Source organism: Metarhizium brunneum, chromosome 6, assembly GCF_013426205.1.
Source record: "Metarhizium brunneum chromosome 6, complete sequence".
NCBI lineage: Eukaryota > Fungi > Ascomycota > Sordariomycetes > Hypocreales > Clavicipitaceae > Metarhizium > Metarhizium brunneum.
This window is the reverse complement of record NC_089427.1, coordinates 688,923-1,170,481: the sequence shown is the minus strand read 5'-3', so window position 1 is coordinate 1,170,481 and position 481,559 is coordinate 688,923. Positions and strand designations below refer to the sequence as shown.

The window sequence follows — 481,559 nt, the reverse complement described above, 5'->3', positions numbered from 1 at the left end:
TTCCCAGCTTTTTTCGCCAACCTTTTTTTTTTCGAGGTCATGTTCATGTTGACCAACGACTCTCTGCCTTGATGGTGTCCCGGGCAGTCGCTTGTAGGAAATACCGAGACCTTTTTAAGAATTAAAAATGGCCAGCCGGGGTAGATACGCGCCGAAGCTAGTATCGAGATGAATATACCAGAACCACATGACCTTCAAGTACTTGCGTAAATATACAAACCCACAGGCCCCTTGGCCGCTATACGGAGAATGTAAGTTTCCACAGTTGACACGGTTATCTAGGGTAGAACGTGAATAAGTATTAATACTTTTCTGTTATAAATAACTTTTCTTCTATTAAGTTATTACTTAAAATCCTATTTTTTTTCTTAAACTACTTATTTACACTTATTTAAATTTATTTTTTCTTTTATTATTACGTAATTTCTTTTGTCAGTAAAGGCATAGCACGAGTCGCCGCAGCAAGGCTGCAAGGGTAGCATAAATTTGTATACATGCTTTAAAACCGTTGTACAATCAAGGGATAGGCATTTATGCTACTCTAGCTAGCGGGGTACATTATAAGCTACGGTATTTAACACTTTATAAGCGGTATAGAAACCTTCTATTAAAATGTTCCTAGATCACTGACTAAAAAGTGAGAAGGCGCAGAGATTATGCGTGTTATCCAGCAAAGTTCGACTATGTTACACGGCAATACCCCGATCAATTCAACCACAGCTGGTCACAAGGTCAAGCACGGTCACGATACACGAGCCAACTAGAGGTCTAGCCGGTAAGGCATTAAAACCCAAGGCATCTAAGACTTAGATGCCTCAGTTATCTAGGTCGGGTTACCCACACGGAAGGTCTTATATATACATGGCCGTATGTCAGGTTCCCTAGATTGTTGAACCAAGGACCCTTTGACACCATACGTGATGATTACTCTAATATGAAGCTTTTCCCTTCCAAGCGATTGTTATCATGCCCTTGTTACAGACTAGGTCGAATTTCCTGCGTCAGGGCATAAGGAGCATAATATCCTACTATGTGTATAAGCCATGACAACGTAATTCCAAGTCTGCCGAGCAAATGTATTCTCTTCCTTGCTCTGCATGACTAGATATGTCTTTCGCCTGAAAATGCCTATTCATGCAAAATAACATGGGCCGTATATGCGCAGCTACATCTAGAGTGGTAAATTGGGGCCATACATGAGTATAATATATCTATTCATCTTTATACCTCTATACAAAGTAAAGACTGCTCTACAACGTGGCAATTGCTCTGACCCTTGACTTTTGAGTCACCCAGCGATCCTCCCCGTCTGCCGAATCTATATGCAATCCTCTAGCGTCATGTATTTCCACCGTGCCAGTCTACCCCTTCTGGGGGCCCTGTCCCTCTCGGCTCGAGCTGCTCCTCAGTCGGAGGATCTGACTGCCCAGAGGCCTGGAATCATACAGCTGTCTCTCAAAGCTCCGAGAGCGAGGGACAAGCGCCAAGTCGATATTGACCTGACGTACACTTCCAATTTCAAGTACGATGTAGAGTTTTCTCTTGGCACACCCGGCCAGAAAATTGTCGGCAGCTTCGACACCGGCTCTGTATACATATGGGTAAGAGAGAAAGCAGAAGCTTCAGTCAACACCGCCGTCGCCGGGGCTCGTTCCTACTTCGACAAAAGTAGCAGCTCGACTCTTGTACGTACAGGGGAATCAAAGACAACCGGGTACAATATCGGCGGTAATTCGTCCCATCAAATCGACCTGTACCGGGATAACATGTCTCTAGGTGGTGAGTGATTTTCGTTTGCGACGGCATTTGTCGCCCCTGTAGATTGGAGATGGCGGCGTCCTTCTCGGCGGCGTCAACCGGAAGAAGTTCTGGGGTCGTCTCGGGAAGCAGAAAATGACTGTGCACCCCTTCCACGGCAAGGAGTAGGTCCAACGCCAAAACCCAAGCTTCAAGTGTTTGATGCGACTCGGGCTAATTTATACCCAAAGCTACGTCATCTCCTTTAACGAGGTCTCTGCTACGGCTGAGAACGGGTCGAAATCTAGTTTAAGTCGATCTGATGAGGGCATTCCTGCACTACTCGATACCGGCACTCTTCTGAATAAGTTTCCGCCCTCTGTTTTCCAGTCAATTTTAAAGAGATTTCCTGGCGCTAAACCCATGAACAAGTACCCGCTCTACATCGTTGATTGCTCACTCCGTGATGTCAATGCCTCGATCGACCTTGCCTTTGGCAAAACAACTATCAAGATGCCATATAGCAACTTCATCCTCTCGATTGAGAAACCCGAGTGCGTTCTTGGTATGAGGGAGTCTAAAAGTGACTGCGACGTATACTTCTCTCGTCCTTGGAGAGCCAGACGCTTATATACCTCTAGTACACACAGTGCTCGGCCAAGTGTTTATGCGCGGCGCCTACATAGTCATGGATCAAGACAACTCGGAGGTCTATCTGGCCAACGCCGTGAGCTGCGGTTCCGAACCGGTAGCTATCGACAAGGACGTTTCCGCTATATCTTCTCTCACCGGGAAGTGCCAGCCCCCCGTCGTGGAACAGAATCTTTTGCCGTGGAAAAGGCCTGGCATAGATGCTGAGAATTGTGTGGATGCGGCAAGCGAAGACGTTTGTGGGACAGCCGAATACTGTAGGATCTTCCCAGGCGCATTTGGCAGCGACTTTGAGACGGAAGATGACTGCCTTGCCGCTCATGAAATTCCACTCGATGATTGAAGGCGCAGACGAGGGCTAGAGACTTGTGTTGTTTGGAAGAATAAACGTTGCTTGTTGGTAAAGTGCATCTTGTCGAACACGTTGTGCAATGCACCACACTCGATGACGTAGATGATTGCAAACGCTCTCCAATGTTCCAATTGTCGTCTTGTCAAGGAAAACCAACGAGAACCACCACAACTCGCATTAAATTCTCCATGTCCCGCAGACCGCATTGGGCTTTTCTGGTGTCGGTGTCGCATCGCGTGGTGGTGTGTCAGGGGTCAGGAGTGCGGAACATGTCTCACGCCCAGCCGACGGAAAATTTGGGAATATTGAATCTCACCTGGGCGAGAAACCGCCAGGCATTACACAATGGGCGAGCAACTGCGAACATCGAAGAATTGAGGCCGACGGGTGGCAGCGCCTAGGTTCGTGGGGACCCACCAATGTACTCTGCACAGTATGAATATCTAGTCACATGGACACTTCTGGGGTTACTGGCACTGTATAGGCGTACATTTCTCAACTGCATTTTATTTGACAACTAGACAGTCCTGCCTATTGAGAGAATACAGTGCTTTTTGCTCTACTATGTCTTTCTCTATGCGTATTATAGCTGTTTGCCCTACCTATAAATCGTTCGCTTGGAGGATTTCAAAAATTCAAGAGGGCCCCGGAGCGTAATGACCGTCTTCCCCGTCACGGCCCAGCTTCCTCCGGGCGGTCCTTGCACCCCATGGCAGCCCAGTTCCCCCTGCCCGCCTTGTTTCAACCCGCGCCGCCACCGGCGAATTATCAACAGATGAAGATGCGACGAGTAAACTGCACAAATCGCCCGGATGTGAACCATCACCAACCGTTGTTTCACGACAACATGTCAAACAAAAACTGACGCCGGGCAGACGCATGAGTAGTACCATTACAGCTCGGCAAAACCATGGATCGATCAGCATTTCAGCAAAACCACACCCCCCCTTGTGTTTCCCGCACTCAACCTCAGTGCCGCAGGTCGAGCATCAATTCATACATACGCCACGCCATGCAACACCATCCAAGACTAAGACTGCAAAAATGAAGCATCTCATCCTTGTTGGAGCATGCTACCTAGACACAATCCTTAGGCAAGTCATCCCTGCGCATGCGCCACTTTGGCACGCACGCGCGGCATACTACTGACCTGCCCTGCAGCGTGCCTCACTTCCCCCAAGAAGACGCCAAGCTCCGCGCGACAAATCTCACGATCCGCAGGGGAGGCAACTGCCCGAACTCACTCGAGGTGCTCCAGCAGCTCGTTACAGACAATGACAATACGCAACTGCACCTCGTGTCGTGTCTGCCGCGCCGGGATGCCCCCAGCACCAGGAGAATCATCTCGTCATTCGGGCCTGACACCAGAGTCGATTTCCGGCACTGCATATATAGGGAGGGGTATACGGAGGCTGCGAGCAGCTACATCATCAAAAGCCAGCAGAGCAATAGCCGCACCATCGTGAATTACAACCATTTGCCGGAAATGACGTGCCATGAGTTTGCCCAAGTGGTGGACGGCTTTGATGGGCATGAGCCGACATTGTGGCACTTCGAGGTGAGCGCTGCATTTGCCTTTCTCTTTCGGCTACTGAATCTGGCGCTGCGAGGCCGTCATTTGGTACTTTGGTACTATCCCGACGTGCGACAGCCTTCTCTGGTCTGTGATTTATCTTCGAGGCAGAGGAATTGTGACTGATGACTTTGGCTTGCTTTTTGTCCGCGGCACAGGGCCGCATCCCGGAGACTACCCTCGCATGCATGCGTCTGCTCCGACAGAAGCTGCCCGAAGCAAACATCAGCGTCGAGGTTGAGAAGCCCGGTAGAGAGGGACTATCACAACTCGCCCAAGAAGCCGATGTTGTCTTTTATTCTCGGGTGTGGGCAGAGGTAAGGATTCCATCACTTATTACGCGCAGTCTTGACAATTTGTACTCGGTCCCTCCCTCGTCGTCTCATCTATTCCTCCTTTTCTTGTGCCCTCGCCTCACTGAGACAGGATGCCTAGAACAGCCATGCTCATGACTAATGTACAATGCGTAATGCTAGAGCCGAGGACACAGGTCTGCCACAGCATGTCTCACAAAAGAACGCCGCCATCAAGGGTAGGTGACACCTGCCGTAACTCTCCTTTTTTTTGGTCTCTTCCTTTCCAACGATTTGACTGACATGACATGCACAGATCACTCGGATTGTGCACTTGGGGTGCAGACGGGGCGACTATCATGTCTCAGGCAACCGGAGCCTGTCTTCACTGCCCCGTGGAGAGCGAGTCTGGCCAAATTTCCGTTGTAGAGTGAGTCCCCAACCCAGCAAGCTTTTGCAGAGACACTCATTGGACATCAGAGGCTTGGAGGAGACCGACTCTCTGCAAAGGCAGGAAACGCCTAGATTTGCGCCATGACGGCGGTAACAACATGGCTAACTGTATACCACCTTGGCCCTTTACTTCACAGTCCTGTCGGCGCTGGCGATACATTCATTGCCGGAATGCTTCTCAGCTTGATACGCAACGACTGGCCCTTGTCGGATATCGGCAAAGCAGCATCATTTGCTGTAAGGCTAGCAACCTTGAAAGTCCAGAGAGAAGGTTTCGGAGGACTTGGGCTGGATATTGCGTCACGATAGTCAGTTCCCGCCAATCTCTTAGGTCCTTTTTGTCACTTCCGCTGGCAAAGGAGGCCGCCGACAGCCAGACAAGACGCGGGTTCATTCTGACGGCCATTTGTTTCTGCCGTGTTCTATTGCAAAAGAAAGAAGCCAGGCCAGTCACAGGAGTTTGCCTGACTAGAGTGAGGCATCCGGAACAGTTGCTTGCTTACCTATCAGAACGTGTAAGACACAAAAGCTTTCAATCAGGATATGGAAATGGCGTTGTACGTCATTGAAGCTCAGTCCCCCTTGGATCGGATTTGCTTTCCCAATCGACTCTTACCAGTGGCCACATATATTGCCCAGCCCACAGACGGCGGCAGCCGTCAAAGAGTCACTCGTTCGCGGCAGCATTGGTCAGGACAGTCGGTATCGGCGCACGGTTTTCCGAGCCCAAAGAACTGATAATGCGTCGAGGTAACGGGCAAATACGCCGTCCAAGGCGGGTGATGAGCGGTCGCTTCTTGGGGGCGCCAGAGTTCTGGTGCTGCCAGCAGACTCGGTACTGCCAGGCCATTTCCCATGCAGCGTGACTCTCCAGCAAGTGAAGATCAACATATTCAACCCGGGATCAAGCCCTGCAGCATGGCAGACACAAGCACGAGCAAATCATCACCCATCAAGCAGGCGACTAATGGCCTTTTGTCTGGTAGAGCGACTTCATTCTGCATGTTATGGAACTTGGCTGGGTGTCAGATTCCACCAGGTCGAAGAGTCTTGGCGAGGGACGGGACATCAGCCCCCGGTAATACGTAGTCCTGTCCACGAGGCTGAGTGAGTCCAAGGAACATCTGCTGTGGGGCTATTCTTGATGGGAGAGTTGTCTCAGTTGCGAGAAACCGAAGTTTTCATCCAGCTACCCAGGGAATATGCCTCAGGCGAGAGCAGCCCCGTCAATACTTATGTCGATCCTATTACTCATTGTGCTTGTTCGTTGGCAGTGACTCCCTTATTCGTCTGTGGCAATGTTGCACGTACATACACACTGACCCGAGGGCCAGCCCGTCGCAAAACACCACCTGGATCGATGTGTGCGGCCTTTTCATCACAGGCCAGAGAGACTCGGATGCCGGTGCATGTACTCTGTAGGGGCGCTGGGGTCTTGGGGGTGTTCCCTGTCGACGGCGGAGCTACATAAATATTGTAAAATGTTCCATCTTGAGATTGACCAACAGTTTTCCACAACGATGGGAGGGGGTAGTGCGACAGCCGGATACGTTTTTCTTTGGTCGACGCTGAAAAAGGTGGCTGAAAGTTGTGTAATAAAGGTACCTAATGTATTAGCTTTTTTTCCACAAATGTTATTTGCAGGCCCGGAGAAGCTACATGGAACCCTGTACTTGGAGAAGAGAGGGTATGTGACGCCAACATGGCACATGAGATCCCCAAGCGACCGCATGGAGCCGTTGCGGACAACTCGATGTTGGCTGCGCCGGCTACGGCGGTTGCAGCTGGAACAGGCGCTTCCCGGTGCCTGATACCGCGATTTCCGGTGGCATTAATGCTTTCCGTAAAGAGGCCCCTCGGGGCGATTTACCACACAGGTCAAGTCACTGCATGCAAAGTCTCGACAAGGGGGCGAAATGCCGACTCGCAGCCCCTACTACTCCGTGCTCCGTACTGACTCCGTACTCGGTATTGGTTCCAGATTGCCCATTGCGGAAAGAATGCTCGAGCTCGAGGGGTAATTTAACACTTGACAGCATGCCAATCATGTCAAGTTCTTCTGCACACCTTCGGTTAGCGGGAACGAAGAGTCAGTCCCTAGCAATGGAGTCTGGGAGCAAACGTGTAAAGCATGTCCATACAACGGAAAGCCTTGATGCAGGAAAGCAAATAGTTTGCCCATGTCAAGACCGGACAGGCATTTTCTCCCATGATGCCCATGTTGGAAAGAAAGGGGCGTGCGCATTGCCTGGTCCGGCCCAGACTCGAAGGCTGCCGCCGCAGATTATGACAATAATGCATCGGTTTGTGAGCTCAAGGGAGCAGCTGATCAAGTCAAGTTACGACCGATATTCTACCGCGCAGAGACATGGTGAGGAACGGGTAAAGTTCAAAGCGTCTTGTTCCAACAATAGGCAGGCCATAATCTAAGGTTTTTGGAGTTGGGGGCGTGTGCGTCTGGGAGAAAGAGCCGAGGGGTTCGGAGTGCACTCTCGAGTTCCAGCATCGTTTCCCCTTCCAGCACACCCAAGCCCTGTGGCCCCCTCGGCTCTTGCTTATTTTTCTGCTAATAGGTACTGGACATCGAGGCTCAAGGCTGGAACCGCAAAGATGGCCTGTGAATCTGGAAAGGTGGTGTGGGGTTTGAGCGTAGCCTTTGCTCACTGCCTCGACTTGTGACTGCGCATGTACGTACGTATTACGGAGTACAATACTCCGTACTCCGTGCTATGCGCCCAGCTCTGTCATGTACTTAAGTACCTAGGTACTTACTTGGGTGAAATTGGAAAGCGACATCAGCTTCTGTCCCTTCAGCTGTCTCAGATGTACGTATGTACATCCATGTCCAGGCATCATCGTGCACGCGGCGTTGAGTCCCAAAAGACACCCTTAGCAGCTCCGCCATTAGAAGCACACGAGTAGTTATCATGATGCCCTGGGCTGAGCGAACGGCATGAATCATGTGCATCTCCAGGATCTGAAGGCAACCTGGCTCAATGTTTCTCCCACCAGGGGACACCAGGAATTAGGACCATGTACATACATATGTATCATACCTAGTAGACTACTGGCGCCAATTTTTTATACAAGTATTCAGACTCACCAAATTTGTTTTCCTCCTCCAGGAGCCCCGCCAATACACTTTTTTAATTACTAGTCGCCGTGGACGGAGTGCAGCGTGTGCCAAATGCCTGCTCTCGCGACCACATGTCATTTCTGATGAGAGATCAGCGATCCTCGGTGCCTCAAGAAAAAGGCCGCCGTTGGTGGTGTTGCCTTGACGGAGCACCCCTTGCTGCATACCAGGGCTGCTGTTGTGTCTCGGCAAAAACAGGAGAGCGCCACAGCCAGCCCAACGTAAGGAGTTAAAGTAGTAGTACGGAGTATACGTACCTGGGTATGTTGTATGTTCATACTAGTATTTGCAGAACTCTTGTTTGTCGTGAAACGCCTGCATTTCTCGTTGGCGTCCGTGTACCTCTTCCAAGATGTCACCACACATGCATTATGAGGCTAGTGCAGGCTGCATAGCATGCTGATGATAAACCCGCCAGACGCAGACATGCTCCCGCAACGCTTCGGGAAATGGCACTCTGGCAGATTACCATCCACAGAGCGTCCTGTTTTGCTGACCGCGTAATCAGACAACACATGTTGAGAAACAACCATCTGGCCCACAAGCTTTGGGGGCAGCTTTGGACTCGACGTGACTCTGTAAACGGAGATCGAGGCACATATTGTTGCCCGCTTGGACAGAAATACACGAGTTTTCGCCCAGAAACTAAGTGCATAATATGGACAAGGCCCGTTTACTTCGGGTGTCACCAGCGTATTGAGGGACAGATACCACGACGTCTCGAATTCCATTCACCTCTCGTAAGAGACACCACGATATTCCGGGTTATTGGTTCAGGTGATACCGATCGGCGGCGATATTAGTCGAGTTTGTTTATGCCAGCGTGTCTTTTCTGCCTGTCTTCCTATCAGATAATGGAAACACCGTCATGAGGTATCGTACAATGCAATACACGTAGCCATAACCGACCTCCATGATGACCGAGAAAGGACGTCACTGGTATCGCAAAACTTGTAATCTTCCAACAGATTCACAAGACAGCAAAGAGCTGGTGCACGTAGTTTTTTTTAAAGACAATCAGCACAGCGCGAGCAGGCGAATTCTGTGTTCATCCCGTTTGCGATCGAGTGGTTACAAGTCCTGACTTAAGTAACACGATGTTCTAACCGTACTCCAAGACCATTTCTGCCAAAGAGTGCGTGGGAGAAATATATCGAACTGTGGCTCGTCTGAATTGGTGACAATAAGCCCCGATAGATCTCATTTGCCTTTCGACGAAAAAGAAAAAAAGAAAAAAAAAAAAGCAAAGCCGGCGAGTTACCGGTATCGTCGTGGTACGACCAAGGTATTGTGTTTGATCGGCGTGTTTTTCAGCAGGACGGTAGTACGATTGTTTTGAGAACCAACAACCATGTACAACTTGAATTCTCCCGTCGGTATAATGCAATCCCTGTATGTAGGGAATGAAGGAAGCGTTCTTTAACTTCTGTAACCTGATGGGGCTTACGTACATGCCAAGTATCAATATTGACCTCCGTTGGAAAGACGATCTTACCCTTGGGTGAGACAGTGTCGCCTCACTGTAGTTGGCCATTGTGTAGTAGGTAACCTGCTAGAGAGAGAGTTTTATAAAGGAGAGCCCGTGAAAACATCACTATTGTGAGCCTTATGCTATCCTGGCCGATTCCGCATCATCAGGCTTGTGAATAGTACCCGTTTTGACTGAGACCTTGAGCATCGGCCAACAGTGTCGCGTCATCCTCAATGAACGAGGGGACAATGTCTAATTGGACATGCTTCTATGTATTACGTATGTACAATCAGACACTGACCCTGCAGCAGCTTTCGTGGCGTTCTACATGTCGTTCTGGGTCTGGGGAATGGCGGTTTCTGTTTGGGTAACCAAAAAGAGTTAATAGGCCCGGCGCCTGAACGGTTGGTGGGTGTGTTGCAGTGGCTTTGAGAGTGACAAAAGCTAATGGATGATGTAGTCTTCGAGTACAATAGCCGATTGGCATAAGTGCATAAAGACAGTGTCTGCATCTTTGTCGGTGGACTCCGTGCTCCGTGACCTTGTGATTGACAAGCATGAGGTAAAAGGAGGGTAGGAGCAGAGCGAAGCTTGGCAATGAAAAGATACTACCGCAGAATGCTCCGTCCTCAGTGGATTGGTATAGCTTACTCCGTGATAAGATTCAGAGAGGGTTTGGTTGTTGTGGTGGCCAGGATTGACGATGCGAAATTGGGATATGTCTGGTACTTTAGAAGACCGCTGGCTGCCCGTATTTTCAGACGGAGCGAGTTCTGATTCGAGGAGAGTGGACCGCGGCGGAAAGCTAACTTTTTGCACACCCTAGGTTTGGGGAAGTTGCTTGTGGTGTTGCCCGCTTGCCGTCTGTGAGGATCGAGAGGTGAATCGAGAGGGTCAACTGGTCTAGCTGATTTATGACCTGGATGAGTCTGAAAGGTTTAGTTTAGCGAGGGTGCAAAGGGCATGAAGGGGGGCCGCTGCAGATGAGTCGACGTAAAGGACATTTGCGTACTGCGTACATGGTCTGGACAGAATTAGGACTCGGTTCATCAGTGCGTGTTCCGTACTTACAACATCGAGTGGAAGTTGAGTGGTAGACCGGGGGGGCGTGGGCGTGGCATGCGAACTTTAGAGTGTGGTGCACAAGGGGCCGCGGACGGGGAGATGGCTGACGAACGCATGGATGACTGGGCTGGAATGAGCAGCAAGACGATGGACTGTGTTGTGTGTGATATGTGTGATGTGTGATGTGTGATGTGTGGTGGGTGTGTATCGTGTCGTGGGCAGTGACGGTGGGAAGTGGAGGATCGGATGGAGTCAATCTGGTGCTGGCGCAGCCAGATGGTTGACGACAGGCAAGGCATGTCGGGTCAGATGGCGCCTGGCTGCACACAAACTTAGAACCTTGGGGCCCTGGAGCCATGGCGCTAGAAGTTGAGGAGCTCCAAGTGCCCCCCGTTGCCCACAGGCTTGCTGCGTCCCACGAGACGCCAGCCAGTTCAACGCCCATGTACTATTGACTCCCTCCTAGCCCATGTATGCACCTAGCACTCGACCCAGGTGCCACATTCATTCTCCATGCCAAGGCACTGACCCCTAGTTTCAATGGCCTCGGATTGCCTGGGACTCTAGGGCGGTCCTCTGAGTTCTGTTGAAAGGCTGGTAGTAGGTGGACCGCAGAATCCGCTAGCATGGCGCCTGCCCAGCTGCAGAGAAATTTCACCGCCGCAACTTCCCTGGGTAGTTCTACAGAGTCCAATACGGAGTAACGTGGGAAATCCGTGCAAGTGCTCAAGCGTCCAACAGGGTGATTAATGAAAACACAGTCCCCGGCCCGCGTGTGACCTGTGCTTGCTGATGTCGAGCACTTCCGGATCCGTCTACTAGTACTGGTACTTGGACACATCCATGCTGGCCTTGTGGGAAATACGATGCAGGACAATGCAGTCCAAAAGCCATCCATAAAAGGCGGACGTGGAACCTGTGACACTGACCAGCGGGGTCTCACTGGCCCCGTCCCAAGTTGGTTCGCCTCTCCCCCTAATAAATCAAGGCTGATAGAAGGCCATAGCCGGGTCGCAATAAAGCTGACAGGATGGATGGCCACATCTACTCCGTACGTTTGCCAGCCAACCCAGCCAACCCAGCCAGCCAATCTGCGGATCAATGATTTTGAGGTCGTGGCAGCAGTACTCCGTCGTGGCACTAGTGGATGCGACCCGACTCAGCGAGCAATCAGACATCCCATTCCTCCGTTTCGGGCTACTCCATAGAGAGTCCGGCAGAGTTTGGCTGTCTGGTTCAGTAATACTCCTCCATACAACACCAAGAAGCGACTTGGGACGCCGAACAGGGCTAAGGCGCCTCGATCCTGACCTGGCGCACGGAGTGCCACCGCAGCGATGGCTCAGGAGGCGAATATGTCACGATACTGTGATGGCTAGCACGAGAGAACTTTGAAGCTTTAGATGAGTACGCAGTACTACTCCGTAGGAACTCGAAAAGTACTGCATGCAGACGGTCTCCGTACGGCACCTAGCCCCTGCTCCCCGTCCTACGGACCGTTGTTATTACTCGCATCACTTGACCATTAGAATGCCCAAGCATCACGGATTTCCAGGTCTGTATCAAGCGCCGAAACTTGTCTGGTTCAAATGATCACCGCCTGCCGTGTCAACGCCAACGCCAATGCCGGCAGCCTGGTGAAGCAGCCAACCAAACCACAGCTATCCAGCCCATTTCGGAACTCACGTCTTCGTCTGCGCAACTACCGCCACTTCAGCATCTTGGTATTGACTAGACCAGACGGCCGGCCAATGTCCTGTCACACTTTGGCCTACAACATGCCTTCGTGCTGCTCGTGAGCACCACTCACCACGGAACTTGGCAAGCAAGCACTGCTGCCACCTTTTTTTTTTGGCTCCCAGCAACAATAGTGGAGACAATTCCCCACGGGCAAAGCCCGAATACACTTGTGCACCCAGCACTGGCCAGCAGCCCCTCCATCGCTGCACAAATATTATGCCGGCTAACACGAAGTACGGAGTACACGAAGAGTATTGAGCCGGCGACTGGCGCTTGTGGGTGGCTTGAAGGAGGGATAATATGGGACAGCCCGCAGTCGCACCTTCCCACGCATCATCGTCCTAGTCCACCAAACACCTACGACGCGCACCCAGGCTTTCCCACCTCCAGCCTCAACGCAACACCGTGTACAGAATAAGCCCACGCGCAACCAAATACGCAATCTCCTCATCCTTTTCCGAGTCTTCATACAACACTCCGGCGCCGCAGCAACCCCCCGGCGCCATTCCACTTTTCATCCTTCTAGCATGAGTTAGCCAACCACATTTTGCCAGCCAGCCTCCGGTCGCCCATGCTTCCCGTTGCCTCATAACAAAGCAAGATTATCTTTCAAGGCTAATGCCTGGTAGTAACTCCGTACCTCAATATCAGACCGGGGCTTTGCCAACTGCCTCGCCAACAACCTGAACATGGAGTATGGCGTACACCAGAATCAGTCAGGCGCGGTTTCGCCGACACAAGTCTGCCAATCTGCGGCTTGACGCCCCTGGCGCCCCTCCAACCCAGCCGAGAGGAATGACCCGTGCTCGAATCCCAGCAGTAGTAATAGCTGGCTGTCCTGCGTCTTACCAGTTTGCATCATCTTGACCCACAAGACTCCTTGCCGTCCCTTTGTATGATGAACATGAGCAGGCCGACACCATCACAGGCACCACCGCATTCTTTCTTTTACTCGTGGCCTGGGGCCAACATAGCAGACTGATCCATATGGTCGCGGCTCTCTCGATTCGCAATACATACTCCCTACTGTGCCACGTCAGATGACCACCCGACGCTCCCGTATAAGATAATACATTTTCTCTTTGAGCCCAAGAGATTGACTGTCTTGCCAGCAAGCGTATACCCCCTCTTTTGTCGATGACGCTTCATCAATGTCACAACCTAGCCATTCCGTTGCCACTAATCATTGTGCTTCCGGGCCCGGGCTCGCGGCGGAACGGAGGACCCTTGTGGATGCTGATCGGTGCTGACGGTGGTGGAGGTGGGACGACCATGTATCCGCCTTCCGCCGTGTGTGGCACAGCCTTCTCATCCTTGGCACAATATCAAATACTGGTACGTACATACATATGTATCAATCGGTAATCAATCACCCACAGCTGGTTTCGGAAACTCGAGCTATTGCCATTGGCATCTGTGGTATGGGTCCTATGGCTGCAGACTCGGTCAATGCGACGCAAGAGACATTTTTTTGTTGATGTCACAACATGGTTAGATTGCTCCAGCATTGTTGAGATGCTTGGCTCAGCTGCCTATCAATGCCATGAAGGCCTCAACGATATCTTGATGTCATGCTTCGGATCATGATGCCCCATCCGAAGCCTACTCTTCCTCGCCGTTTCACCTGGGCTCACAGTAGCGCCTGATATTCAGACTGTTATCGTTCACTCAGTACTTTGACAAAGTTTGTATGAGCAAGCCACTCTGTCCGCTCCGCCGTGGCAGCAGCGAGCCTATGATTGCGACATTGGCCGCACAGTGGTATGGTTGTGTGCATAGAGGCGTGCCAGGAACTCTCGTGCTGTACCACGCAGACACACAATTACTGGACGACAGACCCGGAAGACGTTTTTGTACTGCAGCGGTTTATCTATTCATCTACTTCTTATTGGAAACATGTGGATATTTCTACGGGATGGAAAAAACCACATCATCATGGGTGCCAGCTACCGAGTTGGCCGAATGCCCTGTATATGCTATGCAGTCATACGAGTTATTATCTCAATACATGTCCAAGGTGAGGATCAGTCCGCTCTACCCGCTTGGCTAACCTTCTAGCAATTGAGCGGATATGGTCTGTTCGGGTCTCCGCTTTGTGGCAGCCAACTTCAGCCCCGGGTTGATGTCTCTGACGAATGAAGAGGTGGGGTCAAACTGTCGAGAGAAACCGAGCCAGCATCTAGGTACAAGAATTGTTGCCATCCCTGGGTACAGCAGGCTAGCGCGACCCTACGCTATCCTGGTATTCCCGGTCGCTAATAATGTCTCTTTCCAGATCTGTGGCTAGTATCGTTGATTCTCCTTGATTTGCTTCATGTTGTGCCGGCTGTGCTCTGTAAAGTTTTGGCTGCATAGCCCCAACAGGCACATCCACACACCCCGGGACGACCAACAGTTTTTGCTGCGTTACTACTGCAGGTGTGACCGAGCACATATCGGGCTTGAATACGTGCCCGTTCAAGAATTCAGGATGAAGGCGGCCGGGGTGGAGTCTACAATTGCACGCAGCCTGCCCTCCCGAGCCTCATCTATTCATGCAGAGCAAAGAAAAGAAGCGTATTTGTTGTGCGGAGGAGCCCCAGGGTTAAAATCCTTGGTTGTATCGCCGAGGGCTGCAGTCGACTTTCATTGCCATGGAATTGCTCCTAAACGCGGCCTATGTACTAGTATCCAAGAACAGAGCTACTAGTAGTACACATGGTTATTATCAGTGGCGTGCAGTGGTTTGCCTGCTGACGTCTGGATTTCTTTGGCGACAGATGTGTGAGCCTGATCCGCAGACCCCCCACGCCTGGCCATAGCCGACATGTCCCTAACTGGTGACCAGGTACAGTTTTGCACCCAAGGGTATATTTAAAACAAGCCAGTGATCCAGGACTCCCTTACTGGATCGACCCACCTGATTCCGTGAGCCTCAGCCGGCCTCTCGTGATGTGCAATTCACACAGCGCTGTTGGGAGACGTGAATCACATTTTCTGGCATGTGCCACCAGTTGATCCTCTCTACATACATAGACTCGTCCTTGAGCTCCTATTGCAACTACTAGTACTGCTTTCCACTTTCTGGCCGTGACGATGGATTTGGCTCGAACCTTGTCGCCGTCACCCTTTCAAGCGAGCGCCACTATGAGGCCATCTACCTGCAAAGCCGTCCCTTCAGTCAAAAACTGGGACCTCTATTTTGTCGTGACTCACTTCCGGATGTTTTCGAGAGCTTGCAGGGTAGTATTTTTGGCACTTGAATGATATTCGGCTTGTTGCAACGCAAAGTTCATATGTATGTACGGAGTGCAAATATGGCCCTCGTGCTGGAAAAGAGGCCAGGCCTATTTTCCGCCACAAAGGCCGTGGGGATTGACCAGCCTCAGTTTGTTAAGGGAACGCCCATGGGTGGACTTGATGCTTCTCCCTCCCTGTCTTGCTTCCAACGGCAAGGATGGACAAATGGCGTTCATGCTCCCAGGCTCTCCCATCTTGCCTCCATGCATGCATGCCTTTGGCGGCAGCCTTGTGCTCTGGAACCGCCCAGGCGGCGCAATCGCCTGACGCCGGGCTTCCTAATTGCCTAGGTCACAGTTTAGACCGGACGCCCATGATCCCGGTCGTCAAGTCAACTCTCCCTCTCTCTCTCCTTGGTCGGGCCTTTGGTTGACCTTGGACGCTGGTGCAATTCATGACCCTGTCGGTCCTGCCAAAAGCGGCGCAGACCAAGCACATGCTGCTGTTTGTATGTACGACAATCCGCTATTCCTTGACACGAAGGGCTCGGTCCTGTGACGCAGGAACGGCTGCCCTATTTGACCGGGAGACACCAACCGGCATATTCGGTACTTTGAACGTTTTTGGTGGTAGTATACGACAGTCGATCTGCCCTCATGTACAATGACAGCTGTCTTGGCTATCCGGCGTGGGTCTCCAATACGTCGCTATTGCTAGCTTAACGAGCATGCAGTTGATAAGGGAACGCAGAGACACGGAAAAAACAAGCAAGCAAATGGACCCGGCATCACAACTGTTGAAAACCAAGGCGTCTCCATAGCCAAGGGTCAACCACCGTCGATGCCGGGGAGGCTTCGGTTGGAGAGAGTGCCACATAACCAAGGACAACAACTAATAGTTGGTGGCAACGCCGCATCCAGTGCATCCAGTGGTGGTGGATTCACTACATGCTACTCCGTACCGTGTTCCGTGCAGAGAGAGCACTGAGTCCATGTCCGCAAGGAGACAATCCAGGTGCCCACACACACTGCTGGCGCGCTATTGTCTCTCGGAACGGCCGCCCCCCCAGATTATGGAACCCTTTTTTATTTTTGCACTGCTTCCTTTTTTGCCTTTGCATCCTGGAATCCATCCGATGAGACACCCTTGAGAGCCTCCGCCTGTATGTAGGCTGTATGACGCAGGTGCAGATCACACACGCTCGCATCTGCACCCACAACATGTTTGCACCCCCTGGATTCTGAATATTGCTACCCTCACCCTGACCCCATTTGCCCTTTCCCTTGAAGGAGCGGCTTGAAAGCCAAAAGCAACTTGGCAAGGAAGGCCATCCCGACCATGAGCGTTGCCTTCCGCACCGAGCGACGAGTCGGGGATCAACAGGCAGGGCGTGGATGCAATACCGGGCCTGGGCGTACCCCCCTTCTCAGATCTTTGCGCGGGCCATGGACATGCAACCCGCACGTTTGACGACCCATCTCCAGGACGAACGTCAGGCCAAGCAATGCCGTTTATTATCCTCCATGTGTACTTCGCTTGGCTTACTCTCAGATCCATGATCCATGTGCTGGGTTTGGATCTGGCGCCGGCTACCAGAGCAATGGGCTTGGGCCGTCCTCTCTTGCCTACTTTCACACAGATGAGGGGTGTTGTTGTTTGCTCGATCTGTCTAAACCGCACCCCCCTTGATATTCCACACTCCCGCCCCGAACTTACATATCTAAATAGCCTCGAGGACCTCTTTCACTTTTGCAGTGCATCTGGACCATGTTCTTTCAGACACAAATATATACTCACATATTTATAACATAATATAACGCTTTACCGACTTCTCCATTCTTTGCCTACCACTCTTCTCCCGCACAATAATCGAGTCGTGCGTGTGCCATCGATAGCACACACTCTTCTCACAATATGATGTATCCAACATACGGAGGGTATACTCCCGATACGTTACCACTATCGTATCCCCAAGGTGTCTTTTTGGACGATTTATCAACCCGGACGGCCATTTCACAGGCAGCAAGACGGCTATCACGGGGATCTGGAGGACAGCAACGAGCAGGAACAGCCATGCGAATATCGAAACCCAATAGCACCAATAACAGCCCCAGATCTTCCTCAACCATGTCGAACCGGAGACGAACAATGATGGGCGGTGATGTGTGGACCGGTCGAAAGCAGCAACCGATGCTTGATTATCTTTCTATTCCTCAGCATCAACATATTGACTCTACACCCTCACGAAAGGAGCCAACCCGACCTCTCAGCTGGCATCCGTCTTCATATCATGTTCAAATCCCCCAACAACCCGTCTTTCTGCAACAGACACAACATCAGCAGCAGCAGCACCACCACCACCAATTGGCCGGTCTGCCCTTTCCAACGCCAAATATGTATGGCGTTGATTCCAACGATTTCTACGGTAGCCAGGCTCAATTTTCTCCGATGATGACTTCGTACTCCAACGACACATCGCCTTCATCTACTTTTTCTCCGTTACCGTTGTTCTCTGAGGCAGAGAACACGCAGTTTGCGCAGTCCGACGGATGGGATGCATGTCAGAAGCCAGGTCACGCGTACACTGGCCCTGATATCCAGGCTGTCAGTGAGCCTTTCGCAACGCTCAACAACTCATCGAATGCAAAGACTTCGGACGCGTATGGCCTGGACTGGAATACGTTTATTGCACATGGATTCAACAACACCACTCCACCTACTCCCGAGGCCTTCTCCCAGACACAGCAGCAGCCAACAGTGTCCGAGGCAGCTGTCTCATATGAGCCTTTGGATGAACCTGAAGAAGAGGGTGAGATTCTTGTTGGCATGGGCTTGTACGATACTCCCGACAAGCTTGCTGAGGACCCTCAACTGAACAACTATCGAACAACTGTTTCGTCACTTTTGGGATCATCGTACCGACCTCATGAGCCCCAAGGCAAGGGTCTCAAGCTTGAAGAGACTTGGGAACCCCCAAAGGCGGAAGACGAAACAGAGGAAGATGGGGAGGAAGAGGAAGACGACGAGGATGACTCCGAATGATATATGTGGTGACGTTTGCTCAACGATAGTGGAAAGCCGGCATCTCAATGAGAGGTTGAGTGACCGGTGATTTGGCCTTAAGATTTCACATGTGAATTCCCAACGAGCGGGGAATTTGCTTCCGGCGAAGTTACACCCTCTCTTCTCTCCCGTTTTGTGTTTATTTTTTGTCTATTTATTGGGAGCGATATGAATTGGAGCGTTATGTCTGACTGTATTTTTTATTTTTATTTTTATTTTCGGTGGCTATTTCTAGACAGCCCGGAGCTCAAAATGCATACATACATACAAGACTTCTGGGATGGACATGGCGGAATGGGATCTTTTGGGTACAAGGACGGCGCTAAATCAGGAGCAAACCAGGGACAAAAATCTGTGGCCTGGTAAAGAGGCGACTGGAAGAGAGGAGACGAGGAATGGCCCAAAAAAAAAGGGAAACTGTACGAGTAGCATACGCTCGAGGAAAGTCTAGTAGCTAGGCAGGGGAGCAGACAAAGCAGGCTAGCTAGCAGCCGCCACCCCTTGAATACATACATGGTATCAAAGTGCAATCAAAAAAGACTTCGAGGAATAGTGCAAGTGCGATATAGGCGTAATGGATATCTGCGTGGTGAAAGAGCTGGCTCACCGCAATTGGAGCCAAATTAGCCCTGGTCATGGTTCAATGTTGTCTAGTATTACTCATGTACCAGGCCCGTTTTTGATTGGAGCTGGAGCCTTGTAGCTATGTATCCCTTTAAATGTGCGCAGGTCCAGTTGATGTATTCAACCCACCTCTTTTATGATATTTAAAGATACTTAAAAATACTTTTATATTAATAATAATAATTAATATATTTTTATATACTTGGGTATTTTTAAAATCTTAACAACCTGTATATTACAAAAATTAGACCTGCGCACATTCAAAGGGATGTACTCCGTACAATGCACAAACTGCACCTCGAACTGCATGGAACAAGAACCAGGTGCTCTCGTGCTTGTCCCAGCCAGACATGGAAGTTGTGTGTGTTAGCCGCCTTTTTTTTTTTCGGCCTGTGCTCCTGTGCAACTAAACTCGTCTTGGCACCCTTTTTTATTATTTTAAAACAAAGCCAGCATTTGCCGGGGGATAAAAAGTAGGGCCAGCCAATAGTGGCCCGCTTTGAACCCTCCTGCTCTCGAGTTTCCCCCCCGGGGGGGCCCGAAGGGGACCAGGAAACAAAGCGCGTGCCCCACGTTACAAGAGAAGAAGGAGGACTAAGGAGGTAGGGAGGCCCCCCCCCCCGGCTCAAAAAAAAAAGGGAACGAAGAGCCGCTGTGGAAAAAAAGCTGGGGGGTGCCCCTGTCAAACATGTGTCGCAGCGGATCTGTGCGTCGGGTCGGGGGGGTGTGTCGGGTGGTTCGTGGGTGTGGGCGTGGGTGGAAACATTTTTCATCAGTGAGCGTGTGTGAGAGACGGTGACAGGCGCGGAGAGTGAGTGAGTGATGAGCATGGGACGGGGACATGTCCGGCGCTGGAGGCTGCAGATTTGGAGGGAAGGAGCGCGGTTGCGTTTTGAGTGCGTGCATGTAATGTACGGAGTACTGCATACCTGCTTAATAGGTATGTATGTATGAGGCGTTCGGCATGCTTGGGGTGTGGAGTGCACATGTTGGTTTGGTAACATTTTGGAGGCCTTGGACGCCCTTTTTCCCTTCTTTCTTCTTAGCCAAGGGGGGGCAGATGTTGGCTTTTGCTGGCGAGTGGGTGAATTTTTTTTCCCCCCTTGGTAATACGAAGTGGTATTATTGCCCTGTTTTACTTCCTGCCGCGTACCATGGAGATTGGGGATGGGGAGATGGCCCTGCTGACGGGGTGGGCAAGGGGACATGGAGGCAGACTTGACTGGACACTTTTGGCCGCCGAGCGTGTAGTTAGGCATGCTGTTTTTGGGCTGGCCTGGGCTTGTGCCGGGTGAAGTCTGGGTGAGGCCCCATCTCCACTAGTACTACGACGGGGGGAGGAGGCAAGGGAAGGGACCAAGCGTGTGTTTCTCGCGGCGCCTTTTTTTTTTTTGCTGCGCGTTGGAGTTGGACCATTATTATCTTTCCCCACTGGCCTCAAGTGCTGTTTCTGCGACTGGAGGGCAAGACAAGAGGACAGGGGACAAGTCGCAGGTCAAAGTGCACTGTAGCTGCGCCACACAGATCGACGTAGTTGCTGCGAGCTTTGCAGGAGCCAGGTTGTGGCTCTTGGCTCCTGGGCATGCACTGGATGTACTTGTATGTACTCCGTACGGAGTGCTGTCAATGCAATGAGTGCAAGTATTACGTCGGCGGGCGTCCGGGTTTCCTCCCCCGCCTCGCATGTATCACTTGCTCTCTTTACCCCTCTATTTGTGGCTGATGGCTTCCAGCGTCCAGCGCGGGCCATGTGATGACTGCTTGACTGATTGATTGCTTTTGCATCATATCCATGGCTTCGCAGTGCAACTGTAGTGCGACGGTCGACGTGACTGGCGAGGCGAATGGGCCCGACCTGCGTCGGCCGGCCGGCTGGATTGTCCAGGTATCAAATGCGTGTGACGCGGATTTCCCTGGTTGGCAACCGGCACGTTTGTGATTTTCACCGCCAGACGAAAATAGGGCCATCTTGAAACGATGAAGAGCCTAACAGAAGCGGACGCGGGCAAACTGGGCTGTGGCGTCCTCGGCGATGCTAAAAGGCGGACGCGGCAGGCCATGGTCTGAGGGGCGTCCAGCGAACCAGCCAGCCAGGCATGCCGCGATAAACAATGACCCCAAGCCATTACTGCGGGCAGGCGCACAGTACATACATACGGAGTAGCGTGAGATGTCCAGTGTCACTGACAGGCACTGAGTCAGGTCTGGTGGGATGCGCCAAGGGTGCCTTAGCTTAACAAGAGGTTTATAGCCGCTGGGGTTCAAGGTTTTTGACCCGAGAATGCGGCGCTCCTCCTCGTCGGGTATTCAACATGACACAGCGTGACAGGCACACGACATGTCATCTGCTCACTATGCGAGTTGCCGGTAAATGCCATGCGCAGAGGCAGGCCACGCAGCTGCGCGAGACTGCGTAGTCGAAGCATCGTGAGGAAAGAGCAACAGGCCCGCGGCCACATGAGTACGCCGTATGTACAATGTTCGCCGCCAAGACCGAGCCTTGCAGAGCACCGTGATAAAGCGGGCTAATTTACTATTGACCTCCTGCCTCCTGCCTGGTACCGAGCAGCGAGTGCCGGGTACCACCGTCGACCCTTTGCCCGAACATCCGAACACTGGAAAGCAGAAGGCCTGGCATTGTTCCGTGCCGTTTCTAGCGCTTCACATGTGGATTCGCAGCGGAGCAACTGATCCAGCCATCTCAACATCCCAACCATTATCGGCCCGGCGACCTGTACGCTGCCTGCACCTTGCCTGCGACTTGTTCTCCCATAACACCAAACAGCTCATCACGGCCCATCACCACGCATGAACTTTTCCCGTCGCCCCGTCTTGTTCGACGTCATGTGGAGCAGATGAACAGCCTGGGAGCCTGGCCATGCCGCTGAGGACCAAATAGCGACCAGGTACTCCGTAAAGACCCCTTTCCCCCTTTCCCTTCTTCGTCTTAATAATTCCTGGCAATCTAGGGCTTTTTGAAAAGCTTCCTTCCATGGGCGACCTTTCCCTGGAATTATTGAAAGACGGTTCGGGTGGTTGATGGTCGGTGGTTGTCCGTCGCCGGTGAATCCACACAGCAGAAGACTATCAACGCCAAAGCAACATTACATTCATCACACGCCCCCCCCCTTCCTCTCTCTGGCCCGTCGCGCAGTCATCGCCTAGTAATCATCTTCTGCCGACAATCTACGTACCTGGAGACTTTTTCTCTCCATCATCTCTCCTACGGCCCCGAATCCGTCTTGCCCCGCCGCAGCCTCCCAGCAAGCGGCTACGTACCAACTACAACACAGGGCAGCAGCCCGGACGGTTGCCGCCCATGGTGCAGTACGTCCTGACGCCTTGGTGGGACAGAAACGAGCTGCTCCTAGTACGGGATCAGTTCTACGCGGCAAGTAGCGACATCTCTTCGCGCCCGAGTCCCGCCCGCCGTTACGCGTCGCATCCTGAAGGCAGCGAGGTTTCGAATAAAGACCATCATGCAAGGAGCCCGCCCAGTCAAAGCGCAGACGGTGACGGTGACACTACCGACCAGCAAAGGCAGGCCGTGGCTCGCGTTTCCATGTGGATGCAGCGCGGGAACTGCCCCCATCTAGTGGAGGCCACCGCTCTCCTGACGGCAGCCGTCTTGAGCGATCATCTTGGGAGTGCTGACGCCGGGGGCAGTTATGCTGTGCGAGCAGCCTACTCAGCTGCCTTTAGTCGGTACGTGGGTTTTTTTGCATGTGTTTTATACTCATGCGCATGATGCTTTTCTTCCTTCGTCTTTGCTTTCTTGACCCCCTTTTCGTGCCGTCTATGGTTGTTCATCTCGTGTTACTCCACCTTGGCGGTGTTGCATTGCGCCGTGCTGTAACATAAACTGCTTTATGTCCTTGCGAGCGTGATGATGGTCTTTGGTTGCTGGGTGTTGCTCGAGTGATGCTCTATAAACCAAAATACCCGATACTGGGGCGAAAAAGGACGCCATGTTTCTGCTGTTTTTGAACATGGCCCTTGCTTGACGATGCCCTTTTAGCCTGCTGAACACATGAAACGTACACAAACAAGCGATCATGGCTAACGACGGGCAGCTTTGTCACCGGCCTCCTGGACGGGCACCAGGACAAGCAGCGCAAACAAAGCATGTACTCCATCGCCAAGACCATAGGCCTCCCTGCAACCTTTGTCGAACTACGTCACCAGGCTACCCACGAGCAGTTGCCGTCGTTAGCGAAACTACGTGCCGCGGCTCGCAAAGCGCTCGCTTGGATATGGGATTACTACTGGAAGGACCTGGCTGATGAAAATAGGGGTTCGAAACATGATGCTTGTAGGGAGGCGGTGCTGGAATATCTCCGCGGAGAGGGGGATGATGCGCAGAGGGAGAAGACGATGCGTAGGTTGGGTGGGTTTGAGAAAGACAGAGTGTTGGCGGTCATTGCCGTCTTGCAGGCGGAATTGCCGGGGAACCAGGTGTATCTGAGATGCTTGAAGCTTTCGAAGGAAATTATGATGAGAGCGGAAGAGGAAGAAAATGAGGATGAAGAGAAGGACGACGACGACGACGACGACGACGACAGAGGCAAGGGAGAAGCAGAGAGTCTGGATGGTGCCGCTGCTGAGAGTAGCTGCGGATGGTGGCTGTATGAAGGCGAGTGGAAGGCGAAGCCGATTGGGATGGTGTGATAGACAAATGATACCCCTTAGAGAGTTGAAGATGAAGCTCGTTTGGAGTTTTTGGATCTGTATGGATGCTTCATTACAAAGTTCCACTTGAACACAGTGATTCATGAAGAGGCACGAACTATCGTATTAGTGCTGTTAGACCAACGTATAGCTCATGCATTCTTTCATTCTACAGCCACGGGTTTGGCAGAGGTTCGCCTCCTCACCCATACACGCTACAACATCTGATGATAGTTCTTCTATCGCGACTGACCAGCGCCCAGCTCAGCAACCACACGTTCCAGCTTCGGACGCAACAAGTCCTCCGTCTGCTGCAGCACATCCTTCAGGCCCATCTGCAGGCCCCCGGGCAAGCCCGACTTGAGCAATAGTGACGGCGTGCTATATCTGCTTGCATTCGCTACCCTGCGAATAATACAGACGCGGGTTAGATTGCCGAGTTCCGCGTACGTGACTATATCTATATCGTATTCCGGTCTGAGAACCCGCATGTTGGCTGCGGCAGTTTGAGAAGAAATCTTGGTCAAGTGTCTTTGCTAAAATTGCAGCTGTGCGAGCCCCATACATACCTCTGATCATGTCCATGAGCACGACGGAATCTGAAAGTGAGGTGCTCATTACGTGCTCTTCTGCTCGGGGGACCCACGGAATCGTGCCATCACAGAAGGGAAAACAGGACTGGGTGGAAGGGACGTGAATGTTGCCATGGGAGAGGATGAGCTGAAGCGGGATTTTGGGGAGTGGTGAGCCCAGCGTAGTTGAGGCCAATCATCCTGGCTGTCTATACCGAATATACCGCTTCACTGCACGCCATTGTCTACAGACGCGCTACGGCTAGTGCATTACGTGTGCAAGAAAATGGAGGGAAAAGAAGCTTACAGTCGTGGGTGTGGCTTCGGTTTGTCAAATCTGCAACTGGGCATATGCAAGTGCTGAGTTGCTCATATCACGATCACGTGAAGCCATACATGTAACGCCATGCACAGCGGCGGAGTTTAACCTCCCGCCCAAGCCGCCGCCAGCCATTACAAAGCACGCCTTCAGGCTTCTCGCTTGGCATCTTTCTTCATGCTACAATTCGTGCGTAGGGCGCCGATCACCAGGCACAAAGTGAGCTTTTATAATTCTGTATGGTGCAAATCCATACCTCTGTCAACAATGGGGTAGCTGCTGACTTCTCTGTCTAGTTCGTCCAGTATAACAAGTACAACAAGCGCAACATGCATATCCAGTCGATCCCCATGTGTGCGTCTCACGCCAGTTGCATCTCCGTTGAGAGAGGGAGCTCTTTATGAAGAAAAAGCTGACATGGATGGCTGACACTGTTTATTTAGGGGTCGGGAGTAGTAGCAACTACGCCTACCTCGTTGTCGATGACAAATCCAAGGATGCCGTGATTATCGACCCTGCCAATCCGCCAGAGTGCGTATCATCTTTATGTATGATGAGGGGGTTGTTTTTTAAATGAATTCTCGCTGACAACGTTAGGGTTACGCCTATTCTGAAAGAAGCCATCTCTTCAGGCAGAATTAACTTGACGGCCATCGTCAACACCCATCAGTTAGTAGCGGTAGGAGAGAGCGAGGGTGTATCGATTTTTTTTTTTTCATGTTTTCCGTCTAATGAGTTTGTCTTTGTAGTCACTGGGACCATGCAGGCGGCAACAAGAAGCTGGTATGGTTGCGAGCCCGAAAACCAACCCCGTTGCAGAAAGCTAATGATGCATGGTAGCTGGCCGAGCTCGGGACACCGCATTTACAAATTATCGGGGGCAAGAACTGCGAGGGCGTGACCAAGACGCCTGCGCACGAGGAGACGTTCAAGCTGGGCGATATTCTGGTCAAGGGCGTTCATACGCCGTGCCACACGCAGGATAGCATCTGTTTCTTCATGGAAGACGACTCGGGCAAGGCCGTATTTACGGGCGACACGCTCTTTATCAGTGGTGCGTAGGATCGGAAAACTCTGGCAGATTGTGGCAAGAGACACTGACGGACGGACCTGGATGGGTTCTATGACAGGATGTGGCAAGTTCTTTGAAGGAAACGCCGCTGAGATGCACGAGGCATTGAACAAAAGACTCGGCGCCTTGCCGAACGACACAGTCGTCTATGTAAGATGGAGCCATTGAGCGATCAGACAAAGATTGAGAGAGTCGTGCTGCTAACAAACTCGCAGCCCGGGCACGAATACACAAAGTCAAACGTCAAGTTTGCCATTTCCGTACTGCAAAGCGATCCCGTCAAGAAGTTGCAGGCATTTGCGGATACCAACCAAGTCACCACGGGCAAGTTTACCATTGGCGACGAAAAGGTACGCATTGCATCCAGCAGGCATTTCATTCCGTACCGCGACGCACAGCTAACTCCGGCCAGCAACACAACGTATTCATGCGTCTAAATGTAGGAACCCTCCCTTCTCCCGTCCCTCAAAGGCCCAACTCACACACGGAACTGACACTCCCCAGGACCCCATTGTTCAAAAGGCCACAGGGGCAACAGACCCCGTCGATGTCATGGGCAAGCTCCGCGAGATGAAGAACAACTTCAAGTGAGGAATGCATCTTATACATCCTGCACTTGAAACGGGCCTGACAAATTCAGTCCACCCCCATCTAAAATGTAACCTGAGACCATGTATCTACTACATTCATTCACACAAGGCACATAGCACATGAGAAAAAAAAAGGCAGGGCACTTGAACAAAAATAAGAATGTCTCCAGGGACAGCTAGGCACCGTATAAACAGCACCAATAAGCTGAAACCCCAGGAAAATCAAAGTCGTAACAATGACCATATTTCGCTATTGCTTCACTGTCCACACTTGCTCGCTCTGGGAAAAGATAGACTGCGGCAAGCTCTAGCAAATTTTGAAGCAAGCAACACTTGTCGCGATTCGTAACCAAGGGCGTCCATCGCAGCGCGAACGTACTCAACAACACGTCAATTGTCTGTTCACCGCAAGCAACGTCCTTGGCTGTCAACCCGGGAAAAAAAAAAAAAGAAAACCAGAAAATTCTCCATCCAACTCCAGCGGTTTAAGAAACCCGCCAATGTGGGGTTCTTACCGTGCGAAAAATTCACCATCCGCGCATCCGGCACTGTTCCGTGAAGCTCCTCACCCCCAAGTGACATCAACCACTCTGCACCACAACGCGCCTCAGAAACACAATAATCACAATGGTAATAACAATCAATCCCCCTCCCAAGGCTCCCCCCCAAAAAAAGCTAACAGCTCCCCTAGCCGAAGCGCAAAACAGCCCCATCATCAGCGGCGCGGCCGTCCAAGCTCGCCAAGGAGCACAACATCACGGCCCAAGAAGAGGGCGAGATCAAGGAAGCATGGGGCCTGTTCGCGGAGCCCATGGACGGCGAGAAGAACGGCGTCCTGCCCATCGACGACGTCAAGTCCGCGCTCACGTATGTCTCTCTCTGCCAATGGCCAAACCACCAGACTCGACGCTAACGGCTTCTCGTTTACCATTATACCAGGGCGCTGGGGGTGCCGCCGTCCCCGTCTGAACTCGCAGAGTTTGTGTCGATCCTGGACCCCGAGGAGGAAGGGTACGCCACGTACGAGCCCTTCTTCGCGATATGCGCGCTCAAGTTCCACGCGCGCGACGAGGACGACTCGGACGCCGCGCACCGGGCGCAGGTCGACGAGGCGTACCGGCTGTTTACCAACGGGACCGAGGGCCCTATTACGCTCGCGCACCTGCGGAGGGTGGCCGCCGTGCTGAAGGAGGAGGTGGACGAGGAGGTGCTCAAGGACATGATTCTGGAGGCGAACGGGGGCGCCGGCGTCGCGAGGGGCGTCAGGGAGGACGAGTTTGATGGGGTCATGAGGAGCGCTGGGGTTTGGAGGTGACAATTACTGACGCGGCCGTGACTTTTTGGCATCACGGACATGGTGAGAGGCAGGAATAGGGGGACGGGAGGGTTGGTAAAGGACGTTGGGAGATTGCTGGGAGTGGTGACTTGGAGTGGATTGGTATTTACAAGGCGCGGAGTTGGGGCTACTGGCATCATCATTGGCATCGTTGCCTCTGATTCGTTTTGGCGCATTGTTTCTTTTGTTGAGTTACGTGGGCTTTTGTGGTCACGGCCCTTGCATGGCTTGGAATCGACGTAGGAAGCCAAGTCTTGTTATTTTCATTCAGATAGCGGAATCATAATAGCCGCGTTGGTTTAGGGGGTATTTTCCCATCATGTTATATGAAAATACTGCAGTGTACCCTCTGAAACGCCATAAATCCATGCAAAATTCAATAGCCATCCTTCTTTTTTCACCCTAGGTTTTGACTGGGTGGGTCACATATGACAACTTGGCAGGATGCGGACATGTTTCCTCAAACATCCTGCTAATACCTGACTGAAATAACATATAGTTGGAGCACTGTCTGTGTTTCATTGCGCCGAGGGCGGATCGACTTTGACTACGGGCTGATTGGCCTCTGTGACAATTGACTCCTCTGCAGGTTGCCCCGATTCGAGGACGGCCTGCGCCCCTGAAGGCGTCTTGAATCCAGCGTGGTCGCGGTGTCGTTTGTAAAAGTAGTTTTCGGACTTGGGTAGAAGCTCCTGGGGCAGATTGCCCTTGATGCAGGCTAGTATGCCATCTACGGATTTTTGCTTGGATGACTCGCGGTGCCAGATGGTGATGAGATGTGCGCTGAAGCGGGCAGAAAAACCAACACCACATAGTTGGTCGTCTGTGATTATAGTCAGTATCAAGCATCGCGACAATTCCCGTACACAGGCGGGATCAACAGAAGTCCGTCAAGGCTTCAGGGGAGGGCATCTCACTTTCGTCTAAAGCTTCTTCCAATTTCTCGCCAATAGCCAACAACTGCACCTGGTTCCAGAACTCGGGACCAATCGACTTGGAGACTCGGAAGGTCCAGCTGCCACCGTGCATGTTTCGGCGATCCTCCCAAACGGGCTTGAAGCCCTCCTTGAAAAGATAGATGGACTCGCGCATCTTTAGCTTATCCACAGGCATATTATTGTTGTATCGCCAAAACGCCTGGACGCTTTCGATCTGGGAGCCGAGCTGCTCAAGCTGGACGTTGTATTCGCCATGGCCGGACTCGTCTTGGGGTGGCCTGAGGAGAGAGGGCTTGTTAGCTGTGTCGTGCTTGTGCTGGTAGTTGCGGCGAGCTGCACATCATCATGGGTGGGACGCAGCGGCTCTTTACTTGCCTAGCAAAGTACACCTTCCAGACATGATGGGTGGGCAGGTCCCGCATTGTCTTCAAGAAGTTCTTCTTGGCACTATCGCGCTGTTCAGCGGGAGACTGAGCGTCATTGGCCGAGGTGGCTTGCGACAAGCCAGACAGGCCATGGGTGAAGAGCTGCGGTCGTCTGGACATGGTATAATTGCGATTCAAGATGGGCGCTTGGGCTGGGGGCGGGAGACGGTTGTTTTCGAAGGCAGGGTGAAGGAGAGAAGGCGAGCTGGTGCGGAGATGAAATAAATACGTTGGCTCGATGCCTTTGTGCAAAGCGCTGACTTGTCGCAGGGCGATGGGCGGCTATTGCGCTGCGGCGGGTGAGCAGGAAGCATCAATCAATGAATGAATGAATCGATGAATCAATGCATCAATGAACAGCCTCCAACAGTCGACAGCTTGGTCAAGTCGACATGGACATGGCCTTGAGATTGCAGCTCTCGAGTAAGCAGGATGGAGGAGGTCGCACAAGGTCGCCCGAGGAGGATCAATAGTCAATACTACCACATGGAGGGGTAAATGGTATTTGAAGTAAATTAACCCCCCCTTCCGTCTATGTCGGGCGCGACGGCGGAAATTTGAGAATCGAAATCAAGACCAGTCGAATGCTGAGCCGGGCCAGCTGAAATGAGAAGCTGGGTGAGGTGACCAGGATCAAGACCAGGGACAATGGCGTTGCATGACTGGCGGTAGCAGCAGTTCTCAGCAGCCAGTGAGTGAGTCGTCATGACTCCTTGTCCAATACTTGAGTAGGCCGGTATGAGAGTCTAAGGAGACCAAGGCCGGAATGGCACGGCCTTCAAATGCAGTGATTGGGCGACAATGGCCAAAGCCCGATACAATCGATAAAGCTGATACATTTAGTCTTGGCCTGCCCCTCGACGTGGCTTCTGCCCAGCTTCCATTGAATCTAGTAAATGCCCGCGTACACGTAGTACCTGACGGCAAAGGCTCGGCTTCCATACATAATCGACCCGGTTTGGGAATTTTGGGGCCTTGGGGCGTCGGGACTTGCGCATGAGCGCTGCTTCGCTCCTTCCACGTCTTCGCGCCCGCTGATGCGTCAGTTTGCGTTTCAATCTTCCATCAATGTCGATGAATCCGATCCGTGCCGGCGTGCAGGCGAGTGTCGCATCTCCCAAAAGAAACCGCTTGTTTAGTTGCCCTTGCGAATCATTGCCATGCAACAAACACATGGCCTTCACAACTGTCTGCGTGGCTCATTGCATTGTGCAACAGTCTTTGTCGACAGGAAACCACCCGCTTTGTTGCCTTTCTTCCAGATGGAAACACGTGCATCCGTGCTGTTGACAAGGTGTGACAAAGCCGCTGGAGAAGAGTCAATGCAAGCGTCGAAACAAACCAGGCAGCCAATTGCGCCCTCAACGACGCTGCGCCTCTCAGTAATCGGGTTGTTCTACTTGGATTTAGCTGTGGCTGGCCCGTCCCGTGTAGGCATAGACTGGATGGATGCTCCAGAAGGTGTCGACTCGTAGAACCAGATGCGCAGCCGTCATCCAACCCGTGGTGTTGGGAATAGTAATCACGATTCGCACTCATGATTTCGCAGAGCTCGGTGAAGAAACGCTCGGCATTCCGCATGGCTTCCAGCCGATGACGCACAATGGATGTACACCCACTGTATGTACATACGTTACCTGTTGTCAACGCTCCATGGACAATGAGCAAATCAGGACATGGGGCGCCGCGCCTTTCTCTTTTTGTCTTGCTCCATGTCCGTATTAATTCCCGTACGCCCACCATCTACTTCTACTACCTACTTAGGTAGGTAGTTACTAGTACTACATACTGCACAATAGGCAGGATCCCACCCAACCGAGCTAACTCCTTCCTTGTACGGGGAATGCCATCTCTCACCGGGTCTACACGCACTGACTAAGCCAATCTCCTCGGTATCCTCACTTTTCTGCTCTTGCCCGTGCGATATATTGATGCAACCGTATGTCCAGTGTCTCGGCCGACTCTGTATCGCTGCCAACAACATTTAGCATCACGTTTGAGGTGTGTATATTGTATTCAGAAGTCGCCAGGCGCCGCTCAACTCAACGAGCCCCTTTCCTCGCCACGCCAAAACGTCTGTGGAATCGCATTCTCATGTCGGACCAAGTCACAGGACCAAGCAGGACAAAGGGACCTGAGCCGCCACCGCGTGCCCATGCTTCTGAACAATGCCAAGGGTAGTTTTGGACCCTTTGACTCGTACCTTGCGGCCTTGCGAATCGAAACACTAATACTCATCTAAACGCAGGTGCCATGACTTGATCTATTGCCTCTACCCGGGATGCCATTCACAAGGATTCCAACAGGGCATACATCTCGAAGAGCACTACAAATCGGAGCACCCACAGTCCGCCTCCATGTTGGGTGACATGTCTCCGAGAATGTCTACGGTGCTTGATCCATTTGATCGACTCGAGGTCTTTCTGGAGAGCTTGCAGAAGAGCGCCGATATTGATGAGAAGGCGATGGACAAGGAGAGTACCGAGAGCGCATACTCCTTACCGAAACCCATCAAGCGAACGGGACAGGCTGGCTGGAGGTGGAGATGTGCCGAATGTTCGCAAATCATCGATCTTGATTGTAACGGCTATGTCTGTCCGTTCTGCCGGCAGACTTGATGGGTGCCGACTGTTGGTTATTGATGCTGGCAAACGACGTGCAAGATGGGAGCTTCATAAAACAACAGGCGTTGGGATTTGGGATACCACTTAGTAGAGAGATACACGCACTCACGAGCAACTAATTCGAATACGACGACACGAGTACACGAGTACACGAGGATATGCTGAAGTCATTTAGTTTAAGAAATACCTATTGTATACCACGAATAAAGTTTTATATGCTTCTTCATTTGCGGGTTTGCATGCACGTGGTCGCAAAGTTTATGTACTTCTGGACGCTTACTCTGCGGCAACCCCAAGCCATGGGACGAAAGACATGCACACAGCCTCGCATGTTTATGTACGTGCTGCAACCACTTGTCACAAAAGCCTCACTGCCAGATTGCCATGCCACAATTCACACCCGCTCGGGCCAGTTCATGTCGGTCCAGCCCTGCGGCCAGCCGATCTTGACGGGATATATGTGGAGATTTGGTGCTCTGGCTACTGAATATATGATCTGCTGTGCATGCATAGTACACCTTTGCGAAATCCCTTGACCCCCCAGAGCCAACAGCCGGGTGCCATCTGATGGCACGGAGCCACATGTAGGAACACGGCCTCCCTTTGCGGATGTTGGCAAAGACCAGGTAGCTAGGTAGCAGCCATGCCCGTCGTAGCTGGACGGACTCATGCTTTCCGAGCACTCCTGCTGGTGAATTGTCTGAAAATTAAGCTCGGCCCTAATGTGATGTCTTCTGGAACTAAAGCCCGGCGGAACACTCGTGTAGCGATTATACTTTGCCAAAGCACGCGGTGGCTGTTGAGCGGAGGCTTTCAAGTTGGAACATGGCCTGTTTGGGGCATGAAGACGTAAATTTGAGCATTCGGTGCGTGTCTGTGCCTGGAAATCTGCATGTATATGCGGGTTGATTCGAGATTTCCATAGATGCTGTATTTCTTTTTCTGGTCAAGACCAGCTCTGGCAATGATGAACCATGTCACGATGTAGTCGTGGTGTAGTGTGTATTCGATTCCGCGCTTTATTTGCAGGACACTATGCACTTGCAGCGGCTATTCCAGGAGACTAAGAAATAGGCGTGACTAGTCATAATTACGAGAGCGTCTAGCTGCGTATGGCTGACTTGGACAGCAGCCCGACTGTGCTTTGAGAATACAAGCTTTCGTCAAGCGGCGTTCTTCTACGCGGCAGTTGCACGCCAAACCAAGTCCTAGGAAACTTAGACAAGCGAAAGATTTTGAGTAGTAAAAGTATAATTTCTTTCGGTCTTTTTCTTTAAGCCGAATCATGATCAGAAACCCAACTGTATAGTATATTTAATAACCCTCTTCCTCCCTTTGTTCATCACCAGTTACCAGTCACCACTCACCAGCCACCACTCATAGCACAAGTCCAACAACCAAATACAACACATCAGTTATATACTACTGCAAGCCGTCGCGGGGGCCACGGTCGAAAATGCCTTCCCTCTCACGGCTAGACCGCTCGACCTTCACCCCCTTCAACCCAAGCCCATTGCTGGACCCGAACAACTTCATGTTAGCCATCACCGTCATCATCGACTACATCAACTTTGGCAACACGAGGCAAGAAGTAGTCCAGCTCCGCGACCTCGCCCAAGCCTGGTGCGAGAGATACTTCAGCACGCCGCACTTCGCCCGGCACAAGCTCGACAGGGTGCTCAAGCACCACCCCAACTTGTTCAACTTTTCCATCATATCCCGCGCGCGCCTGGACTCCCTCCCCTCCGCCGCCGCCGCCGCCAACACCAACAACGAAAACGACAACACCGCCATGGACGTCGACGGGTTCCCGACCTACGTCGAGCCCAGCCTCTTTGAAGACCACGTCCTCTACGAGATGCTGGACATCGTGGCCGCGAGGCAGCAGCACCTACAGCAGATCCCCAACGGCGACCCCTACGCCCACCTGCGCCCGCAGGTCTCGGCCGCCAGTGTGAAAGATACCCATATCGTCTGGAACCTCCCCGAAGTCATGGCGAGCCTGGCGAGGCTCAACATCGCGGCCCTGGACGACGGCACCGGAACCCCCATGTTTGTCGACCCCCCTGCGCCGACGGCGGCGGATAGCTCCATGAACGCGGGCGCCGCGCCGGCGCAGCGGCCATCGGCCTCCGAATCCGACATGTCCCCGGGTTGCGGCAGCGGCAGCGACTGCATGTCGCTGGATGGGACTCCCGAAGAGGACGCAGAGGTGTTGGATGGGACTTCCGACGAGGACGCCGAGCTGTCGGATACTTCGTTCCTGACGGCCGAGTCCGACGGCACGTTTCAGACGGCGCGCACGTCTCCCGAGGCCGCCAGCCCGGGGGCCCTCGCCCGTGACGGTGACGACTCCCAGATGGACCCGACTGATTCCGAGGACGCCGCGGCTGAGCAAGACGCCCCCGGGGAGGCCATGGAGGGCGTTGAGGAGCAAAGGCACCCCGTGCTCCGGGGCTACTTCGCCATGATCAGGAGAAAGATGGAGGAGGCCAGGTTGCGGCTCCTGAATGCGGATGCCGAGGACATGTCTTGAAGGATGGGTGTTGCCGCGACGGCGTTGCGCTGAGCTGGGGTTTCATATGTATTGTATAACACTAGACATGTTTGGGTGATGATTCGGCGTCCGTGGTTGGGATTTTATGGTGAGAGAGACATGGCAACTGCCAAGTTTCAACTGTAGTTCGAGCTTGACATGGAGGTCTGCACTACTAAAAGTGGAGAACTCTGCTCTTTATCTCTCTCTGTACGGAGTATCACAGGATTGTACAGCTAGACCGCAGATCCGCTCCTCCAATGAGAGGAGGACCCTGCATGTTTCTATGTACTAGCAGTTCTTGATAGAAAATTGCATATTTTGCACAAAGCAACAAGCTCTGTGCCCGTGATGCATGGCGGTGTAAACCTCGGCCTTGGTCAACTCGCAAGCAAAAAAACATTCTCGTCCAAGTACTGTGTTGCCGACGAGTGCGCCAGCCCCTGCCGCCGTCTGCACCACCTCTCTCGGCAGCAACTCGACCTGTTGACATTTGGACTTCGTCGTTGTGGTTCGTATCTGCTGTAGTGTCTTCTGTTCTTACCTTTGGGCATTGAGCCCCAGAGCATGGTAGTTTATTCCCCATCCATGACAGCTATTGTCTTTGTTTACACAGCAGTCACTATTGAACCTCGCATGTCTGCTGATGAGTCGTATAAGTATTCCTATGTAACTCTTCACTACAATCTTCAAAACGAAAACGAGACCCAATAACACATGCTCCCAAACACCAGCGCTTATTCCGCGTGACATGCTGCTCAGCTATCCGCGCCCTTGCTCTCCTTCTCTCGAATTCGTTATATGCCAATCCTCCCCGTATCCTCTCCTTCACACATTCTCCCTAACTCCCAGCGGCATTCTCACACTCTCCTCGTTCTTGAATCGCGACAAGTCCCCCCCAATCAGCTTTCTCAGATTTCCCATATCCTGCAAGTACCGATGCATCTCCTCTTGCAAATCATCTACACCTGCCGTGCTTTCTGTGTCATATCCATCGTCGTAGTAGTGATCGTCTCCGTCCTCGTCGTCCTCGTCCGAGAAGCCGTCCAAATTCTCTCTTTCCGCCTCTCCCGCTGGCTGGGGCTTGATGCTGACTGCGGGAATAGGGTTCTTGAGGCTCTCAATGGCCAGCTTGAGGTGCAGCTTCAAGGCCTCGTTTTCTGTCTGCAGTTTCTTGATTTTGCTCTCGGCCACCATGCTGCGTTCTTCCATCATGCGCTGCATAGTCGTCTGGTATTCTTCAAGCCTCTCTTCGGCTTCCTTGGCATTTCTCTCTCGCTGCCGTGAATCCGACACTGACAATTGCAGTTTTCGGATTTCCTCAGCCATGGCGGCAATCTGAGCATCCCTCTCCGCGGTGGAGATGTGGTCTTGATTGACCACAGCACGTGTGCGGATGCGCTTGGCCTGGTCAGCATATCGGAGGGTCGAGAGCGTCTCATCGTAGTCGGACGGCGCTATGCAAGCAATCATTGCTGTTTTGCTGTTGCCGCCAAGTGAATCCTTCAACAGCCATGTAAGGATGGAGTCTCGGTATGGCACGATATCCTTCCGCTTGCCAGATCGCAGAGCCTTGGGGTCGGCTAGAGCAGCAATCACCCGGCCAAGTGTCGTGAGCGACTTGTTGATGTTGCTGCCCTCACGGAGTCGAGCGCCGGTGGCCTCTGTTGACTTTGCCCTCTCACTTCCCGCCAAATCAACCAATCGAATCCGAGAGCTTCGCTCCGTTGTCTCATCCGTCTCCATATCGTGATGAATCTGCTTCAGCATAATTGTGAAAACGGCGTGGCTTCGACTGCTGGTATCGTTCATCTTTGTGCTTGCTGTTGTTCGAGATTGGTCGCCATTCTTCATGTATCGCAGAATCTCGTTAATGCTCCGTACCGGAACCTCGGTCAGATCCTTTACGTACGGTCCCTCCGTTGGCGATTCCCGGATTTTGAGGTAGTGGGGAGGAGCGTTGGGGTTTACGGGGACCAGCAAGTCACGGACGTGTTCGTTGTAGACTTCAAAATACGAAACCCGGACGTTGTAGGCAATGTTGGAGTTTTCGTTGTGGGCAGCATCGATACGCTCAAACAGGTCCTCGCAAGTCCGTGGAATGAGGCCCGGTTGGTCAGGAGTTCCCATCATTGTATAACTCTTTCCCGACCCTGTCTGGCCGTAGGCAAAAATGCAAGTATGATATCCCTCAAAATTGTGGTCGAGGAACTCTTCGCCCAGACTGTTGTATACATCTTCTTGGTGGGCGTAGTGAGGATCCTTGATATTGTGGCTCCAGAAGGAGCTGTCAAAGGTGAATTTCTTGTCCTCAATGACTTTTCGCGACTTGGGTATCGGGCTATCGACGGTGTCTTGATCTGGAGCACGCAAGGTGGTGAGTTGTGTAATGGGGTCCATTTGAATCAAACACCGTGCCTGTCGATCGAGCTCTATCCGCGTCCACGACAAGGAAATCAGTACACCTTCACCATGGACCCATTGAAATGTCAAGCTGCAAAGCGAGGAGGGCGCCTACCTCTTTTCAAAAAGGCCCTCACGCGGACAACGACCCTTACATTTCCTCCTCCTTCCATCCTGGACAGCAGAGGTACATTCCCATCTCTAGAGCGAAGCGATGGCGTCGAGGCGGAAGAAAGAACCTGGCGGTCAGGAGTTCCAGATGGCATCAACCGTGCATCAAGAGCCATGGTACGCAATATCTCGTGGATGTCAAGAACAGTTTCGTGGAGTCGCAGGCGGAGAGTGCACTACATTATCCAGCCCCGGAACAGCACTAGACGGGGGTTCTGGGTAGCTCTTTTCTCCTCTGAATTTTTAAGTTTGCCAATTTCCAAGGTTGCGAGATGCCCAACTGCGCAGATGTGTTGGTGCTCAAAGGGATGGTTGGGCAGGAGCATTGTTTACTGGCGTCATGGCGGTTGCCAGGGCCAACATGGCGCACGTGTGGCTTGGGAAGGAGCGATCGAGAGTGGGGCGGATGAGCCAATGCGCTTCTGCCGCCGGTCCCTGCGTCCGACAACACCCATCACGCGTCTCCGCGCGACTGAGAACCCCAGAGACAAAATCAGCCACCCTCGTACTTGATGAATACACAGCCAGGTGCTCTCTGATTTTGGCACCCTTCTGCCAACCTCTGTCGCGTCCAACCACGGCCAGTAATTCATCGATCGCAAAAGCAACTCACTGCTTCCTTCCATCAACCTCCCCCCTCTCCCTGATTTCTTTTCCATTTTCCAACCATTTTTCTTGGTTGCTTCTTACCTCTGAACACACAAAGCCAGGCCGACCGGCCTAGTCGTTTTCCCACGGCGTCGCAATAAATACGACACTCAAAACCTTGCGTTTCTCGATCTATCCCAAACACACACTCTCATTCGCCCACTCACTGCCTTGTCCTCTTGATCACCACATGTATCATGGCTAGAACCAGAGAAGAGGCGGCATCTGCTTCTGCAGACCTCCCTGCCCGAAGGTCATCCCGCGCCAGCGCCGAGGGCGTAAGCAAACCAGAGCCCAGTGGTCGAGCGCGTGGAAGACCTCGATCAAATAAACCACCAAGGGAGCCTACTGGCCGGCCGCGTGGAAGACCCAGGCTAAACAAGCCGCCAAAGGAACCTACTGGACGTCCCAGAGGCCGCCCCAAGGGTAGTGGCAAGAAAGCCGTGGAGAAGAAAACACCAACCAAGACAACGGCTACGAGAGCCGGATCACGCGGTCGCCCGCGCAAGCTTGTTGGGGGGGAGGCGGCCGCGATGGCGAAGACTTCTACTCCCAAGGCCAAGAATGGACGGGGGCGGACCAGGAAATCAGGCGACGCGACACTAGTCGCTGAAGTCGAGACAGTCGAGGAGGCGAAGCACGCGGCAGAGGAGCTGGAGGCAGCAGGGGAGGAGGGCATGGACGTGGACACGCCGGATGCCGATATCAGAGGAGACGTTGAGGATGTCGACGACTCTGAAGATGCTGAAGGCGATGACGCTCTCGACAGTGAGTAGAAATGCTCAACATCTCACGTCCTTCTTGCTCAATTTTCGACGTAGGCCCTTCAGGAATCGCCTCTTCGCCGGGGGAAGAGACTGGGCAACAATGGATTAGCAAGATTAAGGGTTATTTTGCGTGAAATTATGATTGCTGTAGGTTTTTGGTTGTACATGTTAGGTGGTATTCTGCCAAATCAGGCGCTTAGGAGCATTATCCTCAGCACGGAATAGGATCGTGGGAAGCCTTGTACTGTAGGAATCCACTGCTTTTTTTGCTACGACACATTGCTTAATGGACTGGTTGTTGTGCCTGACGAGATGTACCTGTTCAAACTCGGGCTTCTAAAAATTGAAAAGCCGGTGTAAGTCGCATACCGAACGACATGTCGGTACAGCGGGAGCCCAAGGGCATGTTGCCTTTGTTTGAAGATTCTCAGTCTACTATCCCATGTTATATGCAAACGGCACGCCTCCCGCAGTCCAGCACTCCTCACTCAGCCCTCCATGCCACAAACTCCTCCTCTAAATGCTCCTTCAACCTCGTGAACCGATTCCCAAACCCCCTCCCACACCGCCAACACTTCAAATCCCGCCGCAAATACCCTTGTTCCTTGGGATCCAGCCGCTCGTCGTCCTCGCTCATGGGGAAATCACCCACATCAACCAAGAACGGGGTGTTGAACGAATTATAGTGCTTCCGGTGCCGCATGCTGCTCGAGTGCATGTCCCTCGACAGCACGTGTATATGCAGATGCGTCATGCTCGGCACCGCGTGCACACCGACCTTGACCTCGCTCTCCCAGTCTCTGCCCCCGGGCAGCTCTCCGTCCTCGCTGTCCTTGTCGCCGTTGAGCACTGCCTGCCGAGCCGCGTCCGCCTTGGAGTAGCGCCCCAGCCGGCGCTGTAGTTCTGCGGCAACGAGGGCTTTTAGCTTGGCGGCTTCTTTTTGGACTTTTGCTAGGAATGCCTCGTCCTTGAAGGCTTCGTATGGGTGGAGGAGGTTGTGGGAGGGGGAGCGAGGGAGGAGAAGCGTGTGGATGGTGGACTTGGGGTACTTGTCGTGGATGGCGACAAAGTCGGCGTTTTCGTAGATGATGATAGAGGGCGGGAAGGACGACGGGGAGGATATGTAGGCGCCTAGCCCGAGGCGGTCTTTGAATGGGTTTGGGCGGGATGCCTGCGGTGCTAGGGATGTTGATGCTGCTGTTCGTGAAGGTGGTTTGGGTTTGGGCTTGGGTGCCATGAGAGCTGTGACTGGGGAGGCGTGTTAGTTGCGGTCATGATTCGGGGGGTGGAGGGGGGTCTTGCAGGCATTTTGGGGCAGAGGCGGCGCGGGGGCTGTGCTTTGGATTTCGTCCTTGGTGATTGCTTCGTCAGGGTCGGAGTCCATGGTTCGGTTGTGATGGCGATGCGTGCATGTTGGATGAGAGATCAATGATGAGTGAGAGACTGGGAGTGAAGCTGAGGTTGAACGCCCCGCTAAACGTCAACTTCACTCATCAGCCTTGGACCGCCGTTGAAAGAAACATCATACATTTGATAATGGCATATTTTGCAGCACAGATATGTCTGAGGGGGGGGGGGGGGAACTCCAAATTTCCATCGTTCATCTCATTAAAGAATCATTTGCCCTCACACCATCGCTCTATCCAGCTTGGGCATCATGCATCCAGCCCGTTCAGCTCTATCAGTTTAATCACCAGTTTGATAACCTTGTCGTTGTCCAAATTCAAGCCCGGGTTCTCAACCTTTTGCGCAATCAAATCGTCTACCATTCCCCTCAGTCTAGCTACCAAGACGCCGATGCGAGCCCATCCGCGAAGTCTTAGCCATCCATCAACGAGCAGTCCCCGACCCAAGGTATCCAACTCGATTGGCCCAGAGAACAATAGCAGCGTAAACACATTGAATGCTAATCTCTCTTAGTACTCAAAATATATCTTCACAGGGTGTTCAGGTGGCAACTTACGTGTCAGGTCCCTGATAAAGATCTTACTGGTAGAAATGATGCTAAAGTATGCCATGTACGCTGCACTTCCTGAGAATCCCTGGCTATCAAATACTGTGCTGCTTGGGTGAACAAACACCCGTCCGTTCTCTTGATTAAAATACTTGATTGATCGTGCTTCGGGGTCAAGCTCCATCGCACCGGACATGGAGCTTGCATACTTTTTGTCCGGATACTGAATCCTGGCGATCTGGGGTGTGAATGCAGAAGCGATTAATGCTCGTATGAGCTGAACATTACGAACTGGGTTGGAAGTCGCCGCGTCGCTCCTGAAACGAGGTGCAAGTCCAATCTCATTCAGAGCTTCGTAATATTGCGACCTGGTGTTGGAAATATCGGAGAGGGTTTGATAAGACAAGAAATTTTCGTCACAAAATGATCTCACCTGCCTCTGCGGCAGACGATCTTTCATCATACCGTCCCATTCTCGGAACGCCTCCATATCAGTAATTAGATCGCCATTTCCGCTAAAAAACCGCATTCTCGCCTGTCTCGACTCCTCTCGCTTCTCTTGCGGAGAAAGAAACGGGCTTCTAGTACTGAGAATCGCCGCAATGGTGACACAGTCGTCCAGACAGCCGAAAATGGCACCATATACCATGAGCTTGCCGCATCGTAAATCAGCTGGCAGCATGGCAAGCTGCTGACCCATAGCGGTGAGCTCATCGCCATCCAACGCACCCATTCGCCTTAGCAACTTGATGGCCTTTTCGATGGCTTTGGCATCTGGCGGAGTTGGTGATCGCCCCAAAAATCTAGCCACATCGCGCATGCCCATGGCTCGCACAGAAAGACAGAGCTGCTCAAGAGGCACTCGCCTGATTTCAGGTTCAGGCCGCTCAGCCATTTGTCGTTCCAAGTTTTCTGTGTATAGCTTGTAGCATCTGCCTTCTTGAACACGGCCCGCACGTCCGCGCCGTTGCTTGCAGGCTGCTCGCGACGCCCAAGTCTCTTCGAGCTTCCTCATATTGTTTTGGGCGTCAAAGCTCGTTTCTTTAACTTTGCCACTGTCAATAACAGCAATGATATCATCGATTGTGATGGATGTTTCCGCTACATTAGTAGCTACTACAACCTTGCGCTTTCCTGGAGGAGGCTTGGAAAATACTCTTTTCTGCTCTCGAGTCTCCAATGACGCATGCAGCGGCAAGACATGCAGCGAGTTGATAGATCGCAAATGATTGCAGGCGTGGTTAATCTCGCCCACGCCAGGCAGAAATATGAGTATACCATCCGGCTTCTTCTCGTATGAAAGCTCGTAATCAATTGCTTTGACAGCGTCCACCAGCAAGGTGTAGTTGATCCGGTGGCCAAGCTTCTGAATAATTTTCCCCATGGACTCGTCTGTGATAAAGCCAGCGTCTGGCTTCTCAACGTTAAATCCCGTCATCCGAACGACATCATCTAAATAGTACTCGTCCACCGGGAATGTCCTGCCCGCAATTTCAACGCAGCCCACACTCAGTCCTTCTGAAGCAAAGTAGTCCATAAACGTGGCAGCATCAAGCGTAGCAGACATGAGGATAAGCTTCAACATATCCTTCTTGGTTCTCATAACGTCGCGTATCAAGTTCAGCAAAAAGTCGGTGTCAAGACTGCGTTCATGCACTTCATCGATGATCACATGGCTGACATCGGCCAACGAAGCAACCACGTCTTCCACTCGCCCGCCAGATGTTTGCAACCGTCGCAGCAGCACGCCCGCTGTGACAAATGTGATCCTTGTGTCTTTTGATTGTCGAGATTCCCCGCGAATGATATAGCCAACCTCCCCTCCAACATTTGAGCATCGTTCTTCTGCCACGCGATCAGCCAGACCCAGTGCCGAAATTCGACGCGGCTGCGTAACAATCATGTTCGCACAGCCTCCCACGCCTTTGCCATACAGATCATCCAGAATAAACTGAACAGATTGAGTAGACTTGCCCGAGCCCGTTTCACCACTTATGATGGTCACATGATTGTCGTTGACAGTCTTGACAATTTTTTCTCGCATCTGCCAGGCTGGAAGTCTCTGTCGTTTCGATAACATATCTTTCCATGCCGAGCTTTCTTGTCGACGAAGCCACTCCTCCTTGGTTTTAGAATCGGATACCCAATTGATTGGTCGGACATTCCGAGTTCTCTTTACCCGTCTCCCTTGTGCAACTGGACGGTTTTCTGAAGCCGCGGAGGAAACAGCAGAAATGTCAACTAAATTGCCAGGGCTGTCGATGATTCCGTTGATGTTCTGCTGAATCCAGTCCATAACAAGATAAATCTTCATTGGTTCATCCCGCAGAGAATTTTCCATGTATGCTAGGGCCCGTCTGACTATGCTGAGCTTAATGTAAGACGGCAGTTTTGCGATGATTGCTATGATCAGATGTTTCGGGTAGCTAGACGGTCTTCGAACTTGTAGGAATGTTTCAACCTCGCCTTTTTGACCGCTCTGAGCGTTCTTTACCGATTCCAGCTTCAACTGGATCAAGTCGTTAGATTCGCGGCGGAAAGCGTCACCATACATGGCTTCTAGGCTAGCGATTTCATCGTCCCATTGCTCTTCTGGTGAACCCATGTCCAGGAAGTCATCAGATTCACCCTGTTCTGCGTCGCTTGCAGGGCTAGATGAAAGCAAAATGTGCTGCAAGGCCTCGGCTGCTTTACTTTCATCTCCATCGTTTTCATCGAGAATGCGAGTACACAGCTCAACAGAGTAGCCTGTTTCTGATAAAGATTTAATAATTCCCTCTCGCTTCAGATTTGTAGATCCAATAGAGACACCAGCAGAATAGCTTTCGGGTATAGCCCAGCGTGGCAAGTCATCTTCAGGTACATGAATCAACAACCATTCAAGGGCTTCTTCACGGTCTTTGCAGTATTCCACGGCCTCAATGACGTGACTTCGTCTGAACCCTAATTTGCCAAGTTCCGTAACCAGGAAGCGCTTCTGATCTTGTTGCATTCGTACACCGTGCGGATTCCAGGAGATTCCGTTTCGAAGAAGTGCTTCAAGCTGCACTCTTGTCTGTCTGCCCATCTCAACCTTTGGTGCCGTGGTCCATCCCTTCATCGGGTTGAATGAAGCCCCTTTATCGTTTCCAGAGTTGCTCAACAACACCAAGCCTGATGCACCAGGCATTTCCTTGGCCTTGGCCTTGGCTTGCTCGAGCTCCCTTCGCTTCTTGTCCGCAGCAGCCTTGGCCTCCTGTCTTTCTTGAAGCGCTCTGAATGGATCCGCTTCATACATCCATGCCTTGCCATCCTTCACATCTTGCACTTTCAATGCCTGAAACTCTTTCCACAATGACTTGTGGTCTGGCGGCAGCACGGTATGCTTGTTTTGCATGCTGCAAACTCTGAACAAAGCATACGTAGCAGCGGCATGCTTGGCCTCCAGGGCCGTGTCCCTCAAAATCAAATGTTTATGACTGAGAGGTATCTTGAATGGGTCCAACTTGGTCAACTGCTGAGTCTTGGGGTCCTTTGCGCTCAAAGTGACCCATACTGAGAATCCTTCAGGTGTCTTTCGGGTGTCGTATTCTGGCTTTTCCCAACGCTGTTTCTGGCAGTATTCACTTAAAAGGTTGACTGGGAGCTTACCCGTCCATGACGAGCCTCCAATTATTTGTTTGACGGTTGGCTTGGGCGGGCCTGCTGGCGGAACAATGGGTGTCGAAGACTCGGCCTTTTGGCCCCTTTTCGCCTTTGTCCCATTATTACCAGCAGACTCTATAGCCTGTGTCGGCGGCTCAGCCTTCGCTTTGCCCTTCTTCACCATGACAGATGTATGTATTGGCGTTACCGCGCGGCTTTGCGGTGCTTGAGTTCATCTGGCGGCAAAAGTGGACTATGGATGCAAATTGCAACCTCGAACAGTATATATATAATAATCGCACAGTGTAACCAACGCGCTGCAGGCACGGTCATGACCGTGTGGCTTACTGTATGGACAAACACAACCAGAAAAGGGGTCCGGAGTAGGCAAACATTCAACATGGAACAAATCTCTTCCAAGTAATACGTCAGGGAATTATAGACACTAAGTCACTGGTTCACAGAATTGCACATGGTCGTCATCTGGGGGCGAGATATTTTATTTCACTACGTTGGTGTACCTACCGTGATTTATAACCACTTGGTTATGACTTCCACGCTGGAGCGACATCTCCCGTGGGGTAATCAAGGCGCAGAGGGACCAGTCGCTGCATGAAAACAATTATTAAGTGCCTGTGCCTTGACTTGACCGTCCTTGCGCTTCTTGAAAGACGCCCGTAAAACTCGCTGGGTGGGACTGCTCCTCCGCCAATGTCCTACATCGCTTTGAGCCTGCGCACCGCCAGCGCGGGCTACCCATAGGGCAGTTCCGATTTTTTTTTCGGTATTCTCCTGCTTCATTTCATTCATCTCTCAGGTTGGAGCTTTCAAGCTACCATAGGACCTGAATCATATCCTGCAACCGTTTACCTTGCTCTCCACCTACGAAGATTCTTCATACCAGATTAAAAAAAGAAAATAGAGACGGTGGACTGTTGTGACGATGTTGGGGGGGAGGGATCAAACGTAAAGCTCTACTTGAGCTAGAACGTGATTGTGTGAGGGTAAATGTGGTTGTGAAAGGGGGTATTGATTGGAAAATTCAACGTAGTGTCTCCAGAGATACTTGGCTCTGGCCAGAAGGAAAGGGATGCATCCTTTTGTCTTCCGTTGCTTTACATGTCCATGGAGTCACCGCCGTTGGCAAAATTGAAACCACCAGACTGGGCGGCACCGTTAGTGCCAAAGCCGAAAGTGCCATTAGGACCAGCGGGCTGAGCCATGCCCTCATCCGCATTCTCCTCATCATCAGAGAAGTACTTCTCGATAATGTTGTAAGCCTTCATGTAAATGTCTTCGTTCGCATTGTTCTGGCAGTCGTGAATCTTTTCCATGCCACCACATTCCTCAATGAAGAGGGCAAATCGGTTGATGGTATCAGCACTTTCACCAGCCGCTTGCTTATCAAGATCGCCAATTTTCAGGATATTCTCGAGGCCGTCTAGCGCAACCTGGATGATTTTATTATCAGGGCAAGTCAACAAGTCGCACAGAGGCTTGATGCAGCCCTGGGCGACGAGGTAGCGAATCTGCTCGGGTTTCTGAAGAGCTCCAGAAGTGGCGTTGCTAATGGCCCAGCAGGCCTCCTTCCGGGTCTTCAAGTCGCCGTTCTGAAGAAGGTGGATCAGCGGAGGAATGATGTTAGCATCAATGACGGCCTGGATCTGAGAAGTGTTGCCAGCAGTGATATTGGAGATAGTCCAGCAAGCCTCTTTGCGAATGCCGTCCTTGGTTGAACTCAGGAGAGACAAAAGGCAAGGCAAGGCACCGCAGTTGATGATGACCTGTGTTTGAATATCATCACCCGTGACAATGTTACCGACAGATCGGAGCGCAGGGGTCTGGACCGAGGTAGAAGCGTGCATCAGAAGCTCCACCAAGCGACGTGGAATGCCAGCCTCGATAACGGCTTGGATTTTATCGTTGGAACCATCTGAGAGATACGAGATAGCCCAGCAGGCATCAATCAAAACCTCATCGTCCAAGGAGTAAACGAGCTTCGACAGAACAGGAAGAGCGGGAGCAATCTGGTAGAATTTGTTAGTCTAGAGTTCCAGCGCGGATAGGCTGTGGCATGTGTAAACTCACGGTGTTCCAGTCAGGCTGGGGCATCTTGCCACGGCAGAAGTTGCTCAAGGTCCAGGTAGCGTTGCGCAGCATGCTGAGCTTGCGGCTGTCGCCAAGCAAGTTCAGAAGGGGCTTGAGAGCACCGCAGCTAAGCACATAGTCGCGGCACTGAGGGCTGTCACCGGCAATGTTACCCAAAGCCCAGACCGCTTGTTCCCTGACATCAGGCTCAGTGCTAGCCAACAGCTCAACAAAGATAGGAACAGCACCAGCTTCAATGACGACCTGAGTCTGAGTAGCGGAACCGGAGGCGATATTGGTCAAGGCCCAAGCAGCCTCAAACTGTACAAGAGTATGACGAGATCGCAAGAATTCAACGAAGCGACTAACAACGCCAGTCTTGATGACCTCTTCGATCGGAGGATTGCGCTCCTTTGACAGAAGCTTACGGAATTTCGTTGTGGCTTGAATCTGCAAATCGACTTGGTCTGAGAAAACGCCTTCGACCATTTGAGGAAGGTCCTCGTTCAACTATGACGAAGATGTGTTAGCAGTCATGATTTGATAACTTCAAAATCAACCAGGCAAAAAAGAAAACTTTTCAAACGCCGTCATGCAGTGACAAAATGCTGGCTTTGAGCTTGCAAAACCCGTCATGAGCTTGGAAGTCAGGGTGCAAGCGCTGATGTGGGGTCGGGCAACCACATGCCAGACCCCCACATCACAGGTAAAACAATCATCTGCTTTTCCAGCAAGGAAATGGTAGAAAGAAAAGGCCCTTCCTGGTGCCATGGTGGTCTGGAGACGGGGGACAGATGGTATTCAAAATTTCAGAAACCCCTTAGAGTCAAAATAAATGAGTCGCACATACCTGAGATTCTGTGGGGGCAGACTCATCGTCACTGTCGGGAGCGGCACCAAGCGAGGCGCCAGGACGATTCTCACCAGTCCCAATACCTCGACGTTTTGCAAGGTTCTCTTCCCTCTTGGCCTTCCGAATTTCAACCTGCTGTTCCTCGCGGCGGCGACGCAGCTCCTCAGGCTTGAAGGTGTTCTTCGCCTTGAACTGAGTCCGACGGTGCTCGGGGATGTATCGCTCCGCCATTGTGATGCAGCTTGCACGGTATCCGGGGGTCGACGAAGTGGGCGAGAGCACGTAGTGCGGGGGTTATTGTTGACCGCAAGGACAATGCCCCAAAGAAAGGCTGGTGTTGAACGAAAAGCGAAACTCTTGCTACGTCTCTTGATGGAAGTGCGGCTACGCAGCTGCACGAGACGGAGTCTCCGAAGAAGATTGGACAAGGTCTGGGATGATGAGAGAAATGGGGGATGAGGGATGGCGAAAAGAAATGAAGCCAGTCTTTTTTGCTTGTTGCGTTGCCAGAGAGGCTAAGCCCGAGTACCCGCAACCGCCTCATTTGGGTTGGCGGGCTGCCTGAGGCACCAATATATCGGTGTGCCGTGTCCACCCTGGTGCCGGTCAAACTGAGAGTACACACTCCGCCACCTGGCTTTGCCAGAGCGAGCAGTACTGAATGTTAGGGGCAACCAACATCTGCCTTGGCAAAACTCGGCCAATCTGTACTTAAGTACGGAGTACTCTGTAAACTCTGTAAACTTCGACAGTTTACAGTGCTAGTTCCAACCGTAGCTGTTTGTGCTTGAGTTTTCGCCCTTTTTTCTGGCGCGTTAGAGCAGACCGTTCCTCCCCGTCGTGAAACATTGGGCTGACCTGCTTGCCCGCCTCCTTATCCTCGCTCCATTTTGAATTGGTCACGTGTAGCCGCGTCGAGATACTGTTTCTAACAATCGTCACACGCGTGTACCGCGTCATAGTGACTTTAGTAAATTAATCATCAGTTCATGCATCAAAAGCTGCCAGAAGCTGTCTCATTGATTTGCGCCGACATTTACAACTCTTTATCTCTTCTTTGGAACTTGTGGGAAGAAATGCGCGCAAATGGCAGCCACGCGGTCCTTAACAAGGCAAGGCAAGCTGCCATCCGGATTTGCAACAGTTGGAGATGTCCTCGGGGGCAAGATCAGTGCAGGATCTAGAATCAATTTAATTGGGATTCTAACAGACTTTCGAGCTCCAATTCCCACGAGAGGAGAGGGTATGCATCCCATCTTTATATATCAATTGACTCTTTCCGCCATCTTTTGCTAAATGTGCTAGATTGGAAATGTCAGATGCGCATCTATGATCAGTCAGTCGAAGACGAGCCTGAGGGATCTATTCTCCTCAACATTTTTTGGCCACAAAACGATATGCCGGATGCTAGCTGCGGTGACGTGATCATCGTATTTTCAGTCAAGGTAAGTTTGACCTTGACAATGTACAACGCTCACGCACGTAACCAGAGTCTAGGTTCAACGCTATGAAGATTCAACTTCACTATGCACCCACAAGACAACTGATTTACACATATACGAGTCTATTAAAATACCCAAATATGGCGCCGATGCCTCCAATGCCCGTCGGCTGCCAACCAGAACCAAGATCAAACGTCAACCAAACAAGATTGAGAATGAGTTCGTCAGTGTCCTATATAACACTATCAACAAAGAGAGAGTCCCGTCACATTCTGAGTTCGACATCATGAGAAAAAATTCGACCAACTTGAATAAGAAGTTTTCTGAGCTAAAAGACTTGCAGACCGGAAAGTTTGCTGATACAGTGGTGCAAATCGTCAAGGAGCCGTACGATTTGGGTGACAAATTCACCTTGTGGATTTCAGATTACACGGAACATCGGCTATTCTACCATTACAAGTTTATGGAGGGTGGCTCTTTCGAGGAACGAGACGATAGGCCGAATGATTACATGAGCAAATATTCTGGCTCTTCACAGAAGTCTGGGTGGCCAGGCCCGTTTGGGAAGATGAGCATGCAAATCACCTGTTTTGAGCCACACGCGGGAGCAATCCGAGATCAACACCTTTCAATAGGCACCTGGGTCTCTTTGCGTAATCTGCAAATCAAATTAGGCCACAATGCAACCAATTTGGAAGGTTACCTCAGAGAAGAACGAGGTGTCCAGGGAAACAAGGTCAATATATTAAAATTAGACCACCTTGCCAGCGACACGCTGAGTCCAGAGCTGAAAAATGCCCTTAGGCGAAAGCGAGCATACGAAAAGAAAGTGCAGGAAGATCTCAAAGATCTTAGTGAAGCCACCAACGCAGGACTAAAACGCAAGGCCCAGCTCGGCTTGAGTTCGGAAACGGATGTCAAGGCCCGTAAAAACTCAAAACAGAGAAGAACCGAAAATCGACTGTCTAAACAACGAGGATATAAACAACAAAACGGCCAGGCAGACAATGCTTTGCCGCCTGATAACATCACCACAGAAAATGTCCCCGAAGAAAATGTCCCCGAAGACCTCAACAGACAAAGTAAGCCTCTAAACACCCAGCCTAACCGCCAATATAGCTAACAAATTCCCAGTAAGGTGCGAAAACGAACTTAAGACAGTTACGTCCATCGCAGACATACTAGCACCCACATATCATGAAACTACAATACAAGGAGACACCATCAAGCTCCAACTGCCGTTCATAAATTCCAATTACCGCACATGCGTTCGTGTAACCGACTTCATGCCCCCTTGTCTCGAAGACTTTGCGCATCGTACAAGAAGAGCATCTGAATATGCTGGTCTCTCGGACAACGAAGAGTCGGACTCCGACACAACTTCAGACTCTGACAACGATGCACATCCGCTCTCAGCACTCACTAATGTCGTCACGGGATGGGAGTGGCGCTTCTGTTTAAAACTAGAAAATGCGCAGTCCAAAGGAGGCTCCAAGGACTCCATCTGGGTGGTGGTCAATAACCAATCTGCCCAAATGCTTTTGGGCCTAGATGCATCCGATTTGAGAAACGACGAAAAAACCCTCAGTGATTTACGCCTGAGGCTGTGGTCGCTATGGGGAAACTTGGAAGAGCAAAAAGCCGAAATGGAAGACCGATTATTAAAAGCAAGACATTCAAATAATCGCAGTGTCCCTCCAGCGCACTCCGATGATGAAGAATCCGATACAAAGAAGCCCGCACGGCCAGAGGTTTCTAACCGCCCCTTTGCGTGTTGTATTCGCCAGTATGGTGTAACAGTCGCGGAAGATGATGAAACAAAGGCTGACGCTGGAAACGGCAAGCGTTGGGAAAGAATATTCGGTCTGTTTGGGACTAGAATAACCGGCTTCAGACATTGAACGTTCCAATATCCACCCCTCGCAGGCGCCGTCTTATATTATGCACATTTCATCCATTAGATTGCTCCAATACCAAAACAACCCAACAGGAGGAACCTTTACATCACAAATCTTACAGTTTCAGCCCATAAAGTAGTACAAACGGAAAAACGTGGCCGATCTGAATATTATGTACCTAGTCATAAAAAAAACGCCGGGCAAAAAAATAAAAAAAAAAATTTTTTGCCCAAGTCGCTTCATAACACACCTCGCCCACTTTCCATCACCCAGTCGTACGCTCTGCCCATTTCGCCTCCCCAACCCTCCCTACGCAAGACACGTATAAAATGGGCACAAATAACAACAAGCAAGAAATCAAGTTCCAGAAAAGGAATTAAAACAAAAAAAAATCCAGATCAAGTGCCGACATGAGATAAGCTTGCAAAGCAGACCATCCTCCAGTCCTTTTTCGTAACCCATTTGCTTAATAGATGTTTCTAGTCGCCTAATCCATCGTCATCCGCGTCATTATGCCCGCCTTCGTTATCCTCGCCCTCGTCGATAGGCTCATCCTCCAGTAGCTCTCTCCTTCGTAAATCCTCTCGCGAGCCCTCCTCCGGCTCGACGTCATCAAAAACGTGGTCGTCGTCGTCCACGACTTCCAGGCTCAGGCCTGGTTTGTCCGACTTGGCAGGCTGCTTGGTAGCCTTCTTATGCCGTCTAGCTATCTTCTCCTCATCCAGATGGGCGACGATTTCTTTGAAGTTGTGGCCGAGCTTTGTTTCGTTGCGGAGAATTCTGCGACGGAGCTTAGCAGCTTGTGAGCCGCGGTCTTCGATGAGACCGGCGGATAGGGCGAGGACGTATTTGCCAGTGAGCTCACAAAAGGCTCTTTCAGCCTTGAGTTCGGCAGCGTAGCGTTCCTCCTTGGACAGGTCTTCGTCTTCGTCGTCTTCGTCGAGCTCTTCGTCGTCGGCCATGGGATCTTCATCTTCAGCGGGATCGTTGAGCAACTTGTCCTTTTTGGACCTTTTAGCGTACTGACGCTCTGCCCCCTCGAAGATGGAGATGAGTTCAGGGACGAGGCCAGGCTCGATGTCTTGGAGGAGAACTTTGAGCTTATCACCTCGGCCAGCGGCTGCTGCAGATGAAGGGTGGAAGTTTTTGATGGCGGGACGGAGGGTGGCGAACGTGAGATGGAGGTCGCAGAGACTGCCGGTGGAAAAGAGGCGGAGCTGGTCAATGGCAGCGCGGGATGAGAAGGTTTCGATGAGGTGTCTTCGGTAGGATTGCCGCAGAACGGAGAGTGTATCCAAGGCTGCGTCCGACAAGCTTGTGCCGGCCGCCAGGAGCTTGGCGATACTTCTAGCCTTCCACATAAGGTAGAACTGGCATGTCTTGATGGCAAATGTGACTACTTCGTCCTCCAAGTCATCAATCTCGTCCTCCTGTGGCTCGTATTTGCCGCGGTGGACAATATGGCTCAGAATATCAATGACAGGTGATGTAGAGGAGTCCTTGGACTTGGACTTTGCTTCAATGGCGTCGACACAGTCAGATATGCTTGCAAGCTTACTGATCTTCATCAAGATGGTAGACAAGTTGCGCAATGCTTCCAAGGGTAGATTACCACGAACGGACAGCTCGCAAGACTTGTCAAAGTTGCGGAGCGCATCGATAGCATTGTCCCATAACAGGGACAGCCTGCTGTCTGTTAGTTCCTCAAGCTCCTCGTACTGGCGAGCATGTAAGAGAGCAGCGGTGGCCTCGGACAAGACTCTCTTATCATCGTGTCTGTTGAATTGGGTGCTTATCTCATCGAGCAGCCTTTCGTACTTGCTGGAGTCCTGACGCAGCTGTTGGAAAGTGTCCAGACTTAAGAATCGCTCGAGTCGTAACACAATTGCTGCCGTCTCAGGCTCTGCGCCAAACTTGTTCAGCAGCTTGGGGATTACTGTGGTCAATTCGAGAGCAACTTCCTCTTGAGCCTCAGCCGCCTCTGATCGGCCCAGCTTTCTCCTGCCCTTGTCATGGTCGCTAGTCAGGGTGAGACTAGACTTGACGGCTGAGCTCAAGACATCAAGAAGGATAGACTCCTCCTCTGAATTTGGCGCAATAGCCTTCTTAAAGGCCGCTTCTGGAGAAGTGGCCTTGGATTTTGATCTCGACTTTGACTTAGCACTTGTGGTGTGGTCAAAGAGAAGGTAGCCCGAAATCATTTCCCATCTAGTGACCTCAGGTACTTTGTCATACAACACCTGGGCTGCAAGAGAGATTCTGGTATCCGGGTTCGAGCCATCTAGCAGCTCTGTGGCAGCATCTAAGCTTGATGAAACACCATTCTGATGCGATTCCTCGATTTGAGCGTCGTAAATGGCCAGCATCTCTGCTAGACACTTGATATTAATCCACTCTTTTCGTGGGGATTCGTATTCATCCTCCTCTACGTCATCCAACTCTTCCAAAACATCAGCGCCGCCAATCTCTTCCAGCTTGCCTTCATAAACGTCGTCGATACAAGCAACAAAGAAATTGACAACAGCCTTGCGAATTCGTATTTCGGTGTCAAAGATGAGCTTGGCAATGGCGTCAATCTCGCTTGGTTCCAAGAGCGCTGCAGATCGTAGCGTATCGATGACGGAGATTGCCGTCACCCGCACAGAAACTTCAGAGTCGAGTGTTGCCATTTCGATTAAGCGCGGTCGAAATCTATCGATAAAGTGTCCCAGCTGCTGAGTATCGCGCCTGAACACCTTGAGAAGCTGTTTCAGCACCTCCTGGCGAGTTGTAGCATTCGTATCTGAAAGCATCCAGCCGAGGTAGCGAAGATAGCCAGGCTCCATGAACACGGTCGGAAGATCCCAAATCCATGCACCCAACGCATCGACACATTCTGCTCGAATCTTGGGGTCCACATCGCGGTATCGGTGGACAAACACTGTGTCAAAAAAGGACTGAATGCCGTCGCTGCAAATTTTGCGATACCCATTTGCCTCATTCAAGCTGCGTTGCACTTCTGAAGCCTTGGTTTTGTTCCTGCTTCTCTTGGCAGCCGCCAGCTGCTGATCTATGTTTGCTATTCTCCGGTCGAGTACGCTTGCTATGAGGACCAGACCTGTTTGAACGGCTAGGGATATCGTGGTTGCTGTGTGGCGGAAAGGTCGCAGAGACGACGACGACATACTTGCCAGCCACGCATGCAAGTTGTCCATCAGATCCGTATTCTTGTAAAGCATATCCGTCTCGTGGAGTAGACTAATCAAAGAGTGAAAGAAACCCACCAACATGTCGCGGAATGACTTTGTACCCTTTGCTCTTGATATTAAAGGGTAGTCGGTAATTTGTTGCTGTGCAAAGGTTAGTACAGTGGCATTGGCAAACGGAATCACGGCTTTGCCAAACCTCTTGGTACACATTCTGTAGATCAACCAGTCTGTTGGGGATATTCTCAGGGTCGCGTATATCATCAGTCGTAACTTCCAGATCGCAGCCGGCACATTGAAGAATACAGTTGATAAGGTCAGCTAATGCCGACGCGTCATCTTCTTTATATTTTTCTAGCCATTGTTTCGCGACACTGTCGGAAGCGTCTCCAGAGCCAAATACATCGGCTGTAGGAAATGGTTAGTATTGAAGATAAATAGACGCTTCAGGGGATAGGAGGCTCTTGTCAACCTACCAAAGAGGCCTGTCCCCTTCTCTCCCGCTTCAATGCGGACGGTCTTTTTGGGCCGGCTGGGTATTCGAGAAACTTGGGCCGGTCCCGACGGCTGTGCTCCATTGATCTTGGGCTTTTTGCTCGAAGGCTTCTTGCTGCGGCCGCCTGCCTTTCGCGATCTAGGAGCGGGGTGTTCTTCGTCGCTGGCATCGTCCTCGTCACTCACGTCCTCCTCCGAGTCCACCTCCTCATCGTCCACTTCCTCTCCATCCTGTGCACCTCTCTTGCGCTTCGGCGCAGCGGTGTTGGTGGGCTCCGGCGCGTACTTGGCCGGCAACTTAACGACGCGTCCGGAGCGGCGACGCGAATCCGCATCCGGTTCGGGGGTTGCGCTGGCACTGGCATTTGCGTCCATGATGTGTCGTCGCAATTGCAGGCGATGGTTTACTCGGAAAGCATTTGCAAAAACCCAAGATTAGAGGTGGGCGGTGGGCGGTGGGCGGTTGGCAACCCTGAATCGCGACTGATGATTTTGGCGATCAAGGCGCGCGTTGGCGTGGAGCGGCTCTCGAGCTGGGGTCGACCGGTTATTTTGGCAAGTGGGCAGGCTCAACTTGTCTCATGGCAAAACACCGGCGATTATGCCCCTTCGGCCAATGAGATTGCCGCCTTCTCTCCTGAGCTGTGGCTTATCTGTGGCTTGGTGGCCTCGGCTTCCTGTAGTCTCCAATCACAGAGCACAGGCACGGGGCACCCACCCAGGTACACTGTACTCCGTACTTGGGGACAAACTCCCAGCCTGCTCAGAGTCCCGTCGAGCTCCTCTCCTCGTTTTATCGGCCAATTCCATTCCGCACCTCGGCCAAAACGGGCGACGAGCAACCAAAAAGTTGTGGCGTTCAACACCATGTCCGGAGCACAAGAAACCAGCTAAATCAACCCGTTGGCAGGTTCTACCACTTTCTCCCATGTCAAATCCATTGATTCTACGGGGCTGGCCGCTGCAGGAATAGGATCAGCCAAGAGCTTCAGTCATTGCCCACGCATGAGGCCATGATCCAGGCATGGAGCCTGCCGTTTCCAAAGTCATCTTCGGTGCCCGGTGAGGGCCGAATCAACGCCAAGATACTTCCGGGGGGAGGCAATGGACTCGAGTCTATCTCGTATCAGTATCCATTGAAACTGATCTCTCCGACTTCGCCCAGTGGTGGCCAAAAAAGTGTCCTGGTCTTCCTTCTGTCATATGGGGGCGGTTTGGTCGCAGGGGATTCAGTCAATCTCTCCATTCATGTCCAGCCTGGCGCCAATCTCAGTCTTGTCACACAAGGTCACACCAAGATTTTCAAATCACCGTCTCCAGATGTCGTCACCAGTCAGCTTTTGACTGTCCAGGTGGACAAGGGGGCCGCTGTGTGTCTGCTACCAGATCCTGTCCAACCGTTTGAAGACAGTGTTTATACGCAAACTCAACTATTTCATCTCTCCCCGGGGTCATCTCTATGTCTACTAGACTGGGTAACAGCAGGTCGAACTGCGCGAGGAGAAAATTGGAGCTTCACAAGTTGGACAGGTCGGAATGAAGTTTGGTTTCGAGCTGAGCAAGGTGGGCGAGATCGTCTCTTGGTAAGGGACACGGTTATACTTTCTCAACAAGGAACACAAGCCATTGAGCAACAACTTCGCGGCACAATGCACAAAATGAGCTTATTTGGCACCTTGATTCTACGAGGCCACGCTATGGAGGAGTTGGGGTCATTCTTCCTTACCGAGTTCGACGCTCTCCCGCGACTAGGGTCCCGTGACTTCCGCACAGAGCAAGACCGTGAGGACGAGGCAAAGAGGATGACAGATTTCGAACGATGGAGAGCGAGAAGGATTGAAAGTGAAGCTAGAGAAGGTGTCTTATGGTCCGCTGCTCGTGTGCGGGGTTGCGTTGTCGTCAAGTTTGGAACGCCAACAGTTGAGTCGGGCCGGGGATGGATTGGATCCATGTTGGCCAAGGAAGGGAGCATATATGCCCACTTTGGTGAGGAAGCGCTGATGTGTGTACGATGACATATTATCTTGTTACGATGTACTCTATAGCAAAGATACCCCATGTGATAAGATTGAGCTCAGCCAAGCCGATGCGTGTTTCTAGCGATGCCAATCCTGCCAACTATTGATCCGGCAGGTTTGGCAGGCCACACAGGCAAGCCCTATTTTTGTTCGCAACACAAGTCGAGGGTCCTGCAATTACCCCCAAAACCCAAAGACGTAGATTAGGAATCAATGGCAGTGTACGGAGTACGGAGTGAACCAAGATGCGTTGGCTGAGGCTGCCCCACGTTGAGATGGACGTTGACAGTGGGGGACATGGCAGAATATCGTCCCCCACCATGAAGATTTGCCCACCGCCCAAATTTTCTGGAGCTTGTCAAGACCGCAAAGGATTGTCCATTGACATCATTTTTATGTCTCAATAACACAACCCATTTCGCACTGCCCGCCTCAGTACGCGATCATCAAAATGGTACGAGGTAGGGCGGCAGGCAGAGGGATCCGTCGCGGAAGCGCCACGTCTGCTGGTGGGCGAGCTGCTCCGCCAGAGGAAAGCGAAGCACCCGACAACAGCGGAGCGTCGAATGAGCCCACAACAGCGACTCCCGCAACATTGGACGAAGCAGTAGCCTCATCTTCGAGCACAACTAGAATCTCTACGCGCCGAGGAGGCACAGCTGCTGGAGCTCGTACGACTACGGGAGGGCGACTCAAGCCAAAGATCCTACGGAGAGATGAAGCGGATAGAGACAAGCTAGCCCGAGAAGAGGAGCGGAAAGCCCATGAAAGAGCAGCCGCTGAGAGGAGGGCACGTGGTCGCTCACGAAATCGAAGCAAGAGGAGTCGAGGCGATGCAATGGGTGCCAGGGGAGGCAGAGGAGCTTCCACTGCCAGTGGCCCGTTCTCTAGCGGCTTTTCCGGAGCTGGTATGTCGCCAGTGACATTCAAAAAACACACGTCGCTCAATTCTAATGATGAATGCAGGTGGTTCAGCAGGCGGTGGGTGGTTTGGTGGCGGTAGCGGCGCTGCTGCAGGAGGAGGCTTTTATGGCGGCAGAGGAAAATCCGAATCGAAGGGCAAAGGATTTGCAGAAGCCGATGTTCGAATGCGCGAGGCAAGAATAAATGCAGACAAACTTCACGTCATGACACCAGAGGACGAGCTCGATAGCGACGATGAGGCAATGATGGCAGCGCTGAGCGGTCGTACTGCCGTCACAATGCCCATGGGTATATACCGACGAGAACACAAAGAACAAGGAGTCATTGTGGCCACAACGGCGGAGCTTGAAGCCGCCGAAAATGCTACTGGAGAAGAAGAAAGTTTATGGGTTGATGGAGATGGGTCTGGCAACTTGCCACCCATGGATCAACCAGAAGAGGGCGTGTGGGAGACAGATGGAAAGAAGGTATTGATCAAGAAGGAGCCAGATACTGAAGACCCGATGGATCTTGACACAGCGATTGAGGTTGCGTCAGCCGATGAAGAGAAGCAGGCAACTCCGGCTACGAAGCCCAAGAAGGAGCTACCAAAAGACCCCGAGGAGAGAGCCATTCAAACAGACTTGGATCTACTAGCCGGTGAACTCGGGGCCATCACAGTCACAGACGAAGCGGGAGAAACACGAACTGAGGGGCCATCTAACAAAGACGGACGTCTATATCTGTTCCAATTTCCACCACTGATCCCTCCTTTGAGGGAAGTAGGACAGCCTCGACGCAAGACCAAAGTCAAGGCAGAAGGCGATGATATCAATATCATGGACACTCCAAGCGCTGACGACGCCGCGGTCGACTTGACCCAGGATGATTCTGGCAGAGACGCAGACGACGACGACGTTGGTGACGAGCACGAGACAGAGGGCTTCCGCTCCCAATTTTTATCTCATGGGGGCATGATTGGCAAACTCAACGTTCGCAAGTCAGGCAAGGTAGAGCTTGACTGGGGCGGTATAACACTAGAGATGAGTCCAGCAGCGGGTATGAACTTCTTAACAACGGCGGTTATTGTCGAAGAAAATGACGAAAAGCCACAACAAGGCGTTGTAGGCGGGGATGGTGTTGGCATGGGTAAGATTATGGGACGGTTCGTCCTCGCTCCTATATGGAGCGAAGAAGAGGACTGGAACGTTGCACCTCAGGAGTTACTCACGGCATGAGAACTGGGCAGAAAGACAAGGAGAAAGAACCAGATGCCCGTTTTGGAATGTCCCTTGCCTTGAGGCCCACATTACACAAGTTTCTGGTTCAGGTTCATGCAAGTCAACACAAGGAGCAAGGTCTGGCCGAAATGGGCACAACCCATCCTTCCCCAACTATTCATTTTTTGCACGGCACCCGCATTTCACCGGGCTTCATTGACGCATGTGAGCTTCCTTGGTCCCTTTCCGTCGTATAAGTCAGCGGAAGCTGTGTCACCAAGTCAATATGCAAGCAACGATTCCCAAGGAGCCAATCGCAACAAGCCGCAAACCTTCAATCACACGTCCCACACCAGACACACAGTCAGTTTAACCAGAGGTTGTGAATCAAGATCAAGATCCAGAAACTCTAATAATTCCTATCCATCAACTTTGAAACCCCCGCTAGCAGCACCACGGCGGTCCAACGGACCCAGCCCAACCCGGCCGGATAACCGGTTTGGAAGCCTCTGGTCTTCGAGCCTGGCATCCAGAAGCCTTCTTTCTTCACCAGGACACTCATCTCTTTTTTGGGTATTCTCCTCCGTCACGTAACCGCCCCTGAGCGCTACTCGACAGGCTTGCATGAACGGGACCCATCTCAGCTACCCAAACTCGAATGTGATAGGAGCGGAACATGGGGCCGTGAGAGGGGGGGGACGCGCATGAACAGGGTCCTGGCTTGTGTTTTACTTTGCCGCAAAAACCTTGCGCTTGAGAAGCTTCCGTGGAGTAGGTAGAAGCCCTAGAAATCCAGTTATAATAAAAAAAAGGCACGCAAGAGTGCCAAGTGCCAGAAAGGGTAAAAAGACGCATGTTGCCGTCGCATTTCCAGGTCCCAGGATCTCATGCAAATCACCAATCACCCCGGAGCAAGGGTAGGATCCATGCCCCAGCCACGAGACGACCATGTCAAGAACCATCCAGATCAAAAGTAAGGTCGGCAAAGATGGCCACAAAAAAAAAAGAAAAGAAAAGAAGAAGGAAAAAAATTAACATGACGACGGGATAGCATGGTTTTCTCCACACTGCGCCTTGAAATTGTTCAGGCTGTTTTGCGAAAATGGGATGACATGGTGAATACGGGCTGCGGGAATGTCTCTGGAGGGAAAGGTGGAGGGACCCTGCCGGAATGTGTGTTTCAGATATAGTACATATGTACGACATGTGGCTGTTGGATCTTGAATAATCCACAACGTCTCATATCAGGTTTCTACTTTGGCCAAAGGTATTTGGTGTTGATCGGATGGAAATAGTGTATCTATTACTCTTTTAAGGCGTATCTCATGCCCGAATTCACCTGAAAAAAAAAGCCCGTAGGCAGAACCCCAAACTCCAGCTATCCTATCCTATTCTATCCGGCCGGGACGCTTCAACAGTCAGTATAGTAGAGTACATGAAATGTCTGTCCGATTCCCAAAGTATACTGTGCATTTTATAGAAGAAAAAAAAGAACTGCAATTGTCTATTGAACGCCCCATCCCTTTTTTAACTGGTATTCCCGTCCGTGGGACTCCAAATCAGCAAGCTCGTCCACCGGCCGCAAATCATGCGTGCTCAACGTGGGCGAATTTTCGGCGCCTTCAATGACAAAAATTTCGCTCTTGGCGTCGCTGGGCACGTCGCCACTATTCTGACTACCCGTTGGGATCTCTTCGTGAGATTCGTCAATGGTGAAACCGACATATTTGGGTCGGATTTCGCTCTTTTTGGTCACGCTGTGGAGAGACACGTCGTTCGGGCCTTGGCCCGGCATGGACCCGCGGGTATTCCGGCTTCCACGTCCATAGCGTGCTGCTCCTGAAATGCCGCTGCTGGGGTACTTGTCGGTCGATAGGAAGCCTCGAATTTTCAGGGCCCGGAGGAGAGGCCGGATAGTTGCCAGGCTGGATGCGATAATGGCGACACCTGGTTCCACCAGACTCCATATCATGGCGTCTGTAACTGAGACTGCGTGGGTATTAGCCCAGGTTTCATGTCTTCCGTCAGAGGAAAATGAAAAGGGGGGAGTAGGGAGAGCAGCCACAACATACACATGAAATCGTCAGTCATTTCGAGACCCGCTAGGAATTTGAGCCTGATGAGTGTGGCGATACTGGCGCTAGAGATTGAATTAGCACCATGCAAGGTGAAGGAAATGCAGAGGAACGAAAGCAAAGACATACAAGACACCGAGACCAAGAATGACAATGACTGTGGCCTTGGCTTGTTTGGTCATCTTGACACCCCAAAGCATGGGAATAGGAATGAGTGCCTGTATATGTACAGTTAGAATACCGCACTCTTGAGAAGCGGAATCATGACTAGCTGCCGGACTCACGAAGAACCAGTCCGATAGAACTGTCATGACACTAAGAGCATAAGCTGCTGAAATGATCTCATCCGGCCCGGCACAGTGACCTGTCGTGATCCTAAAGTCCCATTGCTTCGCCACTGGCGTGCATTGAAAGATATCCCATATGAAGATGCCCAAACTCCAGAGGGTGACAATGACCAAGGATCCTCGAATTATCCAAATGTAAAGCTTTTTCGTGGCCAGCCGTAACAAAAATACGCCAATACTGAGTTTAATAAGCATCATGTCGATGATATAAATCGCAATGGTCAAAGCTTGCCACTGTCAAGTCACGCGAATTAGCCGCCATGAGAAAAATGCGACATGGGCGACGATGAGGAATCCGCTTACCATAAGAGCAGCCACCCGATCATCTTCATTAGGAACTGCGGCATTGTGCTTGCCCAGTCCCCGTCGTACACCTTCGAGAGTAAAGGCGCACGTCACGGTGAAGAGCACCTGCATTAGGAGATGAGTTAGAGAAATTTGTCCCAACCACACCAGACTTGCCCTCGCGTTTTGAGACTAACCTGCGCTGCCAGCATAAGCCAGTCGTCTGCTTGGTAACTCTTCATCAAAAACACTCTTGTATAGGATCGTAGTCCAACGGCAAACCAGCTCGTAATCAACAAGACCGTACATGCCGCGATTAGTGAACCTCCATTATACTCCGTCAGGTCGACTGTCGTCTCGTCGGCCATGGCTGTTGCGGCGCTACGGCTTTCTTTCTACAAGGCCCAACTGCTGATCATGACCCGGTCGTTTTGTCTCGTCGAATCGAGGTACGAGTCCAGTTGGACAAGTCAAAGTTAAGGCCGCAGGGTAATTTTCGACGGGCAAGCAAGTGAACGCCGCTTGCTATATACAGCGTCCCAGAAAATGCGCTACAAGTCGCAAAGAGAGTCAAGGTGTGGTGTACTAGCTTTCTCACAAGATCTATGCATGGAAGGACGGGGTATCCAAGAAAAGCAAACAACCAAAAAGTAAGAAGAAAACGCAAACGTCCAATATTCAACACCCATGAAGTGGCGCGCGGCGACAGCCCTCCATTTAAGAAAGGTGTCGCAACCCGGACCCAACAGGGGACAGCCAGCAGGGTGGTAGCAACACCTACAACTTCAACGGAGACTTTGGAGGGCGGCTGGTAGGCCAAGGCTATCTATCCGGTCCCGTCAATACCATATCCCATGCAGCCATGCAGAAGCTGTGGTTGGGCCTTGGTGTTCCTAGCTAGTAGCACTTGTCTAGGGAGACGGGGCAACTTGAAAGACAAGGCCGTATCTGCAGCACTCCAAGTGGACCTGCGTGGATGGTAAGTAAAGGACCCGATCTATCTCAGTCTGTGCTCCGCATTCGGGAAGGGCTAGCATGTACATTGCGGAAATGAAACAGAGCATATACATACAGGGATGCATAGCAAAGACTTCTGTTGTGACGAATCAAACGCAAGGCCTAATAGTTTTAAAGAAGGCGCAACTTCATGCTGCTGTCGCCCTCCCTGGATTCTACCATTGAGTCAGCTTTTTTGTACGTCAAGTGCAGCCTCTCCAAAGAGACATCCTTAACCCTGTGGCAGAACGCCGCAGCCGCCCATTAACCAAGGGCGAAATTGCTCTTATGCAGGGGAACTCTAGTCCAATCGAAGCAGATTACGCCCTCTCTGTGAAATATTTCAAGGAGGCGAAAATCAATATTTGACAAGAGCCTGCCTTCGAGTCATGCTGGGCATTCTGGTAACAACGGAACTCCCGAGCCGTCAAGATCGAAATGATGCATACGGCTGAATGGTGACCGGGGTGAAGACGAGTGGACAGGCCCTCCTTACTGGTCGTTCCTGAAGCAAGCCATCGTTCGCTATGGAGTGAATTATGCTCTGCGGACTCGCTCGTTTTTGCTAGGCGCGCTCACGCCCCACCGGGTACCTGGCTATCAGTTGAGGCTTTATTACAATATATGTACTACTGTATATGTATTGTACATACAGTAGGTAGATATGTTCTGCCCCAGATTAGTACTTGGGTATATATGGAGAGAGTTTAAACACAATAAATAGGTACCTAGGTAGGTAGTTGGGGATGAGCGCACCTAGCAAAAAGAGCGAGCCCGCCGAGCAGTTCACGCTATGGAGTACAGAGTATTATGTATGCAATACATAATAACACGAGGCATGCCCATCGGCGCCCACCTGGTCCCCTGCCAAAGTCTCAAGCAGCCATTGTGACTGGCCCTTGAGAATGTCTCGGGACACGGCAATTCCAGAAGGTACCTAGGTAGTTGACCTTGGCCGCTCAGCAAAGTTTCTCCAGTCTCGAAGAGTGTTGCCAGTATGTTCCACGTTGTTTCGATGCAGGGGTGAGACTTCCGCCAACTCGTGCGGCTGATCATTGTGCATTTTGGAACTTCAACGGGTTCAGAGTACACCATCGAGTTAAGTTTGTCCCTTGGACCCCCAAATTGGTGTCCAGGAACCTATCGCCAACCGGAAGCGCTAGAGGCAAGGGCAAATGATCGATTGACCGAGCTTTGGTGGCGGAAGCTTAAGTGTCGACCACTGTAACGCCATTGACGAGTTGCGGCGCCAACTTGGCCGCATTGGCGCGCTGGGATAGTTGGCGCTCGGGTATCAGTGAGTTCGACAAAATCCCGGGCACCATGCAAAGAATTAGCCACTTCATCCCTAGGTGGCCGGAAGCTGCCGCTGCATCTGCCGCATGGGATGAGTCGTAGGGGCAACAAAGATTCGCGAAATCGACATGAAGGGCGTTTTGATTCAGTCGGACTCCTCACGTGTCGAGGCACCTGGGGGGGCACTTGGGAACATGCAAACCAGACATGCTTTGAAGCCGGTGGAAGGAGCAACAGGCACTGGCCAATGCGACTTGCCCTTTTCAGGCAACTACTTGACATCACATAAGCACCATCAATTGATGAGGTCAGGACGACGAAATGTCTGGTAGAAGACGCCTTTCTCATGCGGAAGCCTCCAAGAGCTTTCAACAGTCCGCAATCTCCGTATTATCAAAGTCAAAGGAAGTGAGACACGCCGGCGCCAACACAACTAGGACAGGGCTGTCTGATCTCGCTGACCCAGGTTACATCCGCGCGACTCGAGTCACCGCCGAGGCTGTAATGCATGTCCCGTGGCGTTTCGGGGTCATGACACAACACCGCGCCTATGGGTAGGACAGAACCGGTGCAATTGCCAACTTGGTCGTCATTCCTCGCCTTCAGTTGTTTGTTCGACGCAGAGTCGAGCGTCCAAGCTGGATATTCCAAGAATCCAGACTCTGTAAGTGGGTTGATGCCTCCAGTCCAGTCCGCCGTCACCAGCTACGCCTATTCTGCGGCGCATTCTCATGTTTACTCGTGGTAGTTGCGCCTCGCGAATTGTCCCGGAGTCCGCCAAGCCACAAGCCGGGCCTTGCATTGAGTTCCCATCTATTGTGGGGTTCGTCCCCTCGGAAGATCAAGATTGGCCAAGACCGAGAGCGCCATCTGACAGGATACTCTGCCAGTGCGCCGTCCAAACATGCGGAATTGTCAACCGCACAGGCAGCTCAGACATCGATTTTGTCTCTAGCTTGCAGAGATCTTCCGGCAGGCGGGTGGTGACAGGACAGAAATGCCGACACGTGCGTTTGTCAATCAATGACCGGGCTTTTGCAGCGGCGAGTTGATCCAGCGTCGACGTGACATTGCTTGGACAACAGACCAATTCCATCACACATTCGTTGCACGGCCTCTCGACTCCAATTCACACATCGACCGCGCGTATCATTGGGTGCGCTTTATCAAGTCTTCTGGGCGCGAAAAGCTGCCAAGGTTACCATGAGAACCAGGCCAACCCACGGATCATCTCATCTCAATCCGGAATTATCTCAAACATAATCTAATTGGTTTCGGTGGCTTCGCCATTATGCGTTTCCGAGTGGGATGGCCGGCGTCCCACGTTGAAGGACGTTCAAAACCAGCATATCTATGTACATCAACGGTCGGCGAGACCAAAAAAATCCCGCTCGCCAGCACTTAAAATTCGAGCTTCGGGAGATCGATCCACGCTACTGCCGATAACGCACGTCTTGCAACTCGAGACGAACCAGCCCGCGCACCATTCGAAGGCCTAATCCAAGGACAGATAGCGTGGCACTGACGCCTTGGCAACAGCCAAATTTAACGCGGGTGCATTAAATGTGCCTCGACATCAAACTATTCGATACCGTCTTGAGACTGAGAAACCACTCACAACGGCCCTCAGTCGTGAAATTGTATTGGGAACATGGCTGACGACGCCTCTATTCACGGCCAATCAAGAGTGTCTGTCGACCCCGTTGGTGAAACTTGCGGCATCTTCTAGAATAGCTATCCCCGATAATGCAATGTCGAGTCATATACCTGGACCGGCTACAACAGTCTGCCACCAGCCATGCCAGCACTGGCCTGCGTGTTCTATCTACGAGGCTCGTCACAAGCCACTAATATGGCGGCGGGCTGCTAAGTCAAATAGTTATTTATAGTGCTACGCAAAAAGTGCGGGACCCTTTATAATGTAAGTCTGAATAAATGTGAATACGAAACTGAAGTAATACCCATGTATCTCCTTGGTTTCTACAAACAGACGAAGGCTAACAATGAAAACAGCCCAATCCACTGAGGTCCTTGGTACTCCGTATAGTCCACGAACCACCTCGAAAGTCCTCGTCCCTTCATCTGTAAGATGTTGCTGGGGCACATGGAAGGAAGGGAACTCTGTGGCATTGCGAACGTTGATTATCGGCCGTCACCAAGCCCTGGAGATGCTCAAGACTCTGCAGCTCTACAAGTGCCGAGTCCCACATAGAAGACATCTGAACCACATGCCAGACATTATACATAGCTCTATTTCCCCAGAGAGGGGAATGTTAACGCCTGAATACCTTTTTTGCAGTTGTACACTTGGTTGTTGCGACATGAATTACCAAATTGCTCGTCATGGGTAATCGCCAAATCTTTTTTTAAGGGAGAGCATTGTTTCGCTCATTAGTCAAGTGATATGACAAGCATGATGCGAGTATCGTGCAAGCGTAACATCTTCATCAAATCCTTTACTTGGCTTCTTTGCCGGTAGAGGGGGGGGTAGGGTATTCGCCTGGGTGTCACCATCTATCACCCCCGGGAGACTTCAAGGGGAGCTGAGTCAAGTTTCCGTATGCTGTGATGACGCACCCTCCCACCGCTTGGCATTGACGCGTCTCTTGACCAATAGGGACCTAGTTGATAAGCACAATTCTACATGACAGGACGGCACTCAGATTCCCATCTTTACTTGTGTTTATCACGACTACTCATGGTTCACGGACTACTAGGACGTTGTCCGGGTTTTATCACGTACAGAAACGGTGGGACATGTATTTGCAAAAAATTATATCCATCTATATTCATACTATAAGAGTGTGTATTAAATGCTACGTATTATTAATATGCTATGCGAGAACTCTTTCCCATCTGTGTACGTCAATTGTGTACTAGGTTATTTCCTGGCCGTCATATCCTGACTTTGAAACTCTTGGGTTCCCCATATCCCAAGCATTCTTTAGACTCAGAATCACGATGTTTTTATATCAACTTTTTAAAAGAAAAGGCTGCTTCCTTGTGTCTTTTTAAATTGTGACTTTCCACTTCCATCCTGTCGCAGCGATTCGAGATGCCACAACAAGAAGAGAGGCAGCTAGCATGACCGAGCCTCCCCAAATCTGGGCCGAAACATACTCGCCCCCCGAGCGATCAATGATGGCTCCGGCGGTGGGAGGGCCTGCGAGCGTGGCAAAGGAGCAGAGAGTCTCAACCATGCCAAACCGAATTCCCATCTTCTGGGGGTCTTTCGTCAGGCTCGCCAAACAAGGGACAAATATGCCCTGGTTAGTGCCGATAGTCACTCCAAAGCAGGCGCTGAAGACGTACATGCTTGTGCGCGTCGAGATGCCAACCCAAGCAAACAGCATGATACCTACAAAGGCAGTGGCCACAATAAAGACATTAATTGGGCCGAAATAATTATCTGCCAGGTATCCCACCATAGGTCTAATAGGAATGCCCACGGCGTTGCTCAGGAGGAGCAGGTTGACGGATTCGAGGGACGAAAATCCAACAATGTTGCGGGCGAAGCTGTTGATCTGTAGCAACATTAGTAAGTTTAACTGTCCATTCTCTCTGTTCCGAAGGCTCAGAAGTGGGTTTTGGGGGAAAACAGTATGCCCATGTGTGTACGTGTGCTTACATAGAATTGCCCAAAGTAGATGCCATAGAAATTCAGAAACGACGCAGCGGCAAACAACGAGTACGGAAGCTCCTTGAAGGCCGCCCACTCGATCAGACGACCTGCCCTTCGGCCAGGGATACATGGCCTCAACAGAGCACACGCGCCACCGCAAATAGTAAGAGCAATAAGCGCCGCACATCGGGCAGCCCATCGGAACCCTATGCGGGGGATCAAGTATTGCACCGTGGAAGGAAACACAAGGCCTCCCAGCGAGGTGCCTCCAGCCGCAAAAGACAGCGCCAGGGATCTGTTCTTCTTGAAATATGAGCTTGCCACGGATATAGCTGGCGCAAAGATGGTTCCCAGGCCTAGCCCGGTACACACTCCCTGGGCGAGGAATATCTGCCAATACTCTGAGCAAAAGCTCGTCATGTAAGAGCCCAGCACGGCGAAGAAGGAGCCTAATATGACTGTTTCTCGAGCGTACCCGGCGTCGGCAAGACGGCCGGAAAAGGCGCAGGTACCAAAGGTCAGAAACACCTGGCAAGAGCCGATCCATGAGACTTTGGCGGAGGGCAGACCAAGGGTGTCGACATAGTAGAGTTGGTACACGCCGAATGAGGCGGCATATCCCCACGACATTGCATTGACGAGATGGGCGGCAAGAACTTGAGACCAGGCTCGCCATCCACCATCTGGGGGAACGAAATCGTGTTCAAGTGATGCATCAGGGTCAGGGGTTGGGCTGGGGGCTGGCGAATGAGGCTCGCGGGTAATGGGAGCCGTGGCCAAGCAGGACGACTGAGGAGATGTTTTGATATCATCCATGAGGTGTACCTCTTGGACAGTGCAGACTTGTTTCTCGATATCGACGGCCTTTGACGAGTCCATGGGTCTTTCCACCAAGGAGATGGACTTGGGATCAGGGCTAGAGAAAAGGGGCAACTTGACCAGGAGGGCGAGAAAACACAGTACTCAACTTGAAGCAGAAATGTCGGCTTTGTTGTTTCTGATCGTCTCTGGTCAGATATATTTACTCTTTGGTCCGCCACCTACTACTTATACTTTTTGTTTCAGTCTATAGGGAGAGCATGGCCGATCAGGCAGTCAACTACTCGGGCCATCCAAACGCCAACTCTCGGGTGATGGCCCAGGGGAAAAGTTTTCCCCCGTGCATACGGCGGTCACTCTCGAGTCTCGACCATGTACCATCTCTGCGCGTCGCATCCACCTCCCAGCCTCGAGGGTGATGACATTCCTTGGCGCACCTGCATTCCCACGCCGCCAGCAACCCGATGTGAGGTAGCCAGCAGGCGAAATCGGACAACCGCAGCTCTCACGCAACAGAAACACGTCCGGTCCGAAGGTAGCACAGTGTTCTCAGGCAGGCGAGCAGGCGATGCATGACGGGGGGGGCGGTAGACAGTGGTGGTGAACCGTGACGGCTCCCGTGGCCGACTTACACGCTCCCAACCAAGTTCGTGTACAAAGGAGCCATGGCCTATTTCCTCAACCCCAGACGCCACGGTCTCGTGATACTTTGAAAGCGGCCGAGTCTGTGGGGTCAACACACCGGCCCGTACGTCCTCATTACGTACCGCCAACACAGCACACAGGCTGGCAGGGCGAGGCATCGCCTCCGCCGACGTCTTATCGCTCTGCGTCGCCGCAGTGGCGTCCGGGGTAGATGGGTGTTTGGTGTTGCGCTGCCCATCCAACACAAGTCGACCGTACACACCGGACTCCACCCGAGCGAGGATGGGAAAATTTTCCCTGCAGGCAAGTCCACCTACGTGGATGTCGGCAGCCGGTGCAGAAGCCGGCATGGGATCATGGGAGAAAGAGATGCCAACTGAAGCCGACTGCAAAGGGGAAAGAAGCAGTGCCAGAGCAAACGTTTCCACCCAAGGGGGTCGATAGGGCTGTAGGGTAGCCCTACATGGAATAGTTCTCCTTCGAGCCGCGAAGAAAAACCAACCCCGTCTTATTACCGGCGGCCTATCCCCGCCCCGACTACCGGACACCGCCACCACCGTCGGCAAGGGCAAGGCACTTTTTCGCTGGTCCCCGCGCCGCAAATCCCCCCCCCCCTTTCCAGCGGACCGTCTTTCATGCGCCAGTCTTCAAAACACCGGTTCTAGGCCCTTTTGCACCCAGCCCTCCAGCCCAACCTAGTCTCTTCCCACTCGCTGCCCCAAGTTGGGCATGTAGAAAACGGCAACCATTTTCCACAGTAAAAAGCAGCCTCACCCAAAAAAAAAAATAACCCGCGCCCAATCCTCCTTGAGCTGCGCACGAAACCTAGAAAACCCCGCAGCAGGTAAATGGCGGGGTACCATCTGCCAACCAATGACGTCAAAATTTTCAAATCAGGCATCTCCCCAGCAGAAGCCCTTCCCGTGAAAAGTCACGTGTCTGTCACACCAGCCAATCGGTTTATTTCCCTGGTGCTCTGACGACCCCTGCAACGGCTTTTCCCGAAAAAGTCCACGCTAGACCCGTCAAGGAATAGCGCGTCCAAACTCCATTCAAGATGCGATGAATTTGCGATATGCGCCGAGTTGCGCACCGCGATTTTGCGCCGAGTATAGAAAAACAGCCTCCTTGGCAGAATTCGCCAAGGAGCAGTGGCCAGTGCAGGCGCGCGAGCGGGTTGAACCGCATGGCCTACTTTTTCTTCTTTTCCCGCCGCGGCGCGCGAGCACGTGTGCCAGTCGGGCGCTTGTGGTTTCACGTTGTTGTTGTTTTTGCTGTCGCAGCCAAGTCACGACAATTGGCTCCTTTGGCGCCCAGGCCAATTCCCGTCCACAACATTTGAAGTCTCGAGTCGCAAGAGGGCCAGGACGGAACTGAACAATCAAAATCAATTCGCATGTGCGCTGCTACCCCTTTTTGCTATCCCCAACATTTCCTTCCCATCCCGGCCGAAACTAACACGGTCGCAAATTCACTAAAAATCATATAAAAAAAAGAAAAGAAAAAAAAAAAAGAGAGAGAGAGAGAGAGAGAGACGCGATAAAACGCAACGAAGAAAATCAACATGTCAAAAAAGCCACACGCACAAAACGGCCAAAAACCTTCCCTGCTGACCTGAACCCTGTGCAACATCGCAGTCCATCCTCGCCAGATAAAATAGAACAAGGGCCACAAAATCGAAAGCAAAAAAATAACAAAAAACAACTGGCCTCCGCGTGTTGCCCTTGTCCGTAGTCCCCTCTTATTCCCCAAGCCCGTTTCCTCGCAAATGTTGAGGGCAAGCGCATGAGACCTGGGCGCTCTCAATCTTTGGTTGCACACAACGCGTACATCAAAACATGCGGTGTAGCTGGATCAATATTATTTCCAATCGCACCATTCTGTTGGCTTTTTTTTGGTCTTCTTCTCGTCTCCTTGCCCCGGCACTTTATCCGCAGAATTCTTTTCGTCTGCGCAGCCAGCCGAAAAAAAGAATAAGTAATCACACACGAGTGATGCAAGAAACAAAATAAGTAAAATGGCCGACGTAAACAATACAGAAATCCATTTTCTGCCGAGGAAAAGAAAACAAGAAAAGAGAAAAGAGAAACTCAAACTCCAACAAATCCTCTTTCCTAACGCCAATGAAGGAGCGTAATGGTCTTGCAAAAAGATTCGACCGTCATAATTACATCCTCCCCCCTGAGAGTCATAAATGTTGGGGGTGCCGTTCCCGGAAGAAATCCAGTCAAAGGACAGCAGTAAAATGCTCTGCGCATCAATTTGTCCCCTTGTCCCGGCGATTTCCTGCTCCAAAAAGTAGAGACAAGGCCCACCATGATTCCAGAATAAAACACACCATTCTGCCCGCCGTTTGGTTGTTGCAAGTCCAGTAAGGACTGTAGGGAGAATCTAAGAGAAACAAGGGAACCGCTTTTGCGCTCCTATCGCGCGCGTCTTCTTAACAGAGGTAAGCCAGGCTGTAATGCTCAGGTTGTTATACAAACGTATCGAGATCGCAACATGGTCGCGCTCGACAACTCATGTTGTGGAAAAGCGTTCGCGGCTCACGACAACACTACCTCTTGCGCTTCTTGACCTTGTCAGCCGTCATTGCAGCTGTCGTGATGGGAGCCGCCGGCAACAGAGCAGGCTGCAGCGGAGTCGTGACTTCATCCTTCTTGATCGGCACGCCCATATGGCGACCATATCGCCCTTTGCGGCCGTTGCCTTCGTCCTCGCTGATGCACTGATCAGCAGAAAGTCCCGCATCTCGGCATCGTCCGCACGGACGCTGACGATCGCATCCCTTCTTGCTCTTGCGGCAACGTTGGCAGCGAGGCTTGGTGGAGAGATCAGGCTGTTCGTCCTCGCCAGGCTGGGGAATCTGTCCAACCGATGCAACCGATGGTTTCCTTGAGTGAGTGGTTGAGGCAGGAGACATTGGGCCGGGGACTGTAGCAGTAGCAGGCAGTTTCTTCGTCTTGATGCTGTTGACGGGGCGGGGAGCTTTGGGAGCCTTTTGGACCGATGATGCCTTTGATACAGAAGGGGTGGGACGTTGCTTGGTAACTGCCGGCTTGCTCTTTGCCTGGATGGGCTTGCGGCTGCCTGCATGCGCTCCAGAAGTGCCGTCTTCATATACAGCGTCATCGCCGCTGGCATCAGGAGCCTCAGTAGCAGCAGGGTTGAAACCTGTTTCAGTAGACGGATAGATTAGCCTGGCAGTTCCAGAGGCATCCAGTCTTTGCCGGCGCGACACCGGCAACTCGTCCTCGCTATCACTCTCGCCATCACTAGTGGCTCCAGTGGACGACGCGGCGTCAGCCCGGCCGCTAAAGGTATCATCCAGCGTTGATGCCGACGTGCGACCGTGAGAAATATTGGACATGTCGCCTAGTCGCATGAGTTGAATGGCGACATCCTTGTCTTCCTCAGACATGCAACTCCCAACTGTGGGGTCGGGTGTGGGCAGGATTCCCATTCCAGAGCCTACACCACTGCCGTTGCTGGCGTATCCGATGCTGTCGCGGGAACGATGGCCATGCGCAGGCGTAGCATACATGCTAGGCTGAACATTGTTATAGCTTTGAGGAGATTGCATCGGCCGGGGGTTTGCAAATGGATGTTGCCCAGGATGCACAAAGGGAAGCGACGGGCGCTGGTGCTCCGCACGGCGAGCGGGCGAAACCGAAGGATTGGAGGTTGCCGCTGGCATCTGGGGTGGTGCAAACAAGGGCAATTCCTATACGGAATTGCAAGATTAGCAAAAAGGACTCTCCTGTGTACAAGGACTGATAGCCAGGCGTGGCCGTGGCACTGCGTTGCTGGAGGCATTCCTTACCGAACTCTCAAACTTGGCTCGTTTGCGACGGCCACCTTCGACAATATTCTCGACACTAATATCCGTAGTCCCAAGCTGCTCCTTGCTCTTGCCAGAAGTGCTGCTGGGGGCGCCATCTCCACTGCTGTACCCGTTCATGCTGTCACTATAAGCATCGGAGTGTGCGTGGTTGAAGGCTCTACGATCCTTGGCAGATCTAGACCGCCCTTGCTTTTCATTTGTGCCTGTAGAATCGCTCCTCCGGCCACGACTACCACTCGGAGACGGGCTGCGCCTCCGTGAGGCTGTAGACCCGGGCCGGGCGACATCCTGAGCATAGCACGGAGCATGCATCTGTTGAGGCTGGTAGTTGTCCTGCTCATAATAGGACTCTGCAGCACCAATGGACTGTTGGTGGAATGCATGTTGGCTATAGCCAGTCGAGGCAGCAGGAGACTCCTCAATTACTCGAACGTAGACAACCATGTTGTTTCGGAAGTTCTCATATCGAGCAATGAGCGTGTTTCCGTGCTCGTCCTCGAAACTGACGCCTTTGGAGCCTGTGGGACCAGAGTACAAGCCGTAAAAGTTCTTGACGGTTGTGACTATTGAGTCTGTAGTGTCATGTGGGTAGATCTGCACTCGCATGGGCAAGCGCGCCCGGTACTGAGGCGATTCCAAGAAGAGAAGCTCAAATGCGACATTCTTGGGAGTTGCACTCTGCCTTGGCGAGACACTGCCCCCATTGGACGAGTCTCCCGACACAGGCACAGAGGTATTGATGGGCGACATGGAAGCCATGGCGCCAAATTAATTTTCCTTTGTTTACAGTTTTGTGTAGATGTAATTATCGGGCGAAGCGACCGGACGATCGAGGCGGTAATGTTGCTTGATTGCGTGAGGCAGTCCGGCTGGTGCGGGTTTTGGCTTTAGCCTGTGGCAGAGGCAGAGCGAGGGTGTGGGTTGACGCAGCCAGGCGCCAGACGAGAGTAAAGAAAGGAGTCGCTCAATGAGGCCCCCAACAATCTCCTGTTTGCGACTTGATTTGGATTGTATGATTGTCGTGTCGGCTACTCCCTCGTCGAAAGTGTGCTTCTTTGAGGACAAGCCAGGGACAACACCGCCGTCAAGGCCGTGGGCGGTAAGCGCCAACTCGGTCGTTGACTCCGGACTTGCGCGGCGGCTGCGATGACTGCTGGGCAAGTTGCGACGACGATAGGGATAGTGCCTAAATAGTGGTTTGGGACGATTAGCAAAGGGGACGGGCAAAGGCATTCATCAGTGTGAAAGACAAGTCGACGGAGGCTCCCACCGCCCAAGCTGGCCAACTACCTCAGGCTGGGGGAACCGGGGCCCTGAGTACTGCACATGCGCAGCGCCTCCGCGGCAAGACGGATTTGGATACTTGAAATTGAGGCCAGACGGTGATCGCGCATGACGGTAGAGACGATGGGACTTACCACAGATACCAGGAGTTGCTTGGATGGTTGTTGATGGCGGCCAAGACGGAAGAATGTGTGCTTGAGGAAAAGAGGAGTTGGCTGGCGAAGTCGAACGATTTTGTCGCCGCCGCATGGGCGTACCGAGTTGGGGGACAGGGCCAGTAGCGAGTTCTCGGAGAGGGGGGGAGGGTTTTGGGACACCTAGAACAACTGTCCAGCAGCGGCGAAACTCCCTGAGAAGGTGAACTTAGTGCTGGTCAGGCCTTCTGTGGAATAGCCATTGCCCAGTAAAAACGTCAAGTAGAGGCCTGGCCGCTGGGCGCCTGGCGCCAGACCGTTGGAACAGGCTGGGGCCACATGCGCAGTCGGGCCTGATGAAACGTCCCAGGCTCCAAGCTGGCTGGCCTTGCCGCCGAACAGCGAACGACTCGTTGGCGCCGAGGTCGACTGTCTACTCCGTACCGTCAACGTCCATTGAAACACACGGCGGCTTTGGCGCCAACAATGTTGTGTCTCTTGCTAATAATGACCGTTTACTCTGGCTACGGCATGTTCGAGTACGAAACCGCCGCGAGCCGTTTAACATGACATGAAAAATGCACGGCAGATCTGTCCGTCGAGTCGCTGTGCCTCCGCCTCAAGTACTGGAGCTCCAAACTCAAACTCCAGTTAGTCTCATCTTACCCGACCTGCACCTACTTGATACCTGGCCATCCAATGCCAATTACCGTCCCCGTTCCTGCCCTCCAGCTTTCCACCCGTCCCCGGATCGGAATGAATGTGTGTGAACTGTACATATGAGGAGAAGACAAGAGGGTGGGATTTGCCAGCCCATCCGTCGATCCTGGGCCTGGGTCGTAGGCCATTGGCCATGCGAGCCCATGGTCACCCGCCGTCGCCCGTGGTGGCCCATGGGATGGTGGTGGGCAAACAGGCAGGCACAATGGTGTGCTGTGGCGTAGCGTACCTTCCGCGAAACTCCTACCGTAACCCAGTCTCCCGACTGGTCTCCAGTCGCACCTGCTTCGTGGTTTGACCTGAAAGGTACGCACTGCCACAAGCCTCGAGCTCCAGTGCCTACTTGCGATCCAATGCGCCTCCGTCCCTACGTACATATTCTTGCACGTCTTGGTCCCAGCTGGACAGTCCCAACGTATCTCGTACAATCCCTCCTGTATTTCTCGCATATCTGTGAAGATGCCGAATTTCTACGTGCAAATTCTCCGTTCCCGACCTGTGTCTCCATCGCGGGAAGCCGATACAATATGCGGACCCTCTCCTCGATAATAACCACTTTGCCAGCGTGCCGATGGGAATTAGCGGGGGGCCTTGCTTTGAACCGAGTGGCCGCTTCAGTCAAGGTCACCGACACGAAAAACCAACAACACCAGGCAAGGAGCTCAAGGAACACCCTTGAGCTGTTTCTGCAGTCAACGGTTCCGAGCAGGCAACCAGGAACAGGCACATACCACACCAAAACCAGGTTCAACAAGCATACATCATAACTACACGCACTCATTCAAGAGCCTCTAGCTCGAAGCACCCTTCTAATACTGAGATGCTGCTGGCTTAAGTGGTCCCACTCATCCCAGGTCTGGTGACTCAACCCCAGCCATACATCCACAGACGCACTTGCCACAGATCACTAGTAGTCAAGCTCAACAAATATCCAAGACTTCCTTGCTGGCCACCCAGAGGGCAACGCAATACGCCACTGGGCCCCTGGCTCGGCGATACAGGTGAGATTATCAACTCTTGCAGTTGGATGGCCGTTCCCTGATTAGTCTCCCGCTGTACGGAATATTCACGTTGGAGTTTTACATTCAAGCACGCTCTCAGCCCGTGGAGCCTGTACGGATTGGCAACCTTGAAAAGGGTGCAGCAAGGGTACTCCGTAAAGCGTAAAGCACTGTAGGTACAGTGGAACAACGCAGAGAACGACTGGTTCCTCTGCAACATAGCCTGTAAATGCCATGCATGTCGCTTGGTTGTGTTGCCTTGGCCTGCTGCATAGTCGCATTTCCGAGCTCACCGCACCATGGGCTAGTTGACCTCGCCCATCGTGGACATGGATGGATACCAACTGGCCGTGTCCAACCTCATAGTAAGTTTGTCACTTCATCTTTCCCCTCAACTTTCTGACACCGAGAAGATAACAGGAGGGGGAATCGGAGCAAACAACGTTTTGCGAGCCATATGCTTCCCCTTCCATCCAAGATGGAGAGCTATCCGGAGCCAATCGAAGACCTTTTGCCCACCTCATCAGAGCCGCCCGTTTGCCTGGCTGGCAGGGATTCGAGTGACAAGCGGAGTCAATATGCCTTGAGAGTGTGGTGAGTGTGGTGGGGACCATGTCTGCTGCCCAAACATGGCTGGCGGCTGTGGGAGCGGCTGTGGAAAAGCCTCTGTTGGACAAAATAATGTGTTCAGGTCGCAAGAGCCGGTACGGTTTGCCTGATGAATAATGCTCCGTCACCGTCTATTCTACGTTGGCAAGTGTGAGTTGCGCCTTGAAGGTCTGTCTCTCAAAGACAAGCGCAATGAAACATGAGCTCCATTATTCTCCAAACGGCGTTGGATCGCTTACTTCGCCAGTTGGTCAGTGCTTGCTACGATGATATAAGCGACCAGGAGGCCCCGATGTACGGAGTAGTGCGGCATTGGTACCGTGGATAACTAATATGGGCTAGCGATGAATAAGTTCGTCCGATTTCGAATGTTCAAATCGCAATCATCTTTGATTCAGCTAGGCCCCGTCGCAAACAAGAAATCGCAAATGCACGTAAAAAATACCATGCCGACGATTGGGAAAATGCTCAGACGGTCGGTATCTTTGCTGGCTGTCAACACTCAAGACGGCTGGTGACTTGTACGGAGTACGCCCTGGAGCTTACTGATTTGCGATGAGCCCTCGTGGCACAGGATTCACCCATATCTGGCGCACGCATGGTCTAGGTAACGGGCCATCTTCCAGCCTGGTTCCTGACCCGCGGTTTCAGGGCGCATTCAAAAACCATGGCTGATTTGTGTCGCATCACATTCTTCCGTTGTTTCCATCCTTCAAAATTGCGCTTGGCCTCTTGCCAGGCTATGGCGACGCTGTATTTCTCACAAGGGTCTGGCCGTCTAACCCGTGAACGGTCGCCACCATGAGCGCTATATCAAGGGCCTTCTCCAGAAGCATTCTCTGTCAAGGATGAAGGGTCTCTGTACCAGATCGAGTTTGGAGGGACTATGTGTAGGGGTTGCCTCGGTTTAGTACATGCGAACAAAGCACGAGACGGCACTGTGAAGCATCTCGATAAATTCGTCAATGGCAGAGATGAATATGGAATTGTACAGCCGTCCCCACTCTGACTCTCGTCACAACGCTCTATGAGAGTTGAATTCCAAGCGCGACAAGAAGGGCTCTACGAATGAATGCATGTAGCAAGCGTGCTAATTGCAATGTCTGATACGACGAGAGCCCGTAAGCACCGACATGCCACAAAGCATTTCTTTACTTAGCACGATTTACTTTGTCTATTGATGCACCGGCCACTTCTGAGGGCCAGCCCAACTTCAATGGGTCCAATCGGCGCATCTCTATGGTGCCAGCGAAGGCACTTACTTATTCAACCCGGCATTCCCACTTGTATGGCCCGGATCCTGGCAGATAGAAATGGGATGCAACCAGCGCGACTCGTCTGCCAATAGGATTATGTCCAGAGGCACACAGAGTTACGGTGTGCGAAGGGGGGGGGGGTTATCTTGTCTTTATGCGACTCAAGACAGATGGCCACATACCCGACCTCTTACCTCACCTATGGACGATGCTGATGAACAGACATTCTCGATAATCATGATAGCTTCCTGTCTATGAGCAAGATAGGCTCAGTGGCTGGCGTCGCGGCTCCTGCCCATGACGTGGCTTAATTTTTCTGCCCATCCGAGCCATTTTCTAGTCGTTTGGTTCTCTGGTGGCCATTGTGTTTTCTTCCTTCTTTCATTTGACAGTGTTCGACCATAAAGCATTAGGAATCGGCTTCGAAGGGAGGTGTCATGTTTCTTCCCTGAGGGTGATGCCGGCATCAGGCCTTTACGGGTAGCAACCACAGATCACCAGTCTATACACAAGCATTTCCATTTCGGAGTGAGCGGAGTATGGATATATATTGATACGAGAAGACAAAATATCAGAGTATTTTCTCCAGTCCCCAAAAGCAGTCATAGTCTAAAGGTTTGGTGTTAGAATGGGAGTTGGTGCGGAGTAAAACAGACCGCTGGCACACCCTAGATCGGATTCTGTCAAGGATTATGAATTCATGACTCTCTACGGAGTACACACGACGCAGTTTAAGACCGGTGACTCCACGACCCGCTCTTCCGCCGTGAAAACTCATCAAGGGACTTGGAGCCGACAAAACTTCGGTGAACCCATAGGTCTATTGTCAAAAGGTGGGTTTTGGAAGAGGCGAGACTGTTTAGAGTGACGAGCGCTGGACCTCACGATTTCTTTTCGACGATAGCAATCGTCTCCCAACAATTTGGTCAGGATCAGTGCCGAAAGTCTGGCGTTACAAAAGTGCTCCAATGCGGTGGAGGTTGACATAAAGGATCCGCATCAGCATAACATTCACTTAACTGCACTTACCTCTCACAACCGAACTCCTATTTTGCATAAATACATGACGTCGCGGGGAGTACGGCGCATGGAGGAACCAGGGATGAAGACACGGCCAGCACATGCAACAAGCTAGTACTATTTAAAGGTGATTCGAGGCGAAAGTGATATAGACTAGGGCTGGCGCAAAAATAAAATGGCCTAGAATAGCCCAGGGATGCTTCGTGAGTAATGCCTCTCGTCAGCGCAGAGCGGTGGCACTTGAAATGACAACTGGAACAGGAAAGCCCCTGGAAAAGGAGTCCTTGGAGAGGGCACTGGGGACTTTGGATGATGCCATTGCTGTGCGGCGATGACACCCTAACGGCGGCACATGTTCGCGATTGCACATGGCGGGTTAAGAGGAGCGTTGAATAGGCGAGGGCGTCAGTCGTCAGTCAATCACCAAATCCGCACCGCGCAAGTTTTCGATAATTCGTAACCGCCATTGCGATGCTTGGGCACCAAAATTGCAACTAAAGAAATGCGACAATTGTATGTACGGGGCGATGCGACCCTGGCGGGCGCGCCATTGCCGCCAGATATACATACATGTGTCACTGTTCGAAGGCTTCCTCAAGTAGGCACGACTCTGAGCGAGTGAGCGGCAGAGACACAAGCGATGATGAAACGATGGGCCGGAGTAAAAGACGACGAGGCGCTAGGGCGACCATTCGGCGCGTACCAAACTTTTTTCAAAAGGATGCTAGGTGCGATACGGCGCTCACTTTGAAAGGATGGGGCAGTTGTTGTGTTGTTTGGCAGGTCATTTGAGTTGAATTTATAACTCTGTCGAGTGCGCTGGCGCAATTTGGATCTTTCCCAGGCCATCTTGGCCGTTGATTGCTATTATCCCTGGTCCTGGTGTCCCTCTCAACTCCCGGTTTCAAGCGGAATCGCGGATCATTTAGGCGACCAGAAGGATCACGTGTTGTCGCGTACCGTTGGTGCTGCGGCACCTGAAGTGTCGACGCGCTAGGTTATGAGAATATTTACAGCTGCGCTAACCGCGCTTGACAGAATTTTATCGCTTTAAATAGCTACAGGTACTCAGGGAAAAACAGAGAGTAATTTTGACAGGAATTTGTTTCTTCTTCTGAAGGTTCCCGTCGATATTGTCAAGTTTCTGCTTCTGTAAGGTCGAGATTTAGATGTTTGTGAGACGCGACAACGTGGGGAATGACCTGATTAGGATTAGCGCCCTTGTATTGACTTTTCGGTATTTTGCCAGAACAGATTGGACAATCGTCATCGTCTGGACAACGGGTGAACAGGCTAGTCTGAAGCTGTCTTGTTTCGAGAGGGACGAACGTGCCGCCATCTGGTCTGTGCACCATGTGCCACAGCCACGGTTCTGCAGATGGAATGGATTTGTGCAACGGAAAAAAAGGTCGACGCGCTCAGCAGGCTTGGTACGCTCCGGCGAACGTGGCCGCGAATTTGCTGTATTTTCGCGGATGGTTGGTCATTTGGGCTACAGAGCAGATGCGAACTGGTTCGGACAAGGCAGCGCGTTCTGTGGACTCCATTTTGGTGTTGAAGTGCCTGGCTGGGGTGCGGACAACGGAGTAGCTGGTGGTCACTGCCTCCATAACCTCCTCCACACATATGTTGTACAACAGTCACTATGCACTCCGTAAACAAACAAACAACAGCCTGGCCGAAGGCTCCACGTTTCCGGCTGCATCCAAAGACCGTCGCGGTGGAGCGCGGATCTGGGTATTCAATGTCGACGAGCCCATGCAGTCGCTGTCTGTACATACCTGGTACATACCCAGGTACATAGTACTAGTAGTAGTAGCAGTAGTAATCCCACGTCTTTGTCCATCGGATGTTATGCATGCATGCGGTTGCGCTTTGTGCAAAAATAGTACGCCGCCGTGCCAAGGAGTACTCCGGAGAGGCAGACACAGACGCAGACGCAGACGTACCCGTGGCGACGGGCGATGGAGCTCTGTTTTGCTTGAGCAACATCCCCAAAATCATCGTCTTCTATTTTTGTTGTCATTTTATCTCACCTTGGACTCACTGTTTCTTAAGTGTTCAAAAGCTTCTCTCCCCGAGCACTTGCGCTGTTAAATTGCGACCGTTTTGCCCTGCCCCCGGCCCGTCGCCCAATTTCCCCTTCTCTTGTGCAGGGTCTTGGTAAATGAATCAATTCCGTCGCCGGCTGCCTTTATTCCCACCTGGCTTATTTCATTCTTCTTCATCTTAATTTTTCGGCCGCCCGACTACCGCACCCCAGGCGATCTGAGCTGGATACTGCGTCGGCGTCATCCCTTTTTACATCCCTTCACTCCTGTCTGGCCACCTTCAACACGCCATCTTTCCCAAAGCTGTAACGAGGCGTGTATATCCGTACCCTCGCATTGGGGATGCAAAACGGCTCTACATCATCCTGTCGGCTATTTCTGTCTTGACCTCTGTGACAACGACATTTGTTTCTTCATTCTCTTCCTCCCCTCTGTTGTCTGCTTTTTTGTCGGCGTTTTAGGCAGGGACGTCGCTTTCAATTGTCCACACCTTCTCGTCAGCTAGTCAGTCATCTTGGCGCAATCTGCTCTGACTGAGACACGTCTTGGAGTCTCGCGTCTCTCGAACGCTCCCGTCGACGCCAATCAAAGAACAACACAGCCCGAGCGTACCGCCAAAATTCGAATATTATTCCCGCACCGAAGTTGCTCGTTTCTTTGTGCATGATAACCTCGACGCGATCGGTTGCCAGTCGTTACGAAGACGGGTGGGCTTACGCTTGCCCCTGCGCTCTGCCTTCCTCGAGAAAGGCGTTGTTTGATACCCTCACGAATTTGTTGGTCTTTGTTTATTTCTGCATTTGGTTTGTCTGGACATCATGGACGCAAGGGTATGCATTATTCCCACGCCGATTGGGTCCCTCTCTTTTCGTTGGCAGCTGACAAAAGCTTGGTCCTCATGCTGTCTATGGAATTCCCTTTGGAAATCCGACTTGGCTAACTTTTCTCTTCGCGCTAGCCCTTTCGATCTCGCGGTGCCGAAAATATTGTCCCTCCTCTGCATCAACGGCACAAATCGACCGGTAACCTTGCCGTTATGGCTGCTGGTGCTGCCGCCGCCGTAGGCTTCCGAGGCCCTGCCAAGCGCGCAGCCTTTGGCGACGTGACCAACATGTCAAAGAACACAGCCGGCAGCCGCGATGATGCGAAGATGGCTAAGCTGCACGCGGTGACGGGTGCTTCGGTAGCTGCCTCAATAAATAAGGAGAATGCCCCTTATCATGTCAACGGCAAGGACTCTTTTGCTCGCCCTGCACAGAGGTTATCCAACGGAATGTCGAGCAAACCCAAGGTCCTAGTCGCTCCTGATGCGGGCAAAAGGTCGACTACCAGCGCTGTTCAAGAGGTGGCTGCTACTGCCTCAACTGCCGTTGTGGCCAGCAGTTCACGTCCTACTGGTGTTGCACGGCCCCGAGCAGCACATGAATCAGAGAGGGAGGTAATTTTACCTTCTTTCCGCGGCTCTTTCGATGTCCCTCCCTTGCAGCCGCGCCATCATAAGAGTCAGCCTCAACTCAAGCAGCAGAATCAGCCTACGCTTCGCAGAACCCAGAGCAAGCAATTTGAGAGAGCAGACTTTGCCTCTGACAAGGCTGCGCGAGTTTCAGGCTCCGACTTGGTTGGCATGCCTTCTCGGATTGTTGAGGAGCAAACTTGCGCTGATCTTCCGTATACTGTTGCTCCGCATCCACCGATTGAGGAAGTGAATCACGCTGCCTCGGAAGAATATGTTGAACTTGCCCCTTCCAAACTTTCTCACATCTCTGAAGAGCCTCAGCACATTCCCATCCCTTCTAGAGAATCACACACACAGCCACTTTCAGAAGCCGAGGAATACTGGGACGAGGAGGAAGATGAAGATTACGACGACCAGGATCAAGCCTACACTACTGCGCATTCTTTCCGATCCCAAAACCTCACTACAGGAGGCGTGACAACTATTCTCGCTCCTCGTCTGACCTCCAAGATCCAGCGTGAGCTGGAAGATGCCAAACTTGAAGTTAAACAGACTCGCTCGCTGAATGATATCGAAGAGGAGATGTGGGATGTCAGCATGGTTGCAGAGTATGGAGAGGAGATATTCGAGTATCTGCGTGAGTTGGAAGTAAGTTTTTTTGCTTGCTTTAAATTGCAGTTGATGTCCCCGTGCTAACGCCTATGGTATCTGTAGATCAAAATGCAGCCAAACCCGCACTATATGGAAATGCAGACCGAAATTCAGTGGTCGATGCGTTCTGTCCTGATGGATTGGCTGGTCCAGGTTCACAACCGATTCAGCTTGTTGCCCGAGACGCTGTTTCTGACTGTCAACTATATTGACCGATTCCTTTCTTGCAAGATTGTCTCGATCGGCAAGTTGCAGCTGGTTGGCGCCACCGCCATCCTCATAGCCTCCAAGTACGAAGAAATCAACTGCCCATCTCTGGAAGAGATTGTCTACATGGTGGATCGCGGGTACAGCCCCGAAGAGATCCTCAAGGCTGAACGTTTCATGCTCAGCATGCTCAGTTTCGAGCTTGGTTGGCCCGGGCCCATGAGCTTCCTCCGTCGAGTTAGCAAGGCCGACGACTATGATCTCGACACCCGCACGCTGGCCAAGTATTTCCTTGAGCTGACCATTATGGACGAGCGGTTTGTCGCGTCTCCCCCCAGCTTCTTGGCTGCTGGCGCTCATTGTTTATCGCGATTGATTTTGAAGAAAGGCGATTGGGTATGTTTCTCTGCACCATGCAGGATTCTATTGTAGTGCTGTTGCTAACGCCGTGTTTTAGACCAAGGCACATGTCCACTACTCTGGATATACTTGGGCTCAATTAAAGCCTTTGGTTACAATGATGATTGAGTGTTGTGAACAGCCAGCTCTACATCATAGCGCTGTGTACGAGAAATACCAGGAGAAGAGATTCAAGGAGGCCGCGACTGTCGTTCAGCACGCGCTGGATGCCGGTTTCACTCTGCCGCATCACTCGGCTCCCATTCGCCCTGTGCGCGGACAGACAGACGACTTGTCAGATATGCTGCCGTACTCAAACGGCTTGTTGGTTTCCACCGAGGGCTAAATTGATATGTCGTGACATGTCAAATCACCCCGCCACATAGTCTTACCTTGCCAGCAAGCTATGCACAGATTGGCGGATGTAAATCGCCTTTACACACTGCGCCTGAACGGTCGATCAATCAGACGGCCTATGCGGAGGTTTTCACAAACAAATCCACGTCTACGATTTGTTTGTCATTACGAGATTCATGACTTATTCCACAAACTTCATCCCTGAGAGCAGGCCACCACACTCCTCGGCCTGTTGTTCTCGTCCTCTTGATCTTTTTTTGCTTTCCCCTTTTTCCTTCTCTTACTCATTTTCGGCGTTTGCGGGCTGCTTCTAGACGTGGCTGGATTGTTAATCAGGGATATACCGCATCAGGGCGACGGAGTAATTTTTGGCACATTTGGCGGATGGTGCTGCTTTTTATCGTCTTTTCGTTGTTTGTTCGTTGCGCGGAACAGGCATTAGAGGGATAATGCGTGTTTGAAATGAAAAGCTTGCCGGACTCTGGATTGAGGGCAGGGGGGAATGCATGCCTGGTCTGTGGAGGGAACATTATTTTTGTATGGTTAATTTTGCGAGGGGCATTTATTTGTTTGTAGAGGTTAATGAGCTGGCATACTGCGCTGCACGAGTTTTGCCTGATGTGATTGATGTGCTTGAAGCTGTGAGTGAGGTATGGGCGAGATGGCGACGACGTCACGTTTAGATGTATGGTCTAAATGAGCCGTGCCAGTGTAGGTTTTATTAGTTGCCTTTACTTCTTGTGGAGTAGATGTCACTTGAATGATGCGATAAAGGCATGACAAAGTATTTTGACACGATATAAAACACTGCAACTGGAGCTGACGAGGTTTAACAGGCTTGATGTCAGGATACGAGAAGAAAGACTGGCGCGGGCTGGAGCTACGACAACTAACGCAGGGAACCATCTACCTACATAGACACCGGGTACTGTAGACTCTTTCGGTCAAGCGCCGTACTACTAGATACATAACAGACATTTAATGATGGGAAAATGCCGCGCATGCAGAGCAACCTACGGAGTACTCGGTACGGGACGAACGGGCAAGCATAGCATCGAGCAGCTGCCAACATGCAGGATATGCCCGGATGACGCCGCAAAGTCGGTGTACAGAGTACGCCCTGCAGCAGTATTGCCCTCGTGACCCCCTTGATGGGCTTGTGGAGATGGGCCACGGAGTAATGCTGCTGGGGTTTCTCATCTCCGAGTTATTGGGACCATGGGGGAGTTGTGGAGCCGCACATGCCGAGAGTTGACCGGGACCGCCCGCGAGAGCTGGGCCATGGTGAGGTTTTGCATTGATTGAGACGGAGGATGTACAGTACGTCGTGTGATGAAGGTGCGAGGGCGGGGATTCTTGACGATGAGTGGCTCGATGGGTGCGTGGCCAACAAGGTGGGTTGCTCTTTGTTTATATGTTCTTTTATTTCGGGGTTTTTTTTTCAGTTTATCTGATCTGTGCTGCTGCGGGCGGCCACACCTTGTCGCGCGGTCCTGCATCTGCATCTGCATCTGCACCGGGACGGGACCGGGACAAAATGGACATCAGGGCCCCTGATTTAGTCGGATACAAGAAGTAATTGAGATGAACCATGTGGTGCAAAGGGCCAGCCAAAGGTACTAGTAGCTGCAGGTTGAATGTCCTCCGTGCCCGACCCTCGGCCTGCCCATTGTCGGCCGTAATGCGCATCACATGGAACCCGCGGACCGCCCTACCGCCACGGCGTTGTATGATACAGGTAAGCGGCGGCTCTTGCGGGCCTGGAGAAATGTTGACCCGGAACACGCAGGGTGCCGGGGAATGGGGGTGGGATGGCAGGAACGGCCGTCTGCGAACCCCCCTGGCGCTTGCCGCTGTGGCCGAGAGCGCAGGCCCAATCGCGGGTGGCGGTCCTGCTAAAGGGACTAGCCAGTCATGTCTGGCCGCCGACGCCGCATCTCGAATTGAGTCAAGCAGGCTGAGGCGAGACTGAAGACGGCAAACTTTTTTTTTTATTTTTCGGTCGCCCCAGGTTTTGCGACGTCGCGGTTCGGGCCTGCAGCATTGCACAGCAGCACGAGTTTTTCGGTCAACGACAGACTTCCTGCAGCGTTGGGAATCCTCCAGTCTCTTTTGACCTTTTTATTTTTATTTTTTGTGCCATTCTCGTAACGAGCTCGGGGTCCGCAGAGCGCCCCAGTTTCTGGAAACAACGAATTGTGGACGTGACCCGTGTCCTCCCGAATCCGCACCAGCCAGAGACTATCAAGGCACCACAGGCCACTACTGGACCAGGACTACTGGGCCAGCCCCCCCTTGGCCGACGATTAAACGAAACGGGTGCCCGTTGATCTTTTAGTTTCGCAAAGCACGCGCGCCTTTTGTGTTTTGTCTCGTGCAACCTCGTTATCTGGTGACTCGGCGAGGTTTGATCAAACCGAGTGTTTTGGTGTCCAACTGGACCTCTGTGCCCTCTTGCTGTCTCTACCCCTTTCGCCGTCTTTTTTTTTTTTTTGGCCCGTCCTCCTCCCCAACGGCCGCGATCTGCGATACATCCTCGGCCGAAGCGGATGCTTGTTTTTGTTTGGCTTGTGGTTCTCGAATATATACAACAAACATACAAATTTTAATACTTCACCATGTCGAGTCCCTCCACTCTAGTGAAGGAGGCTGTCAAGGAGACCCTAAAGGGCAGCGGTGCTCCCGAAGATCCCTCGCACCAGTTGTCGGCGCAGAGCAAGGCGCGCTTCAATGCCCATGCCGCCAAGGACCCCGAGACCGGCGAACTGTACATGGGGCCCGAGGAGTTCACCAACGCTATTGCGCCAGTGACGGAGGACTATGTGAGTACCGAGGAAGCTTGTCTCTACGCCATTGGCCGGGTTTGCTGACACGAAGCTTTGGTACAGCACAAAATCAAAAGAGACCAGTATTCAATTCTCTTCCGCGTCGCAGACAACAAGGACCGTGGACGTCTGAGTCTGGCGGACTGGGGCGTCTTTGAGAACCTCCTCATGAAGCCCGACGCCGAGTACGAAATCGCATTCCGCCTCTTTGATGTTGACCGCACCGGCGACGTCAAGTACGACGACTTCCGCAGACTCTACGAGCTCAACAAGGGCCCCGACAACATCCCCTTTGACTGGGACTGCGAGTGGGCGAAGCTGTACATTGGCAGCAAGAAGAAGCGCCACAACCTGAGCTACCCTCAGTTTTCACAAATGCTGCGCGGTCTCCAGGGCGAGCGCATCCGGCAAGCTTTCCAGCTGCTTGACAGGGACGGCGACGGTTACATTGAGCCCGAGGAGTTTGCGCGCATCATTCTCGAGACCTCCAAGCACAAGCTTTCCGACCACCTCCTCGCCAATCTGCACACCCTTTGCAACATTACTACGGGCAGCAAGATCTCCTACGCCAACGTTCGCGCCTTCCAGAACATGATCAAGGAGATGGATCTCGTCGAGCTCATTGTGCGACGGGCCATCTCGAGGAGCTCAGACGGCAAAATCACCCGTGCCGAGTTTGTCAACGCGGCGTCCAAGGTTACACGCTTCTCTCTCTTTACGCCCATGGAGGCCGATATCCTCTTCCACTTTGCCAGTCTTGACGAGCCCTCGGGTCGCCTGGGCTTGAGAGACTTTGCCAAGGTCCTCGACCCCTCGTGGAGAAGTCCCATGTACGACGTGGATGAGTCGGCCGTCCCCGTGACCAAAAAGGCCTCCATCTTCCATGGCATTCTGGAGTCGTCCTACAACTTTGCGCTGGGCAGTGTGGCTGGTGCCTTTGGTGCTTTCATGGTGTACCCGATTGACTTGGTCAAGACTCGTCTTCAGAACCAGCGTGGCGCACAGCCTGGCCAGCGGCTGTACAAGAACTCGATTGACTGCTTCCAAAAGGTGTTTCGCAATGAGGGTATCCGCGGCTTGTACTCGGGTGTTTTGCCGCAGCTTGTCGGCGTTGCTCCCGAGAAGGCTATCAAGCTGACTGTCAACGATCTTGTGCGGCGTCATTTCACAGACAAGCAGGGCCGTATTTCCCTGAGTGCTGAGATTTTGGCTGGTGCTAGTGCTGGTGGATGCCAAGTTGTAAGTTTTCCACATCCCCTGAAGCACGAAGTGGTTTCGGCCAAAAAATAAATAAACGATAATAATAACAAAGCTAATATTGTCCTAGGTTTTCACCAACCCCCTCGAGATTGTCAAGATTCGACTGCAAGTACAGGGCGAGGTTGCCAAGTCTGTCGAAGGCACGCCCAAGCGATCGGCCATGTGGATTGTACGCAACCTGGGTCTGGTCGGCCTGTACAAGGGCGCATCGGCGTGTCTGCTGCGCGACGTTCCCTTTTCAGCCATCTACTTCCCCACGTACAGCCACCTGAAGAAGGACTTTTTCGGCGAGACACCGGCCAACAAGCTGGGCGTCCTGCAGCTCCTGACGGCGGGCGCCATTGCCGGCATGCCGGCGGCCTACCTCACCACGCCGTGCGACGTCATCAAGACGCGCCTGCAGGTGGAGGCCCGCAAGGGCGAGGCGTCGTACACGGGTCTCCGGCACGCCGCGTCGACCATCTGGAAGGAGGAGGGCTTCACGGCCTTCTTCAAGGGCGGCCCGGCTCGCATCTTCCGGTCGTCGCCCCAGTTCGGCTTCACCCTCGCCGCCTACGAAGTCCTGCAGACGCTGCTGCCCATGCCCGGCGGCAAGAAGGAGGAGACGATGGCTGGCGTGGGCGACGTCGTGTCCGCCGTGACCAAGGGCCGCGCCCTCGACGCGTCGCCGTTTGCCCGTAGCCGCAACGCCCTCAAGATTATCCTGGATCTGGACGAGGACTTTGGCCGGTCCAAGATTCCCGATGCGAACCGCTGGAAGTCGTTGCCCAAGGTGATGGGCGGTGGCGGCGGCGCAGCTCAGTAAAAAGACAAAAAATACAAAAACAGGCATAGCTAGCTGTTTACTTGGGCGTCAGCACCGGGTGGACTTGAGAAAAATAACTCGCTTGAGTTTTTTTCTTCTTTCTGGCAGACTCGAAACGGGTGTCGAGTGCGAGTTCCCTACGGGGAAAGTATTTGATCGGCATTGCATCAGCCGAGGCGTTTGGGCGGAGCACAGGCATCGTGGCGCATCTTGCGTTTTTTTAATTTCACCAGCTTTCAAGCACAATTCTTGTTTTTTGTGTAGTTTTCTTCTTCTTTTCTTTTTTGGCATCTCCTATGTCGACGGATATGTTGGACAGGCGGAGCGAGGAAATCAGGGACGTTTTTGCTAGCTGCGCACTGGAGAGATGATGCTGGTGCGGATTCTTTCTGGATGTCGGCTAGTTTGCATGGGTTAGATAAAAAGAGGGAAGGGGGCGGGGAGCCCGCGCTCTTTGCTAGATGATACAGGATAGACTAGATGTTCTTTTACGTCTTGTGCGTCTTTTGCCTCTGGCCTGGTGATTTGTGTGTGTGGACAGTGCTTTACGTCTTGGCTGTTTTGACGAGCTGGCGTTGCTGTCTTGCCCTTGGGGCATTTGTCCGTGCTTGTTGGGCTTTGTTTGCATCTGTTGCATCGTGGCCCTTGTGTTTGGTGTTTTGGATCGGCTTTGGGCAAGCTGGGTTGTCTGGGCTTGGGGTCTTGTGTGCCTTTTCGCCGTGATGTGGTTCTGTGTTATGGCAAATCAGCAACACCCGCTGACTTGGGTGTGAGGTGCTGGTCGTCGGCTCTGAAGTCGTTGTTCGTTCACCATGGCCCTACGCACGGCCGTCTTCCGCGACGACGTCGAGCGACCTGCGGAGAAATTCAGCAACCTAGATGTCTTCTTCTTCGACTAGTCGTCTTCCTTTTGCATCGGAGAGCCAGGTGCAAGGACTTGCCAAAGGGCCAGTGAGTCGGCGCCGCATGTGCGTGTGCATGGCCGGCAAGACAAAACGTAGGCCGGACGTCTCATGCCATTGTGGCCGGCACATCGTGGTCCCCCCGAGACGGCTCGGCGTGGTGTTGCGAGACGAGCAAGTTACAGTCACGCGCTCGGTCGGATTGTGTAGGGAACACATGGCCGGGCGATGAATAGAATGAAGCATCTTCACGGGACTGCCAGCACCCCCTCGACCCCAACACAATGCGTCGAGATTCCTCGAAAGAGACACTTGACTCGTCAGACATTCACACCCGGCCCGCCTGGGTGTCCCGGATCAAACGTCAACTGGTGGCTTTTTGTGCGTTTGAGGACTCGCTAGTGAGTAATTTTGGTGACGATTGAAGAGATTCCAAAAAAAGCATCTTTACGCGCCCCCGACGGCACAATGGGCTCTTTGTCCGTCCCCGTTTCACCGGCGTCCACGCGCCTCACGCCGCGTGCCCATGAACCAAGTCGCCGCCGCTGCCATTCTGCTACTCGACGGCCAGGCGTCTTGGACATAAATACACGGGTGCCTGGTGCAGTGAAGCTTGCTACGCGGGCTGAAGAATGCAACCATGGGTCTGCGCCAGCTGCTCCCCCATTTCGAACCGCTCGACTACGCGGTCGGGACGTCTCTAATCAGCACGGGGATTCTCATGCTTGTCTGTTTTTCGATATACCTCATGTACGCAATTTCGTGAGCCGCGACGCATCGTAGCCTGGCGCTTTGTCTCTTGCGTTTTCTTTCTTTCTTTTTTTGGAAGCGGCGATACCCGTTTTTTTCAAGGTACATTATCTCTCCCCTTTGTGTGAGACGCCTCAAAGGATTTCTTTATTGCGCCGGGTCACTGGTCTTTCCATTGTTGCGGTTGTGTATATAGCCATGTGGCTGACCCGGAAGTAGGATTTGCTCTCATCCCCATTCACAGACTGGACAAACTCGACGACGATGAGCAGTCCCACGGCAAACAACGGCGCGGAGACGGCGGGCGCCAAGGCTCCTAAGGAGTGCTCCTTGAACCCTCGCAAGTGGGATACGAGATGTCGACAGGTCGCATGCCTTGTTTTTGTTGGGATACCTACTTTTGTTGTGGCCCTTGTACTAGTCGTCATGTTTGGGGGACCCAAATAGCTGTATAGACAGCAGCACACCGATGGATGTAGCTGGTTCTACGTCCAGTCCACATGTGCACTGCCCTGCCGGTAAGTCAAATAAACCAGACTCCAACGTCCTTTCAGACCCCTTTCGCACCGACCCATATCCCCTTTGGCGACAATGGCCATTGCCACGATACTAGGGCGTCAGTGATTACTGCCGCCTATTGTCCTGCCTCTCCTCAAGCTATATCTACCCCTACGTCCTTCTTCCGTCTCTCCGTCTATGTTGTCAACTCTAAGCAATTATTTCTCACGACATCTAACAGACTTTTAGAATCCCGTACCGTGTACGTATCTGCCCAGGGTTGAATCCCGACGCCACGTCTTGCCAAGATGGAAACAAAGTCATCTGCAGATTCGTCTCGGCCATCACAATGGACATTATTCTCGCCGTCGACCTATTTTCTCAAAAAGCCGCGGGATGATCCTCTCGGACGCGGCTTGGCAACCACTCGTTGCCGCCAGCCATATCTGACCATCTTGTCTTGACGTGGTTGTCAAAACCCATCTGTTCCAAAGCAAACCCGCCTTGTTCCATGATGTTTGAAAGCCCCTGCTAACAGGTTCGTTTTATAGGCCCATGTTTTCTTTCACGTTTCGTCCCGATGCTCGCGCCGCCGCAGTGCCGCAGACACAAAACGTGTCGGCCCACGGCTGGCGCAATCACATAGTAGCCGCCTGATCGGAGAATGCTAGTGTTTTCGTCGCCGTCGCCATTGGCATCGTGGTTTATCAGTGCTTGACTTGCCCTGCGAGCAGAGCGTTCGTCGCCCGCTTGCAGCGTCGCTTCGTTGCGTGACCGCCGGCTTTGTCACTCGCTCATGCCTGGGGGCTTTTCTTCTTTCTTTTTATATCCCCTTTGTGTAAAGGCGGCTTCTAGGCGCGGCGCATGGCAGTCTCCGGGGCAAGGCTACCTATTGATACGCCGGTTCGCGGGTCCTGCAACAAGAGATATACAACAAAATGAAACTTAATATTTCTCGTCGTTTCATCAGCATTCACCCGTGGTGTTATTGTTCCAACAGGTTTATCCTCTCCACGCGGACAGGGCGCTGTGTCGAACACGCCGTCTAACCGGACGACTTGTTGGAGTAAATATTGCGTGATTTGTTTTCCCACCGCCGTGCCTTGTAGTCTCTGCTGCCGACATGTATACATGGATGTATAGATGTATACACGTCCCCGTCACCCATCTACGTACTCGGCAACGTGCCCCTTCTCAGCCTCCATCACCCCCGTCAGCCAGTCGACGTACCTCTCGAAGCCCGTCGTGCTCCCCCGGATCACGGCCCTCCCGACGCCCCTCACGCCCTCCAGAACGCGCAGGTTCTCGCGGCCGGCGCCCAGGAACACCGCCTGCGACACGTCAACGACCACCTCGTCCATGTGGGAGAGGGCCCCGGCCGCGGCCTCCCTGGAGAACAGCACGTCGCAGTCCAGCCGGACGACGAGGCGGAACCGGCGGATCCTCGAGACGGCCGCCGCCTCTCGGACGGGGGGGTAGTCCTCCCGCAGGCGGGGAAAGGACGTCAGGAGGGACGGGTGCGCGAGGAAGGTGTTTTTGGTGTAGAGGAGCGGCCAGGCCTCGGCGTGGATCTGGCGAGAGGTGCCGAGGATGGCTGCGTGGATGAGCGCCGGGTGAGTGCTGTGCCGCGAGTACGGCGGCAGCAGGAGGAGGAGCGTGTAGATCTGGAGACGGAGCTCGAGGGGCAGGCTGAGCAAGGGGCAATGGCACTGCGGCGAGGAGGTGCTGCTGGCCATGGCGGTTTCTTTTGGCCGTCGCGAGCGGAAGCCGACCATCTGCTCGCGGTGGCGGGCGTAGTCTATCCTGCTTGCTGCTCTTGATCTGTGTGTGAGGCCGGGCTGCTCGGCTGCATTGCGCATGGCTCAGGATACACCCGTTCGCCGTGGTCGGCTTTCCCGTCCCGCACGTCTATTGGCCAACTCGGATGCCGTGGTGTGCATCGTCCGGTGTTTCGGAGCTGGGAAGCGATGAAGCCGCCAGAGGACTATTTCCCAGGCTGCCATTTGAAGCGGTACGTCTGACGTCTTGCTGGCGCGTGATGGAAGAGATGACGGACGACTTGTACAAATTCTTAGGATACGTAGAACACGTAGTTACTCGTGGTAAATGACAGCCGACTTGAAACGTGAGCCATCTTGTGCGTGTAAGTCGTGTGTTGGCAACGGGCTGAGCAGGAAACTCCAAAAGCAGCATCACAGAGCTCCCGTGTTTCAATCACAACCCGGCCTCGCGGCCTCGAAACAGTCTCAATCACATTTCACAATCCCTCCCCCCTTGCAAATGCACCCTCCGTCTCGTTGTGCCGCGGTCGGTCGGTCAGCGCCCTTCTGCACGCGCATCGCTCTCTGTCCTTGGAAGCTGAGAAATGATGTAAAAAGTCGTGTCATAGCGTCGCGGATGCCACTTCAGTTGTTTCCTCAACATTGGAAACCAAATGCATGGACTCCGTCGCGGTGCAATGATGTCGTGCATCGTCATTTCACGCCTGGCGCTAAAATCACCATTACAATATAAAGAAGACAAAACGCAGGGGGAATACACACAGTCTAGTCTTGAGCCACAATCTCTCCAAAAATACACCAGTGCAAATCCCCCGAGACTACTCCGTAGGCCCTCCCCCAGAATGACATCGTGGCTTGACGGGGATTCATGCTCATCTAACCCACACAAGTGAGCTCCCACACAATGTCTCAGACGACGTTGTACTAGTACTACTACTACTTTCTCCCTGATTCACTTTCCCTCATGCTAGCGCCTCTTTCTGAACAATGGCCATCTTTACGGAGAGAGCACTATAATGGTAGTAATTGAAAACTGTTGGTGACGGGGCGGCAGATGATGTTTGCCATCCGAGAAGGAAATTGACATGGGGAGTCTTGGCATACACCATATCCAACGGCACCTGTATCACTGGTTTTTTATTTGTCGACATCTGTGTCAAGGGAGTCAAGGCAGGTGGAAGACGTGCCTGCATCATGTACCATTTGATGTGAGGGAGGCTACCGAGTAGATCAACACGACTTAATGAAGCTACTCCATAATCCGGCACTCATGACGAGATGCGCTCGGGCACGGGCACTGCTAGTGGCCAACATGGTGCTACCGTTGCTTGTCCTTATCCCGCTTGTCCTTTGTCGTTGAGACATTTCTATACCGAGTATCACTCTCTAGAAACACCAGTCGACGAGCTAGGCTTTGTTGTCGATCTCTCCCAGAAGAGATACCACAAGCCAGCATCTCTGTTGCAATGTCTAGCATCCAATTTGGCTGATCATGGCACCATCGAGCACATGCAAGCCCCCTTTTATCGGATTATAAAAACATGTTGATCGCGCTGTTGCGACGGGCAAAGGCATCCTCCAGTTTGTTGTTGTAATTCCACAGCTTCGGCAAGCCATTCATTCACCTTATTTACCTTGTTATATTTTTTTTGCCACACAGTCGTTTACACACTCACTCGCCACGATTTAAAAATGCACTCCTCAGTCTGCCTTGCTCTCCTCACCTGCCTCTATGGCACCTCGTTTGCTGCGCCCACCAACGCCGGTAGCTTGACCAATGGCGCCGAACATCGTCCTGACGCCAACCCGAGCCTTCCCGTCGTTGTAGACCCCGAGCAAGGTGGTCTTTCCGATGGTGTAAAGAGGGATGCCACCAGAAGCTTGCTTGATGGCCTTATCCAGGATGTCCCTATCGAAGGCGGTGATGGCGGGCTCGCTGGTGCCGCCAGCCACGTTACCAAGGCTGCCCCTGGGGTCGGCAAGAGAGAAGTCGCTGATGACGTTGCTGGCATTGTAACCGGTCTCACCGAGGGCGCTGACATTGCCGGTGTCACAGACGAAGCTCTTGCCGGACAGAAGAGGGATGGCACTGTTGGCTCTCCCAATGGCATCACGGACAAAGTCCCCATTGGACAGAACCTTGATCCCACCGGCATCGCGGAGAATCTTCTACACCCAGGAGGCTTTCCGGGAGCTGGCGCTGGTTCTCTTGTCGGTAAACAGAAGCGAGACGGCATCGGCGGCCTGGGTGAGGGTCTTCCCTTGGGATCTCCCTTGGGATCTGCCGGCGGCATTACCAAGCCCATCACTGATATTGTCGGAAGTCTCCAGTCCCTTGACGGAAACAGCCTTGGTGGTCTCACCCAGTAAAGCACTGGGATCCCCAACGCCGTCATTGTCCCCAGAGAGACCACCTCGACCATCGACAATGCTATGTCAATACTGTTGCTGATGCCATCAAGATGCTATCGGCGAATGGATCCATGACGGGTGGACGAGATTTGTGGAACCAGGCAAGCCGGTTGGCTTCGGTGCAATGTTGCGGTTGCGTATATTAGCTGGTTGGGAGGCTCATTCTATTTGGATTGGCCAATAACATAACTTTGAATGTGTATATTTGGAGCAGGACTGGAGGGATTTCGTTGATAAAGTTGAATGCAGCCAGTTCACCAATATTGTGGCGATACGAGATGACCTTGATACTAGAATACGAATGAGAGGCTTTTCGATCTGTACACGCCGGAGATATAATGATTTTGCATCATATAAAGTACAATGACAGGGCCAATATGCTTATTTCGGGTGCCAGGCATCGCCTTGTCTTGTAATGAGCATGAGCATGATGAAATGTGAAACCCGCGGCTAATTCCGTGTATCTTGACTCTCTGGTCTCCGCGCCTGGGAATAGCAGCACATGACTCTTATACCCAGCGTCATTCATTATTGTCTTGGCTGGCTGAAATTATCAAGGCTCTACCGTGAGCACAGGCATTTGGTCTCCTCGGACTCAAGCCACATTCTCGCGAGCGTGATCAATGGCTGACGCCAGTCTCGTCCACTTGACAAGAGCCAGCCACCAGGCGTCCAATGAGATATCACGGAGCTTGCGTGCTCACGCGCCCGTCTGGAGCAATCCAACAATCCCGACTCACGCCCAGTTAGAGAGTGTGGCAGCAGTTCTCCCAAGCGGATGGCCTCATGCTAAACACCTGGAGGCGTTTCCATTCATCTTGTGAATCATCTAGTTTCCAAAGTAGAGACGTCTTTGGTGCCATTTGTCCCATTTCCGAGCAGCTCTTGAGTTGGATAAAGCGAAATCACAGCCAGATATAAGGAAACAAGAGCTCTTGTTTCGCGACCAGTAGTGATTACAGAAGAGCAGCAAGTCGTGTATGCAAGTGTTTGCTCTGTCTACACCTACCAAGGCTGTCTGAGCTGGTTTGTAGAGGAGATGGACACTTTAGATATTGGCCATTATCTAGAACGACGTCAGAACACGTTACATTGTCAAAATCGGGCATCTCTTGTTGTTGTCATGCCAGAGGGCCATGGTTCCGAAAGAGTATCCATTACCTCGATCAAACCCATATAAGCCCAACTATTGCAATCAAATCCGCTTCGGCAAAACTGCACCCTTTGGCATTGGAACTTGATGCCTCTCATGAACAAGGACATCAGCGCCACAAAGGCCAGTTCGGTGAGAGAAAGGTCAACCAAAATCGGATTCGCATGCTCATCACCCCGGTGAAAGCTGGCAAGTATACCGGCAGTTTTCGTAAGCCATGTCAATTGACCGTCTTCGACGAAGATGGTGACGGCGAGTGCGGTGATACAACGCCTATCGAAACACCAGTCGCTTCTCCAGCTGGGCGGATCTGGTCCATGCGGGCTCTAGGAACGCGGGCCTGCGGCTTTACGAGGACCTTGGTGGTCGCAAATGAGCGGATTCCACAGAAAAAAATAGTCAGCGTTACAGAGTACGGAGTACAGACGAGAGTCATCGCAATTGTGGAGGTGGGGAGGAGCGTTTCCGGTTTGTGGCTTCGGGCGGGGCCAGAACGCTCTGATCCCCAATCACCTGCAGCCGTGAACATGGCGCCGGGGTCATGGGGAAGGGACCTCCTGGCCTGTCGTCCCTCTTTAGGAAAGCACGACCCGCAAAGCCGTCACTGCCGTGTTGCGCATTACGTGCATAGGTGTCGTGATTCCCATAAAAATTAAAAAGTCCTGCCTCGAGGGTCATGGCCGTCGCTGTTGTCTACTTTCTGTTCCGCCAACCTCGCTCTCTCTGTTGAGCAAGAGGGTCCTAACCTTGTCTAGCAAATGGCCTCTGGGATGTGATTTTTATCACACGACTGCACCGACGCTGTGGTTTCTTCCAAGTTTGCCAGAAAATCACCCGCCACGTCCCACGTCATGAGCCTTCTCACCTTCTTTTCTGGCCTGTTTGGTTGGATCTACACCTTTTGCTGGAGCGCTTCGTTTTATCCTCAACTTATATTGAATCTTCGTCGCAAGAGCACATCCGGAACTACTGTGGATTTCCCCTTCATCAACGTTCTAGGTATGGTCCGCCGCAATGTCTCATCCCCCCAGAGTCGTTGGCGCCAGCCAGCTCCGACGTGCGCCAGAGAGACTGACCTGTCCCAGGCTTCGTTGCGTATTTCGTCTCCAATGTCGCCTTCTACTACTCTCCCCTCATTCGAAGCCAGTACGCCGCTCGGCACAACGATCTTACTCCCACTGTCCAGTTCAACGACATCACTTTTGCGCTCCACGCCTCTGTCATATCTGCCATCACTCTTTCGCAATACCTCCTCCGCACTCTCTGGGGCTTCGCCCCTTCCACCGGCACCCGCCCTAGTCGCTTCATTGTCGGTGTCGCGCTGGGCTGCCTCTTCGGCGTTGTCGCCACCTATCTAATAGTTGCTTCAGAAGCAGCCAAGGGCCCTATCGATCCGGCAACAGACTGGTGCGAGCTAGACATCATCTACGCAGTGGGCTACGTTAAGCTTTTAATCACTCTTATCAAATTCACTCCGCAGGTCCTAGCCAACTACAGCAACCAGAGCACCAAGGGATGGAGTATCTGGCAGATTACGCTTGACTTTGCGGGTGGTGGACTGAGCACGGGGCAACAGTGCATCGACAGTTACTTGCAGCGCGACTGGAGTGGCATCACAGGCAATCCGGTAAAATTTGCCCTGGGGAATGTGAGCATGGTGTACGACTGCATCTTTTTTGCCCAGCACTACATTTTTTACCGAGGCTCTCATAGCAAGGATAGATCCGAGGAGGATGCGTTGTTGGGGGATGAGGAACAGCAAAGGAGGAGACGACTGGACTAATGATTGGAATGGAAACATGCCAGGCTTGCTATATTCTGAGGGATATCTGCACTGTAACTCATGTTGTTTAGGAATAGAATCGTTGGCCACTTCCTTTCTGGCAGTTCGCAACTAGAAGTGACAATGCGGCAGCAAATGCGATCCAAGAAATTTCAGCCGGCCTGAGTCATGATTCATGTATAGATTGTTAAGCTCTGGCCTTGCATAGGCAGGATCTCATGGAACTTTGGGATGCAACACCCAGCCGCATATTTTCAGAAAGGAATATTATGCATCTACCCAATTTAGACTACAACTTGATTAGTGTTGCACAATAAATAGTTAAAGTTATGGACTGAACTCTCTTCCGGTTAGGCTGACATCGCGTCTTGCGCTAAGGCGGCTATAATACATTCTTGTCTATGTGAGACGACCAACACTTGGCAATCTAGGTCTGTATACTTGATACCATGTCAATGTCAAGATTACCCAAGTCACACGTCCACGGTATCACAGCTATTCAAAAATACATTGTCTAAAAGCCTGCCATCCGTAGTTTTGTAAAGTGCCTGGCAACATTTTCTGTATCCCGTTCTTCCCTGCCCAGGGCTTGCCTTACACGGAGAGGCTATAATCTAATAATACCCGAGTTGACCTTTCGTCTGCGAACTGGCAACATGGTTTTTTCAATCAAGATACACACTCCAGGGAAATAACTCGGTCGTAACATGGCTCACACTTAGGATGAACTATCCTTCAGCCCATCACGCCTAACTCCCCCCTATCCCGCACCTTCAAATCTTAAATCAACCACATCTGCAGACTAACCTCGACGCGTAACTATATCCAAGAACCAAATATTAGCTTGCAAGTCTAAACAGCCACGAACCATGTGCTCTTCTCTCCCAGTCTTCCATCTTCCACGGCCCAAAGTCTACGTGTTCATAGAAGTAAGAGCCTGGTCTCCCATCTCTGGATGAACCCCCAGAACAATCTTACCCTCCTTGTCATTACTTCTGCTCTGCTATTCAGGCTTGTTACTGTCCTTCAAACCAAAAACAGTACTGTTCATCACTGAACTGCGTACAAACACACACACACACGTACAATACGCTGTCTACAAACTACATCATACAAACCACACACACTCATACGACACGCTGTCTACAAACTACATCATACAAACACATGCTTCGCACTCATAAAGCTACTCTACCTACCGGTTGGAAGCATCAAAACCACACATACCACCAAAGACAGCCGTCTACAGACACCAATAAGCGTATAAACACCATATCAAACACTCAAACACACAAGCAACCGGCCTACCCAGACAGAAGCACACAACCACAAACAACTACACAAGAAACCACCTCGCCACGCGGAAAGACCAGGATACAAATCATGTCAAAGATACCAACCCTAGGATCCCTCAACATGATCGAATACCGGAAATCTCCCCGCTTCGAGTATGCCCCCATGGACATCTCGCGCTTCACGCGGCGAAGTGCCTTGCAACCACCACGCATCAGAGCTCAGGCTCCCCAACGATCCCAGGAACCCCAGGCTCAACCACAAGAAACAACCGAGCAGCCGGCCCCAGCCAAGCCCAGCAGCCCTGCTCCAAGCAACGAAGGCGTCTACGAAGGCCTCGCAGATCTCGTGCCCGACGTCCTGGCCATGGACAGGTTCCTCGACTCAAGCAGCACCAGCAGCACTACCAACACTCCTCAAGCGACCCCCAGCCCTGCTCCCTCCGAAACGCAGTCCACGAAGCAGAAGCCAAAGGAAGAAGCCTCCAACGGTCTGGGCCAACCCGCCGAGGAACAAAGCCAAAACACACAACAACCCCCCGCGGAACAAGCAGCCTCCGTGAACGAATCCGAAGAAGGAGGATACTACATGCTATCCGCAGCAGCAGCCTACGCAAGACTAGCCATCCCAGAAGTAGATGAAGAAGAAAACAAGCTCGTCATCCAATCGGCGCTCCAGTAAGCATCCCTCGCTGCCCCCCTTTCCCAAACCACGAGCTAACATCCCGCAGGTTTCACAACGACGACATCGCCAAGCACAATGCCGGAATCTACCACGGCGACAAATGGGCTCGCCTCAAGCCCCTCCGCAGCGAGACCTGCTACAACCTCATCGACAGCTGCCTCGGCGGCTGCGAGCTCGAGGACTTTCCACACCACGCCTACGGGCTGCGTCTCTTGACTGGTAAGTATCATATCCCCTTGGCAAACAGACGCGAACAACAGCAAGACAAGAGGCTAACATTGACTAGACGCCGAACTGAATGGACTTTTGGGCCATCTCCGCTCCAACGTGCGCCTTGATTCTGCGAGAATCGTCAAGATCAACTGGATTTTGGAGCGCTGGACCAATTGGACTCACCTCTAGAAAGGGAGAGAGGAATACCACCTCCAAGAGTTGGAAATAAAAGGGCTTCAAGATTGCAAATGGAGGATACTTTGGATTTCTCTTGTTCTCTTTTCTTTTGTCTTGGTTTGATTTGACAATGGTGGCCACGAGCCGAAGAATACATACCGGCTGCAAGAGATGGAATTACGTGGACTTCACCACGTTGTTGGATTTCCTTTGTTCATTTTCTTTCTTCTAATTTGGTTTAATCGTGGTGGAATAATAAATCTGACGAGGGCCATGACCCGGGTGGTTGGCGGGAAAGGGTCATGCAAAAGCCAGCATCATTCAGGGGCCAAATAAGACAGACTTGGTCCCTAGACTGCACTTTTTTTCTCCTCTCAATCAATTTTCTTCGTTTCTGGCTCTACTCTATTTCCATGCTTAAATGTGACTAGCTGATGCCATTTGTCCTATTCGTATCTTTTCGTAATGAGCTGCTTCATTCGCGTCTGGAACCATCTCGAGGAGAGAAGGCTGGCCATTGGTAAAAGTGCCATGATGATGCAGTGTTTTACACGTCTATAGTACAGCCTATCTAGAGTGGTATTTTTACAAGACAAAATTCATTACTTTGCCACCTCGCACAGCAATCACCCTCTTGGCCCTGGCTAAATCATATTTCCCCTCCCCAAATCTTTCCTTGCCTTGCTTGGTTTTGAGGATTTCCCTGACTACCCAGTCTTTCAGCGCGTCCCCTTGCAGCTCAGGTGGTGGTGTCGGTATGTCGACGACACCTCGCATCTTTCCATTAATCTGCACGGCGCAGGATCGCTGTCGAGGCTGAAGCATGGCCGAGTCCAAGGTACCGTCCTGCGAGGGAAAGGTGCATGTATCAAAGATAAGCCCCTTGGAAGGATGCAACACGCTCCAGCATTCATCAGCAAACGCAGGCGTGATAGGGGCCACCAGCCGAGTAAGAATGTTGCATGCATGCTTCTTGATGGCCTCATTAGCCTGCGAACTTGCCAGTGTATTGGTGAGGCGCATCAAATCCGACACAATTGTATTGAGAGAATAGACCTCATCGTATGACTGGGTGACAGAGGCAATCGTGTGCTGCACCTCTCGCCACAAGGCTGCATCTGCGTCCCACTGCGTCAGTTCCTCGGAGCTCATGGAGCCAACCCTACCAAACTTTTCCTCCAACAGGTCCTTGGCGGGCCTCGATTCATCAGCTGTCGCGACGGCCACCACCTGGTCATGCAAACGTTGCAACCAGCGAGTGACCCCGGAGATCTTGGCTTCATCCCAATTCAAAATATCTCCCACGGGCGCTTGGAAGATCATGTGGGCTCTCGTTGCATCTGCTCCATACTTGGCAATGCATTCGGTAGGATCAACCCCATTGTGCTTGGATTTGGACATCTTCTCAAATGCCACCTTGGCGGGAACACCAGTCGCCATGATTTTGGGTGAAGATGGGTCTGACAAGTCCACTTCGTCGGGCTTTAGGAAGACGCCATTTTCAGGGTTAATGAATGTTCTTCCATGTACCATGCCCTGCGTAATCAGTCGCTTGAATGGCTCTGCTGAGGATGCTGTCTCGTCGGTATATTCTGGCATCAATGACGTCGACGCCAAGAACTTGTAAACGAATCTCGCATACAGCAAATGGAGGATTGCGTGCTCAATGCCTCCTATATAGGTATCCACGGGCAGCATTTTGCTGGCTTTGGGTGAAAAGAGCTGTTGGGTGTTGTGAGGGTCAATGAACCTGGCGAAATACCAACTAGAGTCCACAAACGTGTCCATGGTGTCGGTGTCTCGGCGGGCTGGTCCCTTGCACTTGGGGCAAGATGTATTGACAAATTCAGGTGACGATTCCAGCGCATTTCCAGTCTTGCCCTTCGCCCAATGCTTTTCAACATTGGGCAGTCTAACGGGCAAATCCTCATCGGGGACCGGGACAGCACCGCAAGAAGCACAATGAATAATGGGAATAGGAGTCCCCCAGTATCTTTGCCGACTAATGAGCCAGTCTCGCAAGCGCCACTTCTCGACCGATTTCGCGAGATGAGCAGCCTCGAGCATACGGACCATAATCTGCCCAGCCTCCACCGAGTGCTTTCCCTTAAAAGCGCCACTGTGGTGCGTCATGACACCATGCTCGAGGTAAGGCTCACTCATTGGTAGAGTCGTAGTGCTTTCGTCTTCTGATGCTGCGAGAACAATACGCACTGGTTGGTCCTCTTGGTGTGTTTTCCAGAATGAATGATCTCGCTGGTCGTGGCCAGGAACACCCATAACGGCGCCTTCACCATAATCTCCAAGTACATATGGGGCAACATAGATGGGCAGAGAAGCCTTGGTGGCGTCAGGGGTCTCGTCGTGATAAGCAAGAGGGTTGATGGCTCGCAGATGCGGCAGGAGGTAGCCAACTTTCGAGTCAGGGGGTAGCCCGGGTAGAGTGTCCAAGAAGGCTTGTAGCTCAGCGTCCTTCTTTGCCAACTCGGCGACAACCGGATGAGAGGCAGCAAGAGCAACGTACTGAACACCAAAAAGTGTGTCTGGTCGAGTTGTGAAGACCTCTATGGCGCTGCCAACGTTGACACCCCCCATGACCATGATTGGGAACTTGACCAAGGCGCCAGTCGACTTTCCTAACCAATTCTTCTGCTGCGAGATGACGCGCTCAGGCCAAGCATTGTTCGTGGCGAGTTCATCTAGATCTCGCAATAGAGCCTCGCGGTACTCGGAAGTGCGAAAGAACCATTGCTTTAGCTTGCGTTTTTCTACCTTGGCTCCTGACCTCCAAGAGCATCCATTTGCGTCGACTTGCTCGTTCGCCAGCACAGTCTTGTCCACGGGATCGTAGTTGACTTCGGCCTCCGCCTGGTACGCGAGTCCCCGTTCGTGCAGCATTAGGAAAAGTTTCTGGGTGTGTTTGTAAAATTCGGGGTCGCAAGCCGTCAATTCCTATATAGCATAGTTAGCGCTGGGGAATTTCCGGCATCAGATAGTCGTTGATGCTTACGCGACTCCAGTCCCAGCTACCGTTCATGGAGCCAAGCTGCTCCTTCATCTTCTTGATATTGCTCCGCGTCCACACCGCAGGATCTATTCCACGTTCGAGTGCCGCATTTTCAGCAGGCAGGCCAAAGGCATCCCAGCCCATCGGCAGGAGAACATCATCTCCTTTTAGTCTGTGATACCTGGCGACGGTGTCGGCAATGCTGTACACTCGCAGGTGGCCCAGATGCAGGCTACCCGAAGGGTAGGGGAACATTGGCAAGACATAGTTGGTCTTGCGGTCGCTGGCCTTTGGGTTGTTTGGTTGTTCGAGGCCGGCTTCATTAGCTTCGCTCCATATTTTCCTCCATTTACCGTCTAACGAGTTGAGGTTGACGGCGTACCACCTCTGAAGCGAGGCTGCTGGTGCGACTGGCAACTGTGTTAAACTTGGTCTGGATATACGGGTTGGCCATCGCGAGGCTACCCTGAGAGCCGGGCAGGCTCCCTTGCAGCCTATCTGCTTTGCGTAGACTAGCTGCATGAGGATGACTGCATCACGAAGGTTGTGGCGACAAAGGGGACAGGCGTGGCGAGCAAGGCAAGCTACTGGAGCTCCCGATAATCGTCGAAGGTTTGAACGCGTGACAGCTTCCGCCAATGCGATGTCTGGTTGGAGTGGCAGGAGCGGCAGGACCCTGCAGGGGCCCCTGCCGTTTTGAGGCGTGGTGCGTCATTCGGCTGTGGGAAGCGACTGCCGCACCCCGTACGGAGTAGCCTCGAGAACTGTGGCACCCGGCATGGCACCTTTTGTGCTAGCATAACATGGAACACAGCTCTGGAACTCAAGGACCGATCCGCGCTTTCAAGCCTTGTCTGAGGATGGCACAATGTGCACTAAGAGCTGCGGTAATCATGACCAGGCGTCATCTAAGTAATTACCTGCTTCTGCCGTCACACACGCCGTCATGATTGATGCGAGATGATAACATCAATGCAAGTGAGTGAGGGGGCTTATGCTGCCCAGCACTGAGGCACCACGGGCGATGCCACGTGCCCGCTCGCATCTTCCGTTATTTATCAATTGATATGTTAATAAATCCCAATGCACTCCCTTCTCGGTCGCTCCTGCTTTCCTGCTCCGGAACCAGACTGGCGCTAGTTAGTAGGCAGTTTTCTTGTCCTTGCACAAACCGGCTGCCCCCACCGCCGTTGTCACTTCGTCAATCAACGCCTCCTGGGACGTGGGAAAAATCTCCTCCGTTCTCGTTCGTCGGAACCAGTGGGGTTTCGCCAGCCTCGACGATGGGCATTTGTGGCTCAATTTCGGCTTTGGGCTGAGCTGTGGGAGTCTTGGACTTTGAACTCCTCATCTTCAGCTTGACTTTTGCGTCGTTGGCCATCAGCTTCAGATACTCCCACCTGTCGCTTGCGTGCCATCATTACTCCTTCAGCTCACTCCGCAAAACGGCGCCTCGGCTCCTGCTCCATCGTCGTGTGGCCAATATTTGCCCCCTCCGTTTGGCTGCGACACACTCAGACAGCAAGATTCGGCGCGTCGCCGCCGAGCTATCTCCGTCACGGCATCTTGCATTGTGGCTGCCCCGGCTTAAAGTCGACTGAGCGAATCCGACTGCGGAGTATAAGTAAACTGTCTTCGAGATCGCCCTCAGTCATTCATTGCCTCCTACACAGTCGCCATGGACAAAATCACAGACAAAATCGCCGCTCTGCCGGCCGATAGAGAGTACTTTTCTCTCGAATTCTTCCCCCCCAAGACTGCCATGGGCTTCTCCAACCTGCGCCATCGACTACAGCGCATGGAACAGGCTTTGAAACCTCTTTTTGTCAATGTCACTTGGGGAGCTGGAGGATCAACAGCGACCAAGTCCCTTGAGCTCGCCGAGCTCTGCCAGCGGGAGCTTGGCTTAACAACGTGTCTTCACTTGACTTGCACCAACATGAGCAAGCGTCTTGTCGACAAGGCCCTTGAAGACGCCAAAGCCCTCGGTATCCGTAATATCCTCGCTCTCCGAGGAGACCCTCCGCGAAAGGAGGAGTACTGCGATGCAGAAGATTCGGAGGACGATGGGCAGCAAGATTTCACATGGGCCATTGACCTTGTGAAATATATTCGCAGGAAGCATGGGGATTACTTTTGTATTGGAGTGGCAGCATACCCCGAAGGCCACTCAGACGAGAGTCACCCTCAGGACCAAAGTTTGGAACATGATTTGCCGTACCTGGTGGACAAGGTACAAGCCGGTGCCGACTTCATCATGACCCAGCTCTTCTTCGACATCAGTGCCTATGACCATTTCGAAAAGACCCTCCGAGAACACCCTAGTGGCGCTTTCAAGACTATCCCCATCCTTCCTGGCTTGATGCCAATTCAGAGCTATCAGATGATCAAGAGGACAACCAAGCTCAGCCACGCGAAGATGCCGCCCGCCATCATGGATCGTCTCGATGCTGTCAGGGGCGATGACGAAAAAGTCAAGCTAGTCGGTGTGGATATTGTCAGTGAACTCATTGACCAAATTAGAAAAATCAAGAACCGAACACCAGGCCGTAGAGGCTTTCACTTTTACACCTTGAACTTGGAAAAGGCGGTTTCCTTTATTGTCGAGAGAACAGGCCTTATTCCCCGCGAATCAGAGAATGAGGAGGCGCTCATTGACGACGGTACTCTTGCGCCTCCGGCAATCCAGGTCAACGGCACCCGAGCTTCAACTCACTCCCGGACATCCAGGAGACACTCGTCTGTTGGTTCTGATCCCTATAACCGAGTCATTGTTGCTGGCCAACCACCATCACACCCTGAATGGGAGGCAACCGGACAAGAAGCGGGCGTGCCGGCTGAAAGCATCAACTCGCGCGCAAACACGCTCGCCATTTCCGAGGGCGAAGGTGTCTTGGGCAGGGAAGCCACGTGGGACGACTTCCCCAACGGTCGGTTTGGCGACTCGAGATCGCCGGCGTATGGTGAAATCGACGGCTACGGCGTAAGCTTGCACATGTCAGTCAATCAGGCCGTGACGCTTTGGGGATCCCCCACGAGCCGCCAGGACGTCAACAATGTCTTTGTCAGGCACATCAAGGGCGAGATATCGGCCATACCATGGAGCGAAGAGGGACTGTCCCCCGAATCGTCAACCATCCAGTCTCGCCTTGTAGAAATGAACGGCAAGGGCTGGCTGACGGTTGCGTCACAGCCCGCCGTCAACGGCATCTCATCAAGCGACAGGACATTCGGCTGGGGCCCAGTCAACGGCTTCGTGTTCCAGAAAGCCTTTGCCGAATTCTTCTTACCATCGGCAGACTGGCACACGCTAGCCGAAAAGTTGAAGGGATCCGACTACTTCGACAGCGTCTGCTTCTACGCGGCCAACGCCAAGGGCGACTTTGTCTCGTCGTACATCAGCGGCGGGCGGTCCACGCGAACCGTCGCAGCGAGCACCAACGCCGTGACATGGGGCGTGTTCCCCGGAAAGGAGATTGTCACGCCAACCATTATCGAGGAGGTGAGTTTCAAGGCATGGAGCGAGGAGGCCTTTGGTCTGTGGGGAGAATGGGCCAAAGTATACGGACGGGGGTCGGAGAGCGGAAAAGTACTGAGCGGCATTCGATCTGATTACTGGCTGGTGAATATCATCCACCACGACTTTATAGATAGGGAAGCATTGTGGAAGTTGCTACTCGAGTGATGGCGAAGTAGTGAATATATCAAAGTAGTCGAGTGTACATTATGGGTATCGAGTGTATTGTAGCTCAGCAAAGTGTAGTCTAATTCGCAGTCCGTTGGCCACGCATCAAAAATGCTCGCCCATCCACGCCAGAAACACAAAAGGCCCCGTCTCACTAGTCCATCCTGCGCGCGTCCAATATGTCAAAAGGGGCTCTGCGCCCGTCTCTCCCTCTCTCCCTCCCTCTGTCCCGCTCCCTCGCACGTCGCGTTCCCATTCACATGCACTCGCTGAATATCCCCTCCAACGATGCATTTCAAATCTCCCCGTCGCCATACGCCTCGATGGCTTCCTCAAAACTGCCCAAGTAGAGATTGGCCCCAAAGGCCGTGGAGAAGACGGGATCGGTGGCGCGCTCGGTAAAGGCGCCGGCGACGGAGGCAGTCGACGGGGAGGGGGCGGCGCCGGCGGCGTCGCCAAAGATGCTCTGGTACTGCGACTCGGGCTTGACGAGGACCACGTCCGAGTCCGAGTCGGGCGCGGCGCCGGCGGCGATGGTAGCGCCCGCGCGGACCGCGGCCTTGCGCGCGCCCGTCTTCCGGGCCGGCGTGGGCTTCGGGGCCCGCTTCGACGGCGTCTCGTCCCTGTCGCTCCAGTCGTCCTCCTCGTCGCCCGAGGCCTCGGACAGCGAGGGCTTGGGCTCGGCGCGCGGGCGCTTGCGGCTGCCTGGCGTGCGGGCGGCGGCCGCGGCCCTGGTGGGCGTCGAGGTGCCCGACGGCAGGGAGAGGCAGTTGGCGACGTCGCCGCCCGACGAGTGCGTCTGGCGCAGCTGGTCGGCGTCCTTTTTGATGCCGCGGAACTGGAACTGGATCCCGTCCGCTGTCGACTGGCCAAAGTACTTGGCTATATCTGTCGCAGTGGGTTAGCTCTTGTCTGGACTTTGGGGGGCGGACGAGAGCGAGGGAAGGGAAGGGCAAGGGGGGGTGGGAGTGTGGAAGGGACGTACTCGTCTTGTCGACTGCGTCCTGGGCCGTGGGCATGTTGTCTTCGACGGAGAGGTGCTTCATGTCGAAGCCCTGGGGGCGTCCTTCGCGGATAATCAAGGCCTGGGCTCTGAGCCGGCGGAAGCGGTGGTTGAGCGCGTGCTCGGTCATGTCTGAGCCGTAGCAGGCGGCGATTTCTGGGACGGTCAACTCCCCGTCCCATGACATAGAAGAAAAGGGGGAGGAGGGAGGCGGGTGTAGAGGGCGGGAAGTGGTGATGGAAACGGGACGGCAAAGGGGGCAACGAGGAGCAAGCCAACTTCACTTACCTTTGTAGTTCCATTTGACGTCCGGGTGGGCGGCGACAATGGCCCTGACCATACGGGCTTGCGCCTCGTAGGTCTTGTAGTTTGCTTTGGAGTTTGTCGGTGCCATGGCGTTTGAGGGTAAAGGGCGATTTCACCGCGGAGTGAGCTGGGCAGACGTAAAAGGCAAGCGAGTGGTATAAGTGAAGCTCGCTTGGTGATAATGACTGGGCTGCCTGCGCATCCGTCATGCGCACAAGGGTAGTTTTGGAGGCAAAGGAGGAAGAGAATTGTGTAGATGAATGTATGTGAGCATGCAGTTGGAGGTGCAGGCGCATGTATATGAGAAAGAAGGAAAAATCCCGTGCCAGCTGGCGCCGGTTGGGTAAAAGTGACGAGGAAGTGAGCTCGACTACACGTTGGTGTTTGGCTGCTATCTGTCCAGGTGAAGGATGACTCTATTGCATTGTTAGGCTCATTTACTAAACTTGTTTCTGGTCAAGCATACCTTTTTTAAAGATTGAGCCACAGATAATCAGAGATGGTCTATCGCGCTGTGAGGCAAACGCTGTCCTGTCCAAGTTGAAGGTGAAGATGGATGGTTGAGGACTCGGCGGCTACTAGGCAGGAACCAACACAGCCAAGTCGCCTTGCCGCAAATTGATATGGCTAATGTTCTCAATCAAGAATGTGTTTTTGAGCAAACGATGCACAAACAACAACCGCCAAGTACATCTGCCCAAGCACCCAGCTTGACTGCACCAGTCGACGTTGGCTGCCTGCAATCTGCAACGCAAAGGAAAAAGTAAGGTGGCTGGGTACTCGCATCCCCCAATCTAGGAGTCGCCTGGTGCATGGTCGATAACCACTACATTGAGCTCAAATGCAACTCGCACGCACACTCACCACAGGGCTCTATAAATAACTGTTTGCACAACATCATCAAGGTAATTGCCTCTTGGGCTTTTATTACAAAATTATTTACGTGCCTTGAGACGCACCGGCGGCAGAATACCCAGTGGCCTTTGCGGACGTGGCTGTACCGCTCTATCACTACTTAACGCCTTGCGCGCCAGGGGGGAGACGCCCAACTTCATCTCTACCCCCGGTCCAACAAGTATCAGACCCGACCAAACCACAATGCTTCATCGTCATGTATGCCCTGCTCTCCACTGTCCGTATGAAAAGTACCAAATGCCTCTTATATCTGCACCTGCACCCGCACCCGCACCGCTGCCCCTCGGCATAAATACCTGTTGCAATCGCATCGGTAGTCGTTACCGTGACTGCTCGTGTGTTATCAACAATGCTTTCATTCGCGTAATAAAATGCTCTCTTGCCGAAGCAATCGTTTCCAATATAATCAAAACATGGTTCTTGGTCTGCAGCCTCGCCTTTCCGTGCCGCAGCCCGCCCAGAACCGTCTCCAAGACAGTCATCTATTCCGCCTCGGTATCGCTGAACGTGGCCCCTCGCTGCCCGGCTGACATGCTCCGCGTGTGGGAATGTGAGGCCCGGTGGCCGCGCGCCCAGTGAGCCTCCTCCATGGCGTGCTCCTTCAAAACGGCCTCGTCACCACCGGCGCCATAAATGAAATACTGGATGCCTAACAAACAATCGCAGGCGGCCTGGAAGCAGCCGCAGACCTTGAAGGCCAGGGGGATCTCGCTCGTAGACGTAAAGAACCAAAAGACCTTCATGGCGTCGCCGCCGATCCAGGCGGCCAGGACGGACAGTCGGAAGCCCTTGCATGATTGCGATTGGGCGTTGGCAATCAGCTGCGGGATGGGCAGGGTCGCCTCAATGGAGAGGCCGAGGTATCCGATGAGCACCGAGTACGCGTCGTAGATGGGCTCCATGGGTCGGAGGAGGACTTCGCAGACGATGAGACCGCCGAGGAGGTAGAGGAGGAAGTGCCAGTATCTGCCACAGTCAAAAAAAAATCAGCAATTTTATCCTGGGGCCGTTTCACGAGCAGCTTAAATTCCACGAGGGAAGCAAAGGGGGGTGCCGGGAGCAACATACGGCTTGTGCGACCGCCACTGCCAAAAGTTGTAGGGCCGTTGAATGTCAAACGGACCGCCTTGTTGGAGACCAGAAAACGGCATGCTGCCCTCGCCGCCCTTGGTCGCAGGCAGCGGCCTGTGTTCCAGCGCAATCTTGAGCAAAATGAGCTGCACCACCACCATGATGAATGACTGCACCAACAGACTAGCGTCGAATCGCGAGCCCGGCCAGTAAAAGATTCTGTACGGAGAAAGGAAAAAAGAAATAGCCTCGTTAGCATCAAGTCCCCGTGTATGGATTGCAACGCTTTCCCGGGCTGTTTGGGCGCATCCGCGCATCGTAGATGGGCAAACATACCTGAAGAAGGAAGCCACCAGCATAATCAACGGGATGTCCAGGGAAAAGCCGGCGCTCGATTTATTCCGATGCATGGCAAGAATCTGGTCGCCGTACGAGATGATGGGCGACATGATGATGAAAAAGGGGGCAATGAAGCCCGTCAAGTTGGTAAGCCAGGTCATGATGCCGGTCCGTCTCCGTCTCTGACGACAAAGGAGAGAACGAGTTGCGCGAGCGAGCGGCGAGTCGGAATGCGGCAGCAAGCGACAGCAAGAAGCATGAAAAAGAAAACTGAGGAAAAAAATCGCTAAACGGCTATGATGAGGCCATTCGCAGAAACGCAGAGAAAAGGCAATGTTTGACTGCAGAACGAGCGCTGGGTGAAGAAATGGGACGTCCTTTTCCTGCCACGGGATCTGGGGGACTGTCAAGTCGTCGACATGGGTTTTTTTTTCAGCGGGATGACTTTCTACAGCTGCTGGAATTCGATGCCCTTTGGCTCCATACGGACTAATTAGTGCCGTCTGTGGCCCTCCTCTGACAAGCGGCGACAGTTGATGTTTGGAGGCACCTGGGAAGGGAGCCGGCCGCCCATTGGCCAGAGAGTCCGTGCACTGTACTCCTGTTGACAGCCCGGCTACAGCGGGGAGCGGCAGTGGGCACATGCAGCAACACCAGACCATACTTCAGCCGGCAGTGGGCGCGCCGCTATTTTCGTACTGGCGCAGCGCCCAGTGCCGTGTTAAACCACTGTGCCGCTAGAGGTACTCGACCAGACGACTCGCGTCCGGTACCTGCATCTGGGCGCACAGCCCTACGAATCGCCAAGTACAGGGTACCGCGTGCCCCATGCACCAGCGAATTGCTCGGCGGGCTCATCAACTCTTTTTGCTGGGTTTGCTGGGTGCGCTCACGCCTCACCAGGTACTTACTTAGACGTGACCATGAGACTTTATACTTGTATATATAATATTCATGTTATAATATATTGGTGTATATATTATAATAGGTAAATATATTTTACCATAAATTAATGCACATGGTACCGAAGGCCAAAAGGCGCAGTCCAGGCACCTGCGTACTTGGATTCCTCGTACTCTGGTTCGCTCCATCGCGCTGACATTGTCCCGAGTTGAAATGCCCGAAACAACGCACACGTGGGCTCCTGCTTCCATGGGCCCAAAAAAAGGGCCGCGCCCCCTATATTCGAATTATCGCATCCATTCATTCCCACGGCCCCATTATCCTCGGCCCCTGCTCGCGAAAGCCGTCTTATCACTACCTAGGCAGTATTGCTGCCTGGGTAATTTTAATATCGATACATGAATTCCATGGAGGGGCATTCCGCTATGCAAGTCATGCCCTCTAGCTGCGCCTTCGTGCCCTCGCCTTGGCCCGCTGCGTATCAAGTCCTCCCTTGGTCATGCGAGCTCGAGTTCACGCCGTCCCGTCAATGCCCTCTGCTCTCGTAAAGCGGCAGGTTCCCGACAGTGCCAGGCGACGCCAGACGCCTCCCCCTGTCCTTGATTATATGGCCACATGTAATTCTATTAATTACTAGGTAGCCAGGGTCTGGCAAGGCGACGGGCGTGTCTGTTGATGCATCACAATGTACTCCAATGAAACAACTTGACCGCCCCTTTTCACCGGCGGAGAAGGTTAATACAATGATGAAAAAAATAATCAAGATGACGAAATATGTGGTGGATCCTCGCAATAACTTTTGTAAAAAAAATTAAATAATAATAAAAAAAAAACATCAAAAAAGATCGACAACAGCCAGATTCGAACTGACGCGGGCGAACCCAAAAGATCAACTTTCTTATATGCTAAGATTCGAGTCTTTCGCCTTAACCACTCGGCCATGTTGCCGTATCCTGCTACATTCCGTTACGTAAGCTTATATATTCTTATACACTTATTCCTCCCGTCCCACCATCAAGTGCACCTCCTGAAACTCGAAACCTCAAAACAGGTGCAAAACACAACGTCGACGCAGAGAAATGTATGAAACAAGGTAGTCGAACAGCTTCGTGGTCCCGAGACTCCATCGTCCCGGCAGCATCCCGGCACAGTTCAACGAGTGTGCTGCGTAGGACAACGCGAATAGATCCCTTGTGATCTTCAACTTGCACTCCTGTCAACACAATCCCGATTCCTCTTTTTCTGTGCAATTACAACTCTTGGACTTGTACTCCCACAGGATCCACCCTGAGACCCTACACAAGGCATTCCTGCTCACTTCTCACCATTGAAATCGCCTATATCCGTCCAAGTGCTCCGTAGTGTAGGTCAAGACACACATATCCCTTCCTATACCACTCAATATAACCAATCTCAGCTCCCCTACTTCAGAAATCCTACAACTAGGTATGTACCACACGTCAAAAGTCGACAAGACACCCCTGTCCGCTGCGACTTGAAGAGATATTTCCTTGCAAGCCTCCTGTTCCAACAACCACCATGGAACAAGAAGGGGCCGTATATAATAACAAGCATACTCTTTTTCGCATTCAAGACGGAAATCAATACAGCAAATATCATATTAAGCCAAGTTGAATCCCCTCAGGCAGCCCGATCCCCCCCATGACAAAGACCATTAGGAAATATCCCCAAGAGGCTGCATATTCAACAAACCAAGGCCAGGAATCCCAGCCCCCGTTCACAACGCACGCTCCTCACAACCAAAACACCACCCAGCGCAGCAAACTGCCACCCGTGTTTCAGTAGTGCGCGCCGAGCCGGGCGATCAAGAAGCTTCACAATAACAAGGCAGCATCAAGCCGCGTGAAGAAGAAGCGGCAGCCGCCAAATCTCCAAGCCCGCACCCATCATGAATATCTTCCGCCAAGTCCGTAACCTACAGTATTTCCGACGAGCAGATATGCAAAGACCGCTTTCAAAAAGTCCATATACAATACCGAAGACCTCTACGCATTGCTAGCATATACACCGTTGGAAGCATACAGTCTCCCCAATAGTCCACGCGTCACAGAATCGTGTCTTCTTCTGCTTCGCTACAGCTCATGAGCCGGGATACATTATCAAACAGAGCACACTTCAGTACCCTTCCGTACTTTTGCCATGCCAAGAGTTCCAGCCAAACGACAGATGCGCAGAAATACATTGTCAAGCGTATAATCTAGGTCAACAAGCCACCAAGAGTAAATTTCCACGCCCTTGAACTACGTGGTCGCCCTGTCCAACGTCTAGTGTACTCCGTATTACGGCTCAACACGCCGACGAACCGCACACATCTACCCTGTATTTATACACTCGTCGTCGTCCAATATACACGGTTGGATAGTCTAATTTGAAGCCAGCACACGTCCGTCCCGTCTAGATGAGACGGCAGAAACACACGAGTGACGAATTACGATTGACGCTTGAATTCCATCATTCACGGCATTCACATCCGTCAAGTAAAGGGCAAGTACGAGCCATCTCCTTTGTAGCCGTCACACGGCATCACTTCCACTTGAACACGTATGAAGTCGGAACTTCACAAGTCGACCACCTACCCTATACCTATACCTATCCCTAGCAGCCGTCGCACACCACGATTATTCCTCGCGTATAACATGAATAGAAAGTGCATGTATTCTTCCGCTCTACAAGACAAAAGACTCGATATAGCCCCCTTACAGAATCGTACAAAACCAAGGGAACATATATAACGTACAAGCCCACGTATTCAGCCACCGTGTATGCTCGGACATGACTCCAGCACAACATCGACAGACAGCACGGCACGTCCAGAGCAGTTACTGGTAATTCCAGCGCATCGCAGCAGGCGAGGCAGGCAGCCCGTGCACGCACCATGTACACTGTATGTATGTATGTATGTACATCTTCAGCTCCATGTCGACAATCGATCTCCGGTCGCGACGGGTCCTCAGCCCAAGACATCTGCAAAGCCTTCCAGAACCAAACGAACCGCGTTCCCCGGAGGATTACGTACCACGCACACCCGAATGCTACGGACCGTTCCATCAAGGACCGTGCGCCACGGAGTTACTCCGTAGGGAGGTTGCTCCTTTCAAGGAAGGGAAAAAAAAAAAAAAAAAAAAAGGAAAACGAAAAAAGTAAAAGCACATGGTTGCAACGAGACAAAGAGCCCAACATGGCCGGAGCAGGGCGTGGGGACGCAATTGCAAAAGGACCAGACGGGTTTGCCACAATTGATACGATACAGCGTTGTTGGCTGTTGGCCGTTGGCTGTATGTATGTAGTAGTTGGCTGTTCTGTTCTGTTTTGTTTTGTTTTGGACCTCGGACAGTGCCAAGTTCCGAGCCAGCTTCTCTCCTTCGCTTTCTCGTCCTCGGCGGTGCGGCTCCTCATAAAGCGGCCCTCATGCTTTCTTGGACTCTTGTTCTTCCACCAACCAGCACGTACATGACAGACACTAGATGCAACCTAATTTTACCACGAGCCCACGACTGCCGGTCCGTGATGCCCTCTTTCCCATCTCGTGTAGTCTTGGCCGCTTGACAAATGGTAATCACAAGCCCTTTCTCCGAACGGCAGCGGCATTGACCTGCCCGTCATCAACCAACAAAAGTTGGGCCGACGCGTCGCACTCGTCGCATTCGTCGCGAGCACGCCCCCCCTCCCCTTCTCCCCCTCCCCGTGGCGTGCGTCCAACTCGCCGCCGGCCTGTTGTTTCGGGGGGGGGGGGGGAGCGCCAAATGGGAACGAAAGGAGCAGTAACCACTGGTTTCGACTCTTCGGGGGCGAATGTAACATTGAGTCTGGTTGGATCGACCTGCAACATGCACCGGCACCAGCACCAGCATCGGCACCGGCATCAGCATCGGCACCAGCACGCCCTCCGTAACTCCGCCATGCCAAGTGTGTCATGCTCGGTACGAATGACACAGCCAGACCAGAGCGCACCTCCTCTGGAGCCGGCTTCAATACCCCTTCTGGACGGTTGCCGTATATGGGCGAATCGCGTGCTGCCCTTGTTCCCCCATAAACCCATAAAGCTTATCATGGCCCGCCATGTGGAACGGAACTCCTCGACTTGTCCGTACTGAGCCTTTGGTCAGCAAGTATCCCCTGTCATCGATTCGGGAGTGGCCCTTGAAGAAGAAGAACCCTGTGCTGTGTGCAAGACACCCAACGGGGTACGGCTAAAAACCCGGTGCCAAAATTGGGAAATTGGGGGCAGGCCGAAGGACGTCTTCGGCCTGGATGGTTTTCCCATGCGGCTCTGCCGTGAGGCCTGAACAAGATGCCCTCGTGCATTTTCATCGTACCGCACGCGCGCTGTCCTCGAGCAATGGGCAGCAGAGTGGAGAGAGACAATGCCGATCGAAAGACGGTGTGTTGCAGATTTCTGCTATCTGCTATCCTCCTGCTTCGTTTGTCCCTTGCTCCGGAGCAGGCAACGACATTGTAACTTACTGTCTTGTCTGTATGTACACTCGTACGGAGTACATGCGCAGCCAACAGCCGTGTTTGTTCTGGAGGCGTCGTCGGAGCCGGTGTCAGATGTCATCACAAGAGCATTGTTCTTCAACAGCTATTGGGGCAAAACGCCATCCTGTACTCCGTACATAGATCCATGCGCTTCCTTGGCGGCTCCTGACGTTGTGTGCAAATGCTGCCCCTTTCCTGGCCGTTGAACCCCAGTCGGTCCGACTCAGATCAGGCTGCGTGGCGATTGACGGGTACAGAGATCCTGTGCAACCAGACTTGACTCTTTAAGTTATGCCTGCCGTGCGTTCAATGTTCGACTTTGTCATGGTCAAGTCGCCACAGCGTCGTACCCGCGCGCGGCTGTTCCAGATGTCCACTCGCAACCACTCAAGTCACCCTCCCGCCAGCCACACGCAAGAGCAACTTGCCAAATAGGGACAGTGCCGGCTCTCGCCTGAGATACGCATGTACGGAGTATGTATGGTATGCATCTCATGTTTTTCCGATGGCCTTGGGGGCTTGGGGCTTGGGGGCTTGGGGGCTTCGGAGCCTGCATGTGCAAAGGGAACCAGAGGCCAGGTCCAGGCAGGCAGACCGCCAGGGGGATGCACAAACTCCTGCTGCTACTCAAAAGTCCTCGGCGTCCAGAACATGCGGGGAATTCTGCGCCTATGCATGTACATACGGAGTACATATGTACATGCGGTCGACGGAGAATTCAGAACTTGGCCAGCATCAACCCAATCAATCCACGGCCGGGCGGCTGGGACGTGGCAGGCGGTGCTGTCCATGTGCTGTTTGTTGTTCAATGTTGTCTTCTGCCCTTCCAGTTGCCACAGACTTTGGCTGTTGCCTACGACCCGGGGATTTGGAACTGGACAACGCACTCGCACACTCGGACAGTTGACACGGACGCCTCCTCTTTTCTCATGGTCGCTCCATGTCGCTACTCGAGGCTTGCGAGGCGGCCCGAATATTTGACACCTCATCCGCGAGGGCATGGCGCCCATCTCAGCAGTCGACCGGCCTGGCCTAGCCTCAGTAGCCAGCCACTGATGAAATTCGCCAGGCAAGACTCTCTTGAACCGAGTTGACATCTGTCATCAGCAGGCGCCAAGTGAGGGGAAATACTCCGTACGTATGTATGCCGTTGGTTCTGTTCAAGGATGCAGGAGTGGCATAACAAGTTACAACCACTTATGCCACCGCCATCCTTCCATCCCGGAGCTCGCTCCAAACTAAAGTTGTTGGTTTAAGCACCGCCTTCACCTCGTCTGACCAACTTGTCGCCCCAGCCGTGTCCAGTGAGTGGTGCTGTAAGTTGCGTGACGCACAGAAATACAGGGGCATTGCCCTGCATCTTTTTGCCCATGGCCCGCATATTGCACCGGTCATACTCCGTACTTGGTCGGTGATTGTTGCATCTGCCCATCAGTCAGCCGTGTGTGCCCAGGTATGTAGTAGTAGTCGTGCCAGGTTCGGGATTTCTGCCCAGACCAAGACCAACACAACAACCATCGTCGTGCGTCATGCTCAGCACACGAGCCATGCCCGCTGGCTCCGCCGGATTCATACGCAAAACGTCACAACACAAGCTTCTGTTGCATGCTGACATTGGGCGCGTGTCGAGAAAAGGCTGTGGCCTTGGTGCACACACAACAGCTGAGGACAGGGTCCAGGAACCCGGCTTGACGTTGAGCCTGAAACTCGTGCGTGCTCACATTGGCATGCTGTAGCGCCTACAACAGCCGTAACGGTAACTACTGCGACTACCTATAACATGTGTGGTTGCACTTGATGGGTGCCCACCGTCCCGAGATATAACGGACCGTGGTATTGTCTGGTGGTATTGCCGCCGAGTGAGCAAATGCAGTCACTCGTGGCCGTATCAGCCCCATGGCCGACTGCCTCCTTCGTCAACCTGCATCGGAGCTCCCGCCGATGTAGTGAATGCCGCGCTCGCATGTTTGGTATTTAAGGGTCAACTGACCACGGTACCAGGCGTGTGTGTCCATGCTGGTGCCGTCAAAAAAAAAAAAAAAAAGAGACATGGCGTCTCCACAAGAAGCAATGAATCGCATCGTTGACAGAATCCGCGACCGATGCCGATGGTAGCGTTTCCGCGGCCCAGCCAGAAATGGCAGGTTCCTTTCTGAACCCGACAGTCTGGTTCGAGAAGCAGGCCTGCTGCCCAACAGCTACCGTCGTGACTGGGGAGGGTGTGTGTGTACCGCTTTTCTTTTGTTGGTCAGACCAACAGAAGAACTGTCTGAACCAACAGCCAACATATACGTATGTATATACATGATGATGGACAGCGTGGCCGTCGGATCCGCTGGCTCCGGACGGTCGCAAAAATTCCTCATTCTGAAGCACCTGGGCGGCGTTGGACACAAGCACTGGGACTCGTCTCTCGGCCGAACAAAATAGACGAGGCCATGCTGGAACTGATGCAACCGGATCGCTGGGCACCGCACCCGCGCGACCCAGCTTTGCCCGCGTCCGAGACATTTTCTCGGGGGCGGCCAGACGGTTTCGATTTGCAGTCGCATCGCTGACCACCGCTGCAGCTATGTACTCCGTACTCGTGGTATGTATGTACTACTACTCCATGCTGGCAGGCACATGCCATGGCACCAACCGTCTGATGGATCAACACCGTCCAGCGGACCGAGTAGTGCTGACAGTCTTTTCGATAGTCTTGCCGGGGGACACATTGCATCGAGGCCTGGAGCTTTCTTGCTTGTGAAGCCCGAATGGTGCTCTAGAATTTCAGCCACTGAAAATGGCGCCTTCCTGTAATTTAACTCTCCCCCAGGAAATCAAAATATATCGCAGGAAAATGCGGCCTGATGCGGATTCCTGTCTTCTATACCAAGTATTGCTGGCATAAAACCACGACACCAAATCGCACGATGCTGCATGCGAGGTATTGGGATTGCGGACTGTATCAAGACGGTTAATGTGCTGGTAATACCGACCGAGATATTGGTCCCTCCAAGGGTAACAATGTCAATCATGTCCATCCGTAGACGTCAAAGGCAGCATGGCGCCACTATTGGATAGGGGCGGGTTCCACCATTTGCGACACGAGTGCAAATAGATTTTGACACTTTGTTATGGCATGGGGATACGGGAATATACCTAGTACTGCTGCTGTTCATTGTTGGCATGCCAGAGAATCCCACCAACCCCATGACAACATGACGCACACATCTCCGCACTCCGCGGCGGTCAGCCCCTGGCTGCTCATCTGTTCGTCTAGTCTCTCTGTCATGGCTGCGTGTCTATATATCCATAAACTTGTTAGCGGCAAAGCATGGTCTGATCTATAAATTAGAGCTGTTGGGCAAGGATAGAGATCGAGTAGTAGAAGGATCGTGGCTCGCTTGGGGGAAGACCACGCTCTCCGCCCAATGACCAGTCAGACCCTGACCGTCACGGAGGGTGCAGATAACATGATCAACTACCTACCTGGGTACCTAGGTAGGTACCTAGGCGGATAGTGGATCTACTGAATCAAACTTTTCATGTACACCTTGTAGTACTCGCTCCACGAGGAGCGGCGTAGGGTTAGGGTTATCTGGTGAACAGAGCTACCACTATCGGCCACGGCGCCTTTTGGAGTGGGGATACTGCACCTGCTACTAGTACTATCATTGTATACATGTACATAGTATGTATGTCCCGTCATGTTGGGCCCATGAAGGTTTTCCAGCTTGGATTGCCGTCACCAATGTAGCGTTACTCATCCAAGTGGTGACATACGTATGTGCAATGTACGGAGTATAGCAGGCCATAAAGGGCGGGTGTACTCCGTACCCTGTATGGCCTCCGGATAGATCAAGGCTGTTTTGCCATGGCCGGGCTATCTGATAACCAAGGACTGCAGCAAAACTGCTTGTCCGGTAGCTAAGGTCATTCCAGGGAATGATACTCTGTACGGAGTACTGGTCAATGATAATAATAGACATCCCAGTAATACTCGGTACTATTCAAGTCGTTTCAAGGTGCCAGCGTCATCACGCCACAACTTGGCAAAGAGCATCGCGGACCCAAGACCCCATCACAGCCTCGTGGCCGGCTAACCCTGAATAAGGCATGCATCGCGACGGTGGACCGTGTTATTTATTGCTGTGCGCAGACCAGCCTCAAGGACAATATTGATATGTATGTACTCCGTACATTGCTGGCTTTGAGGTGACGCCTGGCGATCAAGTCTAGAAACTCGCTACCACGGCCTGCCCCGTAGAAGCAGCTTCTCCTTTCTTGCTCGGTTGATTTGCCTCGGCTTGAACAGGAAATGTTTATCTTTGCGGTCGTGTCTTTTCTCACCGAGGTCAGAGTTTGGGGAGTTTGCTCATCATTCCAATCCCACGTAAAATCCGGGCAGTTCAAAGACGGCGCCCGTGGCAGGGTCTCCGGTAAAAGGTCGACTGGTGTTTGACTCGCCTTAAACGAGCCTTAGCGATTGGCTGTCGGCCGTGTCTGTGTGCCGTCGTCGCCTTTGATCACTGAAAGGGGCTAGACGATGTGACCCTATGTGCCGGTGGTGCACATGGGCAGCAGATGCGGCCCGGTACAGCCATGCTGACCGGATAATATGTACGGAGTTGGTACATATGGGCCAAGGCTTGTGATCCATCCGCCTCTCTGTTCACTGGAGGGAGTGCCGGTCTACAGCGTCACGACCAGGATGCCACGCGGACCTGGCTGGCGACATGCTCGCATCGCCACCAACGGAGCTAGTGGCCGTAAGCGCGGGATCCCCCCCCCGGCTCTATTGAAAAGCCAGCTTTTCTTTCCCCGGCTCCACGGCGCAGAAACTGGAAGCGCACCTGGTTGCTGTTTTTAGTTTGGCCCCGGCTTACAGGCGACCGGGGACCTGTCGCAATTCTGCGGCCCTGCCCAGGCTTGCCTCAGTCAAACGAATTGTGCCATAGTAGTCCCCATTGTACGGAGCACTTCTCCCGCGGCAGACACTCTTTCCCGAATTTGATAAGATTTCCGGACAAAGGTATTCCTTGTGAAACTAGAATGTCGTTGAGGAGGTGTTTCTGAATTGTCTGAGAACGAAAAAGGGTTTTCCTTGCTATCCTATCCCTCTGAGCATGCGGATTCAGGATATGAAAATGCACATGCCGCCGGACAGACGTCTGTCCTATCCCTATAACAACTCCGAATCCAGTGCCCAAGCCCCAATTACCCCGTAGCACTTCCCGAGTTCATATTTGATGTGGATATGTACCGATGTGTGGGCTTGGCCATGACTTTTCTCGGAAAGTGTTCCGCGGAAAAACACACAAGAGGGCTTTTCAACGCTCGCCTTGTCTTGTGCCGAGCCATCGAGCCACTGAATGCTGGACGTGGAACGGTACGAACCCCAAGCAATAATCCCAATACACCAATCGCCAATGTTTAAACCCCTCTGTGTCCGCGCAGCCACGCAGATCCAACGACGATCAACTTGATGTTCATATTGTAATTGGTTTTCCCTGAAGTTGGTGGCCGAAAGTTGTTCTCCATAGCGTAGCGGCGGCACTTCGATTGGGAAGGTGCCGAGTGGTGAATAATATTGGAACCTTGTTCCAGCTTCCAAGGGATATGCCCCATCAATCGTCATCCAAACACTCCTCGGGGTGTAGAGGGTGTACAATGACTTGCCGCATCACCCCCAGGTGCAGTGCACGTTGGACCCGGAGCTCGTAAAGCACACGTTGTCTGTCTCCTTGTATAACAGGAGTTGGCCGACAGGATGAATGTCACTGCTGCTGACTGCCTGTTCATAGTTGACGTTGGCCGCCTGTTTCGCCAAGTCCTCGGATGCATGTCCCAGGCTCATCATAGGTCTCCAGGCCAGTGCATTGCGCTGGCTTCTGCATTTGACGTGTTTGAGCATATTCTGTACCGCAGCTTTGCCCGCGCCCAGCCATGTAAGAGGTTACCGACCGCACGGAACTGTGTGACTTGGTGATCAATTCGAAGAACCTTTGTTTTGCAAACGCCGAGTGGGGTCAGAGCAGCGAGTCGACTGACGAAAACCGACCAAAGGGGAAATCCGTCTAAACTCCTGCGCCCAACCTCGTCGTGACCGTGTCCGCGGGTAAGAATTATTGGCGTACCATGTCAACACCAACATGTTGTTTGACCGGCCAGGTCAGTTGTGGATGGACGGCCAACCGTGTGCTCGCCTTCTTTTTGCCGCACCCGGCTCCGTGGTGAGACCGCCACCAGACCGGCGAACAGCTGGCGTCCGATGCAGACATGTATTCCATCTACCGAGTACGGAGTATTGCTCCATTGCTCCCAAGAGACATCAAATCAGAGACAGGTCGACGTGACTTTCCGACACTCCATCATCAAACCGCTCCCTCTGTCATCTCTTACATCGGCTCAGTCCTCAATGGCGTCTATGAATACCGCGTTTCTGCAAAAAGCTGCTTGTTACCCTGCCTATCCGCGTGATCGTAGGGATAATTTGATGGCACTAGTAGATAGCTTTGACCTGCCTGTGGGCTGAGGTAACTTTTCGGCCTGGCCGCCTCGGTGAGCGCTGGGCGCAGATATCCCTTTTGCAATACTAGTACGGAGTATTGAGGACTGAGCGCACGTCTCCGTCCCTGTATCCGCTATGACGTTAGGACTAATCAGGAGGAACTTCTGGGGTGCAACAGCCTTCATCGTTAAGGAATTTGCATACCTACTCCGTACTCCGTACATATATACATACATATTAACGCAACCACGGGCGGGCTGACCAGTCTCCTAAATGGGGTCGCATCTGCCAGGGGGGAAATTACCTCTTCAACACCGAGACGCCACAATCCGGTGAGATAGTGCAATATGGAGCAACTAGGGTGTCGTTTCTGACGAATTACTTGCATGACGTTGTATTTCTTACAATGTACATATATTCCGTCTGGTTATCATGGACGCTCCCGACAGTCGGATTTGAGGTGCGTGAGGTTTCTTTGTCGTTAACGAGCGTCACCGGCATGCGTTTGTTGTGCCACTCGTAAGCGGCAATTTCAAGGCAGAGCTTTGACTCTTCTGCACTTTAGCCGTGTGCTAGATCTCGGCACTCATCAGCATGTAACACCGCCTTCCCCAGTTTGGACTGATTAGTGGGCCGGGAGTTGTACCCGTAGTCAGATGGGTTCTGAACACGAAATACCGAGGTGGTTGTGTACATACGCCATCACCGCAATGAATTCCGAAACAGACTTATTGGCTTATTATGTATGTCTTTTCGGCAGTTTGCGGTGTAACGTCTTTGACCTGTGGCTTTGGATCTTCACGTCCTATGCCTCTTGACGGCAAAGTCTACTGATAGGAGAAGTCGGATGCCGACAAATGACGCACCAGGCGGCACTTGAGATTAGAGTGGAATTCCAGCACCAAGATTGGCCATTTCGGTTAAATCTCTTGTGACTGCCAAGTCCCAACCGAAGGCGATGTCGCGGAAATCATTGCAGTCCGTTGTGGATAGCGTAAGAACACGATAATTGACAATGGCGAGTCTGTATCAGATAGGCTGCCGAGTCGTCTTTTGACTTGACCGCGCTTCGCTTCATCACGGCGTAAGCATTATTCAAGGCCACGAGTAAGCGAAAGCGCTCAGCACTGAGCACTGAACAAGCAGTGCTCAAGCCATTTCCCAGCGGTTCGGTGTTTTTGGACTGAACTTTGACTGCAGTGAGTCGTCCGATCCTGAAACGGGTAGGGGGCTCCCCGGAAATTCGTGCATGCGCTACGGAGTAGACTGATCTCGATAGCACCAGTAGTACTACTATCACAGCAATGTCAGCCCTGAGCAATTAACCTAGTATTGGGCATCGCTTTTGATGACACCATCGTCCGACATCCGAGTCCCTCTCTTCCGCAGTCATGGTTGTCTTCGGAATTTACCAGCAACAGGGGGTAGATAGCAGAAAACATCGGAGACTGGATAGAAGTGAGTGGTGCGTGCCGATATTTTCTGAAACCACCCACCAACTAAATGCCCACTATTAAGACTTCAACAGAGCGTCGCAGGCCCAAATACCTCGCCCAGGGCCGAAGTAACTCGCTATATTCGCTTGAGAAGAGATTTATCGAACAAAATTGGAATGGCTTTTACGCAGATGTTAGTATTTGCTGCTTTTCTTCAAGGCGACGAGCATGGCTGCTGGTCTTGTGAAGCCAAAGCAACAGCTTACTGTACCTTTCCCCCGTAGGCCCTCGACAGAAGTTCCCCTCCTCCTCAACCCCTGTTAGAGGAGACACGTTACACAGCACTTCATAGTCTAATAGAAGATCCATTAGTTGCACAGCGTACATAGGGAGTAGTCCGAGTGTAATTTTTGTCCGGGTCAACTAAAAATAAGTCCATTGCAAAAGGAAACTCCCTGTGGTCAGACACACTGAGAGAGGGCCAAGACAAACTCTGACCGGCGCCATAAAAATGTCAAGGTCAGATAGAATCAATAGGACACCGCTGGCAGTGGTGATGAGGCATCATGGCCATTTGTCTTGGATGTTGCATAGTCCCAAGGGGCCACAGCCATTGGGTCTAACATGACGTACCTTCTCTGATGAAGCCGACCCTAACCCTGACTGCGTCAGACACATATTACCCGGGACACTTGGCGGTTTGTTGGCCGATGTGGTTTCCGTGGCTTGAGCAAAATTCGCTAGAGTGTTGTGGGCGGTTCATCGGCCCTATGTTGCCGAGTGACAGCTTTGCTTAGTCGTCGCCAAATCACACCAAATATGGCTACGCTTGGCCGGCAAAGCACGGCAAGGAATCGGAGATGGTTCTATATCAGGAAATCAACGGCCGGGTAGGTCTCACAACTGACCAATTCCATGCCAACCCGAGTGGATCTGCGGCTTTCGCAAGCGCGGGCAAACTATGTACATACGCCACGGGGTGTGCCACTGCGAAAAGGGAGGCGGCGAATTCCTACTCGTCGTTCGAGATGAATCCAATCTGGGCGCCAGGTTGCAAGGGCATGACGAGCTCCCCTGCCAGAGTACGCAGTAGGTGCTTCTACATAACTGCGATATTCCGATTTTAAGACGTCTGCGCCAGATAGGATAGTTGGGTGCATTCATGCCGGTGGAAATGTCATCCGAGCGGCCTCGTGATGTTGACGGACAATGGTACTGAAAAATGGCAGTAGGCATCCCTCTACTTAATGACACAGGCCTTTTCTTCGCCGGCAGGGAGCGTGAAATTCGAGCCGGTATAATACCCGTCAGACATTGGATGTGTGATCCAGTGGAAACGGCTTTTGGTATGCCGGCAGTGAGGAGACAGAGATGGCGCAGGGACCGGCCCCAGATTATCAGAGGGACAGCTATTATGCGCCACATATCGCGGTCTGCCGGTCGTGTCGGCGGCATGGTCTTTGGCTCCAAAATTACGCCAGTATGGAGAATCCGGTAACGACTGGGAACAAGGAGTGACTGTCTCGAGTCAGTATTTGGCCATCTTCTCCTACGGAGTACTCATGCTAGGAACCTGATGGAGTGAGCTCTCTCCTTATCGGGGCTCTCAGATGAAAAGTTGGTCTGTCCTACCCCCACCGGTAGAAACTTGATGGGTTCACCCCATCAACAGAGGCGAGGGATGTGCTGCCACGGTTCGTGGGAGTCAATCCCGGCCGGCATGAGGTCGCCGTCTCCTGACGTAACGTGTCGGTAGTGACCGACTGGCTGTCACTTTCTTCCATGCTTCTGCGTGCCGTCGCATCTGAGCCGCACCACACAGACTCATATGGACTCAAGACTTGCCCGCCACTGCCATCACCCCACGGCATTACCCACAAATTATGCTGAATTGTTACCTTTCTCTGACTGAGCTGATACTCCATTTTATGTCGTGCCCTGGCAGGCAGAGCATACCGAGTACTGAAAGGGAAAATGCGAGGCGTTGACTACAGAGACCTTTCTCAGAGGTGCCGTCGGTAGCGAGAAGCTGCGTCGGTATATTCATTCACCGAGACCAGTTTAAGACAACTTGAGTTGGCGATTTCTCCCGTCGCAGTCGCCGTGGCTGGGGGAGGTGTACTTGTGGCGTATCCAGTCATCCCTCATGGCTTTCAAATTCCTCGCCCACAACATCGTGTTGTTGCAATTATGCAACGATTCGTAACATTATCCAGGACACGATGTTGCAGCGGCATACATTGAGTCCCCTTTGCGCTCGTTCTCTGTTGGGCATGGAGAACTGCGCCATCATCTCCCTGCTCTTGCCCACGATTTCCTACCCCCGACCACCCGTGGCAGATAGTTTGATGCATGCGGCCGGATTCGTCCACGCAAGCATTAAGCGAAATTCAGCCTGAGCCGACAAGTACGGAGCACTTCTGGAGAAATGGGCAAGCCCCCCGAAAAGCCGGTTTCGACTTTTCCGTAGTACTGGTACTCCTTAACTGTCCAGCTGCCCAGACTACTCCCTAATCCGAGACTGAATGAAATGCCACCAATGCCGTAGTGATTACTCCACTGTCGTGATTTAACATTTCCCCCAAAGGAGCCCAAGAGCATCGAGAAGTGGAGGCACGGACGGGTGCAAATGACCATGAAAATAGCCTTTCCACCGTGCTCAAGGCTACGTGGCGGCTGAATACAAGCTCGATTTCGGATGTCAGAGCACATGGTGCCACCACTAAACCAGTAGTAGATCCGAATCATATCCTTGATCAAAATTGGAAGCCTCTTGGTCAAAACGTTAGCTTATTGCTCCCCGTAGAACCATCACCTGTAACAAAGTCAACCACAGAGGAGACATCAACTCCATCCATATCGCCCGGAATAATGCTTTACTCGAACGTCACACCAATACCAAGGGACCGGATGACCCTACCAAACACATTTTGGTGGTTCTCCGAATACCCTGCTCGGCGTGAGCTTATTGTAAGAGGCTGGACCCTTGCATCCAACTAAGCTGTGTCGACAAACTCAGTTGTTGTCACCAAAGGCAGGCCCGACGGGCACTTTTGACCCCGTGCGAATGCGCGGGGTGTGGTGACGATTAATAAATCTGGAGCCAACGAAGCCGACCAACACGTTCAACCAACCACAAGCCTTTACAAACGACGTCTGCTTTAACCGTATTGGTTTCCTTCCGCCATCCGATTCCATATCTCCAAACATGTCGATTGACTATGTCTTCATTGGATCATCAATGCCACGTGAGCAGCATCTATGAAATCTTAGCATCACTGTTGATAGTCCTTGGTCGCCGAGTGCAAATTTCACTACAATCGGCCGTTGTCAAGACGAGAATGAAAGTGCAGCACATGTGGCGGTTCTTGCTTTGCTTTTAATATCCGTAGGACTGACAAAAGTTGGCACGCGACGCATTCCTGCCAAGGTAAATAATTTCGTATCTTGGATCTGAACGCTCCATCCTGTCCCGTCCTCTCCGAGTGGTTGGGCTGGTGTTCAGTTGGGAGAAGAAAGAGACGTTTTCGAGCGGGATGGTTCCGTGGTCCATGGTCGTCCTTGTCTGCTGCATCTCGTCCTCGTTGACGACATGGCCCCTAACATGTTGGAGCCATTGCGGCTGGCCAATTCCAAGCCACCCCTCTAAAGCCTCGAAGTACTCCGTAGCCACACCTCCAATCTATGACACCCCCCCTGGCCATGGAAGGCGGAGTTTTCGTTCTCCAGGTGACCAGGATGCCAGAGGAATCCATCTCGCCACACGCCCTCAAGATCCTAGCCGAAATAGCGACAGCCGTTGCGAAAACTGACGCTAGCAGTTGTCCCTTCAGTGCGATTACCCGCAATCCCGTCCCTACTGACAGCGATCATCTTTGAGAACACTCGTTTGTCATGCAGTGCAGAAAGTCGTTCTCGTGGGGTCATGACCAGAAGGGGCAAGACACGTGCGGCGAACTCCCCCATGTTGCTGCAGCCGGGCGCTATTCTGTGGTACTTCTTGGTGTGCAATCTGGGCTGGGTTCTGACAAGCCAAGCTCAGCCCAGTTTCGTGGTACTTTTGGGCCCTCCCTCGTTGAGGCCCATTTTACGTCCATTGTACTCTGCCGAGTCTGTTAGTTATTACTCTTTCCCCATGCCATCTCACACCTCAAAAGCAACCCACCCCCCATTCCTCTTCAGCTATTCTATCTTGTTTCTTGCTTCCTGTTGGATCGTTTGAGCTTTCCATCGTCGGTCTTTCCTATACACGGCGATCAGAGAAGCAAGACTCCAGGCGATATTGAACAAGACACTCAGTTCCCCACCAAGAAACGACATTCCCATATTAAATCCGCATTAACGACGGTTGAACTAACTTTTTGATCGACTCTCTCGAATCTCGCAAGACAGTTCGAGTGTTGTATATATCGGTCGTACTCATCAGATACTTGGTCAAGTCAAAACTTTTTGGTGGATCAGCCACCGGTCGGTTGAGAGTGGAAGGCGGATAACTACCTTGGATTGACCGGAATCTATTACCAAGACGACGAAGAGTTTCTCAATGGGTAGCCTATCAAGTTTAGAGCCTCGTCAGCGTTTGGATCTCCCGGATACTCCGCCTGAGCTGGCGAGCCCGGGCGCTTCGTCACTATCTTCTCGGTCTTCACCATCAACAGAGCAGGCCTGGATTCACCGGAATATAGCTTCCCTCCCCATGTCCAATTATGACAAGGCTATTAGTGCCGACACATCGACGGCCACTGGTGAGAAGGATACCAGTAAAGACCGATCGGAGTCGAGCAACGTTTCCTCTTCACGGCAGCAACTGCCATCCTTACACAGTCTTTTCGGGCCACCGTCTTCCATCCGTTCTCTTCATTCTCCGTCCGAAAGAGATACACCGTATCTTGCTCAGTCACCAGTTGACCGATCCCGGATATCGCCAGCTGCCGGAAACAGTAGTGCTTCATATTTCCCCCCGACGGCCTCTCCTCCAGTTTCACAACCTCGAACCACATATGATTCACGTCTAGATGCCCACTCTCTGGCTCGCTCTTACTCTGGACCACGATCTCCAAAATATTATGAGCAACACCGCAGCAGGTCTGACTCTAGAGCCGAGTCTGAGAGCAGCAAGTGGTCAGTCCATCAAGATGTCAGCCGACATGAGTATTCCTTAGGATCAAGGGATGCCACATTCCAGTCACCAGAGGGCCGTGCACGGACTCAACTGCCCGGATCAAAAGATTCTGCCAGAGATTATTCTGCTCAACGAACAACACAATCTAGCTCCAGTGCGCCGCCTACTCCGGAAGGCTCTGCCGCTTCAGAAGGGGTGCCAACGAAGGATGGCCTTGGCCCGAAGATTTGGACGGGAACGCACTTCCTACCTCGGTTTGTTCGGGCCGGTGATGTTCCGGGAGAAGGCATGTGCTATTTCTATGACGACGGAAGCCACTGCAAGACCGTGATCGATGGTGAGGCCGTGAACGCCCACTGGGGTGTGACCAAAGCCGGCAAACCTCGAAAGAGGTTGGCAATAGCCTGCATTACCTGCCGCGAGAAGAAGATTAAATGTGACCCCGATTATCCGAGATGCGTTCAGTGCGAGAAATTTGGGCGTATCTGCAAATTCAAAAATGCGTGAGTGATGATTTACCCCATCATTTGCCAAGTCGGTTTACATATGCTGACAACTCATAGGCCAAGGGGCGGGCACAATACATCGCCTTCTACTCCGCCTGCTGAACTCGATGATAAGCGAAAGATGGTGGGATCGTCGAGACAGAATGACGGGACACTCTCAATCAGTGGACCGACGTCTCCAGTTTCACCACGTGTTGTTCTGCAGCAACCTTCTCCAGAAACGGGCCACAGCAACAAGAGGCTTAAGATTGGTTCTGATGCATATTCAACAAATGGCGAGCCATCAGTGGCAACGACCAAGCCGATGGATCACTCAAAGTCTTCGCTGTCCACTCAACAATCATCCTCGGAGCTGCCTCGAATACCTGATGATGTGCTGCATAAGGCATGGAGGACGGATCCCTATGTGTCCGACCCCCAGTCTATTAGCACGGTTCTGTCGCAATTCTTTGGCCACATCGACAATGCTATTGTTATTCGGTTCCTCCCCGAGGACATCTTCAAGTCGTGGGTAGCCAGCTCTGTCCATCGAAAGTCGCCAGACGACATGATGCTCTTATACAGTGTCTTGGCCATTGGCGTCGCCTTGTCTGGCGGTCCTAGGCATATTGCTTTTGAGTATGCACAGGTCGCTTATTATGCTCAAAAGACTTCAACAACGCCCTCTCTTCATTTGGTTCAATCCAGAATCCTCTTAGCCCTGTACAATGTGGCTGCTTCTCGATTCTGGGAGGCCAACGAACTCGTCTCCTCTGCAGCTGCCACAGGCGCTTGCTTGCAACTCAGTGAAGAAATTGATAAATCAAAAGACGCTAACCTGGTCGTGTATCCCTTTGGCATGACTCGAACATGCTATGCAGAGACAAGACGGCGAACTTTGTGGTCGTTGTTTATGCTGGAACGACTAAGTCCGCTGTTCCCCGAGAGGCCGACGATGATGCACGCTGAAGATATTTACATTCGACTTCCATCTGATTCAGAGAGTTTTGAGAAGCAACTAGATGCGCGGATGCCCATGTTCAACCCGTATGAAAGCAGCTTCAACGATTTCAGCGAGAAGCCTTCCGATATCACAAGCCATCTAGTCGAGATAGTCCACATTTGGTCATCTTGCCAATCGACAATTCACAGATTAGCCAGCAGACCCAATGGGTCCGACGCCGAAGGCTTACGGGTCCGCACTCTTACCAAGACAGTTCACGACTGGCACTCCGCGCTCCCATCGCGACTGTCTTTTGGTGCCTCTAATCTAGAGTCGGCTGCATTTTCCGGAAAGGTCGGATCATTTCTGACTATGCATCTTCTTTGCCATCATGCTCTTATCCAACTAAACCGATATCATCTGTCCGTTGGTAAACTGTCTGCTGAATATCGTTCAAGCCACTTTCAGGAGTGCCGGGACAACGCGAGAAGTATTATTGAAGTTGTGGGTTGCCTGGATCGCCTCTTGCGTATTCGACCAACTATTCTAAGTACGCCTCCACCAGCAATGGACATCGCCGTGATCACTGCCATGGATGTTTTGACTTCAAGTGGACCTCTGAGCGCCATGCACGAAGTGATCGGCAGCATGCGAATTGCCACAACGACAGTGGATAGCTGTGCAAACATTTGGGAGCACGCCCGAACTTCTCAGATGGCACTGGACCAGCGACTCCAAAAGCTGTATAGAATTCGGGACCAGGGCTCTAGAGAAAGGTCCTTTGATGACGTTTGTGTCAGCAACTTCGCTAGCAATGGAACTGAGCAACCTCACTGGCAGATCCTCCGTCCTTTAGAGCGGACATATCCCATTGATATGGATGTGGTCTATTGTTCACCAAATTAAAACCCATACCCTGTTCTTTTTTCTTTGTCTGGTAATTTTGCATGAGCCGGCGTTTTCTTAGTTTTTGGGTGACTGTTAGGTTGACAAGTCAAGTTTAACAGTACTGGTCAGGATTATTATTCACCTTATGTATTCAAACATTCGTATTGGGAAGCAAAGAACGGCGGCCAAGGCGGATCCTCACGGATTTATGATAATAGATAGGACTGGAGAGTCACGACAAACTCGGCCTGTACTGAAATAGAAACGAAGGAAGCATGTATGAGGGATGCACATACACTGAATACCCGTACATACCGGTACAAATGAAACAATGTGCTTTTGGATCGATTGTATGCGACTCATTTCAATGTCAAAGAGAGTGAAGTGAAAGTGTCCAGAAGTCGAAGTCGGGGAGAAGAGCAAAGAGGAGCCTCTTTGTTGACAACTGGTGGTGTTCCGCTAAAGCAGCCAATCAAATTAAAGAGATTTGGTGCCTTCCGTCTATAAATCGCTTAGCTGACCACCGCCGAGCCTCTAGGAAGGCGCATCCAACGCACTGTCGACCTCAAATGGGAAACTGCTAACAACACACCAACCCATTCGAAGATACGGAAATGATGGGTATTTCTCGTCAAAATGAGTTTCCCAGATAAACCAGCGGCTTATCTGCTTGGTTCTAATGGTACGTCGGCCTTTCAGCAAGCTTGAAGTCGAAAACTATCTTGGTGGCCATTTTGACACCCAGAACCATAGGCCCCGTCCATGCCGTCAAGTACTCAGCGTCTCCCGGATCCTACATCTTGACGGGCTCCGGGGATCGCTCCATACGCCTGTACAACCCATTTTCTAACATTAGCGTGCCGGAGGCTCAGTCTGGACCAAAGCCAGCGGTGCCGCAAGGCCGTCTGATTCAAACGTACTCGGCGCATGGATATGAAGTGCTCAGTCTAGATGTCGCAGCAGACAATGAGAAATTTATCTCGGGCGGTGGCGACCGCTCTGTTTTCTTGTGGGACGTCGCTACGGCAGTCACAACGAGACGGTTTGGAGGCAACGTTTACGGACATTCAGCACGAATCAATTGTGTCAGCTTCGCAGGGGATGGCGATTCTTTGATTGTGAGTGGTGGCTTTGACACCACCGCGCGAATATGGGACGTGAAGAGCGGCAGTGTCAAACCTATTCAGGTGTTGAACGACGCCCGAGACGCAATCACGTCGCTGGTTGTTCGAGGCCCCGAGATCGTGACCGGCAGTGTGGACGGGAGAGTGAGAAGCTATGACATAAGGATGGGCCGATGCACGACTGATGTTATGGGAGCAAGCGTCACCAGTCTAACTCTCACAAAGGATGGCCGGTCAATGTTGGTGGGCACACTGGACAGCAAAGTGCGACTGATGGATCGCGAGAACGGCAGTTGCCTTCGAGCATATTGCGATCCTCTATGGAAGAACGAAGAAATCCGAGTGCAGTCACTCCTAGGCCACCGAGAGAAGTACGTGATTGCAGGCGACGAAATGGCCGTGGAGCCCGGGGGCAATGGCGAGGGTAGAGTATGGGCGTGGGATCTGCTCACGGGTAAAGTTGTTGCCAAAGTAAATGTCCCTTGGGGCCCGCATGGTTATGAGCAAAAGAAGAAAGCTATTGGCAGAGACGGCAAAGAAAAAACTCGCAGTAATGTGATTAGCTGTCTGGCGTGGAAAGAAGATGGCTGGGGAGATCAGTTTTGTGTAGGAGGCTCCTCTGGCGTCGTTGCAGTTTTCAATGTATAATACAATTTAAACAGTTACATGCAAATGAGGAAAACTATGTAAATGCTTTCAACGAAGTTCAAAGTCTCTTTCATCAAGTCATTTATATCGACGCATGGTGCAAGGGGCGCCACGTATCCTCGCATCGCAAGGTCTTGTTTTCTTGTGACAACAAGAATTGACATGGTCAGAGACAAAATGATCTCAGCCTACCAAGCGCCATGAACACCTAGATCCCAAATCAAATGCTCCAGTTGCGGATCCCAAGCTTTGTTGTCCCAGTATTACTATTCCAAATTTCCCAACCGGTTTATGTGTCATTACGCGATGGGCAAAGTCGCCCTTCAAAAGAAAACAAGCCCAGTCTCCATCTCCCTCGTTGTCAATGCATGCTTATCCCAAGCCGACATACTTGAACCAGTTCGGCCTGCAATCTTCGTGGTGCAAGAAAGCTTCCCCATCGGTTAGGCGTCCAGTAACGCAGCCACTGCACTTGGGCGAGTTGGGGCAGTTGAAGAATGGAATGTGCTGATAACCAATGTCGCGGAACCTATTTGACAATTAGCAATGTAACCCAATTTCCTTGAACGATTCTTGACGATGGCATACCAATGAATTTTGCTCTTGTCCTCAAACAGGCCAAGACCGATACTGTGGACGGGAGCATCGCCCCATCGCTCGTAGAAGAAGCCGCCCGCTCGATCCAAGTGATTGAAGTAGTCCTCGTACGGTTTGCTTCTCCAAAAGTCCATATCCGCAACCTCAAAGTTGCTCCAGAAATGGCATGTAGAGTAGCCCTGAGCCCCCTTGTTATGCGCTGGGCGTCTCTCAGAGTCGGTAAGCCAGTTGAGAGCATTGTTGGTATGGAGGTGCTCAGGGTGATCAGCGAGGAACCGGACCGTTTCAGGCCACAGAGTGGGCAGTGTTTTGGGCTCATCGTACAGCGTAATGGTGAAGCCATACGTCTTGTTGTTATCTTGCATGTATCGAAAAATATCGTAGTCGATATCGCAAAAGAAATGAACTTTGGGCTCAACGCGCCAATACCACTTGGTGTTTTGAAGAGCAGGATGCTTGTAGAAGAGACCACTGTTCCATCGGCACATTTGATGATATGATACCATTTTCGCGTACTGAACACCTCCCTTCTCAAGTATCGCAGTAGATTCGTCGTATAGTTGTTGATCAATCCATGAGGGGACGGACCAATGCTCCTTTGGGATGATTTCTGCATCAAGTTAGACAAGTCTAGCTTCGACAGTGGGCAGCCCGTGTTGAAGCTCACCGTAGTTGCATTTGGCCTTGGTAGCAGCCTGGGTCTTCTTCTTGAATTCCTCTGAAAAAGGTTCATCGTTGAAAAAAGTCCATGGATAGTTGAACTTGCTGTTCCATGTTCGCTCCAAGTCATTCATCGAGGAAACCATTTCGTCAACTTCGGAATTTCGCACCAAGGCCAGCAATGTGGCATTGACGCGATCAGTATCTGCGGCATCGGGTGCATATCTGTCGGAAGTCCGTACAAGAACCCCTTCTGGTTCTCCCGTAGCTATAGTTACCAACTTGATTAGACTGGGATGGGACCTGATTGCGCGAAAGGGAATACGAACGATCTAGATTGGGATCACGCTCAAAGTTAACATAGCGCTCGCCCGGCCCACGGAGACCCGATGACGGTCGGAAGACTTGATAGAGAAAAAAGCACCAGAGAATAGCGGCAGCAAACAGCAGGACCCTGACGGGTCGTGCGATTGCCATGGTGTGTTGATTGAGTGAGCTATGATGCTTGGGCGCAATGTTCTGCCTTGTACACGGTCCACAGCCGAGCTGGTTTGTCACGAAACAGCTAGAGTAGTATAGGTAGTCGCCGGATAAATCGTATTCGGATGCGTTGTCTGATGGGAGATGAATCGTCTGGGCTTCGTGTTGCTGAGACGTGGATGGATTGACCAGCAGCTTGGTCGTGAATGTCGAGAATCATCAAATGTGTACACATGCAAGGTCCAGTCTTTGGTAGGATAGAAGTCGCAAGCATCAAGTATATACTAACATACTACAGTGTTTTCTGGTACAGTATGCGATAGCAAGATACTGTGTTGGGTCTTCGGTCCCAACTTGACACTGGAGAGGTTAGAAAGGGGGCTTGCAGCTACTGGTTTGACGCGCATCCGGAACCCCACCAGCCAAGCGCGCCAGAAATCTGGGTGCCCCGCCACATCAAACTCCATAGTGTCCGGTCTACGAAGTACCTAATAGTAGGTAGTTACACCAGACTCTATACCCTCAATATCAGAGTATGCACTTGGGCATTCCACCATCTCGTCCAAGTACTGCCGCTTCCCGACGACCAGGCACCGCTACGTTCTCGGTGGAAGATGGACAAGGACGATCGCCATGTCTTTTGCGTTACAGCTAGGCGCTTTAACACGCGAGCTGGTTGAGGTGTTGGCACCTCCGTCTGTTCAAGTACGACTCGCTTCCCTTTCCGAGTTGCTCCGCCGTTATTCTGCCTGTGATGATGCTATTACTACCTGTCCTGACGTGATAACTAGGCAGACTCCTCAAAGCTTGATAAAATCAGCGATGCTTCGTTGAGGAAATTGAAGTCGCATACCTTTCTACAAACTAATCATTTTGAAGTAGAAAAGGTCTTGGACGGTCTTGACGAGCGGTTTCGCATCAACGACCGGGATGATCTAGCGGATGCCTTGCGACAACGACTGGAGAGGTTACCAAGCCATCCATCCAAATGGCATCCTGAAATCTTGCACCTCTTTTTGGAACTATCTGATCAACCTACGTTTAAATCCAACCTCCGCGACTTGAAGCTGTTAGGGCGCAGCGAGGCCACACCTGCGATAGCTTTGCGTTGGGAGGACATTGCAAAGGAAGACGGCTGGGACGAAGATGGTTCTCTTTGGCAGAACATAAATTACAGCGACGATTCCGAAGATGACGTCTATGATCAACAATTCACTACTGAACCTGAGGATACGTTGTTGTATGGTGACGGGGACTCCGCGATACGCACAGCAGCTTCTTACATTTCGCACCCTGAAGATGTAACTACCCTTGAACAGGTGCAGACTGCACAGAAATGGAGAATGCAGCTACCGCCCGAAGACCTATCAAGACAGATACGGAAAGTAGCCGTTTCAGAGATCCAGGTTGTACGGGATGTCCTATTCATGCTCCAAGGACTCGACTGTACCCTCTTCACTCGAAATTGCGTGGCAGTCCCATCTTACCAGCTGGACAACATGGAGTGGGAGCCATACAGAGCCATCATGCAGACTTTCACAGATTTCGGCGGCCACCTTCGAAGGCTTCGGTTGTTTGTGGGGCAACGACAAGATGTTCCTCACTTGCAAGCCTTTCAGGATTGCATCTCCGATCGACTGCGTGAGCTAGACCAACACATATCCGAACTGCAAAACCGTCTAGTGGCGCCCTCTGCGGGTGTCGTGCTAAGCCTCGTCGGCATCAAGGCCAAGCTAATACCCTGGCTACAACCATTACATGCCCTAGCTAATATTGTGTCAACGATCGAGGCTGAGCCCCAATCCACACCATTCCGATATCTGGAGCTGGTGTTCGACGAGGCTTGCGTCGCGCAGCTCAGCGGAAAGGCAGAACTGTACGAATTTCTGGCGCGCATTTTTGCTGAATGCTTCAGGGTGTATCTGCGGCCAATTCGTCTGTGGATGGACGAAGGCAAACTCCTGTCAGCCAGTGATTTGTTTTTCGTGGCAGAGGTATCACCCAGCACACCGTTGAGGAAAACATGGCAAGATCGATACCATTTGCGCCGGACGCCAGACGGAGCATTGCACGCACCGGCTTTTCTTCGAACTGCTTTAGGTAACATCTACAATGCCGGAAAGAACATTATTGTTTTGAAATTGCTCGGAAAATATGACGCAGCAGTCTCTCTAAAAGCCAGAAACGAACCGCCTCTGGACTACGAAACGATATGCCCAGCCGGACAAGAACTTGTCCCATTTGCAGAGCTATTCGACATAGCATTCGACCGCTGGATCCAAAGCAAGTACCGCGCAACATCAACGACACTCAAACGTACCCTTTTTGACGACTGGGCACTCCTATCAACCCTTGACACCCTTCACGCCATCTATCTCATGTCCGACGGATCAGCATCCTCCAACTTCTCCGCCAGCATATTCGCCAAGCTCGACTCCCTACGAGCAGACTGGTCAGACCGGTATGCGCTAACGGCGGCGGCCCAAGATGGCTTCGCCACCATTGATCCTAGTCGTCTGACTGTCACCGTCTCCGAAAACATGCTCAACCTGCCCGCCATCCAATGCCGTAACTCAGTCCGCTCCGTCCTCAGCGGCATAACCGTCAACTACCGTCTTTCCTGGCCTCTCCAAATGATCTTCAACGACACAAGCATGCAACACTACCAATCCCTCTTCACACTCCTGCTGCAACTCAAACGTGCCGCGCACGCGCTTCAGTCTCCGAGAATGCTGGATAACTACTGGACAGACCGCGATAACTGGAACGCCAGTGCCACTTTCTACTCTGCCCGCAGCAAACTCCTCTGGTTCTGCACTACTATCCAGACATACCTCACCACTCTTGTCCTCATTCCCATTGACATACAGCTACGTCGTGATCTCGCGGTATCCCACGACATGGACAACCTTATCTCCACGCATGAGAAAGCCCTCAAGGCAATGGTTGACCAGGCTTGTCTGGGAAGCAGATTAACACCTATCAGAGAAAGCATCCTTGACATGCTTGATCTCTCTCTAAAACTGGAACGAATAAGAAGCGGCGTCGTCGATACGGAGGAAGAGGCCCACGTCGGCAAATCGTATGAAGAGGTGTTGACGGACGTCAAAGTAGAAGTAGATAGACAAGTACGCTTCATATGGTCCGGTCTCCGGAGCGTTGCGCGCGCCACAAGCGACGCCCAGTCTGCCAAATGGGACATTCTGGCGGACATGCTCCAGGCCGGCGACGTCGACACCACCACATAGCAATCAACATTTGTATGCGATGACTGTTTTCACCAACACACTGTAGCCCCCGCACTCAGGGCCAGCCGCTCTTAAGCCTGTCCGCGAAAAACCTCATGACGGGAAGAACCTCCCCCCTATCCCTCGGCATTCGTACCTCGCCCCCTCCCCACCTCACGACCTGTACATTCTTAAACTCTTGCCTGATGCCATCTTCCATATCCCCATCGACCTGGCATGCCAACACGTGCGTATCGCTCTTGTCCCTGTCACGCCTCGCCGACACCATACTCCCAGGCAGGCCGCCGCCAATCGAAACAACACCCTTAAACGCCCTCCCCCCTTCCCCGGACGCAGAAACGTCCACAACACGCTCGGCAGCCAGCTGCGCCGCCATCCCCAAAGCCAACGAGCCGCCCTGCCCGAAGCCAAACAGCAGCACGTCGCCCATCTCCCAGCCGCACTTGTCAACAAGCACGCCCTCAATCAGCTCCCGCACCACCAGCCCGGCGGCCCTGGCGAACCCCGGGTCGGGGTCCAGCTCCCCCGTGCTCTGGTCCAGCGCAATGTCATCGCCCCAGTGGAAATGCCCCGCCGGCAGAGGCGAGTCGTCGACGAGCGACGGCGGGAGCGGGCGCGTGCCGCGGACGGAAATGGCCAGCACGCCGGGGAGGTTGAGGTTGCGGGCGAAGCTGGCAAAGGGCGTCTCGGAGTCGCCCAGGCCGTGGAAGAGGATGAGGAGGGCGGTCGTTGATTCGGGCGGCGAGGGGAAGTGCAGGGCCAGGGGGAGGGTGGACGAAAGGGGCGAGAAGTCCGCTTGCGTTGGTATCCGGGGAGGCATTTTCGGAAAAAAAAGAAGGGGGGTTTTGTAATTACTGGTGATGTTTGAGTGTGAGATGATGAGAGTGAGAGGTGGGCAAGTGTCAAAGTGGAGACGGCATACATGGAGTATGGTTGTCTGGACGAAAACGGTACAAATAAAGTATGAATAGCACGAATGGAGACTACGTAATTAGTGTTATTGGAAATGGGATATACATCATGTATAGATTGAGCATGGGCAAGACGATTAGTTCTGTTGGATATTAGGTTATCCCGGTTACTCACCACGGCTACTCGCCTTACAACAGGAGACATCAACCAGCAATAGCCATTATACAAGTATATTCAAAACTACATCACGCCCTCACGACGTCTTCCCCTAAACTCCTGGCCTTGAGCTTTGACGCGCCCGGCTTCATCTCCACCCACTCCCCGTCCACAGTCCAGATACCGGCCTTGGTATAATCCCCGCTATCACTGCCATCCATAAATCCAAATCTAAAGTACTCTGGCAAACCTAGCGTCTTATTTCTTGACCAAACAAATTCCTCCTTGGCGTCGACATCGTTAAAATACGATCTCAATCGCTCAACATCGTTGACGAGAATGCTAATGCCGTCAAACTGCATGTACTCCGACTTATCCCAAGCGAATGTAATATTTGACTGCACGGCTGTTGTATTTGAAAGATCTATGATGGGAGCATGAATTGCAGGCAGAGGTGTTCCCTTTTGGGCATCACCTTGAAGCGCGGCCGAGGTCTGTAGAACAGAGTCGAATCCCCAGCGGGCAATGCCGTTGATGAATAGGCCAATGAGGAGCCCTTGGTAGAGGAGAGACGGCCGCATTTGCAGGCTCGTTCCCGGGAGTAAAAGAAGCGCGAGAATGTAGTGGTGAATGCGCAAGTTGAGACCGGGGAGAACGAGAGAGATGATGATGCCGAGGAGAATGATGGCGTAGAGCTTAATGTATTTGATGAAGCGGGCTTCTTGACGAAAGAACCACACTTGGGTTGCGACGATGACGACGAGAACAATAATGATTATGGACAGCGCTGCTTTGGCGCCAGGCTGCTGATTCAGGTCGTGGGCGTTGAGACGCTGAATGGGGATGAAGCTGAGGGTGTAATTGTCCAGGGCGCCGACCCAGCATGCGCCCAGCCACAAAACAGTCTTTTCAATTTGCGCAGTCAGGCCTCTGAGCGTGCGACGAACGCCCATCTTGTCGTACATGACCCAAGCGACAAACATGGCTGGCAGGAACTTGCCCATAATGTTGGAGAATAGTGCTGTGACGGACCTGTTGGTTGGCGGATCGGTGGCCATGCCCACGGTCCAGAAGACGCCGATAAAGGTTGGAAAGAAGAACATGGCCGGAGACGACGTAAAGACCGACAGGACTGCCGTGAAAACGACAGAGATGGCCAACAGCGACCATCTCGTGTCCTGAGATTCGCAATGGACATCTGGCGAAAACGAAAACGACAGCGGAAAATACGAGTCAAAATGTATGCTGGTAAGGCCATTTCTCTGTGTACTCAAATAATTCTGGCTCCTGCCAACAAGCTGGACGACACCGCAGCCCCCATTGGCGTTGGAAATGACACCGGCATGAATAGCGGCGCCGCAAATGTACGAATCCCCTCGATAGGTGGCATTCTCAGGCGCAACATCGTTGGACGGGCCGCCCACAATCAAGGGCTGATAGAGAACTTCCTGGTCGCCAACAGCCCTCGGGTTGAGTGCTTGATAGCTGGCGCAATTCGCTGAGCACCGGAACGCGAAGCCACTGCCTCCGAACGGGCGGCAGTCGTTCCCATCGACGCCGCATGAATTGCCCGAACCCCAGTATGACGCGCCGCATCCAATGGTCTGGGGTTGGCCCCATCCGGCAACTTCGGTGGCAATGGTTCCCTGTCTCTTGACAAGCACGAATGTGATAAGCCAAATAGAAAAATAGAAAAAGAGCACCCAGAAGCGTCGCTTTACCGTGGGGAGAAACTTGTCCACGAGGAATAACGGGTATTCTTGAATCATGGGGAAGAATGGCTTGATGCGATATGGCTGCGGGTTGGCAGGGCCCTTTGACCATTTGCCAACGGCGCGAATCATTCGGCGCACAGGGTAGGGAACCCATTTCCATCTCTTCCATGCATTCTCATCCTGTACAAATCGCGGCGTAGGGGGGTCGCTCTCATCCGCGACGTGGAGAGTGCCATCACTGCTATCAAGAGGTGCGTCCGGATGTCCGGCATCCGTTGTGGTGGTGGCATTGCTGCCGTGCTGGCGATGGCTGCCGTCTTGATGACGGTCCGAGTTGACGACGTCGTCGAGGCCGACGTTGGCTTCGCGTCGCTCGGATTCGGTCATGAGGGGCTGGTCTTCGTCTTCATGATGGCCGACCATGATGATGCAGGAAACTGGAATGACGGCGATACGAGACGGGCTTGGTCTCGAGACGAGTTGGTTGCGAAACAGCCCAGTTCGCCCAGACAGAGCCGGCTAACACGGAAGTGGGTCGACGTGCGCAAAGCGTCCGGCTTGAAAGGCCCGAAGCGTCAGGAGGGTTTGTGAGGCTGGTCTGGGCCGCTTGGCTGTCTGGGCTGTCTGGGCCTCGTACTTCTTACAATGCCGTGTCAATGGCGGAGTGATTGATGCGTAAGCTTGCTGAGGACAAGGGGTAGTTCTTCCGGGACGTAAAGTCTAGCACACTGTAAAGATGGGCCGAGGCGGCTGGAAGAAGATGCTGACCCCAAGGTTTGACGATAGTTTACGGGTAGCGCCAAGGAGGTTTTTGAACCAGCGCCGAGAGTACAGAATACCAAGCAAAGAAGAAAACATCTGTCCGGGTCTGTCAGTCTGCCACCCCAGTGTGAGGCAGGCGCGGGCGCAGACTCATGACATGGCGAGCCGCTTTTGGCCAACGTGGTGAGGCACATCCATCTATTGGCTCAAGACCCATATATTGACCAGTCGACGTTCTGGCTGTCAAGGCAAGTGGGTCTAGCGAGCCTGCGACAGCCACCAGCGACGCCGTGTCAGTGCGTGGGTACCGAGTACTCCGGGAGAGTCGAGCAATTCTTCATGTCCGACGTCGGCAGCCGAAGACCCGCGGAGACGAGGGCGACCACATGTTTGGAAGTATTAATCGTGCCTTCCCATTTTTATTCCAATCGAGAGTATTTTAGGGTTGGGGTTACGGCACCGCCAAAGAAAGAAAGGTTAGGGTTATTTCAGAAAAGGTGGGGCTGGTATCAGATTCGCTGCCTTGGCTAATATCTCATTGGCTGAGTTGGTCATCTTCACTTTTCGAGATTCCTTCTGGGAATGGACTCACATGACGCCTATCCTCCTCAACCCTCACTCAACGATGCTTGACTGTTTTCCAACGTCCTTGTCTTTTCATTATTGAGCGACTTGTTCTTTCTGGTTGTTAGATTTTGTCTTTGATCAGTCGCCGTCCGCGCCAGCAACTAGCGCAAAATTTTCTTCTGGTTATTGCAAGATGAGTGACTCTCGGCCAGGCGACTCAAACATGCCAGCGCGGAAGATATTCGAGCTCCTGGGCGTCGCTATTTCAGATGGCTGTGCTGCCCGTCTCGGACGACTGTCCATACCTGGAAGAAGGCCGATTGAGACTCCGAGCTACACTGCCATCACATCTCGTGGCGCCATTCCTCATCTTACGCCTGATAATGTGACCAGGTATACCAATTGGGGTGCTGCCTACATGGCATTGGAAGATTGTGAGCAAAGCAGCCCCATTTTCTTCAACACTGAAACAAGAAGAGTATTTAACATGAGCAGTCGTCGAACGAAAGGAACCACCCATCTACAACACCCCTGAGCATGATACACTCCGCCGTCTGCACAATTTCACAGCCTTAGCATCAGACAGAGCCACCATTCTGGGAGCAAGGAGATGCCCTGCAGTTATAACCCCTATGGGAAACGGCGCAAAGGCCGTCACACTCTTTACATCAACAGGCTTTGCAAGTGTCAATGTGTCGCAGTATGTGGCAGCAGTCAAGAACCTACAGCCAGATGTAGTCGTGCCCTTGGCAGATTCACTCCATACAAGTTCGACGCCAGCATCGAAAAAACTCATCAAGATGGTAGAACGGACAGAGGAATGGGTTGACGACTTCCTGCGACAGTTCGAAGGTAGAGCGCATTTGGAACAGTTGGGCATTTCGGTATTTGCGCCGGTTCTTCCTGTGGAACTGCCTCTCCAATGGGATTATCTGAGACACATCGCCGAAGATATTGTAGATGAAGTCTCGGGCTTGGCGGTATACGACGTCAACATTCTGCCGGAACTCAAATCATATGAGCCCCTGGCAGCGCTGCCCAAGCTGTCTTTTGATCAACCGAAATCCCCTCATGACGTTCTGCGCCAAGTATCTCTAGGAGTAGACATTTGTGCACTGCCGTTCGTGAATGGCGTTTCTGATGCTGGAGTGGCACTCGCGTTTACCTTCCCAGCGCCAGAAGTAGAGACGCCGCAGCCGATGGGTATCAACATGTGGTCTGCGGATCACAGCGTCGCGGTAGTGCCACTGCAAGAAGGCTGTGAATGCTGTGCCTGTACCAATCATCACAGAGCGTATCTGCAACATTTGCTGAATGCAAAGGAGATGTTGGGGTGGAATCTTCTTCAAATCCATAACCACCACGTTGTTGATACATTCTTCCAGGGCATTAGGGGCGAATTGAAGAAGGGGTTGGATAACTTTGAAGAGCAAAGAAAGAGGTTCTTGGCTGCATACCTGCCTGAGCTGCCAGAGGGCACGGGCGATCGACCGAGGGCTCGTGGATATCATTTCAAGAGTGAGGCTGGGCAGGATAAGATGAACAAGTCAACGTGGATGGACATGGACAGAAAAGCGAATGGACATGTTGTAGAGAATGTAGCCAATGGGAAAATATAGACTACATAGACGAGAAGAAGAAGAAACAACAGCGTATCATGGACAGATATCATTGCCAGTTTTGACTAAGGAGACATGAGAAACACACAAGCTCCTGCGATAGTCCGGAAACAACAGGGAAGCATCAATTGCCGCACTCAATGACACGCCATGGATGATGGCGTGTACCGTGCAGCACGTGGTTACATGTCTGGGGAATTTCCAAGAGGCTGAAGCTATTGACTCTCTTTGCGCGCTATCCTAGCCCATCGTGAAGTCGAAGCTTGTCCACAGCGTACTACAGTCTGCAGCAGAGTATATTTGGTCAATGGCAAGTATACCGTAATATGCTCTACTATACTATGACACAGAGCGCGATAGCCATGTATCTGATCCAGTTAAATACTCTTGGCGTCTTACTGTAAGAATCTAGACTCACAAGTCAGCGGGCTCTTGCAACATCGCTTCGGTCAAGGTTGCCTGTGCAGCCAACTCGGTGAGCAATCGGGTATAAATCGTGCGTGCCAAGGCGTTAACCCCCGCCAAATGGTTTATTGGAAGTGCATACTAGTAGTAGGTCCGCTCAATTCGAAGTCCACGAGGTTTGGAAGCTGAACGGGTACCCCCAGTTGACATCATGCACAATGATGGTGCATCGAAGGGCTGAATGAAGACTGCACCCCATGAACACGGGGGAAACAAACAACCTGATGTTGGCTACTGTTCCAAGTGTGGACAGTGGCCAACACGCTTGAGCAAACAAACGCGCAGAGCACATGTGCAGTGTCTAACAATCACTGATCCCCACGTGCCAAGTCGCTGCCATTGAACGGGATGAAAGATTTTACGTATTTTCCTCAAGAATGTTTTCCAGGCCCCACCCGCCAAGAGGCGGATAGCTTCCCGGTTGCGGAAGTTTAAGTTGGTTTGATGCTGAAGTGGGAGGAACAACATGATCGCACCTTCCAAATGGCAGCTGAGCGTTGAGAGCCAACGCCGCTGCAACTCATCCGACCAAAATTTCCATTTCAACTGGAATATTTTTGGATCGCAACTTCTGCAGCATTCTCTGCTCCGCTGATCCCCGTCCGGTATCAAATTCCCACGCCATACCGTTGCATGGAAACAACATTAAAAAGAACCTTGGCCCGACCACGGATCCCTGTTCCTCCACATCGCCAATGAGGGCCTTCAATCTGGGCACGAGGGAACGCTCCCGCGGGTTCGTGGTAGCGGCAGGCGCCCCGTGGCCGCGCTTTAACTAGGATAAGCTTAATGCAGGCGAAGTGGCTGCTCTGTGCAGCTGCTCTATGGAGCAGTGCTTCTCGAGAGGGTGGTGATACGGAGTACTCTAGATCAGAATTCGCCTGGCTTGATAGCACTGACACTATTGCTCCAGCTTGGTTCAGACCACCACATTCAACCGGTATCCCGCGCTCATGCTACACAAAAGTAACCTCTCCCAGGATCAAGCTGCGAACCAAAAGTCTGTACGGAGTACATACAATACATACTCCGCACAACAAGGGCTTACCCACACCATCCGCCAACCGAGTTGGTCCTTCATCTCCAGCAGCTCTTCGACCAGCTCTACTCTGTACGAGCATAGGATAAGCCTATTGTCACCAAGAGTGGCGCCGACACGTGCCCTTGTTCCTGAAGGTGAAGGGTTCACGGTAACATCGCTTCTGTCTTTTCCCCCTGGATTGCTCGAATCGGGTATCAGTATCTCTCCACTAGATGCAGCTACTGCTCATGGTTCCTTCCGTCAAGAAAGGGCAGTGCAGGCTCGGATGACTTGACAAGACACATCCCGGTCGAAGCTGAATTCTCACAGCTTGATAACCGCCATGTAGCATCCGGCCCTGGTGACGCTATCCAAGTCGGTAGCTTCCGATCCATGGATCAGGGCCTTCTGCATGCGCCGGTCTGCAGCAGCTTTCGCGGGTCGCAGAGAGATTACCACGAGACATATAAGCACGCCGCAATCCGACGTCCGAACTGGCCATTCCTTGCTTCCTTTTTCCCTCCTTGCTAAGCTTGCTCGAAAAGCCAATTGCCTATTCTTCGTTATACTAATATCAACGAGGACTACCGCAATCATGCTTGCAAAGCTCAACGTCGCTGCTGTTCTGGCAGCTTCGCTCTCAGTTGTCTCAGCCCAGACCTACCAGCGTCTTGGAACGTGCCCAACCCTAGGGTGTCTTCTGCCACCTGATCAGAGTGATTTTCTTCCTGGTCAGCTTTTTGACCTGAGAGTTGAAGTTCACGCCCCCGTCAATGGCTCTGAGGCTGCCCACGATGGCAAGCCTGATGAGAAATTCAAGGTGACTATTGCAAAAGATGGCAAGGAGGCCAAGGATATCACCAACTTCTTCGGAGTGAAGGAGCCCGAGTTGGAGAAGTGGACTTTCAAGTGGTACGAGGATCTCTTTGCCGAGGACAAGAAGACTCCGTCAATTGTCAACGTCGCCTCCAAAGCTTATCGCAAGCTCTCCCTGGACGAGCCCGGCAAGTACACCGTGACTCTACAGTACTATGGGGGTGAGAAGACAACGGCTGAATGGGTTGTTCGTCCTATTGTCAAGAAGCGCAAGGCCAAGAATGTCATCTTCTTCATTGGTGACGGCATGACCACTAACATGGTAAGCATCCCGGAAGCATTGACGTTCCTAGTCGAATTACAGATGTGAAGTGAGTTAGACTTAACACGGTTAGATTACTGCTGCCCGTCTTCTTGGGCACAAGAGCATCAACGGCAAATACCAGACTCGCATGCAGATGGACGAGTTTCCTGTTCTTGGCCACCAGATGACTCACTCGATTGACAGCTATATCACCGACTCTGCCAACTCAGCCTCTGCTCTATACTCTGGTCACAAGAGCACTGTCAATGCCATGGGGTATGCGAATCTTGTGATCTGTTTGCTGTGATACTCGGCTAACAGGCCTGTAGAGTCCATGCTGATTCGTCTCCGGACCCTTTCGATGACCCCAAGGTCGAGACCATTGTTGAAATCTTCCGCCGAATTACCGTATGCTCAACTAGTAACTAAATTCTGAATTCCTAGCTAATATTGTGAATGCAGAAAGGTGCATGGGGCGCCGTCTCCACGGCATTCTTGGCTGATGCCACCCCCATTGCTCTCACCGGCCACACCCGTCGCCGTTCTGAGTACGGTCCTCTTATAGACCAGGCTCTCAACGGCCTGACCAACTACAGCTGGACTAACCATGAAGGCCCTGATGTCTACTTCGGTGCTGGTGCCGAGCAGTTCTTCGCCGGTAAGGGCAGTTACAAGGGCAAGGACTACTATGAAGAGTTTTCAAAGAAGGGATACTCTGTCAGCTTGAACAAGACCTCGCTGGAGATGATTGACACCAGCAAGAAGGCCCTGGGTGTCTTCTGCCAGAGCAACTTGCCCGTCTGGCTGGACCGTAATGTTTACAAGGACAACCTAAAGAACTTCAAAAATAACCCCAAGGGCGGAAATGACTCTGCCCTTGATCTCCCCGGCCTGAAAGAGATGACTCTCAAGGCTGTTGAGGTTCTCCACAAGCGTGGCGGTGACAAGGGCTTCTTCCTCATGTCCGAGGCTGCCTCTGTCGACAAACAGATGCACGCCCTTGACTACGACCGTGCCCTCGGCGATCTTCTTGAACTCGACGACACTGTCCGTGAGACCATCAAGAAGCTCAAAGAGCTGAAGATATTGGATGAGACACTGGTTGTTGTTTCTGCTGACCACGGCCACGGGTTCGAGTAAGTTCCTGCCCCTCCATTGAACGACGACGATGCGGAGTGTTAAATCCCTAACAACGATTTTTAGTGTCTGGGGATCCGCTGATACCGAGTACATTGCCGAGCACGACGATGAGCGCACCAAGCGCAACGCCATCGGCGTCTACGAAAAGTCCGGTCTCTCCCAATACACCGAGAAGAACAAGAACATTCAGTATGGCACCGGCGTCAACTTCCCCTCAAACTGGGAGCCTCGGTACGCCATCGCCGGTGGTGTCGGCGCTGCCCCCGACCACCGAGAGGACTACAAGGTCCACAAGAGCGGTCCTCGTGAGCCTGCGGTCAAGGGCGCCGACGGCAGCTACATTGTCAATGCCAAGGATTCGCCCAACGGTATTGTCATCAACGGCACTCTGCCTACCAACGAGGCTCAGGGTGTGCACTCGCTTACTGATGTGCCTGTGTTTGCCATGGGCCCCTGCCAGGAGACCTTTGGAGGCACCTACAACAATGTGGACATTTTCTACAAGATGGCTACGTGTTTAGGCCTGGCGCGCCCAAATACTGAAGGCAAGAAGCCCAAGAAGCAGTAACGTGCGTGACGTGGGGAAAATAGCGGATTAGTGGATAGACTTAATGACGTGATGAGAAGCTGTAGATTAGTGCATAGCATATACGGTGTAGAGTAGTCGAAAGAGACAAAATTGAATGCCTAGTCAAAACAAGATGTACGTGAGTTGTTGAAACAGAGTATGTTGATATTAGCAGTGTAGGCCCGCCTATGACCGCAATATACTATGTCATGTCTTGTCGTACGTTCTAGCTCTCTATTCATAGCCCCGAAATACACAGAGTAGAAGGGGGGGAGCATCTATAGCCACTTCCTTTTTTTTTACCAATTTTTAAAACCAAATCACTTTTATCCCCTCAGCCATATTGCACTTTGCTACAAAACCAGTGTCGGAAATGACTTTTCCCAAACTGCAGTTTCCGATATCAAAATCCCCCCCAAATAAAAACCTGTCACGACTCGCATGAAGCTGTGACTACTGTTCATTCTCCTACGATATTTTGTCAGCTTTTCACATCCAATACCGTATTCAGGCCCACGAGAGCAAAAGACGGAATGGGGTAACGGTCATCTTTTTTCTTCTTTTTAAGAAAAAAAAAAAAAAAAAGTGAGGGGCAAACTCACCCGCTGCTGCATACCCAGTAGGCATCTCGGTGCTTCTCTACCGCACCGGGACGGAACCCAAGCTTGCCAGCATGCCCACCAGCTCGTTGGAGTCAATCTCCTCGGCGGGGTGGTCGGGACGGCTGCTCAGGGCGGCCGTGTGCATCCACACGCTGCCCTTCTCGTAGGTGCTGAAGCGGCCGGCGACGCGCTCGACGTTGGAGGCGCGCAGGCCGCCGCCGAGGACGAACTGGATGCGGCCGGCCTGCCGGTGGCACTCGTGGTCGAGGCGGTCGACGTTGGCGGCGCAGGGCCCGCGGCCGCCGGCGGTCAGGAGGCCCTCGAAGCCCAGGCGGACGAGGGCCTCGACGCCGTCGCCGATGCGCCTAGTGGCGGCGATGGGGTCGAAGGCGCGGTGGAACACGCACCCAAAGGGCCTGGCGGCGTCGAGCAGCACCCGGCACGACGCGTCGTCGACCCGGAGGCCGCACGCGGCGTCTGGCTCCCCCGGGAGGGAGAGGGGGTCCTCGGCAGGCGTGGGCTGCAGGAGGCCAAAGACGAAGCCGTCGCCGCGGAAGGGGTTGAGGAGCCCCGTGGCCTTGAAGTCGCGTATCGACTGGGCCATGGCGGCGACCTCCTTGGGCGTGTAGACGAAGTCGGGGGATCCGTCGCCGGGCGCGCCGCGGGGGCGGATCATGATGCGCACGGGGATGGTGACCTTTGCCGCGATCCTCTTGAGCTCGGCGATGGGAGGCGTGGTGCCGCCGACGTGGTACGACCCGGGGGCGTTGAGCTCGACGCGCGAGGCGCCTTGGCTTTGGGCCTTGAGGGCCGATTCGCCTGAGAAGACGGCCACCTCGAGCGGCATCTGGGTTGTCTCGCGGGCTATCATGGCTCGGGTGCCGGGAGGGACGGGCGGCTGGAGGGATCGAGGCGCCGGGGAGGACTAGGACGAGGGAGGGCAGATGCGGCGAGCTGTGTGAGGAAGGAAAGGCGATGACGGGGCGTTTATATAAAGGTCGATGCGGGCTGCATTCTTCGGGACATCGAGGTCGACGAGATGGGCCATGGGGCGGAGGAAATGGCTCAAGGATGAATAGGCTGGGGCGCTCTCTGTCTCTGTCTGTCAACCCATCGGGCGCGGAGACTTGGGTCGCATATATTGCACAAGAAGGAGGGGCAACGAGGTTGTTGTAGGAAGAAACGGACACTGCGGGTGGTGGAAATATTCGCGATGTCATGGTTCGGAGACATCGGGGACCAGCGGACCCCGGAATCGGAGGAGCTCCAGGAGCTTCCAGGGTTGGAGTGCTGTCATGTGGGGCGACTTGCTTTGTTTCCCAGTGTTTAATAGGCCTTGGCATCGGCACATGGGGCCACTTCTGGGCCAAAGGGCTTTAATGTGAACTCGAGGTGAGCAGAGCTTTTCTTCTAAAACATTTTTACTAATCAAGGCGCAACAGTATTCTAGTAATAAAGGCCGCGTGAATACATGGACTTTTATTTTCAAGCCCGGGCAAAACAGGGAGCTGCTAGTAGAGGCAGACACACGCCCGGTAAAGCAGCGGCTATTTGTCAAGACGGGCCCGGTGTTTAGAAGCAGAATAAGCTTCTGTGTGCTCCTGTTAGCGTTAGCTGTTTACAGATGCCCAGCTTGCGGAGCTGTGTTTGTGGCGGCTGCTCTCCTGAGTCCTGACGGCATCGAGTCCTCAAGCTCTTCAAGCTGGCAAGCTGTTGCTGGCAAACACTGTGCATGGAAACAACGGCACTGTAATATGTACCAAGCGTGCTGGATTTCCTTGCACGTATCTTCGCCAGCATATCATGCCTCTCTATCATGAGGTATATTGTACATTGTTGCTGCTCGCGCAAGGCTGGCATGCTCGGCTATCGTCTGTGTTGGACAGTGCGATTTTGGAGCTACCAACCCTGATCCTGGCCCCACCTTGGACCCTGAGATGGTCGGGGAAAAGGGCCTTGGATCAAATACAGGTCCATGATCCATGCTATTTTACATCAAATTCTAGTATTAGGGAGGGAGGTTGGCTCCCACCAAAGGCTGTTTGTCGAGGGACGTCCTCCGTAGTCCGTACTTGTTTGATATCACACCAGAGCCTGAGGTGTTGGGGAGGGAACGATCTGGGAAGTCGTGCCTCAGAAAATTCGGAAATGCAGGAAGGTGCAGGTGCCAATCAGAGGGAGAATAGGCTCGCGTAGGGCAGCATCTCAAGCACGAAAAAAAAAAACGTCTTCCCACAAGGCACACTTTTCAAATTGTGTTTGATTCCCCGCCATTCATGCTGGTTGCCGTGGACGTCAAGCCTAGCTCGAAGCCGACAAGAAGCGCTGGCCGACGGCTTTTTGCGGTAGTGGAGAAGGCCGTACTGGTTCCAAAGCAAGGCTGTAGCCAAACTGGCCAGTCAACGCCCTCGCTCCTCGTTTTGCCTCTCGCTTTTTCCCTCTCGCCTCTCCAAGTGGCCCTGCAGGGATTTGGCGGATCCAATGACATCAGTCCTGCCATTGTAGCAACCAGGCTGGCCGGGTCGTTTGGTACAAAGAAAATTTTGGCAGGCTTGCGCAGTGGTGGTGTGTGGCTGCGAGCCGCATGTGCGATGAAGCTGTCTCTGGTGCGCCCCGGCTGCGAGAAGGCTCCAACTCCTTCACCGTTTGATGGAGTCAAGGTTCAATTTTGAGCTGCCTCTCGTTGGCTGGACGCTCGTGGAGACTAGTTGCAGCTCCGGTTCTGCCTGCAGTTCGTGGTGTTTGTTTGGTGTGAATCTACGCACTCCGTAGTAGTCAACAAACAGACCCTTGATAAGTGATCCGTCACCGCCAGCTTTTTTTTTTTCCTTGTTCTCTCTTTCTCTCCATCTATCCCCCCCCACTGCCATCTTTTTCCTCCTCTACCTCTCTCCATATATCTCGTCGCACGTTCTTCAATTTTACACCAGATTTACGTCCGTTACCGGCAAAATGTCTGTTGAGGATATTCACATCCCTGTCATGTACGAACAACTCGAGGACATCCAAGATGACTTTGACCAAGTTGACGTAGAGTTGAGTAAGTTTTTTTTTCTTCACTCTTTTTTGCACATCACCTCAACAACACAGCTCCGTCTTGCGGTTAGCGGGACAACATGAGCACAAGGTCTATTGTAGACTTGATTGCCCTGATTCAGCAGGCGAAGTCCAGATGCTTGGCAACTTTTGGCTAACTTGACCTCAGTGCGCGTGGAGTATAAACTGACGCGCGATCTCTACGCCAAGCGCGAAAAGGTCATTTCTCAAATCCCAAACTTCTGGCCTCTTGTTTGGGAGCAAGCCCCGCCCGATATCGACGAGCACATTCAGATGGAGGATGCTAAGCTCATTGCGGCTTCTCTCAAGCACATGTCCGTCGAGCGCTTTGAGCTTCCTGACGGCGATCCTCGCAGTTTTGCCATCAAGTTCGAGTTCTCTGAGAACGAGTACTTTGAAGACAAGATGCTTGAGAAGAAGTTCTGGTATCGCCACGGCAAGGACGACTTCACCGGTCTCGTGTCTGAGCCTGTTGAGATCAAATGGAAGCCCGGAAAGGACTTGACCAAGGGCCTGCTGACCCTGGCCAAGGAGCTTCACGAGGATGACAAGGCCGGCAAGACTGGCGATACGCAGAACAAGATCAAGCTCCTCAAGCTGAAGGAGAACGCCACCGATGACAGCAACAGCTTCTTCAACTTCTTCGGCTTCCGAGGCCACTACATCACGGAAGAGGAGAGCCGCGAGGTCGCCAAGACTGTGGAGGAGGAGCGCAAGGCCCGGCAGGAGGGCAAGGAAGTCGAAGTGAAGATGGATAAGGATGCCGACGGTGACGTCGACGTTGAAAACGACGACGACGACGACGATTACGAGTACGAGTACAAGTACGACGTCTTCCCTCCCGGTGCCAATGTCGCCCTCGCCATTGCGGAGGATCTGTGGCCCGAGGCCATCCGCTACTTCCGTAGGTCTACACCCCTTTTTCAGAATCCACAACGCTTTGAAGGACTGGTGCGCTAACATGTTCACAGAGGATGGTGCGGAGCTTGCTGCGGCGGAATCTGATGATGACGGTGCAGACGACGAGGGCGGTGAGATGGACGAGGATGAGGACGAGGGAAAGCCCAGCAAGAAACGCAAGGCTTGAGTAGCACTACTGGAATAATGACGTCGATGGGGTCGGTGGAGATGCTCGGCTAAAATGAGCTGGTTGGGTTTATTTATACGACGGAATGGTGTTTGACGTTGAGATAGAACCACATTACCCGCTCACCAATGCTGAGCACGCGAATAATTTTTTATCTTGTCGTTTCTTTGATCAAGATTTGGGTGCACAACGCAGTCTGCTGTGATGTCGGGGTTGCTGAAATGTACTTTGCTGGGCCTTGATATTTTTGTTGTTGTTGATGCCTATGAGTATTGGGATAGTATACAGTCCGGGGAACAGGGTATGTTCCGCCATTCCACAGCATATTCCGATATCACAGTACAACTTGGGACTCGGAGAGATGTTCCCGGCGGCTTCTCCGTCTACACAGTTTCCAGTTGCCCTGAACGAGATGAGCGGATACCTACATGTAGCCATTCGCCTCCCATCTAGACGCGGGGGGTGTTTTGTACAAACATTGAAACCCAGAATGCGGCATCTCAAACCGGCCATGTGCGAATCGTCGTCAGTGTTGTCTCCAATCAGCAGACACGGCGCCAGACGTTGCTCAACGGCCCGGCCTATCGTTCAATATGCACAGGATCCATTGCGCTGGCATGAGCATCGAGCAGTGAGCACCAGACCCTTTTGCATCACGTCTCATTGGCCCGATAGCGCAGGGCCGGTAAAGAAGCCGACCGGGTCTCAATCCCATTCCCATTGCGCAGAAACGCCAAGCTCGACCTTGGCCCGCGAGACGCCTAAGCCGCAAGCTGCGAAGATCCGATTCGCCGGGGCCGCTGCATCCCGCGCCGCGCCCTTTTTCTAATTCCATCTCTGGCCGGGGAGATAAATTGGGCTGGCGGCCTTGTCGGCCCCATGCTAGAGTGACTGTGGGGAGGCGGCAAGAGCCAAATTGGGCCTGATTCTGTATAAGCTTATTTAGACGTCTGCCGGAAGAAAGGACGGTATATAAATTTGGTTTTTCTTCTTCTCTGCCAACGCATCAATTTGGATTCCTTTCAGTGTTCAACTTGCATCTAATAAATAGTACAAGCTTTTTTTATTTATTATAGCTACATGGACAATGTACAATGACCGACGGCTAGTTCTCGTGCTCCCCAGCATCGGCAAGTAGGCCGCCGAAAACATCAATGGCACTACTCCGTACTCCGTACAGCCAGGCCCGTCCTGAGCGACTATCAAGTGCCCCGGACACGGACACGAGCCACGTCGGGCCGATAGCTTGGCACATGTGCAAGCATTCGCTACTGAATGATGTCTGGCTTCCGTACCGCCGCAAAAATACATACACAATGCCGGACTGGCGACGTTTACAACAGCGGGACGCCCTCCCACGCCTGGTCGAAGCCCGCGCCGCGCACCCAGAGGGGTTCATCCCCCTCGACGCCCCGGAGCAGCATGCAGTGCGCCCCCCGCCAGTCGGCGTCGTCGCGCAGCCGCACCCACGGCCTGCCAGCCCACCGGCGCGACACGCGCTGCGCGAGGAGCAGCGCCCGCGCCGCCTTGATGGCGTGCCCGTCGTCGGCGACGGCGTGGTACCGCGGCAGCAGGTCCTCCGCCCGGGCAGCAAGCACGTCCGAATTAGTATCCCTGTAGGCAGCGGCGTGCGCGGGCGAGAGGCGAGGCGCCCCCCGCGCCGCGTACTGCAGCACGTCGTAGCGCATCTTGTGCTCGAGGATGCGGACCCGCGCGGCCGCCGGGAAGCACGGCTTGTCGAGGGCGAGCAGGAACACGGACGCGTTGAGGGCGTGTCTGGATGGTCAGCCGCCTTTTCATATACACAGCTGCAAGTACACACGCACGCACACGTACATGAGGAAAAAGTCGTATTTCGGAACATGCGGCGGCTTCCACGCCGCGCTGGCCGCGACGTAGGCCGCGTGGTGCAGCGCCTCGGCGACGCGCTCGTCCCAGTCCCCCTCGCGGACGCGCACCTGCGCACACAGCGCGACGGCCTCGTCCAGCCCGCGGCCCAGGACGCCCGCGTACAGGCTCTGGTCGCCGTCGCGCCACTCGGCCGCGGCGGCGAGGCTGCCGTTCTCCGCGCGCAGCGACTCGCAAATGTCGGAGAGGCCGCGTTGCTGCCCGCCCCGGCCCGCCGCCGCCACGGCCTCGTCGACCCGGTCGAAGAAGTCGCCCAGGGTGTTGCGGTGCACGGCGGCCTGGGCGAGGCCCTGCGCCACGATGGCCGGCTGCTCCCACTCGAGGCCGAAGCCGAGCTGGATCATGGGGTGGACGAGCCCCGAGAAGAGCCGCTGCACCATGTGCCGCGCGGGGCTGGCCGCGTCCCCCGGGGCGGCACAGAGGAACGAGGTGACCACGGCCTGCCACCCGCGCCGGTCTACCTCGTCCTGGAAGAAGCGCAGAAAGTCGGAGTAGTAGGCCCCGCGGCCGAGGTACTTGGGCGCGTGGGCGGCCCAGTCGGCCTGCAGCTCGGCGACGACGTGCGGCCGCGCGGGCGTGTGCTTGAGCTGGTAGCCTGCGTTGGCGTCGAAGGCGGCCTGGATGGCTGACTCTGGGGCGCCGGTGCCGTAGAGCGCGAGGAGCTGGTGCACGAGCTTGGGGTTTGTTAGATGAGTCAATGGCATTAGGTTGAGGGGAATGGGGGCGCGGTACATGGTTGTGATACCCGGCAGCGTTGAAGAAGACGTGGTGTTTCTGTTCGTCGTAAGTAAAGCACTCGCGCGGCTGCTGGGGAATATCAAGGCCGGTTGGTGGTGATGGGCAGACATGCCTCCAGGTCTGCCTGCAGTAGCGCAGACACCTTTGCCGCCGTCTCCTCGTCCTGCCTGGCCTTCCAGAAGCCCGTGTCTCCTGCCCCGATGACGATGCGCGTCGCCGAAGCCATGTTGGCGCGGAGCCCAGACCGGATCGAATACGCGCGGGTGGTTATTCCTGACGGTGAAGGTGCCGTCGTCCTGGACGCGATCCTCGACACCGAGTGCATGTGGCCCGTCGGGGTCGGCGCGGCCTCCCACGGATCCCGCCGCGATTTATACAAGTTGCCGCTGGCGATGGCGCGGTTTCGGAACAGGCGGAGGGCAATCCGTGTGGCTGTCACGCCTGCTCCCGAGGCCGTTGTGATCGTGTCCCCTGCGATGCGGCTCATGCGACCCTTTCGTTGGGCACGGCGTGCACAAACGTGCGGGCGCTGACAAATGTCGCGTGTGGGAGGTGTGCTTTGCCCGTCTGGCACTTTTGCTGCGGATGGTGTGAATGACAACCGAGACGAGCGGATTGGTTCGCGGCCCCGGGTTTTGACAAGCCGTGATGCGGAGGCGACGGGCCTGTTTGTGGGGTACGATGCTTCAATGTTCGTTCTACCGCGGGGATAGTACTAGTATTGGCCATCAGTCCTCGTCTGGTGACACCGCCGTCAACCTGCTGGCTTTTCGTCTCTTCTCCGCTGGCCACGTTTCTGTACACCCTCGCGTTTGCGGCCAAGACGCGAGCCGACCGGAATCCGCGTGGAACATGACATGTAGGCTATCCGCTGAACAACAGCCGCATGCTTGAGCGCTGCCGTGTGCTGCATAGGCTGACTTCCTGCCGGCTTCGTTTGCGAATGTAACCCGAGCAATCAACGTTTGTCGTCCATGGATATTACACGTCACGTAGCGCCGCGATTCGCAGCACCGGGCTCGACAAAATATGGCCCCAAGCGAGCTTTTGCAATGGTATTTACACAAACGCCTATTCTAATCCTATCCACTCGTCCTCGTCGTCAGTGTCCTCCTCCCCGTCCGCCGCATCAATGGCCATTCTCTCGCCCCCCGTTACCATCTTGACGCCCTTGCCCATGGCAACCTCCTTCCCTGCCTGTCCCAACAAGTAGTCAACCATGTAGACGTTTTCATCTGCCAACCTTCTGATCTCGTCCCTCATCTTGGAGACGGCGCGCGAGACAACGCGCAGCTCAACATCCATCTTGCCCCTATTTGCCGTTAGCCACTTGCCGTGCTTGTCGACAAGTGCCTTTATCCACAAGAGACAAAACTCAATGTGTGGCGACTCTTCAGTCTGCGCCGCCACAAACCGCAATAATCTCGACACGTAGACCGTCGGCAAATCCCCTACTACGAGGGCAATGTCTGACGGGGGCACGGCCTGGAACACACGCTTAATGAGGCCGGCTTCGTTGAGACGGAATGCCATGACGAGGGCCTTGAGGTAGTCTTTTTCGGATTCGAGAACGTGCAGTGTCGACGCGGGCGTGATTTCCATGTTGAGGTCAAACGGATCGAATTGAACCGTGTTGTCGAGGCTGTAAATGAGTAGACCTTCCGTTGACGCGGCGCAAAAGGCGGTTCCGGCCGGTGAAAAGGCGATGCCGTTGACGCGAACGGCTGGCAGTTTCTTGCGCGCAGACGGGTCACCGCCACGTTTTGAACCAGGGAGGCTCCTGTCGACGCGGTCCTCGCGGTCCGACGCCTCGCCTTGGTCGTCTAGCTCGTCCACGGGCCCTGCTTCCGTGAGGTGTTTGCTGTTGAGAAATTCTTGGGTTCCGGACAGGGAGAGGTTCACGCTGACGGTAAACTTCTTGAGAAGCACCATGGTGGTTACCGAGTAGAGGCAAATGTACTTGCTGTTGCCGCCTGCGAGAAGACAGCTCCCGTCGGTGCTGTATCGAATGGAATTGAAGCTTTTGGTTCCCTGGACGTTGGCTGCCGTCCGGCGGTCACTGAATTTGCGTCCACCTGAAACGTCGCGGCGACCGTCCAAGCCAGCAACCTGCTCGGCATCGGCCATGGACCAGAACGTCAACTGTCCGTCGAGTGTGGAGATGGCCAGCTGCAATGAGTCTGGTCGTATGGCAATGTCCAACACATCTGCTTGTAGCTGAAGGGGCTCGCTCGTCTGGGCCCGGTTGAAGATGGACCAAATTCGTGCTGTGCGATCCCAGCTGCCACTGACCAGAGAATCACCGTTTGGTGAGAATGCCAATGCTGAGACGGGACCTTCGTGACCCGACATTTGGTCGAGAAGCTGGCCGGTCTGTACAGACCAAATGTGGACGTCGAAAGAGTCAAGGGAGCCTGCGGCAACGACTTCACCACTGGGGTCGACAGCCATACATGAGAATGAGAGTCGCGTCGGCGCGGTGAATGTACGAAAGTTTCTGTATCTGATCAAATCCCACGCCCGAATCGAACCGTCCAAACTGGCCGTAAAGAGTACATTTCCCTTCTTGGCGAACTCGCACGCTGTCACGCCGCTGGTGTGTTCCGTAAATGTTACTATGCAGAATCCGGATTCAATGTCCCAAACCTTGATCTTCCCGTCGTCTGCCGTGGTGATGATTCGCTGCCCATCGGGTGAGTACACCAGAGAGTTCATAGAGTCGAAATGACCTTGCTGCTTCAGGATATACGATTCTGATTGCCATTCCCATACCAACAGTTGTCCTAGTTTTGAAGCCCCAAATGCCAGCCACTCTCCGCTCTTGTTGATCGTGACAAAGTCAATGTCGTTTTGGGAAATGCTGAGTTTGTGAATGTTGTTAAAGTCGGGCATTTCGTACAGCGCAAAGATGCCGTCGGAGAACCCGGCCACCAGGAGGTTTGATTCGGGATGGAAGGCGGCGCATCTTACATGGGCGCTTCCTTGCATGAAGTAATGCTTCTGCACTATTCTCCATCGCATATTCGAATCGTCATCCGTCTCGCCCATCTCTTCGTCTTCCTTGGGATTGATGGGCTTAACGTAGCGCCATTCAAACACAGCGCCGTCTTTGCTAACAGTATAGATTATTTCCTGATCTTTGGAGAACCAAGCACCGAGGACGGCTTGCTTGTGGCCTGACAAGACGGTAGGAGAAAAGCCTTCCTCTTGATCCAAGCTCCATATCCGCGTCGTCAGATCCTTGGATGCTGTGAGGAAGAATCTAGAGTCGCTTGACCACTCGATGTGTCGCACGTCATCAAAATGTCCAGTATGTCTATGATGTCTAACAAAGGGTGCAAACTCGAGCTCGCCGTCGGCATTGGTATCGGGCGTCGACGGCACGTGCCAAACTTCGATCACGCGTCCCAGCCCAACCGCAAAGTGTCTTCCCGAGGCAGAGAATGAGAGAGCCGTGACCTTTGATCGGAAAGAAAAGTGGTATATGGGGATTCGGCGAGGGACGTTTGTTAAGATGGCCTGGCCATCTTCGTCAACAGTGAGGAGGAGGTTGCCGCGGGGTGTGAGACCGATTCGTGAAATGTTTTTTCGATGGGCAAAGGGTAGCGTGTGAGACTTGTTTCTGCGCAATACGGCGTTAGACTATTGGCCAATTGACATGAGTATTGATCGCATGGATAATACTTACTCTACTAGATTAAATACGGTCACTCGGTTGCCGACTGGTGAGAAGAGATGGGTGCCATCGGGACTGAAGAGTAAGTTGCCCTGGCAGTAGACAGTACCCAGCAAGTTCGAGAACTGCGCAAGTTAGGGCCATGTCCTGATGAAGAAGAAAAAATTGCAACGGATGAGATTCCGTAAAGGAAAAAAGAGAAAAATATACTTCTTACCTTGAAGTCAGTCTTCATTGTTGCCATCTACCTACAAGGCCATAGAGATTGAAGATGCCATTGAACTATGAAACCAAAATTTCGACATTTGGCCTTATCGATAACGCAGTCCTACTTTTTCTTAGAAAACTTGCAACTTGCTACGTGCCTGGGTGGCCACAGAATGGAGGGTCCGGTAGATAATTGTTCCTGGTCTGAGATCTAAGCCTTGTTGGGACAAGCATGGTGCACCGACCGCGTCGTAATGGGCACCGTTGGGAAGGAAAAGGGGACCAGCACCTGCCCCCCGTGTGGCCATGGCTCCAGCCAGCCAACCAAGGGCCGTAATTTTGGACTGGGGGCTGTCAATGGATGGGTTGATTGATGAGATGGGGCGGGCACTTTGAGGACTTCTGACCAGCAACCCCCCCTTCTGGTCAGGCTTGATGCCCCTGAAGTACGGAGTAAGTACATCGACTGCATCTATCAAGCTACAACCTCCACCCACCTCCGACTCCATCCTTCAATTCGGTCCCGTCTTTGACCTCTGGTGTCTCCTCGTTCTTTTCACAGCTGCCTTAGACTGTGTGCTTATTGTTAGCTTCAAGGCCGATTTCCTCCCATACACCGTTCCTTCTCACGCGTCTTCAAGATGGCACCAGCTGCTGAGAGCGCCTCACCGATTGGCATTGCCAACCTCCCCAACCAGCGACACAAAATTGTCGCCAAGCGGGGAGCCAGCTTCACCATTATGGTATGTTTATCAAACGAACAGAGGGGCTCCCACTAGTTTCTCGATCATCTGTTGATCGGGTGAATACTGACGGAAGTCGTAGGTTGCTGGCGAGTCTGGCTTGGGCAAGACCACCTTCATCAACACCCTCTTCTCCACCACCATCAAGAACTATGCCGACCACAAGCGCCGACACCAAAAGCAAGTCGACAAGACTGTCGAAATTGAGATCACCAAGGCTGAGCTCGAGGAGAAGTTCTTCAAGGGTATGCAGTAACCTAGCAAAGCAGCATCACGTCCCGACGACTAACCGTGAATTAGTCCGTCTGACCGTCATTGATACTCCTGGATTCGGCGACTATGTCAACAACCGTGACTCTTGGATGCCCATTATCGAGTTCCTCGACGACCAACACGAATCCTACATGCTTCAGGAGCAGCAGCCTCGCCGCCAGGACAAGATTGACCTTCGAGTCCACGCCTGCTTGTACTTCATCCGCCCGACCGGCCACACCCTGAAGCCTCTCGACATTGAAGTCATGAAGAGACTCTGCTCTCGGGTCAACTTGATCCCTGTTATTGCCAAGGCCGACACGCTGAGCCCTGCTGACCTGGCCAAGTTCAAGCAGAGAGTATGATAATACACGACAGCCTACTCTATTCCCATCCTATCTGCTAACCACCCCCCCTAGATCATCTCTGTTATTGAAGCCCAGAACATCAAGATCTATCAACCCCCTATCGAGGAGGATGACGAAGCTGCTGTTCAACACGCCCGAAGCCTCATGGCTGCTATGCCCTTTGCCGTCATCGGTTCCGAGAAGGACGTCAAGACCAATGATGGCCGCATTGTCAAGGGTCGTCAGTACTCGTGGGGTGTTGCCGAGGTCGAGAACGAGGACCACTGCGACTTCAAGAAGCTTCGTTCCATCTTGATCCGAACCCATATGCTCGACCTTATTCACACTACGGAAGAGCTGCACTACGAGGCGTACCGTGCTCAGCAGATGGAGACTCGTAAATTCGGCGAGGCCCGACCCCGCAAGCTGGACAACCCCAAGTTCAAGGAAGAGGAAGAGGCTCTGCGCAAGCGTTTCACCGAACAGGTCAAGATCGAAGAGCAGCGGTTCCGACAGTGGGAGCAGAAGCTTATTGCCGAGCGCGACCGCCTCAACAAGGATCTCGAACAGACCCACGCCCAGATCAAGCAGCTGGAAACCGAGCTCGAGCAGATGCAGGGCAGTGCTGTCCGCAGTCATGGTCGCCGCTAATTCACACATGGTTTCACAATAAGGCAATTTTAATGTCGGACAAGCCAGAATCTTCTCTTTTGCTGGTCTGATGCGTGTTTGGGGAGCAGGAGTCTGAAATGACTATAATTTCTCTTTTTTTAACAAGGTCATGGCCAACGAATACCATGGTGGATGAGGAAGAGGGCATTATGGATACCAAGGTAACCTGCTAGTACTACGGAAGAGTTTCAGAGAGCCCTCGAGTTACGCTTTCGGTCGTTGCTCAGTAGAGCGGTCCTTGCAGCAACTCGGGGGCTCTATGACTCTTTGTGTCAGGTCTATGATAGACTGGGCAGTCACGGAAAAGTAAGGCCTCTTTTATTTGCAAACAGACAGGGGCGCGTGCAACGCAAGCTGTTTTTTTGATCATGCAGCCTTATTTTATTTCCTCGTTTTATACTCCAGCACCGTTTCTCTGTCAGCCGAGTGCTTTGCTTGGCGGAGGTAATTCAATCACAGCTTTCGTTTATATCCGACTTGAAGCCGGTTGCGAAGTGTCAAGGCCTTTTGTATGTATATGTGACATGCTGTCTTGGTCCAACTGTGTGTAGATTAAATGCCCTAGCTCACCAACTCCAACTCCATGCTCGTATGGTCTCGTTTGCCAAAAAAAAGACGAAATAAAAAAAGATGAAGAACCGTACACACGGCTAGACAAATTTGACCGCTACTAATAACCAGGTATGCCAAAATGTCCTGAATTGCTCATTTCCGCCGTCCCGAAAAATATTGTCGAAAATACACCATACTCACGTGCGCATGCTTTATGCTAGCAAGATTCGATACAAGTCGCAGCAGCCGCCAGAGGCTAAACAGAGTCCATGCTTGCCCTTGTAACGAGCTGTTCATTCTTATTGCCCAGTCTGGATATCTGCAGGAACGCATCGACGCCGTATCCCTCCAGGCTGTGCAGATTCAGGCTGCCGGCCCAGTACTCCGCGTACACTCTGCTCAGCGGCAGGCCCATGCCCAGGCGCAGGTTGGGAGGCCGGCTGGTCAGCGAGGACAGGGAGCTCTGGTAGGCGGCGGGGGCCTTGAGGTCGGCGCGGCCGAGCTCGTCTTCCACATGGAGCTCCTCCATTGTCGCGGCCATGCGGGGGACCTGGCCGAGGTTCTCGAGGCGCTTGGCCGACTGCGGGCCCTTGGAGAAGGACCACAGGTAGGGCAGCTCGGCGCGGGGGATGCCGCCGCCGCGGTCGGATATGCGGAATATGACGTGTTCCTGGGCCTCGCAGACGGTCACTTCGACGGGGGGAGGGGGCGACGAGGGGTCCGGCTGCCGCTGGTGCCGGTCAATGACGGCCTGGACCGAGTTGCGGAGGAGCTCGCCGACAATGTACTCGATGTGGCTCAGGATGTAGGGGAAGCTGGCGTCGAGGTGGCCGACGACGTTGACGTCGGGGATGGGGGCGTCGGGCCCGTTGGTGGAGCGGGCGAGGGCCGTGACGGCTTTGGCGCAGCGCGTGATGACGTCCTTGGCGGAGCATTTGATGAAGACCTCGCCGATGAAGTCGGACTCGGAGAGCTTCGCGCCGGGCGAGAAGTAGGGGGAGTTGAAGGTTTCGGTGAGGGAGAGGTGTTGCTCCGCGATGACGCGGCGGGATATTCGCTGGAGACGGGGGGTGTGTGAGTGAGCCTGGAGGCGAGGAGCAAGGTATAGCGTGGGGTTTCAGAGGGCGGCGAGACTTACGGATCTGAGAATGGTGTTCATGAATTTGTCGAGTGCTTGGGGGTCCATGAGCCCGCCGCACTCGAGGATGCCCATTGCCAGCTTGGGAATCACGGTCAAGTGGCTCTTGAGGTTGTGGCGGATAATGTCGCACAGCTTGTCGTTGTCCTCTAGGGTCTTGATTTCTTTGAGTTTGCGGAGCTGGTCGAATGCGTTGTAGTATAGGTCGTAGACCTCGCTGATGTGCGGATTGGTTACGACGACGTAGGGCAGCTGTTGCATGTCTCGGAGACGATGTGCTATTCTGCAAGCAAGGGAAGCCGTCAGCAAATCAAGTGCAATTTTCCTGGAGGGGAGAGGGATTCGGCTGCAACTTGCCTGGCTGGGAGCTCTGTCCGGACATAGTTTGCTGAGCTGATGAGGCGCGACTCGGTCAGAGAGCGGCCAAAGACCATGAGCTGTCGCAAGCTGATGGGCCTTGCTTCTCTCGCCACCCATCTATACATGTTCCTGTTAGGGTTTGTGTCTGACGAGGCGGGGGGATCATTCCTGTGGGCGCACATACTCGTCCAGAACAGATACCGGCCTCCAGGTGCCGTTGCTGGCTTTGCGCGATTGTTGCTGTTGCCCATGTCGTCGGCAGATTGGCGAAGGCGACGGTAACGTGCATTCCGGCCCGGTGACTGGGCTTCTGGCTGCTGCTGCGAGCACGGCGCCGCGGCTCAATGCGCACCGTTTGCCGGTCTTGCACAGCGCGGTGGAGAGCATGATTGGAATTCCATGCAGCGACTGGGTGATGTCAAGGGAGCACGGTTTACGTTTGTTCTTCCGTCTCTCTTGCGACGTAGATATGGGGTCCGGTGCTTTGTAAATTGTTGGACTGGGGAGCTCGTGAGCGAGATCGGTCGTGTGCCCAGATCGGAGGGGCCCACAGGGCAGAAACGAGGGTGGGAGCTTCAGCTTGGGGACGGGAGGATTATTATTGTATGTGCACGAGAGACGCTTTTCAAGCCGTCGGCCTGTTCGAGGCTGCTACCGCGATGGTGTATGAGGGAGATTGCAGCTTGGGACGGGGAAGTTGGGCCAGACGAGAATTTGACGGCATCGGCGGGAGCAGGACTTTGCCTAGTTCGCATGTAGATGGCATTGTCCGTCATCTGCAGCACGTTTGGAGAGTCAGTCAAGCTTCGCCCAAGAAGGCCACAACTTGGGCACGGCCCAACTTTGGGGTTGGGCTTGCAAGGCTCACATGCTTGCACAATGCTTCGAGTTATGCATGGCAGAGTTGCAGCTAGTTTTGCATAGTGGCATGTCTGGTTTTGCTGGCGATGCTTGATGGCATGACCAGGAGCGGTATCGGGGGCACACGGGCACAAGCAACATTAAAGGGCACAAGAGCACCCGGCACCTGCGAGCTGCAGGGCCAGAGCCATTGCAGGCCAACAAGCGGTGGTCGCATGGGGTGCAGAGGCTGCATGGCTAGTGGCAGAGCGACGGGCGGCTCATTCGCGGGATTGGCGCATTCTGAAGAGGGGGTCGCCCATCGTGGTGCCAGTTTCGGGAGCCGGTGTGCTAGCCCAGGCGCGAAATGCCAGTCATAGGCACGGCCTACGTGCTGAGTTGAGCGTCGACACACCACATGCGCAGACACCAGACATGTGACAGGCCTCGCCCACTCGCAGGGTGACACTGAATGTACGCGCTATCAAGTAAAGTATCCAGTTCCAAGTCTCCATTGTTCGTCCTGTCAAGTTGCTGCCAGCACATGTCAAACCAGACTGCATAGAGCTCTTGTGCAGTTAAACTCGATGCTCAGATGCACTCAACTGATGAAGCTTGTGGATAGAGAACCGTCTTCCGTCTCCCGTCTCCCGTCCCTCTCGACCAGGCGTTGTACTACGACTTGGGCGCACCGAGTAGTTGATATTGCTTCAAACTACTGCCTTGATAGCTCCCAAGGCTCTTCGGCCGCGGCTCATCATCCTGCTCTCTAGGGATTGTCTTTCAGCTCTGTCAACATCAAGCCATGGCCGAGGAGCTCAATGGCGTTGAGTGAGCTTACGAGCCAAGTGCTCATTGTAGGTGGCGCACTGCAGCATCAATGGGTTTCAGCTTTCGGCGTCTCGTCCGGTGCGGAGTGCATAACCGTCCATCCCTTGTGGAGGAGTATAAGACCATATCCCCCAGGATTGTGGCATGTTTGCATCCGACATAGCCTTCCCGGCATCGACACCGGTAGCCCGTTGTTTCCGTCCCTCAATGACAAAACCCTAATCTCTCTTGAGTCCTTCCACAAGTGTCAATGGGACAGCATATGCCGAGTCCTTCAGGCGCATTATAGTCAAAATGAACAGGCTCACCAAGTCAGGAACTCGGGTTGCCTGGCGGCCTTCCTCTGCTATCGTGAAGCCACTCTTGAGCTCTGATACAGGGAGACGTCATGGGTGGCGCCGAGCTAGAGTCTAAGACAACCGTTCGTTATTGTTAGTGGGATACTTGGTTAGAACTTCCAGAATGTTTCCCGCGCCATGACAGTGAAAGACGTCTCTCGGCTTGAGGTGGTCTATTGTTATCTGGCCATGACTGGACCATATTCGTCAGCCATCATGCCCTTACTGCGTACAGCTCGGCCCGTTGTTGTTGAGTCCCACTAGTTTGGCTTTGCCTCATCATATCTTTACCAAGAGCCCTCCTTGCCATGAAACTCAAGTCAAGCCCTTGACAAACTGAGGGATACATCCCTGCCTCGCCACCCGTCGCAGTAGCAAAGGAGGCTTCCAAGCCGCCAATGTCGAATATTCAGCTGCACATGCTCCCGATTGTTCCATTGTTTATTTGACGGTGCTCGTCACGTCTCTCGACTGTATTCTTGCACAATAGAGAAGGTGCTGTCTCTCTGGCACCCCGCATTGAAATTTGAGACCGAGGTTTTGCCCCCCTTCCTGCCTGGCGTGCCCACCGTCCAGTCCACTTCAACTCGGGTGTGTCTGTTACCCACTTGTGCAGACTCGAGCAGCTCTGTCGGTTGGTACAGAGTGACGGATCCGCATCCTGGCGCCGCAAAGCTGGTTGGTGCTGCATGTCGATTTGTCTGCCTGACGTTGACGTCGTCGTGTTCGCCGCTGCCGCCGCCCTTTGCCACCCGTCCAACCCGTCCAAGCATACGCACATTACACACACGGAATATCGCACACACGCAAAAGCACGAGCGAGTACAACGTGTCGCTCACAACCACCACCTGTGCAGGCACTCCGTCCGCACCTTCCCCGCCGTACGCCGTCCACCGAACCGTTGCCGCGTTGCCGGAAAGGCTATCTTGAGCCTCACCAGTACTGACACGCACGATTGCAGCATCCAATTCCTCCATCGACCCGGATACCCAGGTAGTCTGGCGTCCACGCTCTTTGTCTGCGCGGACCGTGTCTGCCAGTTGTGTTTTTCTGGCGGTGCGAGCTTTTTGATCCGGGAGCTGTGTGGAGCTTGAGCTGGCTTCGTCCTGCTGGCTGCCGTCAAGATGGTAAGAGAGAACCCCGAGCGAACATGCCTTCTCCTGCGATGCACCTTCCCTCCGGGTTTTATTTGGTACTCGAGTACTTTGGCACCTGCAATGTTTCTTCAAACCGTGGTGAGACCGAACAGCTGCGACAGCTGGCCGTGGTCTCTGATCAAATCGGGGGGCAACCTCGTCTCAGATGCCCTCAGCCTTGGCTTCTTCGCCATTGGCATCGTGACCCTCCATGTCGCTTTATAGACATTGACCCGGTGGCATTTGTACTACTACCCTCCCTGGCACTCAATCAGAACAAAGAACCCCATCACCAGGCCTGAGCCTGCGTTTATTGCACAGTCAAGCATCTGCCTCGGGGCCGGCAAGCGAAGGTTGCTGCGACAGCTGCTGCGACATGTTTTGATGCCCGGTTTTATCTATCCCTATGCCAGACCTTTTTCTTGAATTTTTGTGGCGCACCATCATTCAACTGTAACACGATATTGTCGCGGTCCTGCTGTGCCGCTGTCCTATTCCATTGTTGCATAGCCCACCATGGATTTTCCTGACCGTGACTTGCGTCTTCACTCGAGAAAAAAAACTAACAAACATCGTCGAAACCGACAGAGCTACAATGTTGACTCCCCCAATGAGATGGTGGTGGACACGGACGACTACGTCGGTGTTGCCAATGCTCCAGAAAAGGACTCTGTCGCCATCATCAATCCCGACGGCCTCGAACAGGGCGATTCAGATCAACAACTCCAAGACCTTCCGCTGGCTAACGACTGTATGTTTGCCCCTCAACCGCACAATGCCACGATTCTCTATAAATGGTACAAATCCAACTGACATGTGGCACTCTAGATGAGGCCATGAGAGAACTCGTCCTGCCCCCGTTACTAGACGAACCCAAGATCCTAGAAGACGCCAACAACACATGGACTGTCGAGAATTGGAGGAGTATGGGTAAGAGGGAGCATGGCCCCATCTTCCAGGCTGGTGGCTACCCATGGTACGTGTAGACCCCAGTAAATACCGTCTGGGACTTGTTTTCTGTCCGTGACGGAATATATGCATATCTTAACACTTGCTCTTGATGTCACAGGCGAATCCTCCTCTTCCCCCACGGCAACAACACCGACCAATGCTCCATCTACTTGGAACATGGTTTCGAAGCCGACGCTGTGCCAGACAACTGGAGCGCCTGTGTACAATTTGCTCTTGTCCTTTGGAACCCCAACGACCCAAGCCTATACGTTCATCATGCCGCGCACCACAGATTCACCAAGGAGGAGGGCGATTGGGGCTTCACTAGGTTTGTCGAGCATCGAAGAATGTTCAACGTACCCTGGGAGCACGGCACGCGGCCTTTGTGCGAGAATGACGCAGCAAACATAACGGCCTACGTCCGTGTTGTGGAGGACGAGACTGGTGTATTGTGGCACAACTTTATCAACTATGACTCCAAGAAGGAAACCGGCTACGTCGGTTTGAAAAACCAAGGTGCCACTTGCTACCTGAACAGTTTGCTCCAGTCACTCTATTTTACCAATGCCTTCCGCAAGGTAGATTTCTGCCCCCGGCCATTCCATGCTTCCTTGTGTAACTAACAGGCTTTATTAGGCTGTCTACGAAATTCCGACAGAAAATGACGAGAGCATGCAAAACTCTGCCTACACGCTCCAGCGGCTTTTCTATCAACTTCAGACCTCCGATCAAGCAGTTGGGACCAACGAATTGACGAAATCATTCGGATGGGAGACGCGCCACATTTTTGAACAGCAAGATGTTCAAGAATTGTCACGAAAACTGATGGAACGGATGGAGGAGAAGATGAAGGGCACCAAGGCCGAAAACGTTCTCCCAGAAATGTTCAGCGGCAAGATCAAAACGTACATTTCATGTATCAACGTGGACTACGAATCGAGCCGCATCGAGGACTTTTGGGATATTCAGCTCAATGTCAGTGGCAACAAGAACATGCTGGAAAGTTTCCAGGATTATATTCAGGTTGAAAAGATGGACGGGGAAAACCAGTACTTTGCCGGAGACGAGCACAAGCTGCAGGATGCCAACAAGGGTGTCATCTTTACCAGTTTTCCTGACGTTCTGCACCTGCAGCTCAAGCGATTCGAGTACGATATTCAGAGGGATATGATGATGAAGATCAATGACCGTTATGAATTTCCCGACGTCTTTGATGCCGCACCTTATCTGATAGAGGATGCCGACAAGTCCGAACCCTGGACATACCAGCTTCACGGAGTACTCGTCCACAGTGGTGATTTGAACGCCGGACACTACTATGCATTTATTAAGCCGGAAAAGGATGGATGGTTCTACAAATACGACGACGACAAAGTCACGCGTGCCACGTCTAGAGAGGTTCTGGAGGATAATTTCGGTGGAGAGTACAGAACTCCCAACGGGTATCCTCGTGCTCCGCTCCAAAAGAAGGCCCCAATCATTCGCCAGAACAGCGCATATATGTTGGTCTATATCCGCCGGTCGAAGCTTGATAAGATTCTGTGCAGTGTACAGAAGAATGATATTCCTCACCATCTGCGTAGGTCTCCTATTGTCCCAGAAGATTCAAAAATGGACTAACATCTTTGCAGAACAACGATTTGAAGAAGAAAACGCCCTCAAAGAGGCACGTAGACGTGAGCAGCGGGAAGCACACCTTTACATGATGGCCAAGGTCATTACAGACGACACCTTCCGTCACTATGGCGCTACCGACCTGTGTACCTTTGACTCGAACCAGGAGCCTGATGAGGCTTCGCCACGATCGTACCGAGTCCGCCGCGCAATGACCATGGAAGAGTTCACCAGCCAGGTTGCAGATGACTTGGGCCAGGATCCTCGCAAGGTGCGACTCTGGCTGATGGTGAATCGACAAAATAAGACCATCCGGCCCGATCAGCCCATTATGGACCTCCGCCCAACAGTTGAAGAAATATACAGCCGGTCTGCCGCACACCGGGACACTAGCCTGCGAGTCTGGGCTGAAGTTGCTGACCAGCTGAACTCTAATGGGGAGCCTATTTGGCCATCGTACCAGAGCCAGGCAAATGGTGTAGTCGTTAAAAATGATACTATTCTCTTGTTTCTAAAGCACTTTGACGCTGATGCTCAAAGTCTACACGGCGTTGGCCATGTCTACATTGGCAAGGAGAAAAAGGTTGAGGACTTGGTTCCTCAGATCCTTGAGAAGATGGGCTGGGGCGACAAGCTACCTGCGGAGGAGAAGCTTCTTTTATGGGAGGTATGGCCTTCCAACTTCAAAGCCAATTTCTGAGTCTGAGTATTATACTGACCTGCCTAGGAAATCAAACCGACGATGATTGAACCCCTGAAAGCCAAGCAGACCCTCAAAGTTGCCGAGCTGCAGGATGGTGATATTATTTGCTTCCAGCGTTCATCCGGACGCTCAGCAGAACAAGCACAGGCACAAGACAAGCCCCTGCAAGAACCGTAAGTTGCCCCTTCTGCAGACTATCTTATAGGTACTAATAATTTAGTATTCGATCACTGGAGCGATTTGAGGACGCCAGAGAATACTACGACTTCCTCGAGAACAAGAGAACTGTCAGGTTTCACCCCCACCCAAGCAGATGCGACCAGAACCAGTATCCGCCATTTGATCTCGTTCTCAACTCGAAGATTAACTATGACACATTGTCGGAGCGGGTTGGCTCTTACTTGAGTATTCCGTCCACGCATATTCGCCTGTGGACCGTCAACGCCACGACTAATAACCCGAAAGCGCCGGTCCGACGTGGAACAAACCCCAGCCTGAGGCAGATATTAAACCCAATGGGAAATAGTCTCAATTCTAGCCAAAGGGCAGACGCGTTCTACTTTGAGGTATTGGAGATGAGCCTGGCGGAGCTAGATACCAAGAAGAGTATCAAGCTCACTTGGTTGAGCGAGGGTATTACCAGAGAGGTATATGCGCGGTCAAGCATTTCCCCAGCAGCACCTGAATTCACTAACAGCTGTCTCTAGGATCACTTTGATTTGCTCGTTCCAAAAACCGGCACCATTGACGATCTGATCCAGGCTCTGGTGAAGAAGGCCCAAATACCCGACGAACAGGAAGGCGGCAAGATAAGAGTGTATGAGACGAGCTCAAATAGATTTTATCGTGAACCACGAAGAGAGCATCCGATTATGAACCTCAACGAGTACACACAAATCTACGCCGAGCGAATGCCGAATGAGGAGACCGTAGCACCCGAGGAGAACTTCATACAAGTCTTTCACTTCCAGAACGAAGTGAATAGAGTCCACGGCGTGCCATTCAAATTCCTTCTCGTAGAGGTAAGTGTGGATAAAGCAGTGAATGAATGTGATATTCAGCAAGCCACTGACCCCGACACTTGTTAGGGCGAAAAATTCGCAGACACCAAGAAGCGTCTTGAGAAGCGCACCGGGTTCAAAGGCAAGAGTTTTGAAAAGATTAAGTTTGCGGTGGTCCGCCGGGCAAATTACTCAAAACCCCAGTACCTCAATGACGGTAAGTGACACTGCCATGAAAATATCAATTGCCGCTGCTGACTATGGCAGACGATGAATTATGGACCATGGCGGCAACCGAGGATGATTATCTCGGCCTGGATCACGTGGATAGAACCAGATCGCTAAGGAACGGCGTTGGGGATCTCTTCCTTCGATAAACGAAGCAATCAACGAAGTGTGAATATACCATTTGTAGCAAGATGGAGGCGGCAATCCCTGAATCATGACGGCGTCAAGGTGTTACCCACCGTGGTTCTGTCCAAGGATATGTACCTGGTAGCCAAGCGAGCAAGAGAAGGAGTAGAGGCTCTGGATACACGAAGCACTGGTCGGACGCTGATTCCTGATTAACATGTATGACTTTTGGCGCCATGTTGGGGCCTTGGCCTGGATAGGGGGTGTATCGGGCAAGGTGAATGTAAGACGAGACAGCCAGAAAAGGCGGTAGAAAATAGCATGTTTTATGATGTAATTGTTTACCGAGTGTTGCCAAGTGTCGCTGGATGTGCCATGTTCTGTGCACGCCGGTGGGTTTCGTGTAGGTTGCTCGGCGGGCTTACTTTTTTTGCTAGGTGCGCTCACGTTTTACTCAATAATTACCTGGCTGATATATAAGTATAATATTACAATATTTCAAGGTAAATGAATATATTTATATATGTATTAAGACAAGTAAAATATATTAATCATGGCAGTCATGTACTCTTCTATGGACAATGCTTGGCCAAGGACCCCCTCTCAATCTCGTCCATGCTCAAATGGGCACCGGCGGACCTCAGAAGCTCGGCGCAGGCCTCGTTGCCGGACAGGGTGGCCAGGAACAGGGGCGAGTTGCCGGCGCGGTTCCTCTCGTGGACGCTGGCGCCGCGGTGGAGCAGCTCGAGCATGATGTCGGTGCTGCCGTTGACGGCGGCGAGGTGGCAGGGCGTGTTGCCGGCGTAGTCGGCGGTGTGGAGGAGGCGGCCGCCGTCGCCCTCGAGCAGCTGCTTGACGACGGGCAGCTCGTCGCCCCGGATGGCGTAGCCGAGGGCGGCAAAGGCGGACTCGGCGGGGGTGAGGCGGGCGGCGGCGCTGGCCTCGAGGGGCGCCGAGGGGTGGGAGAAGGTCGGGTGGGCAATCTCGGTCATCTCGCCGCGCAGCGAGCGGGCGAAGCGGTCGGGGATGTCGGCGGGGGCGAGGCCGGGCAGGGCGAGCAGGTAGGAGAGCTTGGCGAGGGCGGCCTCGGCGGTGAGGTCGAGGCCGAAGATGACGCCGACGCGGCCGAGCTGCGTGCCGGGCGCGTAGACGGGCGACACGAAGCCCGACACGCACTGCGAGACGTTGACGACGACGACGCCCCGGCGCACGGCGGCCTCGAGGACCTGGGTGAGGCGCCCGCCGCCGCCGCCGGGCACGTTGCCCATGCCAAACGTCTCGAGGATGAGGCCGCGCAGCCCGGGGAGCCGCAGCACCGCGTCCACCATCTCGGGCTTGATGCCGGGGAAGACGCGGACGCAGGCCACGTGCGCCGTGTCGAGGTGCCGCTGGATCTGGAACTCGGCGATGCTCGTCGGCCGCAGCACCAGCGGCCAGTTGACGGTGACGCCGAGCCCGTTGACCTTGGCCAGGGGGTCGCAGTTGGGCGAGGCGAAGGCCTCGAACGCCGCCGAGGACACCTTGGTCGTGCGGTTGCCGCGGTACAGCTTGTGGTGGAAGAAGAGGCCGACCTCGGGGATGACAAAGGTGCCCGCGAGGATGAGCGACCCGAGCAGGTTGTCGACGGCGTCGGACTGCAGCGCAAAGATGGGCGCCTGCGACCCCGTGAGGATGACGGGCTTGCCCAGGTTGCTCATCATGAAGGAGAGCGCCGACGCCGTGTACGCGAGCGAGTCGGTGCCGTGGAGGATGACGAAGCCGTCGAAGAGGTGGTAGTTTTCCTTGACGCACGCCGCCATGCTGGCCCAGTCGGCCGCCGAGATGGACGAGCTGTCGAGGAGGGGGGTGAATTCCAGCACCGAGTAGCGGATGTGTCGGTGGTAGGCCGTGGGCGGCGTGCGGAGGGACGCCAGGGAGGTGAGTTGGCCGTCCTGGTAGGCTTGGAGCTTGACTGTCGGCGGTGGTGATGTCAGTATCGTGTCATGTTGTGGCATGAGTGTGTGAGAACGAACCATCCAGCCCTGACATGTCGTTAAAGCTCGGCCGAGGCGCCATGGCCGTCTCCAGAAAGTCCTCGCTGGGGGCGAGCCCGTCTGGCCCTTCTTGCATGCATATCGTGCCTCCGGTGCCGATGATGAGGACGCGCGACTCGGGCAGGCCCGCGGCGGTCGCGTCCATAGTCTGCGACGGCGACATGCTGGCCAAGGACAAGGGCCGAGTGAGGACAGTCTGCGGTTATCTTGTCAGCCGTGTGTCCCGAGTATATTGGGCGACGGGACGGAAGGGAACGTCGTGCAAAGTACCTCTTACACCGTATCAGACCAGCGTATTGCAGGATGTTTTCTGTATAAATACACGACGTGTGCCCGAGTATGCAGAAATGGGACGGGTGGTGTGCGCCGTGATGTGAAGCGCAAAGGTGCTGTTTATATACGAGGGCGGTTAGACGCCACCGAGAGCCACAAGACGAAAAACGGAGGGGGTGGAAGCAGGATTGTAAGAGGGAATCGAAAACAAAAACGAGCGAATCTGCATAAAGAGCATGTCCAACGCCGCGGCCGCAGTCACATATCGAAAAAACAGAAAAACGAGATGCGCATCCGAGTTGAGAAGATAAGATAACTACATACATGGCAGACTAGTAGTTCCGACGACGGACCCTAAAGGCGGCGCGGAGCCAAGCGGGCCCCCCGACGGGCACGGCATGCGTCGGGATTGGCTGGTGACAGGGCGAAAAGTCCCGGTTTATTTAGTCATAGCTGCATGGTGATTCGCTGCTGCAGTTTAGTAGGGGTAATGGAAACTCGGGGCGCGAGAGCAGGTCTTGTTTGGTCTAGTTGAATTTTTCTTGTTGGCTGCTTGTGCTTGCGTGTTGCGGCGAGACGGCGAGACGGCGAGACGGCGGGCGGTCTGGACTCATGCCGTGTTCGTTCAAGGGCGACGGGATTGTCATTGTATCACCGTGGTGTGTTGGCGTATCTTGTCTTGTATGCTGTGAGAGTTGTCATTGCTGAGGTTATTATTCATAATGGAGTTTGCGGTGCGGTTGACATAGTTGTTGCATTGCATTGCAGATAGAGATTATGCAGACGTGTCCGCCAACGACTGACTTGGGCAAGAGACAAGGCTGGTGTCAAACAGACGCACATTGGCCAGGTGGGCAAGTCGAACTCATTCAGCTCTGCAAACCCGGCACATCGAGTGGCGTAGCACAGAAAAAAAAGTGACATGTCCTGGAAATAAATCATATCATGACGCAGCATGCGCGAGCTTGCAATTACGGCATTGTGCGACTACGTCACTGTGTGCCGGGATTCGTGATGCAGCTGGCGTTGATGTGCATGGATAACCGAGATTCGGACGTCAGGTCGCTGTTGGTGTCGATGCGGGGCCGGACGGGACATTCGACCTGTCGAGTCTGTCTGTCAATTTGAATTTGAAGTCCGAGTCCAGAAGAAGTCGATGCATTTAGCGCCTGCTTGCCAGTGGCATCTTGAGGCAAGGCTGCTGCACGTGCGGCCTTGGTGCACTGAAGCAGCCTGGAACACCCGCACATACACCCGTAGTGCCCAATCACATTCCAAGTTCAGCTAACAAAGGCAAAAGTGATCAAGTGCCCAATCATGAAGTACTCAGCTCACAAAGGCAAATGATACGAGAAGATACCTGATCCCGGTCCTATTTAGGTGCCACTACAGGTACTTTCTAGTATCGACATCTGCCCTCCGTGCAAGCCCATCCTCAACTTTCGCCCTTCCAATCCATCAACCTCAAACTCGTATCATCACGCCGTCCTCGGCTGCTCGAGCCCAACCGATCCGCAGCCCCCGTCCCACCATCGCAGCACTGTCCCCGAATCGATCCATCATTCCCAACTCGCGTTCATCTCGTGAGCCAGACGCACCGCTGCAATGCTAACCTGAGTCGCTTGTCCCTCCAACTCGACGCGTCGCCCGTCGGTAGACGACTGACTCCTCCTTCATTGCTTGAATCAACCTCCCAACTGGCTTTATTCGCTTTATTCTACTGCCCACCATGGATCGGCCTCCAGAGACTACGCCCGACGGCACCTCGCCGCGGACCTTTGCCCTCAATCATCTCAGGCCCAAGCACAGTTTCCAAGGCTGTTCGCGCATCTCCGATTACGAACTACAGGGGAAACTGGGAGAGGGAACATTCGGGTACGCATCATACCGTCGGCTGCGCGCCATGTCAGATGGTCTGCGGTAGAGTCGACAAGAAGCTGACACTCTCGCCAGTGAGGTCCATCGCGCTCGATCGAAAAAGACGGGTGCCCTCGTCGCGCTCAAGAAGATTATCATGCACCACGAAAAGGACGGAGTATGCAACCGACATGCCATTCAACGCCATCATTCAACCGTGGAAATGCTAACCGTCATTCACCTTGGCAGTTTCCCATCACCGCTCTTCGTGAGATTAAGCTCCTCAAGTTGCTTTCGCACAAGAATATCCTGAAGTTGGAGGATATGGCTGTCGAGCATCCATCTCGATCAAGTGCGTTACCACAAAGCGCGGCCTTGGCAATGACCCCAGCCAACTAACCTCTGCAAACAGCCGACAAGCGAAAGAAGCCAATCATGTACATGGCCACTCCCTACATGGACCACGATTTGTCTGGCTTGCTTGACAATCCCTCGGTCCATTTCAAAGAAGCCCAGATCAAGTGCTACTTGAAGCAGCTACTACAGGGACTTTGCTACCTCCACGACAATCACATTCTCCACCGAGATATGAAGGCCGCCAATCTGCTAATAGACAACCATGGTATTCTGCAAATTGCCGATTTCGGTCTGGCCAGGCACTACGATGGCCCTACGCCGCATGCTGGACGACCAATGGGCGATGGACGTCGCGATTACACAGGCTTGGTCGTGACCAGGTGGTATAGGCCGCCCGAGTTGCTGCTACAACTCAGACAGTACACAACTGCTATTGACGTGTGGGGTGTCGGGTATGTTTTCAATACCTCGGATAATGAAAAGCGGCCACACACTAACTAGCAAACGCTTCTAGCTGCGTATTTGGGGAAATGTTGGTTGGTAAGCCCATCCTCGCAGGCGAAAGTGACCCGCACCAGCTTGAGCTGATATGGGACCTGATGGGCTCACCGAATGACGACGTGATGCCCGGGTGGAAACAACTTCCCGGTGGGGAGAAGTTGACACCCCGACCTCGACCTGGAAACCTGCAGAGTCGGTTCAGAGAGTATGTCATTCCCCCAAGTAGAAACAGAATTGTGCCAGCAGCATCCAGCGACTAATCAGACCTAATAGGTTTGGGTCTGGCGCCATTTCGCTACTCAAGGAACTCATGAAACTAGACTGGAGAACACGAATCAACGCCGTGGATGCCTTGGAACACTCATATTTTAAAATGGCACCGCTTCCAATGGCGCCTGAAGAGATTCCCACCTATGAAGAGAGCCATGAGCTAGACAGGAGAAAGTTTCACGACCGGAAAGCCAATTTACCACCAGCCCCAAAGGGTGGCACCGTGGGTATTGGCCCCGACGCAAACAATGCCACGGCCGGCTTCAACAGTGGCGATGGATATGGCCGAAGCGGTGTTAACGGCGCTCGGTATAGAGACGAACGCCGGCCAGCATGGCAACGAGATAGAGGGCCTCAAGGCCGACCGCCGCCGCAGGAGAGACCAGGTAATAGAGATGACCCCGAATACAGGAGGAACCGTCCCCCTGGGAGAGGGCCAGGCGGTGGAGGCGCAGGAGCAGACATTGATACCTACATACCTGCGTATAGGGGCGACGAGGCGGGCAGACGGAGAGATGAGCGCCCGCGAGATGATCGAAGGCGATATACCGGAAAGGATGAGCGATGGGATCGAAGGACGAGGAGCCGAAGTCGGTCGCCGGTCCACGATAGGAGGATGGACCGGGACATGTACAGACGGTAGGGGGTGTTTCTTTTGACGATATTCCGACGTGGCCTGCACTGGCGATGCGCAAGACGGGAAAGTACCGCACAGTTATGCAGATTGACTGGCGTTGGAACAGGAACGGGGATGGTTTACAAGAAACACAGGAATATCTGCATAGAATTATTGTGTAGTCGTATGGAGTTGGCATGATGTATATAGCGAGCAACACATGACGAACGAGACGAGGGCGGCCAAATTCAGTCAGTGATTGTCTGCTTTGATGCATCGAAATCATGAAGAATACTTTGACCGTGCTACGAGGTAGAAATAGTCAAGTACATTATGATTAGCGTTAATGCAGAGGCTGAAGAACTAAATCGGGGTATCTTGGTAGAAAAGAAAATACAAGCGCTCTAGACGCGATGCCCAGCCGTTCGGTCCCAGGTTATAAAAAGTTAAAAAAACACAGTGATATTTGCCCGCCGGTCCTACGTAATGGCAAATCACTCCTCGGAATCGTCCTCCTCGAGAATCGTCTCCGTCTGCAGGCCCGACACGCGCCTTAGCCTCGCGGGCGACTGCGCCTGCGCCTGCGCCGTGTCCGCCCAGTGCCAGTCTGGCTCGAGGCCCTGCGGCTCCGGTCGGAGATACTGCTGCTCCAGGTATACCTGCTTCCTGGGCGGGCGCCTCCTGTGCGACGACGCATCCTCCGGCTCGTCCTGCATGTTGAAGTACGTGGTCACCACGGCGGACGCGACGGCCACGAGGACGCCGGCGACGACGCCTATGAATGCTGCTACGCTGAACTATGCGGCCCTGGGTGTTAGTTGGCGCGACGTTGGCGCGACGCGGGGGGAACTTGGGCACGTACGAATGTGTACAGGGGCTGGGGCGAGTTAGTCTTTTTGCGCGCATATATGATGATGGTGAAGGAGGGGGTGGAAACGGACCTCTAGGCTGACGAGGAAACGGGCGACGGCGGCCGCCCAGCTGCCTAGGTAGGCGAGCACGTAGCCCGCCGGGGCGAGGAGGGTGGTGACGAGGGCGAGGAGGCGGGAGAGCGGGATCCAGGCCAGGCGTAGGGGGAGCGAGAGCGCGGCGGTGATGAGGCCGAGGTAGCGCGTCCAGTTGAGTGACCGGATGGGCTGGAGGATGTGGACGATGGTGTCGATGAAGGACGAGGACGAGGACTCGGGCATGGCTGCGGGCGGGGGGGTTGTTTTGTTTTTGCAGACTTTGTGTCGCGGACACGGGTGGGCGGGTTTACAAGCCGTGCATTGGAAGGGCGTGAGCGGCTTTTCTTTTTCTTCTCTTCTTTCTTTTGGCAGTGAGTGAGTGAGTGAGGGTGGCTCGGATGATGCGAACCGTGAGAGGATGTACGTATAGGGCTGGTTCCTGGATGTGCTGGGCTGGTTGACCGGGGTGGTTGGATTTGCGGAGGGAAGGTGCGGCTGGGTCCGGGGGTGGCTGCTGCTGTGAGATGGCCAGATGTCGAGGGGATTGAGGGAGCGGAGTCGGGGGAATGTGGTGAGGCTGCAAAGACGTAACTTGTGAGGGTGTTTACAAGGATTTTCTTGCAATTTACGGCTTGATTCATGTTTTTGGGAGGCTGCACTTTGAGTGTTTGTATATTTTGTCCTGCATTCAAAGCTGTTCGTGCAGGCCTTGACGACACTTCTCGAATCGGCGAATCATGGCGTCCGGGGAAACAAACGCCGCGCAGCCGAGCTGGCCTCATGCTCAAACTCGCACCTTTACTCGACACCAATTGTCTGAGATTCGCTCTGACTGCCGCAATTGCCATTGACGCACATGAGGTTGTGGCCACTTGGCGAAATGGGGCTAGGAACCCTTTTCTCAAGCGGAACCCAGTCTCCTGATGCTGAAGACGCCCGCCAATCCGAGGACAACTCGCCATCGTCACACAGCGGCGTCTCCCGAAAACGCAAGAATGAACAGGACCACCCGCCTTCAAAAGCACCACGTATAGAAGCCCTAAACGCCACTTCTGTAGACTCGGATTCCCACTGGCAATCAATCGCCTTCTTCCACGAGGTCATTGCCAATGCGCCGCACGCGTCGTCAAAGTACTCGTCGTTGAATGATGAGCAGAAACTCATCCTGGCGCTGGGCGCGCGCAACCTCTTCCTGGCAACATGTCGGAGCGGGTCGGCACGCGAGACGGACAAGACGATCCTGGAGAGGATGGTTGATCTGCTGGACGGGGACAAAGACCCGGCGTTTGTGGGCGGGTTGAGTGTGTCGTTTTATCCATCCAGGGGCTATACCGTGTTGAAGTATATCGAGGACTTGGATAGGAAGGTCCGTAATAAGGGTGTCAACCATTTCGCGCAAGTCATGACGACGCCGCGATTGTTTGCTGTCTTTGTGAACCCGGCCGAGTTGTCGTATCACAATTTTGAGAACATTGTCCCGCTGGACAAGTGGGTTGAGGGGAGGATGGGGATGCGACAGGCCGACGCTGTGGATGGGATGGACTTGGGGCTGACGAATGTTGAGCGGCTGGGACGGAATAAGGAGGTGTTTACTGCCGTGTTGGAGGGAGGACAAGGCAAGTTGTTGAAGGAAATTTCTGGCCTGTCGCTGTATGTTGCCCCCTTGAACAGGGGTACACGCGGAGGCGAACGCTTTGTATTCCATTCTGCCATCCTGGGCGAGGCGCTCACACGGGCTGTCAAGACGAGTGGGCTTCTGGACGTGGTTGGATATGGGGAGTTGGGCGATTCGTTCGAGTTTGTCAACTACGTCTTCCGGAGTAACAAGTTTGCTCCGGAGGACGGCAACTTTGAGAACCACTTGGACACGCCTTATTACGACAGGGCGAGAAACCACGTCTCCAAGTACACGCTGCTTGTCTACCTCTCTTCCGGGCAGAACACGCCGCTTCTCCGCGTTCAGGACGTGGATATAAACCGTGTCGAAGAAATGACGTGCGTGATATTTGACCAAAGGTACGAGCACGAGGGCCGGCCCTTTATCCAGGGAGACAAGGTCTTTCTCCGGACGGAGCTTATTTTCAAAGACGAGAATTTGAAGCGAGACGACAGAATCTCGCAACCTTTCAGCACGGCGTGCTACATGACGGGACAGGGTCTCTTGGATAAGCAACTGGCTTCGTACGCACACGAGTGCTTTGAGCGGGCGAATTCTCTGCACTGGTCTCTGGACAAGGCTGTTTCCGAGCCCGTCTATCTCCTGAAGCAGTTCCACGGACTTGGCTTCATGACAAATGGGTACAACTACTGGTTTCCGAAATGCGAAAATATGAATCTCAAAGACTACGCGGCCATATCGGTCCTGGACTACTTCAACTGCAAAATCGGCAAGCAGCCCTTCCGATCCCTCGCCGACTCTACCACCGTCAAAGAGCGGTTCGACTCATCGGCCGACGTGTGGAAATACCTCTCCGCGCGGCGCCCCAGCAAGACGACCCCGTTGCGCCGCCTTGAAAAGCCACTCCTTGACGGCCTAATCAAGCGAGCACCAGACGAGCCTTTTGTCGGGCTCCAAGACGAAGGCGGGCACGACCGCGCCGAGCCCGAGGGGGATGTCGAAAACCCATGCTGCTTCACGCACACGCACCCGCTCTTCAACCCCTGGAAGAGCAGGCACGTCATGGACATGTACGCCAAGTGCGGCAACTACACGCGCGGCAAGCTCCTCTGCGCGCCCATCATGATGCTCGACAACGAGGTTGTTCTCAACGAAGAGAATATCCAGGTTGCGGGGAACACGGTTCACATCCTGCAGGACGTCAACAAGGAGGCCCTCCCGCCGCTCAACTTTGCGGCCTGCTGGAGCGGCGCGCCCATGCCCGAGGCCTTCATCACGCTGGACAGGGAGGTTCCGGTGCCGAGGCTGCTCGTGCCGCCGATCCAGTGGCACGAGTTTGAGCAGGGGTTCGAGCTGGTCGTTGACTTTTTCCGCAACGACTGGATGGTGCGTGTCGACGGGGCGAGGGTGGTGCCCGTGCCGCGCGTGACGGAGAGGCCTGTGGAGGAGGGGGACAATCCGTTTTTCGAGAGGCTTGTTGACGAGGACGACGAGGGGGACGGCGGTTTGGGCGAGTCGGACGACTAGGTGTTTCGGCTCCGCTGCCGGGCGTACACTAGAGAGGAGGATGTTGCCATTTCGGCGTGGTGACCTACTGTATTTGATTGGCGTTGTCTGTCTTGGAAAGAGGCCGGTCCGAGTATATACCAGGGTTGTTCAGACGGCTCTAGCGGGATCATATACATGCATCACTTGGGACATTCTCGGACTCGACTTTCCTCGGCTCTTCAAAGATACGTGGCGGTGCAATCAGAGGAAGCAAAAAAGGCAACTTGGCATGTTATACTCGCACCAATACTGATGTCACTATACAATTTAGAAACTACACTCGGCCCATCGTCCAAATAACACAGTCTCCCCGACCAAGGAAATTCCCCCGTCCACGAAAACACGCCACAAGCTGGCACCGTTGTTCAAAGGGCTCCCCCTTCAATCAACCCATCAGTCGGTATCGTGCTCGTGAAACACCAAGGCCCGCACCTCGATGCTCTCCCTGGCAGGCGCGTCCTCCCGCGCGGCGGCATCCTCAAACGCCGTGTGCGGGACCCTCCTCGCCCTCCCGTCCGTCTTGCTGTCGAAGCACTTGATCAGCAGCACCTGGCCGGGCTCGAGGCCCGACCTGTAGAACCACCTGTGTCCGGGGCTGTGCCGGACGGCGTACGTCTCCCCCCGCCTGTTGGGGTAAATCAGCTCCGTGACGACGAGGTCCGCGTCCGAGACGGAGGTGGCCTCAGCGACGGCCAGCGGGTCGCGCTCAATCGTGCTGATGGGCCGCCAGACGTTGATGATTTGCACGCGGCCCCGGAGCAGGCGCTCCGCCTCGCCGGGGAGGTGGTGCGGCACCCGGGACAGGGCCGCCGAGTACGACTGGTCGATGTGGACGCGCTGCACGGGGCCGCGGAGGGCCCGGTCGGCCGTGGCGCCCGGCGGCTGCCGGCGGATGGTGTGGTCGAAGATGAAGACTTTGCTGGCTCCTGTTCTGTGGACGGGGTTAGCTCTGCGGGCGAATAGGGGGTGTTAGGTGGGCGTACACGTCTTTGAGGAGCTGCTCCGTCTCGGGGTAGTAGCTGCTCTTGATCTGGTCGTCGTCTGCAAAGGCCTTTTCGGTGGCGATATGGCTGTGGACCTGGAACCCGTTGCGGTCGAGCGTGTAGTTGGCTTCCTCGCCGGCAATGTCCCTGACCGTGACCTGGTGCGGCTCAAAGGGCCGCTCGAACGTCTCGGCGCGGCCGGCGTAGCTTGGGTGAGGCGGTGAGCCGTCCTCGTTGTCCTTGTGGTACTTGAGGGTGGTTGTCACGTCGTGCTTGGGGACGGAGCGCTCCCGTGCCCGTTGGAGGACTTGGGGCGTGGTGTTGGTGCTGAGGACGAGGGGAGTTTGTACAGCTGCCGCGGCCATGCTGGTGGTGCAGGTATTGTTACTGGATGGAGAGTTTTGTCTTTTGTCTCGGATGAGATGGTGTTATACTTGGACTAGGGACGTGGGTTATTTCACATGGTGGACTGATGTTTTTCGTTTCGGGGAGGGGGGGGAGGTTTGTTTATATAGGGATCCAGGGGCCATGATGTTAGCACGCAATCCGGCGCCGCGGTGTTATTCACGCCGGGATTCATAATCACGGCCGATGGAAACAGGCGGTTCGGGCATTCCCCAAAGGGCGGAGGATCGGTTCGTGCTGATGGCGGCTAGGCGGAGCGCAGGATGATTTCAAATCCGTGCGGAGTAGGTGGCATGGTTACAGATCGCGTCACTCGTGGCCAATCACTGTTATGCCGATTCGAGAATCGGGTGGGTAGTCCACGGAGTGTTGTACATAGTAGTCGTTTTGTTCGGGTGGTGGGAAGCAAATTCTCGATCTGGTGATGGGATAGGATACTCTGGGGTCTGGACGTGTTGTACTTGCAAGTGTTTTGTACATATTCGATTCATTTATAGCAAATTGCTTCTACTGCCGCTTCTCGTCTAGCTCGTACTATTCCTCATTTACGTTTATGAACTAGTTTTGTAACCGATGTCCCGTCCGTAAGTATTGTTGTCTCCTCTTCCAATCTATATCCCCTCCATCTGGGGACAGCAACCGTCCAAACATACCAATACGCAATGCTTCCCACGATGCTAGGTTCATTATTAGCTTTCACGTGAATTCAAAAACAACAAGTCTGGTGGCCAACTTACGTGCTCACTCCTACAATGGCATACGTAGCGTAGAACAAACCGCCCTTGTACTTGTCGGCCGGCGGGAAGAATGGCGCGGCAAGCAGGCCAACGCCCAGCAACAACCTCAACACCACTGCCGACATCCATGCTTTAAACGGCCGCTTCAGATTCGGTCGCTTGTATCGCAGCCACAGCAGCCCCAGGCCCGTAGCTAGGCCAAAGATCTGCCCCGTGTACCCTTCCACCTCGAGAATGAAGGAGTAGACTTCACTCGAGGGGGGCAAGACGATGACGAGCAGAGAGGGTACGTAGTTGACCAGCAGACCACCAAGAGGCGAGTTGAAGGGCTTGGTGGACGACAGGACGTCGGAGAAGGGAAGGAAGCCCTGCCTCGCAATCTCTTGCTTGAGGCGCGCCTTTTTGCGAAGCAGTCAGCCAAGTGAACCGTGTAAGTGTCAGTGTCGGTGTGGGAGAAGGGGTTCTGGGGAAAGCTCTTGTTCTCACCATTGCAAACGCCACGACCAAGACGTTGCCGACTGCCGACAGGGCAACGGCCAGGGGCAGCACCTTTCTGCCGACGTCCTGTCCAAAGATGCGCTCAAAGAACAGGGCGGCCACGAGCTCGCCGCTGCCCCGGATGTCGTCGAGCGGCACCACCAAAAAGTAGGCCACGTTGACGAGCATATACAGCGCGCACGAGGTGACCAGCGCGGTCAGCGTGACGGAGCGCAGCGTCCGCACGGGGTCCCTCACCTCGTTGAGCACGTTGCTCACGTTGTCCAGCCCGGCGTACGAGTAGAAGACCTTGAACAGGGCGGTACACGCGACGCCCCAGCTCCAGTTGCTGCCGTGCCACAGCGTCTCCCACGACAGCAGCGCGTCGGCGGCGCCGCCCGGCCCCGTCCCCGTCCCCGGCCCCGTGTAAGCCGGCCGGAGCGCCACGGCATAAACCCCGCAGAGCACCATGAAGCCGACGATGCCCATCTTGGCCCAGCCCAGGGCGTCCTGCAGGCGCACGCCGAGCCGGGGCGCGACGGCGTGCACGGCGGTGACGGCGCTCAGCAGCCCGGCGGCCAGGGCCTTCCTCGCCCCGTCGCCGGCGTCGTCGCGGCCCGCGGCGAAGAGCACGTAGCGGCTGAAGATGACGCAGTTGCTGGCCGTGAAGCCCAGCAGCACGGCGTTGACGGCGACGAGCGTCGACGCCAGGAACCGCGGGTGCCGGTACGTGAACTCGAGGTAGACCTTTTGGCCGCCGGACCGCGGCAGCATGCAGCCGTACTCGAGGGCGACGGCGAGCCCGGCCGCGGCCACGAGCGCGCCCACGGCCCAGAGGAGCAGCGACAGGCCCGGGCTGCCTGCGGCCTGGAAGATGGTGCCGGGCGTGGCGAAGATGCCGCTGCCGATGACGCGCGACATGACGAGCATGTAGGAGCTCGTCCAGGAGAGGGTGCGGCCCAGCGCCGACGTCTCGGGGAGCACGTCGTCGTCGACGGAGCGCGAGGGCTGGTCCTTGGCCGTGACGGCGGCCTCGTCGTCGTCGGTCAAGGGGGCGTATGTGTATGTGCTCGCTGCGTCGGCCAGGAGCGGCCGCTGCTCGTGGTTGTCTGCCATTCTGGACGGCACGACTGTGTTTCTTTTCTTTTCTTTTCTTTTCTTTTTTTTATTTGTTTCCTCTTTCAGAAAGGGCAGCAAAGAAGGTGCAGGCTCGTGTTTCTTCTCTTCTCTCGCCCTGCTCTCGGCAGAGGGAGGTCTCGGGCAAGTCTCACATTGTATATACAGGCGTTGATGGATGCCGCCATTGCTTCCACGGAGCAGAAGCGCTGCCTCGTGTCGTTTGGGACGCACCCGAGCATGCCAGATGTATCAGACGGATTCGTCATGTATCCATGGCGCAATTGGCCTGCTGGCTTGCATTAATAAAGGGGGAGTGTCGTCGTTGCAACTCGCAAGGCGTGTTTTGGCTGGATTTCCTATTTGGGCAATGCTGCGGTCCATGGCGCGACCGGGCGTGGCTTGCACGCCATCGCTCATCCGAGGCAGTCTGCTACCAATGACGGGAGGCGAATGCTCAGTGTGCTTTATCTGCCAGTCGTTTTATCTAGTCTTTGAAGGGGGGGTACCGTGCGCGATGCGCTGGTGAGCTTGACGTTATCATCCCGACCGAGTTGCGGAGTCGCGGACTTTTGGCAACGTCTGGGCGGATCGATCGACATGGTTTCAGGCGTATTTGGGGACATGGTACATGGAGCAACACGATGCAGCAACAGCGGCCCTTGGCTGAATATCCCGGTTCTCCGGCATCTAGCTTACAAGTGTGTCCTTTTACGAACAAGTAGCCGCCCGGAAGCCGGCAGGGGAGTAGTCTACGCGGTTACATGGCGAAACACGTCACCCTCAAAGGACATGATTCTTATTCCATCATACGACACCAAACATCTTATTGATAACCTCTTTGCCTGCGTCTTGTCCTGAGCCGTGGGCTTTGCATGTACCAGGCAAGACGAAGCCATTCACCTAGAATTCCATCTGATCTATGTGCTAGTCATCAGTCAAACAAGATGACTGCCTTTTTTCCTTGTTTCAAAATCATTTACAACCCCCTTCGCCTTTTACTACCTGTTGAATTATCATCGTCTTGTAATTTACTGGCGTTGTGGTACACTGGTGAGCCCTCCTTGTCCGTAGTCCGCAGCTGATTGTCTCGACTTACTTCGAGGGAAACGCGTGTTGGCATGAGCAGAGCGGCAATCTCATGCCATTGCTTTTTCAGGTTGCTACGGCTTATAGTCCTAGTTGTTGATTGATCCCTTATGGCTCTCCGGGGAAGCCCTTGGTAGTATATTTCAGTGAAAATAAATTAGTGGAATTGGCTTCATTGCATTTCAGGATTCGCATAGTCGGCAGTTTTGTCTCTGGTTGGTTAGGTAAACCGCCCAATTATATCCATTATACCATACTTTATGCCAGAATTCGAATCAATTCGATTCAAAAAATCATCTTAGCTAATTGGCATCGTATTATTAGGGACTGTAATGTTTTAGTGTTCATGGAGTCCGTGGGTTGAGTTGCACATCTTGGCCGGAGATTTTACATATTCAATGTCACTGACTTGGTGAGTGGACGAGCCACCTAAGAGCCGGGAGTCCACATGGCCAGGTTTGAACTCCACACAAGAGCAGCAATATCGCAGTGCAGTCATCACAAATGGTATTGGCAAAGCATCTCGACATTCTTCGAAGCCGTCTCTGTTTTCCCGACGCCCGGATGCATGGCAAGAAAAATGGCAGGTGCCAGTCGAATGAGAAACTCGGACGCAGCTTCCCACCGTTCATGTCCTGATCTGCTCCAAGGAGGAAAGCGGGCCGGTAACCCCGCCAAAAGGCAGGTGCCTTGTAGCGAAATGCATGTCCATCGACTATTGAACTGGCGCATGGCAAACAGGCAAAGGCAAGAGCGAGACAGCCCACCTTCCCGCATTTCCCCGCGACCGCACCAGCTTCAGGAAAGCCAGACTTCCCGAACTTGCTTCCTTTCCTCCTACCTCGCCTCGCCGCCCGAGTATCACAGCATAGCATTCGACCCAAGAAACCATCGCCCGACGTCGAATTGGCACGCTTGCATCGCCTCCCTGTCTTCGCAGGCAGTGCCAGGCCCCAACACAAGTCTGACGCCCGTCAGCCTGCAGGGTGCGGTTTGGCCATCTGCCATCATCGCAACGCACCTTGGCCCGGCATCTAACCACAGCACCGCCCTCTCCAACTGCCCAATACCTGGGAACCTGCGTCGTCACGCGACGTTTCGCACCTCATCTTATTCCCTGCTCATCTCGCTTCGTGGTCCGCTGATCGGGTCTTCCCCCCCCCTTCCCCAAGACGTGGCCATGGGCAATAACCATTCCACCGCCGCCAAGTCGGGCTCGTCGGGCTCCCCTGGCGCCCCGCCAAATGATTCGGCGAGCTCATCAGGCACGACGTCGACGCCTGCCGAAGGCCATGGCCATCATCACCATCACCTGCTGCCTCATCGCAAGGAAGCCCGGAACCACACCACGTCGCACGCAGCACATAGCTCTGCCGCGCCCCCAGAGCCGTCTCTTGCCCAAGCCACAGGCTCGACCACGGTCAACCGACCAAAGAGCTTGCCCAGCACCGCTGTTTCTTCCCTGAGCGGCTCCCCTCACAGTAATATATCAACTCCTTCCAAGCCGACAGAAGCTCGGCCCGTTCGAGACGAACCAACGAAACCTGTCGATGTTCCCACCGAATCAAGCTCACTACGTTCTCACAAAGAATCTCACATTTCCGCCGCGCAAAGGGGCGGCATTGATCCATACCTCGTGTCCAACAACAGCCTCACGGACATGTATCTACGGGGTCCGCCTCGGTTGCCGCTACCGATCGAGGAAGAGGTTCACACGCCCGGTTCGCCGATTCTAGCCCCGGACGAGGGACTTCCAGATGTTGAGCTTGGTGAATCGTCTGATGGTTTGACGCGGAAGAGCTCCGCCGTCAGTGCGACCACGGTCGACGACGAAGAGTTTGAGGAGCTGAGGGTTGACAAAACTAGACCAGTTGTTCCCACAAAGATTGAATGGAAGCGCGGCGGCGACAAGATCTATGTGACGGGCACCATTTTCCAATGGAACCGGAAGCAGCGTCTGCATCCTGTGTGAGTATCTTTCTTTGCCCACATCCCAGATAGCATGGTGCTCTGAAGAGCGAGCTTTGCTAACACGCGACATTTACAGTGAAGGAAAGCCCGACCATTTTGCCACCACGGTGTACATTCTTCCGGGCACGCATCATTTGCGTTTTCTGGCGGATGGGATTATGCAGACATCGCCAGACTTGCCAACAACCGTCGATTTCGGAAACAACCTGGTCAACTACATCGAGGTCAACCCTGACGATGCGCTTGTGGAGCCGCAGCAAGGCTCTACCGTATCCAAGACTGAGGTCGAGGTGGATGATTCTGCACCCCAAGTCGGGTCAGAACCCAAAGAACCTGCCAAGCCAAAAGGCAAGCCTGTTTCGGCGCCAGAAACATATGTCAGCCAGATTCCTCAATATCTGATAGACTTTGATCAGCCCGAAGAATCTTCTGCCTATAGAAACGCTATCGGTGCTATTGAGAAATTGCCCACGCCTCCTAGCTTGCCGGGGTTCCTGGGCAAGCCCATTCTCAACGCGGCCACACTGATGAAGGACGACAACTCGGTGTTGAACATGCCGAACCACACGGTCCTCAACCACCTGGCGACGAGCAGCATCAAGAACAATGTTCTTGCTGTATCAGCAACTACGCGGTATCACAACAAGGTATGTATTCAAAGTCGGCCACCCGTGCCCTCGTTGGAAAGCTAACATGTCCTCAGTATGTCACGACGATAATGTACAAGCCCACCTCAACGGATGAAGGTTAATGTTGGTGTCTATTGATGGATGGTTGTGTTGCAAAAATTGGCGCAGTAGAATTCTTGTTTATATTCAGTATGGCGAAACGGGACACTTGAAAATTTGCTTGTGGATGGGAATGTACGAAGGCACTAATCACTACTACAACTATTAGTCGATAGACGACACATGTTGGCCGCGGGGATCAGGCGACTCGGCTCAATGTTATGATGAAGACGTACCTGGTAGCACTCGCTGCACACATGTGTCCCCCGACTTGCCGCCGACGGCGCAGAAGTGCCCTGGTCACGTCCCGCATTTTATTCGTTTTTTACATGTGGTACATCAGTCCCTCCACTCGACATGGACCTCGTCGGTCCGGAACCTCTGTGTGCAGATGCTCTCCTCCAGGGGCGTTGTATATCCCGTCTTGTAGGCCAATAAGCCGGCCTGGGCAATCATGATGCCGTTGTCGATGCAAAACCTCTCGTCGGTGGCGTAGACGCTGCCCCCCCTCTCCGTCGCCATCAGGCCCATCATCTCCTGCAGCCTCTCGTTGCAGCCGACGCCGCCGACAATGAGGACCTGGCTGCTGCCGACGTGGGCCATGGCGCGCTCGGTAATCTCGACCAGCATGGCAAAGACGGTCTCCTGCAGGCTGAAGCACAGGTCCTCGGGGGTGTACTGGGCGCGGTCCCCGTCGGCCCTCATCTGGGCGGCGAGGGCGTCGACGCTGGCCAGGATGCCGGAGAAGGAGCAGTCCATGCCCTTGACGGTGTAGGGCAGGTCGAGCAGCCTGCGGCCGCGCTTGGCCATCTGCTCAATGTTGTAGCCGGGGGCCGGGTCGTTGCTGATGGCGAGGGTGCGGGCGAAGCGGTCGAGGCAGTTGCCGACGGCGATGTCGAGCGTCTCGCCGAAGATGCGGTAGCGCCGCTCCGCGTAGGCGATGACCTGGCTGTTGCCGCCGGAGACGTAGAGCACGACGGGGTCGGCGGCGCCGGTGATGTGCCGCCCCATCTCGATGTGGCCGACGCAGTGGTTGACGCCGACGAGGGGCCGGCGCCAGAGGAGCGACAGGGCGCGGGCGCCGACGGCGACGGAGGTCAGGGGCGCGCCCATGCCGGGGCCCTGGGTGAAGCAGATGCAGTCGACGTCGTGGGGGGTGATGCCGGCGGCGGAGAGGGCCGCGCGGGCGAGTCGGGCAAAGTGCGCGCGGTGGTGGTGCGCCGTGTCCTTGGGCAGGAAGCCCTGTCCCGGGGGGGGCACGAACGTGTGCCGCAGGTTGGCGAGGATCGTGGTGCCCGTGGGCGTGTGCTGGATGATGCCGATGCCGAGCTTGTTGGCGGAGCCTTCGCACCCGAGGGCTATGAAGGACGTCTTGGGCGCCATGGGAGGCAGAGATGGGGGGACTGACGGGGGGAAGAAAAAAGATGGTGATGATGTTGGAGGGGTCGTGGATGGAGGGGCAGATAGATGGATAAGAGGTTCGGCGTTGGTGGGGCCGACCCTGGACGGGACTGGCCTGTGGGAACGTGGGCATTTTGTGTCACTCTGATGCATCGATGCTTCGTGGAGCGTGGAGCGTGGAACTTGGAACGTGGGAACGTGTTGCTGTGGGTTTGCGGTTCTTGGCTTAGCATTGCTATTGACATTTGGACCTTGATTTGGAGAGTTGCGCAGAAACCGCGAGGGACTGACCGCGTAATTACACGTACTATATATTATGTATTAACAAAAGCAGTCGTGAGAAATATAATGGATCTTTGCCCTTCTTCTTAAAGACATTACTCCACCCTGACATTTGGTCGGTGCTAATGAAAACAGACACAGCTATTGGGAGTTGCCCTGAAATAGTTACCCCGTGCACACTATAAATCCATCTATTAACTAAGTTTACTGTCTTGCCGGTGCACGACCAAAAATCTATTCCCTCAACTCGAAACCTCGTACAAGCAAACAAAATTCAAAAAAAGGTTTTACCCCACGCCTCCTTTCATGTAGTCTCCTGCTCTCTTCCCATGGTATTTCTCTCCTCCACCCACGCCAACTGCACCACCTACCCGGCACTTATCAATGTCCCTAGTACCTCAAGGTTTACGGTTTTTCCGTGAGTAATTATGGCAATAAATCTTCCTCAGCCATAATTAAGCCTGCTATTTATATCAAGTTTCCGCAACTACACTTCCCGTTATGTTGACGCACTGCTAGGTCCTTTATAATTGTACGTTCAACTGCCAAGGTCCCTGGTGTTACCTACCCGAGCATTCAACAAGCAGCCGCGTGATGAAGTAAATAGTCAACTATTTACGATATTATCTTATTTTTAATCTTGATTTATTTGACCATTTCGTCATGTTCACCAAGGCTGGTCGTTCATTCCGGCAGAGGCGAGGCATAAACAACTTCCCCTACGGCGGGCATGCCGTCACCCTACCCATGTCATCTCTCACAATCTGAGCCGTCCGACGAGATCAACCGTCGTGGACGAGTATCTAGCTTTTGCGGCATAGTCAGCTGGCAAAGCCCAACACCTTCCCTGCTGCCCTGGCCTTTATAGCAGAGTATGTTTCCGGCGACAAGCCCGAGCATGGTCTCAGCACGCCTCGCCAGCCGCGCGGCACGAGGGAACAGAACCTCCAGTGCCGGGGCCTCAGTACACGACAAAGCACGAGCTTCCACGGCCGCCGCTTGGTTTCTCGTGGGCCGCGAGCCATTCTCAAGTTTGCCGTGCGGGATGCCCGGTGCTTGCCTCGTGCCCCCTTACGCTAGAGTTGCAACATTGCAGATTCATCGCAGGGGGGTGTGCATGCCAGAAACGAAGGTATAAGAAAACCGTCGACGCAGTGTCACGGCCCAACTCGGAAAGGATCGATACTTGTACGACCAGAGTCCCAGAGCCCCTCGAGAGGTTCTGCACGGCAACATTTGAAGTTCTGTGAAGAAGCACCTCCAACCAACCAACCAACCAACCAACCAACCAACCAACCAACCAACCGTCACCCTCCCACGGCGCCCCACAACCCGTCACTCGCACCAGACTCCTGCTGCAAAACCCGCCAGGCCATCTCCGGCCCCGCAGCCACAACAAGTACCAAAAAAACCACCACCACATCAGCTCTCTTTTTCCCTTGCCGTGCTTCACGCACCCGGAGAGAGATATTTTCTGCCCGGGAGCCATCTCCTCCCCTTCACTCGCTCGTTCAGACCCCCCGCTGTATCCCAGTTTTCCCAGCAGAAAAAAGGTGAGTTGGAAAGAGAAGAAAGAAAAAAAGAATGGCCCCGGCCAGCCTCGCTTACCTGATGTGCTGACACATGACCCTCCGCCCAGTCGAGAAGTTGATGTCACCTGGATATCCGTCCACATACGGCATCTGCTCACGACATTGCACACGACACCACGAGCACGGCATTGCGTCCTAACAGGAGCATGCATACAATGCACACTTGCTACTGCGGGAGACGACTTTGCAAAACTTGCTGCCGCAGCGGCTGACCGCAGGTCGGCGGCTAGGCATGCGCTGCATTCACTGCATCATGGCCCCGACGATGGACAACCTCGGCCTTTGCTTTGAACCTTTGTGCTCGCTACGACTGCAACAAGACACCATCACAAGAGCAAGAGCGGAATCAGTACTCGACGGCCAAACGGGCCTGATTTTACTATTTTTTCTTCTTCTACTTCTTCAATGAGTGCCTTCTGGAGGCTCTTTGGGTCTGCGTCTAAAAAGGATGGCCCAAAACGGTCAACGGTCAACTCCCGACTCCGCGCAAAATGCCTATCCCGTCCTGCCAGCCTCCCCCATCCGCCTGCCGAATATTTATGTACTATACAGTTCCAGGCTGTGCTCGACTACTAGAAGGGACAGTCGCCCCTCCGCCGAAACGACGCTGGAATGCTCCCCTCATCACTGGCGATGAGAAAAGACCAAAAAAAAAAGACCAAAAGACGCCACCGCTCTATGAGGAGTCTCAACAACATCAAATCATACAAACACACGCCCATCATTGACTAGCTGGCCGCGCGCGCGAAGCCGTCTTCTATGACGTTGCTTGCGCTTGCGGTGCTGCTGCCGGGGGAGGTTGTGGTAACGCTCTGTTACTTGCGGCTTGGGCCGCTGCCGCCGCGTGTGCCGCCTCGGGAGCAATTGAAGGCCGTCCTCCACGGAACATGTACGGGCTCAGCGGAATCGTTGCCCTAAACTTGATAGCTCGGGTATCGAACGGATCGACTTCGTACACAGGGGGGTCGACGTCCTCGTCATCAGAGTCGTATTTCCACCGATCAGAATAGTCGCTACTCTCCTGCCTTGGCGGTGTTGCCATTCCTCTACGATCAATCCACAGCCGTTGGAGACGACCGATTCGGCGCCGGAACGACGGCTGATTTGCCTGTGGTTGGTCTTGTGAAATGGTGCCCGCCTTGAACTGGAAGACGGGTAGCGGGTGTGGCTTATCAATGTCCATTGGCTCAGCCTGCACCTCATCTACATCCATCTCCTCGGACGAGATGGACGCTGGTGGTGTCATCAAATATTGAGTCTTGGCTGGTCGGAATTTGAGTTCCGTGCCTTGTTCCTTGACCGGCGACAACGGATCTCTAGTGAGATCGATGTGGTTCTGGTTCCACCGACGGTGGTTTTGGACCTTGTTTTCAATTTCCTCTCGCAGCTCGTTCTCCTTCTGTGCCAACTGATCAGCCAGCGACACAAGGTCTTGTTCGAGAGAACGGCCATCTGATCGGACAGGCGCCCGGAGCTGGGTAGCCTGTTGTCTCTGCACACTTGAAGGTTCTGCGGGTTTGCGTTTTTGGGGCTACAAGCAGTCAAGTCAGTATATAAGAGCCGCTTTGGGGAGCGTTCATATGAGGTGGTGCTTACCTTTTGGTTTACAAGGTCTTCATCCTCGCCCTTGATGCCCAGCCTCAGCTTCATCTGCTTCAGTCTGGCTCGCTCCTCAAATACGGCCCGGTCCATGTGCAGTACCTCGCGCTTCATCATCTCCCGTTCAAAAGACAGTAGCACAAGCTGCCGACCATCCTCGAGCTCTCGCCGGAGACGCTTTAGTGTCTCGGCGACTTTATTGTCCCGAGCCCTCGTCTTTCGGGTCTGTCTGGCCTCTCTTCTTCGGAAACAGACATACGGGTCGGTATCATCTGTCTCTTGGTGTATCTCAAATTTGAGAGTAGGGTGCAACGGCTTGTTACCCTTCTCCTGACGAGCGTTCCCCCAATACTCATAGATTGCCTTGGCATGCTGGAGAATCGAGGTGCTGTTGAGGTGATTGAGTGACGGAACCATCATGTCATAGCCGACAATGGTATTATCGACTGACGCAAATGGAGTCTGCTCAGCCGCCGTGTCCTCAAAGACTTCCATGATTCGCTCAAAGTCATCTTCTGACAAGGGGCCTCCTGTTGGGGACTTGCCATTGTATGACTTGAGGAATTCGGTGTCCTCAGTGCTCATATCATATTGGCAGCCGATGCATTCTTCTACGGTTTGTGAAAACCGGATGTATGAGGATGGTTGGTGAAAGTTACTAAGGTAGAGTGCATCATAGTTGATGTCACTCTTCTGGGGGGGTGGTACAGGAATTTCTTGAGTATTGCTGGTTCCTGCATCCTTGAGAATGCTCTGCAAATGATATTCCTATTGGGGGGGTTACACGGGTCAGCCAACAACTCTGGTTACAAATTGTTGCAATAGCCACTGGGCATGTTTGATATGCCAGATCTATATCACGTGCCACTGCACGTGATATCAGAGTGCTCGATAAGGGGGAAAATATGCTCACCTTTTCCTCGGCGTGCTCGACACCGGTTGAAATTTGGTTGTCAGAGCTGAGTGCTTCATATTCAGAAGGATCGATTTGATCCTCTCTAAGCACAGGAAGAGGAGTTTTGACACTCAACTTCTTGACTCTGACCTTGCGTGACGACATGGTGCCGGGTGAGCCGAGGTCGGCGTCAAGCCAGCGGAAAATCCGCAAAAAAAAGCGATCAAGTCATAAATAGAGTTATGCAAAGTTGCCTTTTGCCCAAAGAAAGATGGAAAAGGCTCTGTGGTGACTCTTTTTTGATGGCAAAGTTGTCACGTCTGACGGGGTGACGTTGGGGATGGTTTTGGCGCGCGAAGAATTTTCACCGGGTTGCAGGCGTGGAAGGAGGGCGGTTGACTGATGACGGCGAGTAGTTGGCTGCTAGTTGCCAGTCGGGGTGCCAGGCAGCGCCGCTAGAGACCTTTGGGAGGGAGACAAAGTCACTTACCACAGCGACTTGGTGGGGGAGATACTTGTGGCGCGGGGGCCACCGCCTCATTTTGCAACCCTCTCTTTGTCTTTTTAGGCCTGACGCGCCCAAAGAGAGGCCAAGTCACTAAGCTACACCCAGCAAAATGTGCTCTAGCTGTGCTCTAGCAGCTTTTGAGTTCCACCCGGCCAGCACCTGTTCGCCTAGTGCGAGCCACCTGGAGCACCGGTGACTGCCCGGCCTGGAATGGCCTGTTCGCAACTGCAGTAGCCGAGGTATTGCCGGGCTTCCCCCAGCGAGTTTTCATCTGATAGCTGCGCCACTGACCACACCTGGTTCTGTACCCCAGCCACACCTCACTAGCCACAGCTTAATTTGGTAGCAGCTCACATGTTGCACGGCAGGTTGAAATCACATCCAAGGTTCTGAAAGGCTTAAACGTTAGCCAGACTTGGGAAGAGTATCCAGCTAATACGTAGCGGACATGCCTAAAAAAAAAGAAAACATTTCCTCTTCCTTTCGATAGACTCGTGCTTACATGGCATCTCTCGTTGTACTGTGCTTGCACTGTTTGGTGCCTGCCAAGGTCAATTAATTGGCGGCCGCCCACACATTGGCCAGAGTTGGCCTCACACATGGCGTCAGATGGCCCGTGCTCCGGGGTCCATCCGTGACCACCACAACCACACAACCCCTCCAGATTGCACGCCAGACTCTATCCAGCCAAAGCAGCTCTCTCAGCTCGGCCAACCCTACGAGCCCATCAGCCTTATCGCAACTCTCCACGGCCAGCTACCCAACATTCCTTCGACGTCCCAAGATCCCCATCGCCGAACCTCATACAGCAAAAGCTCACCCGCCGGCCATCGATCGTCACAGGCGCCCGTCTGTGCAGTCCACCAATCATGGGCAACACCACCAGCCAAGTCTTGGACAACATCGTCCAAGGTTCCAATTGTGAGACTTGATCCCCCCCCTCAAGCGCCGGGTCGCGGTCTCACCCCCGCCTCCCCAGCGATGCGATTTCCAATCCGTTTGCTAATTCCCATCTCGTTCAGTCGACAGAGAAGAAGTTGACCGGTTACGGAAACGGTTCATGAAGCTTGACAAAGTACACATCCCACCCCTTTTCCTCGCGGTACAGGAAAAAAAAAGAAGGAAAGAAAAGAAACTCACACAGGAGCAGGATAACTCTGGCACCATTGAACGCGACGAATTCCTGAGCCTTCCCCAAATCTCATCCAACCCACTGGCGACACGGTACGGCAAACCGACGCTCACGGGTCTCGTTGTGTAAAGCTGACGGCGTGTCTCAGAATGATTGCCATCTTTGACGAAGACGGCGGCGGCGACGTCGACTTTCAGGAATTCGTGTCGGGCCTCAGCGCATTCAGCAGCAAGGGCAACAAGGAGCAGAAGCTCCAGTTCGCCTTCAAGGTGTACGACATTGACCGCGACGGGTACATCAGCAACGGGGAGCTCTTCATCGTGCTCAAGATGATGGTCGGCAGCAACCTCAAGGACCAGCAGCTGCAGCAGATTGTGGACAAGACCATCATGGAGGCGGACCTGGACAATGACGGCAAGATTAGCTTTGAGGAGTTTACCAAGATGGTTGAGAATACCGACGTGAGCATGAGCATGACGCTAGGTGAGGGCCGTCTTTCCTTTTTTTTTCCCTTTTGACGATTTTCTCTTCCCAGCCCGATTGAGATGGTTGAGAGCTAATGAGTGGAATTTTGAATAGACCAGTTTTAAGATTGGGTTTTGGTTGGGCATGGGGAGGGGGGGGGAAGAGGGAAAGAGACGTCTCTGGAAGATTTTGTTGGCTTTTCTTCTTGTCCTTCCGCCCCGTGGCGTCGTGGTGTTGGCATGGGTAAAATAGCATCATGATAATGAGAATCGGCATTGACTTTGGATATATCCTGCTGTGATGTGCCGAGGAGACTGCTGTGACGTCTGGTGATTTATGCGGCGTGTCCTGATGGGGAGGCCGCGTCTCCAAGGATTTTTGAATTGGGGATGCGGTTTTGGTGCGAGCACACAAAAACGCGGAGCTGAAGTGGTCTCGGATAAAGGCGGACTTGTCGTCTGGTATGCGATGCCCAACTCGATACCAAAAGAGGCTCTATATAGTTACAACCCACAGGCACACACGCACATGTATACTCGATCATCCCAGCTACAAAATACTACTACGTACACAGAAGTGGCTCTATATACAACGCACATACAGCCCAATACTGTATTATCAGATTTTACGCTTGCACGATACTCGTATCATGCTTGCAATTTCACTTGACTAATGAGCGAAACAATTCAGCCCTTAATTAATATACAACCCACAGGCACACACGCACATGCATACTCGAGAATCCCAGCTACAAATACTACTACATACACAAAACTGGCTCTATATACAGCGCACAAGCATACACACGCATGTCCTCCAGAACCCCAGCTACAAAATACAGCAACTGTCGCAATTTTTCCTCGTGCGGCGCTTCTTCCCCGTCCTTGCCGGCATCGCGACCAACGCCCTCCTCCGCGGGCCGCGTCCTCGGAAACCACTCCAGCGCCGTCAGCCTCGCAGGCGCATCGTGCCGGTCCGCGGCCTGCCTCCGGAAATGGCCCATCCGCCGCGGGAGGTCGCCCATGATGGTGCCGTAGCAGGACACGTCGAACCTCAGCGTCGTCGCGTGCGACCACCACACGAGCTGCCCTGGTGAAAACTGACAAGGCCCCGGTATACGGCTACACGGACACTTGCCCTTTCCTCTAGTCCGCGACAAGAGTCACAGCCCCTGGGGTTAGGAGACGACGTAGGCCGTCGGAAGTCGCGAGGTTTTGACGTCGGGGTAAAAAAGCAAAGATGACCAGTGCGACGGCAAAGATTGTAGGGTAGTCAATGGAATATTTCGGCCTCGGCGGGCGACGGCGTTCCGCGCCGGGCCCCCACAGCCCGGGCCCGGCACCGGCACACGTCCACGGGGGTGGCGGCGACGGAACACCAAGCGAGGGAGGTCATGTATATCCAGCCCCCTCCGGCAACAGCTGCAGCAGGCCAGGAGCAGGCCCGTCGGTCCCAAAAACACACGTCCCGTCCCAAAAAGGCCAATCTGCCCAACTGCATGCGACTCCGCGGCTCGCACGACCCGGAAAACGCAACCCCCCTCGAATCCCAAACATGGCCCAAAAAAGAAAACCGCCAGGCCGCACGCCCAAACGAGACAAAAAAAAAAACCGTTCCCCCTGTGTCAGATTGAAGAGACGGGTGGCGACAGCTCGGCTGAAACACACTCCCTCCCGATGTGTCCACTGTCGTGGCCCCCTCTGCGATTTTTGGCAAATGCGAATAGTAGCATTCCATTCTTGGCGTTGACATAATGGAGCGAGCGAGCTCAAGGCGCGGGACGGCCATGCTTCAGCAGGGGCCCGGCAAACACGGGAGTCTCGACGCATTCATGCACGGCTGCGGCGCGCAATGTATGTATCCCTGCCTGTCAAGCTGTCAAGCGGATGGCGGGTGGATGGTCCGGCGTGTTTCTCATGACGAGCACGACGAGCACGACGGGCGAGACAAGACGAGGCGCGTTTCACACGCTCCGCCGGTCATCATCAAATCAGGCAGCAGTGTAAAAGCAACAAAAAAAAAAAGAAAGACAAAAAACGCGCGCAAGGACCGAATCGGCTATTGATTGCCCTGTGTCTCATTTTCCCGTTCCCGTGAGACCACGAGATGGACGCTGTTGTATTCCGTCTTTTTTACAAACATGGCCCGGTCACGAGTCCAGAGGAGGGGAGACCACCCGTCTCTATTTTGTCTTTTTACGTCAGACAGTCGCCTCAACTGGGACTGTGAAGTCGTCGCGGCAGAGGGCGGGTGCCTGCAGAGGGGGTATGGCGAGCAGACAGACTGGAGTAAAATAGGTAAATCCAAGTACTAGTATGGACGGAAAGCAGGGCAGGGCAGAGCAGAGCAGAAACGCACCGATAATCGCCGGCCAGAACTTCCCATCAGGCTCATGCCTCGCTCGCAGACGGGCCAGGATGCGCAACCGGGTTTCTGGTCCCGTCTCGGCCGGTGACGTGGTCCCTGCAGCAGAAACACGAGTTTAAAAAAAAAAAAATTTAAAAAAGAAAATCAAAAGCAAAAAAAGAAAACGTCTCAACGTCTCCCGCCTCGTCGCAATTGGCTACCGCGTCCCGAGGTGTCGGATTTCCAGATCGGAGGGAAGGCCACCGGCCAAGTTCTGGGTGCGCACATGCATACATGTATGCATAGTACATATTACACGCGCAGTTTGAGACCTGGCGTGTTTGTCCTGTCACGGCATTCTCCGTGGGCAGGACGTGGGCAGGACGTGGACAAGACGTAGACGGGACGTAGACGAGACCAGGCACTTTTCTTCTTCAAAGAGACGGGTAGTTGCCAACGGGCCACACGCAGGCACTACATGTTCAAATGTTCAGATATTTTACCGGACGTGTGCAATACACACACACACACACACTGCATGCACCCTGTACATACGTCCCACCGTCTCGACTCTCAACTCGTCTCGTCACATCACCACCCCCGTTCCTCCACGGCCACCGATCTACAGCGCCAATCCCCAAAGCAACAAAATCAAAAAACCATTGAAACAGTGGCCTCCCTCGCCGTCCCCAAAACCCGGCAGTCGGGACCATGCACTCGGTTCCCATCGCACCAGACACGCATCTACCGAGCGCCCACGCACGCACAGCCAGCCAACCCGTCATTCATTCGCAAACCCCCAAAATTCCTGTCCCTGCCCTCATGATACGCATCTCCCATCCGGTGCGTCTATACGACGCGCTCTTCTTGGCATTTTATGCCCGCGGCCTGGGTGCCTCGGGCTCCGCGTCGCCCTCGTCGCCCAAGACGAAAAAGGGAGACCAGACAGACCAATTTGCAGTTTGAAAGGGCCTCAATTCAACAAGCCACGTGTGGTCGAGTGGAATCATGTCGACTATTCCCACTCCGCAACTCATGTCCGCACACGCAATGCCAATGCCAATGTCAATGCCAATGCGACACGGCTCTTGCTCTCCGCCGCCATGTCACTCCGACGAATGCCGGCCAGCCTTGAGATCCCCGTCACGCATAGACACGCCTGCTGCATCTCAAATACACTACTACTCGACGACAGCTCAAGTCCTTGTTTTTTTTTCGCTACCGTACTTTCTATTCTCACATCTTCAGACCATGGGGTCCGACGGCCTGTCAAGAGTCAATGCGAATCCTTGCAGTTTCCCGCCCTGAACAAACATTCCCGTGTGCGCCATCCAGTCTATCCGCCATGCATGTCAAGTCAAATACATACGTCGTCGACGTCGTCACTGTCCAAACCCAGCAAGAACAAAAATAAAACAAAAAGTAGCAAAAATACAAAAGCCAACACCCAGTACAAATCCATACAGCTTCCAGCTTTCCGACGCCCCGTCGTCGCCTCAAACAAAAAAGAGTACAAGGGCCTGCCGTCATGCACCCCTCCCCGTTCTCAACGCCACCATTGTTCCCCTATCATGGCCCTTGGCGCCCTTGGTATCATGCGCTGCAATGCTCCCTGGTAATGACCCAGACATAGTTCCTGTATCCGCTGTCGCCTGATGAAATGAGAAAACCAATGTGAAATAACACAGCACATCCGCGTCGACTAAACGTCCAAGTGTCGCCACCATCATTCTCGACTGGCCTAGGAATCGCCGTTTGCCTTTATTGGCATCGTCGTCGTCGCCGTCGTCGTTCGTCGTCGTCGTCAGCGTCCCCGTCGTCCCCGTCGTCCTCGCACGTGTCCGTAGAATTAGGGTCGTTGCGCTCTAGATGCAAATCCGGAAGAAATAAAAATAGAAATAAAAACATGGGCCGCATGCCCACCATAATTCCAACGAGCTCATGTGGTTGAAATCCAAAAGAGTCTATACATCTGGTGGCTGATCGTTTCGGGCTGCCTCGTTTTTCACTTGGGGAATAGGTCAAGACACGCCTCCAAGGCTATGTTTGCAGAGACCTGCATTAGCTTCTTCAAATGCCGGTGATGTCATCAACGTCAAGCATACCTTCTTCAATTTGCTCCTCCCACACCCCATATTGATAGTCAACCAGTCCGTGCCGCTCCAGTCCGTCGCATAGTCGTACCAGTTCGTCGCCCAGGCCCTCAATCTGGTCCTTGGTCATGAGCCTCTGCGAGTTGGATATCTGTTGTCCAGAAGTCATGAGCTGTTTCTGCTGATACGCCAACGATAGCCAGCCATGATTAAAATCGTTCCAAAGCTTCAACCTCTCTTCATGCAACGACGGGTCGTCTTGATGCAACCCTAGAGGACTGTTAACAACCATTCATCAGCCAGGACACCGTCTTCGTTCTTACCTAGCTGAGGTACCTGCGGCAACAGCCACTTGGACAATTCCAGTAGTGTGCTTGATGCCCTCTCAAGCTGCCCATCCGACACATCGCGGAATACTGTTCCCAGCTGTCGCTGATAGCTGCTCCACTTCAGAGCAATGGCATCGTCGGCGTCGCGACTGCCTGACATTCCAGCGTTGGCACCTCCAGACTGCTGTAATTCCGACATGCTGCTGGGGTAGCCTATGCCCGTGTTCTGATGCTGATATGAAGTACTAGAGCCCTGACCGGATGCTTGCAAGGAGGTTGCGGCGCCGCCAGATGTATCAGAGACAAAGTAGCTCGATGCCACGTCTGACGGCATCATCTGCATCGCTGCATGTTGCCGCGGCGTAAATTGCTGCGTATCATAGACGGCCTGTTGTGCTGCCGTGTGCGGCGGGACGTTGTACATCATCATACTTGCGTTGTAGCTACCGAGTCCAGGCGTCTGCGTCCGCGTGTCGCTCCCATAATCAGAGCCGTATGCCAAGAGAGTAGAAGACATCGTAGAGGCAGAATATCCCGAGGGAGGATCCTGGTAGTAGCTGTTATAGTTACCGCCTACTCCCATGCTTCTTGGAATTGACGTTGACAAATTCAGTGGCGTCGGGCGATAGCGCTCTGTTGTGCTGCCGCCTGAAGTTGCTGGAACTGGTAGCGAGTATCTTGATTGTGAAGCCTGATGAATGGGTTGCTCATTCTGCTTCCCGCCGCGACGAGAATTATCCATACCACGCCAGAGCCGTCCTCGCCAGGTTTTCCAAGAACTTCGGCGTCTAGGTTACACCTTGTGTCGGGGATAAAAAATGTGTGACACCTTTCCAGCCGTCCAAAAGAGCCACAAGTCAGGCTACAAACCCGTTGTATCGTCTTGGAGGGCCAATGAATTTGTTCGTGGTCGACGGTCCAAATCGCGAACTGAGAAGCAGGAAGCAACAAGGCGAACTAAAATTCGCTTCCCCAGATAGGACGAATGGCGAATGTGGCTCGTTGATAGGATCCAAAATCTTTCCAAAACCAAAAAAAGAAAGAGAGAGAGAGAAAAAAGGAAAAGAAAGGGAGAAAGAGAAGTAAGAAAAAGAATAAAAAAAAGCGAGTGTAAGAAGACTCTGGCTATATCTGCAGCACGCCCAAAACAAAGAGTGAAATGGTGCTGGAAAAGACGATCTTATGTAGCTGTCTTTGAGCTTTGCACAAATTCACAGGCATAGTCGCGTTGCATGTGTGTTAATTGACGAGGGCCGCTGAGTGTTGTGTTCAGCGGAGTCACGAGTCGTTCGGATTCATGCCTCCCGGACGATGGTATCAGTTTATGCCTCAGCGTGTAAACCGTGGACTGAAGCACAAGTCTGAAAAGATTTAAGCAGGCAACTTGGGCTTATTTGGGACAGGGCAAGGCAGGCGGCGTGCGGTTGGAGGTTTCGTGGGCTGTGAGAACCGCCTTTACGACTCGTACCTGTGATCAAGTATTCCGGAAACCTCGATCATCGGTCCCTCAGCGTAACAACCTTAGCCCCTTGCGAGATGCCCGATCTTGCTAGGGTGTTAGAGAAACGACACCAGGGTCTTGGTGGCTTACGAGCCAGAGACCGAGTCAGTGTCCCAGTGCCTGGTATATTGGAGCCCAAGGACTTTCAGAAGGAGGGATGCCTTAACCGTTAAATTCAGCCAGAGCTGGATACTGAAAGGTGAAACGAGGAAGACGAGTCTTGGATTAACAACAACATGTACATGTAATGGCACAAATACGCTAGAGAGGTTGTCAGTCAGAGGAGTCCTTCGGGTCTTATACAGCCCCGAACAAGACTGGCGGTGCCCACGCCACGGCCGCGGTCCACGCTAAAGGGTGGGCAGACACCCAAGACATCGTAAATACCTATCCGGACAGAGGGTGTCAGTGCCAACATAGGAACCGTAGGGTTCGAGTGCCTCGTCCGCTGTGGCGGGACTGGTTGACCATCCGCCATACTGGCCCAGACACGGTTGGATTTGACACGAGCACGGATAGGACACGACGGGCCCGTGTGGGATGATTCAGGTCATGACCCGGAGGCTTGGGCCTGCTCTAAACTGGTCCCCTAAACAAGCAACAGAGTGGTCAGCGGCGAACGGACAAACCAGAGCTGGTAGCCTGCTAGGCTTGATGAAACTAACACAACAGAGTTTTGTTCGGGGGAGTGCAACAACGCCTGCTATTCCATAGTCGGCCTGGATCCGCACCCACTCCCGGCACCAGCCCTTGTCCACATGGCAATGGGTGACGACGGTTGGCAAAGGACAAAGGGGGTATTTCTGGGCAGGCCACAATGTGGCTTGCCATGGGCCCAAAGACATTGCAACTAAGCTTGTACGAAGGCAGAGAGGGGACCATAAACCGCGTGCTGTACGAACTAGGGCCGTTGCTTCACTTTGAGGCTGTGGCCACAGAACAGACATGCATCCAAAATAAGGCGAGCCTTGGTCAGGCACAGCTCATGCCGGTACTTTGCTGAGACCTGCGAATTTGACACCCCGATTGCCCTATGCCTGCTGCCATGTTGGGCATCCGCACTCATTCCGGAAATGAGCATACCTACAAGAATGCTCTGCAGTCGACGTTCAGGCGGTCGCAGGGGTCATGTAGCAAGTTTTGAATAGAGTGAATGGGTCTTCTAGCAATTACATGCATGGAGATGGAAACAGGTGCAGGCTCATGGCAGGGTGGGCGTGTATCCAGGGTCTGGTCGACAGAAGCAGAGAGGCCTGAGTAAAGAAGGATATGGCTGGGGGTGGGGCGTGCGCTTTGTCTGGGCCAAAGTCGCCCGACGTCAAAGGCAGTTGAAGCGGTCTGGTTGAGACGAGAGATACGAGCAGAGCAACTTGAGACAGAGCCTGGCAACATTCTGACCCAGGCATTCGTAGTGATGAGTCGTAGGGACATGGTCGCTTGCCAGGGGTTGAGTTGGCTCAACGTTCTCTCAGAACTCCAGACCAAACAGGAAATAGTAGACAGAAACGTTCTCAGCCGAGCTCAGTCAGGGTATGCTTGAATTCCCAATTTAAAATAAAAAAATAATAATAAATAAATATAACATCCGGCGCTGGTCAGCACCCAGATCAGATTGCCTTCATGCCGCGAGACATACCACGCCACAAGTAACTTAGTCGCCATGTGGGTTCCCAGAGACGGCGGACTGAGGCTCTGCTATTGCTTCCTAGTGCTAGTTAGTGTAAAGAGGCAGGCAGAAGCTGCAAGAAGACCGCGCCTAATTGACCACTCGACAGTGACACATTTGGGGAGACGTCGTGTGCCCGGATCCTAATTGCCGTGATTTCTTATATTCAACAGTAAGAGATGCGTGTCGTTTGCTTTCCTATGCCTTTTGTTACTCCGCATATAGCTCGAGCACTGCGTGGCTGGCGAGAATAAAGCGTGGTACTATCAGTGATAGACATGAACCACGGCACTACGGAGTAGTTAATGATTGATTTGCTCCGTACGAGATTTGAGACGGGCGAGTTGCTATGAGTCCGGATTCCTAAGAGTGTCTCGTAACTTATTATGTCCCTGGCCGAGACGAAACAGTCTGGAGCAGCCACACAAAAGGCCGTTAGAGTTAGTGAGGGTGGGTAGAAGAAATATTGAAGGAAAGGGACCGAAAAAAGTCTAGCCAAGCCCTTTTCCTGAGCTGCTCAAATGAACATGGCCTGATGGGCTGGAGAATCTCAGTAGTACCACTTACCCAGTGGCGCCCACTTGATCTTGACCATGACGGGAAGGCTAACTGGGGACTGGCCAATGGACCCAAGGTAGGTTAGCGGCCAGAGAGCCGCGATGATGGGTGGTGTTGTGCAATGAGCGGCGAGCGAGGCGCCGACAGCCATGGGATCGACGTCAACTGGCTGACTCTGGGCCACGCTATAGGCCATCTGGCGAAATAACCAGCCTTTGAACTGTACCAGTCGTACCAGCATTGGTGCCACTCCAACTCTAAACAGCCATTGTCCTGGAGCTGAGTAGTGACGGATCACGACCCAAAGTTAAAGTTGCAAATTGAGGACCTTGACTTGGGACTTTGAACAAAGGATTAGGCTTGTGTGTCCACGTGTCCTGCGGTGGGGGCGTCTCGAGGTTTCGACGTGTCGAGACCGTACAATGTACCGTGAAATAACAGAACCTGGCCTGCCATTAGAGCCTTGATCCATGTATGTGCAAGACATTTCCCGTCCTCACCTCTTCAGCGTTCCATTTTGTCGCCAGCTGGGTTCGGTATGCTTTGGAGGAAGAATTCAAAGCAACTTGCATGAACATTGGAAAATAGGGTACCAGGAAGGAGTGCTGGGTTGAAGTGGAACTAGCGAACCATTGACCAGTGCCATCTGTTTTTTGACATGCTCCATTATTACTTTGGGAAGTCACGACGGAACGTTGCGAGAGGGTCTACAATACAGGGCACTTTCCGGATGTAAAAGTAGTACCAGACCTGAGTACAGATGTGTGTATGTACATACCAAGTACATTAGAACTTTACCTTTTGTATTCGAGGAGAGAGTTGCTGCTCCAATGTCGGAATTGGCGCCTGCCTGACTTGGAGGAGGTTGACACCAGCGGCTGCCGTCCAACTGGCGGGTTCTTAATGTGTGCTCATGTATTGAGAGAGAATAAAGAGACACATGGATGCCATATTGATTTTCTTCACGTCCCGAACTGATCTCGGCACAGACACACTTGAGCTCCTGGTGAGTCTTGAATCCTGTTCGTCTACAGTACTGCCATAGCTCGGCACCTGTTGTGTATTTTCCAGCAGGACCAATTATTCTGACCCCAAAGGGAGGCATGACTGCTTCATCATTTCGCCCCATGCTGCGGCTGCTTTTCTGTCCGACACCGGGTTGACTGCACCCGAAGCCGCATCAGGAATACTGCCAGAGTTGGATTTGGCTATTTGCCTAAAGGACCTTTGGGATCTATAGTCGATCGATGAAGGGCTACGAGGCAAGCCAACACAGAAACTAGGCGAAGATCATTGGGCATCAAAAACCACGTTTATCATTGTGCCAGCGGGATCAGACAAGAAATCTGTAAAGCGAAGAGTCTTAATGGCCATGGTCTGCGACGAACCCACTCAACTGAAACGTTGGCCTCCAACATTGGCAAAAAACCTTGGTCTCGAATCAATATTATACGGCAGATGCTGTACTGTTGCCGCCGTTTGAGTGGGTTATTATTACAAACAGACACCCATTAACGTCATTATACGCACAACATGTCGGTGAAGCGAATACTCTATTGTTTGCAAGAAGAGGTCCAAAACAACAACTAGATGCCAGAGAGTTTTGCGCAGTTTGTAGGGTCAACTCTTGCCGGCACTTGTTAGGACGACGGTTTCGGCCAGACTTGGTTCGCATGTACATGAGTACGCAATATAATTGATGTCTTTGTGAGTCGAGACCCAGGTATGTGCCGATGCTGGACGCATTCGTATGCAGTCAGGCCGGGTGCGGTTTTGCATGACTGCCCAAGAACACAATACTAAACACCAGACAGAGCGGCATTCCATCCCAATTTGCCAGAAACATGCTCTTGCAGTTGGATTATTTGATCAAGGCCTCCTCGCCTTCAGGAACATGTGCGGTCCCTCCCCTTTAATTTTGTTTGCCAGTGCTTTTGGGCACTTGCGGCGCGGTGCAATGCTGGAACTTGTAGGCCAGAAAAATAACACTAGACGGTTTCACAGGAAGGCTGAGAAATGGAAACGGCTCATTGCTCAGTCCAACTTGCATCGCAGTATCGACAGCAACGCGCCCCCTGCGGTCCAAGGTTTCCGGGCCCGTCAATGACAATGAGGGCCTGGTCGAATGCAACATTGAATTGGCATGGCCATCACCCACGAACAAAGGGCGCGCAGCGCATTGCATCCAGTAAGGTCGGAACCTGGGCACGCAACACGGCCAACACTGTCCTGCAATACCAGAACTTGTGTGAGGCATTCGGCGGGTTTGGCCGCAGGGTTCCGTCTTTGCTGTGTCATTGACGCGCATGGCCATCGGATCATGTTGGGTACTTTTCCGCCCCCATGCATGCAGATGCAATTGGGCGAGTGAGAGCCCAATTTAGCGCATCAAATTGATCTCTGGCCGTTGCATGATAAACCCATGGGCGCTTTCAGGCACGGCTCCACAGAATGCAGCACTTGAGCTTGTTTGCCGGGAAAGCCATCCAATCAGAGCATGCGATAGCCTTTGAGGCTTTGAGGCTTTGATGCTTTGATGCTTTCTGGCGCCACACCCAGCCAACAAGCCAGCATGGGAAATGTCCGTATGTACAATGTGTACATACATAACTCCTATGTATAAGTACCTAGGGACTGATGGCGATGATGCGGGTTGAATCCAATCAATCGCCATCTTGGAGACAGTCCAGATCCGGACGATGCAGACGTGCCGGCGCTCCCAACAACAATAGCCGGGCATGGGCTTCTTCGTGTATTGTGCTGTAGTTGGACTTTGGCCTGACATGACCGGGCAGTTGCCTTTGCATGGCCAAGGGCCTGTCTGAGAGCCGGAATTCAAGCGCCGAAAATATCCAGCCACAGGTCAACTGGCCAACCGGTGGGTCCTGCTGGAAAAGGGTCCTGCTAGGTTTCGAGGTTACAGAGGGGATCTCCGGCAGGGTATTGGACAAAAATACCAACATTGAGCACACAAGTTCGTCGGCCCTTTTCAGCCTCGTGGAGCACATGGGCGGAGTTTGCTGGCAGCGCAGCACTCGAAAAGCCTAGCTCACTCGCAAAAATCTCATTCATGGCCGACCCCGCCGACTCTTGGCGTCAATGGACGCTGTTTTGCTTGGTTCCACATGATGCCACGGCCAGCCGACCAGCTTGCCAATCCAGCGGTCGTAATGCACATGGTTTGGATTAGTAGTACGTTGCCAACTGCTTATCTTGCCTCGCCAAGAACACTTGTCAGTGTTGAGAGAAATCGGAGTCCCTCTTGATTGGACGGCGGCTGTTGCTAGTTTATTCCGTCGTGTTATTATGCGGTTGTGGCATACCGGCATCATTGATCCTCTCGCGAGCGGGTTTGGCTCTCGAGATGCCGAACCATTGGCGTGATAGATGGCGACCTCGGTACTTGAGCATTACGCGAGGCAAAGATGTGCTCACGCGTCACCAATTCAGACGCCAACAATTTCCTCCCCTATCCGAGTACGTAATTAGTTGTGTACTCGAGGACATACGTATTGTATTGACACAGGTCCAGCAGGCGTCCAGACTCCCAACCACCCGCGCAGCCGCATTGACCGTATCTCGCCGCTACATGGCTCCTTTGACAAATCTTGGCAACCTTGCAAGGTCACAATTAAGGAGAAAGCTAAAACAATTGTTTGAGAAGGGGGGGTGGTCACTCTGTGACCTCCACTATTTTCTAGAACGTTGACCTTTTTCCCCCTCCATGTCTGCACTCACTCAGTGGTATTACTAGCCCTGCTATCAGTACCAGTAACACTATTATAGCGAATTCGCGAGTTTCAGCTGTCATCACAACCAACGCCCTCCCCGTGTCCCCCGATACACGAGGACCATTTGATGGCGTCCGATTCTTTTTCTGGCAGGGTCGGGGTCCCCGATTTCATCGGAACGCCATCGACTCGCAGGCCACCATGACCGACTAAACCTTCCCGCCGCCTCCGCATCAGACCTGCATAAGGTTCGCAAGCCATGCATCTCGCCGCCTTTATGCGCCGAGGGAGTCGGAAAGGGGCGTCATCGAACAAAGAGCACGCCCGTAAAAACGGGAAGAAAAGACGACATTGAAAGAAAAAAAGCACCTGCGCACCTGCGCTCCTAGCATTACGTATTGTCGGCGTTTGCGCCGCCGGTGTCGGACACTGTTCACTCTACGCGTGTACGGAGTACGGAGTAGGTGTAGTCCATTTCAACCTCATGACGCACGGGGCTTGGCTTTATTATCCTTTCTCTTCCTCTGCCAGCGCGGAAGTGAGGCCAGGCGGTGGCAGAATGCAAAGTAGCAATGAAAGACTTACATGTAAGGATGCAAGAAGTAGCCGCGCCTGCCATCAACATTCACATGGGGACGCGCACGGCTGCTACTATCCCAGAGGCACGGCCATTCCCGTATCTCGTTGAAATCCCGACTTGAGCCTCCCCGCAAGCTCTTTTTGGCTACTACTAGTTGCAGACAAACGGCGTCTTGGTCCTGTTGTTGTTGCCGGCCGCCACATGCACGTCATGCTTTGAGCGCGCCTGGGTGCTTTGTTTGGGGTTTAAACACAAAAGAAAAACGAGATGAACCCTGGTTGAGCAAGGACCTGGGGTAGGCAGGATCGTCGAGTTTCTTCCCGACGCCCAAAGCCCTTGACTGGTCAGCTTGCGAAGTTGTATAGCCCTTCCCTCGATGTCACTGGCCGAAACGACACTAAACTAGTTGTCTTTACGGGATGTTACTATCGACGCCATGTTGCATGTGAGTCTAAAAGAAAAACACGGGACAGAGTGTGCTAGGTCGAGGAAAATTGCCCTTTACAGAAACAGACGCCGGTCTGTTGTCGGCCGCTGCGTAGAGTACAGGGCGAGAAGAGCGTGGCGGATATTTCATATTTGCCGCCCCCGGATGCCAATTAGAAAAATTGGTACACGATGCCAAGGGCTTTCGAGGTACTGGGGACATTTGTATTTATACCTGGGCACGGGGGCTCTTTTATCACAGGCTCAACCGTGTTGCAACTCGTACAGGCATGGCATTCAATTCAACCAACAGAGCTAGCTTGCCTTGGCCACAAATCACTACCTTGGGTAGCAATCCCACCACCGAAGCCGTGGGTAACTGGGTCTTTTCGTCCAGCTTTCTCAGGGCAAGTGGCCCTCTATCAGCGGTTGACGCTATATCTGACACAAGGTGATCGTCGTTGTCGCCATAGGAATCAATCCCAACCGGCAACCAACGTTGAAGCTAGCAGACAAAAAGCCTATTAACCGGACCAATAACCTCCACGACCAAAACTGCTGTTGTTTGGTCGTGTAACATCCCCACACGAAATGGCTCTTCGGAATAATTCCATCTGCTCGCTATTGTTAGCTATCCAATCATACATACACCCATCACGATGGCTCTTTCTCGGCATTCAGCGCGAGGGTACCATCAGCGAAGTCCGAGTGGCACTGAGCACCGCGGACTTTTAAATGCCGCGCATCTCTAGGCCGGGGCTAGCCACGGTGGAGATCGAAATCAGGGTATTTCTTCATATGCAGGTACTATGACGGAGGCTAAGAATATCCATAATACACACTCGGGGATTTTTGCCCGAAGAGATGACGTCTTCTCATTCGAAGCACTAATATACATGGACGAGCTCTTGGAAGAAGCCGCAAGGTCATGACGCGTGATGGACAAGACTTGGCGGCAACCAGGGATTCGGGAACTAAAAAAAAATATTCGACTACCGCTTGACCCATGCCGGCATCTTGCGAGCCTTTACGTGGCCGTGCTTCTTCCTCTCAACAGTTCTTGGGTCCCTGGTGATGCACCCAGCTGTGAAGTCTGATTAGTATGCAGGCTACATAGCCATAGTGAAGGTGGCTAGAGGAACTGATCAATGCGTCCATACCTTTTCGCAGAGCCGTCTTCAACGCTGGCTCATGAGCAACCAAAGCCTTGGCCACAGCAAGTGTTATCGCTTCAGCTTGTCCAGTAGTGCCGCCCCCTTCCACGAGAACCCAGACGTTGTACTTGTCCAGCCTCTCTGTTGCTGTGAGAGCCCAGACGGCACTCTCACGGTCGTGGACGCGGCCAAAAGCCTCGCTCAGCGGCTTCCCATTGACCAGGACCTCCCCTGTTCCCTCGACGACAAAGGCGCGTGCTGTAGAGGCCTTTCGCTTGCCCACTCCGACGGCACGGCCGAACCTGTCAATGGTGATTGGGTTGGGCATGTTGAGAAAAGGGTTGATGTCACGCGCAAACTCCTGAAGAGCAATCTTGACCTCGGCCGGCCGTAGACTGGGTTCAATCAGATTGAGTCGCTTGGCCACGCGAATAACCTTTTGATAGTGCATTGCCTTGATGGGCTCGCCCATTTGGGCGCGCATCTCCTCCAGCTTCGTCCATGGAACCTGGGGAGCTTCGCCGGGCGACACCGTAGGCAGGTGATGGTATCGGGTCAGGAGGTTCGATATCCGAATGTACAGGTCGTTGAACTGGGGTTCTCTTGAGAAATACGACGGGGTCGCGGGAACGGTTCGGGCGTGCGTAACGCCCTGATAAGGGATCTGGACGGATTCAACTAGGCTCGTGGCAGTGGCATCGTCGTTTCTGGCCGCCGTGTTGATTGCTCGGATGCATAGGGGCGCTGGTAACCTCCAGGTCTGGTGATGGTGCCATTGCGGGCTCGCGAGCTGTCTTGGGTATCTGAAATGCCGCATACCGTTCGTAAAAGTGGCCATGATGACCACTTGCCGCCGCAATTCTCGATTGCTGTCGCTTGTCGTCGCTTTTCCCCCTCTCGATCGAAGCTCAAAAGCTCCTGTCCTGGCGCTGGGTCAGAAATCGAAAACCTGGCACACCAGAAAAGCTCCGTTGATTGTCACGTGAAGATAAGATTCAATTAGACAGAAGAAGTGGCACCAGCCACTCACCAGCCACGCTGCGAGGGGCAGTTCGACAAGCTCCCCGTTTTAATAAAAATTTCCTCGACTCCTCTCTTAAACTTGATTCTTCTTCCTCTGCATCACATCTTTCGTAACGGAGAAACATTGAAAAGATGGCTTTCGGCACCCTCTTCACCCACTCTGTATGTCGAACGAGTCTGACCTTGCAGCTCCTTCTTCGCTTATCAAATCACGAAGCTTGTCTCCTAACCATTCTGTCTGATTGTAGGACAACCCCCGCTCCGTCGCCATCAAGGCGGTCGCGAAGGCCAACAACCTCGACCTCAAGATCTCCGAGGTCGAGTTTGGCAAGCCCACTGCCGAGCACCAGAATGCCAATGGGCTTGGCAAGATCCCTGCCTTCGTTGGCGAGGATGGCTTTGCCCTCTCCGAGGCGATTGCTGTCGCCATTTACGGTAGGTCCTCTCTGCTCTTGTACGACTGTTTGTCAAACTCTGCTATTTTCCTCCAGCAGCAACCGATATTTGTCTGTTGGAGTTCAGTGTGTGTGATGACTTAGCCTTTCATTTTTTATACAGTTATCCCTGTCTGAAAGTTTCTTTCTTGTGTGGATAAAGCCTAACTTCTGATCTCTGCCTAAATTGCCTTCTTTATAATTCCTCGATCAACTGAGCCGTTAACCCTCTTTTGGTTGGACCAGACACTAACATTGTCTGCGATAGTGACCTCTCAGAATGAGAAGACCACCCTTCTTGGCAAGACCAAGCAGGAGTACGTGTTTCCTCTTAAGCCGTTGGTTCTCTGGCTTTCCAAGTGCTGACTTTTTGCTAGCTATGCTTCCATCCTGAAGTGGATGTCTTTCGTCAACTCTGAGGTCGTCCAGCCTCTCGGCGACTGGTTCCGACCGCTCGTTGGCAAGGCCCCCTACAACAAGAAGAATGTTGATGACGCCTCCAAGGTCGTTGAGAAGGCCGTCGATGTCATTGAGAAGTACTTGCTCAACAACACCTTCCTGGTTGGCGAGCGCATCACCCTCGCTGACCTGTTCTGCGCCCCTCTCCTCAACCGTGGCTTCCAGTACTTCTTCGACAAGCAGTGGCGCCAGGAGCACCCCAACACCACTCGTTGGTACGAGACCGTTGTCAACCAGCCCATCATCACTGCCGTTGCCAAGCAGCTGCCTCTCCTTGAGAAGCCTGCCTTGACCAATGTCCCTCCCAAGAAGCCTGAGGCTCCCAAGGCCGCCCCCAAGCCTGCTGCTAAGCCCGCTGCTGCAGCTGAGGAGGATGAGCCCGCCCCTGCTCCCAAGCCCAAGCACCCTATTGACCTTTTGCCCCGCGCCACCTTCCCTCTCGACGAGTTGAAGCGCAACTACTCCAACTCCAGGACGGCTGGCACCCTCCCCGAGACCATGAAGTGGGTCTGGGAGACTGTTCCTTTCGAGGAGTACTCCATCTGGCGTGCTGACTACAACTACAACGATGAGCTCAAGATGACTTTCATGTCCAAGAACCTCATCGGTGGCTTCACTGAGCGAATTGAGGCTTCCCGCAAGTACGTTTTCGGAGTCGCCTCCGTCTTCGGAAAGGACTTCGACTCCGTTATCCAGGGTGCTTTTATCATCCGTGGCCAGGAGTTCTTGCCCGTTTTTGACGTCGCTCCGGACTACGAGCAGTACACCTTCAAGAAGCTTGACCCCAAGAATGCCGAGGACCGTGCCTTTGTTGAGCTGCACTGGGAATGCGGCAAGCCTATCACCGTCAACGGTAAGGAGTATGAGCACGCCGGCGACAAGGTCTTCAAATAAGTGTTAAGGGCGGGGCTACCCGGAATGAAATGATGATGATGGCACATGATTGAAATGGGATGAATGGGAGGATAAGGGGGGGATGGGAAGGCATGTAGTGATGCATGTTGTGACATGACTGCCATGGCGCTTTCTAATATTGTCAAGTCAGATCAAATATAAAGGCTCTTGTCAGTAGTGAAACGAAGAAATATCAAGTGGATTGACAAGTCTAAGAATGCCTGCCGAAACATTTATCGTGATGTATTCGTCGTTTAGTCTATATAAGATTGGGTATCGCAAGAATGACAATGTCTATCGTTGGCCACTTATGCTAAAATTCCATGGCGTCACAAACTCGGGCTTACCAAACATCCGTACCAAGCTCTCATCCATCAACCTCTTCAGCTTCACACCGGCCTCGTCACAGTCCTTGGTCGCATACCAGCATGCTCTTGGGGAGCCGAAAACTTGGACAGAAATTCCATCAGGCCCAATGGTCAATGGGCAAACAAGAACCAAAAAAAAACTGATCAAGAGGCCCCCGGTAAGGTGTACCCAGAGTCCAAACGGAATGGATTTTCGCGCATGTACCGACTGACGTCGGCCTGGAAGCACAGTGCGTTCAGGTAATCGTGAACCTGGGGCAAGACATGGGGCGACTCAGCCTGCAGGCCGGAGAACTCGGGCACGGGCAGGATGTTGTAGGGCTCGCTCCTGCCCTTCTCGCGCGAGTCGTCGACCAGCACGGTGTTGGACTGGTCCCAGCACGAGCCGGCGGCGGCGTCCGGGTGGGAGGCCCTGACGCGCGGGTCGTCCCAGAGGCTGGAGAGCCTCTTGTACACCTGGACGCGGGCGTCGTAGTCGTCGCCCGAGAGGCCGAGGCGGTCGCGGGCCCAGACGACGACGCAGCGCGCGCACTCGTCGGGCGTGAGGAGCTGGGCGACCATGTTGTTTACGTTTTGGGGCCGCGCGGACGACCATATCGCCAGGTGGAACGTGTCGAGGCAGTACTTGAGGAAGCTCCGGGCGTGGGGGCGCTCGACGAAGTGCGACGGGCGCCGGGGCGAGGGCCGGTGGAGGAGGGTGCCGTTGAGGTCGAGGATGACGAGGATGCGGCGCGGCTGGGGGAGCAGCGTGGGCGGCGCGAGGGACTGCGTCAGGTAGTGCGTGGAGGGGGAGGGGATGCCGCCCGACGAGAGGGAGGGAGGCTGTCGCGGTTTGGGGGGTTTGGCGTCGTCTTCTGATGGGCTGGTGGTTTTGGGTGTCAGTATCGCTGGGTTCGGTGGTGGGTTTTGCGTTTTGCTGGGGACTGACGCTTGGGGGGGTTGGATGTTTCGAAGGCCCTTTCTGCCGGTCTTGCGCTTGATTCCCTTCTTGGCGTTGGCTTCGGTGGCGGTGGCCTTCTTCTTGCCGAGTGCGAGGGCGCTTGCTGGCGTGAAGGAGTTGGCGAGAGCGTTTAATGTTGTTTGCTTGAGGGATGGCTTGGTCATGGCGGCTGAGAGGCTGCGGCCTGGTAGGCCTGCAGCCATTGGTATTTGGTCGTTGCGAGAGACGTTGTCCGGGAGAAGGGGATGGGCGGCTGACGTTCGGGCGGTGTCTAGGGGCTGGATGTTGCGGCTAACGTTTGCGATCAAGTTGGGATTGAAGTCGCTTGGTGGTTTCCACTCGACGTTTTTCGATGCGGCCCGGCTTGAGAAAGGGGTCCCTGCGGCACCTGCCCAGCTGGTGGGGGCGGGACCTGGCGGCTGGCGGGGAGGCGAGGTGGGCCTGCTTGGACATGGACCTGTCAAGTGTGAGGTCCGAGTGAATGCAAGATGACAGGCTTATCGAACATTGGAACTGTTGGGTGTTTTGGGGCATTTTAGTATCGTCCAGTGAGATCTCGGGGGTATTTTATTTGAGAAAAAAGGTTCCCGTGTTAGTAAATTTCATGCTATAGTTCTATACCCATTTCTCGTCTATGGGAATGGTCTATTATCTGTGTGGCCCTCTGCGCCATGTTCCGAGTCTTGCTGAGTGTCCCGCAGCAGTAGCATACACCGTCAACACGACCACAAGAGCCGGAATGCTTCAGGTATTCACTATAACTACACTAGTATACAAGGCACTACTACCACTAATGAGAAAGTATTAAACTTATAAATTACCAGAGCGACTGTTATGTCGGAATGCAGAGAAATCGCCTTGGACAGTTGAAACTACAGGGTAGAGGGAATATTCCGCACCACCAAGTTTCTTATCGATAAGCGACATCCCGCTTCAAAAAAATCTACAATCGCCGTTTCCATCCTCAGTTCTCAGCGCACTGTTGCACAGCAAGTTGTTGCCTACCAGCTAATCAACCGACACATGGTGTAATTTCACAATACCATGTCCTCCAAAAGAAAGGTACCGTCGCTCGGCCTTGAGCGCCGGGTACGGCCAAGACGCGAAGACAAATGGGAACCAGAGCCCGAGTCGGAAGATGACCTCTCGGATGACCATGGGCCAGCCGAGGAAGGAATTGGCAGCCCCGAGAGCAATGTCGACGATGACGACGACGACGAACAGGATGAATCTGCAGAGAGTGATCCAGAGGTATATTTGCAACCCACGCCTTCCATCATCCATCATCCGATACTGATGCCGTAACCAGTCCTCTGACGACACACCAAAAGCCGACCTAACATCCATCTCCTTCGGCGCCCTCGCCCGCGCCCAAGCCTCCCTCCCCCCCGCAGCCCGAAAATCCAAAACCCCCAAACCCTCCGACCACCAACCGCCCCAAGAAACCCGCCGCTCCCTCCAAAAGGAACCCTCCAAACCCCCCAGGACGGCGCCTCCAAAACGCTCCTCCAAACACGCGCCCCTCGAGCAAACCTCCAAGCGGCCCGTCTCCCGCATGCGCGAAATCATCCCCGACAACCGCCGCAAAGCGCGCGACCCGCGCTTCGACCCGTCCGTCAACAGGATCGGCAAGCTCGACGAGGCCAAGGCCCGCAGCGCCTACGCCTTCCTCGACGACTACCGCGACAGCGAAATGGCCGACCTGCGGGCGCAAATCAAAGCCACCAAGGACGAGCGCGCGCGCGACGAGCTCAAGCGCCAGCTCATGTCCATGGAGTCCAAGAAGAAGTCCCGCGCCAGCAAGGACGACGAGGACAGGCTGCTGGCCGAGCACAGGAGGAAGGAGAAGGACCTGGTGGCGCAGGGCAAGACGCCCTTCTACCTCAAGAAGAGCGAGCAGAAGAAGCAGCTGCTGCTCGGCAGGTACGACAGGATGACAAAGGGCCAGGTGGACAGGGCCATTGAGCGGAGGCGCAAGAAGGTCAGTGGCAGGGAGAAGAAGGAGCTGGATGGGCTGCAGCGGAGGGAGAGGTGAATTTTGGTTTCGGAGGTGCGAATACCCCGTTGTCAGTTAGTTGACTTTGGCCATCATCACATGCCGAGTGTTTTGAATCTTGTAATGTGCATTTTGCGCTGAATTTGAGCATTGGTATTGTATTCACGAATGCGGAAATGTTTCTCTACGTGTGCTGGATAATCTGCTTTGGCGTGTAATTGGTCGACTCGAAGTTGAAAGCTACGAGTCCGTCTCAAGCCCGTCTATATCGTACACGTACACCAAAATGCCCGTCTAACTTTTCCCCATCTATTCTGTTATACATGCGGTGATGCGAGCGTCCGTCCTCCCTGTCCTGTTCTAGCTGACGTATCCTGATCTCTTTACGCTGTCCGCAAACATCTTCTTACAGGGGACCCTGCTCCCCAGCCTGGCGCACAGCAAAAACGCGCCGCTTAGTTTACGGTGCAGACTGTACGTCTCCTCTGGCGGGGGGGCCAGCCGCTCCCTCAGCATCACGGGAATGAGGGCCTTGACTCTCTCCGTAATCGTCTGGTCCTTGAAATCGTACACGTCGGGGGCAGACTGCATAAACGGCTCGGCGAGCGTCAGTATAGACTGCGTGTGCGCCTCGAGCATGGCCCTGCTCTCGTGGCCGGTCAGGTAGCCCAGGCTCTCGGACAGCTCCTTGATGGCGCCGCGGTTCGAGCGGGACGCGGCGTCGAGGAGCTGCACGTATTCCCTGACAAAGGCCTCGGGGTACTCGCGGGAGGCGCCGAAATCCAGGAGCACGAGCTTGTTGTGCTGGGCGTTGTATAGGAAGTTTGTCCAGTTGGGGTCCGTCTGCATGAACTTGAACTCTGTGATTTCGCGGAGGCACAGGCGCATAATCTGCGTGCCGATCCAGTCGCGCTGCTCTTGGGTGAAGGACTTGACGCGGGTGACGCCCACGCCGTCCATGAAGTCCATGGTGAGGACTTGCTTGCCGCAGGCTTCCAGGTGGACGTTTGGTGCTACGAAGACGTCTTCTTCACCCCTGAGCAGCTCTCTGTAACGGAGGGCGCACTGGGCCTCGCGCTCGTAGTCGCATTCCCAGCCGAGCTCAAGGCGGGCGTTGTCAATGGTTTTGTTGAGATAGAGGCCCTTGGGGAGTAGCTTTGTGGCGTTTAAAAGTATGCCCAGATTGTCTAGGTCCGAGTTGATGGAGTCTGCGACGCCAGGGAACTGGATCTTGACGGCTACTTTTTCGCCGCTCGACTCCAGAGTTGCTTTGTGAACCTGGCCGATGGATGCGGCGGCGATGGGCGTCTCTTCAAAGTCGCTAAACAGGTCTCGCCAGTTCTCGCCCAGATTGCTCACCAGGACCTTGTCACGCTGCCAGGCGGGCATGTAGTCCGCTCTGTCTTGCACACGCTGCAGAACTTCCTGGATAGGTCCGGGGAGCATTTTCGAGTCTTGGAAACTCATCATTTGTCCAAGCTTCAGAGCAGCTCCCCGCATTCGCGACAGCTTCGCCACCATTCTTTCCATATTCTTCCCGCTCAAGAGGACAGACCCTTGGCCACCCCCTCCAAAGGCTCTGCTTACACCCTCAGTCATGGCCCCCCCGAGCATGCCGGCTGCTAGACCGCCGTAGTTCCAGAGTCGACTGAATCGCGTCGCCGGAACTTTTGACTCCCGGAGAGCATAAGTTGGCGTGCTTGGGGCCTCCACACCGGCCAGGTCCTTGGCTAGTTCTATTGTCTCGTTGTCCAGCTTCTTTGTCTCGGGTTGGCTTGGTTCATGGACCGGCTCCGGTGATATGTCCGAAGTTGATTGTGGTTCAGCAACTGTAGCACTGGAGTGTGAGGTAGTCTTTTCTCCCGGCCTTGTTTCTCTAGATACTGGGTCCTCAACCTCTGGTAGTACAGGCGGCGGGCTTGGCCAGTGCCGCAACGGGTGTTCCTTTGCTGGACCGCCTGGTTGTGACCTTCTTGAAGCAGCGTTTTTCTTCCGAACCGAGCTCAGAACGCTTGAGCCTCGAGTAGTGTGAAAGATGTCGATATCGACGCCTTCTGGAAGGTCCTTTTGTTCTGCGGCAGCCCTCAGAGCCTCCTGTCTCTGCTTGACGGCCTCTGCATATCCGGAGGCAGCAGTGCCAGTTTCCCTCGACTCATTGGCCCGTGGTTGGTGGCCTTCGTTTCCGGCTCGAGGCGGGCTTTGGCTCAAAGGATCGGTTTGTTGACTCGTAGCGTCGCGCTTTCCTTCCGATTTGCTGTTGTCCTCAGGTTCGCTTTGCGTAGCCGACGCAGTGGGCTTCGCATCTCGCCATTTCGCAGTAATAATTGATGTCTTGGCGTATGCATCAAGCTGTCGTGATCTCAAGGCGACATGTTTGGCAGCTACGGATCGCGAGGCGCTGAGCAATGCTGCAACATCAATGGCCAGGTCGACGAACCTCATGACCGCTTGAAACCCCGGGTCGCTGAGGGAGCATTGACAATTGGGCTGTGGCTGGCGATATGGCTGTTTTGACCGAGCCCGATTGTGAAAGACAGCTGGTGCTTGCAAGTGGGTAGGGAACTTTTTTGGGTCATGATCTCATGGCTATGCAGGTAAGCGGGTACGATTACCATTGACATGTCCACCACATCCTACGCTGTCAAACAAAAATGGCCGTAGAATTGCAAAGCCAACTTTAGCGTTAATAATTGATTTTCAAGTCTGAAATATTCCAACGCCATATTGCCCCATGAAACTAAATATCCTTAATTGGATCCCAAATCCTGTGTATTTACAAACCCATTTCTAATTGGCCCTTGTTGAAACACTCCGAGTCTTTCCGTTTCCGATGTAAACGCCGTAAAATGCTGATGCTAGTATGAAATATTGGGCCTCAAAAAAGATCATTATACTTATATCATGAGTGTCAAGGTGACGCTTCGTAGTCCGGCGATTGCCTAGTCCTGTTTGGTGCCGGGTCGAGTTGCGGTTCTTAACAGTGATCCTCTTGGTCTTAGAGGAGTAGGCGCCCCAAAAGAACTTCCTGGAGTCTTGTTGCGTGGAGTGGCCATCTTGCTCCATAATCTTTGAGCGGCAGGAGTCAGGTCTCCCGAAACTCTCGGGCTGCTTGGAAATTTGGGAACTGTCGGCGTCGCATCTTTACCAGTGAAGCCATGCCGAGACGATTCCTTGTTAGATTTGGAGATTCGATCTACCATGCGTTCATGGAGAAGCTCCCTCTTCCTTTGCTCTTGAAGTTTGAATGGGTTATGAGAGTCGCCGGGACCCAAATTGATGGTATTCTGTGCCGCAGAAGTGTCTGGCTCATTGTCATCCTCGTCGTCGACGAAAGAGTAGCCATTAACCTTTGGAGTCTCGCCGCCACCAACAACGCTTGAATCTTGGTCGCCTGGGCGAGGCTTTCCTGCAATGGCATCCCTCACAGACGACATGGTGGGGGATGGCGGTCGCTCAGGCACATGGGGTTGAGGGGCTCGTGTGTTTGCGTAAACGATAGCCCTAGGGGGCATTCGAGACGCATCGTCGGCTTGCTGAGCCATGCTTACTACGCCGTCTTCGAGGCCTTTCGGCTCAAACATGAGCCCATTTTGGGGTGCCGCATTCCAAGCATCTGGTCTAGCTGGTCGGTCCTCACGGTCCTTGATGGCGAGTCTGTCGCGTTTAAAGCCATCGTCCACCAGGCTATGAGTTTCCGCCAGCCTGTCTGTAACCTCCTTCTGCTTGATCATCATTTTGGAAGGGAGTTTGTTTCCTCGCCATAACCAGGCATATTTGTCGGCCTTTTTCTGGTTCTGCTTGTCGACCAATTTGTAAAAGCTTTCATTGTCTTCACTTGTGTATGTTGCTTGGAACTTGGAAAGACTCATGTTGGTGTCGAGCTTGGGGCCTTGATGCGCCACCGTGGATGCCATGGAGGCAGGCGTTTCTCCTACAAAGGTGGTGGGGGTACGACCGCCATCGTTGAATGGCTTGGTTGCTGATGTTGATGCTGATGGTGCCTTGTGCCGTCCCGGTGTCATTACGTGCTGCAATCTCCGGCTTGCGCTCGATATCCAGGCGGTATCCTTGGATTCGAGAGCATCGAGATACTCTTGTTGGATTTCAGTTTCCAGCAGACCGGGAAAGAAATCTCTCGCAATAATCTGCGAGAGAGCATCGGTGTATGAATCTTCATCGAGGACCTTCTTGGGTCTCTTGATCTTTTTGACAGGCGGTGGTGCAGACATCAACTCGGTATCTGTTCGCTTCCTGACAAGAGCCTGGGAGGCCTGGTCTGACTGAGTGTCCATTTTGGAGGTGACAAAAATAGCCGATGGAGTGAAATTATAAACTGGGGCGCATGGTTATAATTCGGACAAAGTAGAAGGACTTCGAGTCGCGGTGCCTGATATTGCTGGGATATAGAGAGTGATTTGGCGGAAGGTGAAATGGGAGGTCACATGTGCAGCCTCAAAGACGACGAGCAGACAACCTGGCTCCACCATTATGCGTCAAACGGGGGTTTGTGGTTTGCCTTTGCCTGCGCCCTGCAAGACTTGCAACTGTTATCAATCGATCGAGCTAGTTTAAGTGGTCCCTATGTTCTGGCTGGCTACCTCGTTGCTCCCAGTGCGCCGTCTCACTTCACAATAGCTGCAAGAGGCTGGGAATTTTACCAGACACCCAACTTTAATGCAGTCTGATGCCCGCGGCAGTGAATCATGCGGAGTATTGAAACATTTTGGCCCTTCCTGCTCAAGCCTACTCTGTGGTAGTACTTGAGCACCAACCCGCCTACACCTGGGTACCTCCCAGGTACATAGCTGGGTTAGGTTTAGGTCTAAGTACCTACCTAATACCTGGCTACTTAAGTACTTATGAGGCCCTGTGCGTTAAGCATGCATGCCCTAGAACAGTCCGCTTTCAGGCATCGCAGGCTCGTCCCGCGCTCCGTGTCCAACTCGTTCCTCTCCGAGCGTCACACTTGATCAATTCAATTTGTTCATTCAATGTTGCCCCAGCCGTGCGAGATGCTCCAAGGCCAGCCCCTGTAGGGTTAACTTCCCACGTTCTCTAACCCGTCGCTTGTCCATACCCTGTTTAGGAGCATTGAAGCACTTCGGTACTCACAAAGCCCCATGTGCTTGGCTACTTGAGTACCTAGTACTTAGGATGGCAAGACACCTGGGCACCCAAGTACTCCGCATGTACTTCCTCGACCGCCCCCACCGTACTACATCGGCCCCATCCATCCCACGCCGTCTCCCTCTATTGTTAACTTTGACTTGCATCCGGCTGGCATTTTTTTTTTGCTTCTCTCTTGTAAGCGCCGCGCCTATTTGCTTGCGCTCTTAGCATATGCCTTTCCTTGGTGACGATAGACTTATAGAAGCGTCCTAGTTGTATTTTTTTGTTTTAACACATCTGCATTCACCTTATCTTGGGTGGCTCAGTGTATATTACACCAGCTCTGTTCTCTCGGCTTCTGCCCTCTTCCCCCGCCCTCCGCCTTCGGCCGCCGCTTCGCAATGTCTCAGGAAGCCGTTGATCTCAAAAATAAGGGCAACAAGTCCTTTGCCTCTGGCGACTATCCCGCCGCTGTCGACTTCTACTCCAAGGCAATCAAACTGAACGACAAAGAGCCAACCTTTTTCACTAACCGAGCTCAAGTGCGTACAAAGCCACATCATGTTCTTTGCTCCCGCCCCCTCGCCCCTCGCCGATGCGACATCTACCGTGGTCTTGTGACTGACCTTGGCGCCCTTACTTGGGCCACATACAGGCTTACATCAAGACCGAAGCGTACGGATATGCAATTGCAGACGCCGGCAAGGCCCTAGAGCTAAATCCCAAGCTCATCAAGGTTCGTGGTTCCCTCGTCATGTCATTCCTGTTCTTGGACACTCCAGCCTGACTCCTGCATAGGCGTACTACCGACGTGGCCTCGCCCGAACCGCTATCCTGCGACCCAAAGAAGCGATTGATGATTTCAAGGAATGTGTTAGACTAGACCCTAATAACAAAGATGCAAGACTCAAGCTTGAGGAGTGCAAGAAGATTGTGCGCCAACTCGCCTTTTTCGCTGCCATCGAGGTTGGCGATGAGCCCTCAGCTGCCGAAGGCCTGGACCTCGATTCTATGGTCGTTGAACCCGAATACGACGGTGTGCGTTTAGAAAACGAAATGACACAGGAGTTCATTGACGATATGATGGAGCGCTTCAAGAATGGCAAGAAGATCCACCGGAAATATGTTTACCAAATCATTATCGCGGTCAAGAACATCGTCTACGACGAAGCTACTATGGTTGAGATGGAAATCCCTGATGATGTTGAGCTGACGGTCTGTGGTGATACCCACGGTTGGTATTCTCTAGATTCAAGAGGTGAAGCGTTGACTAACTGGTGCCAGGCCAATACTTTGATCTCATGGAACTCTTCCGCCGGAATGGAACTCCCAACGACAAACATTGGTACCTGTTCAACGGTGACTTTGTCGACCGAGGATCATGGTCCACCGAGATTGCCTTGCTTCTGTATGCGTTCAAGTGGTTGCGGCCCAATGGCTTCTTCCTCAATCGTGGCAACCACGAGACGGATGACATGAACCGCGTTTACGGTTTCGAGGGAGAATGCAAGGCCAAGTACAATGAAAGGTACGTTCCTCTGAGCCTATGTGACATAATTTTGTCACCGTAATGCTAAGTTTCTGCCATAGAGTTTTCAAGCTTTTCTCGGAGAGCTTTTCTGCCCTGCCCCTCGCTACACTCGTTGGCGAGAAGTATCTCGTGCTCCACGGTGGCCTATTTTCCGACGACAAAGTCACCTTGGATGATATCCGCAAGCTGAACAGACACAACCAAAGACAACCTGGACAGGCTGGCCTCATGATGGAGATGCTGTGGACTGACCCACAAGACGAACCTGGCCGAGGACCCAGCAAGAGAGGCGTGGGCATGCAGTTTGGGCCCGATATCACTAAGAGATTCTGCGAGAACAACGGTCTAGAGGCTGTCATTCGAAGCCATGAAGTGCGAATGGATGGTTACGAAGTCCAGCATGATGGAAGATGTATCACCGGTATGTTTCGCACCGGGAACTATGTCTGTGTCTTATATTGCGCTGACGTGAAAATACTAGTCTTCTCTGCGCCCAAGTACTGCGACTCAACAGAGAATCGTGGAGCCTACATCAACATCAAGTCCGACTATAAGCTCCGGTATGAGCAGTTTGATGCTGTGCCCCATCCGGATATCAAGCCCATGGTAAGCTTGCCACTTGCACTCTTCTTTCGTGTTTCGCATCGTCCATCTGACTTTTCTTTCCAGGCATATGCCCAGAGTTCTCTCATGTCATCTCTGATGTAGAATCACAAGATGAATAAAGTAAAAAAACAGGATTCAAAAAGTCTCGACAGTGGCGTCAAAAGCTGGCATTTGACTTGGAGTCAGGAGATGGCGGCATTACTGGGTGAATTTTGCATCTCTTCGTTCTTGGTTTCTGGGTCGGGTGAACAAAAACAGAGTATCCAGTACATAGATACCCGTATATGTATATCGAAATCTCGTGTACTTAATTCTTCACCCACCTATTCCTCCCACACGGTGCATGTTCACTCCAGCCATTCGAGGCTTTGCTCTCCCCCATCATCAGTAAGAAGTCCCAACCAGTCCGAACACCGTTTAGTTCTCAAAATATATCTCGTATCACCCTCAGTCACACCTCTGTACGCCGTAATAGCAGCACAGAAGGACTGGAGATCTTCTCTGGGCAGTCGAAGCCAACATGCTTCATTTTGCGTCTTGAGTATGTCAATCGGGATAGCTTGCCCCATCAGTCCGAGAAACTGTTTTAGAGCTGCGGTACAATATGATTTAACGAGAATGTCATCAAGCTGTATTTCTTGGGGTCCCTCTGTGGCAAGTTCCATGTGGGCGTAAGAGAATGGCGACGATAACGTCCTTGTTTGTAACACGTGAGAGGTCTTTTGGTCCCGTTGCTGGACTGACTTTGGTGTTGGCGGCGTTGACGACATTTTGTGGTTTATTTTTATTATTTTTTGGCCATTGGGTTATTTCTCTGGCGACCATTCGGTGGTGATCAATACTCGATGGGCTTTGTGCTCATGCCAATTTGTAGATGCGCGCTGCAGGGCCATCGAGAGTTGCATATCGGATACATGCATACGAGCCCGGCATCAACCTCGATTCGTTGAAAGTTGACATTTCCACCATCCGCCAGATTCGTCGCAACGCATCATAAACCCAGAATGTCGAACTTTGTCACACCCGGCCAGCAGCGCTACCTGCGCGCGTGCATGGTCTGCTCCATCGTCATGACCTACTCGGTGCGCTCGACCTGTCTTTGAACCACGCCGAATGCTAGCTAACAGTTTGGCAGCGCTTCCGTGACGAGGGATGCCCCAACTGCGAGGAATTCCTGCACCTTGCCGGCTCGCAGGACCAAATCGAGAGCTGCACTTCACAGGTTTTTGAGGGGCTCATCACGCTTGCGAACCCGGCGAAATCATGGGTTGCCAAATGGCAGCGGTTGGATGGCTACGTGGCGGGTGTGTACGCCATTAAGGTGTCTGGGCAGTTGCCGGATGAGATGCGTTCCACGCTGGAAGAGGAGTATAGGATACAGTATATTCCGTACGTGTTGCAGTCCAGGGGAAAGTGCACGGTGAATGTATATGCTAACGTGGTGGTAGACGTGATGGTACCGAGACGGAGGCCGATGCATAGGCGTTTTGGGGCAAGATTTAATACCGTTTACAACTGGGCGATTGGCGTTAGAAGGATCAAAGACACGGAAAAAAAAGTGTAAAGTCATGATATTCGCGGTATCTATGGGGGAAAAGCGTTATATAATACATAAAGAATCTCTTTTAGAATGTCGTGCCGGCCGCTCAGCTACTGCGCTGCTTCTTCCCGGATGACATGCTGAATCCGAACCCTGCTGAAGCTCGTGATCTCTTCTTATCCATCTCTTCACGCATGATCCTCTCTGCTTCTCTCATTTTCTTTGGTTGTTCGATTTTGGCGCTCTTGGATCCGCCTGCTAATGCGTTCTTTTTTGCTTCTGCGAATACGTTCTTGGTTTGTGGTTTGCTGCCGAGTTTCATGGATAAACCGCCGAAACCAGATGGTTTGGGATCTACTTTGCTCTCTGCACCCTTGGTGTCAAGTGACGGGGAAGGCTCTGTCGGTGATTCTTGGCCAGGTGGTTTCGACTCTTCTTGTGTTGGCTTCGCACCAAACGATAGAGTAATCTTCTCACCTTCTTGGCGTTTCAACTCACGATCCTTGTTATCTTCGGGTTGTTCCTCGCGACTCGCTGCATTAGCCCTCGCCCTTCGAATCTGCTCCTTGATGATCCTCTGCTCCAACTCCTCATCACCCTGATCCTGCGCCTCTTTCCTCCTTAATGCTTCCTGTCGTTTCAAGGCTTCGGGGGAGTTATCAATCCATGAAATGTGGATGCCCTTGTCTGTTTCCTCCACGCGACAAATGCCCTCTCTTCCGAGGTGTTTAGCAAACTCTGTCAATGACGGCCACTTTGTCGCATTCATGTGGATATGCTCCTTATTCGCAATGTACTCTTGGTAGAACTGGTTAATGTGTACTTGTTTCTCGCCGTGGCCGGTTTTTAATAGCTGCACAAAATCCTTCATAAACTCGTCGCTGTATTGGTTGATGAACTTTTTAGGATCCTCGCCGACCACCAGCATTTGCCGGACATGGCTCTCCGACTGCGTGTGCATTTTGAATCCGTTCGCGTCACGGCATTGTTTCTCGCAGACTTGGCAGTACCATCGTAGACGCTGGAGCCCTTTGCTCTTCAGTTTGTTGGAGAGATGCTTGGTTGATCCCACTTCAGCTTTTGGCATGGTTGCGATGGGTTGCTTCTTCTAAGGCAATATTACGGAGGAGTTGGTATGTCGGTATATGTCGATGAGGTGTTGAGAGAGGGGATTTTGAGATAGTCGACGGCGACGAGCTCTACTCTGTCATTGCGATGCACAAGCGGATGCTACCGAGTCTATGGTGAATGAAACTTGTCGCAGATGCCGTCACTGGAAGAAGCATCAGCCTCGCATGCAAGATGTGGGGCTTATCTTATCTGCCGCCCCGTTTATTGCAAGAGGCCTTAAGCGGGACGTCACTCGGCCTCGCGACCACATAACTACCTAGGTACATAGAACTCTCTCCAACATCAAACCGTATTTCGACTTGATTTCGCGGCCAACCACGAATATCGCCCTGTTGAGTCACAGCCATCGTCTTCATCTGTCGCCCCGATAACGCCCTGGAAGCTGCCTTATAATAACTCTAATAGTGAGAGAAGCGCAGGTCGCGTTCTCAAGATACAATGTCGGAGCGTAAAGTTCTTCAGGTAAGCCTTCACAGCCATTCCCCCCCCCGAAGCCTTCGCTAACGACCCAATCCAGAAATACTATCCCGCGGATTTCGATCCCCGCGAAATCGCTCGGCGCCGCGTGCCAAAATCCGAAAGCAGTGGACCTCGTTTCCAGACGGTGCGCCTCATGGCGCCATTCAGCATGAAGTGCATGACATGCGGAGAGTTCATATACAGGGGGCGAAAATTTAACTCCCGGAAGGAGACGAACATAGAACACAAGTACCTGAACATCCAGATCTTCCAGTTTCACATTAAATGCACCAGGTGCAGCGCAGAAATCATATTCCGAACAGATCCGAAAAACAATGACTACGCAATGGTGAGGGGCGCTGTGCGCAACATGGAGCCCTGGAGAAACAAAGTCGCGGAGGACGAATCGGTAGACGAGAGACTAGATCGATTGGAACTAGAAGAGGCTGAAGCTGCTGGGGAAGAGGAGAAGAATGCAATGGCGGATCTCGAGGCGAAGAATGCCGATGCCAGGAGGGAAATGGCTGCGGCAGACATGTTGGATGAGATTCGACAACGGAATGCAAGAATACACCGGTCAGAAAAGGAGGGGACAGATTACGCCGATACTATTGTGCGGGCCGAGGACGAGGAGCGGGCGAGGCAGGAGAAGGAGGACGAGGAGGCAGCAAAGAAGGCTTTCGCAGATGCTCGGGCCCGGATGGAGACGCGGGTGGATGGATTGGACGATTCTTCCAGCAGCGACAGAATATCACAGCGACAACCGAGTGTCGATGTTGACCATCCAACAGGCCCCCTGGTTCCACCGCCTTCATTTAAGAGGACAGTGAAGAAGAAGAAGGACCATTCTGCGCTGTTGGGTATCAAGAAGAAGCCTACACTGGTTTGAAACTGGTAGAATCATGTAAGGTATTGCGACAATTGGAGAGCATTACATTAGTCTTATTTCATAAGGCAGACATGGAGCAGTTTATGTGAATATTCTTCAGCAAACATTCGCTGTTGGAATCAAGTTGACATTCACTGGGATTTGTATGAGTGAGAGTGAAGTATTAATTCGTATTTGAGACCACTGCATGCTCCGTATTTCCTGTTGCCGGGAGATGTAAAATTCGCTCAATCATCACACAACCCAAATCAAATGTCCCATGTTGCCAATTTCGCTTTCTCAATACACCAGCTGACCAGACGCCTCCGTCATTTCCATGATTGTAATCCCAAAAACGCCACTTGTTGCAAAGTTTATCTTTTTCTTGTAGAAGTAACCGGCAGTGGTCGGTCAAGAACTACCGACCGCATCGCGAAGCGCTATCTCTCCATAATGAGTCTTTGGAGTTGGCTCTGTGTAGCTAATAATCATGTGGGTATACGCCGTTTGTTAAGTTTGTGCTTGTCGACGAAGCGCTACTCGTACTTGAGCGGGTGGATGCAGAAGCACCGGATGCCTCCATTTGTCGCTTGGTATGGTCATGTATGAACCGGGAGTACGCTGACAAGTTGCGAGGTGGCGGAGGAGAATTGGGGATGGAGATGGTGTATGAACCTTGGACGGTAGGCATTGTGGTGGTGATTGGGGAGTACAGCGGCGTAGATGGGTAGGTGATTGCGTTGGGAGCTGAGGCTATGATGAAGTTGTAGTTGTGGTCCGTGAACTGGCCCTATTTGGAGCAGCCTTGCCGAGATCTGATGCAAGATGCAGTCCTGTGGTAGATGAAAGGAATCAGTAGAGACACAATGATGTTGGAAGGGTGGATTTTCAGGGTCTTTATAAATCAGGAGGGGCGCTGGTCTGTGTCGGTTCAAGCTGCTGGTTTGGAGCTTGAGTGCTTTGCTTTAGCCGGGGGCAATTGAGAACATTGAAGACGAGCGGGGCCGCAAACACACCACCAGTTTTTGACCCTGCCGGCATGCTGAGATGCAGGGGCTCCGGGGGTGTGGAAAGGGGGCGTGGCGGATTGCTGCAGGCAGATTGCAAGGAAGGAGCGAGCATTGGTACCGAACCTTCCCTGATATTACGTGCATGGGCAAAAGGCAACAACTTCCAACATCAACCATCATCTCAGACACCTGTTGACCCCATTCACACCTCCAGCGAGATTCACCTGGGCTGCGAAATGATAAACGAGCACCACGACCTTTGCGCTGTCTGATCGCCTCTTGGTCTATTTTCCCTTCAGCCGGCGGCCTAAACCGCTGCCGTATATCGACAGCACGACTTCTTCAATGATCACACTTTGACGATTTAAACGATGCATCACGCACGCTCACTTGACTGCTTGCTTGCCCTCAAAACCCAACCAGGTACTTCGTGGGTTACTCCGTACCACCAGCCAAGGCATCTATCGCCTGCGAGGGCCACATCCTTGCCATTTTTGACTTCGCGTTGCATCAGCGACGGCGCGCTGGACACTTCCAGACCCTGTGATCGACGGCAACACTGGGGCCTGGGGCATCTATGGCGTAACAGGTCGAACGGATTCTGGCATCTTCCGACTACCTGGGAAGGATTAAACAACCTGCTAGCCCATTTTGCGAGGTCATGGGTGGCACAGAATCCAGGCAGATACCCACAGCTCTGAGCTCAGGGTCCTCGCCACCAGAGCAAAGCCGACCTTTCAGAATTCTGGCCTAGATTAAAGTGGTGTATCACTTTTCTCACCTCGGTCACTGGCTTTCCATTGGATGCTGGTATGTGGAGGCAAGATTGACTGTTGCACTAAGGAACGCCCCGGCTAATGGATGGCTGTGAAGTCATGGCTTGTGTCATATCCCCAGATTTTCCTTCCTCTGCAATATCGTACCATGGCCTAAAGCAGCTTTCACACCCTACAACTCACTCCCGAGCTGGAGTTTTCGGGCACACCTCGCTGAAAGGAAAACCCCACCCAACAGGACACATCTGACAGACACCGCACATCGACGTAACCACGTACGTACTACAATAGACACCATGGTACGGCGACGCGAGGCCGTGACATTTCGGGGTGGCTCGCGTTCGTTGGCGGGTCGGCCGGGGGGGTGAATGAGCTTTGAGTCCACAGGGCCTCCTTGGTTGCCAAGGTTGTGGGAGTACCTTCAAATAGCGAACCCCTTGGAGGCGGGGATGAACTGCCAACTTTGCCAACTTTCCATGAGGCCATTGGACAAGCGGGGGGCTTCTTTAACCTAACAGGGCAGCCCAGAGAGTCGACAGCATGACAAAACCAACAAGCATTGAGCTAGGACAAGTAGGCCCAGCAGCAGTGGAGTTCATCGTGAAGTTACGGGCGTTGATTGGGTTTTGTTTGGTCCAACAACTCACACCAACAAAGAATGATCATTCTTACGATGCCTCGGTTTCTCAACTGGGTTTATGCCTCATTCCCATACGCGGGACCACAATGTCGGTTTTCGTCCAGTTTCCCATGTGGAGGTCGCATCTTGCTTCATGGTCTCTCCTGTAATTGCTTGGGCGATTTCCTGGTTGGGTTGAGGGATAAACCCGAGTGAATAAACTAGGCTGGCAACCTTGGCAAACGAACAACCTTTAGTAAGGAAGTAACCTTTTGTTGCACAGCGAGCCCTTTTCGACGAGTCTAGCAACACAATTCAGCCAATTGTCGTCAATTGGTCGCCGCTCAACAAGTTAATGATATGCAGGATTCGCCTCTCTGCAAATAATGACTCAAAGGCAAAATCGGCCCTCGTCTCGAGGACAGCGTCTCACGTAAACGGTGAGTGAGGTCAGTGGATGTTGGGATTCCATTGTGAATTGCTCATCCATTGTCCAGTGTGGCGACTAATTTTGGGAGGACGAGTGAGGTCAGCGGCCTTGACAAGCCACCACAGACTGGTTGGTTCGGCCGCCGTCCCCTGGTGCGCTGTGATGTCACAGCTAACGAAAACGGTGGATCATGCAAGACACCCTGGGTTCCGTCCAAGACGCATGATCGGAGCGATGACGACGGTGAGCCGTTCTGATCAAACCGTTTGCAGCAGTGGCGACATCGCCCCCAGCAAGATTCAAGCTGGGAATAACGGATGGTCGCACGTCGTTGGAGCCTCAATGCTTGGCCAGGCACGTCTCGTGTGAGACACACACACACGTTGCTCATCGTGCTGTTTAGGAGCCTCAAAAAAGGCCAAACTGAGAATTTTGGGGGATCATAATTTACGCCTACGATAGGAGAAAACGTGTGTTTGATTCACTTTGCCGTCCCGTAAAGGATTCCGCTTGAGGCAGTCGATGCATTGTATTCTCATGGTGCCACTACCGTGATACTTTAAGCCAGAACAGACTCAGAGTGATCGACGTTGACCACTCTTCTCCACAGCGAACGAGGGTTTGAGCCAAACAGAGCCCAGTGATCAGAGCAAACGGCTGGGCATTTGGGCATCTGAAAGATGGTCTGGTAATCCTGACCCCCATGTGACCCGACCAAACCGTCTTGCCGCTCTCCGGCATCGCTTCATTCTCTCCCTTTGGACTCGCGGCAAGTTGGATGTCCCACGGCTTCTAAGTTGACGTTTGGAACGGGACGAATGGTTTGAATCTCGGATATTAGAAACGTTGCGGAGAAGTTGCACGTTTCCGTTTCCGTTTCTGATCAACTGATGCCAGGAGGCGTCCCTTTTTGCCACACCAGGCGGAACAGGGGAACCTGGTTGGTATTGAACTGACGTCTGTCTCACTTGGGATCACCGACCAACCTACCTAGCTGCCAACCAAAGCCTAGCAGTCTTACAAGTTGTTGACGTGCTCGATCCGTCCCGTGTGCTCGGAGCCTCTTGATCCGTCTTCTGGAGTGGAAGCTCCGTGCGTACAAAGGAACTTTCTGTGGGTAAATTGACATCACTTTCCACCTGCACTTACATCAACCTCACATAATTTCTGGGTACAGTGACGAATATCCTATCGTCTCGATGGTGCTGGTAAAGGATGCATCCACATTGATTCTCAGGAGCTACGGAGATACTCTGCAGGGTGGCATGATGTGATGTTGCTCTGCCATCGCCACGACCCATTGTACTAAATATCTTCCAGTTATGCATCCATCTTGGACCTGTTAACTTGACCGACCAAGGTCATCCTGCCGCGATGATCGAATGAATGGGAGATGAAAAGGGTAGGAATTATGAGCTTGGTGGCGTTGAAGCTACTACCGAATCCTCAGCAAGTGAGGCACATGATACTTGGCCTGGAGTGGTGTAGGAGGTAAAGCTGCAAGTCTCACCTCTGTGCTTTCAGACATGACGTAGGCAATGACCCAGACTGTGCTCTGAAAATAATTTGCACAGACCTCTGCAAGCGGCATCTCAAGGTTTTAGTCACGCGTCCCATTTTTGCGTAGCACGCCTTTCAATTCGTCTTGATAACGTCGTACTGTTGGACTGATGAGAAACAATTGACATGGGCAACATGTTTCCGTACATCTACACAACCACTTGTCATGCTCTGGTGCCTGTAGCAAGTTTACATCCCGCAATGCGGTTCTGCAATTCCTGCAGGCAATATGTGCAAGTACTCTGGCAAGAGGAGGGCATTCAGCCTTCATGTAAAGGGATCTAATACTATCAAACCCAGCCCACCTATTTCTCCTCCGAGGCTCACTAACCGTGATCTTCTTTAATATCAGGTTCCTTGTTACTTTTCTTCCTGTCCCTCTTTCGCCATGTGTTTCGGGACGAGGTTTTGCAGCACCGCGGCCCAGGTCCTACGGCATCTCACTCACCTGTTCAACCTCGGTATGCCAGGGTCTGTTGAAGTAAGTGATCCGGTGTTTCAAAGAACGCTTCAATTGGAAACAATATTCTGTTCTTTCAATGGGCTCACTCTGCTCTTTGGTGGATCTGTACTAGGAGCTAACCAGAAGTTAAAACTAGCCACACCAAAGAGCTCGTGTTCATTTATATACCATGTCGCCGGGTTACGTTTGCCGCTGTGTCCCGAAGCCCAAGAGGGTTGTGACGTACACAATGACTTCGCCGTCTTCGTGAGAAAAAGAGTGAATGTACAAGGCCTCGGGTATCGTGTGTGCTTGACGCTGATGTTTAGATCCTTTATTCATTTGCTGGTTTGGTTTTGACATTATACGTGTCAAGTTCATCACCCGACGTCGGCTATGATTTCTGTGAATGCCAACGGCCCTTTCAAAACAGAGCTAATATTCACCGACTATCAGTTCACTCTCACGCGGTGGCCGCAATAACGTGGGCCGTGTTTTATTTTGACGAGACTAAGCGGGCATCGATATCCCTGTCTCAGCATAGCAGTACGTTCTGCACAGGATACTTCTAGTTTCGGGTGTGATGCTACTGCGTGATATAGATATATCCCTATTCCCGCCTCTGTGGCCAGTCTTTTCACGATCCGACTGCGTGGTGGTTCCATCGTCATATGCGTTGGCCCAGTGACGCTCGTGTCCACTACGACCTGGGTTGTAAGAATATATGAGTAGTATGAGTACTTTGTACTAGATAACTAGTGACTTCCGACGGTACTATCCCCTATTGAAATATGAGACTATGTTTCAAGGTATGACCTCTTGATGATATCTAGTACTCATCTTGGCCCGTTCAATTGCTCACTGCATAATATTCTTATTCTGTGCTTTATGTCTTGTTCTGATTCTTGATTTACGTACTCCGTACGCCGCATGTTGTAGATAATCGATATAGTAACTTCATCACTTCATCTTCTAACAATAAAGGCTCAGGTAGTCTTGGTATCCCTCCCTATTATGGCCACCAAGTCGACCGCTATAACCCATTATAACTCATCTCCTCTAGTAAGCAGGATACAGCCCAATGCGGCGCAAGGTCCGTAATTAGTTTCATTCTGTGGCAGAATATATTTGCCCACCGAGAAGTATACACTAGTATACTACACCATGTTAAAGTATAGAGCGCGATGGCCAGGTACCTGATTTGGTCAAATATTTTTGCCTCCCACTGTAGACGAGCGGCTCAAGCTAACGGACGCTTGGCTTGCGGTCTAGAATCCTCCTAGTATTTCCATCTTGCCCGCTGTTCAGTGTGTAATCGTACCCAACGGCCACGACAGTAAAAGTCTCGGGATTTTTAAATGAAAAGCCCGTCATCAGCATATTACATATTTTATAAATCTCCCTCTATTCGGCTATGTGTCAGAGCTTTTAACCACCGAGGGGAATAGTTTATGGAATAGAGTCGCCGAGGTGGGATTATCGAGCTAAGCGTACGGGCTTGGCCGTAGAAAGCTGAACGTGCTTAACTGGCGATGCCGGTTCCGGGCGAATTTTAGTGTATTGTTAAATAAAACGTCGTTCGTGGTTTCGAGGGATCTGTGATAAAGTATAGTTGTTGAATTCACGCCTGGCCAAGGCTTCGGAGTAATCATCCTGTTGTTGGCGGACTGTTAGGCTCCCTCATTTGGATCTCTGTCGTGACGTCGTCATGAGAACCTGTTTTTACGGACGTAGATTCGTATCAATGGATAACAAGTATTCCGTCGCGCCATCTCCAACGGCGTCAAAGCCCTTTACACTGCGGAAAACCTCGTGGCCTGAAGGGGCGAGAGGAAGTATCAATGTCTGTGATATCTTCTGTCTCTCGGCTCTTTTCGCCTGACACTTCGGGCGGCTTGCGAAGAGCCCATGGCCAATATTGCCTGGATATTTTCAGTCCTTTATTTTGGCAGAATTGGCATTTTATAGGTCGATTTGTAATATGGGGTCCTCGCCGAAAACATGTGTTGTCTTGTGTCTCGTGGGATGCGACTTCTCCCCTACTTTGGGGTCTTTGCATGCCCATGGGCGGTGCTTGACCGGAACAATATTGCTTCCACGCCGACCTCTAGTATTATCGAAGCTTAGTAGATGAACTTCCGTATTGTGCATCTTCTGGTCAACTGCAAGGTTTGCTTTTGTTCGAGCTGCCATGTAGTCGATGCATGTACTTGCACATCTCCGGAATCGTTGTAGGGCTCGACTTGGGTCGCGTATCCGAGCATGGATATCGAATGTGAAAATGAGGAGCCCCGTCAGCGGCCTCAAAGCGGCCATACGTGACGGTCTCGTCATTTTTACAAATTATAGCTGGGCCGGCGTGGGGTGGTTGCTTTCTCGGTGGCAATAGAGAGTCGTAGTCGGTGAATCAAGTTGGTCATCTTTTCGAACAGAGTTGCCTTTTTGTCTGCCCTTTCAGGCTAGAAACAATGAGACAATGCATAGGATAATATCGTCTTATCATAATGTTCCGAAATGGTGATAAAGGCAACAGCATGGAAGAAACAAGATATGATGAAACGATAATTCGGAAGAAAGTTGATTCTCTTTTGCTGGACTCATGCCTAGAGCTTCTTTGGATGACTTGAGTCAATATCTCTGAGGACTGGGTGTTGATAAAGAAGGAGTAATCGACAGAGTGGGTTGGGAAAGGCGAGGGGTTTATATAGATTTCCGACCAGGAGACATCTTCTAGCGCTCAAGGCTTTGGGTAGCACAAAATCTAATGTGAATAACTGAATTAAAGGAGTTTCAGAATCATCTCCATTTTCCCACTGTTAATCAAGCAATTTTGAGCAAGGGCACATGTGGACAAGAGGCGGATACCACGGGATCATTATTCCCCACTGAATCAGAATTCTTGAGGGACCTCTCGTGACAAGAAGACTCGTGTGGTGAATAAACATTGAGGAACTACTGTCATGCCCTGCGATTCGCATCTTGAGCTTACGGTAGTAAGATTCAGTCTTGGCCGGCGAATATGACATCAACTATGACACGTTGCAGCCTTGATCTGGGAAGTAGACCGAGATTCTAGCCGTGCAAAGATTAACTTGCTTATAGATTCAATCACGACGATAGATGCTTGTTGTAGATGGGGAAGCACAGACGGAGTGGATGACACCAGCTCCTGGGCGTCCTCTATACATCCTAGCAGCACTCTAGTTGGGCGACGTCGAGGGGTACGACTTTATAACGACACGGCTGCAATCAATGCACGGCCATGAAAGTAGTGACGGGGACGCCGGAAGCGGCCGAGCAGATTGGCAGCGTGGCTGGTCGGAATACGAATGGGTTTCCCGACTACCTTCAGGGACTCTTCCGGAAGACACTCAAAGACAAGATGTAGTACGAGAGGAAGGGAAAGAGAAAGAGAAAGAATGAGACCAGGCACAGCATTAATAACAATTGGTTAAACTAGGAGACTACACCAGCAACTTGGAGCATACAAAGACTTGCAACCCGCTCTACGATTCCAGGAGAAAAGCATCGGCCCCTGATCCGTTTCTCTAGTGTATTTTCCTCGGCAGCATTATGCTGGCTTACTGTAAAAAGAAAAGCCTATCGCAATCCAAGGCCTGGCTCGGCTGGCTCAGGAGTTCTGGCAAGACCACCTACACACCGGCCTCCCTTGGGGCATCGCGTCACGGAGCTGGCCGTCCTCGGTATCTCGAGCTTCCGAGCCGGAACTAGAGGGAATACCCGAGGCGCAGGGTCCCTAGGAACCGATGACATTTATCGATGGCCCCCGCCGGGCGATTTCGCAGCCAAGTACAGGATTTGATATGTGACGAATGCTGCCCAGCTACACAAAGTTGGATAGATGGCTTGATTCAGGGCCAAGTGCTGCTTGAATCTGCCGACAAAGTGGACATTGTGCTCCTATGTATAGCTCGGCTGTTATGACAAGGGCCTCGTTGATGGGTCCTCACGGCTGTTGCCGGGCTGGATATTTTGTTCCATGACTCGGTACGGAGTAGTCAAACCCGATGACCACCCTGGCGGAACATGACTCATGCCAAGTACGAATACTTGTATAATCTCAAGATATAAGAAAAGCTAGCGGTAAGCATAAAAATAAGAGTTGTCCGCTAAAAGCCAAGCATTATATAGAATAGTGACGATTCAGAACATCTCTGATACAGCCCTGAACCATGACGTAGTCTGGGCTATACTGCTCAAACTTGACCAAGTCGGCATGCGAGCGTCGGATTGGAATCCGATGATCCGTCCCTTCCATCTCCCACGGGCGGCTGTGTGTGGCCGAATCCTCATCTACCAGCACCACTGGATCCCCTGTCATGGCCAGTTTGCCATCAACCTGATATCACGCAACATTAGCTCGCGCTCGTCTCTCATAATACGCATTATGGAATGAAACATACCATCTTGGCCGTGTTGGACACACACGTCTCATAGAAAGAATACACAACCGCGTCACGAGAACGAAAGGTTTCAGGAAACAAAGTAGCTTGGTCTTGGAGAAAAGCTGAGTCGATGCTCAAAGAGGTCAAGAAGTCTGTGTTTGGTCGAGATCCGATAATGGCGAGGAGCGCACTGATATCCATCCCCCGATTCGGGACACCAAAGAACAAGCATTCTATACACGACGCGAAGCTGGACCCGTCTATATCGTTCTCTGATTGACACTGTTGGATGAGTAGTTCTTTGATCAAAAGTCCGCCTAGGCTGTGGCCGATGAATATTATGGGCCTGGTTGGATCGTCTCGACGTATCTCTCTGAGTAGCCGTCTCAGTTGTATGCTCAAATCTTTGATGCTCTGGAATGAGTTGCTATCGTCTACACGGGCATTGTATCCGTAGATGAGAATTCTCGGTCGTATCGGCCTGTTTGCGATTGTCATCTGGGAAAGGTCATGCGCAAGAGCATCCGACAGCCACATGAAATTGTTTCCTCGCTGCTTGAAGGACCCGTAGGCATGGCCTCCAAGACCATGAACGGCAATGATGCTTTACCGGGTTCATTCAAGTTAGAACGAATGGACCAATACGGTTGCACCACAATGCCGGATGAAGACTTACTCAACATTGGCTTTCAGCGAATCATTGCTGTGACCTAGACTTGTGAAGCCCAGAAAGTCCCTGTCGAATTTGATCGTACTAGTGAATGCATGGAGTTTGTTATCGGATGTATCTATTGTGGGAATTTGAATTTGCCATGATTTATCGAACGCGCACGCATGCATTTCCGGTGACACGCAACTCAAAGACATAATGGCTGTTTTTTCTTTGGAGGAGAAAGCTTTGACCTCGACAGAGTCTTTCGGCAGTTTCAGAATATTTGAAACAGTCTGGATGAAGTCCTCATAGGTCATGTCGCTCGGGATACCCTGAGCCCGATACACCTTGGTCGACTGCTCCCCAACCATGTGCGCCTGTGCTTCGATCGGTTTCGAAGGACTCAATGTATTATTACATGACAATGGTCCACCCCGCCCTTCTTCAATCAGGAATGTGTCTAGATCTTGGTCGCTCATTTCTAGAAAGTCAGTCGCAGCAAGCTGCCATCCCTTGGTCGTCACCCCATCGAATAATAAAGGATCGTCTCGTGACCACGGCCAATTGTCAAGTTTGGCTCCTAAGAAGCTGGTTGCATTAGCTCGGACCTCAGCCCGGAAGGGCCCGGAGAATGTCACGATAACGCCCAGAGGAATCGCATCGCAGATGCCCAATTTGCTCTGCCGAGGTTCCATCAGTCTCCAGCCAACTTGGTTTGGCTCGTCCTCAGATTTTCCGAGCCACTCAGTGTTCGAAATGGAATAACGAGCGGCGGGCCAAAGCACGAATGAATTCGGCGTCTGCGTTCCGGAGGATGGAAGCTGGGTTGACGGTGATGGGGAACGCAGCGATGCTTGCGATGGAAGTGACGAGATTGTCGTACGGTTATTCTTTGGGCGTACTCTTCGAATGACCGGATGAGCTTGGTCCGATGCTTGCGACTCGAACTTGAGCGACAGTTCAGCCCGTTTGAATCGAAAATTACCTTCTGGGGCGCGCAGCCTGAACTGCAGGACCAGCATGGCTGCCTTTTTCCCATCCCAGGTGCCGTATGCCAAGCAGGAGACGGTGGCAATAATGCCGCAACTGAGAAACTCGACATGGGTTGCCTTGGTTCTCGTATCTGTATCATTGGTGTTGCGCTGGCCCAAGTTTCCGGAGCCACCATCCTCCTCGAATACGCAATATCGGGTATCCAGGCTGGACGCCATCTCTTGTCGAACGTTAAATTCTCAGACCACTGCTGCTGGGAGGAGAGACGAAGTTCCCGCCCGCCTGAGCAAGTCAGGTGAGAGAAATAGATGACTTGGTTGGTGGCCTCGAACAGAAGCGACCTGCAGCCCCCAATAGTTCGGATTGGTTAATCATGGCCAGCGGGCATTGGCTGCCTTGTCTGAAGCTCAGCCCTCAAATACGAGCCAGGGTGCCGTTCGTCCAGCCCAAGAACACTCACATTAAATCGGAATGGACTAGGAAGACGAAACGGCCGAGCCATTGTCATACTGCCTTGTCCAAACGCGGAGAGCCCGGAGAACGAAACGAGTCTGTCTGCTAAAACCCTCCCGATTCGATAACTATAGTGAACGTGCTCATCAAAGGCGGACCAGGGAATATGGATGGGCTAACCTGCAACGGCGACGAGTTTTCACTGGACTGCCAGGGACTCGTTGCTAGAAGCCGCCAGAATTCCGAGCGAGCAGAATATTCCAAGGCGTTGGCGACCCTCCGGAACTCGGTTGGTCGTTTCTCTGGGGCCGATCGATTGCGAATCCTCCTCGAAATTGCTAGCATCCTTGGGGCGCAGGGATACAAACGTGATGCTCTGGAGACTCTAACGGAAGATGTAGGAACGCTTAACAATAATCTGACCCCCGAAGAGACGTGTCTAAGCACTCAAATGAAGATGGAGGCGTGTCTGCTGAGACCTCTCGTAACAACTTCCTTCAAAATGGCCATTGAAGAAGCAGAGATCTTGCGAAGTCAAACCTCGAATTTTGCAGCAACCAAGGATCTTGACTCAGCAATGGTAATGTGTTATCCGAATAACTAATAACCTGCAAGCTCCATCTAACATACCCCGGTTCTAGATCGAGACAGCGTTGACGTATGCAAAACTACGCTTCCTGTCCTGCGAGTATCACAGTCCAGTCGCACATACAGAGCTCGAGGCGATCATCTCCTGGCTATTGCCGACTTTTGACGACCTCATTTCGGCTTGCCGCTACCGCGAATCACGGAAAATAATCTACGCCTATGGCGTGTTTCTAGCCTCCGCTCCCAAGCTGGGGGTTACCAATGTCGACTTTCAGTCCTGGAATCGGATGATAGAATCAGTGCTCTCTGTGCCCGACGCCCCGCCGCTTATCAAAGCTGATGTAATGGCACAGCTCGCCATGAGAGCTGATGACGAGCTTGACGGTGAACAAATCACCAAGCTGGAGGAGGATGCCATCAAGATTTATAATGCCGAGGGTCATTTGGTGGGCGCCATGGATGTCCGGTGTCAGCAGATAAGCCGCGCCATCAAGAGGGATCACACCAGTCTTAGTGATGAGATTCTTGAAGAAATGAAGGGATACTTTGAGAAATACGAGGCCACCGAATCGCTGGTTTCGTACCAAACCGCTGTCCACGCAATGCTTGCTCATATCCCGCACTGGCTTGGCTTCGACGTGCAACTGCAGCTCTCTCACATCAATGATGAGCTAGCCAGGCTATCCGGGGCCCTTCTCATAAGCCAGGCCGTTCGCTTCCGTCTCATAGCACAGTGGCTTACACGATCGGGCGCCGCCCCTCGTGCGGTAGAGGCATCCGAGGCCGTCTACGCAGCTCTCCAGGACGGCGACTGCGTCTACTTCCAAGGCATGGCAGCGCACTGCGCATCGCAAGCTTACTTTCAACTTCAAGACCACGCCCGGGCGCAATCATGGGCAGAACGTGCAGCTTCTCTGTGGGGGAGGGGATTCCCTCATCTCAGGACGGATGCCACGAATATTCTTTTACACGCAAAAATTGGACCCGGTGCAGAAAACACGGAAGCAATGAAAGACGTCATTTCGTTTGCCGAAGCCGAGATCGAGTCGGACGTCAACAACGGCTTCATGACGCATGCGCAGCAGAAGGCGGAGATGATTATTGGGCAGCTTACACGGCTGCGCTCCGACGAAAGATGCCAATGGATGGATAGGGCGGAGCAATGGATGAAGAACGACGCCGCGTCGAGTTTAGAAGAGTCGGATGTCCGCAGAGCGGCTCTTCACCAGTTACGAGCGACTCAGCTTGGAGCAAACATCCAGAGCACACAAGCCGAGGCGTGGGAACCTTGCATGGCCGTCTTTGAGGATGCAGTATCCCTGTATATGAAGCACAAACGGCTTTTAGAGGCTGCCAACACGCGAATGATGCAAAGCCGGGCTGTTTTCCGCCACTTTCAGCTTTCACCTTTGATGGAACTGCTCCAGCGCTCCTTGGAGCTCATGGATATATCGCTCGATCTGTTCAAGACGGTAGACAACGTCGCGTTCATCACCTTGGCCAATCAATACCGATCTTCCATCTACACCGGCTGGAAGTGCGGGTGGGTGAGCGCCGAGGCTGTTCTTGCCGCGCTGAGAGACGCAGAGGAAGCTTGGGCACGGCAACGAGCGGACATGACTGTGTTTGCTAGCCTCGAGGCAGTCTCTCGCAGACAGCAGCTGACGTCAATCAAGGACCTGCGAGACGTGTATCAGCTCGCCTTCTCGGTTTGTCTCGAGTCGGGGAAACTGAGGGAACTGTGGGAATGGACACAACGAGGCAAAGCTCGCAGTTTGTCGGACCAGCTTGGCGTGGATGGCATCATCCCCGCCGACTTGCGGAAACAAGCCTTGGACTGTCCCAAAAGGAAGGACTTGATTCAGAAGTCGGAGCAACTGTCGAATCAAATCAGTAGTGGTACGAATATCGCACGTCTCAGACTTCGCGGCGAGTTGGATGCCGTGCATACACAGATGCGTGCAGATCCGCTGCTCAACACCATTCTCGACATCAAAAACGGAACACCCGTCAAGTTGGAACAGATTCAGCAGCTGGCCCTTGGCATGAAGAGAGATGACCCACGACGGGATATTGTCTTTGTCGACTGGGTGGAATACCTGGGCCACTTTTGGGTCGTGCTTCTCAGGGGCGCCTCTGAGCAACCTACCGTTGTCCGGTGCTCGCCGTCTGTCGATGATGTGGTTTCCTGGAAGCAGCAGTGGATGGATGCAGACCCAGGACAAGTTTCAGCTCTAGAAGAAGGCGACTTGTACCCCGAGGACGATCCGGAATTCAGCTTGCGCGCCCTTGACGGCCTCGTCGCGCCGTTGGAGAATCTGACGCAGCCACGCGACCTCTTGGTCTTCTGCCCGACTGGTATTTTGCACTCGATACCGCTACACGCACTCTGGGTTGCGTCCAAAACGCTCATCCTCGAGCGGAATCCGATAGTCTACAGCGTCAGCCTGACAACCTTTTGGCAATGCTGCGACCGGGCGAGAAGCGCCAGAAGATTGGCACCGGCATCAGACGAGATGGAAAACGGCCGGATCACGTCTGGGAACTGGACTTTTGCCGGCGTCTTTGAGCCGGTGCCAGACGAATCGTTCAATCCCAAGGAACAAGACCGCGTTTACTCGCTGATTGCGGAAACCGCGGCCACGCTGAAGGCAGCATCGGCTACTGGCGCCACGGTAACAAAGCAACATGTCCGAGAATCGCTGGAGGACTCGGCACTATTCACGTTCTACGGTCACTGCCGTCTGGAGCGCGAGGACTTGGCTGCTCAGGGACTTCAGCTCGCGGACGGACGGCTGACGGTGCGGGACATGTTTGACATGAAGCTTCACGCGCCGCATGTGACGCTCGTGGCATGCGACTCGGCGTCTCAAGGCATCGCGGCGGGTGACGAGCCTCTCGGAATCGTCACGGCGCTGCTCTGCGCCGGCGCGGGTTCGGTCTTGGGCACCATCTGGCCGACGGCGACGCGCGCAGGTCGTCGCTTCACGACCCAGCTGTACCGTCGTATTCTTCGCCATAGAGCCAATGGCGGGAAAGCTGGCTTGATAGATCTGGCGGAAATAACACAGGGAGCGGCGTTGGCGTTGCGTCAAGACATGGACACGATCCAGCCGTACCACTGGGCAGCCTTTGTGTTGCACGGATCTTGGGCCATGTATGATTGAAATGGCCTCGGACAGTGGTGTTTATTTGTGGCAAGCCGAAAGAATGCCTTCATCTGAATGCCTATAATGAAAGCTGGCGAGCACAAACAAATATAGTAGGGGTTTCGTACCATCTGTTAGCAATATGGATTTATTTATCAACGCTCCAAGATGGTGAAATCACGAAATGATGAGGTTCAAACAGAAATGTTATTGCATGACTTATATAGAAAGACTAGATGCAAAGGCAAGGATCGCAAAATCATGCTCTCTTCTGATAATCTTGACAGGTCTAAGAAAAAGGCCAGAGGAAGAAAGTGCGGATAGGTTTTCATCCGTACGCGAGGCTGTTTGCCTTGATGTGATCACGTGAGACCCTCAACAACTCGTCAATCCTCAAACCTGCTCGCCTCCTCCTTTTACCCGACGATAACGATCGCGGAGCGCATACCGCCACTCCTTTGCAATTTTATACACGAGCAGACAGCCCAGAGTGACGAGCAGACAAGACGCCACCAGAATCGCAGCCACGCTACCCAACAGCGCCATGCGTGCCGAAACACTCGACGCATTGTCCCCAACCGACACGACGACTTGCAGCGCACTCAGGATCACGGACACTATGGCAAACACAAACACCACCGGCGTGAAGAACCTGGCAAAGTAGTCCCCGTACTGGTAGTCAACGCGCTGAAAATGCGACTTGCCCAGGAGGAACGGCGCGTAAAAGTTGAGCCGCGTCAGTCGGATCTCGCCGTAGGCATAGCGAGGCGAGACGTCGCGGTCGGGGATACGACGCAGCCGCGAGGCGAATGCGCAAAACTGCTCCCAGGTGACGTCCCGCGAGACGAGGCACAAGGCGGCGTCCTGGGCGATGCGAAAGTCGGACTCGTGCCGCACGAGATGGCTGTACGTGCGTAGATATCCCAGCGCGGCTCGGCGGATGCGCTGCACGTCCTTGTCCGCCAGGTAGTCTGTCCAGAAGGCGTGCGAGGTCAGGTATCTGGGCAGCGGCTTGATGAAGATGCGGTCGTTGATCCAGACGAGGTGGAGCTTTGGGTCTTCGGTGATGACAATCCTGCGACGCTTCACCAGCTGTCGATGCAGGGGGGAGATGTTCCGGCTGTCTTGCTTGGACATCCACCATAGCTTGTCGGCGACGCGGTCTAGGTCGTCGGAGCAGAACTCGCTCGTCAGATGGTCCCGGAGCTGGCCTCTGTCGTGGAGAGAGACGTCGGGGTGAGACGGCAGCACGGGGCGGCGGGATGAGCCGTCGTCTAGATCCCGCGATAGTTGATGCTCCGCGGCGAAGGGTGCGGTCGACGGTGCGATAGTCATTGTGCCTGGTGTGAACGTTGATCCTACAACTTGTAGGTAGTTGGATAGGCTGGGAGAGGAGAATAACTTGGAGTTGGCGGTCTTGATGGAGCTTGCGGCTGAGCTCTCTGCCTGACAAGTTGCCCAACCGACCGGGACGGCAGGACGGCACTACTCTTGGGTAGTACTATCTCTAGTAGACTTTGCCGCATTCTGAGGCTGCCAACTGCTGGGCCATGCAGCATCGGCATAGAGAAGGGTTGTTGATCAATGTGGTGTCACCTCGGCCGTTTCTGGTGTTGACACGACCCCCCAAACGAGGCTGATTGTGACAGGGGAAGAGCTGAACGGTAGCTACTGGTCCGTCTTACCCAAATGGTAGTGGTTTTATCACCTGCCGTGGTGGCTCAGCTCTGTCGTTCAGCTACAGCGTTTGCCATCTCGGTGAGACAAGAATGAGGCTGACTGCATATCATTCGATGAGGCCGCTCCTTACCGGCGGCATCGAGAATGCACACCGCCTGACTAGTACTCAACTACCTAACCTGGTGCGACTATTCCAGTCGACCTGACCTTGCTATTACTGGCAAATATTGGGTTATCTACTACGCAGCATCCTAGATTTAACCCCAACCCTACCAACAACCCTAACCCTGCATCGTCCTGAAAATAGCGTGCCCACTACAACCCCACTATACTAGACCCAAGACAGTAAGAGCAACATCGGGTCATTTAGACTCTCGGCCGAGACCGGCCGGGAGCCGTGAGGCCTTGACTTCTACCTCCCTCTCCTACCACATTTCTATGGCTCTATCATCACTATGTGGTCGACAACAGTCAACTTTGATCAAGCAGCTCGTTTGCCATGACAGCCGCGCCGTCGGTGCTTACGGCTCTGACGCCCCCTTCGTCATCGACTCTCGCTGGAAGCCCAGGAACATCCTCACGCAAACTCAAACCGCCATGAGATCAAAATCACAGCCCGCCTGTGAAGAAGGCTCGCGAGGTCGGGTGTTTCTCTGTAAAGAACACCAGAAATGTTTCGTCAAGTCCTCATTTTTTGTGGGAAGATGGCGATGAATCACATATGTATCCAGCCAAATGCGGCCACGGTAACAGTGGCCAACCATGAATTCTGCTAGAACCATTCCTCCTCCGATGAGGCTGTGCCAGAACCAGTGCCGTTGGAGATATTCCCTCTTACAGCTATCGGGAAATGCAAGGCTGGTTGCGCTCCAGCGTTAACCAGAGCAGTCAGAAATGATTTTCGTCGAGTTCCCGTGGTCTACTGTGCATTTTTTTTTCAACAAGTGTCATTTTTCTATCTCAAACTAAGCACGAAAAGGCCAGCTCAAGTAAGCTAAAGCTACCGTTACTGCCCACAGTCAAAATATGGCTTGTTTTGCTGATCAGAACAAGACATTGTGGATGTTTCTTTCGCTGTTACACGGAAATGGCGTTGGTTACACAAGGGCTACGGTCACGGGATTAGGGCAGAAGGTCCTCACCGACTTCTTGTATAAATAGACGGCTTCGGTCCCTCAAGGCCTTGAGGAAAACCAAGGACCTTTAATACCAAAGACTGTTATTAGATGAATTGAGTAATTGCTCCAAGCTAGGCCTTTGCCACATTCGCCAACCCCCCGTCTATCAATTTGTTGCCCCAGGCAAACGGTTAGCCAGACATGCCTCCATGCTCAAATACTGCTTGGGTTCGTCTTTTCCATTCGATGCTGCAGTCGAGGGAGGTGTCTTGGCAAGGTCAGCACTCGATTCTGCATGTCAAGGAGATTGCTTATTTACGTACCATCTCTTGGGGCTTGCTAGTCTTCTGCGGCTGGGTTGGGCTGAGCTGCAACATCTTTATATTGGCAGCTGAAGCGCATCTATTGCTCAATGCACCGATTAGAGAATCATTCCAAGATTCGTGGCAGTACAGAGACTCACAACTGCGTCATAAATTCCTAGCTCGCATCCTTCGCACTATGGTTGCACACGGCATTAGCAAACTTGCTCCGCGAGCTTGCATGGGAGTTGTACTCACACCGCCCTTTTGCTGGCAGATCAGACTAAGTTCATCCGTCTTGGGTAGGGTTTGCATTAGTGAACCGCCGAGAACCCGCCTGCTTGGAAAATAGTTCAGAATCTCTTACCGGTGGTTCTGACTGCCGTACCTTAATTATTAGTCCAGCACACGATAAAAAATAGTTGTAGTCTGGAGACTGCTTACCGAGCCCTGTTGAACTTCGCAATCAATTCTCTTCCACATCTTTTTCAACCATCGCATTAGCCACAGGAACTCTCGGCGAAAGGCGCTACAATGGGCGGACTTGCCTTTTTTTCTTTGCAAAAGATATCCCGGTGCCCGAATATCTCCAAAACGCGTTGCTGCGTCTACGTCGTCCAAGAGTTAGCTTTCTGCTATTAAAAAAAAATCTGCCCAGTTGCTGTGGCTGACGAGAGAATCTCCGTACCATAGGAGCTCCGTCGATCTCGTCAAGCGTCGGGTTACTCCACGGGGCGGCCAGAGCCAGACCTAGAAAGGTTGCGGACACAAGCACCGTATACTTCATGATGACTGGATTCTTGGCAAATAAATCAAGTGTAAGGTTAGAATAGTCTGATAGGAAAGATGCTTTGGCTTGATTGCTGAGCTTGGGCTACTTATTGAGTCGGATACGAGCTCTCATATACAACGGAATTTGTCAGACTCCTGCAGTTTGTCATGTAACGTAATGCAATTTGATGCATCAAGAGCGAAGCGATACAATGTCCGTTATGCTCCAGGTAGACAAGTTGACTTGACGCCTCAACACCTGCATCATCACCCGATACATCACGCCAGGAGTGGACCTGGCCGACGACAAAGCCGCAATGACTATTGCGTTTGGAATGTTATTTCTAAATACTGGTCTGCCATGTAGTCAGGGCGGACTGGCAACGAGGCCTTGTAACTGGTACACGTACGCATGTATGTATTGTATTGTAGTCATAGTACCGTAGTTCTATGAAATTGTACATACAAGTACGAACATGCAAACTTTTCCGTTCCTTTTGCGTAATATAGTAAGCGATAGCTTCAATTACGAAAGCATATAATTGAGGGAGCGAGTGTTCATGTACGAATATATGTCCAACGCTATAGTACGCAAAATATAACACCACCATCGGGCCGAGTTGGCGCGTCGAATACAACCTTGGTTTAGTGTGTTGGCCAATTAGGTGAGCATTAGTTCAAAATGATATGATAGATTGAAGCATATAAGAGCATGAGTCGCACATGCGACATCCCGCGATTATGGGTCTACCATCAAGGTTCGGTGGTTTTACGAGGTGAAAGGCGATTGGTTATTCGTACTCGATGAATTCCCTGCCCCTTTGCCTCGAGCAAGTACTGGGACGGCATTCGCTCTTTTGCTTTTTCCTCCTAGTAGTGCGGATAAGTGTGTCACATCAACTCTCGGGTAAGGCTGCCTCTATTTATACAAGAGGCAGACTTGACGTATTCATTTAGCCCACGTACCTTTGAATCACGGCCATGTATAGTAATTCGTATTGACCGCAATTAGCGCCTTCAGCGCTATTATACTGCATCTTTTGTGACCCGCAGTTGTCTGACACCCAGCCTGGTTTATCACTTGGGAAGTTGTGAACCCCAGCCGATATAGATGTTATAAACCAGCCGCGTCATGCAACATGTCTATAGTTGGCCTGACCACGACGCATAATTTGCCATTTAAAAACGTCTCTGATCCTTGAGCTGTACTCGGCCATAGCGCCGCCTCCACAGAGCATAGCCCCCATCGCGAGATGTCTACTATGGAAATGGTAGTAATAGCATGATTATCAGACTCATGGACCGAGCACTGCCATTATGCTCCAACAAAACCACGACGAAGTCATTAGCCATTTCTCTATAAGTAGCTGGGCTTCACTCGCATCGTTACCGACTTGCCCAAACACAATCCTCACGCTCAATTGTCTAGTCAACCAGTCTAACACCACTCTTTCGTCTTACAACTCGCTTTTACGCCATCACCATACACAATGAAGTTCGCTCTTGTTCTCGCCAGCACCGCCGCTCTGGTCGGCGCCTTGCCCCAGTCCACGCCCGCCGGTTCCGCGGAGAGAAACCTGCTCCCTTGGTTGCCGGCAGGCCCCTTTTCCCACGAATGCGGGCCGTTCGGATGGTACAGCGACGCCGAGTGTGGTACGCATAAATACTGCGATTCCTTCAGGGACCCGGAAATCCCAAACGATAAAAAGTACCAGACGACACAGGAATGTATCGATGCCCACGAGCTCCCGTCAGGCTCGGGCACTGGAAAGTTGCCATGGGCTAGGCAGGGCTCCGATCGGGCCTGTACTTCTTACATTGAACGAAAAGTCTATTTCCCTCGCATCGTCATGGAGGAGAATTGCGGGTCGCAACGCTTCTGCGACTTATTCGGCCCGGGATCTCCCCTCGCAGCAGAGTTGCCCGAGTTGAAGAAACGGTACGGGTTTTCCAGTGTCGAAGAATGCCGCGCTGCACACTAGCCACTTCTTCCCGTCATGGTCTGAATACCCTCGGGTTCTTGTGGGAGTGGGGTAAAAGAGGGAGCGGTTTTCAGACTGAATTCTTTCATGGGAGAGTATGAGGGGTGCGAGATGGACATTTAATAATTAGCTTTAAGGTATTAAAGGGCCTTGGTTTTCTAAGAGGTCTTTATAAATATAAGAAGTTAATAAGGGTTAGTGACTGAGATAGCCCTCGCTAATAGTTTATCTCCGTGCTCTCGCGATACCTTTCTTTGTTGTTGTGTAAGCCTGAGGAAGAATCTGCCCCTTGTCCATCAAGTTCCATTGCGTACATACCGGCATTACGAGGCTACCATCCATGCCACCCTGTTATTTTCCTTAAATATAATCGTTTAGCCAAGGGTCGTTCTTCAGCTCCCCAGCCGTTGCGCGTTCCTCGGGAAGCCAGCACAGCATCCTTCTCATAAATTTAAGAAAGCGGTCTGCTTCGTCCTCTGGAATGCAATCGGGCATTTCACTTTGCAAACTTCTTGTATAGGGGACCAAATCGTTGCGTATAAATTCACCTAAAGGCTCTTTAGTCAGAGTGCTAGCAAAGGAGGTGGCCAGTAGTCAACACAATGTTACCTTTATCAGTGAAGAATGGGCCTCCGTAAAATTCGGCAGCGTTGCTAGACAATTCGCCGCGAGCATTGCGTACCCTAGGACTCCACTGCCATTGCCGCATGCTTCTCTCGCGTTGTATCAGTATCGGCGGCACAGGGCCAAGTAAGGCCATCATCTCCGCCAGGTGCTCTACTGGGGAATATGGACGGGAGTTGCTCTGCTGGAAAAGCCCTTGGCCCGCGAGAAAGTCCCAAACCTATTCTAGTCAACGACTGCCCCGTGAGGTGCATGGTCCAGTCCCTTGGGTGGTTAAGAACAAAGTGAAGCACTTCAACTCGGGAGGCACTTACCATGATGCCAAAGTTCCATATATCGGCGCTATAAGACCATCCCACCCCAAGAATCACCTCTGGGGCGTGGCAATCGTCAGGTTGTATCGGATGGATATGGGGTCCGGGGTTGTCCATTCGCTGTGCCAGGCCAAAGTCGGTGATCTTTGGGTACATATTCTTCAATCCCTCCTTGCCATCAATATCTCCAAAGTTATTATGGCACCTGTATACTGTCCGATTCCCGACTGTCTTTCGGGCCATTGGGTTATGTATCTGTCCTTGGACAAATTCTTCAATAACAGACTGATCTTCAAAGGTGACCATGATATTGTCGAGTTTTAGATCTGGGGGCGGAGTGAATAAACCAAGTGTTTGCAAGGGTAAGATATGAGAGGTGACAGCGTACCGGTATGGATGATGTGGCCCTCTTGGTGTAAAAAATCAAGCCCCTCGAGGAGAATCTGGATATATCCCTTTACTAGAGGCATCCATGAACGCGTGGCCTTATCTTGGCCCATGATGCGCCTCCTGAATAACCAAAGCGGTTCCCTCATAGGTTCAAAAACCAAGGCCAGGTGCGAAGAGCCAGTGGGTGAATCTAACCCGAAGCTCTCAATAGCTGTCCCTAAAATGGCTCGTCCTCGGTGTTGTGATTTGAATGAGGAGAGGTGAATGGAAATATCCAACTCGTGCGGGCTCTCGTTTTGCACGACATTACAAGTGCAGATCTTGATAGCGACAAACTTGTTGGACTTTGTCCAACGGTTCCTAGCAGCCATAGTGTTAGCTACCAATTGAGCGTAAGCGCAGATGAGAATTGAATAAAATAAAATCGAATGGGGGAGGGGGATGAAGGAAAGATGCATGGGAAATGCCAAGTTACCATTCATTATCACGGGCAAGCCAGACAGTGGATGACGTTCCCCAGCCGAGTTTGGCCAGCAGTTCAAATCTGCTATCCAGAACGTCTCCCGGGTTTGCAGGGTAGAAAGCCTCTGGATTGTAACGTGGAACTTTCTCCTCATCAACGGGGACGTCCACGGGAAGTGTCTCCGGTACTCGAATTGAATGCGACACTGAAGAAGAGTTTCTCCTCCCAAGGATAGACGAGACGAGTGGTCTGAAGGGCGTATGGAATAAAAGGCGCGTGTGACTTGCCGAGTAGAATTGAGATGGACTTTGGCTGGCAGCCAGCAGTCTTCGAATGCGAGGGGGAGCGACAGCCTTGTGCGGCCCAAAAGTCATCTTATCCTGCGTTGGCTGGCTTGTGAAGAAACAAAACAGGGCGTCGTTAGCTCAGAGGGTGCCACAAGGTTGCAGAAGGCTGAGTGAGACTTTGTGTTGAAACATTGAACATGACTGTTCTCCTGAAAACGCACGTCGTGAGATGGTTGGTCGTTGGCTGAATCTGCCGGTCGCCGAGACGGAGTCACGTGTGAGGCCAGGTGGCAGGGACATCACTGTTGCTACTCGGCTCTTTTCTTCTTGCATCATGTTCAAGTTTTTCTCTTGCAATACACGCTTGTCAAGCTACATCACGAGCTCTTGCGCCTTCATCGTAGACCTCTCGCGTGGTCCCTCACATAGTTGCATCATTGCAATTCTGTTGGCTAGTAACCCCCGTGATGTAAACGGGTCGTAACTTGTAAGGCTTTGAAGACCATTCCGGCGGCCATGGAGCACTCTGAAGTCGTCTCCTCTGCTGCCAATGTGTGGGACGAGGCACCAGCAGGCCAGAAACTGGTGGTGGACTGCTACGAGCTCCAACTATCTGAGCTTTTAAGTAGAGGTCAGGTGAGTTCATCTCTGGCAACCCTGGCCGTTACATGTGTTTGATATATAGCTACATTTTATTGTCTCTTTAAAACTAAGAAGGAAAGGAAAATATAGGGAGAGAAAGCTCAAGGCTTGACTTGTATTCGTATATTGTGACAAGGGTTCAATTATGAAGGCTTGGAGCGATAAAGGGTTCAATTCAATAATAATCTCGTAGGATGTCAAAGGTCCTGAGTTGCTACGAGAAAGGAAGAGAAGGGTGACCGCCTTATATACATGAAAGGAACGCCCGGGCCTATGGTCCTTGCCCGGGCACGTGTTCCAGCTGTGTAACTAACAAGTCCTGTATCGGCGAGGCCCCTTTGTTGGGCCTCACGATCTGTTGGGCCTTTTCCGTGTAACATATATAGGCTGCTCTTTAGCGGTCTAGGGGAAGCACGTTTACATGGCACTAGGTATAGCCCGTACTAATACGAAGAGTCGAGTCCGGTATTACTTTTATACCAGCCCACTAAGCCATCTTAAGCAAGCCTTCCTCGGCTTCCTTAAACTGCAAAGGCAACTCGAGTTTCAGAGTCTTATCCTTATCCATAGAAAACTGGACATTTCGGATCGCGCGAAATCCAGCAAAATGCTGCTTAACCCGTGTTCCGAAATCTGGCTTGCCAATATTGTCAGTGAGATCCTTCTGAGCAGCTAGAAGCTGAGTGAGTAGCTGCCACTTGAGAGTCGCGTCGTCTGTAAAAGCAAGCTGAAGGCTAGGAAGGAAACGAATGCGATTGAAAATTCGCCGAATCTGGTACAAGAAATCCTCTTCCAGGACCAGTGTTACCGCAGGATCGCGGAACTTGTTCCACATTTCTTTAATACGTTTCATCTGGCCATCGGTAAACTCGGAGCGGCACGCACTATAATCCCAGTGGTTAGTGATGAGCTGGATACAGGAACAAATAGCAATTCTTAGCAGGGCACTTACTCGGACCCGTAATCCATGAAATTCTTGATAGGATCCATGTCAGGATCGTTAGGGCAGCTGTTGCGCGGCGTATTACAATCATAAGACGGATTTGCCTGGGCAGGAGTATCGTCTACGCCGTCACCTCCCGTGCAGCCACCCTGAAATGTGTGCAGGAGGCCAAACCAATGGCCAACTTCATGAATCAAAGTCGTGGTCTTATCTGCAAAGCTGCCTCCAGGGAGTGTGCCAATGTTAAGTAGTACGCCGTCTTGGCTTAGCCTGTTCTTGAATCGCAGCTCATCCGGGGAAGTAGTGCTTCCGATGATTATGGTGTCACGATTGCCTCCTCCAATCCAGTCTATAAGAGCCTCTACCAAGTATAGGTTGAGTGTGCTCTTATCACCTTTATGAAGGATGCTCCGCATATTCTCGTCATCTTCATTAGCCGCCCACGTTGAGTTGATAATGCGAGCCGTATCCTGAAGCTGGAACGTGATCTGGCCGGCCTTGTACGCATTATTCAGCGTGTCCAACATCCAGGTAATGGTTGTATTCTGATCGTACATGTTAGATTTGAGAAAGTTACCGACATGTTGCGAGTATATACCAACTTACCTTGACAGCGTCTTGACCCTCATTTGTACTTGTAATAATGTTCAGGTACACATCGACAGTGAGTGGAAATTCAGAGCGAGACGAAAATTTCTCCCTGTTTAGCTGCTGGTGTATCGAGAGCAGCTCATCCGAGGGCTGACTCAAGTCAATAAATTCCTTACCCAGTGCAGGTATCAAGGCATTGGTAGGAATCGTCGTCGCAAGGGAAGCCCTTGCTAGGAGCGACAACGAAGCTACAGTCAAGTGATAAAGCATAATGCTTTGACGAGTAGCCGACTTGGTTGTGATTTTATGTAGGTTGAGCCAATTCAATATATGTAAGATTGTTTGCTGATATTTGCATTTTCGGAGGGCTAATAGATGTGTATATTTATATTATTCCTTTCTTACTACAAGCTTTCGGTCTAGAAGTGAGTTAACTCCGTGATCCCTAGCCACGTAAATATCAGGTTCGCTATTAGGTTGGGATAGTAGGTGGAGATGTGGGTTGCATAAATAATTAATTAACGGATAAAACAACCGAACATAAAGTGGCTAGTCCACTTAATTGCTTACGGGTACTGGAAAATAAATATCATTATCAAGTGAGCTCTATATAATATGTTGAAGTGTAACTGGGCGACTAGCTGGAATTTCCAGCAATATAGTACAACTTCTCTCTGTAAGACAATTCGGAGCAGCAGTTCTAGTAGCATAGTATCAAGTGCCATCTAGAACTAGCATACAATAACTACATAGATAAATCTACCTAGGTAGTTATAGTAAGGCGCTTACGAGTCAGGCGTGGGCCACCTGAGAAGCGGGTTCTGGGCTTAGGACTTGACATGTCAAGTATGTATTATGCGGGAATTGACCGGGCATCGGACCAGACGCAAGGCGCGTCGCATAAATCCGGTACCAAACAGCACCTGAGACCACTGCTTGCTGATTAATACATTAATAACAAGCACGGCAAAAATCACTTATATCCACCCATTGCCATAGCGGGTCGAAATTACGCGTCTCAGCATCCGTACCGCCTGATTGTTGCTCGCGCAGTTAACCTGACCTGACTCTGACCAGACCTGACCTGACATGACCATGAGTCGAGTTAACTACACTCTCAAAAGTGGGCTTCGTCGCCCTCTGGTAGGGATGGCATGTTCCGAACTTACGACCCAGCCAATAGGCTGTACGTAGGCTGCTGGTCATGCCGGCTGCGTGAGCCACCCAACGGCATAACGCGGTAGAGCAATAGGTTAATTGTCGAAGCGTTACAGATCGCATGGGCTGTTTACGATAGTTGTACGAGTAAGTATGCCCGCCCCCGCCTGCACCGGTACATATGTAGCAGGCTGTAACGACTAGGGCAAGTTGTAGTCGAAGCATGAGAAGCGAAATTATTATAGCCGCTGCTAGGCGCGAATAGAGTCTTGGAGTTTTGGCAATTCTCGTCTATATTAACAAGGGTTAACAGTAATCCGACCCACCGGGAGTATTTTCTACTAGTATGTCAGAAATACACTAATACACTAGAAGAAAGAAAGCACTGCCTATATGACCGTAGATGTGAGGTTGGATGGATCTGACTGCTAACGGATTTGCAGTGGCGTGTTGGGTGGTGAATTAGCAGTATTAATGTCAAGTCGTGTATTTTTCGATGGGTCAAGTAAATCTTCTTTTGCTATCAGACTTGGCATTTATAAGGCGTTATTGTCACGCGGTTTGCTTGTCTTGACTGGGTCGAAACAATAGTTACATTTTCAAGTCTTACAGATCGACCTCTCGTTGCTGCTCGCACAATCTTATACGCTCCTCCTCTAAATCTTGCATCTATTCTAAATTACAAAGTGGTTAGCAAAGTTACTACTACTATCCTACAAAATCAGCCGCAGGGGTACGGTGCCGTGTGGTGACGACCCAAGCTACAAGATAAACCAATCTTCGAGCATTAATCTCGTCGCAGCGCGAAAGTTTCTGGATTATCTAGGTATTTTGTATTGTTTACTTCCCACCAGACAAGTATCGCGTGTCCAGCATCATTCCCCTGCCCTTTGGCACGTAAGTGATTGGTCATGTTAGTGTTGCCCAGCCGGCTTCACCGACAGAAAGAGAGGAAACAAGAAATAATTCCGTGCCAACAAGCACAAACAGGCAGGAAACCGGCCACTGTCGTCGTCGCGCCCGTCGTTCGACGGCCGCGTCACCGGCGTCCAGGCCATCTGGGACTGGGGCTGGGTGTGGAAGTCCATCACCACGAGGAACATCAATGTTGGTCTCCGCCTCCTCGCCGAGGCAGGATTCCAGAGACAAACCGCCATGCTCGACTCCGGGGGCGCCCCGATTGAGCGAGCAAACCCACAGTATGAAGACGCCGGTGTGGCCGACATTATACACGTCAGGGCCTTTGGCGCTCGCGAAACGGGACAATGGACGACACAGCCGCTCTCCAGACCGCGCTGCACAGCAGCCAGGGCAAGATCCTGTTCGGTGCGGCGGGCTCCTACATTCTGACAAGCACCTTCACCATTGACCCGGGAAACACGACCGTGGGAGAAATATGGTCTCAGCTGGTTGCGTCGGTATTCTACTTTGAGGACGACGAGTACGTGGTTTTCTTCATCTCCATTTCCTCTTCTCCGAGCCTCTGTTACATGGATGTCACGTTGCCATAAAGGCACGGGCCGGAACTTGAACATGACGATAGTTACACAAGGGCTCAAGACCTAACGGAGGCCTCAGGCACCTAAGACAGCCCTTTGACCGCCTCTTGATATAAATAAGGGTCATCTGCCCTTCGAGGCCTTAAGAAAAACTAAGGACCTTTGATATTAAAGCGAATTATTAGCTGAATGTCGAACATTATTCCAAGCCCAATATCACTTGCCCTTGTCACAGCCTCTGACACGTAAAGTTTTCGGCAAATATGACAGGCTGACGAGTTCTTCCTTTTTCTAGCAACCCCAAGGTCATGATCATGATCATGGCCAGCGAGGTGTAAGATGAAGGAGACATTTAGATGCAGCATCTTATCTTGAACAACTGTACACCCACCGCCGGTTTTACTTTCTTCGAGTAGAACATCAAGGCTGTGCGACCTGTTTCTGCTGCTTTATGTGGTAAGCTGCTCTCTTAGTTATCCTGCCCCGCTGCTCCTCCCGGTATGAGAAGACTGCGCTTGAGCTGGCGGCATCTTAGGTTTAAGAAGTAAAAAGGCCATGAAAAAGTGCAGCCGTGACTGACGTAATGTGTCACCACAGATTGTCATGTCTGCATCAGTGGTGCTACTGGCACACGACTGACGCCTCAAGAGTGTCCCCCTTTCCCTGGCACGCGTTATCATTTTCAAAATAAGTTAGACCGCTAAAGGCAAATAGAGCAAACAGTGCCTAACCGGCGCGTCCGTCACCAGCGGGTCTTGGTGGGATTTCGCTCCAAAGGTACAGGGAGCATCTTACCACACACAGCGACCGGACGACGTTGAATTATCGGAACTTCCACAGCTACATGGCAACGTATAGTAGATTCCATGGAAGGCAGTTGAAGTAAAGAGGTTACTCATGCTCAACTCACCAGGGTCAAGTTGGATTGTATCTATCCCAGCAATGATCGGGACTCGGCGCTAAGACTTGCGATAGGTGTCGCGGAGATTGAAGTGGGGATTTATGCCCGTCTCCGCCGCGTGGTAGCCGGCGGCCCCGACCATATTTCCTGATTGGGATACCGACGTCGAATTATTGGCTATTGGATCGGGGGTACGCACGGGAAGTGGAATCAATTAATGTATCTTAGATCAAGCAATGAATAATTGTTCCATGATTCCGGGTTAGTTTCTGAGATGCAGAAGTTATAAATATATTGATAGCTGCCGTTTCTTATCAGTCAGATCTTGTCCAACATCATCTACGTAGGCCAGGTCGAGCGTGCCGATGACTGGAGCCGAGACAGCAGGCAAGATTGGCTATCAGTATGGCAGGAAGGGCAATAAGGGGGTTTACTTTATTTACAACAATGAGCTGCCGTTCTCGCTGGCCGTCACGGAGAGTGTGAGCAGGCAGACCAAGGTTGAGCTGGAGAGGATAAAGGTCAAGCTCGTGCCCAAGACGACCGTGACAAAGGCGACGACCAGGGGCAGAGACACCATTCTTGAACTGCGGCACGCCGACGACACCACCGAGACGCTTATGCGCAGTCTTACCTGCCGACTACGGGCACGACGCCCAATACTTCATTTGTGCCGAAGGCCATGCCCGACAAGAACGGATACAATAGGCAGACGCCCTTTCTTCGGGCAGACGGCTACAAGAACATTTTTGTCGTTGGCGATGCGGGAAATCTTGAGGATAATAGAGCTCTCGCGGCTGATGCCCAGGCGGCATCTCATCAAGGCCCTTCCGGCATACTTTGAGGGCGGGAGCTTGCCAGAGTACAAAGTCAACGGCAAGACCATGTATGGCATTACGTTCGGCCAGAGCAAGGCAACCGGCCAGATGGGTAACATGAAGGTCTTTAGCTGGCTCATCTGGCTGTTCAAGGGCCGGTTTCTGGGCACGGACAAGGCCCCTGGTATTAACGCGGCCGGAACTACCATGTCGGCAACGTTTGAGGAGTAGCATTTTGCATGCTGGGCATGGGTGGTGGCAGTTGTGGTGGGTTAGCTGAATACAGGCCAGTCTGAAGATGGCATTTGCGTTTCATCTTGAGAGTTTGACATTTTCAATTGTGAGGTTCATCTTGAAGATATGAGTCAGAGCATTGCGCTGGATCCCTTTGTGAACCGAGGACCTAGTAAAGAATAACAGGTCAAATTTAAGCCATATGACCGATTCTGCGAACTTCAATCTGTTTTATTCACATAGAAGAGCTCACATAGCGCGTAAAATATATCACGGGGCAACAAGGTAAAGTCGCTGGTGTTCGGCGTGCGATTGTATGTACTCGGCCGATTGGAGGCTGTATTCCAAGCACGACCGTGGCTGCGCTTCATTTCGCCGGCGCCGCCGAAATCTACATGATGGGAGGTATACAGAGACGGTCGAGAGAGTCGACTTTATTGCTGGGCCCGGCAACGCCTTTGTCGCCGACGAGACAGCAGATCCCTTCATAGTTGCCACAGACTTCCTCTCTCAGGCAGAACACGGACCTGACTCACCGGCCCGTCCTAATCACCACGTGCTGCCTACACGAGGAGCAGTCCGTTACACAGGTGGTTTATGGGTCGGAAAGTACCGGCTTGAGAACGGCAACCTACCACGAGGTGCGGATTCCAAAGACAAGTGGCTTGCTTGGCCGCTCGCGCCGAATTCTTCGAGGGCCATGCAAGACCTGGGGATATTCGTGCCCAGAAATATCTTCAACACAAGCCCTTGTCCCAATAGCGCAGGCCCGGCGTCGTCCTACTGACAGTACAAGGCGTGAAGGAGGTCGGGCTCCCTCTCTTGGAGCTCTAGCCACTGTTGTCTCATATCGTCCAGGTTTGATGAATTGATGTAGAAGCCATCGCAGGGCGGCTTGATATATTTGCCACCATGACAAATTTTGAATGCCTTGATCCCCCTCGCCTCTTCAAAGTCCCACGTTGCCAGAACTGAAAACACCAAAATGTCGACCACGCCCACCGCGACAATACACGCAATCAAGCATGTTGCCGTTGTGCGGGACGCCCTGCCCAAGGCGAGCACGTAGCAAAGAGTCAACGACATGGTCAAGACCAAAGCGGTATCGATGCATGGGACATCAGCTCGTGCCTTGCTGAGAACATTGAGCTTTATGCTGATCTTGGCAAAGGCCAATCCGTACGCAAGCACAAAGAGCGTCACGTCTAGCTTTGCCGCACCGAAAACGTGAGCAAAAACTGCGCAGCATGTCGTTATTGCGGCCTGGCCCAACGGCTTGTACGAGTAGGGTCGCCTTGGAATCGCGATGCCAACCTGTTCCAGTCGGGTTTTGTAGCCGCAAAACACGACGAGCATGGAGTGAAGTATGCTTGCGGAGAAGCCGGCAACAGCGATGCCAACCGGCTAGACAAGTTAGTGCATGTATGGTAAACATGGGGGTTATTGCGAGTACGAACGAGTGATGCTCGATATACATGGAGGCCAGGAGCCCATTCAGCAGTCTCTGACCAAAACCCCTGCCCGTACATGCCGGTAAGGAGCAGCAATGTTGCCACGATGCACTGCACCTCGGTCACATCGATGTCTAAAAAGACCACAGTATGCGTGACGCTGGCTTCGTAGTGTTTCATAAAGAATGCAATCTGTAATAATATCATGACCAGGGATAGCTGTTCTGTTGCGCGGCTCGTCATGTTGAGGGCAGTTAGCAAAACTATTGTCTGGAGCACACTGGTGATGGAATCGCATCCATGGTCGTAGCATTCCTCAATCTCGGAATTTTGGGTCCTGTATGATTGTTTGCCGTCCAAGGCATCGAAAGCGTGGTACAACCTTGATACATGTGGTTAGAGACGCTGATGAGCAATACTGAGCTTCGGAATGCAATACATTACGCATGCGGCATCCAAGTAAAAGACCCATGAGGGTACCAGGCCAGACGGAGTCGAGGTATGCCATATGGTAGTGGCAGCTGCAATACATGAACATACCAGGCCGAGGACACTCAGTAAAGCTGGAGGCACCGTACGGGGTACATGGAGAGCCAGATGGCTGTAAAATCTGCTGAACTGTGAGCCGAGGCCTTGATAACGGAGGGAGATGACGCACGGGTGGAAAAGATACCGCTCAAGAACAGAGTTTGACCAGGCATTGTAATGATACGGTACCGTCCGGAGAAAGTCTAGCTCAGAGCAGGTGTAAATCCAGCCGCGGGTCGTCTTCTTAACCTCCTGGCCGTCCTTGTCGACAAGTGTGCCTCATTTGTGATGGCCTGGAGACACGTCCATATTCAAAGTCGAGCTAGTTGAGATTCAATGTTGGGCTTTCTTAGACGGCAGTCCAGAGCGATACTGTGACAAGAGCTCGATAGAGGGCTCGGAGTCAATAGCTCAATTTATCGAATAACAGTCTTTGGTATCAAAGGTCCTTGGTTTTCCTCAAGGCCTTGAGGGACCAAAGCCGTCTATTTATACAAGAAGTCGGTGAGGACCTTCTGCCCTAATCCCGTGACCGTAGCCCTTGTGTAACCTGCGATTTCCGTGTAACAATCTACGCCGCAACGGTCTGTCGGTATGTCGACAATGTGATGATATCAACAAACCCAGTCTCACGTTTGAGGCACTGGTTGGACAATGTCAAAAACGCATCCAAGCTTGACCAGAAATTCAACCACATGTACAAGGAAGTCCTTGACGAGGCAGCGGTCGGCCTTGATAGACATGAGAAACAGCTCCTCGAGGACGTACTTCGCTCCATTTTCCTTCTCTTTACCCCGCTTTCTTCCAAGTGCCTAGCGGCCCTTCTTGGCAAGAACGACCGCGATGTCGATTGTTTGCTCCCGAATCTCCATGCAGTCCTCGACATTCAACATGGGGGCCCCGTCAAGATACTACACGAGTCATTCAGAGACTACCTTCTAGACCAAGAAGGCGCATTTCGGGTGGATGCCCTAGAAACACATATGATGCTAACAAGGAACTGTATGGACCGGATGAAAAGGAACGGCAAGGGGCCTTCCCATGGGCTGCATAGAGACATGTACGGTAATGGGGACTACAGCACAACAACGAACGATATTGGGCACGCCATCAACAATTTTATTCCGCCAGATCTTGAGTACGCCTGTCTGAATTGGGTAAACCACCTTCAAAGCTTTCAACAGGACTTGGGACAGATCATCGACGAAGACAGGAATGAGGCTTTACTGCAAGAGATGCCTGCTCTGTTGAAGGAGGTCAAGACATTGCTTGACGAGCATTTACTTCACTGGATTGAGACTCTATCTCTACTGGGCAGACTTTCAGATGGCATATCATCCATCAAACAGCTTCGGACTATACTACTGGTATGTTTGTTGCGCTTGCTTGTATTTGCTCCCCAGAGCGAAAGTGTAGCAGTCAAGATACGATGCCGCCTCCAACTTCGATGCATTCCTGAGAGACGCCGAAAGATTTGCTCTGAGCTACGGTTTTATGATCGAGCGGTTTCCCTTGCAGACTTACGGCGCCGCGCTTACGTTCTGCCCGACAGACAGCCAGGTTAGTAGGAGACTAGGAGTCGAGAGGTACCCAGATATCCCGACCTTAAGAGGTGCTAGAATTGGCTGGGATCATTGTTTGTACACGCTCAAGGGTCATGGTGGTTCGGTTAATGCCATCGCCTCCTCATCGAGCCGTAAAATACTGGCATCTGCCTCAAGCGACAGAACTGTAAGGCTCTGGGATGATGTTACAGGGGCTCACAAACGCACGCTCCAGGGCCACCGCGGTTATGTGTTGGATATAGCGTTCTCTCCGGACGGTAATACACTCGTGTCCGCTTCCAGCGATTGTCAAGTATGGGTCTGGGGTGTTAATGAAGGCAATCATATAAGGACGCTCGAGGGTCACAGAAACTGGGTCAACTCTGTCGTCTTCTTAAGTAACAGTACAATCGCGTCAGCTTCAAGTGATTGGACCATAAATCTCTGGGACATTAACCACGGCATTTGCAAGACGGTTTTAAAGTCTCACAGTGGTTCAGTGAATGCGTTGGCCTCCTCGCGCAATGGCAAAGTGCTCGCATCAGGCTCATCTGATCGCACAGTCCGCATCTGGAACATCGCAGAGGGAACCCCCATAATGACATCACTGGACCACGATGGTTCTGTTACTGCCCTTTCCTTCGCGACAGACGGTCGTTTCCTTGCATCGGCCTCGAGTGATAAGGCCGTGAGACTCTGGGACGCAGATACAGGCTCTCAAATAAGGATGCTAGAGTTCCATGGCGACTGGGTCAATTCTGTAACTTTCATAAACAACATTACACTGGCAACAGCTTCAAGCGATCGGACACTACGGTTGTGGAACATCACCACTGATAATACGCAGAAGTTTGAGGGCCCTGGTGGCTGGTTCAATTCTACTGCCTTCTTAGCTGATCGTAATATACTCGTAGCAGCTTCGAGCGATCGGACACTGCGAATGTGGGACGGCATCATGGGGGGTTCTGAACAGATGCGCGAAGGTCATGATGGCTCTGTTAACGCTGTCGCCTTCTCTCCCGACGGAACGTGGCTCGCGTCAGCTTCTAGCGATAGGACCGTACGGATCTGGAATACACATGAAGGCACTTGCGTAAAGACACTTGAACACCAGAACCACACCACAAAAGACCAACAGACAATTAACGACCATAGCCGCTATATCTTGTCTATCACTTTCTCACCTGATGGCAAGATACTTGCGTTAGGTTTGAGCGATTAGAGGGTGCGATTTTGGGATGTTGATGAAGGCACTCTCATAAAAACACTTGCATACCGGAACCACATTATAAGAGACGAAGGAACCACTGAAGACCACAGCCGTTACGTCTTGGCCATCGCCTTCTCACCTAATGGCAAGGTAATTGCTTCAGGTTCAAGTGATTGGAGGGTACGGCTTTGGCGCATTGATGAAAGTGTTCCCTTAACGACGCTTGAAGGCCACCGTAATTGGGTAAGAGCTGTTGCCTTTTCAACAGACGGTAAGTTGCTCGCGTCGGCTTCGACCGACGGGACGCTGTGTCTCTGGGATGTCGAGAAAAGGAATGACGAAACGTCGATCTACGAGGATTCAGCTTCGAGCATTTTAAGGGAACGGTATTGTGACGCCGATAGAAGGACCCATGACCAGGATTGGGTCAGAGCCGTCGTCTTCTCCCCGGACGGCAAGGTTCTCGCGTCGACTTTGACCGACGGGACGGTATCGCTTTTAGACCTCAACAAAGTGAATAGCATAAGGACACATGACTTCTTGGCCGTCGCATTCTCACTGGACGGTACGGTTTTGGAGACAATGAGTCACTTGAAGACTATACCTAGAAATTCACGCGAGCCTAGGAGAAATCTATCGAGAACGCCTCCCCAATATAATAAATACAACGAAGAGTCTGTGTGAGTTGCTCATCTACGGGTGGAGATCGAGGCAAAACAAGGCTAACTCATCCAAGGTGGAAGTACATACAAGAATCCATTTCAAAATTTATTTTCAACCGGGAGGCGCAGAAGGTCATAGACATGGCGACAGTGCGTATTACTTCTCACAATACAATTCTGCGACTCAAGGATAACAATAACTTTCCACCAATAGTATATGGATATCTATGAGTCAGCATTCCATCACTCTGCGCCTCTATCAGTTGCCCGTTATTGACTTTTTGCAGTGCTGTCCACAACCTCTGCGCAATTCAATATGTGTCCGCTGGGAACAAACCACTCTCCATACGCATAAGTATGGGTCCCGATATAATTTATACATTGCTCAGCTAACCGTTTCTAGTATTCAATGGCGCTGACTATCTCTTCACAAAGTTGGCAGACTACTTGAAGAATTATCTCGAACAAGTTATTGACGAAACCAAGGCTCATACTGGTGAAGGGCTGCTCACCTTCTACAATCGAGAATGGCCCCGCTATACCGAAGCCGCCAAGTATATCAATCATATGTTCCAGTATCTCGATCGTTTCGTTGGACAAGCGACTGAGGAAGGCACCACCAGCATCTACGATGTCTACACCCTCCACCTTGTCCAATGGAGGAGCGTGATAATCGGCAGTATTTCCGAGAACATCATAGAGGGTGTCCTGGGGTTGGTTGAAAGGAAGCGAAACGGCGAGATCATCGAGAATGGCATAATCAAGCGGGTTGTTGAATCCTTTGTTTCGCTGGATATTGACCACGATGACCCGTTAACGACATATCGATACTATTTCGAGACACCGTTCTTGGAAGCAACGAGGCTGTATTACCGTGCGGAAAGCAAGCACTATCTCGCGGAGAATGGTGTTGTCGAGTATATGAGGAGGGCCGAGCTACGCCTGGATGAAGAGGATGAATTAGTGCGGGCTTGTCTCCATCACAACACTGCAGATCCGTTGAGGCAGATTTGTATCCAAGTTCTCATTGCCGAGCATTCTGAAATTCTTCGAAACAACTTTCAGTCCTTACTCGACACCGGAAGAGAAGAAGATATGGCTCGTACGGTCAATTTGCTCTCCCGCATGCCAGATGGTCTGGCTCCTTTACTTTCAAAGTTCGAGACTCATCTACGAAAAGCAGGCTTATCCGCCGTTATCAATGCCGCATCAGCTGCCGAGAAGCTAGAGTCTAAACTCTACGTCGGCCCTGTTTCCGCCCAATATCATGATCTTGTCAGGTGGGCTTTGAGTGAAGATGGCCATCGGACGAGATCATCGGATAATATTTGTAGAGAACTTGTCAGCCAGCTCGACGTCTGCAAATGGGGATCGGACAAGTTTCCTGAGTCACTTTCCAAATATAATGCCAAACCTACCGAGGCCGAAGGCTCAGCGGATGTTATATCCAGTACTGAAGATTGGATAGCTCGAGATGGACATAATCTTTTGTGTCTTCCGCCAGATTACAGGGCCACATGTGCGGCGCGATGGAATAACATTCTTGTCCTTGGACATAAGTCTGGTCTAGTATCATTTTTTCAACTGCCATGAGTAGGAGTCTAGGATAATATCCATACTGTCTACTTTGAGCATTAAAGAGTCTAGTATTTTGGTAGTACAAATTGACCAACTTGGGGCTAATTTCTGAGTAATAAAAACTGCAATAAAGCGAAGATTATGGAGTCGATGAGACTATAATTCAAGTTGCATCGGTTTTTAATCTGCCTGAATAGCACGTAGCACCATAATATATATATTGTTAGTCGGCTATGAAATGACCAAATATGGCCCGAAATAGACCATTGATGTGTTTAACTTTTATGGAATGTGTTGGCACTTGGCAACAGACTGGTGTATATATGGAAGGTCTGCACATGGTGTCTCGTGCAGCTGCAGAATGACTCGATGTCCCAACATTGAATGAACACACCCTGTGCCCCAGCCAGCAACTTCACCATCCTTCATCATCCATTTTCATCAACAAAAAACCGTGGTCCAGCATCGCAATTCGCAACTCCAGCCAAACATGGCGCGCAAACTCGTCAAATGGCAGTCATCAGCACCCTCGTAGCGCAATTCAAGGCCCTGCCATGCCCTGACGAGGATTGTGCCGGTCATCATCACCGGCGCAAACACCGGCAAGTCGTTTCCTTCCCTCCCCCAACTCAGTTCATCACATGTTTACAGCGGAAGGGCGTCATTTCCATCTAACGCGCTTGCATACGCAGGAATTTTTGGCCTGAAGCAGCCCGTCACTTTATCCGTCTCAACGCGACAAAAGTAATCATTGCCTGTCGCAACGTAGCTAGGAGCCGCGGCCAGGGTAGACAATGAGAGCGACGCCGCGACACGGTGTGATGGAAGTATGGAAGCTCGATTTATGCTCGTTCCAAAGCGAGGAGTTTGCCTCGACGTGCTGCTCAACAATGCAGGCATTGTAATCATGCACCATGGGCTTCACGATGGACACGAGACCACGACGACAGTGCACGTTGTGTCAACTTTGCTTCTCACCTTGCTGTTGCGAGAAGCAGCAAGATGGGGTCGCGCACTCTGATGGCTGGTGTGTTTGCGCCCGAGACGCACGGCAAGTTCATGTCCAACCGTGAGGCGGAGATTTGGCCGAGCACAATGCTTGGCGAGGAGGGAGAGGCACTCAGTACCAGGGTCTGAGTTGAGTTGTTGAATATAATGGAGGGGATTGAGGCTGGGGTGACTGAGAACTTGTGATTGCTTCGGCGTCGGCTTATACAAGTATCGCTACTGAAGTCAAAGGAAGACTCTTTACTGCGTGGGTTGTTCTCACTAATACATACACTGTATACCGCCGTGTATAAATGGAACGACTCGTTTCCAGCTTGTGGCTGTAAGTCTGAGTTCCAGTACAGCAGTTTACAAGTTGAGCTCCGCGACGCCCCATTTCAGCCAGCCCGTGTTCCCTTCTGGCACCGCGGAATCCGCAGAATGGCGTTTTTTTACTCCGGCGTCGTCGACGAGTCGAGAATGGCCGTCTTTTCGGCACGCAGGTAAATTCGGAGGCTTCGGAAAGCCAGCGCGATGCTCGTCATGGCTACCATTATCTGTCCTGGGGCATGGGGCCTTGATCGTTGGACCATGACCGAAATGCACGACTTGCCTCCTGGGCAGGGCCTTGAATCAAACGTCCCGAAAGCAAACAGCTGCAAAAAACATACAACGAGGAAGCTACCCATTTTACGAGAACGACGACTTGCCATCTTGGCTTGCCGTCTGTCCAAAAGACATGTTGGCGTATGTGGCTAAAGTCTAATACCCAACACTGGCCAATTCAGCTCCCCAATTACACGAGCATCACGCCAACATGATGAATGTCACATCCTGGCTGCAGAGAATCAAACGCCCATATTCACATAAAAAGGGTACCCTGGGCCCCAAACCTTGTACACGCTTCCCATCCTCAGCCCGCCATGTCAGATGAATAGCTCTTTACGCAACACCATGGCGTCCAAGGCAGCAGCAGAAGTAATCCGCGCTCACAACCAACAGGCCCGCCAATCCCTCCCTTTCGATGACGAGACAGATTTTCAAAATGCGACAAAAGGCCGCATCGGGACGCGCCAGCCCAACGTCATCACGAATGCCGCCGGCGCCGTGATATGGGACAATGACTCGTACAAGTTCCTCGAAAACGAGGCCCCGGACACCGTACACCCCAGTCTCTGGCGACAGGCGCAGCTCTGCCGGCTGGACGGTCTGTTCCAGGTCACAGAGGGCATCTACCAAGTGCGCGGCCTAGACTTGTCCAACACGACCTTCGTCGAAGGCGACGAGGGCCTCGTCATCATCGACGCGCTGACGTGCTCGGAGACGGCGGCCGCAGCGCTCCAGCTGTACCAGCAGCATCGCGGCAAGCACCGGCGCATCAGGGCCATTGTCTACACGCACTGCCACGCCGACCACTTTGGCGGCGTCAAGGGCTTCGTCACAGAGGACCAGGTCCACCGGGACGACATCAAGATCATCGCGCCAGAGGGGTTCCTCGAGCACGCCGTGTCGGAGAACGTGTTTGCCGGGACGGCCATGAGCCGCCGGGCGGGCTACATGTACGGCGCCGACGGGGGGCACGCTGACGCTCATCGCGCCCAACGACACCGTCCGGACCACGGGCGAGGAGCGCATCGCCGCCGGCGTGCGGATGGTGTTCCAGATGGCGCCCGACACCGAGGCCCCGGCCGAGATGCTCGTGTACCTGCCGCAGTTCCGGGCGCTCTGCGCCGCCGAGGACGCGACGCACACCCTGCACAACATCCTGACGCCGCGCGGCGCCGTCGTCCGCGACGCCCACCGCTGGAGCCGCCTTCTCACCGAGACGATTGACCTGTTTGGCGGCCGCGCCGACGTGGTGTTTGCCTCGCACCACTGGCCGACCTGGGGCCAGCGCAGCGCCGTCGACTTCCTCGCCTCGCAGCGCGACCTGTACGGCTACCTGCACGACCAGACGCTCCGCCTGCTCAACAGGGGGCTCACGGGGCCCGAGATCGCGGAGGCCATGGCGCTCCCGCCGGCGCTCGAGGGCGCCTGGGCCGCCCGCGGGTACTACGGCTCCCTGAGCCACAACGTCAAGGCCATCTACCAGCGCTACATGGGCTGGTTCGACGGCAACCCGTCCCATCTGTGGGAGCATCCGCCCGCCGACCGCGCCCGGCGGTACTTGAAGCTCGCGGGGGGCGCGGGCCAGGTCGTCGACCGCGCGAGGGAGGCCCTTGGCGAGGGCGACTTCCGCTGGGCGGCCGAGATACTCAACCACGTCGTGTTTGCGGAGCCCGAGCACGCCGAGGCGAGGGCCCTGCTGGCGGACACGTACGAGCAGCTGGGCTACGGGAGCGAGAACGGGCCGTGGCGGAACTTTTACATGTCGGGGGCGGCGGAGCTGCGCGGCGGCAAGTTTGGCGCCCCGACGTCGACTGCTTCCGGGGACGTGGTCGGCCAGCTCACGCCCGAGATGGTGTTTGACTCGCTGGCCGTCAGGGTCGACGGGCCGAGGGCGTGGGGGCAGAGCCTGGCGATTGACGTGGTGCTGGTGGACGCCGGCGAGCGGTACAGGCTGTGGCTGTCCAACGGGGTGTTGGTGTATTCGGCGGCGAGGCGGGAGGCGAGCCCGGACGTGACGCTCTCGGCGACGCGGAGGCAGCTTTGTGCCCTGGTGGGTTTGGGACGCGGTCCGGATGCTTTGAGGGCGGCTGGGATCGAGATTGACGGGGATGTCTCGGTGCTGGCGAGGCTCGGGGGGCTGCTGGATCCGGGGGATAGGAACTTTGATATTGTTACGCCGTGAGAAATTCCGGTATACTGTCACGGGGTTACTACGAGGTGATTGTAGTTGTGCCTAGTTGATTCGGGCGATTTCACACATGGCCCGAGGAGCTAGGTAGGTGTAAAAGCATGTTGGGTTTCCGCCACGACTTCAAAGAGAGAGAGCGTGTGAATGAATGGAGAAGCTCCAGTCTCAACGGCTGCAGGTTTACTCTGCAAGTACAAGTCTCTGTATCCGCGGATAATTAGAGAGAGTCTACAACCTCTCTGAAGAAACGTATCCATATTAGGATGGGCACGGCTGCATACAAATACGTTGTTTGGTTTCAACACCCTTGCTTCCCAGTGTACGCACTCCCGTTCACCGCGGCAGCGACGTTCTCTCGTCATCACACTGCTCCCAGGGCACACAATCCGGCTCGCACTGCGCGCCTTCATCCGGAAGTGCACCAGTGGCCATGTACGTCCGCACCACCCTGTTAGTACATTTGCTCGGCGCCGAATACAAGGCGCAATGCCCCACGGACCTTTGTGACAAGACCCTGGACCCCGGGTGGCTCTTTGACACCCTGTGCGCGTTCTGGAGCGGCGTGATAGGGTCGATCCAGCTAGATAACAACAGAGCCGGCGCGGAGGGTCGTTCCTGTTTGTCGCTGGTATCTGCTTGCGGGGACGAAAATGGCCCGGTGAATCTGTATTTCGGCCTGCTCTTCCATCCGGAGCACGTGAAGGGTATTTTGGCAACATGGTGTCCGAATTCCGGAGATCGGTCTCCCAGCTTTTCGAAGTAGCCCTGCCAGTAGCGCTCATCGTGATGCGTCACGTCTTGAGCGTCACCGCATACTACCGCCGAGGACGAGAGACCAAGCCAGTTGTATTCACCTGGCTTCTTGGGGGTACATCCATCCGCCGGGTGGCCGAGGCCCGTGTTTTGAACAAGTAAGGTGTAGTTGCCTTGTAATGCACTCGCCAGTGACTCGGCCAGCGGTTCAAACTTGTCGACGGGTTGGTAGAGCGCGTTGAAGATGGACGAGCGAACCATGCCAGCTGTGATGATGGCTTCTGTTCCCCCTTGTGTCAGGACCGGTCTCGGGCTGGCCTCCAGCTCGCCAAGCAATGTACGCACTCTGTCCCGTATTGAATGCCAAGAATGGTCGGATGACTTGGTCAAGGGACACTTGGCCGTGGCTTCAAAGCACGAGCGGTAGAAGTATTCGAGCGCTTTCTCGCTATCCAGAAGGGAATTGTGCCAGTCCTAACGTGCTTGATAATTAGACGGTCTTGTTCCAACTCAGTATAGGTCGTGGTGAGATACCTACCGCCGCAACCCAGTCCTCTGGAACTATCACCCCATCGAGAACCATGCGCTTCACGCGCCCTGGAAACATGGACATGAAGGTGTTTCCGAGAAAGGTGCCATACGAAGTCCCGTAGTATTGCAGTCTCGCCACATTAGCAGGCTTGCTGGTCACGGGCTTTTGAGCTTCGTGTTGGAGCTTTTGTGCCAGTGTTTTCTGACGTAGGCTTTCAATCTCATCGATGATGCGGACCATGTCGCGAGCAACCGACGCCGTAGCCATGTACTCTTGAATGGCGTAGCCGTGGGGGCCGGGCTTTGCACATTGAAGGCCTCGCGCAGCCGCGAATGCCTTTTGGTACTTGAGATTCTCGGCAGAGGCGTCGAAATTGGTGAAGCCTCGACTCTGCCAGGCGGCGGCTGTTCGCGCGGGCTCGCTGGCGTAGCAATCTGCGGCTGGTTTGCTATGTGCCACGCCCCTTGGGTCAAAGGACATGATCTCAAAGTGCTTCTCGCCATCCATCATGGTTTGCATGTAGCGGCCGTTTTTAAGGACGTGGCGAACACCAGAACTGCCCGGACCTCCGGGGTTTGTGATGACAGTGCCGCCAAAGGAGGCATCGCTGCAGTCCACGGCAGCTGGTAATTTGATCATGGACAGAGCTACCGTTTCGTTTGACGGTTCGGTATTAAGCCAATCCAATGGCATGAGAAGGCGAGCACATTGAAACCCGTCGTAGCATGGTGAATAGTGAAGATGCCACGAGGGCTCGACGGCATTCCAGTCAAAGTCGGATGTATCAGTATTCACCGAAATCGCGATGGAAACTAGTGTCGCCCATCCCAGAACCCGGATAAACGTCCCCATTGCAGCCTGGGTGTTTGATGACGACGTGTGGCCAAGGCTAATATTGCAGCGGTACTGTCACATGGGTGCGATGCGTATGCGACGCGCGATGGTTGGAGGCGCAGAGATTACAAGATTAAAAACGAAATTCATTCATCTCTAGAATAGAAGAGGAGTAAATGTGGTGGTTTTGTTCTCGTCTTCCTTTTGGCGTATTGCCCAAGTCGAGTGAGAATGAAAAGGTAAGAAAACAGAGTTGTGTTGGGGTCCCAACCGACAAAGGCACCAATTCCCAATTGACCAATCCTAGCCACAAGTCCACGACATGAGACAACTCTTGATTACACATCCCCAGAGAAAAAAGCTAAAAACAAAACGATCTCATCCTCTCCTTCAGCTCTCCGTCTGCACAATGACCATTCTTGCACCCCTCACACAGATCCCTCTCGTGCGGTTTTCCATTCCCACCAGAAGAGGGAGGTGGTTTAACCTCAATGTTGGACCACTTCTTTAGACGGTACGCAATTCGTTCCGCGTACGAGTCATCTAAAGTTGGTCGGCTAAGCGAGTTGCAGGACTTGCACCGCTGATTGTAAACCCTCGCATTGTATCGCGAGCCAGAGTACAGCCGGATCCAGACGGCGATCTTCTTGCTGGACCAGCCTTGCTGGGTGCAGTTTGCGTTGGGGCAGGCGAAGCGGCCCATGACATTGGTATCATACTCTTTGATATGGCCAGACTCCCTGTCGGTGTGTTGAAAATCGAAATCGAGCCCCTCCTCTTGCAGGAGATCTTCCACCGAGCCGTGGTGTTCTGGGAACAGTGACCAGGCTCGAGTCCCGCGCGGCATTGTGGATGTCGAGCTGGCAGCTGGCCGAGGGATCGTTGTGAAGGGATGAATCGATGTGTTTAGAGATTCGGTGAAATTGAGGGTAAAAGATTTATGCGGAAAATAGCGGTGCGTTCAATGGACATGGGCAAGCCGTGCCAATTTATACCCGTTGAGGCAGGATCTCGACACGTTCACTACTACAACAAGGACTCGTCAATAGCTTCACAGAGGGTAGGGAACCGGTATAAGAGCCTGTGAATATGGATAGAGCAAACGGAGCAGCAGCAATTCTTGCTTTCACTCGTGCTGCCTCACGAAGGCTTCCAGTCGAGAAGGGCCCCCTGTCCGAATCCCGAGATGCTCGTTTGCGTTGTTGGGTATTGTCCTCGGCTATTTGCAAACCTTGAATGAAAATACAACATTGACTGTGGCCCGTGAATAGGTAAAGTAAACAAACAATAGCATCTCGCCCTGTCTTCACTCCTCCACTCTCTCGCCAAGGCCAATGGCCGGTTTCCTTTAACGACTCACCCTCGGGTCTAGATTTTGAAAGCATACGTCTGCCGCCTTCAATTTGCACCCTGTTTATAATTTCAACTTGGTGACAAGCAATCCAATGAGGATCACTCGAGAAAAATTGCGTCGTCAGAAGCACCTTTCCTCCTTGACTCGCAGGCTCCCAACGTACATGTAACAAGTTTGCAACTAGGTTCGACAAATACGAGTCAACAGTGCAAGTGCCAGAATTTGAATCTAGCCATTGGCTTCTACAACCAAACTATAAGGAATCCATGAAAAAACCACCTCATTTTCAGCATGCTTGGGCAGAAATCAGACCACCGCACGTGCGTACGTGAGGCTGCTGCGCTGGCGACGGGCGGCAGCACATCCACAAGCACCCAAACGCTTTCCAACACAAAAGGATAGAGTGACTAGGATAGATCGCTCATACACTCGGCCCTCGAATTCCTGTCACGACGAGAAGCAAGGGTCTGCAGGGGCGTCATATTCTCCGTGGCGAGTGATCCCAACACCAACCCGGGCAGACAGATGCCACAGAGACGCGCGAGGTAAACCCTTTCGAATCATACAAGTCCGACAATTAGGTATGCACACAACCTACTCGGGAAAAAGAAACCGCAGACGGACCTTTATGAAACTCCAAGTCCCAGAATCGGCATGTTGGTTTTAATACACGTCTAGACCCATCGCTTTGAGGATATCGCTACAGCCCATATCGCCACAGCCCATATACTGTTACATGTTCCCCTCAATAATGATACCATCACGCTTCAATTCCCACTCAAGTCCATGCTGTCTCCCCAGCCAAACATATCCATGCCATTCGTATCCAGGCCGCCAAACAAATCGCCGTCGCTAGTGGCATCCAATCCGCCTGCGCTTCCCGGGCCGCCAATACCCATGTCCAGCCCGTCAACCGTCATGCCGTCTGCGCCAACACCAACAGCCGCCATGGCATCAACATCCCCGAGACCACCTGCCCCAGAGCCAAGATCGAGCTGGATACCTGGTGCCTCGAGAATAGCCTGGTTCTGGGGCATCGCCATGTGTGCTTCAACGCGGCGATAGAGGCGGACCACAATCTCGGCCAGGACAGGGTCCGCCTTTTGTAGCTTGTTACACCCTTCGGCTTCGAGGCGCAGGACTTCACGGAGCGTCAGGGGCCGTTGAACGGCGGGCGGAACATTGCCCGATGCGTCCATCATTTGGTTGTTTGGCGGAGGCTCATTGGTGACGTTGGGAGCGCAAACAATTGCCGCGACGGCGTCGTACACAATGTTTGCGCTGCCCGTCTCGGATTGCGTGCGGACTTCCTCCAGAAGAAGTCGGAGCGTCCGCTTGGCTCCCATGATTTTTTGCGCAGCGATTAACTGTCTGTGTGTGTAAGATGTGGGCATGCTATTAACACTCGGATGCATGCTCCATTGCACGAGACCCTGTACTGTGTGTCTCAAGGCGCCAGCAAGTCCCGCGCTGGAGCTGTTCGTCCACGATTGGAGTTCATTGTGATCTGCGCCACCGGTTCGCCGCGACAGCGGCAGGCTGTCCTTGAGAGCTCTCAACAGTGGCTGGATATCCTGGTTCTTGGGGTCCTGGCGCTGATATGTCCGCAGCGAGTGCTCCAGTGGTTTTGCTACTAGATTTCGAACTGATGATAACATGGTGCTTGCCTCCCCGGAAATAGAGCTGGGTAGCAGGATGAGTTGCAAGATTTTGATAATTGCCTTTTGCTCTTTCTGCTCTACCCACAGGTAGTCTGCGAGGAAACGCAGTGCCGGTACAAGTGAAGGCAGCAAAAACGTATCCACCAAGTCTGAGCAAGTCAGTTAGTTGGTGTAACACTCCACACTGGCAAAACAACAGGAACAAAAAACAACTTACATTCTATACCTCCTTTCAGAGTTTCGTCACTGAGATAGCCATATGTGTACGCCACGACAATATTCTGAAACAGAGACGCTACGAGCAGATAAAAATCCTGTGGCGGACACGAAGACATTAGATCATCGCCCAAGCCTCCAGAGTCAGCAAAGAGACCATGAATCCAGCCGCTCAGATGACCCTTTTCTTGCTCAGTCAGCTCATCTCTGTCACGGCTAATATGTGCTCTGCCAAGGATTTTGGCAATACAAGAGTCTGGCGACGTGATGCCAATATCAGCTGCAGTCAAGTTATACCGATATGCAAAGGCTAGCACAAGGAGGAGAATGGAGCCGAATTCTTCGTATATGGGCTGGTATTCGCCTTGATCCTCCTCGTATCGCCAGTTATCCAGGAGTTGACATAATGGGTCCAGAATAGAGGGCAGCTTCTCAAAGAGCAACAGAATGTCGAGGATTCGAGGCTTCTGCGCCAGTTGGCTGCACAAAAGCTTCAACGACATGGTTTCTTTATTGTTACAGAGTTGACGCATCACCTGTTGGCCAAGTTAGCAGCGAAGCTTCTTGAAGGGCACGGCTGGCAGATTTCATACCTCTACCAATGCTTGGCAGACCGCACCAACGTTGCCGTCCATCTTCTCAAGTTCTCGTATTAATCCCTGGACCTTTTCGGCGTCGGCCAAACAATCCTGAACAAGCTTTTCCTTGGAGTACTTTTCTAGTGAAGGCTCATATGACATGGATAGCTCGCCCAAAATTCGTTCAACGTGCTCCCTTTGCACGAGGCCGTGAAGGGCACAGGCTGTGCAGAATTCCTCGCGCACACTCTCAGTGTACGGATTATTACTTCTGGATTCGTCAAACATAAGCGAGGCGGTGGGAAATACGCTGGTATCTACTTGGCTCAGAGCCTCGGTAATGCAAAACTCGGAAGCGTTGGTGTCAAACGTTGGTTCCCGGAGAAAAAGGAGGCATAGGAGAAGGGGTACTTTGTTGACGAGAAAAGATTTCAACAAATGTGCGTCTTTGGGCCCTTCGTTGCGGAATACGGCATTGGCGAGGATATCAAACGATGCCACTATCAATTCAATGGCGCTCGACTGTGTTGCACCCTTTCAAAGTCGATCAGCCAGGCAGCCATCTCAGGCTGGGGAGGTGTAGACCTACCTGATATCGGTTTTGTAAATATGATATCAATACATTGTCGTCGATCAAAGGACGTCCTACAAGCTAGTCTGTGTCAGCGGTGATTGCCATGCCTCTCTCTATCTGGCAACATACTGATGCATTCAAAAAGACATATACCGCTGATCTGGTGTTGGAGATTAGCAGGTCCGGAATGACAAAACTGTCTAAACCAACAGTCGTCCCCAAAAGCTCGTCCATAGCGGCATTAGTGGCCGCCTGGTCCTTCTTATCAATCGGGTCTAGTCTGGCCAAAGTTTCCGTGCGGAAGATCTCTAGCCGTTCGACAAAGCCCGGGGCCGGCTGCAGTGTCTGAATAAAGCCAGCCATGCTGTTTGCGAGGCTTTTTCGAATAGCTAAAGACGTTAGCCTGCCAACCTGACGCCAGAGATCGGGAAACCGTACCTTTGGCATGTGGGCTACTGATGGCCTTTACAAGCGCAGGAACCTCGACCAGTCGCAACAGGAGCGGGACAAAGGCAGCTCGTGCAGTCTCCATGTCGATACGGGCCTGTGAACTCTGCAACTCGCCCATGACATCTGTCGCGAAGACGCTGGATACTGAGGTGAAAAGCTCCATCCATTTGGAAATGACCTGGACCAGCTCCAGAACGACGCGTGATTCTCGAAAGGCGGTTCCCTCCACAATGATCTTGATGACATGATAGAACATGAACTCCTCCACCCAGGCCGAACTATTCCACCGCTGCGGTTTCTTTCTCTTCTCTTTTGAGCGCTGGTAAGGGTTGTTGCCCTTACTCGCGGACTGGGTTTCATTTTGCGATGTTTTGAGCTGCGTGTGCAGCGACGAAAACTTGTACAGAACCCTTAAAATGGACGGCGCATCAACGTATCCCAGTTTTGTAAGAATCTGTATATATGGAGGTATCCGCGGATCGAGGCTTATGACGTTGTAAGGCTGCGGTTGAAGGAATAAAAGGGCGATCACGAACGGCGGGAGAGGATGCTGATTTTGGACAAGCGGGACGAATTCCTCAAATGTCTCCGTGTCAAGGCGCTTGAATATGGATTTGTCGACAAACTTCGTCCAGTATTCCATCGAATCACGCAATGCGCGCTCGGGACCGGAGCCAGTGAGTTGGTCCATGGCGAAGTTGTCGATGGGGGGTCGATGAACGGGGTAGATTCAAATATTATCGCGTATTGAATGGGAGCAGGGGAGACCAGCGGCCATGGAGTAAGGCGGTGCTGCGCGCGGCAGCGCAGGAAAAGATGCTCGAAGCTAAAGAGACGTCAGCCAAGTTGGTGCGCGCCACAAGGGCCAAAAAAAAGTTGCAGCCTCGTCAATGTGAAGCTTAAGAGGCCGAGAGTGACGAACTGCAACTTGAAAGACTGGCGGATCTGACTGGCTCCTGCCGGACGAAGCAGCCAATGTGGGGCAAGATTGGGCCAAGTGAGAAAGAAAGCTTGGCAACTACACGCGACGACGTGGATCGTGATTCATGACTGACTGACGGTGCAAATCAATGCTGCATCCAAGCTCCCGGCATCACGACGCCAAGGGGGGGTTCTATCGCTCTCATACTTATTGAAAGGTTCTTTTACATTCGTTTAATGGGGGGAACACATTGATCCTCAATTCATGCGGCGTCGGACAGGCACAACCCGCTGCATTTGCTGCTTCCAATGACCAGGCTGATGATACCATCGACCTCTCTGGAACACCAGAAAGCACTATCGGACTGGCCTTTCCTGCTGAAATTCAATCGACTACATGGCGGGTGAATTCGAGGAGGGAGGCACCTAGGCTAAACACGGCGCATGCTGCTCTTCCCAAGCCTGCTTAAACACCAAACGCCAACTCAAATTACCATGAGGTCAAACTGCGCCAGGATATTATCCCGAGGATTGGACATGGAGAAGGCAGGGACGGGCTGCTTCTATGTTTTATGCCAGGAGCTGTAGGTGTCATGGCAAACGACGGCTTCAGGTTGACCTGCAACATGTCCCACCTCACTTTTTCTGGTTCGGCATGGTCCCGCCGCATGGATACATCAGCGCAGAAACCAGCCATGCCTGGTCGAAACGTGCGATCGGATGGCAAATGGTGGCATGGGTGCTGTAAGTGTCATGGCTTACATCGCAACTGCAGCAATGTAAAGTTCGAAGAGCACGCGTATAAACGGCCTGCCTCCTGTCACGCATGTCTAACCTTCACCTAGACGTCACCATCATGTCAACTGCCTGTAATCAGGCTTGAATCGAGCTAAGCTAGGTCTGCCAACTCTCTCACCGGTGTTTCATTTCCTCACGGTGATGCAACTTGGCTTCCAGGTCAAACCATCGACTCGCGACAAACAATTCCATCTAAAAGAGAGAGAAACCCGTCACGTCGGGCAATTTACACCCTTCGGATGAGGACCAATGTCCACCCTATGTCTCTTGAGAGATCATCCGCAAGAAGCATTCCTCCCCCAACGAGTGCAAATGTTTCTAAACTGCGTCTCCCTATCGCCCGTATCGCAACAATAGCTGTAACGCCAGATCCCTATCCAACAAGAAAATGTTTCCGAGCCATTAAGCTCCCTGCAGATGGATCTGGTCAACCCCTCGGGGTCCGAGCTACCTTCGGAAACACAGTATGTGGCCCTGACAGACGCGGCCGCGAGCAGGGCAGTCACGGTGGCCATGTTGATGGACAGCTTCATCTTGCCTAGGACCAGTTAGGCGGGAGAGCTGTAAAATATTGCCCTTTACTTACAATCTTGTATGGTTATATGATGTTTTTTTGGCGGTTTTGTTATTGGCAGCGACGGGGAAGACTTGAGACTTGGGCAGATATGTTGGAGACAGAGCGGGCAAAAGAGATCAAGCCCATGATATTTATATACAAGATGCTCCGGTCTCGACCGCGTTGGGCTTGAGTCAACTGCCGAGCTACAGACTTATTGGCATGCGATACGACTCCAGTGCCTGCAGTCATCTTCTCATCCCGAGGTGACATTGCACCCGTCACCGCAAATAAGGACGTCTTGTCCACCACTCTTGATTCAAAACGGATTGCTGAGCACGGCACGATGGCAGCTGAACGATAGTGCCAAGAGATATCGTGGCCAGTAGGCCAAATGCGTCTGCCGTGACGTGGTGAGAATCACAGATCGCTGCGCTCTTCATTGGGCCAAGTCGGTGTAAGCAGCAGCATCACTTGCAGACGCTTTCCAGGAACAGCAGTCTGGCGTATGCAGTCATTCACCCAAAAAGGAACGGGCAGCCAGCCACAAACACGATCTCCAACCCGTTGGGAAATTTCTATATCATAATGCCAACATCATGCATGTCTCTCAGGGTATCTCAGAGTCTTGTGACGGCCAGCGACGGGCCGACGGCGCCCAACTCACCACTGCCAGAGCATCGATGCGCTCGGCCATCTCGATGCCTTGCCAATGGCTTAGAAGGCCAAGCTAAAAACAGCACGGCAAATGAAGCCCGTCAAGCAAATTCCATAGTCAACAAACTTGACCGCCATCAACACGGTGGTTCGTCGCCGCCACAATCCGACCCAAAAATGGCATGTTGACGGGCATCGCATCGGGCACCACCCAGAAGTCTGTGCCGACATTCACGATGGCAAACAGACGTAATGAGTCACGTCGTCTAGCTGTTTTCAGTCGACTTGTGAAACCACACCCAACTATGCGTAGATGGAGTCGGCTTCTTTGTTGAGACGGCTGGCAATACAAACAGGGCCTTGGCAAGTATGTTTTACTGTGACTGGCGGGTTTCTGATTCATGCAAACTATTGTCAACGTGTAGGAAATTGCAGGTAACGCCAAGCAACCAGGCATTGATGTGAGCCACAAGAAGTCACAAGGTCAATATTCTCGAGCAGCCCGCACTTGCGTGCTGTACATGCAACTTTGGCTGTCACAGTATTGGGAAGATGATGATGTAGGCAAGGCTCTGCGGCAATCAATGCGTAACGACATGCAAATTTATTACAGCTTGAATTATATTGTTTGAAGCTGATATCGAGTATTTAGCATCTGAAAAGAACCCTTTGACCACAAGTGCGTTATCCCACCTCTGACCGTGCATTAGCAGGTTGTGACTAGAACTTGTGTATCATCTTTCAAGGTTGTGCAAGGGCTTGTAACAGGGGCTAGAAACGAATTGGAGATGAAGGGGAAAATACGTACTTGAAATTTACGTGAAAAATAATGGAAAGAAATGAATACTTAAACTTAAGCTCATATTTAAAGCCATACTATTAAGTTGATACTTAATTCGCTGAGCCAACTATACCAGGCGGTCCTGGGCCTTCAATGTTGTGTGGGGGGAAGGGCCCTCCTCCAGCCTTGGCACAATGCAAGATGTCAACTACCTAAGGTGTATCTGCACTCTCTTCGCGGTTCATAGAAACGTGAATTTGTAGCTTATGCTCATGAGTCGCCAATAGTTTTACGAGGCTCTTAAGCTTCTTCTATTTAGTATCCAATTTAATAGACTTTTCAGGGCGAGGATAAATACGGTTAGCGTGCTATCTACATCATTACGATCCGATCTATCGAGAGTAAATACAAGTCCGTCGTATCTCATATGTGATGATGTATAAAATGCAAAATAAAGCCCTTACACTACAAGGAGTAATGTCCGCTTTTTTGTAGTGTACTTAAGTAGGCACCGGTAAAACTTTTGTCACAATGGTAAAGTACGCAAGGTTCAATGTTGCCGTGACAGTGGCCGCTGCTGCATCAGCCAATGGAAACCCGGCGCATGGACCAAGCTTGCCTACATTAGAAAGCCAGGACCTCAGGTGCCATGTTTTGTAGGGTCGCGTGCTTGGATTCAACGTAGCACTACCTGCCATTATCAAGTTGAACATCAATGTCCCGTTGCACAATCCCATAATTCTGTGCATGGGAATCCTGTAGCCACGACCAGGCCGCTCGTCCAACGGCGTGCAGCAGCAAGTGAATTATCCAAAGAACAAACCCAATGACAGACGCCATCTGCCGGCGCAGCAGCCCAACGCCCACCCGTGGCGCCCGGAAACCAACCCGATTAGACCGCCCCTGGAATCCGTGCACCATGATTTTTTTAATTCTTCCGTCATGCGTGGGGGTTCCCTTGGTTGATTTGCGCCGTTTTGCAAATCCTCTGCCTTTCCTCGGTTGCATTTTTCTCGGGCGAGTCTCCCCGGTTGGAACGTCATTAGATTTCCTGTCCACTCAGCAAAGTGCCGGTGCATGTCTGGTGGCTTGGCATGACATTTGCTCCCCGCGTTGGGGGTCGTGAATATTAACGTCAGCGAGTTTGTCGACATTCTGCAATTTTTTAATTTTTTTTTTTTTGTTGATCATCATTTTCATTTTCATTTTCATTTCCTTATTTCCAGACTCTACGGGCGCCTTCTCAGGGGCGTACACTTCCACGATGAAATCAGTCTTGCTTGCGCTTGCGCCCATGGGAGCCGCGGCGCTTGCTGTCTCGCCTCCTGTATATCCAACCCGTGAGTTTATACAACATACATCTCTGCTACCTTGAGCATGTGCTGAGCTCGTCGCAGCACAAGCAAGGGGCCACGGCCAATGGGCAGACGCCTACGTCCAGGCCCGCGCATTCGTAGCCCTGATGAGCCTCGGAGAAAAGGTCAACATCACGCGCGGCTTCGCCGACCCGAGCAACACCTGTGCCGGCAACACCGGATCCGTGCCGCGCCTCAACTGGCATGGCCTGTGTCTCATGGACGCGGGCAACGGCGTCCGCGCGACAGACATGGTGAGCGCCTGGGCCTCGGGCCTTCACGTCGGCGCCAGCTGGGACAGGAACCTCACCTACGAGAGGGGGCTGTGGATGGCGAGGGAGTTCAAGGCCAAGGGCGGTAGGTCCAGTCCCCTGCCGTCAACTCGGGACGGGGGTGCTCGGCTCTCAACGACACGGGCGAGGCTAATCGTGCCCAGTGAATATCGCGCTTGGTCCCAACGCCGGTCCCCTGGGCAGAACTCCTCTCGGCGGCAGAAACTGGGAGGGCTTCTCGGTCGATCCCTATCTCGCGGGGGCGTTGGGCGCCGAGACCATCACGGGCATGCAGGAGGCCGGTGTCATGGCGAACCTCAAGGTAATTCTGTCACGGTTCTCGCCATGACCAATGTACATTCTCCCCCTAAGGCTAACCCTGCTGTTTAGCACTTCATCGCCAACGAGCAAGAAACATATCGCCGCCCCTATTTCGGCGTGGAGGCAGTTTCGTCCAATATCGATGACAAGACGCTCCACGAGTACTACCTCTGGCCTTTTATGGATGGCGTCAAAGCCGGCGCCGCGTCCGTCATGTGCTCCTACAACAGGATCAACAACACGTACGGCTGCGAGAACAGCAAACTCATGAATGGCATTCTCAAGGGTGAATTGGGCTATCAGGGATTCGTCATGCTCGATTGGAACGCGCAGCACAATTTGAACAGCGCAAACGCGGGCTTGGATATGCTCATGCCCCTGGGTGGCTCCTGGGGGGACAACCTGACCGAGGCGGTGCGCAACAACACAGTCAAGGAGGCGAGGGTCACCGACATGGCTACAAGGTTCGTCTCCCCACACTGCCAGGTGCCTCGCTTTGCCGTTGCCGGCTGACACGCGGCAGGATTCTCGCGGCGTGGTACCTCGTCGGGCAGGACGAGGGCTTCCCGACGCCAGGAATCGGCATGAAGAAGCTCACCGAGCCCCACGAGCCGGTTGACGCCCGCGACGCCCGGTCGAAGCCTGTCCTCTTGGAGGGCGCTATTTCGGGACACGTGCTCGTCAAGAATGACAACCACGCGCTCCCGTTCACCAAGCCTCTGCGGATGGTGTCCGTGTACGGGTACGACGCCGCCGTCCCCGCGACAAAGAACACAGACGTGCTTTTTCAGCTGGGCTACTACTCCTCCAAGGAGATGGGGCAGGCTGTCCTCGGAAAGGACTACCACTTCGACCAGGCGGCCAGGGGAGGCACGATTATCTCCGGGGGGCGCGCTGGCTCCAACGCTCCAGCGTATATCAGCGACGTGCGTTCAACTGTAACCTCGGAGGAAACCGGTGACGGCGAAGAAAAAAGCTAACTAGATTGTCTAGCCGCTGAGCGCTATTCAGCAAAGAGCCCAAAAGGACAACACCTGGGTGAACTGGGACCTGGCATCCGACAACCCCGACGTCAACGGCGCCTCGGAAGCCTGCCTCGTCTTCATCAACGCCATGGCTACAGAAGGCTGGGACCGCGACGGCCTCCACGACGACCCGAGCGACGCCCTCGTGAACAATGTCGCCTCCAAATGCGCCAACACGATTGCCGTCGTCCACGCGGCCGGGATCCGCCTCGTGGACCGGTGGATCGAGCACCCCAACGTGACGGCCGCCATCATCGCCCACTTGCCCGGGCAGGATGGCGGCGCGGCCCTCGTCAAGCTGCTGTACGGAGAGGCCAACTTCTCCGGCAAGCTGCCGTATACCCTGGCCAAGAACGAGTCCGACTACGCCGTGTATGCGCCCTGCGGCCGGGGGCCCGACAACACCACCAGCCCGCAGTGCGACTTTACCGAGGGCGTGTACCTCGACTACAGGGCGTTTGACGAGGGCAACGTCACGCCCCGGTACGAGTTTGGCTACGGGCTGAGCTACACCACCTTTTCCTATGGCGGTGTCGAGCTCTGGCAGGACGAGGGACTTGTCGAGTCTGCCGGCGATGCTGGTGATTTGTGGGATGTTGTCGCTAGGGTGAGCACCACGGTGACCAATACTGGTTCCGTGGCGGGCGAGGAAGTCGCCCAGCTGTACTTGGGGATTCCTGGCGCTCCGCCGAAGCAGCTCCGCGGGTTTGAAAAGGCGCGGCTGGCGCCGGGGCAGTCGGCGACGGTCGAGTTTGGCCTTACCAGGCGGGATCTGAGCGAGTGGCAGGTCGCAAGGCAGCGGTGGGTGGTGCAGCGCGGAGAGTACGGGGTATTTGTCGGGGCGAGCAGCCGCGATATTCGGTCCACTGCGTCGATTGTGGTGCCTGGACGGATGGAGAGAGGGCGTGCCGAGACGCCGAGCAGGATCGCGGCGCCGTTCATTATGAAGAGCAATGGACGCTACTAGCGTTGGGGTTTTTATATACACGTATAACCGCTGTTTGTGTTGTACACTTTGTATTATACACGACATCCTACGTTGATATATAGGGGTCCGCCTCGTGCAGTCTGCTCGTTGTCGGCTTCGTCTTCCAGCAGTGACTGCAAGTTGATTCCTTCCATTACGTGTTCGTCTCGGCTTCGACAGTGGGGTATATTCGAGCTCCGAGTCGCGTGTTGACGGCATCACCACCAGCCCCCCTTCTTCTTCTTTGGCGTCTCTGCCTCTTTGGCCTCCGCATCGTCCTTTAGTGCCTTGTCCAGGGTGCCAACCTTTGCTTCCAGGTCGGCAATCTCGGCTGCAAAGAAACCGTCAGCAAAGGTGCCGCAACAAAGAGCCCTGTCCCATCGTACCGTCTGTCTTTTGTCGGTGCTCGTCCGCCTCGAGCTTCACCCATCCCCAGTAGATGAGCTGGTACGAGAAGACGGCGACAACGAGCACCTTTGCAATCGGTCGCGTAAACGTCTTGTAGAACTGGGACTGTAGCGTCATCGTGTCAACGTGTCAGCTCGAGCTGCACCCGGCGCAGGGTGCTTGCGCGCAACCTACAGTTGGGCCAGGCTCCTTGGCCGTCGCGTACCATCTCCCCCTCGGCCGAGCCGCAAGCGGCAATCGCCGCGACGCAGCCATTGCAACTGGTCGCGATATCCTCTCCAGGGCCATGGTCCTCGCTCGTGCCGGCGCAGCAGATGTGTTGACGCGCATGCTTGTCGACAGCATGAAGTCGAGCTTGGCTTTGAGCAAGCTCTCAATGATGTAGCATTAAAACGTGAGTGTGTGTGGCGGTGCCAGGGCGAGCCACATAGTTCCCCCGCAAGCCCGCCCCGACCTGCGGCCCAAGCCACACGTCCGGCTTGTGGCGGGACCCTTTTTCGAGGGTTCCTTGACGACACATGGCCGGAACGCGGCCTCGGACAAGGACACGGGTTCAACTCTGTCGACAATTTCGCATCAACACCCACCCGCTCTCCGAATACCATCACGCACTTTGGCATCTTGTCGCCTTCTTCAATCTTTTTGTGAAAACGCAGCCGTCCCCGCGCATCCCGCCAACAAACACAAATACATAAAGTGTTTTCTGCCGTCTGCGCTTTCATCTGTTGCAAGCTCCCACGCCGCCCGCATCGTCCACCCCCTTTCGTACGAATAATATCCTCCGGCACAATGGTTCGTCCAACACATCCGATTCCCCTCGACGCCCGTCTACCTCGTCTCTCAACACGCCACGTACTGACCACCCGCCTTGCAGGCCCAAACTCTCGAGCAGCGCCGCCGAAACGCAAAGTTCGCCAAGGAGCAGGAGGCTCGCATGGGCAAGTCAGACGACCAGATCAAGAAGCGCGCCAAGGAGACGCCCAAGTCTCCCATCTCGCCCGTCTGGATCGGTGAGTCTCCCTTTTTCTCCCGCTCTTGTTTCCCACCAGTTGCGCATGGCTCCTCATCGGGAACGAACACGTCTCGTCGCATTGCGCCGAGTGCCATCCCCTTTCCATGGCCCTGCCGCATGGATACTTAGTCTTGTCACATTGAGATGGACACATCCCCCCTTGGCAGCTATGTACCTTTGGACAGTGGGCATTTCAACTAACGGCGCTAGGTGTCCTCGGTTTCATCGTCTTCGGCGGCCTGCTATTCGAGGCCCTGTCCCGCATGTTCGCATAGACCGACCCGGATAGCACAGTAGACCTTTGAAACGGCGCCGCTGAGAAGGAAAGAAAGAAAGGAGAAAAAAGTTTTGCCAGCGTCCCGTCGTTGCAGAATCCACTCGGGGACAGGGGGTTGAGCCGCTGGCTGCCATGGCTGAAGGTTCAATGTTGCGGCAAGGAATGCCAGCGACAGGTTGGCCAGAGTTGGCCGTTGGAGGGGAAGTGACACGTCCGCTTGAAGCCATCAAGTCACCGGCTACGGCTGGTGAAGCGCACAATTCTTTTTGTGGTATTTTTATTAAAAAATGCATGTATAGTACACGGCGTACAGTGGTTTCCTAATTTAGCTGCGGGTGCTCGTGAGCGACACCTATAAAATTTGACGGAACTATTTCTCATCTGAGCCGGGCGTGTTGCTAGTGTGCGTGACGCCCTTCGTCCCGTGGGGGTGATTGGTGCTGTTTGTCTATCCGAGGACGTGGCAATGTCGTCGCCGTTGCTATAATGAGCTGCTGTCCAGGTGTCTGTCATCAATTCGTCGCTCGTCAGGCTCTATGGAGCGGAAACATGACGAGCCTGGCTATGGCGTTGACTCTTGAGCCAGGGCGTCGAGAACAACGGTCGTCATGGCGGTCGAATCTGGCGGCATTTTTCTTAGCGCAGGTGCAGATGGCTTGCCCTCTACGGATTTAAGAATATGTCAAGAGATAATTGTACGAGGAGGCTCAATCTCGGTGGATTGCGCAGTTCACAATCCTGTGCGGGTGGAAGCCACGGCAAGTATCGTCTTCGCATTACAAGCGCAGTGTATAATTTCGTCGGTATGTTCTATCTCAATGGACACAAAGGGAGGAACTGAGCGGCAGCCAGAGGCAATCACGTAGTTGATGAGAAAAAGCAAGTCCATGTAGATACCGCGCTCTATTGTAAGACGCTGCGAGGCATTAGTGCAAACTTGGCTGTATAAACTATATCTCGAGAGATGTCACGCGTCGTACAATCAGAGAGTGGCAAGTATTAGCTCGAGTTTGACTGTAATGTACCAACCTCTTGACAGATATCACGCAAAGTGAAAGATGGTGGAAAGTATTGTCGCAAGTTGAGCTACAATGAAGCAACTTGTCAAATATCATGACATTACAATCCCCGTCCAATTGAACAAACATCTACTGGCATATGAAACGGACATTCTTCTCCTAGGTAGATGCAGATTAGCTTCGCGTCCAAGGATCTGTTACCTGTTAGCGAATATATCCAATGCCGTGACCATACCCTACACCAATGAATGATGTTGCCCAGTCTGCCAAATACATCCATACAAGAGACTATCAAAAGCAAATCCAACGCACCCAACGTCAAAAGAGTCCAAGACAGGACCATGAACAGCAAAGTTCCAAAGAATCCAGCGTCTTCAGACTCTTTGCCACGCCCATTCCCTTTTCCAAACTCAAAAACAGACACGGCCTCGTACAAGCTTGCATGGGCAAACTCTCACAGGCACAGCACGTCCCTCTGCGATACAGTGCAACCCTAAACAAGCAGTCTCACTAGCAGTTCCCTTTTCTCCCAGGAACCAAGATCCAAACCCACCCACTAACAGATGCAGCCTCCGCAAACAGCTGCCTTCTGCAACATCCTGACCCAACTCAAACTCCACGCCCGGCCTCAACCTCGTACTCCAACATGAACCCGGAAAAATAATAAAGTAGAAAAAGGGCCTATCCCGCGACCCAAGTTACCCTACGCTCCCGTCGGCCGCAGCTGAAAAAAAAGAGGAAAATGTTAACACCGCCGACGGACCCCGATACAACCGACTGACGACAACCTCAACAAACCGCCACCGGAGCGAGCTCACCAGCGCCGTTTTCCAAGGCGTCAACTATTGATGAGGTGGCCTTGGCAGCTGTTCTCTTTTGCTTCGACCTGTCCTGTGCGCAAGTGCGTACACCCCCCTCCCACCAGACGAACTCGCGAGAAGAGACATTCGTGAAAGAATCCAGGCAATGACCACATGACAGCGTTGCATTGCAGATAGGACATTTGGCACTATGTGAACTTTTTTTTCTTCCCCATGCGGAAAAATGCGCCTGGACCAAAGTGGCACTCGAGTGTGGATTGTGGTGCGAACATTGAAGGTGGTGGCAGGGCGGGTTGGGTTGCATTCGCTCAGCACTTTTGGCTCACGCTCTCGTTCCCACTGACATGCAGCGGCAGCGGCAGCGGAAAGGGACAGGGTCTAGGATTAACGAAGATGGTCCTCCATTGCATCTCGAAGGGTAGTTGGAACTGATGATTCATGGAACAGGCCCGGGGCGCCGTGTTCCCATTACACGCATGTATTCGGTTTGTGATGGTGTGTGTGCGTATGTGTGCGCACTCTCGCACTCTGCTTCTCCTCGTCGTCTTACGCCCCGTCAGCTCTCTGTAAAAACACGTTGAAGAATCGAGGTACTCGTACATTGGGATACAAGTTCCACGTATGCAGACTTCGCCAGCGGACCGTTCGGTACGAAAGATTCAACGTTATAATCAGCCCCCTTGCAGCCAGAAACACACACGCCCCGTCCCCATCAGCAATGCACAGTTCGTGATATAGACCGAGGAACAAGCGAATAAGCATTGGTTCTCGACCACCAAATGCGGCGGGCTGTCTTGCTCGGTGACGCAGTCAAACACGCAACGTAACCGCGCCACGTGCCTGACCACATGGAAACGGTGCATATCTGCCTCAACTGCCTTTGGTACCTTGCCTTGGGTCTGCGCTACAACCGACATTGCTGTTGTTGTCAATGAGATTATGCCCTTGGCGACGCGAGTTTGAAACCGCCATCCGGTTCTGGTAACCGGCTGGACGAACGCTGGGCTGAGATTGGCACGCAGGGCTGAGAACAACCCCCAAGGCCGCTCGCTGCCCTCCTCCGGCACTCCGTGATGCGGTACAATGACAAGAACGGTGGGGGCGGCATGATATCCTCGTGGCATCTTCGGCGCCCCAGCTCGGAGGACATGGCCCCGTTGTCCCTCTGTACGGCCGGCCTGCAGTGCCCCTACATGGCCGTTATACTTGCGTCCATGAGGATCACTAGTACCCTCGGGTGCAAGTCCCGGGCGGGATGGCAACGGCACCGAGGGTCTCTTGTCGTTCCACGCATGTAGTCGAAGCAAGCCGACTGACATGACTTTAATCCAAGGCAGCCGTCAGACGGCAGGACCGCCATGCATCTCGGACGCGCGAGCCCAAGAACGCCATGAACCAAACAGCCTTGGAGCAGACTAATAGCCGTCCGAGAAGCCAGAAGCCTGCTCATCACGCCCACGACTGGCAGAAGTGATACGACTTGCCAATTTCCCTCCTCCCACAAGGGCTGTGCATTGATCCCATTTCATGTTCTCCGCAGCAAACCACAGCTAGTGGTCGGAGAAGGCCATCAAGTCGTGCTATTATGGCGGTGCTAGGTAGGGGGCATGTTGTGAGATGACGGTTTATGGACATGGGCATACGTAGTGCCAAAACAACCAGCGGAGGCTGGTTCCTAGATGCTAGATGCGGACATATTTTCCATGCATCTTCTGGAACAACTCGCAAGAGGCTTGGTGTAGCATGTGTGGCGGATGACAACCCCAGATGGCGTAGGACAAACTCGCAATGCCCCGACCACATGGCGATTTGGCGCAGCTCTAGAAGTTTTCGACAACCAAGGCTGAATCCGCACTGCATTTTGCGTCAGCCACCATGTGTAAACCGCTGGGGTTGGTGGATGGCAGCCATTGAAACCACCTCGGACAGCGGCTCTCGATGACTTCCATCACCTCCCACTGGCCTGGCAGGGCGATGGGATCCCTGGTGTCTCTCTGTGTCCCGAGCCCTCGGATCGTCTCCAGTGTGTACGAATGAGTCAGCCGGGCACTGACAGCGTGCCACGTCCTGCTGCGTCACAGTCAAGTGTTTGCTGGTAGGGCTGACGGCGGGGAGGCCGGTGAGGCGTGGTGTGATGACTGGCATGTCAGCATCTAGGCGGCTGTTGGCTGCCGACGACAGGAATGTTGGTCCATGCGGTATTCAATCGACGGCCGAGTCTCTCCCCTACTCCCAGAACGCGCCGGGGGAATGCGCCGAGTCCAGGTCAACCAGATGCATCAGAGCAGAGGGTGGGAGTTGACAAGACGACTTTTCCCCTCCACACTCCCTCCTCCATGCACCATCAAAAAGAGGGGATGGTTTCTTAGCTTTCAGTGCAAGATGCATGCTCAAGCCCGGAGCCGACCGCGTCCCACCAGTCACACAACATTGAACCCTGATCTGCGGTTCCTGAACCTCAGCCCTCGCTAAAACCATCATTTCTCAAATCCAATCAGCGTCCACTCCGAGGGTGGCCTTGGCCTTGTCCAATTGCAACGTCGCTTGAGCGTCACAAATTCCAGGGTCCTTGCGTCCTTAGTTTGTGTTGAGCCTTGCCTGGGGCGGTGGATATGCTTGGCCTCGCATCCTCCTCAGAGTCCTCACATTGTGACATGCTCCCTTGAGAGCAAGCGTTCGCGTGTTAGCTCGAGGCCCAGACCGGCTTTGTCACTTCATCCACCTCGACCTCAGCAATGATGCTCTCGTGCCGCGCCGGCTCTGGCAGCTATCGGAGCAGCGTGCGGCGGTGCAACTCCAGCACAGCTTCAGAGCCGTGGCTCTGACCTGCAGCGGCACTAACAGAAGGACTTCAATGTTGCGCTGCATGCGGCTGGACAGGGCCGAGATCGTGTGTTTGGCCTGAAGGAGAAAGGAGCCAATGTAATGCTGACTGTTGGTGGGCCATGACTACTTGGGTTCCGTATGTTTAAGTTGATTAAATTGAGCCTCCCAACCGTCCCGTCAAACTCACAAGCCCTGCTTCTCATGGACAAGAGCTATTGCAGAGCTCATGGAGGCTTTGTATTTCTGGAAGAAGAACAAAGGGCACTCCGTATTGCGGAGCACAAGACCTGCTCTGGAAAACCGAGATGGATCCATGATAGGCAACTCGTGTATCGGCCGGCCCCCAGCAATCCCTTGCCGTGCCGCCCACGAGAATCATTCGGTTCCGACTACATCCATATGACTAAAAGCGCCACTTGTGTCAACATCTCTGTTGGGGGTCTGGGCATATATATCCCCGAGTCAATCCGGAGACGAGAAGCGTTCAAGTGATGAATAGACTTTCCTTCTTCGACAGCTCTCCTCCACTGCCCTGAGCACATGAGCGCTCTTATTGAGCTAGATCATCAATGCAACATGTGCTCTGGCCGGATGGCTTGCATGTCTCTTCCTACCCCGGTGACCGAAACCACCAAGGTGGATTCATCCTCAAATGGTCCATGTAACAGCCTAACTGTTACCGCTATCGGCATTTCCAAGATGCAGATGGCTTGGTCTGAATGGGTTGTTGTACCGTATGGCGAGCGGAGGCGGAGAGGACATTATTCGTTCCTTCATATTTTTGTATCCGACGGGATGTCGCAATCAAGTACAGTGCCGTGCAAGCCACCAAGGCACAACACAGGATTCTGGGTATCGAGAAAAGCCACACTGGCAATACATACTCTGTAAAAACTGGGATTCCTGGAAATGCGTGCCCCTTGGCCCACAACCATTCGGCAATTCTGTACGGATGTGCTCCAGCCACCACACTGAATGCACCCTGCTCCTTCGATTCTCTGCCATCATTTTGGTTGACATGACGGCCGATCAACCCGTTTGCGCGGCCTCAACAAATATCCACAATGCCAATAGCAGTATGCTGGTCGACGATTATGTCGGGGGAATGCCCGCCCGAAATAACGCAACTTGTAAAACGCTTCCATACCGCGAGCCAGTTACCATGTCTGCTGCCCCTTTGCCACGTAGTAATGATAATAAGTTATGTAATTTCCATTGCTCGCTGAACATTGCTGGCTGAGTGCTGCATATAACTGGACCAGGGGCCCCAAAGGTCAAAGGTCAGAGCTGCAGTACATGCGGTAAATATGTATGCAGTTATGGGACGCAGACCACTGAGTTGTGGCCATTTCTAGTATACTTGTACCCTGCAAACATGGTTGACATGGCCACCATAGCTGTCGGAATTTGCAAGCTGGTCTGGTATTAACGGTTGCTTGCATGCACAGACGAGGACTACCTACCTGGGTATGCAGGTCACTGACGGCTTTGACACTGACATTAGTTGAGCCCACTCATGTCCCAGATGCAACTTGACTGCATTTCCGCCAAGAGACAGCTAGGAAAGTATAATGTATGTATTGTCGGCTGGTGCAGTTGAAAAAGGGATGCGGAAGTACGAGCAACTGAATATTTAGTCCGAACTTCCGACCCCCAAACAATGTAGGGTCCTGGCGACTAGATTAGAATCTGGATGCATCATGCCACAAGCCACAACGAGGGCTTTCATGCCAGTTCATGTGGTGGTACCTTGTCGTACAGCACTCTGGCTGGTATTTTCGGAGCATGACTGCCTTGACATCTAGGAGCCTTTACGGAGGACAAGGCAGTGAAGCACGGATTCCTTACTGCGCTACCCTCTTCTTTGGCTTGCCATGAGTAGCACCAGTCCACCTCATCTTTTTGCCAGCTAATTGCGCATCAAGGATAATAGAATGTTGTGATATGATCCACACTTGATTGGTCCTGGTGTGGGTTGGCAGCTGAGTGTTGTGCTTGCGAAGCAGCCGGCCTGCTGCCCTGCTTGCCTGCCATGGTGTGCTGGTGAGTTGTCAGGGTTTGTGGTATTGACCCCTGTAATCAATGCCAGGTGCGGATGGGATCGACACTGACTGACCCCCAGCACCTACATGGACAAGGCGTTGGAATACTTGATTGAGACAACGGCTCGGCTGCTTCCGCATTCAGTATCACTCTGTGATAACTAGAGAAAAGGTCGTTGCTTTTTTTTGTTGTTTTAAATACGGCGGCTGAAGCTGGCCATCTTGCCCAAATTTTGTGTTTGGCAATTTGGGATCTGAAGAAGCCGACTTTGTAGAAACCTTGATCGTGAGCTTGCAACCTGCAGCACATCAACGGCTGAAGTGGGACAATCTTGTCCGCCACACCGCCATGGCTTGTACAATGCGTCCGCCCACCCCGGGAGGCTCTGTGTACTTTGTTTGCAATGCATGAACCTATCTCTAGAAGGCGCTGCGGATCGAGATAACTGTCACAGGTAAACTGTACAAGCGCTACGGACGATCTCCGTTTCGCCGGCGCTAAAGTCGCAAATCGGCCAAGAAACTCGCAACGTCGGTTCTATCAACCCAAGGTGTTCCCGCAGCTGGGTTTTGCACCTGTTTCAAGGGCCGAAACGGAACAAGTGAGGGGAAACAATTTGGTGACATTGTTTGTACATCCTCATCCCGCAACGAGTGCTGTAGGAACCAGCTGAACCAATCATCCTCATGCACATCATCTCCGTACTGCTGTACATATAAACATATAGCTGATTTTTGAGTTGTACCTTCGCTGCGAAAGGAAGAAAACATACTATTGTTCCTCCAGGGCCTGGGCGTGCGTCCGGGAGTTACCGTAGGTTTTTTTTTAGGAAAATAAATCCGATGCAGCATACCTTGGCTAGCAAATTCGCCGGTGATGAAGCGAGACTTGGGTTTTGTCTACCACGTGTCGCACCCTTGCCTTGATTGAATAAACAGCGAATGGCCCCTTCAGTAGAGATCGCCATTTGGTAGCACGCCACGCAAAACTCAACTTCTGGTCCTTCTGTCAGCCGCTATCTTAGTCTTTATAGAGCCGATACATGAGCGCCTTTGCTCCCTGTTTCGCGTTGCCTCGCTCTCAGACATTGTGGGATCCCCAGAATGTGGTTGTAACTTGTCGGCCGGCAAATCTAAAATGAGCCAATATTCTCCTAGCACTAGCTGGGAACGGAGGTTTCGAACCCGAGGAAACCTGAACCAGGAAACTTATCAGTACAGCTTGTTCAATCTAGGCGATGTTACCCTACCGGGGAGTGGCATGTGCAAGAAGGATTGTACATATGCACATGTATGAGCACCTCAGCCATTGGGTTACCGAGTCACCCCTAGCCCAGTAGCTATGTACATGCGTATCGAACAAGAGAGGTTGTGATCACCGTGGCACACCATGGTCTCACTGGTGCAGCGAAAAGCAGCGTTTTCCATTTACCCATATCAAGAAGCATCTTCCTGCACAGGCAATTTCAACACCCCGGCTGACACGTGCTGGACGAACCAGGAAACAGGCCAGCCTTTCCCAGGGTTCAGCCCACACACAGCATAACGACGATCAGATGTGGTGGAGGGTACTCTACGCATCATGATTGGAAGTGGCAAAGCTTCTCGTCCCAAGAATAGAAGTTAATGACGCCAAGGATTCTGCCGGGTGAAATAATAGTCCAGACGTTTCAAAAGATGCTAGACCGAGTATCATGAACAGTGACCCATGGATTGCATCACGTATAAACGTTCGCAAAGCCAATGACGTGACTGGTTATGTCAAAGTGGCTTCTTGGCTCATTGGAACAAGAGCCATGCTGAATCTGTTCCTGAATAAGACTTTAGTCGGGCGGGTGACACGCCACAACACTTGTTGCTCATGACTGTTGCAACTGACTGAGGCATGCTGCTTGGCTGGATCGCTCGTTATGCCACTCCTTCGATCCCTCGGAGACTCTGATGCCTGAAGTAATGATGTTGCCTTGAGGTAAAAAAATCCGAAATGATTGGTGTTTTCAGCTCCAATCGCTAACCCGCAAAAGATGGACTTGGATTTACCTCCTGTCTGGTACAGGACCCCCGCGATCGCTCGGCAAAGCACCCGTTTCACGATGAACATGGTTTTGCCAAAAAAAAAAAAAAGAAAAGAAAACCAGAGCGGCGCCCAGTCAGGGGCGCGCCATACTTGAAATCAAGAGCCAACGGCTTGGAAGGTGTTTATCAGGTATTTATTACCAGTCCTTGAAGTGGCCCCTTTGCCATGTGACTTTAAGGAATATTGGTGCCAAGGTCACTCCGTTGTGCGAACGGAATTTTACGCCGTACTATAACTGGCCAGTTTGGTTGCGGGAGCTGTTGACATCGAAGACGAGCCAGTAGCATCTTCCAATGGGAAGAGACAAATTGTCATGTAAAATCCCCAGGATCAAGAAATGTACTAGGCCTCATTTAATGGAATATCTGGTGCTCCAAGTCTTTGCATCCGTTTGTAGTAGTAATGTGAGCAGTTTCACGGGACGCCCGTCTAAATTTCTCAGAAACCACATGAGCTACATGTGAACTATATCTTCACAGACAGTAATCATGCGCTGGTGATGCGTACGGGCAAACAACTCCAGCGGATTAGTAGGTCTTGATACACCACTCTGGATCTTGTTTTCGTGCCCCATTCCTACCGATAAAAACGTTTGATGAATGGCCAAGAGAGGAACACCACCATGCTGGAAAAAGATGAGGAGCCAACGTTTCTTTGGCGGGCCTTGGTTGGCAATTAGACCACAAGGGAGCCTCGGCTCACTGATGCCCCGCTCGGAGGAGAGTCTAGCGAGATCGACTTCTCTGTCGGCCACCAAAGCGATAACGACAACAACCACCTATAACAGTTCTGGTTTAGTTTGGTAGCTAGTGCCGAGAGGATAAGCGTGAAGGCGACTATAGGAGAAGTTATGATGATATTTCTACTGTTTATGGCTGTCAGAAAGGAAGGCTAGTAACGCTTCGGATGCTATATTTTAGACTTCTCCTGGGTACCTAGCAGCTAGGCCGGCAAAAATCGGCCGACCTTGCGTGGGCTACCTTATGTTCACTCGGATTGCACGGGGATATAAACCGATAATCCTGGAGGGCCTTGTGGCGAAACTGTCCCTTTTGAAATTTTGCGCGTCGTATAACTCGCGTTCGCACTACACTTACTTATCAGTAGGTGTGGAGCAACGCTTTTGGTATGTACGAATGGTGCCAGAACCCTGGCTACGTTGTTTTGAACATTCCCCCGTATTGGAGAAGGCTATGACAATATGATAAAATATGCTTGATATTCGAGAGAGCAGTTGCTGCAGTGCTATCAGCACGTGTCTTGCCCCCGAACTCGTCATATATCGTGTCCTGGTCATGCTGCAAACGGTGTCCCTTTGGGTAGGTTTGCCATGGTTCCAGGGAGGCAGGGTATTTCCCGCACGGAGCGCGGGTACCAGACCCATCATGCGCGCAACGTGGCTCAGCTGTCGAGGCAGGCCCAAGTGAATGTCTGTTTATGACTTGAAGAGGAATTTTGTAAGACGCAAGCCATTGTCGAATTAATTCATATGAACTTTTGAAGTAATATTGGGAGGCTTTTGGGTTTGGTCTTTAGCGCGGAGCAAATTGGTTGCACGTAGTCAGATACAGGCAAGCTGCTCGGCATTGGGTGAGGTGGCTTGATGTCATGAGCCGCCATATTGCGATCTCAGACCGGCGATGATTCCGGTCTTCCTGGCGAATACGAATTTCCTGCAATGGATGGTATTGCGTTCGAATTGCACACTCAACTTGGCTCACCACAGAGCCTGTTGTTGAGATCCTGCCCCCACCGACACCCTGCAATGTTGGAAATTTTGACAGAGTCGAGGGGCAGGCCAAGCTTGTGGCGGCGCGGCACTTAATATGAATCCATCTTCAGCGACGATTAGCCATGTGTCTGCGGTTCAAGCATGGTCAACGATGCCAGGCATGTACATACATACCTACCTATCTGGTAGTAGACATATGTACGGACTTTGACTGACACACCTGCAGAGTGGCAAGTAGGCTCTCCATCCCCGTACCAGTTGACCTCTCCTTGACCTCCTACGCCCAGTTTGGTCAGCTGTGCGGAAGCCCGCCTCGTGCTGGCCCAGCCTCACCAACCGCACTTGGCCGTGTCGGCGGCAGTTGGAGCCAAAGGTGCCCTGCCAGGTTTGTCCTAGCGTCTGGTTCAGAACTACAGACCGAGGCCCCTGTTCAACGTCAAAAGGTGCCAGGCCCAGATGCACGCTGGTGCCTGCAAGACCAGTCGATGCGTATTGGCGGAGTGGTTGGAGTATGCAGATTGCTGCAAGGTCGATTGTGGATGGCATGTCTCCTACGTATGTACCAACTGCTATCCCGACTTTACCTGGTCCTCGCCCTCCAGACTCAGTCCGTGCGTCATGGCAAAGAAGGAAAGTATGCCAGCCGGATGTCTCCTGCCGGCATGGGCAAAGGTCATGGAGTCACGCAACAGGCCAAGTCAGATATGTACATTGAGTACCAATGTAGGAATACGGCAGGCGCGTTTGCTTGTACCTGCTGAACATTAAAACCAGTTTTCAGCCATTCAATGGCCCAAGTTCGCACATTCCTTTGCGACACTCGCACTCAGACTCCAAGCCCCCAGCATCTCGAGTTGGCAGTCTGATCATTTATCGAGCCTCACCCGCTCCGCCTTTTCCTTTTTGCGCCGACTTTACATTCATACTTTAAACTGTATCTATTTTAGCAACAAGCAGATTGCTTCTGTCGCATCGTCTGCCCACTTCGCCTACCTTGACCAAGTCTGGCAAAAACATGACACCCGATACGACTCTGCAACCCGCATCTAAAAGTGCCTGGCACCTCCATACACACGCCCCCAGCTCTAGAGTCTACCGTCCATGTCTCCTCATGCCCCATGTCGTTTGCTTGGCGGGACGGCATATCGTCACACGCCCATCTTGGTTTCCTAGACGCGGCCTCCGTCCCTGGCATGGCTTGTCGATGCCTTGGCCCCCATACCGAGTACACCTGATCTCGTTTGCTGCTGGTGGTGGATTCTGCTGGTCTGACAAAGTCGCACACCTCCCAGTGGCAGCCACGAGACTCTCACCTTGTTCGGCTCTCACAATATTTGACTTTGCACCCCCCTCCCTCACGCCTCAACCCCCACACCTCTGTCGGCAGGCAACAGGGATGGTGGCCACCAGGGTTAATCATCTTCTCTCTGCGTCACCGTCATCTCTAGTGTTGATGGCGAAAGTATTCTGCCCTACCGGGCCAGGTCCCTAGACATGTAGGATCATGGCATGTACCTGATGCCGGCCGCCACGGGCTGGAGACGACTCGCACGGGGTGTGTGTATTTCCACAGCAGATCAAGTCAAGTCCCGAATGGGAATCCCTGGTCTCCTTGCCGTGAGGGCTTGATGGCTGGACGAGCATTTATTAGTAGAGGGCCTGCCTTCGGTGTTTTCAAAAGTTCACGATCCTCTCTACACCTCTCTTTGCCATCGCCTTTCGGTTTGCAAGTCATTTGACAACCTCGAACTTGGTTGCTTGGTAGAAACGGCACTGCACTCATACTTTCATCTCTTCACGAACTCTACAATTGCAGCCTTGTCCACCCCGCTGACGAGAAACCACGCCGCTGTTAAACATATAGCAAATTATTCACAACTCCCAAGCATGAGACAGAACTCAAACTGGACTGCCCCATCTTCTTCTTCGTCACTATACACTTCACGCCAGTGTTAGATAGATGTCTATTGAAAGGCAGTATTTTGCACGTCCAACTATTCCAGCTATACGCGTACACAGTGCCTCACCAGTCCCTTTCGATCATATCAATCCCACATCTCTAAAAGTGACAGTCGCAACTATCGAGGGTCTTGGTCAGCCAAAATACGCTACTACTTGCCCCAGAAATAACAAGACTTCTAGCCAGTCGCGCAAGACGTCTAGCACAGCAACGGAGTTGGACACGTTTGAAACCCCTGCCAAGATAACTTCGGCAAAGATGGCGAGATATGATTCTGAGAGCAGCTCCAGCAGCTCGTCCTCAAAGAAGCACGCTGCTTCTCCGTCGTCAAGAAAGTCCAAACCCAGCCCAAAGGACGTCGATTGGACTGATGTGACCGACCCAGAAGAGAGAAGAAGGATTCAAAATCGAATTGCCCAGCGCAAGTTCAGTAAGTGTGCCGCGGCATCTGTAAGGCGGATGGGCAATTACTAACAAACTGTTTAGGGGAAAAAGCTCGAGAAAATAAAGAGAAGGCGGAACGAGAGCTGCGTAACCAAGAACACGCCGGCAATAGCTATCGCATTCCTTCACCCTCAGACTTCAACCTGGACAGTGAGTTGTCTGGTCTGCCTTGGGGCAGCGTTAGCTGGGGACTGGCCGTGTCAAGAGGACACGAAGTTCAGAGCCGCCGCAGCAGTGGCCGCGGCACATACGTTGGAGACGACCCTTACTCAGGGGCGCACTACGTCACATATGGCCATGGTATACCTCAGACAGCCAGCTATGGCAGCAGTGGTGGCGAGGAAGCTTATTACGACGATACGAATTACACCTACGACCCAACCAGCATCCAGGTGTATCCTCCGGTAATTTAATGAACAGCCCAGTCACCGGGACTTTCAGTTCTTTGTTCCATTTTCTCACTTGCACTTTTATTTTATGTTGCCTCGGTGTTCTTCAGCAGACTGGGTGGGGAAGGGAAAGAGGGGGGCTGAGTTGAGACGTGCATAGAATGCGACAGGATGCAACAGTCTCGGCCTCACTGGGTCTCTTCTCCCCCCAAAAAAACATGCTCGTCTTGGACAGGCGGGATTGCTAGCAGATGCAAATGCTGCCATGATGAAAACGTGACGTTGGATGTTTGCTGCTTACGATGCCATGATTTCTCTCGTTTAGTTTAGCCTAGATGGCTAGGAGTATTTTCGTGTTGGGCAGGAAAATTGGGCGAGCCAGGCGTTGAGGTTGAGTGTGCTTACTGCTACGGTGATAGGATGAGAGCTAAAAGACTCTTGATGGTTTGCTTGTTTCTGCTATTGTCGATTGTATCACTACTCGTCGCTTGCTCTTTATTTCTTCTGTCGTATTATTAGAAGTACATTTTATACAGATACAGACGCAACTTCATAGACAATGGCAAGATTTATTAGAGGTTTATATTACAGCCTGTCTGTTTGAATCGGTGCTGCTTGCTGCAGCCGAAGGTCCGGTCCAGATGCTGCCTGGTCCCCGCGCCTCTTTCTCTCTCCCCTTTTTTCTTGTTGCATATGAAATATGAAAGTACGATACAATAGTTCGAGTTTATATCCTCAGCGGGCGTTGGAGGCTCTGGCGACGAGTTTTCTTTCCATCCCCTCCAGACCCAGGCCAGTGGATGATGATGGTGATGATGATGGTGATGGTGATGGTGATGGATTCAGAGACATTGCCAGGGGGGGAGCAGGCCGTTGCGATCTGCGGGGGCGGCTTATGCATCAAAGAGCTGGGCACCACGCGTTGCCCATGTCCAGGACGAAAACTGATCAAATCGGTGTCATGTTTCGTGCATACCGGGGCGCATTGGCCCGCGGGTTCCAGATTATGAATGGCACGTCACATGAGCTGAAAAAAAAGACAGGCTTGTTATTAAGTCTACTTTTATAACTGTGTAGCCTGGCAAGCCCGGATGGGGAATACTACGAGAAGAGAAGGGGGGAAAATCGCCGCGCGCCGGGAATATATGCTGTGTAACACGGGGCAAGAAAGCGTCTGAATAGCTTCACCTGCATGAAACCCACCGGCTGGCCGGGGTGACGTGCTATTGCCACTCTGCTTGCCCCTACATGAAATAATGGGAGCCCCTGAGCGCCCCTGGGGCCCGTCCGGACCAGGGACCTGAGAGTACAGCATGTACAGAGTATTTTTATCCACGAACCATGGGACATTGGAATGTCTGCGTCTTGGGGGCCAGCAGTGCGGCTCTGGCCCGGGCGCGGGCAAGAGAATCTGGTGCTCATCCCGTCGATGCTTCAAGCCGTTCCTGTCGTTTCCTTGTGAACAGGGACTGAAGAGTCAAGACCAGTCACAACTGGGACCCGGTGTAAGTGGCACCCTTGCGTGTAGCGTTTTCAGCCCTCGTGGGTTCATGTAAGTGCCCTGCCCAAAGACGTCGCGGTTGTGGTTTGTTTGGTGGGGAGCCCCGCCCGGGTATCGCTGAAGAGCGCGGATATTGCCACCCCCTCCCTTGCTTGGCTTCCTGGTGCTACGAATAAGAATGGTTCGTTGGGATGTGGCCCCATCATCGGCCATGCCACCCTTGCTTACTTGCCTTTTATTATTATGATTTTGTTTTCTGCTGCTGATCAGTACATGTAGCAAGTTGGACAACGGGTGAGATTGAAAATGATAAAGGCAGAGACACTTTGAGTTGATGTCTTAATTTTCGGCGATGCCGCAGACCTTAAAGTATTACCAGGATTTTTTTCAAATGCATGTTTCTGCAAGGCTGATACGGTGCACATGGTGGTATTGTAAAACAATGTTTCACGGTTTGAGCTGTCAACCGGGGTTCCAAAGGTTCCCTGGCCCTTGATCTGGGCTCAGCCGCGGCTCCACACGAGATTGAATGAACGGCTCTTGCCCCTCTACTCGAGCAGACAGGCTGGCAAATCGAAACAAGTCAAAGCCATTCGAAGCCCGGAATCAAGAAGCATTTGGGCCTTGCTGCTCCTCTGCCACTTGCATTTTTGCCAGTCCGCGCTAGGTATAGCGCTTGGCCCTGGCTGCGGCGCCTGGCTGCGGCTCTCCCCAGCAATAAAGACGGACTAGTCGACTTTGGCTTCTACGCCCGGTTCTACGCCCTTTTTTTCTATTCCTTTGCACGGCAAGCCCAGGGGTAAATTGTTGGTGGGCTTGGACAATTGCCGCAACGGGCCTTTTGCTGCGAGGGGACCTTTGTATTTTTTCTTTTGTTTTAAGATCCCACTCTCCCATTAGCCGCGCTTCTGGGCATGCAGAAAACGGGTTCTGACGGGTGGAGCAGAAGCGGACATCTGGAAGCGAGATAAACATTATGCTGTGTAGCCGCGGCGGGAAAATGGCTGCAGTTGTCGGACATATTGTCCGGATGCGACGAAACGCGCATGCTGTAGTATTGCCTTTTGTGAACGACCGCATCGGGATTTTTTTTTTGCTTTCTGTGGTTTTTTGACTTTTTGGGCATGGGACGATTATCAGGTGTTTTGGATGGAGGCCGTGGAACCCCCGTTTCTCTATTTTTTTTGCCTTCCCGTCTCTATTTTTAAGCGGCTGCATGGGACGATCCTCGTCAATGGCCGGACTAAGACCAAGGATGTCTGGTGGCTTTCTCAATATCCGGCTCTTTCTTCTTTTGCAAATTTTTTTTCTTTGGCAAGGGCTTGAAAGTCGGACAATGTTGCTCATGTTTTTGGATAATATTGGATATACCATTGGCGTCGGCGTGTCAATACATGTAGTCACTTGGCAGGCTTTACGTGGAAATTGCTTGCTGGTTCTTGGCGCCTAGGCCGTTTACAGGCACCTAGGCGGCCTTTACAGGTGTCTGAGCGGCTATAACGAGCGGGATACGCTTCAATGTTCGATGTCGTCTCGGAACATGGACGCTGCGGACTCCGGAGTACTTGACATAAGTGGCAAACGTGATGACTAACCGCATAGCTGCAATATGCGTTGGCCATGGCACCCGTGACCCCTCTGATCCTCCTTCATGCTATTGTATGCACTCTGTAATAGTCCATGTAAAACTGGTCAAAGAGACATGCGGCCGACATTCAGACCCTTCTTTGCGATGCTGTCCGACACCCCCTCCCTGGCTGCTGCCATGTGGACATCTGGACGTTGAACGGGTCAAAAGGGCGAGGCTCTGGCTCTTGTACGACTCGCCTCGCCGATACTATCGTCTTGGTGGATTTATTTCCGATTGCCTGCATTGGGGCATGTGCCGCCTTGGCGATGGAGCGAGAGATACGCACGGAGCAGTGACGCCGTTGGACGTTGCCAACGCCCTCTGAACATAGTAGCGCCATCTCAGGCGCCAGCTTCAGAACCCCCCTTCAATGTTTGCTGGTGGATGGGAGTGAGCTTAGGCAGTCTGGCTGGAAGCGAATGAGGGGCACGATGGACATCGATGGTAGGATCGGTTCGCACAAAAGGGAATAAAGCTTGCGACCAGCGCAACAAACTTTTGTGTAAGCACGTCGGATTCGACGGCGACTGGCTGCTTCTACTGACGCCGACGTTACATCTTATCTGGAGACTGGGCCGCCTCAGAGCAGTACGTACTCCGTACTACAAGTCGCCAAAAGGGCACGAGCCGTAGCCTTATGAGCCTTTGGATGTCTTGGAATGTCTTTGATCCCTTTCCCCCCACGCCTCGAGCGATACGATTGTCGGTCCTTGGGCGAACGAGCCGTGTGCCCCCCTGGTCCGCCAGCCGCATGGATTGATCATTGGGCGACGGGGTGACTGGGAAGGCAGTGGATGCGCGATACGGGGAAAGCGAGCTTGCAGATCCAGAGTTCGTGCCTCCTATGATATCGTTTGGTTTCTATTTTGGTCGTAGACCTAACTAAACTGCTAGTTGTTCGCCGTCTGCTGCACCTGAGCCATGTGCGTTGTCGTCTGTGTCTGTGTATCAAAGCTTGCGGCCCCCAAAATGTCCAGCCTCATTTCTTGGAGACGCATATCTGGGCGTTTTTCTCCGCGCACGATTGGGCTCGTTGCCCATCCTGATAATGTCTGCCTGATGATCTCATGCGAACGGGAATTGGTCCTCTTGAGCACACGGCATTTGCCGGCTCCGAGGGCGGACGTTTGTCTCATGGACTCGTGGCCCAAGTGTCGGGCGTAGTGCCCGGCGAGACACACTTTTGATCTTTCGCGTCCGTCGTACCTCGCAAAACCGGGTGGCTTGGTGTGTCGTGAGACAAGTCTGCAACCCATCTGGCTCGTCAAGGTGAAATGCTTGTAGTTTCCTCGGCGCAGTCTTGCGCCGCCAATTGCTTCGGATGCCAGTGCGCCCTTTGCAGAGGTCCCTGCATGGCTCAGCGCTCCTTTCATCTGACTCATGAATTACTATAGCAACTCGTCTTTCGTTATGTTCTTCTCAAAACGGCGACGCCTAGGGTGAGCTGCGGAGGGTGAAGGCCAGGGAGTGGAAGTGACTGGTTAGTTCGCCATGGCTTGTTGGGATCAACGGTCCCTGGTTCAACAGGGGCAGGGGGATCCAATGCACAAACAGGTATGTGCTCCGTTGATGGCCAGAGTAAACGATTCAACTCGGGGAGCATACAAGGCAGTTATCCCGTTGTTTAGTTCGGCGAGCCTTTTGGGAAGAGCATGTTTTCATGTGCCATCTTCTATGACCGTGCGTTACAACTCATCGACTTGGCTGTTACTCTTCTTGACCGGGTTTTGCCTTTAACACATTGATGTTTTGTATTAGCTAGGAAATCACTGCTGGCTCACACCTCTGTCCTGTTTTTGGGTCGGAGACTAATTCCAGCCTGGATTACGTCCGTTCCGCTCCTTGTATATCTAACAGCGTAATGATAAAGCAACCCTGTGTAGTTGCCACGTTTGTGAAATGTATCAGTACACTGACCTATCTTGCATGAATCCTACGACCGACTATGCCGAGGCATATGAAGGATCAAGCTGTTCCGGCTACTCGCACTCCAATACCGCCGATGCGGTCACCAACTCTCCTATTGGTAAATACCATGCCCTAGACAACATCTGATATGCCACAATAGAACTATCTGTTCGACTGTGCCACCCGGCGCTTCTGTTCTGGCTTGCTGATGAACAAATCTTGGCCGAGCCTTGTTACACGATTGACATGCATGGACTGGGATTTCTCACCCTCCCCGGAAACTAATACTGGGCGTAACTTCTCCGCACTCCATGCCTTGTACCCCAGACTAAGCGTTCGGCTCCTTGTCAATGGCAATACAGGCCGGAGAACACCGGAAGGAGTGTGCTTGTGATACCTTTGCTCAGCCACCGTTTGAAAAGCACGAAGTTGCTGGGATGGGGACGCGCTTTAGGGGTCCATTTGTCTCGGTTGCGTGTTTCTCGAAAAGACCTAAACCACCTAATAGGTTGGTTCAGTGCAAGGATTCTCGGACTGTTGAGCTGCAGAGTACCCATTGGACGTTGGCATGTCACGATTTGAACTTGTTGAGCGGACATAGACATGCAGATCTCGTCCATGCAGGCCTACCTCTCGGCACTAAGATGCTGTCGGCCACGTGCAGTCGTAAAAGACGCTCGATGGGGTGTAGGTGTGTATATGGCAAAGTTCATCATCTTTTCTGGTTTGGTGGCCTAATTGAACCGGTATCAAATGGACACCTTGGCATGACTTCAGGACCTTGGGCTTGGGGTATCGAGGTACTCCGTAGATTGACTAGACTTCACAAATGGCAGGCGTTTGTTGGTTCGCAAGTGCCCCATAATTTCAGTAATAACTCACATTCGGAGCATTGGGGACGGATGGGAATTGGCCTTGCGCAAACGAAACGCGTACGCATACACGTATTTTACGTCGCGATGATTTGCGAAGATCGGACCATCTGGCTGGTTCTCTTTTTGACAGCTCTAGTTGCTCCACAAATCGTATCAATCAGTTGGGGCGGGTACTGGATCCCGTCGGTTGGCGGCAGCAGGATTCGGTAGCAACAGCTCCCGCCCACCAAAGCTAGAGCTGTTTCACCGCCCGGCAAAATATGGGATTTTTTTTTTTTTGCCCGGTTCTTGCATCACACCCTCTTGCTCTCATGTAGATTGCAAAGCTACCGGGGACAATTGTATGAGGACGAAGAAATTAGGACTTTGCTCCTGAGAAGTCATTTGTCACCCCGTCTCAAGCCTCAATTCCGCGTTCATTTCTCTCCTGCAGCAAGGCCCTGCCTTTCCAGCCCCCATATTCTTCGCATAACTCGCTCGCGAATTTCGCATCTCCCGAACATACGACATTGCAAGTCGTTCCTGGTCGTTCACCTAGACTCTACAATCCGCTGAGCGCATCGGGCTCATCTACAGTTAGCGCCATGGTTTCCGCAGAAAAATTGGCAGCCAAAAAAGGCGGTATGTAAGCTCCGGCTCGACTTTGTACATAGCCCCCATCCTCAACCGGGAGCCTGCCGGATGGAGGCGAAGTGACACCGCCTCTCCCGTCATCCCAACTTTTGCATCTCCATAACACGTGTCTTGGCTCGCTTTCCGAATGTAAACATTGCTGACGAAACCGCTACATTTGTGTGTCATGCAGTCTCAAAGAAGAAGTTGAAGAATGCGAAGAAAGCCGAACTTAGGAGGGCGAAGCAGACCCGGACTGGCAAAGAACTTGCTCTCGCCAAAGAGGAATTTAAACGTGACAAAAAGGCCCAGAAACTTGCACGACGTCCCGCTGTGCAAGAACAGAGGCGACAGCGGCTACTGAAGCGATCCAAGCAACTGGAGATTAAGGGAAACAAGCTCCTGCTTGAGGCTAAAAGGGTGGCCGAGCAATACAAGTTGATGACAGAAGCCAAGGAGGTAGGTTTGATATGCCGTCGAATCGGCTCCCCATTTTGATATGCGCTGTGCCTTGCCTTACATGGTGCTACCGCATCCAACCGCACACGCCCCTCCTAGATGCCCCAAAACCTCGTGGCTCACGCATACTCTGCAGTCGGCCGACGCCCAAGAGGCCCATGATGACGAAGCCTCCCCATCCGAGGAAGGAAATGACGCAAAGCTCTCCACTTCGTCCTCGTCTTCCTCGGACTCGGATGGTGGTGCGTCGATCGAACCGGTCGCCCCTGGCTCCTTTATCATTGATACGAAAAAGCGCCGACGAGAGAGTGATGCTCCTGCCAGTAAGAAACAGGGCGTTTCTGTAGATGAAGGATCCAAATCGAAGAAGAGCAAAATTACTCCGACTGAGACAAGCTCGGACTCGGACGAACCCAGCAAATCGGAGTCAAAGTCGGAATCAGAGCCAGAAGTAGTTGGAAAGGTGGAGGAGGAGGAGGAGGAGGAGGGAGAAGATAGGAGGGAGAAGAGCCAATATCAGAGAAAGATAATCCAAGATAGGAAGAGGAAGAAGGAGAAGAAAGAAGAGAAGAAGAAGGAGAAGGAAGAGAAGCAAGCAAAGAAAAGGGAGATGAAGGTCAAGAAGGAGGACAAGTACAAGAAGGCAAAGGAGGAGAGACAAGCAAAGAGAGAGATGAATCCCGAGGAGACGAATGGAACAAAAACCAAGACCAAAAAGGAGAAGAAATCCAAACAAAACAAGGAACCAGAGACTGCTGAGGCGAATGTCGCTGAACAATGGAACGTCGGTGGCCTTGAAGGGGGAGCCTCCCGCCAAAGCAAATTCATGAGGCTTCTGGGGGGAAACAAGAGCGGAGACGCGTTGGCAAACACGACCAACACCAAGTCGGACTCGATCAAGGCAGAGGCTGATATTCAACGCCAGTTTGAAGAGGGTATGAAGGCCAAGTTTGACGGTGCCAGCCAACGACGCGGGCTCGGGGCGTGAAAATTTACCACGGTCAAGTCTTAAGTCCTCTTTGGTGCTTTTTGGCCGCGTGCGTGTATACGTGGAACCATGATTAGGAGTTCTGATATTTGACGGCGTCGGTTCTACTTCGCCTGCGAAAAAATCAGGGCGTTGGCGAACGATACCAGGCGTTTGCGTCGGTTAGCATAGATCAAAAGTCGAGTTTCGTGTCAATGCTAGTTGTTCTACCGTAGTGTATAAATCAGCAAGTAACTGTCGACATTCATCACTGCTTATTAACAAAGAGTCTATTATTGCGCCTGGTGTGCATCTTGGATACTCGATAAGGTGTTTCATACATGCCTAGGTATAGAAAATAAAAGTTGCCCAGTCAGAATTTCTCCAAAGCCTTTGCGTGTAGATAGACGACTCAAGCAGGCACTAGCTCACAATGGTCTACAGTCTGTGGCATAGTATATTGGTATGTTGCCTTGTTGACACACATACGCTGCAAGATTATATACTATCTTGTAAATGCGTTGAACTCAAAATAATGTGCTACACGTAAATTGAACATGAATGCAGGTATATCGTCATTAATTTAGCCATTAGCAAACAGAGTAGAAACATGTATTTGGTGCCAAATGATCGTCAATGTGGAGACGAACCAACCGGCCCCTAAGTGTTCCTGAATACACTGGGCATATAGATGCCACTTGAGATTACAGAGTTGCAATACCTTCTGTTCTAGTTGTGTGTAACTCTGATTCCGCGATCCATCATCTCTGTGGCGGCCCAGACATCCAGCACCAAATGATGGTTACAAGCCCCGGAGCTAAACTCATCAATGTGATTGATATTCATGGCGCCTGTGGCCCAATGGCTATGGATACAATGTCTAGAATACAACGGCATGCCCGGGGATCTCGCAGCCCCCTCCTTTTTTAAATGCTCGTCCCCGGTCCAGCTATAGTTTCGCCATCATCTCTGCCTCTCTCTCCGCCCGCCGCTCAGTAGATCGTCTCTTGAACCGCACCTCTGCTCTGCGACGCTCGCCACCGTCAATCTTTCTCCCGCGGCGCTGCTCCCACATGCCCTCTGTGACTTTGACGACGGCACCTGCCCCCTCGGGAAGGGGCGTGGCGTACGGGCCGGCTATGGACTTGAGTCCGCGGACTGTGTAGCCCTTTGGCCGGGGTAGCGCCAACGACTCGGGCGTTGGGGCCTCGGCTTCGGGCTCCTGGCTCTGAGGGACGTTGACGACCCATTTTGCGTCGCTGACCACCGAGGCAGGTGGCGTGGCGACCTTGAGGATGGCCTCGCCGTCCTTGACGAATTCGAAGTCGCCGCCGGGACCGAGCGCGCCTCTGCGGTATCGCTGCATCCACTGAAGGAGATAACGTCTGTTTCGCGGCGGCTCGATCCCCAGCTCTCTGAGCTCAGGCGAGGTGAGGGCGAAGAGGGAGTCCCATGACGGGAATTTGGAGGCGTGTTTGTTCAGGCCGCGCCCGATGAGGGTCAGGAAGGTAGGTACGTCGGGGACAAAGGGGCGAGGCTGGGGTATCGTATGCGGAGGTCGGGTCTTGTGCAAGTGTCTGATTTGGATGCCGTGGGAGAGAGGTGCATTTGCGAAGAGGCGCAGAGAAGCTCGGAGGCCGGGGGCCCTCATCTTGGCTGGATTGGAATTAGCAATTCTGTGCCTGGAGAGCGTGGGGTTGAAGAGCCGTAGCGGTGACGATGATAGGAAGGAGTTGCATTCTGCCATACCTTTCTTGTTTTGTGGATTGGCGCACTTGGCCCAAATTGTCGCCTGAACTGTCCACGCGAAAGCTCCTGCAAAAGGCATCACCAACCATAAATTTGTTGGTTAGTTAGGTAAGCGAGGCTGGGTCAATTGGTCCGTTGTGGAGTAGATTCATAGCTGTTGATTGGTGATGGCATTACCTCACTGTGGGGTTGACGGCCAGGCTGATCTGCTTGGCCAAAGAGTGTAAGGCACCAGTTATTAGTTAACCTCTTTTAACTTCACAGCTTCACTTCCGATTTTATGTCTTTCGCAACTGTCAACGCCCTGTCTTCCAGGTATCTCCGCTGAAAATGTCGTGAGCTGCTGCATCATGAACTCGACAGGTGATTCCGTCTACGCATTTTTTTAAATGAAACATGCCGAAGAAGACTCCGGCGCGAAGGCCGTCTAAGCCGCCGGCGTTGGCGACAATCGACCTTGGACAGCAAGGTTTGTGAATCCGAGGAGTTTTGCGATGAAAAATTGCTCACTTTTCATTGAAAAGATCCTATTCCTTCTGCTGTGGTCGAGTATTTGGCAGCCTTGCCCTCGACGGGCGAAATTGAAGCCCCGAACAGTGTAGATTCGTCTGCGAAACGTCGCAAGATCACGTCCGAGCCATATTCTCCTATTTGCGTGGCAAAAGCAAGTTTACTATTTTATCGGCCATTTATTGACGCTAAAACTTCCTCTTTTGCTTCAACATGTGAGGACGCGGGCCGATACTTGAGATTTACGTTGGAACATGGGGTTCTGTCAGTGACATCACGGCCAGGAGCCCCGCAAGGCTTCTTCTCTCTTAATATTTCATTGAACAGGGATGAGATTGAAGATGAAGCGACTCGTATTCTCGGTATTGGAGGTGCAAATGCGAAGCGCGATAGTCCTGGTGATATCTGGGTTGGAGTAGCAACTTCGATGATCTTGCATGACAAGGTGATAACCATGCAAGTTTCGCTGTCCTTGAACTGGAACGAGACACCGTCACCATACTATCCGTTACCAAACTCAAACGATCGAAAATTAACGAGACGGCTTATCGACTCTATTTTCCGCGACACCGAGAGCGAAGACCTAGCGGCATGGTCGCCTATGGACTTTTATGAGGCGGCGCATGTACCACCGAAGGATGACAAAGTCGCTCTTAATATTGACATTCCCGGTTTAGAGTCAGAATTATTTCCGTACCAGAAGAGAACGTTGCAATGGCTTTTGGCAAGAGAGGGTGTGCGGTGGTCCCAGGCAAAAGCTACGCTAGAATCGACCGCGATGGATCATCATTCAATCTCAATCGACAGCTTCCGCACCGTTCAGGATGCTGATGGAAGAACTGCATTTTTGAGTGATGTGTTTCAAACCATCACTAGAGATAAAAGCTTGTACAAACGAGCAGACAGGTTTGTAAAAGGCGGTATATTGGCAGAGGAGATGGGACTTGGCAAGACCCTTGAGATCTTGGGACTCATCCTCCTTCATGGTCGTGTAGAGCACCAAGCTCAGCAAAACGGACTTAGGATGGACGGTCTTGCCACTACTGGAGCTACATTGATTGTAACTCCCGAATCATTGCGGCAACAATGGATTTCAGAGATTGCACGGCATGCCCCGAGTCTGCGGGTAAAGCACTATCAAGGGTGCAAGAAAATGAAGGATGCAGACGAGGAAACAATTATCGAGGAACTCTGTGGGTACGATGTTGTTATTACAACATATTCCGTGCTCTCCGCCGAACTGCATTTTGCATTTGAACCTCCTCAGCGACCTCGTAGATACGAGAGAGCATACCCTCGAACAACATCCCCTCTCGTCAAGATAGCGTGGTGGCGGCTGTGCCTCGATGAGGCCCAGATGATTGAAAACGGATACAGCCAAGCAGCCTCCGTTGCGCGCGTCTTGCCTCGCATTAATGCATGGGGCATTACCGGCACGCCAGTCAAGGATGATGTCAAGGATCTCTTCGGCCTCTTGCTCTTTTTAAGGTATGAGCCATATTGCTCCGCATCACAGGTCTGGCAAGCACTTATTACGAGCCATAAACCTTTGTTTCAACAAATATTCAACTCAATTTCATTGCGACACACCAAGAGTATGGTGCGAGACGAGATCTTACTTCCTGCTCAAAAAAGATTTGTTATTAGCATGCCTTTTACGGCCGTTGAAGAACAGCACTATCAATCCTTATTTAAAGAAATGGTCGATGAATGCGGCCTCGAGACTGATGGGTCTCCGAAGGAACATGATTGGGACCCTGAAGAGCACTACGACAACATGAGAGTTTGGCTGAATCGATTGCGCCAGACTACCTTGCATCCCGAGGTTGGCGTATACAATCGCCGCCTGCTGGGCTATAACAAGGCGCGCCCAATGAGAACTGTTGATGAAGTGCTGACCGCTATGCTGGAACAAAGCGAAAATACTATTAGGGCAGAGGAGAGAGCACATTTATTGAGTCGTCTGGCTCAGGGCCAGATGTATGAAAACAGCCCGCGCGTGAAGGAAGCATTGGTGCTGTGGGAAGATGTAAGACAAGAAACTGAAAGACTCGTCTCAGATGCCAGGACAAAACTCAAGGAAACAATCCGAGAGCATGGCGGAGAAGAGGCAGTAAAGAAAGCTGAAGAAGAGAACCATGCTCGCGATTTGTCGGACACGGACGACGAACAAGACGAGCTGGGAACCAAGGGTAAAATTGGAGAGTGTCGCCGACGACTTCGTTCAGCCTTGGAACTGCATCATAAAGCTGTCTTCTTTTGCGCCAATGCCTACTTTCAAATTAAAGACAATAAAGACTTGACGGAACCAGACTCTGAAGAGTTTCAGCGGCTGAAAAAGCTCGAAGATGACGGGTATAATGCCGCAAAAGCATTGAGAAGAGAGATCTTGGGGGAGAGTAACCGCAAAGCGACGCGGCTTATGAATAGGATTTCCCGCAAAGCGGCCTCTCGAACCTTTGTGGATATACCTGAGCTTTCTACAATTCCTGAAAAGGGAATTGAAAGTAGCCGAATTGTCGATGACCTCGAGATACTATACGACGAATTGAACAAGCAGGCAGATGTCATTGATGGGTGGCGTGAAGAAGTTGTTCAATTACTTCTAAAACCATTAGTTGACGAAGATGATGACGTCGAAACCACTGGAGAAGAGCTTGGCGACTCTGCCAAGTTCCAGGACTTGCTTATGGTCTATGTCACCACCTTGCGAGCTGCTATTGCCGATCGTCAAGACGCAATCTCTGGTCAGACAAATGAATTGGCCAAGCATGAAACCGAAACTTCTCTCCGGCTGGCAAGGGCTGGGGAGGGTCCAGCGCCCGTCAAAATGGTCCAAATGCTTCGACTGAGAGCAGAAATTAAGCCCAAGGTGGCCCATTCATCCATGAGAGGTGCCGTAAGTGAGTTTCGTGGCCTGCAATCCCGGTTGTCGCGCGACACGGCTACTACAAGCCGTGAGGCCGTGGAGGCCAAGATTGCTTCGGACCAGCTGAAGGCAACTCAAACCGAGATTAACAATCAAAACAAAGCGGCAATGGCACTGGAATCGGAAATTGAAAGCTTCAAAGTGGCCATGAATGCGAGACTGGAGTACTATCGTCAACTGCAGGCAGTTTCGGACGCCGTGCTCCCACTGGAAGGGCCCAAAGACGACAACGCGATCAACAAGTTGAAGCAGGCAGCAGATGAGCTGCGTCGAAAACTTTCTTCGGCCGAAGCGAAACATAGGTACCGTAAGTCACAAAACCAACCCTCTGCCTACGATCCAGGTGTTTGGTTCTAACTTGATAATAGTTTTGAACCTGAAAGAAGCGGGTGCCAAGTCAAACGAGCCCCGAATGTGCGTCATCTGCCAGATGCCCTTTGTCACCGGCGTCCTGACCGTCTGTGGCCATCAATTCTGTAAGGAATGCATGACGATGTGGTTCAAAGCCCATCACAACTGTCCCGTGTGCAAAAGGGGTCTGAAGCCATCCAACCTGCACGACATTGCCATTAAACCGCAGCAGTTGCAGGTTCGCAGCGAAGGGGCCAATGATGAGGGAGGCTCGTTGCCGCGACGGGTGAGTGGCAATTCGCCAAGAAAGACGGCAATCTACTCCGAGTTCAATGCGGACAAATTGGCCGAGATTAAAAACGTGGAACTCGACGGGCCGTCATTCACAACGAAGGTTGACACCCTTGTGAGGCACCTCCTCTGGCTGAGAGAGTCTGACCCCGGTGCCAAGTCGATTGTGTTTTCCCAGTATGTCTCCAATCGTCCTCTCTGCCTTGACGCAAACCCCGTCCATTCCATTCCCCCATGCTAATACGTGGCAAACCTGCAGATATCGCGACTTTCTGCACATCTTGCGCAACGCATTCAGACGGTTCCGCATCGGCCACGCCTCCATCGACGACGTCAACGGCATTGCTAATTTCAAGGAAGACCCCGCCACTGAAGTATTCCTGCTTCATGCGCGCGCCCACTCCAGCGGCCTCAACCTCGTCAACGCGAGCCACGTCTTCCTGTGCGAACCTCTGCTCAACACGGCGCTCGAGCTGCAGGCCATTGCGCGGGTAGACCGTATCGGGCAGCAGCACGAGACCACCGTGTGGCTGTATCTGGTGTCCGGCACCGTCGAGGAGAGCATTTACAATCTCTCGGTGCAGAGACGCATGGAGCACATGGGCCGCCGGGCCGCCGGAGCAAAAGGCACGGCCACGCCGGAGCTGCTGGATGCGAACATCGAGGCGGCCAACACGCTCGAGCTGGAGCACGCGGCGCTGTCCAAGCTCATGAGCAAGGACAAGTCGGCGGGCGAGGTGGTGGACAAGGGCGACTTGTGGGCGTGCCTCTTTGGGCATATTGGTGCGGAGGACGGCGGCGGCAGCGAGACGGACCGCAGGCTGCAGGATGAGGCTATCATGAGCTATTTGGCTGGAGAGGCGGCGGAGCGGAGACGCCACGAGTGAGGAATCTCTCGTGAAGACATGGTGCGGTATGCTTGCACGTTGCTATGATGAACGGTATATTACGACAGGTGTACAGTCTGCGGCAGCATACATTTACCCACTGAGAAGCATACAAATAAACCGTCAATTATTACAATATGGACCGCGATGGCCAGGTACCTGATCTGGTCAAATACTCTTTTCCCTCCCGCTGTAGCTTGTTATCTACGGCGTACACGTACAACACTGGCAGACTACGCTTAGCCGGGCCTTTTGCTAGTGGCAATGAGGAGACGCTTGGCACATGAAAGAAAAGACGGGACATGGCTCTCGTTCAAGCTTGTAGTATGACTAGGATTTTAATTTTTTTGGAGCAATAGTGAAATCCTGACGCTGTCGTACGTAATACTGCGCGATAGCTTTTATTTATCCGGTTCCCCTGGCCGACTCATACCCCATCCCCCCTTTTCCCATCTCCTAGTCAGACGGAAATCTAGAACGCCACGGTTTCGACGCCTTCCCGTCTGCACGCAGATGATTTCGTTTTACAGGTTGCTTATTCTCATACAGTCATCACACAAGGTGACAGTTTGTGTTGCCCACACAGAGCTCGTCTTACAGGCCCTATTGTTTTGGGAGAAGAAAAAACACAGGGCTCTCTTCTTTAGCAAGAAGAAATGTCTACTCGACAACCTTCTTCTTGGGGGTAGACTTGACGCGCTTCGCGACGGGGCGGTTGATGTGGTGGTCAGGGATCCAGCTCTCGTCGTAGGTCTTGCTGCCGGTGGTGGCGGCAGCGGACTCGGAGCCGGAGAGGGCGGCGTCGGCGTCGGCGGACTTCTTGGCCTTTTTGGGGCCGCTGGATGAGGACTTGGAGCGCTTGGCTTGCGGGAAGAGGGCTTCGATCCAGGTCTTGTAGACAAAGTAGAGGGTTCCGCCGAACGCGGCGGACAGGACGAGGTAGAGGAAGATGCTGGGCGGGATGGTTAGTCAAATCTTTTGAATGGATGCTCGAGCATGGGCAGGGAGGAGACTGTAGGTACATTTGCGGGTCGAGGAAGCTGGTGGGAGCTTCGACAATGGCGGCGAGGCCATCGTGGGCCTGGACCTGGTACATGTCGCCGTTGGCGTTGGCGATGACGGCGGCGATCTGCAGCTTCACATCCTGGGGCTGCATGTCAAGAGCGAAGGAGTAGGTGAAGCTCTTGGTCTCGCCGGCCTCGATGGCGTGGTTGTACTGCACGACCGTCAGGTTGCGAATGATGCCCTGGTAGGCGGGGGTTCCCTCGGGGAGAGTCTTTGCGGTGGCCAGGACGCCGGCGAGGACGGAGATTTGGATGGGCGCATCTTCCTTGTTGGTGATTTCGACGAGGGCCTTGGTCGGCCGGCCGTTGATGAGGCGCACGCCGAGGATGTCGGAGTCGGGGAAGGTGGTCTTGACGACGGCAGCGAGATCAGGCGTCTTGGGGGAAGCACTGTCGTCGGCGGCGGGCGCAGCGGCGTCGGCCTGTGAGGGTCGTCGAGTTAGGCGTGAGTGTTTTGTCCTTGAATTGATAATGAGTGGTGATTTTCATACCGCAGCCGCGCCAAAGATGTGCAGAGCAAACACGGAGAGCAGCGAGGAGAACAACATGGCGGACAGGTGGGCCAGACGCAAGCAAGGAGCAGAAAGAGACCAAAGAGCGATGGGGGCAAGAAGGGATGAGTCGGGGGGATAAAGAATCACGATTCTGGCGACTCAATTGCGGGATGGGGAGGCAAGGTCGAAACAAGGAGATGGAGGTCGAGGTCGAAGTTGACGCTGAGTGAGGTTGGCGAGGCCGACTTGTCATTGGTGGAGGGAGCGCACGCGAGATGCAAGTGGGGCGAGGTGTCTGGGCAAGGTCTGGCAAGGTGGCCTCTGTAGACTGTTGGTCTGTCCTTTTCGCTCCGCTTGAAGTGGGACGTTGATTAACTAGGACAGGATAGCTGGCCTTGACTCAGCCTCTGCATCGGCCCTCAGGTTTCGAAGCATCAATTGTTTGGTGCCGCTTCGCACAGGAAATATCGCCTTCAGAGACAGACTCGGCGGAATGCCCAGTATAGGCGGCAAGAACACCGGGCGGACTGTCCAGACAAGATGCACGTCGATGAGCATCAGGCACGAACTGGTGGGCTACAGTGCATGTAGCATGATGGCTCATCGCTCGATTTCAACATCTTTCATCACCTGATGGCCTATGGTGGCCAAGTCGTCAGGCACTGTGAGTGACGGCGTGCTATGGTTCCCAAGAGATGAACCAAGTCACGGGTTTATGCTGGCAGATACACTGGGCCATTCGGTGTCTGGCCAGGAATATCACGTCAGTGAGAGGGCAAGCGTGGTCCTAGCTGTGTCGAGAGCTGACAAGAAACCAGCGTCCTACACATGGAAATACGTGAAGTAGGGGTTCCCATCTGTAACGTCGACGTTTACCTATAATCCACCATGAGGTGAACCGTAGCTATACATATGTACTCTTGCTACATGTTCCCCCGAGTTCCCTGGACTCAGTGGAACTCGTGCTGTCCTGTCATGGCCCGTGTTGTTTGGAAATATAACAAGGCATGTTTTGATCAATTACTACAGCAACTTATCTCAATCCGCAATAAGACTGATAACATTTCCGGCTCACCGGCCTCAGTGGCATAATCGAGTCCACGCTCGGATGCAATCGAAGAAAAACCCTATTGTGATCCCATGAAACAAACCCCTGCGCTAGTCTCACACTCAAGGCTTTCGAAATGCGCGAGGACTATCTCTTTAGATGCGGAGTGGCTCGTGGAGACTCTCCTATCTAAGACAATTGTATGGCAGAGGAGTCTCCACGAGCCATTCCGCATCTAAAGAGATGACTCGCAAATGCATGACTTGAGCCTGGACAAGAATAGAGTCTGGCCATGTGCATTGCAATATCATATAGTCAGTAGCAGATATATTAATTACCCACCCAGAAATAGTACGCGCCAGCCTCCCAATGTATATGGCGGCACTTGGGCAAAGATGAGTTCTGCTTTCTTCCTTCTTCCTATTTTCTTTTTGCATGTAGATGCGACGTCCTTCATCAAATAACAGGGTATAGCCATGGCGTCCAAGCAATTGTGCGTCACGGCCAGAATCAGCTTAATCGTAGCACTCTTTATAATTTCCCTCCAACTGCTAGCTCATCTCACCGCGTCTTCATTACGGAGCCCATCCCCGAGGGACTCGAGGAAAGGGACGCCGCGTCTGGCCAGGCAAATACCCGCGAGTGAGCTCTTGTCCCGACGCCCAACAGACACCGGGGGTCCGATTCCCAAGATCTTTCACCAGAGCTGGAAGACTTTGGAGCTGCCGGCGCGATTCCGACACTGGAGTCTGTCGTGTCGTCGGAAGCACCCAGACTGGGAATGGGTCGTCTGGACCGACGAGGATAACCTGGCGCTGGTTCAGAAACATTTTCCCTGGCTTGAGGAGGCCTACCGCGGCCTGCCGGGAGTCATCTATCAGGCAGACCTGGCGCGGAATCTCTACATGTACATATACGGGGGGTGAGTGCGCCGCCAAACTTGCCCCAAGCACACATGGCATGGCTGTGCTTGTTGCCCTCTACACAATGGCTAACGGCTTGCCTCAAAGCGTGTACGCCGACCTCGACACCGAGTGTTTACGCCCGACAGAAGACCTGCAATGGGCGCATGGACCGCTGTTTAATCAACAAGGTAGCATTCCTGTGCCGGCCACGGCAATCTTTGGCCGAATGGGCAACGACCCCGACTTTGAGCATTCGATTCCCAATGCCTGGATGGCTTCGACGCCCGGCCATCGGTTCTTTCTGGCCGCGCTACAGGACTTCATGGACCTGTATAACCAGACGACGCGAGAGGGCGGAGAGTTGCCTGATCCAGAGAGCGTGACCGGCCCGGTCGCGTTGCGAGATGCCCTGGCCCGGTACGAGAGCAACAGGGTCTTGCATGGGCCTCGCATCAACGACGCCGTCGCCGGCCTCGCTCGCGGCGGGCCGTTTCCGCACACGCCTGCCGAGGAACCACGGGTGCTTTTGCTGCCGAGCCATGCGCTGTACGCGTACAGTTGGGGCGGGGACGGAGAGGACGTGCGTGACATGTGCTGGGTGGTCAACGATGGTTTCGACGCTGGGCGCTGCAAAGACCGGCTGGACACTCGTGGCAGAGGAAGCATATCCATCACCTATTGGAGCCACACGCATTCTCCAACGGGCCACGATGAGGAGAACATGAAGCACATTGCCGAGTGAGTCTTGTTGGTCTCTGGCATGAGGATGGCCTCGACGAACCAATACCGACTCTGAATCGGTAGTATACCGGGCAGGATGGAGGAAGGATTTTGCAAGTTGCGTCAAGTTGTGATGGGGCTGACTTGCACGGTTCTCAGGCATTGAACTTGGTGGTGCAGTGCGACAAGGGCTTATTATATAACGGAACGGCAGTTCTGTTCAGCCAATTTGCTTTGATATCAAAAGTCAGCTGGTCCTTGACTTTCCCCAAAGCCCTTGGGGCTGATGACCTTCGTTCATACAAACCAGCGGTTACGCTTCAGCCTTCCAGCTGAGACCTGTTGGTGCGAAGCTGATGTTGTGTGACAAGGGTTCAACATAGAAGGCTTAGAGCAAAAGGGGCGCAATTTAATAATAATCTTGAAGGGTCTCTAAGGTCTTAAGTTACTATAAAAGAGAAAACAAAAAAATTACCTCATATATAAGAATAAAAACTTAAGCCTAGAGTTCTTATCTAGGTATATATTTAAATCGTATTAATTAATAAGTTTTACATTAGTAAGGCCCTTTTATTAGGCTTTATAATTTGTTGGCCCTTTTCCGTGTAATATATCAACTCGCGAGGCTGAAGTGTCGAGGTCTGTTTTCTTGAAGATAATTTTGGGTGAGTCTGAACAAAGACTTGTCTAAATAAACGCGTTTTAACTAAAGTACAGCAGGGAAAGAAAAAAATGACATTGTGCTGATTGCCACGTACCCTGGTGTTTTGAGTGCACACAACGCTGTGCCACTTTACCAACTATCAGGCATAGATATTGCAGACCCTAGCAGGAGCGCACCGTATTATCCGATGTGGTCACGAGCATTTTACTCGAACTTGCGGGGCCAGCTTTGACTCCAGAAGTGATTTTTACTGTCGGTCTCACAGTAGGGTTAGGGTTATGGGCGCAGAAGCTTTTACTGAGAGCAATATATGGCTATTGTTTTTCTGATCCTTTAAAGCCCGAGGAAATACAATTTGCGGCAGACGGGAGGACAATAAAAGTGGCATTTAACAAGCCCATTATCCGTCATGTTGAGAATCTCCTGAGGGCTGTTGAAAGGAACAATAAGGACCAAGGTCGGTCCGCAGGCACGGCCCGCCCGTGGCACTTGGTTGGCCTTTGAGTTGAAGAAACGGCATAACGGGTAAGGTGTAAACGGTCAATTGTGGAGCAATTTAAATGGGGCGTTATCGGCCCCCTCCGAGGTCAGCCCCGAAGCTAACCCGGACCCTGGATTTTACTGCTCGTTGTGTTTAGAATCGACTTGGAATAAACTGTGAATAAACTGTCAATAGAAAAAAAAGGGCCGATAATTCACGACTAGAATAAGGCTCACTATATTAGCATGATATCTTGCGGCGCCAGCGAAACGATGGAAGACGATTTTGGTTTACAAAGCAATGTGTAACACCTTAAGGCCTTGGTGAAGATGGCGTCCATGTTTATTGAGGATGTCTTTCACTGCCATGATGCGGATAAAACAGAGTCATTTTATTCGTCTATTTGGTCCTCAACCCACGTTGATGCGGAATCATCCGAAATATGTAGTGGCACGAAAAACATCTCGGAACCAACTCGCTGATATGGATGACAAATGGAAGCATGACCTAGCCATATCCCCATGGGAGTGAAATGGGAGCATGTTGGGACTGCCTACACTTGGATCATCGAGGTCTGGCAGAACCCCGTTTTCCCAATCCATTCGGCACATCCAATAACTGCGCTCCTAGCTGCTGATGCTGACTATGGTGGCGGCGCGCACAATTGACTGCGGCCACGTTATGTCTCCCTACTTGCACAAGATTTGCTCGGGAAATTCCATGACAGAAGGCGGTGTTTACGGCTGACTCGTAAATGCTAAGACGGTCTGCCAGTAGACAGCGCTGAGACAAGCCACGGCAACCTGATTACGGAGTCTAGTAAACAAGGACAAGCCATTACGGGCTGTGCATCGTGTCCTTGCCCCTGAGAGACGAATACCGGGGATGAAATCGCCGAAAAGTCATGGCCGTAGACCCATCTAGAGACGGTGAGACGTCGATCAATACCACAACTTGCGGCGACGATGGTGCATGGCCACAAGTACGCAATCACGCTTGCTCCGCCACCATGAACTGGAGCTGCCTATCAAGTTGTTGCGGCATGTCATTGAGGCAAACCTGGGTCGATGGCGCCGTATAATCGATGTGTATAGTAGAAGCATGTATAGTAGGAGCACGGTGTGCATACTGGCGCCTATACACGACAGCCCATGCAAGCATTGACCCGAGTGCCGATAGCATGGCAATACTACACAGACTACGCTTGGATTTTGTCCCAAAGGGTCCAAATATTGCCTCAGCCCTAGGAGACGGGGCCACTCTCTACCTCTAGCCTCATCTTGGCGAGTCGTTGCATTGAATGCAAGCGGGCTAAAAGCGCCGACATGTGGAGCCGGATCCAAGGAACAAGGTCCGACGATGGCCTTTTTGACAGACTCTAGACCCGTTTCCGTTGCCCGGCCTGCTAGTATCAACGTCTGGCATGAGTCGAAACCTCACGTCAACTTGCGGGCTCCAGGGACATGCGCTAGGCTCTGTACTTTGCAGTGCGAGTACGAAGAGGAAGGACTGGCATCTCTAGAACTGTATAAAGAGGACTAGAATTCCGCCCTCATTTGGACCTTTGACCGATATCACTTTCCACAATACACCGCACACTATTCACATAAAACTCCTTCCTAACCGTCAAACAATCAATCAACATGAAGTCTTCAGTCGGTCTCGTCGCCATCATGGCTGGACTCGCCATGGCCAACCCCCTCGCTGCCTCGACCAAAACTGCCCGAGGATACATCACCAGCGATGAATTCAAGTATCTCCGCGTCGCGCTAGTCAGCTGCCTCGAGGCCAACGTATGTTTTCCCTTTTTGGCCCGTGAATCTGCTTCCACGGCAACGCGGCACTAACGTCTTGTCAAGCCCCCCCAGGATGCGGCCGTTTCAACCTGGGCCACGTCCATCGCGTCCAAGTACACTGTAAGTATCACTCGCTAGCTGAGACTAAACACGTCGGGGTTGTGCTCACAGAAAATAGACCATGGGTGAGATTGTCCAAGCCATTGTGGAGTGTGAGGCGAAGGAGACGAAGGCGAAACAGGCGTAATATGGATTCGTTGGCTTCGGTTATGAGGTTCTCAGTTGGTTGAAGCTCGGCCGTGACGGATCCAATAGACTTCTTTTACTCCTGGTTGGAACTAGGTTGTATGTCCAAGTGATGAATCTGTAGGCTTGAATTCACGCCCTCATTTACTTGCACTTTTGTCCTGGTCGTTCAAGCCGTCAGCCTGTTGTACACATACGATAACTGATTATTTAGAACTGGATAGGCCGCTATTTGAGTCATACCACGGTTCTAGGCGGCTACTGCTTTTACGTGCCGTTACCAAGTTTTGGGGAATTACGTCCTGCTCCAATTGTTTCTGTTGAATAGGACTTGTTTGCCAAACGCCAATTTGAATTCGATGACTGCGTTGTTACTCAGGAATCTGTCGCTACAACATCTTCCTTCCCTGCAATTCTACCAGCCGCCACATTACTATCCCAAGGCAGCTTCGCACCGACGGGGTCACATGTGCGAAAATCATGATTCATGACCCTTGGGTCCCTGTGGATGTAAGCTAGCTGCTAGGCACGCGTTATATCGATGCGTCAGGCGAATAAAGAGATTTGTAGGATACAATCTCTAGTTATAGAAATCAAAAAACCAAATCCTGGTTGAGAATCGATTCTTGCTACCAAAACAACTTGGCGCTATATGTGACAAGGGTTCAATATGAAGGCTTGGAGCAAAAGGGGCTCAATTCAATAATAATCTCGTAGGATGTCAAAGGTCCTGAGTTGCTACGAGAGAGGAAGAGAAGGGTGACCGCCTTATATACATGAAAGGAACGCCCGGGCCTAAGGTCCTTGCCCGGGCACGTGTTCTAGCTGTGTAACCAACAGGTCCTGTATCGGCGAAGCCCCTTTGTTGGGCTTCGCGATCTGTTGGGCCTTTTCCGTGTAACACTATAGTATACTCAAGTTTCAGTGTCTGAAATTGACAAGCGGTCAACATTTCGATTCGCCATGCGGGACCAGCTGCTTTCACATCTGCACACTTTATACAAGCAGTTTTGGAAATTCATCCATTACATCTATTTCAAGGGCGAAATACCAGCTTGTACATTTCGCCAGAATATCTCAACACACAGCACTCGCACCCCCAGCCAACTCCATGCCACTCAGCCAACAACGCCTACGTATTCGGTCAATACGTATCTCAGATAAATACTCTATTGACTTTTCTCCCCGCCACAAACTCCGTCTTGATGCGTCAGTCACTCACCGCCACCCCAGCTAATACAGACTATCGCCCGAGCCGCAGTTGTGTGTCTTCTCAGCCACGTCCACGGCCTCAGCCCAGTCATCGAACGCTCTCCTGACACCCCGTCTGCTTCTTGGGTTAATCGTCGTCTTGTTCCTGGGCGGAACACCCTCCAGGCTCAGCGCAAATTGGGCCGCAACCCGGGCCGCGGCCTTGGTGTTGACAGTCAGGGCATCCCAGTTGATGTTGTTGACGGTATCGCAAGCCTGGTGGTAACACGGGTCAGTGTCGGGCGAGGCACCAGTGAATAGGCCCGACGATGGAATTCCCAGGTTGAGAAAAGCGACGTAGTCGGACGAAGAACCGAATTTCCTTTTCCCCAAAGTGTTAGCTGTTTTGCTTCGTGGCCCTTTGTAGATGCTGGTCAGTGGTCACATACTTGTACTCGGCTGGCTTGCCCTGAGCCTGTAAATAGTCGAACAAGGGTGCGCCGCCAAACTTGTGTCCCTCGTCGTTTGCGTAGACGACAAACTCGGGGTGGGGCGATCCAATCATGTCGTAGTTGAAGTAGAACTTGATGCGGTCGGCTTCCGCCTCGGTGAGGTTGGAACCGTAGTACAACGATCCGATCAAGCCGCTCTCCTCTGCTCCCCACCACGCGACGCGAACCGTATTCTTGATGCCGTCATATCGAATCAACTGCTCGATAATCTCCAGCAAGGCGGCGGTTCCGCTGCCGTCGTCGTTGACCCCGGGCCCCGGGAGGACGCTGTCCAGATGGGCGCCCAGCATGACGACATTGTTCTTGTCGCCGGCTTTGGTCTCCGAGATGATGTTCCACGTCTCGCGGGTTTCGGAGACGGCATCGACGACCAGGGTGACGCTGAGCTTGTCGCCGGCGGCAACACGCGCGGCCCAGGCTTCACCGTCCTCTAGGGAAACGAGCCCAGACGGAATCAGCTTGCCGACGTTTTTCGCCTGCAGCGTAGCGGTGCTGTAGTTCTTGCCGGGGGTGTTGTTGTAGAAGATGACGGCCTTGGCTCCGGCTGCCTTTGCCAGCAGCGTCATGTCGGCAAAGGCACAGCCTCCTCGCTTCAGCAGGGCAACCTTTCCCTGGGCATCAATGTTCTTCCACTGGTCCTCAAAGCAGCCGCTGCCCCGGTCCGCCTCGTAGGGCACATGGACGAGCTCGCCGGTGATGCCGTCGGGAAGGGGAGTGCCCGGGTTGTACTGCAGGGAGATGACGTACACTTGGGCGCCGTCGGGGCCCTTGACTTGGATCTTCTTTACTTGGTGGAAGAGGTGGTCAAAGGGCTGGACAAAGGTGTTGAGGTGTTTGCCAAAGCGGTTGACGACGCGTTCGAGGACAAAGTCCAGCGACGCCTTGTAGCCGCTTGTGCCAAACGCCCTGTTTCCACCGTGGTCGTCGCCGATCTTGTTCAGATTCCAGAGGATGTTTTCCAGCCTGTGCGAGTCAGAAGGAGGCGGGGACGGGCGCGACAAGAGCCGACTCACCGGTCCTTTTGAATGCCGGCCTCCACCTTGTCCGGGGTGAGAAGCTCGGTGGCGGCGGTTGCCGTCAACAGGCCGGCGTAGAGGCAGGCATTGTACAGCTTCATGGCGCAAGAAGGTGGAAAGTATGATGGGTTGATGTCGAGTCAATGGGCAAACGCGGTCACGGGGGCGGTCACGAGAGCGGGCACGAGCAGGCACGACGAGAATGAGTAAAGCGTCGATGTCGACTCTGAGTCTGGAGGACGGCGCCCTAGGCAAGCACCGACTCTCTCCCGCGCATTAAATACGTTTTGCAATCAACAACACGAGACCAAGTCGGACGTGGGTTCGGTTGCACCCAACGTTGTATCTTGTCACTGCCAAGGCCCCAGCCCCTTCCAAGTTGCGACTTATAAAGCATGGACGGTTTAAGCTTCAATTGCAACTGCCTATTTCGGCTACTATGCGGGGATCCCATCCAAACATCTGCACAAGTCCCTTGGTACCCCCTTGGCGCCACGGCAGTCCGCTATTGCGTATCTCGTTTTTTGTGGGAACCTGCCCCTTGCGGTGAGGAGATGGGAAGGTCGGCCGTCTTGGGTTGACATGTTGCCGTCGGGTCCAAGACGTGTGAGACATGTTGAATCCGGTACGCTGACACGACGAGCAGAATTGCGCAATGTGGCGCATGTCAAGAGTCAAGACCCAAGAGTCAAGAGCCAATATACACTTGCGTGCCGGCAAAGGCGGACCAATCATCTCATGGCTCTTCCTCGGCCCATGACAAACGAGGAAGCTGGTCAAGACCCGAGACTGTTCTGGCCCTCTAGACTTTTCACCTTTATTTTTAAGCTGGAGTGTATGCCGCATCGTGACAACATATGTATTGGTGCAGGATTCGGCCTGGCCGGTCAAAGAGAAAACTATGGTTGGCGGTGGAAGTTTTTGGGCCATGCAGGCTTGAGTCGAGGGGTTTGGCCGAGTCATGTCTATCTGACATGGACTTTGCACTTTTGTGCAAACGGCTTCTCCTCGCATGGCTGCTGAATGTCTGGTAATGGGTTGTCAAAAGGTACCACAAACCAACCACCATAGTAGCCACATCTGTATGCGAAACTGTCCCGTTCATAGAATCTGCCATCTACCCAAGTTACTATAAATACCATGTATGATGCTGATATTCTCTGCCTAGACAACTAGCTACATCTTGGACACAATATTACGACATGGCCCATACTTTGAACATGAATACATGTCCTCGTTATTCAGTACAGGACGTCTCAAGCTTGGTCCCCGCGATGAGGAAGCCACCTAACACCAAGTGGCTTGATGTCGTCCCATCTGGCTCAGTCAAAGGCATGTATCAAAGGCAGCATACACGGAGTGGTAGTCAGATGCCTCAACACCACCGTATCGCGCCCGCCAAATGCCCGCCAGGCTATTTCTGGGGGGAGGACGGACAAAATGTCCCCGAAAAGATACACGACGGATACAGAGAAGCACGCCGCCTCATTCAGGACGGAAGCCTAGGAGACCTCGAGAGCCTCTCGGAAGCAGCCATGCTGCGCATCACCGAGGCATTCGACAGCCTCAAGTCACCCGACGGCACGTCCAAGGGGAGCCTGGTGAAACTGCGTCTCTCTGACGATCTCGAGCAGTGGCGCCGGGAGCAGCACGCCCTGGGGCGCATCTTGCCGAGCAAAGGCCATGGCCTGGGTTCCGTTTCCAAAGAGGCGCTGGCGCTTCTTGGTGCGCAGACGTGGCCGGAGCCTCTTGTCCAGAACAACACCCTGTTCATCTCCGGCATGGCCAACATGCTGATTGGGGCGAGTGACGCCGAAGCCCTATACACAAACTACTGTCTCGACGTGGCCTTCTTCTACGAGCACGGCTACCACAAGGTGTTCCCGGGCTTCGAGGACCTGGTCCAGGCACAGCTACACTCTGCCGGCGGCTCGGAAAGAAAGGCTGCCGTCAACATTGGCATGCGGTACATCAGAGCCAAGGTGGCCCTGGAGGAAGCCCACAAGGAACAAGCCTCCGACATGATGGCCAAGCTGGATCGGCGCAGTGCGCAAATCGTCTTCTTCCTCGAGAGCAGCATCCTCGGAATGGCCCGCGAGGCCATGATGCGCGGGTTCGACCGGGCCGCCGTCATGAGCGACCTGATATTCTCCTCGCCCGGCACGGACGTCATCGACGTCGGCTCGGACCTGTACAACTGCGAGCTGTGGAATTCCTTCCTCAACACGGCGGACATCACGTCGACCGGGGTGGTCGCCGAGGAGGCGCTGCGCAAGGTGTACGATGCGTATGCGCACACGGGCGCGAGGATGCTGTGCGAGCGCTGGTCGGAGCCTGCGGCGCGATTGTCGGCGATGCTCTACCCGTGGCACATGGTCAATGATAGGCACCGGTTTCTTAGGCGCGCTCTGCTTGGCTTCCCCAAGGCGCGGAAGGGTGCGGCGCAGCCGCGCGAGGCCGACTTTGACGAGGTTTTTGACTTGGAGCTGCGCACGACCGGCTTCAGCAGGCCGCTGAAAGAGGCGTGCAGCGTTGGCGAGCCGTGCGACCAGGTAGAAGGCTTTCTTGGCGCGCATGACCGAGGGGAGGGTGTGTTGGCGGAGCTTTGGTGGTCTCTTGTTACTGGCCCGGTGAGATATGTCGCCCGGGGTGTTGTTGGGCCAGCTGAGGAGGAGGACCTGGCTGAAAGGCTGCGGCTGAGCATGGCTCGATCTTACTCGCATGGACTTGTGGATGAGATGACTTGGCTCATTGCCCATGCTAGCCACCATGCCTGGCAGGTGAATCGACTTTTTGAGGCGGCAATGTTTGGAAGCCTTCTGGATGATGGAGGCTTGCGCGGCAAGCTCGACAGGAAAGACTGCTAAGCCATGTCATTTTATAAAGGTTGTTCAAGTTTGTATAGTGTATTCTCGGATGGATGTGGTGATGAGAGTTTATATAGTGAGAGCATTGAGAGGTAAAAAGTACTTAACGAGGTCAGGTGCCTGGACATCTCGCTCTCTATTATAATTTATTCCGGTGTATTAGTGCATGCTTTTTGGGGGGCAAATTTATTCTGCCATGGACTGTATCTGACTATTGTTGCGTCATATTGCATTAGAACTGAGAAGAGTGTTCTGCAGATATTGCACCACATTTGCGAGCCTTCTAGGTTGCGGGTTTTTTATTAATCAGGTTATTCTTTTGATCTCCTGTGGTTCTTGTAAGAGTCGGGTTGGGCTCTCGGCCCAGCTGCCTGAGCCTCAGCTATGCCATCTCCGGCTGTATGTACATTATACCTGCAGAAAAGAATTTACTTGGATAATCATCAGGATTTCTATTCGTATGTGACAAGGGCCTGTGTTTAGAGGCTTGGAACAGTATTCATATTCAGCTAATACGGAGTACTTTGCTTCGATATCAAAGGTCCTTGGTTCTCCTTGAGGCCTTAAAGCGGAAGACCTTTATTTAGATCAACAAGCGGTGAGGGACCTTGTCCTAGGTTGTGACAAGGGCTCGGAAAGAGGGCTTGGAGCAATAGCTCAATTCAACTAATAACAGTCTTTGGTATCAAAGGTCCTTGGTTTTCCTCAAGGCCTTGAGGGACCGAAGCCGTCTATTTATACAAGAAGTCGGTGAGGGACTTTGCCCTAGGTCTCGTGACCGTAGCCCTTGTGTAACCAGCCATTTCCGTGTAACATAGGTCTCGTGATCGCAGCCCTTGGGTAATTATCGTCGGGTTCAAGGCTCGGCCCGTGCCTTCATGGCAACGTGTCAACCGTGCAACATCGTAGTGTTGTTGCGTTGATGCTGTGCGCCTTGCACAGTTGTGCAACATAACCTGCAAAGAGGTACAACAGTTAAAGCCTTGTGGCAATTAAAGGGGGACTTTTTCAATCACGATTTGCCCTCTGTGAGACTCGAAGCCAATTCCAGTTGGAAGGGATGAATATAGAGAACAGGATCCATGGCATGGACATTTGACCTTTGGTTATATATCAGGAGTCCAACACTCTACGGGGTGCGGCCATCTTGCCAATGACCACTAGAGGCTGTAATTATTATTAATATAATAGTATTTTGACTCAAGGTTCTTGGGCCACGTCCGAAGAAGCCAAGGGCTTCGACTACATCACTTGTCACCGTTGGCCCATGATAATCGCCACACGCATGGAAATCTGTATTAAGCTGCTCAAGGTTTTGGTGTATTAATATCAACCGAAGAATGCCGCTGTACCGCTTGGAAACCATTGAAATTCATTCTCTTTGGCCATCTGGTCTTTGCTGAGTTGGTGCCGGAAAGAGGCCGTTTGGATAGAAAACAACAACAGGTTATATGACGTATTGCCTTGAGCCCCTGATGTTATCCTATGTGACGAGGGTTTAGCAAGGCTCGGAACGTAACGGTCCAAATTCAAAGATAATATCGAACAGTGCCAAAGGTCCTTGGTTTTCCAAGAGGAAAGAAGGGAGCAATGACTACTATACAAAAAGGGAACGCGTATGCCCAGGGCTCTTACCCGGGCACGTGTTCAATCCGTGTGACCAACAGGTCCTTTGTCGGTGAAGCCGCGTTGTTGGGCTTCACGATCTGTTGGGCGTTTTCCGTGTAACATACAGTTACATTGATAAGTGACATAACCGGCACAGCCGATCTCGGCTGCAACACCACAAAGATGCATCACCACGAGTCGCGACGCACAAGGTGGTATGGCCCTGACTCGTGGGTACGACTCGGGGCTTACATGCTGGACGCTAACGCAACTCTAATCCAGATGCCTCGTTCATTTGGGTCAGGTTACACACATACAGGACCTCATGTATATATGGAGGTAAAAGGTCAGTAATTGAATTGAGAAAGCCAAGCCTCTTGAAAACCCAAAAACAAGGATTGGCCGAGTTTGAAGCTACTCACCAGCTCTCATTTGAGCTCCTGTCACGCGTCTTCTTTACGACCCGGAACTCTCTCCTCTCTCTGTATCAATCACTTATACCCGTGCAACGAGCACAAACCACCTTTTCAAAATGGAGACGGACTCATTTAAGCGCCAGTACGCAGACATCCTGCGGCGCTATCTTTGCGGAATTTCATACCAGAAACTGTCTTGCGAGTACGACCCGTCCATAGAAGAGACCGTCGTGCAGCACTTTCGCACGCTCAACTTTCCCAATGACTTCTTAAAGCGCATGATGCCCATTATCCACGCGAGCGCCTGGATAGCGACAAGCACATATCCCTTCACACCGCGCCATGTCCAGGAGGCGATTGCGGTATACACTTCGCTGGCAATCGCCATAGAAGACACGAGCAAAGAAAGCACACACGACCTCAAACGCTTCCAGCAGCGCTTATTCAACAGGCAGCCGCAGCCTAACCTTCTCCTGCAGGCCATGGTAGATTGCCTCGTGTCCCTGCGCGGCATCTACGGCCCCTTCATCTGCGACATGGTCGCCAAGTCGACCGCCGAGTACATAAGCGTGTGCGCGTTCGAGGCAAAATACGACGGGACGCTGCGTCCCACGCCGAGCTCGCCCGACTTTCCGTACTACCTGCGGCTCAAGACGGGCGTGGCAGAGGTGTACGCCTTCTTCGCCTTTCCCGAGGTGCTGTATCCGGAGGAGGCGTTTCTGCACGAGTACATTCTCGCGGTGCCGGATATTTCCCGGTACTTTAATCTCGGCAACGACCTCTTGTCGTTTTACAAGGAGTCGATTGTCGCGGACGAGCGGCTGAATTACATATACAACTGCTCGCGCGTGAGTAATAGTACGCCGCTCGAGTCGATCTGGTCGACGCACTTGGCCCTGATTACTTGCGTGGAGAATATTCGAAAGACGCTCTCTGCTAGCCCGCAGATGCGGAGGAATATTGACCAGCTTATTAATGGCTACGTCATGTACCACTTTGGTGCGTCGCGGTACAAGCTCTCGGATCTGGGCATTCAAGAGGTGGATGAGCTAAGGGCAAAGATTTGCTGTTCTACTACAGTGGATAACGGAGTCGGTGCGTATAAACATTAAAATGGTCTTGTAGTTTTCAAGGTTACGGAGACGTGTCAATCATGAAAGGTAAAGTCACTAGTGCAAACTAAGCAGAGGGTGCTATTTCCCAATTGGGCAATAGCAACTAGTATGCCGCGACGTTGCGGGGAGTAGTATCAATTGCTACCGTAATTTTCGTATAAGTGTATAGTTGTCAGTCTGTTAGGAAATGAAGTCTCTCGGTACCCAATTGATGAGGGTCGTCTCGCTTGATTGAATTCTCCATGTTGCCGATGAAAGCTATGCCTCACTAGCTACGAAAAAAGGTCCCTGCATTCAAAATGCTGAATGGCATGCCCTCTGCGTCAGCGTGTTCCATTCCTTCCATTCCGGCAAACAGCTTTCTGAGTGCCTTGCCGTCTGAGCCGCCCGGAACTCGCCCAATCACTGCCTCGGACAACATGCGGAGCTGCATGGGGAATTGGGAGTCGCCGTACTTTTCAATAATGTCGCTCTTTTCCACGGCGCATTCCAGGTATGCCCGGTAGTTGCCCTCCTGCGGAGTCATACCAAACGCCTCGCAATCCCTCCTCTTGGAAGCATCCCACCACGGCGGTAGCAGACCGCGACGAGACGCGGCGCGGCGCAGGAAGCGCTGGAAGCCAAGCAGTCCGTCGGGCGCGCCGGAGTAGAGGCTGTCATCATCCACCTCGCCTTCAAGGTTGTACATGTCGTCGACGTTTAGGCGGTAAGCATCGATGAGGAGCATGTAGACGTCCTTCTCCGATCGGTCATGCAGCCAAGTGCCATTATCGAGGCGAGTGAATGGCTTGGCGACGCCTCCTTCCAGTCCTTTCGGGGGTGACAGCTTGTCGGCCGATGATGGCTTGGCCTGTGCCTGGCTGCTACAGATCTTCTTGTGGGACTTCCAATCTGCCTTTTGGCAGTCCCTAGAGCAGTACGGAGTCGTGGAACATCTTGCGCAGCGCTTGAGAGTGACCTCGGGAGGCGATTTTTTGCAGACGGCGCATGCGGTGTCCATGGCGCGTCGATAGTTGTCTGAAAAAGTGGTGGAAGGCTGGTGAAGTTTGCTATGTCAGAGACAAGAGTTGGAAAAGCAAATTTTCTCGTGGGCGGTGTGCTTTGCAGAACGCCAAGTACAGTGAACCTGCTCTATAACGATCATGTATCTTGGCGATAGTCGGGTTATTACGATAATTCACGGTCATCTAAGGGTTTTCCCTAGTAAATCGTTAATAGTTAGGTTACTGACGATATTATAGGCATCAGGCTTAGTCACCATACAAATCAGGGCTTTTATCGTTATTAGGGGCCTGCTGAGGCCTATAAGGCCCCGCATGTAAGGCCTACAGCGCGTTTTTCCAGCCGTGACGTGGTCAGAAAAAAACCAGACCTATCCTTGTAAATATACCATATCATGATAAATATGTGTAAAGATATATGCCCTATAATAGTCGCACCTTTACGATAGTCGCCGAATAACGGATAAGAGGGGCCTCGCGAAGCATATCGTTATAGGCCCGGTTCACTGTACTTTGTTTGTTACACAGCCAAGGCACGTGTTGCGACATGTGAGCAAGCGGTTCGACTCGGCGGACTGGTTCCAAGCCCGTCTCCGAATAAACCATGAGGACGTGCGTTCCAACGGCAGAAGCAAGCTGGTTCATTCAACAGTCGCAGCTGGGCTGGCGCGTTGCGGTGATGTGTTGGAGTAGTTTATGTCTTTTAGCGAGGGAGACGACCAAATTCAGATGCGACTAGTCACACGGTTGGCTCACATTGCACAACAACCGTCACACAATAATAAAGAAAAGATGACGAGACCCGAAATCGGCCTTGAGCGAGAGCTACCTCAGGCACTAGTCCTGACCGACTTCTTGTATTTGCAGACCTCCGGTCCCTCGAGGCCTCATGGAAAACCAAGTGCCCTTGATACCCTAAAGTCGATTATTATAGTTTGAATTAAACACATCATTCCGAGCCTAGTCATGCAGCAGCCTATACAAGGATTTAAGCTTCAATATAAACTAGTGTCACATGGTTACACAAGGGCTACGATGACGAGACCTAGGGCACAAGGCTCGTCGCTTCTTGTAAAAGTAGAGCTCTTTGGTCCATCTAAGCTTTGAGGAAAAGGAAGAATCCTGAGCACCAAGGACTGTTATTAGATGAATAAAGTCATTCCTCCAAACCTCACTGAGCCGTGGTCACACTGGTCAGTCAGCTACCAACTACCTAGGAAGCGAGCCTTCCATCTCCGTAGCCAGATGGATTGAACAAAGGACTAATTCCGCTAATCAATTCAATATATAGTCACCAATCGTGAACCGCTCTTTTTAAAGGACCAAGTGTCAAGATGTGTCCATGTCTTTTGTAACTGAGAAAATGACAAAACTAGAATCATACAACACCCGGTGTTTGCTGGCTGTCTCTGCCTTCTGGTGGTTTATTGATTTCTGGAAATTGAATGTGGACCTGGGTCGTGGTTGAATCTATCCATCAAGGGAATTGAAGCCCTTTGTATAGCAAGACACCAAAAAATCCGGCTTGTTGGAAAGCCCGATTGAGGACTCATTCGATGACGTACTCGTGGAGAGATAAGCCAGTGCAGTATTTATATTCGTAATTGGATTGTTCATGTACAATACCTGCGAGATGTGACCTCGATCAACATGGCAACGTTTTGTTCTTCCTACTTCCGCGGACTCGGATGCTCAAATTTCCCAAGTGGCACGCGGCTCCACAGAATGCCATGCGCATAATTTACAATGACACCAAGAGAACCAACAAACGGGCGTGGCCGCGTCACGTATCTGATATACATGTCACCGCACAGTTCACATGTCCCTGGTGATGTCGGTAGTAATTTCCACGCATTGTGCGGCAGACTGCGGCCGATAGCAGAGCTCCCCTAGACTATAATGGAGCTGATGGAGAACTGGTTCCCGAGGTCAAGAGGCAGTCGGGGCATAATGAATAATACATTTGTAAAGACATTAGAACCCTGGGCTCACCGTTGACACGTATGTACTACCAGTAATTTGTCAATTTGGGCAACAACTGCCGACCAGCGCCTTACGAGTATATGGAGAAGCGGCACCCACGAGCTGTATATAGCCGACGGTCTAGGATAGAATAGGTTAGCTCTCGGCCGGATCTCGACTAGGATTTGATAGCTGCCGCGCCACGACTATACGATATAGTGGTGCTTCGGGCACAAGACGTTCTATTCTTCCAGTCTTGGCATGACCAACTTCATTTATGCATCTTGTATAGACGACCGATGCTCGTGCCACGTCCCACTCGAAGCCTCAACTACTCCTTTCGAGCTCCAAAAAGCGAAGGCGCGGCACGACTATTAAAGGGACGCTCCACGCTCTGTCGACTGTGAATATCGACATGCTGACCATCCTTGGCTTTCACCGTTGCCTATTTCCCTCTACTGCTCGCCAATCGCTCGCCCGTCAGCCATCACCACCTCGATTACCAAGATGAAGTTTCCAACCGTTCTGCTCGCTGTCTCCGGCGCCCTGGCGATTCCGCAAGCCCAACAGAGTGACGCGATTGCTCGCCGCGCCCAAGTTCTTTGCGGGAGAGCCGAAAACATCAACATGTCCCAGTGCAAGACAGACACCGAGAAATGCATCACAGACAGTCTGGCCGAGAAGAAGCTGGATAGTGTCCCATCACCTGCCGACTTCATCTTCTGGGGCAACGTCAAGAGATGTGGCCTCGGGAAGCAAATCGGATCCAAAAACTCGGTGCGCCAGCATTCGTCATGTCCGTACAAACCTTTCTGGCTAACCTTGCCGTAGACGCCGCAGAACTTTGTTGCCTTGAACAACGGCGTCCTTACCCTCATCGATGGCTGCGAAGTACAGGTACTTGCACCCTTGTTCTCCTCCTCAAGCACCTTTTCTGCTGCTAACACGAGGTCCCCAGGAGGGCAACGTCTTCTACTGCAATGAATGGCCTAAAGGCAATCCCGGATCTTGCAGCAGCGAAGACAAGAATTGCTATCCGATGAGCATGCTTCCCGAGCTTTGTGCCGAGGCAGGAGTGGTAGGTGCTTCCACTTGGATCAAGACCAAGAAAAGAAAATACATGCTAACGCAGCCGACTTATATAGTGCAAGACGTGTGAATACGGGCTTTCCAACAGGGGCGGCTTCGGTAAGAGAGCCGGCTTTTCTCCTGTAAGTCACCAAGTTCGCCTAGACTCGTCTCATACAAACATACTGACTGCTAATTCTAGAACACCATCTACTGCAAGCTGGAGTAATAGCTGCCTGGGTAGAGGCCAGGAAGCCGCAATGCGCGAGTATTGTGTATCAGGCTTGGAAATTCGTACCTTTCGAAAACCTCGACAATCTCTGCAAAAAGCCTTGGCGCGCTACTTGCCTTGCAGGGATTTGTGTTATTATGTATAGTTGCCTCAAGCGGTTGAATGCTATTAAAAAGATGGTGCTATATTAGTAGCTACTAAATAGCAAAGGTTGCTCTTATATAGAAATGAAAAATTATTTAATTCTTATACCAAAGAGAATCGTGGTGCGTAACGTTTTGTATCGAATACGCGGTGGATAAAAGATTGCCTAGGTTGGGGGGGATTCTTTACCCTTTGGCCAAGACGGTTAATACTACAGTCCCGCCAATAGTCGCTGTGCAATTACGTTGGACTCTTCTATTACCTCGGCTATGCCGACTGAAAAGCTTTCTATATTCCGTGTTGAATGCAACAGTACACCTTTTCATATCACACAGCCTTTTTCATAGCCGTGTTTAAATCATCTTACGGCCATCCCTTTGCAGCACACGTATATTATAAGATGGAGGAATCTCTTGTCAGGCAGGATTAGAGATTGTCTTATACGCCGCTCATATACTAGTCTTGTCGAATAAATCTTTCTGCCGTTCAAGGGAGAGGGAATTGCTCAAGGCTTGGGTCTTTAAACAAGGACTGCGAGTCTCTAGAAGAGTAAATCAAGACTTGGAATAAAGCACTATAGGCATTCAAGACACCCGGCCGTATATACGGGGTGCCGGCCATGTTGAGCCCATGTGGTGGAATGACTTGGTTCGTTGAAACGGGGTAAAAACATAGATAAAAGTCGTTAAGAGGCTGTATAGCTTGCAAGATCTTAGCACTAACCCAGACGCTATTGGTATTCTATCGTCTTTTAATGGCCATCTCAGATTCCGGCAACAAGACTTGTCTTTCTCTTGCATCCTCGGCTCGTTGGCCATTCAACTGTTGCTCTCAGCCTTGCCGTTGCACCCGACTGTCAGCTTCTACGTCGTATCGTTGACGTTGCACCATGATGATTCAGCTACATGACGCGTAGCGCCATATCAATGATTCGTTGGGCATGAATGCAGCTGGTTTGGCGTCACACGGTTACACGAGGACTATGATCACGGGGCCCGAGGCAGAATTCTCTCACCAACGTCTTGTATAAATAGAAGCTCTCTAATCAACTAGTCCTCAAGGAATACTAACGTCCTTTAATACCAAAGAGGGTTATTGGATGAATTGGACTATCAAATCTAAGCACTCTACCAGCCCTTGTCACACTCAGCCTTGTCTGGAAACCCCTTCATAGTGGCATAACCCCACGACACCTTTCTGGCTACGACATCAAGAGTGCGCAGCATCATTCATTCCAGCCGGTCTGCACAAACAACATGGATCGCTCCACTATCATCACATCTATCCCTTCAGAGTCGGATGACGAGGTAGACAACGATCCTCCACCTCCCGGGGAAGTTTGGGCTTACCCGTGCAAACTTGCGTCGTGTCCCGACTACGGGAAATCTTGGCTCTTACGCAGCAACTTCCTCCTTCACTTACAAGAACAAGAGGCGCACCTAGCAAGCGCAGCAAGCACAGCCGCGCGCCGTGCCATCGAATTGCTGTGGCGATATAGCGCCGATCCCCGTTTGCCGCCCCGTGCGGCCCCTATGTTTCGGTCTCGCGCGCATCCCGAGGAGCATATCTGGGAATATGGGTTTCGGGATCATACCGGCAAGATGGTAAACCGCAGGGGGACACAACGGCAGATGGAACGGGATCTGGCCCTGGCCCGGCGACGCCAGGGCTAAGAAGCATGTAGAAGAAAGGGTAGTACCCGATGCTTGGGTGGCAGTACTGCTGTCCAACTATGTTTCATCTGGGAAGATTCCAGTCCAGAAGCAACTGAATGGTTCCTCCTGTTATTACAATATTCGTTTGATCGCGCCAAAGATGTGCTAACCGAAGTTATGGCATACGTCGGTGTTGCTGACAGTCGATCATACCAACCGACCGAAAATGGGAGTCCTTGAATACCATCGATACACAAGACTGAGTTGAAGAAAGAATAGACCAGAATGCCATGGGATTCCCAAGGAGCTTTCACTACTCTTCTGTGCCGCAGAGTACTTCAAAGACCCCCCTTAAGCCTTCCCTGCGTTGTCGACGCCATTCCCTGGTAGTCATGGATGCCGGCTCGTCTTCCTCATTAGCTCTTGAAACATCTTTATACTCGCCCTCGTCGTCTTCGGTGATGTCAATAGATGTCTCAGCGGATGCCGCTACGTATAGTGCTTGAGAAGCTAATAGCAGGCTGCTAGGACCTTTGTGCGAGTCTACCTAGAACTGACAACCACGGTTTCCGTCAGCAGGTCTCATAGTCGCCAATAATCAGCTGAAATTGCTGTCGTCACATGATTTCGCAGAAGTGCGACTGATTCCTGCCTAAAATGATGGTTGAAGCTCAGCACGTAACATTTCCACGTAACTTTCCGGACCGAGCGTTTTTCTCTGGGACACTTACGAGATCATTTCCTGTGAGAGTTTTACATTAGCTTAAGACGCAGTGCTAGGCGTTTGGCGACACCAGTGAGTGGTACATACCGATGTCCTTGGGGTGAATCCGACCTTGTAATGGAACCCATTCATGACATTGTTGAACGAAGCGAATTGCTGCATTGCAAAGTTTTATTCGAAACATTTGTCCATTACATGTATGGCGATGAATATTAGCATTTCCTTAGACTATACGTTTCAACAGCAATTCATCAAAGAAGAATTGCGACAAATCACACCCTCAAAGAGATCGTAAAGTTTACGCAAGAGAGCGCCGCAAACCCGAGGACGCAGGGGGCACTTTTGCTATTGAAATGAATACAGAGCCAAGTGGGGGGCCGTTTACAAATGGCGAAAATTGGTTCATAATGTCGGCGACATCAGAAAAGTTGGCCATGACAACATAATAGCTTCGGAGACAAGAGGCTCATATATATCAAAGACTCACACCAAGAGAGTTACGTCTTATAAAGTCGATAAGCAAGGTCAGTTCCTAGGGTATCATAGGTGCTCTAAGCCTTGTTCGCCATGTTTTTTCGGCATCCACATCGTGTTTCTAAGGTGATGTGATAAGGGTCAGTGAGGGCTTGGGGTCAATAACTCAATTCATCTAATAACAGTCTTTGCTATGAAAGCTCCTTGGTTTTCCTCAAGACATACATGGCCAACGAGGTCTATTTCTGCAAGAAGTCGGTGAGTCTTGTGCCCTATGTCCCGTGGTCGTAGCTCTCGCGTAACCGTGTGACAGGCGAGAGGCAAAAGGTATTGAGCTAGGCTAAATACCTAGCTATCACATTTTATACTTCCATGTACCACAGTATATTAAATACTATAACATATTAGAAGGTACATGTTAGTAGGCAAACGTCTTCCGCTACGAACTTTATGAAGCTGATAATAGCGAGTATGCGCAGCGCGATACGGGTGTTTATCCCGGTGAACAGCTGAAGATGACACGGACGAAAGACGGACACGGTCGGGATTCCCCTTCTCTCTTTACTTGATGACTCCAGGAACTAACTATTATAATCGTAAGCATGGTATACCGACTTATATTGTGCATGTCGCCATTGTTATCCCAGAAGATGCTACTGCTAGTGAGTCGTAAGTATTTACCTTGCTTTATCGGATCAGAAATTCGTCCTCGTGCTAATGCTAGTACCTCACGCGCTTTTCCAAAGACGCCGAATATTCGGGACAGTCTCGATGCATCATCTAGCTCATTCCTTGTCGTTTAGATTGGTAGGGTGAAGGCGGTATCGGTTGGCGCTGACGTAGAGGCATTGAGAAGAGACGCTGGATAAGTATGAAAACTAACGTGTATAAGACGCCCTGCATATCCTCTCGCCGAATATAGAAGAACCAAGGGCTATCATATCTACATCCATATCTTACAGCTGTCTTTTGTGCTATCAGGACAAGCGTTCGCAGAGGCCATCTTGCAAGCCGAGTGCTATGCAAAATTCCATGGCCGGCCAGCAGGTTCAATAGCTTGGAAGTCGGCAGAGACAAGCCTTTCTCCCTTTTGACGTTCCTTTAGCTTGTACTAGGTCAAAAAGAGCTCCCGGCCAACCTAAGCAGGAAGATTACAATTAGAATACCGCTACATGGTCGGCCCTCTCACCAGACAAACGTATTGTAGCCTGTTCCGTAGACAATCTGCATCTCCGTAGCGGATCCATCTTTTATACTCGCAAACTCAGTCCCTGAGATATACAGACCAACAGTGTAGGATCTCAAGCTTTGCGAGCCGCCGTGGTTATACGTGCTTAATGAGGAGAGCATGCTTCACTGATGAATGCACAGGTTGGTACACGGATACGGCTAACGCAGGTTGACGTCTCGACAGCAATGTAACGTCTTCACTTTTTTTAGCCCTGCTAAACTGCCATCACTCATCTGTCAAGTGTTTGTGCTACCGCAATCCTCCAGCAACAAGGACCTCCTGCCCCGTCATATACCCCGTTTTCGCAAACCTAACCCAGCACATTAGCCCCGATACTTGCGAAAAGCCAAATCTACACTCACAAGACGACGATGTTTGCCACTTCTTCAGGCGCTCCCAGTCTGTGGACGGGCACGCTGCTGGCAATAGCGAGACCCGGATCCGTCGACCTAAGTTCTTCCGGGTCGGTGTTGCTTTGCCAGGTACTGTCTCGTGTTGGTAAGTATTCAACAGTGACAAGGAGAGGTGGTACGCACGTTGCCTTTGGCGTGGGAATCATGCCCGTGGCGCCTATCATGGCGGGTTGGACCTGGATGCCGTGAGTTTCGACGCAGGCGGCATGTGGGAGTCGACGAGGAAAACTCACAATATTAACCGTGACGCCTTCGGGGGCCAGAATCGTCGCCAGATTCAACCCCATTGACCTGCGGGGACAAGACACTCAGCACCACAAGGCTCCAAGATACCAGTCACGGGACACTCGCTGCACTCACGTCATGGCGCCTTTGCTCGCTGCGTAATGACACCCGTTGATGCCCCCTCCCCTGCTCGCGATGCTGCCCACCAGAATCACCCGCCCCCAGCCTTGCCCCCTCATGCCCGGCAGGCACGCCTTGGTGACGACAAACTGGCTCCGCGCATTAATCTCCAAGGTGAGGTCCCAGTCGTCTTCCTCAATGTCCTTGATGTCTCTGATGCGGCGGCCTGTGCCGGCATTAGCGACCAGGATGGAGATGGCCTTGTGTCTGACGCTGATGGCAGGGTTGGAGAGCACGTCGGGGACCAGCAGGCGGGTGGCTTCGCGAGAGGAGAGGTCTGCGCGGGCCGTGCTAAAGAGTTGTTTCGGATGAAGCCGTTGGAGTTCGTTAACGAGGGTGTCTGCCTTTTCCTGGGCTCATTTTAGTTTTGTCTTTTCCTCTCGTTATCTTGGTGTCGTGGTCCGGGAGGCTGAGGTGGGCTGTACTTGGCTGGATGAGTAGTGAAGGACAACATCGCATCCTTCCGCGGCGAGGGCTTTGGCACACGCCGAGCCGATGCCTCCGCTGTTGGTATTGCGTGGCAAGTTAGTATCCGGATGCTTTTGTTCGGGTGCATGTACGGGCAGGAAGGAGATGGCTAACGTTGCGCCGGTGACCAATGCCAGGCGGCCGTGGACGACGTTGTCCACGGGCTGGAGAGAGTGTGTTGTCATTGTCGAGGCTAGCTGTGGCTGTAGAAGCACGTTTGTATTTCGAATCAGCTTTGATGCGACTGAGAATTCAAGATTTAATGAACCTGCGAATACGATGTTGGAATGAAGCTCGCTCGTAACCATGGCCTAGTGTAAACCCCACTGCGGACTACAGACGAGTGAGGGGTCAATTGGAGGGGCTTCGGCATTTAGAAGACAGGCAGCTACTCTTCAAATCGCATACGTCTCTTTGAAATCAGTGTAGTCATTTCCGTGCTGTATAGAATAAAATAGGTTTGAGTGCAGGTTGCCAAGCGTTCTGCTGCCAAGCTCATGGATGCACAGCGTCGTCTAGATAATATCGTTAGGAAATATAAAGGCGCAGTGAGTAATTCTGACCCGATACCACCAATGTCTACTAAAAGCTTGGTCTATGAATCCAAAAAGTCGAAGAAAAGAACCCAGATTCGCTCAACGCCGCCAAATGATGTTTTACAACCCTACCAAATGGACTTTCTATGTTCGTCTTGTAATCATCCTCAATCACCCCAGTAACAAAAGACCCGATGACAATACGACTGCCAAAAACATCAGATTGGGTATAAATGCTGCCGCTCCATTGACGGGGGTTCGCGCCTCGCCTGGATAATTGCATGACACAGTCGAGTTGTCGTTGTCTCGTTTTCCGTAGCTCACGTTGAAAGCGTACATGCCCTCTTGTGGACACTTGAAGCCAATCTTTGACGGGCAGCTCTGAACCACTTGGTAGCAAATGTCTTCGCAGGGCATGATTTCCCTGTACGGTCCGGGTTGAATATCTGTGTCAATGAATGCATTTCGTGACGCATTCTGAGATGGCACCAGTGCTAAATTCGTTTGGACATCAGTAGGTAGCATTGTGCCGTTGGGAAACGGCTGGCCGACGTTGCGGATAACACTGAATCGCGACTCGCCCTGGAAGTCTTCGCATCGAGGGATGCTGACGGTGCAGAGCCATCTTTTGTACGCATTTTTGCAATCATCGCACGTTCTAGCCAGCGAGTATCTTGAGGTCCGATCCGTCTCGCATTGTACTTGCATCATGACTTTGAGAAAGTTGTCGTACATGCTCTTGGCATAGTTATCATAAGCCTTTGCCAGCTCCGTGTTGTTGTATTTCCCGTCATTTCCAGGCACCGCATATTGAATTTCGTCACAGAATTCCAAGTCCGTCACCACTTTGCAATTCGGTGCTGCAAGATTGTTAGCAATGTGTTGCTTTTGGGGATTCCACACAAAAATCACGACATGGACGGGAAAGACGAGCCAGAGGCGACAAGTTTTTCAACTTACCAGCGTTGGTCTGAAATGATGTTGCCTGGAAAACAATGCTGCCCGGGTTCGTTGGAACATCACTACCGCCCACCTGTCGCTTTGAATTTACAGTGACATTAGCAGGCTTTACCAATACGCCGCTGTAAGCCGACGTCGCGTTGAGTCCCACAACATAGAACTGCTGCTTTGGTAGCCCTCCTGGTCCTCGAAGCGTCATAGCCGTCTTGACCATGGCATTATTCTTCGCGTTGCCCTGGTTATTAGCCCCAATGAGAGCGTTCTTCTGGAAACCGCACGCTGAACGGCGCATCCCATCCAACGACGTTGTATCTTTGCCACTGACGTATAGCTGATAGGGCGGATCCTCGCTCATTACGTGTCGAAGGTTGCTGACGTCGTCGGTAAGATTTCGCGTCACAAGCAGGGCCGAGGTTGAGTCACTATCCATCCAGAGAAGCTCTGCACCGCCACTTGCTTTATATCGGTGAAAATACGTGGTATTCGAAGCCGCTATTTCAAAGTTGTAAGTCCCCTCGAAATCATCGGACAGCTTGGGGGCGTAGACTGCGACATAGACATCATTGGTCGAGTTGACGCTAAATGTGACGGCGCCTTCCGTAAAAACTTTGGAGGTGAATCCTTTGGCTTCGACGCCATTGCCCGCGCTTGTAATCTGGGGGCATCCTGCGTCGGTATTGTTTGATACGAACAAGGTCAACTGGCCGGGGGACATGGCCTTCTTGCCCGCCTTGGTCGTCGGTTGCAAACATGTGTTTGCCGATATATAGATTTTACGGGGGTCTCGGCCAGCCCCTAATGAACCCTTCTTGACAAGGTAGCATACCGGTTGGGAGCCCGGACCGACATTCAATCCCAAGGGCCTGTTGTTCTCGAGTGGCGTAACATCTTGGGCTCGTCCGAGTATGCTGCGGGTGAAAAAGCTAAATATTGGTTCGTACGATGAGGTCTGTAATTCGGTTCTGTCGGTATCGGGAATGGTCAGATCCATCCACAAGGATGAGTCGCGAGGTAGCTCAGCGGCGAGAGCTCCCTTGGGCGACGAGAGCAACAAATACAATGCCACCACACAAATGGTAGCGGTCAGCGACGCGACAAGCCGCGATTGTAAAGGGCTCAGCTGCATATTGGCTACAAGCCCACCTGGGGCGAGTCGCCGTGCGACAGTCTGCCGCTTGTCGGAGCGAACTTGTCGTAAGGGTTCAATGATGTTGGTCGTAAGCCGTTGGGATATTCTACGGCGGAAAGCGCTGACAGCTGAAGTAATGAATGCATGGGACTACAGTCGGCAGTGCACCCAATGTCAGCGGTGCTCATTCATAACTGAATTGCCATCTAGTGCGAGGAACTTGGGTGGTCGGGTCGGATTGACAACGAGAGAAAGGATGAGAAGAGACGGAAAGCAGAGAGGGCAGTAAGCGAATGCGCTGGTCGTAGATGAGGTTGAAGCGGTTTCACAAGGGCCGCATCAGCACGACCCACTTGCCGCTGCACGCTGGAGGAGGCATCAACCTGGAGTCGGGTGTTGGTCAGCTTCTAAAGTTGGCAATACTGGAGGCCTAATGCACCATGTCTATTGGGGTTGATAAGCGAGCTGGCGTCTACGTGGCGTATTGTCGTAGCTTCCAGGGAGTGCCGGGTCGCCTACAGTCTGGTGGGAGGTGGCTGATACACCAGTGCTGCACATGTCAGCACTGCTGGAGTCGATTCAATGGCGCCTGGGACCTAGGGAAGCGCTGGGCAGTGACCCCTGTGGCGGGCTACTGGACCTCTCACTAAATTTCCAATGCAATGAATTGATACCAGACCTGTTGCACACAACGTCAGGGCTAGCAGGGGCCCGGTGGCGCTGACGCTCAGCAAGCCACGCCGTCTAGTATGTACATGTACATACTTAGGTCCAGTGCTGCCACTTGACCTGTGGCCATTGGCTGGCCCAGATTACCGCCCGACGGCAGTTCAATGTTAACTGCTGCGCTCAAGCAACCGCCAACCCGATCGATCAGGGGTTACTGTTACACAGCACGAAGGCCATGTTCTATGATTCTTAGTTGCGACGTCACGTGTGTCAACCCCCATCGCCGCCAGATCACCAGGGCAGCAGTGATTGAAAATGGGAAATCATCGCTGGTGGAAGACAACCGGCGTAATGAAGAGCCAGCTGTCTAGATGTCAATCCACGGACAAGGCGGTTGCAAATACATACATAAAGTTGGCTGGAATTCCTGTACGTACTAGTACCAGCTGCTGTTGGTCAACGCAACTCTGGAACCTATTAAGTAATCACAGGCTAAGCTCCTTGCATTTGCATCTGCCTCCCTCATGTCTCTTCCCGAGGTAAGCCATGCGCACAGGCACACCAGCCCGGCAGGGTAAATAATTGAAACAACTCTTCAAGGCAGCTCAATCCACCACGAAATCATAAACCCTAATCCCATATAGCAATAACAGAAACAAGTGATACATGCGCCATTCATTCAAATCCATTCGTAGAATTTCCAACGAAATCTATCATTGCCCTAGCAAGTCCCCGCCCCCACAGCTATTCGTCATCAGGCAGGTCTTATCATCATGATAGCTCAGCTGCAGTCGAAGGCGCGAGCCTTACCAGACATCACCACCAGTCCATTTTAGCGCGCGCGAGCGTGTGTTTTTGTCCGTTCATCGTGCTCTACATTCATCATCTTGTCGCTTATCATGCGTCATCGCCTTCAGTGAATCACCAGCACTGCCCCAAAACAGTGCGCAGGTACAAAACTCCCGTCTACGCACGTAAATGGGAGGCGTCACTGATAGACCGCACAGCGCGTAGTTGTCCCGAGACTTAGTCGGACTTGTCAAGACCACCAGTCTTGGAGCGAAGACCAGCAGAGGTTGAGCCGGGCTGCTGGAAGTATCGGCCGAGAGTGGGGACCATGAAAGATCGGAAGATGATCTCGGCACCACTGGGAAATAGTAGTTGGCATTTGAAATGTTTCTCCTTTTCCCCGGGTGTTTGACTTACCGGAACATGGGCAGAGAAAGCCACAGGAGGAAAACAAACTTGAAAACAAAGTAGAAAGGGAACCAGTAGACAATGTTGAAGAAGCTCTCGATAATAGTGAAGCATGAGAAGACAACCCAGTACTATAAAGGCAAGCAATGACAGTTAGCTTTTTGATTCTCACGAGGGACAACGCCAATTCAAGGGCAGGAGGCAAGCGTACAGTCAACCACTGGGTGTCATCGTCCTTGGTGGTAGTGAAAAGAGCTTGGAGAGAGTAGTAGCCCGGGATGATGAAGCCAGCGAAGTTGGTGAGGAGCTGGCCACCGAGATTGAAGATGATGAGGAAGAAGTAGAGAGCGGCGACTCCAATGACGACATACGCCTTCGGGACACCAGCCTGCTTCTCGAGGTTGTTCAGCGCAGGGTACTTGGAGAGCTACAGAGTTTAGGCGACAGCGGGCGCTTCAGGTTAGCACATCTCGAACAATGTAAGGCAAGTCATGGTGGTTTCGGTTGGGCGCGTGCTCAGCGGTAAACGAACCTCCTTGTCCAAGCTGCTGAGGTAATTCTGAGCCTTTTCCTGGGCAGACATTTTGAAGCTATTGTTTCTGTCGGGTGTTCGGATCTGATGGCGCGAGTGCAGTAGCTGCGATTGTATCGCTGAAGGGAGAGCAAGAGGTTGAGTTGGGGTCGAAATTGAGTGAAGTGTGAAGGGTGGAAGATGAGAGAGGTGTCTTGTTCCAGGTCGAAGCCGCTACTAAAGTATGCGAAAATGTGGACGAGTTCTGTATGTGGGGAGGAGGACATCGGGAAGCGAGTATGACGACTGGTGTACAGCTAAGCACACCCAACTCCCAACAGCTGCTAGTCCAGCGCATGTGCACCTGCCCCCGGTGCCAGGTACATGCATGTAGCAACTGTCCAGTTATCACCAGGGGAACTGCTTACTTAATGTACCTACAGAGTACCCAAGATAGGGTTTCCATGCCAAAGGCCTACAATACACGACAGAGAGCTACACCAAAGCTCAGCTTGGCTCCCTGTGAAGAGAACGGGCAGCAATTTGAGAGACCCGTCGACCCGAGGAGCGCCGTCGTCGGTGGCTTGTGCCCTATGCTTGGGCAAGCTTTTGGGAGGGCAGTGCCCAATTTTTTGGTCGGGCCACACGGCATGTGGAGCTGTTATCAAATGATGGAGCGAACATTGAACATTGAAGTGCTCAGTCACAGCCGGATGGCATGGCCAGTGGCGGGCGCTGGCGGGCGCTGGCGGGCCGGACATGGCACTGACTGCTTTGACCAGTTCATGTACTTAAGTACTTACTTTAGACAGTTCGAGGTGCGTTCAGTCAACTGCAAAAGCAACATGAATGATTCGTCGCCTTTGTCAAGAAGGCCACACCATTCCGGACTCATGCGCAGCCCTGGTTCGCACCAGATATTCACGTTCCAATGCTCGTAGCTTGGCAGCTTGATTCACCAACACTGATGAACTAGTAGAGGACAATTGGCAGAAGTCTAGAAATATCGCAGAGACGTGCATCGGAACAAATGAAAACAGGAGAGGCAAAGGCAACGTTTCTCACCTCTCCGTCCTGGGCATTGAAACTCAAGCTGCCAGCTCCTGCCAATCCCTTGCTTCTCTCCTCCTTATTATATACTACACCTAGGTCATACGGAATGCCGTCCACCCGCCGCCCATGAGTGGTACTGCGCCTACCATCATCAGTTGATACATACCTTCAAAACGCTATATTGCCTGGTGCCTGGGTAACCCAGGTCTCAGTCATTCTTGGTCAGAGAAATACCAACTATGGACGGCCTAGCTCATGTACCACGAGTTGGCTCTGATGAAGCAGTGTGTGCACAGAGAGCTGCAAATCTAATCCCTCGCGAGTACCCCTTGACATCTGCCAATTTCGAAAGTTCTCTGTGCCCATGCATATCTTGAACATGTCAAGTGCATCTCTAGGTATGCGGGTAGAGACAGGTTCGGTCGATCCTGGTCTAACTTGGACGGACGGTTCCGGTCGTCAATCTACCTTGGGCATGTCTCCAAAGAGTACAAACAAGAAGACGAAGATGGCTGTTAGTCATGTACGCAGTACCCCCGTACGGACTACTCCGCAACATACCTCAACTTCCTCGTCAACCCCTTGGCAAGTCACATAGATGAAGCGTCAAAGAGCTCGAGCAAGGCCGGGGCTCTCAGGTGATTGAGGCCCATTAGTCGCCATCGTACGAGCATCAGTAGCCTTTTGAGTTCTTCATCTTGCTCGCTCACTTGCTCACTCATCCATTCACACAGTCACTCCTCCACTCATTCCAAGCCCCCGTGCACGCATGGTATGGGCCGCTTGGAAACCATGGTAGATCCTTCATGTCGTGCTGTCTTACCTGCAAGGTACGGTGCATCGGTGTCTTAAGCCCATGACGACAGGTTCCTAGTGATGGAGCTTGACAGAGCTCATCGCCCAGCTCCCCTAAGCTCTAGACGTCAAGTTTTCGGGCTCCAGCTCCGTAGGCCGGTGGAACACTGAAAGACGGAAGCTAGAGGCCACATGGGTCGCCCAAATGCCCCGAGACAGTGAGCAAACAGTGTGTCAAACGCGGCCTTGGCGGCTGGATCTGAGTCAAGTGGTCGAGGCAATGCAGTTGATGACCATGGTGCTGTTAGTTGATGCTGGAATCTCAGTAATTAGTTTGCGAGCTTGCTTACCTAAACCTGCGGCCCAGGTTTGTTTTGGTGCGGCTGGTGCGCCCCACCCCAGTTACAGCTCAGTCTATGGTTGGCCTGTGGCATGCGTCCTTTTGTTTGGATAAGCGGGACGCTCCTGCCCTCTTGCCATGCCCGCCCCCCATCTGCCCTCCTACGCTTGCCCGCCGCCCGCTTTTTTTTGTTTTCCCATGCTTTTTTCCCTCCTCCTTCCGTTGGCCTCGCAACAGAAAACAACACCAACAAACAGCTGCAAGTCTGCATCAGCGGCGAACCACGAGGCGCGCGCATTCAGATAACCAGTGTCATTGCATCTCTGCGCCCGACTGTTGCGACATTGCGCCTGTTCTTTTCTTGCTCTTGCTCCTCTTCTTTTTGGACTTTTTGGACGTCCACTTGTTGCCGTCAACCGCAACTCTGCCGGACCACTCATTTATTCTTCGACCCAACAGCCAATGTTTGTTGTTCGGTAACCCACCTCACAACACTGTTGCATAACACACCACACCACACACCATGGAGCAAGGTATGTCTTCTGCCACGGGCTGCACCTTGTTTTAAAATAAGACCCAAATAAAGAAAATAATGCCGATTGCTCTTGGACGTGCGTAGCGGGAACTTGCTTCTAACTTCTTCTCTTTTCTGTTCCACGTTACTAGACAACAACCCACCGGCGCGCACTGCCGTCAAATCGAGGAAGCGTCCACAGTCCCGCGCCTCGACCACGTCTGTTCACAGCGCCGCAACACAACCTACCATGGACCAGTCGGCCTTCGCGGACTCATCAGCCATGTACGCTGGTCAATGGATTCCAAATGACCATGGTCATGGAAAGGACATGGGCCCCGGCCCGCAAATGTCGCCAGAAGATATGATCCTCCAAGCTGCCACCCATATGCAGACGGCAAACCACGAATTCTCGATGGACGGGTCCATGGGAGCCGGCATGGCTCATCCTCATCATCACCACATCCCTTATCAGCAGCAACAGCATACCATGACAAGACACCCTCTTCCCGCCGAGCAGTACGTTGCCGTCAACGCAAGCTTCACCGAAGGAGACAGCCAGATGCTCGACCGTGATGACAACGAGGATGGCGATTCCATGTCCGGACCTGCCGGAGCCGCGAAGCCTGCTGCCACTCGATCCAGCGCCAATAACGAACTCGAAATGAGGCAACTTTTCACTGCAAACCGCCATCGTAAGCTTCAAGACGTCGCTGGCGAGCTTCATGGCAATGAGCGAGGGCCCAATTCCGAGCGAACCCGTCAGGTTTTTGCCATGTTATGGTACGCATATAAATATGAACAAGGGGGCTAGCACATGATGTATGTGACTAATACTTGCGAAACAGGATCAATACCGTCTGTTCCAAAGGGAAAGGCTCGGTACCCCGTGGCCGTGTATACGCGAATTATGCGTCACGGTGTGCCACGGAGAGAATCACGGTCCTGAACCCTGCTAGCTTCGGAAAGCTGGTCCGCGTTCTCTTCCCTGGTCTCAAGACCCGTCGCCTTGGTGTTCGCGGAGAATCCAAATATCATTATGTCAACTTTGCTCTGGTGGATGACCAACCAGACTTGAGGGAGTCGCAACCACCTGCCCCCAGACCACTTCCCGAAGCCAAGAGTCTCTCCCAAAGTTTCAAGTACGTGACGCAATGCCCCTCAATTTTTGCCCTCCCCGGAAATGAATCTAATGTTGGTAACTTAGCACGTCCGTCCAGGGCAATAGCAATACTGCAAGTCGTGGTTCCTTGCCCTCGCCGCAAGAGGCTAGCCAAAGCCAGAAAAGTCCTGATCAAGCTAAATCCTCCAGCCGGTCTCATAGTCTGTACAACCAGCCTGACTTGGCCAGCATCGATAATATCCGAAATACCTCAACCAAGACGGAACTTGAGCTCTCATTCCTGCCTGCCGATAGTGGTCCAGTAGACCAGCATGACATTCTTGCTCTTCCAGCCATTGAACTATATCTTCCTCAGGGGACAGACCCCGATGCTGCCAAGTCGTTGTCTGCACTGTATCGTTCACATTGCACATCACTGGTAGAATGCATCCGGTACTGCAGAGAGAAGACATTCTTCCACCTATACACATCTTTCCAGGGCACTCTGACTATGCCAGTCCAAAAATTGTTTGGGCATGCCGCCATAGCACCATGGATCGAGGGATGTGATTACGTTTTATATCAACGCATGATGAGCATCATTTCCGGGCTTACCCTTCAAGTGGTACCCAAACCAGTTCTTGATACCCTCCGCAACATTTCAGAGAGACTGGTGCCACATATTCGCGAGTCATTTCAGGGACAGCCCCAGCATGTTCTATCTGCCAAGGAGTCACCCGCAGCCCTCTTTTCTGGCCTGATAGACCGAGCTCTGCGAGTCAACTTGACGGCACACGCAGCAGCCAACATGCTGTCGAATCCTGCCAACAGGGACCAAATGTATGTCGACTGGATTACCATGATTCGCGCTAGGAAGGTTGCCGAGTGTGTGCCAACGCGTGGCATGGACGACGTGGTAGACATTCTAGTGACAGAGATGAGGGACCTTCTTGATCCGGTCAATGTTCCGTGGGAGGTCGAATGTCTGACAATATACGGGGATGTGGTCACCCGAAGCGGCAGACAAACCGATGATGGCAGTGGGGCAAACTCGACGGGCCAGAATGTTCTGGAGAGATGGGTCAATTTCCTGCAGAATCTGCCAAACAAATTCGCATATGCTTCGCACACAGATATTCTGTGGTGTGTTGAGCGGGTTGGTACCTCGGTCATGCGTGATCTCACGCTCGCCCAAGGAAAGAGTTTTGGCTCTTGGTGGGTGACGAAAACCTGGGTTGACGAGATGGTCTGCTTCTTGGCAGAGCAAGGTGGTTTTATGAAACAGAAGCCTCGCGCCCAGCAAGCCACAAACACATCTACCAACGCGGAGACGGCAGAGAAGGAATCCAGCCGTCAAAACTCACGGTACAGCAGCGGCAGTGACGAATTGAACCTGTCCAATGTGTCTCAGTCACAACCTGGAAGGGCTCCGTTTCCTCCACCACCGAACAATAACCAAGCAACACTAGGAGTAAGCGGTGGAGATCCTCACGACGACAGCGGGATTGGTATCCGAACACCAGAAGAAGAGTTTCCGATGGACAAGTTCTCTTTTACGGGAGCTGAAAATGTTGGCATGACTGCAGAGTTGACAACTGGGACGAGCTTATAGGTATATTCAAGGACGGCGCAAATCATCGGTGGGAGGCATTAGGAGTGGCGTTTGGCTAATGGTTTGGGAGGGGGTTGATTTCAATACCCACTTATTGTTTTTGGCAACGGGATAAAGATTAATCAAGAGATATTTGGGATAATGACGGGACGAAGTCATGACAGCTTGTGGCTCGGCTGAAAAGGGGAGAGTGCTCGAGAACCCTGGAATGGTCCGGGACTTGGCCACGCAAGGGTGTGTCTGTTTCCAAACTTTCAGCAAGAGACGGGATTGTTTACCAGAATCTGAGCTATATTTTTTGTTATTGGTTTTTTACAGTATTCAACGAAGCAGGTGTGCGTGGGTGTTGGTTGGACTCTATTGCTCGAGCTGTACTTATATATCGGTTGGCAATTGTTGGCTTCATGCTGGTTCTAGTGTTGTACACATGCAATACATTTTACGGTTTTGACATGTTTCTCGGCGGCATTTGATACGTTTCTGGGCACCTGGGTTTGGGTGATGTCGGCTAATAGTTGCTGATAACTAACTCACTGCCAGATTTCTTAGGGCGGTGGGTGGCCAGTCGGATTTGTCTCCTTCGTTGCAAGTTGATGTGTCATTCATTTTGTCCACTTTCGACCGCAACAGCACTCCAGATGTTCATATGTCTGGGCGATGCTCGGATTCATCATACAAGCATGTGCGAAGAAGTTTCTTGCGACCACTACGAGCAAAGATGCAACGAGTGACACGGACAAGGTCCATGTCAAACCAGGGCGTCACTCGGCGTGGGTAAGCAGCATGCCACGAGCGGTACCTGGCTTTGCTCCAAAGATTACTTTGAAGCTTATTTTATTGATGGCCACAGACGCCATGTTGAAAACCACGAGCGTGCTGTGGGGTGATGAAGACGGGGTTGTTGGGCGCCCGAAATTATTTTTGGCTGCCACTATTTGTCGAGGCTCGGCGTGGGTCAGTGGGGTCAATACACTTGTCCGAGCCCGGATGACTGAGTGCGCCATCGAGGGTTGGTTAGTAAAACAATAATGTCAATTTGATTGGGTGGAGGCTGGCACAGGAATTTTGCATGGCTGCTCGAGGGCTTGGATTCTGGATGCCATGGAACGCTGTAGGGGCGCTTGGTGGTGATTTGGTTGCGAGTTTGCGAGTGGCGCCAAGGCTGCCTTGCACATGTGATGACATTTGTGATGGCATTTGTGATGACATATCCATTTATACGAGAGTATTCAGCTGATAGCAAGGCAGATTTCTGGGAGAAACAAGTGGTTTTTCGAGGTATGAAATTGGGTGTGTGGACAACTGGATAGTGGTGATGTGATGTGAATAGAGTCATAAGTTATAACTGATATGGGGTACAGCCGATTCTCGGTGGACTTCCACGTGACATCGGCCGACGCGATGTTGAATGTCGAGTTTGGTCTGGTGTGGTTTGCTGAGCAATCGTCGCGGTCGGAAAGAGCGAACATGTCCCTTGCTCCACTGCGCCTGTTGCCAAGCCTCTCCCAGTTTGCTTGGTAACTAGCGCAAGCCATACAGGCACTTCGGGTTCGGGTTGCGGGCTCAACTTTTGGTTATTACTCACTCACTTGCTCTTCTCATTTTTTGAATCCTCACCGTCTTGCTGCATTCCAAAAAAAAAACACTTGTATCGGTATATATATACTTTTTAGCGCTGTTGCATTGATTAAATCTTCTCTTGAATCCACCGGTCTATTGCTTGTCTGTGTCGATCGCCAATTGGCGCCTGATAGTGCCGACTAATTTTTTTTTCCTTGTGGTCCGGTTCCGGCTCTTCAACGTTCGACTTCGCCACGGGGGAGGAAAGCAGGAATCAGGCACGATGGTGAGCTCGACATATAGCAATGCGTCAGATAAGGGCTGGATAGTCCAGAAGTTTGGGGGTACAAGCGTCGGCAAGTTTCCTGACAAGGCATGTCGTTATTTTCCTGCTGCGCAGCGGTCTTACAATGCCACTGAGACGACATATACTAACCTCAGACACAGATTGCCCGCGATATCGTCAAGTATGTTGGGTGAACTGCCAACAATCAGTGGCTCTTCTCTTTTTTGGGGCCATCTGGTAATTGAGAGCTAACTTTTTGAGAAGGACAAGCTTGTTAAAACATCGTGTTGTTGTGGTGTGCTCTGCGAGGAGTACGGGGAAGAAGGCCGAGGGCACCACCAGCCGGTGAGTCAGCGTTGAAGCTCTCGCCACTGCGCTCTGGAATATGCCGTCTCCAGTTCTCACAGTGGCTTTCCAAATTTTTAAAGGGTTCAATCGCTAAGCTTGCACCTACAGGCTACTTGCAGTCTATAAAATTTTGAAGGAAGTTGGACTAGCCTATGCCACATGTTCACCAGACGAGCAACTCGCCCTCATTGAGCAGGCCAATGGAATCATCACCGACATTTGTAACGACCACGTCTTTGCAGCAGAGGCCTACATCCAAGATCCCAGTTTGAAAGAATTTCTTGCCCGCAGAATTGAGGCTGAGTGCCAGGAACTCATTGAATATATTCTGGCAGCCAAACGCTTCAATCTCGAAATCAACTCAAGAGCCAAAGACCGCGTCATTAGCTTTGGCGAGAAGCTCGCATGCTTATACATGACGGTTCTCCTGCAGGATGTTGTACGTATTTTTTTTTCTTTTTTTTTTTTGCTCCCACTTTTCCCTCCTACGTTTCTTCCGACCTAGCCTGATATCACATGCTAATATGCAGGCCCATTTCGGGCTGTAATCTCACAGGGAGTCGATGCAGAGTATGTTGATTTATGCGACATTCTACACTATGATGCTTCGGCACCTGTAGATTCCAGCTTTTACAAGGCTGCCACTGCTGCTTTCGCGAGGAAACTTGACGCATGCGGCACTCGGGTACCCGTCGTGACGGGCTTTTTCGGCAACGTCCCCGGCAGTCTTATTGATGGCGATATCGGACGCGGGTACACGGATTTGTGCGCAGGGTTATGTGCAGTTGGCCTCAAGGCGGAGGAACTGCAGATTTGGAAAGAAGTTGATGGCATCTTTACAGCAGATCCATCCAAGGTTCCAACAGCACGGCTTTTATCATCGATTACACCATCCGAGGCCGCTGAATTGACGTTTTACGGGTCAGAGGTTATTCACCACCTTACTATGGATCAGGTCATCCACGCTCAGCCTCCTATACCGATCCGCATCAAGAATGTCAAGAATCCACGCGGCAACGGTACCATTGTCGTTCCTAATCCTGTTCTTTCAGCAAGTCATCAACTGCTTCGCAATTCTCCGTCAGAGGTACAGTGTATTAAGACTCCTAAGCGACCTACGGCTGTTACCATCAAGGATCACATCAGTGTCATAAACGTTCACTCCAACAAGCGCTCCATCTCACACGGGTTTTTTGCTCGAGTCTTCTCCATCCTCGACAAGTATGCCATCTCAGTCGATCTCATCTCCACGTCCGAAGTCCATGTCTCCCTGGCGATTCATTCTGTGAGCACGCGCATTGACAACTTTGCCAATGCGAAGCAGAGCCTGGCTGAGTGCGGCGAAGTCAGCGTCTTGTCTAACATGGCGATTCTCAGTCTTGTTGGCGCGGATATGAAGAATATGATTGGTGTTGCTGGCAAAATGTTCTCCACGCTCGGTGAGCATAACGTCAACTTGGAAATGATATCTCAAGGTAAGCAACTGTCTGGTGTTCCGACATATATGGCCAGTGCTGCGAAGCAAAAGGGCCAGCAAGATTATGTTCAATTGCAATGACGATTTTACTTTTTGTTGCTAACGCATGTTTTACTGTAGGCGCGAGCGAAATAAATATCTCATGTGTCATCGAGGCGCGGGACGCCACGCGGGCCATGAATGTCTTGCACACGCACTTATTCACGTTTCTCGAGTGAGGCCGCACTTGAGGTCATAGTGCGACGTAAAGTATGTGTAGGGCAGATGGACTATCCAGTAACTTCTCATTCAGAGATTCGAAGAGTGTGGCGATTGCGTCGCGTTGGAAACAGTGGCCAAAGGACTGCAAATGTCAAGGTAGTATGGTCGGCTATCAATTGATTGATCACGGTAGTGGGGATTGCTATGATACAAAGGGCTCGTTGGCATATCTACTTTTTGGTGGGTGGATGTTTGTGTTGGATAAATCAGGTTGGGAGTTTTGGGGGCAAAGGTTGATAAAATTCCACGTCATTTGTAGACACACATGCGCACATTTGGGCTGGACTTGTGTTGAAAACTGGAGCGTGACGGTTTACCGAGCGTCGTATGACCATATTCAACCTAAGTGACAGACCAAGACGATTAAATAGCTGTAAAACTGCATATCCATACAGACACAAATTCACATGTGCCATTTATAGTGGAAAATTAACAGACTGATTCAGGGTAGTCAGGCAGATGTTACGTCACAACAGCTGTTCGGCCTGTGGCTTGGGTCGAAATAAATGAGGGGCCACAACTCTCTGACAGGCCGCCTCGAACAGGGGTCTTGCCAACCTCAATTCAAACCGCGGTTTGACATTGAAGAACGTGGCAACTTACATCTTGATTGCATCTCCCGGCAGCGTTCACCGATTTCCCGGGCCACACGAGGCCAACACGATCATGCGGGTCGGCCATACTCGGAGAATATAGCGGCACCGGGAAACGTCCAACGACGCTGCGAGCCGGGGCGGTGCTTGTAGCTCTTCTCCACGCCCACCTAGCAGCCAGCCTCGCCCCTCGGCTCGAGTCTCATCCACCGACAAGATGAACAGGCACAAGGCTGCCGGTGCTCCCAAGGGCGCCGGCATCCTAAATGCCCTCAAGGCAATGGAGATGATTGATGTGAAGTCAAAGCTCCCGGCTGGTACGAAGCCCCGCTGTGATGCCGAGCTGGAGTTGCGTGCTGTTTTGGGGGGGGGCTAATGTTTGTGAGAAATGTTTAGAGATTTTCAACCACGTTATCGATTATTTACCCATTGCCGACCAGCTACGCGTGGCACGAACGTCTCGTAAATTACAAGAAATGGTGTACGAAGACACAAGATGGGTGTCGCGGCTAAAGAGCATGAATTGCTGGGACGAGAGAGAGGCACGGAGGCGGTTTGAAGAGTCTCTGCGTAAGAGGAGGGAGGCTGCGAAGAGGGCTTCGCAAGCTGCGGCTGCTCAAGCGGGGGGTGCGGCGGGGGGCCAGCTACAAGCGACGACATTGTTTGATGCGTCTGTCGAAGAGCAGAAGCGCAGAAGGGCCGTCTCTGAGCTGCGAGACGGGTTTGAGACGCTGAATGTTGCCGGCGGCGGAGGTGCTTCGGCAAACGACGCGCCCCAGGACTCGGATGCTTATCTGGAGGTGTTTAAGAATGCAAAGAGCATACGCGGCGCCGCGAGGCAAGAGTACGGCAAGATATACGGCGCTCTGGCACCGTTTTACCTGGACATTGTCAAAGCCAAGACGCACACTGATCCGATTGTGTTCAAGGCTTTCCGTGATCCGGAACGGCAGGCACAAATGCTGGCGAACTTGCTACGGTTCGCAAAGAGCGACTGGTCGTCGGGGTGTGACGAGAGGGAACATAAGCTCATTAATATGATGGGGTTGTTTGAAACCGCGGTACTACGGGAGTTTGAGCAGGGCTATGAATTCTGGGATGTGGATGGGCGGATGAGGCGGTATGCGCATGTCTTGCACACTTTGAACGGTGCGAGAGGCGGCATCGACTTGTTCATTCACAAGCATCCAATTTTCAGCGATCGCGAGTTGACGTTGAGCCCGGTGGAGGGTCTGAACGGTGTCGCGGCAGATGAAATTTCACTAGAGCCATCACGGCGGTTCTTTGGCGTGCTGTTGGCAAAGGTCAACGAACAGGCTGATGTTATTAATCGCATCTTTCCGAATGCAAATGAGGTGTTTTGGGAGTTTGTCGACAAGGTGAGAGAGGATGTCATCATGGAGTACACTACGCCGCTTTTTGACGAGAGCCACGAAAGAAGCATATCAGCGTATTTGAAAGCCATTTCTGGTGTTTTCGAGCAGTCGATGCGCTTCTTTCAATCGCTGACGCCGCCGCCGCCGAAGGAGGTGAAGGACGGTGACGCAGATCATGTCTTGGTTTTGAAAACTAAAGAGCTCTTGCTGAAACTGTTTGAACCACATCTCGATTTATACCTGCAGGAAGAGCTGGACTCCTTCACCAAGCATGCGGAAACGGTGGTATCGCAGTGGGAGAAGAAGCTGTCGGAGGAGGACTCGTCCCTCGAGTCATTTTACATGGCCAATGTGAATCGGTCTGCTGAGAAGTCAGACTTTTTGAGCTCCTTCAAAAAGGTGGTCATGATGCCGGTCACGGTGCTGCCCAATTTCCCCATGGGCTCGCCATTCGCGACGGCGAAGCCCACTGCGTCTACTTCCACGTCTGCAGCGGGGAACGCCTCGACGGCGGTGACACCAATGCCCTCGCGGCCGGAAACCCCAGGTCTCGGCGGACGGGCTAGTCCTATGCCCGGGTCAGGCAAGGCACCTACCGATGAGCTGGCGGCCAAGGCAGCCATCATGGCGTCGAAGCTCGAGGGTATCAAGTCCCTCTGCAGCATCGAGGTGGCCCTGAACCTGGTACACCTGGCGAAGACCAGTCTCGGCCGAGCAGCAGTCTTGATTCCCCTCGGGGGTCAGGTCGGCGGCGAAGCAAAGGAGCAATGCGCGACCATGTTCGTTGTGCTGCTCCGTATCCTTGGCCAGCGTCACGTCAGGAGCGGCTTCGAAACCGCCGTGAGCCACCTGTCCAACTACAACCCACGGGACGTAAGCGACCACAGCCAAAGGGGCGTGGCACCGCTAGTCACCTTCATCGAGCTCGTCAACGTGGGCGACCTGATATCGCAGATGATTGACGTCTTTTACGAACAGCAGCTGGCGGCGCCCAAGATTGCAGACAAGAACGACTTCCTGGACCCGGCCGGCTTGGCCAAAAAGAAGTTTGAGCAGATGCTCGACGAGAGCGTCGCGGCCGGCCTCAACAAGGGCATCGACGTGCTCATGGACGAGGTGGAATACCTGCAGTCCACCACGCAGCTCCCGACCGACTACAACCCGCGGCCCGCGTCTACCGCGCCCCCCTCGGCGGTGTCGGCGCCGACTCTCCCCAGCGCGGCGGCAGCGTCGTCGGAACCGGACATTGGCCCGACGCAGACGGCCCAGCGCATCGTGCAGCTCGTCTCGTCGCACACGAGCATGCTCGTCGGCACCACGGACAAGGCCATGCTGGACGTGTTCAACGGCGAGGTCGGCCTGCGCCTCTTCACGGCGATATGCAAACACCTCAAGCGGCAGCGCATCTCGACCGACGGCGCCATCAAGCTCATTGCCGACATGAACCTGTACGCAGACTACGTGCGCGGGCTGAAGCACCAGGACCTCGTGGCGTACTTTGCGGCGCTCCGCGAGCTGAGCCAGATCTACCTGATTGACGCGGCGCACGCCAAGGACATGGCGGCCGTGATTGCCGACGGCGACCGGTTCGGCGGCGTCTTCAGGGCCGAGGAGGTGTACGAGTATGCGCAGAGGCGTGCCGACTGGTACCAGGTGAAGCGGAGCGTGGAGAGGGCCATGTACGGCATGGACTGTGTGCTAATGTGAGAGGAGGGTCCGGCCTCCAAGAATCATATATTTCGAACTGGGATGGTAAATTCACTGCTGGCGACAAAAAGAAAGGGGGGGTAGATGGTTAGAGGACGTAATATTTGCTTTGAATATAGACTACCTGCTCCCCTAAACGCCAGTACCCAATGCTACCTGTTTGTCATTTTCGGCAAAACTTTTTCGTCTTAGAAGCAAGAAAGAACAGAAGAAATACAATATATAGCCTTCCCCCCCCGTCCATTGTCATGAGGATAATATGGTTAGCGCGCTCCGAAATCCAGCTTTCTCGCAACCTTGGCCCCCCTGTCGTCGTCGACGACGCCGGGCCTCCTCTTCAAGTCGGCGCCAATCTTCTCCTCGGCACCGGTTGTTTTCCGCGGCAGGTCCTGCTTCCTGGTGGGCTTGGGCTCGGAGTGCCACCACTTGTGGAGCAGCATTTGGCGGGCGGTGATGCGCTTCTTGGGGTCGAGGGCGAGGGTCTTCATGAGGAGGTCGACGCCGTCGGTGCCGACGGTGCCGAAGCGCATCTCGTACCAGTCCTTGGCGTGGACCGGGTGCTGGGCGGGGACGGTGTACTCGGGCAGCTTGGTGACGCCGGGCCAGTTGTCGTCGGTCGGGGTGCCAATGGCCTCGCAAATCATCTTGATCTGGTCGAGCTCGTTGTTCCCCGGGAGGAAGGGGGCGCGCATGACGAGCTCGGCGAAGACGGTGCCGACGGACCAGACGTCGACGGCGCCCGAGTAGTGCCTGGCGCCGAAGAGGAGCTCGGGCGGGCGGTACCAGCGCGTGATGACGTTGGAGGTCATGTTCTGGTGCGGGTCGGCGAAGCTGCGGGCCAGGCCAAAGTCGGCGAGCTTGACGTCGCCGTCGGCGGCGATGAGCAGGTTGTTGGGCTTGATGTCGCGGTGCAGGACGAAGTTCTCGTGGCAGAACCACACGGCGCGGGTGAGCATGCCCATCCAGGCCTTGATGTCGGCGGCGCCGTAGCGCACGCGGTCCGTGTCGCGGATGAGCATTTCCAGGTCGCCGAGCGGCAGGTACTCGAGCACCAGGTTGAGGTTCTGGTCCTTGGAGGAGAAGACGGACAGGAGGGAGATGATGTTGGGGTGGTGGAGCTCCTGGAGGTGTTTGAGCTCGCGCACGGCGTCGGGCGCCATGCCCTCGGTGTATTCTTTTTGGATCTTGATCTTTTTGATGGCGACGAGCGTCGAGGGCTTGGAGCGGAGGTGGCCGAGGAAGACGACGGCGTAGGTACCCTCACCTAGTTTCTTGCCTGGAAAGAGTTAGGCTCCTTTTTTTTTTTTTTTTTTTCCATTCAAGGTGAATATGGGCGGGAGGCGAGATGGTTACCCTTTGCGTATTTTCGCTTCTCTTCCTCATTCATCTGCTCCGAGAGGTCCAGAGTGGGAGGAAGCGTCGGCGCAGATGTTGGGGCGGGCGCCGCGGACGGTTTCGGTGTGCCATTAGATGAGGTTTGCCCCGAAGCAAGGTTCTTGAGCGGCGAGGCCAAGGAGCGCACTTGCTCTTGTGTGATGGTGACGACGGGAGAGACGGCCATGATGGTGGTCCCGGACTCCTGGGCAGGGCGGCGATGGCGGAGAGCGCGAAGGACCGGGGCGGCTGGCTTCAGAACATGGATAGTGAATGTGATGATGTATCATGAATGGCGGCTGGCGGTCGACATGCGCAGTGGCAGATGTGCCAATGGGCGCCGATGGAATGACGGATGATGAGGTCGGTGAGAATGTATGTGTGCACATGTGAGTTTGTTGGCGTCGCGGCGGGAGCACTTGAGCTTATCTTATCAATGGATGGCGTGCGGAACCGGGCGAGGCGACGGGTGATGGCTTGGAGCAGCTTGGAGCAGCTTGGAGCAGCTTGGAGCAAGCCAGGCGCCACCGAGGAAACGACGGATAAAATAGACAAAGGCACCGACAGGCCGTTTACGTTGCGCCGCAAGCCATCAACACTTGTCGTCCAGGCACAACGGCGGCCACGGGTCGACTATGACGACGGCGGGCGATCCGCACAGCATCGTTGCCAACAGATGCAGTCGGTCGTGCGATTGACGGCGCCGATGCCGACAATCGGGCCAGGCCGGCACTCAACTCGCATTGATCGCGTCCACGTCTCATGTCTACTACGTCATCGCCCGGCCATAGCGGACCCGTGTAAACCCCGAGCATTTCGACGTCTTACCAGTCACCACCATGTCGCTCGCTCCATTCCATAATCCCATTCAAATACCCTCATCACGCACCTGAAGACGTAGTTGCGCAGCCGGCCCAGCATAGCCCGCCGGTCCTGCTGTCAACGCCGCCTCCTTCTTTCGCATCCTAGCCATGAAGCTGTATATCCAGTGACACGACACCAATCGCCAATACGACTGCCTACTCCCCCACGACGAAGCCGTCTGATGTACTCAAGTCTCCTGATATATTGACTATCATCATCCATCCATCTGTCAGTCACAAAAAATCAGCCTCACGCCATGGCGGCACGCGGCCTCTTTTCGTACTGGGTACCGTTGCTCCTCCCCCTCGGCCAAACATCCAAACCGCCACGACACCGTGTACACGCCGACTAACCAGCCGAGATAGCTGCTCCCCGTCTTCTCGTCCCTCGTATGGCTAGGCATGCTCCTCGGCATGCTCCTCCACTGGATCGTCGACACAAACCGCCGCATCTACCCGTCCATGGAGCGCGGCGGCTCCATCGCCTACATCAGCGACATTGGCGCGCAGAAGCTCAAGCCGCTCTTCATCGCCGGCTCCGCCGTCACCGTCGTCCTCCTCGACCTGGCCTTCCTCGCCGAGCGCTGGCTGCGCCACCGCGGCCGCCTCGTGCGCAACCAGTCGTCCGGCGAGCGCGCCCTCGTCTGGCTGAGCATCCTGTTCGCTTTTGTCGGCGCCGCCGGCCTCGTCCTGCTGTCCGTCTTCGACACCTGGCGCCACAAGAAGCTGCACGACGTCTTTCTGCTTCTGTTTATCGGCGGCTACTGGCTCTCTGCCGTCTTTATCTGCTGGGAGTATCAGCGCTTGGGCATCAGTGCGTCTTTTCTCTCTCCTCTCCCTTTTGATATTATATATGTGTGTGTATATACATTCTCGTCGCCTGTGCTAACAAGTTCGTAGAAAACCGGCAGTATCGCATCCTCCGTTCCTCCTTTTGGATCAAGCTCGCCTTCATCCTGGTCGAGCTCGTCCTGGCCATTGTCTTCGTCTCAACCACCTTCACCCACAACAACAACGTCGCCGCCGTCTTCGAATGGGTCATTGCCTTCATCTTCACCTTTTACGTCGCCTCTTTTATTATTGACCTCAAGCCAGCCATCTATACAAAGAGCCACGCGGCGCGGTTTGAGAAGACGCATCAGATGGAGGATGGACTCGATGTAAACGGGCCCAATGGCCTGACCGGGAATGGCTTTGTGGCTGATCGGACCGCGGCCCATTTTTAAGACCAAACCAAGGCGATGTTCAATGTACAGAAAAATAGACAAGAGAAAAAGGACAACAAGGGACACGTCGGGCGTGTTCGAAACATGGGGAATACAAGTAGATACGGAATTTCTCCTATGGAGATATCCTGCGGCATCGCTGCCTACATGTGTGAGTGTGGCGACAAATGGGCGTTACGATTGGCCTCTTGTTTTTGGGCACGAGTTTTTGGACATGGACCACAATAACAAGATGTGTAAATAATGAGACTATTTGACTTTGACCAAATGATCCAACCTGGTACATATACAAACCATGGCCACATGTGCACATATCCTCACGCCCAAGCTAGCCACTCCAACACATCAAAATGACAGAGGCCGTGTTAAACCAAAAAAGCATCTTGCAGATGACCATCAAAAGCATCATCTTCCTGCTGTGTATTTGCCCATCAACAAATACTAAACATACTTCACTCATTACATTACCTATACTCAAGCCATCAATAACCGCTTTCGTACACACACCACTTATACGGCGGGACTTACAAGATTGTTGATACAGGCATCTTATTGATCCATTTCTTCCCGGAATCGAGAGTCACGAGTCGGACTGCTGCTGGTGCGAACGGCGGGGTCCTCAATAGGCCGAGGAGGATCCAGGCTGGTTTTCCGGCTTGGTCGCTCCTCTTCCTCAACGCCCTTCCCCTTGTTCTTCGCCTCGTCCGCGAGCTCAAGTTCCTCCTCCAACGGAGTGCTAACCGGGCTCACCGGGCTCACGCCTTGAGAGTCCCTCTTTGCTTCTCTGTGTGCAGGTTCCTTGGCAGCTTCGTGCTTGGTTTCGTGCTCCTCACCGGACTTGCCAGCCAGGGCCACCTCGTGCATGCTTGCGGATCGGTTTTCGATGCTCGCCGCGCTGCCGTCGCCAGCATGATCCTTCAAAGAGGCACCGCCAAAGAAACTTCTCCGCTTTTTATCATGCTCCCCGATAGACTTGCCGCGAGAAAACCGATTCTTGATCCAGCCCTTGACCTTTGCAGTGGGTGAGGTTGATCCCTCAGCCTTGTGCTGGGGCGAGCCGGATGCCTCAACAGTTGTTTCAACGGTGGGACCGCTGCCAGCCAAGCCGAGTTCTTCGGCAGTCTCACGGCGGGTTTCTTCCTCGCGACCGGCTGGGTTTTCGTCCGCTTCTTGCGCATGTTCACCCTGGTGAGGACTCGAGGTAGTTGCTACAGCTGATCCATGCTTTGACCTACGTTTCTCCTCCTTTGCCTGACGCTTCTGCTCAGCTTTGGTAGCCTTCTCTTCATCCTTCCGCACCTTTTCTTCCATTTTCTCCTGAAGCTTCTTGGCCTTTTCTTCCTGTTTCTCTTGCTCTGTTGAGTTTTGTCAGCAAACCGAATACAACAGGGTCGCGAGAGCAAAATGTCAATACCTTTGTCCTTCTTAGCAATTTCCTTGGTTTCGCGGTCCCGCACCTTCTCCTTCTCTGCTTGTTCCCGTCTTGCTTGTTCCTCCATTCTGAGCACCTCTTGTCTCTCACGCTCCGTCTCAGCTTTGTCATTGATATCATCAAGCACAGGCTGGATCTTCTTGGACGCAATAGCATTGATCTCTTCCTGTGTCATAAACATGCCGCCTCCGATGTCAATCTTGCCCTTGGAGTCATCTGTGCGTGCTTCATGTTGGGCTTGGGCGGCCTTCTGAGCCTTGGCTTCCCAGTCAGTGATCAGACTGGGATTTGCTCTCCCAGTTTCTTGATACACCTTTTCGTCCATGCCGTGCAATTGGGCCTTGACGTTGCGTTGCGCGGCCGCGAGAAGCGCCTCGCGATCCTTGTCTCTCTTGCCCTTGTCCACTTGCGATAACTTGCTGGAAAACATGGACATTTGCTCGCGAATCTTCTCGGATTGCTGTCGATCGTCCAAGTCGTCTTCGCTATGCGAGCCTCGCCGTCCCCATTTACGCGACATGGAGAACCGGTGTTTAGGGTTGCTCGCCTTCTCGCTTCCATAGTACTCCTGAAACTCCCGGCTTTGGTGATACTCATCGTGAAGCTTAGCGATGCGTGCTTGGGCTTGCTTATAGGCCGCATCTTGAAGGTTCATATATTGATTAGGTTGAGACGCCCCGGATACTTGTCCGGATGCGTCCTTGGGCTCGTCGCCCCCGAGTTGCTGTCTGGCGTACATCTTCTTCGCCATTTCAACCGCAGATTGGTGGATTCTCTCGTTGTAAGTGCGCTCGTCAACCTCGGGCTTCACAGGAGGATGTGAGGTGAACATGTTGCGTGTCATGGTCGTAACAGAAACAGCCCCGACCTCTTCCACGCCTGGCCTAGCTGTCATGGACTTTCGGTGAGCCAAAGCAGCACCGTTAAGAGCGCTAGCAGCAGCACTAGCTTCTGATGCCTGAACGTCCGCTAAGCCAGTGGATGAGAGGGGACGTCTCATGGCTCCCTTGGCAGCAACTAGGGACTTGTCTCCCGGAGGAGTGTGAGGCCGTCGCGGCTTCCTCATAGACTGAGATCGATTCTCGTTGAATGCCTGTGTAGCCGCTGAGCTACCATGAGCCAGGCTCAGAGGCTCAGCCGACGCTGGCCTGTTCGCATGAAAGGCTTGGGTCGCCGCCGAGTTCCCCCACGTGTCTTGCGAAGGCCCAGACTTGGTGGTATCAGTCTGCTTGAGAGCTGCGCTGGCAGAGCCGACAGCAAGAAGCGCGGCCTTGTGGCCGTCGGACTGGGCTGCAGGTTCCCATTGCGGTGCCATTTTGTAGTCCTTGGCCAAGGCGGCGGCGGCGGAAGCTGAAGATGAGGGATCAGGTTTCCAGAGATTGATGGTTTTCCGGTTTGACCAGCCAAGCGATGCAGCGGCGCTGGCTGCAGCGCCGTCGGGAGCCAACCCTGACGACGGGAAGCTGGGTAAGCTGCGAGGATCGGCGTACTTGATGCGACCTGTTTTATTCTGGACTGTGGTTCGGGAAGAATGTAAAAGTCAGCAACCAGTTTAGATGAACTTGGGCGTGGGGTTTCGCAGAGGCTTTGCGCAACAGAAAACGAATCCAAGAGCAAGGCACTGTTAAGTGAGAGCGTGGAAATGTGACAAATGTGACATGGAGAGCGACACAAAGTATTGTGTGGAAGGAGCTAAAAAAAAACCAGGGTCCCAGTGCGGAAGCTGCGGCCGAGGCCAAGGATAGCTTCGACCTCCACGCATTCATTGGTCTGGAAAGTTTGCTACCAACAAACTCACGTCACGCTGCTCAGCGTCACTTGCGTGGCTTCTTCTCCCTCTCCGTCTGCCTCCCCCTATTATTTTCCTTGTCTCTCTTGCTGTTTGATTGACTCACTTGTGGAAGGCGCTTGTTGCGCTGGCGGCGTCTTTGTGGTGGCCATAGCTTCGTGAGTGTTGGTACCACAAAGTGTGGCGTCGAGCTAACGTCAATGACGGGTTCTTCGAGCTGCACCGGGTGTCGAGTCTGTCAACGCTCAATGACGGACCGCTTTCCGTGACGATGGAAAAACGGTCGGATATTTCTTCTGCGGTCTTGACTGATCAAACAACCCGGACCTTGGCCAGATGCTATCTTGCGATTGGTTTCGGGTGCTTCCGAATGTGCGTTGGTGCTCGTATATGCGCAGGCGCAGATCATTCGTGTTGAGGTTGTTCCTTTTCAACCGTCGCTCACGCTGTAGGAGCTGTCGTCGACAGGGATTATTCGGCAAGCAAGGGGGCCAGGATATATCGCGACTAAATTGAATATCGGTGTTATCCGTGAAGGGGCTGACGATGGACAGGCAGACCACGACGCCGACGCGTGATGGGGGAAGAAGGCCAGCTTTTGTCTTCTTGTTACGGTGGAGGATCAGCTAGGAGAATGTCATCGACTTGGCTGCATCATGTAGCTCAGAAGGGCATGAGCCGCACTCGCCGGGACTGGTGTTGCTTTTATTCTGCACAGCAGGTACTCGGCCGCCCTGGCAAAAGTAAATCAGACGGCGACAAGCTACATCTCGGCAGGGATTGCTCCATGGCGGCTCCATCTCCATGGCTATGAGCATGCGCAGGCTAGCTGGGCTGGCTTGGCTGGCAACTGGCTGGCAACTGGCTGCTCGGCCGACTTATCCCAATACTAGCACACCACTAGTCCTCACCTGCGCAGCGCAGGAACTAACCAGCCAGTGGTGATGAAGAAGCAGGTGGGATGGCCGGCACGGATTTCGCACGTTGGCTTGGCCCAGCTCGACCTTACCCCAGATGGTCTGCTGGTTGGGCTGACGTCATGCGACCCTCCAGACACGCCGGCAGATCTTGGTAATGACGCTATGTACCGGAGTACTCGAGTGCTACGTCCACGTCCATGCATCCATGGCCTTCCGGCAGGATAGTTCCGTCGTGAACGGGGCCGTGCATTCGACAAATCTGAAATCGCAATCCTGGGTGCCACGAAACTGGGTCGTACATGTACAGGTGTTTCTATCATGTTCAGAAGCAAAGAGGACAGAGGCCAAATGCTGCTCGGCTGTCTCTTCGGCTTGCGAACCAATGACTGAAAAGAAGCCGTCTCAGTCGCATTGTTTTTAGCTGTGGAGTTGCCGACATGAATTCCAATTCGCGAGACTAGGTCTCGTCCAACGGCTGATGCTTGTTTCCTGACCTTTTCGTGGCGCGCGATTGCCTTTACGGACCCAACGGCCAATCCGCAATCCGTTTTCGTCGTCGTCGCTACGTCTCTCACCAATTGCCGACCGGGGGGTATCAACATCCTTGTGCCGCTGAACCCAAATACAGTATCTACGGAGTACGCGTTATTAACCGACAACATGGTAAACCCTACAGGCGCTGACGGCACCAAACCTGGAGCTCAACCCTGCCGGCTTGTCAATACATACATACATATTACTCTGTACTTATTTGTATGCAGGCCCGGCCATGGTTCAGGGAGCGGCATGCGCCGTGTGAACTTGTCCTTGTCATGACGGCGCTGCAATGGGAATAGTCCGACTCCATTGGGACGCGAATGACGTAGCTCTGCTTTTCGGTTGCTCCGTCGCGCCAAAACAACGGGGCTCTGGAGCCTTCCGGTGTTTGACCATCAGGTCACCGTCCAAAGCCCAGCCCTGCGACGAGCACAACTTGGTGCCGTCAACGGTACAGGTCGAGAAGCCTCACACAATATCCTAGGAACCGTTTCACTGCTCCACCGCTCCAGCAAAGAAAGCGCTGCACCGCCGCCGCACTCGACCTCGCCCGGCCACAGCCTTTTCGCGCGGGTCGTTTGCAATGTCTGATGGCTGTCATGCTTGTCGAATTTAGCGTACGTTGGGCTCATTGGTCGTTAAACTTCCGGGATATAAGCTACACATTTTGGCACAACGTATTCATTTGACAACGTCTGGAATAGGATATGGCCAAGCCCGCCGCGCAGCTCCAATGCGTGGCTAACTTTAGAGACGTTGGCCAATCTGTCAATGGCTTTCTCGGCCAGAAGTGCGTCACCCTTTATCCAATGAACAATGAAACCGCATAGCGTAAATCTCCCCGTATAGATACTGACGGCGGTTGAATTTCGCAGACGGGTTCGTGAAGGGTTCATCTTCCGCTCTGCAAGACCAGGTGCATGCTCCTTGATGACGCGCGTTAATTACACACACTCACCCTTCGAATGTAGACGATGCTTCTGCGAAGGACAAGTTGCGCATCAAGAATGAATTCGGCATAAAGACCATCATTGATCTTCGGACCAAGTACGTTGCGTCGTCTCGAATCGTCTCTCCAGCGCTCTAACTAGTGCTGGATACAGGACTGAACTGATCAAACAAGCTGAAAAGGCTCAGGCCGAAACGAGTAGCAATGCCTTCTCTTCTTGGTTCTCTTCCCGGCCGTCTCTTCCACGTATCGACGGTGTAAACTACGAGGAGATCCGGATTACCGGCCGGCCATTCGAGAGACACCTTTTCAGGCAACTGTCATGGTGGAGCTTTTTGTAAGTGCCTCAATAAACAGCATTTATATACATCTCCCTCTCTCTCTTTCTCATATGGCGGCACACAAGACTCGTTAGAAAATGACTAATAGTAGCTACGCTCAGTAAGGTCATTTTTCTCTTCATCTTTGGATACAGAATCGAAGCCGTCAGGCTCATCGCGACCGAGGTCATGCTTCAGCGTGGCCTACTCGGCCTTGGAATTGACACCATTGATCACTCTGGCTCCGAGATCTGCCAGGCCCTTGGGCTGTATACCTCGCCGAGTACGCTCCCCGTTTTGGTTCATTGTACACAGGGCAAAGATAGGACAGGTGTGTTTACAGCTTGCAATGAATTACCAAAGACGGGGTTGCTGAGTGGACAAATCTAATGTGGAATTGCGGTCATGACAGGACTCATTTGCATTTTGATCTTGATGATTCTCGACATTCCCCTGGGCGCTATAGAGCATGACTACTTCCTGACAGATCCGGCTCTCGAGGCAGAACGCCATGAGAGGCTAGCTGAAATCCGACAAATCGGCTTGACAGATGACTGGGCTGTCACGGCTCCTGAATTGGTCATTGGGGTACAGAAGCATTTGGACGTGGAGTATGGGGGATTGGAGGCCTATCTCGACGACATTGGGTTTGGTGAAATCCAGAGGGCACAACTTCGGGAGCTTTTGCTATATTGAGCAATCTGTACATTGGCATGTGACATGATACTCTGCACGGCGGCTTGAAGAATTCATCGTCTCTATACTGTAGGCATATATTGTCGGTCTATGTCTTTCTAAACCGGCCTTGCAGCCAGCACCGATACATTTTGAGCTTTTCGGCTCTGTTTATCAGTAATCGTCTATCGATACCAAGGTTCTCTATCTCGAACTGGGGCATGTCGGGGTTGTCAAGGTCGTCGGTGTAAGCTTCACCTGACCATATCTTGGCCAATTCGTCCTGGTCGAAAAAGTACACGCGAGTTCCGTCGCCTCTAATGTAGAAGTTCTCTTCCAGATAGCGCCCCTTGCGGAAGCGAACCTGGGCGAGGTCCCCTCTTCCATAGTCTCGGAAGCAGACCAAGCCGCCAGGTTTTAGCACTTTATGAACGTTTCGGACAGCTTGTGCCCACTCTCTGGGCGACAGGGCTGAGAAAATGAACACCATAACTGCGACATCTACGGATCCTTCTTCAACGTTAGGGGGAAGGCTTTCTCCTGCGACATCCCAAACATCGGCTTGGATGAAATTTGTGTCGTATGCCTCATGGTTGCGCATAACCTCTACAGCAGTCTTGGAAAAGTCGCACGCATGGACTTTGAGTTTGGGATTCTGGTTGTTGGCAAGCACAGGGAATGCTGTGTTACCAGCGCCAGCGCCGATTTCAAGTAATACCTTGGGACCAGCATCCTCCTTGGTTACTTCAGCAAGGACGGGGAACTCTTGTTGGAGCCACTTGCGGTTTTTGAAAAAGTTTGAAGCGTTGTTTTTGTAGAAGAGATTCCACCACTTGGCTGGATTGCCATTGAACCTGCCTGCAATCCCGCGTTAGCACACGAGACAAATGATTGAGCAATTCTGCGAGAAGACTGCGCAAAAGGTAGCAAAGAAATTGCTTTGGTGTAATCAGATGGGAGCGAAAGACTTTATGAAGGTATAGGTCTCATCAGCAGTTTCAGATGAACTATGCATTGCTTGGTGATCATCATGTACACATTGGGCAAGGGTATGCCCAAAAGGTGGGTGTAAAATGTGAAATGTCAAAGAAAAAGAAAAAGACAAAACTTACTCTTATCAAATTCAGAAACTGGTGCTTGGCGTTGCATCTCAAACTGACGTTCAGCGTATTCCTTGTACGCGTCGTCAGTCTCGACATGGTCCCAGGCATTGAACTCAAAGACATCGTCCCCCTCGCTCAGATAGCGGCTTCCAAACTGGAAGGGATCGGTCCGTTTTGAATTCTTGGTCGGATCGTGTGACCGGTGCGCCGGCACTTCTGCACTCGCATCGGTTTTTCCCGCAATGGTCAACGACTCCAACTCCCTCACCGGAGGAGTTGAGCCATCGTCGGCCTCGTTGGAGACGTTACCAGGCACAGTCATAATTCCTCATGTATGTATGTATGGATACAATACGAATGGAACCGTGTTGCAAGCACCCCGGGCCGCTGGGCCCTTGTGCCTGGTTTGAATTTTGTCGACTCGAAACGAGGATACAAGGAGAGGGAAGGACGACGAAAAAAATTACTCTGGCCCTGAAAATAAATGTTTCTCAGATCCGTTGGTGGGGCGCCAATACAGCTGCATGATTGGCTGAATTGTCGGCATCGGAGATTCCCACCCTCCGCAGTTGTTTCCAGGTAGTACCAGCTACCATGGGCGACAACAGCGAGCTGTGGCATCTTGGTGGGACACCTGGAGCTTCTTGGGAAGTGCCTCCACTACCAGTCGCAATTGAACGTCCACTGACACTGCATCTCGGATTGTAAAGTTGTGTTTCTTGCAAGATATCTGGTACAAGCTGCATCTCCTCGAATGACTCGGTGACGAACCTGGCTGAACCCCGCGCAATCATCCCTGGACAAAGCAGCGAAGCATCGCATCACTATCGCAAAATGGCAGAGTCGCTACTTCAGCCAGTTGGCAGTCTGTCGCCAGCCGAGGCTCTCAAACTGGCCCAACAAGCCCCTGAGATCTTGCGAAAGAACCCGAAAGCCTTCTCAGCATCACCTTTGTCCTCCCTCTTCTCTACTCGAGAGACGGCCGATACTTGGACGATATACGAGAACCTAATGATCGCATGTCTTCAAACCGGTGACGATGAAGCCGCCAACGAATGCCTTGAAAGAATAGTCAATCGGTTTGGTGATTCGCATGATAGGGTTTTGGCGTTGAAGGGATTGGTCAAAGAGGCGACGGCGTCCAACAACTCGGAGCTGGAGAAGATATTAGAGGAATATGAAGCTCTGTTGCAACAAAATGATGCCAGTATTGTGAGTGGTACACTTGCTAAAGCATGTCTGGGCTGTCGTACTAACTCAGTGAAGCCCATCCGGAAGCGCAAAGTAGCCCTCCTCCGATCCATGGGCAAGCTTCCTGAAGCTGTCACGGCGCTAAACTCCTTGCTTGACGTCTGTCCCACCGATCCCGAGGCTTGGGCCGAGCTGGCCGACATGTATGTTACCCAGGGGCTGTATTCTCAGGCCGTTTACGCATTGGAAGAGGTTCTTGTACTGTCGCCCAATGCCTGGAACGTAAGTGCCATCGCCGAAGATGCTCGACAAACCCACGGCAACACTGACGAGTCTACAGATTCACGCTCGACTCGGCGAAGTATCGTTCATGGCTGCCTCAACGGCATCGGAGGGGGGGTCACAAAAACACTACGCAGAGGCTGTAAAGCGATTCTGTCGCAGCATAGAGCTTTGTGATGACTATTTGCGCGGCTATTACGGCCTCAAGCTTGTATGTTTGTACATGTTCCACTCGCGCAGCAGCCACTACTAATCCGCATGGGTGTAGGTTACGGATAAACTTGTACAAAACACGCCCAAGTCCAAAAAGGACTCGGAGGGATTCCAGCTACCTGACCAAGCAACCATTGAGAAACTGAATGAAACAGCTACCAAGAAATTGGGAGAAATTGTGCGCCGTAATGGAGCCAAGGACAAGCTGTGGCAAGGTTACGACGCCAGAGAGATTGCTGCAGCTCGAGAACTTTTAGACAGCTCATCTGCCAGAGTGGTTCGGTAATGATGCATCAGGCATGACCTGATTGGGCCTCAGAGGATAGTTGCCTATGGCAGGACACAGAAGGCTGGGCTATTAGCACATGAGAACTTTGCCTGGGGGTGTGTGGCTTGGCGTGCACAAATCGCATCTTGATGAGCAGGAGAACGTCACTCCGTGACCGACTGTCCTCATCATCTTATTTTAGTTTTTGTCATTTTACGTGTTTTGATGACGGGCAGAGACGGATCTCGCCTTGACTTTGTGCATTGACGAGGCTTGCGACAGCGTCGCAATTACTTCTGTTTGGATTCCTATTTAGTTTTACCTTGGGCATGAATCAACAGGGTGTGGTCGTGGTTGGTCCGATTTTTTCTCAGGTTGGGCATTCTTCTGTCATGTACTCCGTAGTCTGACGCCTCCAAACATCGGGACAGAGCACACATTGCCCAAAACAATATTATAATATCAAAATCAAGATTGTATGTACGCGGAGATTGGCACCAACAAGGAATCACATCACAACAGTGGGGTGCACTAGGCCTCTGCACGGCATGGCTGTGTTTCAGAAGAGCAATTTGGCTCGGTGATACTGCATCTTGAGGTGCTACAACAGCTGGGAGGGTACCCAGCTATTTGCGCCTGGCGACTTCTGACCATGACGATACCCTCGCAGCTCTTGGATTCATCCACTGACCTTGTTCAGGCTACGGCCGGTGGATCGTCAGGCTGAGCGGCTGGCTGGCTTATACGAGCTCTCGATGCACAGCTTGTCCGCCTGGCATGTCGCCTTGGGTGACAGCTCCTGCAGGACATCTGCTTGGGACGGAGAAGGTCGCTTTCTCGACATCCATTGGGCGGCCCCCACTGGCTGGGCATCAAGGTAGCACTGTCGAGCATGTTGTATTCCAAGGAGCCAAAAGGAAAGGGAAGGAAGAAACAAAAGAGTGAGAGAGAATGCTTGTTCATGCAAGCCAAGGTCAGCGGTGCAAGGTACCGATCCACCGGACTATGAGTCAAGCTTTTCTCACAGCGGCCATCCTTGTCAATCGGGCTTCAACACGCAGGTGTCAGGCGCTGGCGGTCAGCGTTGCTTGGACCTCAATGGGCCAAAGCCATCGTGAGGGCGCATCAAGGACGAATGCGTCGAAGTATTTTGGTCTCCGCGTCGGGAAGGGGCATGCGGAAATTTGTGGCTTGTACCGTGTTCCTTACTGTGCGTTGCTGGGCTCTATGTACTTTTGATGCTCGTCTCTCTTCGACCCCGTGTGTGGTTGGATGGACGGCGAGAGAAGTATCATGACTCCCTGTAGTAATCACATTGTAAAATAGTGCCGTCACCGCAACGGAATCCTCAGGGTGAAGCCTCTGTTACTTGGTATTGAGGCATGAATGGGCCTATGCGTCGGCCTTCCGTCCGCCGGAAGTTGTAGTGATTACATAGGCTATATCGTTGTTGCCGGCGGATATGATGTATAACGCGAACAGGTATCTAAGTCCTGACGCGATATAGATTGAATAAGGCATCAACTGCCGGCAGCTATGATGGACATGTTCTCCCCATTGCAACCATTGGCACGACGATAACGATCTCGGGAGACAAAGACTCTCGTTGTATGCCCAATCGATTATTGTGTAACCGGCGACTCAAACCGTGAATACTAGTGTAGAGTTAGCTTTCCTGTTGGAAGATGTCGTTGTTTCTTTCTTTGGAGATGAAGACATCTTGATCGGACGGTCCCTATGAAGCAACTGATCTAGAGTTGGGTACTTGTGTGTTGACCGCGGGTACACCGGTGGTTGCTCTAAATACTCCAGCTGTCCTTTTTACCACCTCATTGATCTACGTGAACTCCGGAAAGCAGGGAGATGTGCCGTAGAGGTACTCTCATCGTCACCTATGCTGGCCTCTCTGTCACAGGGCTCCATGCGTGTAGTTCAGCTGCCGATCTTGGCAGAATCGAACCCCGTTTGGGTTACTTTATGTCCGTCATTGCGGTGCCGACAGCATACTTGACTATCACATAGACGAGTGGCTCATGTCCAGATTAGAAGACCCATGAACTATTCCTCTGAGGGCCTGATCAACTAAATTCTGTGCCCACAGAGTGAGGGACAGCAGTGGCGGGTTTATTAGCTTGGTGAACATCAAGTCCAATGTCGCTGGCGCCATGGCTGTGATCTATTTCGGTTTAAATTACTTGCAACAAGATCCTCATAGGCCATGGCTTGGGCCGACGCGGCCGTGTTTTAGCAATCAATGCCCAATTTCGGATGGCGACACTCGTTCTAGGGTCCTGCGCTGTAGTGCGATGGTCTTTGAGGAAGCCACGCCATCAATAGTAGAAGTGATTCATATCTGGCATCAAAATCAAACGCCCGGTTCCCGTTATAACCCGCAAAGAGAAGGTATCCAGAGTTAAACTGGTGTCAACGCCTGAATATGGGGGAAATGGCCAAGATACATGAATTGTTTTCGTCAGATGTCTCTTGAGACGTCAACAACAGTGGGCCACCCTGAAATCTGATTAAATGGGAAACAATTGGGTACATAATATCGACCAAGACTCGTCAGATGGTATGTTGATATTTGTACACGGGATGCAACCTGAGAGCAACCAAACAGCTTCCAACAAGCCAAACCAGCTGCAGTCATTGTTGTTATAGCCCAAGCTAGCCCTGAATACAGCAACTTCTTCCGAACTGGGTACATATGTCGTGAAGTGACTCACAGTATGTAGAGGCACAGTACCAGCCCCTTGTGCCACAGCTTCTGCAGACCCCATGTCGACATGTCGGATGCATGACGGGCAAAAAGTACGACACAAGTTTTGCCTGCCACGTGTATCGTGAGAGATGTTAGCAGTCGGTCATGACTTGTCCGTGAGAAAAGGGGGGAGTTGCGATCTCGGGTGAGGTGGCGTTGGCACATATAAGGACCGGTGACCGTTTTGCAGCGACATGTTGAGGAAGCAGATCAGTCAATATTTCAACTTCTGGACTTTGTCAAAGAAAGAAAGAAAATACTGCGACCCGAGCAAGATCGCAACCCTAAGAGCCCCTGTCGACATCAGGGATACATTCATAATCCTTACAAACCTCTGCTGAACCACCACAACAGAGCGAGGAGCAACTGTTGTGCCACTCGGAGCGGCCCTTTTCTTTCCCTGTGCTGTCTTTCCATGCCAACCCGAGGAGTGATAGAATTCTAGACTTACACTGGCTATTAGATATCTCGATCTACCATGTTGCTGCGTTTCCGAGAGGCCAAGAATTTGAGACAAACCTGGGACACCCGACTACCAACCTAACGGAACCGAGAATCGAATTGCACAGAGGCAAGACAATAAAGCAGCACTAACCTACCTGGACATAAGAAGAAGGCGAAGCAAGTCTGGACAGGAACTCTCAACGTCTCGAGGAACCACGCACACACCGTGTGCGATTGCTTCCTCCTCGACAACTCGGGAACTCGACGGAACTCGCTCGATTTCACGCCCGCTACCGTCGAGGCCAGGAGGCGTGGAAAGTGAAAGTGGGGGCTTGCTGCCTGCGTTCCTGCCCGCTTTTGCGTTGTCTGCCCGACCAGGTACAAAGAGGCGAGACACAACCGACTCGCTTCTTGTCGTTTTTGCCATCTTGAACATACTTTTTTATTTTAATTTCTTTAACCCCCGTCCCTGAGCTTTTGCCCCGAGAAGCCTTCAACTTTGGGACTGCATATTTTTCCTTCTAATATTCTATTGCCGATTCCACTGTTAATTCCGCTGACTCGGCTTACACGAGCTACTAGTAGTATACTCGCACCACAGCCGAAATTTTATCACAAAAAAAGCAAGGGTCTCCTTGTATTACATTGAAATTTACGTGGGCAATTTTGTATCACACACCGCCGATCCCCCCCAAGGCTTGAATGCAAGATCATTGCGCCGATAAAGCAACTTACCTCTCTGCTATCATTAAACTTCAATTTTGCCAATTGACCGTTGGTAAGTTTGGGCTTGGGCGACCTTCTTCACACACTTCTAGTGGAGCCAGGTCCTCTGACCATGATGCTAATACTGTTGCTCCTCCAACACAGTCGTACACAACCTACATGGTATAGCGAGCGCCGCAGTTGAAAAGAGGCATCGACATTTTTTATCAGGATCCCTGGGGCGCAACTAACGATCGAATCAACTTTCTATCAAGGTAAGTTGCATTGCATTGTGTTGGATCGAAAACACCTGTGTCTTTACTCCAAGCTGTCATGGAATTATTGCCCCTCCCTCGGTGGCTGCCCCACGATTTGGACCCCTCATTGGGCAACTATCGCCTTGTTTCATTGTTCGCTACCGCTCTTTTTGAGTTGCCACAAGGCGTCAGTGTTTATGGAAAAGCCGCGCAATGGTGGTAAGGCCGGCAGACCGTTGGCTTCCATGTTACGGGAGGTCCCGACAATGGGTTGGCTAGTGGCCATTCGGGCATCATGATATACCTCCCACCACTCAAGATTCTCGGTGGTCAGTACGGATAAAAGAAGAGAGGACAAGAAAACTGACCAGTATATTTCATTTTTATCTTAGACATCGTTCCACCACGCACTTACAAAATCCAGTGTTTGACTGTTATAGCGGGAGCCAATAGTCCATCCTTCACACATTCCCGCCACTGCCTATTGGATACCAAGGGCAGGACAATTCGACTGCGCGCAATTCAAGACTATTTTGGCTGCTGCCCCGCTATCAGCCGTCTGTCTAATCTGCTCCTGATTCTGCTACTGCATCGGCACCAGACACTTTGCCACGCACTCCAAAAGATCTCCCTGCTGCCCTTGGTTTGGGTGCAAATATTCGTCCCTCTGGCACCTACCGTCGTCCAACACCCGCTCGCAAACACGCAGGGGCGACAGTATAAAAGTTAAAAGTCCTCAGCTCTCCGAGTCCAGACCTGTCTTTGGCCCCAGTCGGCCACAAGCTGGCCCTGTCCATCCTCACCGCCGATCTGAGCCCGACCTACAACCTGTCCCTTGCCACATTTTGCATCGTGCAGTAGGTTAAGCTGACCTCTAACAACCCGACCTGTCCCTCCTCCTCAGAGATCTGGTGACGAAGAAGGCGCTCCACTTGATCACTTCTCGTCGGAGGAAACTTCTTTTCCCTCCGGGGTGATCTCGAGAACAGGCTGCGTGGTTACATACCGCTTCGAGCCTTTACAATTTTTTAGGCCCATCCATCTAGATCTCAAATCTTCAGGCGTGTCCACTCCTCCCCCTTGGGCCACCGAAGTAGTGCACCAAGCGAAGCGCAATCTTGGGGCAATCTGCGGCGCGGCTCTTTTCAGATTTTGCCTTTGTCCGTCGCCCTGCGACAAATCTCCACAAGCCAAGCCCCTCGCGCTCCCAAGCTCTAGTGGCGTCTTCGGGCCAATCGACCCCTCACCCTTATTGCACTAGTGCCACCAGTTGGTCGGTTCGGTTCCCGCAGCAGCACTCCATCTGCTGCCATTGACTTTGCTCGTCAAAGTTCCTTGGTCTGTTATTGTCGCTCAACGGCTTAGTGTTTGAACCGTGCTCTGCGCCCTGAGCTGCACAACAAGATCAACAACCAACATTGGGATAGCTGACCTCACCACAAGAATTTTTTTCTCTCTTTTTCCTTCACATTCTACCAACACCGCTTTGCAAGCCTCCTCAACCCTTTCTTCTGTGGCGTCTTTACTCCGGCCATCTTCAGTGGATCGTCGCGAGTAAAGCGCAAACGTGCCCGATATCATCTACTTGCTATGCCGTGAGTGCCATAGGCTCTTGTTTAAAGTGCGGTTTGCGCGCCGCTTGTGAAGCCGCTCACCACTGACCAGGCTTGTCAGACGACACACCATCACCATCCACCCAGGCGGCGAGAGTTCTCGCTCAACTTCTTATCACAGCGAAGGGGAATCGTCTCGTCCCGAGGCTGAATTCTCCGGAGCCGACGACGAAGGAGACTGGTACGACGAGGACGACGAGGACGACGAGGGCCTTCAACCTTCTGATTCAGCTTCCGCTAGTAACGACCACCCACCTTCACGTCCCCGCGCTGCCGTAAGAACAACACCGCGCCGCCACCGGATTGCCCGACCACATCCCCAAGATTATCCTCCGGTGCCATCACACGCACCGATTCCGCCGCCCAGCGTGGATCCATCAGAGGATTTTGGCCATTACGGCCATGGCTTCCAGCCTCAACATGGTCCTCGCGGTGGCTACTATGGTGGACGGAACCAACACCCAGGCTACCAACAGCAGCAGGGCCATTATATGGGGGGATATCCAGGCGGTAGTCAAATGGTCCCCTATGGTGGATATGGCCCGAACCCATTCACACCTATGAGTAACAGCACTAGCGGTGCTAGTTTTTTTGGGGGTGAACCAAGAATGTATGACATGATGCCATACCAGCATCAACAGCCCGGGTACTATCCGGGGCCACAGTACAACCTGCCTGCTCAGCTACAACAATTTCATCTCACTGCGCCTCCACCTCCCGCCACTGAAGCTCCCGCGCAGGCCCCAACCCCTCCTAAGGAACAGCCTCCAGATCTGGAAAAGATAAAACTGGAGGCGGAACTTGCTGCATTTAAGGCGCACGAACAGAAGGCAAAGGCAGCCGCAGAACAACTTGAAAGGGAGGCTCAGATTCGCAAGGAGGCCGAAGAGGCATTTCAACGCAGGATGGACGATATGAAGAAAGCACAGGAGGAGGCTCAGAAGGAGATTCAGCGTGCCAGAGAAGAAGCCGAGCGCACTGCCAGGGAAAGAATTGAGGCAGAGCGCAAAGCTGAGGAAGAGAGGCAAAAGGCTCATGCTGAGGCCATGAAGCGAGCCGAGGAGAATGCGAGGATGAAGTTTGAGGCTGAGCAGAAAGCTGCCGAGGAGCGCAGGCAGAGAGAAGAAGAAGACCGCAAAAGAGCTGAAGAAGCTGCCAACGCCCGACTGGAGGCTGCAATAAGGGCTGAAGCTGCCGCACGGCAGGCTGCGGAGAAAAAGGTTGCCGAGGAGGCGGAGAGACTCAAGTTGGCGCAAGAGGAGGCCAGGCGCAAGGGAGAACTGGAAACACTAAAGAAAATTGACGAAGAAAGGGAGAAGGCGAAGAAGGCTGCTGAAGCCGCAGAGGCTGCTAAAAACGAGCAAGAGGCTCTGAAGAAACGTATTGAAGAGGAAACTAAAGCAAGCGTACAAGCTGAAATAAGAAAGAAGATGGAAGAGGAGGCCGAGAAAGCGAAGAAGGCCGCCGAGGCTGAAGAAGCTGCCAAAGCCGAGCAAGAAGCTTTAAAGAAGCGTATCGCTGAGGAAACCAAGGCCGCTTTGGAAGCAGAATCAAAGAAGACTGAGAAAGCCCCTATCAAATTCAAGGACGCGGTGGGCAGAGACTTCAGATTTCCCTTTAATCTCTGCTCCACATGGCAGGTGAGGATATTCATTCCTCCTTTTCCCTTTCATCATTTCCGTCCCCCTAAATGACTTATTTTGTTTGCCGCTCCGGATGAAGATTGTTGACTCGATAGCACGCTGACTGTTCTTCGCTCATAGGGCATGGAAACGCTCATTAAGCAAGCATTCGAACAAGTTGCCGTTCTCGGGCCACACGTTCAGCAGGGTCGTTATGACCTGATTGGCCCGGACGGGCAAATAATCCTACATACCATCTGGGACGAAACTATTCAACCGGACTGGAGCATCACAATGACCATGTGGCCCATGGATGCAAATAAGCCGCCTGCACCAAGGATACCAGAGATGAATATCCCACCCATGGGGGCCGGCAGACGACATCCACACGGTGTCAATCCCATCCCAGTGCCACAGATGGTACCTCCCCAAGGGCGCCGACCAGACATGCCACCTGGTGTCGGTATGCCACCACCGCCAGGTTGGCCGCCTGGCCCTCGACGAAGTGGTCCACCACCAAATATTATAAACGTCGGGCCAGCACCAGGAGCACACGCAGCACGATCTGGACCCTCCAGGCCTTCAAAACATAAATCAAACCAAAGCTCAATGCTTAAGTTTTTCGCTGGTGGGCAAACTAAAAAGAGGTGAGATCGATAGCCAACGAATTCCCCCGACGTCGAGAGTCTGCACAGCACACACACTAACCATGATATATTCTTCGCGGGCACAGATCTAGCAGACATAAATGATTGACGGAGACGGTGCCGATCGCACCAACGACGATGTATGACCACGGATTTTACTCATCATGTGATACCACAGCGAGTCTTCTTGAATTTTGGAATGTCCGGCATTTCTTGATTCTGCGCAACGTGAATTCCCCTCTAGTTTAAATAATAAGCTGTTTTATCTGCGTTCAATCTTTCTTCTGCATTACCAGACCATCCCAGTACAGACGACGTGGTGCTCTCAAGCATGTGGCGGCAAGCTATGCTACTTGGACAGGTCATAAAAGGCGTGGGCATAGAAAGGATGGCTTGTTCACATTCAGGGAATGCGGGCAGGAAGCGATGTGAGAAGGGGCTGGTGCACACCATTTTTTCCCCTTTTCCTGATCTATTCCTTTTTCTGTTTGCTCTTCCTTGCTCCCCTCCCTGGTTTACGTGGTCGATTTAGCGGACGGATGGGGGTAGCTTTTGAATCAGCGAAATCGAGCACTTCTCTTTTGCTTGGCGCTTTGGTATATGGACGTTTTGGATAGCGATTTTGTTTATCTGGCTTAGGAACTGATTATATATTACACGCTTTTAGTCTATTCTATACTCTATAATGATGTATTCCTCTCGAACTCTTTGATTCTTAATGTCAAATGTGAGGGTGGATGCGGCGGTGACGTATGTACGAATATACAGCAACGCATCGTTAGGTCCTGTCCAGGAGCATGACTGCCAGTCGTCTAAGCTAAATATGGAGTTGATGTTTTATTTGGTTCATTGGTTTTGTGTATAGTTCAACTCTTCCAACGCCCTCTTTTCAAAGGCTTCTATCATAAGACCAGCAACCTTGTCAGAGACTGCGGCACTAACAGCTGCGTACAACGGGTTGACGAACTGATACTTGATGGTTAGGTGGACCTCGGTGGACGGCAAAGGATGCTGGCAAATTGGCTTCAGATGCCATCTTGTGACGAGGCTTTTGAACACGGCCGAAGCTGCTTTGGCATCCGCGGAAGCGGGATCACCGCTGACAGCTTCGACTGACACGCCGGGGACACAGCGCAATCGGCTTGTAAAGACTTCGTTGAATCCGCCCCAGCCAACGTGCAAATCAGCGAGCGTTGGCCACTTGCGGCCATTTTCGTCGGGATGAGACCATTGCGTCACGCGCGAGTGGGCGCAGTAGGGGACGAAGGAGGAGTAGGAGTCGACATCGGAGATGAGTTGGTAGAGGGGTTGTTGGGCATACGGCAGGGTTCTGGTGGCCGTGATGGTTTGGGTGTCGCTGCCGGGTGTGCTGCCGGGGAGACTGAAGAATGCGCGGCAGCTGGACGGTGTTGAAACAGCGTGGAAGGGAGCTGAAGCCCTCAATGGGAGCCGGCGAGCGGCGGTACGGAAAGACATTGACGCTAAGTGAGGTTTGGAATATCTTCCGGCGGGAGTGTCTGGGAGGACGAGTGGGAGGAGGGCCACGATGGAATTGCCGCGGGGGCGACGGATTGAACGGTGAATATGGCGATTTAAACGAGTGTAAGCAGTTGATGAAGTGCCATTGTCTTGATTGGGGCCGCCGAAAGTAGTTCTATTTGCAAGAGGGCGGAAGGATGCCGTGGTTGGCACAATATCTGGACGCGGAAAATTAAGGCTTAGAAGCAGACTAGATGGATGGATCGTGGATTGACGTCTGGTCAATTGGCGGTCGGGCATTGGTGGGTTGCCAACCAGTACCCAGGCTAGTAGTATGTCAAAACTGGGAGCCCCAGGTGCCGCTGTAGACTGCCGGGCTCAGGCGGCTTTAATGCTCGTTTGCCCGCTAGCTGCCATTTAGGGCTCCTGAAGGGACCTGAAGCCTCGAGTCAAGAAGTACCAGACTCGACACTTGCACATGTGACATCCTGAATCCCCATGCATCGACCAAATCCCGGTGCACTCACTGAATTACCTGACAGCCACATTACGACATCCACACAACCTTGTCCTTCATATCCCAGAGGCTCCAAAGCAGAGTAGGGCCTGCATCCGGAGTCCGGTCGTTTAATCTCCACCTCGAAAGGCTCCCACCCGCACGAGACCGTCACCTAGATGTCGGTCATTGATGACACTTGTGCACGCATCTACCCACTTCAACAAGGACAACACCGGCCGCCGACGCATGATGAATCGGTCGACTACTCCGCGACGGATCTAACCACGGCTTAGGGCATTACACAGAGCATCGCATCTACAACGAAGCTCTCGTCGCCCCAGGCGCGGGGCAATTCGAGCTCGCGACAATGTATGGCGAATCTACAAAACCCCGACGACAACTCCGTCACTCACCACGCGTGGGTAGAGGCAACATGTTGAACCAGAAGCTGACCGGAGCTGAGCAGGTTCGAAAAATCGCTCTACGACCTCATTCGGGGCCTCCGAACCAACAAGGGGGCCGGCAAAGACTTCATTCAAAAGAACCTCAAAGATTGCCGGGCCGAAGTTCGCAGCCCGGATATGGGTAGGTTATTTATCCAAGAGATCGACTCATCATATACCCTGTATAATGTGTGCTGATTATGTGACTTTCTCTTGGCTAGACGTCAAAGCGACAGCTCTTCTAAAGCTCGTCTACCTCGAGATGCTAGGCTACGACATGTCTTGGGCGTCATTCCATGTTCTGGAGGTCATGTCATCCCCCAAATACCACCAGAAGCGAGTGGGATATTTGGGAGCAGTACAGAGCTTTCGACCGGATACCGAGGTTCTCATGCTGGCCACCAACTTGTTGAAAAAGGTATACCTCTTTCCAAACAAAACTCTACATTTTGCAAGCTGCTAGCTCGCGCCAACAGCCCATTTGAATAACGACTAACCTGGGCTCATATGGCATAGGACATCGGGTCGTCTACTCAAACAGTTATTTCTCTCCCTATCGCTACACTTCCGCACGTCATTACGCCATCCCTGGCCCTCTCAACCCTCTCCGATCTCCTCCCTCGGCTGGGGCACAGCCATTCTAATATCAGAAAGAAGACGCTGGTCACGCTATATCGGTTGGCGCTTGTGTATCCAGAAGCCCTGAGAGCGGCGTGGCCCAAAATCAAGGAACGATTGTTGGACCCTAATGAGGACCCAAGCGTAACGGCGGCCATCGTGAACGTGGTATGCGAGTTGGGGTGGCGGAGACCCCACGACTTTCTCCCACTTGCCCCCCGATTGTTCGAGCTCCTTGTTGATGGAGGAAATAATTGGATGGCCATCAAGCTCATCAAGCTGGTATGTTTAGGCGCACAACATTGGATTTTGTCTTTGACATGCTTACCCTTCGCTAGTTTGCTACTCTGACACCTCTCGAACCCCGACTGGTTCGAAAGTTGTTGCCACCCTTGACAAATATAATAGCGACGACACCTGCCATGTCTCTGCTCTACGAGTGTATAAACGGAATTATCCAAGGCGGTATTCTTGGAAGTACAGATGACACTGCAGATACGGATGAGATTGCGACGCTCTGCGTCAAGAAGCTGCGAGGGATGGTCATGATTAATGGTGATCCAAATCGTGAGTCTGAGGTCTACTTTGCGAACAAATATTGTCCAGCACTTGACTAATATGATAATCTTCGGTAGTCAAATACGTGGCATTGCTGGCATTCAACAAGATTGTTGCCACGCACCCTCACCTAGTGGCGGAACAGGACGACGTCATTCTGGATTGTCTTGACAGTTCAGATATCACCATTAGAATACAAGCACTGGACCTGGTTCAAGGCATTGTTACTAGCGACAACTTGATACCGGTTGTTAGCCGATTGATGAAGCAACTCAAATCTTCGGCTCCAACAAAGGAGAGAAGTCAACCAGGAATTCCTTCATTCGGTTCTGGCTCGGACTCTAATGATGAAGCTCACGTGGCCATCACTGAGCCTACAAAAGTTGAAAAACAAGCACCGCCACTGCCTGAAGATTACATGATCGACATCATCAGAAGAATACTGTTTATATGTTCAAAGGACAACTACTCTAATGTCTTGGATTTTGACTGGTATATCGATGTATTGACTCAGCTCGTTCGCATGGCACCTGTCCCAAGACAGCTCGACTCGGAGAGTACTCCCTTATCGTCACTATCTTCGATGGATGTCTCAGGGAGAATAGGGGATGAGTTGCGAAACGTCGCAGTCAAAGTTCGAGCTATGAGATCTACTGCAGTGAGCGCTGGCTTTACCATCGTAGCTCAACTTAACGCAGACACTCCCACTGGCCACAAGGTCACATCTGGAGTCTTGAGTTCGGTTGCTTGGCTCCTGGGAGAATATGCCATCCTGTTGCAAGACCCTGATGGAACATTGAACAGTTTACTTCAGCTCATTCCTCGTGCTGCAAGACCCGAAGTTTGCGCTACGTCGCTTCTCGCGGTTGCCAAGATCTTCGCCACCATTGCAGGTGACGAAACACGACCGTGGACTGCTGAGTGGAAATCACGGATATCACTCCTCATTGCTAGAATCCTGCACGTGGCGGAGCCGTTGGCACTGCATCCAAATCTTGAGGTGCAAGAGCGAGCAGTCGAGTTTGTAGAGTTGTTAAAACTTACTGCTGAGGCTGTTTCCGGGCAACCTGCATCAACGGACGAGGCGTTTCAAGACTCTCCTCTTCTTCTCACCCAGGCAATCCCATCGCTGTTCAAAGGTTCAGAACTCAATTCCGTTGCTCAGGGAGCGCAGCGCAACGTACCAATGGCCGAAGGAATAGACCTTGACGAGCCCATTCACTCTAACCTGACCAATCTGCTGTCTCCTGCAGATCTCGTGGCTCTTGATGCCGATGAGTCGGATGAATTTGAAGTCTACTACAGCCAACGGCCGGCCCCCACTGCCATTTCATCCTCAGCTCCCGCAATCAGCAGACTCGCAGATCCGATCGATGAAACGATAGGGTCATATCAGCAGCCGGCAAGTGAAGAGAGCTATCTCGATGCCGATATCATCGCACGGCGCAAGGCAGAGCGCCTTGAACGTAACAAGGACGATCCATACTACTTACCCAGCGACGAGATAACCCGAGAATCTACCCCGATACACAATATCCTCCAGACCAGCAACGGACCAGATCTCGATATTGACTCTATACCCATTATTCAACTTGATCGTGACAATATGGCGACCCCGACCGCCCACGCAGGGCCCAGGTCGCAGGCTAAGCCACGGCAAAAGATTGTCATTGCTAGCGACGAGACTCTCGAGGGCAGTGATGGCGATAGCATCCGGCAACACGACTCTGGAAACAACTCTGATATCCTCACAAAGGCGAAGAGCAAGAAAGCCAAACACTCTCTGCTGCAAGTGGATTCGAGCCACATTGGCTCTTTCAGTCTCGAGGGCGCTCCGGCCAACGGGTTCGACTACGAGCGGAAGCAACGCGAGGAAGCAGAGATGCAGCAAGCCATAAAGGAAGTGGAAAGGCTGCGACTGGAAATGCAACGCGCCAACGAGCGTATCCAAGTCGCCCACGGGGTCGATGCCCAAGGTACCATTGTCAAAAAGAAGAGGACGGTGAAGAAGACGGCAGAGGGGGCACTCGGCCCTGATGGGGAAGTGAAGCCCAAGAAAAAGAAGAAGAAGAAGGTCAACCCGGCACAGGAACCGGATCAGACACCTGGCCAAGAGCCTGAGGGTGTGGGAACGTCTTCGATGGCAGAGACTGCTTCGATGGCAGATACGGCTGCGGCGGGTAGCGGTGCTGGCGTCACAGCTGATGATGTCGTCTTGCCGAAGAAGAAGAAAAAGACTGTCAAGAAGAAGAAGATGGCTGAGATTGAGGACTTGAGTTAGCTGTGCTAGAGGCTGAGGGTTTCGTTTGGGCCTTCTTCGTCTCGGCATGAACAGATTAGCATAGCATTCATACACGTGGGAATTTGAAAAATGTGCACCCAGCACTCTTTGTTTTATTTGTGCTGTCGGCAGCCTTGAGCAACCTGCTGCCGCTTTTCCATTCACACGCGGCGGCAAGGTGTCGGTGGATTGGCCAAAAAGGCGAGGGGTCATAATATGTACCGGTTATTTTATTTTATATACTCCTTCCAGCACCTTACACAACGCTACCGCGCGGATACAATGCACAGTTCAACTTGACCATATCTCATAGCTCCGTAAGACCCGTACGCACTGTGTCGATACTATGCAATAGTACAAAAGAAAGAAGAGTAACGTGGCAGCCATGATAACCCAACCAACAGTGTCTACATACGTACTCGACGCTCATCCTCATACATGTCCTTTTCCCTGCTAATCCTGGTTGAAAACAAGAGAAGAAAGAAAAAAACTCCCAAACATCCAACTAACCAGCTCTGTTAAAACCTCCATCAACAAACACACAAAGGGGTATCTTTCCATGGTTGGATTACTAGTCATCCATGGGTTTGTCCTCTAGTGTTACTCCCCTCGAGGGTGTGCTCTCTTGGGGAGGGGTCCCCGGCACTCTCTTCCCGCCAATAAACTTGGTTCCGGCGCGGCTACCGCTATCACGCTTGTCGCTGCCATCGCTGTCGGTACTTTTACCCTGAGGCGATCCATTTACTCCATCAGAAGGTGGTCCGCCGTCGAGCGCAGGCACATCCAAAGAGGATCTCTTTAACCGGCCTTCAATGCCGCCCAAACTGACACGATTCCGGTCCGTTGTTGGGCTGGTCTGGATGGGGAACCGAGTGTCCGGTCCTCCACTGCTCCTATCGCGCCGGTGGCCACGGGGGCCTGGTGCTGGACTGGTTGCTCGACTTCGCGAGGCGGTCGCCTTTTCTACCAAAGCACGATTGCGTTCCTCCATGAGAGCTTTTCTATTACTCTCATCAGTGCTTACAGCCCGAGGTCGACTGCTTCCCACAGATGCGGAATGACTCAATGTGGACATGCGTTTAAGTTCACTGAAAATTGGGTCTTTGTGCGCAAATAAATCCCGTACCAGTCGAGATGCATGCTTCTCTTCAAGCGTAAGCGAGGTTTCGGTTCGTGGTCTGAGAATGGAAGAGGCTAACGACGCAGCCAACGACGCAACGTATTCTTCATCCGCAGATGTCAGGTCGATCAAGCGAGTAAAATGATTCATGCAGGCGTCGAGAGTCGCGATGTTGGTCAGGCGCAGCTGTGACAATGTCTGCTGGAGAACGGCAACGCGGGATGCTTCCGAACCGTCTGCCGTGGGCGTTGTATAAATCGTGCGGATGATTTCGTAGACGTGGGCGCTAACTAGTGAATCTGAAATCGCAATGTTAGCGGTCACGAAGAAGAAAGAGCGGGGGAGGCAAGGTCTCTTAGGAGGTGAGATTTTGCAGAAAAGGCTTACCAGGGAGTTCCAATAGATACAGTTTCAGGAGTCCTGCTACAGTAGGGACATCGAACTCATCAAAAACGTCTGACGAGATGGTCTTGCCATTATTGACCTTGGCCCGAAGTTTATGGATTTGTGCGAGAGGGACATCAACTAGCCAAACTCCTCGGCGAGCCTCATCCCCTTCCAGGTCTGGGTAATGATGATCCAGATAGGTCAAAATCGTTGTCACAATGACGGGCACGCGCTTCTTGTCAGCTCTTGCACGAGCCTCGAGGTCAACACCGAATGTCTGCTCGTCAACCCTGTTATAGTAATTCTCATACACCACGACTCTCGGGGCAAAGCTTCCCGTGCGATAATTCTCCAACAAATAACGTAGATCACCGGCGGGCTGCACAGTCTCCTGGAATAAGACCATTTTGTCCACGGTCGACTGTAAGCTAGGAATGACATTACCAATGCTCCCGGAGAAATCGAGGATGACTGTCTTGATAGCCTTGAGTCGGTCGAGCTCACATCGTTCGAGGAACTTCAGATGGAGGAAAATGGCTTCCTCGAGCCCACAGCGCAATTCGTCAAGCTTGCGAACACCAGCTTTATACTTGTCATCGGCTTCTCGAGCCTCGCGCTGCAGACGCATGGAGGGTGTCTCATTTGGATCCCTAGTCCCGAGTACATTCCAATTGGCCAGATACTCACTGACTGTTCCAACAACAGGCGAGTCTGACCCTCCATCGGATCCCGTGGCGGGGAGTGAAAAGGTTCTATTCAACTTTTTCTCGGGCAGTCCGGCGCACTTGAATGCCTTTGGTCGCCATTGGTAGAACATTTTGGAGCTGTTGGCAAATGTGCTGCCAACATTACCGATAAGGCGCAAGAAGCCGTTTGTAACGAGATCCTGGCCAATTCGCTCGGCGTAGCTCACACTCGAAATGCCCATGCTGCGTTGGAGATACTCGACAATGTCAGAACCGGCTGATGTATTCAAGTATGTGCCAAGAATGGGAACCTTGGTCTCGCCCATCTTGATGGTGGAAAGCATATTTGAGAGGATCTTTTTCAGCTGCTCGGGTTGATAGACATCGTCACCGATTTCGTACAATTCGTCATCATCGGGATCCTCCTCTTCTTTGAGAGGCTGGACTTTAATCTCGGGAATGTTTGGTTGGTTCGACTTCGGGCTGGTTTCTGGGTCTTGAAATCCAAGCTTGTTCTCCTCCTCTAGATCCTCGACCAAACGGCACTTATTGAAGTAATTTGATCGCAACTTGCGAACTGCATCGGATTGGCGGTCATGCGCCTTAACATGGCTCTGTAGTTCGTCTTGCGAATCCTGTACACGGGCTTCGTGGGCATCACACCAGCGGGAGAATGGATTTATAACCAAGTCTCGGATATTTTGAGCGATTCGTTGATGACTCCGTGCGGCGTCTTGCATCTCTGCTCGCATTCCATCATAAGCCTATATAGTAAAAGCCTGCTGTAAGTAGCTGGTCGGAACGTTGATGTGGGTTGGGTTACCTAGGCAGTAAATGCAAGACAATATCGAGAAAGAAGGGAAAAAACTAACCTTTCGTACAGTAGCACCGTCATCTCTTGAGAAACCGCCGTTGACCCTGTCTGCAGATGGCGTGATATCCGAGAGACGCTGACCGTAAGTCTCTTCGGCTTCGGCGCGCAAACGGGCTATTGTGAGGACCTGGCGATTCTCCATTACACCTTGCTGGAGCTTGCCAAACAGGACGCCGAGTCCTATGGTTTACGCGTTAGATCATTGGGCAATGCAGGTCGCAATGAGACTTCTGACCCCTTGGCATTTATTTAGGATCCTTCTCAACGTACCTGCGGCATAGTCGCTCGACCAGAACGAGTCTGCAAAGCCCGGCATTTTTCTCGTACTCAGCTGGGCCAGACACACAACGGAATACCAGGCGCGAACTATTCAAGAAAAGCCACCAGGGGGCGAAATAGTGTAAGGCAATGGCCAACTCTGCCTGTTCGATCGAACGTCAATGGTATGAAGAGGATGCTCTGCTCAGATCAAGATACCGGCGAGTTCTGGGCTAGCAAGGTAACCGGGTTCGAAACGTTGACGTCGTCGGCTAGTCGAACTCTGGGCAAGCTGGCGGTGGTAGGGCGGCGTCAAGATCGGACGGTAATGAAACAAGTTCTAATGAAGAAGGGCGACTTTGAAGATAAGGAATGGGGTTTAAAATGGGTTTAAGCACGCATACAGCAGTCCAACCGGCGCAAGTTAAGGACAGAGGTTACAAAGAGCGTCTGCAGAATGTGGATAGGAGTGAAGAGTGCACGGCGGACGGAGTTGGAGATTGCAGATGGAGATGATGAATAGAGCTAGAGAAGGCTGGAGCCCACACGGCAGCACTGGACCCGAGTGTGAATGGCCAGCTAGGACATCGGGAGCTGCTCAGCTGCGGCTAGCTTTGTCGTTGGACCCCAGACCCGTCGCTGGCCACTAGGCACAGTTGAGAAAAGACCAGACCAGCAGGGGATTGCCTCAGGGGCTGGTCATTGTTCACGGCCAGTTGGCGAGGGCCCACACCTGCAAGTGTGCCATCAATTCAATGTTGTTAACCTCTGGTCCAAAAATGTTGCGTGTGCGCGACCTACTGAGCTGAGCAGAGCCTCCACAGACTGGCATGTGGATGCACGTGTGGTTCCCACGTTGATGAATGTGGCTGGCGCCGGTGTTCAGTAGCAACAAAATGCCAGGCGCACTCTGCAATACGGACCGTACGTACGGAGTATTCTCTCAAGTTGGGCCCCGAGGTGACCGTTGACCGGCCGATGGTGGCTGATAGCCAGGGGTCTTCGGATGAACCAGGCGACATTAATGGAACTGGCGGTGACTTTGGCGCCCACTGTTGAAGTGCCGACAGGGCCAGGTACGGACATCAAGTACGGAGTACCTAGGTACAACCTAAATAACTTGCCCCAGCTCCCCAATGTTGGTACTTAAGGTGAACAAGCAGGCGGCAGTGGGCAGATTCAACGGTCGGGGTCCTTGGCATGGGCTATGAGTCCGTGACCACACACCGAAATGCAGTGCGAGATGTTCACAACCTCCAGATGTCAATCACAAGACCGGGCGGGCGAATTGATTGGCAATTGCCTCGTTTTTGGGCATCTTCGCGGGTAGGGCGCGAACGGCCCGAGTAACACGGACACGGACCACGGACCCAACGAGGTGACAAAAGAAAACGACGGCCTGACGCTCTTGAACAATCAATGCTGCATCATCATCACCAGGTTCTGGACGGGCCAACTGGTGCATCCAAGGACCCAAGTACCTAGGCGCTCTGTAACCGAGCACTCGAGACAATCCGTGTGACGTCCCTCAACCAGCCCTGACGTCTCGTTTCTCTGTGCTCCCTAGACATGTGCCCACAAGACACAAAACGGGAGCCTTGGCCTACAAAGGTACAGGGTGGTTTGAGGTCACTGGTTGAAAAAGGAGCTTGAGCACCCAGCCGTGCAAGGAGAATTTAGCCGGTCTAAGCCTGCTGCTGCTCTTTTCGTGTGACGTAAGAGACGCCGCGCATTGGCATTCACCGTGATAGCTGGCGGGTGTGCGATGGCAACTATTAACGTTATGTAGACAAGCTGACCAAATAGCCGTATAGTAATAGACGCTGCCCGTTTTCATCGTTCTCTCTCCGCCTGGCGCTGGAACATACAGAGCAATTGTGTTTTCCTGGAACATTCGAGCACGTGAAGATTCGGATCAAGCCCTTCAACCGAGTCCTCTAGCTCTGACAAAGCATGCCCGCTCCAAATGTCCTTGACGCTAATCGGCATCGACGATCATTCAGCACATGGCGGCTCAACTTTCACTCGGCTATTCTCAAATAACAAAACCACCAGTCGTCTTTTCTTTCTTTGCCTTCCTTGCGGTTAAGGATACTCCGCGCATGCCCACTATGTATTGTACCTGCCCGTGAAGGAGTAACTCATGTTGTTTTCTACGATGCATCGACGGAGCAGTGTCGCACCCACGATCATTTCCCACAGCTCTGCTTACAGCATCTGCTCGCACCCTCGCAACGTCAAGGACAGCATCTCTCGAGCTGACCAAGGAGTGAAACTCTGTTGTTATAGCCAATTTTAAGCCCGGCTTCATCTTGTGCGTAGATACTGGTCAGGGGAATGGCCTGCCTGAGAATGATGCTGCCAACGCAACTTTGGATCGAGGTGTCGAACATATCATGGAAATCGGCAATTGCATTGGCTGTGACCACATTGATAATTGGAACCGACTTTGGTAGCACCGACTCTACGTCCAAGGCATTTGAAGACATAGCAAAGTATCCCGGCGTGAGTGCTGCCTTATTGAGGGACAGCATCAGTTACCGTGATGCCGCCTAAATTGTTGGTCACAGCGTGCCTGGCGTGTGGCAAGAAGTCGATGCCGTATCTGCGTGCATGAAGGTAGAAAACGCGCCCATGGTGGAAGATGACCCTGACCAGCCTGCTATCGATTTACACAGGTAGAAAATCGTTTATTCTTTGTACATAACGAGGGGTCTGTGTACTTTTTGAAATCAGACCTCGATGCCGTCTTTTTCGCTCACTTAATCATACAAATTATTATATAAACACTTCTGTGCAACAGATCATGGCTTTCATGGATGTGGACCCTGATTTCAGTCTTAACTTTCCTCCAGAAAGTGCTTGCTGCGTAGGGATTTTCTTGTTGATTTGATGCCGCATGCAGGTGTGGCGTCCGCCTTGTCATGAGCTCGCCTTGTATCTCAATAGTTGTAGATATTCGAGCCCTACATGTCCAAATGTAGTTGAGAAAGTCGGTTACGTGCTGCAGAGGACTTATGATCTGCGATCAACTCTATTGAGCTTGTTGGCCGTGGCCGTCTGCGTGCGTGTTCGCTGACCGCGCACCGGCAGGCCCATGGCATGCCGTCGACCGCGATATGACCCAATGTCTTTTAATCTTCTGATATTGTCTTGTACTATCCGCCTTGCGTCGGTTTCAATCGTCATTTGTGATAATTCGGCTGTCAGGGACGTAACTGTTCGGGGGGTAAGGGATCCGACTTTTGCGAGCTTGTGGATCGAGTATTTGGCCATGATGCGGGAGGATGTCGTTGATCCTAGAGCATAGAATGATTCGAGAGCTTTCTGTAGCAGCAATTCCGTACATTGTCAGCGCTCTTGTCCTCCTTTCAAGCAGCGCATAAATGGCGCCTGCTTTGGTATTCTTACCTTGACGAGCTTTCCATCATTGAAATTGACGCCGAGTATGAACACCTAAGTGAAAGGTGAGAATTGTCAACGCTGGATATTATTGTAATTTGAGAATTGGGAGTTTATAATACCATTTTGACAGTTGCTGAGCAGGATTGACGGCAGAGATGCGAAGCCAAGGCGTTGTCCTGATGACCAACGACTATCCTGAGTAGGTCGGGACATAAAAACGAAGCTGGTGTGAAGTTCCGGAGAAGGTGCGGTTAAACCTGCATCCAGGGTGGCCCTCCCCCGTTTCGATGCTAGGCGACGGTCAGACACTGTCGTGCTTACTTAAGTACTTGTAAGCTGAAACTCAACGAAGCCCCAGAGCTTCAATGATGCTGGTCTACTGACACTGAAAGTCATGGACATTGCTAAATGAGCAGTGTTATCACTTGATTCAATTGACCTTAAATACTAATTGTATAGTAATGGAAGGTGCCCATCTAAATACCTAGAGACTTTGGCTTGAGGGCTCAAAGTAACCTTGGGCGGAGCGAGATGTACAGGCGTGTTGCATCTGGTTTGCCACGAAATTTCCGAGTCAAGATTAACACCGAGTGTATATAACCTAATTGAGAGGGGACGAATATGTCGCAACGACTTGACTAGTTAGAATGTTGCCTTGCCGACCCCAGCAGCGTTCAGCAGATCGAATTGACGTCAACTGGTCGGTCCTACTGTAAGCCTCCAGCGTAGTGCTGCCAAAGGTTAACTGGTAGGTTCAAAAAAGCCGGCACTTTTAGCAGCACTTGGGGAAGCTAAAATTTACTATAGTAAAGAGTAAATAATAATAATACATATTTACTGCGTGCTGTTAGCAACTATATTTACTATTAATTTTTTAATATAAAGCGCTATAAATTGAGAATACTGCTATTTGTTGCCTTGTAGTGGATTTTGCGATTCTTGTAGAGTCTGGTCTGATCGTGTTTGGCGGGGGATTCTCCGGAGCTTCGCTGATGTGCGACCGTAGAAGTAACCACGTATGTACTCCGTGCCAGACCGTGCAACGCCACCTGCTGTTTTCGCTAACGCAACTCGGACTTGAGACCTGAACCGTAGTCGCAGTGCTGTGGGCCTCCTATGCATGGACCTCCCCACGCTGCTTCGGCGGGGGATCTTGAAACGCACTCGTCAAGCTTAGAGCTTAGGTGTCCCTCAGTCCAGCCTTCCAGCCTTCCTCTCCCTCATCATCCTTTCCTCTACATCCCACGGCAAGACATATAAGTAGGTACCCAACCACTACGCAGTATACGCTGATATTTGAATTGTTCAACAGCATACTGAGAGATACACCCGCATCTTTTTTGCCTCACCTGTCTTTTCTCCCTTCGACTGCAGAGGTTGGCTTTTTACACACAATATGTTTAACCTGAGGCGTCTCGTCTCCTTTGCCCTCCTCATTGGAGTCGGCCTGGTCTTTTTCTCCCAGACCGCCGAGGCGGCAAAAGGCCCCAAGATCACCCACAAGGTCTACTTCGATATTGAGCATGGTGGCGAGCCATTGGGTCGTATTGTCATGGGATTGTACGGAAAGACTGTCCCTAAGACGGCTGAGAACTTCCGTGCCTTGGCTACTGGGGAAAAGGGATTTGGCTACCAGGATTCTACGTTCCACCGTGTTATCAAGCAGTTCATGATCCAGGGTGGTGACTTTACCAAGGGTGACGGCACTGGTGGCAAGTCTAGTGAGTATTCTCGGCCATTACAAATCCGATACAGCTCCATGACTTGATCAATTGACTAACTCGCAACTCCCTCGCAGTCTATGGCGCAAAGTTCAAGGACGAGAACTTCAAGCTCAAGCATACCAAGGAGGGTCTCCTCTCCATGGCTAACGCTGGCCCCGACACCAACGGCTCTCAATTCTTCATCACCACCGTCGTCACCTCGTAAGCAGGCATTTCTGATATTCGCCATTCATTGGCAGGACGAACAAAGAACTAATCAATTCCATAGTTGGCTCGATGGCCGACACGTCGTTTTCGGCGAGGTGCTTGAGGGCTACGATATCGTCAAGAAGATTGAGAATGCCGCGACCGAGGCAGGCGACAAGCCGGTTAAGACTGTAAAGATCGCCAAGAGCGGCGAGATTGAGGTCCCGTCTGAAGGTATTCACGTTGACCTCTAAGATCCTTCGTATCGAAGCTTCACAAAACCAAACTATCCTCAATTCGCCCGTAGCCGGTGCTGATATGTGCGGAAATAATCAGGCCTCCACGGCTCGGCTGGCTGGGCCGACGGCGTAGCGCCCGTCGAAAACGAAGGTATCGTGGGAGACAGCCCCTCTGAAGGATGGTCACTCTTGCAGAAGGTGGGATTGTTTGGGTTTGTGGTGGTTGCTGCAGTGTTCTACATCCGCCTTCGTAAATCTTCCAACGGAGGTTACACGGAAAAGCTGACTGCTTAATATATTCAAGCTTTCCCGTCTCGTCGTCTCGTGAACTGGGTAGCATGTAGAACATGTAGTAATGCGAGGATTCTCAAATTGGCTTACGGACCAACTGTCATTAATTTCTTAACATGAGCCAAACATATGGTGGATTAAAGAACCGAAATCCGATTGAGCTACAATTAGTTGTTGAAGCAGAGCATACTGGAAAGATGTCCAATGTGTGATAAATTATGTCACGTATCAAGCGCACACCACCAACCCCCCCCAATCCCTGTCACGTGGGGCCACTTTTACAGCAGCAGCCGAATCTGCAATTGCTAGAAAAAAAAAGTTGTAAGTTCATCTTGAGGCACGACGTTGACACGCACCCTTTCTGAAGATTTTGAATACCGGAAAACGGATACGTTGGAAACAAAAACGAACGCCGTCAGTCACCCATTTACACGGGACTTGAAAATGAAAGTCCTCAGCCTCAACTTCCTGACATGCGCCGCCAAGGCATGCAAAAGCTCCTCCGACTCATATCCTCTGCACCCCAAGGACGCTGAACTCGTTCAGGATGAAATCGAACTCAACCCCGATATGATTATCAATGTGCTGCCCAGACTCGACTGGGCCGCATTGCGAACTACGTCATCAGAAGTACGTTGCCCTTTCTTTTTTAGACAGCTGCTGTGGGGTATTTTCGTCTCGGCTGGCCGTCGTGAGACTTGGGTTGTGAGTGGTGGATGGGGGGTGAGTTTTATTGACTGAAGTGACAGCTTGGCTTCCCTGCCCTTCCCGAACAGCCTCCCACCGCGGAGGAGCTACAGGCTGATGAGAAGACGTTGAAAGATTTGCACCACTTGCTGCTGGAGACGCAAATGTCAGAGGGGAAGTTGGTGTGCGCTAATTGTGGACACGAGTACGCCGTGAAGGAGGGCATTGCCAACTTTTTGCTGCCAAGTCATATGGTTTAGATGCGAGACTGGAAGCAGACTAGAGGTAGGAAGGTTGGGGTTGACGGTATAGGGTGGAATCAGGGGCTGTTCAAAGAGAATTATTGGGACGGCGCAGGGGGAGTTTTACACACGTCTGTTCGCGGAATTGCTTGGGTGAATGAAATATTTTTTGCCGCAACAGGAAAAGCAATTTCTGGGCTCTTTAACCATACAATGTATAAACTAAACTCTACTCGAGTGACATCCTGCAGCGTTTAACAACGGCAAGATTTCACGCCACAAGCCGGTAGCATTCCTCAGTAAAACAGCCTTTAAACTCCGTATTTGATATGTATATGCTACAGAACAACTCGGTTCAACAACGTACAAAACATGATGGCACCGCCTCGACACATTACTGCTGCTTCTTCTGAGCTGCGGGACCCATCTCCTTGTCGAAAGCACCATACGAGACCTCGAGACTGGCAAGACCTCTGATACCAGCTCCGAGAATGGAAAGAAGAACAATGGCGACAACAAGGCCCATGAAGATGCCTAGCGTCATTAGTCAGGAGAGCTTTATCGTACACGAGTAGCAGCAATGGCTTACCAGGAGTGAAAAACTGATACTTCTCAAACAGGGGCAACTTGTTGAATTCTGTTTCGTTGTTTTGCTGGGGCAGGGGAGCGCTACCCGCGTCTCGCTTCATACCCATATGCACTGGCTCGATGAAATCCGACTCGTACAGCGGTTCCCGGGGGGTCGCGTAGAGCAGGACGGTGTAGCTGTCAGCGGCTGTGACTGCTTCCAGCTCAGCAGTAAGGGATACATCTGCAACTCCATCAGTGAGAATCCACATGTGTGTGGCCTCGTCTTCCTTGAGAACCGACGTACCATTGCTGACGAGATCCTGAGTCCTGGCAGCTGGTGATAGCGAGCCCAGCTGAACTGACTTCACATGGGCAGTCTTTCCCTTCTTCCTGCATGCTAACTTGATGTACTCATCAAATTTGGCTTCTGTAACGTCTCCGATAACCTCGGCCACGGTATACTTTCCCTTGACCCGAGAAGCTTCGACAGTCTTGCAGACATGGGGCATCAAGCAATCGTTCTGGGTAAGATCCGCAGCATTGATACCGGGTTGAGTCACGATCAGGTATCGGTCGGTAAGACATTCATCGAGTACATTTTTGGTGAATTTTATTACTTCGGAACTCGTCTGAATCTGTTTGGTGTTGGGTGGTTGCGAAATCCTAATAGAATTGTCAGTCAAGCCGTCGTCAGCTGAAGGATGATGCGCGCGCAGGCTCACTTTGAACTCGAAAACAGCACCCATGGTGAAGAATCTAAGAAAGCAAACGCTGCTCCCGGTAACACTAAGGCACTGGCGAGAATCTGGAAACGCATGGTGACTATAGCGATGCGCGACTGGGCCCTTGTCGTATCGTCAATGAGCTGTGTCAAGCTGCTTCGTTACTATGACGGACACGCAGCCGCCTGCCCTGCGACCGTGATGGTACTGGAAATCCAGTGCATTACGTAAGGTCATTGGGGTCAACTGGTAACATGGAAGGGCCGGTCTCCAGAACCTTTTGTTAAGTACAAGGGTCACAGTGGGCTGCTAGTGGACCCTGTTTGCTATGGGAGCGTCGAGGTGCTACTTGATGTAAAAAAAAAAATTACTTGACCATATGCAACAATCCGACATTCTTTGTATCATATTAGCAACACAGCTGCTTTATTCCGGATTGGAAGATTTCCAATTGCCAAAATGTTCGCCAGACCGAGACCGAAAAAGAGCATTCTTCCACCCCCAAGCAAGAAACGGAAAACTACGTCGACTATTGAAGAGATCTCGTTCGACGACGACGCCCGCACAGAATATCTTACGGGTTTTCACAAGCGCAAGCAGCACAGAATAAAGCATGCGCAAGAAGAGGCTGCCAAGAGGGCTCGCCAGGAAAAATTGGAAACGCGGAAACAGGTGCGCAGTTGCTGACGAGCCTCGATGGGCAGTGCATTGTCTTTGCGAAGGCACTAATCCAGTTGCTTCCATAGATACGAGAAGACAGACGGCGAGAAGTTGCTGAACATGTCGAGGCTGTGAACAGAATACTTCGTGAGTCTGGGGCTGTATCTTCGCAGATCGATGAGGGAGAAGAATCTGGGGAGGATGTGGACGAATGGGATGGTTTCCCGGACAAGCCAGACTTGGACCTTATCGATCACGAGGAAGAATACATTGATGAGGACAGGTATACTACTGTCAAGGTTGAATCAGTTTCGGTCTCACGAGATGGATTAAGCAGACCAGATGAAATCGATGATGAGGCTGAGGAAGAAGCACGCCGAAAACGGGAGGAAGCAGAAAAGAAAGAAGCCGAGGCCAAGGATAAGAAGAAACCATCATGGCAGAAGAAGAAGAAGAAGAAGTTCCGGTACGAATCAAAGATCGAACGACAGCTGACAGATAGAAAGCAAAAAGCAAAAAGCAAGTCACGGAGAGAGTAGAAGAAACCAGAGCAGCAAAACGGGCACTGTGAAGCAGATGAAGGAAGCTATTTAAATATTATGGGAGAATAGATACCCCATGGATTGAGGCAGCTCCAATTACTAGAAGAGATGGTATATACTGCTGCTAGGTGATTCGCTTTTCTCGCAACAAAAGAAAATACTCGCGTCAAAAATAATCACATCGATAACCTCTGGGGCCTTGCTTCGCCTAGGTCGTCCTGGCTAAACTCGGAACAACCACGTTGCAGTAAATGGGTGGTTGATTTCTCTACAAACTTGTAAAGTTAGATGTTGCCAATCTCGTTTTGAAGCTCCTCCAATTCCTTCTGCAGGGTCGAGTGCTTCTTCGCCATCTCCTCGTACTTCTGCTCCCATTGGTCTCGTTCTTGTTCGAGAGCCTGCACCTTGCGCTCGAAGTGTCCAGCCTTGACATCGGTCTGTCGAAGCCTAATATATTTGGATAATGGTTAGCATCAGACTTGGCTTTACTAAGAAGCGGCGAAGCATCTCAGCCGCCGGGAAAGCGGAAAAGGAGGCAAGGGTCGAGATATGTTCCATACTTCTCGTTCGCTTCCCGCAAAGTCTTGTCGGCATCTTCGGCTTCCTCCTCAAGCAGCTGGAGTCGTCGCTGCAGCGTCTCGTTCTGGGTGCCGTGTTGTTGGCCTTCATCAGCGGCTTTTTTGAAGTCCTTCGTGGCGGTTTCAAGCTTCTCCACCTCGCCCTCTAGCAAGTTGTTCTTGTGCTGTAGAGAGGTGATCTCCTGTTCCTTGGCCAAGTTCTCCTGCTCAAGAGCCTTGACTTTGGCCTGAAGTTCTTGCACCTTCGCGGCAGCCTCATCAGCCTCGAGGCGGAGGGAGTTCATTTTCTAGATTGTGACCATCATCAGTCACGATGCGTCGTTCGCCTTGTCGGACAACCAAGCCTTCTACCCCTCTACACAACACTGTGTTGAGTGGGGTACAAACAGAGAGGGACGCTGTCTGAACAGACAGGAAGAACAATATGAAAAGACGAACCTCCTTAATGCGATCCATTTTCGGGAAGTATTATGAAATCGAGCTCGGGTAGGTAGAATTTCAGTTGGAGATGAATACCGGTTTGTGGAGGATTGACGATGCAGCCAGGTTGGATGATTGGGTCAAGATCAAAGAAAAGGGATGAGCAAATGGGGTTCCAACTACGGAGTAAGGAGTCGCAAGAGCTGGCCGCATGCCCCTCCAACGATGCTTGTACCTCCCCTGTCGGCCGCTGTGGCTTGAGCAGTGAACGCGTCCAATGTCCAGTCAACGGTTCGGTCCAGTGGTACAACGTGCCACAGCCAGCGGCCCACACGCTCAAGTGTACAAATCGGACTGCCGAAGTATTACGTGACATCTGGAGTACGGTGCGCTAGCTGGCTTGGAATTTGGGTGCTGGCAACAGCCTGTTGTCCGGTCAACCATTATTTGCGACCAGGCTAATCAACAGGAGCTTGGATTCCCGGACGGGGCCCAAACAATTAAGATGATAGAACTACGAGATTGTCTAATCAGCCCCTATTGTTGATGGGATTGAATACGCATCATCGCGTCCTTGCCCGTAGTCTTTCACTCTTCATAACAGGTTATCTACAGACTTATTGATATTCGGCACCGCGGAACCACCATGTTGGCGGCACATCGCGACCAAGAGAATTTGGTGCATAGTCACCACCAAGGCCCAACAAAACAACAGCCGAAAACACCAGGAGCCAGATATCCCAAGACGCCCGGCAACTTCGGGCGAGGCGATGAGAATGCGCCCATGGCATTTGCGGATAAAACCGCCTTCGGTGGTGGTGCCAAGTTGGGAGGAAAGGATAGGTTGATGACGGGGAAAATGACGGGCCAACGCCAGACAATGTTAACTCCGATGGGTGCGTGTTCCTATATTCACTTCAATAAAAGAATCCCCCATACGGCTTGCTAATCTCTGCCAAACAGATAATCGTACTCGTGCGCCACTAGGAAACAAGACTACAAATGCGAAAGCCAGAACAGGCCAGACGACTGGGGTCAAGGATATTGTTCGGGAAATCGAAAAGACACAGACGAGGCAAAGCAGTGGACAGAAGACCAAGCAGAAACCGGTGAATCCTCAACCAATCAAGCTGAATATTGAGCATGACAAACATGACGATGCCGATGGTAACGAGATTCCGGAGCCTGAATATGCTCCCCCGAGGCCAACCCCTCTGCCATATGAGTCTGATGTGCTGCCTCCAGGCGGCCTCACCTTCAATGGTTTAAAGAAAGGAAATCTTCTTAAGGGGTATTACCAGCACTTCCATAATCCTATTGATGAAAACGGGGTTTCCCTCATGGAAAAGAAATTCAACAAGGAGATGGAAACAGTATTGCAAAAGGCCGAGGAACGAAATGCTCAAGAGGTCAATGCTATAGGTTGGAGCCCGGAGGATATTGAGGATAATCAAATCCCAACTACGGTTTCAAGCGATAGAGTCAAACCAGCGACTGATTTATCATCGAGGAGGGCCAGAACTAAAAGTTCCCAATTACAGCCTGCCTCTATCTCTGCGCGACGAGCTGCCTCAATGTTGGCTGTGCGTTCAGACAAGCAGAATGGCAATGTCCCACGTCCTGCCTCAAGCAGTTCTACAACGCGGAGGCCATTATCGGGGATAATTTCAGTAACCAGGCCTGCTAGACCAGTCATCACCAAGCCAAGTTCGAGTGGAAACTCAACGGGCGAGGCCGCTTCACGAACAACCCTAGGATACAATAAAGGGCGTTCGGCTTCTTCCATGGTGCATTCCCATGGCAATAGTCAGTCCATCAGGCAGAGACAACAGCCTAAGCCTACTGTCCCACAGGACCCTGATTCCCAGATGACTATTACCCCAGCTCGAATTTGTCGAGCCACTTCATGCAACACGGAATCATCAAGGCCACAATTTATGTCAATCTTCGATGACGGGGACGAAGGGGACTTGCCACCGCTGCAAAGGCCATTTTTGCCATCCGATGATGAGGAAGATGAGTTTGAATTCAAGCTGACGATTTGATTCCCTGTGTAATGAATCTTAAAAACGTTGGAGTTTAGGGTATAGCATTATCTGAGACCTTCACGTATGAACAACTTGGCAATAACTGTGACACCACCAGGCCAGCTTCTCAAGCGCCTGCCAGAATTTAGCTTTACCATTTCCCTTTTCTCTTGCCGCCCAAACGGAAGAAAAAAACAAGCGTACTATCTTCAAATGGGAGTCGTGGTAGCTGTCGGCCCTTGTTCACAGCGCTACCCCGACAAATTCGACATATCAGAGCGTACACACAGTTTTTGGCAAGGTATATTTGCCTCGGGGTAAATATATACTAATAAATTACAGTACATTATGGGACATCTCGCGATAGGCTAATTCATCTTCCCAAAGATGTGCAGACATGCTTTTTACCTCGAGTTGAACCGTGTGCATAGCTGCTATCACTCCATAAATCGTAGTTTCCGCTGACAGACATTGCTGTAGATTTCAGCATTGCACCTAAAACCCCTTTATTTTCAACGAATTTGATTAAAATTGGCATTTCTGGGCGTGGGAAATTTGGTTTGATTGTGAAGCAGCCTGCAGGTACAGAATAAACTTTTTTTTGGGGGGGGCTAGCCTCTGCCGGCCAGAATTCTAGAGTGGCCAATGCAGCGACTAACTCCGGATAAATAGTATTTCCGGCAAAGCCACGCCGAGAGCGCACAAAGGTTCTCGGTACTTCCTGAGCCTCCGTAATGTTGCCAGCCTGTGGCTGGACCAACAAGGATTCAGTTCTGCCATCCCTGAAAGAAAGTGTCAATCTATGTCGAACCTCTCACCGTCCTGTCCCTTCTATTTTTCACACGTGCACGCTTCACATCTTGATCTTTTGCTGCGGCACATATTGCACTACGATCGCATACGTTTGCTTCGCCCTCTCATCACTTTTCCATTGGCGCGACTGTTCTTGCTCTGCCAGTGAATGAGGATCTACCCGCCTTCCCACCGCTGCCCGCCCTCTTGTCCTCCGGTCGCGTGGGCTCGGCGAAGCGCGTACGGCCTGCGTGTGAAGACCATCGCCCACCACAATCGTTTGTCCCGTGAATGGCCTAGAACCAAACGCGAGATATGATGAGCAGGTTGCGGTGCAAAAGATAACAGGAGCGCATCGACACGATGACTCGGCCGCCTCCAGGCGTGAGTTTCGCGCAGTTCTTTCCAAACGCTCCAAAGGTGAGAGCAGAAGCCCAAGGCCGGGCAGATCGCGAGCGATCACGGCGCAATAGCATTCAAGGCAGCGATCCATCTTCAGATCCCGCTGCCGGCGCGGTGCCTTCGAATGCAACCGGTTTTGCTCGGCTGTCACAATCTAATATCCCTTCGGATGCCCCCCACTCACAAAACGACGATCACGACACTCCTCTGGGAGATATACCCAGTACTGTTGGATCTGCCAGCTCGCACACGAGCTCTGCGTCCTCTATTTTTAGTGCCTCACAAAGGCAAACCACAACGACGGCCTCATCTCACATATCTGCAAGAACGACGCCTCTCACCGCGCGGGACTCATCGTCCTACTCACCTGTCCCCCCATCTTCAAAGCCAGATATGCCTCCACTGGAGGCAGCCGACCATGGCTCGGGACAAACTCATACCGCAGGCCTTGCTCAAGGCCATGATGGTCTGAACTCATTCGGTACCCAACATATTGATCGCCCGTCGGCCCGAGATCCATTTCCATCTGTCAAAGGCCTGATATGTACATATGATCCGATCCTCGATCGAGTACGGAATAAAGGAGCTGGCAAGAGTTCCAAACCGACATATACAGAATTCGGATTGGTATGTATAACTAAATATTCTCATGGGTGAAAGGGGGGGCGTCACTTTCGGGCACAGTAAATGTAGGCTAACTTTCTTGGATAGAACGATGACGCTCCCCCTTCCGACCCGCGTTTGCAAAAGGCTGGGGGCCGGCTTGGCTACATTAATACCGACTATTATCTACCAAAAGCTCGATTGCGCCCTGCGCCAGAGAATCTCAAACCCTACCCGTATGATGTAAAGACATCCATCGGGCCTGGCCCGCCGACGCAGATCGTGGTGACACGGTACAACCCCCTGATTCCCTTCAACAAAGTGACGGCTGTCTTTGCAACATTTGGAGAAATTGCGGAAAGCAGCAATAAAATGCATCCTGATACAGGCAGCTACCTTGGTTTTGCGACCATTCGCTATCGTGATTCTAAGCGCTCAGGGCGAGCGGCCGTCTCCGCAGTTGATGCCGCTCGCCGTGCCGTGCGGACACCTGGTATCAAAATCGATGCGGATATGGTCAAGGTTGACTATGATCCAGAGGGACGTAAGAGCCGACGAATGCTTGAAGAACATCTCAAACGAGAGAGAGAAAAGTATAACAAGGAGAAGTTAGCTAGGGAGCAGGCCGCTTCTAAAGCACCTCCAACAGGTCCAAAATCTTCAGCACCAGCGGTGCCTTTCGTGCGACCCCCCCCGACAGCACCCAAAGGACCAACTGGGCCGTGGCCAACGCCGACGACAGCACCACCACAACCTAGTGCAACGCCGCCTGCCAGGCCACAGGTACCTATTGAGCCGCAGAATATCTCCCATCAATTGGCGAATGACCCCTATATTTTCATCTCTTCTGATGATGTGCCGATATTGCCTAGTATCGTCCCGCACATGAAGAAACGATTAAAGAATTATGGGTTTGAAGAAATTCGTCTCGACCGTACCGGCTTCTACGTTGTCTTTCGAAACTCGTTTACGGGCAAGTCAGAAGCAGAACGGTGCTACCGAGCCGTCAATCATACCGAATTCTTCAACTATGATATGGCGATGCAGCTTTGCTTGCCAAGACCAACTCGTGGTGCGGACGCTGAACGCAGACGCAGTCCTTCTCCTCCACCCCCGAGAGATAGGGAACGGGACCAAGAGTTGTCAGCACGGCGACGGCATGAGGAAACGAAACGACGTCGGCGAGAAGAGGAAGCAGACCTCGAAGAAGAAAAGAAACAGAGAGCTAAGAACTTTGATCCTGTCTTCGAGGCCGTGGAGGCGGTTCGACGAGAAATGACGGAGCACCTGATACGGCATATTCGAACACAGGTGGCTGCACCATGCCTCTCTGACTTCCTCAATCCATCCAACCATGTCGCTAAGAGACGAAAATTCAACTTGGACCAGATTGATGACGATGAAGACAACGATAGCAATAGCCCGAGGATTGGGACACCGAATTCAGGAGCGGATCCAATTGAACGGCGAACCGGACGGCTTGAGGCAAAAGCACTGCCCCGAATACGAAAAGTCAAGGCTAAGGGTAGCCACCGAAATATGTTTGTTGATCCCTTTTCACGGAAGCGCCAGTCTGCCGGGAGAAGTGCTTTCCGTTCCTTGCACCATCGTTTCAAGAGTCTGGACAGCGACTTTGAGTCCGACGATGATACTGACACTAGAGCGCTGGCTGCTCGTGACACCGAAGAGCCTGAATCGCGACCTCGGAGTCGCATGAGTACGGATGACGAATTTGGCTCTTGGGGTCGCGGTGGAGACGACGACTCTATGACAGAATCTAGCCTGGCCATCTTAGATCGGTCATCGTTGAAGAAAAGGAAGTTGGAAGCTTCCATTGAGAAGGCTTTTAAGCGACAAAAGAAGTCCGATGAAGAACTATATGGTGTCAAAATTAGCCGCATCGACACGGATATTGACGGACGCGGGGCATCTACAGACATTGGTGCTGATGTTGATCTGTTGGCTGACCTTGACAGTGGTGTGTCCAGACCGGAGACACCCGTACCTCAAACTTTGAAAGGTGTAAAGAAGAAGGCAGTAAAGCCGAAGAAAAAAACCAAGAAGCAACTCTTAGAGGAGCAGGAAGCTCTGAAGCAGCAGCAAGAGGCGGAGCTTGGCGATGAAGGCGACGAGGAGCTCTCTTTGCCAGCCAAGGTGGAGGAGGAGAGCATTCCTCAAGCTGATGCACCTATTGACAAATATGATGAGCGACTATTTTCTACCACACCGCTCACCGCCGCTCTCATACTGCACGACGATTTCAAACCCGACATTGCTGCTTTGCAAAACTTGGCTCTTGGCATTAAAGACAAGCCTGATTTAGCTAAGCTGCAAAAGAAGTTTAGCGTTGCCGATGTTGGAAACGCAGAGCTTTGGTTATGGAAGCGCAACCGTGTCAGAGAACTGAACTCGACGAGCAGCTCTTCCAACCACCAGGTGTCTATTGGAGGATACTACGTTCCAAATTCCACCGGCTGTGCGCGTACAGAAGGAGTCAAGAAAATCCTTAACTCTGAGAAATCGAAATACCTGCCACATCATATCAAAGTGCAGAAGGCTAGAGAAGAACGCCAGGCACGGTCCAAGAGGAACGGCAAAGACAGTGTCCATGCCGCATCTGAAGCAGCCAAGATCGCAGCCGAGAAGATCGCCAAGGGCAACTCACGCGCCAATCGGGCTACAAACCGTCGTTATGTTGCCGATCTGAATGACCAAAAGAAGACGCTTGGGCAGGACTCTGATGTCTTCAAATTCAACCAGCTTAAGAAGCGGAAGAAGCCCGTCAAGTTTGCTCGATCTGCTATCCATAATTGGGGTCTTTATGCCATGGAAAATATCAACAAGGACGACATGATTATCGAGTACGTTGGTGAGGAAGTCCGTCAACAAATCGCGGAAATTCGAGAGAACCGTTATCTCAAGAGCGGTATTGGGAGTAGCTACCTTTTCCGCATTGATGACGATACTGTCATTGATGCAACCAAGAAGGGGGGCATTGCACGATTCATTAATCACAGCTGCATGCCGAATTGTACAGCCAAGATTATCAAAGTCGAAGGCAGCAAGAGAATTGTCATATATGCCCTCCGTGACATTGCAATGAGTGAGTAACTTTCTTTGGAGAGTAAGGTGGCCTGAGTTTAGAGTAGAACCACCTGGCTGACATGATGTTTACAGATGAGGAATTGACCTACGACTACAAATTCGAGCGAGAAATTGGCAGCTTGGACCGTATTCCATGCCTCTGCGGTACCGCAGCCTGCAAGGGCTTTCTTAATTGAGCCTCGAAAATTGCCTTCCCCTACTAATACCGAAACTCTCGCACATTCTTATCACGACCCAAGCTTGGCAACTTCCGAACCTACCTAGAATGGGAGCCAGAGTTCCGTTTCTGGTCCATTCTTGTATAAATCTCCCTATCATAATACAAGCTTTCAATTTTCTTTTCTGTTCTTTTCTTTTTTTGCAGGCTTGGACCACATTCCAACATCACTCTCTCATATAGTCAGAACTATATGGAATTGACTCGAGAGAAATGCGGAAGAGAAAAGGGTCGACGCAAGAACGAAAGAGCAATCCATCTATGTTTTTGGATTATGGCTGTGTGGCGTTAGGCGGACATTGTCAACGGAAAGAAGGCATATTTGCATCATTGGTGCGGTTAGGGGAGTAAGTTAGCCCTCATGGTTTTGACTTGTTTTTTCTTTACTCGTTTCCCGACGTCAGCAGGAAATCAGGGGAAGGCTGCTTGGTTCTTTTTTCTTTTTTTTCAACAACGGCGCCGATTTCAGGCCCATGGTGTTGTCTTGACGCGGCGTTTCAACCGGCCATGTACTTTTTGATCCCCCTTCTCTGCCCCCGAAAACCGTCATCACCTCATATTGACGACTTGACATCGCAACTGTCTGTACATACTGCAACACTTGACACATTGAGGTTACTGAATAACCCCCAAAAATAGAGCAAGCTGACACACTTTTTTCGCGCCTTTAAACGTATCATCATTGTATGTGGAAGTGATGTGGTGTGCTAGTAAGAACAACTGTGATATACGTGCCTAAATGAAGCTCCTTCGACAGGATAAACGTCGTAGAAGATACTTGCTGGAGCACGGTTCGGACATGGCCATACGCTCAACAGCCTGACCAAGGGGTATAACGCCTCTCCGCCAAAACGAAAGAGAGCCAATTGCGAGCAGTATAAGCAAAACGATTTTCTAGAAAAAGAGCGTATAGCACAGTCCCATCATGAAATTTCCACAAATCCTACCCGAGCCGCTTCCAGATAAGAGTAAAAATGCAATACTCTTAGCCTGCCGAGGTCCTGCCCCTTAGTCTCCAGACCCCCTTGATGAATGCGACTCATTCTCTCCAGGTGGTGCTCTCGGTCCAAGCATCCAGTCCTGCATTGCCAGCCAATCGCTCCAGTTGGCTTCTGCGTTAACGATTTCCTTCTCGGTAACGCCTTGAAGTGGGCGGAGGAAGGGAACGGACTGCCCATTTTCCATGTCGTAATCAGCCTTGACTCTGAGCCATGTCTCGCTCTTTGCAGCAAACAGGTAGTTTCTCCGCTCCTGTTCGTGAATAGGACCTATTCCTGCAGACCAATCGTCGCCGAAAAAGCCAAGCAGAATGGAGGGTGTATCAAACCCCGTAGCAACCAGTCGTCTGATGAAGGGCACGAGGGCTACGTTTCCGCGCCCTGCCCCCGACGAAGACAAAGAACTTGGCGTGGCAGCGGAACTCTGATTGGAGATCTTTTCAAATGGTAGTTGGATGTTTACCAAGGCTGCTACGGCCTGTACAGGATTGGTGTGCTGAGCATGCTCAATGAAGAATCTGTGACAGGACTGAAATCTCGGGTACCACTCGAAGATATCAAACTGGGATTCTTGAAAGGGCTGTGAGATGATGTGTCTCGTCAGTTGGTGCCCATTTTTGTCGCCGTTCGATCGAGAAGAACTACCAAGTAGTACAAACTTACATGCTGAAATTGCCTGGGCATGTCGAAGGGAGGGATTACGATGTTTCCTAAATTAGAACAGCTAATGATTCGTGCCAGCGATACACATAACTGTCGACTGAGGTGATTTGTGGTCGTAGGGTCCCACGGGCCGATTAAATAGGAGCCTGAATTTTTTTTTATTAAAAAAAAAAACGTCCTGGGCCCTGGGAATCGGATAGTTATATGTAGAAGACACTGCTGAAACAGCGAAAAGACCCAAGCACCGTGCGTGACACGCAGATATATTGTTGAGAAAGCTTCCCTTTACAAACAAGAGTCAAAAGCAGGGGCGCGCCTCCTGCACTGACTTCTATGATGCGGAAGGAGCCCCGGCAGGTAGATGACAAAGTCCGAGAGGCACTCCTTTCTATCAAGGTTGTAAGTTGCTGACTACTTGTAGAGCCGAAGAGATATTGATAGATGCCCCAGGGTAAGATATCATACCAGTTGCTGAGAATGTGTTGCCAAAGAGAGTGGCGCGATAATCCTTTTATGCCTTGTGTCATGGAAACTCTCATGTCCGCCTGCCTCTGTATCAAGAGTTGCAATGGGGTTCGTGGAAGGGCCTAGAAGGGCAGAGGGGTGTGAGCAGTGATGTGCGGTGAAACGTCTTGAAGGTTAGACTTGGATGAATGTAAATACGGCAGTCGGAGAGACATTCACAAGTTCGATGGCGGGTTGTGATTGGAGCCAGCCGGCTGGGCGAGATGCGAACAATAGCGGATATGGATTCAGACCAGGGGGAGCGGGACTGGAGAGGGGAGGAGGACAGTCAAAAGTGAATCACAAAATACATATGTATGTATGAAGCATGGCAGACACAGGTATTGCTACTAGGGGGGCTCCAGATTGGCCCATGCCGGCATGTATAAAAGGTGCCCAAGTTCGTGGGTTGGAGACGGAGGCCAGATGGAGTGGCGTCGACTGGCTGGACCCGGGAACATGGGAACATGGGAACATGGGAGCGTGGTCCGAGCCAAGATCCATCACCCCTGCAAGTTACCACTCCCTGCGCTTTCAGCCTTGTTTGTCTGCTCAATGAAACACGAGACGAACAGAGTTGCAAACCGAGGGCGACAGGGGAGTGTAGGCGAGCCTGGGAACCATGGTTGTGTCTGGTGTTTGTGTGACCGCAGGCACGAGGCCTCTGCGACGCGAGGTGCTCAGGCTGCAAGTAGTCTGGTAGCACTCGAGCGGTGGGGAGTCAGGGAGGGAGGCAGCCGCGCGGAAGCCTTCGTGGTCCGTGGCTGGGTCGTGATCCACGATGGTCGTAGTCTCCATCCTCTGGGATGCTGAGTGGTGTTTCTTTTGATCCACTGCCCATGTCCTCGGCATGTGCATAGGCTCGTCGTTTTGATTTTTTTTTTCTTACCCCAGGCTGGGGCCGCAGAAACCAGGTGAGATGGCTGGCGACCAACATGATCAACCACAGCCAACCTTGTCGCTTCCTGTGTAATCCCCATTGACAGCGGCTGAAGGGTCTCACTGAAGGTGTTGTTACTCTACGTATTCTTGGTCTTCACCGATTGGTAGTTACTCTGGCCCTCGTCAATCGAAGCACATCGCATCATGGAACAGGACATCGAACCTCGATAACAGATCGAAGTGGCACATGTCCGCGTAGCATCACACAGCTCTTGGCTGTGTAATCGGGTTCTCGCCAAAGGACAACGTCTGCTCACAGTCCTGTCTTCTCCTCTCCGACCCGCCCAGATTTGGCCAAGGCCGATGCCACCGCAGCATGGAATGAGACAAGTTGGCAAAGCCATGGAGAATGACTGATTCCATATATTTGTTAATTAGCCCAGCAGTGGCCACGAACCGGCGGCGGGCAGGGAACGTTGGCCTTGACAGGGCGACCAGGTCAGGGGTGCGTGCCGGCATCGAGCTGGAGACGCAGGCAGGGTTGGTGGCCCGCGTCTATGTCTACATAAGGGTCCTTGAAGCGATTTGGGAGTGGCTGCATGTGTTCCCTAGTAGTCTGTGGCCCAGCTGACAGCCAGCACATGGGTGTGACGGGCGACCAAGACTCTGGTGAGCGGTCGATTTCGGACTCAGTTGCACCATCAAATCGACCTGTAGATCTGGTTGTACGAAGTACTCCGTACAATCAGGTCAAACAAATCCAAGCCCCACCTGTTCAGGCCGCCCAGGATTCGTGACTTGAGCAAGCAATGCCATCTTGAGACTTTCAAGAGAAGGGTGGCCCCTTCTGGTCATCATCGCCCAGTCGCATTCCCTACGGCCTCTCTTTTCATTGGTAATCTAGATGAGCCGAGTTGAGGGTGAAGAGTTGCGGCACAGGCTCTTCGAGTCAGCTACTGAGGTGTCAGTGCTAAGCAAAGGAATTATAAGCGAAGTTGGCAACATGCTTGTTCTTCCTCGTGTTGATGTTCTTTGCGAGTTTATCTCCGAGACCCGGTCGTGAGCGACGGGACCTGATGTCATCACCACCGAAAACCCCCAAATCCTTGTAGGAAGAAGCCAAGCCTCGGGAGGGCGAGGCACCGCGCGCTTGTCTAGCCAGCCAGATCTCAAGTGTCAATTGAACTTGACAGATGCTCATAGGTGGACCCCGGCATAAATGGCTGCTGAATGCCCCCTGGGTCCTAGCGCGCAAAATCCGCGCCGACTGTGGTGGTTTGGGATGCCGCTGTGTGGTGATTTGGTGGTCGCAATCCGCACCTGACATGTAGGTTATCGCGACTCTCACCAGTTGACGGTCCATTTGCCAACCGGTCGCTCCTCCCTGATTTCGACAAGCATTGGTCTCAGCCTACGCGGTACCTACAACTACTACCTGGTCGGTACCGAAACAAAAGTACTTAGTATGCAGGTACCTAGTAGGTACCTAAGTACCTAGGTAGTCGGGACGCGACTTGGTAGTATTAACTCCGTACTGCCATTCGACTTTAGAATTGACGAGACAAATTGTGACTGATCGTCACCGCACTTCGGCCCCCGGCCAGGTGATGACCTTGAAGCACTTACCCATTTTTATTTTTATTTTTATTTCCTATTTTTTGTTCTTGCTCTCATTGCCAAGGCATCCCACCCGTTGATAGCCCTCCGAACTGCAGGAACTGCCCAACAGTACCTCATGTATCTGGAACTGATGGGACGACCATGCCGATCGATAATCGGCAAAATCGACCAGACACTCCATGCGCGCATGGTGACACTGCCCACTCTACGAACTTGGAAGTACTGCCTGAATATTTGTGGCACCAAATCGAATCGCATTGACCGGCCCTGCAGGTGCCCTGGAGACCTTGAGACCTTCAACGCCTGAGCCAGGCTCTCGGGATGGCCACACCACTCAACTCAGAATCCTTGGACGATGTTCCCTGGAAGAAGGGTTCGGCAAGAAGTGAGAGAGGGAATGTTTCCGATGCTTCGGGCCATAAACCGCACTAAGCAAGCGTGCATTGCTCGGCGGGCTTACCGGACAGTTTTTGCTAGGTGCGCTTATCCCCCTACTCTTTGTCGGATTTAAGCTCTACCCATATCCTAAGCAATTTCGGGCAGAATATATTTGAAGTATGCAATGCTAATATAGTACAATACAGTACAACAGAATAAAGCCTAGTAGCCAGGTACCTAGTGCTAGCAAAAGAGTGAGCTCGCCGAGCAATTCACACGCAAGCCGCCTTCCACATGGCAAAAGGCAGCCCGAGCGTCGGCAACCGCCACTGTAAGCGCATCTCCGGCAAAGGGCGACAGGTCACATCCCCCTTCCCACATCCATTGATGTGCCACGGCATGCCCGTCTCTTCAGCTGGCCAGTGTTGATACCCCTGTAATCCTGTTAAGAGCTTGGCCAGATTGACTAACCCCGGTCTTGCTTTGCGCGCTGCCGAATCTTGGTTCGCCGGCTCGCCAGAAAGGAAAAGAAAGTCCAAGCCAAACAAGTTAATACTATTGCCACCAACAGCGGAGCTCTCGACACTCCACTCGAGAATATATTCGTCCAGTGGCAACTGTTTCCGCTACTTGGAGATCAAACTCTAGCCAAACCTCGCATTGGAGGGAGCTAAGCCAAAGTCTTTGCAATCGCTCTTGGATCCAGCAACTTCGCCCTCAACACATCGGAGTTGCACGATACAAAGTCTATCCAATATTGGAACATTTTTGGGTGTCGCGGACACCAAAGTCAGCAACACCAGTCCTCATTTTCTCTCAGCATATGAGAGAAGAAGGTATAGCTATCAATACTGAGACAGAACATAACAAGTGCCAGTAACTCGACGCGGCAAGTCCAGGCTAGAATCTGTTCCCCAATACTACTGCAAATTCCAAGTCATCATCTGGACGAGTATCACAGGGATGTGCACCCGGCCGTCCAACCGGAGCTAGCCTCTTTTGAAGCCAGCAAGCGCCTCGTTGTATCTCTGCCGACCATCGAGGTTGATCATGATATGACTGGAGCCCAGAAGAGGAAGAGCAAGCAATTTCTGGGTATCAGACAGTGGGCAATGTTTCTGCCACGTCTCTCTTGCTCTGATCTCTCATGCGCATCGTACCGTTCTGGATTAGTTCCAACGTGCTTGCGTCTTCTAGTGGTGGCCAGCCATTCAGTTGTGAGACAGGACGGATCGTCAGGAAAGCAGGAAGCGAGAAGTCGTCTCAACTCTTCACAATCAGCATTCAGCTGGTCAAGGAAGCAGTTGGAAAGGGCTTCGATGAAGATTGAATGTTTTCTGTTTTGCAAAATCTGCAGCCGAGTGACGCCAGGGTTATTTAGTGGCCAGGAGCTATCAATCGGGGTGTGTTGTTTGCACCCCACCAACGAGGTCTATCTGTCATAATCGGAGCAGCCTTGTCCGTTTCGATCAGATTTCATGGTCCCCCTGGAATCACGCTGGGACTAAAAATGAATTCTCCGGCGGCATGACGGGCTGAGCGGGAGCCTTGTCGAGGCAAGGGTCGACTCGTATGTATATCTATTGAGGCCACGCAAAGTGGCGAGTTATTTGTCGCAAACCAAAGAAGACTGGTCAACTAGGTGCCCAGCGGTTTGTGTTGCACTCTCATGTCGTGTTGCCCGGTTTTCCAGGACAGCCAAGCTGGGGACGAAAACATGACCGAATCCTGGAGCCAAGGGCACTGAGACACCTGAAGACGAGAAGAGCTGCTGGCTTTATTATGGCTGATTATTCCTCTCACAGCGGCCCCGGTATTCACCACACAAACAAAGTGAATTTGACGGCGAAGATGTAGATGTTGTTCAGGGGCGCTGACAGTGACTGACTGAACAGCCCAAGGAATAGCAAACAGATCTGATGCATATGACCAAGTATGTATGACTCCTCGCAGCCCAAAGCAAACATGAAGAAGCATGGTCAATGCTTTGCAAACAGCCCAAGGAACATAAGACTGTTTATGCGAACCCATCACTTCATATTTTGTTAAATGCCACGCACGGGTTGTTGTCTGCAGTAGCCAACTGTTTTGCGGTTGCGAACTCCCCATACCACGAGTATGAGCTCGCCATGTTCAATCTTCCAGCCCCGAAGACAGTAATTGCATCCAAATTCTCCCATCATGGCATCTGTCCTGCCCGGGCAAGAAATTCGACGCGCGATAGAAGAGACATGCGGTTGGATCGAGGGGGATGCTGGTGCGCATAGGATACAGGGACTTGAAATGTGGCTAGACAATGCGCTTTGTGCTGATTTTTTGACAGATTACCCGCTCAAATGCCAGCCAAGTCAGAGATGCGCTATAGATGTCGTTAATAGTGTCATTGGATGTTGCTGGAACCCGACAGGGGGAATCTGCTCTCTTCATACGACATGTCTCGACAAGAGGGCAGTAACAGGGGGCGTCGAAACGAACTCGGCCATGCTTTGGTTCGGACACCCTTCCCGCTTTCTCTTCTCGTCTTGTTTCATTCGCAACTCCCTTTTCGATGTGTGATGTGCTAAGTTCTACGGCTTGAAGTGTTGCCTCAGCCGCTCCATATTGTAAGACGGATATATTCAGTGGTAACCCTGATATCAACGGGTATTCCCTGTTTATTTGTGATTCGGACACGAAAGCAGACACTATATACCGTTATACTACGGCAAGGCCCCGAACAGACAATGCCATGACGTTAGATCCAATTACAACCTTTATTCCGTCATCAACATCTCATCCGCAATCCAAGACGACGATATCAGGTGTTTCCACCAGAAGCAGCATTCCCACGACACGCTCAAGTCTGTACATTTCGAGTGAGACGAGGCTATGGTCAACATCCGTAATAACTGCAATTGACAGCCCCTCGACATCTATTACATCTTCAGGCGCATTAACAGAGTCCCCTGCAGCCATGGTTGGAATAGCAATTGGAAGTGCTGGTTTGTATGGCCCCTGCTGGAAGCGCATGCTATCGTAACTAACACGACTCATTGCGAATGATTCCAGCGGCATTGACTATTTTTGGTGCCTTGTCATATATAGCATACCGATATGTCAAAAAAAGGAAATCCCGTCGTCTGACACTACGCCCTGTCGAGCAAAATCGGCGCCTGGGTGACGACCGCCATGAAGTCGGGGTCCAGGTGTCCAGGTGAGCGTTGCGGCCGCCCCAAGACACGAAATAGCTGAGAACAGTGCAAGTAGACATTGTTCTTTCTGCTTTGACCCATTTAACGGGGTCACGGAAGCTGGGAAATTTATATCGCTTCCTAAAGTTGGCCGTCTTCAGACTTCGAGCGGCTTGGTCTACTATGAAGAACGATGAAGGGATTCCATTTGCAATCGCTATATAGCGTCCAGTATCTAGGCATTTCCAGGATGAATTTACGAAATTGTATTGAAATTGGGCTCATCAAACGATTGATATTTTCATCACAGTACGCACCCGGTGTTGATGCAGTTGAGCAAATCTCGTGGGCCAAGGAAACTTGTCCTAGGGTCCTAGATTACATTTGCGCTGATCTTTGCATAAGATATGACCTGAGATTTCCTCCAGGATTCCTCTTAGCGCCACATGCTCGGTTCGTCTTTGTAAAATGTCCCGTAGCACACTGATAGTTCCCAAGATCAGACCGATAAGAAGTACGCAATACCGAGCAGCCATTTCGAATGAGCTGGCCATGACGCCATTTAGAGCGTCCTGCACCCATACTGCCCGGTTTCATCAACTGGCCTTTGTGAAGGAGTGAGCGGCAGAAATCGAAGGGCCACTACCCCTGAGACTAATTCGCCATCTGGTCTCCCCACGTCAAGACTCAACACCATATTGTACAGCCACGTACTGCAGCACCTGGCGAATTGGCCAAGTTGTGAATGGGCCATCATTGATGAAGTACGTAGTCAAGTCTGCCCTGGCCCCGGGGACACGTGTATGCCGGCCGCTCAGGGGAAAGAATAGAAATCACACGGCGCTATTACCGCATAAAAGAAGATGACGCTAGTGTTAGTTTTCTGTCCTGGATTGCCGCTTGTCCCATTCTCGTTCCAGCGTCAGCGAGTGAGCAGCAGACGGCGTCGATGAGCCGCGATTCCCGACACAGAAACCAGTCCATCAGTCACTCACAGGATGAGGGAGAAACGGAGCCCAAAAAAAAAAAGGGAGAAGCAGCGATTTAGCAAATCGGGAATTCAAATTCCTACGAAGCCTCTAGAGCTTTCGCAATGAGCACCTTTGCCCTCTCGCTGAGGTCCATAGCCAACGCCAGCTTCTTTCCCTCGTCCGTCATCTTGCCCCAGGTCTTCCTCAGAATGCCCACCATCTTGTCCTCGTCCATCTCCGCCTTGGCTTCAAAGTCGTCGAACTGGTCGTCGAGGAACACTAGGCATGCGACATCCTCGAGGACCTGGGTCTCGCCGTCGGTGGACAGGCCGTCCTTTCGCACCAGCGCCGCGACTCGCTCACACTCGTCGGCTGGGAGGGCGGGCTGGATGGCTGGCGAGGAGAGGAGCGCCGAGACGCGAGAGGCGGCTTGGGATTTCTGTTTGGCCCGCCATGTCAGGTAGCCCGGGCGCGTCATGGGGAAGGCAGATCGAGGGAGTTCCCATCTATTGTTTTGAAGACACAAAGCGTTCCTTCTTAGCTGTGGTTTTTTTTTTTTTTTTTTTAATTTTTCCTCGTTTTGCGATAGAAATAAAACTCTACATTTGATTCTTTGGGGCATTTGGGAACAGGGCTGTGAGCTTAATTGAAGACGTACCGTCGGAAGTGCTGCGCCCTGCAGGCAAGCTGGAGGGCTGGTGAGGCTTCTGGGCATCGAGACTGGAGCCACCTCGTCATTTTTTGCGCGTAGTGTAGCTCATACGGCACTGTCTTGGGCCCGTTTGGCCCGTCGACCTTGTTTGGGTCTTCGGAATGAGCCTCATCAATGAGTCGCAGTGCCTGCTCATGGGCGGGAGACAGGCTTGGGAGGGCCATCCTTTGGTCGAGGGGACCTCTCAAGTCAGCCGAGGCTTTTTGTCTTGAGATGGTGAGTCTGGCTACTACTGCGCACCGGGACTATGGAGAAGAGTGTATCGCTATGCAAACAGGGACGGGCTTGAAAGATCTTTTACAAGACGAGATTCGGCTTCTCTGCTCTGAAGCCCATCACGATCATCATGGATAAGGCGATAGGCCGCAGGTTGTTTCTGGATGAGTAAGCTGGTCTTTGTAAATTCCAATTGGACAACTGGTTGACGCCACAGCAACTCTTGCAACGTTCGGTCTTCCGTAATTCCCAATCGGCCTCTCCACGCCTGAATGCTGGAACATGTGTGGTGTACAATACCCCGTAGACTTGGCCAATCGACATGAATAACCAGCTCCCCAACGTCTCAGGCACTCGATACATACGTCGCATGGGGTCTACTGTGAATGCCCGACCGTTGTATCCCATTCAAGATGCGGCCTCAATCTACAGATTGGGGAGGCTTCGCATTGTTGAATCATGATCCGAGCACCCGCGCAGTGACCACGGGGCCAATCAGTGACTCGGTGCCACAGGGAAACACAATAGGAAGCACTTGCAGTCATCTCGTCAGGCAATGCAGATGATGTGAATATTATGCAGAGGCAGCTCTGATTTCCACGTTTGTAAGCCCTCGACAGCTGGCAACAGACGGGTCGTTTGTGAACTGCCAGAACGTGATTTTGTTCTCCAAAACCCTCAGTACTAAACAAGCGACACGAGTGACACAAGTGACAGATTATCTGAGTTAATACCACGTCTCTTATTCGCCTTCTCTCATCTTCTTCCGCTTTCTTCATTTCCCAGAGAGTCATCCCTGGCAATATACGACCCCATTTTTGCCCGTCCATTCTCATCTTCCTGATTCTTCTCAGCAAGCCAAGGCTGTATAAGTGGTGCTGTAAATATTACGAGCTTCGCTAATCGCACCGGCTCCTTCATCTTGACGCCACGCTTGTCTCTCTAGCACTCGCTACTCATGGGGGAGGACTCTGACGTTTCCCATCACGCCGCCACGGGAGATGGGGAGCTGCTTGAAGTTGATACTTCGTGCTCTGCCAAATCAGTTGATGCGGATGTTGCAGTCTCTTTTACGGACGAAAGTACTGGGACCAGCAACGGAAGCACCACCGACAACGACTCTGCCAGCGCTTGCGAGAAGGACCGCCAGACAACAGCTTGCAAAAAGAACTGCCTTAAAAAAGGTAACCAGTGCTTGAAGGCTGCGCCCGAGGTAGCCAGCACCAATTCTTCAGACGTTTCGGCAAGTATTGCCGCTTCTTCCCAAACGAGCAACTCCAACGACACAAAGCCCTCTTGCAAGAAAAACGAGGCAAAGGATAAGAAATCCGAGAATTCCTCCAAGTCGGACGCATCGTCCGAGAGCAATGCCACTACGGCCGAGACAGGTTCTGGGCCTGAAACTTCCCATGAAACAGGTTCTGCTGTCGACACTGTTGATAGCTCGTCCAGGACTCAGGAAGTAGACTCCAAGGCAAACGGGAATGCCGATACCGAGGGCAACGACCAGTCCGAATGGACTGTATCTGAGGACCTCCGGCTCCGAGGTATGAAGGAGTCGACAGATAATCTTTCCTGGGCCGATATCGGGAAGGCTCTCAATCGTGGCAAAGCCGAGGTTAAAGCTCGCTGGAAGGCCATCAAGGACCAACAACCTCAAGAATATGCCACCGATACCAACGCCGACACAAAGGGCGACCTTGGGGCCGGCCAGAGTCCTGATGCCAAGGCTGAACAGGGCAAGGCTGTAACCCCAGCGAAGGAAGCAAGGTCACAACCCCCCATAAAGCAAACGATGAACCAACGTCCTCTGGAACATCAGAAGGACGACCGCAATCGCAGGGTGGCTCAGCAAAACAAGGGGGTCAAGCTTGGTACTTGCGAGGCACAGTGCAACGAGGACAATCTGTCCGGCAGCGAAACATTGTCTGAATCACTTTGCACCACAGACGAACGCAGACGCCAGAGACGATATCTTTATACTCATGTCTACAAAACTCTCTACCCGGCGGAGGCTGATGTCGGGCAGAACGAGCACTTGACCAAGCGGGATCGCGCTGTGCTCGCAACCATTGCGTGCATGCACACAACAAACAAACTGCTAGAAATGAAGGCAAACTTCATGAATGCCACAGGTGCAGATGTGCCCATTGCAGTTCTTCGTGACTGGTATGAGGGAGAATGGGCTGCAAAGGAAGATCGTCCCAACGCTGTACAACACGAAGATTCGGCTGAGAGAGTTGAAAAGTGGATTGACAGCGTCTCAATGGGAGTAGAGGACTAATGAGGGTGCGGTCATTGTTGGGGCAAAGAAGAAAGGATTCCGAACCCCTTCGACGCCTGCACAATACCTCGCGTTGGTTACCAAGGCTCGGCGTCCGAGTCCGTAAGCGCAGCATTTGGAAGAGTGAGTGACTACAAAGTCATCAGTTCTGGACAGAGAACAACCCCACTGGGCGGGAAACGGTTGATAGGTATTTTGAGAAGTCAGGAACGATAAATATGCTGTCTTAACAAGATTTAGGCGCATTCAATCGCGGAGTGCTCTGTAGTTGATGAAATAAAATAGAGAATAACCACGACTGCAGGGCTTCGACAGCCGAGCGCATATGTGCATATCCTGCTGTCATATTAGACATGTAAATACAAGAATAAGATAATGCTCCTTCTATATGCAGAATGCGACGCTTTCTTTTGTCCCAGATACAACAGAATATATCCAAGGGGGAGCACTCAAGATCTGCACCCCCGAGAATCAAAAGAATAAAAAACAGCGACGCCCGTACGAATGCAAGTATGTAATGTGGCTGTTGTACAAAGTGGGCGCAGGTTGAAAATACCAAAATGTATTTTTCAGAATGGAACATCTTATAGCGGAAAGCCGCAAATGGTAGACCATGTTGCTAGCAAGATGTCATGATTGGTTCGGAAAAATGAATCCTGTGCCGCATATCTTTCGCCGGGAACGGCGCGGTTCAAAAGTCGAGGGTACTCGATATATACCTCAAGTTGTGGAATCCTTTGTGTAAAGGGGAAATCGGCAATTTTGTAGAAGAACCGTCAGTAACTTCAGTAAAGCTCCCAGTTCGTCGAACAAGTCTCTTATGACTGGTTGAAGCACGAAGTTGAAGTTGGCTCTAATAATGCTCTCTGTTTGTGAGAGATATGCTGATAGGGAGGGGGTGAGTGAGCCCTGTATGATACGCTACACAACGAGGGGGCTCGTACATCAAATCGGGTTTTCCATCCCTGGCGGAGGAGTTGGTTTGACGAGAAGGGCAGGACTCGATACTTGGACTTTACTTCGCAATGTATTATTTGACGAAGCAAGGCCTCGCTTCATCATTCTGCCCAACACGGTGACAAGCTCAGCAGCGTCGTGGAACATGTCATCATCCACGCCCTCAGTTGCGTTGTAAGCTTCTTCAATTGCATTCTTGGCAAGCTTACGGCTCGCTTCAGCATCGTGGGCACACTCGTAGAGAAAAGCAGCGTATTCGGTCTTTACTGATAGTCGTAATGAATGAGAGCCCCACAACAGTTCGTCTGCAAGCTTCACAGCTTCCCGGAAATAGTGATGGGCCGTAGGAAGGTAATCTTGTTGCGGTAGCAGAAACGACGGTGGCAACAGGGCCACATGAGCCTCAAACCCTGGAGGCGGTCCAACAGGCCCGCCTTCCAAAGGATGGGTAGGCTGGACAGACGACGGCCTGGACAGCAAGTCCCCATCAAACGTCTCTCCTCTCCTCTCCTCTGCCTCTGCTCGTGCTGCTGATGCCAATGCCGCTTCTCTCGCCTCTGGCGTCCAGCTCGCCATGTTGGAGACTGGAGGGTGGTTGTGAAAAAGAACAAAGATGTGATGGAAGCTGGCGCGTAGCTTATAGGCCAAGACCTTTAACTCGACATGGTTGCCAACCATTGGGATGACCCATTCCTGGAGCATTTTCAATCCCTCGCGAGACAGCCATATTATATGCAATATGCGTTTGAGAAACAAGGGCGATGTGGCAGGGTCTGGCCTTCGAGATTTCTTGGAAGCCACCAGCTGATGGGCGAGGTTGAGCGACAAGCCAAGAATTTTGAAGAGTATTGACGACAGCATAGGATTGTCTTGCTCGACGGCTTTGGCCAGCCTGCCCAAGAACTTTTGGTCAACCTCGGACGACGCCATCCAGTCGGGCTGGGTCCAGCATGTGCTTCGTCCCACGACAGATTCTTGCTGTCGGCTTTGAACCGTGGCAATCCGAGCTGATGGAGTTGGAGCCGTGTCAAGTCGAGGAACATGTCCCTCAACGGGTTTCTAGTAAAGTTTATGGTCAGAAAGTGAAAGCAATTACCGGGACCTGAATCCAGAAAGAGGTGGGTGGCTCATGGGCGAGCCAGCAGCCTTGCATGCCAGGAGAGACAGGTTCAGAAGGAGGCTGACATGGTCCAACGCAGGATTTGAGAATAAGAAGACGAGAAATAACAGGGTTATTCCAATGTGGGAGGGAGCTTGACAGCTGGCGTGACTTGATTGGATCACAAGAGACGAACGAAGGTATAGGGCGGCCACGAGTGCAGGTAGGGCTGGAGACAAATGGAACTTGAGTGAATATTGGGAGTCTAAGTCCCAGGCGCCGGGAGAGAGGACTGAGGACTGAGGACTCCTCGACCTTGGGTAAAGTAGGTCGTCAACCCAATGCAGAGGACCGTCTGCCATCTTGACCGCCAAGTGTCTGGCGTGACGGAACGTCTCGTGTCCGGCTTTACGTAGATGTCAACTACTAGCGGTTCCCGCGTCTGGCAACACTAAACAGCCTGGCCACGAACATATGTACATAGGCCAGCACTTGCAAAGACAACCAACGGGGGAGGGCGGTGCGATGCAATTCCTAGGCCAGACATGGTCTGCTAGCGAGCTAGCTTTTGCCGCTGGGATACCCCGAGTACCGAAGCCCTGAACATAATCCCGTCATCGTGGAGGCGGAAGAGGGGTGGAGAGAGGAGACGGGCTTGGACGTTGGGATACGAGTCGGAGCAATGATAGGTAGAATCCAATGCTTCGTTGTCGTCCGTCCCCTGTCACAGCCCCGGCGCAGGTCATGATTAACTTCGCCCGGTATTACCAGGGGGATGGGGGCGGTGAGGACCAGAAGCTTGCGAGCTACACTCGTGGGAACTGTCCTCGGGTAGTAGGTACCGAGTCTCTGGTCCTTGAGATGCATTCATCAAGGGAAACCCCCAATTGGGATGCTCGATTTGCCGCGTTTGACATGAACAAGGCAGTGTGCATCGGCGGCCTCCAAAGACACTCGTCAACGAGGGCCACCACCGTCAGTCAGGGACAGGATAGAAATGCATCAAAATTGAGTGTTGAGGGTGAGCCCAGAGTCTACCATCTAGATGATGAGCAGAATCTCTCTGATCGGGTAAAACAGCCACGGTGCAGCATAAGCGAGCAGAAACAAGGCGGAAGGCGGCGCAACCAACGTGTATGCGACTTGTACCATCAGGTATCGGCTATTGTGGATTGACGTAGAAGACTGACTGACTGGGAGACTAGCCAACTTACAAAAGTTGCAGCATGCGCCATTGGAGCTTGCTTGCTTGCTTTCTTTCCCTCGGGCTCCTGTCACCGACTTCCAGAAGCTGTGCCCGGATCAGCGGCGGCGATACAGACAGATAGATGGATGGACGAGGCGCAATTTCGGGTTGCGCAGCGGCGGCTTGAATCCAGCGTTTCACTTTGTCAGCGACGGACGATGGCGAGAGGGCAGGAACAGCGCGCCGTCGAGAGCTAGCTTGAAAACGTCGCACCTCCCAAGCTGCAGTGTTGGTCAGGCTTGGATCAGTCAATCAATTGACGTCGGCCAGCTCATTCGGGCCAGTTCAATGCTGACCTGGACGCGTTCGGGTATGAACTGGTGCGTCCTACTCCGTCCATATACATACAGAGAGAGCTCCGTGCCGGCGACTCAATTGACCTCGAGCACGGTCGAGGACCAAGACCGACCACAACAGGAGGCGCGTAGTCACTCGACCGAGGGCGGAGGGAAGCCGACTGGCGAGTTCAAGTTGGACCAAAAGTTTGACTCGTGCGCCGTGAGCCGTGAGAGTTGAGTTGAGCATGTGCCGCGGATCCGCAAGCTACTTGCGATACGGAGTAGCACTTGAGGCGCTTGAGCGCCGCCGGAGGGTAAAAGGGCAAGGCGCTCACCGGGCAGGCGACCTGCCGAGATCAGATCAGACAATGTGCGTGCCGAGTGCTGTGTAATATACATATATATATAGTGTCCGGTATCATCCATGTTGACAAGAAGCAAGAGTCGTCGGCTTCAGCGGCGCGAAGCTGGGCCATCTGGTAATCTCGCGTTCGGCCAGGCGACCAAGCGCAGCCAGGGGTTAGATGAGATGGGAGAGACAATTAAACCCTTGAGCCGACATGTACATACATACATACATTATGGTTGGAGCAGCGTGACGCGCTTCTTACAATATGTACAATACTCCGTACCACTACTCTCAGTACCCAGGCTCCGTGGAAACATTGATGGAGGCACCTAGGATACCACCTCCTACGGAGTACTTTGGATGTACACATTGATTTTTCTCAACACCGTCACCCATCTTTTTTTATTATTATTCAATGCGCACAACATTCTTGCCGCGACTTTCCCGTCTTTTTTTTTTCTTGTGTGTGTCTGACGCAACACCAAGACAACGCCTCGATGCCCACGCCGATTGGCTCGTCTGGCCGTCCGTCAGTCAACACTTTGAGCATTGTCTTGTCAAGATCCTCCAGGCCTGGACCAGGTCCGCCCTGTTCAGGACATTGTCCATCCAACCCTGGCGCCTCGGCCACTAGTCCCAAGTCCCCCAGTCGCTTCACTCCTAGGTTTCCCAATTCCGCCCCTCTCTCAACCAGGGCTGACCGTCTGCCAGGAATTGGCAAATCAGAAGTCGTTTCAATGGTTCACCTGCCCGTCCTAAGTTAGCCGACCTCGATAATACAGAAATCCCACCACCGTTTCCCAGCCTCCGTCAATTTCGTCCATCTGAGACAGTCTATCTAAAAGCATAAAGAGACGTCCTGTCTTTTGTAGTGTTGTGCGACTGCGTTGCACCAAGTACGGAGTACCTAGGTATGGATGGAATACGGGGTCGGGCGCGAATGGAGGACAGGCGAAAAGGCCTTTGTGCATATATACTTAAATACATACTCCGTAAAATACTAGTACTTGATTGCCCACCCAGCTTGGTGGCCGCAGTCCATGCGGCCACGGAGCTCGTAGCCTTCACTCGTACCGCGAACCCAGCCTCCTCATTTTTTTGCAACCTCCTGATCTTGGACTTGACCCATGGTAGAGAATGTCCTCGAGGTACAGAACACTCCGTATCCGCGGCCTTTATGCATGTGTTGAATCCAGGGCGGGGAAAAGACACCGAGTCCGCTGCGGCCGTGACACCATTTCAACATCACACCACTGGTACCATTGTATACATCATATCCCATTCTGTTTTTTTCTACACCCGAGTGAGGCATAATATAATATTACCTCGTTTATAAGATCTCTTTTTTCCCGTAAATGTTGGAGGTACAGAGTTCGGGTAGTTGGGCAGGTTGAAGTATTAAATTTATGCTAACGACAGCCGTGGCCCCTCTCCCTTTCGGCCATGCTGCCTCGCCGGAGTAGTAGACAGTTGTAATATAATACAAGGCGGTGGTGGCTAAAATAAGATAAGGCCTTTTAGGTCAACGACTCTCCACCAGTGCGCGACCTTCAGCTCGATGCTCTTATCCTTGCTGCTTGTCCTGGTTTGCGGCGCCGACTTGACGTATTCATCAACGCGTCGTAGCTGTTATTCTCGGGATCAACATCATAATGTTCTAGAGCACCAGCCGTCACGAGCTTGATAACATTGCCAAATGTAAACGCAACAGATCGAAGACCTACAGAGACTTTCGGTCCTAAATCTGACACCACCAAATGACTTGACTCATCTCCTAGTTCGAAGAGAGGTCGGCTTTCTTCCAGGTCTGGTTTATCGCAAGGTGAAGTTGCCCATACTTCCCAGTTTGCAAATGAATACTGATTGTTTTGCCCGGTCGCTCGCCTTCGTCGCAATGTTGAGTTCATGTTGCTGATCTTGTTGTACGTTTGGATCGCTCGCCGTATGCCAACTACACTACCATCCGAGAGCAAATGCCACGTTCCCGGATTCTTAACCCGCTTTTTCACTTCCTTTGCTGACTCGAAACTGCACTCATCACCATTCATCTTGCTATCGGGACTCCGAAGATGAATTACCTCGCAGTCATCTGCGGGAACATAGGCCTGCAACACGCAGTCGCCCGTCTCGCTTTTAACATAGCACAATGTCAGAGATGCTAATCCCAACATGCCCGGCTTGGAAGCATGACCCGAATAGGTGCATTGGAGAGATCTAGAGATCATTCTCTCGGTGAGGAGGGTTCGCAGCACCTCTCTCACTTCGGCATCGACAAGGTAGACGCAATCGCTTGCTGCCAGTGCGAACACGCCGAGAGGAGACAATGGCACGATTTGGGAGATTGCACCAGCATCTGAGATTTTCAAATCCAAAAGATGGGTGGTCCATGATGACTCTTGTCGGTTGCCAATGTAGACATGTCCTTTTTTGGAGACCATGACAATGAATGTTATCACTCCAGAATCGCCTAATTACCAATAATAATTAGTCTAAATGTTTTAAATACTACAAGGAGTCAAAGATCAAAGCTCAACTCACACTTCTTGGTGAGGGAACGAGCAAGTGCCAGGGGTTCAGGGCAGATAGAAATTCCGCTTTCAGGAATCTGCGTCCCAGCGGTCACTTGGACCATTGTGCCGTTGTGGTGCACTAGTTGGATGGTTGGCTTGTCGGTATCAGGAGTAGAGTCGAAAAACATTGCGGCTGGCCGATGCGAACAGTTTTCCAAAGGCATAGACTCGCCCCATCTTTGTTCCGCAAGATTCCAGAATGATACTCTGGATGTCGATAATAACGCCAGCCAAGTCGAGTTACCGCCAATCGACATGCCCAATATGGGGAACGGGCACAGCTCGGCATCATTTCCATCTGCAATAACGTAACTACTTCCCCGTCGAATGTTCCAAACTCGGATGACTCTGTCAAGGCCTACGGATACGATATGCCCTGCTTTGGACTTGCTCAGTAAAGCGACGTCAAGAACATGGCCACCTCCCATAGACTTTATCGAGACTAAAGGGGTGTCATCTTGCTCCCCGCCATTCGCCAGCTCAGCATCCTCACCCCATAAAAGATAGTTCATGAGCAATCGAAGAGCTGCAACGATGACAACAACTATGACAATAAAGCGTAATAGCTGGTGATGAATAAAATCGTATGCGGCGGGTAACAGTGTAGGTTCTTTACTGTGAGGTGTTCGATCTGAGTCTCGCTTAACAAAAACAAGGGGCTCAAAAACCCTAGCCACGTAGCTGTAGGCTCCAGGTTTGATCAGCCGAATGATTTCCTTGGCTGTCTCATGGTCTTGATTCCTCAACCATGAGGTATGGCTTCTAGCCTGATGTAGGCCTTTCAGCACTGACAAATCTGGCGTTCGGAGAAGGTTACTATCAGTGCCTCTATAAAGTCGCAAAAGTTTGCGGAACATGTTGTCATCGCCAAAGAAATGCCACTGAGCAATAATAACGAATCCAATCATGATCACGGTCCCCGCGATCCGGGTTGACCAAGCAATTTTTCCTTGAAAGAATCCATCGGCCAAAGGGCCACGGCCGTTGCCTTGGTATTTGCGTCTACTTTGTCGCAAAGCAGCCTTTGCAAGAGCATCACCTAACTCCATGCGTCTTACGTCAACACTGAGGACAGACAAGAAGAAGGTAGAAAGATAAAAGAAATCAAAAACGATTGCGACAGCGGCAAAGATGCAAAACGCCGATACCCCTGGTGAAACCACACGCGATAGGCCAAAGAGAATCAAGACATTCTGCAGCGAACTTGCCAGAGCAGTATGAGCAGTTTGGCCAAATGCGTGGCCAATTCTATTACTGGTGCTATCCTCCGACGGAGTTAGGATGACCGCATTGATGAGTCGAAAGATGTTCTCCAAACTCATAGACAGCACAACGAGAGGATATGCCGCCTGTGGGATGCGGGACAAGTCGAAATTGAATATAGCGCAAACTGTGAAGCTCGACATGATAGAGAGGGCTACTTGAGTAATAATCGTTACAATGAGTCCAATTTTCGATTTGACTGCTCGCAGCTTTGAGAGGCTCATGAGAAAATATAGCACCGCAAAACCGTACGCAAACGCCAGGCTAAGGATATCTTGAGGCGACATGGGCCGAAATTGGAATTCGTACAACTGACTCCTCGCGTACCTTCCATCAGATGGATAGACGTCAAACTTGTCAGAAACTTTCTCGGGCAAGGATAGAGCCTTCGTTTCCCATTCTTGGCCAACGGGGGAGTCCCCCAAGCAAAGAAGAGTAATAACAATAGCATCAGCAGCAACGAGTCGACGATCTTCAAAGCGCTTGCCGCTGAAAACAACCGAGTGACGTAGCGTCGTATTGGAGAAGTTGGACTGGTTTTTCCTATCGTTGATGGTGGAAAGGATGTCATGGTCTGCCAGCAACCTGTCTCGGGAGCTATACCAGTACAGCAATGGCGAATGAAAAAACCATGACTGGTTGGTGAGGCCGTTCGAAATGTGCAAGGCGTCACGCTGAGCCAGGGAGAGTTGGTCGTCGTCTTGGTGCTTGGCCAGATTGTCTGGCGCGTCTCGGGGACTAAAATTTTCGGTCTCACCTAGCAGTTCGTTCTGAAGTTCCAACGCTGATGCGAGCAAGTCAGCATTAAGAGCTTCCATGTAGCTAGAATGAACCCAGATAGACCTCATGATTATGTCTGGTTCTACCGCGGCGTCATATGTGAGCGGTTGGGCCACAGTCCAAGCATGATGAGGCAAATATGAGGCACCATTAACAAAATCGCTAGTAAATAGGTATGGGATGGGGTAGATGAGAATCGTGGCTACAGTTGCCGAGATGAAGACAGCAGTGACGACATGGCCGGCGACATATCGGCCATATCGAGCGAAGCCACGGCGGAGGGAATGTGACGGTGCGAGGTCCGGAGGTTCTGTGGTCCTAGAAGCCTTGTTAACGAGTTGATCAAAGCGTGGATACACTGATGGGCAGCAACCACGAACATGGTTGGTGGTTGGTTGGAACATACCCTCGTAATGGATAGAGAAAGTACCAGATCATGGCGCAATGTGGAACATGCGATAGGATCTGCAATTGCAGTTGATGCGCCAAGGCCGGTATTAGTACATATAGCTGAAAACAAAGCACTTGATGGATATTCAAAGATTCCAATGGTAATGCATTAACTGAAGGTGCCTGGTTTGTGTATGGATTAGTATTGTGGGTTTGATACGGGTGTGCGAAGATTGGAGCTTCTCGCCGTGTTGGGCAATGCGGGCAGCAGCTTACTTAAGTATGCGTGTTGACTTAGATTTGAGGCTGGCATGCGGCACGCGACAGCGGCATTGACATGCCGTCGTTTCTGATGTAGATGGATTGTGAAAACCCAGGACTAAACAGTCACGTACGGAGTACAGCGCTGTCATAAGTCTCGGTTAATAGGAGGACGAAGCCCTTACGCCTTATTCTGACGTAGTCGCGGTAGTATCAATTTTACACATGCTGTCAGTCAGCCCTGGTTCGTCTGAAACTGACAAGGGCAATGCACTTGGGCTCGACCTGGAGGCATGCAGGTACAGCACAGCGCTGACAACCCGAAGGTTGAAGGAAGTCAGCAGGGGAGGGGTCAACGGGGGTTCAAATGTCACCGTACCTGCCAGGTACCTCAGGTAGTGCTTGGCTGACGGTTGACCTGGGTAGGTGATACATGACTCGCTGGAGGCGGAGGAAGAAATAACAGGGTTTCTCGCGGATCGTCGATAATGTGTCTAAAGTTCAGATGTCAACTGCACAACCCCAAGGGAGGGCTCCCAGTTGCAGCGACCATATTTCAACCCAGAGTCCATGTGGTATCTAAACCGAACGCGTCAAGTCCACTCGAGCGCTGCCTCCAGCTCCAATGCAACCTGAAGCGTTTGGTGCCCGCTGCGGGACCTGGAACTACGGAGTGGTACAGCAACCAGACACGGATGCTACGTGCATGTGTACCACAGCCAGGCATTGATGAACGCTTGGCTTGGAGGCAGCGGGCAGAAAGCACTTTAAGCGACATCGAGTGTTATACAACATTGAAGTCACGTCTGGTTACTACAATGTACATGTACCCAAAAATGCACCAGGGCACGAAGCGGGTAGTATATGTACTTCTAAACCACCAGGGTACCAGGCAGCCCAGCCCCCAGCCCCCACTGGGCAAGTTTGAACAATGGATCCCACGAAAACACGACCGCGATATTATACTACCATCCTGTATTATAAGTAGTCTATCAAGCTGTAGGCTGCGATAAATGTCTGTGCAAAGGCGCGACTAGGGATTGCATCTTCTTGTATATTGTCAAGTTCAGATTTATCATAACGCGGCACACTAGAGCGCATCATGACCTCACAAATTGAGCCTGCGCTCAGAGATCTGATTTCGACATTCAACGAACTCAACAGTTCCACCATCGAGGAGCTTGATTCGGAACCCAGTCCCTTGGAGTTTATGCGTTTTGTCTCTAGAAATTCGCCTTTCGTGATACGGGGAGCGGCATCATCGTGGAAAGCTACAAGGGAATGGACCTCGACATACCTCAGATCAGCCCTAGCTGGGCAGACTGTCAATGTTGCCGTTACCCCTCACGGGTTCGTATAGCCCTCTTTTGTTGCTTCAATGTTATTTTTCTCTCCGGCTGGCTCCTTGCGAATGGCTATGGAATCATGCCAAATGCTCACATTTTTTACACTATAAACGGAATGGGGTTCGTCCTAATCAAGCTTCCAGCAATGCCGATGCGCCTACGTATTCGCCAAAAGATGGAGTGACCGTTCTAGCAAAGCCTCACGAGGAATCTCAAATGTTTGATGATTTCCTTACATACCTTACGCAGCAGGAAATGGACAAAACTTTCCCGGAGGATTCAGAGGTGTGGTATGCACAAACACGTCAGTCTCTCTGTCTTCCTATTCTGCCAGCTATCCTGCCCTTCCAGGCAGGAGGTAGTACAACATCGTCCCATGATCGTCGGCTGATGTGTGAGGGTTATCAGAAAATGACAATTTTAGAGACGAGTACTCTTGCTTGTTCCCAGACGCCCAGAAAGACATTCCATTCGCCCGCATCGCACTTCAGAGGGGTCCTGACGCAGTAAATTTGTGGATAGGAAACTCCCGGTCTGTAACAGCAACTCATAAAGATAACTTTGAGAACATATTTGTGCAAGTAATTGGCAGAAAACACTTCGTCCTGTTACCGCCAGTCTGTCATCCTTGCATGAATGAGGCTTTGCTTACTCCGGCTACCTATGTGCGCGACGAGACGGGCCTCTCTATTCGCGTTGATGAAGGGGCGGACCTCGTCCCTTTTGTGACTTGGGACCCAGACGATCCGCAGACAAATTCTACTGCCTTCTCTAGATTTGCAAAACCTATGCGAGTTACTCTTAACCCCGGAGACATGTTGTATCTACCAGCCATGTGGTGAGTCTTCCGCCCTATTTTTGGCTGCAGGAACTAAGGGTTTTGTAAATCACAAGGTATCACAAAGTCAGTCAATCTAGTATACCGGGTGGAGAAGGGTTTGTCGTTGCCATAAATTACTGGTCAGTCAAAAGTTCAGAAGTTCCAGCGTTATACATGCACGACTTCATGATTGGCTTTTCTAACGTGGGAGTCTTAAAGGTACGACATGGAGTTCAGTGGACCAACCTACCCCATGGCCGCTCTTGTTCAGGCCCTGGCAAACGGTATACTTCGCAAAACAAAGGACGAGGACTGAGCAGCAAAGACTTTACATAGATTCGCTGATTATGCAAGATGCACATTCCTAACCATTCCGTCTCCCTTTTCACCTTTTCTTCTTCTGAGAAATCCTCTTTTGTGCTCTCAACTCTTTCTTCATCCTAGGATCAACCATGCGATAGCGCCCCCTGACACCCTTTGGTCTGCCCTGAACTCCCCTATTCAAGCCGCGGGCGACCACCAGCTTGGCCGGTTGTGTAGGCTTCTTGCGAGCAGCTTTGCTCAATAATTTGGCTATACTCTCCGCCTTTTCTTTTTCCGTCATACCTTCATCATTGGCGAGCATGTCGGACTTCTTCTTAAGCTTCTCCAGCTTTTGAGCAGCCTTAAGCTTCTTTCTTGCCTTTGCCTCCCGAACCTTCTTGATCGGTCGTGCATTGAAGGCCCGAAGCTTCTCCTTGATGGCATTTGCAGCTGCTTTGGTAATGGGCTTGTGCGGTTTATCGTGTTTGCCTTCATCATCAATGAACCACTCTGGCAATCCATCCCTATCGCGGAATGCATGCTTATTGAAGCCGTCATCAATTGCATCATGACTCGTCTTCTGACCAGAGGCAAGTTGATGAGCTAGTGTCATTGCTTCGGCAGTGATTATGTCGATATCTAGGGCAAAAGTGTCAGCTATTACGTTTGAATGTGCAAAATTGGGGTTATTCATCATACCAAGTTTCCCATCTGGAAGGCGCTTGTCTTCCTCCCAGTCATCAGCATTATTGCTTTTGACAACCTCAAAATCATTATCCTCGTCGTCATTATGTTCCTGCGAGTGAGTTTGGTTGGTCTGAGTCTGAGACTGCACTGCTTTCTTGCTACTAGCATGTGCTCCATTCAGCTGTTTATTCTTGGAAGATTGGCCGTTCACAGCAAGATTCTCGGCAAAATTGTTGCCAATTATGTCAACATCCTTCTCGCTGGTAGTGAAGTCTTTGAAAATGTCCCGACTGAAGAATGCTGCGGCTCGCTTAGACAACCCGTCTGATGATGGTGCACTGTCATCGAGATCCGTCAAAAGGCTTCTTGCTGGTTCGTCTTCCTCGTCGTCTGAAGAGTCATCCTCCTCCTCCTCAAGCTCACTTGAATCTGATTTCTCTGCATCCTCGTCCGCGGACAGACCCTCCCATTCGTCATCGGGACGTTCTTCTCTGGCTTTTTTGGCACGATATTTGGCGTCGGCTTCGGCCTTCCGCTCACGATAGTTTTCGTACATGGAATCAAGTTCTCGCTCCAGGAGATCTTCCTCATCGTCGTTTTCGTTTTCACCTCCATCAGATTCTTCAGCGACGTTCTGGGCTGCTATCGGGGTTTGACCTGGAACGACTACCATCTTGCCACGATTCAGTCTGCGTAATGCGCCTGACTTATCCGCAGACTTTAAAGAAAACATGGCACCCTCTCCAATTGGTCCGGATTCCTCCATACCAATGTCCATTGGAGCAACCATGTTGAGCTGCATACGGACAATCTCGCGTTGTTTTTTCTCATTTTCTTTGCGTCGTTCTCGTTTCTTCTTTGAGTTCTCTTTATCCTTCATACTTTGCAATTCTTCCTGGAGGCGAAGTTCCTCGTCCATTGATTCGACCTCAACCACCTCCTCCCCGATCGCAGCTTCCTCCTGGTCCTTCTCCTTTGTTGAAAATCCGAAAATACCCCTCGCCTTAAGCCTCCACTTCAAGAGAAGTTTGAAGTCTTTCCGGCCCAGAACTTTCAGGTCTTGGCAACACTGTCTGATCTCTTCAGTAGTTTCGGGGAGTTTGTCCAACGCGGCCAAGGCTATATCGCCACCGCGCGGCTGCGAAAATGAAAGCTTATTACAAGACCCGAGAATAGCGATTGGATCAGTGGTTTGAATGAATTCGCTAGCAGGAACTTCCTTATACAGGATATAATCGCCTTCGTCGTAGCCTTCTCGTTTTCTCTTCTTGACTTCAGGATTATATACTTTGGCCTCGTTGTTTGGCGTCGCTCCGGTAAGCTCCGCGAAAACATAGCGAGGGTCGAGAAACCGGGGGTCGATGCGCTTGGGAGCTTTAAATCCTCTGCAAACGACAAAAATTTCGGCAGAAACATTTCGAGAGGAAGGCGGCTTCGTGGCTTCGACTTTCGTAAACAGCTGGTTGAGAACCCATAACAATGGGTTATAGTCCTTAGATCGGAAAACCTTGGTGACAAATGTGCCACCTTCAACTAGAAACTCGGTCGCCAACTTCATAGACTGCAAAGCAAGCTCTGCTTGGTTAAACGAGTCCTGAGCCCATGCCGTACCGACATTTGGTGCACCATCGTGCAATACAGTGTCTGCTTTCCATGTTTTCAGATGTTGTCGAATAGTAGCACGACAATTCTCGGTCGTAATATCGCTCTGGAAAGTTATGACTCTGGGTATTGGCTTGATTGGTGCAAGGTCGACACCAACTATCAAGCTATTCATCGGCATTACCTCAGCAGCAACTTGACACCACGACTAGTGGCGAGAGTCAGCTAGCAGGTCTTCATTGAGAATAATTTAGAAAACTTACGCCGGGTGCAGCGCAAAGATCCAGAAGGACCTTGCTCTTCTCCAAGAATCCATATTTCTTGTTCAACTGAATAAGTTTGAAAGCCGCTCGGGCACGATATCCTTTCTCCTTGGCAAGCTTATACCACTTGTCCAGACGGCCCTTGCCGTGCTTCTTTTGAATCGCCATAATGGCGGACGGCCAATGAATGAAAATAAACAGCAGATAGGCCTATTCAACCCGCGCTGTCGAAGCCAAAAATTTTGAAGCAAAAGTTGCTGATAATAGATCGATCACGTGCTGATAACTAAAATAGTGGGGTGGCCCGTGGCTTGTGTTCCACTCTTTTGTTCCAGGACTTTAGTGGGATGATTGGTGGCGCGTGTTGTTGTGACCTCAGGAGCCAGACTCCCATGGCACTATGGCTAATCCTAACTCTTGGCAGACATTGAATTCGCAACTTACATTACCAATTCTTGAACGCTTACCTCCGGACTCGAATCGGCCTTCTGGCTTCAAGGTCCCGTTCAGGGCCGTATGCACAACTGCATATTTGCTCTCAACAAACTACTCTCATTACAATGAGTTCACGGGTTCTTGCTGCGGGCTTGCGGCCTGTGACGCGACGTGCATTCGTCAGTGTCAACCGACAACTACACCGATTCCCTAACGGGGGGCTGTTGCGAGCAGACTCATCCATCCGAGCGACCAGAAAGCGCATGTGGTTTGGTGGCAACTCGTTTCATAATGCTGTCATTGCTAGGAATGCCTCGTTTGCCCGTTTCTTACCTAAGCTAGTTGTCAAGTTCGCTAGAATACCAGCAATGTTTGGTGGCTTGGCAATCGGTGCTTTTGCTTGGGTTCAATATCAAGCAAATCGTATGTCGCTATAGTACATTGTCGGCATTTTTAGCTTTATTCTCGAGACCATTCTAACTCTTTGCAGAGGCCAGCACTTATGCTATCGAGCTTTTCAATACGACAAAAGATACCGTAACGTCGACGGCGACAAGCTTATTCGACACCGCGAAGGATGTTGCTGCTCAAACTCGGCAAGGTTGGGAAAACACGAAGGAGCAGGTCGAGACGCCAGAATGGTTAAAACGGATGCTCAGAATCCATGAAGATATCGGCACCGGAGGCAACGGCGGAGCGGGTGGCGGGGGCGGGCCAAAACAGAGCAGAACAGGTACTGGGGTGGCTGCTGCTGCGTCTGCGGCAGCCTATGGCTACGAGAAGACTTCAGAAAACGATGCTCGAGATTCAGAGGAGGTTGCGAGAGATGACCAGATGATGGTTCTTACGAAGAAGATGATCGAGATCAGAAGTATGCTTCAAAAAGTTGGGCAGTCCAGCTCGTTGACACTTCCATCCATCGTCGTCATCGGTTCACAGTCATCGGGGAAGAGCTCTGTTCTGGAGGCGATTGTTGGACACGAATTTCTTCCAAAGGGCTCGAATATGGTTACTCGCAGACCAATCGAGCTCACGCTAGTGAACACGCCTGCGTCAAAGGACGAGTACGGAGAGTTCCCGGACCTCGGTTTAAGACATATTTCAGATTTTTCATCCATCCAAAGAACGCTGACGGAACTCAACATGGCAGTATCAAACGCCGACTGTGTGTCTGATGATCCTATCCATCTTACTATTTATTCGCCCAACGTCCCCGACTTGTCTCTGATTGACTTACCTGGTTACATCCAAGTTGTTGGACAAAACCAACCACTTCAATTGAAGCAGAAGATCTCGGAACTATGTGATAAATACATTCAGCCGCCAAATGTGATTCTAGCCATCTCAGCAGCCGATGTGGATCTCGCCAATTCAACCGCCTTGAGGGCATCTCGCCGAGTAGACCCAAGAGGCGAGCGAACTATTGGCGTCGTCACCAAGATGGACCTAGTTGACCCTACTCGCGGCGCCGCCATTCTAAATGACAAACAATACCCACTTCGGCTAGGCTACGTTGGAGTCGTATCCAAAGCACCGTCTTCCCAAGGATTGTTCAAGATGGGTCCAGCCAATTTAATGTCATCGATAGCCAAACACGAGAACAGCTACTTTTCATCTCACCCCCTCGAGTTTGGCCCGGATGCCGGTGTCAATGTCGGCACCATAACATTACGCAAAAAGTTGATGCATGTCCTTGAGCAAACCATGTCATCCAGCTTACAGAGCACGAGTGACGCTATCCGGCAGGAGCTTGAAGAGGCGACATACGAATTTAAAGTACAATACAACGATCGGCCGCTATCCGCAGAGTCGTATCTCGCTGAGAGTTTAGACGCTTTCAAGCACTCTTTCAAGCAGTTTACAGTAGAGTTCGGTCGGCCGCAAATGCGCGAATTGCTAAAAAGCGAACTTGACCAGAAAGTCTTGGATCTTTTAGCAGCCAGATACTGGAACAAACCTATCACAGATCTGTCTCAGGCTCAAGTAGAGCCTGACCATATCTCAGATCTTCCGAAAGCGGAAGCTTCCTCGCTGTACTGGCACCGGCAGCTTGATGCATCAGCCTCAGCACTCACCAAGCTCGGTGTTGGGCGTCTCGCCACGACGGTAGTATCCTCCTCTTTGCAAGACCACGTTGACCAGCTACTCAATAATTCTAATTTTGCAACACATCCTTTCGCTCGCCAAGCCATATTAGAGGCAGCATCAACCATTCTCAACGAAAGGTTCTACAGTACCAGCGATCAAGTAGAAAATTGTATTAAGCCTTTCAAATTTGAGATTGACATCGAGGAACGCGAATGGGCCCAGGGCCGGCAACACGTAGGAGACGTGTTGAAGAAGGAGCTACAAGACTGTGAAGCTGCCTTGAGCGGACTTGAGTCATCCATTGGCGGTCGAAGAAAGTTAAAGGAAGTGATGAATTTTGTTGATAAGGCCAGGAAAGGCGACATTGTCGTAGAAGGCGATGGTCGAAGTGGCGCTGGCGGTTTTAGCGCTGCACTACTCGCCAAAGGTATGTTGCTCCTCTTCATCGCTCTATCCTAAAGCAATTGCGACAATTGGAGACTTAAGGTCTAATCGCAAACAGGGCGTGAGGCAGTATTCCTTCGTGATCGTGCAGATATCATCAAGATGCGACTCATGGCCGTCAAGTCCAAACAATGCGCATCTGTCAAGAACAAGTACTATTGCCCTGAAGTGTTCTTGGATTCTGCAGCATCAAAACTAGCTTCTACAGCTGTGCTTTTCATCAATGTAGAATTGCTGTCTGAATTTTACTATAACTTCCCTCGAGAACTAGACCTTCGTCTCGGTCGCCATCTAACTGAAGAAGAAGTGGAAAGATTTGCCAAGGAGGACCCCAAGATTCGGCGCCACCTGGAGGTTATTCGCAGAAAAGAGCTTTTGGAGCTTGTTCTTGAGAAAATGGACAGCTTAAAGCAACTAGAGGGCAGAGAACGTGAACGGTTGACTGACGGACGAAGACATGGCGGACAGAGGCAGCGTGGTAGATGGGGTCTGTTTTAATTGTGTCAAGCCACGGATCATGCAACCATGGTAGGTGGCACTAGGAATACGGGCTTCGGGAATTCTGAGTTGTATGCGAAATGCAACGAGTTTTATCTCCATCCATTGCTGTCTTCTCTCTCTCTCTCTCTCTCTCTCTCTCTCTCTCTCTCTCTCTCTTATCTTTTCTCTTTCTGTCTTGTTACTTATATACACGGTTTGTAGACTACATGCAGATGGCACAATGTCGGCCTCCGGAAGCAAGGATACCCTTCTCATATACTATGTACATCGAAGCTACATTCATCAGTGCCCAGTGTTTCGGTTCCGAGTCGTGATGTGTCATCTAGGCAACGTGGTAGCGATGAAAAAGGGAAACAGCTACTACTAGCTTGACGCTATTATGTCGCGTCGCCTTTTAAATTGATAACATACTAAAAGCGATCGCAAGGGATCTAATCGGATAGTTACAGGACTACTCAAGAGCTTGCATCAGGGTGAATTTGCAACGTAGCCTCCCATCGTGTATTCCCGCCCACGCCGTATCCTTCTCCAAGCCTGTTTTGGATCAATGACGATACTCGGTTCCGCAACTTGCTGACTGCTACTTCATCGCAACCCCTCACAACGCTCACCCTTAGATTAGCCATGCAAAGACCGTAGTGAACCTGCCAAAATTGGGACTCCTCAACTCGGGTTATCGTAGTGTCTGACTCAATTTCCCTCAACACGGCCGTGACTCCAGAGTTGCCGTTGGTTCCACCATACGACATCAACAACATCAGACCTTGCGCAATTACCACTCGCATGCCAAGGCCGAACATGGCAACTGCAATGGCGGCGCAGATCAGTCTATCCAACCAAGCATAGAGATAGATCGAGAGTAGCGGCAGAAGCGCAACAATGATGGAAAAAAGGAGCGTCAGAAAGTGAAACGGGTTGGACAGGACGCTTGGTAGTGCGGCCAAGTACGAGACCCTCATGACCTTTGCAATGCGCGAGTGGTTTTTCAGCCCATATGCAGAGACTAGTGTGCTGATGATAGCAACGGCCGCTACAAGATCAATAGAAGTTGCAGATATGCGGTCATGGCCATGCTCGTGGTGTGCCTCGTGATTTCCCAAAGTCTCCAGGAAATGCTTCAGATTGTGCGAGACGAGATCGAAACCTCCAAAGAGGAGGAATATGGACATGGCGAATCCAGCGAGTACTTCGGCTCTCTCTAGCCCAAAGGGATGGCGAATGCTACTGCGTCGCCAAACTTCAAAATTTCCTAATACTTCCACCGCAACACATACAGCAGCGCTGCCAGCGTCAAAGAAGACCAAGTGAGATAAAGCCATTGCAGAAAGCGATCCTTCAGATCTGAAGAAGATAAAGGTGGCGACTGCCAGATGGCACATGCTCCAATAAAGTCTAGTCCGTTGTTCTTTGTGCATACTCTTCCATGCTTCTACTAGTGTCGGTATGGGTAACGAAGCTGGGAGAACAGGAGGCGGTCTCGGCGGCGGTTCTTGGAATATTTGATGTTGTGCTGAGATACTGCTATGCTTGTACCTGTGGCCACGACGCTGGCCAATATTCTGCACCGATTTTCAGAGTTAGTCATCATTTCAAAAACAATATTACTACTTTGCAAAGTAGAATGGGGGCACAGGAGGCGCGGAGTACCGATTTAACAGGCGACGTAGATATCACCTGTGTTTGGAAATTGAATGGGTTATGGGGAACACCAGTAGAGGTAATATCTACTGGTTGGGTTTCAGACGTCATGGCCGCCGAAGGCGCGAGAAGGCGTGATTCGAGTTGCCGCGTCTGATTGTCAGGTTCCCCCACACTCCCAGAATCAGTATCGTCTACCAATACCGTAGGCGGAAGATCAATTCGAGGAGTAGACGACGGGTTGTAATGCTCGGCTTTGAACGACTCCATAAGCCCCGGTTGTGTTGATCTCATCTGGCTCTGTCGCAGGATACTCTTGTTGTACGAGGTTATAATGTTAAAACAGCATGTCTTTTAGAGTAATAATGGCGGGTACTTTCGGTAACGCTATTGGGCAAACGTCGACGGTCTGGCTTGCTCTTTCTACAGATACACTGAAAGTATCCTTGGCATTGAAGTTGAGGGTAGGCTACCTAGGTAGGTTGGGAGGAACGGTTCGTCGTGGGAGGTTATGCTACTCGTTGTGGCTGTCATTGACGTGATCTCGAAAGGCCACGACGAAAGTTCGGTGGAGTGAAGAGGAAATGTACTTGCGCACTATCACAGAACAGATCAAGCTTCGCGGCATTGCTACTGCAGGGGATGTGGCCAATCCTCCCCCTACTTATGCTGAGTAACGCATATAGGTACCTGATACTTAAGTAAAGTACTATTGCCTGGGTGCAAGCGCTCTGTACTAAGTAGAGGTACTCGCACCTAAGCCGGTAAGTTGCGCTAAAGGGCTTATTTGGCCCAAGTAGCGAAGTACTGGTAGTACTGGCCGTATATGGTCTGTGCGGGCCTGGCACCACCTACCTGTTGGGCCATGGCAGACAAGGCATGCGCCTCCAGCCAACATTTGGGCCATTGAGATGCGACGCAGTAAAGTTCAAATATTCCATGTCGCATTTTTTCTAGCAGCGTACTACAACGCATTTCAGCTGTCTCGCTGCCTTGAACGACCTGACACTTGGTCTTGTCTTTGACCACGATCAATCTGTCAAAGCAGCGAACCTGCGCGGAAACCGGTCCTGCCGACGAGTGTGTACAGCTATTCTCAAATAAAAATCCCGACAGACTTCCTGGTCCTGAAAAATAACGTTCTCAAAGGAGCAGCGTGGCCATCTGTACGCGCAATGGACAATGACACGAGCGACGCCGTGCAACACGACGAGCAACAGTCAACATCAGTCCATCGACGGACACCTTCTGGTTCCGGAATTCTATCAAAATTTCCCTTCATGAGAACATCTGCAGAAATTAAGACACGCCTAGACATCGAAGAAGAAGACACAATAAACTCAGTGGCCACCGCGCCGTCGTCACTCGCTCCCTTGACGCAGCTGCAAAAGACTCGGCGTCGACGAGGCTCCCTTAGAAAGGCAGCCCTTCTCGGGCGCGGTGCACAGCGTGAGAAAAAGGACACTAAGCTATTGAAGATTGACACCTCGCATACTGCTGCATTTGGAGCGGGTGTGGTTGGGGCATCGTCGTCCTCTACCGCCACTGAACGAGACGCCCTGGGCCTTAAGACATCCGATTTCACGCTTCACACGGTATCAACGGATATGTCTCTTCAGAACTCGGCGACTTCTAACCAGTCAGGAGTGAATGCAATAGCTAACGGAGGTCACGGCGAACAGGATACAGAGCGACGCAACTCTTATAACTCAACGACGGATGAGGAGGATGTACTACACATTTCCCACAATCAAGGCCCTCCACTCTCCACCTTGTCTGTGTCATCCGGATCTGAATCCTATTATACGAACCGAACAACTGCCCCCCGCCGCAGATCATTCCAACAAACGAAGTCTCCACTATCCTACAGTGGCATTTCTACAACAGCTCTCCCTCATCCAGACTCTGATTGGGATTATTCAGAAACTGAGTGGTGGGGGTGGGTTGTCCTTACTGTGACTTGGTTCGTCTTCGTCATTGGCATGGGATCGTGCTTGAATGTCTGGACTTGGGCGTGGGACGTTGGCAAAACACCGTACGCACCTCCTGAGCTTGAAAACGACGAGACTCTACCAATAGTCGGGTATTATCCAGCGCTCATCATATTGACGGGTGTCATGGCTTGGGTTTGGGTTGTAGTCGCTTGGGTGGGAATGAAGTACTTTCGGCATGCCAAAATTAGTGGTGATTGAATCGATCTCAGAAAACCAGCCGTGTTTGACAATATCTCTAGCGCCGAGCTATTTACACAGTGTGTTGTGGTGGCCTCTTCGATCATCCATCCGGCGGCTTCATCCAGAAAGCCCTGCATATCGAGATCATATCTAGGAGTGCTCTCTTCCGTTTGCTAGCTAACAAGCTGGGAGTCGGAGTGACGGAAGCTCGAGTTGCGACCTCTTCTTATGTGCAGTTGACACGAATAGTTTTGAGCTGTAGATGAGTCGTCTGTCGACTAATGTCCCCTACATCTATTGTATTGACTGCGCGTTAGGCAAGAGGAACAACCAGGTTCCAAAACAATATGTCTGCAGAAAGCTACCAATATGCTCTGTCGGTTAGCAAACTATCTTTCGAGGCATATAACCTACCGTGCCATTTGAAATTCAATACCATGAGTCTTGTTTTCGACTATCTATTTTGGATGCCCTTGGCCTCCGTTGAGCCGCGCTATGCAGAATGTTTCGATGATTTGCCGGAAGTCAAATTCCTAAAATATTGTCCTCGGGGCATGCTTCGCATCGCCGCCAGGCGCAGGGCTCTTGGCCGAGCGAGGCTTGTCTATTGTCGAAGGTAGGAAGCACTTCTGAAGTGCATCTAATACATCCATCCGGGCTACACACAAACAGCGGATTGGCATGGTATACAATAATTGAACTGTAACAGGCGGCAGCTAATCGTCAGGTTGCTGAGCTAGCCAAAGTTGTCAAATTCAACTGACTGCCAACTATTGAATAGGTGTTCTAGTAGAGCTAAAAAAAAGTTTAAACGGACCGCATGCATCGAGTAAATAGTCGGGTTGAGAATGAACGCCGCACACCAGCATCGGGTCGTTTCATACCAGTCCTTCCCAAACAACTACTGGTTCCATACGCCATTTGGTGGGGCAGCTCTCACGTTATAGCTCAAGCGTTGGCACTTAACGATCAAAGCCTGGCACTTACTGTGTCACGACAAGCACTAGGGGCTCCTCTGCAGTTCTTAGTGGCGTTGCGCTGTCTCCGTGCTAAATTGATGTCAACTGATCTGTCTGCTGCATGCAGAGGCCAAGCTAGGGGGCGAAATTTGACGGCCATCCTCACATCATCTGGCCAGACACGGTGCTTTGTCCCTTGGCACTGTGATTCGGGCGCTGGAGCCACCCATGATTACCAGACATGTGTCTGGTCTGGTGCTCAAGTTGTACTACCTACAGCTAGGTACATTCTCAAGTACAAAGGCCTGGCAGACATCACTAGGCGTTTTAGCCATTGCTAAGTGCCTTGCTTAGGCCACGGACAACGTTCTCAAGCGGCAACTCCTCAACACTGAAACTAGCAAATCTATACTGTCACGAATGAAGGGAACTGGTTTTGTGCTTTGGGTTTATTCTTTTAGAATTTTATTTTATTTTCTTTGCACTTCTTTTTGTAGGCTCGCGGTCGGGCTGGTGTTGGCACCTGGAGACAAAGGTGGATGCGAAATTTCCGCATACTTAAGTACTTTACCCAAGGCTACGAGCGTTGGCAGAGGCCAACGCCCGCAGCGACCGCTAAGACTTGGGCTAACAATGAAGGCCAGAAACCCGATGATAAAGTTGACTTGGGAAGAACGGATCTTGTAGTGATTACTATTAATTGATATTGTATTAAATTCCTACCAAAACGTACAGTATTCAGATACCCAGATACTTGGGCGGAAAGTCGTCGACATGTCCCTGGAACATGCACAGCAATGCAGCCTCAGCCCTGAGTCCTCTGGCAAATAAGGGAGGCACTAACCAGGCCCCAGTGCCCAACCAAAATGCAGCCTCCAGTACCACTTTCCAGCGTTGCGTCTCTCGTTCCGTTGAACCATTGATGGTCCCAGCTGTAGGGAGCAGCACGAATTGAGTGCCGCCACACCCTCCTTGGCCGGTCCTGGCCTCCCGAGATGCTCCATGTCACGACTGGTCTGTACATGTGGTGCCATTAATCGCTTGCCCATTAGTAGCCCCTAGGCCCAATGTCCAACCTCCACCAGCCTCTCAATGTTTTCCCCCCTTCAAGGTTCCCTGCTTACCCCCTTCAACCACCGTCTTCCGCTTCACGGCCACGGCGCCATCTTCGAACTCTCGGCAGCTCGAAAGGCACAGCTCCTCGCGCTGCTTCATCGACGAGACCGAATTTCGCACAACAGACACCAGGACCGTAACGTCCCTACGAAGCTGTCTTCTCAGCCACTGCTGATTGCGTTGCTCTCCTCTCCCGGTCGACGGTCCATTGTGCACACTCCCTTCGCCGCCGCCTCCCGCGTCTCGGTCCTAGTTGCACCCAGCTTTTGCCTGAAACACCGCAAGCCTACGCTCACCCTTCTACCTCTCGACAACGACAACGGCATACTTTCGCTCTTTAGCATTCACTCCACATCAGCCTCAATCAGCAGCGTTTTACTGCTTGGACACATCTAGGCTGTGGTGTTGCGCTGTTGCCCATTAGAGTGTGCTCGGCAGCAAGCCGCCACTCGGCCACCCCGGTCACATCTTCAGGCTTCTGTCATCCTACCTGCCTTAACAACCTCTGCTATCGAGACCTCGTGGTCAATCAACATCTTAACCTCCCAAAATTCCGTGTAACCAATTTGGCTTCCATAGTTACCACGCCGGGCCCCTCAGACAGAGGGGCTACCCTACTCAGGTCTCAAAATACCTCCAGGCGCTCATCTAGCCGTTGCTTTGTCTGTTACCACCTGTCAACTCGCCCTTGGATGGGGTTCATCTGCTCAAGATGAGGGAAGTCAATTTCAGCATCCCGAACGTCAACAAGGCGTCTGTTGGCATCACGACTGCGCTGTATGACCGTCGAGCACTTGACTGCACATCTACCTTGCCGCTCATCAACTCCCTCAACCACCTTGCATACCTGACCACGTCTTCAGCTCGTATCCGCGACATTTTAACTGTCGATGGAGGCATCGAACGTCTCGTCTGCATATTAAAGCAAGGCCGGAGTAAAGATATGATGGGCATGTGGAAATGGAATCTTGCTTTCCAATGTGTGGTTAATATCGGTGTCCGAGGAACTGAAAATGTACGCACTCGTGTTGTCGAGGCCGACATGGTGCCAGTAATAGCCACCATTCTTGACAATTACATCAAAATCATCGAAAAATGCCGCGAAAAGGCGGAAGAAGCCAGCCAGAAACAGATACATGAACATCACCGTCGTCACAGAGGACACGATCATCGCAGCTCCTCCAAACCAGCGACTTCCTTCGCCAACCGGTCTACTCGCCTTGAGCCCGATCAGAGGTCTGCTGTCCGACGCCACGGCCCTCCTCCCTCCATTGACGTGTCTGCGAGCTACGCTGGGCCGTCTACAACTTCGGCCCAGTCTACCGTTGAAGCCGTAACGGCAGCCTCGCGAGCTACTGCCACAACACCGGAGCGAGGTGCAACCACTGGGACCCGCCACCGGTACAGTTTCCGAGCGAGCGACACCCGTCAACCCAATCCTCTTTCGGCTGGACCAGCACTGCAGCCTCTGGCGGGAGCAACATCAGTTGTAGAGAGTATTGATGGGTTCGTGCGACCTGTTCGTGACTCGGATCGTTTGGCATCTATGGCACTGTTCGGCCATGGTGGCAATGGATCTCAACCCACTTCCCCTACTACACCACTTCCCCTACCACAACTGCGCTCTCCAACAGTGCGACCTATAGCGCCATCGAATGCTGCGGCTGCTGCCGCCGTTGCGGCAACCACTGCCCTGGACGCTTCAGATCGCCCACGGAGGAGGCCCTCTATCAGACACCAGACGTCCACGGTAGAAACTGACGATTTAAATGCCGACAGCATGCCATCTGATGAATCTCCCGATGCCGACATGACTGGGACAACTGAAATGCAGTCTACAGTCGGTATCCAAGATATTTCCATGGAGGACGGAGAGAGCATATTGGCGGGCTCATCATTGGAGCTGAATACACCGACGGTGTCGGAAACACACCAAGACCCTGGCACTTTTAATATCACGCACCGCAATGCCATCGACGGCAGTATCGGGAACACGACCAATCCCACACCAGTGCCCACAATGGGATTATCCCCAGGCCGGCCGGCCATGGTCACACCACCGCAGCAACCCGCTCCCAACTCGACTGTGCCGAGGTATCTACTGGATCGTCACGTCGTTCCAACAGCGCAAATGCTCGCTGTGATGCCACGAGAAGAAGATGTATTAATGTCCCTGCAACTTTTGGCCTATGTCTCGAAGTACTGTGGGCTTCGGTCATACTTCCAGAAGAGTCACTTGGTGCCTAAACTCTCCTTGGGTATAAACTTGGCGGCACTTGATGGGGAGGAAGATGCAGCTGACATGGAGGATCCTGATGATTCTGACGAGGAATACCTACTACCTAATGATTTCAACCTTTTCCCTCTCGTTGAGAAGTTTACTGTTCGATATCACAGCACTGATATGCAATATTGGGCCGGGGTTGTTATGCGGAATCTCTGCCGCAAGGACGATACTCGTGGCGGCATTCGACAGTGTGCCTACTACCAGTGTGGAAAGTGGGAAGAGTACACCAGACAATTTGCCAAGTGTCGCCGGTGTCGCCGTACCAAATACTGCAGTAAGGAATGTCAGAAAAGCGCATGGGCCTTCCATCGTCATTGGTGCGTCGCCGCATCGCAGTAAGCGAATGATAGGAGCCAGGGGCACCAGTTTTATTTGTTTTCTTTTCAATAGTCTGCGGAAGGTTGCACCTGCATAGCACATCACAGCGTTGATCAGCGCACGGCATTTCATCTCGATACCACGGGTTTTCACGGCGTCATGGGTGGAACATGGCATTCTAGCATTACGTCCTACTTTCCTCTTTGATTTGGCAGACTCTCATCGCAATCAACACCTTCTTGGGCGCTACGAGTTGACCTTGTGCACCAGCTATTTTACAGAGCCTCTTTGCTGTCGTAAGAGGACATTTACCACAAAAACAAAGAAAAAAGACAATACCCCTGCACATGAAATTACAGCTGGAAGGTACTACCTACACATATATGCACCGCAAAAATGAAAATGTCCTGTCAGGTGGACAGAATCTTTGAACCTTGAGCATGTTCGATCAAAGGAACCCATTATCGGGAGCGCTTTCGAAAACATCACGGGCTAGCTTAGCCAGCGAACCTCAATTATCTTCAAAGCTCGATGGCATTGGCTTAAAAGGCGACATCGACTGTGTGAGAATTAGTCTCCCAAAGACTATGGCTACGTGAAGTTTCGTAGGTTCACTGGTTGTCATGGGGAAGGACGAGGTACCGGAAGGACTTTATAGGAGCAAGCCGAAGTAGAGTATGCGATAGGAGGAGTATGGTAGGGCTATGAAGAATCTCTTATATCTTCCTTTGAGTCATAGATGAATGGAGCAACGACATTATGATGTTAATATTGGCTTCTCTACGGTTCCCATCACGTTGATATGGTGGCTGCCTTCTAATCGCGGTTAACATTAGCACGCTCAGTACAAGCATAGTTACCATGCAGATTTGAATTATATTATTCTGACGGCATTAGAGTATGGCATGGGGCTCATGCAAACGCCCTTTTGTTTTGAAAAATGTGCAACCATGAACGACCCCTGCACCAAGATAATCCAGACTCCTACTTTGTTTAACTGGAAATCTACATCTACTAGATACCAGCGACGATTCGACCGCGAGGGTAATTGCAAACAACCGATATTGACTATGAGGCGATGAAGTAGTTTATAAATATGGAAACAATCATTTTGACGACATAGCCTTGCGCCTGCTCTTGCCAGGCCTTGATGCCTTTGGCTTTCCTCTTGAACCAGCTTTCATCTTCTTCGTATTGAAGCTAGACAAGTCTCCGGAGCTCAGAGCATCTCCGGATTTGGCATGTCGCTTCTTACCACCAAATCCGTACTTTTCATTCTTCTTTTGACGCTTGGCGTTTACGCCTTTGCCGGATGGGCCTCCTCGAGAAGAGCCCATGCTTTGTGCGTGGCTAGCAAGCTCATTATCAACACTGACGTCGAAAAGGTCCGCTTCGTTGGTATTCATATCATTGCCTGACTCTTGGCGTTCTAGACAGAGACGGATGCAGTTAGCAACAGCATAGTAAAATAGTAAGTGGGTTGTATCGGTTGATGGCGAGTTTATGAAACCTACTTCTCTTAAGTGTTTTGATCTTCTCTAGGGTTTCTCGCTTTGCTTTTTGTCGCTCTTGAAGCTTGGCTACTTGGACTTGTTTACCAAACTTCTTCAAATCACGCAGCTTGCGTGCCTCAGCAGCGGCTTTCTTGGCGGAAGCCTCTTCAATAAGCTTAGCCTTGACTTTCTCCATATGGGCGTCCTCCTTGACCATTTCAGCGAAATAATCCTTTGGACGAGAAAATGGTACGCCTTCAGCTAGAAGTCTTGTGCGACCTTCCTTGGCGGCGTCCAGACACTGCGAATAGAAGGCAAGCTCACGCTGCAAGTCATCAGAGATATCGGGAATAGAATCGGCAGTATTGACGGAAGAGACAATGGACTGGTGGGATGCAAAAGTTGCGCTTTTATCTGTTGGAATAGATATACGATCGAGAGCTGCTTGGAGAGCGGAGGTGTTGTTTATCGTGAGCCGGGTATGTGGTATCAGGTCCTCTTTGTCTTCGTCATCGAGATCTTCAAGATCCGAAATTGGAATATCTTCCTCATCCTCTTCACTGTCATCGTCTCCTTCTTCGTCTTCTTGTTTCGATTCGTTGTTTGTTCTCTTTCCGGATGCGTGCCTGCTGACTTTTTCCTCCAACTCAATTTCTGAATCGGAAGTATCTGTCTCGTCTACAGCTCCGATGTTCATCTACGAATTGTGTCAGCCCCGCAGTCGATCAACAGTACGTTTCAGTACAGCTAAATCACAGACCTCTTCAATGTCATCGCCTTCGCTCTCAACATCAACATGACCGTCAAGCGCATCGTCATCCTCGTCGCCTTCGTCGCGCCGAGCTGCTGGAACCCCACCAAGCTCTGTGGCCGCACCCTTACGTTTCAGGTTCTCTTTGTGCTTCTTTTTTTCTTTTAATTTTTTAAAATCAATACCCTTTTCTGCGGCAATCGCCAGGCGCAGTCTGCTTTTGGTCACCATGTTTTGTGGGCGTTTGTCGTGACGGGTTGACAGGTGGGAAAAATCCTGGCGTCTTGAGCGGTGCTAACTTGCTTGCCAGCCAAAAATTCCCATTCATTACTGAAAAACTTACAAAATTCTGCCGCACCACTTCTCACCGCCTAGACGAGTGGCCCACCCATAGATACCAAACTAGTGTCTTGGGCAACTCAGTACCTACCCTAGGGTGCAATGGATCTGGACTCTTGTATTTTTGGTTACTATCACACACCATCTTCGCTATTACAAGGCAGCTTATCAGGCTTGTGTACCAGCGCATGACTTATGTATTTTTTAGCTGTTCTGAGGGAGCTCTGTTGTCCGCAAAAACAGGCGCCGCGCGTGAAGTTAGGTAATTTTCCACGAGCTGGGGGGGGATCAGTGGCTGGCGATGTTCAACCAGACCAGGCTCAATTCCTCAAATAGCTACACCCGTACTTGATAGTGCCAACTAGCCCAATGTTTGCTACCCACCAACATTAGAAAGTACCGGACCTGTAACCAGGCAGGTACCCAGATCAGGCGGGGGAGGTCTGCCTGGAGTTGTCGGCGGGTTGACATGATCTGAATACCTACCTATGTAGGTAAGGTCTAACAGGGGACTGGAAGCGCGGATGTACATAGGCGCTGCTCGACAAGTGTATATTGCCAAATCGTAGTGCCGTGATAGTTCCGAGCCTGTGAACTTGCTCCAATGTTCCTAGTAGTAAGATTCCTTTGTTTGCTTAACTACGTCAACGGATGCCACAACACATGCTTTCCTTTGACGTTTGACGTCGGTACAATGTGACAAGCACAGATTGTTTCTGGTAGGATCCGTAGACTTTATACACATGGCCTTCATTGATAATTATAGAAAATACTTGTAAAAAACACTCCCGGTACTAAATATGCTGCAGCATACTTTTTGCGAGAGGCCACTCTTCAGCCACTGACTGGATCTTATTCGACCAGGTGGCGATGAATCTTAAAACAACATCCGAATAACGATTTCCTGTCGTTTTCGAGGCCCGCGGGTTCATAAATGAAAAGAAACGGGATTAAAATAAGTATCCCGTGCCATGCGTATCCGCCATAGTTTCATTTACACTTGTATCCTCATCTATCCTTCTTGAGCGTTGTCTGTTTCGGCGTAATCGGCAGTCAACACGACCTCCCTGAAAGGTCAAAGAGACGCGCTTCGAGACTGTAAGTGTGTGCGTGGGCTGGAAATTTACATGATGGTGCAGCCCTGGTAGCCTCCAGATCGGGCGACTTCCTCGCTCTTATCGGAGGTCTTGACGTTTCTGGTGGAAGGCATGTTGAAAATTGTTTGAAGTAGTTGGATTTATACCAAAAAAGAGCTTGTATAATTGTATTTCAAGACGTAGAGTATATTTGTGTAAGATTCTGGGGACTAAACACAGGAATCCCCTCAGTACTTATATACCCAGTGGCTCGTGTATTCCTGCCGTTTTGTCCCCGAATTTCCGAGAGTCTACTGTCATGTCATCAAGGTGGATATGCTATGCTGTTCATAGGTTTTCTAAACTATTACTCTCTATGTGGTTGGTGCTTCATATTGTTGTTCCTCATTGTTCGAGAAGCAATCACATGGCTGAGGATGATAGTAGTCCCAATTTGAACATTTCCATTGAATTGTGGTCAATGCAACCCAATAGTCTCCGTACTAGCCGCTCGTCATGGTGCAAGCCTTGTTTTCCGTTGCCCTATTCTTCTTGACGACGGGTATGCCGTGGTGCACTGCTGGCCTAGCAGCCACTGCTGGACCAGCTTTATGTAGGTACTCAAGTATGCACTTACAGATCGGCCAAGGTATCGAGACAATGAAGTCTACAATTCGTTTGTGTCAATGCGGTGCTGTGCCGTGGCGCTGGGTCCAGCCTCGTGGGGAAACTTCATTGTCCTTGTTAGTATTGTCTCCGCGCGCCACGCATCTCTCGAGTATGAGCACCACCGGACGCGAATACGGGTGCTGAGCTGCTGTACTGTCTATGCATGTGATGAATGCTGCAATTGCATATGCACAACGTCGTGAGACATATTGTTCTACAACACTCGGTATAGTTTGATTCTTGAAGTTTCCCCGCCCAAGGCGTTGCGAGATGGTTGGATGACGCTAAATTGCTTGCCGGCCTGCTGGTATGGTGGCAAGATGCATCTGGCATTACTTTTGGGGGATTCACAGGGCGCCCACATGACCCGTGTGGTATGGAATAATGGAACCCCTTGCATTCACGCATCTGCATTGTTCCTGGTGTCTTGACAGATAAACTCACAGGCCCTGGAGGGGCCGTCCATGCTCTCCCGGCAACCTCCTTGCTCATGATAACCGACATACGAGGTCTTCAGGATACTGGCCAATATGAAAAGTCCAATACATAACCCTGAAATCGTGTCCACCCGATTCCCCAACAACGCACGGTAGCGAAGGTTGATCGTAAAGCCCATCTTTAAGTGTGGTAGGGGATAGATGAGGAAGAGATACGCATTCCTCATACGCTGTTCCTCGTGGGAGGTTCAGAACCCTGTCCAGAAAGGCGTAATCAGTGCTAACAATGGTTGCGGTTGTTCGATTTGCCAAGCCATCTTGGCGACAGCTGAAAGCGCCAGTTTGCCCGAAGAGCTGCAAAACCAACTAGGAAACCCAATGCGTCATACATCAAGGGCACTGGATGAGCTCGAAAATCAATAGTAGTATGGCCAAAGAGATGATGACACTGAACCTGATGCTCTCTCGTAACACTTGGCTGTGACCTTGTCGACTGGCTCCTGAGGAACTGAGGCTTAGCTTGCGTCGTATGGCCGCTTCTGGAAGGCTCAAATATATCTTTCAAATCATGGACAGCATTGTCTTATTGCCAAAATGGCCAGCTATTTCTACTGAAGACAGTTTGTGAGAATGGCGCAGTATGGTCTTCGATAGTATAGAACACCTATCACAGCTGAATGACTGGACGAAAATGGGTATTGTGCCTAGGTTTGCGAGAGTAATGTGTGACGTTTTAGACCTGGTAGCTCGTGTTAATGCTAATCCTTATGGAGAACAAGCAATAGGATAGTTGACGTAATTGCCAGCAAACGTTAAGCTGAAGCGCCCAATAAAGATAGGAAGCTAGTATTTCCACTGGTGCGCGGATTTGCGCGGAAAGTGGGTCTGACACAGTGGATCTCGGCGGAACATTGTAGGTTGTGACCATGCGGAAAAAAAAAGTTCACAATGTCTGGAACTTTACACCGCGGACGCAAACTATCTACAAGCAGCCTGTTCGTTCGACAAAATTCTCCATGAAAAGAGCACGTGAAGCGCAACTAGATTAATCACGGTCCTGGCCTTTGCATCGTTGTGCCGTGTTATTTCGCTGGCTAGCCTAGGATGCCTCACAAACACAAGAGAAAGCGAGGCGAAGACGACAAGTATGTCTATCCAGTCATGTTTGGGCGTGTCACATACAGTGATGGCAGCTAATTTGTTCTTAGCTTCGACCTGCCTCCATCCCAGAGAGCTCTGCCGCTCCCAGTATCATCCAAGAGGCAAAATGCCAAATCAACGACGGACCATCCGAAGCAAAAACAACACCGCACAGATCGAAAAAGTAACGATGCCCCTCGAGCATTCAAGCGTATTATGGCATTTGCTCAAGGTAAAAAATCAAGATCTGGACTCGACAATGGAAGTTCTTCTGCCCAAAACGGCCCTAAAAGTTCAGTAACTCCGGTCGAAGTTCCGCGCATTAAGCCTGGGGAAGATATGAGATCATTTTCTGCCCGAGTAGACGCCGCATTGCCAGTAGCTGGCCTTACAAAGAAGACAAAGACCAAAGACGGCAAAGATTCACTTGGTATCAAGGTGCAACGCACACGCAAGGAGCGGAAGATGCACAAGCTCTACGATCAGTGGCGGGCCGAGGAACGCAAAATACAAGAACAGAAAGAGGAAGAACTCGAGTTGGCAGCAGAAAGAGAATTAGAAAATGACTACGATGATTTGTTTACTGACGGCGCTTGGACGGAAGCCGATGAGAAAAGGGGCAATAAGAAGTCTCGGAAAAGAAAGGGCAAGGGCCGAGAGGAAGACCCTTGGTTAGAGTTGGTTCGAAAGAGGGGGGAGGTCAAGATTGGCCTTCATGATGTCGCCCAAGCACCGCCAGAGCTCCTTCACAAAAAGACGAGAAAACAACTTGAAGTAGGAGGCGCGACTGTTGATGTTGACAGTATCCCCAAGTCTGCGGGAAGCCTGCGAAGACGAGAGGAATTGCAGACAGCCAGGGATGACGTGGTAGAGGCGTATAGGAAGATAAGGGAACATGAACAGGCTAAGCTTGAAGCCCAGCGAGGGAAATCGAAGAGATAGAACACCGCTGGTAAAATTGAACTAATGACTCTAGTCCTCAAATCCCGTCATCCAACGAGTAATGGGAATCGGTGGCTATATACCCAGCATGGGGTACATTAATGCCTATAATATCCTGTCTAAATAGTAAGATGCATAGATAATCTCACCAGACAAGATTCCGACATATAAAGGCCATGATATCAGTTACCATATCATTTTTAAGCATACCTGGCCAAGGTGACACATATATCCTGCCGGACGCGGAATCTGAATGTGTGCTTTCGGTCGTGATTACGTCATTATCATGGTCGCCTCTTCCAATCACCTCTGCTTTCTCCACTGTGTCATAAGGCTATCTTCGTGTCGACGCGTGACGGCGACCAGAGACATGGAGTATAAAACCCGTGGGGCAACTGGGAAGCGACCCGGTAAAAAACCTGTGCATCCACTTTTTTTTCGCAAAAAGCTGGGATGGTCGCATGTTCAACTCCCGGGCAACACAATCAGAAACTTCGACAATCATTTTTTTTTACATCTTTGTCAACTTAAACTGCGTTCTCAGTATGAGAACATCCGCAGGTCGGTCAGCATGGCTTGGGAGCTTGAGGGGCTGATTTCGCACCTACTGATCATCATATCTTGTGCTGGTGAAGAAGGTATGGTCACATCTACAGCCGAGTCGAAATTTTCCAACTTTCAGACATCAGCTCTCGCCCGAGGAAGAGAATGACTGCTTGCTAGGAAAGCTACTATAAAATTCATACTTGCTGATTTATACTTTCTGCAGGCTGTGCTGTTAGTGATATTGTGAAAGAAATCCGTGGCTCTGCTGGCTTTTCTGGGGCCCGGACTCGAAGCCCTGGAGAGCCACTTTCAGCAGATGCGGTTGCTACTATTTGGGGCTGGCTAGTCGCAAGAAGTGACGTATCCGTGGGACCTAACAGGAAGCACAATGATCGTCCTGTGCATGAGGTGTTGGCTTTAATCAAGAAGGTGTCCGGAGGAGATAGTGGTTCCGATGGGACCTCAGGCCAGGGTCAAGAACCGACATATCCGGAGTTGACATCGAGCAACGCATCGAGTCTACTGACATTTTCTGTGGAACGAATCTATGTCTCCGAAGATACCATGTGGGAGACGATCACTGGCCATTCAGTAAACTACAAAAGAGTTCCCCGTTCTGAGTGGCTACTACTCCTGGGCATCGCTTCGACCAAGGACCAAGGTATATTGCAAGGTGATCTGGGTCGTCTTGTCGACCAAGACAAACGATCTGTTCCGAAGCGTACAGACTCGTTGGTTAAAAAGGGATATATCGTGAAAAGGACAACGCTTGTCAGGGGCACGAAGACCAGCAAACTTTGGCTCAAACTGTTTGCTCCTCCGCTTCCAAAGGAAACCGACGATCAAGCTGTTGAACAAAAGGCAGAAATGAATCTTTCCCGTCATACTTTGGCAGCTAATCTTGAACCAGTCCCGTGGCACACGCGTTGGACTGGCGAATCCATGGATTTCCACGCCCTGGCAACCACTATTATGGCCACCACAAAAGAATGGCAGGTCATACGCTTACAAGATCTCAAGGCCAAGCTAGGCGTACTAGGGATGCGATGGCAAATGAAGATAGTGTCCAAGATTTGTCGTTTTCTCAACTCTTGTGGCACCATTCAGTACGTCGCCGCTAAACTCGACAACAAATTGTTCAAGGATTGCATCAGGTACAACAAAGACCTGAGTGCGAAAGATTGGGCAGCTTTTCTTGCTACGGGGAAACGTGCCGCCAAGCCCATGAAGACTGCCCTAATAGGCATGACCGAACTGGCAGAACGAGATGGACATGTTGATGTAACACGAGTTAATGGCTCCCGCCTGGAAAAGATTCCTCCATGGTCAATCGATAATCCGTTACCTCAGAAAATTACAAAGGCAGCTAAATCATACGGAGAAAATGGCCTGACGAACCCCGAGATCTACGCTCTTACGTTGGGCCCGACCTTTAATCGATACATGTCCAGTATGACAACAAGCATGGCCACTTCTACCGTCCAGCCGTTGTGCTTGCAGCATATGCAACTGAAGAGCGAACATATCAGAGTAGGAAAAGTAGCATCATATCGATATTACATTCCTCGGCTTCCCTTGACGAGAGAGCCTGACTCCACCAATGATGCGGGACGAGGCCAGTCAACATTATCAACATGTATGCATTGGTTTGAAGCCCCGTCATCCAAGCCTAAATTCTCTTCAGTGAATACCACTTTATCAAATATATGTGGGCTAGTCAAGACACAAGGCTCTACTTCCGGTGAATCAAAAAGGCGCGGGCGACCTAAAAAAGGTGAACTAGCCGATGCCCCTGAACCTACAACAAGACTCCATAGCCAGCAAACTATAGAGTCTGAAGTTGGCAAAAAACGTCAGAGAACGAATGGTTTTGTCACTCTTCGCATTGCGAGCAAGGCACTTCGGAAAGTGCTGGCTCAGGGGTCTATGTGTCAAAATGACCAGGACTCAACACCACATACCGCCGCCGAAAACCCATCCTTGACGATGGAAGCAGACAAATCGATGCACAATAAACTAGATCAAATCGGTCCGGACACGACCCCATCGCGCGGTCGAAGAGGTCGTGGAAGGGGCCGTGGCTCGGCTCGTGGAAGAGGGCGAGGCAGGCCGCCACACGCAGCCTCCGTTGAAAGCCCTTCATCACGGCCTTGGGTTTGTGAAACATGTGGAGGCAGTTGGAAGAACGATATTGGACTTAAATACCATCTCGAAAAGTCTCAGACACCGTGCAATCTTCAATATACACCTGGAGAACAAGGTTCGAGTCGTCGGGGCAGAAAATCCGCCTTTTTTGCTTCAAAAACCCGCGAGTCAAGTAACGAGACCTATGTCGATGCATCTCCAGAGCCTTCACCTTCACTTCGAGGTTTGGCGGGAGTTGCAGAGGACAGCGATGGTGTAGATCCAGTGGCCGATCAGACGATAACTGTTGAAATCCATGCAACAAATCGATTCCAGTCAACAACCACTCCTGGCCAAATGAGCCCTTCTTCTCATGTGGCGACAGTGAAGTCGTGGAAAAGGTCTTCCGCACCGTTGGATCAGACCATTAAGTTCTCGGCACCAAAGACTGATCAGGGGCTACTCTTTCAGCCCTCAACGAGCCATCTACGCCAGGTTCCCATTTTACAGAATCCAAGCCGTCATACGAAGATTTCAGCAGAGATGATTGTACCGGGAGTGCCAAAGGAGGTGTTCAATGTTACCAGGCCTTCCCCATCGGCCTCAACCGACGCTGTGCCCCAGGCACACCAGTACCCCCTAGTTGGCAAACCAGATACCGGCGATACAGCAGGTTCGTCGGGGGCACCAAGTGCAAGCCATAGTTCTGACTCCCCTATTACTAACAATGCATCCATTTCTTGTACAAAATCCAAGGCAAGAGGTGCAAAGACCAAAGACGACCGAGCCAACATACGCCACTACATTGAAAGATTGCTCCGTGATCAGAACGGGGTTCTTCTTGGCGGCAAGTTGCTTTGGGACCATGTATCAGCGACATGGAATTTGGAGTATCCAGAGGAACCCGTGCCGAAAAGAGACGAATGCCAGTCCGCTCTAAAAAATCTCTTGAAAGAAGGCCTTGTTATGGAGCACTGGCACATGTTCCGTGATTCTACCAGATCATTTTCTAAATGTCAACTCTTAACCTTGCCTGGCATTGACGCCTTTTCCCCAGAGTCTCTTCAACTGCTTGATAGAGTCAAGAATGCACATGCAGTCCAAGAATCCGGTGGGCATCCTAAAATAGCAGCAGATGTCGAGCTGCCCGACAGCAAAGTGGGAGGGCGTAGCCGTAGGCTGCTGGCCAGAGAGGTAGCCGTGTTGCACGCTCCAGTATACGCTGCCCAAATTGCTGCCAAAAAAGAGCAAGGGCCGGAGACTCGAGAAAGGAGAAAACGGAGGTTGCCTGAACCAAAGGGACCGACTGGTGACATAGAAACTCCTGGCTTCTACATCTCCAAAAAGCGCAAAAATATCAGATGGGCCACTACGAATTTGGAATCCGGCTCACCCTCAGAATTACCTGACTCCTCTCTTCTCCGGCCAAACATGGCGTCAGCAATAACAGTACAATTCCTCCAGCCAAACAGGTTTCTAGAGCAAGATGCTCCAAATGACTGGTCTTCAGTGTCTGTTCTCTCGGAGAAACGTCAATTCAGCTCGGAAGAGAACGTCACAGAGCAGACAGTCCCAATTGTCAACTCTCAAACCGGAGAGCTGTTTAGCCCTCGGACCACTTTGAGAGGTCAGAATGGGGTTTGGGCAGCCCTGGATACACAATACTTTGAAACAATTAATGGTAGCTTCTCCGTCCAAGGATGGATGCCAAATACCAAATGGTTTGAGTGGGCATCTTTCAATCGGGTTATCGATAAACGGTATGCATTCTTGGGCCGACCACAAGGCTTCAACGATGAAAATGGTACCAGCCATTACCAGAAGTTCTTGAGGAGTATTCGAGCCTGCTTCGAGGTAGAAATGTCCTGGAGGACACTTTTCGAAGAATCTGGCCCAGGGTCTGCTGGTCCTCACAACATATGGATTGACTTTCAGGGGGAGCCATCTAATCTAAACGCATCATCATCCCATTACGAACTAACTTGGCCGGAAGAAGGACTGCCGACCCAGTACGGTGTCTCTTTCGAGACCGGTTATGTCCTATCATCTTCTAGCGATGATGAATTCGAAATGCCTGAAGATGCAGTTGTCGAAAACGCACGCGTTCGGCCCCCAGAAAATATAACTTTCAAGGCGAAACGCGTAGCTCTTGCCACCCGTGCATTGACGCCTCTCTCCGTGTCGCAACTTGGCACTGTTAGTAAAGATGAGGGTGAATCAGAGGATTACCCATTTGATGGAACGGACGACCTGATGGCTGCTTTCATTGCTGTGCGTATATTGATGGGTGGTGCAGATAAAGCCATTGACTGGGGTTTGCTCATGGTTATCTTCCCAAACGCGAAGCTAATGCAGCTACGGAGATTTTGGGTTGAGGCGAGAAAGGAACAGGGCCCGTTAATCGCCAATTTCACACGCGCGTTCCAAGAGAGGTTTATTACTGCACTTGAGCAGAATGAAATACCAATGATTGACTTCGATAGGCCTCAAGATTACGACTGGGCAAAACTGATCCGGTGGACTCTACAAATACCTCGTGAGGAAGGGTTTGAAATTCCATCTTCCAGGGAATTGTTCAACAACCGTTTCAGCCTAGAGAGCATCAAACCTTCCGGAGAGGACTGGCGCGAGCGTTTCTTCCATACTCAAACCTCTATTTTTTCTCGTTTCGAAGCAGTCACCGCAGTTCCTGGTGTCTTCGCCATTGATAGAAACACTCACGCCTCAGAGGACCTCGCACGATTCAAAGAAATGGAAATCGCAAGATCCTGGATCAAGTCGCTGTGCAGCATGGGAGACGGAAAATATACCGTGGAAGAAATCAGAGACAAATTCTTCACGTTGTCCCCTGGCAACAAAGAAGAGACCTCAGCACTTTTCAAGGAAGTCACCGAACTTTTAACAAGACAAAGGATTATATGTAAAAGTAAAAAACCACTTCTAGGCGGCCGGCCTTACAGACTCAACGAAGGATACGTGGCCACACTGGGCAAAATGGCCCAAAAGTCAAAGTATGACGAGGCTGCTGCTTTCAAGACAAAGATGGACAATGCTTTCCGAAAGCAGGGAAAGATGCGAATACCATACACATTGGGTGACGGGGCCATGATGGCTCTCACAAATCTCAATGCATCTGGAAGAATAAAATTGGTCTCGACAAATCTGCCTTACATTCCGTTCGGTTTCGAGCCCGGAAATTATGAAAGTCGAAAATACCCAAAGTCTTATTATCACTTTGGGTTGGAAGCCGTACCAGCAGAGATTTACCTATACAACGAACAAATTGACGAGCTGCGCGTAGCCTGCGAAAAGGGGCCACCGGCAGGAGATCCGAGCAAGGAATTACCCCAGTGGGTTGATTTCTTCGGCGAACCGAACAACCAACGTTGGTCAGAAATACTAGGCGCGTTCTGTTTTAGTCTGGCGACCCGAGGATCCATGGATACCGATGGCATACGCAGCACTCTGAATCCGATTTTAGATGAGTTCGAAGTACAGCTCATAGCTCGTTGGGGCAAAGAGACCGGAGTACTGACCGACTTCTCAGACGGTGTAGGGTTGGTAGTGGGAGAATGGTGGTGGTTGACTGTACCATGGCTTCGTCGATGATGAGAGTAAATAGCAGGCTCATCAATCCCTGGTTGACCTGGGCGAAGTGACTTGTTATGTCATTATTAGAGCTGTATCACCACGCGCGGGTGCTGGACCTCGTCACCAGGGAGAATTGCTTGGTTTGAAACTATTTGTAGTAATGAATGGCACCTTTCACCCGTGAACGACTACCTAAACAAGCTAACAGCTTGATTATTACATTAAGATGCCTTCTTACCCAAGCGTTCAAAATGAAGGCCTGTAAATAAATCATAATTTAAGAGGTTCCATAGTAATTTCATGTCTCTATACAACTATGTCCTGCCTGGGCTACATAAACGGACTATACTCGGTAAAAACATGAATACTTAGGTATAAATGCGACCACCAAAGCAAAGCAACATATGACGACAACAAAAACGTATGCTTCCAACCTATACCCCTGATGCATAGCACGACTATTGACCAGTAAGTATTTCCCCTTCGAGACTCCACCAACGCCGACGCTGAATTTAGATGCCGAACAATACTTTAAGAAGAAGTGCAGCTAGAACAATCACCAAGGCCACGATAGCTCGGTCAATCCATAGCGGGACCCCATCACCTCGTGAACCCATTGTGGCTGGCCGCCTTTGTCCCTGTTGTGATACTTGAGTGGATGTTCGGTCGATATCCCTTGATGAGGAGACACGGGACGCTGTCGGTACGCCTGAAGAAGACGATCCACGCTCCTCGGGTATGGAAGTCATTTGTGGTAGTTCAGCACTACCCCTGTTGACAGGCACTGTCTGTACAAAGCCTTCCGCAAGTTCCGCAGAATCAGAGTCGGGGTCCTCAGGGACCTGAGACCGATCCAGAGCCCTCGATTCACGGCCATCATCTTGCTGCCTAGACTCCATTTCATCTCTCCAGCCCATACTTAATTCCGTGGGCACTTTGACGTCATTTTTGGCCGGGGAACTCGATTCTTCAGACTGTCTTTCAGTTTCCGATATGATATCTGCATTTGACCGGGCACATGTAGAACACCTAAAAGTGCGGGATTCACGAGCAAGGCGGCGGCGAACCTCCTCCGTTGTGTCTAATCCACCAAGTTGTCCGCGAGCGTCCGTTTCCATGAAGCTGCGAAGTCTGTGTGGGGAAAACGAACTTGTCAGAATTACCGTACACCAATATAGAAATGGCAATGTCCAGTGGTGATGAAACATACGCTACAATTGCAGTTCGGATGCCCCAAGCCGGCTGCCATGTCTCTTCGTGATGGCCACTGATACTAAGACAAATCTCGCGATTCGCTTCGAATCGGCCATTAGGCGTGGTAAATCGGAAGCTTGGCGGTCGCAATGGATACGTGGGTGGGAGGACTATTCGGCCATGATAGATACCCTCGCCATAAACAGAGTTTGGAGGACCGCGCAGAGTAAAGTGCCATTCGAACAGATCAGTCTCGAGAGGCTCGGCCGTATAATCGGGAGAAGGAGAGTTAGAGATCTCGGCGGCTTCGCGTACTTATCTCGGAAAATTGTTAGATCATCCGCATATTACAAGAAACAGTCGCAAGAGAGCGCACGTCGCATAGGGCCTTGGGAGGCTCGGCACTTACGGATTCTCCGAATTGTTGGCGACTTGGAGCTGACTTGAGGAGTAGAATTATTCGGTTTTGTTGCCATAGCTGCGGCCGGAACACAGGATTAATGCACAGCGGATGACGCAGCGTGCGTTGTCGGAAGGGAGAGGGAGGCTCTTCAGTTTCGCAGGGAAGCTAACAGGACGCCAACCTTGCCTGCAAAGTAAGTGGCGAGCTGGGAGGACAGGTCAACACAGGTTAAATCGAAATTCAAATATACTGAATAGTCGTGACAATAGAGTATGTTAGTAGGTGTTGTGATAAAAACGGAGGTCTCTACCACCATGAACAAGGCTGAAGCTAGGACACGCTGCCGGACTCACATGCCAACGTGTCCGAATCAGTTTTGTTGGTGAGGGGCAGTCGCAGGGCTGGGAGTCTAACAGCTGAACGAATTCATAAGACCCATTACGCCAAGAAAGAACGTGATCATTAACAAGAATATGCTATCGGGAGCATGGGGTAGAACAAATCGTCTTCAAGCGTAGGCGCGGCTGGTTTGGATTCAAGGCTTCGTGCTCTAGAGATTTGAGGTCCTCCTACCTGCTATCCCATGTTGTACTCCGTACCAGCTCGGAAACCAGCCCCCGCTAGCTGGGTGTTGCAGAAGTACCAATACACCAAGGTCATTATGCGACGATACCTAACAGCCAGAGGCCGACGTCAACCAGTCAGAGTCGAGAAATAAAACTTACTAAGCAATCTAGTATCTCCGGATCGTCAAGTTTCAACGCATCAGACCTTCCACGTCGTCTCCAGCATCCGGTCAAGGGTAATCGACACAGAACGACAATAGAGGAGCCGGTTTTTTAAGCCACTCAAAGGTACTTCAAGTATCATCAAACTTTGTCTCTCTTCTTTGATGCGTCCCCGGAAGCCGACCTTACTGACAATTTCCACTAGAGCGTCTCACCAGTTTGCCGTGCGGGAGACAAAATCAAGCTTACCGCAGGACACACCTCATTACAACGCCTTTTTCCGATTAAAATATTACACAATGGGTCCCCCTAAACCTCCTGTTCCGCATGTGGCGCCTATTTATCGGTTGACGGCCACTGCTCTTGGTGCCGGAATGTGGTTCTGGGTGAGTAACACAATCTGCGCTATATTGCATTTTGAATCTCGTATATCCAACCGCAAGATGCAACTCCGAAAACTATGTTACTATTGATATATGCTAATGGGGTCGTGGAAAATAGTTGATGTACAGGGCTAAGAAAGACGGTATGCCATATTCGACGATTCACACTCCCCTAATAGTCGCCGAATATACCATTCAATCTCGAGGTATATTATCCCCATGGAATATCTACTAATTTTGAAGCAACAGGACCCGTTTTGATGGGCTGGAAACACCCTTGGGACCACTAGAGGCCGGCGGCCAACACCAGGGTTGGAAGTATGACTGGCAATGTCTAGCTGGAAGTATATTATCTGTATAACGCACACTGGGATTAAGGCCCTAAAAACAATCTCTAAACAGCGCATGGCTTCTCAAACAAATATTGTGCAACTCCCCAAGTGTCTCCTCCTCCGTAAGCGAACAATTCTGAGCAAGCCATGTAAAATATTTGCCAGCGGTTATACCAAGTCAATGCGTCTTGTTCTCCGTACGTCTCAACCAGATGCGGCCACATTTGCTTCCTGTTAGAAATCATTAATGACAACCAGTCCTAGAAGTAATATTAACAGGCATTCTAGTACTTTATTATTGGCTTACTTGGAACGCACCTCGCATGTCTTTGAGTAATGTGACCCGTTCACCCACCACTGCCTTTTGATGGACAAGTCCCTCTGAAAGTAGAGCAGCAGATCAACACAGGGCATGGTGCCGCCTGTGAAAAAATGTGTCGTCATCCAGCCGTCTTCGTAATCATACGGTGTGGTGTGATGCGCAAATATATGCACAAAAAGCTTTCCGCCGGCTCTCAAGGCCCGAGAGATCTTGGCCATGAGCAGCTCGTAGTTTTTCATATGCTCAAAAAGCTACCGGGATCGTAAAATGTTCAGGGAATTGGCACACGACAATGGAAGGGCGGAGTGCAACTAACCTCAATGGATACGATTCGGTCAAAGCTTTCGGGTTCAAATTCATAGTCCACAACATCCCCAGTGATTACTCTGACATTGGTTATATTTCGACGTGCCGCCTCGGATTCGATATAGTGTTTCTGCGTTCTGGAATTTGAAAATGCGACAATATTCGAATTTGGCAGCATCTCGGCGAAATATAATGCTCCTGAGCCCCAGCCACATCTAATACGCTACATTAGAAGGCCTGCCTCTTGTATCGCCATTTCCCCTTCGCCAAGGCGCACGCATGGAGTGAACGTAGTTCTTCGCTAAAGAAGATGTGCGCCATAAGAACTTACCCAAGATCAAGGATATCCATGCCGTCTCTCAAGTCTGCCTTGTCAATGTACGACCTCAGCATTGCAGTCTCGGCTTGCGCGAGTGTTTCATCACCTTGTGGGTACAGGCAGCATGAGTATTTCATTCGCGGTCCAAGGCACGCAGCTAGGACACCAGTTCCAACTTCATAGTGTTGCTTATTAGCCGTGTCTGTGGCAATAGCCATTGGCCGAGTCCTGAGCCTCTCGATATATGACATCTTAGTTTCGCATGCGTCGGTGAGAGACTTGCTTTCAATTGTTCTCAACCGCTCCTGAAGCTGTTTCCGAATCCCTAATCTGATAAGAGCATGGGGCAAATACCCCCGATCTAAAATCCATTCTGACCGCGCATGACGACATGAATTGAGCGTTAGAAAAATTCAGAAAACATATGCTGTGTTGGACACAGTACGAGGACAGAAGGGTTGGTCCATGGTACAATCTACGGTAACAATCCGCCGATAGTCAATTTAAACTGTATAGCAACTTGCCACATACCGTAGTTCATGTTTGGATGCTCGTAATGATGAAGTCCTCGGGATCCTCGGTGGCTCTCAATCCCCGCAGGCTGGTAGTTGAAGTATTGGTTGCAGAAGAGAGGGCAGTACTCTAGAAGAAAAGATGTGGGAAGATAGAAGTACAGACTGCCAATGTTGCCAAACTATTTCAGATTGGTTTCATACGTATAGCAGTTGTCAGGGCCTGGTTCAGTGTGGCGGATGAGTCAAATGGATGTAGTCAGATGAGGAGGTGAGGTCATAGACTGACCTGACGCACCAGACTTTATCCACGGCAAACCCCAGGCGGCCCCCCCGCCCCTACTTCACCAACAGAAGTGATACACATACGCACAGACCTGCAATTCTAATTGTAGTATTACGTTCAATGTTGTCTATATCCTGCTACCAACCACAAAACTTTAATATTTCCACATTTCTTCACGTATGACTTTATACTTCTTGCGCATTTTTGCCCTTCCCGTAATTCGCTGCTTGGCATGACCAATGACTCTTGCCAATCGCATTGCCAAATACTTTTCGAAGATCCAAGCAAAAGCAAAGTACGCCAGGCCCAAGACAATGAGAAATAGTTTATAATCCCACTCCATATAACTAAGTTCCATGAGTTCCTTAATCCAGTGTGCAGGGCCAACTACCATGTAAACAGTTATCATCAGCGCAGCCGCGATAGTGAGAGTGAAAGGCCCTGTTTAAAGTTAGCGGTATAATTTCTATCATTGCGGGATCTTGGTGCAACTCTCTCACAGTTATTCGCACTATTCTGCCTGAACGGTGGCCCTGCATTCAATACAACTCCGGATAATATATACTCAAAACAAGACGACAAGAAAAGTGCCGTGTTCTCCGAGTTTTTAATATTTGGTTCGTCATGTCCGACCTTGGGCGGTTTGTACCACGCTTGCTCTCTTACGGCGAGAAAAGCGGCCCCTTGAATAAGAACGCAGATAGCCATGAGCCCAAGAAGGGGCGTTAAAACTTTGCGAGAGACGAGATCCGCGGTTGGCCGTTTGCGACAAAGCAATGGAGCTGGTCCTGCCCAGCCCATAAATATAGCGATGGGTAAGATGAGAAGCAAATCAATAAAGAGAAATTGAAAATCGCCCAAATTAGACGCCTTAGCATAGAGAAAGCTGACCGACGTGAACTGTATAGCCGAATACAAACTCATGTATTTGAAACAACTGAAACTGGTCACGAGTGCCGCTCTCCCCTCCCTAATAATCATTAAAACTTGAGAAACGAGCCAAAATATAACGGAAAGGAAAGAAAATGGAGTAAAAGAGGGAGGAAGAGGTGGGGGGAGAGAGAAGCTGACAGGAAGCAGCAAGCATACCTAATAACTTCAGGCACACACCGAATGTCGAATACACGAGACGTAAAGGGAGCGGCAACAGAAGCTTCTGCCTCAGAAAGGGATATGCCAACATCAGCGGCCTTCAAAGCACCACAATCGTTAGCCCCGTCGCCACAAAAACCACAGCAAAAGTCGATGCTTTGTAGCTTTTCCACAAGTTCATGCTTTTCGTCCGGAGACATTCTGGCGAATATTTTCCCTCGGACGAGCACCTATTCAACAAGGTCAACTTCACATCACAGCACAAGACCATTGAACACATACGCGTTGCAAAACATCCGGGGATGAATAATCCACGATCCAACGAAACGCCTCTCCACTAACGGCTAGGGAAAAGTTCTGCAGGTTCGAGATATCGTATGGGAGGGAGACATCTTCCTCGGGTGGCGCGGGGAGCGGCTTTGTGATAGGGTTAGAAGGGCATATTAGTCAAGTTCCCGCTATAGAGAAACTCACTAGCAAGGTTAGCTTGTCAAGACAAAAGCGGTTGTTGTCAATGCTCTCCCACTGCAGCTCGGCCATAGGGTCACGAGCGTCTCCTAAACAATGGAATCACAGAGATTAGCTATTTGTTCATGACCTCATGTCGGGCCATGGTGTCCTACCTCGCACAAATCGGGGTACAAAACAATGTGCCTGTCTATCCAGTAATCCCGACTCGCGTGCAACACTGATGGCTGTTAGAATATTATCTCCGGTAACCATTATTGTACCGATATTTGAATCCAAGAGTTCTTTCAAGACACCCTCCGTTGTAGGTTTCAACTTATTCTCAAAAATGATGAACCCAACGAAATCGAGATTGCTCTCAACCTCCAACCTGGTCATTTTTTGTGCCTTGACCCAACTAAGCTTGGGAAGATGTCTGGTGGCACAGCCAATCACTCGGTAACCTTTATGAGTATAGTATGAGAGCAGGTCGTCATATCCATCGGGAACTGTTCAGGGTCAGTCAGGTCTCAACGCGTGACACAAGCACCGATAGCCAGGAGCTACTAACAACTTTCTGGGCGACAAATCTCTCTCATTGCCTCGGGAGCACCTTTGACAAAAATGTCACCGCTTTTTTGGCCAAAATGTCGCGTAATGACACTCGCTCTCCGAAGTTGAGATATAAACTCAAAGGACTTCAAGACACCTAGCTCGGTAGAATTCTTCCTCCTTCTATGTCAGTGGTAAAAGATCATCGTTGGAAGAGCCGAGGGTTCCATACATCTGGTGGACGAGCAATCGATGGCGTCAGTCCGCTTTGTTCATCATCATCACCACCCTCCACGGTTCTCTGTTTTCCCTCTTCAAACGACCAGCCAGTGAATTCGAACATCTTTTGATCCAGGGGATCACCAACGAGGTCTCCGTCAACTGATCTGAGAGAGTGGCATGTTGCCATTGTGTAAAGTGCCGCTTGGACAGTGGTCTTGCTTTTGGGTGTGATGCCTCTATTTCCAAGGACAGGTGCTCGAGACAAGAGCTCGCTGAACTTTTCGCCTTCTCCCAGGCTGATGCGAAGTCCGAGAACATCGAGGCCATCCTCTGTCAATGTGCCTGTTTTATCAAAGCACATTACGTCGATTTTTCCTCCCACGTTAACTCTCTGGGGACTGATACAAAAAATTTGTTTTTTCTTCAGGCGCGATAAGGCAAAGTTCGTGCCAATTGTCAGTGTCGCCGGTAGAGCAGGTGGTACAACGATCGTGATTAAATCAAGAGCACGAACAATAATAAAGTGCCATGCAAGTTCCAGCCTTAGAAAATTGACAAAAGACATGATAAAGCCCAGCACGGCAACAATGGCCATAACACTGATGTATCTGAAGGAATCTCGGTAAAATTTAAAACCCGAGGGCTTGGGGAAAAGCATGGACCGTACCAAGGACCCTTTAGTAGTGTTGAACCCTGTTCTAACAACAAGAGCTAAAGCCACGGCATCTTCATCTTCGCCCTCCTGGGGTCGTCTAGTCCGAATTATTTTCGTTCCACAGTATAGAAAATGCCGTGCGATCTCAGGGGATACTGAAGCAGCCGCAAGGTCCATGGAACATAGCGTTTCATCCGTAGCGGGGATCTTGGAAACTGGGACGGACTCGCCTACTCTCGTCAGATGTACTCCGTATTGACGTTAATTGTCATCCCTTACCAGTAAGCATACTCTCATTGACAATACAGTCACCGGTAAGTAAGAGACTGTCACTCGGGAACTGTGACAGGTTCGGGTCGCTCAATTCATAAATATCTCCTGGGACCAGGTCGCCGGACGGCACGTATTTCCCTGTATGCTGATTAGTATTTCTGTCCTGATGAGGTTGCGAGTTCATTTGGCGGCCATACAAAATCCGTTTCTGAGAACTCGTACATCGCATTCGAACCGGGAGATTTCACGAAGACGCAGCATTGTCTGGTAATATTAGCTCGCGTTTCTTCCTGTTTTTAGTTTGTTGAACTTACAGCACGTGTCTCGATTAGAGTCGCAGATATACTAGCCACGGACATGATGAATATGCATACGGCATAATAATAGTAAGAGTCCAGAGACCAAAGAATCAGGCTACCAATCTGAAATATATAGAAGGGGTGAAGGACCTGGTCAACTCGATTAGCCGTGTTCAATGATTCATCAGCTTGCTAGTATGGGGGATCACAAAGGCTCAATACCTCGTCTACAAGTAATTGACTGATGGTTTTCTGTTCGATGTCGATCAGATTGTTGCCAAAGATGGCTTCACGTATAATCTTATCGTCGCTGTCCAAGCCTGATCGAACAAGTCGTGCATCTGTCCATTCCGGATCTTTCCACCCAGCAGACAAAACAAATTTATCTTCAATGGGATGAAAATAAAGTCGAACATAGCGGTAATCCAGCGAGCGAAGATGGTCAATAAGTGGGTCGTTGTCATCGTCGAGGCTGTTGAGAAATGGCTTCTCCGGTATACCAAACACCGATGAGACAGGTCTACCATATTCTTGGGTCGTGACCTGGATGATGCTCAACTCACCCCATTGGTTTTCAATGACCACCCAATCACAATTCCTCAAAGAACAGGGCCGTCCAACAATGGCGATATACCAACGAGGCAGCCAGCGAAGGAGCAGAAATGCGATCCCGCCAGTAAGGAAGCACAGGGCTGTGTAGATTAAAAAACCTACTGTACTCGTCCGGAAACCGGCTACGACAATGGTCAAATCCTCGTTTGCCATGTATATCTTCTGGCTACTTCGCCCTTCGGCGCGAGCACTAGCAACAGTGGCCGTGCTGTCTCTACGGAGAAGATGTGCGTGAACGGAATCTCGCGATTGTGCTGACGAACGACGCCTTAACATGTAATCATCGTGGGTTGCCAAATATTCTCGGTCCGCTGAGTCCTCCTCGTCCTCGATGCCAAACTCGAGGTCGCCAAGATCGCTGAGGCTCCGTCTAACAAAACTTTCACTTAGGTCGGTAAAGGCGCCTGGCTCTTCCTCGCTTTCTGGTATCTCAGGCTCCTCGTAATATGTGAAGCTAGCTGTCGAGCCAGCACGGGCTCGGCGGTGGGAGAATGCAGAAACACTGCTGGGTAAACTTTCGGCCACGGGGCCTGAGTAGAGCTATTGACATTGCAGTTAGATAGATGTGTGAGTCAAGTAGGTAAATAGCCTTCTTCGTCATGAGATGTGTACCTCGTCGTGTGCCATTTCAACATCTTCGAATACACTGGAGCTGCTCTGGTTGGAGTTCAGGCGGTATAACGTCGTTGAACCGTTTGCCGCAGACGTGCCGTCGCCGCGGCTCAATCTATGTGTTCCGTCATGATCCATCACCTGATCTCACTCTTCACACGTCCACGTGGCATATCTGGGAGCTTCAGTTCGGCGTCTTCGCTTGCAGTTGACGGCTGTCGGGGCTACGATACCTAATTGATGGTAAGAAGCGTCAACAGAAATGGTGGTTCTGCCATTGGCGATTAGAAAACATGGTTGTGCAGGCACACTAGCTCCAGAACTTGCCTGGCTCGGAGTAAAATAAGTTATGGAGTACTACTACCGACCTAGGCATCTAAGTTAGAGGGAGCTAACTAGATCTGGCGCCCACCCCCCGCCGACACAGAATAAATGATGACGGTACGTACTCTCCAGCTTTGGCTGGTTGAGTCGCAACCTAGGCGACCTTGGCCATCAAACCCGTGGAGGACCTCACCCTGTTAGTCCATTGCCTGCAACGTACTTATGGTATACACTATTCTGTTTCCCCTGCAGTCTGTTTTGTTAGCCAGCGTCGAGTCAAGTAAAGTTCGTACAATATTATTCGAATACCTGCACATGTGAACCTACCTAGGTAGTTGTCCAACTGCCCGCTCCCAGGCACTACCCTGTAGTTCGTGCTTTTTTTTTTACCTTTGTAAGGAGAAGCCTCCGAGACCACTAGTTTGGTCGTCTATGGTATAGGCACTGCGAGCAGTTAGGCCTTGAACAGCACGTTGCTACCCCAACATGCCATTGCAGCTTGCGTACCTCGTGGTCACAGCAGGCAAGATACATACCTAGTAGTATATATCACACCGTCAGCGGACGGCATACACATGCGTCTCGTCCCCAGGCTGGCTTGGGGCGTGATGTGTGTCCTGCCGGCGGGTCTACAAAGTGGCGGAGACAACAATGACGGTGTGAATTCTCTATAGGCAAATCCGTACGTATGAATGCTTTCACCCGTAGTTGTTCTCTGTGAGGCGGCCTGTCGGACCATGCGAGGATTGTGGAAAGGGCTCCAAATTCGGAAATATGGCGTCGATTCCTTCTTCCCTTCCACAACTCGAATGTTCGACTGTTTGCTGAGTGACCTAAGAAGTCGAGTTCTAATTCTAGGTACTTTACCTAGGTGGATTTTGACTGGGCTGCCTGTTTAGGTCTGTTCGGGTCTGGCCCAACAAGCTCCAACCAGACCACACCGCGCCCAATTTTCTTTTTTTTTTTTTTCGCCCGCTGGCCTCCCCACCGAAATTTAGCCAACCGCCAAAAGAGCGGGCTCACTCGTCTCAACCTTCCCCTTCCTCATCCTCCACAGCCCCTTCACAAACCTCGCTCTCCCACCATCTACAAAGCCCGCTTGCTATTAGAACACATCGTGTTTCCGCTTAGCGAGCAAAATGGCCGAACCGATCAGAAACAAGCGACCCGACTTGACGGCCCCGTGAGTAATCTCTGCCCAAGCACAATCTGTCTCCCACCAAACTAATTACCCCACCTCCAGTACGCCTCAGAACACACCAGCTACCAATGCGCCCATCTCTTCCCACGCTCAGCAACCTGGCGTGGCTAGTATCATAGAAGGTAAACTTCCATACCTGAAATTCAGCCCTCGATCGTTGATTGTTTAACCACCCATATAGAGGACATGGATCGCGCCACTGCCGCAGCGATTTTCGCCCAGAACCCCAAACTGGTCCAAATGATTCAGGGCCGCCTGGGCTCGCTTATTGGTCGTTCTTCGGGATATATTGAGTCACTCCCCCCGGCTGTTCGCCGCCGAGTTGCTGGTCTGCGTGGCGTCCAGCATGAGCACTCAAAGCTCGAAGATGAGTTCCAGAAAGAAGTTCTGGAATTGGAGAAGAAATATTTCGCCAAGTTCACACCGCTCTACGAGAAGCGTGCCGCCATTGTCAATGGCCAGACGGAGCCGACCGAGGAAGAGGTCAAGGCTGGTAGCAATGAAGATGAAGAGCTCGAGGCTAATCCTTCAGGTACAACCGATGAGAGCGCACCGAGGCAGGACGATGTTCCCGAGGATGTAGCTGGCATTCCCGAGTTCTGGTTATCGGCCATGAAGAACCAGACGACGCTCGCCGAAATGATCACCGACCGCGATGAGACCGCACTCAAGCACCTGACTGATATTCGCATGGAATATCTTGACAAGCCTGGTTTCCGTCTCATATTCGAGTTTGCAGAGAACGAATTCTTTACAAACAAATCCATCACCAAGACATATTTCTATCAGAACGAGAGCGGTTATGGCGGTGATTTTATTTACGACCATGCAGAGGGTGACAAGATCGAATGGCGCTCTGGCAAAGATTTGACCGTACGTGTCGAAGCCAAGAAGCAGAGAAACAAGAGTATGACCCAAAATCTATACTTTGCGTGAATCGCATTGCTAACAATGAAACAGACACCAACCAGACCCGTATCGTGAAGAAAACGGTTCCCACTGAATCGTTTTTCAACTTCTTCTCGCCACCACAAGCCCCCAACGATGACGATGTAGAGGACGAAGAAGCCGTGGCCGATATCGAAGATCGATTGGAGCTTGATTACCAGCTCGGTGAGGATATTAAGGAGAAACTTATTCCTCGCGCCATTGATTGGTTTACCGGTGAAGCTCTTGCCTTCGAGGACGGCTTGGACGAGGATGACTTGGACGGCGATGATTTTGACGATGACGAGGACGATGATGAGGATGACATGAGCGAGGATCATGACGAGGACGAAGAGTCTGATGAGGAAGTAAGTTTGCATACCTGGTTTCACTTGGGTCATCAGTCATCTAATCAAGTGCTACCAGGATGAGTCCGGAAAGCCCAAACAGGAGGCTGCTGAGTGCAAGCAAAGCTGAGCAACTATGATGTTAAGAGACTGATAGTTGTGTGACCTATTATTTATTTATTTTGTTTTTGTTTTTTGAAACATAGTCTTGGCCACCAGTATGAAGCACTGGGCTGGTCAGTTGCATGACCAAATAATATGGCGACCGGCACGCTTGCCTGTAACGAATGTCGCAGAGGGCGAATATGATGCTGGTGTATCGGTTGATGGAGGCTTACGGATTAGTTCGGAGGGCTTTGAATTGATTTCATAGACACACAAGGGGGCTTATGATGATCGGTAGATATGCTCCTTTCTCTCTGGGAAGACAGTGACGGTTACTTGCAATCGCAACCAAGCTCCATACTTCGGCAAGAGCATTGTACAACATTGATGACCCGGCGTGGGATGACCCAGCAATATTAAGCCTATTGTTGGATCGGAGCAGAAGCAGAAGCACAGGGGTCTGTCTCATTTGGCTCTGCGATCTTGGAAGACAACTGCGCGTACTGATATATTTTAATCGAATAGAATGAGCTCCAGTATTTAATATGTTACGATACTAGCAGGAGTATCACAGGATAATACACTGGGTAAGTGTAGTGAATCAGCCCCTTCGTTCGTCCAAAAAAATGTGCTAGGTATTTCCCGCTTCGAAGAGACGAAGGCAATATGCATGAAATTCAATAGCCACAACGGTGATCGAACCCGCGTCGAATCGACAGCCAACATGCCAACATTCCATCGCTGGCCAAACCCGTCAACTCCGTCCAAAGGTCTGAATCAAGTGCATGCAGGATTATGTCTCCGGACGGAGCCCGCAGCCAGTGACGCGTGGAGTTGGAGCGGTACTTCTGGAAGGGGAATCGCGCGTTTTTGGCTAGAGCCATTTGGGAAAACAAGCCATTTTAACCAGAATTCGCTGAAATATGTTGACCAACTATTTAATCGGATATATAGTAATAAAGAAATATTATATATGGCTTTATATATTTGGACAGAAACGAGACACCTCGAATTGAGAGCATTATTGAAAAGTGCTCTGTAAAAACATATAAAACGCAGCGATAGAACTATCCCTCACGAAGAAAATGGTACTATTCTGAACACAAGGAGCGCCCCTGTGGGGTACCAGGCAGGCATGACGCCAGCAATGAAAGGACCATACGTTCCTTGGTACCAAGTAACCTTGTCTCACCCTCTGTGACGCATTTTCTTGCTTCAATGTTCCGACGTCCGTAGATCGGAGCACTAGTCTTGAGTGCAAGGGGTCTTTAATGTACATCTAGAAACGGGACAGACAGGTTGACGGGGCACCAATAGGAGTTCACTTCGCTCAGTGACCTAGCCTCTTGTGGGGTCTGGATCACGCAACCTTGTTGAGCAACATTAAAGGTCTGGTTTTTTTTTTTTTTTTTTAAAGTCTTCTAGCCCACGAGTCATACAGCACTTTGCCATAGTGCTCATAAATTGACGACCTACTTCATGCCCCAATTCGAACTACACTTTCGTATTGTAGTGACTCTTGATTTTAGTAGACAAAAAGATGGGAGAGAGCTGTTGCAAGATGGAAAAGTCTCTCTCTGCAATGGCTACATCATCCATCCACTTTCATAATATGGACGTACATACTTCATACAGTACTGCCGGGTCTACTTCAATGTACATTATACGTCCATACCTAGGTACCTTTAAGCCCACCTAATCGTAAGTACTTAAGTACCTACTTGGGTACTTAGAAGTAGCGACATGAAGTTTATGGGTGCCATTAGGGTAGTGTCCCTTACAACAAGGGTGAATGCATAATACAGGGTCTGGTCTGAAGGAATTACCTCAAGGGGATAGCTAAGGGTTACCACAACCAGTTTGTGTCCGACTTGAACACTCAGAGGAGTGGCGCCAGACCTGGAGGAGCTTAACAACATGATCCGGCGCGACCGGCCGTGTCATCAGTAAGTCTGGTACGGAGTACTTCAGTACATACTAGGGTCTGGTACTTTGAGCACCTGGCTGCCCCCCGAAGCCCCAGCTGGTGTTCAAATTTGCTTAAATACCTACGTATTTTCCGACCAGACTGTAACATGCTCTACCCCGCCAAACATTTACCCTCTCTTCTATTGTTACGACATTGATATTTTCGGACATAGTTATTGTATTGAGATCATTTCGCCATGACGCCCCCCGTCGATATTCATACAGTGACTTCAAGAACGGTCTCTCATAGCTGGGACCCGAACAATTTGTCGACCTCCCCAACGGCCACTTTCCAATCTCCGCCGTCTAGCTGGGGAGGGGCATTAGCTCATCGCGGCGCACCGAAACAGCTCAAACCTTTCAATACACAGGATATTAAAATTCTCCTTTTAGAAAATGTCAACACTACGGGACAAGAGATTCTTCGAGGACAGGGCTATCAAGTCGAGGCGCTCAGAACTTCTCTTCCTGAGGATCAATTGATTGCAAAAATTCGGTGAGTTCTGCAGCGGAAACCGCTATTGGTCGAATATCTACCCAGGGCTAAAATCACTGACTCCAAATTTTTCGCAGCGATGTGCATGTTATCGGTATCAGGTCCAAGACGAAATTGAACGAGCGCGTGCTGAGAGAAGCCAAAAATCTTCTGGTCATTGGCTGCTTCTGCATCGGGACGAATCAGGTCGATCTTGAATACGCTGCTCGCCACGGCATCGCAGTCTTCAACTCACCTTTTGCCAACTCTCGTAGCGTTGCGGAACTCGTTGTTGCGGAGATCATCACCCTTGCACGTCAGCTGGGCGATCGCTCCTCTGAGATGCATCGTGGAACGTGGAACAAGGTTAGCGCTAAGTGCTGGGAGATTCGAGGCAAGACCCTAGGTAAGAAAACATATGCGGAGCGATTATCATTTGTCTATACGGTGCCTCTTTTCCACGGCTGCTGCATCGAAGTAATGCGACACTCCCGTGCTTTGGGTATTGACCAGCTTCCATAGGTATCGTCGGATACGGTCATATTGGTTCACAGCTTTCGGTTCTCGCGGAGGCCATGGGCATGAATGTGATCTACTATGATGTGATTACCCTGATGGCGCTCGGTACTTCCCGCCAAGTTCCAGCTCTAGACAACCTTCTGGAAGAGGCAGATTTTGTCACACTCCACGTGCCCGATCTTCCGGAGACTCGAGGGATGATTTCAACGGCTCAATTCGAAAGGATGAAGAACGGATCTTATCTCATCAACGCCAGTAGAGGCACTGTTGTGGACATCCCGGCTCTGGTGAAAGCAATGCGATCTGGACAGGTTGCAGGAGCTGCCCTTGATGTGTATCCCAACGAGCCGGCTGCCAATGGTGACTATTTCAATAACAACCTGAATCATTGGGCAGAAGATCTCCGATCTCTGAATAACATTATACTTACTCCCCACATTGGCGGTAGCACAGAGGAGGCACAGCGTGCAATTGGTATCGAAGGTGAGCACTCCAATAGCAATATGTTTCCAATGTCATGATGCTGACTTGTTCAAATTTCAAAAGTCGCGGACGCTCTTGTTCGTTACATCAACCAGGGCATAACACTCGGAAGCGTGAACTTACCTGAGGCCCAATTGAGATCTTTGACGCTGGACGAACCAAATCATGCCAGGGTAAGGAGTCTTCCCCGTATTTCAGCAATGCCTTGTCTGAATACGTCGTAATTCCTGTTCGCTATTCTGTGCTCGTCCTTGGCTAATATTTGTTGCCTTCCAGGTCATTTACATTCACCGCAATGTCCCTGGTGTGCTTCGCAAAGGTGAGCCGAACATACACCCCCCTACCCTACATATGATATCTGTCTGGGTTCAGAGGTGGCTACTAACCTATTCCATAGTTAACGAAATCCTCGGCGACCACAATGTTGATAAGCAAATCAGCGATAGCAAAGGCGACGTAAGTCAAACTTGCCGATATATAGGTCTAGTGCTTGTCTAACATGACGTCACAAGGTTGCCTACTTGATGGCGGATATCAGCAATGTTCGCTACGAGGAAATCAAGGATATAACTGAAAGCCTAGAAGCACTGAGCTGTACGTATCTCTGCGATCGAATCAACCCATGCCCAATCACTAACGTCGATGTGTCTTTAGCATGTATTATGACGCGGGTGTTATATTAGATGTCCAGATTTGAGGAGTCCACAGATACATATGGGCTGCAGCACTCAACGTGCTGATGCCTGATGAGGGCCATGATGATTGGCAACTAGGTTCTGAGTTGCAGGAACAGTCATGCTTAGGCTAGGGTTGCACATTTGGCGTTGGGAATTATTATGGAAAAGTGATGGTAATGAATTGGCATAATTCGTACAGTTGAGCTCAACAACAACTTCAGCATAGAGTGATGAACCTTTGACGTTAAACAACTAAAATCTTTGCAATTGAGGATAGAAAAAAAGCCCCTTGTTGTGTGCTATGTCTTTCATGACAATTTTCAACGAACCTTGGACGGTGGTTTCTCGACAGGCAGATTATGAACACTGTGGACAATCACTAGACCCCTGAATTTCAATTTGCTTCAAGTCCCGGAGGCCTGATATAACTACCTAGGTAGCTAATGTACTGTGTATTCGTTGCGCAGTATTCTTTAATGACCATCGGGGTTTGTTTCAGATTCCCACGGTGCTGGTGGAGAGACTGCAATGCCAGTGAGCATGCAAAGATACTTAAAGCTCCGAATACTTCCCACTGGCATTTCCAGAATATGCCCTTCCGTAATACTGCACACCCATCGAGTTGAAGTACCAGAACACCGTAAAAGCAATTTGCCAATGAAAACCTCGAGTTGTGCTAATAATTCTGCATGTCCAACTGCATAACACGTGACATTGTGCTGGAATTTTTGACTTCAAGTCTCATTGGGATTTGGAGTGTATGAAGTGCTCTGAGGTCCATGACTGTCAATTTTAGAATTAACTCTGTATACATAGTAATGCAGGAGGGCGAAATGTTGGGCACACTGACAATTAAAGACAAGCTCCCCGCTCGGAGACAAAATATAGTGATAGAAAATTTATGTAGAGACTGGTACATACCTAGGTACTTAAGTATGTATTGGTAAAGCCTTTGGGCCTACAATACTTATAGCCTCCCACTACAGGTAGAGAGACTTCAATGTTGTTTCTCTATCAGATGGGGAGGTAAATGCACAGGTGCAGTGACGACCCTCGCACAGACCTACCTACCTACCTAGGTAGTCCCTAGCACCTTTGTTTGCTAGGGACTCTCATGTGTGCGCCACAATATGGAGGTCTTTCGAGCATCGAAGGAGCATGCCCGATCTTTACTCAAAGGAGGAAAGAGCGCCTGTGTGTGGGAGGACCGAACACAAACAACTATCTGGTGCCCAGACTCCCTTTAGAGTGCTCAGGACATAGGTGCCCTCAGATGGTAGCAAGCAGAACAATCGCTCATATTGACCACAGGCGTCGATAGCGGTACGTTTACGAAATGTACCATAACATGCGAGACGATCTGATACAATGCGCCCTGAGAAACGGGGCCTCAGCGCATTAAGCCCCTGCATTAATGAGCGGACTTCAAGACCCAGACTTTGACTCCGAGTGCCCAGTGCCAGTGCCACCAACCACCCAACCCCTGGCGGGCCTGGTCCAATCTGGAGAAGTTTGGAAGCGCGTTGCGGATTGGTGGTTTTGCTATTTCGTAACAATCGCTGGCGTACCACCTGCACTTTAGTAGCTTTCACCGAACTCCTTGTTGGTATCCTGTTGAGATTTCATTTTGTACTTTCAACTCTATGCCAGGTCGCTTACCCTTCCAAAGGGTTGTTGGACTTTGGGCCTATTCTCTGCGTTTGGACTTTGTCGGTCCCTGTACTCCGTACACCGTCCTGGCATTTTGAAGCTTGCCCCGTATTTTGGACCCGCCCCCCTTTATTGTATCCAAGTGGCTCAAGACGTCAGGGAGCTTCTTTGAAGTATCCTCCGTCCATGAAAGAACCATCACCCAAGTCACCTTCTTAACATTCCTAATAACACACGCCACCGTCTTTTGTCGATTCTCAACCAGCGCCTTGCCTGGTAGTCCTCCCTATGGCATCGACATACGACGTTGGCACGAGGGCGTGGCAGCCTGATGCTGCCGAGGGTTGGGTAGCCTCGGAGCTGGTCAGCAAAGACATTGACGGCTCAACAGCAAAACTTGTTTTTAAACTTGATAATGGCGAGGTATGTCATCTATTCCCCAGCATTGGAGCATTCAGAATTCTATTGAAGGCCTTGGCTTACCGGTATTTTCCCTTCCGTTAGACCAAGACCGTCGAGGTTCCAGTCGATGCCTTACAAAGCGGGAATCATGCATCATTACCGCCCCTGATGAACCCTACGATGCTGGAAGCCAGCGATGACCTTACCAATCTATCCCATCTTAACGAACCTGCTGGTACGACAGCCGACTGGGATTTTGAGACGTTCACCAATATCGAATATTAAGCTGATATTATCCGTAGTGTTACAAGCGATCAGATTACGATATTTACAGAAGGAAATCTACACTTACAGTGGAATTGTCCTCATTGCAACGAATCCGTTTGCTCGAGTCGACTCCCTTTATGTACCGGGTATGGTACAAGTCTACGCTGGGAAACAGCGGGCGACCCAAGCTCCGCATCTTTTTGCCATCGCCGAAGAGGCCTTCATGTACGAATATGCTATATCTTTGCTCTACGACATCACACGCACTAACGTCAAGCACTAATTCAGAGACATGATTCGAGATAACAAGAATCAGACGATTGTTGTGTCTGGCGAATCGGGTGCCGGGAAGACTGTGAGCGCCAAGTATATTATGCGGTACTTCGCGACCAGAGAATCACCCGAAAACCCAGGAGCCCGCTCCAAACGTGGTCCTGAAGCCATGAGCGAGACCGAAGAGCAGATCCTGGCTACTAACCCTATCATGGAAGCTTTCGGCAACGCTAAAACGACAAGAAATGATAATAGCTCGCGATTTGGCAAATATATTGAGATCATGTTCGACGAAAAAACGAATATTATCGGTGCCAAGATAAGAACGTACCTGCTAGAACGATCGCGTCTGGTCTTTCAACCCCTCAAAGAGCGAAACTACCACATCTTTTACCAGCTTGTCGCCGGTGCCTCTGACAGCCAACGCCAGGATCTTGATATCCTACCGATTGAGCAGTTCGAGTATCTGAACCAAGGCAATTGTCCTACTATTGACGGTGTGGATGACAAAGCTGAATTTGAGGCTACCAAGAAATCTTTGCAGACGATTGGCGTATCAGAGGCTCAGCAAAATGACATTTTCAAGCTTCTGGCTGGTTTGCTGCATCTTGGTAATGTGAAGATCACAGCGTCCAGAACCGACAGCGTCCTTGCGCCAACAGAGCCGTCGCTGGAGAAGTCCTGTGCCATTCTCGGAGTCGATGCGCCTGAATTCGCCAAATGGATCGTCAAGAAACAACTAATCACTAGAGGCGAGAAAATCACATCAAATTTGAGCCAAGCTCAGGCCATTGTTGTGCGTGATTCGGTTGCCAAATTCATCTACTCAAGCTTGTTCGACTGGCTAGTGGAAATTATCAACCGTAGTCTGGCTACAGAAGAAGTTCTCAACCGTGTAAAATCCTTTATTGGCGTCCTGGATATCTACGGATTCGAACATTTTGCTAAAAATTCGTTTGAGCAATTTTGTATTAATTACGCCAATGAGAAGCTGCAACAAGAATTCAATCAACACGTGTTCAAGCTGGAACAAGAAGAATATCTAAAAGAACAGATTGACTGGACATTCATTGACTTTTCGGACAACCAGCCATGTATCGACCTCATTGAAGGCAAACTCGGCATCTTGTCCCTCCTGGACGAAGAGTCCAGATTGCCCATGGGTTCGGATGAACAGTTTGTTACAAAGCTTCACCATAACTTTGCGACAGACAAGCAACACACGTTTTTCAAGAAGCCTAGATTTGGAAAATCCGCCTTCACTGTCTGTCATTACGCCATCGATGTAACCTATGAATCAGAGGGCTTCATTGAAAAGAATCGAGACACTGTGCCGGATGAACACATGACAGTACTCCGGGCTACTACGAACCCGTTTCTGAAACAAGTGCTTGATGCTGCCTCAGCTGTCAGGGAAAAAGATGTTGCTTCTGCTTCCTCAAATGCTGTGAAGCCCGCCGGTGGTAGGAAAATCGGGGTGGCCGTTAACAGGAAGCCTACACTGGGGGGCATTTTCCGATCTTCTCTCATTGAATTGATGAATACAATCAACAATACGGACGTTCATTATATTCGGTGTATCAAGCCTAATGAGGCCAAGGCAGCGTGGCAATTTGAAGGTCCCATGGTCTTAAGCCAGTTGCGTGCTTGTGGCGTTTTGGAGACCGTTCGCATTAGTTGCGCTGGATATCCTACCAGGTGGACATATGAAGAGTTTGCACTCAGATATTACATGCTTGTGCATTCTGATCAGTGGACCGCAGAGATTCGCGAAATGGCCAATGCCATCCTGACAAAGGCTTTGGGTACAAGCACTGGCAAAGGGCTGGACAAGTATCAGTTGGGTCTAACCAAGATCTTCTTCCGCGCTGGCATGCTTGCATTCCTGGAGAATCTACGAACGAGTCGACTGAACGGCTGTGCCATTCTCATTCAGAAGAATTTGAGAGCGAAGTACTATCGTCGTCGATATCTGGAGGCCCGAGAATCTGTTATTCGTTCTCAGTCTGCCGCCAGAGCCTATATTGCTAGAAGACAGGCACAGGAGCTCCGCACTGTAAGAGCAGCGACTACAATTCAACGTGTATGGCGAGGCCAGAAAGAACAAAAGAAGTTCTTGGCTATCCGAAAGGATATGATTCTCTTCGAGTCGGCAGCCAAGGGTTATCTTCGACGAAAGCAGATTATGGAGACCAGGGTGGGCAACGCCGCACTCGTCATTCAGCGGGCATGGCGATCCCGTCGACAACTACAGTCCTGGCGCCAGTATCGTAGAAAGGTGACGTTGATTCAAAGTCTGTGGCGTGGTAAGCTTGCGAGACGAGGCTACAAGAAGATTCGGGAGGAGGCTCGCGATCTGAAGCAAATTTCGTACAAGCTGGAAAACAAGGTTGTTGAACTTACTCAGTCTTTGGGGTCGATGAAAGAAAAGAACAAAAACCTTGCGGCACAAGTTGAGAACTACGAAAGTCAGATCAAGTCGTGGAAGAATCGACACAACGCACTTGAGGCAAGAACGAAGGAACTGCAGACCGAGGCTAACCAGGCGGGTATCGCAGTTGCGCGTCTACAGGCAATGGAGGAGGAGATGAAGAAACTACAGCAGGCATTCGATGAGTCAACAGCAAATATTAAACGAATGCAAGAAGAGGAGCGTGACTTAAGAGAATCACTACGCCTGTCAAACACAGAACTGGAGTCTGCAAAGCAGACGAGCAATGACAGAGAAAAGGACAATGTCAGTCTCAGACAAGAGCTTGACGCTCTGCGTGACGCTTTGGAAGTGGCCAAGAGAACCGCTCCTGTCAATGGAGATCTCGCCAATGGTACCCCGGCGACAGCATTGACAGGTACTGGACTCATTAACCTCGTTGCCTCCAAAAAGCCGAAGCGTAGAAGTGCCGGAGCTGAGCCCCGAGATTTGGATCGCTTCAGTGCCGCCTACAATCCTCGCCCAGTCTCCATGGCTGTCACAAACACTGCTCATCGGCAGAACTTGTCCGGTACAACGTATATTCCTGGGGTTGATAACATTGAAATGGAATTAGAGTCCCTTCTTGCCGACGAGGATGGCTTGAACGAAGAGGTGACCATGGGCTTGATTCGCAACCTGAAAATTCCCTCACCAAATTCAACCCCTCCGCCTTCCGATAAAGAAGTGTTGTTCCCCTCCTACCTCATTAACCTAGTCACCTCTGAGATGTGGAATAATGGGTTTGTCAAGGAATCAGAACGTTTCCTAGCAAATGTGATGCAATCCATTCAGCAGGAGGTAATGCAACACGACGGGGACGAGGCAATCAACCCTGGTGCATTCTGGCTTTCCAACGTCCACGAGATGTTGTCATTCGTTTTTCTTGCTGAAGACTGGTACGAGACACAGAAGACTGATAACTACGAATATGACCGCCTGCTTGAAATTGTCAAGCACGACCTCGAGAGCTTGGAGTTCAATATCTACCATACTTGGATGAAGGTCCTGAAGAAAAAGTTGCACAAGATGATCATCCCAGCTATCATTGAATCGCAATCTCTTCCTGGTTTCATCACCAATGAGAGCAATAGGTTTTTGGGCAAGCTTCTGCAGTCCAACTCTGCCCCAGCATACAGCATGGACAATCTATTGAGCTTGCTCAACAGTGTCTTCCGGGCCATGAAGGCTTTCTACCTGGAAGACTCTATTCTCACACAGACGATCACAGAGCTTCTTCGCCTTGTCGGCGTTACTGCATTCAATGACTTGCTCATGCGCCGCAACTTCCTCTCATGGAAGCGAGGCCTGCAAATCAACTATAACATCACGCGCATTGAGGAGTGGTGTAAGAGCCATGATATGCCAGAAGGCACGCTTCAGCTTGAGCATTTGATGGTAAGCTAGTTTGATTTCGGATAACCAAAGTTTGGCGATGAACATTTTACTGATATCCTTTACTATGGCTTAGCAAGCAACAAAACTCCTTCAACTCAAGAAAGCTACTCTAAACGACATTGAAATAATCCAGGACATATGTTGGATGTATGTGCTGCTGTTGCTCTAGACCAAGAAAACGGTTGGCATTGCTCATGGCTAACACCCTTCCTTCTAGGCTCTCACCAAACCAAATCCAAAAGTTGCTAAACCAGTACCTAGTCGCAGACTACGAACAGCCTATTAATGGAGAAATCATGAAGGCTGTTGCCTCTAGAGTGACTGAGAAGAGTGATGTACTGCTTCTTCAGGCAGTTGATATGGATGATAGCGGACCCTACGAGATTGCAGAACCTCGAGCGATTACTGCGCTCGAGACTTACACCCCATCTTGTAAGCTATACTAATAACTCGCGTTATGTTTTGCCTTGAGCTAATCTACCCACAAGGGCTGCAAACTCCTCGTTTAAAACGATTGGCTGAAATAGTCTCGGCTCAAGCTATCGCCCAACAAGAAAAGCTCGAGTATGGAAATGCCGGCGAATTCGAAGGCCAAGACGACGATATTCTTGAAGCAGATGAAACCGCTGTTGAGCCTGCACAATAAAAGAAGTAAACCATCTACGCAGGTTTTGTAATTTTTCGATTTTGCAAACAGTAGCTGGAAGATCATAGAATAGACGCTGTACATTTTATTGGGTTTGTTTTGACCACTGGGTAGAGGATGCGTTGCTAGGCTGCTATGCTTACGACCCCAGTCAAGCTGTGTATGGATCTTTGAGGAGCTTGGCGCACACTATGACATGTCATGTATTGCAGATGTATGAGGGAAGATGTTGCGACTTCAAGGCACTGTTGACTGAGGGATTATCGCCGACGTATTCGGAAACGATCAGTTGTCTGGCAGATGTTAGGCACTTATCTATTGATGTAAATGTATGTCTAGCTATGATGACGCATTTTTGGGTCTCATTTTATAATTAGACTCTAGGGATTCCCCTTCTTTTAATGAAAAACAACAATGTATGGCATTCGTTAACCGTGTCGTAGAATATGGATCTCGGACCTGGAGTGGCATATATGCATCAAAGCGAGGATGTGCCTCGGTGTAGGCATAGTATGAACTCCAAAATGTGGAGTTTTAAAGTACTGGGGCGGTAACGCTCTAGAATTCTCTTCGAAATTTGACCGCTGACATTCAAAGACATTTCGGGCTGAGGGAGGGTTCCCAAATAATATCGAGGAAAAAGAAAACATAAACAACTGACAAGTCTATTTATATACAGTGTCACAGGAGCAAGATGAGACAAAGCCCGAACATCATTGTAACTGGAACTCCCGGTGTGGGCAAGACCACCCACAGCGAGATTTTGGCAGAGCGAACTGGACTTCGACATGTCTCCGTGAACCAAATAGTCAAGGATAAGGAGTGTCACGAAGGTTGGAGTGACGAGTACCAGAGCTGGATTGTGGATGAAGACAAAGTAAGAATAGGCCGTCCACTACCTAACAACTCACTACGACTGACTGCGAATACTTTTCTCAGCTACTAGATGCCATTGAGGAAGATGTCAAAGCTGGTGGCTGTATAATCGACTGGCATGCCTGTGATCTTTTCCCACGAAGCTGGATAGACCTGGTTGTGGTTTTGAGGGTGGATTCTTCAACCTTGTTTGACAGGTTGACGGCTAGGTGAGCAACATGGCGACCCCAAATGTGCAATGCCGTTCTTTATTCTCTGTCATACATTCTCAAAGAGCCAGAGTTGGAAGTCTGATGCATCTTATGATAAATAGAGACTATGCCGAAGCCAAGCTTCAGGAGAACCTGGACTCGGAAATCATGGAGGTGTTACTTCAAGAGGCACGGGAGGGCTTTGATGAGGAGATTGTCATTGAGCTGATGAGCAACACCTCTGATGAGATGGAGTCTAATGTAGACCGGATTGAAGCGTGGGTTAAGCAATGGAAGCTGGATAATACTTCTGCAGGTAATTCTTGAATAGCAAGACTTGAAGGGCAAAGGGGTACAAGAGAAGATATTTGATAGACTGAGAAGGTGGAGCGACGTCTGCTTTCTTTAGAAAATTGCAACAATATATGAGCCATCACGACTGGGGGCTTCCTGTTTGGATGCTTCGGGTTATATGTTCCCGCCACTATTTTGGTATGCACATAACGGGGCTTTAGTTTTGCCTGCTCTCTCATCAGAATGGACCAACATTTGCAGCACAGCTCCTAGAAAACTGCTTCCAGTTATACCACCATTCCTGTTCTGGGCATCTGGAACCTGAGCCAACATATCTTCTCTCGAAATTGTGCACCTTTTCACGA

The 481,559-nt window shown here is 51.9% G+C and overlaps 148 protein-coding genes and 1 non-coding gene across 149 annotated transcripts; 78 read left to right on the top strand and 71 right to left on the bottom strand.

The window, feature by feature from the left end:
- Nucleotides 1-1,340: 1,340 nt before the first annotated feature.
- YPS1 (Aspartic proteinase 3) lies at nucleotides 1,341-2,731 on the top strand (the record flags this gene model as incomplete). The annotated part of the gene is made up of 4 exons (XM_066131521.1): nucleotides 1,341-1,779; nucleotides 1,829-1,922; nucleotides 1,989-2,302; nucleotides 2,379-2,731. The coding sequence occupies 4 exons, from the start codon at nucleotides 1,341-1,343 to the stop codon at nucleotides 2,729-2,731; spliced, it is 1,200 nt and encodes a 399-aa protein (XP_065987588.1).
- A 1,053-nt stretch (nucleotides 2,732-3,784) lies between these two features.
- Nucleotides 3,785-5,368, top strand: Khk (Ketohexokinase; the record flags this gene model as incomplete). Its single annotated transcript, XM_014691154.2, has 6 exons — nucleotides 3,785-3,834; nucleotides 3,902-4,400; nucleotides 4,472-4,630; nucleotides 4,790-4,845; nucleotides 4,923-5,036; nucleotides 5,197-5,368. 6 exons carry the CDS (start codon nucleotides 3,785-3,787, stop codon nucleotides 5,366-5,368), a joined length of 1,050 nt encoding a protein of 349 aa, XP_014546640.2.
- Nucleotides 5,369-13,183: 7,815 nt separating this feature from the next.
- On the bottom strand, nucleotides 13,184-13,333 carry G6M90_00g096980 (uncharacterized protein; the record flags this gene model as incomplete). The annotated part of the gene is made up of 1 exon (XM_066131520.1): nucleotides 13,184-13,333. The coding sequence occupies one exon, from the start codon at nucleotides 13,331-13,333 to the stop codon at nucleotides 13,184-13,186; it is 150 nt and encodes a 49-aa protein (XP_065987554.1).
- A 4,484-nt stretch (nucleotides 13,334-17,817) lies between these two features.
- Nucleotides 17,818-18,732, top strand: G6M90_00g096970 (uncharacterized protein; the record flags this gene model as incomplete). The annotated part of the gene is made up of 1 exon (XM_014691155.2): nucleotides 17,818-18,732. The coding sequence occupies one exon, from the start codon at nucleotides 17,818-17,820 to the stop codon at nucleotides 18,730-18,732; it is 915 nt and encodes a 304-aa protein (XP_014546641.2).
- Nucleotides 18,733-22,696: 3,964 nt separating this feature from the next.
- On the top strand, nucleotides 22,697-24,045 carry las1 (Pre-rRNA-processing protein las1; the record flags this gene model as incomplete). Its single annotated transcript, XM_014691156.2, has 2 exons — nucleotides 22,697-23,082; nucleotides 23,451-24,045. 2 exons carry the CDS (start codon nucleotides 22,697-22,699, stop codon nucleotides 24,043-24,045), a joined length of 981 nt encoding a protein of 326 aa, XP_014546642.2.
- A 239-nt stretch (nucleotides 24,046-24,284) lies between these two features.
- On the bottom strand, nucleotides 24,285-24,663 carry G6M90_00g096950 (uncharacterized protein; the record flags this gene model as incomplete). The annotated part of the gene is made up of 2 exons (XM_066131519.1): nucleotides 24,285-24,541; nucleotides 24,615-24,663. The coding sequence occupies 2 exons, from the start codon at nucleotides 24,661-24,663 to the stop codon at nucleotides 24,285-24,287; spliced, it is 306 nt and encodes a 101-aa protein (XP_065987725.1).
- Nucleotides 24,664-25,113: 450 nt separating this feature from the next.
- G6M90_00g096940 (uncharacterized protein) lies at nucleotides 25,114-26,599 on the top strand (the record flags this gene model as incomplete). Its single annotated transcript, XM_014691157.2, has 10 exons — nucleotides 25,114-25,155; nucleotides 25,233-25,290; nucleotides 25,380-25,467; nucleotides 25,534-25,605; nucleotides 25,686-25,719; nucleotides 25,777-25,990; nucleotides 26,067-26,158; nucleotides 26,224-26,358; nucleotides 26,421-26,447; nucleotides 26,513-26,599. 10 exons carry the CDS (start codon nucleotides 25,114-25,116, stop codon nucleotides 26,597-26,599), a joined length of 849 nt encoding a protein of 282 aa, XP_014546643.2.
- Nucleotides 26,600-27,225: 626 nt separating this feature from the next.
- On the top strand, nucleotides 27,226-27,913 carry CETN1 (Centrin-1; the record flags this gene model as incomplete). The annotated part of the gene is made up of 3 exons (XM_014691158.1): nucleotides 27,226-27,228; nucleotides 27,290-27,465; nucleotides 27,538-27,913. The coding sequence occupies 3 exons, from the start codon at nucleotides 27,226-27,228 to the stop codon at nucleotides 27,911-27,913; spliced, it is 555 nt and encodes a 184-aa protein (XP_014546644.1).
- Nucleotides 27,914-28,452: 539 nt separating this feature from the next.
- Nucleotides 28,453-29,417, bottom strand: EIF4E2 (Eukaryotic translation initiation factor 4E type 2; the record flags this gene model as incomplete). The annotated part of the gene is made up of 3 exons (XM_066131518.1): nucleotides 28,453-28,757; nucleotides 28,852-29,150; nucleotides 29,212-29,417. 3 exons carry the CDS (start codon nucleotides 29,415-29,417, stop codon nucleotides 28,453-28,455), a joined length of 810 nt encoding a protein of 269 aa, XP_065987599.1.
- A 2,261-nt stretch (nucleotides 29,418-31,678) lies between these two features.
- On the top strand, nucleotides 31,679-31,915 carry G6M90_00g096910 (uncharacterized protein; the record flags this gene model as incomplete). Its single annotated transcript, XM_066131517.1, has 1 exon — nucleotides 31,679-31,915. One exon carries the CDS (start codon nucleotides 31,679-31,681, stop codon nucleotides 31,913-31,915), a length of 237 nt encoding a protein of 78 aa, XP_065987712.1.
- A 1,462-nt stretch (nucleotides 31,916-33,377) lies between these two features.
- G6M90_00g096900 (uncharacterized protein) lies at nucleotides 33,378-34,457 on the top strand (the record flags this gene model as incomplete). Its single annotated transcript, XM_014691160.1, has 1 exon — nucleotides 33,378-34,457. One exon carries the CDS (start codon nucleotides 33,378-33,380, stop codon nucleotides 34,455-34,457), a length of 1,080 nt encoding a protein of 359 aa, XP_014546646.1.
- Nucleotides 34,458-35,285: 828 nt separating this feature from the next.
- Nucleotides 35,286-37,147, bottom strand: G6M90_00g096890 (uncharacterized protein; the record flags this gene model as incomplete). Its single annotated transcript, XM_014691161.2, has 2 exons — nucleotides 35,286-36,889; nucleotides 36,976-37,147. 2 exons carry the CDS (start codon nucleotides 37,145-37,147, stop codon nucleotides 35,286-35,288), a joined length of 1,776 nt encoding a protein of 591 aa, XP_014546647.2.
- Nucleotides 37,148-37,876: 729 nt separating this feature from the next.
- Nucleotides 37,877-38,580, top strand: G6M90_00g096880 (uncharacterized protein; the record flags this gene model as incomplete). Its single annotated transcript, XM_014691162.2, has 2 exons — nucleotides 37,877-38,447; nucleotides 38,501-38,580. The coding sequence occupies 2 exons, from the start codon at nucleotides 37,877-37,879 to the stop codon at nucleotides 38,578-38,580; spliced, it is 651 nt and encodes a 216-aa protein (XP_014546648.2).
- Nucleotides 38,581-38,930: 350 nt separating this feature from the next.
- Nucleotides 38,931-39,830, bottom strand: hnt3 (Aprataxin-like protein; the record flags this gene model as incomplete). Its single annotated transcript, XM_014691163.2, has 2 exons — nucleotides 38,931-39,694; nucleotides 39,749-39,830. 2 exons carry the CDS (start codon nucleotides 39,828-39,830, stop codon nucleotides 38,931-38,933), a joined length of 846 nt encoding a protein of 281 aa, XP_014546649.2.
- Nucleotides 39,831-40,101: 271 nt separating this feature from the next.
- G6M90_00g096860 (uncharacterized protein) lies at nucleotides 40,102-44,208 on the bottom strand (the record flags this gene model as incomplete). Its single annotated transcript, XM_014691164.1, has 2 exons — nucleotides 40,102-40,352; nucleotides 40,410-44,208. 2 exons carry the CDS (start codon nucleotides 44,206-44,208, stop codon nucleotides 40,102-40,104), a joined length of 4,050 nt encoding a protein of 1,349 aa, XP_014546650.1.
- Nucleotides 44,209-45,139: 931 nt separating this feature from the next.
- On the bottom strand, nucleotides 45,140-47,196 carry kapA (Importin subunit alpha; the record flags this gene model as incomplete). Its single annotated transcript, XM_014691165.1, has 3 exons — nucleotides 45,140-46,051; nucleotides 46,113-46,622; nucleotides 46,963-47,196. The coding sequence occupies 3 exons, from the start codon at nucleotides 47,194-47,196 to the stop codon at nucleotides 45,140-45,142; spliced, it is 1,656 nt and encodes a 551-aa protein (XP_014546651.1).
- An 855-nt stretch (nucleotides 47,197-48,051) lies between these two features.
- Nucleotides 48,052-50,308, top strand: pot1 (Protection of telomeres protein 1; the record flags this gene model as incomplete). Its single annotated transcript, XM_014691166.1, has 4 exons — nucleotides 48,052-48,208; nucleotides 48,271-48,410; nucleotides 48,463-49,489; nucleotides 49,542-50,308. 4 exons carry the CDS (start codon nucleotides 48,052-48,054, stop codon nucleotides 50,306-50,308), a joined length of 2,091 nt encoding a protein of 696 aa, XP_014546652.1.
- Nucleotides 50,309-50,784: 476 nt separating this feature from the next.
- Nucleotides 50,785-54,360, bottom strand: psc3 (Cohesin subunit psc3; the record flags this gene model as incomplete). Its single annotated transcript, XM_014691167.1, has 3 exons — nucleotides 50,785-53,634; nucleotides 53,690-53,898; nucleotides 53,967-54,360. The coding sequence occupies 3 exons, from the start codon at nucleotides 54,358-54,360 to the stop codon at nucleotides 50,785-50,787; spliced, it is 3,453 nt and encodes a 1,150-aa protein (XP_014546653.1).
- A 638-nt stretch (nucleotides 54,361-54,998) lies between these two features.
- On the top strand, nucleotides 54,999-56,000 carry G6M90_00g096820 (uncharacterized protein; the record flags this gene model as incomplete). Its single annotated transcript, XM_014691168.1, has 1 exon — nucleotides 54,999-56,000. One exon carries the CDS (start codon nucleotides 54,999-55,001, stop codon nucleotides 55,998-56,000), a length of 1,002 nt encoding a protein of 333 aa, XP_014546654.1.
- Nucleotides 56,001-56,454: 454 nt separating this feature from the next.
- G6M90_00g096810 (uncharacterized protein) lies at nucleotides 56,455-58,144 on the top strand (the record flags this gene model as incomplete). The annotated part of the gene is made up of 2 exons (XM_014691169.1): nucleotides 56,455-56,911; nucleotides 56,970-58,144. 2 exons carry the CDS (start codon nucleotides 56,455-56,457, stop codon nucleotides 58,142-58,144), a joined length of 1,632 nt encoding a protein of 543 aa, XP_014546655.1.
- A 1,486-nt stretch (nucleotides 58,145-59,630) lies between these two features.
- Nucleotides 59,631-61,201, bottom strand: G6M90_00g096800 (uncharacterized protein; the record flags this gene model as incomplete). Its single annotated transcript, XM_014691170.1, has 6 exons — nucleotides 59,631-60,115; nucleotides 60,199-60,266; nucleotides 60,331-60,419; nucleotides 60,486-60,782; nucleotides 60,852-60,959; nucleotides 61,031-61,201. The coding sequence occupies 6 exons, from the start codon at nucleotides 61,199-61,201 to the stop codon at nucleotides 59,631-59,633; spliced, it is 1,218 nt and encodes a 405-aa protein (XP_014546656.1).
- A 4,935-nt stretch (nucleotides 61,202-66,136) lies between these two features.
- apdF_5 (Aspyridones efflux protein apdF) lies at nucleotides 66,137-67,626 on the bottom strand (the record flags this gene model as incomplete). The annotated part of the gene is made up of 2 exons (XM_014691171.1): nucleotides 66,137-66,649; nucleotides 66,754-67,626. The coding sequence occupies 2 exons, from the start codon at nucleotides 67,624-67,626 to the stop codon at nucleotides 66,137-66,139; spliced, it is 1,386 nt and encodes a 461-aa protein (XP_014546657.1).
- A 3,142-nt stretch (nucleotides 67,627-70,768) lies between these two features.
- On the bottom strand, nucleotides 70,769-72,814 carry G6M90_00g096780 (uncharacterized protein; the record flags this gene model as incomplete). Its single annotated transcript, XM_014691172.1, has 2 exons — nucleotides 70,769-71,935; nucleotides 72,035-72,814. The coding sequence occupies 2 exons, from the start codon at nucleotides 72,812-72,814 to the stop codon at nucleotides 70,769-70,771; spliced, it is 1,947 nt and encodes a 648-aa protein (XP_014546658.1).
- Nucleotides 72,815-80,948: 8,134 nt separating this feature from the next.
- CLB4 (G2/mitotic-specific cyclin-4) lies at nucleotides 80,949-83,189 on the top strand (the record flags this gene model as incomplete). Its single annotated transcript, XM_014691173.2, has 4 exons — nucleotides 80,949-80,960; nucleotides 81,089-82,234; nucleotides 82,301-82,840; nucleotides 82,902-83,189. 4 exons carry the CDS (start codon nucleotides 80,949-80,951, stop codon nucleotides 83,187-83,189), a joined length of 1,986 nt encoding a protein of 661 aa, XP_014546659.2.
- A 2,629-nt stretch (nucleotides 83,190-85,818) lies between these two features.
- G6M90_00g096760 (uncharacterized protein) lies at nucleotides 85,819-88,090 on the top strand (the record flags this gene model as incomplete). Its single annotated transcript, XM_066131516.1, has 3 exons — nucleotides 85,819-86,022; nucleotides 86,089-87,264; nucleotides 87,353-88,090. The coding sequence occupies 3 exons, from the start codon at nucleotides 85,819-85,821 to the stop codon at nucleotides 88,088-88,090; spliced, it is 2,118 nt and encodes a 705-aa protein (XP_065987722.1).
- Nucleotides 88,091-91,400: 3,310 nt separating this feature from the next.
- Nucleotides 91,401-92,099, bottom strand: G6M90_00g096750 (uncharacterized protein; the record flags this gene model as incomplete). Its single annotated transcript, XM_014691175.1, has 1 exon — nucleotides 91,401-92,099. The coding sequence occupies one exon, from the start codon at nucleotides 92,097-92,099 to the stop codon at nucleotides 91,401-91,403; it is 699 nt and encodes a 232-aa protein (XP_014546661.1).
- A 1,614-nt stretch (nucleotides 92,100-93,713) lies between these two features.
- On the top strand, nucleotides 93,714-94,391 carry G6M90_00g096740 (uncharacterized protein; the record flags this gene model as incomplete). The annotated part of the gene is made up of 1 exon (XM_014691176.1): nucleotides 93,714-94,391. The coding sequence occupies one exon, from the start codon at nucleotides 93,714-93,716 to the stop codon at nucleotides 94,389-94,391; it is 678 nt and encodes a 225-aa protein (XP_014546662.1).
- Nucleotides 94,392-96,437: 2,046 nt separating this feature from the next.
- Nucleotides 96,438-97,369, top strand: CTNS (Cystinosin; the record flags this gene model as incomplete). Its single annotated transcript, XM_014691177.1, has 2 exons — nucleotides 96,438-96,585; nucleotides 96,672-97,369. The coding sequence occupies 2 exons, from the start codon at nucleotides 96,438-96,440 to the stop codon at nucleotides 97,367-97,369; spliced, it is 846 nt and encodes a 281-aa protein (XP_014546663.1).
- A 1,383-nt stretch (nucleotides 97,370-98,752) lies between these two features.
- On the top strand, nucleotides 98,753-99,748 carry G6M90_00g096720 (uncharacterized protein; the record flags this gene model as incomplete). The annotated part of the gene is made up of 3 exons (XM_014691178.2): nucleotides 98,753-99,339; nucleotides 99,393-99,565; nucleotides 99,633-99,748. 3 exons carry the CDS (start codon nucleotides 98,753-98,755, stop codon nucleotides 99,746-99,748), a joined length of 876 nt encoding a protein of 291 aa, XP_014546664.2.
- A 573-nt stretch (nucleotides 99,749-100,321) lies between these two features.
- On the bottom strand, nucleotides 100,322-103,265 carry leu-5 (Leucine--tRNA ligase; the record flags this gene model as incomplete). The annotated part of the gene is made up of 2 exons (XM_014691179.1): nucleotides 100,322-102,688; nucleotides 102,747-103,265. The coding sequence occupies 2 exons, from the start codon at nucleotides 103,263-103,265 to the stop codon at nucleotides 100,322-100,324; spliced, it is 2,886 nt and encodes a 961-aa protein (XP_014546665.1).
- A 1,156-nt stretch (nucleotides 103,266-104,421) lies between these two features.
- Nucleotides 104,422-106,428, top strand: met11 (Methylenetetrahydrofolate reductase 2; the record flags this gene model as incomplete). Its single annotated transcript, XM_014691180.1, has 1 exon — nucleotides 104,422-106,428. One exon carries the CDS (start codon nucleotides 104,422-104,424, stop codon nucleotides 106,426-106,428), a length of 2,007 nt encoding a protein of 668 aa, XP_014546666.1.
- A 295-nt stretch (nucleotides 106,429-106,723) lies between these two features.
- Nucleotides 106,724-107,825, bottom strand: G6M90_00g096690 (uncharacterized protein; the record flags this gene model as incomplete). Its single annotated transcript, XM_066131515.1, has 3 exons — nucleotides 106,724-107,316; nucleotides 107,414-107,587; nucleotides 107,720-107,825. 3 exons carry the CDS (start codon nucleotides 107,823-107,825, stop codon nucleotides 106,724-106,726), a joined length of 873 nt encoding a protein of 290 aa, XP_065987676.1.
- Nucleotides 107,826-109,134: 1,309 nt separating this feature from the next.
- G6M90_00g096680 (uncharacterized protein) lies at nucleotides 109,135-110,223 on the bottom strand (the record flags this gene model as incomplete). Its single annotated transcript, XM_014691182.1, has 3 exons — nucleotides 109,135-109,618; nucleotides 109,721-109,942; nucleotides 110,060-110,223. 3 exons carry the CDS (start codon nucleotides 110,221-110,223, stop codon nucleotides 109,135-109,137), a joined length of 870 nt encoding a protein of 289 aa, XP_014546668.1.
- Nucleotides 110,224-111,811: 1,588 nt separating this feature from the next.
- G6M90_tRNA00000105 lies at nucleotides 111,812-111,913 on the bottom strand. The gene has a single exon. It is a non-coding gene; the product is annotated as a tRNA-Ser (tRNA).
- Nucleotides 111,914-117,772: 5,859 nt separating this feature from the next.
- Nucleotides 117,773-117,895, top strand: G6M90_00g096670 (uncharacterized protein; the record flags this gene model as incomplete). Its single annotated transcript, XM_066131514.1, has 1 exon — nucleotides 117,773-117,895. The coding sequence occupies one exon, from the start codon at nucleotides 117,773-117,775 to the stop codon at nucleotides 117,893-117,895; it is 123 nt and encodes a 40-aa protein (XP_065987636.1).
- Nucleotides 117,896-121,133: 3,238 nt separating this feature from the next.
- On the bottom strand, nucleotides 121,134-121,307 carry G6M90_00g096660 (uncharacterized protein; the record flags this gene model as incomplete). The annotated part of the gene is made up of 1 exon (XM_066131513.1): nucleotides 121,134-121,307. One exon carries the CDS (start codon nucleotides 121,305-121,307, stop codon nucleotides 121,134-121,136), a length of 174 nt encoding a protein of 57 aa, XP_065987768.1.
- A 6,633-nt stretch (nucleotides 121,308-127,940) lies between these two features.
- Nucleotides 127,941-130,853, top strand: G6M90_00g096650 (uncharacterized protein; the record flags this gene model as incomplete). The annotated part of the gene is made up of 2 exons (XM_014691183.1): nucleotides 127,941-129,022; nucleotides 129,083-130,853. The coding sequence occupies 2 exons, from the start codon at nucleotides 127,941-127,943 to the stop codon at nucleotides 130,851-130,853; spliced, it is 2,853 nt and encodes a 950-aa protein (XP_014546669.1).
- A 618-nt stretch (nucleotides 130,854-131,471) lies between these two features.
- On the top strand, nucleotides 131,472-132,607 carry Wdr83 (WD repeat domain-containing protein 83; the record flags this gene model as incomplete). The annotated part of the gene is made up of 2 exons (XM_014691184.1): nucleotides 131,472-131,517; nucleotides 131,589-132,607. The coding sequence occupies 2 exons, from the start codon at nucleotides 131,472-131,474 to the stop codon at nucleotides 132,605-132,607; spliced, it is 1,065 nt and encodes a 354-aa protein (XP_014546670.1).
- A 372-nt stretch (nucleotides 132,608-132,979) lies between these two features.
- On the bottom strand, nucleotides 132,980-134,341 carry G6M90_00g096630 (uncharacterized protein; the record flags this gene model as incomplete). The annotated part of the gene is made up of 4 exons (XM_014691185.1): nucleotides 132,980-133,136; nucleotides 133,196-133,814; nucleotides 133,872-134,132; nucleotides 134,194-134,341. 4 exons carry the CDS (start codon nucleotides 134,339-134,341, stop codon nucleotides 132,980-132,982), a joined length of 1,185 nt encoding a protein of 394 aa, XP_014546671.1.
- A 636-nt stretch (nucleotides 134,342-134,977) lies between these two features.
- On the top strand, nucleotides 134,978-137,592 carry TUBGCP5 (Gamma-tubulin complex component 5; the record flags this gene model as incomplete). The annotated part of the gene is made up of 2 exons (XM_014691186.1): nucleotides 134,978-135,049; nucleotides 135,136-137,592. 2 exons carry the CDS (start codon nucleotides 134,978-134,980, stop codon nucleotides 137,590-137,592), a joined length of 2,529 nt encoding a protein of 842 aa, XP_014546672.1.
- A 55-nt stretch (nucleotides 137,593-137,647) lies between these two features.
- On the bottom strand, nucleotides 137,648-138,412 carry G6M90_00g096610 (uncharacterized protein; the record flags this gene model as incomplete). The annotated part of the gene is made up of 1 exon (XM_014691187.1): nucleotides 137,648-138,412. The coding sequence occupies one exon, from the start codon at nucleotides 138,410-138,412 to the stop codon at nucleotides 137,648-137,650; it is 765 nt and encodes a 254-aa protein (XP_014546673.1).
- A 337-nt stretch (nucleotides 138,413-138,749) lies between these two features.
- Nucleotides 138,750-140,798, bottom strand: G6M90_00g096600 (uncharacterized protein; the record flags this gene model as incomplete). Its single annotated transcript, XM_014691188.1, has 1 exon — nucleotides 138,750-140,798. The coding sequence occupies one exon, from the start codon at nucleotides 140,796-140,798 to the stop codon at nucleotides 138,750-138,752; it is 2,049 nt and encodes a 682-aa protein (XP_014546674.1).
- Nucleotides 140,799-141,927: 1,129 nt separating this feature from the next.
- Nucleotides 141,928-143,323, top strand: G6M90_00g096590 (uncharacterized protein; the record flags this gene model as incomplete). The annotated part of the gene is made up of 2 exons (XM_014691189.1): nucleotides 141,928-142,138; nucleotides 142,200-143,323. The coding sequence occupies 2 exons, from the start codon at nucleotides 141,928-141,930 to the stop codon at nucleotides 143,321-143,323; spliced, it is 1,335 nt and encodes a 444-aa protein (XP_014546675.1).
- A 2,081-nt stretch (nucleotides 143,324-145,404) lies between these two features.
- On the top strand, nucleotides 145,405-147,637 carry phoA (Alkaline phosphatase; the record flags this gene model as incomplete). Its single annotated transcript, XM_014691190.1, has 5 exons — nucleotides 145,405-145,947; nucleotides 146,021-146,205; nucleotides 146,259-146,337; nucleotides 146,392-147,065; nucleotides 147,133-147,637. 5 exons carry the CDS (start codon nucleotides 145,405-145,407, stop codon nucleotides 147,635-147,637), a joined length of 1,986 nt encoding a protein of 661 aa, XP_014546676.1.
- Nucleotides 147,638-148,276: 639 nt separating this feature from the next.
- Nucleotides 148,277-149,110, bottom strand: cutC (Copper homeostasis protein CutC; the record flags this gene model as incomplete). Its single annotated transcript, XM_014691191.1, has 1 exon — nucleotides 148,277-149,110. One exon carries the CDS (start codon nucleotides 149,108-149,110, stop codon nucleotides 148,277-148,279), a length of 834 nt encoding a protein of 277 aa, XP_014546677.1.
- A 2,081-nt stretch (nucleotides 149,111-151,191) lies between these two features.
- Nucleotides 151,192-152,383, top strand: G6M90_00g096560 (uncharacterized protein; the record flags this gene model as incomplete). The annotated part of the gene is made up of 3 exons (XM_014691192.1): nucleotides 151,192-151,279; nucleotides 151,445-152,200; nucleotides 152,268-152,383. 3 exons carry the CDS (start codon nucleotides 151,192-151,194, stop codon nucleotides 152,381-152,383), a joined length of 960 nt encoding a protein of 319 aa, XP_014546678.1.
- A 1,334-nt stretch (nucleotides 152,384-153,717) lies between these two features.
- Nucleotides 153,718-155,516, bottom strand: aflY_1 (Oxidoreductase AflY; the record flags this gene model as incomplete). Its single annotated transcript, XM_066131512.1, has 4 exons — nucleotides 153,718-154,159; nucleotides 154,220-154,965; nucleotides 155,024-155,065; nucleotides 155,142-155,516. 4 exons carry the CDS (start codon nucleotides 155,514-155,516, stop codon nucleotides 153,718-153,720), a joined length of 1,605 nt encoding a protein of 534 aa, XP_065987614.1.
- A 584-nt stretch (nucleotides 155,517-156,100) lies between these two features.
- On the bottom strand, nucleotides 156,101-158,940 carry PWP2 (Periodic tryptophan protein 2; the record flags this gene model as incomplete). The annotated part of the gene is made up of 3 exons (XM_014691194.1): nucleotides 156,101-158,651; nucleotides 158,718-158,830; nucleotides 158,923-158,940. 3 exons carry the CDS (start codon nucleotides 158,938-158,940, stop codon nucleotides 156,101-156,103), a joined length of 2,682 nt encoding a protein of 893 aa, XP_014546680.1.
- Nucleotides 158,941-159,553: 613 nt separating this feature from the next.
- spn4 (Septin spn4) lies at nucleotides 159,554-160,905 on the top strand (the record flags this gene model as incomplete). The annotated part of the gene is made up of 4 exons (XM_014691195.1): nucleotides 159,554-159,655; nucleotides 159,738-159,900; nucleotides 159,956-160,266; nucleotides 160,327-160,905. The coding sequence occupies 4 exons, from the start codon at nucleotides 159,554-159,556 to the stop codon at nucleotides 160,903-160,905; spliced, it is 1,155 nt and encodes a 384-aa protein (XP_014546681.1).
- Nucleotides 160,906-161,734: 829 nt separating this feature from the next.
- On the bottom strand, nucleotides 161,735-163,363 carry PKP2 ([Pyruvate dehydrogenase (acetyl-transferring)] kinase 2; the record flags this gene model as incomplete). The annotated part of the gene is made up of 4 exons (XM_066131511.1): nucleotides 161,735-162,535; nucleotides 162,617-162,899; nucleotides 162,974-163,093; nucleotides 163,161-163,363. 4 exons carry the CDS (start codon nucleotides 163,361-163,363, stop codon nucleotides 161,735-161,737), a joined length of 1,407 nt encoding a protein of 468 aa, XP_065987748.1.
- A 3,275-nt stretch (nucleotides 163,364-166,638) lies between these two features.
- On the top strand, nucleotides 166,639-170,768 carry ubp21 (Ubiquitin carboxyl-terminal hydrolase 21; the record flags this gene model as incomplete). Its single annotated transcript, XM_014691197.1, has 10 exons — nucleotides 166,639-166,873; nucleotides 166,951-167,098; nucleotides 167,192-167,651; nucleotides 167,710-168,652; nucleotides 168,705-169,354; nucleotides 169,415-169,563; nucleotides 169,611-170,037; nucleotides 170,098-170,412; nucleotides 170,479-170,608; nucleotides 170,659-170,768. 10 exons carry the CDS (start codon nucleotides 166,639-166,641, stop codon nucleotides 170,766-170,768), a joined length of 3,567 nt encoding a protein of 1,188 aa, XP_014546683.1.
- A 549-nt stretch (nucleotides 170,769-171,317) lies between these two features.
- Aspg (lysophospholipase) lies at nucleotides 171,318-172,941 on the bottom strand (the record flags this gene model as incomplete). The annotated part of the gene is made up of 2 exons (XM_014691198.1): nucleotides 171,318-172,696; nucleotides 172,758-172,941. The coding sequence occupies 2 exons, from the start codon at nucleotides 172,939-172,941 to the stop codon at nucleotides 171,318-171,320; spliced, it is 1,563 nt and encodes a 520-aa protein (XP_014546684.1).
- A 1,839-nt stretch (nucleotides 172,942-174,780) lies between these two features.
- Nucleotides 174,781-176,679, top strand: BUR1 (Serine/threonine-protein kinase BUR1; the record flags this gene model as incomplete). Its single annotated transcript, XM_014691199.1, has 6 exons — nucleotides 174,781-174,926; nucleotides 175,005-175,086; nucleotides 175,158-175,260; nucleotides 175,321-175,717; nucleotides 175,780-175,971; nucleotides 176,040-176,679. The coding sequence occupies 6 exons, from the start codon at nucleotides 174,781-174,783 to the stop codon at nucleotides 176,677-176,679; spliced, it is 1,560 nt and encodes a 519-aa protein (XP_014546685.1).
- A 467-nt stretch (nucleotides 176,680-177,146) lies between these two features.
- G6M90_00g096480 (uncharacterized protein) lies at nucleotides 177,147-177,842 on the bottom strand (the record flags this gene model as incomplete). The annotated part of the gene is made up of 3 exons (XM_014691200.1): nucleotides 177,147-177,449; nucleotides 177,515-177,529; nucleotides 177,594-177,842. The coding sequence occupies 3 exons, from the start codon at nucleotides 177,840-177,842 to the stop codon at nucleotides 177,147-177,149; spliced, it is 567 nt and encodes a 188-aa protein (XP_014546686.1).
- Nucleotides 177,843-178,479: 637 nt separating this feature from the next.
- Nucleotides 178,480-180,744, top strand: G6M90_00g096470 (uncharacterized protein; the record flags this gene model as incomplete). Its single annotated transcript, XM_014691201.1, has 1 exon — nucleotides 178,480-180,744. The coding sequence occupies one exon, from the start codon at nucleotides 178,480-178,482 to the stop codon at nucleotides 180,742-180,744; it is 2,265 nt and encodes a 754-aa protein (XP_014546687.1).
- A 414-nt stretch (nucleotides 180,745-181,158) lies between these two features.
- Nucleotides 181,159-182,113, bottom strand: asaB_2 (Hydroxylase/desaturase asaB; the record flags this gene model as incomplete). Its single annotated transcript, XM_014691202.1, has 2 exons — nucleotides 181,159-181,696; nucleotides 181,749-182,113. The coding sequence occupies 2 exons, from the start codon at nucleotides 182,111-182,113 to the stop codon at nucleotides 181,159-181,161; spliced, it is 903 nt and encodes a 300-aa protein (XP_014546688.1).
- Nucleotides 182,114-182,694: 581 nt separating this feature from the next.
- Nucleotides 182,695-184,483, bottom strand: MUP3 (Low-affinity methionine permease; the record flags this gene model as incomplete). The annotated part of the gene is made up of 3 exons (XM_014691203.1): nucleotides 182,695-182,830; nucleotides 182,891-183,288; nucleotides 183,377-184,483. 3 exons carry the CDS (start codon nucleotides 184,481-184,483, stop codon nucleotides 182,695-182,697), a joined length of 1,641 nt encoding a protein of 546 aa, XP_014546689.1.
- A 2,269-nt stretch (nucleotides 184,484-186,752) lies between these two features.
- Nucleotides 186,753-188,294, top strand: amk2 (5'-AMP-activated protein kinase subunit beta; the record flags this gene model as incomplete). Its single annotated transcript, XM_014691204.2, has 3 exons — nucleotides 186,753-187,540; nucleotides 187,620-188,190; nucleotides 188,247-188,294. 3 exons carry the CDS (start codon nucleotides 186,753-186,755, stop codon nucleotides 188,292-188,294), a joined length of 1,407 nt encoding a protein of 468 aa, XP_014546690.2.
- A 316-nt stretch (nucleotides 188,295-188,610) lies between these two features.
- KAE1 (tRNA N6-adenosine threonylcarbamoyltransferase) lies at nucleotides 188,611-189,654 on the bottom strand (the record flags this gene model as incomplete). Its single annotated transcript, XM_014691205.1, has 1 exon — nucleotides 188,611-189,654. One exon carries the CDS (start codon nucleotides 189,652-189,654, stop codon nucleotides 188,611-188,613), a length of 1,044 nt encoding a protein of 347 aa, XP_014546691.1.
- A 2,649-nt stretch (nucleotides 189,655-192,303) lies between these two features.
- On the bottom strand, nucleotides 192,304-194,205 carry EPL1 (Enhancer of polycomb-like protein 1; the record flags this gene model as incomplete). Its single annotated transcript, XM_014691206.1, has 3 exons — nucleotides 192,304-193,077; nucleotides 193,143-193,913; nucleotides 194,059-194,205. The coding sequence occupies 3 exons, from the start codon at nucleotides 194,203-194,205 to the stop codon at nucleotides 192,304-192,306; spliced, it is 1,692 nt and encodes a 563-aa protein (XP_014546692.1).
- Nucleotides 194,206-195,417: 1,212 nt separating this feature from the next.
- Nucleotides 195,418-196,270, top strand: cnb-1 (Calcineurin subunit B; the record flags this gene model as incomplete). The annotated part of the gene is made up of 5 exons (XM_066131510.1): nucleotides 195,418-195,469; nucleotides 195,571-195,650; nucleotides 195,699-195,772; nucleotides 195,829-196,163; nucleotides 196,260-196,270. The coding sequence occupies 5 exons, from the start codon at nucleotides 195,418-195,420 to the stop codon at nucleotides 196,268-196,270; spliced, it is 552 nt and encodes a 183-aa protein (XP_065987665.1).
- Nucleotides 196,271-200,496: 4,226 nt separating this feature from the next.
- G6M90_00g096400 (uncharacterized protein) lies at nucleotides 200,497-201,430 on the bottom strand (the record flags this gene model as incomplete). The annotated part of the gene is made up of 3 exons (XM_014691208.2): nucleotides 200,497-200,531; nucleotides 200,597-200,854; nucleotides 200,908-201,430. The coding sequence occupies 3 exons, from the start codon at nucleotides 201,428-201,430 to the stop codon at nucleotides 200,497-200,499; spliced, it is 816 nt and encodes a 271-aa protein (XP_014546694.2).
- Nucleotides 201,431-210,367: 8,937 nt separating this feature from the next.
- Nucleotides 210,368-211,367, bottom strand: mrp-9 (37S ribosomal protein S9; the record flags this gene model as incomplete). The annotated part of the gene is made up of 2 exons (XM_066131509.1): nucleotides 210,368-210,459; nucleotides 210,536-211,367. The coding sequence occupies 2 exons, from the start codon at nucleotides 211,365-211,367 to the stop codon at nucleotides 210,368-210,370; spliced, it is 924 nt and encodes a 307-aa protein (XP_065987544.1).
- A 317-nt stretch (nucleotides 211,368-211,684) lies between these two features.
- CAM1 (Elongation factor 1-gamma 1) lies at nucleotides 211,685-213,339 on the top strand (the record flags this gene model as incomplete). Its single annotated transcript, XM_014691210.1, has 4 exons — nucleotides 211,685-211,714; nucleotides 211,801-211,987; nucleotides 212,255-212,303; nucleotides 212,364-213,339. The coding sequence occupies 4 exons, from the start codon at nucleotides 211,685-211,687 to the stop codon at nucleotides 213,337-213,339; spliced, it is 1,242 nt and encodes a 413-aa protein (XP_014546696.1).
- Nucleotides 213,340-213,851: 512 nt separating this feature from the next.
- G6M90_00g096370 (uncharacterized protein) lies at nucleotides 213,852-214,811 on the bottom strand (the record flags this gene model as incomplete). The annotated part of the gene is made up of 1 exon (XM_014691211.1): nucleotides 213,852-214,811. The coding sequence occupies one exon, from the start codon at nucleotides 214,809-214,811 to the stop codon at nucleotides 213,852-213,854; it is 960 nt and encodes a 319-aa protein (XP_014546697.1).
- An 880-nt stretch (nucleotides 214,812-215,691) lies between these two features.
- On the top strand, nucleotides 215,692-216,682 carry RRP36 (rRNA biogenesis protein RRP36; the record flags this gene model as incomplete). The annotated part of the gene is made up of 2 exons (XM_014691212.1): nucleotides 215,692-215,898; nucleotides 215,957-216,682. 2 exons carry the CDS (start codon nucleotides 215,692-215,694, stop codon nucleotides 216,680-216,682), a joined length of 933 nt encoding a protein of 310 aa, XP_014546698.1.
- Nucleotides 216,683-217,003: 321 nt separating this feature from the next.
- On the bottom strand, nucleotides 217,004-219,085 carry abc1 (the record flags this gene model as incomplete). Its single annotated transcript, XM_014691213.1, has 1 exon — nucleotides 217,004-219,085. One exon carries the CDS (start codon nucleotides 219,083-219,085, stop codon nucleotides 217,004-217,006), a length of 2,082 nt encoding a protein of 693 aa, XP_014546699.1.
- Nucleotides 219,086-219,582: 497 nt separating this feature from the next.
- Nucleotides 219,583-220,935, bottom strand: Es2 (Splicing factor ESS-2; the record flags this gene model as incomplete). Its single annotated transcript, XM_014691214.1, has 1 exon — nucleotides 219,583-220,935. One exon carries the CDS (start codon nucleotides 220,933-220,935, stop codon nucleotides 219,583-219,585), a length of 1,353 nt encoding a protein of 450 aa, XP_014546700.1.
- A 1,218-nt stretch (nucleotides 220,936-222,153) lies between these two features.
- On the top strand, nucleotides 222,154-223,991 carry ppt1 (Serine/threonine-protein phosphatase T; the record flags this gene model as incomplete). The annotated part of the gene is made up of 7 exons (XM_014691215.1): nucleotides 222,154-222,294; nucleotides 222,408-222,488; nucleotides 222,551-222,986; nucleotides 223,037-223,280; nucleotides 223,343-223,704; nucleotides 223,765-223,889; nucleotides 223,953-223,991. The coding sequence occupies 7 exons, from the start codon at nucleotides 222,154-222,156 to the stop codon at nucleotides 223,989-223,991; spliced, it is 1,428 nt and encodes a 475-aa protein (XP_014546701.1).
- A 902-nt stretch (nucleotides 223,992-224,893) lies between these two features.
- Nucleotides 224,894-225,371, top strand: trf-2 (Transcription elongation factor spt4; the record flags this gene model as incomplete). Its single annotated transcript, XM_014691216.1, has 3 exons — nucleotides 224,894-224,971; nucleotides 225,025-225,278; nucleotides 225,338-225,371. The coding sequence occupies 3 exons, from the start codon at nucleotides 224,894-224,896 to the stop codon at nucleotides 225,369-225,371; spliced, it is 366 nt and encodes a 121-aa protein (XP_014546702.1).
- Nucleotides 225,372-225,535: 164 nt separating this feature from the next.
- On the bottom strand, nucleotides 225,536-226,516 carry G6M90_00g096310 (uncharacterized protein; the record flags this gene model as incomplete). Its single annotated transcript, XM_014691217.1, has 1 exon — nucleotides 225,536-226,516. The coding sequence occupies one exon, from the start codon at nucleotides 226,514-226,516 to the stop codon at nucleotides 225,536-225,538; it is 981 nt and encodes a 326-aa protein (XP_014546703.1).
- A 482-nt stretch (nucleotides 226,517-226,998) lies between these two features.
- On the top strand, nucleotides 226,999-227,908 carry yju2 (Splicing factor YJU2; the record flags this gene model as incomplete). The annotated part of the gene is made up of 2 exons (XM_014691218.1): nucleotides 226,999-227,022; nucleotides 227,078-227,908. 2 exons carry the CDS (start codon nucleotides 226,999-227,001, stop codon nucleotides 227,906-227,908), a joined length of 855 nt encoding a protein of 284 aa, XP_014546704.1.
- An 8,960-nt stretch (nucleotides 227,909-236,868) lies between these two features.
- Nucleotides 236,869-238,993, bottom strand: G6M90_00g096290 (uncharacterized protein; the record flags this gene model as incomplete). Its single annotated transcript, XM_014691219.1, has 3 exons — nucleotides 236,869-237,084; nucleotides 237,149-237,734; nucleotides 237,807-238,993. 3 exons carry the CDS (start codon nucleotides 238,991-238,993, stop codon nucleotides 236,869-236,871), a joined length of 1,989 nt encoding a protein of 662 aa, XP_014546705.1.
- A 401-nt stretch (nucleotides 238,994-239,394) lies between these two features.
- On the top strand, nucleotides 239,395-242,983 carry G6M90_00g096280 (uncharacterized protein; the record flags this gene model as incomplete). The annotated part of the gene is made up of 2 exons (XM_014691220.1): nucleotides 239,395-239,808; nucleotides 239,870-242,983. The coding sequence occupies 2 exons, from the start codon at nucleotides 239,395-239,397 to the stop codon at nucleotides 242,981-242,983; spliced, it is 3,528 nt and encodes a 1,175-aa protein (XP_014546706.1).
- Nucleotides 242,984-243,358: 375 nt separating this feature from the next.
- G6M90_00g096270 (uncharacterized protein) lies at nucleotides 243,359-244,300 on the bottom strand (the record flags this gene model as incomplete). Its single annotated transcript, XM_014691221.1, has 1 exon — nucleotides 243,359-244,300. The coding sequence occupies one exon, from the start codon at nucleotides 244,298-244,300 to the stop codon at nucleotides 243,359-243,361; it is 942 nt and encodes a 313-aa protein (XP_014546707.1).
- Nucleotides 244,301-246,184: 1,884 nt separating this feature from the next.
- Nucleotides 246,185-246,852, bottom strand: G6M90_00g096260 (uncharacterized protein; the record flags this gene model as incomplete). Its single annotated transcript, XM_066131508.1, has 6 exons — nucleotides 246,185-246,262; nucleotides 246,324-246,362; nucleotides 246,433-246,444; nucleotides 246,510-246,548; nucleotides 246,614-246,673; nucleotides 246,754-246,852. 6 exons carry the CDS (start codon nucleotides 246,850-246,852, stop codon nucleotides 246,185-246,187), a joined length of 327 nt encoding a protein of 108 aa, XP_065987711.1.
- Nucleotides 246,853-248,326: 1,474 nt separating this feature from the next.
- Nucleotides 248,327-248,818, top strand: G6M90_00g096250 (uncharacterized protein; the record flags this gene model as incomplete). The annotated part of the gene is made up of 1 exon (XM_014691222.1): nucleotides 248,327-248,818. The coding sequence occupies one exon, from the start codon at nucleotides 248,327-248,329 to the stop codon at nucleotides 248,816-248,818; it is 492 nt and encodes a 163-aa protein (XP_014546708.1).
- Nucleotides 248,819-249,178: 360 nt separating this feature from the next.
- On the bottom strand, nucleotides 249,179-250,983 carry SRPK_4 (Serine/threonine-protein kinase SRPK; the record flags this gene model as incomplete). Its single annotated transcript, XM_014691223.2, has 5 exons — nucleotides 249,179-249,366; nucleotides 249,428-249,662; nucleotides 249,757-250,082; nucleotides 250,145-250,506; nucleotides 250,622-250,983. The coding sequence occupies 5 exons, from the start codon at nucleotides 250,981-250,983 to the stop codon at nucleotides 249,179-249,181; spliced, it is 1,473 nt and encodes a 490-aa protein (XP_014546709.2).
- A 1,042-nt stretch (nucleotides 250,984-252,025) lies between these two features.
- On the bottom strand, nucleotides 252,026-253,342 carry G6M90_00g096230 (uncharacterized protein; the record flags this gene model as incomplete). Its single annotated transcript, XM_014691224.1, has 3 exons — nucleotides 252,026-252,422; nucleotides 252,491-253,026; nucleotides 253,088-253,342. The coding sequence occupies 3 exons, from the start codon at nucleotides 253,340-253,342 to the stop codon at nucleotides 252,026-252,028; spliced, it is 1,188 nt and encodes a 395-aa protein (XP_014546710.1).
- A 2,153-nt stretch (nucleotides 253,343-255,495) lies between these two features.
- On the top strand, nucleotides 255,496-256,067 carry G6M90_00g096220 (uncharacterized protein; the record flags this gene model as incomplete). Its single annotated transcript, XM_066131507.1, has 2 exons — nucleotides 255,496-255,671; nucleotides 256,025-256,067. 2 exons carry the CDS (start codon nucleotides 255,496-255,498, stop codon nucleotides 256,065-256,067), a joined length of 219 nt encoding a protein of 72 aa, XP_065987691.1.
- A 928-nt stretch (nucleotides 256,068-256,995) lies between these two features.
- G6M90_00g096210 (uncharacterized protein) lies at nucleotides 256,996-257,679 on the top strand (the record flags this gene model as incomplete). The annotated part of the gene is made up of 1 exon (XM_014691225.1): nucleotides 256,996-257,679. The coding sequence occupies one exon, from the start codon at nucleotides 256,996-256,998 to the stop codon at nucleotides 257,677-257,679; it is 684 nt and encodes a 227-aa protein (XP_014546711.1).
- A 783-nt stretch (nucleotides 257,680-258,462) lies between these two features.
- Nucleotides 258,463-259,376, bottom strand: G6M90_00g096200 (uncharacterized protein; the record flags this gene model as incomplete). Its single annotated transcript, XM_014691226.1, has 2 exons — nucleotides 258,463-259,086; nucleotides 259,140-259,376. 2 exons carry the CDS (start codon nucleotides 259,374-259,376, stop codon nucleotides 258,463-258,465), a joined length of 861 nt encoding a protein of 286 aa, XP_014546712.1.
- Nucleotides 259,377-260,356: 980 nt separating this feature from the next.
- HET-E1_10 (Vegetative incompatibility protein HET-E-1) lies at nucleotides 260,357-264,670 on the top strand (the record flags this gene model as incomplete). Its single annotated transcript, XM_014691227.2, has 4 exons — nucleotides 260,357-261,028; nucleotides 261,081-262,265; nucleotides 262,428-262,980; nucleotides 263,481-264,670. 4 exons carry the CDS (start codon nucleotides 260,357-260,359, stop codon nucleotides 264,668-264,670), a joined length of 3,600 nt encoding a protein of 1,199 aa, XP_014546713.2.
- A 1,926-nt stretch (nucleotides 264,671-266,596) lies between these two features.
- Nucleotides 266,597-268,433, top strand: BDS1_2 (Alkyl/aryl-sulfatase BDS1; the record flags this gene model as incomplete). Its single annotated transcript, XM_066131506.1, has 2 exons — nucleotides 266,597-267,160; nucleotides 267,270-268,433. 2 exons carry the CDS (start codon nucleotides 266,597-266,599, stop codon nucleotides 268,431-268,433), a joined length of 1,728 nt encoding a protein of 575 aa, XP_065987739.1.
- A 339-nt stretch (nucleotides 268,434-268,772) lies between these two features.
- On the bottom strand, nucleotides 268,773-270,576 carry G6M90_00g096170 (uncharacterized protein; the record flags this gene model as incomplete). The annotated part of the gene is made up of 2 exons (XM_066131505.1): nucleotides 268,773-269,666; nucleotides 269,731-270,576. 2 exons carry the CDS (start codon nucleotides 270,574-270,576, stop codon nucleotides 268,773-268,775), a joined length of 1,740 nt encoding a protein of 579 aa, XP_065987603.1.
- Nucleotides 270,577-270,919: 343 nt separating this feature from the next.
- G6M90_00g096160 (uncharacterized protein) lies at nucleotides 270,920-271,405 on the bottom strand (the record flags this gene model as incomplete). Its single annotated transcript, XM_014691230.1, has 1 exon — nucleotides 270,920-271,405. The coding sequence occupies one exon, from the start codon at nucleotides 271,403-271,405 to the stop codon at nucleotides 270,920-270,922; it is 486 nt and encodes a 161-aa protein (XP_014546716.1).
- A 1,274-nt stretch (nucleotides 271,406-272,679) lies between these two features.
- On the bottom strand, nucleotides 272,680-276,082 carry NUT1 (Mediator of RNA polymerase II transcription subunit 5; the record flags this gene model as incomplete). Its single annotated transcript, XM_014691231.1, has 6 exons — nucleotides 272,680-273,722; nucleotides 273,791-274,325; nucleotides 274,383-274,901; nucleotides 274,957-275,019; nucleotides 275,071-275,330; nucleotides 275,380-276,082. 6 exons carry the CDS (start codon nucleotides 276,080-276,082, stop codon nucleotides 272,680-272,682), a joined length of 3,123 nt encoding a protein of 1,040 aa, XP_014546717.1.
- Nucleotides 276,083-280,368: 4,286 nt separating this feature from the next.
- cel3B (Beta-glucosidase cel3A) lies at nucleotides 280,369-283,044 on the top strand (the record flags this gene model as incomplete). The annotated part of the gene is made up of 6 exons (XM_014691232.1): nucleotides 280,369-280,444; nucleotides 280,502-280,816; nucleotides 280,896-281,053; nucleotides 281,122-281,516; nucleotides 281,576-281,978; nucleotides 282,046-283,044. The coding sequence occupies 6 exons, from the start codon at nucleotides 280,369-280,371 to the stop codon at nucleotides 283,042-283,044; spliced, it is 2,346 nt and encodes a 781-aa protein (XP_014546718.1).
- Nucleotides 283,045-283,262: 218 nt separating this feature from the next.
- Nucleotides 283,263-283,782, bottom strand: G6M90_00g096130 (uncharacterized protein; the record flags this gene model as incomplete). Its single annotated transcript, XM_014691233.1, has 3 exons — nucleotides 283,263-283,375; nucleotides 283,431-283,557; nucleotides 283,627-283,782. 3 exons carry the CDS (start codon nucleotides 283,780-283,782, stop codon nucleotides 283,263-283,265), a joined length of 396 nt encoding a protein of 131 aa, XP_014546719.1.
- Nucleotides 283,783-284,241: 459 nt separating this feature from the next.
- Nucleotides 284,242-284,739, top strand: G6M90_00g096120 (uncharacterized protein; the record flags this gene model as incomplete). The annotated part of the gene is made up of 3 exons (XM_066131504.1): nucleotides 284,242-284,244; nucleotides 284,327-284,462; nucleotides 284,675-284,739. The coding sequence occupies 3 exons, from the start codon at nucleotides 284,242-284,244 to the stop codon at nucleotides 284,737-284,739; spliced, it is 204 nt and encodes a 67-aa protein (XP_065987771.1).
- A 12,737-nt stretch (nucleotides 284,740-297,476) lies between these two features.
- G6M90_00g096110 (uncharacterized protein) lies at nucleotides 297,477-298,075 on the top strand (the record flags this gene model as incomplete). The annotated part of the gene is made up of 2 exons (XM_014691234.1): nucleotides 297,477-297,648; nucleotides 297,705-298,075. The coding sequence occupies 2 exons, from the start codon at nucleotides 297,477-297,479 to the stop codon at nucleotides 298,073-298,075; spliced, it is 543 nt and encodes a 180-aa protein (XP_014546720.1).
- A 6,474-nt stretch (nucleotides 298,076-304,549) lies between these two features.
- Nucleotides 304,550-306,024, top strand: G6M90_00g096100 (uncharacterized protein; the record flags this gene model as incomplete). Its single annotated transcript, XM_014691235.1, has 3 exons — nucleotides 304,550-304,586; nucleotides 304,771-305,036; nucleotides 305,173-306,024. 3 exons carry the CDS (start codon nucleotides 304,550-304,552, stop codon nucleotides 306,022-306,024), a joined length of 1,155 nt encoding a protein of 384 aa, XP_014546721.1.
- A 928-nt stretch (nucleotides 306,025-306,952) lies between these two features.
- On the bottom strand, nucleotides 306,953-307,654 carry FYV4 (mitochondrial 37S ribosomal protein mS41; the record flags this gene model as incomplete). The annotated part of the gene is made up of 1 exon (XM_014691236.1): nucleotides 306,953-307,654. One exon carries the CDS (start codon nucleotides 307,652-307,654, stop codon nucleotides 306,953-306,955), a length of 702 nt encoding a protein of 233 aa, XP_014546722.1.
- A 494-nt stretch (nucleotides 307,655-308,148) lies between these two features.
- G6M90_00g096080 (uncharacterized protein) lies at nucleotides 308,149-312,720 on the top strand (the record flags this gene model as incomplete). Its single annotated transcript, XM_014691237.1, has 4 exons — nucleotides 308,149-308,221; nucleotides 308,277-311,498; nucleotides 311,560-312,010; nucleotides 312,093-312,720. The coding sequence occupies 4 exons, from the start codon at nucleotides 308,149-308,151 to the stop codon at nucleotides 312,718-312,720; spliced, it is 4,374 nt and encodes a 1,457-aa protein (XP_014546723.1).
- A 660-nt stretch (nucleotides 312,721-313,380) lies between these two features.
- IRC22-2 (Increased recombination centers protein 22-2) lies at nucleotides 313,381-314,332 on the bottom strand (the record flags this gene model as incomplete). Its single annotated transcript, XM_014691238.1, has 3 exons — nucleotides 313,381-313,672; nucleotides 313,743-314,206; nucleotides 314,276-314,332. 3 exons carry the CDS (start codon nucleotides 314,330-314,332, stop codon nucleotides 313,381-313,383), a joined length of 813 nt encoding a protein of 270 aa, XP_014546724.1.
- Nucleotides 314,333-315,802: 1,470 nt separating this feature from the next.
- Nucleotides 315,803-316,973, top strand: imt1_1 (Inositol phosphoceramide mannosyltransferase 1; the record flags this gene model as incomplete). The annotated part of the gene is made up of 2 exons (XM_014691239.2): nucleotides 315,803-316,248; nucleotides 316,337-316,973. The coding sequence occupies 2 exons, from the start codon at nucleotides 315,803-315,805 to the stop codon at nucleotides 316,971-316,973; spliced, it is 1,083 nt and encodes a 360-aa protein (XP_014546725.2).
- A 2,766-nt stretch (nucleotides 316,974-319,739) lies between these two features.
- G6M90_00g096050 (uncharacterized protein) lies at nucleotides 319,740-320,139 on the top strand (the record flags this gene model as incomplete). Its single annotated transcript, XM_014691240.1, has 3 exons — nucleotides 319,740-319,889; nucleotides 319,956-320,012; nucleotides 320,071-320,139. The coding sequence occupies 3 exons, from the start codon at nucleotides 319,740-319,742 to the stop codon at nucleotides 320,137-320,139; spliced, it is 276 nt and encodes a 91-aa protein (XP_014546726.1).
- A 1,232-nt stretch (nucleotides 320,140-321,371) lies between these two features.
- Nucleotides 321,372-322,958, bottom strand: APE3_1 (Aminopeptidase Y; the record flags this gene model as incomplete). The annotated part of the gene is made up of 3 exons (XM_014691241.1): nucleotides 321,372-321,711; nucleotides 321,779-322,804; nucleotides 322,855-322,958. The coding sequence occupies 3 exons, from the start codon at nucleotides 322,956-322,958 to the stop codon at nucleotides 321,372-321,374; spliced, it is 1,470 nt and encodes a 489-aa protein (XP_014546727.1).
- Nucleotides 322,959-324,227: 1,269 nt separating this feature from the next.
- On the top strand, nucleotides 324,228-325,724 carry G6M90_00g096030 (uncharacterized protein; the record flags this gene model as incomplete). The annotated part of the gene is made up of 1 exon (XM_014691242.2): nucleotides 324,228-325,724. One exon carries the CDS (start codon nucleotides 324,228-324,230, stop codon nucleotides 325,722-325,724), a length of 1,497 nt encoding a protein of 498 aa, XP_014546728.2.
- Nucleotides 325,725-327,864: 2,140 nt separating this feature from the next.
- CLM1 (Longiborneol synthase CLM1) lies at nucleotides 327,865-328,860 on the top strand (the record flags this gene model as incomplete). Its single annotated transcript, XM_014691243.1, has 1 exon — nucleotides 327,865-328,860. The coding sequence occupies one exon, from the start codon at nucleotides 327,865-327,867 to the stop codon at nucleotides 328,858-328,860; it is 996 nt and encodes a 331-aa protein (XP_014546729.1).
- A 271-nt stretch (nucleotides 328,861-329,131) lies between these two features.
- On the bottom strand, nucleotides 329,132-329,863 carry G6M90_00g096010 (uncharacterized protein; the record flags this gene model as incomplete). The annotated part of the gene is made up of 1 exon (XM_014691244.1): nucleotides 329,132-329,863. The coding sequence occupies one exon, from the start codon at nucleotides 329,861-329,863 to the stop codon at nucleotides 329,132-329,134; it is 732 nt and encodes a 243-aa protein (XP_014546730.1).
- Nucleotides 329,864-332,333: 2,470 nt separating this feature from the next.
- Nucleotides 332,334-333,123, top strand: G6M90_00g096000 (uncharacterized protein; the record flags this gene model as incomplete). Its single annotated transcript, XM_014691245.1, has 5 exons — nucleotides 332,334-332,603; nucleotides 332,658-332,723; nucleotides 332,785-332,904; nucleotides 332,972-333,037; nucleotides 333,097-333,123. 5 exons carry the CDS (start codon nucleotides 332,334-332,336, stop codon nucleotides 333,121-333,123), a joined length of 549 nt encoding a protein of 182 aa, XP_014546731.1.
- A 1,403-nt stretch (nucleotides 333,124-334,526) lies between these two features.
- On the top strand, nucleotides 334,527-334,943 carry G6M90_00g095990 (uncharacterized protein; the record flags this gene model as incomplete). The annotated part of the gene is made up of 1 exon (XM_014691246.1): nucleotides 334,527-334,943. The coding sequence occupies one exon, from the start codon at nucleotides 334,527-334,529 to the stop codon at nucleotides 334,941-334,943; it is 417 nt and encodes a 138-aa protein (XP_014546732.1).
- A 2,660-nt stretch (nucleotides 334,944-337,603) lies between these two features.
- nodG (Nodulation protein G) lies at nucleotides 337,604-338,825 on the bottom strand (the record flags this gene model as incomplete). Its single annotated transcript, XM_066131503.1, has 7 exons — nucleotides 337,604-337,664; nucleotides 337,717-337,839; nucleotides 337,891-337,943; nucleotides 338,001-338,058; nucleotides 338,128-338,522; nucleotides 338,598-338,676; nucleotides 338,755-338,825. 7 exons carry the CDS (start codon nucleotides 338,823-338,825, stop codon nucleotides 337,604-337,606), a joined length of 840 nt encoding a protein of 279 aa, XP_065987620.1.
- Nucleotides 338,826-339,347: 522 nt separating this feature from the next.
- On the bottom strand, nucleotides 339,348-341,262 carry ehs1 (Calcium influx-promoting protein ehs1; the record flags this gene model as incomplete). The annotated part of the gene is made up of 2 exons (XM_014691248.1): nucleotides 339,348-340,036; nucleotides 340,137-341,262. The coding sequence occupies 2 exons, from the start codon at nucleotides 341,260-341,262 to the stop codon at nucleotides 339,348-339,350; spliced, it is 1,815 nt and encodes a 604-aa protein (XP_014546734.1).
- A 1,698-nt stretch (nucleotides 341,263-342,960) lies between these two features.
- On the bottom strand, nucleotides 342,961-343,714 carry yop-1 (the record flags this gene model as incomplete). The annotated part of the gene is made up of 4 exons (XM_014691249.1): nucleotides 342,961-343,081; nucleotides 343,141-343,262; nucleotides 343,343-343,558; nucleotides 343,664-343,714. 4 exons carry the CDS (start codon nucleotides 343,712-343,714, stop codon nucleotides 342,961-342,963), a joined length of 510 nt encoding a protein of 169 aa, XP_014546735.1.
- A 2,639-nt stretch (nucleotides 343,715-346,353) lies between these two features.
- RFX1 (Transcriptional regulator RFX1) lies at nucleotides 346,354-349,058 on the top strand (the record flags this gene model as incomplete). Its single annotated transcript, XM_014691250.2, has 4 exons — nucleotides 346,354-346,363; nucleotides 346,497-347,127; nucleotides 347,193-347,486; nucleotides 347,552-349,058. 4 exons carry the CDS (start codon nucleotides 346,354-346,356, stop codon nucleotides 349,056-349,058), a joined length of 2,442 nt encoding a protein of 813 aa, XP_014546736.2.
- Nucleotides 349,059-350,901: 1,843 nt separating this feature from the next.
- Nucleotides 350,902-352,947, top strand: FUB3 (Aspartate kinase FUB3; the record flags this gene model as incomplete). Its single annotated transcript, XM_066131502.1, has 6 exons — nucleotides 350,902-350,991; nucleotides 351,066-351,085; nucleotides 351,169-351,249; nucleotides 351,361-351,691; nucleotides 351,809-352,727; nucleotides 352,850-352,947. 6 exons carry the CDS (start codon nucleotides 350,902-350,904, stop codon nucleotides 352,945-352,947), a joined length of 1,539 nt encoding a protein of 512 aa, XP_065987601.1.
- An 853-nt stretch (nucleotides 352,948-353,800) lies between these two features.
- On the top strand, nucleotides 353,801-356,666 carry pof6 (F-box protein pof6; the record flags this gene model as incomplete). Its single annotated transcript, XM_014691252.1, has 2 exons — nucleotides 353,801-353,900; nucleotides 353,980-356,666. The coding sequence occupies 2 exons, from the start codon at nucleotides 353,801-353,803 to the stop codon at nucleotides 356,664-356,666; spliced, it is 2,787 nt and encodes a 928-aa protein (XP_014546738.1).
- Nucleotides 356,667-356,929: 263 nt separating this feature from the next.
- On the bottom strand, nucleotides 356,930-358,227 carry KIN28 (Serine/threonine-protein kinase KIN28; the record flags this gene model as incomplete). Its single annotated transcript, XM_014691253.1, has 2 exons — nucleotides 356,930-357,942; nucleotides 358,020-358,227. 2 exons carry the CDS (start codon nucleotides 358,225-358,227, stop codon nucleotides 356,930-356,932), a joined length of 1,221 nt encoding a protein of 406 aa, XP_014546739.1.
- Nucleotides 358,228-359,160: 933 nt separating this feature from the next.
- sfk1 lies at nucleotides 359,161-360,129 on the top strand (the record flags this gene model as incomplete). Its single annotated transcript, XM_014691254.2, has 3 exons — nucleotides 359,161-359,190; nucleotides 359,270-359,717; nucleotides 359,804-360,129. 3 exons carry the CDS (start codon nucleotides 359,161-359,163, stop codon nucleotides 360,127-360,129), a joined length of 804 nt encoding a protein of 267 aa, XP_014546740.2.
- Nucleotides 360,130-360,678: 549 nt separating this feature from the next.
- On the bottom strand, nucleotides 360,679-363,502 carry G6M90_00g095900 (uncharacterized protein; the record flags this gene model as incomplete). The annotated part of the gene is made up of 3 exons (XM_014691255.1): nucleotides 360,679-361,484; nucleotides 361,544-363,076; nucleotides 363,457-363,502. The coding sequence occupies 3 exons, from the start codon at nucleotides 363,500-363,502 to the stop codon at nucleotides 360,679-360,681; spliced, it is 2,385 nt and encodes a 794-aa protein (XP_014546741.1).
- A 2,012-nt stretch (nucleotides 363,503-365,514) lies between these two features.
- Nucleotides 365,515-366,772, top strand: G6M90_00g095890 (uncharacterized protein; the record flags this gene model as incomplete). The annotated part of the gene is made up of 6 exons (XM_014691256.1): nucleotides 365,515-365,597; nucleotides 365,683-365,723; nucleotides 365,779-365,854; nucleotides 365,911-366,093; nucleotides 366,199-366,407; nucleotides 366,489-366,772. 6 exons carry the CDS (start codon nucleotides 365,515-365,517, stop codon nucleotides 366,770-366,772), a joined length of 876 nt encoding a protein of 291 aa, XP_014546742.1.
- Nucleotides 366,773-366,860: 88 nt separating this feature from the next.
- ABP140 (tRNA(Thr) (cytosine(32)-N(3))-methyltransferase) lies at nucleotides 366,861-368,176 on the bottom strand (the record flags this gene model as incomplete). The annotated part of the gene is made up of 2 exons (XM_014691257.1): nucleotides 366,861-367,609; nucleotides 367,864-368,176. The coding sequence occupies 2 exons, from the start codon at nucleotides 368,174-368,176 to the stop codon at nucleotides 366,861-366,863; spliced, it is 1,062 nt and encodes a 353-aa protein (XP_014546743.1).
- A 512-nt stretch (nucleotides 368,177-368,688) lies between these two features.
- Nucleotides 368,689-369,826, top strand: oca3 (TPR repeat protein oca3; the record flags this gene model as incomplete). The annotated part of the gene is made up of 4 exons (XM_014691258.1): nucleotides 368,689-369,066; nucleotides 369,121-369,327; nucleotides 369,386-369,538; nucleotides 369,596-369,826. The coding sequence occupies 4 exons, from the start codon at nucleotides 368,689-368,691 to the stop codon at nucleotides 369,824-369,826; spliced, it is 969 nt and encodes a 322-aa protein (XP_014546744.1).
- A 5,739-nt stretch (nucleotides 369,827-375,565) lies between these two features.
- On the top strand, nucleotides 375,566-377,861 carry G6M90_00g095860 (uncharacterized protein; the record flags this gene model as incomplete). Its single annotated transcript, XM_014691259.1, has 3 exons — nucleotides 375,566-375,570; nucleotides 375,641-377,228; nucleotides 377,352-377,861. The coding sequence occupies 3 exons, from the start codon at nucleotides 375,566-375,568 to the stop codon at nucleotides 377,859-377,861; spliced, it is 2,103 nt and encodes a 700-aa protein (XP_014546745.1).
- Nucleotides 377,862-378,703: 842 nt separating this feature from the next.
- Nucleotides 378,704-379,333, bottom strand: coq10 (Coenzyme Q-binding protein coq10; the record flags this gene model as incomplete). The annotated part of the gene is made up of 1 exon (XM_014691260.1): nucleotides 378,704-379,333. One exon carries the CDS (start codon nucleotides 379,331-379,333, stop codon nucleotides 378,704-378,706), a length of 630 nt encoding a protein of 209 aa, XP_014546746.1.
- A 678-nt stretch (nucleotides 379,334-380,011) lies between these two features.
- apl5 (AP-3 complex subunit delta) lies at nucleotides 380,012-383,735 on the top strand (the record flags this gene model as incomplete). Its single annotated transcript, XM_014691261.2, has 7 exons — nucleotides 380,012-380,033; nucleotides 380,129-380,204; nucleotides 380,302-380,420; nucleotides 380,500-380,696; nucleotides 380,795-381,178; nucleotides 381,235-381,463; nucleotides 381,532-383,735. 7 exons carry the CDS (start codon nucleotides 380,012-380,014, stop codon nucleotides 383,733-383,735), a joined length of 3,231 nt encoding a protein of 1,076 aa, XP_014546747.2.
- Nucleotides 383,736-384,306: 571 nt separating this feature from the next.
- Nucleotides 384,307-387,118, bottom strand: rga8 (Rho-GTPase-activating protein 8; the record flags this gene model as incomplete). The annotated part of the gene is made up of 4 exons (XM_014691262.1): nucleotides 384,307-385,154; nucleotides 385,243-386,692; nucleotides 386,801-386,982; nucleotides 387,073-387,118. The coding sequence occupies 4 exons, from the start codon at nucleotides 387,116-387,118 to the stop codon at nucleotides 384,307-384,309; spliced, it is 2,526 nt and encodes an 841-aa protein (XP_014546748.1).
- Nucleotides 387,119-390,075: 2,957 nt separating this feature from the next.
- On the bottom strand, nucleotides 390,076-390,587 carry SWS2 (37S ribosomal protein SWS2; the record flags this gene model as incomplete). Its single annotated transcript, XM_066131501.1, has 3 exons — nucleotides 390,076-390,387; nucleotides 390,472-390,516; nucleotides 390,585-390,587. The coding sequence occupies 3 exons, from the start codon at nucleotides 390,585-390,587 to the stop codon at nucleotides 390,076-390,078; spliced, it is 360 nt and encodes a 119-aa protein (XP_065987782.1).
- Nucleotides 390,588-391,861: 1,274 nt separating this feature from the next.
- On the top strand, nucleotides 391,862-392,908 carry cpr2 (Peptidyl-prolyl cis-trans isomerase B; the record flags this gene model as incomplete). Its single annotated transcript, XM_014691263.1, has 4 exons — nucleotides 391,862-392,186; nucleotides 392,264-392,390; nucleotides 392,458-392,609; nucleotides 392,712-392,908. 4 exons carry the CDS (start codon nucleotides 391,862-391,864, stop codon nucleotides 392,906-392,908), a joined length of 801 nt encoding a protein of 266 aa, XP_014546749.1.
- Nucleotides 392,909-393,349: 441 nt separating this feature from the next.
- rmt-1 (Multifunctional methyltransferase subunit trm112) lies at nucleotides 393,350-393,852 on the top strand (the record flags this gene model as incomplete). The annotated part of the gene is made up of 2 exons (XM_066131500.1): nucleotides 393,350-393,535; nucleotides 393,655-393,852. 2 exons carry the CDS (start codon nucleotides 393,350-393,352, stop codon nucleotides 393,850-393,852), a joined length of 384 nt encoding a protein of 127 aa, XP_065987707.1.
- A 376-nt stretch (nucleotides 393,853-394,228) lies between these two features.
- G6M90_00g095790 (uncharacterized protein) lies at nucleotides 394,229-395,150 on the bottom strand (the record flags this gene model as incomplete). Its single annotated transcript, XM_014691265.1, has 2 exons — nucleotides 394,229-394,368; nucleotides 394,424-395,150. 2 exons carry the CDS (start codon nucleotides 395,148-395,150, stop codon nucleotides 394,229-394,231), a joined length of 867 nt encoding a protein of 288 aa, XP_014546751.1.
- Nucleotides 395,151-395,585: 435 nt separating this feature from the next.
- On the top strand, nucleotides 395,586-396,325 carry G6M90_00g095780 (uncharacterized protein; the record flags this gene model as incomplete). The annotated part of the gene is made up of 2 exons (XM_014691266.1): nucleotides 395,586-395,798; nucleotides 395,873-396,325. 2 exons carry the CDS (start codon nucleotides 395,586-395,588, stop codon nucleotides 396,323-396,325), a joined length of 666 nt encoding a protein of 221 aa, XP_014546752.1.
- A 287-nt stretch (nucleotides 396,326-396,612) lies between these two features.
- TPM2 (Tropomyosin-2) lies at nucleotides 396,613-397,190 on the bottom strand (the record flags this gene model as incomplete). Its single annotated transcript, XM_014691267.1, has 2 exons — nucleotides 396,613-396,775; nucleotides 396,889-397,190. 2 exons carry the CDS (start codon nucleotides 397,188-397,190, stop codon nucleotides 396,613-396,615), a joined length of 465 nt encoding a protein of 154 aa, XP_014546753.1.
- Nucleotides 397,191-397,972: 782 nt separating this feature from the next.
- Nucleotides 397,973-399,371, top strand: G6M90_00g095760 (uncharacterized protein; the record flags this gene model as incomplete). Its single annotated transcript, XM_014691268.1, has 2 exons — nucleotides 397,973-398,222; nucleotides 398,290-399,371. 2 exons carry the CDS (start codon nucleotides 397,973-397,975, stop codon nucleotides 399,369-399,371), a joined length of 1,332 nt encoding a protein of 443 aa, XP_014546754.1.
- A 1,137-nt stretch (nucleotides 399,372-400,508) lies between these two features.
- Nucleotides 400,509-404,431, top strand: SET1 (Histone-lysine N-methyltransferase, H3 lysine-4 specific; the record flags this gene model as incomplete). The annotated part of the gene is made up of 3 exons (XM_014691269.1): nucleotides 400,509-401,174; nucleotides 401,259-404,253; nucleotides 404,328-404,431. The coding sequence occupies 3 exons, from the start codon at nucleotides 400,509-400,511 to the stop codon at nucleotides 404,429-404,431; spliced, it is 3,765 nt and encodes a 1,254-aa protein (XP_014546755.1).
- Nucleotides 404,432-405,480: 1,049 nt separating this feature from the next.
- Nucleotides 405,481-406,154, bottom strand: G6M90_00g095740 (uncharacterized protein; the record flags this gene model as incomplete). Its single annotated transcript, XM_014691270.1, has 2 exons — nucleotides 405,481-406,050; nucleotides 406,134-406,154. 2 exons carry the CDS (start codon nucleotides 406,152-406,154, stop codon nucleotides 405,481-405,483), a joined length of 591 nt encoding a protein of 196 aa, XP_014546756.1.
- Nucleotides 406,155-413,755: 7,601 nt separating this feature from the next.
- On the bottom strand, nucleotides 413,756-414,534 carry G6M90_00g095730 (uncharacterized protein; the record flags this gene model as incomplete). The annotated part of the gene is made up of 2 exons (XM_014691271.1): nucleotides 413,756-414,164; nucleotides 414,317-414,534. The coding sequence occupies 2 exons, from the start codon at nucleotides 414,532-414,534 to the stop codon at nucleotides 413,756-413,758; spliced, it is 627 nt and encodes a 208-aa protein (XP_014546757.1).
- Nucleotides 414,535-415,544: 1,010 nt separating this feature from the next.
- G6M90_00g095720 (uncharacterized protein) lies at nucleotides 415,545-416,870 on the top strand (the record flags this gene model as incomplete). Its single annotated transcript, XM_014691272.1, has 1 exon — nucleotides 415,545-416,870. One exon carries the CDS (start codon nucleotides 415,545-415,547, stop codon nucleotides 416,868-416,870), a length of 1,326 nt encoding a protein of 441 aa, XP_014546758.1.
- A 945-nt stretch (nucleotides 416,871-417,815) lies between these two features.
- G6M90_00g095710 (uncharacterized protein) lies at nucleotides 417,816-418,757 on the bottom strand (the record flags this gene model as incomplete). Its single annotated transcript, XM_014691273.2, has 1 exon — nucleotides 417,816-418,757. The coding sequence occupies one exon, from the start codon at nucleotides 418,755-418,757 to the stop codon at nucleotides 417,816-417,818; it is 942 nt and encodes a 313-aa protein (XP_014546759.2).
- Nucleotides 418,758-422,349: 3,592 nt separating this feature from the next.
- On the bottom strand, nucleotides 422,350-425,850 carry SCAP (Sterol regulatory element-binding protein cleavage-activating protein; the record flags this gene model as incomplete). The annotated part of the gene is made up of 3 exons (XM_014691274.1): nucleotides 422,350-423,266; nucleotides 423,338-425,730; nucleotides 425,819-425,850. 3 exons carry the CDS (start codon nucleotides 425,848-425,850, stop codon nucleotides 422,350-422,352), a joined length of 3,342 nt encoding a protein of 1,113 aa, XP_014546760.1.
- A 1,315-nt stretch (nucleotides 425,851-427,165) lies between these two features.
- On the top strand, nucleotides 427,166-428,545 carry JMJD7 (Bifunctional peptidase and (3S)-lysyl hydroxylase JMJD7; the record flags this gene model as incomplete). Its single annotated transcript, XM_014691275.1, has 4 exons — nucleotides 427,166-427,413; nucleotides 427,553-427,713; nucleotides 427,818-428,247; nucleotides 428,449-428,545. 4 exons carry the CDS (start codon nucleotides 427,166-427,168, stop codon nucleotides 428,543-428,545), a joined length of 936 nt encoding a protein of 311 aa, XP_014546761.1.
- Nucleotides 428,546-428,614: 69 nt separating this feature from the next.
- SPB1 (AdoMet-dependent rRNA methyltransferase SPB1) lies at nucleotides 428,615-431,252 on the bottom strand (the record flags this gene model as incomplete). The annotated part of the gene is made up of 3 exons (XM_014691276.1): nucleotides 428,615-429,171; nucleotides 429,232-431,029; nucleotides 431,085-431,252. The coding sequence occupies 3 exons, from the start codon at nucleotides 431,250-431,252 to the stop codon at nucleotides 428,615-428,617; spliced, it is 2,523 nt and encodes an 840-aa protein (XP_014546762.1).
- Nucleotides 431,253-431,644: 392 nt separating this feature from the next.
- Nucleotides 431,645-434,549, top strand: msp1 (the record flags this gene model as incomplete). Its single annotated transcript, XM_014691277.1, has 3 exons — nucleotides 431,645-431,942; nucleotides 432,010-434,034; nucleotides 434,110-434,549. The coding sequence occupies 3 exons, from the start codon at nucleotides 431,645-431,647 to the stop codon at nucleotides 434,547-434,549; spliced, it is 2,763 nt and encodes a 920-aa protein (XP_014546763.1).
- Nucleotides 434,550-435,007: 458 nt separating this feature from the next.
- G6M90_00g095660 (uncharacterized protein) lies at nucleotides 435,008-436,484 on the bottom strand (the record flags this gene model as incomplete). The annotated part of the gene is made up of 2 exons (XM_066131499.1): nucleotides 435,008-436,111; nucleotides 436,227-436,484. The coding sequence occupies 2 exons, from the start codon at nucleotides 436,482-436,484 to the stop codon at nucleotides 435,008-435,010; spliced, it is 1,362 nt and encodes a 453-aa protein (XP_065987559.1).
- An 881-nt stretch (nucleotides 436,485-437,365) lies between these two features.
- Nucleotides 437,366-438,382, top strand: G6M90_00g095650 (uncharacterized protein; the record flags this gene model as incomplete). The annotated part of the gene is made up of 1 exon (XM_014691279.1): nucleotides 437,366-438,382. One exon carries the CDS (start codon nucleotides 437,366-437,368, stop codon nucleotides 438,380-438,382), a length of 1,017 nt encoding a protein of 338 aa, XP_014546765.1.
- Nucleotides 438,383-440,415: 2,033 nt separating this feature from the next.
- Nucleotides 440,416-440,835, top strand: G6M90_00g095640 (uncharacterized protein; the record flags this gene model as incomplete). Its single annotated transcript, XM_014691280.1, has 1 exon — nucleotides 440,416-440,835. The coding sequence occupies one exon, from the start codon at nucleotides 440,416-440,418 to the stop codon at nucleotides 440,833-440,835; it is 420 nt and encodes a 139-aa protein (XP_014546766.1).
- A 316-nt stretch (nucleotides 440,836-441,151) lies between these two features.
- samB (MYND-type zinc finger protein samB) lies at nucleotides 441,152-443,065 on the top strand (the record flags this gene model as incomplete). Its single annotated transcript, XM_014691281.1, has 1 exon — nucleotides 441,152-443,065. One exon carries the CDS (start codon nucleotides 441,152-441,154, stop codon nucleotides 443,063-443,065), a length of 1,914 nt encoding a protein of 637 aa, XP_014546767.1.
- A 1,085-nt stretch (nucleotides 443,066-444,150) lies between these two features.
- On the bottom strand, nucleotides 444,151-445,519 carry EBP2 (rRNA-processing protein EBP2; the record flags this gene model as incomplete). The annotated part of the gene is made up of 3 exons (XM_014691282.1): nucleotides 444,151-444,473; nucleotides 444,559-445,234; nucleotides 445,298-445,519. 3 exons carry the CDS (start codon nucleotides 445,517-445,519, stop codon nucleotides 444,151-444,153), a joined length of 1,221 nt encoding a protein of 406 aa, XP_014546768.1.
- Nucleotides 445,520-448,913: 3,394 nt separating this feature from the next.
- G6M90_00g095610 (uncharacterized protein) lies at nucleotides 448,914-449,891 on the top strand (the record flags this gene model as incomplete). The annotated part of the gene is made up of 2 exons (XM_014691283.1): nucleotides 448,914-448,954; nucleotides 449,018-449,891. 2 exons carry the CDS (start codon nucleotides 448,914-448,916, stop codon nucleotides 449,889-449,891), a joined length of 915 nt encoding a protein of 304 aa, XP_014546769.1.
- A 571-nt stretch (nucleotides 449,892-450,462) lies between these two features.
- G6M90_00g095600 (uncharacterized protein) lies at nucleotides 450,463-456,117 on the top strand (the record flags this gene model as incomplete). Its single annotated transcript, XM_066131498.1, has 3 exons — nucleotides 450,463-450,529; nucleotides 450,661-456,053; nucleotides 456,109-456,117. The coding sequence occupies 3 exons, from the start codon at nucleotides 450,463-450,465 to the stop codon at nucleotides 456,115-456,117; spliced, it is 5,469 nt and encodes a 1,822-aa protein (XP_065987550.1).
- A 547-nt stretch (nucleotides 456,118-456,664) lies between these two features.
- On the bottom strand, nucleotides 456,665-457,822 carry UBE2J1 (Ubiquitin-conjugating enzyme E2 J1; the record flags this gene model as incomplete). Its single annotated transcript, XM_014691285.1, has 3 exons — nucleotides 456,665-457,283; nucleotides 457,363-457,660; nucleotides 457,756-457,822. The coding sequence occupies 3 exons, from the start codon at nucleotides 457,820-457,822 to the stop codon at nucleotides 456,665-456,667; spliced, it is 984 nt and encodes a 327-aa protein (XP_014546771.1).
- Nucleotides 457,823-459,495: 1,673 nt separating this feature from the next.
- CNMT ((S)-coclaurine N-methyltransferase) lies at nucleotides 459,496-460,390 on the bottom strand (the record flags this gene model as incomplete). Its single annotated transcript, XM_014691286.2, has 3 exons — nucleotides 459,496-459,765; nucleotides 459,831-460,035; nucleotides 460,152-460,390. 3 exons carry the CDS (start codon nucleotides 460,388-460,390, stop codon nucleotides 459,496-459,498), a joined length of 714 nt encoding a protein of 237 aa, XP_014546772.2.
- Nucleotides 460,391-461,091: 701 nt separating this feature from the next.
- G6M90_00g095570 (uncharacterized protein) lies at nucleotides 461,092-465,839 on the bottom strand (the record flags this gene model as incomplete). The annotated part of the gene is made up of 12 exons (XM_066131497.1): nucleotides 461,092-461,378; nucleotides 462,046-462,259; nucleotides 462,312-462,446; nucleotides 462,504-462,586; nucleotides 462,653-462,985; nucleotides 463,048-463,201; nucleotides 463,261-464,135; nucleotides 464,185-464,316; nucleotides 464,376-464,442; nucleotides 464,493-464,627; nucleotides 464,700-465,629; nucleotides 465,702-465,839. The coding sequence occupies 12 exons, from the start codon at nucleotides 465,837-465,839 to the stop codon at nucleotides 461,092-461,094; spliced, it is 3,483 nt and encodes a 1,160-aa protein (XP_065987585.1).
- Nucleotides 465,840-467,164: 1,325 nt separating this feature from the next.
- On the top strand, nucleotides 467,165-468,630 carry G6M90_00g095560 (uncharacterized protein; the record flags this gene model as incomplete). Its single annotated transcript, XM_014691288.1, has 5 exons — nucleotides 467,165-467,208; nucleotides 467,269-467,348; nucleotides 467,408-468,133; nucleotides 468,187-468,521; nucleotides 468,580-468,630. 5 exons carry the CDS (start codon nucleotides 467,165-467,167, stop codon nucleotides 468,628-468,630), a joined length of 1,236 nt encoding a protein of 411 aa, XP_014546774.1.
- Nucleotides 468,631-470,770: 2,140 nt separating this feature from the next.
- Nucleotides 470,771-472,733, top strand: SER33 (D-3-phosphoglycerate dehydrogenase 2; the record flags this gene model as incomplete). The annotated part of the gene is made up of 8 exons (XM_014691289.1): nucleotides 470,771-471,069; nucleotides 471,147-471,454; nucleotides 471,571-472,050; nucleotides 472,114-472,223; nucleotides 472,327-472,369; nucleotides 472,448-472,506; nucleotides 472,563-472,644; nucleotides 472,705-472,733. The coding sequence occupies 8 exons, from the start codon at nucleotides 470,771-470,773 to the stop codon at nucleotides 472,731-472,733; spliced, it is 1,410 nt and encodes a 469-aa protein (XP_014546775.1).
- Nucleotides 472,734-474,665: 1,932 nt separating this feature from the next.
- On the top strand, nucleotides 474,666-479,833 carry MYO2 (Myosin-2; the record flags this gene model as incomplete). Its single annotated transcript, XM_014691290.1, has 7 exons — nucleotides 474,666-474,800; nucleotides 474,882-475,014; nucleotides 475,082-475,271; nucleotides 475,335-479,187; nucleotides 479,261-479,334; nucleotides 479,405-479,619; nucleotides 479,676-479,833. The coding sequence occupies 7 exons, from the start codon at nucleotides 474,666-474,668 to the stop codon at nucleotides 479,831-479,833; spliced, it is 4,758 nt and encodes a 1,585-aa protein (XP_014546776.1).
- A 694-nt stretch (nucleotides 479,834-480,527) lies between these two features.
- HBR1 (Adenylate kinase isoenzyme 6 HBR1) lies at nucleotides 480,528-481,227 on the top strand (the record flags this gene model as incomplete). Its single annotated transcript, XM_014691291.1, has 3 exons — nucleotides 480,528-480,710; nucleotides 480,773-480,918; nucleotides 481,023-481,227. The coding sequence occupies 3 exons, from the start codon at nucleotides 480,528-480,530 to the stop codon at nucleotides 481,225-481,227; spliced, it is 534 nt and encodes a 177-aa protein (XP_014546777.1).
- Nucleotides 481,228-481,559: the final 332 nt, after the last annotated feature.